We start from the raw sequence: 576,716 nt of genomic DNA on the forward strand, positions 1-576,716 counted from the left end.
GTGGTCTTTTCAGAGGTGGTCTTTTCACTTACTCAGAGAAGGCTTAGGATACACACAAATGAAAAGTTGCTGTATTTCTCAGCATTTTTCCAGTCTCTCCCAGGCTAACATATTAGCAGGACTGGGAGGTGGGGACTTCTGACGGGCTGCAATGCACTGCAGCAAGATGCTGCTCAAGCATGCAGCCTTCATGGAGCTGGTGCAGTGTGAGGTGGCGTTCTTCCTTGCAGCAGGCTCAGATTATGAAAAATTTATTTCACTGTCCTCAGATCTACCTATTGGAATGTAAAAAATGAAAAAGTTTAAGTTGCAAGTCACTAAACTTATGTAAATGGGTAGACTGCTAAGAAGACTTTCCCAGCCATAAAAAGAATGGAAATATTTTTGTTATGCTTTATTCTTGTAAGCTGATAATTTTTAAAAAACCTATTTCTCAGTGCTAGAAACCCCTGTGCTCCTGAATGAGGCAGTGAAGATTTTGTTTCTACTTTAACAATTAAAGATGCTCTCATAGCACAGATATAGACATAAATTTTGGTACTTTTTATATTGTAAATTTTTTATACTTTTTTAAAAATAATAAAAGCATTCCTATTCACTTTTTACACAGGGAACCTTAAAATAAGAAAAAATGTAGTCCTGTCTGCATTTATTCAGAAATAATAAAAATTATGCATCTAAAATGTTAATGAAAGCTGGCAAGTAATTCAATTTAATAATTTTGTACATTTATTCTTCAAATTCTTAATTAGCCTGTATTAGTGAAATACATAGATAATGAAAATTAGAAAATGGACTTCACTAGTCAATGAAAGATAAAACAGGGGACACTTTCATGGTTTTCCTTTCTACTCTATTGTCTATCTCATGTCTCTCTGTCTCAGTTTCTGAGGGAGGCAGAAAGTCAAGGAGTTGCTGCACTAACAAAAAGACACTTCCACAAGTGCATTCCCATTTCTCCCTCTTAGTGCCAGGCAGACACACTGTGTGTCTGATTTTCCATCCAGAGGAACTCCCCACACCCTTCAGTGAAGTGATTGTGACCTTACCTTGACCTCATTGAACAGTTGCTAAAATCAGAATCCAGCTCTACGTCTCTGACAAGAGATGGAAGAGCTGAACAAGAGTAGGCATGGAGGAAAGACTCTCCTTTTCTTTTTCTTCCTATTTTCCTCCATTGGCATCTTCAGAATTCCTTCTGAAACCTGGAGCCTGTTGAATCCAAACTGAGGATTCAACAGGGGAATGTAACTATTTTGCAACAAATTTGAGAGACACGCATCTTAGATCTTGATGTCTTACTTCTTCTGAGTTGTATTAATAAAGGCCTCTGTTTTTTCCTATCAAGGAAGATATGGAGCAAGATTATGTAAGAATTATATAAGAGATTTAAGTTATTTTAATACTAATTTTTTTTTTAAACTGGAGGTAAGTATGAAATCCTTTTTACCTTTTAAGTATTTTTTTCACATGGCATTTATTGTTCTAGTGATGAATAGTTAAAAGTTACTTAGATATAAGCATCAGGCTAAATGAAGTTAGCTATGGTGAATCTTTCAGTTGTAGATCAAGATTTGTTGTAACTAGCCTGCATTTTGTTTATGCACTCTAAAAGACTTACATCAGTTCCAGAATTCCTGCATCTAAGAATGCACACGTGTACAGACTAACATATCTTCTTTGGAGGGCTTTCCCTCTGTTAGAAATGGTAGTTGGGGTCCTTTTGGAAAGCTGGACCCTAGTGGGATCCTTAAAAAACGCTCAACAGATGTAGACAGTTAAAAGCTCAGTAATAAGTGCATCTTCATGCATCTTCAGTTATGTTTAAACATTTTTAAACATTTTAAACAACTCTGAGTCAATTTCAGATGTTTTCATAAAATTTTACTCTGCAGACATTTTTCATGGTTTTGATGTGTTGCTTCTATCAGTCAGAAATTAATTTAATGAACACATAAATACACAGATTAGTCTAAACTCAAAATAAAAGCCTTATGTCCCACTAACACTGGTTCTTACATCATCTGTACATAGGTTTTATTCTCATCTTTTATAAGGTGCAGTAGAAGGAATAAGCACACAAAATGTACACTTATTCAGACATTTATCCAGACAATCCTCTGCTCTTTTTTTCTTTTTTTTCCTCTTTTTTGTTTTTTCTTTTTGATGTTTGGAACAGTCAGTGACACAGTACCTCAACTGTGTACATCACTAGAGAGGATGATGGGAAGATTCTTGGGAGAGTGTCTGTCACCACTGTCACCTGCCATAATTAACAGCATACCAAAGGCTACAAGCAACCTGAGAAGCTTGATTGCATCACACATTGAGGAAAGGACAGCTAAAGATTTTTTTAATAAAAAATATTATCAACAGTCAACCAAAGAAATTACTTTAGATCTGGTCCTCAGTTCTGAAAGTTCAATAAAAGTCCTATGTAATTACTGAAGGTGATTCAACAAGAAGAGCCATTATAAGAGATAAATAAAATACAATAAATACAATAAATCAAGTGTATCACTGATAAGATTAACTTGAACATATATGGTTTGATTTGATTGTGCTCAGTGTTTCTGGTTCATTGTGAATTTAGGGTCTGATTTCCCACCTTTATACTCTTGATTTATGCCAAAAGAGGAGGTTTACCATTGATTTCAGACTTCCTGTTTTAACACTATGCTAAATTATGGGTTGCATCTCATTGCATTTCTAATTCCCAAAATTAAAAGTGAATGAGCAGCAGACATGGGGGAGAGAGAGTGCAAAGGAGAGAGAAGCACGATGAACTGCCCAGCTGCCTCTAGCAGGAGCTCTGTCTAATGCTGGGAAGCAATACAGTACACCAGTGTTCCTACTTCTCTTTTTCATTTGTGAATGTTTGCCAGAGATTACTATCACACTACTTCTCATCAGAGCTGGAGTTCTAGTTTATCAAAGTGTCAGTATAAAGACTAACACTAGGGAAAATTTACTGCAATATGGCTGGAATATGAGCTCTGGTCTGACAGCTACAACATAGAATCAAATCCATCTCTGTAGCTAAAAGGTTTTCTAAAAATTATTGGGCAGGAAGGCACAGATTTTACAGGTACTGAAGCTTTAAATAGTTTACTGCGGAGTGTACTATTATAGTTTTTAAAGCATTTGCATGTCTGGTACTGTTATTTTACTGAGAAGCAGGCATACAGGCATTTTGTAAAACCATAGTGATTTTTGTTTCCTGCGCTACTGCACACCTAATGCTACAAAATATATGCAATTTCTCAGTGGTGGGGGTTTCACAGAACAGGATGTGCCACACCTCTCAGAGGGCTCCAAAATTTGTCCTTAGAGCCTATACTCACAGTCACAAGGGAAGCTCCATCTGTGCTTATGATAGTCCCCCACCCCCCGCTCTGTTTTTCAATGGGTCTAATCATCAAGGAAGTACTCAAAAATATTATAGATTTTTAAATTATGATGCACATAGAAAATATGAGTGTGCACAGTCACTCTTTTTAGGAATGAAACTCATTTAACAATATAGTCTGCGCCAATAAACTGGGTATTCCTTACCTCAATGAGCCTTAAAGAACTTTCAGACTATTTGCAATCTTTTATATGTTTACTGTATTCATGAAGACAAAAATGTGAAGCTCATGGCCTAAACAGAGTAGGGGACAAAAGGGAGGTGGTAAGATGAGGGCTGGAAGTACCAAAGAGATGACATTCATCTCTGTATCAATGGTGGCACATAGCTGTATGGACACCTGCAGTGAACTCTTTGGCTGCCTAACCCCAAACCAGGACAGCACAAGGCTGTCACAGAAAGACTCTGCAATGGTTTCTTACAGACCCCAAGTCTCATTATGCAGTTGTGAATCACAGTATCATTTCCACTCACATCACCTGGCCTTGCAGAATGAAGCTGAAGAGTTTGGGATTGTAATTCCCAAAAGCACACTAATGCACTCATGCACTTCTCCTGGGATCAAATCTTCCCCAAAGTCATAAACCCTTGCTGCATGCTCTGGTGACTAACTAAAACTTTATCTATGCCTATAAATTGATCCTTTATGCCTGCAAAGTTTTTACTATACACAATTTTGCTTGAAGATGTGTTTGGTTAGTGGAACTAGAGTAAATATTTCATAGGAGGACAGTGGTAAAACTGAATGGCAAGCAAAGTGATCTTTATTGATCTTGGACTTGCTGACTAGACATCATAATGAAAGACACACTGGGAACTTGTGAATGGATGACTGGTCACTCTTCACTGGGAAACATTATATTGGTATCCAGATCCTGGGCCTGAAGTGCTCATGCAGATAAAAACACTGCCCGCTGGAAGTCCGTGGGAGATTTGCCCAGGTAAAGGTTGATGGAATAGTCCCAAAGAACAGTCATCTACAGGGGAACTCATGGGTGAAAGTCACCTCTGACTTTCTGTGGGAGATGAGTCAAGGACTTTCTGCCAGGACTGCTCTTCTGGGTCGAGTGACTCGGGCTCTGATGTTGTTGACAATCATAGTGGGCAGCCACTGTAGTGAAAAATTACAAGGACATCTTTGAAGGGGCGTAATTTTTGGGATCTGAAGATTTCTTTGTTTTGGAACTAAAAGGCAAACTACAAATGTTTAAGAGAGTTTCTTTATCCTGCCACTGAAGGGATGTAAACATGAATTGAAGTAATGTTTTTGTTTGTTTTTCTGTGGCTCTGGAGCTTGTATCAAATTTCTACAGTTACCAATTTTTATTTTGTTTTAGAAATATATTAAAATATTCAGTGTTCATGGAATATTTTCCCCAGAACAAAGACTGCTCTGAAGGATAATATCAAACGCTAAAAGGTTGCATGATCCAAATTTGTCAGTTTTAGAAGAAAGGCACTTCCTCCTTTTTTGAAAGCTTCTGAATTATTATGAGCTCCTTTCTGTAACAACTCTTTGCTTCTACAAGAAATATTCTGAATAACCAAAGACTAGGGAAAAAAGTAACCAGAGAACAACCTTCTACCAGGTCTGTTTATAAAATTGAACTTTGCTTTCTTCTCCAGGGCTGTGACCAGACTTTTATTGCTAAACTGAGGTGTTTCATCAAAATTCTGAGTAATATGGTGGGATACATGTGACCCAAAGGTGTATACTGGGAATTGAAAGCTTACCTATGTAATCAAGGACCCTGAGACAGGAGCCCTGTGAGTGTTATGTGTAGGTGATGCCATGCTGAAAGAAGCTGTACTCATACAGGCCATTTATTGCTATTTTTGGCAATTCCTTTTAAAATTGATTCATAGACATTAGAATGAGGCAAAAATGTGATTTATATAAATAAATATATGTCACAATACAAATTCACTGGTTCGCTCTCTAGGTTGCCCCAGACTGTGAAAATTTCAGCATAGTTGGAAGATGTTGTTTACCAGATTATTTATTAGGTCAAATTCAGCTTTGTCCAAGGGTGAGAATTTGGCTTTAAATACACTTCATTTATTTAACAGAAGCCTCTGTTGAATTATTCTGCTTCTGCTTTTGTTGCTGTGTAAATACATTTCTGTTATTTTTTAACCTGATAGCTTTTCTAAATTTCTGCTATTTCACTTCTGGTCATTTTGAACTTGGAGGATTTAGTTTTGGGGGGATGAGGTTTAGTAGACGTGTGCTTTGAAAACATGCTGTGTGCAGTTTGCTCACGTCCCCCTTCAGCGTGCGGTGCTGCTGCCTGGTTCACACCAGGCGGTTCACCTACAGGCAGATGCTAGAAATGAGAGTCCTGCTTTGTCTCCCTGCCCCATATGTTTCTACTCCATCCTTCATATGAAATCTAGGCTGAAAAGTGACATTACAACTCACTGGTTTGCCAGTATTTTAGTTGTTTTGTGCTTAGTTCTTGCTTTAGTTGAGTCAGACATCTGCTAAAGCAGTAAGTCGGCCCAACTCACGCTACAGCCACCGAGCTAGTAGGCTGAATGTGAGTAATGAGGGACAGAACATATAGATAAGCTCTGACAGCAGTCAGTAGTCTCAGTAACAGTTCTTTACTTTTGATATTAGCTCTGTCTGAGCCAAAGTCCGCTGCTCCTTGGTGCTTGTGCCTGTAGCAGCAGGTGTGTAGTGCTGGTTTTGAGCTTGGAGTCTTCCCCACCCGTGCCTGAGTCGTTCCTTTTGGCAAGCCAGGATGGGAGCAGTAAGAGAGCCTTGGCTTCAGCCTGTGTGACAATATTGTCACAGTCTGAATGCCAGAATCTGCAGCCATTTTTGTGAGGCCAGGTCAGCCAGCTGCAGCATCACAGCAGCAGGGGCTGGCCAGCAGAGGTGACAGCACGGCGCTGTCACACAGCCCATGGTGGGCCGCCCTGGGCAGCAAGGGGGGAATGTCCTTCTCACCGGCGAACCAAGCTCTGGGCACCTGCCCTGTCTGCAGTGTGGTGACAGAAAAACTGTACTAGTTCGTATTTTCTTTCTGTGAAAGAAAATGTGTAAAATAGGACTGAAGAGATACATAGAATCTTTCACAGACCTTTATTTAACTGAGGAACTTAATGCTGTGTAGATTGCATTTGTGTAAAGCAATGCAAATATATATATATATATTATTGTAATTGGAATACACTTATCAGCCTGAAGGACCTTTTAATGATTTTAGTGTTTTGGTTTTGGTTTTTTTTTCCCCTGGAATGAAGAAAAGTTTATTTGAATACAATCCTCTGAAGTCTCTAGGATATGTACTCTATGTATGTTCTGCATGTAAATTTACATATATTTTGAAATTTAAATACAGTGGAACTCTGCTTTATGGGGGGGGGCATCAGAATCTAATAAAAATGACAATTAAAAAAGTGCCCATATGAATAAAAGAAGTGTTGTGGTTATATAGTAAAGAGAGTGAAAATGTCTATTAAATTAGATAACAGGAAATATGCATAATTTCAGTCATCACTAGAAAAATATCTGGTGGAAGTAGTGGGGGTAGTTGGCTACCCTTGTCATTAGTTTGTGTATTACCAAAAGAGAGAGGTGACTAGAAATGTAATATAGTAAATATTTTTAGAAGAAAAGAGCAAATCACTGCGCAGTTGCTTCTTTATCATTCAGAGCATGAGATGCATATTAGTCATAACAAGTGTTGTGCTGGGGGAGTAGATGCTTTAAAAGCTTTCTTCCTCTTCTGGAAACATCTTGAATGAAGAGCTTAGAATGAAATCCCTAGAAGAGAATAAACTGTCGTGTTTATTAAGAACATCCTATTTATGGATTATTTGGAAGGGTACTAAAAATTTCCCAAGGGAAATATCTATGAGTTTCACAATCAACACTTAGAGCAATTTTTTTTATAATGTCACAGAAATCCATTACATCAAAAATACTTTGTATCAAACTTTCTAATCTGACCAAAGATTAAACCCCAACAGTGAATATAATGATAAAGTTAAGCATATGGTAGAGAAAAAACTACCCTGTACAGAGAGTGTGGTTCTAAGTTTGACGCTACTTTAATACTTAAATTTGTGAGAGTTTATTTCAGTAGAAAAGAATCAAATGCTGCATCTGAGAAACAAAATGCTTTCCTCAGAGGAAAGAAAATGAATATCCTGAATCTACAATGCCCTGTCCAAAGGGTCGGTCTCTCCTCTGCATTTCATTTCCGTGCCATCCTCTATCACAACAAAAGTACTGCAAGTGCAATCAGAACAACATAAATAAGGAAGAGTCTGCAAGCAGAAGCTAAGGGGGATTCTGTCTTTGCAATAGAAAACATGGGAAAACTCAGGGGCTTTTCAGAGAAAAGGTAGGAATCAAGCAGAGGAGCAGGTCAGTGAATCCAGTATTTAACTTTTCTGGAGGATTTCTGCACCAACCATTGCTCATATTTCATTTAGTTTCTGATCTCTAGCCCCTCTCTGAACCTTCTCTTTCTATCAAATTTTTTTTCTCTGTGACAGAGCCAACTTCAAGGAAATTTCAAGATCATCTTCAAGAGTTTACTGTGTCAATTGCCAGCTATTTAGAGCTAGCCTACAAAAAGTACTACTTATGCTGTTATAAATATGTTACCTGATTATAACAGTACCTGAAGAACCAGCCCCCCCACCCCCCAACCATAACTGTTACTAACTAAAATGTCATACAGCTGAGCCATATCAGTTTTTGGAATGCCCAGAAAATGATTCATATTCTTTCTTTAAAAAAATAAAAAAAAAAAACCTTTGGTAAAATTTAATAATGATGAACTGGAAAAAGGTACAATTTTGTCCCATACTTTTCTTAACTTCAAAGCCATATTTGTAAGATGTCACAAGTTTTTTTCCAGTATCTTTACAGTATCTTAAACATATATTATGAGCTCATAAGCCTGAAAAGCAAAATTCAGTTTATAAATACAGTATGCTAGACCTGTCTGTTAGGGAATAAATAGAAAAGAATATTCAATTCAGCAATGCATTAGACATACCACATGTCCTTTTTACTCATCCCAGGGAGGATATATACAATATAAAATATTTATATGGATTGGTTTCACATAATACCATCACTTTCTTGGTGTTGTGTTTTTTATATCTTGTGTATACAACATCAGCAGAGGAGCTCTGCTACTGCTCTGCCTGTCATGTAGACAAGAAATTAACATGGCTTTCTTCAAACAAAATACAGTTATTCTGGAGGTCTTTCTGGTTCCAATTGTGATTGAACAACATTCTGCTAGAGGTTCCTGTGTTGTATCACTTCAAGCTAACATTTCATTACCTTTGACAGTTCTTTCTGGCAAACACAAATCATTCCCATGATGAGGAATGAAAGCAGAAAAGCAAAATAATCTGTCCTTTCTCAGCATCAGACATGCTCTCTTCCTACTGTCCAGCTGACATCCATAACCTAAAGCCCAGTTTGAACAGGTATCATCAGGCACATAGCAAGAGACAGGCAAGTCTGACTTGAAGTTTGTGGTCAGATTTTTTTCTTTCAAACATGCAAAAATCATGCTACATTTTTAGCAACAATGTTTTTTCCTTTTTCCAAATGACTTCTGTGATGCTCCTTGTATGGTCCCTCTCTAGACCCTTCACCATTTTTGTAGCCCTCATTTAGATGCTCTCTATTAGCCTCTTTATCCTATCCTATCTAATGTCCTGCTTATAGTGTGGCACCCAAAACTGGACACAATACTCAAGGTGAGGTTGCCCCAGTGCAGAGCAGAGTGGGACAATCAACAGCCCTTGCCTGGCTGGTGATGCTGTGCCTGATGTACAAACCCCTTTCCTGGGGAAAAGAGTTGGCCCTCCTGGCTGCCAGGCCACTGCTGGCTCAGATTCAACTTGCCATTGGCCAGGATCCTCCAGATCCATTTCTGTGGAGCTCCTCTCCAGCCTCTCACTTCCCAGTCTGTTTATACAGCCAGGATTGCCCCATACTGGGTGCAGAATCCAGCACTTGCCCTTGTTAAATTTCATACGGCTGTTGATTGCCCAGCCCTCTCATTAGTTTAGGTCTCACTGCAGAGACCCCCTGCCTTTGAGGAAGTCAACAGCTCCTCCTAACTTTGTTTCATCAGGAAACTTAGAATACCTTTGAGTCCTGTGTCCAGTTAGTTTATGAAGACAGCGTTGGAAGGCATTTCTTTCTCAAGGGACGTAGACCTTCCCAGGCATCTGCAGGTACACACAACCTTCCTTCCCCTTTCTATACCAGCCTGGATTAGCTGCCATGGCAGCATGTTTAAGTGGTTCTACGTAACTGCTGAAAGCAAACACACCATTCAGATTGGTAAACAATTACCTGGCAAAACTCTGTTATGATTACATGGTGTGATCTGGTTCTGATCAGGCCCTCCCCACCCTAAGCAGGCAATCTCTCAGGCACCTCCCCCTTCTGGCTTTGGCTCAACTCATGGACTTGTTGAGGCACAAGTCAGTATCATTCCCCCTGAGGATTATCTACTCATGATTTTTGCCACATTCTGGTCACTTCTCTGCGTTGACAACTTTATAGTTAAACAAGGTGGCTCTGTGCAATGTCTAAAACTCTAGGAAGGAAAAAGGGTTTTCCTGCCCCTCATTAGGACAGCAGGACAAATGCACCAACTTCTGCATTCTTTCTGTGGAAGGAATCTCAGGCAAAGGGACACAGCAGAGTTATGTGGCAGGCTTAGATAAGGGCTATGTCTCATCCACTTGTCTCCTCATACTGCCAGGTCCTTGGTAAAGCACTCCACTAGTACACAAATGTGTGTCCTCTGAGTATAAGGAAGTTTAGGAAGGCAGTGTTGTTGGTAGCTTGGTGTGTGGACCATGACTGACTAGTTAGGGTCATATGGTCCATAGTTCAAGAGCTACCCTATCTGCAGGGCAGGCAGGTAACCTGAAATCAGGAAAGTCTCTCTGCTGTCATGAAAGGAGACATTATGTGTGGTGAAAAGGAGCAGAATACCTGGACAGGAGAAGGCGAACTTGATTAGTATAGCTGCTCATGGCAATTGAGCCACTTGAAAGTGAGAAAACTCTGAAGCACCCTGTGCAGACATCCTCTACTGGCTTGCTAACTTGGCTGTAGGTGTACCTTTTAAAGTGGTAAAATGCCAAAGTATGTTCCTCAGTTTTTCTGCAGAGAGGAAGTTTAACCCTTGTCCAGGCACAGCACTAGCTAGCAAAGGCTCCTGGCCATGGCAAGGCTGGAGTGCTCTATGGTTCATGCTATCTTTTTTTGTTCATGCCTGGCCCTCTGCAAAGGTGAGACTACGTTGGACTATACCTAAAGCCTGGTATACAGAGAGAGGCAGGTCTGCTCTTCTCCTGTGCATGAGTATGGATCAGGTAGCACATGCTGGATCCCTCCCCTTTGCCTAGACATCTGATGGAGGTGGAGGATGGCCCTACTGTGTGTTCACTGCCCCTTAGTTTCAGGATAGAGCCAGAAGGACAGCAAAAATAAAAAGAGATCTAGATTTCTAGATTATATAAAGCACACTGGGGTGATCACAGGAGATATCTGTTGGGAAAATACCAAATAGCAAAGTTTGGCAAGAAGAAGGACACGTGTTGGCTATAGTTTGCCAAGGACAAACTCTCTGCAGACTTTAGGGGCAGGAACACTGAAGGAGCTTGGTGTACCACTCTGAAAGAGGCATGAAATAAAGGGTGGATCAGCATGGAGGTGTTGCAGTCATACTCTGTTTAAAAAAATGCAGGTAATGGCATCAAAGAATGACCAAGGGCTGAATTTTGCTTCAATAACTCAAAACCACATTACTTTTCATGCCCTGCATATGCTAATGAAGTAAAAACTCATACATGTTTTTTATGTTTGACTAAAGTCATTAAAATTCCACCTAAACATGAAATGATGTCAATTGCAGCTTTACATTTTCTCCTTCCTCAAAGAAGACAATGTAAAAATAGCTTCAGTGGGGAAGAGGAACAGAGGGGGCTCCACCTTTGTGTCTTGGGACAGTTGATGGGCTGTACCTACCTCCTTTCCCATGGGGATGCCTATGCTCATTGGCTGGCACCTGAATACTTGGCTATACCGTGTGCTTCTGCAGGGAATTCAGAAGGCAAGCTCATGTTTGTGGTCAAACTTGCAGTACTATATAGTTATCTTGCAATTTGATGTATTTGTCACTGGCTCTATCATTTATATTTCATGTATTCATGTGAGCTTCTGCAGAGAGTATATCAGCAGCAATACAGTAAGGACCTGCATTTCTCTTGCTCAATAAACTACACTATTTTGCACCTGATGTTGGAGATATTGAATGTGACTGGGCTTCTAGTCTGGCTGTCAGATTCCTTTGGGCACGACCTGGCTTAGAGTCCATTACAATTTTTGTGAATCCATAATCCTGGTAGTTCTTATTGAACATGACCACAGGCCAGTGATGCCCAGCCACTCTGACATCTGAGGACCAGCTGGAATGCAATTTTCTATCAAATTTTCCTCCTCTTAGCACAAAAGAAAAGTTATCCTTACTCTTAAGACAAGAATGTCTGCAGCAGCAGAGTTTACTGAACGTTGCATCGTATAAAAGCTTGTGTTCGTAGACTGCAGAGACCTGTGGGATAGTTCATGGTGCTCCTTCCAAAGCATGAGATGGACACCATGGTGGGCTTTGCCAAGGCCAGGGCAGTGAACTGAGTCTGGCAAATGATCTGTGCATCTGTGTGCTGTTAAAAGAGATAGAATGGGTATAGCCAGAGTAATCAGTTTAATTAAATGCTTTATATCTATAATTTGTCTGATTTTAGAGCATATTAAATTGAAATTAAACTTCCAATACATTATTACAGGAACATATTCTCTTTCCTTTATGTCCCATTACAGCTGTGATTAATATATTCAAAAGTATACATTACACTGTCACAATAATGAACAAAGCTAAATGAATATAAATATCTGCAGTAAAATACAATGAAGTCCTGTGGTGCAATGGTAACGTTAGTCATTTTTGCATGAATAAATTGAAGTATAGTGTGAAATTCCATAACTCTGCTGTGAAACAAAGTCTCCAGCTGGCATGGACTGTCAAGTCTTTGCAGGACTAGTCTGTTGAAAATATTTATTGCCACTATTTTAGTGCTTAGTCACAAAATAAATCTTTTATTCTTCTGGGTGATTGCCTATCTGCACTGTGTTCCATTTTTGTTCTTTTTTGGAAATGAAAGATATGATTCTGACAGTGTGAACTTTGGATATAAAAATCAACAGAGAAACACTTGCTCTAGTCTCCTGCAACAACTGATTCAGCACTTGTGGCTGATTGCTGAGAATCTTTTGACATTGAATTGTATTGGCCAGATTTGTTGACTTTTTAAGACCAGAGAACAATATTATTTGGTTTCAGCTCCTTTCATAGCACAGACACCACATCAAATGAATTGATTACTAAAATAAAAACATCAGCAACCTGTAATCACTATTCTCTTGATTACTTGAGAATTCTCTTAATTACTAGACTAAGGGGTCCTTTACTATACAGGTCTTCTGCAGTGCAAACAAATAGAGAGCATAAAAAAGACAGATCTTATAGTGATGGAGAAGTAAAACATACAGGGCAAGAAGGCTTTTCAAACTTTTTCCAAGCTTGCAACACATTTCCAAAGCCTTTGTGATGTAGAATGCATATCCTGAACAGGTATATAGATTTTCTAGTACTTTCATTACAAACATGAGTTCAGATGTGCTAGAATTTTATTATACTGATGTGTCTTTGTAAAACTGGAGAATCATGCCGTTTGGAAGGGACGTCTAGACCTTGTCTGGAACAATGTCCTGCTTAAAGCAGGGTCAGCTAGAGTGGATAATCGAGGATAGTTCCTGCCTGTACAAAGATTACCTTACACCAGTGCACTGAAACTTGTATTCAGACGTTATTTGCCATGAACCTTGATCCTTTTTCTAAGTCACCTCTTCTCAGGTAAGGAAGTCCTGATTAAAATAGAAGGTTTAGGTCTGTTGACCTTTCAGATGCAATCCCCACATCTTTCTGACAGATTCCTAGAGCATGTTAAAATGGCAGAAAGTATCTCCAGTGTATTTCTAAATGTGCTATTAAGGGTACCTTTGGCATGAAGGAATCCTGACGTGCCCCAAAGGCAACTTTGTACCTCTCTTTGCTATCCCCATCACAGGGAGTTGTCAAGATTGCTTTGGGGACGGAAGAGTAAACCATGAGTGTCATTCACTCCAAGATCAGTTGTAAGATCTGTAGTTTTTCTGCTTTTGTGGAAGAGTTCTAGCTTGTGCAGGGGCTTTTTTGACCTCAGCTGGCTTCTAGAAGAAGGGGAATCTATTGGTTGCTGCCTTCCAGGGAGTGCTTGGAACAAGGCCAGAAAGTCTCCCCAGCTGTGCCAATTGTGCACCTTGAGATCCCCTTCAATCCAGGCTTAGTAGACTGAAGAATTCAACATGACAAATATTGCTGTGACAGTAGGTCATGGACAGAGCCCTACTGCCAGGCCATGGGGCTGCACGAAAAAATTCTTTGAACTTAACAATACCCCCTTGCCTGAATCCCAGGTGAAATGCTCTCTAAAGCAGCAACTGAGCATTTTGTACTGATAGGAGGCTTTAACAATTCTGGGATAAAAGCCATAAGTAGGAGCAAAAAAGGTCACATTTCTACATCATGGCTGAAAAGTCTTAACACAAAAGAAGTATGCACATTCTTCTAGGAATTTGGAGACAGTAGAAAATGTTTCTTAGTGTTAACCTGGCAGATTATGAGGAGGAGATAGTACATTCCCATGCCGACCACGGTTTTGACAAATAAAAGGACATTGTCCTACTTAGAGTTCCAATAAAGTTTCAGCTGAGTGTTTTGCTCTTTTCTGTGTACTTCTGTGCTGCCGTCTTTGGCAGGTTATGCTTGAGCCAGTTTTTTCTTTTCTTCTTTTTTGAGACATTCACTATTTCTATTTTTGAAAATAAAGTTGTGAAAACTATGTCAATGTCAAATACTGGGTAAAACCTGCTAGAAGTGACAGTATCAGGATGTGGTTTTACAGGCTTGTGTAATATTTAGAGGTGATAAAAAACAAGAATAAAAATTCCTTTTGTGATATGTTTATTCTTTATAAAGGTAAGTTTTCTTTGTTCAGCATAGAGGGACTTCAGCAATCCCACTAGAAATCTGATTTTTATTAGCATTTTAGAAGAAATACTTGTTGAAAAATCTTTAAAATTTGTTTGGAGACCTTTGGAGCATAGCTTTACTTTACTCATCCACAGTAATGTCTGATCTTTTAAAATGAAATTATAATTTAGCCCAAATTGACTAAATGTAATGACATGGATGGTCTTGTGGTCATTTGCAAGCTGATGTCTGATGGTATCGTTAAGAAACTTAATATGTAGCTTTAAGTCATTTCTCCTTTGTAATACATGGATTGATCCATGAATTTAATAGTTCTGGTCCTGAGACCTGGACTTGACAATCAGAGGGTTTTGGCCTATGCTGTAATCAGTTCAACTACTGTTTCTATTTTCCGGAAAATGGAAGTTTAATTTACAGCAAAAGCAGGTTTCTTTACATTACTTTGTGCTGGCTTTCCCTAGTACCACTTCTGCAATTTCTGCTGACTCTGCCAACTTACTCAAGTGCAAGAGCAGCAAGCAGTCATAGGACCCTCAGTGTATGGGGATGAACTGAGGAAACCGTCACAGTCAAGCAGTTCTTCACAATTGTATTTCTGTTACCTGTCCATTAGTTTATTTCCAAAATGCACTATATGAAAAAAAACCCCTTACTATTTTCAGGGTATATCAAAAATGACATCAACTTACTTAAAAATCCTAATTGTTGGGAGAAGCAAGAGATTTTGAACAGCTGAATTACCTGACTTTAAAATCCCAGCAATAGGAAATATTCTTATAAATTAATGCTTTGTCTTATCTCTGCATAATTTACAATGTTACTTGTGCCACTATCAGAATGGCTTACTGATAAGAATTATGCACCTTTTTGAGTCCTGAGGAAGTGCTAGTGAGTTTTTGCAGCAATTCCCAGGCTGGCTGTGTCTAGATCTGGGCTTACACTTTTTAATGCCAGGCCTGGACCTAATTCTTCAGCCTCAGGGAGTATGTAGTGGAGAATATTAATTGGAAAATAGGGAAGAAAGTTAAAAAGCTTGCGTTTCAAAGAAATAAAATGACTGGATATCTGTATCAAGGTAGTGCTCTATTTGTAGTATGAAGAGTCAAGGAATCTGAATGAGAACGAATGGAGAATGCTCAGTTAGATCATAGAATAGAAATAAACAAATAGTCTGAACTGAATTAAACTACAGATATTTAGATTAAAATGTAAAAGACTGTAAGAACAGTACATACATTATTGAAATGCCCTAAGATCACCGTGCTTCAAAACACACCACTGATTTACATTCTTTGGGAAGATTTATTAAAAATGCACTTTTAAAAGAAGAATTCCAAACACGACTATGTTTTTTTGAAAACTAACAAGAACTGAGGAGAAACCTTGCCTGACACAGGAGAACGTATAGCAAACCCTTCACAGAATAACAGAATATGCTGAGTTGAAAGGGACACCCATTGATTATCAAGTCCAACTACTGTCCAAGACACCCCAAGAGCCACACCCTGTGCTTGAGAGCATTGTCCAACACTTCTTGAACCCTGCCAGGCTGGAGCTGTGACCCCTTCCCTGGGGAGCCTCTTCCAGTGCCCAACCACCCTCTGGATGAAGAATCTTTTGCTAGTATCCAACCTAAATCTCTCCTGACACAGATTCAGGCCATTCCCTTGTGCCCTGTCACTGTCACCACAGAGCCTGCCCCTCCTCATCCCCTCAGAGGAAGTTGTAACTGCAGTGAGGTCTCCCTTCAGTGTCTTTTTCTCCAGGCTGAACAGACCAAATGCCCCCAGCTGCTCCCCATATTCTTCCCCTCCATGCCCTTCAGCATCTTCACTGCCCTCCTTTGGACACTCTCTAACAGCTTAATGTCTTTTTTATACTGCAGTGACCAAAAACTGCACACAATATCCAAGGTGAGGCTGCACCAGTGCAGAGCACGGTGGAACAACCACCTCCTTTGACTGCCTCGACAGATTGCATATATTTAAGTGATGGGAAAGCTAGAATATTAGTGACTTCACTTCTCAAGTTACTGTTGAATGTTGTAACTTTGGAAGTTAAAATAATTTGTGGTGATTTTGTTATTGATTTCCTCAGGAGCATGATTGTTATATTAGACACACAATTTTTCCAAGATTTCCGAAAACTGCAATAGAGGAGCATTCTCACATCAACTATAAGAGCAAATAAAAGAAAATATAAAACCCATTCAAACAAAACAACAAAAAAACCCCAACAAAATAATAAGCAGGGACATTTTTAACTAGACCAGGTTGCTTGGAGTCCAATTCAACCTGACCTTATCCCCCTTTCCAGAGATGAGACATCCAACACCACTCTGGGCACCCGGTCCCAGTGTTTTACCACCCTCATAGTAAATATTTCTTCCTTGTATCTACTCTGAGTCTATCCTCTTTGGGTTTAAAATCATTACCTCTTGTCCTATCAGAACAGACCCTGCTAAAAAGTATGTCTTCACTTTTTCGAAAATTACATCTAAACTACTGCAAATTATTTTAGAGCAAATTAATTACTAGCTTTTTTTTATTCAGATAATCCATTTCAAATTGTTAAATAAATTCACAATGCAATCTGTAGTTCATAGCTACCAAATTGACATTAGATCACATCACAAGGTAGGCATCTTCCTTGGTTACAAAATGGAACAAGAAATTACAAATTTTTGCATTTTAGGGGTCTCTGTGTATTATTTAATATAGACTTCATGTGCAAATAGAAACTTAAAACATTTTTACATATGGCATATCCTAATAAAGCCACTTTATCCACCTACTAAATCATTAAGTGTCTACCTGGAATTGAAGTGCATGTCAGAAAAAGAAAAGTTCAGAAAAATAATGACGGATGTTATTTTTTTTAATGTAATTTTCTCTTACTCATCACATGGGAAGAAGCTGTGGCCCTGTAGACACTGAAATATATGTGCTACATATTCAAACTTCACATGTTGAGCTTGGTTCAAAAGACTAACCAACATGTAGAAAGATAACACTTAGGGATGTTCAGACCCATTATCTTGAAGAAAAACAATGATAGCAAGAGTACTATGCATTTTTCTGATGGTTTCTAGGCCTTTTACAGATCTGGAATTATGAAGCCTAACAATAACCTGAGAGATTGCCTTGCAATTTGTTTGTGGATCCAAGCTGAAAAATCTAAGCTGTAAAAATGAAGAAGTATTTATAGTAAAAGGCAGAAGTACCTATAGATTAGGTGTGCAACTTACAAGTTTAAAGCAGCTGGTGCTAAGAATGGGATTCAAAACCAGGCTAGATGCTTAGGCTCCCTTTAGGAATTCAGGGAGCTTTGCTATTCACAGCACCATCTGGTGAACAGAAAGTGATGTAAAGATGCCAAAGGAAGTTTGGGAAGCCACCTTGGAGGCGGCTATGACTCTTAGTTCAAAGAGCTGAGTGCTGTGGAAAGTCACCTAGGAGAATAGAGAAGTGGATATGTTCAATGTGGTCTTCACCTTTTCTCTTCAGATGGTGAAAATTCAAACTTCTTTTATTACCATGGAAAGACCAAACCATTGAAAGGAGGAAAATATTTCTGATGATGCTGTGCCACTGAGCAGAATGGAAGGAAAGATTCACAGGATTGCTAAGAGAGTAAAGAGCCTGACACTGTAGTTGGAACACTAGCTGGACTGGAGGATGCTGAAACACTGGTCTTCCTATCCATCCTATGATAGACAGTTGCCAGAGAAAAAGAAAGGACTGAAATAGTTTACAGTGTTGGAATAGAGAGCCAGGATTCCTTACTCTTGAGGAAATTCCCTGGCCAATACAGATCACAGAGTGATCTGACGACCATGGCTTGGGAGGGTTTTTCTGCATGTGTTTGTGTCCTGCTTTGTATATGCACTCATATTTTCTGAATCTCGCCCTAAGCAATTTGTCAATTCCACAAAGCAATTTAATAGCAAAACTAATACATGCTTCTATTCCATGAGCAGAAACTGTAACTTCTGCACTCTTGGAAGGAATTTTAAAAGCCTGAGGCAGATTCGGCAATTTGTGTGATGTACAAAGGTGCAAATGCCAGAGAATCTAGTTACCTCTCCTAGTGGAGAAAGGGTTTTTGACAGTGGAAAAAGAGTTGTTTTTTTCCCCCGTTGTTGGCCACAATGGATTGCACACCCCAATGTAAGGCTGGGATACCTTGTAAGTACCTGGGTAAGAGTTCTTCTTCTATCTGTATTCTAGATGTAGGTTTGGCTCACCTCTGCTGGGGATTATTTGCCACACACTGCTTGCATCTTATTATATTAATGAATCATATATGTGCATCATGGGAGAAATTTGGATCCTAGTGGAGATATTGGCAAGCATCCCACTGAGTAAACAGCAGACATAGTTGAACCCAGTTGAGACTAAGGACACTAATGGATTCCTGTAGGGTATTTCTCAGCAAAATTGGCCTGCCCTGCTGCTGGAAAGCTTTTGAAACAAAGCAACCATTAGCTGTCCCATGAACTCTTTAAGTCCTTCAGGTAATGCATTTCACTTGAAATAGAAATAAACTGCTACTTTTATTTTTCAGACAAAGCTAAAATGATACTTCTAGAAAAGTAAGAATAAATGTTCTTTTTTAAAGCAAAGAGCAAAACCAACCAGTCAGTTTTCTGAATGCAATCTGTGTGATTAATGTGTCTCGAAATACAGACATTTCTATAAAATATTAATCACTTCACTTCTGGACTGTATTAAATTACATTTAGCAATTCTGAAATTCCTTCCATATACTTTATGAGCAAATAATATTTATTAAAACTTTTCATCCTGTAAACCACTTCCTGCATAATTTTACTCTTTTTGTTAAAAAATCTGATTTGTTTGCCAGGCAAAATAGAAGTTCAAGGAGCATCCTAGGGAAAAAGATCACTTTTGTGAGCAGGAATTCAAGGAACTTACTTAATTTTCCTTATATCTATAGTCTACAAAACCTCAGACATGTGACCGTTGAAGAGTAACTGATTTTTAAAAACATTTTGCTTTTTTAAGGATATAATAATCGTAGCTTCTCTATTTTAAATAATTTACATAAGAAAGTCTATATTAAAGTTATAATACAGTTTAAATGCTTGATGTATCCCATAGCACCCGGAATGATTGAAATGTGTTTCAATTTCTGTTTTACTAATAGGAAAAAATCCCCTAATTGCAAAAGTAATGTGGTGCCATATTAGTTGTTTGATGTAATAAGGTGTATAGTTCACAAATACATCTATCACTTGATATGATTGTTTTCCTTTCAGTCTTATTAAGATGCAACTTGGTAAAGAAGGATTATATGAAAACAAAATGGCAATAATGATACCTAATGTTTAGTAAATGTTGCATTTTCTCTTATTCACGTGCTCAGAGATAGAGAGGAATGCCACGCCTCTTTCATGTGCACAACAGATTCACTGTCAGACAAGGAAGAAGTTGGCAGGTTCATGAATACGCTAAAGGAGGAGAGCAGCTGTTCAGCAACAAAACCTTCCTAGCAGAGCCTTTCAGCCAGTTGCTGGACCATTTGATGTGGTGCTTGTGAGAGTGGGCGTACGCACATGTAACTGGAAAGGCAGGAATACAGGAAAAAAGCTTACAGTGGAAGCACTGATTGTCATGTTAGCTAGGTAAATATGTAACTTTTTGTAAGTGATAAGTATTTTAGGATTTTCCATATGAAAGAACCCCTTTCATGCTTTTCAGACACCAGATGAGAAAAATGTCTGTGTTGTTGTTTATTGGTTCCCATAAATGCATATGCACTTAAGTTGTTTCTACTCTGTAGTGTAGTTGACTTGACTGCAGTGTGTAAAATCTACAGATGGAGAATGGGAAGAATAGGCCTCTTATCCTGAATTGACACCAAAAAAGGGCAAAAGGAGAGAACTGCAAGGCAATTATCATCTATTATGAAGACATGGCTGTTCTGCATTCTTCACACAGGCTAAAGAGCCACGTACACTTTTGGTGAAAAAATAGAACACATGTGCAGGAACAATAGGTTTCTAGAGGATATATTCCATAGTTGTATGTCTTCACTGTTGTTGAGCTCCAAAGCACATTCTTCACACCAAGGATTTAAATCCAAAGGTTTTACATTTTTTTCTTCAAAATTTGGGCAGAAATTACCTTAATAAAAGAGATGTGTACACCATAATGTCAAAAATTCTATTACATGAATAAATTTTGATTTGCATTTAAATGTGCTCATATGAATCCATTAACTCATCTTACAATGACAACAAAAGATCTTTTTCCTGTTTATTGTAGGTGGATAATAACTTGGGCTTTTATTTGGCAACACCTTTTAAGACATGTTTGCTCGACTGACTATTTTCATGCATATGTGTTTTAATGTAGCTTGTAAAGTATTTGTCATAGGCATGTAGAACCCATTTCAGAGTCATAGCTTAGAATCCAAGATTCAGAAGTAAATGTTTATTGTTTTATTAACTTACTATGAGCTCAGTCTAAACTCTCCTAATGTGTCTCACCTGACTATATACAGGATTCATAACACTGGGCAAAAGAATATAGCTCTGTATCTATTGAAGGCAATTAGCACCTATTAGGAAAATAATGGCTGTTCTGTATTCTTCACACTGGAAAAAAATAGAAGAGCCACATAAAATTTTGGTGAAAAAACTCAAACACATATGCACAAACAGTAATTTTCAGAAGAGGTATTTGTTTGAATTTTCAGAAGAGGTATTTGTTTGCCCAGGATTCTGTCTCTCCAACCTTTGAGGCAAGATTCAGCTGCTCTTTCCAGCATACTTTTTTCCTAGCTCTCCCTTTACATGTGGGAAGGGAAGACACAAGCACATACAGTCCTAAAATAGTATTTTGTCTTTGAACTATTGCAAGCTTGGTAGTTGGTGAATATTCTTTCTGTGCATTAGATTAGCTATTTAAGATAATTTCTATATAAGTAAAATACCTTTACAATGATAGTTGCAATAGTAGAAATCAGTATGATCTGTGATCACTTTGTAATTGTAATCTGTTGCTAAAATGAATGTCTTCCCTGCTCCTTCCCTTGGCATTTGTTGCCTTTAAATCTCCTCTGATGTTTGCAATTTGGAGGAATCTTCTCTTCTTGTGATATTAAAAAACTACAGTCTCTGACAACATTTTAGTAAAGAAGGAAAGGTGCTTGCCCTATAAGAAAGACTACTTTAAAACACAATGCTTCGTACTGTTTCTTTAGAAATGTTTTAGCATATTTTTCTTATAACATCTAAACTGTTACTATCTGATAGTACAATAACTTGGTTATTGAAATCACCTTGTTATGTTCAGAATTTGACCAGAAATATTGTAGTCAAAAGAAGCAATGTATTATTCATGCTTAGTTAGGTCAGCTGAACACATTTCAGCCTCACCGTGTTTGCAATCATCTTGACTAGTGTCATAATATTTTCCATCACCTCTCCCGAGGCACATTTAGCACCTTTTTTTCCCCCCCCTTTTTAGGAAAAGAAATTCTCAATTATAGCTGTAAAGCAAACAGGCAACTGGAATCCACCCATTTCCTAAAGCTCTATTATCCCTGAGGCATCTGAAACAAAAACATATCAATATTAATTACTTAGCAGAAAGCAATCAAGAAAACCTTCTCACTCTCAAATCTCTCTTCTCCCTGTACTCCTATAGCCAATGTGCCTCTGAATGGGAAAGCCTGAGCTGTCTGAATGCACACGGGGAGACATGGTGATAGCAAAAGCAAGCCTTCTTTATGACCTTGACCCCACGAGTCTTTTCTGGTATCTTCTTCTCACAGCCCTCTCCTGGTTCACCTGTGATAAGTGTAATCTCCTCTCAGCAGCTCCCAGTGCTTCAACTCACTGATTTCAACAAGCAAGCAAGCAGCAGAAGAGGTGTTGTTCATACAAATCTATCCTTTCCCTTCATCACACTGATGCCTGTACTGAAATGAGGTGTCTTCAGTAAGTCCATAGGAACTGGTGCCCAGCCCCACAGCAGTACCCTCTGTGGGATGCACAGGGTGCAGGGCAGGCTGGCTGGGGGGGTCCAGCAAAGGGTGCAGGGTGCTGCGGGTGCTTGGTGCTCTGCTGTGGCCAAGGCTTCTCTAAGGCTGGGCTAGAGCAGCTAGGGGCTGGGGACAGGAGGGAAAAGGGGCTCATTATAAGTAAAATAACAAACTGAAACAATCCTCTATTTCCTTCTCTATGTTCTCTATGTTGAATATTTAGGTTTCATTAGTATATATGTATATATATGCACTTACATACACACACACACACACACACACACACACACACACACACACACACATATATATATATATATATATATATATATATATATATATATATATATAGTAAGTGCTAATCCTACTCTGGAAGTTTTTTCCCCCTTTATTTTCCTGAACTAACAAATACATGTAAGGTGTCTGGCTAATTTTCTTTTCCAGTTAATTTTTAAAAGAAGAATTATGGATTCAATTTTTTTTTTCTGTCTCCCTCTCATGCTCTGTTAGATCTTTCTGCACTCATTTGGGATTTTCCAGTCCCTGGAAGTCATGGGGTTCATACCAGCAGAGTGAAACATAGCAAGGCTTAGAAAAAAGCAGGCCTTCATAGCACAAAATACAGAATTTGTGAATCATGTGAATGCTTGATTTTGCATAAGCCAGGTTCATTGCAATCAGTGATCATGCTCTTGATGTTTATTTTGAAATGGTAGATGATCCAAATTAATAAAAAATGGTGATCAATGTAGTATTTAATTTTAAAAAATAATAAAATATTTATTTAAGAAAACACAACCCCAAAACCTAAACCCCCAAATGAGAACGAGGGTGGAGAGGGAGAAAGGTAAAAAAAGGTGAGTTTTCTACCTGCTCTTTGTTTTGTCAGGTGTACTGATCAGAAAACTAGTAATGCTGGTGAGCTTTCCCCTCAATCCCACGGAATTATGCAGAGATGTGGGTCTCTTAGTAAGTAAATGCATTTATCTAAATGATTCCTATTAGAGACCAAGCAGGCTCCCCTTAATAATTTGATATGATGGTGTGAGTATTTATGCTTCTATTTTGCCCCCTCTTCCTTTATACAAATGTTTTTACATGGAGCACAATGAATTAACATGAGCATAGACAGTGGAACAATTTCAAAGTGTGTGAAGATTTTCTCCCAAAGAAGGTGCTGTAATGCTGATTCTTAAACTTTATGCAAAACAGTGTCTTTCCCTTGAAGTGAGACAGACCTGGCAGTTCTCCTGTTTAATGAGGGATGTTGGGGAAGAGGTCTGAAAAGCAGCTTGTAGTAAAATACTATGTGCAGATTTCATGTTCTGCAACCACCAACAGCACATTGATTTTTGGTTCAGTACACTGGTAAGATTGCTTGTTTTGCATTTCCAAGTGCCGCAATGAAAGCAGTGATGGAGGAGTGAGGGCAATTAAGAAAATGCTGTACCCATGAGAAGTATGTGCATTGCTCATCTGATTTGTGGTTTGAAATCCACCAATTCCAGAAGCATGAGGATATATGCACTTGCCTCCCATCTGGCTTCAGATCACCAGAATCAGAGGAAATTGATGCACAGGCTACTAGAGATATACCAAGTGCTTACTTTATTTGTGTTTATAATCAGCCCTTGAAGTATGAGGATATTTCTAAGGGGAAATCTGCTACAGGAAAAGGCTCCAGTAACAATAGTCATTATAAATAACAAATGTTGCAAATCATTAATGACTTTCTTCTGAGTTTCTGAAGGTTTACTAAAATGTTTCTTTGAACTGCCTTTCTGTATAATCTACAAAACACTAACCTACGTAAATTATTAATAGTTTTTCATTATTATAGTTTATTTTTATGCCTTCTCTGAGTTACTGTGCTCCCTGTATTCTGCTCAGTCATTGAAAGGGCTTTTTGAAAGATTTCTTCTGATGAATATTCACAAATATTTCTGAACAATTTTAATAAAATTTTATATTAAAATACCTTGATGGAGTTGCTTTAATTTATCTTACCACTTCATTAGTGATATAAAATCTTTAAGTAGCCCTAGAAATAGAAATATTATGCTCTCGTGAGGGCATAAAACTACCTGTTTTCTCATGAATTTGTAATTTTCTCACCACTTTTCCTTTGAAACTTTATAAACCTTGCATGTCTTTTTAATATGCATCTGACATGATCTATGGGTGTATCTTTACCCAATGGTTTACATTAAACTGCAAAATTATAAATTTCATAGAGTCTAGGACAAACACTGTGTCACTAATCTGCTTAGAACCCTGCTTGTTGGTTCATTGGACATAATTATTGACTTTTTGTAGCTTTATGAAAAATCAAGGGGCTTAATAAGCTCTGCAATACCATAGCAAGATGCCTACTGCAGCCTGACAGAACTTTTGTATGCTTCCTGGAAGGCCACAAGCAAAGTGAGTTTCTGCACAGCAGTTTCCTCTGATGATGGTGATCTGATGTGAGGAAATCTATATGAAAATCAATTTCTGGCTTCACAGTCTTCCTGTGTAATATTAATTTTTGGAGGACTATTTAGGATCAGAGGAAGAAGATTTAGCTGATCTAATTCTGCCTGTTTTCTTCTTTCAACAAGAGTGCTTTTGGAGCTGGTGGTGTGTCTTACCAGGGTAACATCACAGGAAACCACTGGTGCCTGTTGCCTTTTGTCTGGCTGCTGTGCATCCTTGTGAAGAGAGTCCCTCCACACTGCCTGCAGCCAATGACCCTGCAAGCTGTTTCCAACTGATGCACTCCTCTCTGGCCTTGCACACCTCAGGGTTGAGCTTGCTGGGAAGAACTTCCTGCTATTCCCAGGCCTATTCACCTTGCTGAGCTTTTTTTTTTTTTTTTAACTGAAATCAGGATCAAAGTAATTTCTACAATCAATTCCTACCTGAGAGATCTCCTACATGATGGAGCTTTACCAAAATTCTCTAATATTAACTATTTATGGTAATTAATACCTAGAGCAGAGTTTCAGAAGGATACAGATTTCCTTTAAATTTATGTTAAGCTAAGAAACCTCAAAAGTTCTTTTTGTTGTATGAATATAAGCTTTTGATTCTGGTAAAGTGAAGTGGGACTTTAACATTCCAAGTATCTATTTTCAACGACCTCCCTCCTCAAACAACTCAAAATCAGGTAATTCAAATTAAAATTAAGTTCTGGTTTTATGCTTGTTTAGTGTGCTTTTCTGTCCTTTATTTTTTTTAAACTAGCATGTGACTGCAAAAACTGTTGAGCAAATGCTGCGATTATAATGTCAAATAATTTTACATTTTTTAATGTGGACCTACCTAAGGTGAGTATTTCTACAAATATTCTCGTGTAATGCAATGTCCATGCTAGGCTGTTCAGTCATATTTAACACAAAATGGTTTAGCTGGTTAGAATTTTCTCAAAAATTCAAGTTTACAGGCAATGTGCCTTTAGAAATGATCTGACGTTGTAAATCTTTTAATTTCCTAATTTTCAGATGTAAAACCTTAAGATGTGCATACAGTATGTAAAATTGCACAGAATGAACCATATTGTTATTAAATATTATGATTACAAATATAACAGTCGAAACTTGAACTGTGCCAAGAATGAGGTTGCTAGTAAAATATTAATTTGTTCCTTTGTATGCAGACATATGAACGATCTTTAGTAATAAATGATGCACAGAATATGCATTTCTGTGTGCACAGAGATAAGGTGTATGTGTATGATGACCACAGATGTCCTCTTCCCCGTGGTGGATAGAATAGATTAACACCTACTTACTGGCTCTTTTATGCGTGCCGTGCCTCACCTGCCACTGCCTGAGGAAACCCAGCCCCAGGGGCAGGAGCACAAAGCTCCTCAGCCCCAACCCTGTGGGGCTGGGGTTTGCGTACAACCCTGGAGGGCTCTGAGAGTGGGATTTCACCTCCTGCAAGCCATGTGGGGACCCCTCCTGTGCTGCCTTGGGTGGCTTAACCTGACTGCCAGGGTGTCCAGTGTGTGGTGTGCCTGCGAAGGAATGTCCTAGAGGGATTCCCAAGGTGCCCAGTGTGTGGTGTGTCCTACGCATTGTCCCACAAAGGTAGGTGTCCCACAAGCAGTCCCACTGCAGTGCTCTTTCTCTTTTTAATGACTAACAAACGGAGCAAGCGCTGTGTTACACCGGCTAAACCTGGGAAATGTTGTGAAAAGTTACAGGCAGCCGGGCAGGAGAGGAGCCGGGGGCACAGGGCTGACCAAACCAGCATTTTGGCATCTCTAAATTCCATCCCAGTCAACCGCCGATTTCCTTCCTTGGAGGCATCGCTGCTGGCTGTAGGCTTAGCGTAGGCCCCAGCTTAGGCTGGCCACCACCCGACAGAGCCGGTGGCCCGGGATCAAGCCCGCGGCCGCCTGCACGCCCCGGAGCCGCTCTCACGCCGGGGCTCGGCGGCGTCCCGGCCTGCGCCGCTGCCCGAGGCGGGACTCGAACCGCGGTCCCCCCGCTCCCCGCGATGCCCGCGCGGCCACCAGGGCACGCGCGGGTGCGCGCCGCGCGCGCCCCCGCACGGGCCAGGGAGGAGGGGGAGGCGGGGCGGCGCGCGTGCGCGCGCAGCTGGGTGCCGGCCGCGCGCGCCCTCCCAGGCTTCCCAGGGAATCCAGCGACAGCAGGAAGAAGCTCTTTCCCGCGCACGCGCAGCTGGCCGGGCGGGCGCGCGCTGAGCCGCGGCGGCGGGAGGGAGGGGGGAGGGGAGGGAAGCTGCTGAGGTAAAGTTAGGGGGAGAGAGAGACTCCGTCAGCGAAGCGAGAGCCGGGGAGGCTCGGCGGCCGCCATTACTGAGCGCCGGGGAGAGAGCGGAGAGGCGGGACGGGGCTGCGGCGGCCGGGAGCGCTCGGGAGCTGCGGGCCGGAGAGCGGAGAGAGCCCCGCGGGGAGGAGAAGCCGCCGGGGGCGCCGGCGTGGAGAGAGCGTCCCGGGAATGCTGCCGCTCCCGCCGCCGCCGAGGAGCCGGATCCCGACGGCGCGAGGTGAGGGGAGGAATGCGGTCCCGTGGGATCCGGCCCGGCCTGGAGCGGGGCGGCCGGCCCGGCAGGCGGAAGGGGAGCGGGGGGAGGAGGCGGCTGCAGCCCGGCGAGCCGGCGCGGCGGCCGCTGGCTGTAACCAGTTCGGAGGGCTGGGGCCGCGTGGGGAGCGGGCACCGGCCCCGCGCCCCCCGCCCGGCCCCCTCGGCCCCGCCGCGCCACGGAGGGCAGGCGGGAAGGGCAGGGAGCGGGGTGCCTGGTCCCAGACAGGTGATGAAGGCCCGAGCAATGGGAGGGTCTGAGCCTGCTGTACGAGGCTGCCAGCTGGTCACGGCTCTCTAGGGAGGGAGGAAGGCAGGAAGGGGAGCTTCCCTGCTCCTCTCTTCTTCCTTCCTCATTCCCTTCTTCTGCCTAGTCCTTGAGCTTCCTCCCTTCTTCCATTCCCACTGCCTTTCTCCCCTTTTCTCCTTTCTCTGTACTTATTTTCCTCTTCATTACCCCCTAATACTCATTCACGCCTTCTCTGTTCTTTTCTTCCTCTACTAAATTTGAGCAGTTGTCCATTCCCCTCCTCCTTCCTTTCACCTTCAAATATTGCTCGATATTAAATTTCAGAAAACTTCACTCTCCTAATGATGTGTGTGCATTTCTGTTTTTCCACCAGGTGGATTTTAAGGCTTTGGAATAGGGTAGCCAGTTGCAGTGTTGCAGCTTTCAAGCGTTTTGAATCCCTTCAACCAGCATAACCTTTAGACTCTCTCCACCCAAGGGAATCACCAGAGACATACAGATGTAATGCCATAGTGTTGTAGCTATAGGACATAAGGAGTATGAAACACTGCTTTAATTAAAAAAAGAAGCAGGGCTATAGAGTTATAAAAGGAAGATATACTTGTCACCTTCTCCCCACAATACACCCCACCCCTCTGTACCCCCCTCTTTTGCTCTCTCCAGTATCGCTTTTGATATCAGCGTGGAATATTTCCTTAATAAGTAGGAGGGGAACGATTTTAATCTAGACCAAAATAGGCCTGTGGGGGTATGTGTGTATTCTTTAGTTTAGTGTCATGCGGATAAACCGGTGGGTTTTTTTTTTTTTTTTTCTTAGTAAAGATCCTTGAGAGAAATTTGAAAACTCTACACTGCAGAGTAAAAGCAGTAGAGAAAGAACAGCATTAGCTGGTCAATTGGACGTCCATTTTAAACCTGTGCATTGAAGCCAGTTGCAGCACTGATGCTTGTATACTTCATAAAGGATGAGGAGTTAATAGGTGGCATGTTTGTCAGTTGTGCTGCCTTACCTTCTGAAGAGTCTTCCGCATGACAGTTGTTTTCAGCAGTGACATCAGTGACCGGAGTTAACTGCCTTCTGATACTTATTTATAGTACATATCCAAAGTAAGGGCATTGCAAATATCCATCCAGGTGCATTTTTGTAAGGGTTTACTTTCATTTTTTTGTGCTGCTTTGAAAATTATTTTTAAGAAGTGATAAAATTCTTAAAATTCTATTTATAGTACCCTACTTAAACTGTTACTAAAGCTCAAAAAGTATGATGCAAATGTAAGGATTTTTTTAAAAGTCTATAGTACTTAAAGTATGGGAAATTGTTTAAGCATTTGTTACCTTACCACTAACTTGTTTTAATATAAGTTGCTTATAAGTGTGGAACATACTGAGCTGAAATAGCATTTTCCCCCTGAAGTATCCCTGTCTGAAGCAGCTGCCATTGTTCTAAAATTGCAAATAATTGCAACCAAATGCCTACCTCTTCCTGGTCTAGGACTTTACTTTAGCTAAGGTGTTGCATGTGTAACATAATCCAATTAAATACTTTAGGCTCAGACTAAATTGTTTAAAATGCTATATTTAGCACTAACAGAATCAAATGCTCCACATGTTTTTCAAGCTATGAGCTTTCCTAAAGCTGTAGGTGTTTTTTCCGTGTGCAGGCTTTGTAGAAAAGAAAAGCACTGATTATAATTCTGATTGTTCTGTGTAAGTTTCCCTGTTGGGACTTGTTATTTGAGTAGATAGTGCAAAGATAATTCTATTATGTTTAATAAAAGTATTAGAAGGATGCTGACGCTATCTTAAGGATTCCAAAAGTACTTTCTTGACACAAGATAAATTCCATGTACTGGCATCCTTCAGGAATATTTCGCATAAAACTTCACAAAGCCCTCCTCATCACTCCGTGGAGCAGGCTGCTCCGCGGTGTGTCCTTAGGATTCTGTGCAGAAGGCGTTCTTGGGGGGTGACGCGCCGCGACCTTCTCCGAGAGAGCGGCACTTTGGGAGCCGATCACCCACCGCGGAGCACTGCTGGCACGGTTGCGTCGGGCGAGCTGAAAACAGCCCCGTTTGTGGCCATGACGTAGCCGTGCGAGCGAGCCCGTGGTGCATTCCTGCTCGGTGATAAGGCAGGAATGCTTTCCAGAGGGGCCTGCGTCCCGCGGCCGGGAGGCGCTGCCGCCAGGGGGCTGTGTCCGCGCCGTGCCCGCGCCCCGCGGGGAGCGCAGCGCAGTGGAGGGGGTCCCGCTCACCCTGGGAGTTCCGGATTAGTGCTCCCGGGGCTTTTTCCTCCTCTGGATCTGTGTTACGTCTCTCCTAATGGGCACACAAAATACTTAATCGCTCTTTAATCACTCTTTGTTTGGTTGGTTCTTTTTTTTTTTCTTTTTTACTCTGAGAATTTTTAGCCTAAAGGTCAGTGTAAGTGAGCTGGAAGAGTATTGCATTTTACAGATTATTGTTTCAACCATCTCATCACTTCCTTATATTTACAGATTTGGTGAAATATTTAAAGAAAAACAAGTTTTTAATTCCTGCTAAGAAAATCAGAAACAATTGTGAAGTTATTTTGAATTTGCATGTCAACTGTGTTTTTCTAGTACATCCATTGGAAAACAAAATAATTAATCTGTGGCTAGTTCTGCACATTACATTTTGTGGTAAATAAGAGTTGTTTCTTTGGCTTTGAGTTAAAATTCCCACGCATTTTTGCAGTTCTGCATCAGTTGACATTCAAACATGACAGAAGACTGTCTGCATTTAAAAAAGCAAAACCAATACCTGCACGCACAGTTTTTGGAAAAGTACATATAGTTGTATTTTGGCATTTATTTATTTATTTAAGTTGGCTAATTTTTATGCAGAATATTATTTGGTGCTTATATATGCCGTTTCCCTTTCTCATTTAGTAATTTTAAAAAGGGGTTAACCAGTGTTGTTTTACACAGGTAGAAATGACACATATAGCTTGTATAAGGTCAAACAACAAACTAAGCTTTATGGTGTTGGGTCCTGGATTCTATACTGCAGTTGCTCATGAAGCAAAATAATATGAAATTATCCAGATCTGTAGATCAGTAAAATTAGTTGAAGTTGCCCATACCAGGATGTAAATTTTTCTTGTTTTTTTCTCCCAGGAGATGCATTTTAGCCCTTTGATCCCTTCTCCTTTGTCTGCTTCCTTTTCTTTCTTCTATTTTTAAAGTTTTTACAAAGGGGATCCATAAAAAATTTCTCCATTAGTTCTTTTGTGTTTCTCCTGAGTATCTCCACAAATAAGCCTAATCGGGAGACTTGCCCTGAAAAACTTCTCTGACCACTTTGCATGTTTTTGGTTGGAGCTTATCCTATGCAAAAAGAATTAAGAATTTATTTCTTCTGTAATCTTGCACTTTCCTTCTCTGTTAAAATACAGCCTTTGAAACTAAATTGAATGTTTTCAGATAGTCATAAATCTGAAAATAAGTGACTTGAGAGGCCTGAGTTCAGAATTCTGCTGTACTGGTAATTTGAACCTTTACCTTTTTATTGTACCTTGATTCAGTTTATGTAGGTTGGTTTGGTTTTTCTCTTGTCTGTTTGGGATTTTTTTGTGAAGAGCAATTATGATTATAGATACCCTGGGACTGCTAGATTCTGCCTAAAGAATGATGTTTTGAGTTCAGAAATAATATTTAGGCTCTGATTTAATTTTGAATAATACATAGATAGTCTTCAGTGTATCATTAATAGAAGACATTTATTGAGCTTAGTAGGAGCTAAGAGTTTTGAACTTCTGTTTTTAAACACAGTTTTTCGTTGCTTTATAGTATGAAGTTGGCCAATTGAGGTTTCTCTCTTTTTTTAATACATTGATTACTTTGCTTTTGTATGGAGAGAATTATCTAGGCTACAGAACTCCTTTAGGGATTATAGTTGGCCGTCATACTAACCGAATCTGAAATGAACAGCAGTTGGAGTCATCCATTCTCATCCTTCATTTCCCTAGCATGATTAATCAGCATACCACTTCAACTGAATTTCTTTTCAGCCAAAGGATCACTGTTGTCCCTTACTGTCTTGCTGTTGCTTGGTTGAGCTTAATTTCTGATAAGCAATTTGAATGATATTGTTTCTCATATTGGCTGATACTTGGGTAATTGTTGTATTTACCATTATTTATAAATAATATTTCAAGTATGGTTAGTGAAGGTTACCAGCACTTGTGAAGGCAAGAATATTGGTGTGTTTGTAAAGTGGACAGGACACATTGTGTTAGGACCTCAGCAGACTAAGTGATTTGAAATTGTTGATAAGTTGACATTGGGATACTTTGGTTTCATTTCTAAAAAAAGATTTTCACCTGAAAGGGAGATTTCTTATGCTTGCTTGAGTGAAAAAGATAGCTCTTGGTAAAAAGAAAACTCTTGCATGAGCAATGACAATGTTACGTTAAGGTACATCAACATTTTTTTTTTCTCACTGGTTGTTAGAAGGGAAAACAGTGGAATTCTTACTCTGTTTTGGGTAGGGCTATAGTTACTGTTGTGCTGATAGATCTCAGATGTTAGGTACTGTAGTAAATGTTTTCCAGTGCCAGGTTTTGGATCTCAAGAAGAATGAAGTGAGGAATGACTTGTAGTGTCAGTAGTAACTTGAATCTGGAGCTGTAACTTTCCTGGAGTCGTGATCCATGTTTTTTGAGTGCACAACACTTTCAAAGTTATCCTTCAGACCATTTCAGTGACACCTAATGTGTTTGAATTTACTTGGTGATCTGCTGTACAGTAAGTAGTAGTAGAGTAAGTTTCTTCTGGTGTATTCATATACCTTGTAAAGCAGACTAGGCTGTGATGGGCCTTTTATTCACATGTGCTTCTTTTTGCTTGGCCAGGTAATTTCCAAACACAGTTGCAAGAGTATGCTGATTGAAAGTAACCCCAGAAAACACTGATCCATAAACTGTTGTGTCTAGGCAACACTACAGAATGAGTAAAGGACTTGTGGAAAACACTATTTTCCCTGTTGGCAGACTGCTTAAATAGTTGATGATCATAAGCAATCTGTGGACTGTTTCAGACAACGTTTTCGCTTCAGCCATGTTAGGTCTAAAACATTTGTAGGTTCAGAAAGCAGTTTTGGAGGGTATTGAGAAATACTCATGAGTATTTTTTTGTGATTTTCTTGACTGCGGACTCATCTACAAGTTCCTGTGCAGCCAGAATTACTTAATACTGATAGATGATTAATTCTTCAAGTATTTATTACTTGAAAATAATATGGCATTCTATTCTAGTGTTTAGAATTCAGCTTGGAAGACTTTTGGAAACATGTATTTGTCAATAGGGCTTTCTGTGGTGTTTTAATGTTTCTGACTGATGTTGTGGGGGCCTGTGTTTGAACTTTCTCTTGTGGCAGTGTCCCTCAAGCCTCAGATGCATTCTTGCAAGTGGAGACACTTTTCTCTCTGTCTGCTCTTCCACATACTCTGAGTTCTTCAGAGTCCCCTTGTGTTTTTCCTCATGAGCAACTATCTGTTCTGCTCAGGTAGCTGTGGATGTAGAGTGCCACAGCTTGGTGGTAAGGGCAGGGAACAGGACTTACTGCTTGTCTTCTCTAGCCAGTGATAGAATTTAGCACTGAAGCTCAGCCAGGCTTAATGCAGGACTGATAGACTGCTGCTTATTGATTTTGGTGTTGTTTGGTACCGCCAGATTAGTTACTGTTGTATTGGTATATTGTTTATGAGTATTACCAAACCTTTTTTGTCCAAAAGAAAATTTACTAGATCGAAGTGAATATTATTCCCAAAGCAAAGGGAAATTATTAAGAATATAATTGTAAATGGCAAAACAAGAAATAGCTCTGTTGTTTTGATGTAGTATTTAGCACATATACAGCATGGTGCTGCATCTTGCTTAACAATGACACCTTTCCTAGGTGAAAATCGCTTACATAATATTCCAGTGCAAGTGCCTCAAGTTCCTTTCCTGTTCTGCATCATAATGTGTGGATCACCGGCCTGGCAAAGTCTGGGTTTTGTGTGGATGCAAAGGGAAAAATAATGGAAGAGAGTTCTGTTTTTGATTACTTTATAGTAGCATCCCTGTAGTGAGATCAGCACTTAAAAGGGTTATATTAATAATTTGTACCCTAGTTGAGAATTTAAAACCTTCAAATACAATTCTACTTACAATTGATAATTTTTCACAGTTTGTGAGTCCTTTTAATTTAGAAGTGGTGTATTACAGGTAAAAGGGTTTTGAGGTAGACTGTACCTTTTTCCTATTAATAGAATATATATACATAGACATACATTTGTTGAATATATTTTTTACTTATGACTATACCAACTTCATCTTGCAAACCTATGTTCTAAATACTTTAGAATTACAAATTATTCTAGAAGTGATTAGTGATTTTTCTAGCTCATGTTTTATATGTTATCTGAGAAACTACATTAATTTTTTCATAACAGGCTTCTGCAACCTAGATGTTGTTGAAGTATCAAGTTGAAATTCAAATCACAATCACTTATGAACTCTGCCCTCTCTCAGATATTAAAAGGTGTGCGTCCAGGATTTAAACCCTCCAAATTTAGACAAAGACCAGCTTGAGGTTTTTTTTATGGGTTTAAAATAAGGAAGGCAATCCTCATGCATGGGTGAAGTGTTGTACCTTCTCTGATTGCTGCTTCTTTCTTCATGAACTTGAAATTTTTAATGGTTCTTACTTTTTTGTTTTCAGATCCCTCAGGGAAGGACTTACTGAAGGGCACTGTTTAAATGTGTGACATTACTGCAGGACGATCGCAGCAGGAGACTCATCTTGCTTTGCACCTCTTTTTCCTAAGGGTAAGTCTGGCCTTTAGGCCTTTATAATGTGTTTAAAGGTGGGTAAATAAATACAAACTGCTACCTTATGGTCTTTATAACCATGCTTGGAAATCTAAAAGTCTGTAGAGACAAGGTCCTACAGTGCATCTGTGGATGGTCAGAGATTCTTCATGCAGTGATGTCAGATGCTTTGTATTATTTTCAGTCCTAAGATTAAAATGAGTTGGGGAAATCAAACAGCCCCTCCTTTGAATCTGTAACAAAGGTGGCAGGGAGGGTTAGATGAATCGTAGTGTTTACAGTTTGTTATAATTAAATTAGGCAGATTGAACTAAGATAATGGAACTAACTTACAATGAATTTCCAGTGTGCATGCTTTAAAACGGTAGAAAGTGATAAATTTACATTAGTGGTATAGTGAAATGGAAGATCTTCCATTTGGAGAACAGTTTAATGATGATTACATATTAAATGTGTAAGCCATTATAATGTCAGATTTTTACCAGTTTTATTACTTAATTAACATAGATTTTGTTCTGTGACTTTGTATAATCAGTATAAAGTAGGAACTATACTTAAAAAAAACCAAAACCAAACCCACACTGGTTTCAAATATATTTAGTGATTCAGCTTCTACTATGGTTAAAATATTTCATGTCAGAGCTTTAATGAGAGACTGATGTGTTTGTTCTCCCTTTGTCAGTGTCCCCCTTCGCCTTACTCTTTGTACTTACTTGCTTAAAAATGTATCGATTTAACAAAACATTTTGTGGGTAGAGGAGGAACAACTTTTGCTACTGAGGATATAGAGTATCTGAAAGTATTGATTGTTTCTTGTAAACTAATTGCAAATTGACAGTGTCTTCCTGATGAAATGAAGTAATCATGTGGATGAGGATTTTTGTGTTCTAGTTTAGTCCACATGAAATCTGTATTGTGCTGTGGCAAACAGAAAACATTTTATACTGGAAGTGCTGACTGAATTTCTCATTCTAACAGTTTGAATGATGTTACTATGATAAGCTTTGCTTTAGAAAGAAAACAGTGGGTTTATTTGTAGTAATATAAATACTACTTGTAAAGGATGTTATTTTTGCTAAGTATTTTTATTCCTAGAGCCATTTTCTGTTAGGTCCAAATTCTGTGTTTTAGGAATATAATAAACACAGTGGAAACAGTGAGAAGCAAAATTTAAAATACGACTTGTCTTTCTGAATGGGTCTTTGAGTAATCTGATTTAACTGAAAAAGAATTCTAAAATCTGGCATAAAAGTTTCAGTTTTTGCAATATAAAAACTCTTGAGTATAAAAATAAGGTGTTCCTCTTCATTTTGTAATGAAGTTGATACTTTCTTCCTAAAAAAGGTACTTTCCTTTTCTATGACTTCCAAAACAAACAGCTGGTTTTATGTATGTAGTTTGTATTTTATATTTTGTTTTGTTAATTGTTGCTAAGCAGGACAAGATATATAACCCTAAAATTTCAGTATCGATGCTTGTTATACTTTCATTTTGATAAGGACTATTTATAGATTTTTTAAGTACATTTGTGTTGTTACTTTGTATGCTACGAATGTAAAAGCAAATATGTTAAGTACAATAGTATCTGCCTTTCTTTTATAGAGCGATGTAATAGTGGTCTTTTTACCAAGAAAATGAGAAGAATTTTTATAAAAATATTTTCAGAGAGGATAGAACAGTGTAGGTTGGAAGAGACCTCTGAATGTCATCTTGTCCAACCTCCCTGCTCAAGCAGCGTCACCTAGGGCAGGTTGCCAAGATCTGTGTCGAGGTGTCTTTTGAATACCTTTATTGCAGAAGCCTTTACAAATTCCCTGGGCAAATGAGGCCAGTGCTCAGTCACCCTCATAATAAAACAAAAGTGTTTCCTGGTGTTCATATGGCATCTTCTGTATTTTAGTTTGTGCCCATTGCCTCCTGTCTTGCTACTGGGCACCACTGAAAGAGTCTGGCTCTGCCTCCTTTTCACCTTTCCTCCAAATATTTGTACACATTGGTGAGATCTTCCCCGAGTCTTCTCTTTGCCAGATTGAACAGTCCTAGCCTTTTCTTAAAGGAGAGCTGCTGTGGTGCTTTAGCCCCTTGCTGCATTCTCCAGTAGTTCTGTATCTCTCCTGTACTGTGGAACTGGACACAGTGCATGAGGTGTGGCCTTCCCAGTGCTGCGAAGAGGGGAAGGTTAACCTGCCTTGACCTGCTGGCGCTACTGTGTCTAATGCTGCCCAGGGTGCTCTTAGCCTTGTTTGCACCGGTGCACACTGCTGGGTGATGTTCATGTTCTCTGGGATCCCCAGGTACCCCTCTGGACAGCTGCTCTTCAGGTGGCTGGCTCCACCATGTACTGGTACATGGCCTTATTCCTCCCTGCAGGCAGGACTGTATCATTTGCTCCTCCTAATTTTTTCCTCAGCAAACTTGCTGAGGATACATTCTCCCTCATCATCCAAGTTATTAATGAAGATACTGAACAGTATTGGACCCAGTACTGGCCTGTGGAGTGCACTGCTGGTTAGTGGCCCCCAGGTAGATTTCATGCCACTCGTCACCATCTGCTGGGACCAGACGTTTGAGTATTCAATTTTTTCTGTCTTCCTCATGATGTAATTGATTCAAAACCAGCAAATGCATTTTCATTTGCAGTATGCATGCAAGGAAAGTCTCCTGATTAATAACTGAGAGTTAGTGGTAATTGTTATACTTGATGACAGCTTCAATAAAGCCACTGGAACCTTGTAGTAATTCTGTGAAACTCTGAATGTAGACAGTAGTTTTTGTTTCCAGTTAATAGAAGTTTGTTTTTTTCATAGAGACAGAAGGAATGAAACAACATTGTAGTCTTAAAATTTATGCATAAGTCCTACTCTTAGTATTTGTATGATGTTTGTGTTTTTCTGTAGAATTCATGTTCAAAACATTTCCTTAAAAGCAGTTTGCTGTTAGTATACAAATCAAGTAATCTGCTTCTGGATATAGGTAGCAGCTGAGGCATGTGGCCAACTGCCTGCTTTTACAGCTACTTGTTTTGAAATTTCCGTTACTGCAACCTAAGCTCAAACATACAAATGCACACAAAAGTAATCTTATTCTTACAGATGAGCATAATATCCAGTGAAAATTTGAGTGTGAATAGGAGTGCATGAATAGTGGGTTGGGTTTAGAGTTTTTATGTTGTATTTTTGCTTTTTAGTGCCCAGTACTTGTAAGCTAAGGAGGAGAACAGTAATCTGGGGGTTTGAGTGTGGGTTTTCTTTTTTTTAGAAGTATGCTGCTCAGCTATCAAAACAGCTGACAAACTACTACTAAATTGTGCCTAAAATCTGTTTATTTTAAAATCTGTAGTATAAATAGCGTTAGCATTACTGAATTATGAATTTATGATCTCATTCAAAGTAGTTGTAGAATTTTCATATACACAAAAAATCAGGGCCATCGAGCACAAGTGCTTCTTAAAATCTCTTTTCCCTCAGTAATATTACAAAGAAATACCTGCAATCTTGATATTTTTTTTCTCTGTATTTTTTAGGAAGATGATGCTCCTTGTCCAGGTTATCTGAGGTTCTCTTAATCACAAGCTGAAGCAGGAACAACTGAAGGCGATTTCTGGAACCCTGGATATACAATTCAAATTTGTAGGAACCTTTTCCAGAATGAAAACCACGTACAGTTACCTTGATAATTGCAGAAGGATGAGAGGAAAGTTATGATGGCAAAAAACAAAGAGCCACGCCCCCCATCTTATGCTGTTAGTGTTGTTGGACTGTCTGGAACTGAAAAGGATAAAGGTAATTGTGGAGTCGGAAAGTCATGTTTGTGCAATAGATTCGTTCGTTCAAAAGCAGATGAATATTATCCGGAGCATACCTCTGTGCTTAGCACAATTGACTTTGGAGGAAGAGTTGTTAACAATGATCACTTTTTGTACTGGGGTGACGTAACGCAAAGCGGTGAGGATGGAATTGAGTGCAGAATTCATGTAATTGAGCAGACTGAGTTCATCGATGATCAGACTTTTTTGCCTCATCGGAGTACGAATTTACAACCGTACATAAAACGTGCAGCTGCCTCCAAACTGCAGTCCGCAGAAAAACTAATGTACATTTGCACAGATCAGCTAGGCTTGGAGCAAGACTTTGAGCAAAAACAAATGCCTGAAGGGAAATTAAACATAGATGGGTTTTTATTGTGCATTGATGTAAGCCAAGGATGCAATAGGAAGTTTGATGATCAACTTAAATTTGTGAATAATCTTTATATCCAGCTCTCAAAATCTAAAAAACCCATAATAATAGCGGCAACAAAATGTGATGAATGTGTGGATCATTATCTGCGAGAGGTTCAGGCCTTTGCTTCAAATAAGAAGAACCTTGTGGTCGTGGAAACATCAGCAAGATTCAATGTCAATGTTGAAACATGTTTTACTGCACTGGTACAAATGATGGATAAAACTCGTGGTAAACCTAAAATAATCCCCTATCTGGATGCCTATAAAACTCAAAGGCAGTTAGTTGTTACGGCAACAGATAAGTTTGAAAAACTTGTCCAAACTGTGAGAGACTATCATGCAACTTGGAAAACTGTTAGTAACAAACTGAAAAACCACCCTGATTATGAGGAGTACATAAATTTGGAAGGAACAAAAAAGGCCAGAAATACATTTTCAAAACACATAGAGCAACTTAAACAGGAACATATTAGAAAGAGAAAAGAAGAATACATTAATGCATTGCCAAGAGCTCTTAATACTCTTCTATCAAATCTTGATGAGATTGAACTTCTGAGCTGGTCAGAAGCCTTGAAGGTAATGGAGAAAAGGCCTGACTTCCAGTCCTGTTTTGTAGTGCTTGAAAAAACACCCTGGGATGAAACTGACCACATAGATAAAGTGAATGACAGAAGGATTCCATTTGACCTTCTCAATACCCTAGAGGCAGAAAAAGTTTATCAAAACCATGTGCAGCATCTTATATCTGAAAAAAGGAGGGTTGAAATGAAAGAGAAATTCAAAAAGACTCTTGAGAAAATCCAGTTCATTTCACCCGGACAGCCATGGGAAGAAGTTATATGTTTTGTGGTGGAGGACGAAGCATTCAAATACATCACTGATGCAGATAGTAAGGAAGTGTATGCTAGGCATCAGAGGGAGATTGTTGAAAAAGCCAAAGAGGAGTTTCAGGAAATGCTTTTTGAACATTCAGAGTTGTTTTACGATCTGGATCTTAATGCGACACCAAGTACAGATAAAATGAGTGAAATTCATGCAGTTCTGAGTGAAGAACCTAGATACAAAGCTTTACAGAAACTTGCACCTGATAGAGAATCTCTTCTGCTCAAACATATAGGATTTGTTTATCACCCAACTAAAGAAACTTGTCTCAGTGGCCAAAACTGCATGGACATAAAAGTAGAAGAGTTGCTTGCCAACAGTCTTCTGCAACAAGACCATGGACGCTCAAATTTATACCATGATAGTGCCAACATTGATAAAATCAATCTCTTCATTTTGGGCAAAGATGGCCTTGCACAAGAATTGGCAAATGAAATTCGGACACAATCCACTGATGATGAATATGCATTAGATGGAAAAATATATGAACTGGATCTTAGGCCAGTTGATGCCAAATCCCCGTACTTGCTGACTCAGTTGTGGACCTCAGCCTTCAAACCTCATGGTTGTTTCTGCGTGTTTAACTCTATTGAATCACTGACTTTTATTGGGGAGTGCATTGCAAAAATAAGGGCTGAAGCATCTCAGATAAGGAGAGACAGGTATATGGCTAATCTTTCCTTTACATTAATATTGGCTAACCAGAGGGACAGTGTTAGCAAGAATCTACCTATTCTTAGACATCAGGGACAGCAATTGGCTAACAAGTTACAATGTCCTTTTGTAGATGTGCCTGCTGGTACATACCCACGCAAGTTTAATGAGGCCCAAATAAAACAAGCTCTAAGGGGAGTACTGGAAGCAGTTAAACACAATTTTGATGTTGTAAGTCCAGTTCCCACCATTAAAGATCTGTCAGAAGCTGACTTAAGGATTGTCATGTGTGCCATGTGTGGCGATCCATTCAGTGTGGATCTTATTCTTTCACCTTTCCTCGATTCTCACTCCTGTAGTGCTGCTCAGGCTGGCCAGAATAATTCTTTAATGCTTGATAAAATAATAGGTGAAAAGAGGCGTCGAATACAGATAACTATATTATCGTATCATTCTTCCATTGGTGTAAGGAAAGATGAACTTGTTCATGGTTATATACTGGTCTATTCTGCAAAGCGAAAGGCATCCATGGGAATGCTTCGGGCATTTCTTTCTGAAGTTCAGGATACGATTCCTGTCCAGTTGGTGGCTGTTACTGATAGCCAGGCAGACTTCTTCGAGAATGAAGCAATTAAGGAACTCATGACTGAAGGAGAACATATAGCAACAGAAATTACTGCTAAGTTTACAGCTTTATATTCATTATCTCAGTATCATCGTCAAACTGAGGTTTTCACATTGTTCTTCAGTGATGTATTAGAGAAGAAAAACCTGATTGAAAGTTCCTACATGTCAGACAGCACAAGGGAATCAACACATACAAGTGAAGATGTTTTTCCAAGATCTCCGAGAGGAGGTTCCCTTGACTATAATTACCCAGATTCAGAGGATGATGCTGAAGGACCACCACCTTACAGCCCAATTGGTGATGATGTAAGGTTACTTCCAGCACCTAGTGATCGTTCAAAGTACCGACTGGATTTGGAAGGAAATGAATATCCTATTCACAGTACACCAATCAATTGTCATGACCATGAACGCAACCATAAAGTGCCTCCTCCGATAAAACCGAAACCGCTTGTTCCAAGAACAAATGTGAAAAAACTGGATCCTAACCTCCTGAAAACAATTGAGGCAGGTATTGGCAAAAACCCCAGGAAACAGCCTTCTCGAGTGCCTGCAGCACCACCAGAAGATACAGACCAATCTGACAACTATGCTGAGCCTATTGACACGATTTACAAACATAAAGGCTTTGCAGATGACATCTATGCGGTTCCAGAGGATAGTCAGAATCGTATTATTAAAGTTCGAAACTCAATTGTTATAAATACCCAAGGCGAGGAAGAAAATGGGTTTTCTGATAGAGTATCCAAAAGTCATGGGGAAAGAAGGCCTTCAAAATACAAGTACAAGTCTAAGACACTGTTCAGCAAAGCCAAGTCTTACTATAGGAGAACACATTCGGATGCAAGTGATGACGAGGCTTTTACCACCTCTAAAGGTAAAAGAAAAGGAAGGCATCGTGGAAGTGAAGAAGACCCACTTCTTTCACCTGTTGAAACATGGAAAGGTGGCATAGATAATCCTGCTATTACATCGGACCAAGAATTAGATGAGAAAAAAATGAAAAAGAAACCCCACAAAGTAAAAGAAGATAAGAAGGTAAGTCAATTAATTTAAATTTTCTTTACAACTTCTGGTGCATTGTAAAATGGGAAGAGACAAAATATGCAGGAGTTGCACCCTCATTTGAAACAGGTGCTTTAAAATTTTCAAACTATATTTGTTTGATTTTTTTTGTCTTAAGTTCCTATTAAGTTGTTTGGAACTAGCAAGCCTTAGTGAATGATATAGTTTGTCTATCAATATAGTCAGCTATTCAATAAATGTCAGTTATTTTCATCTCTGCTTACATGTGGAGGCTTCCTTCCATTTGAGTAAGGTGATGTGTTTTTTTTTTAAGGAAAAGCTGCTTTGTGAGTTCTTGAGTAGAACCGGTACTTTCAGTTGTTGCAATTTTTGCTATTGGAATGAGGTTTAGGGCTAGTGAATGAAAGGAGTGATTTCTTTTTAATTCTTAGTTGTCTACCTGGAACTCTAGAGCAAGTGCGTAAAAAGAAAACCATATATAGTAGTTCTACTGACTACTGCATTTTGCTAGTGTGGGCAAACTTGATTGTGGGCAAGTTGAAAGTTGAAAGTTGTACTACCTTTACGGTTCTCTATACAAACGGAATAAAGGGAACAAAACAGGGAAATAAAGGGAAAATACTAATGTTGCAGTTTACTTGAAAAATGTTTCATCTTCATGCCTGAGAGTTACTTATTTTTTGACTGGCTTTGTGGTGTGGGTTCTAGATGTACATTCTTTGTAGTTTAGATTTTAATTTCAGGCCAGCAGTCATTGTGTTAGGTATAGTTTTGACATGAAATCAGGAGTGTTTCTGATCAGTTAGATATTTTCTTTCTTGTCTCAAAATAATCTGATCTTTGTAACATTATCTTTTGTAGCATTTTTAAAATGTCACTTTTTTAGCTTAAATCTGATGCTACTTGAATAGCAGAAATAAGTTTTGTTAAAGTAGAGCATAGTTAAATTTAACTAATAAATAAAATTCTTGCTGGTATGCAGCTGTGATTTGAATTACACATGACTTATTTAAAGGCCACTAAATTTTCTCAAGGCTTACTCATAAGCATGGATAATGATGTCTTGTGGGTATAAAATCATATGGTTAAAATACTTTGAAGTTATTCTTTTGGAGAAACTTAGATTTTTAAAAAACCTATAATTTATATACTTTTCATGGAATCATTGATAATATCCAGAATTGAAAGGAACCCATAAAGGTCATTGAGTCCGGCTTCTGGACTCCTTTTGCTTGAAATAATCTTTCTACATAGAAATCAACATGTAGTTGCATAATCTTCCTATTGTTGCAGCTGTTTTGAGTTGAGAGCAAGTTACTCTGAGTTGAATATATTTATGTGTTAAACTGAGTAGATTACTATAGTGGAGGTCTTCTCTTCCTAAAATTGTGTCAGGAAATCCCCTAATGGATCTAACAAAGCCTCCACTTCTGGTTTTGGCCTGTTGAGAAGAAGCCTGAGTTGGAAGTTTCAGGCTGTTTTAATTTTTGCAGTGGATAACTTTCTTGAAGAGTGGAATTGTTGTAAATTTTGGTGTATTGGTGATTTGTTGCTTATGGGAGTGTTTTTTTCTGAGGGAGGATGCTGTATTTTACTCACAAGTAGCAAAGCTGCTACTATTGAATTAGTAAAAGCTTTTAGCAATCGTGGAAATTATTGTAATTGAGAAAGCAAACTTGACTTGATAGCTCAAATGTTTGCAAGTTTTCAAAGTATCTTGAGTGCTCTGTGCTTTTGATAAGTAGTGACTTCTCTCTGTGTTGACTTGAATGAAGTTGAAGTGAGAGTAGTTCCAGTTCAAGTGAGTCATTCTAGTTCATGATCTGTTTCTTTGGGGTTTTAACAGTTAATTTTATTTCAGAAGAGATGCAGACTTTTAGTTTTGTAACTTTTTCTGCATGTTTTCTTGTGTTGTTTTGGATGAGCAACTAGTAGTCTTTTATTACAGAAATGCAAAAATTATTCAAATTATATTGTCCTTGTCAAGTGTTATTTGGTCCATGCAAGAGATGTTAGTGCACCACTATTTACAGACTGCTTGCTGGGTGTTTTTGAGAATTGTGACCCCTTGAATGGGAAAGGTAAATAGAACTTGTGTACTTCTTTCTGGCTATTTCTTAAATCTCTTACTGATAGTTTTTCTGAATTTTTCAGCTCTATGTAAAGGGAAAACAGGATACATGTGTAATTATTCTTGCTTTAATTGTAGTGATTCTGAAATACTGAAATCTTATGAACAAAGTGAACTTGTTTGGAAAAACTTAAATTTCAAAGTTTCAAAGTCTGAACTCCTAGTTTTCTTTTTTCAAGAGTGTTGGTTTTGTTGTTTTTTTGTTTTTGTTCTTTTTTTCCTAAAGCCCAAGTAGGATGTTACATTCTTGATACTCCTTGCATTTTTGTTGGTTTGAGATGTGTGGTGTTTTTGGGTGGGTTTCCTGTAGGGTGTCTCAGGAGAGACATGACTGTGCTGAAGGATGCTTATTCTGTCCTGATCCTTTCAGGTCCAGTGTCCCAACTCAGGATAAAATCACATTAAAAAAAGAGGCACTAGGACAGATATAGGGAGGCAGAGAATGGATGTAAAGTGATTGTAGGGATCAGGTAAAAAAACTGAAGGAAAAAGGCAAGAGTTGGGTGGGTAGGAAGGAGAAAGCAATATTTGACAAACAGCAGAGTAGGAAAATGAACTGCTGTAGTTTGGCTAACACATATATATCAAACTTTAAAAATCTATTGTAAACATGCTATTAAAGGCAGAAGTACTCAGAATTGTGCTACTTGTTGCTATTTGGAAGCATAAATTAAAATGTTTTACTGTGGAAAGTATAGGAATGACAAACCTGTGGCAAGCAGGTAACATTACTTGCAGGGTCACGTGAGGTTTCTTATTGCCAAAAGAAACAATTTAAAACTCAGACCAGTTAAGCAAGTGTGCTTTGGCCTGAATTATTTGCCCATTATTTTTGTCCATAGCACTGTGCTAGTGTTCTTAGATCTTGTTTCAGTATACTGGTAGTCTGAACTGGAAGAGCATCATCCTTGAGCTCTTCTTTCAATTATCACAGAAATAATTCCTCTGAAGACTTTTATCTCCTAATTTTTACTACTCTGAAAAACTCATCCAGAGCTTCTCTGTATTGGTGAAGAATATTGCATATCCTAGTTTTCACCCTTCGTTATTGTATCCTTTCTCCCGAAATGTTTTTTTTTCTGGCCAGTCACCTCCAAACTGGTGAAGAGAAAATGGCTGCTTCTCAGCCTGAGTTTTGGGAGATTTAAAAAAAAAATTGGCATTTTCCTCTGAACCTGTTTTTGCATGAGGATGACTGAAACTGTGCATAGTATTGCCAGGAATGTCATAACAGTGCATCATGTAATCCTAGTATTTGCTGATACCTACTAGAAATTACTACCCAACACAATTGTGTGATTGCATCCAACCTTTGCTTAGCTGCAGTTGCTGTCGCTTTAGGTACCTTTGGCCTGCTCTTGTCGGTGATAATTTCCAGGTAATGACTCCATACTGAACAGTACAGGTGGTTTACTGTACATGCACACATGTATAGTACCTGTACATTACAGCTCCTAAGTTTTATTAGTTGTGCATTCCAGTGCAGGATTTTTCTGTTATTCTACAACTTTGTCCTTTTTGTTGCTGAATATCATCTTTTTTCTGTCCCTCCAGTTGTTGCTGTAGTTTCTTATATGCCATCACCAGGTGCTTTACTAAAGTCTAGATTGGTAAAACCAACAGATGGTGGTTCAGTCTTTGCCTCTTGAAAAGAAAAAGTGGAAAAAGCTGAATCAATGTAATCTAATTTGCGATACACCCACCTTTATCCTCTTTTATTTTATTAGCACATGTCTAAATGTTCTGAGAAGATTTGTGATAAGACCTTGCATGTGCTATTAACAAGTTAACCGTTGAACTTTTTCTCATGGGGATAAATATGAAGAGCAATAAGGAGGAGGAGAAGAAAGCTCGAATCACAGAACTTTTAGCCAGGTTCATTTGCAGTTGTGTGTGCACACTGAGCTTGAAATATTTCAAGTGCATGTTGTTCAGTATTTGAAGTGCATGTTGTGTGCTAATATCTGTTAAACTGTAGTGGCCTTTTTTTCTTCACCTAGAGAACTTCTGTAAAGTTTCTCCTAGGAAAAAAAGCACCTTGTCCTTTTTGCTCTTAAACAAAATAGCAAAAAAGTGCATTTTACAGGGTGAATTCTCCCCTATATTGACATGCTTTCTATGTTTGATTATTTATTTCTTTCATGGTGTTCACAAATTTACAAGGAACTAAGCACACCTTGAAATGTTAAAATGCAGCTTTGCCTCAGCTGTTTCTTCTTTGCCAAGTTAGTCCTCTCCAGCTGAGATGTATGCTCATTCATCTTCGTGTGTTTATCAAAGAAGGGGATTACAATTAGATACTTGTCTCAATTAGAATTTTTAACGTTAAGGTCTAGTGTAAACATTACTTGTGTTGGTACACATGAAAAGCAACAGGCTTGCCAGCTGTATCATAAATAATTTTTGTTTTCAGTTTAACTTAATGAGTTTGGAGATACAAAAAACAATAAAAAAACCCACCCAAAAAACCCCAACAAAAAACCCAAAAAAACCCCCACGAAAAAACAAACTGAAACAAAAAAAAAAACCACAACCTGCAGAAAATTTCAGGTCAGGAAAGGGCATGCGGATTCCGAGAGGAAAAGGATCTTGCTGAAGGCAGCCTTCTAATACCTTACATAGGATGAACCGCTTCAATAACCTTAAAACTGCAACTGATGCCTTTTATGCATTAATATAAAGCCCAAACCACAGTAGTCCTTGGCTTTCCATTGTCTCACTGTGTAAACAAACCCAGTGTAAATATTTTAAAAAACTATTTCTAAGTTAATATGGAAGAATTATTGTTATTATTACCATGAAATTATAGCTAGTTATTTTTGACCTTTGTCATAATTTACTAATTCCCTCTTCAGCAGGAAGCCTGCCTGATGTGGAAACCTGTCACTATTCCATATAGTGACAATTAATAACCTTATTATTTGTTTTTACAATGGAATTGATGAATGTTAAAACTTTACCCACCTGCTTTAGAGCTCTTATCTTTTTGAAGACTTTGAGATACGTTCAGTGTCGGATGTAGGCTGTATTTTTTTCACCTGTTATAGAGAGAGTGTAATTGTTTAAGTTTTTATTCTCTACAATATATCAAGAACAGTAAATATCCTGAATGAATTTTTACAGTGGATAAGGCAGAGTCTTATCTTGAATTTTTAAGTAATTCTGAAAACAAATCCTAACTAGAGAGATCTTGTAAAGAATATAGTAAGATAACTGTATAGTGATAATTCTTTGGCATGCCATTGTTGAAATCTAAAAAAGTTTCACTATTTAGGTTCTTTGGCCAATGGTCAATAGTTCAATTATTCAAGGTCTGATTATTAATTAATTAATTAATTAATTTATTTATTTATTTATTTTTGTGAATGGAGTTTCCATATCATCAAATTAAATCTGAGAAACAGTGTTTTAAAACATTCTGCCTCGTAACCCTGTTTGCAGACAACACTCGTTGCTGCCAAAAAAGTTTGTGAATTACTTCTTTCCATTTTCCTTTATACCAAGATGATTGTAAAGTGCTTTTTACTTTAAATTAATCTGAAAACTTTTCTCAGTATTTTAGCAAGAAAAATCCACTAGCATCTTGGCGAATTCTCACATATTTTACTCTGGCTTTTTAGAATATGAAGCAGTGCATTTGTCATCTATTTTTCTATGCTTAGTCTTGCTTTCTGCCATTATAATTTCAAAACTGTATGAAATTTAATGTTAAAACTATTATGGAAATACTGTGAGGAGGCATAGAACCCATGTGTGTTGATCTCAGTTTTAGTAAGACTATAGTAAACGTGTGAACAATGGGAGATCTACTTACATTTTTTTTTCAGCTGTTCTTGTGTAAATTCAGTGGATTATTTAGTAGAATACTGTCTACTGCAGACTGGAATGTGCAGTGAATTTTTTTTTCTCCTGAGGAATATAGGAAATAGCAGAATCTGTACTTTCAGGTTTTGTCTGTTCAAATTTAGCACTCTTAATATGCATATTTAGAGCCATATGCCTTCTTAAACCTTTGTAGTTTAAAACAGTGTAACAAACTGGAATTCTAAAAATGGCAGAAGACATGAAGGGGGAAGGAAGAGCATGTTAAGGACAATGATCTGCATTATTCATATATCATACAGTTTCTGGAGAGCTAGCTATGAATTAGAGATTACAAATACTTTTATTAAGCCTATAAAATAAATGCTGTTCACGGTGCATGGTTTTATGAAGCATTTTACTAGTCCTGAAAATACTGACTTTGCCCTCCATAACCCTAGGGCTGACTGCAGATGAAGCAGGCAGAAAATTTCCTTTGCATCAAAAGTAGTAGTGAAGTCTTTTGGAGGTAGAGAAGTGGCTGAATTTCTTCTTTAATAAATAAATAATTAATGGTTGTTCTGGTGGGATGGTAATGAGAGCAAAAAAGCCTGTCTTGAACAGAAGGCTTGCTAGAGTAAGCAGCCCATCCATAAAGGGGCTTGATAGGATTTTGGCAGTTTTTAGTTTTCTAGATTAATTTTAAAAGGTTGTATTTAAGTGAGTTGTACTCTCAGGACTCACAGCTGGCTGAAGTCTTAGCCTAGTTTCTCTCTAGATCGTAAATGCTGCTTAGCTGGTTCCCTAGTACCTGTAGTTAAGAAGGTTAAGCTTGAGTATTCTTTATATCTCTATTTTTAAAGTTAATGTTCTTTGAAATAATATTTCTGGTTTTGAAATCAAGACTTGGTTACTGTATCATGCTAGAGTAAATGTTTTTGTGTTTACCTTGTCTTACGTTAAGAGGACTTCAGCTAATCTTTTGCAACATGTATTTTGGTGATTGAAGTACTGCAAAATAAAGCAATATTGCAAGTAAATGCAATGCAAAGCAAGGTTGGAGTTCTCAGAGTTAAAATGCTTTCCTGACAAAATATATAAGGATTGGTTGGAGGTTTGGCATTAACCTCTGTTACGGTATGAAGAGCAGTTGTCTTTGGCAGGAGGCAAGTGATGAAACCCATGCTGAAAGCTCAATGTAAGTGCAGCAATCAATTATACAAAGCCCCACAGATCTCTAGGAAAACTAAGGATTTTAACTTCATGGTCTTGGGCTTGTGTTTTAATTACTAACATGAAAACAGTGGTATGTGAATAATGAGCTTTTTGCTAGGCTTAAGTAACAAAACTTTTGTGCTGGTTCTTGTCTTCTTTAACTTGGTGCCTGTTAGTCCATTTTTATGATGATGTAGGAGAAGCATAAAAAATTGGTTTTGGCTGTGCCTAGATTGGTACTTGCTGCATGCAGTATTACGTGACTGCTGCATTGAAAGGCGTAGGTGTATTGGGGAGAATGATTGAACTAAAAATACCTGGGGCAAAATCATAATCTCCCTGCCAAAATCTAGGAATTTTAAAATGGTTCACCTTACTCAGGTGTGGTTTAACTAAATGAATAATTTAATGTTTAACAGTTTCTGTTTGTTTCATTAGAGATCTTTTAAAAGTTAATTTTACACAGAAAAAATTATGGTAGTCATTGTCTTGACTAGCAAATCTAAAAGTTCCATTTTATGTCTGATGGATCAGAAAAAGTGCTGTTTTCTCAGAGTGAGGAACAGAAATTAAAAAAAAGCTTTCACTGAGACTTAACTTTCGTTAGCAATAAGACCCATATTTTTTTCCCTGAAGTCAGTTGGTCTTTTGGCAAAATCAGGTCTTTAGCACAGAGCACCTTTTTGTTCAGAGCAAGTTCTCCACTTAAGCAATCTAGATTTCAGGAAGGTATGGAAGTCAAAATCAGGAAATAGAATGTTGGTTTTTCTTAAACCCTTAAAATTTTATTTTTGATTTACAGAAGTATTTTTTGTAAAGATCATGTAGATAGTGTTATTTGTGGGAGGATTTGATTTATGCTGTCAGTGGGGAATTTATGCACTCACGCTCTAAAAGAAAGGAAGATAATGAGAGAGGTATTTTAATAAATATTGGACAGGAGAGATACAAAATACATAATGGTACATAATGAGAAATAGCTGATAAACCTGCTGTTGTAACTGCCTCATGAAATTGTAGTTTCATGTTTTTGGAATAGTTTTGCAGTGGTCATCTCTTCTGCTCTGCCTTTAGACCAGTTTGCAAAGGACTTCAAGGTTGAGGTTTTCTCTTTCCTTTTTCTCTTTATTCTTTCATTCTTTATGCTTCATTAAGTTCTTTGGAAAAAAAATTCTCACTTTCCAAATTAGGGATTAAACTGTTTTCAGGTGAAGAGTTCATCTGAGAAACCTTTTGCATTTCTGTGTGCATAATATCAAATATGATATTATGGCATTCCCTTGCAACTTGTCTTCTAAAAGCAGGACAATTATTAGAAAAGAGCATTCATTACTCTAATTTTGTCGCTGTGTCCGATATTTCATAATATTTCCAGGTATTCTGCACAGATAATATTTGTAATTTTCATAAAATTTCTGTAGAGTCCTAGTTTACTATTCCATTTACATGACTGCTTTCCAAGAGACACACAGCCTGTTTCTGTTGTGTTGATCTTAAGTATGCAGTCTTGAGTATATCTTGCTTCATTTATTCTGTGATGGTGGAGAGGTGTACTGAACACCTTGGGGAAAAAATTAAATTGTTTTTCCTTTCTTTACTGCCTTAATATATGTATCTAAAATGTTCTTTCATTATCATTTGACAAAGATGTTTTCACTGAGTTTTACACATTGTTTAGCTTCAGCTCGGCCCTTTCAGCTGTTGCTCATCTGAATTGGATGCTGCCTAAATAAATATTTTTGATGTAATTTATATTTTCATCGGTATTCAGAGATGAATTATGGTATCTGATACAATACAATTCTTGTAATCATCCAAGGCTGATTTATCAGTTCCACTGATAGAAGTCCTTCTCAGTGGAAAAAAAAATAAAACCAGGAAAATTCCATATCAAACTCACCATCTTAGATTTGATTGTGTGCAGACCTCCTTTTGGCTAAAATCCTGTGCCTGTAACAAAGTACTCATGCTTAGTATGAATGCTTGCAACTTTAACTTCAAGACTTGATTGCTTGTTAGTCGTTCTCCATCATCATGTTTCTTGTATAGTTGCAATATAAAGATTTTTAGTATCTTTAAGTATATGCAGAAGACACCAACTGTTTTGGTGATATGACACCAGAGTTTTATCCTGACAATTTCTAAAGAGGTGTGGTTCAGATGTGGTTTGTGTGAGCAGTGCTGAAAGACTCTAAACAAGTCACAGCACTCTAAACAAGTGGTGTCTTTACTTCTGTTCCTGTGATACTTTCAGTTACTGGTATATTGGTTAATCCTGTTCCTAATGTAATACAAAAAGGATCAAAACTTACAGAAGCTGAGTGCTTTTTATCTGATGTATAATTACTTTATAGTTAAGTACTTCGTAATTTTAAAAGTACATTTAATTTTTATTCATTCAGTTTGATTGTAGAGGAATTTTAATGTCTGATAAATGTATGATATGGTTGTGTTTACTGAATGATTGAAATATGAGTTGGTTAAAATTTGCTTGAATATTACTTAAATAACTCTGTTTTGTTGTAGCCGAAAAAGAAAACTAAGACATTCAATCCTCCAATCCGTAGAAACTGGGAAAGTAATTACTTTGGGATGCCCCTACAGGATTTGGTTACACCTGAGAAACCCATACCTCTGTTTGTTGAAAAATGTGTGCAATTCATTGAAGATACAGGTAAGATAGGAGGACTGTTAGAGGAAAGACTTTCCCATTTTGCATAATGAGTAATACCTCTCATTTTCTGTTTTAAAATACTTTTAGTATTTTATCCTAGAAATAAACAGTTGTGGGCTAGGTGCATTTAAAAAGTAGAATGCGTTTTCTAAATTTTATTTCTATGCATAATACGTGATGGGTTTTTTACATTATTTATACAAATACTTAATTATCTTTTGATAAATGTCTGAAGTTTAACATGTTCCCTGTAATTAATAAAACTTACATCACTTTCTAGTGCCGAATGACATTTAACCCCATGGCAGTCCAGTCTCCCATGTCTTAATGTTGCCACTCTGTTTTATTCTATGTATTTAAAAGCTCTGAAATCCGCCTTTTCCAGTTGTAGAGAACAGGTGCTTGAAATGGCTTCTGACTTGGTATGATTAGTCTGCTTGCTTTCTTGATTTTGAAGGTAAACCTAGTTTTGCATTTTAACTTGTTGCAGAGACAGAAACACTTATTTTCTAAATACTGTGTAATACTCCATGAAAAATGTAATCTATTGAAGATGCAATTTCCCTGTTTAATGTAAAATATTAACATATATATGTGTCTGCATTAGAGTGAAATTTCACAGTATGGATTTCTCTCTCTCCCTGGCTTTCTGATTGTGTGTTTGTACCTGCTTTCAGCCTATTTAGTGTGTGACCGTGAGGCAAGTAAGATGATTTTGCTGGTCAAACAGAAGACTAACAGAAGTTAGGGGTGGGGATTTGTTTTGAGGTTTGGGAGTGATCTGTGGTTGGGTTTTGTTTGGGGATAAGGAGGGATTTTTTTGTTTGTTTGTTTTTAAAGATTGTGAGCACTAGTTTTCAGCTAGCGTGTAGATCCTGCTTACTCTGAAGTTTTATAAATGCTATATTGCTGTATTTGAAGTAAGGGACAGTGTGACTGAACTGAAGCGTGTGCAGGACCGTCTTGATGTGTGTCTGCAATGGGAATATTGTTTAGTGCAAAGTAAAACATCATCTTTTTTTCTAAATTTGCTTAGATCTCTAATACAATAATGGTTGGAAGAGGAGAGTAGCAGTTTTAGCAAGAATAAAGCTAAAGGATTTTCTTATAGTAAAATGGAGTTTTGCTGCCATCTGTAAGAAATAGTGTTTGCAAAATAACTACCACAGGTGGAAAGCTTCATAGGTGTTTTCGAAGACTTACATGCTGCATTGTTGCAATAAAGAAATTAGGTGAAACTTCAGGCACTCATCTTTTTGGAGTCAGAGATACTAGTATAGATCTGTCTTTAACCTTTGCTTTCTAATGATTAAAGGTAAGAGCTGTGTTTTCTGCCCTCTTACTTTTGCTTTTTCTGCCTCACCCAGTTGCAAATGGGAAAGGAGGAAGAAGAGCAAGGAGTAATAGAGTGGCATAGGCAGTTTTATATATATATATATATATATATATATATATATATATATATATATATATATATATATATATATATATGTTGTGCTTGCTGTTTACTGTAGCAAAAGAAGCCCCAACCCAAAACAAACTAGCATAATTTATGGGTGAGTCACTGTCACTGGCCTTCTTTAAAAGTGTCTATGTACAGCTACTCTGCATAGCTATATAAACCAGATATTGACTGGTATTCAATTTCAAGAGCTTGTAGAATCTAGCAGTAACTTAATTTGAGCATGTTCCACTTTTTAGAGAATACTTTCAAACAATGACTTTGTAAGTCCAGTTCTAGAAGTTTTATTTGCTTAAAAGTATTGTCGTCTTTGTGGTGAACTTTCAAAAAAAAGTATTTCTCCCAAAGAATTTTCACCAGCTTGTGGGGTGAGAGAGAGAACTATAATAGTGTGGGAACATTATTTGTTGTCTTTTTTCCTTGTAATTGCCAAACCATGCAACCAGCCAGAACATTTTGTTAAATCTGTTCTCTTTTATGACCTGTCTTGGGAAAATTGCTATGTGTTCAAAATGTAGGGTGTCCTCAGAAGGGGTGATTCAGGAGGCACAACTTTTCCATTAGCTGTGTATATGTTAGTTCATCCTGGAATGCTACTGTACACCTGGAGAGTTTTAATTCTGGCCATGAGAGTAAGCTGGACAAACATTGTGCCATCTGTATAATTCGTGACTGTGATGCCACTAGTTGTCTTCCTAGTTTTGTTAAGCACTTAGAACAAACCCTCTGCTTTTGATCTGTATTACAGTTTTCTTTCTCCTGCTCTGGATTCTGTGTAAGTAGCTTTGGTGTTGTTTTCAGCTTCCATACTTGGCTGTGCGAGTTTTATTTCTGGTGTGTATTATTTTTATATTGAATTAATATGCTGTAGGTATTTGAGTTTGTTCAAGCAGGGCTCTCATAGAATGTATTTGTTGCCTTTGAGAGAAAAGACTGTTTATTGCATTGCCTTCTGAGATGCAGTCACATCATTGACTTTGGGACTGTTTGAGAAAATTCTACTAATATGGTGTTGGAGATTATCAGTCTGCACAAGGCAAGTCAGGACCTATTGGCTCCAGGCTGGAGTTCAGAATGGTACCATTCCTGTATGATAAAGCTGCTTGGCCCTGGGGAGTCATTCAGTACTCATCTGTCTCATAACAAGTCAGTCTGCTGTCAGTTTCAACTGCACTGAATACCAGTGTTTATTATCATTGTCTTCTTAATCAAGAAATGCAGTCTTTTCCAACTCAGCTAATCTGTATATTTCTCTTACAGAGGACGTAATTGTTTAGCAGTTCCTCTTCAGGTACTTTCATGGTGTCCAGCTCCTTCCTATGTAATTTGGATTGTGGCTGAATTAGTGATTAATCTTGACTTGAAGGTCTAATCTTAATTTTTATTTTTTTCTGTTTCTGTCTCATGTGATTATACAAGGCAATGCTTTGTACCCTCTCATCTAAATTTTGACTGAGGCTGGAAAGTACGCAGTGTGAAAAACGGTTTTCTCTATTTCAGATACCTAGATGAGACAATAGTACCTTAAAGTGTTTTTGAAGATTCTTGCTCCACCATAAACCTTAAAGAATTGAACACATGGAGAAAATACCATCAGATTTTTGTTTTACCATAATATTCTAGAATATCCTCACCCAAAAAAAAAAAAAAAAAAAAAAAAAAAAAGTGGGTCAGTAGAAGAGGGACAGTTTGGAAAAACTAAAGTAAATTCAGGAGCTTAAATTTCTAGCCTTTTATAAATCAACAGACTTTTTCATTTTTTTCTGAAGAAGCCATAGGGTTCCTGTCAAGGTAAAGATAAGGGATCCTAAGTCTGTGCCACAAGGTGAAGGTTATTGTCTCTGTGTTCCCATTTAGTATTTTTCAACAAAAAGCTTTATTCTAAAGTGGTTTAGCTTTATGGAGACAACCAATTAGTTCTGAAGCAGAGCTTGAATCCCCTTGTGACCTTTATGCTAGTGTTGGAAGCAGAAACTGGGGGCCAATTAACTCAGGTTAATACCTGAGTACCTGTGAAGCTGGTAAGCTGTAAATATGTGTTAGAACCTCCATTTCACAGCCACCTGCACTGTCACTGGTACTGAGAGTATGAAGCAGCAATAGCACATAATACGTGGTTTTATTGGATCTGTTGATTAAAAACAAATCACAATACCATGTGACAACATCTTAAATTTTATACTACTGTCACTTCTGGATAAGAAAGGAGGAAAGATTTGCTAAATATTGTAAACAAGCTTTGCTTCTGTGTTTCTACCTTGTCCACGATTATAGGAAAGCCTTTTTTCTATCCAACTTTTTAATTTTTGAATTCATTGTAATTATTGCAGAATGAGTAATATTTTGGTTGGTTGTCAGAGCTCTTTCTTGGTTCACTGAACAAATTGATCAAAAGATTTTTTTGTCCTTTCAGGTAAGTAACTTGTCAATGATGAATTACCAAGTTTTTCACTAAACATCTTGGTATAAATATATAATGCTTTCAAAAAACCTGATTTTTTGGTAAAGATATAGTGGTCTTATCTGTAACCTTTTACAGACCATATGAGAACTTTCCTGTCATTAGTGACATGTATGATATTCGTTTGCTTTTACCTCTGTCACATCCTTTGCAAATCAGTTTTTAACCTGCCCATGAGGGCAACTACTTCAATTGACTGTCATTGGTAGCTATTTTTGGTTATGGGCTTCCAAAAGAGTATTTTGATGATATAGGTGTTCTGGTCTGCTTTTTGCTTTCTCCTGATGGACTGAAGAGAACTTCATTTTGTTGCATTATTTGAAATGAACTTTTGAAATGTATTGGTTTTTTGTAAACTAGGTTTATGGAAATGTCTTTAGCCAGGAAACTAGAGTTTTGATTTTTAAGAAAACTGTAGTGGCTGTTTGAGTATACAGGTAATGGTACTATGCTAAGATCTGCTAGAAAAAAAGATTACCTGCTGTTTTTAAATAAGAAAATCCAATGTTGACCATTACCTTTTTAGTACAATTCATTTTTTCAAATACAGGTAGCAGAATTGAGATACTTTTTGAAGCATGCTGTATGAATTGCATGAGTTCTGTGTTTCTCTAAGAATTGTCATGGAGAGAATAAGGTAGATATTTAGTACTCTGACAGAGAGGAGCAGATTTCTGAAGGGTAATTTTATGTCTTCAACAAAATGTTGATATGGTTTGAATTTTGTATTGCAGTATAATGGAAAAATATTTATTGAATGTCCAATTGTAAGTGTGAAATGTGTACATATTTATGCCAGCTTTGTCACTCGAATGTTTTGTTGGTAATGTTTTTATGCTGTTACACACACCTCGTACTTAATGATGAACTATTCCATGGACTGTTTGTGTACTAGTTAACACTTACTGTTGTTGATTTTTAAGTTTTCCCAAACTTAAAATAATTCAGGCAAGATGACTTATGCTAACTGATTCTATTAGCATATCAGGGTTTTTTTTAATATTTTGGTAATTTTTTGCATTTTGGGTTTACTTTTTGTATTTGTTCATGCATTGGTGAAAAATTTGGTATAGATTACATTTCATTCTGTTTTGCCAAGGAAGGAGACATCAAATTAACATTACAAATACTAGCAGTTTTGCCATTGAGTACATTTAGTTCTTGATAATTCTCAACTTTAATATCAGTATTTTAATATTTTTTTTTCCTCTGAGCTTTCAAATGTTTTACATTTTTTTCTTGAATATTGCTATCCGTGTACTTCATTGACCAGATTATAAATTTTAGATTCCATATTTCATAGAAAACTGATAACATTAACAGAGTGTTAATTGTACATTAAATAATTTAGCAAAGAGAAGCTTATTATAATAATTTGTTTTAATAATTTAGTTACTCAGTTTTGAGACAAGGAATAGAATAAAGATGGAGGAAGGAATTAGACAGAGCTAAATGTTGCTATCTCAAATGGTTCCTATGGAGTGCTGTGAGAGAAATTAAAAATTGTGTACTCGGTATACATGCAGTAATTACTAATTTTGATATTGAGGCCATTTTTGTGATGTGGGGAAATTTACAGTTTTGGAGGTAATTCAAGTAAAAGAATATTGCCACCTTTAAATTTCCTTCAAACCTAGCTTACACCATGGTCTTTTGTGCTGAATCTCCTGTAAAGGCTAGATTTTTACATTGACATTATAGATAAGGCAAAGTTTATCTCCAGAGAATGAGGTTTGGTAGAAATAGGCAAAGAAAATAAGTCAGCAGTACTTGTTGCAGTAAAAAAAGTCAGGTACATTATTGAAATATATTCCTAGTGTCTGGAAAATTGAGAAATTCAAGATTGATTACCTCCCCTTTTATTCGAGGGGCTTGGGAGAGCTGGAGGGTTTTAGGAGTGTGTTGTGTTGGACAGAGAGAACAGAAACCCCCTTGGCCTGGTGTATAAGTTTCTGTCACTTTTCATTTTGGGCATTTGTCAGATGTTTCTGAATTGGTGGAATTCACCATTCTGAAAACCTGTAAAATGTTAAAAGTCCTGCTGTGTAGTATTACAGCTGCTAAGTGCAAGGCAGGGAGCAGGAGCAAGGGAAGGACAGAAGCAGTGATCGGTGAAGTGGGGAGTGAGACCATTGTTTTCAGTCATATTGTTCAGTTAAGTTGACTCAGCTGCCCGTGAAACTTTACGTTTAGCAAAAAATGTACACAGGCCATGACTCTTTTACTTGTGATCCTGGTTTAAATAGCACTACAATGCATTTTGTACCCTCATCAAGTTGGTGAGTGATTCCAGAGTGGGTGGTGTGGGTAATGTATTTAAGACCAGGGCTTCTGCTGAAGGGAACGTAGACAAGCTGGAGGAATGGGATGGTACCTGAGGGAATTCAGTGAGGACAAAGCCAGGCCATTCAACTAGAATTGCAGGGACTAAACCCCTGCAGTAGTACATGCTGAGCACTTGACTGGGTCCATACCGGTGCTAATGAAAAGGATCTTGTGGTCGTGGTGGAGAATAGGCTGATCATGCCTTCTGTATTGGATTTTCCCAGTAGAAGGGGCAGGCACTACAGCAGTAGAAGTGGTTACTAATTTTTACTCTACACTGATTGGACGTCATCTGAAATACTGCAGGAAGGGTGTTGACAAACTTGAGTTTAGCAAAAGAGGGTCAGGGGCTGGAGTTATTAATAAGTGGGTTTCTTCAGCTTGGAGATAAAGAAGCTGAGGAGATACCCAGAGGAGGCTTCCCATACCTATGAAGAGATTACTGATTAGGTGCAGGCAGGCTAAAGAACTGAAGTACAATGTCATTAACATAGGAGATTCTGATTAGAAAGAAAGGGAATACTTTTGCTCTGAAAATTATTAAAACACTGGTTCAGGTTATGCAGAGAGATTGTGGGGTAAATTGGAGATATTAAAGGGAAGTTTAGATAAGCTCCCAAATCTGATTTCGGTGTTGACTGTTATTTTGCACATTAGGTTGCACTAGATCATCTCCTGAGAATTCCTTCTGTGATCACTTCAAAATTGACAGAAAGATATTGAATAGTAATTGGATAAAACAAAGACTGTCCTGGACCTATAAGGTCTCCAACAGAGAATTCTCTCATACTAGACAAAGAGAAACTTGATCATAGCTTGTTCTCATCTACCAGTGGTCTGTTGTATTTATTTAGTTTCCGGAAGAGGAATGTAAAGTGTTTCTGGCTGTGATCATGTGTAACACATTTGGGATTTTTTTTTTGAAGGCAGGTTTGAAATTCCTTTCAAGATGTGGAAGTCACTGTATCATTGAAACTACTTTCTGTTCTGTGCCACCAAATTCTACCTTTTAGTGGTGTTCAAGGATATCAGTGAACAAGGCTCAGGCTTTTTGAAAGGACTGCTCAGGTGTATATTTACAAGAGGAAAACCCTTGGCTATGGAATTGGAAAGCTAAATGATGGACATGAAAGTTTATGGAAGAAATGCTTACTAAATAAGCCTTGATGCTGCCAGTGAAGAGACATGTTGAGTTGTTGAGACATTAAGAAGGAAATAATGAGTTAGAAGAGGCATGTGAAATTGTGAAAAATATCCCAGCTGTATGAACTGGTCAAGTTTACTTTGAACATTGTCATAAGATTCTTAATGTTTCCTGGTAACTTAGAAGACACATTCGTGGATTGTAGTGTGACAGAACAGTTAAGTATTGATCTGATGATCTAGAATGCATTCAGTTATTGGCCTATGATGGCAAAAGGCCAAGAGATTTCATAAAGCCGTGCGAAACCTGTGAATTTTTAATAAACCCATGTAGTGTTAGAAAGATCTAGTACATAGATAATTTTGCACCCATAAAGGTAACTTGAAGATATAAAGAACTATAAATTGTTGATATTGCTTAATAGGTTCTAAATTTGAAAACAAGAATATCTTTAGTAATGGTGTGATTATCGGGATGGACTCTTTCATTCTGTGAGTAACTGTGGGCAAAAAAAGATAGCAGTGTGGTAGGAAGCATAGTCATTGGAGTGGAGTGTGTGTGTGTGCGCATAATTAAGGTGGACTGTTCAATGTTTACCTTGAACGGCTGATGGAATTAGGGTGACTCTGTAAGGTGTGGTAAAACAAAGTAATAATGAGAAGCTTGGGGAACCTCTGCTTCTTAACACCTTTCTCCTTTTCTCCCATCCCTTAAAGAAAGACTTGTAAATGATGGGATAATTTACCTTAGATAAGAAGTGAAGAGAAATGGATTCGAAGTTTATAAAATATAAATGGTAAAAGGGAAAGCATGTTGAAAGATTAGGTTCTTGTCACATACAGGAGAGTGTTACACATAAAATTAAAAGATCAGGATTCATTTACAAATGCCTGGTTTTTTTCTACCTTGCAGAGTATTTTTAGTGTGTTGTTGCTTACCATAATAAACTTTTAAGCCCAAACTGTAAAGACAGTTTTTGAAAACGTAAATGTTGTGGGTACCACAGAACTTAGGTTTTTGATTATTTAAAAAACGATACAGTCTAATAGAGATCAGTAAGAGAATAATTTTGGCTACATGATTCAACAAATATCTGCGTCAGAGTCTTGTTCTCCTACAATGTAATTTCCTCTCATTCATGTTAAAGGGAATGATGGACTCAATAGACAACTGACAGTTTGTGTTTTGGTATTCCTATATTGCTGTAATGGTTAATGTGTTAACTTTTTAGGCACTTAAGAAATGTATTCCTACTTTTGATTTCTGAATTAGTAGTTACAACTGGTTCTGCTTTGCTTTATAGTATATAAACTTGCTTTTTAATATTTATTTTTCCTCCTCTTCTAAGGATTATGTACTGAAGGCCTGTACCGTGTTAGTGGGAATAAAACAGATCAAGACAACATTCAAAAACAGTTTGATCAAGGTAATCAGAGATTTTATTATGTAAAGCTAAAACAGGACATGAATTCTCCATAGATTTATCACAGTGCAATATAAAAGGATTGCACTTTCAAACCAAATTCCATAGCACTGTGTCCTTAATGGTCTGGTGGGTTGTATTGGTATAGTCCAGGTTATTACCAGTGAAGCTCCAAGGATAGGAGGGGAATCTTGTTGCAGCTGGCTTAATTGCTGTTAAAATACTATCTAGGTGGTATTTGAAGGTTTGAAAGAGTTTAAGTGCAGTCTTAGCTGCTCCTTGTGTTAACAATTCATCAGCCCTAGGCATTAAGGCATTCACTTCTGCTTCTTATGCCCCACAAACAGTAATTCTTTAGTGAAAGCTCTCTTGAATAACACGCATTAACAATTCAGTCTGAACAACTTCTAATACAGCCTTTGTCATGTAGAATATAATGAAATGTGATTGGTAGTTTAGACTGTTCACTTTTATGTGTTTATATTTTAAAATGAAAATCTTTATTAAAAAATTGTTGAATCATAAAGTTGAGTCTGTGAAAAATTGTGAAATATCTCCTAGGTGTTAAAGAAAATAAATGTGCTATTTCTTTATGCTTTGCTGTTTAGCAGCATTTTGGGAAATAGAATTTATAACTCCTTACTGGGCAAAATTGATTAATCAGAAGCCAGTTAATGACAAATACAAAATCATTCAAGTCTTCATGGAGAATTAGACAACTTTATTCTTCTGATCTTCTACTGTTGTGTTGTACTGTCAGATTTTCTTATATTTGATTTTTTGTGGGTTGGTGTGATAGCAGCTTGTCAATAGGTTTACCTTTTCCTTCCTTATTTAATAATCATTTAGCAAAATTTTAGTTTTCAATGTTTTGAATAAATTCTTGTCTTCATAAAGTACTGTAAGGAATGATAACAGTAGGTTTTACTTACACTGCTATTTTTTAAATTTTGTTTTGCAGATCATAATATCAGTCTAGAATCAATGGGAGTAACAGTGAATGCTGTGGCTGGGGCTCTGAAAGCTTTTTTTGCAGATCTGCCAGATCCATTAGTTCCTTACTCTTTGCATCAAGAGTTGTTAGAAACATCAAGTAAGTGATTAACAACCTTTTCTTGATTTATTTGTGGTATTTCCATTGCCCTTATTGCAATTTTTATTTCATTGGAAATTGAAAGGGCTATCTGCACAGAATATTTTTTAAAATTCCTTAGACACACCTATTTTTTAAAATTCTTTAAAATTAGAAGAACTATATATGATGAGATGAATGTAATACACTTATTTTTCAAAATAAGTTTATATCTTATTTCTCCTTTTCCTAGAAAATCTAATTCAGAGACATCTACTTTTTTCCATTTCTTGTTAGGTGATCAAAATGATGAAAGCTCTTGGAGCAGCTTTGCAGTTGTTAATGGGAAAAACCCCTTGAATTAATGAATTCTTACATTCAAAATAGGCTTTAAAAACCAGACACATCTATGGGATATTATGGTAATTCTCTAATTCACTTAGATTTTTTTTCAAATTCTTTTGGAACTCTTATGAGATGCTTAGTTTTGTTTGCCTTTGCCTTACAAACCTTTTTCACACATTTCATAGTATCCCTGTCTTTGAATTGAGTGTCTCATATTGGCATTGCGCTGTTCCACAGAACAACCACCACACATTTTCAAGAGTATGACTGTGATGTACAGTATTCCAAAGTATTTCAAAACATGGAAGAACTGGTGTAAGCCTAAGGCTTGGGCCTGGACTTGATTAATATATAGCCCATTAGAAATTTTGTCATTTCTGATGTTATCTGTAAATAGCTATTTCTGCTGTGCTTTTCAGGCATATTGCTTGTTTAATGTAGTTACTTTGGTTTTATTTTTTCTTAAAAGTATAACAGTTAAATTCCAGTCAAAATATATAATAGCTTAGAATATAAGTGTAATTACTGTATTAAAATGCCATTAATACTGCTCTAAATTGATATTTGGGATATATTGCTCTGTATTTAACATATTTTCTACGGTATTAGGGTAGATCAAAGTTCTTTTTAGCAATGCTGTCAAGTAATAGAAGGGAACTTATATTCCTTTTTATGATATGAATTGTCATTGATTAGAAGCATATTCTGCAGAATGTATGGATTCACAGCATTACTCTGTTTTTTTTTAAATAAAATTGTTGCTTTATTTCATATATCTTTCCTACATGTTGGTTATTTCCTGTTTGAAGCATGAATAATGAACTTTGGGCCCGTGAAGAATCCCTGTTCTTCTTTAGGCAGCATATTTAAAATAGCTGCACCAGCCCTATATGAAATTTTTTTTATTATTTGAATAACTGTGCGTTTCAGAATATTCTCAGCTCATGTGAATGTCTTTCTGTCACAACATTTTGGAAGCAGAGGGAACTCTAACAAGAAATGACCCTGTCACATTGTTATTCTACAAGCCAGCAGTAAGCTAGTCAAGTAATTATTTGCTGAACAGAGAGAAATAATTCTGCTTAAATTCAGAAAAATATTTTTGTGCTTAGTTAAACTTGCAGTGGGTGTACTTAGTGGGCTTAGAGTAACCAGGACAAACTCTATAATAAAAAAGTTACTCTATGGAAATAGGAATTTTATTAAATGTTTTCTCACTTGATATTTCGCTGTGGGTTACCTGTACCATTATACTAGGAAAAACACTTAGCAACACTTTATTCAGTATGGCTTTCTAGATGTGTCAGGAAATGTCACTTATTTCTACAGAAATCATGGATAAGACGGAACGGCTACATGAGCTAAAAGAGATTGTGAAGAAATTCCACCCAGTGAACTATGATGTCTTCAGATACATAATAACACATCTAAACAGGTTTAGTATTTTTCAATTTTGTTTAAGTTGTAACAGTTGCAATAAAGATTGTGTTTTTAACAACGAATTATCTATTCTACTAGAATTGAAAATGTGGAAAAAGAAATTAGGAGTTACAGTTGATTAATAAAGCCTTATAGGTTTGTTTCTCTCATATTTTTGACATATATTTATCTGGCATCATTGCTACTATAAAGTTATAAGAATGCTGTACATAATAAAAGCTTGAAAGAATAACTTCACCTAATAATAACTATGCACCTAATTATAACTGTTACAGACCCTCCCCCCCCAGGAAGTAATAACTATTCAAATTATAGACTAATCTAGGTTTTAAGGAATTTGAGTCATTTGGCCTAAACACCCTCTTCCCTGATCCCCCTTTCCCCCTCCTGCCAAAACAGGGCTAGCTTCAATCAAAATCTAAAATATAGAGCCTAAACCCTGTGCACTCTCTCCCCCCATTCCCCTTTCCCCCTCCTGCCAAAACAGGGCTAGCTTCAATCAAAATCTATAATATAGACCCTAAACCCTGTGCTGAATGTAGAATGTAGTTAAATGTAGAACAGAGCTGTAAGTAACAATAAATTGTTTTCATTTGCTTCTTAAATTTTGTTTCTTGCACAAAATTAAGAGTTTTTATATTTAAAAGTTATTTTCATATTTACTAAAATAGTATTAATAGATGTATATCACATCATAATCTGTGCCTTTTTGTGTAGAATATTGTCATAAAAAGAGAGAAAAAGAGCAGTTTACTCGTGCTTCTTATTCAGCTAAAATGAAATTATTCTCTGAAATCCACCGAATGAGATAAACTATATTATTGTTCAGGTTATAAGGTATCTTTGGAGATTGTCAAAGCAATGGTGTTGAACAAAACAGAGTCAATTGCAACAGATTGCCCAGGATGGTGTCCAATTAGGTTTTCAGTATCTCCAAGAAGTTAGACTCCAATCTCTCAGAACAGCCTGTTTCAGTGCTCAGTCATCCTCACAGTAGAAAGTGTTTTCTTATGCTAAGAGAATTTCCTGTGGGTGTTTGTGCCTGTTGCTTTTTGTCCTGTCACTGACCACCACTCAGAAGAGTTTTAATTAATCTTCTTTACAACCAATGATAAGACTTTCCCTGGCTAAACAATCTTAACATTCTCAGCTTTTCCTTACCTGAGGGATCTTTGATCTCTTAATAATCTTCTTCCTAATGTCCCTTCATTGGGCTCACTCCAGTGTGTTCATATGTCTGTTGTGCTGGAGAGTCCAGAGCTGCATCCCAGACTCCAGACGTGGCCTTTGCAGTGCTGAGCAGAGAGCAGGTCTAGAGCTCCCCCGACCTGCTGGCAGCACTCCTAATGCAGCCTAGGGTGCTGTTGGCTGCCTTGGCCACAGGGTCACCTGGCTGACTCCTGCTCACTTTGTTGTCCATCAGGACTTTCTTGTCTCTCTTCTGCAGGTAGTTGTAAAGATTTAACTGAGCTTGTAGTACAGGAGTAGAAATAAGAACCTTGAACTTTCCTACTTTGTCAACAGGGAGACTGTAGGTACTCTCTATTTGCACTTTCCACAGAACGTGTAAGATTTTGGAATTTAGGTGCCTACTTTTACACTTCTCTCCTTCACATGTTCAGCTTGCTTAACCTTTATATAAAGTTGTCCATTTTCCTTGTCAGGGAAATGGATCAAATTTTCCATTGTACTCTTCTCTAATACAAATTCAGCCCTAAAATAGATAAAACCATATCAATGAACAAATGTCCATATTACAGAACCTCAAGATGTGCTTGCAAGTATCTAAAGTAAAACTAAACTTCTCAGACTTGACACAGTTATTACTTACCTAAAAAGTTAATTCTTATATTACTTACCTAAAAAGTTAATTCTTAATCAACCTGATAGAAATATTTGTGGAAGAGTGGCAGTCTTGGAACTGTCAAAAGTCTTCATCTGGTCACCTCTTGGCATAGCACACACAGTTGAATGTACAATGTCTCATACCTGGCTTGATGCAAGTAAAAGAACTAAACATAATTTTAAAAATTCCTGAGTAGGTTCTAATATCTACAAACAAATGAAACCTATTAATAATGGAATTTACTGGAGAACATAAGTGATGTACATTAGACTTTCTGGTCTGGTCCTCTCTCTATTAATGATGCATGATTTACATTGCAGGTTGCTAATAACGAAATGATGTTTCCTTAAAGAAAGGCGGTCATTTTTTGTCTCATTTGCAGTGTCAGGTAGTTGCATTCCATTCAGCAAGAAATCTACTGGGATGTAAGCAATTGCATATATAGAAAGAGGTGGATACAGCTGTGTACAGAATCTTAAATGCAACTTGAAACTAAATTCTTGACAGTTTGTATTTATTTTTAAGAGACTAATTTGTGGTAAAATACTGCTGGTATATAATTAAAATGGAAATGTTGTTTGCCAAATGAATTGTTCATTTGATGAGGTAAAGCATCTTCTACATGATGAAAGAGCTCTCATCACAAGCTAATGTTTTAGATGCTTTGCTTTTACATCTTACATAATTACAGTAAAATATCTGCTATTGTTGTATAGTTAGTAATGATTGGTGATTTATATTATTTTTGGTTTGTCCACAAGCACAAGACCTGGTTGTTGAAACAAAAAATACAAGTATTATACACATAGTATGAGACCTGTAATCATGAGAATTTAATAAATGGCAACAGTGAGATGAATTTTTCATTAGTGTTATAAGCACCTTTCTGAGCATTTCAGGTAATTGTGGTTAATTAACTGTAGGCAGAAGTGAGCTTTTAAAACAAAATAGTGTTGGATTGACATTGGGCTTTTTGATACTAGTTGTGTTTTATACACGTTCTTTCGTAACAAGACCCTTCATACACAAGGACTAATATGGCATAATATGCTTCTGAAGTCTGGGAAAATACCAGTGTACAGTTTTTAAAGTCTGATCAGAAAGGGTTTACAATCTGAAGTTCCTGAGACTTGGCAGTGGAGGAAGTGGACAGGATCAAGAGAGACACGTAATTTTTAATTTTGAGTGTACATAGAAGGTAAATGAGCACTTGCTGTGCACTTAGAAGAAGATTCTAAGGTAGTTAGAGAAAGTTTGGTAGGAGACCAACATACAGGTTTGGCAGGGTTTTGTTTACTCTTAGAATGTACAAAGGTAAAGTTGAAGCACAGGAGGGGATGGAGTTGATTGTTCATTTTGTTTAATCTGGTTGTGAGCTGTTATTGGGGAAAAGGTGCAGTGCCTTTCTTTTTTTTCTCACATCTAGTCGTATGTTCCCATTACTTCCTTTATTTAGTCTGATGATGGTGAGGATACAGCATGTTAATAATAGTGCTAAGCAAAATGAAGCTTACATTGATTCTTTGATCTGGAAATGAATTTAAAATGTAATTTTTTAGCAAAGTGATGATGAATTTTACTGTCACTCAGAAATAGTATCCAAATGTCCTTTGCACCAAACTTATTCAAACAGATTGAGAAGAGCATTTATATACCTTCACACTATTTTTTATTCTTTATCTTTACCATTACACATGCATTGTAAATGAGTGGAAATATTTTCTTAGAGTGTTAATTCTAGTGTTTACTATGACTTTCACAGCTCTTCAGTCTATGGACTACAGCCAGCTGTCAGAAATTCTTGTGGGCTGCTCTTGTTAATCATCAAAATTCTAACTGACAAATTTCTGAAGTTTTATTTTCTTCCTATTTCTGCATGACAATTGCAGCTCTGCTGCCTTTGTGATACCTACTGTAATATAGGAAATGCCTGTTCCCAGCTGAATGCATATCTTAGGTGTTTGCCAGATGTATTAACACATGATTTTTCATGTATCTCTCAGTAATAATGTCTAGATAAAATTATGATGTCAGTTAAGAATGCAGAATATTTTAGAAATCAAAATACCCTGGCCATTTCTAGCCTATTGCTGTGGAAAGCATTTTGTTTTTCTGAATAGGATATTTACTTGTAGATGATAAATTTGATGACAGGATGGTTTGTTATCCTTTGAAGGTTTTTGTTTGGTAATAGTATTGCAATAGTGAATTTTGCTAATAAGTGAAGAACCTGTTTCAGTTTGTTTATTATTGTCGGTTCAAAATGCTAGTGGAATGTTCAATTTCTTTCTTGATTAAAAGCTTAATCAGATTTATATTAGTTAACTATCCAAATCTGGAAAATTGCATAAAATATTCAAGAATATTTCTAGTTGATTGCATACTGGTTTTAATTCACTCTGTGTGTATCATTCTCATTTCAGGGTTAGTCAGCAATATAAGACCAACTATATGACTGCTGATAACTTATCAATTTGTTTCTGGCCTACTTTGATGAGACCTGATTTTGAAAACAGAGAGTTTCTTTCTACCACCAAAATCCACCAATCAGTTATAGAGACCTTCATTCAACAATGTCAGTTTTTCTTTTACAACGGCGAGATTGTAGAAGCACCCAACCCAGTGGCTTGTCAGCCACCACCTTCCAACCCAGTGCAGATGGTGGAACCCATGGTACCCCTGCAGCTGCCACCCCCGCTGCAGCCTCAGCTGATACAGTCGCAGTTACCAGCAGACCCTCTGGGCATTATATAGAGATGATGATTGCAGGCAGCCTGGCGCTGGACAGTAGAGACAAGCTATAGACATGCATGTTTCAGGATACAGTAATGTACTTCATATTTATGGAAAATAATTCCCATCCAGCTGACTGGACATCTTTTTGTTATATCCCGTACTGTGTTCCTCATTTGTACACGCTGCAGATAAAAACTATGTGATAAGCATGACTGGAGAGGTTTAATTTTTAAAAGCAAAAATAGCTATAAAGTACAAAGCTGCTGCTGCATGATACCTTATTGCAATCACTATATCATTCCTGTGACGGTTTGTCACAATATATTGTGAATAAAAATTTTTCTATAGAAATTAAATGATTAAAAAAAATTACATTTATGAAACATTCAGTGCTTACAGCCTGCTTTATGGCTGTTTTTTGTTATTTAACATGCTATTTTTGGCAATTTTCTTCACATTCAAGCATTCTGTGTAAACAACTAAAGCCCAGCTATAGTTTATTTTGTAATCTCCTGGCTACTTATGTGACTTTATGCTTAGGGTGGTTTATGGAAGAATGCAAAATGCACTGTTGAGAATTTTACGATCCCTCACCATCCATCTTTACATATAAGTAAACCTGTGGACAGTTTAAGGGTGGGTGAACTTGCTTATTATTTCTTACAGCACAATACCAAGGACATGCTTGTTGTAAAAGTGAGTTTCAAATATGTACAAAAATTTTGATGTTGCCTACTTATTTCTTTATGTTCCATTACCAAACTAAACATTTTGTAAAACTGTTAATTCTGTAAACAGCTGCATGTTTAAAAGATCATTGATGGTCTTGTAAACTTAATCTAATATATTTTAGATATTTTAATTTTTCCCACTTGGGAATACATGTAGTGTTTAGAAAATAGTTCATGACATTTTTCATATAAGGTTATATAACTTTTCATACATAAACATGACTTTTGTTGTAGTAAAATTCTCTAAACCAAACAATGTTTTAATCTAGGACTTCAATTAATCTATTCTTTAAATCTATTTTTATGTGACCCTCTAAAGATATACAAAAATGCATTGCTAATACATGGCAATAAATACTTTGGGTACTGACAATTAACCTCTTTGGAGTGTGTATATATAAAATCACATAAAATTGTATTCATATTTTTTTCCTGTGGTATGTTGTACTAAAATTTCAAATGACTCTTTTTTTTCTTTCACCGTATTTTTAAATTATCTTTTTTCATTTATTTTACTTTTATATTGGTACAAATTTTGCTGTAAAAGAATGCTGCTTAATTTAAACAAATCTTTTGGTTAAATATTTTGATAGTGGTAAAAAAATTAGAAGGTTACAAATTGTAGCAAAGGGGAGACCATAGATAAACACTACCTGTGAGACTTTTCATAGCAGCTTTTTTCTTTCATGCTCAAAATGTACCTTTTTAGGTCTGCAAAGAAGAAAGTTTTGGCTCATTCAGCTGCTAGAATGTTTTGTGTAGTTTAAAAAAAAAGCTTTATGATGGTCACTGTTGTAATCTTCACTTATAACAAGATTTAAGAGCGTCTTGTATGTATTATAGTACATAGATGATTTTGAGAATTAAGGCTTTTATTAAGAGATTGATTTGCTCCATTTTCCCAAAATAAAAAATTGCCTTTCCCACTTATGTCCTAGGTATTGTACTTCTAATGACTTGGATTATCATTCTAGATTACTGAGATACCATAAACCTGGCTGCTGTTTGAAGTACATGTATATTATAAATTATCTTGATATCGTGTTATATTCTTGCAAGTAATTATCTTTTTTAAGAAAACATAAACGAAAAAGAAAAGTCAACCCTATTCCTATTGCAAAGCACACAGGAACTAAGAGTACAATAAAGTCTGTCCTGTAAATTGTAGTATTCCTAACTTGTTCTACTTTACCTGTTGTCTATATAGCTTTTATTTATAGTTTTCAGTCTAATCTTGGCATGTTTAGCGAAGAAAATGAAACTTCAAGAGTTTTATAAACTATTTCTAGGTTGCTAAAGAATTTATTTTTCTACTGTATATGGCATAGACAAAGCATCACCTGTACAGGAAACAAGTCTATTTCTAATAGAAGTAAGCTTAAGAATAAATGCCAGTCATATCCATATTTAAAAATTCCATCTATAAAGTATCTCCAGTCTTTGTAATGTGAATTACATTTTAAACTTTCTATAAATTCCAAGTTTTTTGCCATAATATTTAACTAATCTTTGGATACTAATTTTTAGAATAATTTACATTCCATTTCATTATAAACTTTCATGTTGAACTTTTGATCAGCAGTATTTGCAGTACCATTTCTTTATGTATGATGCTGTGGCTAAATGGCTAAATCACCATTATTTTTAAGAATCTTAACACTTCCATTCAGCCAAATATGAAAGGGTTATTATATTTATTGGATAAACATAGAGAAATAAGAAAGCATGGCATGTGGCACCTGCTTGTCACATGGAAGAGTCCCTGCATACTGTTGCATTATGGAACTGTTGTATGCAGGAATGTGGACATGTGTGTATGTGTAATATATACACTTGGAGTTTTTTTATCTGTTTGTGTGTTTATGCAGACATGCATGCACATACACCCACATAGTAAAGTTTTTAAAATATACTAGGAAATCGAACTGTGGTTATTAAAGATTTTTAATAGAGCTTTCTCTATTATTATTTTTATTAGTGCTATAAAATGAGGAAGCATGTTATTATATCCAAATTCCTCATACTTTGGCTCATGTAGACCCTTCTAGTTTTAATGAAAATCCAAATAATAATAACTATATTTTTTAATGTGAGCATTTTTACCATATCTATCTTGATAAAGATACAAATGTATATTACTTTGATTGAGCCATCTCAGTGACACTTTATGGAGTAGTTTCTTTTTTTATGTTATAATGGTATAGACATACTGCAGTGTATTGTCTTTCACTGTTTTAGCAATTCTAAAATCCCAGACCTGAGTTACAAAAGTGCCATTTTAAGTAATGCTTAACAGGTTGTTTCAAAAATCCTTACCCTTAATAATCTTGTGGAATTTGAACTCATATAGTGTAAATAGATCGCAGATGTCAACCTAAGTGAAAAGAAACTTTGTTGTTGTTATATGTTCTCTCATTTATTTTAATCCTGGTTGCTAGTAATTTATAGGTATGTTTATTTTTAGTTGCTGGAGTTTAGCTTCTCATATTTATGATAAACATAGAAAAACTATCAATTGGAGATTAAAAAAACAGGCCATAGTTTATGTGCTTCTTTAATTTTTTTTCAGTAATTGTGATGCTGTTTGTCAACTGCAAAAATTGCACACATTTAAAAAAAATTCAAGTAAAAATTTTGTTCCGTGTTTATAATGTAATCTTTTATTGCTACATCAGGAGAATACTGCAGTGAATTAAGTATCAGTGAAGCTTATTCTGTATAAAAGATGCAACGAATAAAATACTAAGATGCTTACTGTGTATAATGTTCAGTTTAGTTGCCTACTAAATTTTTAAAGGCAAAACCACCCTATCTTTTACAGACGCAGAAATGAAATTTAGCACAAAATCTTGCTAAAGTAAGAGGGCAGCGTGTGTTTAAGTTTTTCCTGGGTGGGAGGCTGTCTCTCGTGGGTGTCTTAAATGTATTTTTCCTGTGGAGTTTTTAAACCTGAAGTAAAAACTGTGGGCTTTTAAGGTCAGCTTTAAGTCATCAGAGTTGTACATTATTGATCATAATTCTGCTAATGATATCGGATGAACACAGCTTTGATAGTAGTACTGCTTTTATTTTTCATGTTGGTAGTGTCTGTGCTTACTTAGTTTTTTCAGAACATCTTGAGTCATATGGCTGGTGCAGAAATAACTGCAAAACCTTCCTGACGGTCTTCAAATCTGAACACGGTTCAGGTTTTATATATATATATATATATATATACATATACATTTATATATATAGTAACACATTCAGATACTGGAGCACTTTAATCTCGAATGGGGTTCATCTTACATGTATTTTCCTCAGTGCGCAAATCTCAGTTATTTAGATTGCTTTATCAAAAAGCAGCTGTGCTGAATCTGACTGAAATATAATGCACTATACAGACTCCGGTTTCTAATGAGTAGCTGTCCCAGAGAACCAAAGTGTAACATCAGTGGTCACTTGTGTCAGATTCAGTCCTTCAACTAATTCATGGTTTCCATGGAATCAGAAAGGGATGAAGTTAATCTGTCATCATTAGTGGACTGAACACTTCCTGCCTTTCCTTACTGATGATTTCTTTCCTAAGTGTGTAGCTAGTGCATCTTATGGCTGTTTCCCATATGTTTCTTATCTTCCATATAGAATACAATGCATGTGTGTTTAGAGCTGACATTTTGTTGCTGAACTAAGTGTCATTGATGTCCAGCAGACAACATAGTGCTTTAATATTGCGGAATAGAGTTTAGTATACTTGATTAGTAATAATTTGACCATTACTGATTTTTGTTTGGTGCGATTTAGAAAATAGAAAATTTAATTGTTTCACTGAATGCCTGCAGTGCAGCAGCTGTGGTTTTTTTTCAGTTTTACATTGTGATAACAAAAGACTGTTGTTACTTCAACTTAAAAGCTGTTTGAGTTTGAGAAAGGGTGGAAAGGAAATGCTATAGTGAGTCTAGCTAACAGCTGCATGCCAGTGCTTCAGGGTTAGATGCGATGACTTGCAGAGTACCTTTGGCTGCTTATGTGACTGACCAATTTCTGCAGTGTAGCTGTAGCTTATATTTTTCCCAAAATTATGGTGTCACAATCTATCTGTTCTTGCAGATCTTTCTGCTTTGCAACTCAAGAAGTGAAGGGAGGACAAAGTGGTTGTTCTTACCAATTCCTGGAGTTCTCAGCTTTGCCACTGGTGAGAATTGTTAGGGACTCCTAAATTGCTTTTGCAGTGTTTTATTAAAGTAGAAAACATGGAGTAGTAAGTTCTGAATTAACTGACACTGAGTGCAATCAATTAATGAAGCATGTAGTAAAAACCCAGGTTGCACTATCTAAGTGCAGGTGTTATGGTCTCCCCTTAAGGCTCCACTCTCAGTACTTGACAGCATGACCTGAGTTTCTGCAGTAACAGCCTTTGGTCACATGGATCTTCTGCAAGTTGGGAATGAAGAAGAGATCAAGAAACCTCAAAAAAAACCAAAACAACTTGGAGCAGCTGTCTGAAAATACTTAGATGAAATTACTAAACATAGAGTGTAGTAAATATGGGGAATGAAATGTCTATGGTTGATTATTGAAATATTTGTGTATATAAAGAAGTGGATGTTGGAGCAGGGGTTTTAACAGTAAAGGTGGTCAGCCTGCTACAGGTAAATATTGGTTAAAACTCAGATGTAGAGTTTTGAAAAATGAATGTCAACAGTTTTATCTAATTTTAGTACTGTATTGGTGAATTGTCTAGCTCTAACATGAGTTTGATTTTGTTATCTTATTATCTTGTGGTCACACAAATAAGCCTGATTTTATGTCCTTTATGTCACTGTTATGAGTTGGAAAGTTTCTTTTCACAGATAACCACTTTCTTTATTCTTCTTTTTGACTTAAACCCAAAACTTTAAATTCATAACATGATCATACTACTTGTCTCCTACAAAACAGACCAAAACAAAACCCACCTAAGGTTTATAAAAATCTTAAAATATTCTTTTGGTCTCTTTTTGTCTGTACTTTTATGTGTGCACTGCAGTTTTGATGCGCTTGTTCGTGTCTGGAGATTTCTGATTGCTAGCAGGTAGATATCAGGGTGATCCCTTTCCATATCCTAACCTGCTTTTTATAAAAGAGTGCTGGAAAGACAAGCAAGGAAACCATTGAAACATTATGAAGGATAAACATGAGCTTTCAGTAACATCAATGAGTGAGGTGAAGATGTTCATCTCAACTGTGCTTCCTTTCTGTGCTAGAAGTTTGTGGATAGGGTGCTTTTAAGCCCTTCCATTGATAGTGTAAAAGGGAGGAGGTGATGGAAAACTCTTTCCTATATACGCTTGTCTCTGACCTCTAGGGTGAGTGTTAGTCTTACAGAGTTTGGGGCACAAAGTTCTCTATGTCCGGTGTGGAGTTTTGACCCCACAGAGTCATGGATTAGCATGTGGCCTTCAACTGAACTTGGCACAGCAAAGCAGTGGGGACATACATTCAAGCCTTAAATTGTTCATCAGCATCCCTGCTCCTGAAGCATGCTGCCCTGAGAGTTTTGTCAGTTTTTACTTTAAAATAGTTTTGAGTAGTATTACCACCACATACTGCAGGTCAAAGTGTTCTTTAGAGGATACAATGATTCTCTGACCTGAAATACTTCTGAGGAAGTAGAAATCAAGCTCTATTCTCCTTGGGATTGTGCATGGTACTATCAAGTATTATTTTGTTTTCTTTCTTCTTTTCAAAGAAAGCAGTTTCTAAGAAAAATCAGAGGACTGAACTGTTATCTGTCAGAGGTGTGTTTTTGTAGCATGATAGTGACACCATAAGGTAAATGCCCAGGTCATTCAATGAAGGCATTGAAGATGTAATCCTGCTGGAATCATTTGGAAGACTGTCTGTGGCAGAGTAAGTGAATTGTAAAACAAATTCTCAGTCATGGCTATAGTTCCTCTTTGAATGAAATGTAATGCTTTGGGTTTTTTTTGTTCTGTTTTCTGTTATTCGGGAGGGGGCAAAGCTGGTGTGCATGTAATGTGATTGTCAAAGCTGAGCTCTGACCCTGTTGGTAAATGAGCAAAAAATTTAACATCAAACACACTAAAAGGCAATGCAGACATCTACATCCTGTCGTAGATGTATATCTGTATGCAGAGTATTACGAGGAAGTGGATGCTTCTGATTTTCTCCAAGACCATGTGCTTTTCGTGAACGGAAGGATCTCTTAGCTCCCTTTGGATTTTGACTGCTGCCCCATATCCATTATTTTACGTAAAACATTTGCTGTAATAAATGTGTTTTTTAGGTACTGATCTGTAAATGTTTTGAGTCTGATTACCTGAAATGCTGTCCTTTCCCACCCTACATTTTTCTTTATTTTTCTTCTCATACACTTCCTGCTCATCCCTAAAACAGTAGACCTGCTCAGCTAGAGTTCTGTCACTATGAAGAAAGGATTCTCCTGCAGGCTGCAGGGCTTTATCATTTGGGAGTACTTGGCTTTAGATCTTGGCTGTCTTCCTTTGCAGCATAAGAATTTGTTTGTTAACTTCTGGACTTGCTACAAACCTTGTTCTTCTCCCTAAAGTTGGTGGGGATGAGTGTGCCAAAGTGAATGTCTACAGGCAGTTATTTGTTTTTGTGCATTAATTTATGGGACATGTGCTCAGAGCCCTAGGATGGCAAAATTTCTTCTGAAATGTAAAGAAAAGAGTAGCTTAAAACTTCTGAGTCTTCTTCCTTCCGATGTACTCCTTAAGGAAACCTACAGCTATTCTTGCAGTGAATAGTAATAAGTATGTTCCTGAACTACTCTGGATGATAAATATCTCTATATTCAGAATTGTCTAACAAAAAGTAAGCAATTGTCTTCTTGAAGACATATTGCATGTCCAGCTGAAGTGAAGGACTACTAGAAAGTGTGCTAAATATGAGCAAATAGGATGTGCAAATAGCTTAGCTCATCAGAAGGAAACCAAGATAGAGTGGGGATTTTAAGAGCTGAGTTTTTAACTGACCGGAAGGAAATGTTTATGGTGGGTGTTCTTTCCGTTCTGGGGCTTTCAGTGGCTTCTGTCTGTGTTTATAACACGAGGACATGTCCTGACACATTCCATTCCCAGTGCTGCAGTGCTCTTAAATAACATCTAGCTGTGTGCTTGATGAGGAGATGCTGAAAGCAGTTTGCATCGGCCTTTTCCCCTTTCAATGTGAAACCCAAGAGCTTTAAAAGGTTTCATGTAGGATAAGGAAGTTTCCCACTTTGACAAAATTCTCAGGAATATAGATTGTTGGCCAAAACCACAATCTCAACAGTTTCTATGGTTTTTTTTTCTTGACTGGTTGTCCTTTTTTAAAAAGAAAAAGATTTGAATTGGAAACAACTTTTTCCTATTTTTTTTAATGAGAAATGTTGGAATTTACTATTAAAAGAAAGGATTAGAATTAGCTAAGTAACCTGGAAATACCAGTGAAGTATTCAAATTAAAGGCAGTCATCTGTGATTAGTTTTTCTAGTGACCTCATAGTTTTCTTACTAGCAACTAGATTCTTTTTTAAGGCTTTAAGTGTGTTTTGTTTGCAGGGATATTAATGCCATTTTAAAACTATAGTTGCATGTAGTAGTTTCTGTGTTGAAGTAGCTGCATACAGGAGGCCCTGGATTATTCATTATTCTGATGGTGCGTGAAAGAAATCTAGATTTCTTCCCGAGAATATAAGAATGAGACAGCTGACATTCTTTATTGTTAAAGAACAACTAGGGTGACCTTTTTTTGCCTGGATTGGTGGAAGTTTGCTTTCAACTGCAGCTGGCAATAGTGCAACTTCAGTATCTGGAGCACCCATGTACAAAGGAAAGAGAACCATTCTGTGAATATAACTTTCAGAGAGGGAAGTTTAGGTAGAGCAGATGAAAGTATGTCTTTATTTTTTCCTTACTGGAAATCTGATTGCAAGAATGACTATCATAATCTGTTTTATAGTCTTAGGACATAATCTGGCTGAATATAAATGCCAGATGTGTATTCTCTAACCTGTCTCTCAAAAATATTTAGCAGACTTGTGTTCCTGCATTCATTATATTTTCATTTCTGACTGTACCCAGTTTCTTTTTTTAAAGAGATGATGCCTACACATGCCCAAAATCATACTAACACAATGGCAGCATTAGTTCAGATTAAAAGGTTTAGTGAGTGTTGTCAGAAAAGAGTCTTTGATTAATCTGATAAAGGTAGAGCAAGTCATGTGCTATTGTTAAAATGCTGGTCTTCACCTTAAAGGAGAAGTAGAAGCTAAGTGGGGATGGCAGTGTTGCCTTTCTGCTTTGGTGTGGCTTCAGTTAGTGAGGAGGGAATGAAAGTTTTTGTTTGCTTGTGAAGTCCCCAGCAGACGGCTCCGACGTGATCACTGGAAGTCTCACATATGTGCATGTGTGCACGGAGGGTTATGAAAAGGGCTCCCTGGCGCTGCTGTTTGCTCATTAATCTAGGAACTCTTGTGTCCCCAAATGTCTCAGATTCAGCTATGTATAGCACAACATGTTGAGTTTTCCAGCTTGTCTTGGAAACTCAAATTTACTGTAAGTGCATGCATTTTTAGTCTCTCTGCTTCCTGAACAGCATCCATGCTTTATCAATATAACTTGGTATTTAGGAAGGAGAAAAGAAAATAAAGGTGAATAAATTTCAGAAAAATCTAGGAGTTTCTGTATTGTGAATTTGACCCTGTTTCTCTGTCTGTGGAAGAGATCCAGCTGCATTGTTCCTACAGGCGCTCTCAGGGTAGCTGAGTATTTTGTTTCTAGGCAGGGCACAGTCTCAAAGATTGGCATTTCATATGCAGTTGGGTCCTTGAAACCTTTGGTAAATGGCTGTGTACTGTTCTCTTTAAATACTGCAGAGGAAAAATTCTCTCCCTCTGATTTTTAAAATAAAATTTAGAAAACTATCCTCTTGCTTCACATTGGCAATGTGAGTCTTTGCCCTTTTCCTCAAGAGGCTTAAAGGAACACTCTTCCATTCCTCAACTGCAAACTTTCCCTCATCCTTCTGATTTTAATTGATGTAGGAGATAATGAATTGTGTAAATGGAAGAAAGAAGTTCACATACGTGCATGACATCATGTGCACATTCTGAGGAAATAATTGAATTTCCCTTTTGACTCTAAAAAATAGTTGTTATAAGGATGTGTGTAAAAATGCATGGGCACGAGTATGGTGGTCTTCTCAAATCTAGGGATCTGATCTCAGCCTTTGGTTTATTGGAAGAACTGCAAATGGTATTTTTAGCTAGCTTACTGCTAAAAATTCTCTGGCCCTCCCTACTGCCCCAAATGAAACAAGTAGCAAAGAGTGACCTTGCCTGACTTGCATCACCCACTATTACTCTGTTGCCTTGCCCATTTATTACAGCCAGCTGTTCTCTCTTGTATTATGCTTAAATCACAAGTTTCTGGAACAAGGAACTTTTCATGCTGTGTGGTATTTGGCACCTTCTTGGGACCACACCTGTACAGTAAAAAAAAGCAAGTGTACAATAGCTGGGATTATGCTGAGTTTTGTAAATCATATTGGCAAAATTTAATTGGATATAATACCAATAGGATGGTAATACTTTGCGTATATTTTTAGAAAGAATAAGGATACAATAGGAACTGCCTTTAGAATTGAGAGGCCTTAGAATGATTTTATCTTCACTCCTTTTTTTTTCCCCCCAGCCTATATTTTTTCTGTTTTCCCTTGCTAGGTGGTAGACCTCCATGGCTATTTAGTTGTTTCTGCTAACAAAATTCTGGAATTTGTGGAGACTGCACAGATTGTTTAAGAAATGTGTGGCTGGGGGCAGGGGCGTGGAGTTAGATAACATTTAATAATAATATTTAAAAGGCCATAAAATAGGGACCCAAATATGGAAATGGATAAGAACTAGAGTTAAGAAGAAGGTCTTCAAAGGGTAGTTGCTAATAAAGTATTAATGTAGTTGTTAATAAAGGTGAAGATGCAAAAATAAGCTGCACAGGGGAACGGTTGCATGCATTAATGTAATGGTTCTAGCTCGACGCTATGCAAGTGGATTTTTTTTGACTATTTCTATGTATTGAAGTTGTCCTGTTTAATCAATACATCATGTTCATTAATCACTATTAATCAGTATTAATATAATACACTCATTAGGTTTTTAAATTTATGCTACTGTTGAGATGAAACAATTCTTGACACACCAGAGATTTTACAAAATAAGTGTTGTCATTGAATATACAAATGTAGGTTGTAATCATTCATATGGTTTGGAAATTAATCCATGTTTTTCTTCTAAACCTGTGAAATAGATTCCACGGTTTTCTCTGTGTCTTACTTTAGTGATTCAGTAGCGTTATGGGAAGAAAGATTCTGCAGCTAGCCAAGCTAAATCTTCTTTACTGCAAGATACATGGAATTCTTGTAGTTCTATTGCAAGTGGACGTGGTGGATATTCATTACTGTCACCTTTATGGTGATCTTTAGATGCCAGAAGACTTTTATGGCCCATTTTTCTCTCACTGCTTTTTGTGACTCCCTTAACTTTGTCCAAGTAACACAATCTCTTAAGCTTTTTTTGTAGTTTTGTTCAAATTTTTTTTTTTTTTTGCCTTTCTAAGTATATTGGTGGTCCAAACTGGGTGCAGTCCTGACCACTCTATGAGTACAAATGACACCTGTTGAATACCTCCTGTGTCTTGTAAACAAGACACAATAACAAGTAAGGCTGATTAACCTCATGGCTAATGTACTATGATTGTATTACCAGTGTCATCTTAAAATAGTACCATTCATTCTGTGAGGCTGGTTTGTTCCCCTATTGCATAGTTTTGTGGGTGTTTCTGTCCACTTGAGAAGCTCAGATGGTGTGAACCACTGTGTTACAGGCTCCTCCTCACTCAGTAGGCACGTGAGTGACAGAGAGATGTGGGATGAGGCATTCTGCCTTTCAAAGAAGTGGAGAGGCAGGTGGCTTTCTTATTAATTGCTCCTGAAACACTAGCTATTAAATCATGCTACAACTCTGTGATCTAATTCTGTCATTACAAAGGATGATAGAGAAAACACAAAAGACACAGGCTGGGAGCAAAGGCAGCCTTTAAAAATGGTTACTGAATTGAATGATGAGAATAGATGTGCCTCTTAAGGCATGTATACTTAATGCAAATGTCATTATCATGGCTGCCTTGCTTAGAAATGTAAAAATTGCTTTGTTCAGTGAGGATTCAAGAATTAATGTTTGTTCTTTATTGGATGCTTCTAACATTCAGGAGAGAAATATAGCTGGGTGAGTTAGTTAGATGTCTTCACAGCTGAATAACTTCAGTATATCCAAAATGTTTAAATGCTTCCCATTTATCAGAGTACCTAATCAACATTTTATAATTCCTGGTTCTAAAATTGAAAAAGTTTCTTGCAGTGTTCTTAGCTTTGTCTGCAAAGATACATGTGATGTTTTACAAACAATGCAAATATATTTGACACTGAATCCTATAATAAATATCTCATTTAGTACATGCTAATTTAAGATTCAATGTCATGTTTCCATAAGGTTTATTGACTATTAAGTTTATGGGTCCCTTCCTCATTTCCAGGGCCAGATAAAAGCAACAGTCCCCCCACCCCAAAATCCACGAATATTAATTTGTGGAATAAATACCACTGTTTGAAGGTCAGTGACCTGGCCTTTTAAACACACACCCCTCTCATTCTTCTCACTTTCTTTACATTCATAGGAAAGCACATCCCTAGAACTGCAGTGTGATTCCTCAGTGCAATAGAGGCCATTAATCAAGTTTTGCTGGTTTTGGAATGTGATATCAATATCACTCTCTTCAGTGTTGATAGTGCATTCCAAAGTCTTGAAGCAGCAGTTTGTTAAATGACAAGGCAAACAACTTACTGCGCACCTGTAAAAGGTAATAACATGAAAGGATTGCTTTCAGAAAAAATATTCTATTAGGAAATGTATTTCTCTAATGTTCTTCATTATATATTTATATTCAGCTATGCCCACCAGATCTGAACAATATACAGTACATTTACTCCATATTGTTCTGCAATAATTTGTGGTTTGAATGTGAAGGTTTTATTATCAAAAGTGTGGGATAACCATAGGACTAATGGATTGCCAAGCCACTCAGAAAGCACTAGTATATTGTGATGGTTTAAAAGCCAGCTGGAAAATTCAACCCTACTAAAGCTGCTCCCTTTCTCCCTGTGCCCCTTCTGCTAATGAAAGAGCAGGAATAACAATTTACTAAAATCACAAAACCCACAGCACTACCAAGAGCAAAAAACATCTCAAAGAGAGAGGGTGCTTTACCCACAGAAGGGCATTCACCACAGGGAACAAAAGGAGCACCTCCCAGATATAGTGCTGCCCATGTGGCCTCCAGACAAAAGACAATATGGTGAGGAGAGCCCAAGGAACCAGGGCCTGACAAGCCCCCCCTGGAAGCCTGACCATCTGCGCTGCGCTGCTTGCTGGTGTCTCCGGACTGCCATGCCCAAATTATGTCACATAACTGGAACATTTTTAATGTGTGTCTCGGAACTGAGAGGCTTTACTGGGGGCTCGTGTTATGGAAGATTGTGTCTTTGAGTTTGGAGTAGAAGGAGAAGATCCCTGGTGAACTTGTGTGGTTTTCATTGTGCTGCTTTGAATAGGCACAAAAATACCTTATCTTTAGCAGGGACATGTGAGTTCTTTTGGCTAGCAAAGCTTTACTGTGAATGTGGTTTAGATAAGCTTCCGTCATCATTTCAGTGGTCAGGGGGATCTGAAGGCTTGCTAGCTCAGTTTAGTATTACTCATTTAGCCCACAAGAGGTAGTTTCATTCTGAGCAGCAGCCCACTGCTTGGGCCCAGCAGTGAGATTTTATGGTTGGCATGAGCTGGTGTGCCCCCCATGAAGGCAGGATAAGGTGTGATGTGGCCGGGGGTTTCCAGCCATGGACCTGGTGCTGTGAATGGACCACAAGTAAGCTGCCTTCAGCTGAAATTCAGAGCTCTGTGAATGAGTTTCTTTTAACAATGAAGCAGGCAAAAGAAAGCATAGAACTAGGCAGATCAAAAACAAATTCCAAAATGTGTCTGTTCTCCATGAAATACCATAATGCTTTCAGGAGCACAATAGGATTTGCGAAATATTTCTCTACAGAAGCTTTCAGTAATAAAGTGTTAAGTTTTAATTTATTTAAAAAAGAATACCAAATTGTTTGATCTATGAAAGTCCCTTCTTTTAAAATTAATTTATCACTTCGAAAAATCAGACCTGCTTGAACCATTCTAAAAAGCTACTTACTTTCCTATTTGATTAAAATATTGTGGCCAGTTTTCATGTTTCTTCTCTCATACACAACTCAATTCGCACAACTTGATGTTCATCATTGAAAGCGTTCACTGTTTCAGGTCTTCTCAGGCTGAATTAAATGTAGGAGTGGCGCTCATGTTTTCAGTCTGAATGGCTTCCTCCTTTCTCTCCTAAGAGATTCTGCTCAGCAATGCTGATCAGCAACCCGGACGGCAAATCAAGCAGAACTCTTGCAGACCTTGTGCACACAGAAGCTGTTGAGCAACATCACAGGAATTCCTTCTTTCTCTGCCACTTGGCTGTCACTCTCTTAAAATGATGGTTTGTACTGGCTGCAGCCTCCAGCCCCAAAATGTTAGCCAGGGGACAGGACATGTTTGAATCAATGGCCCAGCAGAGAGCTGTGCATTAAGACAGCAGACAAGTTCATTATAGCTAAAGGCCAGGAGGCACACAGCCCCAAGTTCTTGTGTTGTGCAGAAAGGAGGACAGGATGCTTTCCCTCAGAGGTTTTATGTCACGGCTCAGATCTCCAGGTTAACATCTGGGAGCTGGCACACTGCCAGCCATGTGAGCAAAGCCCGAGCGTGCCCTGGAGAAGTGACCCCTGCAGAGTTCCAACACCTCTGCTCCTTTCTTTGCTTTGTCCCAGTTTGCCTGTGATCACCTGCCTCCACTGAACATTTGCTCATGTTTTATCACTGTGTTTCGGTTTCTTTTCTCACAGACCGATTTACTTGCATTTTTCCTGGCTAAAAATCTTTTATTCTGCCAATATCGAAACCTTCCTTAATCTCTTCACTCAGTTCATGAGAACTTTACTGTTACTTAGAATTTGACCAATATAAATTGGTCACAGATAAATAAATATTTTCATGTTTCTAAATTAATTACTCCTCCTTGTCATTTAAAACAAGTTTTTGTTTGAGCCTGTTCATGGTCTGAAAATAAGCACATGTATTGGTTGGGATGTAAAACAGAGCTCATGGCATTTATATGTGTTTTTGTGTTGGCTGTTACTTTGAGATGTCCTTATTGTGCGTATAGTTTTCAAAGTCTGTTCTCTTAAGAAAGCAGCTTTTCTCTTTCTCTACCACTGTGAGATTACTTTAAATAATTATCTTTGTGAAAACTAATGTCATCTTGCTGTTGCTACTGTTACTTTATTTTGTCAGGAAAGCAACTGAGGCAAATCACTCAAATTTCTCTATTAAGTAATGACCTTACTGTAAAAACTAACTCTCCTTGTTTGACTGAATGCATAAGAATAATAATCCTTACTGTGGGTTAGTTTAAAAAAAAAAAAAGGGTTTTATTTCTGTATTTCATGCAGTAGGTTTGACCTCTAAGCTAAAAAAGAAAAGGTCTGTGAGACCTCCATTCACATTCACCACTGAACCTTAGAACTCAGCAAACAGGAAAAATAAAGACTTAATGCATCAGGCTTGCATGACAGACAGACCCTCTCCATGAATTACATCTCTTTTAATCAGATGTGAATTGTATTATAGCCAGAATAAAGGTTGTGTGTGCTAGAGGCTAAGCTCTTGAATCAGGAAGCCATTTTTTATTATTCTTCAGGCTCTTATACTGTTGAAACCTGCTGCAATTCAAGTGTCAGTAGACAAGCTGATGCTGACGAAAGTAAACATTGCAAAAATCCTGTTTATAGAGAGAATCATAAAGTGATATGTCTGAGCACATTATTTCCATTTAGAAGACTTCCAGTGTTGCATCAGTGCATTTCACTAGATAACTGAAATTAATATTATTGGGTTTTGTTTTGTTGGTGCAGACATTGTTACTGTGACTTCATGTCTACACATACATGTTTACTACATGTTGAAATGGTTTTAATATTTTGACTTCCAATAAGTAAAAATATAATTTTTACTGTTTTTTTTTTTTTTGTTTCTGTTCATGCTTTGCTGAATGTTATGTACATAAATTTTAATTGTGGCAAAGATTCAAACTCAGTTTTTAAAAAGCAATTAAAGCAGCCTGCATAGGAAAAGAAATTTCAAAATGTGTTAAGTGCAGAATGGATCTAGATGCAACTCTTCCATATCTCAAATGACATTTAATGATAGGATGAAACTAAAGAACCACCACTTGGTCTCCTGGTTTTGTTTTATGAGCAATGGCTGTTGGAGACACTGAATTTCAGAAGCAGGCTCAAGACCACAATTTCATACAGACACACCCCTCAGTTTGGTCCATTTTTTGCTTCCAGGACTGTTTTTTTTTGTAGGCACACAGTTTATGGTAATTGGGAGTGGGGCTGGGGCCAAGCCTCATCCCCAATGGGTACAGCTGTGAGAAGCAGGTGAGCAGCAGTGACAGCAATGAGCCATGGAGTGCCCAGGGACACTGACCAACCACCAAAGGGAACAGAGGGCACACAGGGGCAATGCATGAACATGAGGGGTGTAAAAGGCTGGGCTAAAGAACAAGAAGAGCAGATGCTTGCAGCCTTCTGAAGTGGTCTGGTGTCACTCTGAATGGGTTGAAGCTTTCTGAAATTGTGTGATGATACTCTGTGTAGTCTCTGTAATTGCCTCAACTGCGACATGTGCTGCAGCATTTTTGTGCATCCACTTTTTACTTATCATGCCTTTCATCACATCATAAGTGAAGTCCCAGTTAAAAGCTACATGTTGTACTAGACTCTACGTGCTGAAAGCTAGATGCTGTGAAAGCCAGCTGTGGATCCAGCCAGATTAGCAAAGGGTATTCTCTGGCCTCTGAAAATAAGCAGGGAAGGTGTGCACTGGAACAACTTTCACTCTATCTTCTCCAGGTTTTCTGCCCTATTCTGTCCATGTCCAAGTTGGTTATGATTCAGGAGCTATGTTTTACATCATTTTACTGAGAACTCTCTCTCGTTTCTGTGTGCTTTAAAACTGGACTGTAATACAGCCCTCCGGGAGTTTTTCACAAACAGTTTGAAAATCCATGCAATGGAGTTAGTGAGATGTAACCTCGTCATGTGTCCCAAGGTAATATGTTCTGGATGGTTAAACAAATCCTTCAGTTAAAACAAGGATTGGAGTGACTGACTTCTTTGGTGTCCTTGGAGCATATTTGGAAAACTGGTGCTCAAAAGACTTATGAGGTTGTTAAAAGATGTTCCTCTGGGGGTGGACAGCGTGTTTTGATGCACACTCTTGTCTAACAAGCCAACTCAGATCCATTTACAGTATCAGAAGTGCACTGCAGAGTCCCCTTTTGACTGTTCAGTCATAATCTGGTGAAAATGGTTTGTCCTTGCGTACGTTTCAGTATGATGCTCTTGTATGCATCTGCTATTTTTTCAAAAGTCATTTTTATTGCTTTTGACTTGATTTTGTGACATGAAACAAGCATGAAGTGGGAGATAAAGGCAGTGGCTGAGAGACAGCAATGCTTTTTCAGCTGCTTTCCTCACTACATCCTGATAGAGTTGTCTCTAATTCTCATTTATATTTGCTACACTGGAGTTACAGTTATTGATGCTTTTTTCCTTTGTTCACCTTTACTTGGTTTTCTTTTTCAGGCAGTTACTCTGCTTTATTGTTCTTTTGTGCACAATTTCACTGCAGTTGTATTTATGAAAGATTTTAGCCAAACAAACTAGCTTGGCCTGTGTTCCACAGGGACTCATTAAAGTCTTTGTTATTCTTACTATTCATGTTAATGCTTTGAATTTTAATTACTTACACATGCAGATAAATAGTACATGTTCTTTATACTTGTAAAGCAGGTTCTATGAATTCTGTGAAATCACTTCTGTTTCATCTAATACTTGTTTTATAAGGTTTTCAAAAGGAGCAAATTCTGAGGAGTTTGCTGGGTTAAAATCCACACTGACATCCCTGGTGATTTTTGTCCATGCTAGATTTAACTTTTTATAGTGTTTTGTACATAACTTTTTTATGTTCAAAAACATAAGCTTTTGCCATGTGCACATACCAGGCCCATGTTTTGTGTCCCCACACTTTTAGAAAATGAATGTCACGTGTGATCCTTTTTTGAATTTTAAACACACAGGAACACACTCGAAGAGCTTGAGCATTGATAGAGGAGACAGGACACCTACTGAGGCAGCAAGTGACATGACACATGACACAAATAATACAACAATTGAGACCTAGGTAAGATCTTCCTGCAGGATCAGCAGGATGATTTCAGTGAGTTCACGGAGTGGTGTGGATGTACCAGAGTGGGAGGAACACTGCTGTCCCCCATTAGCAGTGGCTAGTTCAGAGGCAGATGTGTTCTTTGGAACTTTCAGAAAGGCAGCTCCTTCCACAGATAACACGGCTATGGACTGCCATGTTCATTGGTGTAGTGCAGTTAATTCCAGTTCCATAATGATGCTTCCATCTGTCTGACTTCCTAAACCCATAGCAGTGCAGGATGAGCTGCAGTATTCTTACGTGGCAAAAGAAGGTTTCTTGCCACCTAAGATAGTGTTAAGAATCATACAATTATTTCTCAATATCACAAGCAATTTGGTGGTTAATTAAATGATTCTGTATGTAGAAGAAACCACAAAACATTTAGCTCTTGAGAGCTGCTGTTTGAAATGCCTCTATAGCTGTGGATTAGGAAGGAGCAATAACAGACTTAAAAGGTAAAATCCCATATTAGGAATTTAAATAAGGGTAATTTTTCATTTTCTCTTTTGGTTTTCCTCTCAGAGAGAACATTTTCACCTCTGACAAAGATTTGGAAGTGTTTAATGATGCTTGTGCTTTAACTTCGATAGGCAAAACTGTCTATACTTTCCCTTAGCACAGGCTTATTTCAAATTGTAGCTGGTAAGATGTTCAAATACAAAAATAAAGATCATAGATTTTCCTTGGGCTGCTGTAGCAAACCAGGTTTTCCTTAAAGTAATGAAATTTATTTCAACTTCCAAATTAATTTGTGTGCACATTTAATTTTCTAAAATATTTACAAGAAAAAAACCACTTTCACTCCCTAATGATATAAAAAACAAACAAAACAAGCCATTTTCATGTGGTCTTGCAACAATCACACAAGCTAAGGTCTTAAAATTTTTTGTACTGTTGAAATGAAAATTTTAACCTAATTTTTGTTTGCAAGAAAAAAAAACCAGAGCAAACAATGCTTAGTTTTCACTGGAGGGTAGTATCCCTTTTCCTTAGGTTTACAATGGACTGGTTGTGCTCAGATGAACAGTTAGTACATCATAATTCATGTAACAAGGCTAACAGGAGTTCAAGCCTTCGTTGTATTAAAACCTCTAGAGACAGGAAGGCAGCTTATATACTTTAATATTCTCTGGCTTGATGCCCTGATTTAAAACACTCCTACAGCACCTTTTACACTAACTTTGGATTGGTTGTGTTCAAAGTAATGGTATGCAAGTTCTGGAAGTTAACAAAGATTTAGAATATATGTAGTGTTTTCCATCTCAAGATCCCAGAGCAGTTCAACGCATCATTTCCTTATAGCCTTTCTGAAAGTGCAGCTTAGATTTTAAATCTATATCAAGACAGATTATAACTGTTACTAGAGAGGGTTACTGGTATTTTTTAATCTTTCTTAATTCTCTATTACACATTTGGTTTATCTGCTTTGGAGCTGGAATGTGAGCACCAAGCAGAATTACAGCCAATGTGAATTTGGCTGGGTACTGGCAGAGACTGTTGTGCTATTTAAATTATTTATACACTCCTTTGGGAGACTTCCTTCACTTCTGTCAATCAAAAAAAAAAAAACCCCGAACAATGGTTATTGTGGTTATAGCTTTTGGAGAAAAGGTACACAGAAATCATTGCATACTTCTTTCTTTTGGTATCTCTGATTTCCTAGAAATGTTGATGATCAGTAAGATAAGAATTATTTTTTCAGCTATTGCATAAGAATTAATTTTTCATCTATTAGATGGTGAGGTTCAATATCCTCAGGTTTATTTATGAGGATATCTGCATAAACACTGTATACAAAAGAAAGGCAAAAATACAATTGGTGATTCAGACTGACAAAGGTAAGAAATGGGGTGTACCTAATTTCATTGCTGCAAGTCTTGGCTAGTTAGACCAGATTTTTCAGTTTGACTACTGGGAGCTGCACTCCAAGTATTATATCTTTGTCTTCAAAATTTGTAGGGGACTGAAGTTTATCAAAATGTTCCTTAGTTTTTTGCTACAGAAGGAGTGTCCTGTATCTCCTGGTGACAAGGCTCACACTCTGCCCTGTGTCCTTGCTGCTGACCACCCTGTGCAGCCCATGGCTGAGCAGCGAGCCGGCTGGGTGTGGGTCTGGTCTCAGCTCCCTGGTTTGTCCTTTTGGCCCAGATCAACCGTGCTTGTGCCTCGCTGACCTGCTGTGCTTCTTCTCCCTTCTTGGGCTGCAGAGCCACCGCACAAGTACCCAGCAGGACTGTCTCCTGCCCCAGCACGTGCAGCCCTGCCTCTGTGTGTCCCTGGCTTCAGCCACACACCCTTTGCGGGGCACTTCCTGGACAGCAGGCTCCAGGTAAGCCATAATCATCTCTCTCAACCCATCCCTGCTTTTTTTTTGTGCTGTGGAAAGGAGGATGGATGGATGGAAGATGCTAAATCCTGATACTCAAAACTGGAGACAGCATCTTGGCTGTGCTTAATGTGAAGGAGAGCAGAGCCCAGTGCTGCAGAAGGCTGCGAGGACTGACCTCACCCTCAAGGCTGCTTTCCCTGGGCTGCTCTGGGCTTTCAAAGTGTGTGTGTTTGCAGGATTTGTTTTCTTTACAGTGGCATTATTAATAACTAAAAATCTCTTTTCATAGGACTCCAGACCCAAAGTAGTGCTGGCAGTGATTTAATGCTTTTTTTCCTCACTGGCAGTCCCTGCAGTTGGCTCCTGGTATGCGGCTGTGGCAGGACTTGGAGTCCAGCAGCCTTAGTATGGGTTCCAGCTCTCTCTCGTTTGAACTGGGCACTATCGTAATTCCAGCTTGCTTTTCCTGTAATGCATTTCATTATTGTTTCCACATTGTGAGGAAGAAATGATATTCAGACTATTTTTTTTTGCACAGACAGATGGCCAATAACTGAGCCTAATGAAGAGAATAACTTGGATCATGGTGCTAGTGTCAAAGAGGGGATTACTGCAAGTCTGTCTCGTACAAGCGGAGAATGCAACAAACATAAATTGTAGCCAACTATATTGCCATGTGGCTTTCTTATTTAATTTGTTCCCTCTTCACCTACATTTTTGCAATTGTGCATGTTAATGAAAGGTAAATCAGTGTCATTCATGTGTAGGCATGTGGCCTTGTCAAAAAATAGCTTTAAAATCTTCTTCCCTAGCTCTGCCCATATGTGCATTTTAGTATTTCTCTTCCCAGGTCTCAAATTTTCTCCCTCTTTTTATCCAAAGTGATAGGAATTGAATACATTTTTTTTTTTTTTTTATTCATGTTGTATATGAAAAATGTTTGGCAAGTGTTGCCATGCCTAAGGATTTCTCTGACTGACTGGTGAACTGAGAACACTTAATTGAACTTTGCTGTCTGTCTGCTCTTGGGAGATTATGGTTGTGCATGCATCCCCAAGCCTGGCAGTTGGCCTAATTTAGGTTTAGGACCCATTGTATCTAGAGGCATTCAGGGCTGGCATTTGGCCAGGCCTATTTTAATTGCAGCTTCTCTCAGGCTCCTTCCTGGAGTTTTGCTTTTCTCTCTCCCCTTCCCCTCAGCTGTGTGGCTGGAGAGGGTGTAGAAGAGCAAGCCGCTCACAAAGACTCCAGTCTTGGAAGGCTTACACAGCCGAACCCCTTTGGGGCAGACAAGCCACCCATGGACTCATCCCACTGGGTAAAGCCCTTGGCACTCAGTGGATCCATTTTTTTGGGCTATGGATGGTAACAGGAGTGAGCTCAAAAACCAAGAAGGAAAATATAGTTTTCACCCCACTTGTTCTATGAACAGTAATCCCTGCCCATGAAAAAGATTTTTGTTTGCAGAATTATGGCCTGCAGTCAGGCTTAGGTTCCTGAATGGGTTGTTTAAATCACACTGTATATTTTACGTAAAATTTTCTTTGTCAAAGGTTGAATCCTGAGCCAGAGTCTACTTACTGCTGTTTTTTGATTTGTAGTATGAGAATGCTTCAGCAGACAACTAAATTTAGGGGAAAAAAATGTTTCTATGTCTCAAACGTTTTAAAGAAAAAGAAGAGTCTTGCTTGTGAGTTATTTCTTCACTTTGATGTTAATCTTCAAAACTCACTTGCCATCTAACTCTAATTTTTCTTTCATTTGCCTTTTATAGCAAGAGGAGAAAGAAACCTTCATGTAACTGAGCTGTAGTTTTGCAGATAGGTTATCTGCTTTGCTGCTAGTGTGTGGGGTGATGTGGGAGCATTTAGTTCAGAAGGGAACTTGACCTGATTTTTCCCCTACCTTTTTCTTCAGCTATAAAACTTTAATTATGACAAATTCTAGTGGTACACTCCTGTTTGGTTTTTTTTTTGTTAACACATCTTTTCATCCATTTACACTTGAAATACAAAGTCATGAATCTTGGAATCTGACATTAAAATATTCAATACCGGAAGATGAATTAAGCAAGTTGTATAGGAACACAGGAATATGGTGAATCCTCTTTTATATATATATATATATATATATATATATATATATATATATATATATATATATATATATATATATATATATATATATATATATATATATATATATATATATATATATATATACACACATATCTATCTATCTATCTATATCTATATATATATACACACACACACACACTTACACACACACTTGGCACCATATTTAAAAAAAAAATGCAGTAGGCTAAATGCTCTGCCATTTCTCTGTTTCCTGGAAAAAAATTATTTAGCTCAAAACAATCAATCTAATATCCAACTGATGCTTTATTTGCAAGACAGGTTGCACAGCTGGAACAAGGCCGTGAAGAGTTTTTTTTTCCAAAAGGAAACAACTATTAGAGAAACTGCTCATTCATTTTCCCCCACATTTCTTTCCTTCCTCTCTGATAGTATCTGTTCTGCAGCACAGCACAGGTGCTCACAAGCACCTCTTCCAAATGTAAGTATTGACTACTATTTCCAACAATAGTAAGTGCTCTCAGAAAAAGATCATCGCTTGATGGGTGATGATAGGGGATAGAAGCTAGGGAAAAGCCTATGATTAAGACTGCAATCAGATCTCTTGCCAGTGAGAATAAAATTCACTTATGCATTGAAGTCAACAAGACTTTTTGCAGAAAAGTTGCTCAGGGAGAATAATGGGAGAATGTAGCTCACAGCATCTGCTGCCACAGTACTGAAAAAGATAGTACTGGCAGAATGAGTGGTTCATATGGGTGACCGACTTTCCTGATCACAAATCTGATTTGTGGTGATCGAATTCATCTGCATCTGATGTTGCTATTGAAATATCTGAGAAAGTTTAACACTGAAAAATGCATGAACAAAGCACACGAGCCTTAACGCTAGCCAGAAGAAACTGCTGTGATCGATCCATAAAAGAACCTTTCTTCTTGAAAGCTCTCATACCTTCCACGATTTGGCAGCCTTTTGTAACCAGTTCTCTGGAAAACACAGCTTTAAGACAGTCTCACCCTCCTATGAATTTTTATTCTAAGCACCCTCCCTACCGTGTCTGTTCATTACATCAGAATGCAGATGAGAGTTCTGCATTTCAGCACAGGATGTTGCAGCTGAGTTTCCCAAGTTAAGCAATGCTAATGGATGGAGCCTCTGAGCCTCACCTTGTTTGACAGTTACTGTTACACAGAGGTTTCACACAGGCCCATGGTGTTTAAATGAAAGACACCTAATATTTCAAGGAAATAGAAAATTAACTGAAATATCCTGTTCTTCTCTTTTGAATATGCAGGTGCTCATTTATTTCTTTTTTATCTTCTTCTTCTTCTTCTCCTCCATAATAATAATAACGATGAAGAGCTTTGCATCTTTTTTGCATCTTTTTTTTTATACTTCTTTTTGACACCATGGTTTTCTTGGTGTTTTTTTTTTTTGGTCAACTATGAGGATTTAATTTCATCTTTTCCTTCATGAAAATTTGCAACATTTTGTAACTTTGTCTTCTTTCAGAATTATCTCCAACACTCTCATTCCAGTTTTCTTTTCTAGTAAAAATATTTTTTCCCAGATGACATTTTTGTCAACTTACTCCTGAGTCAGCAACAATATTTGCCCACCTTCTTAAATTTTTTGTTCTGAAAATATTTTAAGTATTTGGATTAATTTTTCCTTTACCAGAAAAGGCTGCTTCAGATTCTTACAAAATCAATCAGTAGTAGTAAAAATTAAAAAAAATTCCTTTTCATTTAATTTAAGAAGAAAATTAAAACTAAATTTCTTAGAAGTCTGATAGTTCTAATTTTCAAAATGAAAAACTAAAATCTTTTTATTGCAACAGAATATCTTATTACTGCTTTGTCTGTTCTGGTTTTACAAGGGCTTTTTAGTCGAAAATCTTTGTACTAATTGGGGAGCAATTACACACTGTGCAGGAAATGTCATCTTGACCTTCTTGAGCCCTGGAAGTGGTTATCCTGAAACATGGGGATTAATATTTCCTGTGTTCCCATAGTGTGTTTTACAACTTCTTGTATCACAAGCTCTCAGCAGACACCTGAAATATCAGTGCTACTTATCTAGCAGCTGTGAGTACAAACATTACTTCAGAGCACTAACAACTGAAAAAAGGAGCAGAAGTTAAAGGAATGCTACTACTCACCCCCGGTAAAAAAGAATTTTGTCTTCTTTTCTGTATGGGTATGATTGCGTGATCTCCTTTGCATGGTTTTCAGAGGAACAGTGATCTTACCCTAAATTTCTCTTCATATCAAGGCACCATTTTCTCTGTTTTTATTTTCCTATTTTTTTCTTCTGTAGTAAATTTATTCAAAGAGATGCAATAGCTGAATATCTTTTCAACACAGAATACAGTGTTAGTTTGTATTTAAAAATTTGTAGTAGTTTTACATGGTCAATTAAAGTGCTCATTAATTCCAGCTGGTCACTTCAGCATTTATGTGGTTAGGATAATGAAAAGTCAGAGAGGAAATGGTGCGTCATAAGGGAAGGGATAACAGGGTTTTTTAATGGTGAAAGTGATTTAACATCTGGTATCACAGAGATTATTCACTCTTCTTACCTGTTTGTCATGGCCTTGGAGAATGTTTGTGAAATTCTTAGAAATCCATTAAAAATGCAATTTCACTAGCATAAGAAAAGATTTTCCTTCTCCTCCATAGCAATTGGGGAAGTCATAATTTGTCATGCACTGGAAGACATCTGAGAATCAACTCCAATAATTGCAAATCCATATTGGGTGCCAGGTGGACACCCTTCATTTTTCCTGCCAAATACTGAGAGAGATCATTTCAGTAAGAAAGATTTAACTAGTCCTTGTTTATTTGTCTGCTTTCCTAGACCCAGTGCTGAATCGAATGTTCATGACCAGAGTTCCCAAAATTTAAACATAGGATTATTCACTTCAGACTATGAAATGATGTCCTCTTTGATTAGAACTCCAGCTTCCCAGGTCCTTTAAAGCAGAATGTCCATAGCACATGTGTGTTAGACAGCCTTCAGCTGTCTGAAAGAGAAAATCAGGAAAAGATGAGCAAAAGTCTCCTTTTTTCTTTTTAAAGAGAAAAAGCTATAGAGAAACACAGTTGTCTCAGCCAAAGGAAAGGGTTCCTAGTAGCTCGTAATAACGTTTAATGAATTACAAATGTTGTTTAATGAACTGACAGATGTTCACAAAAAAACCCCAACATATCTTCTTGTATGATAGAAGCGTAAGCTTTATTATGAATGCAAACACAGAACGACAGTGTTGCAGGGTGGCTAAATAACAAACTGAATTCAGGACCTAAAGTGGAAGTAGAGCAGGACACAGAAGGAAAATCTCGCTGGGATGCACTTTCCAAAAAACCACCTCAATTTGAAGGTCCCTGCGAATGAATGTTTTTAGATTAAGTACTGGCCAGGATCCCATCAATTTTGCTCTCTGAGCTGTACAGACAAGACATGGGAGACTGACAACTTGGCTTTCATTTTTCCCAGGCCTCTCTTTCAGCCTAGCAATTGTTGCTGTTTATGTAGCTGGGTCTGGTATGTTAATCCCATTAAAGATTTTTCTTTCCTTGACTCATATACAATTTATGGGAAACATGCCTATCTGATGCAAAGAAATTCCAAGTGTCACCTTTATTTTAAAGTCCATAAAATTGCTTGTCCTATAGGTTCAGCTAAGTATGTCCCATGTGGGCCCTACAGAAACAGAAAATGTCAAGCATCAGTATTTAATGAATTATATCTAAAAATGTAGGTATGCATTTCTATACTTACATTTAGGATATTGAATAAAATGAAATTTGTTCAATACAAGATCAGTTTGTCTTGTCTTCGCTCTTATTAAAAGAAAGTGATTATTTGGTTATAAAGCCTATAAAAACCACTATGTCACCCAGAGATCAACAGATCTTTAGTAGTGTTATCACAGGGTTTCAAAATAATATTTGTCAATCATGATGCAATGGCTAGTGATCATTTCTATGAATGAATTTCAGTTCTATCTATTCACCTCTGGACCCATACTCCAGTCTCTCTTTCCTCTCTCTTTTTTACCTTAGCATGCCATTAATAAAGAATGCTATCAAACACATTAATCTATTCCTACTCTTCTGGAGAACATTAAAATGGGTCTGCTTCATTCACCACTCTGTTTCTGCTTTATAGAGGGTAACCTGTTTTGTGAGTCTCAATAATATGTCCATTTCTTTAAACTTCTCAGGATTTTTTGTTAATATAAGGATTCTTCTTTTACCCTGACAACACTTATTTATTTAGTACAGTTAAACATGATCCTTTCACTGAATGTGCCATCTATCTGAGTAGATTACGCTTCATAATTAAAGAGCTTTTCCCAAGGATCTCAGGTCTTCCCATCAGCTGTGCCATTCTAAGGGCCAAAGACTCTTCAAAGTAAGTGTTTTATTGCAAATTTCCCCTCAGGAATTATACACAGTTTTATATTTTAAAAAGTCCTAGATTCAGTAATCCTTGAGCCTTCTATTAATCCATATTATTCATCATTGCAGTTTCCTTGTCAGAAACTCTAAAATTTTAACATAACTGAACAATGAAGACATTTTTTTTTGGAAAAATGTTGGTTGATAGTAGTCCCCCCACCCAGTAACTAATTCCAGTCTACAACGTGTCTACAGGCACTTATTAATTAATTAATGCCCAAGTATTGACAATCAAGGTAGGATTTGTTTTCAAGCAAATGTTGCTTGATTTGTCACTCTCAGACCACCTTATTATGACTTTCTTTACAACTGTTGATTAGGCTTTGCCTGATAATATTAATTAGATGCTTAAACATGCTGTACCATCAAGAATTTCATTAGCACTGTTTTTTGAACTGAATGCCAAGAAAGTGTTTGGTCACAATGGATTGTAATATCTGTTTTTAGAAACATTTGCATTTGCTGCCTCACTTACTAAAAGAGTCAAGTCTGTATCTTATTCAGACACGGCTAAAGTTCAAGTTATTAACAGATTTCATATGCTTTTCCTGTGAAGGGTGAGACTGTAACATTTGAGTTAGGACATTTTTTCTGTAATGTATTTATTTGCTTATGGTTTCTGTAGATGCCAGCAAAATTAGCACATCTATAGCATCAGATATCAGTAAGCACTATGCCTTATCTACTGTACGTGCTAGGAAATTAGGACACATTTGGCAACTATTTATAACACTTCAAACTCCTAATTACTGTGATAACTAGCAATTATTAATAAGGTTAGGAATCCTTATATACAGGTTGTTTAGTGATGGAGAGGATAGGCATACTGTGTAGAAGGATCTTCTTGTTTCCTGAAATGCCAGTGAACAAATTTCCATATAAAAATGGCAGCTTTGCATGTTCTAAAGCATTTTCTGAATGGTAAGTCTTTGAATGGTTACGCCTTATTTCAATTCCTTCTGCATTTGAAGCAACGAGCCCAGTTCTAATGGTCTTAAAAAAAACATCACCAGCTGTGAACAGTTTGATTTGTTTATCTGGAACAACAATACCTGTAGAAATGGGGACAGAGGCTGAATTTTATGGAGCAGACTCACTGCTGTCAAAGAGTCAAGTCCTGCAGTGCTGTTATTTTTGTGTGGCAGGTAAATGATGAATCTATCATGACCTGTGTTTCCCATTCACTGAAGACATGTGATTTCCAGGAGTTGCCCAATGGTGTGGGATGGCAAAGTGTGGGATTTTTGATAATGGGAGGGTGGGTAATACTTCTCTCCTCTTTCCCTGCCAGAGTTAAAATGATTGCTGTCTCCATTACCCCATACCAATATTATTTAAAGGTTGCCCTAAGCAGAAGTCAGTAGTGGAGAACAGTTGTGATGTGATGGTAGTGGCATGTGGGTTTTTTTCTGTTTTCCAGCTGTGTTCTAATGTAAAGGATCAACTGTGGTAGTTTTAGATCTTCTTCTCTCTTCAGCATAACTTTTCAAACAAGCAGTCAGGAGGCCAGTTCTAGGGGTATGGCTGTGGAATGAACATGGTATAAGTTGCACTGAAAGGTTAAATGTGTGGACAGTTATTGTGGACCAGAAAATTCATAGTAACACTTTGTCTATGTGCTCTTAACCAGAAAAAATGTTAGGTAATTAGATTTAGCCCATTTTCATTGAAATTCATTAGTACAAGCTTCTATACAGACTAATTATCCCTGCTTATTAGTCAGACTAATACTGCACTGTCTGTCTTGTTGCTGGTACTTGAATTAATGTTTTCAGAGGCCGTGTGGGTAGCTCACCTCAGGTTTGATTTGCATGATGTAGACATACCCCTGTTATTCCATTTAATAGAGCTATACCAGGCCACCCCTGCCCCATGGAGCAAAGTAGGCAGTCACAGCTCTTCTGTACTGGAGGCCAGGTCAAAGTTGGTCCAAATCAGCCCTAGCAAATAGCCAGGTATACCACAAAATGTAGCATGGTACTCTAAGATGCAGCTAAAATAGGTTATAAGATTTCTTTTTTTCTTTGCTAAACAAATTTTTTGCAGCTGAGATGTATATGCAGTTGTCTCTTCATGTTACTAAAAGTAGCCTTCAGCAAAATGTCTTCAAGTCTTGAAAACACATTAAAGACATTAAGGTAGTGGAAAGTGTATTTTCTTCTTTTATAGGTGTATCTTTTGGTCAGTGCTTTAATGCAATGATTGATGAAAATGTTGTCTGTGGCTGACATCTGGGATTATTAATGGATGTAGAATCAAATTTCTTTGGCATTAGAGGAAAAAGGAGATCTGTGTCTCACAAGATAAAATGTTTAAATGGGAATGCAACTTCAGTTTAATTTTAGGTATTACACTTTAAACTCGCCACTCTAATAAATGTTGCTTTTTGCTCCTATTACTTAGGTCTGTTTTACTTATGAAAATATGTAACTTGGTAATAAATAAGAACAAGAGCTTTGAATTTTCTGGCTATATTCTGAAGATTTATACATGCAAAATTTTAATCAGAGACAAAAGGGCATAAAGTAAAAGCAAACAGGAAGTTCAGAAAGTGGCACATTACTCTGTAATTGTTACATTTTGTCGCACTCCATGAGTTAAAACTAGAGCAGAGCACAAGGCTGCTATTGTGAGAAGCCAACTCAAGGATTTTTAATGCTGTAAGACAAAGGGTTCCCTTAGCTAAAAATAATCTTTTCTTTCCTCCTGCTCCTAAGCTTTTTCCTCCAGGGAGCAGAATCATTATGCTGCGTGTGCGTGTTCGGTGCATTGCAGGAGTTGCTGAGATTTATGACGTCATGGCTCTAAGCTTTCCCCTTTTGCCCAAGGTCTGCATGCGTAGCTGCTGCCCTTTGTGTCTTTCTAAAATGCCCCTTTGATGTACTAATGTGCTTTTTACCTATGTAGACGGCAGCGTTTACCGCTCTAGGTCAGTAAATTTACAAAAGGAAAGCATGGATAAAGAAAGTGGGCTTTTTTGCTTTTTTTTTGTTAGACAAAGCTTTCCCTCGATTTTTAGGGTTTGTTAATCAAACAAAACAAAACACACACCTCATCAAGATTTTACATGGTTCACTTGTCAGGCAGAAGTGTGCCTGGAATCCATTTCCCTGCGAGGTCAAAGATCAGCAGCGCTAAGGCAGCCAAGGGAATGATTCCCCTGTGACACTTGTGCTGTGTTTTGATGAAAGTGAAAGCCATGTGGTGCAGCCATGAAAAAGCAAACAGACCTTTTTTTTCCTTCATGTGGCAGGGGTGAATTTTGAAGCTAAGCACAGCAGGTAGGAAGAGTCTAATATGTAAAGAGCCATGGTACACAGAGACAGTGAAGCACTTATCTCTGTCTCTTTAACAGCTTGCTACATTTCCTACACAAATCTGTGGTTTTTAAGATTCACAGTAAATTTCTTTCTCCTAAGAGCTTGGGTGTTTCTCTTCATTAATCTCACAGTGGCATCAGGAGAATTGTCTATGCAACACATGGGAGGTCATAATGTGGCAAATGATGTGTATAATATGTTACTAGAAGAAGTATCACAGAATCACAGGATATGCTGAGTTGGAATTGACCCACAAGGAAGTGGCCATGTTAACTTAAATATGCAAGTGATATATGTTGGTGTATTACCTAAGAATGGAGTTAAAAGCCAAGGTTATAATTCATTTACTATAGCTTTTTTTACATATGCCAGAAATAATGTATTACACATATATTTGGTTATACAATTCTATTCTCCTGACAGAGTATTTCCTTTCAGTGGGTCATAAGCCTCTTACTTCTGACCCACTTGACTGTTATATGGTGTTGATTCCATTGTATTGCCCCATTTTGAGGGTCATTTAATACAAATACTTCATCTCTTATACATACAGCTTTTTATTTTGCATTCTCCTGACACTTGATGAACATGGAATTTTTATACGATAATAAATAACAATACTGCAAAAGCCAGCTAGGAAAAATTATCAAGGGATTTTATGACTCAGGGAATCAGTAATGGAATACAGAGTTTTTCACCTCTAGGGCACTGATTCAAATATAACCTAGGTCATTAGTGAGCAAAAATCATTACCAGCAGCTGCTCAGTGACCTACAGAATGGGAAATGAGCTGATGGTCTCAATACAGTTTCTGCTGGATGTGTATACAGATAACACAGAAATCACAGTCAACGTTGGCCTTCTTGTTGGCATTCTCACAGAAGAAACTAAAATCCAAACAGATGCATGGAGTGACTAAATGGCTCTCACATTTGTGAGTATGAAAAGCATTTGGCTGATATAAGGAAGGAGAGAAATCCCATTGACAGCATGTTTAAGAAAATGTACAGCTGACAGTTATTGATTGAAAATCCTCTCTCCTCTAATAAGGATAGATTCCCTTTCAAGTGACTGCTGCTGTGGACATCCGAACATCTTGAATTAGGCTAGTAGAGATTTCATTGTCATTTCCATATTATGCCACCAACGAAGCAAAGAATCATGGGTTGAAATAACAAAGCATTAGGATTGCCAAGAGATGAATTTCAGTTTCTAAAAGTTTAGGTGGGGATTGTGCAGCAGCACAAACAATGTGGGTGGAAAAATGTTGTGGGTGGTGGGAGGGATTTCATGGCAGCTCTTTCCACATGACTGAATTAGTTATTGGCTTATCTTCTAAACCAGTTTTGTGTTCTCGCCTCAGCTGATGGATGTAGGAAGAAGATAGATTTTTGCTTGGCCTTTTTACTAAGAACAAATATATCCTCAGCTTACTATCTGATACATCTTCTCTGACAGCCCTTGCAGTCACATAAATTTGATGAGCTCTGTAAGTCATTCCCATCTTAAACTACAGTGCAATTAGAGCTTAACTGACTAAGGACTTGACATTGAGCAAATTTTCTTCTTGTGTGATTTTTATAGAATCTGCTAAATTCTTGGTTGTGTTCAATTCTTCCTTTTTCATTTACTGTTCCCAGCAAATGAATATGCAGTGTTATAAATGCTTTCATATTTTTAGATGATCGATCAGATTTGTTACATTTTATGATACGGTTCTGACTTTCTTTTAAAGAATTGCAAACCTGATTGCAAACTTCAGATAAAGTTTCCTGGAATAAGAAAGACACATTTAGTTCATTAAACAGGTTAATCTGGGATAAATCATCTGTGAACATGCCATGAAAACAAACAGCTGCTAGAGAGGTTCTTTACTGAATTGTTTTTAGGACTTCAGGACTGACTTTTAGGCCTATTTATCTAGGTGTGATACAAAATCATTGCTGCTGGGTTAGAGATACAAAGTGTGTGAAACCTTTTGCCCACTCTCAGTTTTGCAGAGAGTGGGCAGAGCAGTTATGGCTGTGTGAGACCAGTGGTGTTTTAACTTAGCAACATAGCGCCTTCCTTGTGTGTAGTGCTCCAGTAACTTACCTTTATTTTACATAAGCACATTTGGTCATACCCTGATATCCATTAACTTCAACAAATAGCTTTGCAAAGTAGATTTTTCTTTATATAGCCAACCCCGCCCTTGTTGAAAACTGGAAACCTTTTGCAGGGTTTCCTCCAGCTCATTCTTCTGGGCAAGGAGCAAACTGTTCTTAATGAGTAACTCAGGTACTTAGCACTGAAACCAGGAAGCTTAGGAAGACTGCAGTATCTCAGCAAAAAGACAGAAAAGCCAATGAGCTGCTTCATTTCCTTAATTTCTGCATGTCCCATGTTTTGGCAGTATAAAAGCCTAAAGGCTGCCAGGCAGAATAATCATGCACCTGGGGATGTTTATCTAGGGGGGAATTTACACTATGGTCCAGGGAGACCAGAGCTGATCCTGCTTGGCTTGACCTGAAAATACCAATCCAGCATATGCTGGAGATGACATCTTTATGGAAAAAGTACATTTGGCCTACTCTGATACTCTGAGCTTTTGTGGCTCAAATACAAACTTTCCCAGAGATCAAGGCAAGACAAGAAGCCCCCTCAGTCAACAGCCAGTGAAGGACCTGCCATTGTCTCTTCTCTGTGGTGGTAAGTAGTTTAATGCAAGAATTTTAATGTAGTGCAGGGCAATTTATTGATGTTTACCTTATCAGTCTTCTATTAAGTAAAAGCAAAACATCAGCATCTGTTCCTGTCCTAAAAAGAAGACAATTTAAGTAGATCAGAGGCCCAGTTGAAGATAATGTGACACACTGCCTCCATTACTTCTCAGGGGAGAGTAGGGAAGCAGCTCACGTGAGGCTATGTGGGGATCTGTGAACCATCGTGGTGACAAATCCCTGTCTCCTGAATTTCAGCTGTAAGATAATCTTTTTTTCCAGCTTCAGTCATGAATAGGACTGTCATCATTTAAATCTTTTTCATACATGAAATAGAAGCACTTGAAATGTGTTTTTTCTTTGTGAGGAGAATCTTGTTACATGCACTGGCTTCTCTTAGATTTAGGGCAATGCCTCTGTGGAGGCACAGTCCCACTGGTATAAATAGAAGCTATTCTTAAACTCCACTAAATTACCTTGGAGAATCTGTCTGCTTTAAACTGAAAACCCAAAATTCAGTAAAATATACAACAAAGTTTGCTTGTGGCACCCCAAACACATGAATGTATTTCAGTGAATTAATTTTTCTAACTTTGGTCTGGCTCACCTCGTTGTAGAAGGGAAGGAAAAGCACAAAGATGGCCAACTGAATTCTTACAAAGCTATTTTCCTGACCTGCTGAGGCTGCAGCCTCTATGGCACTGTGGTGGACAGGGAAGCTGTCGCATAGCACAGCCTGGCTTCCTGAAGCTGTTCTGTTTGTGTGTGGGCAGAGTTCTCAGTCAAATGATGTGCTTTCTTCCTGACAAGCAAAAATGATTTAAAAATCCCTTTTTCTACACTTCACAAAAATTCTAATCACTTTAAGCTGATTTTTAAATGCTTTCTTAATTTGATTTTCTGGCTTGAACAGACTTTGGAATTTTTTTTCCTACTAAAACATGGGCATTTTCACAAGTTGAAGAGGATGTTTGTTATTGAGACACGGTCATGTCCAGCCTTTTTGGCACATGACTGTTTACTGCCATTGCTGGTGTATATATGGTTTTAATGCTTTTGTTCACTTTAACTGGCTTTTGCCCTGACTTCAGGTTATCTTTTGCCTCTTATTTTATTCTGAAATAACTACATCAGTCAGTTCTACTGAAAGATATTTCCTAAATTGTTGGTTTTTAAGCCTCTTAAAAGGCCACTTACTCATATGGTATGCCAGGGCCGGAGCCCTTTCCAGAGCATGTGGGATTTTATTCCTAATGCTAATCCTCAAAGGGGAAATTGCAATTTATTGATTGGAGGTGTTGGAAAAACTGGAGGATCTGGTACAGAGGTAGAGAAGGATTCTAATGTGCATGTAGCATGTCTTTCTGTCTGCTGTAAAAAAAAAAAGAAATGATGTCAGGTGGATGCCAAGAGAGATACTCTAAGGGGAGAGGTTGAAAAATTCACTGTTGGGCAAGAGTTGCTTCCTCTGTGCATCACTGTGATCAGCCACCTTAGGTGAATCCAGGAGAGGAACACAGATGAAATCACTAGTTTAGAGAACTCCCTCATACCTTTTTTGTGTGGAGGGGGTCTGTGGCACACAGCAGGGCCCTGGCCAGGCAGCAAGCAGGGCTTCAGGCTCAGCCCCTGGCTCATCCATCCCCGCTGTGGCACACGAGGGCTGCCCAGCTTGACACATGTGAAACAGAGCTCACGAGCTGCTCCTGTTACCATCATCCCAAGCTGCTTCACGCTGGGGTTGTGTCTTGCTCCTGTCCCTGCCCTGGATCCTGGGTCTCAAGTCCTGCTAGAAGGCTCTCAAGACCAGCTGTTCAGGCAACCTTTGCCCAGCGTGCCCCCCACCTCTCCTGGTGACCCTGCTCAGGAGAGCCCTGTGCTCCAGAGCCGATTGCTGTCCCATTCCATGGCCAGATGCACAGCCCCGTGTGATCTGAGGCTGGGGCGCTCTCCACATGCCATGTGCCCTCATCAACCACCTTGAAAGTTACATTTTAAAAGCCCAATCTTGAGTTTCTTCTAATAAATCTTTATTATTTGAAAACTCCTTTTTATTGCCCTCCAGGCTGGGTTCATTTGTATTAAAATATGATTCTCTTTCTTATCCAAATTGCTTTCATATCCATTTCCATTCAGATGGCCAAGGTATCGCTAGTTGGCACATGTGCAAAAGCCTCGATTTGCATAATAATGTTTGAGTAGGTCATGATGACTAAGCAGTTTAATCTTTCCTGTTTGTGATCTTCTTCCTTAAACCATTGTTATATCAGATGGATATGTTGCACTGTTTCATTTGACACAGAATTAATTCTTTAAGGATTTATTTTGCTTGGGTGGTAGGACTTTTAAGGTGGTAATTCTGTGACAAGGCAGAGGTTGGTTCTAACCATTATTGGTCAACTGTGTGGTCTTTCTGCCACCTTGTGGGGAAGAATCACTAAACTGTTGAGATGAAATGGAAAAGAAGACATGAATTTTAAAATCCACATTTTTCATAAATGGGTCTAGGAGCTACTGTAGCAGAACAGAAATCATTGCTCTCTCCAAAAGTGTTTTAAATTAATTAAAAAAAAAAAAAGTGCTGAGATCACTCCAGACTGCTGAAACCTAGACTGCTTGTGACTATACTAAACTATTGCCACATGTTTTCTGTGCTTAGTTTTCTGTGTTTCCTACCCATACTTCATAACACCACTCCTTCTGGCCTCCCCAGTTCACCCATTTTGAGCAATATAGGTTCATAGGATCTGCAACTTCATAGCTTATTTTACAAGGGTTGCCACAGCTATTCTTTAATTCAGTCATAACACATGTAATTAGCCTTAGAGATGCACCAACCTCTGCTCAGTGGCTATGGTGAATGTAAGTGAGCTCCAGATGTTAATAATTTCTGTCCTCCAGTTCCTGGCTGAGCCCCCAGCATCCAGCTTGGATATAGACACTGAAAGTATGCTCTTGCCAAATGCAGAACTTTTTGTCAAGGGTAGCCAAGTTATTAAAAGATGAATCTTACCTGGAAGCATGATTCGTTTCACCCAGACATGTCAGAATTTGTTAAGGGACTATATTTAACCCTCTACTGCATATATAAAAAAAATCTCTGCGCTATAGACTGCAAGTAGAAAGTTCAAACTGTTGCAGCTCTGTGCATTACAGATCTTCAGTGAACTAGGAAGTAAAATCTTCTTTGAAGATTCCTGGCATTTGACAGTCAGTCATGAAGTGCAACTTCTTGATTGACTGTCAAATTTTCTTCTTTTCTTCCTTCTCTGCTGTGTAAAGGAGAGCTTTGCCTCTTCCATGTTTTAGGACTTCAAAGAAATGGAAAATATTAATTTTGTTAACTCCACTTCCATTTTTTGTGATCAATGATTACATGAATGCTTTAAACTAGATAAAAAGCCCCTCTGATTTTAGAGTATTTTACAGAGGTGAACTATTTAAACCGAAGATTTTTATCAGCTACTGTTAGAATGATATATGCCAACCAAATATGGGTTCCTTTTGTGCAAGGTCCTCTACACATATGCACTACCCAGAGGATGATGAGACACTGGAACAGGTTGCCCAGAGCAGTAGTGGATGCCCCATCCCTAGCAGTGTTCAAGGCCAGGCTGGGTGAGGCCCTGGGTAACCTGATCCCTGCCTGTGGTGTGGGGGTTGGAACAAGATCATCTTTAAGGCCCCTTCCCACCAAAGCTCCTCTATGATGGCTCTGTGAAAGGTCACCGAGACATATTCTGGTCTGATCAAGACAAATGGCGGGGCAGTAGAGATACATAAAGAGAAAAGTGCCACGAGCTCATTACTCAGTGTTCTGCATCGTATGGAATGGATGATTGGTGCTGCAGAGAGATAATTGTGAATACTTTAACTTATGTGAAAAGAAGGGGCTGTTGGCATGAGTGGGATTCATCATCTGCACAAGAATTCATATGCCTCTGAAGCCTCCCAAGATCATGAAGACGGTGTGCATCAAAACTCCCAAATAAACTCAGATTTCTTCCAATCAAATTCTGTAAACATTCATGGTCTTCCATAGGAATGGAATTAAAACAAAATAATTATCAATTCCATGGATTAAAACAAAAGGATTATCACTTTAACAGCATTTATATGTTTTTATATATAGATTACCAATTATTACAGTTTCTAAATTATTTTGTTATTATTTCTATTTTCATTATTATCTAATTATATTTTTCAACAGCAGCATTGCATTTTTTATAGAGGACAATAGAAATTTATATTTTACTGGTTTGCCTTTCTTTGCTTCTACAGCTCTGCAGAGAAAGAGCTCATACATTAGTTTATCTCTTTTTAATTTGTTTTTTTTTCCCTGGTAAGAACAAATGATAAAACATAGATGTTGGTGGTAGAAATATCTATATCTTGGTTTTGACTGGCTGTATAATTCCAGTCCCTACAAAGATGTCTTTCCCATTTCCACTGTGCCAATGGCCTGACTCATCCTTGCTCTGGATGGCAGAAATTTACGGTAATTTCCTCCAGGATCTGTAGCAAGTGACCAACATTTTGTGGAATGCTTTTGGGAAGCACATTTTCAGTTTGGCAGCTCTTTTTTCAGTTCACTTGGCTTTCTTCTTACTTTACACTGCCAGATGTAGCAATGAACACAGTCCCTAGCTTCTCCTGGAATTTTATCATAGTATTTAAATACAGGTTGTGAACATAAGCATATCAGAAAATAGAAATAAAGTTGGTTACCAAGCTGTATCTTACTGTATTTTTGACTCAATGTAGGCCAAAGCAGTACAGGGCAGAAAAGCACAATATAGGTAGGGGTAGGATCTCTGTGTGTCACCTCATTCTGCTTTTGATAGAAGAGAGGAGGCAGATTTGTTGTGTTCTAAGTAGCTTTCAGTGTAGTGCTAGCAATCTTGGCTCTCAGTCAGCAGAAATCACCTAGACTTTTTTTGTTGCTGGGAATGAGTATCACAATATGAAATGGACTTAATTACTGTGTCTGTTAATTAATCATAATTATTCCATTTTGCTGTGGAGGATCATTTCTGAGTTAAGAACCTGGATGCTCTTTCTATGTTAGCTGAGCCCTTGAAAGTTTGATTGCAAAGAGATTTGGAGGGGGCTGTATGAGAGAAGCAGACAAAAAAGCTGGAGAAGAAGGGGATTCCCACTTCCCCAGAGGGACTGGCTTTGTGTTACGGCTGTCCAGCCTGTAGGAATTTCTAACAGCTCCTGGAGTGTTTCTTCCTTTGAAGCATAAATCCAAATGCTGAGACTCAGGTTAGTTCTGTGTAGACAGTGATACTGAGGTAGTTATCTGTGCTTAAGAAAGAAAAAAAACAACCTGTTTTTAACTCCTTGGATCTATAGTGAAAATTCTGTGCAGCCCCTGCCCAAGTTCCTCAAGCAAAGGAACTTCAGTTCCAAAGAAGGAAACTGCCTCAACAGAGATAGCAACCTCTTCCTAAGTGCCTGTGTCATCAGAAGAGAAATTTTGTTTTGTCTGTGTAAATAAATACAGGTTATCACTGAAGAAAATGTGCTCTAGGCATCTTCTGAGTCAACAAAGTTGTCTTAATTCAGTACAGTGCAGAGGTCAGCTGAATACTTAAAAAATACTTAGCAAACTCACAAAAGGTGAGTTTTTAATTATTTTCTGTTTACTTCATCTGCTAAAAAGTTTTTACTATACATTAATTTAAAGAATTATTTGGAACACGTGGTCTTTTAATATGAAAAATAAATTCTATTTCAAATGTAAACTTACAAATAAAGGATTCAATTTATTTGAAATTCACGCTCGAGCCAACCAAAGTAATTTATTGCTCTCATATGACATATGACCTGGAAACTCTGACAAGTTTAATATACACCTTATGCAGAACAATCTAGGCAAGGCAAAAAAATGTTTTTGCTCCTCAATTACCTTTGCTCTTTTATTTTTTATTTCAGAGGGCAAGAAATTCTTCCTTGAGAGAATATACTGTGGGCTTGGGGTTTATTGTTTTCCCCAGATGTGAAGAGGTCAAACACCAGAGTGTGATTGAGCCTGGAGGGCAGTGACTGAATTAAATGAAGTAGTAGTTACTGAATAAAACCGTTTGAGACAAATATATACACATATAGTGTATATATATATATATATGTGTGTGTATATATATATATATATATGTATGTCTATATTATAGACACTTACATATATAAAAGCTGTTTCCTAGTGCAACTCAGAAACACTATTCTGAAGAGTCAGATAAAGTGGTAGTGGAACTATGGGTCACAATTTTGGCAGGACCTCGGATAAGTTTTAACTTCTTTTCCGAAATAAAATCTCAGGTATAAAGAATGTTCAGCACCATTTAAGATTCTAACTAGTCAAGTCAGCCTGCAGTGTAGGGTTTGACAACTTAAGTCTTTTGTTGCAGATCCATTTCATCTCAGTGACTGTCATGTTCTGTTTCATCATGGTAAGCTATAGGTGAGCCATCCCGTGTAGGCTTAAATCTGCACTCAGGCAGTCCCACAGGTTTATTCAATTGCTAACAAGAGGACAAAATTAAAAAAAAAATTCAACAAGAGGAAGAAAATTCAATTGAACTGAGATGGATTTATTGCAACTATTTCAATCTAATGCCCTTAGTAAACTTTAGCAGGTTTCACATCCCACGAGGACTCTCTTTCACTCTTCTGTGCAGAAGCTTAAAGCAGAGCTAAGCTGTGCTGAGATGTGCAATCTGTGGGCAACCAGTTCCATCTTGTCCCCTGCTAGTAGCATCCAGCCTTTTGCAAATGAAGCTAAGGAAAGTCTTACAGCCAGCAGGATTTTCCTGACTTCCCCTGCAAAATCTGTGTGGAAAAGAATGCACATATGCTCCCCTGTCTTAGAGCCAAATGGTGTTATGAGATGATGTTCAGAGTCTTATTACCTCAGAGGTTCCACACAATGGTATGATTCATGAAATGATGGAATTTCTTTTGAAAGCACTGGAAACAGGCTGACACCTCCCATTGAAACCGTCAGAACTGGCTGCTTGGTCTCTCTGAACCAGGAAAGGCTCAGAGGGCTGGAGGCAGCGTGAATCAGGCTCACATTCCTGTGGCCAAGGCTCAGGCAGCAGTATCTAGGGTGACTCGATTGTCAGACTGGTTTCAAATCTGGAAAAGAAAACAAAAGCAGTGAACAAATACTTGAAATAATAGTGAATTCAGACATACACGTTTCCCCATTGCATTCAAATACTTCAAAAGATTTATGCTGTTAAACCCTGCCTCCTTCTGGTCCTCAACCCATGACAACTCTTAATTTCACCCTAGACCACTACTGCTAAACCACTGTAGCCTAAATCTGAGTTCAGTTTCTTGAGGCATTTTAGTCAAAACTCTGCATGGCCCATTTGAGCTCAGAGGGTCCAAAACTGGGATGCTTTCTATGTCATCTACTGTTTCAACTCTATCTTTTTGAGGCAAGCTGCTTTCAAGAATAGCAGGGGGCTATGTAACTGTGTAACAAAAAGGGAAGATTCTATTTTGTTTTTACAAGGGCAGCTTTGCAAGAAGGGCAGAAATTCCACTCCTTTCTCCCACTATTAACTATCACACTGCTTCTCACTGTTCCACTGCTGTTTCCTCATTCCCATCAAGTGAGAGACAGACTATGACACTACCATCAGGACATGCAGCATATGTAGGGTGGGTTTTTTTTTTTACTTTATTGTGTCATTTCTGTACTTTCTACTCCCATGTAGACAAAACAAATCCCAAGCAAACCAGCTTCTTCACGGGGAGGGTGGAGTAGCACTGGAGCAGGTTACGCAGACAAGGGGAGAGCTTCATTCTCAGACGGTTTCAAGACTTGGCAGGCAAAACTCTGACTGTCCTGATCCGGTGCTGGCAACAGCCCAACATTATCCCAGCTATGAGTTGGACCAAACACCTCGAGAAGTACTTTCCAACTATAATTTCTATGATTGATCCATCCTCTGCAGCCATAGGCTGCAAAATCTTGGAGGGCTATTACCCAGTGTAAAGGAAGAATTCATTTCTCATCTTTCACAGTCAAGTTGAGTCTTCTGCAGGAATAATATGCATGTCTGTTCTTGCCTTGCAGTATGATTACTCAAGCACACCTGCTTTTATGGATTTTCTTTTCTTTCTTTTTTAATTTTTTAATTTTTTAAATATACATTTTGGTCTCTTTATAAAAGAATACAAAGGAGGGTAAAAATCAGAGAGGAGCATTAGTGTTGCTACTTTCAGAGATGAGTAGCTATGGAAAAAATAGATGGAGTGGAAACCCACACTACACCAGAACCTTCAGCAGACTCAGTGTTCATGCTCCTGTGCTTATCTGTTGCTTCTGTGCAAATTAGGATGGTGACTAAGCATACTTCCAGGAAGAGAAGATGATGTATTGAAATGCGCATGAATTTTCATTTCCTGGCAAGACCCGGTTAAACATACCATGTCACTCACCCTGGGAGAGAACATATATCCTTAATATAGCCAGGAAATAACATCAACAGTGTACCCAAAGCTACTTCTGGGATATCTCTTTCAAAATTCTGACATAGCATTTACAGGAGCATTCCTGGAATAACTCTCTTCTCTTTCAGCGTTTCTCAAATGGCCTCTAGATAATGTTCTGTTATTTTTGTATCTTACAAAAATATATCTTGAAAATAGATTTTTGAAAGATTGAAAGCTTAGTATTGTCATGAATTGCCCTCGGATATTGGGACCTATGGATTTCTCTTTCCATTTTACAATAATTTTTCTCTCATGCACTTTACAATAAGTATATAACCCTCTGTCTGTGCTCCAGAGCAACCAAATTTTATGGGAAAGTCTAGCTTATTCGAGGATTGTTCATTATGCTGCTTTATGGATGTTGAAATTAGCTCTTGGCAATATTAATGAACATATTTAAATCTTAGTGCACCAAACAACTGCCTTTAGGTAGGGAAACACATAATCTTTGTTCCCTTTGCCATCTTTTCTGTGTCTGTACACATCTCCAGGATACAAAAGTTACAAGAGTTTCAGAGGAAACATTTTGGTAGTTCTGTGTTCTGCTATGGATTCAATTAGAGATTTCAAAGAGCACCTTGTAAAATGTACACTTCTGAAAAAAAAAAATCACCAAATATCTGTGAAATCTAATATTTTTGCAATTTAAAAAATACCAGTAAGCAATTAGTATTTAGGAAAAGGTAGGTGACAGACATTGAAACAAATTATTCTTTTATTCCCAATTGCACTAATATGATTGACATGTATTTTAAAATAATCTCTCTAATAAGGAGAGTTTCTGAACAGACATAATATAACACATTCAAGGTTTAATTTCACTGAAGAATGTGACAGTCATTTCTAGCTGCTGGGAGCCAGCAAAGGATCTTCAGTGCACTGCCAACAAAGCTATTACCTCAGCAGGTAAAACGGTGGCTGGTAGAGTATTTGTGCACTTTCAAGCAGAACCATCAGCAAAGATCAGACGTGAATGAGGAAATTATGAATCACATGTGTTCTTCCTGCTTGTGGAGCAAAGGAGAAAAGTGACCAGAATTTCCATGCCAAGAAGGAGAGACAGATGGGCTGTGGGCTCCCCTCCAGTAGAGGAGACATTGACTTTGGCTTCATTATCCTTATTAGACTAGAGTGAGCACTTGCTGGTGCCAGTCTCTCAGAAATGAGTAAAGTATTTAATTTGGTTTGGTTGGTGTTTATTTTATTTTATTTTATTTTAAATTTAATTTTAATTTTTATTTTTTGATGATTTATTTTATTTCTACAGCACTGAGCTCAGGTTTGCATTGAATTATTTATGAAGTCCGCAAGATCTCCTTCCTGACTCATAATGAACATCTCAGCACCCACCACTATATTTACAAATCAGGATTATTTTTCCTATGTATGTTATTTCACAGTGCTATTTGTCTACTGAAATTTATCTGCAATTTTAATGTACTGCCACTTGTGTAACTTCTTTGTGTCCTTTTTTAGAGGCAGCCCTTGTCCTAACCAGACCGAATTTGAATTACCAGAACAACACCCCACCTCACCTACTGTCAGAAATCCCCTGGTGATGTCTCTCTACTGTACAAACCCTTTTCTTCTACCCTCTCCTTCATATACTTAACCTAAAAATTCCTTTTTGTTTCCTGGCTGTTTTTTATTCTTGAGAGCCTATGGCAAGTCACTTTGTTGAGTACCTTTTGGAAATCCACAGAGATAGTATTTTTGATTGATGATGTACTTTTTCTGTGCCTATAAAGTGATGTCTTAAAGTAGCCAGTCTCTAGGCCCACCTGCAATATTTAGGTCTTTGATTTCTCATACAGCCTCTTTTTAAGAAGTTGTTTATACAGGATCTTCCTGAAATTGATTCAGTTATGGTGGACTGTTTCTCCTGTAAGGACAGAGTTTTTATAAGTTACAGAAAAACTCTTGATCGTGACTTTTTGAAATAGGTGTTATGTGCTGCTCTGAAGTTATATTAATTTGATGTTGTGTTTTTATTGCATGCCACTAACTATTCCCTCTTGTCCCATATTTATCCACTTTTCTCTTTCTTATTGAAGATAATTACTGTATTATAATCACTGTATTGCTTCTATCCGGCACCCTTCACTCCTCTTAAGCAACAGCTCCATTTTCTTCTCTTTCAGCTAGGGTTTTTTTTTTTTTTTTTGAAAGTTTTTTTTTTAGCTCGTGCATACCTTAAAAATTCTTTTCTTATGTTTATAAGGAAAGACTAACTTTCCAGTTTGTGAAGTTTGCCTAATGAAAAGATGTCTTTTTTCAACTTCACTTCTAGTACTGGTCAGCTTGAAGAGCTGCTGGTACCTTGACAACTCTGCCCTAAAACCTGCACAATGCACAGAAAAAAAATGATGGAGTCCTAAAATGATATTTCCATGAAATTGTGAAAAAGTTATTCAGAGCTTATGAGAAGCTTTGCCAAACAAATGAATGCTAGTAAACGATCTGTTCTGGGGGGTTTTTAAGGATGAAGAAGTTTTGTGCCTTAAACTAGTTTAGAGATAGAAATAACAAGAGATTGGTAGTGTTTTATTAGGAAGAAACTGAAATGGAAGCAAATAATTAACACTTGTGAGAAATCAGAGGAATGCAGAGAGCCATGCAGGCAAAGTGACAGTCAACTAAAAATGGCTTTAGTTTCAGTCTAAAGCTACCAAGGTCAGATGCCAAGAGGTGGCAGTAACTGAGTCATTAAATGATGACTAAGAGGATTAAATCTGTAGCTGTGTCTATGGACAGGAAGCAGGGATGTGCCCTAAAGTCATAAGGCAAAAGCACTCCATAGGGTTTAAAGCATGTGGTAATTTTGCTGACTGTTGAAGGCATTTGTTTTTCTTTGTTAAAGTAGTGAATTCTGGCCTTTGGGGGAACACTGTACAAGTAAAATGTCACTTTTGGTTTTTTTAGATCATTAATGTCACTTTCAGTTTTCAGATCATTATCACAAAGAGGCAGATGCAGAGAATTTGAGGCTGGACTATCTTTTTTTATTTTTGGTTTTGTTTCAGTTTCAGGTATTCCTACTGTAAAAATCCACATATATAATTGATGTCTATTATTTTATATCTGGATATAATAAAGCGTACATTCTTACTAACTAGAAGATTAATTGTGCAGAGAATATTAAGCAACTGAAATCAGAAAGTAAACGGATTTATTTAAGGAAAATTTCCAGGAGTCATGTAACATGCAGATTTTGTTTTTGATCAAAAGCTTTTAATTATCTTGTGTGGTAAATGCACATTCAGAACTGAAGGTTTTAAGTAGAAGCACAAACTCTGCATAGATTTATGATTTCCAAGGTATTGAGGTAGCCAGTTATGTATTAACTAACCATGCACTATAAAAATGATGAATTGTTTCCCTTGCTGGCAGCCAGTAATTCTGTATATTATCACCTAATATTCTTCATGTGAGAAGGTATTCTGATTTATTATGTATTGATAATCCAAAGACTACTAAAGAAAAGTCACTTATACTGTAAATCAGTCCTCTGCCTATTTCACAGCATCAAAATTTAGCTTCACTTGATGGCCAGACTGTGTCTGCTGGGTCTGCTCCTTGGCCTTGGTTTGTATGTCCTATGCATGTACCTGCATCAAAACTATATTGTACATAACATTTTATTAGACCTTTAATTTTTGGGTAAATCAGAGATATGGATCTGAATTTACCTCATCTAGGATAAACCACAAAAATTATGTGTATTGTTCAAAAAAACCCATTTTATAGGTCCCTGTATGGATCTGGCTGCTTGTCTTGGCTAAGATAGAAAACACTAGAATTAACCTTTAACTGCATGGGAAGGATCTGTGATAAATAAGTGAAAGCAAAAAAGGACAGGAGAAGATTTCTGCAGTATCCGTCATTCCTCTGTAGCAGAAGTTGAAAGCACGCAGCAAGTACAGAAAAGTTTTAATAAAGTTCATAAATTAGGTCATCAAGTTCAGAAGGGTCCTTGCCTGTGTTTCTACTTCTACTACAAAGCTTCTGCAGAATGCTGACCAGTTTATGCAGGCTAAATTTTTGTCATGTTGATATTTGTTTTCTTGATCCTGACTTAAAACCCAAGGAACTGGTTTTGCCAATTGCTCACAGCTGAAACTGAAATCAACAGCAGCTGGGCTTCAGATAAAAAACACGCTCTAGGAAAACATGCGATCATGAAAAGTCAAAACTAAGGTCAGAAACACAATATTTGTCATACTTTTAATCTTTGTGTGCCTTTGTTTATCTTCCTGAAAGCGGGATTAAAACCTCTTCCATTACAGAGATTTTGTGAGCATGAAGGAGTTTGGTTTTGTGAAGCTTTCAGGTACTGAGGAAGAAGTATATAGAAAGCTTCACAATTAAATTTAATCATTCTGCCCCTTGAATTCATACAATGAATTCAGCCTATGGCTGTCCACTGAATGAGAACCAAGCAGGATGGAGGAACAACATGCTAAATAAAGCTGACCTACCTTACATGGAAAATGAGATGGTGTCTCTGAGGTGAACAAATATATCTCTGTGAGAGAACAATTTATCATAGTGAGGGTAGACAAGTGTTTCACAAAGCTCATGAAAAAGGCAAATCCCATATAAGCACAGTATGAAAAGAAGGACACAGAGGACAGGGAGATATATGCTCTGATGATATTTGGTGAATAGGAGGTATAAACCCCTCAGGTGATGGGGGGAACAAGCACACAAAAGGTCCAACACATACAAGGGTTATGTAACTGCACTGAAGAAAATGTCAGGCTGTCTTCTGTCATCACCAGCCCTGATCCCACTGTCTGAGGTATGAACCCTGCCTCACCAAGCCCAGAGAAAATATGCCAGAGAAATATGCAGTTTGAGGGAGAGGTGGAACCATCTATCAGTATATTTTTCCTAAAGGTGGGAGTGCCACAGGCTCAACTGTCAGCCTCACTCAGTCAATTAATTTTACTAATTTGGCAGGATACAAACCTAGCAAAAATTGGATCATTTTCTGCTGAACTAGTGAGTTAAATGGGCTGATGAAATTATCTGACAAGTTTCATTAGTGTGAGGGAAGGTGTGGAACCGCACTGCTGAAAGTTAAGGGACTAGGAAGGAAGGATTAATATTTATCTTTATTTTTTTGGTGGAAAGTGAACCACTGAATCATGGCAGCTGCATTTTATGATTCTTTTTATGGAAAACTGTGAAATCAAGTCTTGAAATAGTAAGAACTCTTTTCTGTCTATCATCCAAAGCACAGATGCCTGTTCCTGGCAGGCAAAGGCCTGACTGGATGGCTGTTGGGACCATGGAGGCACGAGGCAGCCTCAGCCTGATATGCCAAGGACTGCTGAGGCACAAGCAGAGCAAGTGAGAATGCAGCCACCGGAGGCTGTGGCCAGCAACCTCTGGTAAGTTCTACCAAGATAGGTGAATTGTGGTCTTGAGAGATTTTGAAGACCAGGAGCACATGGAGGTTGAGTGATACAGGCAATTTGTTAGGGGAGGATGAAGGCAAAGAAGAGATGTGGAGAGATGTCTGTAGCATAAAGAGAGCCTGAAAGAGGAGAGGGAGGGGAAAAGGTGTGGTTTTGCTGTAAGAGTGCAAGGGGAAGAGGCAATGATGCAGAGTTCTACCAGGACTTCTTAGACCAGATGCTGTGTAGTGTGAATGCAGCTGTACTGTCTCCAGGGAGAAGTCAGATTTTGAGGCTATGCAGTTGCTCTAATGCAGCAGAGACTGCACTGTAATACTGGGCCATATCCAGCTGTTCCTGCAGCTGTTAACAGAGAAGATGCATGGCAGGGACCCCAGAGGTTCAGCCTGGTGACAAAACCTTACTTCAGCTGCAAACAAGCCCTGTCTACTCAGCGAGAGAAGAGCTTTGGAACAAAACTGCAGGCTCTGGAGACATGAGGTCTGCACTAGAAACATTGCAGGGGGTCACTACAGACTAAACCATGTCTGGTTCCCAGGATTAAACACCTCTTAGCAGCTGGAGTGCACTGGGTGCACTCATGGAGTTCATCTTCTGGTTTAGATTCATGAGAAAGGAATTCTGTCCATGTCCTGGGAGACTGCTCAGTGGTTGGAATGCAAGTACAACAAATGTGCATGGTTGGGAGAATTGTTTTGAAAACACACTCTCATTTTGAACCAGAAAGCTAACTAAACCTCATGCAAGAGGATCAACTAATCTGGATTTAGTTTGACTTTTGAAAAACACCTGGATGGCTTGACATTTCCCTGGCATTTCTTCTGTGTCTGGGGGCACTATTGCATTCAATGTGTCATGGTGACAATTCTGCCTCTCGGTGTTTTAGTTCTACTGGGGCCACAAGGCCATGGTAGGATCAAGTGTTGCTGCTGAGCACTGCCAGCACACCTAGCCCTGGGGAGAGGGGACTGCCCAAGTGGTAGTAGTCGTTCTGCACCCAGGTTTTCAGATTTCAGTCCCTCAATTTGTTTTAAATTCACATTCATTGGCTGACTGGCCCTCTGAGAGGATGGATAAATTTGCTCTGTGGCTGAGTTTTGTAATAAGTTGATTTGTGTTGTCCTGTTGAGCCCTTGTTCCCCAGCACAGCTTCAGCCTTTTCTTCTCAAACTCCTGTCAGCTTCACCACTTTGAAGGAAATTCTGGTCAAACCCAGAACATTTCCTATGAGACAGCCCAGCCAGAACATTTCCTGTGGGTCACCAAACACTTCCTACGCGAGAACCTGCAGCCACCCTCTAGCAAGAAGTCTATTCAACCTATGCTCCAGGGTCAAACTCTCCATTATGAGGCCCTGTTGAGACTGCAAGAGCTGCAGGAAGGTCCCTGCCTCCTGTACTGTCTTGATGACCAGATCAAGCACCTGTTGGCTGGGACACCACAAAGGGTATGGGAACTGAGGGGAAGGAGGGGCTGGGAGGGCCCAGGGGTGAAAAGCTGTTTCTGTCTTGTTTTTGTTGGGATTCTTTTTGCTTTTGTAATATGGACGCTGGGTTCATTTAGGCAGGCAAGGGAGGGGCAGATCTGGGGCTTGGTGTGCCATGTCCATCTGAAAAATGCATTTTCAGAGCAGTGTGATCTGCAGTATGCCCATATTTACTGAGACATTAAAACTATGCAATGCTAGGGGTGGTAACGTTACATCACATCTGCTCAACTGTTTTTATTGTCTCTACAGCCCATTTGTATGGACTCTCACTGTAGCCAGAGCTAATTACTTTTAGACTAGATTTTATATTACAAACATCCCCACATCAGAATGGCCTTTAATTATCTTTTGGGTGCTGGACAAATATCCTCTGCCCATCAGAGCTAAACCACTCTTTGTGTCACTGCCTCTCTATATTCACCTTAGCCTGCACTCTCTTTGCTTGATAGTAAAAGGTGTTGGTTGTTCTTTAATACCAAAAGCCAAGATGAAATAAATGAGAAGCCACAGCTTTTTAAATTTTTTTTTCTTGAAGATAATGTTTTACTTCCTTACATAATTTAGTATGTCCCAGCATCTGGGTAATTTCAGCAAAGAGGTTAATGAATGGAATGTGAAAGTTATTTATTCTCCTTATAAAACTGTCTACCATACAAACTAATTAACTTGATGTGGTAATATGCCAAGTAGGGTTTCTAATGTGTTCGTGGACTCTGTGTTCCATTCTGGACTTTGTGTTCCATTCTTAAGTTGTCTTTAGGGCTATCAAACTGGCATATAACATATATTTATTAAAAATATAATGAGTTGTTTTCTGCCAGTGTTTCATCTATATGGTGGCATTTAGGGCCTTGCCTAGGAAGATCAGAAGTTTTCTGCTATTTCTTGCTGTGTTCTCCCCGCTGTGGTGGTTTTTGTAATTCTGTATTCCATTACTGTAATAGCCACACTTTTTTCCATACCACTGTGCTTAAGTACTAATTTGGACTCCACTGAATGTTGAACTATGTTTTAAAAAAGAAATTATGAAAAATTAAAGCAGTCATGTTGTAAAAAGATGCTCTTAAAATCATTGGCTCTATCCAGACAAGAACAATTTGTTTGTTTGTTTTTGTTAAATGACTATTGCCTTCAGATCCTGGAAATAGATCCCTGCTTTAACTAGTGTGGGGAACCATGGTGTGTTTAACCTTTCTGGGAATATGTGCAGTAGGTGACTTATCTTTGATCGAAACCAAAGTTTTCACCTAACACTAGAATGCTCAGCCAGCTCACTTTAAACCAGCCAATTTCAGAGAAAATACCTGTATATCTAGCAGCATGAAGCCAAAATTATTATTTCTCTTTTCCTTTAGTATTTTGAGACTCTGTGTGTACTAAATTTATGCCATTATCCTGTTGCTCCTGAAGTGTAATACATAGTGAACATGTGAGGCAAGCTGGGAGGAGTTCCACAGGTTGAGTAGAGAGGGCTGAAGTGAAGGAAGCAAAACAGGATGTTTAGAACACATTGGTCAAGAACAGCATGGAAATCAATCACTGATGGCAGTCAGGTTTTTGTTTTCCTACTTGTTTACAAATCAGGTTAGAACTGTGCAAAGCAACATTGGTAGAATGTTTGTGTGAATGAGTGTGAAGATTATTCATGATATTGTGGGTTTTTTGGTGGGCATTTTTCTTGCTGGCAGGAGCAAGTGGAAAATGAAGTGCTTGTAGAATGGATAGGCTGGAAAGTTACTGGCAGAGCAAGAAGTAGTCAATTCTGTAGGAACGGGAAGATGAAACTATGCAGAGTTGTCCAGAGTGTTTGAAGTAAAAATAGAAATAATTATGTTTAATTTAATGCTTAGGTATTTAAAGCTCACTGTAAAATGAGCCAGAAAGATGAATTTATTGTCAATACCCTGAATGGAGTAGGCCAAAACTGGTCTTTGGTGTTCGAATAGAAGGATTTTGTGGTTTTCAAGACATTAAATGATCAAGTCTCAACTGAGATTAAGATCTGTATAAGCAGAGAAGAAACGTGAGAAACTAATTCAGAAAATATGGAAAGGTGCACACAATGAGGTACACAATGAGTCAACAGATATGGCTGTAACAGAGGCAAAAACCAAGGCTGAATTCTGGTGCTGCCTTTTATACTAAAGGATGGAGTAGGCAGAAATTTTGGAGGCAAGATTTACGACTTGATCTGGGAAAGCTAAAGTTTTGTTATTAGAAGTGAGTGAGCTTTATATTGCATACAGTTTGTATTTAAGAACATAAGGAGAAAAATCTCAAACCAATTTCTTTTCCTATAAATGTTATTTTAATAAGTTGAAGACCTTCTAGGGCATTTTCTTATTGTGTTAATAATATACTTCTTGGGTGGTTGAAAGCATGAGACTGAAGAAAAACAAATGCACTAACATCACAATATTGTATGCCCTGGAGTATTCAAATAACATAGCATTTGGTCCAGAGCTAGACCAAAACACCTGGAGTTTATGTGTTTTCCCTACCTGAGGATCTCAGCTCACTAGTGCTGTCAGAAGTGCCCCATTACTAAAATCCTTGCTGTAATCTTTCAGTGTGTTGGGAATGAGGATATTGCCATGCTTTCTGACACAAGACCTTGTGACGAAATAAGGTTTATGATGGATGGAAAGATTTTATTCTACCATACGGATGTAGAATATAGGTGATTTTTCCAGTTGTAGAGGTACTACTGTCTTTGTGTTCTTGACATTTTTAAAAAATAATTTTTGAAGCTATTTCCGAATAGACTGATTGTTGGATATTAGCACTAGATGCATTCATGTTATTGGGAAAGAAGAAAAATGCGCTCCTAGTTACTAATTCATTAATCTTCTAAAAAATGAAGCAAGGCAGATCCACTTAGGAGACTGAGTTTCAGCCTCTAAATCTCACGCCTCTCTTGAGACTGAGATGCAGATAGGAGAACAGCAACCCAGATTCCTTTCAGGCTGTAGTAACAACTGTGAATGTGCTCATTGTGTGACCAGGGACTTCTCTACATAAGGATTTTGTACGACTGAGAGGCTCCAAACTTGAACTGATGTATGGCTCTGACTGGTGTCTTTGGGTTGTGCAGCTGTGGGGGCATTACCAGGTTTTATACTTGACATGAGGTGCAGTTTTGCACCAGAGCAGCAGCTCCCATCCTTAGTCTTTCTTATTGTGGGAACAGAGGCTCAGATGACCTCGGTGACAGGATGGAAAAATATTCCCTACCTAACAATGTGGGTAGAAATAGATGTTTAATGAGTTTAGGCAAGGAAGACTGTGTATGACTCTGATGTTTGCAATGCAACCTTCAGTTGATGGATTCAATATGATGAACTCAATAAGATCCTGATTAATATCCCTTACCATTTAGGGAAACAGGATAGAGTTGGCATCAAGGCATATGCCCTACCCTTTCCTTCTGACAAAGTCAACAGTGGAATAGAAACCCAGGTATATATAGCTATTTAATTAAGGCACTCCATGTGAAATCTGGGACATGGGTTCTTGAAGTGGATTACAAAATCTTGAATGAGAACGAAGGTTTCCTTTGTTGTGTCATTACACATTGCTGATGTGTATCAGCGTTCAGAAAACTGTGATTTTGCTTTTTATGTGTTTTAACTTAAAGCCTGTTTCTGGCTTATTTGACAGGTAATTTGGAATATGCAATTCTCATTTCCTTTGGTCCTTCACCATGCCTTTCCCTTCTTGTTTGGATGGAGTAACAGGCAAGCAGTGAGCAATTGCTTTCCTTCATTTCAAGGGGGAAACAACACAGAAGAAACAGAATAAGACAGCTGGATTATGCAGAGAAAAGGTCTGCTATAACATTTTACTTTTTTAATCTGTGTTTGTGAAAAATTAACAACAGACTGATATTTAAAAAATAGCTAAGATTCAAAAGTCAGGAAAAACATTGTAATTATGTCTTAATTTACATATCATTTGCATATGTGAATAAACAAACACATACAGCCCATAGTTAGCAGTAAGTAGGCAGAAGTCTTTGTAAAAAAAATAACCTGATATTTTCCCTGTTATTTCCTGACCTCCCTCCCTCTCCATTCTCCTCTGTGTCCATGTTAGCTATGCTGCTGCTTCACTCCTGCCAGAGAAGTTTATGTGAAGGTCACATGCAGCCAGATGTCCTCTGGACAGTCTGGAGCAGGAGCCTGGAAAAGGGAGTCTGGTGGGCTCTGCTAACCCACTGTGGTGGGGCTGGCCCTGGGTGTGCTTCCCTGATGGGCCCACCACTGTCACTTCCCAGTGTTTGGGAACAAAGGACAAGCTGATGGGCATGAGGCAGAGCCCTGGTATCAATTAGATTATGACTCCTGGCTTGACATAATGATTGGTCTGAATCTCCTCCTTTTCCTAAGAAAAATAAAAGCTCACCGCCTCTTTTCAACTCTATTTCCAAAGCAATAAAGGTAGTGGAAATCATATCAAATAATAATTAACAAAATAGAAATAGTTCATTTAAGGAAAACTTCAGGTATTCAAGTTAATTGAATAGAATGGCATGCAGCACACCATAAACTTTGCTAACTTAAATTACATACCTTAGTTTTCATGTCAGTTTAACACAAATGAAGTTTCAATTGTGTTGTCCCCTGTTAAATTGTGAATTACATTCTCAGAGACCTAAGGACGTTTCAAACATTGAAAATTCTAGAGCTATAGCTGTTTTGTGAGTAACTCTTCATTATGGATCACTAGACTGCATTTGACACTGAGTCAGTTTGAGAGCTTTATTGTATTGTTTAGAATGACATAGGATTAGAAGAGAGAAAATGTCAAAAATGAGACCATACAAAGTCAAGCCAGCACTAATTAGGAAGTCTGTGACATTTCCCAGATTTATGGAGAGACTTTATTTAATTCATTAATGTAGGCACACAGTTTGTGGTAACTGGGAGTGGGGCTGGGGCCGAGCCTCATCCCCAATGGGCACAGCTGTGAGAAGCAGGTGAGCAGCAGTGACAGCAATGAGCCATGGAGTGCCCAGTGCACTGACCAACCACCAAAGGGAACAGAGGGCACACAGGTGCAACGCATGAGCATGAGGGGATAAAAGGCTGGGCTAAAGAGCAAGAAGGGCAGATGCTTGCAGCCTTCTGGAGTTGTGTGATGTTTCTCTGAATGGGTTGAAGCTTTCTGAAATTGTGAGATGATACTCTGTGTATCATGGCCATCTCAACTGTGACACATTAAGCAAAAGGTATCAAAGTCTCTTCTCTCTTTCAAAGGTGGGTGGTGTCTAAGAGATATTATTATTGTTATCATTTCCTATGGTTTCTTTTGAAATCAATAATCAAAATTTTTACTCACAGGCTGAATTTTAATTAACTGAAGGGTTTTAGACAGTAGCACACACATTGGACATTATTGGACATCTTCAGGGCGTTGGGGCTTCTTGCTTCAAGTTGAGCTTTTGTTTTACTCTGGGCTCCAACATATCAAGCGTATAGGGTCCAGCCTTTTGTGTACTTTCTTTGCTACCGTGCAGAAAGGGATTTTCATGGCTAGGGAAAGCAGTTTTTGCCAGAAACTTTTCTCATCCAAATAGAACTGGCAAGTGGCCAAAAATGTGCTGGTGGTTCTTTAGTTGTGAATTTTAATTTCCAGGCAGCTCCTTTTAGTACTTGTTCACATAACCTTTGCTTGTCTCATCGCTAGTCTGAACAGGGGAAGTGAGCAGGTTCCTGGTGCAGAAGGTGATGGCATCAGGCTCAGCCTGCAGCCCCAGGCCTTCAGGAGGGTTATGGGGAGGGTCTCTCTGCTCTGCCAGCCTTCCTGCTCTACCTGGAGGCTGGCAGCAGTGTGGCCCGCTGGGGACAGCAGCATCTTGCCCACAGCTTTCAAAATCTTCACTCATCTCTCTGTCTAATGGGCAGATGAAAGCCAGGCTACTCAGCATGCAGAGGGCAGTGCAGTTTGTCCTACAGCTGAAAAATGATAAGGAGATTTTTACTTGGTTGGCTAGAAACTTCTTTACTCTCTCCTGAATAAAAAGCCACCCCCCCTGCCATTTTTTTAAACTCATTGTCATTCATTTAACAGTGTTAAATCTGCTCATTTTGAAGTATCAAGTGTTTTTCCCTAGCAACAAGATTTTTCTGTAAGAGACAGATTGGATGTAGGAGCAGGGTGGGGCAGAGTGAAAATATATATTTCTTAAAATACTGTTCAAAAACTACAGCCTTTAGAGCCTTAGTGTTAAAATCATGCTACTGACTGTTTATTTTAAGTAAGGTTCCCTTACATGATAACCAAATTTGACTTATAAAATTTTTCTTAAATTGACACACACGATATTAGGTTTTAAATATAGAAATAATTTATAGCTCATACATCTTAATTCTGCATCACCACGTAGGAATAATTTGTTTAAAATATTCCTTAACAACAGGCATGTACTAACACGGGCTTTAAAATCTGTGGCACCATACTTTAAAAGGCTGTTTGCATTTTGTCTGTTTCTTTAAAGGGCTTCCGTATTGTCTCGGACTCCCCTGGAAATGCAGTAAGGATTCGTATCACATCTCGGTTGTCATAGCAACAGCAGTCTTTCCCATAATGAGCTGCATCATCTGAACTGATGTCACAGCATCATGCAGCAGGTCACACAAGGCACCTCCTAGTATTGCATCTTACAGATGTGCCGTAAACATCAAAAGAGGATGATTTGAACAGGACATGGTAAGTTGCAAAATATTGTGCTGTTCTCAACTGCAGGGTTATTTTTTCCTGTTTATAAGGTTTTCCTCATGTAAGTGTGTGGGTTTTGCCTTGTAAAATCATTTTGAAGAAAGATGCTGCATGCCTAAGTATTATTTTCAGGCAGACAGGCTAAGACAAAGGCCTACAGAAAATGCATTCAGTCTGAATGTTTAGACTTGCCTTTGCATTTGTGATAATAGGCTGAATATTTGAAGAGTATATTTAAATTTCACAATCCAATTAAAGTGGCTACTGTCTGATTTGCTTAAATGGAAAGAATATCTGTTTTCAATTCTAATGCCATAAAAGTAGCTTGTTCCTTTCCCTGTCTCTTCATATAAGCATTCTTACTATGTTTAGCTCCTCTTTGAACCTATTTTTTCTCAGTAGCATGAATATCACCTATTTACTTTCATTTGCCTTCCATAGCACGATAGCACAGAAAATACTGTGCAAACCAGTGCTGAACGAGCAACTGGAACAGTATTGATTTTAAACATGGTTCAGTACTGTCCTATTTCTGCTGGTATTCTTAAAAAAAGCAAAACAGATTTAATTGTCAAACAATAACCAAATATTTTGTAAGGACAGTAGCTTTTAGCTCTTCTACTGTTTTACTTTCTTTGACTCTGTTTTAAAAATTATATTATAATGTAGTGAATTTTTAGATCTATCTTTTACTGGAAAGAAAACAAGCTTTTTTTTTTTCCTGCTGCAACTGCAGTAAAAGGTGTAGCCAAAGAGTCAAGCATTCTGAGGGGGGTTGCTATGAATAAAAAAATAGGAATAATTAAAAAGCTTTCCACCTCTATCTTGGGAAGAAACTGCATACCTTTTATATTTAGTAAGCTGATTAAAATAATGTCTACAGTATTTGGTAATTCTTTATGGTGTCTAGTATTTGTTTATGTTGTATTAAGGTCTTGCTTCTGGAGGCTAGGTTTATTTTGCTTAACTTCAAGTTAATCTTGCTGGATGGTATATAACAACATTATTGTTTGATTTTGCATGTTTAAAATATTGTCCTTAGCTGCTTGCTCTTAGAAGAAAAGACCAGACACATGTCATTTTAATTGATCAATATGTCCACTAGGAATTAGGGAGTGGTCTCTGGCTCTATTTCTTCCTGTGTAGTTTCTATTTCAGAAGTGCAGCGAGAAAAAAGCAATCACTAATTTTGTAGTGATACCAATACTTATTCTGGGGTTTGGTCCCTTCTATTTGATAAAATAATAAAATGAGATCTGACTCCTCTTCATAGTGTGTGATGGTCTTGTCTGGCACAAGCTGGAATAGAGCCCTTATATCTTAATTAGGCAGCCTGTACAGAATCATATATGCTTTTTTCAGCATGGTCTGGGTACTTCTGTTGGGTTTTTCCCCCACTGCAAACCACAAAGCAAATGACTGTAAATTAATTATTAGAGTTATGTTTTATTTGCTTGTGACACATTTTACAGTATGAAAGTAGTGGTCTCCTGCACTTTCTGTGTTCCCATCAGGCAAACTCGGAAGGGATGAGTTAGCAGGAGGATGGGGGCAGGGCAGGACAGCTGATGTCTGCCTAGCGGCAGAATCAGGTGTGAGGAGAGGTGGTGAGCGATGCCCTTAACCTGCAACTGTAGGGATCATACAAGAACAGTCAATAAGACATGGGTGTGAGATATTTCTGGTTTAAATATTATGCTTTTAGTATCATCAACAATAATAAACGTATTTTCTTAGATTTTTAAAGTGACTTGATTGCAGCTAGAATTTCTCAGATCAATGTAAAAACTTAGGGGAAACATGCTGGGTGAAAAAGAACAACCTTTGATGGTATTAATGGAGGCATCACCTACTAGGAAGCCCTTGGTGAAGAATTTTTTTCCCCTCTAATAATAAGAATACAAACCATGTTGTTTTTTTAAACACTTTTTACAAGTTCCTGTTACTTTCCATTCCTCACACTTCTTACAGCATTGTTTTCCCTGGGAAACACCTGCTAATAATGGAGCTGTGATGGCACTACTTGATTCTTGTTAATCTTGGCTAATTCTGACTCCTGCTGAGTACTTGAATTATAGAATGCTTCCTGTTATTTTTGTATGGGCCCAAGTGTTGCACTGAGATTTGTATGTGAGGATATGGAAAAGTATGGAGTGATGAAGAGAGTCTTACTATGAAGAGCAAGCCTGATTGCCTGAGCCAGAGCATGGCCAAATGTAGGACAAATGTGTCCTACAGATTTCAGATATCATACAATTTGCCTTGTTGTTGAGGCAGATTCATAACTGGTACAAGTGAGATAGCATTTGGCAGTGTGAAAATTGTGTTGCTTTCAGCTTTGTTTCACAGCTGGCCTTATACCATTACTGAAGGCAATATATTTTGTAAATGCATGTGTTTTTCCCTGAAGTGGCTGCATTTGGACAGTTACTCTGAAGGCCAGAGCTCTTCTGTATATGCAGAATCATACTGACGTGGAGCTGGAGATGGGTGTGTACTAGTGAACTGAAAGAATGGCACTGTTTAGTCTTCATTTTGCTCTGAAGGGTTTTATTATATCATCAATTTACTTGTTCTTACATAGCTTAGTACTCAATGCAGAGAGAAACAGAAGCTTGGTTCTTCCCAAAGCAGCTGTAGGAGCTGATGACAAAACCTGACCACAGCAATAGAAGTTGGTACAGTTTTAACACTTTGCAGGGTGGTTTTTTTCACCACACAACAATGCAAAGCCTACCTAGAGGGGATCAGAGCATGCCCTCAATGGAAGGAAGTTTTCTTACTTCTCTAAAGCAGAGTTGATGGAACCCTATGCTCTGAGCTTTATCTTTTATAGGTCACGTTACAGTAGCACAGTGGGTAGGTGTCCTGTGCTTCCCACCTCTGACAGGGATCTGGAATGAAGCTGTGTTCAGAAACTCATGCCTTGAAACTCCAGTCAAAGCACATGTCTAACAGGTGCTCAGGTAGTGATTAGAATTGATGGCATTTCCAAAATCCTGGTGAAATATTTCCTTCAAAATTGAGGAATTAGAAATAATTAAAAAAATTCCCATGCCATGTCCTAGTCTACTTGCACCCTTCTGTAAAAGTCACTGGTGCATCATGAAAGAAATATTGACAAAATTCTGGGCTTGATTTCCTCCTCCCGCCCCATCTCTGCTGAATGCTCTTAGCTTCAGGGAGGGGCAGAATGTCTGAAGTTCCAGAGCCGCTTTTAAAAGAAAAATATTCATGTGTATTACAAGAGATCATGCTTCTCTCTTGCAGTATTGTATTTATATTTTGTATTGTAAGAATGCCCATGTTCTATAATGAAATTTCTTTACATTTTCTAATGAGATATTATACTGGTGTTACTGGGACAAAGCTATGTCTGAATACTAACATTTCTGTGGACTGGACAGGGTCAAGGTGGCTTTTGCTTTTCCTTTTCTATAAGAACAGACACTCATTAAAGCAGATTCTGGCTGCAGAAAATGAGAAATTTGTAAGTGTTGCCCCTATAATGAGTCACCCAGACTGGGCCAGGTCTTTCCTGCCACAGGAAAGGAAGGACTCAATGCAAAAGCTGAGCTGGATGGAGAGCCAAAAGGAGAGCAGATTAGTGAGGGAGCAGGACATACAGTGGGTGAAAGTGGCAATGGATGGGCATCATATCTGACATCACGGTCATGATCCAGAGATCTCCTGCAAAGGCAGCTCCTGTCTTGGGCTTCTCAGCCTCTGGAGACTTTGGCAGAGGGCAAGGCAGACCTCAGCTGTGTTTCTAACCCTAACAAGCTGTTACTGTAGTAATTTTCTGTTTCGTCAGTGCTTAAAGGCTACCTGTACCTTGCTTGCTGCACAGGCGTGTTTGATCCAAGTATGCTGTTTGTCCAGGAGCATGGATCAAAGACCTGTGGAGTACTGTCTTTCTCACACCCAGTCTTATATTTTATATTTTTTGTAGATTTAAAAATAAAAGTACCTATTCCCACTTCATATTCATTAAAGAAAACATGCTAAAAGTATGTAATATAAATCCTTCAACTAGTTTGGTATGTTCATACTTATGCATATATAATTATGTATATACATATTTATGTATATATAATGTCAGAAGGGTCATCACAAAAATCACTCTTTGAGTACCAAAATTTGCTTTCCTGAAGCAAATTTTTTCTTATTTTTAACAAGCCTTCAGAAAAGCTTTGGTTCTGAGAAAAAGAAGGAATAAATTAAAAAAACAATCCAGATAGCTCTTCCCTTCCTGTTTGGTGCATGAAAGACAGGTCTTGAATATCTGACTCCTGAGTGCTGTGAGTCCCAGCAAGGCTGACTCAGCTTTTCATCCCTCCAAGGTCAAAAAATTCAGCTCTGTGTACTTTACAATGTCTGGCATTTTCACACAGGATGTTTCAAGTCAGGAACACTCTCTGCTCTGTGTGAGCTCTGTTTTCATGGCATATGTCAGATGCAGGCTTGCCCTGGCAGAGGTGGCCAAAATGCTGTTGCTGCCTGCTTGTCCAGTGCTCAGTCCTGGTGGCAGGCAAGGAGGGATTTTCCCTCAGCTGTGTCAAGAATGTTTTCTAAGGTGCCTGAAAGTGGAGATAGCTTGTAAACATAAGGAGTGTCCTCCAGCCTGAGGGATAATCTTTGTGTCCTGAGGAGAGTATCGGCTTCAAAGTCAAGGGTGGAGAATGAGCGCTGTGAATTGTATTGACACTTCCTTACCTTTGCCAGCCCAGTGGCTTCTGGAACTGGTAAGAGCACTCAGGGCAAGCAGTTGGCTCTGGAAGACTGACTGCTCTGTAGGGTGGGGCAGTAGGAAGGCTCTGAGAAGGGGAAGCACCTGGCCCTCGGGGCAGCAGGCACAGAATTACTTACCTCCAGCACTGCTCCACATCCAGCTACTTTCTCAGAGCCCCAAAGTATGCTAAGCATTTTGCTGGACTGCGCAATCTCTCTTTGGCAAAGAAGTCTTTCAAGTGATGGTGATTTCAATGAGGAAATAGCTCTATAAAATACTTTTCTCAGCCCCCATGGTACCATGTCTTCTGGGAGTTGACACACTTAGGTAGCCTTTGTTAGCATGAGGTGGTGCTAAAAGAGCTCCTAGCTCTGACTGAGGAAGCACCCAACTGCAGTAATTGGTTCTGCTTTCAGTCTTACTGTATATCTATTACTTTTGTATATGTTTTTTGTCTTTCAAGAGCTGCCCTGTACTGATTCTCTTGTTAGTTCAGTGTTGTCACAGTTTCAGAATTAGGATGCAGACATGAAGTTGCTTCATGTGCTGTCAGATATTAATATCAATTTTTTGCCAGCTTGGTGTGTGGAAAAAATGAAGAATGCTAGTATGAGAATCCAAGTTTGTTTGTTCTCTGTATAATTTTTGCAGCACTTTTCCTCTGGTCTACAAGCTTATAGCTGAATCTCTTCTTCAGTCTTTAAATGAGTCCTGTGTAACCTCCATAAGTCCTCCTTGCAGGTTATATTAGACTTGTATTTGTTTTCAGCTCCTCTCAATTCCATAATTTATTGACTTCCTCTGTCTTACTTGCTCCTTCCAGCTTGCTGATTCTGAATTGTATGACTGTAATTGCTCTCTTCTACAAGGTTTTCATTCTTTTCTTATTTAACTCTCTTGGAAAAATGTTGCATTTCTTCTGGGCACTTTCTAAAAAGTGGTTCATGAGAGTTTAGAGGCAGAAAACTTGTGGGGCTTCAGGGTTATTACTATGTTTTAAAATAACAAAATTCAGATCTCTCTACTTAAGCTTGGATAGAACCCTTACAGTGCTAGGGGCTGAGAAACAGGCAAATCTTTTCTGACTTGTTTGCCTTGATTTTCAGCTTAACTTGAGATGAATACATTTTTTTCTTGCTTTTCTTCAATATTTCCTTATAAGGGTTAAGTAATGTGCCCAAGTGTCTTGGAAAACCTCTGGCAGACCTGGGGGAAAAAAGCTACTTTTCCTGTTGCTTGTATAGAACTTAAAAAAAATTTATCTTTTATCTGCCTGTTTTTGTATTTTCCTGTTTGTGCTTCTGTTTGTTTTTTGAGGTTGGTTGGTTTTTTATTGGTCATGGTTTTATTGGATAAAGCTGAGCTTTTAGTGGAGATCCATCATGAACTTTCACAGGATTTAAGGCAAAAAAAGTTTGTTACCTGCTATAAGCTAGGCTGCAAATTGTTTCACTCTTCTTGTGTTATTCTAGCTTTCAAAACAGTATCAGCTTATCCTAGTTTTTAGAGAAATTGACTGTATTGATTAAAATGAAATAAAAAGCTGTACCTTTATGCAACATAATAATATGCAGCAAAAAGGAAAAAGTTCTGTGCACTTCTTGGTTTAAAAAGAAACTTGCAGCACAACAGAACCCCACATTTGTTTTGAAAGTTTTAAAGCAGCATTTCCTTTATTGGCTAGATAAGTGTTCCTGCTTGTTTAAGACTGCTGTGACAGAATATTGTCTGCCAAGACAGTTGATACAACAAAGCATGTCAGCATAATAGAAAAAAAAGAAAACAATTTACCTACCAGCTGAAATATTATGCTCATTAGGTAGAAACTTGGGAAGTAAGGACAGATGCCTTTTTTTGCATTGCATAGTACAACATTAGACATTGGTAACCAAGCCCACCAAGAAATGCTGTTGATTGTATTACATTTTTTCCCTTACAATTATATATATATATATATATGTATATGTTTTTAACAGGTATTTGAGAGGCTGATAGAACATGTACAATGAACACAAACCAAAAAGAAAGGAGCCTGATATTGTCAAGTATGAGGGTTATATAAAATTGTTGTTCAGCTGATATTGTAAAATGAGCCTTAAACTCAGACAAAATACTAGTTCATGATGAAAAACTTTTCTTGGTGCTTAGTTTTTGTCCTGAAAAGCTGTACTTCAGAGCTGAGTGCTATTGATGGAATAACTATAGTCTATTGAGGATGTTTTCAAATAAGGACATCTTCCAAAGCTGTTGCATGAAGCTACTCCAGGTTGCTTACAATTTTCAAGTGTGTTAGATTATGTTTAGCTTTTCCTGCTGAAGAGGCCAATTCCCTGGCCAAGGCTGTACAGGAAGGACACATACTAGCTAGCACTTTAAGCTGCACTGCTAGTCTCCTAAAACAAAATATTTTTTTTTAGAATAATAAATCAGTTTCAGATTGCTAAAAAACCCTCCCCTTAAAGCTCATCGCTTCAGCTAGAAAAGGCTGCTATCTGTCAGATTTCAGCATGTCTAGTCTGTTGCTAAGGCAATGACACAGCAATATGCAAGTTGCCATTTTAAGGGTCAGCTATTAAAATCTGCAGAGTCTATTCTATAAATCCTTAATATGCCATCTAGTCTTACTCATTCTCAAAATTTCATCTTAGTATCTTACTAGGTCATTAACAGCAGCAAGCAGTTTTTTTGATGTTAATATGCACAGATAACCTTTGAAAATAATTAGAGGATTTTGGGTTTTCTTGTATCTGGAGAAGGTGGAATCTAAATATACTCTGTGCATGATGTATAAACAGTGTATCAGCAATAATGGTGCTAGCTCTTTCAGAAGAAAAGAATTTTAGCCCCTGAAGTGCTTTGCACCTGTATCCAATGCAGTAGCTTTTTAAAGTGAACTTTTAAGTAAATGGAGAGGCTTGATTTTGTATTTCTGTGAATTACACTGAAAACTTCTGAATTATTCCTTCTGCTCTGCTTTGTTAGGTCATTTTGAATTGGATTGGAAGTTCAGTTTTATTCGCTGGTCCCAACTATGTGATCCCTTTTCTTTGCTGTAACTTGTAAAGTCACTTTAATCAAGAGAGATAAATCTCCCTCAGATGTCTCTTGTTCCTGTTCTTGTTAGGCAATGTAGAGAATTGTTTGTCAGCAACTTGAGGGCTTGAATGGGGAGTTCTATAGAACACTGGTACTTAATTAGTATTTGTTTTAGTAAAGATCTTAGGTGTTCTTAGGTGCTTGTCATGAAAATGTATTGAAACTAGCACAAGGAACTCCCAGGTTTAAATGTTAGTGTGACAGGAGAGAGAATAAAAGCTGGTCAGAGAAGTGATCAGCTACAAGAAAGGTTGTGAGTGGCCTGTGATACTTGAATCAAGGAGACTGGAAACTGCTTCTGGCTCTGATACCGAGTGTGTCCCTTTCACATAGCCTCTGTACCTGTGCCCCTTGCTCATCACCTGTGGAATGGACGTAATGACACTGATTGCCTTTGCAAACCACTCTGTGTAGGTGCCAGATGACACCACTGCCAGTTTAACTCTACACACAGAGATACACATAGAGGCAAGCAGCAGATAGCAGAGAGAATGGTGCTTAGGTAAAAGACTGCACAGCAGAACATTTACAGAATATATCAAGAGCTCAGTGGTTTTGGCAGCACAAAATTACATTTATATGTAGTGTATGCTCAGCTATGTTGAGTCTGCTGAATTGAAAATATCAGCTGAATTCTGCAATTAAGTTTAAAATGACCAGGCAAATATCTCTACTGGCTGAGTCGAAGTGGTTTCCATACAGACGGAGAGGCAGCACTGCCTGCTCTGTAAAGCTGGATGCAATATGTGCATGCCATTCTACTTCAAAAGAAATTACTAGTTTTTGTGAAAGGGGGACCTGCCTGCTTGTGCATGATCTCCAAGGGCTTCTTTCCAAAATTAGAGATTGATAAGAATTGCTCTACAAGATGCTGTCTTTTCAGTCATTGCAGACTCATCAAAACACCAATTGTTGATCTTCATGAAACTTTATTGCCTAGGTTTTGTTCAGAGAGCACACAACCCAAACAGATGGATATGCATTAAAATGAGATGTAAGATACATGGGACCAACATCTGCTCTGAATTAGGCAGTCCCCTGGGTTGTGGAGATATTGCTCTTTCCAGTCTAATAAATATTTATTTTTTGAAACCAGAATAGCTGTGTCAAGTAAGCTACGGGTGTGTATTTCCAATTAATGTGCCAATAGCTCAGGGAAGAGGAACATAGCAAGAAAGGCACTTTATCAGTGATAAAGAGTAAAACTAGACCTCAAATTAACCTCTATTGTTTTCTGACTCCCAATATAATTTAGAATCCACTTCAGTTTTGTCTGTCTTAGTCCTGTATACTGACATGCAGCTCTGATTCCTATATTCGTCTTTTGAGTTGTTAAAAATTAAATCTAGGGATGTATTTAGTATGTAAATTAAACAAGTTAGCCTGCTAAACTCAGCCCCTAAAACTACTGCTAGACATGTGAACTCCAACAGCATGTTTTCTTGAACTGTATTGAATGGTTTAGAAATTGAATTGTGCAATTCCCTGTGTTCTTACTGATTGTTAATTGTTGATGGATCCTTTTAATCTGAGTAATACCACATGGTTTTAACTTACCCTTAATAAATTCAGACTATGGATAGCCATTACTTAAGCAAAAGTATGAAGATAAAAAAAAACCCATTTTTTTTTTTTATTTGTCAGGTGCTTTCATTGGTATGGGAGAACCACAGGGAAGGCAGAGGTTATAGAGAACCTCAACAAACCTTCAGCCTGTGAAATGATATTTCCCCCAGCTATATCCAGCCTGAAAATTATACAGTCTGAAAGTGAAATTTGATACCACTTGGAGCTAGGAAAAATGCCAGCTTGGCAAGGCTCATAGGTTTTTTTTTTTTTAGCAATATTTTCCTAGACTGGAGGCGGCCTCAGGGATTATAATTAGCCTGTCTTGGACTGATTAGTGTTGGGTACTTGAAGATCCTTGATCAGCAGAATAACACGTCCTGACAGCCCAGTGGAAGCAAGTCCAGCATTTCACTTCTCCCTGCAGGCAGCTGAGAAAAGAATCTTAGGGTAGAATAAATTCCTTTATGAGAAAAATGGTGGATGTTTTGAAAACTCAGATGTGGTTATCTCCTGGGCCAGGATGCCCAGTGATGTATTCCAGCCTTTCAAATCATTTTACTGAAAGTGAGGAAAATAAAATCTGTGCCATGAGACTCTATTTAAGTCCTCCTTTTCTGATTGATAGTTCATAACTGCCAGCTGGGCCACAAGCAGAAGGTAGCTTTCTTTGTTCTTCTAAGAGATCTTCTAAGACATCGCAGAATCAAAGTTAGATTCAAATGGGATGAAAAAGGTAATGTGATAAACCCCAAAATTCTGTGCACTGACCTTTTAGAAAGCTGATAAGGATGTGAATACAGGGCAGATCACCAGCAATTTGATAAAAAAGTTATGGATCAATTAGCAACTCCATCATCTTGAGAGTCTGGAAAGTCTGGTAATGTTATCAGCCAGGGTATTACACTTTTTGGGTGGTAATGCAATACCAATTATATCCTTTTTCAATGTGAGGAAAAACATTGTTCTTTAAAGAGATTATAGGAGTAGATGTACAAGGTAGGAAAGGAGACTGATATCTAATCATTCACTTGACACAGATGTGTGTTCACCAGGGTTGTTGACTCCAAGTAACACATCTAGCACAGAGCACGGAAAACTCGATTAATACTCCCCCCTAAAATCCAAGCTTCTGAGAGTGTTCTTTTTAATTTTAAAAGAAGAGTGAGGGAGCTAACAAGGCATAATGGTACTTTAATGGCTCCCAGTGAGATAATTCCTGCAGCAGTGATGAGGAGGAAGGCTGTCAGAGTTCCCTTGGGAGCCATGCAGAGGCTGGGAGGAGCAGGGCCTGCAGCACAGCAGCAGTGAGTGGGATTCCTTACCAGTGATGATACTGCATGCTGATAACTTATATTTTGGAGCTGCTCCAAAATATCAGCATTAGGTTATTCTTGAAGCTACCTTAGCACTTACTCCTCTCACAATTATTTCTCTGCTGCACCTATTACAGGCATGCCAATGAATCTTGCCTCAGGTTCTGCTCAGTTCTTGGTACAGCTCTAACTCAACTCCTGCGGACTTCTCATGTTTCACTTCTAATGGAAATATAATCTGTAGATCTTATTCACGGCTTACCAGGGTCATTAATAAGCTTCAGGCCCAATATCTTCCCATGTTTCATGTTTTTTTTTTTTGTTTTCTTTTTTTCCCTGATTCTGTGATTTCCCCAAGGAAAGTGTCATGAAGTTGAACAAAGCCAAGCTGGATTCTTGGAAGAAGTTAAAACATTAGAAATGTATGTGCCTCATTTGATATTGAAAGGTTTGACAAAGGGTTGTGGGACTATAAAGATTTGGGAATAATCTTTCTCCTCCATTTCCTGCCAAAAAATGAAAATGTTATTAGTTTTGTCTGTGAAGTTCCAGTTGTTGTTATGGTACTGTGAAGCACTAAAGTGTTTTTTTGTGTACTGGAAAGCTGATTATGATCTGAGTACCAGTAATACTATGCAGGTACATTTTAAACTATTTTTTCAAGAAGCTAACATGAGTATTTTGCCTTCTTGAGAGATGACAAAACAATCTTATCAAATTTTATCCTGGCTTCAATTTCTGAAATATAGTTTTAAAAGGGTAAAGCAGGCAAAATCTCCAGGAATGCATCAAAAGGATTAAAGAAGTGACTTTATTTTCTAGAAGGCCAAGTGAGGTATGAAAGTAACATTGAAAGTAATTCAAGGCTTTGAAAGTAACATTGAAAAAATTACTCATTTTTATGTAGAGTGGGCTATAATGGTTGATAATGTCTTAGCATTTTATTGATTTTGTTTTGTTCTTATTTGAAATATTAAAAAATTCCTAGTACTGAATCTGAAAAGAAAAGGTCCTTGATGTATAGGAAACAAAGTTTTGCACAGAGAATTCTTTGGACTAAAGCATGGTGGTAAATTTAAAATAGGAATTTATGGGAATTATTTATGATAGCCCTAGGGAATGAAGTCCTATTTAATGGCAAAGCAGGGATAACAGTGATGAAGTACACAGGCAGTAAGAACATTAGGGTCCAAAATCACAACTCCATCTGCTGCTGTAATTCTGTAATTCAGCCTGATTTTGGAGAGGTCAACAGTTACGGTAAATGCCAGGTTTTGTTTTGTTGTTATTTTTTTGGTTGATCCTAGAAACAAATAAGCCAAACACAGTAGTGTGATCCATTTTGGTATTGGTGTTTTACTTCTATGCTTGTTGTTATCATCAACATTGTCAGACAGACTGGTATGTGAAGTCATGCACAGATACCCAAAAATTCCCAGGTATCTCCTCCCCACCCCAAACACCCACTGTGCTCACTGAGTAACATGTAACACCAGTAACATGGCAGGTATGTGAGAGGGTGTTAAAGATTTGTGCTGTGACCTCCTACATGACCTAGTACAAGCTTTTTGTTTTTTAGGTAGTGATCCTTGCTGCTAGAAATATGTGGGGAGTGCTAAACAAGAGAGTCACTATCCTTTCAGGATGCTTGGGCAGACAGGGAAGGGACTTGAGAGGAAGAAAAGAATGTGCCCAGGGTGTGTTTGTGGAATCAGGGCTTCCTGCTCCATGGGTAAGTGAAGAAAGGCAGCTGGGAACAGTCGGGCTGCTGAGAGGCAGAGCCTGCACGAAGCCTCAGAGAAGGGGCGCAGAGCAGGAAAAAAGAGTTTGGCCAGAGCTACTCCAGGTGGAAGAGGGGGAAAAATTGGGTTGCTGGCTATAAGAAGCCAAGGGAGAATAAGGTAACAGCTGAAATAAACAGGCCAGAACTGCTGCTTGATGACCCCACAGACCTCCGCTCCTATTCAGCTCCTGTCAGAGTAACACAAACATTGCAAACTCCTCTGTGGCCCTTTAATGGGTATGATGCACTATTTCTAATCATATTTGGAATAAGGTTAAAGAGTTAAAAAGTACAATATGCAAAAAATATCTACTGGCTTTATTCTCTATGGTTACAGCATGCAGAAAATGAATCAGCAGCAATTTAAGACCACAGTAATAAATTTAACTTCAGCTAAGCAAGCTCATTTTTTAAATCCTTAGAGACTCTGCAAGACGTTTTAATGGGGCCTTTGTGATGTGGATATGTCCTCAGTTTAAAAACTAGACTAAATGGTTCCTTTTGCATAACTTAGGAAGGAGCTTTCATACGGTAATGATTTTAGGTCACTGTTAAGCTAGACCAGATGTGGATGAATGGCTTAACAGTGAAATGCTGTATATCCCATTACAAAGCTTTTTAGGTCTATATCCTTACCCTCTTGGTAATAAGCTTGCAGTTAATGAGTGAGTCCTTAATACACAGTTATATGTCAAAAGAGGCAATCATAGTTCCACCAGAGTTTTTGATGATGTTGAGGAAACCAGTCATTGGCAAAATAAATTGACAGGGTGTTCTGTAATTAGGAAAAACTTTATTTTTGTATCATTGCCATCCAGAAAGATATTGCCTCCCTCTGTGTTTTAGGGACTAGAAGGGAAACACATTGAAACCATAAACTAAACTTATTTTCTGGGTGAAAAGAAGGGAAACAGTGACATGTAATGAGCTGCTAAATAACGAATGAACTTTCTGAAATATCAGCTGTAGTCTTTTAAATATGAGTAGTTTTTGTCTAAAAGCATGGCACTATTGATTTGCGGAGATTAAAAAAAAATCTTCCTCTTGTCTGAAATATCAAGAATAACAAAAGATAATTTATCAACCTTTCTACTTGTTGATGTTTAATAACGTAGAATAAAATAGTTCAGTTGTCAAGAACCTGCAATGATCATCTTGTCCAATTGTCTGACTGCTTCAGGGCCAGCCAGCATGCTGCCAAATGCCTCTTAAATGCTGACAGGCTTGTGGCATCAAACACCAACAGCTAAGAGGCCTGTTCCAGTGTTTGACCATCCTCTCAGTAAATAAATGCTTCTTAATGCCAAGTCTGGACCTCCCTGGTGCATCTTTGAACCATCAAAGAACCATTCATTTGAACGATCTGTCCTGTCACTGAATAACAGGGAGAAGAGCTCAACACCTCCCACCCCACCTTCCCTCTTCAGGAAGCTGTAGAGATCAATGAGGTGTTGTCTCTAAGCCTCCTTTTCTCCAAACTAGACAAGCCCAAAGTCCTCAGCTACTCCTCATAAGAAATACTTTCTAGTCCTTTCCCAGCTTTGGGGCTCCCCTCTGCATGCATTCAAGGACCTTCACACCCTAACTGTGTGACACACAGCTGCACAGAGCACTCGAGGTGAGGCCTCAGCACTGAGTGCAGTGGGGTCGTGTCCCCTTCTGGCTGGCTGGAGATGGCTTTGATGCAGCCCAGGATGGGGTTTGCCCCCTGGCCAGCCCCTTCTGCATGCACCGGCCCCTTCTGCAGGGCTGCTCTGCAGCCACTCCTCCCCCCATTTATACTTGTGCCCGGAGTTATCCAGATTTATATTAGATTTTAACATAATAATTAAAAATATTAAATTGATTAGGCTCACAAGCTCAGAGTGCTGAAATCTTGGTTGTGTTTGGTGCTGGTCCTATATTTGTCATTCACTCTCAGTTGCCCTTTTATTTGTTTAGACAGGTATTTTGGGGTCAGAAATGTTGCATGAACCCTTTGAAAATGAAGGATCATCCACTAAACATTATGGAGGTGTTCAGCCAATTAACTAATGAAGCTTTAGAGAATCTGTTTTCTTCACCATTAATTTTGTCTGTGTGTCAATGCTTTATCATAGATAAATAAAACATAAGTAAATAGAGATTTTAATTAAAATCCATGTTCCTTTAGAACATCTGTCACAGACAACAGATTTGTCCTATATATACTTTAGCATCAGTCCACATAAAAAAAAAATTATGTGCTGTGATTTTAAAGATTTTAAAAAGAACTCTGTGTTTGTAAACAAAGAGTTTTTATGGACTTTACATTTAATAGTTCAGATACCGCGAAGAATAGGCTGCTTGCCTCTGCAGAAGAACAGACAATACCAATAGATGTGCTACTTTCTGAAAATAATAGCTATATTCTTCTAGCATGTAACTCAATTTAATTACTGCTGACTTTGACATTTTTTTCCCCATGACTTTTAGATTACAATACTGAATTATCATCTCCTTAATAAATCCAAGCATAGTAAAACACTATCTTTAAAATAACACTGAAGGACTTAAATTAAAATTCTGGTTCAAGTTCTGTTCTCCTCTGTGTGAAACTAAATGAGAGACACAATTTAATATTTTTTCCAGGTGGAGCACACAGGTTAGGCACCCATTTTTTAACCAGTTTGGTAGACAAGCTTAATAGTCAAATGACTTTATTTTCTCTGGGAAATAGTGCATTTTCTTCAAGAGTTTGAAGATTGCTCAGGGTTTTAAAAGTATTAAGAAGGACCTGGTACCATAGTTGGCAAGCAGAACTATCTATCCATAGACTGGAGTGAGACACAGGAAATTTTTTCAATACAATGACATGGGTTAGAATTTAAAATTCTTTATAGCTCCCAAGGTAAAAAAAAAAAAAAAAAAATCCTGGAACAAGACTGAAAAAGCCACTTTGGTTCCCATCATTTAGATTTTTATTTAGAGTAATTTATGGTAGAGCTTTTCCTTTTTTCAAAATTTAAAAATCTTTTAGAAATGTTTCTATAACACTTTGATTCTGTTTTTAAAGTCTTGTTTCCCAGGAAGCTGATTTTAGTTAAAGATTTACAAATAAATTCTAAAGAATAAGTAAAGAGGATTTGCAATTACAGGCACAATTTCTGATGTTGATGAGAGAAATTTCTTATCAGTGCTGAAATGATTAAAAAATTATGACAAGTTTGAAATTAATGGATTAAGGAATATTAACATGAAAAAAAGCAGCAAAAGCTGTAACACTGGCCATGCCTTTAAAACCTCTTTCAAGTTTTTTAATATTTCAGAAAAAAGTTTCCCTAATCATATTAATTCAGAATTGTATGTAGTTCTAGAATTAAGTTTTCAGAATAAAAATTTTCAGATATAAAAATAAATGACATTTTAATAGTGAGAATAAAGGTAATATTAAATCTGACAGCCATTCCAGTCTCTTTCATTGACAGTTTCCTAAAGAAAAATGTATTATATGTAACAACATAGTTAAAATCCAAGTGAGAAATTGAATTGTGCTAAAAATAGGTAGGTTTGAAGACTGCAGCTTTAATGTGTAGGGTAAGGTATTGATCTTTTGGAGTTATTTGGTCTTGTCAAGCTATTCAGGATTTTCAGAAGGCAGAATAAACATTTCTGTGGCTAATATGTGGCTTACCTTAAGTGCTTGCTTGGGCCTCAGAACAATTTATGATGTGCATTTTTGGGCCGTTTTGTCCTACTTTGCTCTGCAGTTTGAAATTGTGAAGTACTCTGGGAATACATTCTTGTGGCTTTTCTGACATGACCCAAATGAAAATTTAAGTATTTGAAAACACTGTTACACTTTTGGGGTCTGCTATCTACTGCCTGTATAACTGTAACACCACAACTTTCTTAAATCAGTGAAGCAAATTACCTCGGCAAACATTGTGCTGGTTATCAAGCCTAAGAATGTGTTTCTAAATTTGTGAGCTCTCGAAGCTTTGATCAGACACTGAACTTTCATTCTCTTAAAATCAAAGTAGCAGACATAACTTCCAGTCATTCAGAAATTAACTTAGAGCTAAAATCTTTATTTTCATTTCCACAACTCTTACCTTTCATTGCTCTTTTTAAAATTCCTTAAATTAAGAACTGATGGATACTGTTGAATGAATGAAGACAGGAATAACATAAACTGTTGTCTAGAATGAAAAGCAGTGGCTAATAGAGTTAGCAGTCTACATCTGTGAGTCATCTAGCACTTGACAACTTATGTTACCGTTAGGGGGACTAATACAAATTTAGGTGCTTTGCTTTTTTATGAAAGTTTTATGAAGGGTGAAGTTCTTCAGAGAACTTGGAGAAATGGATCAGCAGGAAGGGACTTTTAATAATTTGTTCCTAAACTGTACAAATGCAGAGTTGGTTTCCTTCAAAGCTGGTATGATGGCAAACCTGAAAAGGCCTATACTCAAGCTTTGGCTGGTTGTTGCTTGATAGATCTATACTGAAATAAAAAGTCTGCTCTGTGTTTCAGCATATTTTTAAAAGATAGACATGAGTGACTACAAGCATATGGAGAATTCTGAGACAGCAATAAATGAACTTGCTAGCTTTGCAGCATGTAGCACATTGATGCAGAGAGCTCTTGCCACTGAAACAGGCTGCATTAGTGGGTTGCTCCACTAAATAAAGATAATCAATAAATATATTTTTATAAGAACATAAACATATAAAAGCAAATAAATATAATAAATATATTTATCAACTTGGATTATTATTTGTGGAATATGGTTACTTTTGGAGTTATCAAATTTACAAGCTTGAGAAGCCCCTCACTGCGTTCTGCTGTGTGGTAGGGAATGACCAACAGTGTCCACCTCAAAATTATTTATGTGCAGTGTCTATAAGCAACTAAAATATGATGAAAGGGATCTTGAAGGCTGACTAATAGCTTCAGCTGAATATTTGCTATGGAAGACTTTGCATTATCATAGCATTACTCATAAATTTATATGAAACCCTAATGTACTCATACAAATGTATAGCTGTACTTATTAATGAGTTCTGGTGTTGTAAAAAGCTTTCCTTTATTTAAAAATCTTTGCTTGATGAATCTGTTTGTCTTAATTTCAGGAGGTCTCTTTCCACCTTCTCATAGATGGGTGCTGATGCTGCATTTCACTACCTCTACTTTGGTCACTAGCAGATGGGAAATGGGTCAGACCCTCTCAGAAGCCATATGTTTGCTCCCAGTGGGGAGCTGAAGGAAGAAAGGATTGATTTAATCCTTATTACAGCAAGAGCAGCCGTGTGTAAGGTGGATTTCTCTTAGGACCTTAAAATATTAATTCTAATTAAGGCAGAAAGTGAATTGGAAGCAGAATACAATATAGTAACTCTGTACATGCATTTCTATTTCATTGTGATGGGTACTTTCTGCTGCTGCCTGTTTGCTGCCCAGCAGCTGCTTCAGCATTTCCCTGGCTTGCAGTTTGCTTAGCTGTTACCAGCACTGCCTTTCCCCCCTCTCCTTATGGAAATAACGGGCAGTGCAGTCTGCTGCAACCTCCTGCAGCACCTGCTCAGCTGCAGACAAGCCCTGGCTGTTGTGCTGGTCTGGAAGCTGGTTTGACTTGTTGGCAGTTCTCTCTGTAGCTCTTGCAGCAGCTTGCCTCCAACCACTTCTCTTTTCTTCAGGGTTTCTTGTTCCTTTTGCTGACACACACTCACTCCTGTGGACATACCTTGTTTTGACTGGAGCAGAGTTTTGTGAAAAGCAGTGTAACAATATTTTATTATTCTGTCTGAAGGTGGAAAAGAAATTTTTCCCCTTGGTGTTACTGAATCCCAGAGTAGAGGAAATGCTAGCTCTTTATTTACTTGAGGTATAGGCTTAGCTTCTCTGCTCAGAAACTGCTCCAGCTAGTTTAACCATAAGACAGGATAAGAAGTGATAAACAGAAATTAGGAACAATTAATCCAGAAGCAGGGCAGGGAACTTGCAGTAGCTGCAAAGGATCCTAGCAATAAATGAGGCACAAATTGCACTGTAATGTGGTCAAAGTGGCTGAAAGAGGCTTTTCAGACATTTCATTTGAAATGTTTTGTATTTTCTGATTACTTATACACATTTTAAGTTCTAAGAACTCTTGTGAGTAACAAAAGCAAAAAATAAGTGGAGGTGAATCTTTCTGTCATGTCCTGTCAATGTTTGGTGGGTTCTCAGACCTGCAATACCAGAAGATTTGACTTTTTTTTTTTATTTGAATAGTGGCATAGATGATAGAGGCCTTAATACATTGATTTTGTCTTAAAATGACTCAGTACTGGTCTTGATGTCAGCAACTGCACATGGTGAAATCATATCTAGACAAGTATGCCTTTATTTGTACATTCTGATCAGTTTGTATTAATTGCTGCACTTGGTTCTGCCAAAAAGGATCATCTGCTGTTTCTAAACTCACTTTTGCTCCCTGTCTCTCTTGAATATCTGGGATGTAGGAAAGGAAAACCACAGTTCTTCAAGGTTTAATGTCAACAGCAAAATGAGATTATAACATAAGTAGGATTTTCTCTACTACCTGTTTTTTCCCTTGCTATAGTAATGGATTTTTCTCTCTGTCACTGTTTTAAGAAAAAACTCTGAGCCATAGATCTGTCAGCAGAGGGGGTGTGGACACCAGCCCCACATCTTTGCTATCACTTGTTCTTGGAGCTGCTATTTCTCCACTACCTCTACTTTCTCATCTAAATGTAGCCAGTGAGAAAGGGAAAGGGTCAAACTCCTCTTAGTGAGTCCTTCTTGTATTCCTTTGAATTTATAAGCCATAGCTTTCCCATGTGCATTCCAAAAAACTTTTTTTAATATATATATATATATATCTGCTGTTGCTTGAAATTTTTGGGTGGAACTGCTGCATCCTAATGCCACTCCAAAGTCAAGAGCCCTACTGTTAGTCACTTTGTGAAGTTGTCCAGAATCTTCATCTATTTTTGCTCTTTCTGCTGGTGGGCAGAATGTCAAAAGGAGGATGTGCCAGGCCAAGCCTCTCAGTTGAAATGCCCTGTATGTAGAAATAGGAGTAGACTAGGATGTCAAAATCAAGCCAAGGCATTTCTAATAAAGAAGCGCAGAAAGAGGAAACAGGAGAATGTAGCTGAGCTGGAGGGAAGCCTCAGTGAATGCACTGGAGGGCTGTCAACTCCTGAATCCTTAACTTGTACTGAAGTAGGCTGAGGTCAAATCTCTCTCTGACTTACCTAAGGCTTGGATCTGAGTGTTTTTATTGGCTAGCAGATCAGTTAGAGAGAAGACTTGTGAAAACCATAATTAACTCAGAGGGAAAATTTATTTTAGGGGCACCGGACATGTTCTTTATTTCAGTCTTTATTTATTTCACTTCTACTGTTTCCCTTGCTTTCATAGGAACATTGGTGTAGACCAGACACTAGCACTTGATTCAGAGATACTTGCGTACTACTTGCACAAGTCTAGAAACCAAAGTGGTGAAAATTCTGACAGCATATCTATAGTTCTAATGCTGTTTGAGAGCTACATGTACCATGATGACAATCTAGGATGTTTTTCTGTGCTTAAAATATACTGTAATTTCATAATGTTCAAACTGCAGGCTGGATACCACCCAGAGCAATGACCTCTGACTCATCCAAAGAGCCAAGTGCTGAGAAACCACTGAAGGTGACTGTGTGCAGGATTAGATTTGCAGCTAGAGCTGTGAGATGGAATTGAGAAGCAAAGATATGTAAATATTATGTTAGGATTGGAAGGCTTAAAAGAACACCAGGACTAAGACATTTGATCAGGGTGATTCATCACTGTACTGGGAGAAGTATCTAGAAGCATTCTAGTGACAGGAGTGTGAGGCATGTTCTTCACTATATATTCATCTAGGAACAAGGTACAATCTGTCTCTCTTGCATCTCTGAACACACAGACTTGAACCAGTTTTGCAACTGGAGCAAATCAGTGAAACTCTATTAACCTAATTGGGTCTGATGCTCAGCCTCAAGGGGCTCACGTGCTTTGTTTTGAGATTCTTCTTTTTCTTCTGTATTTCTTCCCTTTTCCCCACTTCCCCCCATTTACCTGACAGGTTTGCAAAATCTAATATAATGGCTATTTAACTTTCCTTCATCCAGTGGCTGTTTTGTGACTTTGAAGCATATGAATAATTAGGTCACATCAAAATACTTAGAATGTGGAAACTATTGGAGCTTTGTAAACTGTGCTCATTCAGGGAAAAATACAATCTATCCAGTAGACAAGATATTGTCCTGAATGAGACCTATTTCTTTGTGTCTGGAAGGTCACATAGAGATACAAACACATTTAGATTTATATGCAGGTGTTTTTTTTTTTCCTATATATCAGTGTAAAGTGGTGTGTAAGACCTTGATGAAAGAGTAACTTTTTACATGACGTTTTCCAGATGGGTAAATACCTCAAGCTGAATTTTCTTCGGTTTTCTTTTGGGAGGGGGGAGACAGCACTTTTGCAAAACATAAGACAAATATGGATTTGTTAGTGATACTATAAAAACCAAACAAAGAAAGCATGAGAATTTCTTCAAGGTACTTCAGTATCTTTAAAATAAGACTTTAAAAGCATACTGTAAAAGATGAACTTAACGCTGGCAGGAGGCTTCATGTCTTGCATGATTTTTTGCTTCAACAGCCAGTCAGGAGATGTTGTCTTGAAAAATTCTTCATGTGGGTGAAATTTACAGTTGGTTGCAGTTTACCATGCATTGCTTATGGAAATTTCCAAGGGTAAATTTTGTATTCAACATGGAAATGTGAGCAGGAACATAGTTTTACTCTGTGTTTTGGTTTTTTTTTTTTAATGATCTTTTCAGTTTTGCAAGCACTGAAGAGATAAAGGGGATTTACAAAAGGTTCACACAAAGTGCAAAAATTTCCCATATCACAAAACAGTGCTCTAGATTCAGACTGCATGCATCATGACAGAACATTCCATTATCAAAAAAATTTATTTTTCAACTATTAAACAGGTTCAAAATGATTTTGAAATCATAGATTAAAACCCCTTATATTACTAGATTGCTTTATTTCCCCAAAAGCACCTTAAATAGAAAGTACAGCCCAAATTAGTTTTACCTGCTGTATTTCGTTGTCTACCTCCAACAAATTTTCAAAAATCATCCCTGTTAAGTATTAGTTAAGCATACATCTGCTGTTTTTTAAGCACTCCTGTGTAGCCTGAGTGCTTTCGTTTCCTTGCCCACGATCTTGTCCAAAACAAATGGTAGTTCATTTGGTTAATCATACTTACAGAATTGCTCCCATTTTTCAAATTACACTGCGCCTAAGAAAAGCCATGGGGATCTGTTCCCTTCTTTGTGCTATTGAAGTGAATCAGAGAACTGCTTTGCCTACCAACTGTTATGTACCTCATTAACATTACAATGGAGTGTTGTAGTTCCAGTATTTATTACAGAAATCTTCCTCCCAAGACCCCAGATCAGTTCATTAGTCAGTTGTGATTGTTCGGTTACTGCTTTTTATGATGCTCATAAAAAGAGCCATCCTCATTATCAGTTTAAGTGTGAGTTACTTGCATTCAGGTCTTTGGTTTTGTTTGACTCTGCTTGCTGGAAGCTACTTGAACATAAATTATAAAGATAAGATGCAATTGCATCAAAGCATGCCATATTCATGCCAGAGTGAAGTGAAACATTGTTTGGGGAGTTGTTTTTTCTTCCTTGGGCGTGTTTACCATGGGCTATTTGTGGCATCATGTCATCCTCTCTCATTTGATAGGAGTGCAGTTCAAAGGAAGACAGCTGGGACTTCTAAGAGATCACGTGTTTTTGAGAGCATGGTGTGCCCAAAAATTACCAGCTATGCAAAGTCTTGTATGTTTTCTCCTGAAGATTTACTGCAAACATAGACCAGTGTTGCTGGTTTTCTCTGCATTCCAATGCACTTACCAAAAAGTTTTGTCAAGACTATGTTAGTCAGTCTGCTGCTAATCTAAACAAACAGATTTGTGTATTTACTTGGAACAAACTAATTTGAAATTTTAATGTGTTTTATATGAACAAGTATTAAGCTAATGCATGCAAAATATTTGCATAGATGGTTCCCTTCTATTTTCCTTTCATTGCAATATATGCCATTGCTCTCATCACTTGTGCAATTCTGCTACACAGCAGCACTGTGTAACACTGCAGAGAGTGCTCCATTCTGATGCTCAGCCTGTATTTCAGTTTCTTCCATTAATTTAGTAAAAAAATGATATGCATATTTGATTTGTACATTTTTAAGAGAAAAATCCCTAAAAGAAGAAATATGAGGAATACAAAGGCTCTTAACTGTGCTTCACAGCTGGGTCATAAGACTGAGGAGCAGCACCACATGTTATTACTTCAGAGATTTGCACTTGCAGGAAACAACTTCCAGCCGTTTCCTCCCTGCAGACCCTGCCTGCAGGCAGGCTATCCCTGAGTTAGTGAGGGTCATGGAAAAGCAGTTGAACTATTCTCTGTGTGATTGGGATCTCTTTTCCTTCTCCCTGTGAAATCATGGTCTCTCTCAAACAGCAGCTCCTACAGTTCTCTATCTGCAGCTTGAGATCATTGACAGCTGGGTTTTATCCTTCCAATAAAGGAGTTTGCTGCCCCATGCCCTGTTACCAGAGTGCCTACTATTACTATTTCCTTTACAGATTTTCTGCAACAAATATCGCCTCTGCTTCCATTATGCTATAGCCCATAGGACTATGTTGACTATACTTGCTATCACGAGGCAGCAATTTACCTTACATCACAGTGTTACCTGCTGCAGGTTACAGGTGAAGCTACAGGGCAGTCTAGAGATGCAGAGAAGGTGTTAGCAGACAGTCTGTACTGGTGGATATTCCTCTTGTGAACAAAGAGTCAGTGATTTTAGAACAAGCCATTCCCCAGCCAGATGCATGGTACTTATGCAGGATTAACAAGCAGTTAAGCAAGAAACCTCAGCTGAGTAAAGGTTATAAACAGACCCTTTCACTGTGTCAGAGAACAGCTCAAAGAGGGCAGTGCTTCAGTTCAGGATGGCTGCTGTGACTCGAACAGGCCACCTCTTTGGGTTATGTTTTCTGGGCACTGAAGATGCCTTCCAGTATAAGGACTTTGAAAAATTCAAAGATATCCTAAAGGTGCTTTTTAATTTTTGGCCCTCCTGAGATATGAGTTCCTTTGTCTTGAGAACAGGCAGCTGATCACCATACAGCTCTATGAAGGAAGAAGGAAAATGGTTCTGATACTTTTTAGTTCTTCAGATGTACCCAAAGTGCTATCTTTGGAGCACTAGTTTATCTCACTTTGTTTCTATTGATTTTCAATCTTTTATTTTAAAAAAAGCAACCACCCTTCACCCTGCACTTACATAAATCCTGCACAAGTAATTTCTGTAGATGTAGGTGTATAAAATATGAAGAGCGGGAGTAAAAGATCACAAATGCCAAACAACTTCTCATCAGACCATATCTCAGTTGTGGTATGGATTTTGTTTCTGTGAGGAACCTGGGAAAAAAATATAGGCCTAACTGCTTGAAAACAACCTGATGAGTGTCAGTGGAATCTTTTAAAGGACCAAGAGATTGTTTGGAAGGCATGTAGATGGAGAGATAGGCTACAACTGCAGCTTTTGGAAAGGTATTGTGTCAGGATTTTTATTTTTCCTTGCTTAGGACCAATAAATATTCTTTCTTTAAGATCTTATGAAATGTGCAACTCTTGCCTTAGCAGCATTCTCTTAATTAGGCTTGTCATCTGATCATATGAAGTTTCTCAGTCACATTCACACTTGTCATGAGTTATTAAAATATGCTTCTGACTTGTGTCCTTGTCCGCCTGCGTTTAAAAAGTATTCTTTCATTTTATCTGTTTCACAGAAAACCCTGAGCTTTTCTTTTTTTGTCTGCATGCAAAGCATGGTAAGTGGTATAAATAGAGAAATTACTGGTTTGGTCCACACTTATAACCTGAAAGTATAAAGAAAAGTTTCTTAGTATCAGATTCTAGCTTTGGAGAACTTGATTAAATAAAGGAGGCTGACTCTGGCTTTAAAAAGATGTTTTAAATATGTATTTTTCATTCTCCAACTTTCCTATTTGGTGCCAGGCTTGGTGATACTTATTCACAAATCATGCAGAATTGTGGCAGGTACAAGCATGGTTGAGCATAACATTAAGGGAGTTTTGAAGAAGAAAAAAACTGTATCTGCTTTTTTGCAAAAGTTAATAGTGAAACCATCCAGCACGTAACAGCATTATCAAGAACCAGAAAAGGAGCAGGGTGGTGTTGTTTGAGTTCAAGACATAACTTCTAAGGACTTTCTACCCTGTAGAATCAATAATATCAAATTAAACTCCAGCTACATGGAGAAACGACATGTATTTGATGTAGCTCAACAAGGACCTTTTTAAACTGAACCCCCCCCCTCAAATCTCCAAAAAAACCAGCATGACATAAAGCTATAATTTGAACATGACCTCACATTCCTTCCCCTAGCTCAAATACCTCTCTTCTCAGACACTTCTGGCTTTGCATTTTGCCAATTATTTTTTTCTGCCTTGGAGTAAGAGATTATGACTTCACACCATGTACAGATAGTCTTAGTGGAGAAATACTTGGAGTCATCTTTCAGGAAAATGTACTAAGCATAAGGTGGACTCAAAAATTTCATGCTGCAATCTAGTCCTTTTTGTTTAAGATACGAATTTTACCTTGGGAATGAGATATGTATCTTCATTCTCCTATATGAGTTGTTCAAACCTTTAGCTGGGGAGCAGTTCCTGTGCGTTCTATGGTTCAGTGTGTATTTAATTATTGCAGCCAGGTGAAGCAGCTTAAAAGATGAGTTCAGACCGCAAGCCCAATAACTTAGAGGATAAACAATCTCTTGGGAAATTAGAGATTTGCCTTCAAATCCCTTCTCCGCTCTGGGAATTTAGATCTGTCTCACTTTCCAAGAAAGCAACTTTGATCACGTTTTCCAAACTCAAGCTTTGATTAAAAGAGCCCTCTGTTCAGTCTGTGAAAGTGACATATTTTGACCACATCCACTGGAGCAGTTTCCTATGGAAGACTTTGGGGAATTTATGCATCCTGTTGGGGTCTTGGTATGAGATGACCAGTAAGTATTGAACAGATTTAGGTGGCTGAATACATGCTCCAGAATGGCACTGTGGCTCCTCAGAGATGTTGCTAGGTGCTGGGGATTTCACACTTGTCTGAGTTAGTTTTGATGATGCAAATTGGCAGATGTTGGAACTGGACACCCGAACAAACATCCAACTCTAAACTCATGTAAGCAAAGTACTTTGCTCTGAATCTCATAAACTTCCTAGGGATTTGAAATAGTCTTAGAATGATGTTAATGATTGTTTGACCTTCCTATAATTTTGCAGTTTTGGGCAATCCACAAAGTACTCATCAAAATGCTATTACGGCCAGAAGCAAGTATGATTAATCTCACATTGGCCTATTGATGTCCACTTTCTTGTCTATTTAGGTGATAGCTAACCACTGCTTATTTCTGCATGGGGATGAAACCTCTTGTAAGGACACAATATTCACAATGTGCTATTGGTATTAAAGTAAGATTTGCTGACATTTCATCTAGTACTATAGCATGGCATCTTAGAATGTATTAACTTCCCTAAACTTACTGATGATTCTGTATTTTGCTTCTGCCTCTGCACTTTACATCCAATGTATTCATGAATGAGCATTTAAACATGCAGTGGCACATTGATCCTGAGCATTTTAGTGTAGAGCTAGGTGGCCTGATAATTAAAAGTTGAAAGGAAACTTTCAAAACAGCAAGAGGTTAAAATAAAAACAGGAAAAAGACTATACTATATAAATATTTAGATCTGATTTTGCCACAAGAGAAGTTCCTGAAATAACTGCATAAGCAGTGTTTTGCAGGTAAGAACACAAACCTTAGTCTGTCCTTAAAAACTATATTAAAAAATACCAACTGTCCTCCCCACCATCCCTTTGCTCTGAGTTTTCTTGATATTGCAACATAAATTTTATATCTTTGAGTTGACGTGGGTGCTGAGATAAGCCACAAGAACAATGTATGAGTGATGGAATTGGTAGCTGATATAACTCGCTTGTGAATATGAGTTTAAACTGGCCTCTCCTTTTCTGATGTAACACGTAATATCAGTTGTAAAGTAACTGCTAAAGAATTTTTTCCTCATTCTTGTTTATAATGAAGAATGTCAGTGAACCTTTGAATGAAAGTTAAATTATTTCTTAATGCTACCCTTGCTTGGTTTACTCAAATGGTAGTATGTCTACATATATTTTTTGAAACAAAACAACATGGGGGAGAGAAAGCAGTGACTTAGATGTTTGAGGCCTTAAGGGCATTTTTAGTTAAACTTAGTAAAAGTGGTTGTATTGTGCTGAAGAGGTATAATACATCATGAACTTTAAAATGGGCAAAGGTGATGATAGAGAGAACTTGTGTTAGTGGCCCATAACACAATGATTAAATAAAAGTGATAAATGAACACCTGCAGCCATAAAGGACCTCTGAAGAGAATCATACTAGTACTGCAGAAAAGTGGGCAAATCTGTTGCGACTCTTCAAAGTAGTGTGGTAAAAGGACAGATTTAGGGGTTTGTTAGCAGAGTCTACAGCAGATGTGCAGTCTCAACTGACAGGGCTTGCACAGCTGGAAGTGTGGTGGAGTTAGGGAAGCAGGGTGGTACTCGGTACATAGCCCATAACATTGTGGCTTGGGGTTTCAATTTATGCACAGTAACACCAAACCACCCACAATGCCCTTGTCAGTCACGTTTATAAGGCACATTATGCACCGAAATGATTAATTTTTTCTCATTTGGACTGGGGGAGAGTAGTGTGAAGTGTAGTGTTACAATACTTGATTGGTCTGTCTGGAACAGAGGAGAAATTTCCCCCCTTACTGTTTCTGTGTCCTGGAGGAAATGCTGGAGCAGGGTTTCCAGCAGGTGAGCAGTTGTGGTCAGCTGTTCCCTGGCTCCGCCAGCTGCCCCCTGTCCCCTTCCCTCTTAAAAAGACCTTAGACATGTGGGGGCACAGATTTTGTCACTTACACAAGCAACTGTCAGCATGGCCATCAAGAGCCCATCAGGCATAAAGATCAGCTCTCAAGATTGTGAGGAATGTGTGTGCAGCCATCTGTGGCACTGGCAATAGTTCAATGGCATGGTAGCACTCCTGTCTGCACACCCAGCTATGAGGCAGGGCTGCCTGGGGCAGGCTGCAGCTCACTTCTCTCTGCAGGGTGAACAGCTACTGACAATTGGAGATGCAAAACTTACGAGCTTGGAATGCAAAATCTGACAGGGCTATTTATACCTCCTGTGACCAGTTAGCCACTGACAGCTCCATATCTCATACTATACGAACAAAAGCTGTGGTAATGGCAGCTGATACAGATTCTTACTGTTTAGTCATGCCAGCCTTCTCTTGCACGGCGTCAGCTCAGATCCAGTAGAGATTGCATGTACTTTTTCCCCAAGAGAGGGGCATGTTTTTTCAAGGCTGTGAGTCATGCTTTGCTATTCTCTCATTCTGAAGCTTAGCAGAAAAGATCAGATGTGTAGTTTGTAGAGTGTATAAGTGAGGTTATAAATCTCTCATTCTGGAACGGGTTAGACTGAGTCTATAATATAGGTGACGGCTGTGGTTTGACAACAATCACACAGTGTGTCACAGCAGTTTTAAGGAATTGCAGACAGGCTTGCTGTTTAGAACCATATTTACATAAACAATTCTGCAGCTCTTCAAAAATGCAGAAAAGATGTTCTGTGAGTCAGTGAATTTCCAATTGCTTACATGTCAAATGAAAAAAATCTATTAGAATGAAAGCATGAGTAATAGAGACTGAAGCAATATACAAGATTGCGGTAATTACAGAATATATTGCAATATTTTTGAAACGGTTGCAAATGTTAGTACAGAATGTTTAATTTGTAAAATATAAAAGCAGAATCTGAACGATCATTCCATGAAATAGGTGAAAAGTAATGAAAGAAGAGGTCTATTTTCCTACTTCTGTCAGGCTCTGTTTTCAAGGGTTGCAACAGACTAACTATTCCTGACTCTCTGACTATCTACTTTTGGAAGCAGATCTATTCTTTGTCACTTACAATAAACACCTCTTTTTGAAACTTATTTTCAGTGTCAGAAACTTCTATTACTAGTAGACTGAATCAAACCAGCACAATGTGTTGGGTAATAGAACCTAAAGGAAGGCACCCAGAATAGGCTTGCTGCTTTACCAGTCATGTTACTTCAGCTCTACTTCAGAAAACATTTAAAGACTGTCCTGACGATGATGTCTATTGTCTATTTTCTGAAAATATGAAAAAAAGTGGCTGAAAGTTTTTTAGAATAATTTATTTAATGGATTAAAGAAAAATCCTTAATCCAAATTTTTTAATTGGACAGACTGAATTTTCTGTAGAAATATAGAAAGATACAGATTAAAAAAAAACACTTCCATAAATATTAAAAAGTGTTCTTAATGTAAAGCTTTTTAACTTCAGTCTCCCTTTTCCTTCAAAAGTGCTTTGAAATAAAATTTGCTTTTTGCTCCACCAGAAAATTTATTAGAAATTCTAACAGATTGTAAAGTTCATTATTGACAAAACAGCATGTTTTTACTAATGAATCTCTTCATTTGGTGGCAGAAGAGGTTATAAATAAAATAGATATTAGATGTTCACAACAGTAATGACAATAAACCAAAAATTCTTTATAGCATGATCAGAAGAGACAGAGCCTTGTTTTTCTGGTCGTTCAGCATTCTTTACAATAGTGTTGTGAAATGTAGTTTGGCCCAAGGGTCTGAATTCTGACTGCTGAAATCCTCATTTATGTTCCAGCAACCTTTCTGACATTTTAATTTCATGAACAGTCTCTAGCTTTTAAAATTGTTCAATTTTTGTATGTTTTTGGGCCAAGTAACTTTCATTTGGCTAACTGTGATCTTTCTTTCTTGATGAGTAACAGGCAGGGAATCCACTCTTTTTTTCTCTGTAATTTCATTATCATGATTAATTGCTCTTATTGCTGGAGACTTTTTCATAATTTGAACTTGTCTGGCTTTAGCTTTCATACTTGAGTATCTTTTTAAACATCTCTCTTTTTACTTCAATGACTTTTGTCATGCACGTTCCAGTTTTTCAACATTTTTTTATAATGTGAATCCCATACCTCCATACAACATTCCATTCTCACAATTGCTTATATTCAGAGGCAGTGCTATTTTTTCCCCACTGTTCCCAGGATTCTCCCATATGTTAGGTATTGATTGCATTCCTTGATCATTGGTGTCCAACCCTACATTTGTTTAGATTAAAATGCGTTTTGTTTATTGTTCTAGTTTTCAGAAAGCACGACCTCAGCCATCAGTGTGACTCATCTGAAAAGCAGGGGGGCTTCTTGCTGTAGCCAGACTGGTCGTTCTTTAGCTTTCCACCAGTCTGTCTATCTGCAAGAATTATGAGCAGTGTTTTAATATTTGCCTCCAGATCACTGGTGTAAATGTCAAAAAGCATTGGGCCTTGCTAATCCCTGTGGGATCTCGCTCAAAACAGCCTTGTCTGATTCCCCACCAAACGCTTCTTCCCACGATCCCTCAGCTAGCAAGCCACATCTTTGTTCCTTTTGGTGTGTGCTTTATTTCTATTGAAAAAACACTCCATGATTTATTAGTGTTTGCCTCTCCTCACTGTAAGCATGACTTTGGGGTTAACAGGCCCTCAGTCCTGCCACAGGAAACCCTGCCTATGTGCCTGAATAGAAGCAATCAGCTCAGAAAGTGGAAAGGCTGATTGGGAAAACTTGCAGTATTTTACCTTGTTTCTTCTCTCCTCGCTGGAGAAATGCATCTCCTGCCTCCAGGCCCATTTCAGTTGCGTCTGCCAAAGATGAGTAGATTTTTTCAACCAGAAAGAGATTCAGGGCAGCAGAGGGATGGCAAAGACTGTCACAGCATACTACTCTTTCAATTAACTTTTAAAATTAATGTTCAATACTGTCCTCTTTCTCTGTTCTCTGGTAGGCAAGAAGCTGGTTCCAATTCTGAGTAAAAGAGGGAACAAGATAAAACAGGGTCATTAGTGTTACAGAAGAGAATGCCAATTACTAGCATGCTGTGTTAATCCAAAAGGATTCTTTCAAAACCAAAGATGTTTGAAATGCAACATGCATTTGAACTTCCACAAAGAGCAACAGCAAATGCCAGGGTTCACCTCTTGTTTTGCCACTTTTGTATCGTCCTCATTGTGACTATCTATTTATATTAAAAAAATTAAATTAAGGTGAAGTTCATAATGCAGTTACTGTTCATGCAGCTACTTTTATACAATAAAAAAATTTACCAGTTCATTATATATTTGTTTCATTTGCTTGTGTTACACAGTGGTGCATAAGCTATTGAGGTAAATTTTTCCAGATTTCAGAATATTCAGAGAGAATATTCACTCAAAAAGAATTGCATGTCTTGGCATTTAGAACTGCTTTTTTGATGTATGGGATGACAGTTTCTTACTGATGAAGCAGTAAGTTGTAGGGTAACAGTTCAGCTGCATTCAGTCAATGTTGTTTCATGAATGAACAAGCAGAACACATCCGGTGAGTCATGCAAGGCTTGATGCTGGCATATGCACCATTCATACTCTGTGTGAGAATGGAAAGGTATTCCTAACACAGGTTTTAAGGTTTGGTGGAGTGGGCATGTCACCAAGACTAGATTTGCACCGTCCTAGAGTATTCTGCCTGGCCTGTGTCTTGAAGATCAGTTTCTTGTAGCTTCTATGTCATAGCTAATATCCTGGATATTGAATAGGCACAGCCTGGGCCATGGTGTTCAAACAAATGAGTTCTCCCATTTCTAGTGGGTAGATATTGGTCAGGAAAATGGCTCCTACTTAAGAATGAGTAAATGGGTATGAGGTTGTTTTGCAGATGAGTTTAAAATGAACCTAACCTAATTTTAAGAATGAGAAGTTAATTCAATTAGAAAGGAGTATGACAAGAGAAGGGGTAGAAAGCTGTTTAGTCATAGATGTTTAATGAGACTGCAGTCTAATCAAATTGTAGATGTCTCTGTTGCCCAAACTTGCATGAAATCACGTTGAGAATGTTCAAAATAATTAAAAACAAACAAAGTTTAGCTATGTATGTGGCTATGAAAAATCTATCAAACAAAAATCTCTTTTTGAAAGGAATATTAGGGTTGCTTCTGAAATCCACTCATATTTTTACTTTTTTTTGTCATGCAGCCATGACTGAACTTTTTTCCCAGTTATTTATTGTCTTACTCTTACAGACCTTCCCTTTACTTAGTAAGCAACTGCTTAGAATCATTTTGCATTGCAGAGTTACTGCATAACAGACTATAATGATTTTTTAATTATGTACATTTTTATGGCCTGTATAAAGGGATGTTAAACAAACAAGAATGTGATATCATTATTTACCTGCATTACAGTATCAAGTGTGATTTTCTCTCAAGGAGAAGATCATAATGCCCTTACATGTGCTCCTCGAAGAATTAAGAAAGATAAACATGCAGGATCATGGAATGGCTAAAAATAACAATGCAGTGAACATGAGTGAATTTCAGTATCAAGCAAATCTAGAAATGATTTTGCAGTTCTGGTACCTTCTTGGGACTACAGAAAAGGAAACACCTAAATTTGCTTGCAGCAAACTTGAAGAAGGCCCCTGTGCTGTGTAAGGCTTGTTCAGCCACAGTGTATTTTACTTTGCTTTTCCCTTCATTCTAAGTTACTGTTTACAACCTTTAATGCCTAAAATTCCCAGATATCAATGCAGCTGCACTTTGTTGCTTCTGGTGTATACTGAAAAGAGTTATTGGCCTGAGGAATTTGCTCATCAAAGAATGGAAACAGAGGTATGGGGAAGTGATTTACTTATTCAACAACTGCAGAATGAGCAGTAGAGAGGAGGTGTCTGACATGGTTTGTTCTTCATCTACACAACAGAGAGCATGAATGACAGCACTGGAGCAGGAAAATATTTTCCATGTAACTATCTTCCTATGATATGTTCCATCTCATAATATGATTTTGTTCCTCCTGAAAGTGTTTATCAGTGAATGGAAGAACAAGCTTGAGAAGGACAATTATCTTATTGCATTATCCTATATAAATTACTGTTCAAAGTTCAGAGGAATTTTTAAGCTATCATAGTTTTCATTCCACAAAGAAGTATTTGTAATCCTTGCAAAATCAATTCTTCTGAACATAAAAGACCAACAGATCCACTCATCCATGGTTCTGTTTCCCTTTTGCTTTGCAAAACAACTTTAAGACAGAAGCATCTGTTTCTGTTTAAAACATTCAAGGGGTGTAGTTACCAATTAGAAGAGTGATGCAGAAAATATCCATGTCATCTTAAGTGTTGGCAACTGCAGAGGAAATTATCTTCCCAGCAAACTGTTTATCCCTCCCTCCCTCCTAGCTTTTCACAGATTTCAAGATTTTTCTAGAAAAAAATGTTACCATTTGTAGCTGTCACTGTAAATAGCATTTAATTCCACAGCTGCTGGGAACACAGACATTTCTAGCATTTTCCACTGTTTCTCCTGATAACTTTCTGACAGCTGGAATATCCCAGTCCATCATTTCATTCACTAGGCTCTAGAATAACTGAAGCTCATCACAATATTTTCTGAGTTTGAGCTAGACCACTGTTGTTCTTTTTTTTTTTTTAACTTATTTTTGCAGTTTGTTTCCTTACGACTTCTTCGCTCAAGCAGCTAACCAATGTTTGATGTGTTGCTTTTTTCTGCTTGAAGGGAACATAGTCCTAAACGTGAGATTACCAACTTGAAGCCATTTTGATCAAAACAGACTTTAAAACAATCATAGAATCATAGAATAGCCCCAGTTAGAAGGGACAGCTAGAGGTCATCTAGTTCCTGCCCATGTCAGGGACACCTCCTACTAGATCAGACTGCTCAGACCCCCACCCAACCTGGCCTTGAACACTTCCAGGGATGGGACATCCACAGCTTCTCTGGGTGACCTGTTCCAGTGCCTCACCCCCTTCACAGTAAAGAATTTCTTCCTAATATCTAGTTTAACATGTTCTCTTTCACTTTGAAGCCATTCCCTTTTGTATCACTACGCAGCCTTGTAAAAAGTCCCTCTCCATTTTGCAGCTCCCCTCAGGTACTGGAAGGCTGCAATTAGGTCATGCTGATGCCTTCTCCCAGCTGAACAACCCAAATTCTCTCAGTCTTTCACTGCAGGAGACATGCTCCATCCCTCTGATCATCTTGTGGCCTCCTCTGCAGTCACTCCAGCAGGTCCATGTCCTTCCTGTGCTGGGACCCCAGAGCTGATGCAGCACTGCAGGTGGGGTCTCACCAAAGCAGAGGAACAGAATAGACACAAATGTTTTTCACAGATTGTCTCTTTCCTTGTTAAACCTGTCAGGCTACTTTTGTACAATGTAGAGACATGTTTTAGTGCAAAAAATGTGTTCCAATCAGTGTTAAATGTTAGGTGTATTTAAATCAATAGTTTTGACTATTACATTTTCATATTACAATGGCAATACATACATATATATATTTTATAATTAATATTTAGGTGGGATCTTACACTAGTAGTTATGGTGTGGTTTTGAGTCATATTACTATTTATTTGAATTCTTGTCTGTATTTCTCAGAAGTGTAAATGTCTAGGAGAAAGAGATAAAAAAGATCCAAAGAAATTCACTTTCCATGGACTGGTTAAATGATGAGATGACTGAAATGTGCAAATCCAATGGTGTTTAGTAACATAATTTTCTTTACTGCTTTGGTTTCATCTAGGTCTGTTTCTATAGACTTTTACTATACCTGCAATGCACTGAAGTCTCCCACTGGCATGAAAGAGATATAGAAATAGGTACTGGTGTAATAATTTATAAACTATATGTCTTTGAATAAGTGAAAGTGCACCTCTGTACTGTTAGTTTTGAAGAAAGTGGATATTTCAGCAGAAGAAAAGATAAGGCCATTAATTTGCAGACATTTTGCCATTTCATAAGCTCTGTGGCTGGTCAGAATTTACTTCAAGTTAGTAATCGTGTGTGTATATCGTGAAAGTAGAATAACACATGTAAATTGGAATATAACAGATGGTTAAACAGAGCAGAATTGTGTCATTAAAATTTTTTGACAAAACACATTTTTTCAGAATTAAATTTGGACATATATTGCATTTTCTACCTGCTAAATCAGGTTCTAAAAGACCTATCCCTGACTGGGGTTTAAAAACCTGAAAGGATAGAAATGTGTCTTCTATCTTGTCCTAATAAAAACAATAAGTCACAAATGCTGTGCAATTCAGGATTCTGTGAAGGTTTTCCTCCAGTCCCATATGAAGAACAAGCAAGCAGAAAATGTTTTTCCTCTATTTTCCGTGCAACTGAAAAATTTACTGAATCCTTGACTACTTGCCACACAAAAATAAATCACATTTGCTAAATATGAAGTGTCATGCCTGGATAGAACCACTTTGTATTTGGAAAGAAAAAGTGGTGGAGTAGTTCCTCCTGCATTCACAAATGGCTGCAGGTGTTCTAAAGCAAGAGCTCTAATTCCTGTTACTTTTAGGAACTGGCATCCACTCTGAAAGAAAGCACCTTAAACAGAACTTTGAGGTGTTTTGAGTGAAGCTTGCTCAGTTGTTCCGGTTTAATTCTACTTTTTGTAAACCTCTTTTAATGCAGTTGTTGGAATTGAGGTCTGAGCATTCCCAAGTGATGATCCTGAAATTTCAGGTAGCTGTAGGTTCCATAAAATCATGTTTGCTTTTCCATGTCTCTGAACAAAAACTTGAGTTTTCAGGCAGAAGTTGAGTATTTTTACTTATGTTGAAAACCCGTGTTCATTGTGTTACTGTAGTTATCACAGCTGCATGGTTTAGTGCACCACAGGCTGGCAACAGCAAGTAATTTAATTGAAACTCTCCAAGAACTATTTCAGAGTAGCCTTGAGAAAACAGTTTAACATGTTTTGAACTTTTTAGTGGGTTTTAAGCCTTTTACTCACCTCCAAATTCCTTGGTTTAGTTCAGGGGCAAATATGTGTCATGGAAGAAATTCTATTTTGTGAACATTTCAAACCTAAAAAGCAGTGACATCTGGTGGGGGGGAAGTCTCATGGAATTTCAATTCCAATTTCCAGACTAAAATCTACATAGAGCATAAACAGATGCATGGTATTTTCAATACAGAATTTGCTATTTAATGTTAGGAAAGCATATAGAGAATGACATGACTTTTTATAAATTCCATCATTTCACACTTAAAAAATTATTATTGAAATTGCATCTGAGATTACAATAATTACCATACATCTGCATGTACCATACATACAGTTCTAAAATGACTGTGCATTATTTTTCTACTTTTTAGCATTTTTCCATAATAACATTTTTTTCTGGAAGAATAAAATATCCTGCATGCATACAGTTCACAGCTGTATGTTTACACAGGTGTCTGAACAAATTTTGCCTATTTAACCTGCTTTTCCTGAGCAAAAGTTATAACAAAAAAAAAATACTCCATAAATTGAAGACATATGATTGACTTATAACACTATGTTCAAAAATCTGACATAAATGTGTTTTTTAACTAGGTGTTATTCCATCATAATGGACAATTTTTTAATGTACAAATTTTGAAGGACAAACGGAACAAGAAAACACAGAATAAAACTGTAAATAATAACATGGGCAACAATTGCTATTACTTCTGGATAAGTGACTATTTCTCCATTCTGCCCATTTATAATCTACTTTTTTCATGCCCTTTGCACATAATTGGTAGTAGGTTGCTGAACTGGAAATAGCAGTAATTTTATATAAATAAATAAATATATATATATATATATACGCTGACTTGACATGTAACCAAACAAAAATACCAGTTCATGCAATTGTTTGTTTTTCAGTAAGTGTTTAGATCCTATTGGTTTTTCAGGTGTTTGATCTAAAATGTAATTTGCATAGCAAATTAGTGGACCTCCTGTGGACTGTTTTATGGCATCTCTGTTAATTGGTTAATATTACTAACTTGTTCAGTACAATTCTGAAAATAAAAAAAAAGTGAGTTGTACAGATTGACTAAAAGTGTTCACCACAAATACATGGAGAAGGGGGAGTTTGCAGCTCCTCTATTCATAAAGTGTGCTGGTGCAAGTATCACCTGCTGGTGGCAGCAGATATGGGGCAAGATCTGTCATTCTCTAGCTGCTCTTATGAAGAAAGCGGTATCTTAGGATCCTATTTATCGAGTATAATTATTTCTGGTTCTGGAAAATTTAATATAAATCCCCAGTTACATTCCTAGGAGAATGTTCTGTGCTTGAAAGGATTCAGAGAAGTCTCAGAACATGATGCTATGTCTATTTTTATATCAGGAGAAAAAAACCAATAAACCAAAAAGAACAACAATAGCTGTCTGCACATTCTCATTGTGTGACAGCACATTGTGTAGCCTAATCATAATGAGGTGGAAAACAAAGGCAATGCTTTCCAAGTTACAGGGATTCAAGGATCTGAATCAGAAATATCCAAACCTGCTTATTCTTACATACAAGTAGCTTCTGTAGCTGTAGCGTGACCTCTTTCTCTTCCATGCCAGGTCACAGATGACTATGAAAATTAAGTTGCAACCTACTGTGCAGGTGGTCAGGTTCTGTGACACCTGTTCGTATACTGCAGTTTGGTCAGGACCCACTGTGCAAGGTCATCTTTGAGATGGTTTTTAGTATTGTAAGATGATCTCTTCACCATCTTATCTGTTTGGTCTTACAAAGAAGTTTCTGTATTTAGGTGTCTCTTTGTCCTGTTGTATTAAAATAGCAGTCAAAATCATTGAGGAAGACAGGAAGAAAGAAAAAAGTTACCTGGAGTAGGTAGAATTCCCATTCAGAGTCCTTGTTCCCTGTAGTTACACACTGAGCTTTAAAACTATATTCTTCCCCTCCCCTTCCCTTCCCTCTCTCTCATTCTAGCCATATTTTTGAGAGTTCTTGTGTCACTTCTTAAGTAGAGTTATAATATCATCAAGTTCACCATGTAAAGCCTTAGAATGGAGGCAGGTGCTTCCCATGATACAAGACACTGTGCAAACAATGAAAATAACCTTATAATTTTATAGATTATGCCGAATAGTACTGACTTTTCCCTCCTGTGCTTGCCTTTAGGAAGTGAAGAGTTCTATCCTTCTTAAAAATTTGTAATTGCAGGTATAGTTCATCTTTAAACCAAAATTTTTACTCACAGCAGTTTGGGGATTGTTAACTTATGTTAACATCTTCTAACTAGTTATGGTTTTGAAGAAATAATTTTGTACCATGAATTTTCAGGACCATCAAAATTTTTATTCCTCTTCTAATTCAACCCAATTTTGGTGTACCTGATCAAGTTTATGGCAAAAGAAAGCAGTGTAATAGATTAGAACTACTTAAAAGGATAAAAACGTTTGTGCCTTAATTTTGTGTGCTGGTAATCGACTGATTACACAACAGGACTGGATATCTATTTTTAGCTGACCAGTAAATCAACATGAAGTGGCAGGATTTTATCCTCATCATGACTGAGGAGGAAAGAATTTGCAGAATAGTTACTGAAGCCATGGGTCATCCTTGTAGTACACCAGGTATTTTAATGTATATTAAAAATTAATCCCCAAAATAAAGGAACCATTTTACACGGCACTATTACTGTGATAGCTGAATGTCTAAAACAAGGGCATGCATACATTTGATAGTGTATTACTGACATGAGACACTACCATGAACCAAAACTATATAGCAGAACCTTTCACGAGCATGACTCAGTTAAAAAATCCAGTTTCTGGTCCAAAGAACTTAGTCTATTTCTGTGAATCCCCAAACAGAAAAAAAAGCAGTTTCTTTGGTGTTCTTCTAAAGAAGACCTGACAAAATATTATACTGAACAGCTAAATTATTTATAGTTAAATTTGACACGATAGTGAGGATTTACAGAGGCAGCTAGTCACAGAGTGTTGGGTCTCATATAACACAGGACACTGATTTTCATAAGGGCTCTCTGGTCTCAGCAGCTGCCTTGTGCATCATTCCAAAAAATAGCAGTTTCTTCAAAATTCTACCTTTATTATCATGAAATTGTTAAAATGTAGTGTAACAAAACTAGTTTCAGAAATGATGGCGTGTCTTGTGGCTATTTTGATCTATTTTATCATTAGGATTGGGGCTGGGGCAATTTAAATGCCTCAAGTTGCACTGTTGGGTCTGACATACGAATGTTGTGCCCTGAAGGATTCTGCAGGTAGATTGTTGTTGGTTTGTTTTGGTTTTTTTTTTTGTTAATAACCTTTGTACTGACTGACAGAACATCCAGTATTGCAGAACCTGTAACATATTTAAGGAAGAAGCTGAAATGAATGAGCAGAAAGCTCTAGTCTTTCTGCTACAGGAAGATGTAAGACTTGCAAGGTAGTGAGACATTGGATGTGACTGACATACTTTGTACAATATGTGTGAGAAAGTTCTTCTTATCTGATCTATTATGAGGTCATATTGCTCCTTGATACATGTAATTAATTTTTTATAATCAGCTTCCATAATTAAAAGGAATAAGCTCATTTAGCCCTCGGAAAATTTTCCCAGAAAAAATGTTAAGATTTCTCCAAAGTGATTAGCATTTATTTGCAATGAAACTGGAGTGTGAAATTGAAATGAAACATTATTTTTATTTGCCCTAACTTTAAGCTGAGTTGCACCAGTTTCTTTCATGCTGGTGTGATAGGAGAAACAGTTCAGAATGTTCTCACCAGTATCTCACTGCCTCTGTCTATACTGAAAGACCATTTAAAATCCAGATTAATATTCAGCCAAGCCTAATCTTGATTTTGCTATCTTCCAATTTAAAAGATGTTTCACACTATCTCTTTGGAGAAAAAATTTTGGAGTGAGACACCATCTTTTTGCTAGAGTAGTTTTTATGCATCCTTCACCATCTGACTTTTGTAGCTGAAGGGAAAAAATTATTTTACATTTGCAAATATTTTGCTCACTCTTAGCCAGCAGAATGACAAAAATGGCTTTATCCAGGAAAGCTAAAACAACCTGCCCAAATGCGCAAATAAAAAATAACCAACAAAAAACCACTCAAATGAGCGCTGAAAAATCAGTGTATGAAAGTTGCCTCTATGTACTGTTGGCTTTTTGGAGCGAAAATTAGGACAACAAACGCCCAAGATGGTGTAGAGCAGCTAGCTAATAAAAGATGTTGAAGTAATGAGTTAATCTGAAGCAGCTAATTTGTCTTTGTCCATTTTAATGCTAATCTCTTTGTACCACATCATCTCCCAGACATTGTTACTCACTGCAGGGCAAACCTGTACTGAGCTAGAAAGGACCAGGAAACACAACTGCTCTTCACAATATGGTTGATTCTCTGAATACATTTCTCTGTCTGTATGAGTCTGGCACTACACAATTGTTTTCAATGTCTGTATATGCTGTAGTGTAGATTTTTTTTCTGATGTTCCTCATGGCAGTTGTCTAGTGGGATCATTTCCACCTAGCTTCCCTGCTTTTTTATAAGTATGAACATAAAATTATACGAGCTAGGAGCACATAAATTTCATGCACTGTTTTAGGCAAGACTTCACCTTTTTTGTGGTTGGACTGTTTTTTCTTTTTCATATACATAACTTAATATTTGTCTATGTAAGTTTAGTCTTATATGTTATTGCTCAGTTTTTTTTGCCTTGTAACATCTTTCATTTACTCAGAGTTTATATTTGTCCCAATACTTCCTACAAACCTTTTCCACTTGATTTTTCACCCATTTTTCAGGTCATTAATCCGTTCATTGAGAAGAATAGCGCTTAGCAGAGATTTCTGTGAAACCCTGCTTGTGATCTCCATTTGCTCTTCATTCCACTGTTTACTATTTTCATTAATTGTCCATTCAAGGACCTTCCTTCTTATACCATGGCTATTTAGACTCATTTAGCCTTTGGCATTGAATCTTGTCAAAAGCGTTTTGCTGGAAAACACCGGCAGTATGCTTTCCAAAAGCAACGGGGGGTAGGGGGGGTCTTCCTCTAAAAAAAAATGGTGTTGCCTCATTCTGCTACAGTTTCTACAAGTTTTCATGACATGAGCGTCATGTGAAAGGATCTGCAGAACCTTTCTTTGCAATCTGATATCCTAGGAACCAAAGAAATTCCAAATGGAAGGTCACGCACACCACAACCAGCAATTTGCCTATTTTACCCGTGGCTTCTTGGTGATGCCGGGGTATGTAATGCCTGGACCTTATGGACTCTTGGTTTGTTTCACAGTCTCTCCTGCTAGGCCATCAGTTTCACATAGATCCTTTGCTAAACCCTCCAGTAGAATTTCCACTTTGCCTGATTTGCCACAACAATTTCCAGTTTCTGGCTGAACACTTGCCCTTAAGTTCCACATTTTCCTTTACCTTGTATTAGAAAAAGAAACTGTAAATAACAAAGATTGTGTCGGGTCTTTTGCGGTGTCCTTAATTCTGATTTAGTCACATAATTAGGAACTTGAACATCCATGGTTGGATTTCCTCAGTTAAAAATTGATGGTCATGTTTTGCTGCCATTAAAGCCTTGGGGGCAGACTTTTTAATGGACTTTAAGTCAGTCACATCAAAAACTATAATCATGATTCATGTTAGTGTTCTTGTTTAATTCTGGAATTACTGTGCAAGCCTCTTTGGTCTATATCCTGAAGGAGTTGAGGCATCAATCTGTTCTCTATCAGATATACTTTCTAAGAGTCTCACATATGAAACAGGAGGCCAAGCAGTCCTAAATGAAAAATTGTCCAGTTTGTTCTGAATTTTAAATATAATCATAGGATAATTGCAAAGGAGGTATTTCTGAAACACAATCATGAGGAATGATATGAAGAGAAAAACCTAAACTGGGTCCATTAGAATTCAGTTTTTTCAAAGTTTTTTGAAATAGTTTTATTTCTTAAATCATATAGGAAATCAGCAACAAAATCAGTGTAGCATGGATAGGCTTACTGTATATTAAATTCAATTTGCTCTATGTGTAACTGACGTGATATATTTGAGGTTTTTTCTGCACTGACATAATTCATCTTTGTAGTTGATGCAGTTAATTACATTTTCAAGGAAAAGTATAATGAGCCTTATAACTTGGCAGAGAATTCCTGAGACTACTGAAATGGAAAATACATTATAATATAACTTGTCTGAGTGAGACATTTGTTTTCACTGTATCCACTCAAGAAAATTCAGTATCAAGGAGCTTGGTAAATCTGATATTAAAATTTACATTGTTAGATTTCAAAGTCAGCAAGCAGACAAAATTATTTAGTGATGGAGTTTCTCTGGGTTTTTTTGTGGCATTTTTGAGATTGAAATAAATTATTTATGTGACAGACAGGTGGCTGTATAGTGATTGGGGCTGATTTTAACACTATGTGACAGTAAGGGAAATTAGAGCTCATTAACATTCATTCGACCCAGTGTCTGCACCACTGATCAATGACTGGACTACTCCATTGCTTAAAATGCTTAATGATGCTTTGTCTGTCAGGAGCTAACTGCTATTGGAGGAAAAGGTGGATGATCTGATACTGGCAGAGTGAATGTGGCCTACAATTTATAAACAAGGGAAATGTGAACAAGTGGGGAGCAGAATGGGTGTGAGAAGCCTTCCAAGGCTTGTGGTGATTGATAAACTATATTAGGGTTGACACAGACATTCTATGTTTTGTGTAAGAGTGTCAGCATCTGACTGAGCAGAAAAGCAGGGGAAAGTGAGATTGTCTGTGTGATTAGTGGAAGGTAATCAGCCATCTGCTCCGTGTAATGCACTTACTGAAGATGAAGATAGAAAGCATATGTGTGCATGTGCTTACACAGGATCTCTCACCTTTTATATAAGAATCCATGACAATGTAAAACTGTATATAAAGAATTAACACAAGGCAAAAAAATATGCTCAATTAATCTCTTTTTTTAATCCCACCAGAAGGAATGCAAGCTGTGGTGGCTGTGTTATACAGCTCTTAAATGTGCCCCTCAGCAGACTGAAACAGTAGCTTTTGAAGACGCAGAAATAAATAATTGGAGGAGTATTTTTAGAAATAATGGTATCATAACTCTCAATCTGATTGTGATGATGATGCTGAAAGATTGAACCTTTTTATTGATCAGGACATTTGACATTGCCTTTTCATCTGTTCACCTGCAAGTTTAAAATCAGCTGATTTGTATATCTCTTCTGGGTACAGAAAAGGTTTGGCTTAGAAAAAAGCTGGAATGTGATTTAGTATGGCTTGCCCACCTAAAACTGTCATTGATGCTACCAGGATTTTGTGATGCAGAAAATGAGACTGAGCATAGCTGTTGAGTTTTATAAAAGATTTTGGAGTGATAAGGCCCCCTGCTTAGAAGGGGAAAAAAATCCCTTCTTTACCTCATTTAAAAAATTATTTTTGCAAGGTATAAAGATCACCTCTAAAAAAAATTATTCAGTTTTGATATGTGCTCTAGCACTTATTGTAGTGGTTTACAATTCACTATTCATACCTGTCACAAAATCTGGAAAAACAAAATACTTTGGAAATATAACCAAATTTAAGGCCAGCATTTAAATCAGTCACTCAAAATACCAATATAGGACCCCAAAGTATTGGTTTTTTTTCCTAGCAGAACCTACTTCTGATCCCAGACTGTTTCGCCAAGTTTTATAACTCATGAATTGAATAAAACGGATCTATCTATGAGGTTGGCTGTTGCTGCTGGCCCTCGTGGTTTGCTATTTCGCACGCCAAGATTAGAGTTTTGTAAGAACACCCTTCAGCGCGGGGGATTCTCCCGTTTTCGGTCGGGAAGCAGGCGTGCCGGGGGCGGCAGGGCGCCCTCCCCGCCGTGCCAGCGCGGGCGGGGCCGAGCCGAGCCGCGGCTCCGCGCCCGGGGCGGGACGGGACGCGGACGCGGAGCTTTCTGCGGGGGCTTTGGGAGCTCCGGCGTGGCCGCGCCCCTTCGGTGCGGTGTTCTTGGAGAACCTTTCAGTTGTCCTTTCTCGCAGCACAGTTGGATGATGATGTCTTTTTATTCTGCCAAGAATCAATATAAAGAAATCTGTGTCCTAGTGTTTGGATTCAGTCATTTATAGCTGCAGCTTTCTCCTTTCAAGCATTTGTGAGCTTTTTAAAGCTTTCACAGACCTTGCTGATTAGTGTCCGCAGTGTATTTTATTACTTTCATAGTTGTTTTTTTTTTTTTAAAGAAGATGAAAAGAATTATTTATTTTAAAATTTCTCCGCATATTCTTAATTGAAGTGTTGCAACTTGTGATCGGGCAGAAAGGAAAGAATGCAAAGGACTTGAGTGTAAGAGCTGCTAGGATTAAGGAGGCATTAGCTGTAATGCTGGAGAGCCACTCTTACAGAGTCAAGCACATCGTAACAAAAACCAGGTCAGCAGGTTCCTAATGCTTGCTAATTGCCCACTCAGTGCATGAAAGCTGGAAGTGCGCTCTGCATGCAGCATGGACCAGCTTTTGTTTGCTTCTGCAGGAGCATGTTTTCATTTCTGTTTGCTAATTGCTTTAATGTCCTTACTAGAGCTGAGTCATACTGAAAAACTCTGCAAGAGTGCCAGTTTTTTTTTTTTTTTTGTTTGTTTTTTTTTTTTTTTTTTTTTTTTTGTGAGAAAACTAGGAAGCAAGCGCTGCTCTTCCTGTGCTTTGGCATAGTTTAGTGATTCACAGCTGTTTCTCTGGTAGGCATTTTTGACAGTAAACATGCGGAAATAAGGACCACGTGTGTTTCAGTAAAATTTCACTTTCAGGAGGAAATAATGTGAAGAATATGTTTAAAATATTGAGATAGAATTCACCTAACACCTGACACTATGCTTTAGAACTGGGGCTTTAGAACATGATCAGCAATGTCTCAGTCAAAAATGTTATTACACTGATTTTTTTCTAACAATTTATGTTGAGTACTTAGGGCAACGGAGTTTAAGCTGAAAAATCGGTAATGTAAAGAGATGAACTTGGAAAATACTCAGCACCCTGAAATGTTACTTTCACCCAGCTTTGCTGCAGAACTTTTTATTTAACATAATGTAATTCACAGTTTTTAAAAATTTGAGCTAAAAGAGTTGGAAATTGTATAGCAGGCACTGAGAATATATGGGTTCTTCCTTAATTTCCTTTGCTTGATTGCAGTGATAGAAGTTTTTGTTCTGAAGTGCCAAATTTATATTTAGTGTTATTATTTAGTATCACTTTATTATATTGTTTTGTGAGCATGACAGATGTGCAAATACTGATTTACTAAGTAGTGGCAGGGTAGGGAATAAAATCAAATTAACATAAAGTATAAATTTTTGTCCTTCCTGGCTATGACAAGAGAAATTGTGACTGGATACTTCTTTAATACTCTCATTGCCTGCAGGAGTAGTTTCTGGATGCTGAGACTCTACATGAAATATTTAGGACTCTAGATCAGTAGTCACAGTGTTGATTGAACAGTGAAAAGTCTGGTTTTTTTTTTCTACAATCTCAGAGATTTTATATTAAATAAGTAAAATTGTTTGGGGTTATTTTTTTGGTTTGTTTGTTTTTGTGCTTTGGGTTTTTTTTCCTTTTTTTTTTATGCACAGATTTTGTGCCAGATTGCATATGGCAGCCTTCTTCATGTGTAGTACACAAGTAACTTAGAACATACAGAGGAAGAAGTACAAAGTAAAATGTTTTACTTATTTACTTTTTTTCAGTAGATCTCATAAGTGTATATTGATGACACAGCATTTGGCCTTTCCTAAAGCCACTTTGTAAAATGATGTTTTAATTTTAGATACACGTTTTGACCTTGGGAATTACTATCTCTATGTTTTGTTAGAGTTGTTGCTTATTGCAACAATTCTTAATCTAACAAAACTACTAGAATTTAAAGTTCAAAAGGAAAATCACTAAATCAACCAAGTGTCCTCAATAATTGCTTCAAATTTGTGTGCAAATTTTTTGTTGTATGTGATCAACAACCAAGTGGACAGTAGGGAAATTTAAATAAATCTTGAAATATTCTGTGTTTAGTCTTAAATTTCAGGCCAAGCAGTATGTTCCAGTATGTACTAGTTTATGAATACCAGTCTTGTATTAACTTGAGGAGTTCAGTAAAGTTCTGCTGACTTTGTCCATGTTCATTTATTTGTTACAGTTATAAAAAATCAGAACTTATTTTTCATTAATGAAAACTATAATTTCCAAAGTGATTGGAAATTAGATGAAAAATTACAATTGGAAATTGCAATGACAGAAATGCAATATTTGTTACTTTTCTCATATAAAGATCATGTTCAAATCAACAAAGTTATTTTGAAAAAATCTATTTGGTCTTGAACTTCAGTATGGATTTTTAGGGTGAAGAATTTATTTAGATGTGCAATACATCACAGACATAACTTACTCCTTGTCTTTGAGCATTTTGTTGCTAAATTTGGTCTCAAAACAGCGGTGTGTTTTCTTTTTATCTTTGCAGCTGTTTTTGAAAGAAGAATGGTTTAGGCTTTGATGCGTTAGCCATGGATGTAGCACTTTCTCCCATGAGAACACAGGAACTGGATCCCATGCCATCTGATGCCTCTCCCATGCTCATAAACATGACTCCTACAGTGGAACAAGAAGGGGAAGGGGATGTCATGAAGGACCTTGACTCTGGCCAGCAGTATGAAAAGCCCCCTCCTCTGCACACGGGTGCTGACTGGAAGATTGTTCTCCACTTGCCAGAAATCGAGACCTGGCTTCGGATGACGTCTGAAAGGGTCCGGGACCTGACCTACTCCGTGCAGCAGGACTCGGACAGCAAGCACGTGGATGTGCATCTGGTACAGCTGAAGGTATGATGGATTTTACATCACAGGCTTCTCGGTGAAGGTGTCTCATTCAACTCTGCAGTTAGTAAAATCAACAAAAGGGCTTTTCCTCCCTGCTGAAGCATATCTGACAGCCTGTGTTAAAAAGCGAATAAATCCTTTTAAGGGAGATAATAATAGAAACCACTCAATTATCAGATTTTTTGCAACGTTATTTGCTCATCACTTAATTCAACAGTCATAACCATATTCATGAACATGTTCATCCTCCAAAAGCAAGCAATAAAACATTGCCAGTAAAGTGACTGGACATCTCACAAGTGCCCAGAAATATTTCCACTGATTTTAATGGGCTTCTGTACCTAAAACTCCCAAATAAAATTCCTAACATTCCAGTAAATGGGGCTACTCATTTGAAATTCAAGGCAAAATTCAAATAATTACTCCCTGGGACTGTAAGTGTATGTTCATTTGCATGGCCTGGTTTGCTGCAGCAGATGAAGCATGCTTTTGAGGGTAGCAGTCTCCAAAAATAGCACAAATGTTATCTCTTCAGAGTGAGCTGTCTTCAGAGTTGCATTCTGAAGCCTGTTCATGTGAACAGTCTTCCTTCACACTCAGTGCAATGGTATTTTATTTATGTTTATTTTAGGATTGTAGCTGTAAGCTGTCTTAAAATACAGCACTGTATGCTCACACTAACCCGAGTGATTGTACTGTAATCAGTCCAACCAAATAGAGAGCTGAGCTTGATTTATTAATAGTCCTGCCATTTTTCTAAAATAATTAGGATAGACATTTCCAGCTTTTGACAAGAAGAAAAGACTAAATCCACAATGTACAGTAAGTTTTTAGTAGATACTGTAAAAAGATTTCTGCAGGCAGACATGAGGAGTCTTGCTGGGCTTGGTGCTAGTTTTGATCTGGAATTGCTTGTGGCTGTATTAGCACAGCACTGAGCTGAAACTGGAGCTCTGTGGAGCTTGTGGGTGGTGTTTGCACACAGCTTTGGGCTGGTTCAGAGCACAAGCAGAACTGATTTGTGCCTGCGTATGAAATGAGAAGGTTCTGTACGTACAGCTCACCCTCATATGTCCACTAATACATTTTATTTTTAAGTTGGTGAATGAATAGCATTCCTCATGGTTTTTCTTCTTTGTAGAGTTTATTTGTGAAGTCACAAGAGTCAATGGGAGTTCATAAAATACTGTCCTTAGGGTTTTAGCTATGCAAACAAATGAAGCAAAGTTTTAACAAACACATTAGGAGTAGGGAACTTCTGTAACCTGCTGACCCGTAAAACTGTATACAGACAAAAAGAAATATGACTGTAGAAACAAGTGTTGGGAAATTATTTTGTATGGTATAATGTAACATAGACTTTAAATAAATTTTAAGTAGTTTATCTACTGTATAACAAAAAACTAAGCAAAAGACTAAATAAAACAACAAAAAAAAATCCAAACCAAACAAAAAACCCAACTACAACTTCATACAGATACTGTTTTTCTTTTGTCCTCTGATAATATTCCTGAGGGGCTACTTCCCAATGATGTGTGCCTTTCTTGAACTGTTGTGCCCAGGCTTGACAGTGGGCTCAGTGTGGAGCTTGACCATTGCTGAGTAGTCTGGAAAAAGTGTTTCACATATCTCTCAGACAATGCATACCAGTTTAATATTTTCCTGCTTTCCAAAACAGCAGGAGATGATTGACTCAAGTTCAGCTTGTAGTTCACTGCAACTCCCAATCTCCTTTCCCACAATATGGTATTTTCACCTCTTTCTTACCCATGAAATTTTGCATGTAGGATTTTACTTTTGTCTATAATTAAACCTTTTTCTTTTATCTCATTCCACAAGTGTCTCTTCCAAGCACATTCATTGTTTTTATCTGCAAATTTAAGAAATCTTCTTTCTGCTCCTTTGTCCAAATCATAATGAGAAAAATGAATTATATAGACACTGGATAAAAGTCTATAACATAATGGTTTCTGAATATAATTTTCAAAATGCAAATGTAGCAGTAAGGCAAACAACTTTTCATTTTCTCATAGTTTGTTTTCCTCAGCCAGGAGATGCCTGATTCCATTTTCATGAATCTTTCTATTCTATTTGTTTTGGATGCTTAGAGTTGATTTCTTTCCTCTGGCTGTCAGTTGGCTTGTGGTGATAAGACTGGTTTGGGGATCCAGGCCACAGCAGACTCTTTGTATTACTCTTTGGAAAAATTGCTGAGCACACAGATCATCTCTTTCTCTTGTGAAAATTATCTCAATATCTCAGTTGCAGATCTGTCTGTGCTTCTGCTCTTTCTGTAATCAGAAGCATTGTTTGTTTATTGTGGCTTCTTCCCTAGGGATTTTGGTGTTTGCTGCTGGTCTCTTTTCATGCTACATGACTTAGGGCTTTACTAGCCACCACTGATCCTTTGAAAATACTTGTTTGTCTCACTTTTGCAATGCCCTTTCTCAGAACTTGCCACATAGCATGAGTGGGAGGTTTTTCTTATATTGTCCCTTGAGAAATTTCCTGGAAAGCTCAGCTTCACATGAGTGCTTCAGGAAGATAGTTGGATGAACTGTAACTCTTCAGATTCCAGAATGCCCTATTTTAGTCATTCATCTGGCATCAGTCTTAATTCAAGCTGTTCTGTGATACTTCTACATTGCTCTACCACATTTGGTGTAGCTGTTACCAATTGCAAATATTGTAAAAGAGATGAAAATTTATGGTTTTGCTACAAGCAATTATACAAGTGCTCTCTGTGTTCTTGTATTGTCTTAAAAAGCTGAGGTGGTTTCATGATCCATTTAGTTTTTTATATTTTTAATAAAATATATTTGCTTTTACAGCAAAATCTTTCTTGGAATCCTTCTGAGGTGTAACTTGGATTCAGCTCCTGTTCTGCTTTACTTTATATCCCTTAACTCTCACAAGGAAAGGTCTGCTGTTTCAAACTATTGATTGCTGATTTCTATCTTTTTGGGAAAAAAAAAAGTAATTTGGGATGATCTAGTGTAATATTCTGTATCTGAGATGTCTGTTAATTTATAACTTATTTTGGAGTAAAACACTCCTCCCCCCCCCCCCGCTTTGTGACTTAAATATCTGAACTGTATATCATATATTGACATAGAAACAAACACGGTTTATGCTGTGACAGTGTCTTTTTTTGCAGACAGTGCTGTTTCTCTTTCCAAGTAGAGAGACTCCAGTTATCTTTCTCCAGGCTGCCTGGGTTGGTCATGAACATCTTTTGACTGAATCTCATCTTTCCTGTTGACTCCTGCCAGAAAATTTTCATGAACTTTGGATAGAGATCAAATATCATGTAACCATTTTCCTTTCACTATCTCTGTTGCTACTTTTTTGAGGGACAAAGACTTCATAGTTGCTCTTTTTCCTTGAATTTAAATCCTGGCTAAGGGGACAGTGTGAGAAATTATCAAAACAAGGTCTTAAAGATATTAAAGCATATTAGAGTGTAATATATCTGCAGTTAGATACAGGTTATTCATTTTTCCATTACACTATGAACATTTTGAAAAAATATTAAATCCAGGGTACAGTAGATATCTTTCTCACCCCCTTCCTTTTAATTAGCTTTTTAAAATTTTCTGAGTAGTTTAGTAGGCCTATGTTGTTTAAATTTCTGTTTTCCCCTGTGGCCTGAGCATACACCTTGATTTGGAAAAACGTCAAGGAATAGCAGAAATAACATTTGATCAACACAGATCTATCTGGTCAAACAATCAGATTACTTAGAAACCTTCCAACTTGTCTGGCAATTCTACAATCTTGCTCAGACTGAATTTTTAATGGAGAAAGATGTTTACTTGTTTACCACATCTTAATGTGTTCTATTACAATAACAGCATACCTGTAGAAATCATCTTGGTTTTGTAGCTCTTAGGCTAGCTTCTCTTCTGCCTAAGAGAAGAAGAATCACTTTCCCCACATCCCTCAAAAACTGTCCAAATCCCGTGCTATGTTTTATCAAACGTAAACAGAGGCTGACTCTGTGCAGAGGGCAATCCTGGCCTGTTCACTTGCCTACCAGGTCAGTGCCTCCAAGGATGAAAGTGATTATCAAGCCAATTTCCTAGGTACTAATTAAGTTTACAAATTAGGTGCAAAGTTACTTGTCAGGATTTACGGCAGTCTGAGCTCAGAAAAGCAAAATTTTAGGCAGTGGAATACTTACACTGAAATGAGCAACAGAGGTGTTTTTGTGGTAGTTAGACATCTATAAGCTAAATGACAACTGAGCAAGATGATGCAGGGCTGTGCTTTGTATGAACACAAAGAGCAGATGTATTTTACTGGAGAATCAGTTGCCTTCTAAAGAAAGCTGGATCAAATTAACATCGAAAGCTGCTGGTTAGAATAAAATCTCAAAGAGCTGGGAGCTAATGAAAAGTAGAAAAAATTGAGAAACAATAAGAGATTCCTATCTGTTTCTGAGTAGAGAAGTGAGTACTATTTGGTTAGTCTGCTGTTATCTATGTATCAAGGGAATAAAAATAGCTAAAAGCTGGAGAAGCCTTAACTGGTAGCCCCAGAGATAATGGAAGATCTGGCTTGCATAATTTATCAGGAGAAATGAATAATTAAAAAATATTGCAGACAGCATTCTGGACCCTTTTAAGCTTGGACTTTCTTTCTGAAGAAGCAGGACAAGTGACCAATAAAAATTGTTGTAATTAGTGTTGGGATTTGAATATTCTTTGGCGGGGTAGAACATCAGCACAGGATAGTCCATCCAGGCTTGGGCAAAACAGATTTAAAAAAATAAAAAGGGAAAAGAAAATGCATATGTTAGGTGATAGACTCACTTGAGGTCCATATACATGGCCTTTGGAAAGGCATTTTGAATAATGTGTGGAGTATCTAAGCCCTTCCCTTAAAGCAAGGGACAATATGAATTGCACTGTTAATCAGCTTGAATTTCTACAAAGCAAACACTTAACAGCACACTGAGCAAGAATTCTGCAGCCTGTGATATTTTTCCAAGGATAGCGATGCATTCATTAGTTCTCAGTGACATATTTGGACTAAGAAGGGGGATGTATAATTCAGGGAATTTGTAGATATGAGTACAGCAGCATCTGCAATGCTGTGGAGGTGTTAAGGTTGTCCTAAAATAGACATTTAGATTGTTCAGCAGTCAGGAGACTGGGAAGAAAAAGGTGAACAAACATTTGCCTGTGATGTGGAAAAAAGTGGGTCTTCTACCGCTCGCAATTTCTTCTAGTTCTAAAATAAAAACTCTGCAAAATCTCATTTTCATTTAGATATTTACACTTTTGAAACATATACTTAGTCCATAATTTCTGTTTTAGATGTCACCAAGACATAAATGCAGCTAAGTGCACTTTGAGCCAATACAATTATTACTCCTTCCTCTCTTCTCTCCATATTGCTCCTACATTAAAATATGTTAATACAGGCTGTAGAAAATGAGCTAATATGCTCTACCAATGGTCTCTGGAGAAATATTAAAGTGACTATCAGATTCCAGCACAGATGTTACCTATTACAGTCTCATCTAGCCTATATCTTTGTCTTATTAAAATATAAATATTTACTGGATACAAAGCTGTTATGATACAAATTTCATTATGATGCAAAAATTTTGTATATCAAGCCATTGGGCAAATTTATTAACAAAAACATTTTCTGAGAGAATTTATTGTGTTGTTTAGTACTTGTGTATGTGATGATTATAGCACATACTGATGTTCAGATTTCCTAGAAAATGGTAAATTAATACTATTTCAATGGTGTAAGATTTAGTACTATCAAATTTTAAAATGAGAGGTCATTGACAGTATATAATTATCTTTAATTAAAAAGTAAGTGATAGGAATTTGTTATGATAGCTGTGACTGTTGCAAGAATTTTTTATGGATATCTATGCAGATATAGATGTGTATGTAAGCAGAAGCAGACAGAAAAAAGCAATGCCACATAAATCCTAATGGGGATTTTTTTCTTGATGATTTGTGTGAATCTCTATGGTACAAGGTAGAATAATATTATGTATTATGACAGTCACCTATTTCTGATCTGCATCGGGAACAATGATGTTCACAGGTGTTTTCTTGCTTTGTGTATTTCAGTAGTCTTTGTGGATGTATTTCTTATTGGCCATTGTAGGGGCTGGGTTTGTTACTTTTTCAATTTGTTATTACATATCACTTATAATAGGTATCCAAACATTCTAATATGGCATAAGGGAACAGTCACAGTCAAAGACAGAAAATTGCACAAAATGTAAGAAATTTTTATTTTTTAGCTTGTTACATTATGTTTAAAATTTCCTTATGAGCTTTTATTATGGAGAGTTGACAGAAGAAATTTCAGGTTATAGAATGATTGCTGTCTGAATGCCAAAAATGCAGCATGAATATCTCAATAACGTAACAAACTTGTGTTTTTGTAAGAACAGGTTCTGAAAGTTGGTGATTTTTAACCATCCTTGGATATTTGCCTCTTGCATTATGTGAATTACTCCTCAGAATGAAATCCCTTTCTCTATAGCTATTAGAAACCCTGCTGTGGATTGATGTGATTGTTTTGTAAGTTAGCAAAACAAGCAGGTTCTTTTGTATTTTCTTGTGGAGATGGCAAAAGGAGTACTAGTACCTGCCAGTTTCTCCCTGTAAATGATTCCCTGGAGAAAGACAGCAGTTTTCATGTAGTCAGTTATGATTTTAACCCTTGCATTTCAAAAGATGGAGTACTTCTTTTTTTTGGATGCGTTTCCATTTGTTTTTGGAAAACACATGTAGTTCAAAAGGCGTAAAGCAGCATTGCATTACAGTGCTACTGCTACAGCAATCATAGCACTCCAAAGTTCTGACAGAACATTTATCAGTTTTCACAAAATATAAAATCTACTAGTAGTACATTGCAATTTTCCTTTCCCACTGAGAAGTGTACTTCCTTTTCCTAATCTGTGTTAGCTGAGAAAAGGTACCACATAAATGTCTGAGCTATATTCTTTTATTCTCCTCAGCTGGCTCTGGAGCCATACACACCCTTCACTCTGGTTCCATACTTCAAAAGGGGCTTGAAGCAAGCTTCAAGACACAGTCTTCTCTTTTGGTGTGGCCTTTCATCTCTTTGTGTAGAGATGAATACATTTGCTTCTGATAAAAAATAATGCAGATATTCCACAGGCAAGAAAGCAAGTTTCTTCATAATAGGTTCTGTAGATTTAATCATAGTTTATCTGTTAATGTATAGGGAAAATATGATTTTCTATGTGCATTTCTAGTGTGATTGTGATCTGAAATTATGAAATATGTTATTTTTATAACTGACATGCATATATGGGCATATATATGTGTAAGTGTATTTGTATGTTTGTAGTACCATTACGGAAATACAGCACCACTACTACCTCAGTGTTTCCATATGCACTTATTCCTCGTGCCTTTCTGGTTTTTTTCAAAAAACCTTTTGAATTATTTGCTCTATAATATTAGAGAAACTACACTACTGTTCATTGTAGTGCACCATTAATGTGTGCAGGGCCTCTGTGTTTACAGTTCACCTTGTGCTTCATGGATACTGAGGGGTTACTCTGTGTCTGTATGTCCATTTATACACTGACAGAATAAAATCTTCTGATATGACAGAGTATGGTTAGAACCCTTTGGGAAAAAGAAATTATAGTCAAGGAGAAATGTTATATTTTAAATGGTCCCAAGTATCTGTATTTTTGGGTACAGTAAAGTATCTAAAAGCCCCCACAAAATAAAGAAATAGAATCATATTTTAAGACCATTAAGCCGTGTGGGATGAGCAAAGTGGTTGATACACCACATAATCAGCTTGTATGAAAGGTGTGGCTGACATCTCTTTCTACATTTCAGCACTGTCCAGCAGCCAAGCAGAAAAACCATCAAAAAATCATCAATGCAAAATCCTTAGCCAACTATGCTCTAACATCATGGAGCTAAGATACTAAACTGAACATTCTTACTTGCTCTTCCACAGTTATTTTGAGGAAGAAAGCAAGGCTAAAATCCTTTTAATTAAATCTAGAATTTTTAGGCCATAAATGAATTCTACAATCTGGACATTTAAGAACATTATCAGATACTGTAAGACTCATAATAAAACAAAGGGAAGACTGCTATTTCTGAGGGCAATACAGTAGGATTTGTACAGACATGGTACCACTGTAGCTAGCCTGTGTTTTCTTTGCTAAGGTCATCTTCACTTCTTTAATACAGTATTTATGGGGACTTCCCAATAGTTCAGAGGCTTGGTATAACTGTTTAACTGATGACAGAACAATTTACTACTCATTTGTTTATCTGTTATCAGGTACAGGATCCCTTTTTCACACAGCACTAGAATCTTAACTTGAAATAGATAATTTTAATACATTGGATAAAAATACCAAATTTTACACAGTAAAATGGATAACCTCATACATATTATTACAAATATAATCTTCAGAGAGTCCTTTAAGCATCCACCTTGTTTAGGAATCTAGACCAGCAGTTCATATGAGGAATTAAAACAGGTAAATTGAAGAATACATGGGAAGGGAGACACTCTCTTTTCTCCAAAGGAACATTGCATTTCTTGTTACAAATAGGATTTTTTGCTTTCAAAAACCTTGCAAAATCCTGAATGCTGTATTACTTTCAAACTTCAGGTAGAATAAGAAGTGATGAAGACATTTTTTAAACCGCATAACAATTTAAGTGTGACAGGCTTTTGATTTTCAGCTGAGATCTGCAAGAATAACTTTCCTGTCTCAAATCTGTTAAAGATTCAGTTTTGATCCGAAGTATGAATGAAATATTTATAGTATCTCTCAATGTTGGTTTTATCTTCCTTTTTTTTTTTTAAGCTAATGAATAGCTAAATCATCAAACTGAGCATTTGAGCGGCAAAGACTTCATGGTGACCTCCACTGCAATTTAAATTACGGTGCTCAGGTTTGTAGTTACAGTATTTGGGTGTGATTTGTGAATTTTCATCAATTCTCAATTATTAGATGGATTTTCTTTTCTGTTGTGTTATCTGATACAGGAGACAGCAAATCAGAATCCAAGACCCACACCTGTAAGTCATTAAGAGGTTACTTGAAAATTACCAAGAAAAAACCCATGTTATATGGGTATCTTACAAGACATCTGAAAAATGCATTTTCCTTTATTCGCAAGAATACACATCAGATTTAGGTGCAGATTGGCTTGGGACTTTTATTTGTTGGGTTGCAAATCATGTTCTAGCTGTTGGTTGCTAGCTTTATTTTCCAGCCTTTCTCTCCTGTTTTTTATTTTCTTTTCAGCTGTTTTCAGGTTCTCTCTCAAAGTTTTTGTCTTCCAAAACTCCCATCTGATTCCTGTCCTTTTTAATTTTCTTCTTGCTCTCTTTCCTTTGCTGAAGCACATTGCTGAGTCACCTGCTGCCATGCTGAATGGCTGCTTCAAAAATCCCTGCTTCTTTCCTTAACCTGGGCCAGCACCACGTTCTGGGGAAAGAGCAGGAGTCTGACAGAGCACATGTTTAAGAATACTCATTACATTAAAAATGAAGGAGGGCAGTAGATGACAGTACTACACATGGGCCTTATTTCTGTGTAGAGCATTTTTGTTTTGAAATCTGGTCTTGTGTAATGTCTATGACCATAAAGGAGTGAAAAAAATCAGTTTAAAGTGTTTAATATGTTTTCTAGTATGCTCAAGTCAATGAATGCATAGGTTATTAGGGTGCAGGACTTGCTTTTACTTCAAACAGTTTCGAATGTGGTCATGATATGTTCCTGCAGCATCCAGGTGGTCTGCACCTAGCTTTGTGTTGACACAGTCCTGCATTACTAGAATCTGACCTTGCTGATTTTATTGAAAGTTTTATGCTTAGTTTTGTGAAAGATGAAGAATCTGTTGTTGTAATTGAATGATTTTGTTGCCTTGATGATTGAATAATTTGTCCTTGAATAGGAAATACAGCTTTTAGCATTTATGGAAGGGAGGTGATTTAATTTTGGTTGTGAAATACTGCATATGAGAAGGAACTATAAATTAAGCAGCTACAAGAATTCCTAAGAATTCTCCATTAAACAGCAATTATTAGATGCTTCAAGTCTTCTTTGAAGGCCTCACTTCATCAGACTGTTCCCAGCAAATGGACTTGGCTCTTCTGCAGAACCAGTTGCAATTGGCAAATTACCCAGCGCATGGAAGTCTACTTAGCAGGGCCAGCTGGACAGAAATAACAACAACAATAATAATAACAGCAACAATAACAAAAATACAACAATAATTGTAATAAATTAAAAAGAAATACACTAAGTCAAAATATTTGCATTTAGTAATATAAAGAAAGCCTGGAAACTAATGGACATTTATATAGTTTTTCAAATGCACACACAGGCAGCTTTTTACTCCTGGGGAGCTGTTGAACTGTGTGGAAGTACAGAAATGGGGAGTTTAATAACACATTTGAATTACTTTTTAACGTGTAAGTAACATATTTATAACTTTGTTTATTTACTTCTGTGACTAATTTATTTAATTATATTTCTATTAGAAAAATTACTTTCACGAGGTACAAGTTGTGTGTTGTAGTACTGTAGGAAGATCTTTACTATTTGTCTTCTTGGTTCACTGTATAAGATAAAGTAGGTAAGTGATAACCTCAAAAAATTACTTTGTGTGTAATTAATTGCATTTGTTATGTATGTAAATTTTCTTGTTCCTTATTTCTGTTCTTACAGCATGGGCAAGAAAACCACGCAAAGCATAGAGTCTAGAAAGCTAGAACTTACATTAAAACAAAGAAAAAAACCACCCAGAGGCTCTGGGCCATGGTATTTAGTAACATGTTTAGTAACTTCAGTATTAAAAAGAGCAGTGAGACATTTCAGGTCCAGCAGACATCAGAGGCAGCAGGTTCTGCTGCAGCTGTGCTGCAGCACCATCTAGTGCTGCAGGAGCTGCCCAGTGCTGCTGAGGAGGGAAAAAAAGAAATAGGGAGGGATGGGAAAAGTTTGCTATCACATACACAGAACTTTGAAGTATTGCCAATAGTGATTGGCAAGTTTTATAAAATATTTTTCTGAAAAAAAAGTCTTTACTAATGTCAAGTTTAGCAAACTTGCAAAATAAAATGCTTGATCTTGTGATGGTAAAGATGAAATAGAACCCTCAGAGAAATATGTGGGCATTTATGTACATATATATATATATATATGTGTATATATATATATGTGTGTACTTTTGCTACCTTGAAACATTCAATATCTACGGCAAATTTCTGCTATTTCTCTATGTCAGAAAAATACCAGCTTGGTAATACCGCTAGCAGGAGGCAGTGTTTAAATTAAGGGTGTGCCTGAAGATGGAGATACCCATAATGCCAGCCCTTCCTGCTTGGATACAAAATTAAAGCTTCTTCAGGTGTGCATGGGTCACTGGGTAACTTAATATTTTGGTAGGTTTTGCCTCCTGTTTTGAAGTTGTTTGCCTGGCGCACCCACTGTATGCTTAACGTAGTGCAGACCATACAGACACAATGGGGCTTGTAGGATGTCCAGAATAAACTGGCAGTGAAATCAGTGGTAAGAGCAAGTTATGGCTGTTCAGCCATCCATGAGACCACTGCTCTTATCACCCCTCACCCTTCCAGGCACCCCCTAAGGTAAGCTCTCTCTCTGTAGCAGCATGGTTCTCTCACTGTTTTGCTTAAAGTTCCCAATTTATTTAAATCAAAATGAGCACTTATATTTTGTGGTAAGAGTTATTACAAAATCAGTTTTCTGGAGGAGTTGCAGACATCCATTTAGCAACATCCTGGAAACATAATGCATCCAGCATGATAAAATTTTAGCATGAGAAATGTCCTTATTTATTAAGGATACTAATGAATTTTGTTTAACTTATTTTGATAAGTTTAGGACCATCTAAATATCTGTTATCTAAATATGTTTCTAAATTATCAACTCCTTTTATCCAAATGTACTCATCCTTCACTGAAAAAACCAAAACAATCCAAACAAAACCAGTGAAAAAGATGAAAGGTACGCTAAATTTGAGGTAGCTAATTATGAGAGCTGGCATGGATCTTCAAAAGTATCTGTGCTCTGTCTTAAAAATCTGTGTGTGAGTTTTCCCCTCCTTTCTTTCTGTCTATGAAGTTCTGTAAGAATTATTCACACATAGCACATACAGCTGTGCACATCAAATGCTAATAAGAAGCAATGTGAAATATGCAACAAAATACTGTACTGATTTTATGTGTGGGTTGAATAAGGGGCTTCCAGTCCACTGAAGCAGTGAGAAGACCAAGATTTTTGTAGGTTTTGTTTTCTTTCTGTTGCTTTGGAACAATATGGGCATTCATTTAACTAAGGAATAAAACTATTTGGTCTTCTGCATAGTTTCATTGCACTGCGACTCTCATGGACTGAAGGAACAGCTGAATAACTTGATATGGAAAACTTACAGGTCATGAATATTGGATGTAACAGCTGTTTTCTTAAAAAAAAAAATGTACTCCCCTTGCTTAGAAATGTCTAGAATGTGACAATCAATAGCTTGGAATAGGAGAAGGAAAACCAGTTTTAGCCAGCCGTTCATTTCCTAGGAAGTACCATGTTTAGAGTTTTTCATTATTAAATCTTTCAGAGCAAAATGGAGAACTGTTTTTTGTATTATGAACGCAATATTTTTTGTATAAAGGACTACAAGTGCAGTCCTTGTTCAACCTATTTACTCTATTTGTTCTCTGTGAAGTTTTAGAAATGCAATTTAGAGAAAGTGTTCCTCTGCAGTAACCTCACTTATCTTTTGGTTTGTCAGGAGGATGATGAAGTGTTATAACAGAGGAGTCTAACTCCACATAGACTCTTTGAATTGCAGTATATGTCAGCTCATACTTTGTAATGATAATGCATTGAGGATTTTTTAATAGGATTCTAAGCTTCTGTAGGTGAAATCTGCACTGTTTTCAGTTCAGCTGTTTGCTAGAATAACAGGGTAGTCAATATGTGCACTCCAAGCAGGTCCATTTAATTCCTTGTTTCCTGAAAGAAAGAATTTGAAAGTGTAAGGAGGAAGAGATTAAACCTTCAGTCTGGCTGATGGAACATAGGCTGCAGCCAAGGAGTACCTAATTAGGAGTACCTAATGCAGTGAAAAAAAGTGATTCTCAATGATATTCCATTTAAATTACAGTAATGAAAGTGCCAAAGGTGGTATTCACTGTTTGCTTTATCAAAAGGAGATGCTAATGCCTGCTACCTCTCTTTGTCTCACATAGGTGCATTTCTTCCTGTAGTTATTCTGAAGATATTAAATAAATGCAAATACAGGCAATTGGACAAGCATTTGGGAGAAATTTGTTGTTAAACTTTAATTTTTAATTATGGAGCTAGACTGCAAAAAATGTATTTTTAAAATTCATCTGCTTTGCTTTCAATTCATTTGTTGTTTGTTACTGAAATGTTTTACATTTCTGCTTATAAAGACTTGGTGGGGTGCTTAGGGAAAATTTTAGGGGAAATAATAAAACTATCTGTTAATTGAATCTTCATTAAGTTGGAACATTCCCACTTCTGTATTTAGACTTGATTATATTACCTGCAAGAGAATAAAACCATCCTATTCTGCTATTTTCAAATCCACAGATTTAATTTTATCTTAAATTTTTTATCTTGAATTTTATCCTAAAACTTTTAGAAGAAGAAAAGATCATGCCTCCAACTTTTCTTGATACCCACCTTGAATTATTGTGTGTTGGTCTTTGATGTACTCCAAGGATAGCTACACTTGTGTGAATCAGTAAATACCAAGTAAAAAAGAGATCTGAATTTTGGTCTCTTTTATTGCCATTGAGAATCACAGAAATGTAATAGAATGTTGTAAAACAATTTTTTAAAAAAAATCATACACATTTGAGTCACCTATACGAAGTGGATATCATGGAGAGAAAGCCTGTTCTGCTTTTGAGAAGCTTTTCCAGTCGAAATTTCATAGCAAAATTGTGATTCAAATCAATATATATTGTTTTCCAGTGAAGATTTCTTTAACTGGAAAACTTGAAACTAGCTTAACTCTTGTTATCCAGATCGGTTGGCTATACTTGTAAAAGATCAAGTTAGTTGCAAAAAAGGACTGCATTTTTAGTCTTTTATATAAAAAATGTTGAATTCATAATAGAAATTTTGTAGGCTGTCTGGTTTGTAAAGGTTAGCTCAAGGGGAAAAGCATAGGAATTAAACCTCAACCAAAAGCATGTAATTGAAAAAAGTTACAGTGATGTTACAAGTTTGAAATTAGAAGCCTTTCATATAAATTCTGATTTTTTTTCTCTAATGTAACTAATAAATAAATAAATATATAAATCAATAACAATAATACACACACCCCCTCAGTAATTTCATTTAGACTGTATAAGTCAACACAAGTGATGAAATAGATTGTGGGTGTCACTTCATTGAGCATTTGAGCTAACCCTTCCAAAAGTGTATTTGTATTTCAGGGAAAACATATGACTCATTCATTAATGCTAACCTCAGATGTTTTCCTTCTGGCCTACTCTCTTTTCCGTCTCCAGAATTACTCACTAAAAATGCATCCTATTTTGCAGTTAGCAATAAAGATCTTTCAAAACACTTATGATGAAACCTTGCAGTGTTGCTGAATTGTCTTCCTACTATGCAGCGTTTCATTATTAACATCAGCTCATGTATATTATTCTGCTTGTGTTTCTTTCACTGTGGTATGGTATTATGATTTTTGTAGTTTTCCTAATTAAGATGGTAGTCCATTTCCAACTCATCAGTAGACTGCGTGCCTTTCTCACCCAACTTGACTCATCTACTGCTCCCTCTTGGAACAGAGATTGCAATCAACAAGTAAAAACTACCTAGTAATGCAAACAACGTTCTGAGATGTGTTTCTTTACATGATATTCAGAAAAATGGATTTCCTGCTTTTAGGCAGGTATGAATCAAGTTTCAAAGAGAGAACTGAGCGACTCACCGTCAGTTGTTCTTTCTCAGTATTTTACAATTTAAGCCCCAAAGCAGAGGAAACCCTGGTATAATCATAGCATCTCAGTGTGTCATGCTGTTGTTTTCCATAAATAAAATTACAGTTTTAACTAACTTAGAAAATCTATTTTGCGTTGCTAAAAGGATACAATCTACTGTAGCCTATGTAGCTACCTGTTTAAATACTAGCAGCTGATGAAAGTTGAGGTTTTTCCTAGGAAAGACACAATATTTCTAAAGCCAGAATGATCTGAAGCTGAAGAAATTATTAACTGAAATGGTTTGAAATAATTTGTAGCAATATTTTTTTTAAATTTAGCCAGAAATTGTTCTAAACTTCCTTATAGTATTTACTGGCTGAGGCTATGCTGCAGTAGTAAGTCAGTGCTTTCATGATGTCTTCAAATTGTTATGTTATGGTAATTAATAAGAAATGTTCTCTCATGAAGTTATGTTTCTGAAGGAAGGTAGCTATGTAATAACGATGATAACGTTTTTATGTTCAGATTTCAGCACTGTGTATGCATTCAGGTGCTTTACACTATCTGGGGTGGCTACAGTATCCTTCTGAGAGCTGACCATCTCAAAAGTATATGAAGGGTCTGGTTTTTTTTTCATTCAAAAACTCCAGCTCTTCATCTTGTGATCTATTTGAAGACTTCTGACTGCTGCCTATATTGTATTTTGAATTTTGCTATTTGAGATATCTCTTATGGTTAGCTTGTTGCTAATTGTTTTGAATGCCATCTCAAATTTGTATGTAACTCAGGATACCTTTGATATTTTAAAAGGACAACAGGAGTTTGTTGTTTTCACCATTGTTTTCTTAGTACTCTTAGTATTCTTAAAAGTGCATTTTGCCTCCAGTGAATTTTGCTACAGCATCAAAGGAGCAGTTTCATTGTGATAAGTGATGTGTAGAAGTTATGAAATCATTTGCAGAAGCAGTAACTTTTCTTGGATTTTGTTTGGCTGGTTGGTTTTGTGGTTTGTTTTTTCTTCCCTTCATTTAATCTCCTTTAAACAAAACTCTCTCATTTAATAGATGGTAGTCTCATTTCTGATTGTAGTGCTTTCAGAGAAGCTTCTCTTGGTGTGTGTGCACACAGCTGAACTGGCTGACCAGTACAGCTCTAACCTATACACTCAGTTGAGCTGGTTGTCGTGGCTCCCTGTGTGAGGTTAGGTCTGTCACTACTGGAAGTAGGAGGATGGGTAGGAACAGGAAAGCTGATCCATGAATAAGAAAAAAAGAAAGCAGGGGGGAGAGAGGGGGGAAAGGGGAAGGAATGAGAATGAACAGCAAATGAGGGTGTGGAGGTATGACTGAGCCTTTAAACATCACTTAGAAATAGTTAGACAGCCAGAGAATGCCAAAGGAATCCAGGGTTACCAAAGGCCTGTACAGAAGAGGGAGCCCTTTTCAAAATAACCAAGGGGAAACTAAAAGGTATTATTATAGAGTTCAGCTGTAATAAGTTCAACAACTCAAACGTATTTTCTTCTCGCATTTAGAACGTAATAGTTAATTATTACAAATACAAACACTGCAAAAGTAACAGTCTCTGTTTTCTAAGTAATGAATCTCTCCATTAGGGAAGTAATAGCTTCCTATTAATACATTTGTTCCAAGCATATGATCTACCAGGTCCTAAAATAAGTTCTGAGCTTCCTAATATGAACCAAGTAGATATTTCCACTCTTTTCAAGGCTTAAAAACAAAAGCTGAGGTAAGTTTGGGATCAGTTATTCAATTTTATGCTGTGAATTAGAGGGTCTCAGTTACCAAGTGACTGATATGATACTGGATTCCTTCCTGTCATAATGCCATAAACATTCTGCTGGAACTTAGGTCAGTGCTTAAAATAACCTTGCTAATTGCAAGTCTCCAAGTGTCGGCTGAAATTTCAGTGAGCTGCCACACAGCAGATCTGGATGTTGAGAAATCACTACTGTAGCTCAGAACGTGCAGGGGAAGAGCAGACAGGCCTAAACTTGATCTGCACAATAACAGAGGTAGAGGCAGCAGACAATTCTCTACATTTAATGTAAAACAAAAGCTGTTGACTCTGCGCTGAAGATGGATTGGGTTACAGATCATCTATGGCTCACTTGTCTGCCTTTTAAACAGACATATATGTTTTGAATTGCTGGTTGCATGTAACTCCTTTAGCTGAGGAAAGGAAATGGGACATTGCTTTTTTTTGCAAAGCTGATAACTGAAAACTCTCCTTCCAGTACAAATGAGGTAAGACACCGTTAAGCTGAAATATTTTACAAAATGTTAAAGAAGTGTAAAGCAATAAATTTTCAGTTTGATTTTTTTAATAAATCAGTTGGTTTTCAAGATTTTTAGAAGTATTGCATGACCTAAATGTGTTTGGTTTGAAACAGTACGTTGCATTTCCTGTGCACTGTGAATCTAACTTGCAAAATTGACAGATTTTTTTTCTCTGTAGATGTCGCTTTCTGAATTCTTCTTTCACTCACTGTTCTACATACTGTAAAGTTTCTGCAATCACAATCTTAGGCTTGAACAATTAAAAAATTTCACTTCTGAAGGTAAAAAAATGTTTAGAATGTGTGAAGTTCTTGGTCTCCTGTTTCCATGGGGAGATTTTAGTTTTTACTGAGTGTTGAGGTGAAACCTAATGCTCAGTCTTCTCTAGTCTCTTAGACATTACTCAGCTAACTTTTTATAGGTCTCAGTATAATTAAAAATAGACACTTAAAGGTTCTAATTGCATTACTTTGGCTACAATTTTGACCTATATTGTAGAAAGAAGTGTTTAGTAAAGGTTTGGGAAACCATCAGACTGAAAATAAAGTAATAGGAAACAAGCTACTTCATATATGTGCATATATATGCTGATTTTACTAATTCTATTAGAACCTTAATAAATTCTGTAGCTTTTCATAAGGAGACCAAATGTCCTGAAAAATCTGTTGCTTATCACAGTTGTACTAGTTTAGCAGACCATTTAAAAAGTATTCTGAGCATTGTACGCTTTCCAAATGCCCTTTGTATTAGTTTTGTTCTCAGCTCACAAAATTCTGTGTGTGCCATATCCTGAGGAATATGCTCAGACTGCTCAAAAGCATCTGTTCTCTCTGCAAAATTATTCATTCTTTTGAAATTGTGTCTACAGGAAAAGTTCAAGAATTTTTTGGTTAGCCAAGGCTATTTTCTTCAAAGATTTGCATTGGCTTAAGATGATAAAGGTTTTTGACTTCTCTGAAGCAAAAGTTGGCACTGGATAGAGAATTGTTGACATGTAGATTCTACAAGGTGCCAGACAAATGGGAAATCAGCCCATAGATTATGGCAGCAGTTGCATCTGTTATTTGGATAGGAATTTTTCATTGACTTTTAAAAGGTTTTTATTTTTGCTCTTCAGCTGCCCGTGCATCAGTGGCCAATTGCTCTTGTTTAGACTTTGCTGGCTAAACAAGTTAGTACTTTTCATCTCTGTAATGGCAGTTGCCATATTCTTCTCCAAAGTGCTATTTCTGAAGGTTTCATTTAAAGCTCAGAAAGGAGTGGAAAATTCTGCTACAGCTTTATGTGCTTAAGAGTAGGCTAAGTGTAGTAGGTGCCTATTATTGCTCCATTTCATATCCTTTTCTGATTGCTGCTTTATCTATTGAGATGTGTCAGTAAAGTAGGAGTCTGAATTCATTCTATTCCATATAAGTAAAACTAGAGAGATGTTTATGCTCTTCTGTAGGCATGTCTATATTATCATTTTATTTTGGATTGGGAGTGTGGTTTTGAAGTGGATCTGCTGTTTTTCCTTATTCAGCACTCTTGGGTTCATGTTGGAGAGCAGTCCCTCCATGTGCAAACTGCTTGCTATTGCTCACAGTCCTTGCCGTGTAGAGGTTTCTTTTTAAAATTTGCTTACTCAATTCCCTTGTCTCTGCTTATGTTTCATTTATTGTCACATCTGTGGTGATATTTTTTTTTTGCCTTTCTTCTGACTTGATAACTTTTTGTGCAAACAGATTTTGCATTTAATGTTGCTGTGATTGCCTTGAATAGGATACATAGCTGGTATGGTAATTGCCTCTTCCATATCTATTGTCTTTACTGAAAAGTGAAGCAACTTTCTCAGGAATGAATACTACTCCTGGTTTACTTTGTTTTTGCAGTATGCTTACCTCAGACACAAAATCAGAAAGTGTAGAGTCAAGTGTAGAGTTTTGATGATCCTGATTCCATCTGACTTTGTAAAAGACATCATGAAATATGAACAGTAATGGTAAATTTTAGAATTTAGTGATATATAGTAATGGCTGAGAGGAATCACAATGTTCTACATAACATATTAATATTTGATTAATGTAGGACATTTTTGATTAATGTTGGGCAGGATATTGAATTATAGTCAGTGGTAGAATTTTAAGAGACTGGATGTAGAGGGGAAATATATTAGGTTTGACAGACTTGCCGTTATCAATACTATTTCGAGAATTTCTCAGCTGACCAAGCTTCCCATTGGCTCAGAGTGACTCAGTGTCTCAAAATTCTTGATGAAGTGGCGAATATGTGTCTTTGAAAAGGCCTCAATATTTAGGAACTGTAAGAGAAATAAAAAAGATTGTTTCAAAATACCAATGCTCCTTTCATTTTACTCAAACTTGCCAAGACTGGCTGATCTGACTGTGGCTTGTCGAGAAAAGCAAAATATTTTTGGTTTTTCTTCATGTTTTTTGAAGAAGATGACCTGCACAGAAATATATTGTATTTTTGAAATGTGTTGAAAACACAAAATGTTCTTTTCAAGATTCAAGTAAAGATTCAAGTAAAGTACAGTAAAACCTACCAGAACTAGACAGTCCCTCAGTGTCCACAGGCATTTTCTGTGACCTGTGTGGAGGGGAGGCAGTGCAGCTGGGCAGGGAGAGGCAGGCTCTGGCAGGGCTGTTAGCTGGAGCAGTACCCAGCCGGGGTTACTGTATTTCCAGGCTCACGTCCAACCCAGCCCAGCATGGCCCCTTCAGCTCAGAGCAAAGCTTGTGACCCAGATAGGGCTCTGCAGAGCCAGCCCAGTTGTTACAAGGAGAATATGGAAATATGAATACTTTGAATTTATGTGCCACTTACCTTTTCTATTCCCTGTCTATACTTCAGAATACCACGTTGGGTGCAATGCCATTTATTGTTAATTTTATTGTCAGAGGAAGATAAAAGATTTGACTTTGTATAAATTTAGGGTACAGTTCGAGGCTAAATTGATGATGACTATTTTTGCAGGAAATATAACTTTTTACACATGACTTAAATGCACAAACACACATTACAAGCTTGAAGCCACTTAGGTTCATTAACTTGTGCACAGACAAGTTTGACTGTTGAATTTCAAAGGGTTGCTTTACAAGCCCAGGCATGGAAACAGCCTTTCTCTTTCTCATTGAACCTGCACAGTGGCAAGAGTTAGACTCATCACTGAAAGCTACAGCCTAGACAAAGATAATGTATAACTTATCTCTTTAGCTTGAAAATAAAATGGCATATAAAGAAGCCTGTTCAGAGATAAAACTGTTTACTGTCAGCATAAGAAACAGTTTATCTCACAGGCCACGCTGTCTTGCGTTCCCAAAGAGGGAATGACACTGACTATGAAGAGCTTTATGAATCAAAGATCTTATTCCAGTTAGCAACCAGTAATAAATATATTTTCCTATATATATATATATATATATATGCATGTGTATACATAAAAATGAATAAATATTTAGATAAACACTGCTCATTTCCTCCTTTCAGAGCACTCTAGTCCTGCTGTGTACTGCACAAGTACTTTCTCAAGCAGCAACATCTTAACAGCTGTTAAGTGTGGTAGTGCTTTACACCAGAAAATTCTCTTGTAAAGCCAAAAATCAGCACCATTGGAATTATCCTAACAGAGTACAAGGTGTCTTCTCAGAACTGTTACACTGAAATGTCCCTTGTAGGAATATGTTGTTGGAATGTGCTCTACAGTGTTGTAGCACGTCTAAATTACAAGTACAGTGTATTTGAATAGTTCTAACTAAAATATTATGCCTATTTTAAATATTTAGACCCAATTCTAGTATGAAAATGCTAATGTCTATCATGCTTATATTTATAAGCAGCCAGAACAAGCAACTGCTATTGACAGAAAATTTTAGTTTCCTTAGAGGCATTTTTTTTGTAAATAAGTGATTTATGTTGTAGATACAGAAATTTTACTAGCTTATCTTCGGAGTACTTATGACCAATTTTCTGCAAATATGGTGCAAAAACTGAGGTTTTGATAATTTGCTACTTTTACAGCACACTTTCCTACATCTAAATCAAAAATTCAAGGATACCATGGACATAATTTTTTTTTAAAAGATACTATATAAAAATTTTTAAATATACATATGTATTAACATTATAGCCATGCAGGATGACAGTGAGATTTGGAAATAATCAGATAGCATGAAATACTAGTTAATATTTGTTAGTTGCTTTTGTATGTAAAGTCCCATGTAAGCATGTGGTTTGAATGGTCCAGATGGCTTTGTATGTCATGCCAGTCCCATAAGTACAGATTTCCAGTTTAATCTCCATTATATTCAGTCTAAAAAAGCCTGCAAAATCCCCTACCCTACTTGTCCTTTTGTGGATGTAAACTTGGCGGGGGGTGGAATTTTGTCTTTATTGCATTTCAGGTCAAAAATGACAGGAACATTTGCTGTGACATATGTAAAACATATCAGAAACAAATGAGGAACAATTTTTAATATATCATCTAATCAGGAATCATAAAAATCATAATAATCAAGAACTGTAGTGACAAGACAAGGGGAAATGGCTTCAAAGAGAATGGGTTTAGGTTAGATATTAGGAAGAGCTGTTACTGGGGAGGTGGTGGGGCTCTGGTACAGGTTGCCTGGAGAAGCTGTGGATGCTCCATCCCTGGAAGTGTTCAAGACCAGGTTGGATGGGGCTCTGAGCAACCTCGTCTAGTGGGAGGTGTCCCTGCCCATGGCAGCAGGGTTGGAATGAGATGGTCTTTACAGTCCCTTTCAACCCAAACCATTTTCTGTTTCTGTGATAAGGAACTTGATTAGTCTGCCCAAAGAGTTCTTTCTATAATTAAATAAATAAACTTCATTAAGAATTACAGAATTGAAATTAGAATAAAAGTCTTGTACATTTTAGATGTCTTTAAGACATATTTTTTTCCCTAAAATTAATATCTTTATTTCTTCATTCACTTAAGACATTAAGTAGGTAAAATAGCTTTCTTCCAGTCTTTCTGTCTGGAATAGTTTTTCTTCAATATAGCAAATTTAGGATCAGGGTATTTTTTATTTTTTATTTTATTTCTTTTCTTTTTTTTTTTTTTTTTTTTGGTGCATGTGGGTTTTTTAATGTGGTATGTGGGGATTGATCTATGTATTTTTATTTTTTTTTCCTAGCACAGCTTTATACATTCGAACCCTTACTCTTACAATACAGTAAGTGATATCCAGAAGGGAAGAATCCTCCTGGTACGCTGGGTGGGTGGTAGCTGTTTCAGAGTACAGGAAGTGCCTCCAGATGCTCCAAGTGCTTTGTAATTGTTACTAACTCACTGGGACATCTTCAACGGCTTTCCAACTGACTTCAATATTTGTCATTCAGGAGAGAGGGCAGGAGGGTCACAAACATCAAGCGGCATGCAAAATAGAGTCTAAGGCTTCTTTTCCATGTTTCTAAAACAAGCAAAAAAATATCTCAGTGATTCCCATAAGATTGCATTAATTAAATACTAGCTTTTGGTCTTTTCCAATCAAAATGATTTCATGATTCATTGAACAACATAAAAATGAACCACCGTGCCAATAAAGTGAAGTCTGGTAATAAAGACCAAGGGAGATTCTGTCCCTTTTGCTGTCCTAAATAATGACTGATGGAAAATAACTTCAAAGACATGTCACAGAAGCTCTTGGAGGCTTAGCTGCAGTGATATAAACAGCCACTTATCTTGAAAACTTCCTATCATGCTATCAATTTTCATTATAGGAGACCTGGCACAGATGGTAGTTCTTCACTTCTGACTCTTCATATCTCATTTGAGATGAGAGCAGAGTCTCACCATCCTTTATTAAATTCTGTTATAGTCACTATGCGTCAGTCAAAGAGAGTGAATGGGGTTAGTATTCTTTGGCTTAAGCAAGTCAAAATATTTTGATTAAAATTTTTCTGTTGTATTCTGCTTGCCTCTGCAGAAGGCCTGAGTTTTTCTCATGCATGAACTTGAAGTTCCTTTCATTCAGTAGTTCAATGCTGTGCAAAATACTTTGTGCTATTTATGTAAGGATACACTTTGTTTGTAATTTAAAACTTCATTATTTCAAGAACAAGACTTTTTTCCAAGATTTTTTTTCTCTTTTACCTAGTCTTCTCTTGAGAGCAGCTGTTCTCAAAGACCCTAATTAAATCTATTGAATTTAATAAAAACCTGAGTCTTTTTAAAGAAACCTATAAACTGAAAAAATAAGGTAGATGTACCTATTTTGATTGTCTGACCAGAAAATAGACCTCAGACAATAAAGATCCTATGGCCCTGCAGAAAGCTTAAACAACTATTGAAATTTTCTTCAAGAGTAATTCCAAATCTTCAAACTGACAATTATGAGAGAACAAGAGTGGGACACATTCAAAGCTGAACTGTCAGGGTTAATAGTTAGCTAGCTTAGATGTTTGAAGCTCACTGTTTTCAAAAGGATAACCAGTTTTGCTGGAAAATTATTGAACGATTCGTGCAAGAGCATTGAATTCTGCTAGCTACTTCATATTGTAGATAAAATTACAGAAGTTATGATCAAATAATGGGAGTGGTCTGCTTTCTACTTCTTCATATAGCTGACATGATTTTTCATAGCATTAAGTTTTTCTCTGTATTGCCTGGATTGGTAGCTGGGGTTTCCTCACAGCCAGTGAAGTACTCTCTACACTTGGAGGTTGAAATCTGCCTCCTCCTGGCCAAGTTACCAGGAACTGGTTGGCTTAGCTACTGCAGAGTGTAACTGTTCACTTTGAAGAAAATGTACTTCCATTTGCATCCTCAATTTTTATTTCCATGTGTTTATAATTTATAATCGTTAGAAATGCTTTTAAACTACACTTAGTATATATGGTATACAGAAAGCAAGAAAGTGCTGGGTAAAGAGAGTAAAAAAAGTAAGAATCAAAGGTAGCTATCAAGAGAGTTGGAAAATATATCCTACATTCTTCTATTATGGTAGAAAAAGTGTGCTCAGTATAAAGCTAACTCAATTTTTTCTTATTTCTTTGTGATCTTAAATAATCAGTGTAGTTTAGAAATATATATATAATTACCATTATCCAATGAACAGGCATTTCAAGAATGCATTTTTTCCCAACTTGCCTCTACTACCACTTGGTTTACTAGGTTTTCATAAGTGTTTGGTATTTTTCCTTTTTTGTCAGAAGTAGCTGGAAACAAAACCTGCTACTCTATTGCACAGTTCAGCACTATTTCTCTTGTGTAAAGAACTGTTCTAGAGTACCTCTGCAATGATGCCTTCCAGAGTGTAGTACAAAACCAGACTTAGTCAGCACAAATATGACATTTGATATCAGGTTTTCATTATTTTAAAAATTTCAAAGTTAGGCCTTGATAAAAATCAGTTTGCTTTATCATGACTAAGATAAATGAAAATTTGTACAGTTATGCATAGAAGAACTGTTGTACAGTGATAACTTTAATAGGAAAATTCTCCAAACACTGTGGGCGCATTGCACAGTAGAACCAGTGGAAGTTCAGGAATGTGAAAACCACATTTAGTTGCAGAGGTTGCATCACTTCCCACAACTTTTTTGCTTCATTCACCTTGGATTTGCCGTTTCTTTCACAAATTTAATTCACGCATCAATGTTACTGTCGTCAGGAATCTCTCAGAAGTGGCTAGCCCAGACCTGTGTGCACAATTCTCTTTCCATACAGTTATGATGTGCCTCATTATATTGCCATAACTTTTCCTGTGACTCTCCAGTTCCACCGCCAGCCTTAAGAGTGATTTGTGCCTCAGCTATTTGAAGATTCTGGGTGATCCAAATGCTTCCTTGTAATTAAGAATCTGGCCTGTAGTGAACGCTGTGTTCAGAAAGTCTTTTTCCATTAAATTACTGATTAAATTTAGTAGGGGAAATAGACATTTAATAGCAGATTCTCTTCCCTGCAGCCATTCCCTCCTGCAGAATAAGTACAGGCTGGCCTAGGTTTGTAAGACAGTGCAGCTGGTCCTGGCGAGTGATCTGGAATAACTTCCAGCAGCAACTGCCCTGTTTCTAGACAAAAGGATCCTTTTGCGTGTTCCTATGTTTGATCCTTTGGCCCCAGCAATGGTCCATATGGCAAAACAAATGGAAATTGCTGGAATCCCAGGACAGGAGTTTCACCATTAACATTTCAGGCATTTTTCCTCAGCCTGAAGTGCTTGGCGTGTGATACCATATCTTACTTCTTCCATTTTTCTTGCTCATTTTCCTTGCAAAAAAATAGTCAACCAATATACTTGCACAACAAATAAACTAATAAAACACATAAGCAACTAATAAATTATCACAGAGAAACTCTGTGTTTGTTAGTTACATAGAAACCATTACTATTTTAGCAGCTCTGTCAAAGAACTGATGATTTGACATCTTTTTCACTATTTCTAAGTACAGAGATAAAAGAATGTAACTCACCAATTCCTGAGATAACAAAACACAGTTGAAACATGCCTACTTAGAGTCACAAGCCAAATATTTATTTTCAAGACTTTTTGGAGAATCTTTCAGTAGCAATATTTTCACAAAAGAAAGTAGATCATCTTAGATCCACTTGCTGGAATTTTGCAATTATTAAAACGTTCCTCACTTAAAATAATGAGAGTAAATTAATCAAAATAAAAGCCAAGCTGGAAAAGAGAATAATGTGCAGAAAATGATAGTGGGCTAGGAAAAGAAACTATCAGTAGCATGCGTGGTATCATGAGGGAAGAGCAGAGAAGCTTTGGGGACCAAGGTATTTCCGAGCTGTCAGTGTCAGCTGAAGGCAAAGGTCAGAGATGTCAGAGCCCACCTGGTAGCTGCTTTCCTTGGCATTCTTCACCCAGTATAATGCATTCATTTCCCTTACTCACTGAATGCCACAGCCAAACAAGGTGCGCTATAGTACTTCAGTGGCTTTTTGACAGGCTGGTAAGTTGAAGTCAGCCCAGGCCTTTCCCTGGCAGTTGATTTTGCTTAGTCAGATCTGGATTTTTCATGTATGGTTATTTTGTTTGACTTAATTGTTTACTTTATAATTGCTGCAAAAAAAAAAAAAAAGTGTAGCATTTGCTCTTAAGGTTTCACCAACAATAGAAGAGAACAGTTTTATCTTTATTGTTTCACAATGTACAGCAGGTAGGGATGAGAAAAATGAGAAACTATTTGTGAAGTCACAGTGTACTTTTAAAGGAAAAATACCATTCTAAAAGATGTTCAGAGATAAAAATCTCTCTTTTCCATTCTTATATATGCATAAGCATAAAAGGGCAGTGCAGAGAGGTAATTTATAATTTTCAAGTCTAATTAAAGTAACAAATCTAAAAATTCTGTGGCATATATTCAATTTTTTTTTTCTGAAGCGAAGAATTTGTACATTTTGGTTGGAATATTTGTCTTCTGAAGAATAAAAAAGCACTTAAAAGAAAGACCAAATAGATAGACATTTTCTTAAATCATAGATTATATTTACATGTACAGCAGTTGTGAGATGCAGCAGCAATCCATTTTTCCTGCTGAGGTTTTACTGCAAGATCAAAGAACAGAATCTCCAGTATAGCTTTTCTGTCACTGACACTAACTCTAAAGCAACATATTCCAACCTTCCATCTTTCAGTAGTTTCATGTACATCTTAATACAATTTCTTAGGGACCAGAGAGAAAATACTTTTAAAAGTCAACATGAAAGTGGTTTTCATTGACTCTTGACTCTTGTTTATGCTGTTTTTCTTCATCTACAGCAGTGTTTGCAATTCAGGCTATTTTAGTTGACATGGAGGGCTATGAGCAGGCTGAAGGATTCAGCAGCTGCAAATTACAGGATCAGCTGTCTGGAAGACTGAGTGAAGAGGGCAGTTGGCAGCCAAATGGAGTACAACCCCTATAGCCTGAGAAATTCCACAGTCAGTGCTACAGGAAAGCCCATGAGAGGATGACAAAATCTTTACCTTAATATCGCTATGAAACAGCGTAAAGATGAAAAAGCCTAGCTGACGTGTGAGATTAAAGATTATAAAAATGGTTTTGGCAGTGTTGCTTTCTAAAAATCTAATAATAGTATCTAAAAATTATATTATGATATGAGACTATATACTATTAAGATGGGGAAGATTTTGTCCACATATATGTATAGGCTCTATATTATTACAGGTGACCTGGAACTACGCTTATTTACAAACAGATGCCACTGGGTTATTACTTAAAAGTTTATGACTTATTTTATCTACCTGCCACTTCTGGTAAGAGCAATTGGCACTCATGGCAGCATTTATCTCATAACACTGCTGTTCTTTATTTATAAATAGAAAGTGTAAAAAGGCACAAAACAGTGTTCTGCTGGGTTTGCTCTATCTGATGCTGTCACCTGCAAGGAGTTAGGAAGAATGAGGAGAATGAAACCATGTTTGACCAGGTCTTGATGGTGAGCCTCAGTAAAATAATGAACTTACATAACATGACTTTTTTTGTGCAGTATATGAACTGTGTGAATTATTACAGAAAATTATTAAATTAAAAGCTGTTCTAGGTGTAATTATTTAATTTTACTGAATTATATGTAAATCTAGACATCAGGTACAGTAAAAATAAAAAGTTTTACTAGAACATGTGAGCTGGATTTGACTTTATATTCTTTCCTCTCGATATGCTTGGTTTGTGCCAGGCAAAAGATGCAAGTAAATGGGATGCAGATTTATTAATACTGTTCTGCTGAACACTAATCAGCATTAAGTTACACAGCAAAAGTTAGAATTTCCTTGTAATTATTTTCTCCAGAAGATTAGCATTAACTTTTACACAGTTATTCTGTCATTGGCACAGCCTTCACCTTCACACCATCATATGACATTTAAAATCAAGGAAAGGGGGTATCAGTAGGGCCCAAAATTAATTTTTTACAAGCTTTATGTAAGCCACCCATACTTCTATAATGTAAATCCTTTAAGAGCTGGTACTCTGTCTCTGTCTTTTACTGACATGGTAGTCTTGTATGATGAGATCAGAGAATGTGATTTTGGATGTGATCAAGTTCAGGCTTAGGTTCTCTCCATGTTAGTGAAGCTGTAAGGAGCTGTTAATTACCTTGTTAGTACATAAAGCACTTGGCTGTTGCTGTGTGCCACAGTAATCTGTGACTTTGCTTTTTGAGGAAAAATGAGCAACTTCTAGCAAGCCATGCAAAAATTAACAGCATATGTTCTTGAATATCTGCTTCTTTCAAACCCTGAGCGGTGCTGGGATTTGCATTTCACTACAAAGTTGGTTTGTTGTGGAAAGATTGTCTACTTCAGCAATTTGAGATGCTTTTATAGCTAGCATAATGGGACATCAAGAGAAAACCTGTTTGAAGTGTGGGTCTGAATTCTTGATTTAGAGTATTATCCAGATGCATTAGCCAGTATTTTCAGTACATTATCAAACAATTGTCAGAAGACACTTGTTAATTTTTAGTTCTTCCTATGGCTTTCTGTTTTCAGCCTCTTTGAGAATTCATATGGTAGTTGAATTCAGCATGTAACTGTATGTGTGAAGCTTAAAAATATTACAAACTTGTTTTGGAGTCTGGCACATCCTTAACTCGCTCACATAAATAGTCTAAATGGAGGTCTATTAAGTACTTTTCTTTAGACTGTGTCTAATTTACAAAATTACAGTTACTGGACACAATCTATTTTTTAATCACTGAAATGAAAATTAAATTGCTTTATGGCCAAGAGGGAAAAAACCCATTAACAATCTTGAAGTAAATGCAAATTGAGTTAAACTAATTAATTAGAAATATTCTTAAAGCATTTGAAGCAACACAGAATTACAGGTGTGCTTTTCAGTCATGTATCAGTTTTAGCTGGTTTAATGGATAATATGATCTTTTTCCAAAGCTCAGAGTTTTAGCTCTGCATGTTTGTAGCATTAGATGAGCACACTAATCTGATAACTAGAGTGTCCATTTGCTCACCTGGAAATGTGTGGATATTGGAAGCGCTGAGCACTTGTAGCAGTGCATGTTGGCAGGTGAGGCTGTGTGTGCTGTACTTGCAAACAGAGATGCTGCTTGTTACAGCAAGGGACTGAGGGTACAGGGGAAGAGATACTGCCTTTCTCTCAGTGCATCTGCAGTGATCTGCTCATTGTAACCCCAAAGTTTTGTGCTCATCTGCCATTTCTGAGAACTACTGCAGAGGACTTGATGTAATCATCAGTGTTTTATTAAAATGAATCCCTACCAATGGCACCTGATAACAGCTAATAGTGTACTATCTGTTGTACAAAATTTTTTAATATTATCTGGATATTTGATTTTGGTTTAATTTTTTGCATACATGCAATTACATATTAAATACTTTGTCTTTACTTTCATACTGAAGATGCCAAATCTGAACTTAAAGACAGTACTGTACTGTATTATTAATTTAGAAATAATCAAGTTTACTGATTTTCCTGTTATGCTACTGCCATACAAAACCCCAGTAATTTGAGACATAAGATTTCATTGTAATTGTCTGATAGAATTGTTTCAATAACAAATTTTAAATGCAAAATTATGATTATTTTCACTTTTATTTATACATCTATAAAGGAGATTTCAGAACGTTTGAATTAAATTAATTTTTTTTTAGTAAGTAGGTCTTGGATTTAAATATGTTATTAAGTCACCTTAATCTTAGTCACCTTAAGTCACTGCCAGAGACATTGGAAAAAGTCTTCTAGGGTCCAGAGCCAATTTTTTTCAGTATTTTAGTCACATTTCCTAACTTGTATATAACATGCTTTTTACACATAGTTTTCATACAGAAGTGTTACAGAGTGTTGTTTGCTCAACAGTATATGCCTAAATTTTCTTTAGCATTGTGATTCGTCCTTTCACAAGGAGAATGAGAGTAGATTGAAATTATTTTACTCTGTATGCAGTGCAACCTTAATAATTTGTAACATGAATTTTAAATTTGGAGGACACCATCCCATCAAAAGTTTAGCTTTATAACCTGGTAACCCATATTTTCTTTCTCCTTTCTCAACACAGCTGCTTCCAGCTTCTCTGTTTTCCCTCTTTCTCTTTTTCCACTTATCTACTGTTCAGTTTTGCGCCCAAAGCAGGACTATGCAAAAATCAGTGCCCTCTAACTATCACAGACAGCAATAGGTAGCAGAAATAGCTTATTCCCATTGAGTCTGTCCCAGAGTTTTGTCCTTCTTGGTTATAGAGATTAGATTTAAATTCTGTACAAATTAATATTTTTGATGATGGCACAGACCAGATTCTTTGCGTTTTAACTGGTGGGTATGTGTATGTGCATGTGTAGCAGAGAGGGAGATAGCTCCTGGCAATCTTATCACTTTCATTGCTATTGCTGTCTTCTAGGATGTCACTTTATGGTGTTAGTTTTCTGCTTGTGATTCATGTGATCTTGTTGTGCCATCCTTCTTTATTGTGTGCTGTCTCTGCACTTACTGAGCAGTACTGCCAAACAGGACAGCTGCTGGTTCAGTTGCTGTAGCATTGCCATGAATAAAAAAAAGGAAAAAAGTCTGGATGTATTAATTACAGTATATTTCCTCTATGAAAAAAATCTATTCTGCATTTAATTAAAAGTACATGAAAAGTAGATCTGATCTATGAAAGGACCATGCCTGTAGCTAAATATCTACTTTTTTTTTTTTTCCATTACAGGATATTTGTGAAGATATATCTGATCATGTTGAACAAATTCATGCTCTACTAGAGACTGAGTTTTCCCTGAAGCTTCTGTCTTACTCTGTCAATGTGATAGTCGATATCCATACAGTGCAACTGCTCTGGCACCAGCTACGTGTTTCTGTCCTGGTTCTGAGAGAACGAATTCTCCAGGGACTGCAGGATGCCAATGGAAACTACACCAGGCAGACTGATATTCTGCAAGCATTTTCTGAAGAGACTAAGGAGGTACAGTAACTAAATACAATTTGAAGGATTTTATCTGTGTTCCAAGCACATCATCCCTCTTGCACATTTAAAATTGCTAGTATGACAGTTTTAAAGATGACCTACTTCTAGATATTTTGCTAAATTGGTTTTAATTAAAAAAAAAATAGCTGATACCTGTTCTTTTGAACCAAATTAGTGCAAATTAAGATCAACTTTCAGAAGTGCCATACTAGTGGCAGTGTTTTCTAGCAATGTTTTCTCTTGATTGAAATATTTTTCAGAAAAGATTTGAAAGACTTACAGAGGGGCATCTGTTCCAAAGTTGTTCATCTGGTCACTTGGGTATTTAAGGTTTACAGCCAGTTCAAAAGTTAATTTCAGGGTGCTGTGATTTCTTCAGTGAAAGTTTAGACATTATCTTTCTGTATACACAAATGTGAAGCTTACAAAATGTTTCCAAAACTTTCCAGCCTAGGTCAACATTCCTCTATAGCAAGATGATGGTCTTTATTTGAGTGGCAATTTTGCATTATGCCTTTAAACAGTCACACATTTTTTCTGAGAAACAGTGATGCAAGAATGATACACTGTTTACTCTGTCCGTGTGCCAAATTTACATACCTGTAAATGGTTTGTAAAGCTGGGTTCATTTAACTAAAATACCTTTTCCTTTGAATTTATCGTTACTTAATTTACTTAATTAGAAGGACCCTACTGGCCTACTTTTTTAAACTTAAAGAAGATGGACATTTTTGATAGTTAGGGTAATTAATGGTTAATAGATAGCATGTTGAAGATTTTTTCATTTGCTGGTCCTAAGATTAAGATGAAATGCTTTTGTAATGGTTAGGTGCATTTACAGAAAGAGACCTCTAGATCAGTGACCTGTGAATTCTGTGACCTGTGGTACAGAGGAAGTCAGAAGTCCCCTAGACATGTCCTGAATTTCATATCACTTAAATTCAAAGAGAATGTGAATAATTCTCTGCACCATGTTGGGTTTTATATTTTTCTTTGGCACAACGAAGGGGGAAGTCCAGAAATCAGTGCTCAGAGATGCTCAGGCCCACCTTCCACACCCCCTCTTCCAGATGTGTACTTACCTGGCTCTTTCAGATTCAGTTTCTGCTTTGCCCTTGCTGGTAAAATGCTGGCAGGGCTGAAGGAAATCTACTCTTGTCTTTATACCCAGGTTTGTGAATCAATGGGGAGTCATTATTTTATGACAAGGACATGGTAATTTCAAGACATAAAGAAGCTGCATATTCAGATACTAAGAAACAGGAAATGTTCCATCTGGATCTGATTACAACTGCTGTAATAAACATCCCTGCTATAGAGAGAAGGGCTGACTGAGGAAGAAAAGATTATTTTTCAGTAGGGAAAACACATGTTGCCAGATAGGCTTACATGGTACTATGACATGAAATATACTGACATCAATTTTTTTTTATTCACCCCAATTAAAACATAAATAATATTTGATAAATTTAATGGCTAGCAATAGCAGGGATTTTTTAAAATTGATATAAAATGGATATAAAATTTCTGCCCTGTTGCTTGAAAAGGTCCACAGAAATTGCTCTGCAATTTCTAACCTTCAGGTACTCAAGCTTTTTATGAGGTATAATGATACTGGCTTTAGTTGATGAAAATAAAAAATACATAAAATGTAATGTAGGGACAATTGTATCTACTCTTACCCATCTTTTTTTTTTTTTTTTTTAGTGTTTGGATTTTTAAAGGAAGGATTACTACATGAAAAGGAAAAAAAATTAACTATGGCATTCCCATTGGTGGCCATACAAATAATTAAATTTTATATTTTTTCTGAGATAAAAGCAATAAAAGCATGATAATACTGGCATTAAATAAAACTCATCTGAAGCACACATTTCAGAGGCTGCTTGGAAAATGACCAAGTAAGATGGTTTGATGCACATGATTGTAAGTTTTATTAATGTTAATAAACACATTTTTAAGAGACAAAGGAATGGAGCTTATTATTCAGAAAAAATGAAGGCCTTTAGGGCCTTGGAAAGGTTTTGATTTATATATGGTTTTACAGTTCCTAATAATTTCCTGAGATTAGAAGGACAATGCAGCTTGTTTAGTCACTATTTTCCTTAACAAATGCAGCTCCAATATAAAAATTTGACAGATTTATTGAAAATTCCCCTTTTAATTCTGAGCTGTTGACAATGCCAAATTTGTGGCATGGGATCTACATCTGGATATAATTTGCTAAGGAAGAGATACGTGCAGTATCCAAGACTATGGCTGATAACTACCCTTCTAGTAAATTTTTTCTATAAATATTTTTATCTTGAAGATTTTATTCTATTTTTACTTTAAGTGGAGGGTGGGGGGGTGGATGGAGTACGGGGCTCAGATATTGTATGTTTTTCTCTTTATGGGTGTTGGCAAACAATAGCCTTCTTTATCAATATAATTCCTGTTCAGACCAAATCCATGTAGTTTACTGTGATATGAAGAGATTACATGGTTACTGCACCTTCTTCAAGCAAGATGCTAAGGGTCTTTAAACTATGGATTTGGGCAGTGTAGTGAGACAGGTTGTTCCAGAGAATAATTCAGACATAACCTATTGCAGATACTCAGGAGTTTGCTTCAAAAAAACTATTATGAGAACAAATCTGGAAAGAAGGACCAGTATACTGATCTACATGTAAAATTAGAATCCTAGAACATTAATTTCTCCCCTTCATGATATTTTTTAAAGTAGCCTCTATAAGCAAAAGTCCTGTATATTAGAAGATCTACTGAAAATTTGCTTACACTGTATACTAAATATAATTTTGCTGTGAATGTTTTTTATCAGGCAGTTTTGGATCTTAATCTCATCAATTTTTTAACTGTCCTTCAAAAAATACCAAAATATTTATAAGCATAATTTGACTTTGATCTTAAAATCTCATTTGCCACCTGAGATGGTCTCCTCTGGCTATGTCCATGTTTCTGAGATTTAAGGGCTTCCATTGAGAAAATATTGACAAGGGAGCATGTCAGGCTGGAGGCTTAACATGATAGTTGCTTTTCCTTGTGCCATTCTTCATTTGTGCTCTAAATATCCGGCAAATAAATTTTCAGGTGATAATGCTACAAAAAAAGTGAAATGTAATTAGCAGTCTCTATCTTATAATTATGGGAACAAATGTCCATCAGTGCTGCATGAGGCTTGGAAAAAACATTCTACCGATCAACTGAAAGATGGTAGAACAGCATGGATTTTTGAGAAAACAAGATTAACAAGGAGACTAGTACACTCAGCGGCCCCCAAGGTACCCTCCCTCCTGTTTGATGTAGTTAACACAGGAAATACTTCAAGTCTGCTGTATAGAACTTCTGAATCCCCACCTACACAGTAAGTAAAACTGAAAGCAGAATTAAATGAGGAAAATACCAATACAAAAGTGAGTTGCTGTTTTAGGTAGCTTGCTGTACCAGACTGAAATGAAGCATTTTTCCACTTACTGCCATTTTTAATTCTCAAATGCTTCAGAATGGTTACCTTATTACAGGGTACTGCAAAAAGAGACAAGTCAGTGATGAACCCTTCTCTAGATGTTAGGCAATGAAACACAGGAATTGTTTTTTGTTTCATTATTTTGTGTGTTCTGTGTATCAAGATTAATATTTAAAAAAAAACCCACAACCATTTCTTTGTGTATTTCAGGATCGTCTTGACTCTTTAACTGAAGTTGATGATTCTGGACAGTTAACCATCAAATGTTCTCAAAATTACTTGTCCCTGGATTGTGGTATTACTGCATTTGAACTATCTGACTACAGTCCTAGTGAAGATTTGCTTGGTGCTCTGGATGACATGACCTCCAGTCAAGGGAAAGCAAAATCATTTGAATCCTGGAACTACAGTGAGATGGATAAGGAATTTCCAGGACTTATCAGAAGTGTGGGCTTACTTGCAGTAGCAACGGATTCTATTGCTTCCCAGTGTAATGAAGCTTTGAAGGAGAAAGAAAATCATGTACCTCTTTCAGCAGAAGATGGAGAAGAAACCAAAGACAAGAAAGCATCACATGATCTCTCACTAGCATCTCCTGGAAATTCCTCTCTTTCTAAAGGACCTTTCTCTGAAAATGATGTTTTACCTACTGACAGCAAAGCAGTTTCCATATCAAAGAATCTAGAGTGCAATCGTCCACAGCACACTGGTGAAAATATCAAACACTCTCACTGTGAAAATTCAACACCTAAGAGGTCCATAAGAGACTGCTTTAACTATAATGAAGACTCTCCTACACAGCCTACATTGCCAAAAAGAGGTCTGTTTCTGAAAGATGATGTGTTTAAAGAGTATATGGAAGCCAACAATTTAAAAAAGCAAATCTCTCAAATAGTTAAAAATGAAATGAGTAGAAGTACACCCTCATTGTTAGATCCACCAGACAGGTCCAAGCTTTGCCTAGCTTTACAGCCACCCTATACTAACAGTCCATCTGCAGTTAGTCAGTCGTATGATTGCTTAAATACAATAAGTGATAAGAATCTTGAGTACACAATAAATAATCACTTCAAAGACAGTCCCATAATTCTAGGAAAGTGTACTTTCTACAACAGTAAGGAAAAATCAAAGCACAAGAAGTCTCATGATTCTCCTGAGAAAGTGAAAACTGACAGAACACCTGGAAGTATGTGTAAAACAGCTCCATCAACCCAGGTCAAAAAAAGAGGGTGTTCTCTGCAGAATGGAATTACTTCTCATAGCTCTAAGTCTCTGGAGGAGACAGAAACAGATTCTTCTGCATCGTCAGATACTTGTTACCAGAGAGATCCAAATGGGCAATCACAAGGTAAAACTGAGCCCTTCAGCTCACCAACACGTAGCCAAAACAGCGCTTCCTCAGCTGGTTCTGAGCTTTCCAGCTCATCCCCTCTTCTACTGAGAAGAAAGAAAAATAAAAGCTTATCTTCAACACCACACTATGCTCAAAAAACCACTAAGGACAACGAGGTGTGGTATGGATCTGATGAATATTTAGCACTTCCTTCACATCTCAAACAGACTGAAGTATTAGCTTTAAAACTTGAAAATTTGACAAAGTTGCTGCCCCAAAAGCCCAGAAGAGAAACCATTCAAAACATTGATGACTGGGAGTTGTCAGAAATGAACTCAGATTCAGAAATGTATCCAACATACCAGACAAAAAAGCACAAAAAAAGGGGTAGAATTTCACCAAGTTCTTCAAGTGATATAGTATCCTCCTTAGGTGACAGTATTGAATCTGGGCCTCTCAGTGATATTCTCTCTGATGAAGATCTTTGTATGCCTGTATCTTGCATTAAAAAATACATTGAAGAAAAGTCAGAAAGGACTGCTGCCACTCAGCCCACAGGGAATGAGACTTCTCCTTCAAATAAATCAGCTTTAATTCATCAACTGATGCAAGATATACAACATCAAGAGAATTATGAAACCATATGGGAAAAAATTGAGGTAAGGCAATAATCCTATGTTCTTTTACTATGTTCTTGAGAAGCCTGTATGTGGAGATGGAGCTCCTGGCAGGGATAAGGTTGCTTTTTTGTTTTCTTCTAATGCTGAAAATCATCTTATCTGGTGACTGCCAGGAGAAGAGAAGAGCAGCAATTATTGTAATTATAATGGACTGAGCTTAACTTTAACTAACTAAACAGGATTTGCCTATATTATTTTACTTACATCAATGCCTTTAACCTTGGTAAAACATTATTTTACCAACAGCACTTCTCTTTGCCAGGATTGGGTACATGGTTATTTTTTTGTAGGAAAGGTAAAATAAAGTTAGAGAATCAGAGATCTTTGCTGTATTTAAATGAAATTACCCTTGATATTATCTGCCTATTTTGTTCATTAAAATGATTTGATTTAGTCCAAGAATAGGAATCTTGATTCCTGTCAAATTAGGTATAATAGCAACACTTCTTTTTAATTAGTTCTCTTCCCTTGCAGTGATTATTTTCCCTCCTGTGTTGGTGGAACTAAGCATCGCTTTATTAACTTATATACTCCTTCCTAAATAATAGCAGTGTATGAGTGTAATATGCTAGAGCAATAATTGTATACTATTCCATTAAACTTCAGATGAGATGGGACTTCACTGAGAAGTCTTTTTGAGAATAAAGATAAACTTTGGAAAGTGAGGTGAATTTGAATGAATAATCAAATAAAGACCTAGCCACCTCACTAATATAATTCTTCGATCATTCACAGTAAATGTTTCTTTCAGTTTTCTGATTCATTTGTCTTCCTGGCCATTGCAGAGAACTCTTCACTTCAGAAGATTTCATGTCCATCCTCAATGACATTTAAGTTTTCAGAAAAGAAAGCCCCATCTCTATTGGATTTCAAAATGCTTTAAAATTCATAACACATGTGTTAAAGGGTGATGTTGGCATCTAAATGCTAAATCTGATATCTGCAATATCTTCTGTGTTATCAGGTTGTGTATGAGCTGAAAAAAAATGACTAGTTTTATATGGCCAGAAAGTCCTTCTTACCAAGCACAATTTCTGTAACTTTTGAAGGCATGGGAAATATTATGACTAGTAGGGAAATAGTTGAGCTGGAGATATTTGAATATAAAGTAGTGGTAGAAAATACAGAAAGAGAAATTTCTTCTGAAACAAATGAGGGTGCAGCAGCTGTCAGCTGTAAAGAGCAGTGTGTAACGATGCAAACTTCTGCCTCTGTCTTTATGGGTGGGGCTCATCTTCTAGACTTTGATTAAAGCACTGTCTTAGTAAGTGCAAATTGTTCCTGTCCTTGAGTCTGTGTAGTGTTGAAAATTAATCCAGCTGAAGCTGACAGATACAGAGCCCTTCATTCTGTGAAAGCAACAAAGCCCATCAAAGCTGCTTGTGAATACTTAAGATGCTGTCTTTCAAATGACACTGCAAGAGCCTGTTTAAGAATGGGATTGTTGAGTGTCTAGGGACCAGTGCCTTCGACTAGATGTTGACTTCCTCTTGGCACGAAACAGGTGGCAGAGAAACTTCTTGTATCCTACTCTCAAATCACCGTATTTATTTTTATCAAACTTTTTGAAAAGGTAATTCTCCTTTGAGGGGCCGTCTATCTTTGTGTGAGTCCTTGCAGCTGCAGTTCAATCCTACCAGAATGGAGAAGTAAGAATCAGCTGTAACAACTGAGTGCAGCTGTAAACACCCTCTTCCCCTCCATCCTTTCCTCACCTTCTCTGGGGAGAGGATTGAGCTTGTGACAGCAATTAAAAGTCATTAGCTTTTCTGTGGCCAGGGTAAACCCTTCTAGCTAGTGACTCCAGCTGCTGCTCTTGTCCTTGAGAAACTTGACTGCTGCTGACACTGCACTTTCTACAATTTCTTAGTGTTTCTGGTTGTGATAAATGTTTGGAAAATGTTAATGTGGAATTTGAAAATAATCTTGTGAAGTGTGTTTGGCTCATAGTAAAAGAAGGGCTTTAAACAGAAAGAAGAGCAGATGCAAAAGGACTGCTAGGAAGAGAGAGCTCAGTATTCCATCAGCTTAAAAGCAGCACATAAGTTTCATATGTCACTAAATGTGCTTCCTGAGTGGTGAATAAAAATAACCAGATGAAAATTTTTGAAACACTTAAGAAAAAATATACTATTGTAAAGAAATATAAGTTTCCCCCAAGCTGCTTATTTACCCAAGTTTTTCTGTTGTTGCTAGTTAGAGTATCAGTTTGAGAATGCTTCAAGGTTTGCTTTCTGTGAGAAAGCTAAGCTTTCCTTAATATCATATTAACAATTGGCTTTTCCCCCCATTTTTATGTGCAAACTGAAAAATTGGGAGCAAAAACTTATTTTGAGCTGATCTAATGCCAATATATTTTCAATCATTTTATGTGACTAAAATATAGTAACAATAAAGTAACCTTGTTAAGGCAGTTTTATCTCTTTTACTGGAAATTGATACTAGATTGACTATACTGATACCCTTGTGCTGTAATATTTGGTCATTGATAATTCCATCTACTTGTTTTTGGAGGGCACTATTAAAAAGGTTAGACATGTAACCATTTGCAAGACACTTCATTTAAGTGAAGATGTGTTTGCTTTGTAGGCCTCAGGGTTAATTGTATGGAGCACATAGCTGTTTTATTTTGTTTTTGTTATTGTGTTGTTGTTGTATAGATTTATAGCTTGTTTTATCACAGGTTCCATTTTTGAAAGAGGCAGCTGAATTTCCTCTGCAAGAAGAAATTTGATATTGATTGATCCCATATTTTCAGTTCATCGCATTTCATAAACTTGTCCTGAACTCCATTGGCTCCATATGTTGTCTGTGTATCCCAGTCAGTCTTAGCATCCCACCTTCTGGATGTGATAAGGAGATAAAATAATGCTGCTCTATGAGTTTTTCAGCTGTCAGTTACAGCATGCCCCAGGGCTCCTACAGCAGAGATGAATAAAAATTTTACTGCCTTCCAGGACCCAGGCAGGGAACCCCTCACCCTTCTGTAACCATTTACCCCTCCTGAACCCAGGATGCCCCAGGAGAGCAGAGATCTAAGACCCCTGTTTCAAATTGTAGTAATGGGAATAACTTTCCTGTTAAGGAGAACCTAAGGATCAGTGCAGCCTGTAGAGGAGAGTGCCATATCATATCTAAACTTGTTACAGTGACAAATAGCTGGTCTGTTCCGGTGGGAAAGATTTCCATTTTTAGAGAATAGTCATAAAAAGTAACTAAATGGTAGACTTCTGCAAGTGCTTAATGGACTTGATAGAGAGCAAGTTTGCATTGCAGATGTGGCTGGAAGTCCATTTGAGTAGTGGAGAGCCAGTTTGTTAAAAAAAGGGTTGGAGAGCTGACTCAGAGGGGAAATAATTTGTTTAGGTTGAAAGGGGACAGAGTTGCTTCTGGACAGAGTGGACTGAAAACACACCAGTATAGCTAAGGTAGAAGCTGGACTGCTTTAGGGGAAGTTTACTCATGTTTGGAGGTGATGAGAGGGAAAAGCCTGCACAGAGGTCAAATGCGGTTTGAGCTGTGGGGCTAAGGTAGTGAAAAACAAATAGGAACTGAAAACTCTAATGAAGCTTGGCAACAAAGAGAAACATGGAACTGAATCGGGGGAAGAAAGCAAATATGTAATGTCAGAATGGGAGGAAGAAAGCAAACATAATCAACATAGCACAGACCTGGCTTTTTTGAATTACCAGATAAAGGATTTTTAAAGTGTTGTAGTGCTCCCCTTATATCTCTTGCTTTCAATAACTTAGTGCTTCTAATATTTGCTCCTTTAAAATAAATGACTTTCATTGTTTTCCTAACAGTATGCTTGCCAAAATCTGTTCATTTCTGAATCTTACTTACACTGCTTCATACAATTTAGATTGAAATACTGCTTTTGGTTGATGACCAGTTTATAAAAAACAGTAAGTGAAAGAGGTATCAGATCCAGAAATTCCTTGGCAGCTCTGCAGTTTTCTCAGCAGTCTTGCTGCTTGGTGCAGCATAATTGAAAATGTCACTTCACATTTTGTACTGAGAGACAAGTTTGTGCTTTGCTGTTTTGAGTCTGATGACGCTCCCCTGCTTCATAAGTCTTCAAGCTGGTTAAACCATTATTAAGCAATAATATTGTATACATATGGAACTCAGATTTAGGCAGACAAATAGAGCTTTGCTAGAAGATACTGAAATACAGTGAGCCCTCTGTTCCTCCAAAACACTTAGTTCCTAACAGTCTGCTTGAATTTTAAACAGCTCCTCCAAGTACATTCACTTTTTTTTTTTGGCATTTGCTTTACCAGAAATAGTTTGAGGATGTTTGAAACCAGTAATTTCCAAAAAAATGGCAGCTTCTATCTAAGCTGTGAGAATTCTGTATTTTTAATTCTGCAACTGATTGCAGGAAGTATGCTTCCTTAATGAAACATATCTATTGTGAAGCATACGCTTGTTCAGAATGGTTTGAATTTCCCCTGTGAAGACCTCAGAATGATTTGGCAGTGAGTAGTTTTAGATCAGGGATTTTTTACATTCAGGATTTGGCCAGTCATTCCTAATAATTTGTGGTGGGGGGAAGGGAAGGGAGGGGAAGAGAGAGGGAGAGAAAGAAATAGAAAGAAATCTGCTCCCAAATAATTTTAGTGGCATTGCTTTGAGAGTATGTCTTCACTAGCATTTAGAACTAATGGTAGTGGATATGCCTGTATCCAGTCTTTGGCTCACATCTACCGTGAGACCTTTGACTGCAAAAAGCTTCATAATTCTGTCCTTTTTTGTACATATTTGGATACCACAGGGATGGCTATAAACAGCTTAGATGAACCAAGAAGCAGCTGCTTTTGCATAAATGTTTGTGAGCCCTCCATTTGCATTCTTACACAGTCAGGTCAGCCTTATCTGACCATTGGCTTTATGACCTAGAGTCATGTCTTAATTGTCTATACCACAGCGTAGCCACAAGCTACAGTCAGAGCCATCCACATTATGTATTTGTGAACTGGAAACTTTCTTGATATTGGTTGAGGATCTGTGGATCTCTGCTATAAGGCTAAGGGGTGTAAAAGGGTTGAAGGTGGAGAGATGGAAGAGTAAGACTGCAAGAAGTGAACTTCTTGCTCTCACTGTAGTGAAGGATAGGCAGGAAGGTGAGCAGTGAGTGCCAGGTGACTTACCTGGATAGCCAACAGAGGCTCCAGATTCAACAGGGACACAGCTGTAATTTGGACACTGGTGACTTCAAGGTGATCTTATGATATACTTGTTTCTATCAGTGCAGAGAAGCTCTGTTGTCTGTGATTGTTTGGTGCATTCAGTGTTCTCATGAGGGCAGAGAAAGACATGCAGAAACCACTGAAGTAGGTTTGGAAGCTTTCAAAACAGAGTCAAATTGCTATTGGGAATTTACTTCAATGTGTGTGTGGTCTTCTGTTATTTAGGATTGAATCATCTGTAACTGCTGTCTTATTAGGTGCTGGTGCTAGGGAGAAGGTTGGTTCATTGTGAAGAGTTTGAGATAACCAGATCTTTCCTGTTACTTACTAACTGTATTGATTTTATGGCTCCTTGACGTGCCTCCATTACTAAACAGAAAACTATTACATTTGAAATTACAGTTACTAATATTCCCCTAAAAATGGTAAATACAAATGGGTGAGAGAGAATGCTCACTGCCTTTTACATTCATAGGGATATGCCTTTCACAATGCTTTAAGGTCTAGCGTACAATATTATGTTACATAATATACTTAGTCCCTATGGTACTCATGTTTTATGTATTTTCTGTGAGGAAGTACAGGATATTCCAGAAACATACAGTATACCAAAATCACTATGCTCTATTCTAAATATTTAATTTTTTAAATAATACATTGCTGCTAATTTTCACCTAAATCAAATTCCAGTCTATCTACTGTTAACACATCATTGCCTTAAAATGTGTACGTGCTGGAGATGAGTCAGAGCAAGACAAATGAGCAAGGGTCTTGAGGGGATTAACCTGAAAGGAAAGATCAAATCCACTTACATAAGATTATTGCGTAACTTCTCAAAATCTCTTTGTATCTTTTTCTTCTTGTGCATCTTTATATATTTTGACAGCAACTAGTTTTCTTTCCTTCATCCTTTCCAGTATCTTATGATCAGGAATGAACCATTAAATCATGCTGACTCTCAAATCATAGTTGTCATCATTAGGCATCAGAGTGAATGTAATTTGTGGTAAATATGGTCAGGAAACTGTCTCTCAGAGGCTTGTTTCTGACTGTCTGTCTGCTTGTGCAGTTTTTCTTTATTTATTTTGCAAGTAACCAAAAGGGCAAAAAATTGTTTTCTTGTCTTTGCTTCAGGTTTTGGAGCAGAGACAAACCTCACAAACAGCTGAGGTATTCTTCGTGTATCAAACTAAAATTGTATCTGAATTTTCCCAAATTGTTAATAAAGACTTATTTTGATCACTGACTTACATTCAGGTCAAGTAAGGTTTTCCCAAGCAACAGCTAGATTTGCTTCTGGTTTCCTTTGGCCAGTGTTTGGAGTCTCTCCAGGCTAATGCTGGGAGAACCACCAAGCAGACAGATTTTTGGTAGTAGACAGTGTAGATGTTCAAGCCACCGTAACTTAATATTACTAAGCGCTTTTTCTCTGCTGATGCCAGCATGTGACTACATGAATGTTTCCTCACTGAGCTATATATGACTCAAGACACCCAGGGTAATTTAAAATCATCTGTTGCACCATTAGCTGCAAGACAAGTATAGCAGCTAACCTAAAAATGTCTCAGGTAAGTCCAAACTAGGGCCATGTATTGCAGTTCAAATCTCTTGCAGCTTTGTTGAGGTAGAGAAAGCCAGGGGATGAAAAGTGAATGTGTAAAAAACCAGGAAAGCTTTTGCAATTAAAAATAAAAAAGACAAGAGGAATCAAATACTGAGATTTTTAAAAATTTTTGTTCCATAAATGTGTCCAAATCTAGGGATAAACAATGTTCAGAATTAGGTTCCAAAGAGGGTGTAGAAGAAGGCCCCCTAGAGATTACTAAAAAAAGAAGCTTTCTAAAATGGAAAGTTGATGAATTAGGAAGCAAATGAAAAGAAGTTAATGGAGGAACTAATAGTGACAGGATTTCTTTGGAGACTGCAGGTGAACAGGAACCGGGTGCATAACAGGAGGCTAAATGAGGAAACCAGAGGAATAATAATGGAGTAAAGAGAAGAGGTGGTGAATCTTAATCTCTCCTTACTGTTGCCATATTTAGCAAAGAGTGGCAATCACAATTTCCCTTTTTAAAAATTCAGAAATCTTAACTGCAAAACAAGTTCATGGGTCAAAGAATTACAATATCTCTTGTGAGGTGACAGACTTAACCTCTTCTAACCAATTAGCCTTGAAAAATAGGAAATGCTGAATTAAATGTTCTGATTTCGAAAAGGAATGGTGGTCATTATATCTTAAGTCATGTCAGTGATACAGCAGAGGTCAATATATTTAGCACTTGCCCACAAGCAAACAGCATCTGTTTTATTTTAGTAAAATGTGAGTTCTTCCTTCTTTTTCGAAAACTTTTCAGACGTGGTGATATGTTGCCCTCTTGAGGCCAAAACTGCTTACTGCACTTACTTTACTATTTGATTTCCTTCGCAAATGAATGAGCCCCGCACAATTTTACAAACGTAGTTGTTAGAAACTCGGAGAATAAATAAATCATAAGCTGGAACATTTCCTCCTTGTTAATATAATTTTTGCTCTCGTGTAGTCTCCAAGAAAATTTTTGCTATTTATTTTATCCCAACAAATTTAATGTTGGAATAGAGAACTAGAGTCATATTATCTAAATAAACAGTGTTTGCTTTGTGATGGCTTTGCGACCATCAGGTCAAGAATATAGTGCCTTTTTTTATCTGTCACTTACTGGCAAACTTACTAAAAATTTTATGTAAAAATAATGAACATAACTTTTATTCAAAAGGCACTGGAAATCCCATGGAATTAATTTTGTGCTATGGTGTAAGGGTATAAAATCTGGCTAATGCCATTATTTTAATTTGATTTATTCTTTGTGAAAATGTAGCATTTTTGGAACTTCACAAAGCATTGTTTAATTGACATCATTCCACTCAGACTTCAGGCTACAGGTGCAACATGGTGTGTGTATATCATGTGTACCTTTCAAGGAATTGAATGCTTGAGGAACGAGGTTCATTTCTAGCAACTGTGAGATCAAAGAGGAAAGAAATGTTGGGACCAGTTGGGGGGGTGCCACCATGGCTCAAACTGAGTATCCTCCAGTGCCCAACAGGCACGTGCAAGGTAGCAGCTGACCATCAGCTGGAAATAGCAGCTGCTCAAGGGCGTTCCACCCCCAGTCCACCCTCTGAAGCCCAAACACTCAGGATATGTAAACCAAGGAATGATGGCCATCCATAACTGCCTATTTTTCAAAGCAGAATAAAGCTTTATACTAATCTATTACATAAAGGACATAATATGGATAAAGTTGTAAATGGAGATTAGTTTGTCTTTTGGATGTAGTTCATCTCATAATCAATACATACATTAGCTGTAAAAAAATCTGAAAATAAATTATGTTGTCAACACAACATTTAAAATAATTACATGAAGAGGAAATGCAGTACTTCCGAGTACCTTTATATCACTATAAGTTGCTTCAACATCCATAGTTATATTGGCAGCATTTTTACACAAAGCATCAGGGTAGGTCCTTAATTTGCTGAGAATTAAGATCTTATTTAGAAACTTTCAATAGCATTTGAGTTTGGATCAAAGTTGCTGAGTAACAAACATTTCAAATTGAAAGAAAGGGAACAGTGCTTATCAGGAGACTTGATTTTAGGTTTACCTGTAGAAAAAAATAATAAATTTGTACTTTCAAACAAGAGGTCCTGAACTAAATTCTGCATTTTCTATTCTAGTTTAGAGTAAAAAAAGGAATTTGGGATTGTGAAGTGGATGTGAATTTATTACACCTTTGTTTCACTATCCTTTACACTATCCTTTATACAGTACTTAATAGCTCATTTTGGTGTCTGACATTTTTACCAAAGACAGGCCCCTCTCCTGTGCTGTGCTCATGGTCCCTTCAGAATCCAGACATTCGTTCCAGCTGCTGCTGTTGCAGAGCTGAAGTCCTCCTTTCTGGGAATTACTGGCATCATCTTTTGTGGATCAGGCAGATTTATTTGCTCTTCTCATCCTTTTCTTGATACATCCTTGGCTACAAATTTCTGGAGACATTCTTTCTCCCTAGTTTACTGAGTGAAACAAGAATATGTGACCTAAAAACATTCACATGTCTTAGCTGATCTCTAGATATGGTAACTCTTTGACTTAGGCAGGATCACATAAGAAGTATCAGCTAAAAAGGCTTTAGTTTAGTATATTTGATGCTGTGATACATAAGACAAAAACTTATCCTGTATTAGAGGTTTTGGGCATCTTTCTTTGTTTCCTAGATGCTGCTTAGACCTCCTGAATTTTATGTAGAAAAGAAATTACTCAGAAAAAAAAAAAAGTTGTTTTAAGAGCGGGGAGAGTTTCTGTGAGACAGGACCAATAAAAGACATTTCTCTTTGTAAATAAACACATTTTCAGAAACTGTATGTCAATCCTAGTAGTATGATGAACTTTCAAGACAAGACTTCTGCATGATCCTGCAGAAGTTTGTACATGACTCAGATCACTCAATATCAGGACTACTAACTGTTCCACTTTTAACTCTCAGAGCTTCTGCCTGCCTGTTTTATTGCCAAAGACCCAAAGAACATCACACTTCCTTTTTTTTTAAGCTAGCTATAAATAGCTATTTTTTCTTTTTGTTGTATTTCCTCCTCCTCCATTTTTCTCCCTGCATATGCCTCATTTCCTTATAGTCTGTTCATTCTGTTTCTGTCTCCTTTTCAGGGCTCTTGATATCCTTCAACTCATGGGTTTGTCCTTTCTGCTTCTTATACTATTCACTCCATAGTGTTAATTATGTTTCCTAAGGAACCCCAGCAATTTCACCCAGACTCAGAAAGCTGAACGAGCTGACTGCTAGAAACATTTTAATACAGGTCCACACTGTAGAGGGTTTCTGATAGAAGCCAGTGCTGATTAGAACAGTGGAAAGTATTTACTTCTTTAGCCAATACCTGTGTGCCTGCATAAGCCAGTGGAGATGAAGCTTGTCTGTTACAGGGATGTGTTTTGATCAGTGCCTCTCCCACTCTTCCCGGTGGCTCAGCAGTGCTGGCAGGCAGCACATGCTGCCTCCACCAGAGGGCTCATGCCCACTGCCCCTCTTTGAAAATAACTGGAATTCAAAGTAGTGGGCATGATAACTTAGGATGCAGATAGGCAAAATTACTGTCTGTCATTCAGAATGTGAATGCAGATGTAGGATTTCTCCGTACCACGAAGGATGTGCTCATTTATTTACTCAGTCCCCAGGAGTGCTTTGAACCTCACACTGCTTTTGAGGTACAGCACCCATATTTTCTCAGCGTGACCTCAGTCCTCACCTGAATGAATGCAGGAACTTTGTCTGGCTCTGTTCCTGTTAACATAACATCTCAGGTGGGACGCATGGCCACGTCAGTATGAGGAGAGGCCAGCAGCCATTGCCAGCAGAGCAGATGGCATCTCTGGAGGTTTACAACCAGCCCATACTGCTGTTCAGGTCATACCAGAGGATTCTTTAAATGATGGAAGAATCAGATGTTCCTGTCTTTTCTGCTTCTTTCTCTCTGCCAGTCCACCCTGCTCTTCAACCCATGCAAAGCCACAATGACAGTGGCTTTTCCTATGCTGCTGTATTGTATTCCTATGCACAGCTCTCTTGACCTCATGGCTACATGCTTCTCCCCAGCACTGTCTTTCCAGCCCACGGATTTTGTTTCTGTGGTTCTGGGTGTTCACTGATCCTTCAAAAGGCTGGGAGAAATGTTACCAGTGGTGTTGGAATCTTCTCTGCTAATCTAAGAATTAGAACAGGGCTCTCTGGAAGCATTGGCTTAATTTTCCCATATCTATCTTTGCTCCACAGTGAATGAGCTGGTACCGAGAATCCCTTTTTTAGATCTTGCAAGTTTTAACACCAGTGAAGGCCTTGTGATACTACTTTTAAAGAGAAAGTAGATTTTCACCTTGAGCCAAAAGTAAGACTATCCATAGGGTAAAGAAAAACTTTTCCATGATGCTACAAACATAATTCTAAGTATCTATAGAGATACATTAAAGAGTAATTTTTAATAGTCAGATTACCATAACCTGCTTTTTGTCTAAAAGCAGAAACAAAGTCAACAGTCCCATTGGGGTAGGGAACTCTCTGTTGCACAATTGGATGCACTGTTGTCAAATACAGCAGTTTATAGTGGATTAAAAAGTAACACTTGACATGTTTCTCTTCACTTTTCATGTTTTTAAAGCAAATCCTACCTTTATGATGGTGGCTCTTATACCTAGAAGGCTTTAGCAAATTGAGAAATTAAACATCTTTTTTGCTATTCATGTTATAGTCAGAATACAGTATGGAAAAATGTCTTGGGCTCTAAACCCAGGAGAATTATGAGCCAATGACTGTCCTGTGGTTATGGAACAGAAAGTTCCATAACCATATAATTCATGGCCTATTCAATAGATGCCCACTAGAGAAAATGCATTCAATAATTTCTGTGTGTGGTAGGTGGGCACAAAGCCTAGAGGTGGCACTCTGGAAAGATTTGTGTAATTAAAGAGTCTTTGAAATGCTTAAATAGACAATATATAGAAGTTGAAGTTGTTATGTCTTTACATGGATGTCCACTAAGAAAAGTATTTGATCTTTATCTTTAACCAGTTTGGAGGGAGCATTTAAGGCACACATTCTGATAAACTGTGGTTATTGAGTAAATGTGGCACTTCTTTAGGAGAAAGCCTCCAAGTCCTATTTCTGAATTGTTTGTGAATATTTCCTGAAGCGCATGTTAAGTATTTCCATCCTATGGATGTGTTTGGTCAGTTTTATGTTTCTGTGAGGTCACTGCCTGTCACAGAATCTTGACAATATCACACAAAGAATATTTTCCATTGTGGCATCTTGGTTCCTTAGGGATCCCTAACATCTGTATTGCTAATGGTTTTATTGTTGCCTCTGGCTCTACCTCCAATTAAATTGACCGTGGCAGTTTGTTGCAGCCTCATCCTCTTGAGTACCTGGATTTCTTTGACTTACCTTTGCCTATGAAGAAAGCACACTTTTATCCTTTTGAAAATAAAGTCCATGGGCAGGAATGTGTTTCTCCTGAGACTAATATGCAAGTCCTTTTGTGGTTAGACAAAGGGTTTTCTTAATGTATTCTGTGATAGAAGTGCCCTAAGAGCCAGCCCATCCTTGTACACAGACACCTCTGTGAGCTCAGTCTTTTTGTAAATTGGGAACAAACTTTACAACACTGCTGGCTTGCAACAAAATTGGGCATTCATTTTTAAGCACACAGCCTCATAACCAATTCTTTTAAGAAGAGAACTCCCTTTGTGTAATAAAAGGGAAGGTAGAAAGAAAAAAGGTCTGGGGTAGTGATTTAACAAGCACTGTTGTCTGGTGCTTCCACACTGAGGCTTGTAGAACAGAGTGGACCTTCCACCATCAGACTTAGCTATCATGGCAGATAATTTTAGTATGTTTGCATTTAATGGTTTGGAGTGTTGCTTTTATTCTGATTTAATCTTATTTTAGGTCATTAGAAGGGCTTTGTACTTTTAGAAATGCAATGAGCAAAAGTGTCTTAAGTATAAACCAGCATACATGTAAAATGAAAATGTAAGAGTAATAAATTGAGTGGTGTTAAAATTGCATAGCTTGAAATTACAGGCCAGAAAATATTGAATTTGCTACCCATGCCATGGAGGCACAATAAATCTGGGATTTTTTTTTCCTCAAAATGGAAACCCAAAATTTGATCTAGGATCAGTACTGTAAAACTTTTTGTAATGATGCTAGGTTGGGTGCAGTTGCTTCCTCTGTTTTATGGCATTATTTTGGCAATATTAATTTCAGTATATGCACTTTCTTAAGTGTGCATATCCAAATTCCCTATCTAAAGGAATCCCATATAAAATATCTACTATAGCCATATAAAATACTGCTGCTTTTAGAGTAACAACAATAAAAAAGGTTGCATGTTTCTACATTCTATTTTTTGGTAACCCTAAACGTGCTTTTGGACTAAAGCTCAAAACTACAGAACTGGGCTTTGGTTTACTTCCATTCTAAATGTGGTCCAATAAAAGCTGGAGTAATAAAGTGATAGCTGCAGCTCAGATAAAACTGCCTCTTTCCTATTCCATTCAATTAATGAAAGCTGAACTTCAAAGTCTAAATGAGATCATTTGAAGTGCTAAAATTATTGAACACCAGGACTGTTTACTTTCCTATCTGACAAAAAAAAGAAAAAAAAAAAAAAGAGAGCTTGCAATGTAAAAGTAAAATTAAACCACTGCCACAAAGTTAGGAAACTTTAAAAGTTCTAGTGCAAGAAGTGGTGTTAACCTAGGTGAGAGGCATGTGTGCATAGTTTTAAGTGACTCAATAGCCAACTCAGTTTTTTCATGACTGTGATAGTAAAGCTTTTCTGGGAGGTCTTAGTTGCGTGCTCCTCATAAAATTGCAACCCAATGAAAAGATGTCTGAGCAATACCCCTGACAAGCATGAGAACATACAGATGTCATCAGGAGCTGGAGCCTTTCCATAAGCACTTCAATAGTTATCACTAGCTTTCTAGTTGTTACCAGAAGTTTTTTAGTTAGGTCGGCTCCTTGTTGTTTTGCTGGCAGCCCATAATATTTCTCCTGGGCTCTATTTTGTCCTTTTAAACCATGAGCATTGGCTGTCCCACCAACTCCAGAAGCATAGCTATGACCAGCAGATACCAAAACTTATTTGATTGACTCATTTGGTGGCATTAATATCATTGCTGAGTCTGTTCCTGCAAACTAGGAAGTGGAAAGTTAATGGAGATACATTTCTAAAAGAGGATGGATGGTCTTTGGCCAGAGATAGGATGAACTTCTGAAATTCAATGGGAAAGCATAGGAGGGAACTGTGGGAATTGGAGAAATACAGGGAGTGAAGAAATCCTGCTCCATGCCAAGAGGCAGTAGTGGGGTGCAGGTAGTGAGAGCAGTGAGGTGTGCTGAACAGTCATCCTGATTAGGGAGGAATATCTAAACAGAATCCATCAAACAGGAGGAAGGGATGGAGTCAGGCACAAACTGCTTGGTTGCCAAAGGCTACCTACTTCTGTGTCCATTAAAAATATTCCATTCTTAGGATGCACATTTGGGAGAGGACACACACACAGAGTCCTATTAAATGTGGCAAATGGCACGTGAGACTTGTTCCACCTCTTTAGGCCTTGTTCCACCTCTTTAGGCCTTGCCCCCATGCTCCAGGGTTTCCTCCACTGGCAGCACAGCACCGCAGCTGCTCTCCTGCTCTGTTATCCCACGTGCCAGGCTAAACCAGGCTGCCTAAACCAAGATCCTGTGTGCAGCTGTACTGGGTGTAGGGGGCCCTGCAGCCCTGTGCAGCAGGTGGGGCAGCTGTATCTTCCCTATGTCCTTACGTTTAACAGAACAAGGGTAGGAGGCACATTTCCAGACACATCCTCCCTCAGCCCAATATGCATGCATGCCTTTGGCCTCTGAGCATGCCTTTGCATGACTCAGCCAATGAATTCTCATTGTGGTGATTCAAAAAATTTGAGTGTTCTGGTCATTAATAAGGAAGTGTCAAGATATTTTGTCAAATCCCATCAAATGTATATTTAATACTTCAGTTAATTAATTAATTCCTTAATTGAGCAGAACAATTGAATTAAGTATATTTTCATTTTATAAGATAATTTAGCAGACAGACTAAGTTAAGCTTCCTCCCCCCCAATACTTAGAATTGTCTGTCTTTTTCATTCTTACCCATCCAGAGAAAAACAGAATTAGACCACAAAAAACTACAACTTTCTATGTGCTAAATTTCAAATGAAGCCATTTTTGCTCTAGTTTTTTTTTCAGGGGTGTGTGATCAGGACTTTCTTCTTTCCCCTTGGAGAATTTGTAAAATTGTCATGAAACAAAATGGAAAGCTGAAGGTTTTAAAGGTCAATGTTTAAAAGTTTCCCATGTGAGGTATGGCTTTATCATTATCTTCAAACTTTACTACAGAAGCAGCTACAAATCATCCAATAACAGCCAGAAACATTTGTTTCTCTGCTAAGCAGTGTAGACTAAGAATAATTTTATGCTGTAGGAGCTCAAGTTTTTATGTCTAGCTTGCTAGCACAGTGAGAAACTATTATATTTGCAAAACTGAACCAGCTGCTCTAAAGGTAGAGACTGGATTATATTGGTGTGTCTTTTTTTTCTGTTCTGTTTCCTTCTATTCTCTCTGAAGAATTGTACAGTAATTTTTAGATTCAGGGTAGCCAGCTATGAGTTTTCAACTTCCAGTAAATTTTGATGGAAAATACAGTGTTTTAATTTCCTGTTAATTTCTACATAAGTACAAGCTGGGTAGATTTGACAGTATTTTCATTGTTGTTTGATGCTGTGTGGATGCTGACAGGAAAAATCAGCATACCTAACTGAAATTTTTACCTATTTAAACTTTTTCCTTTTTCCCATCTTAAAAATTATGAAGAAAAATATCTAGAGAAAGAAAAACATAATCTCAAATTTAAAAGTCAGAAAGGTAAGAAGTATCTAGAAAGGGATGTAAAGTGTTTTCATGAATATCTCACTAAATGAAGAGAAAAAAAAATCTCTTCTATTGGTTAAAGTTTGTCAACCTATGACTTTATTTCTTTCACTGAATATTCCTGGACTGGGAATTGAGGATTATCTATTTAGGATTGGCTATCCTTTATTTTTATATAATTTATCTCGTAATCTGTTTTTAAAAGTCTCTCTGTGAGAGAGTCACAATAGATTTTCTCTGTTGTAAGACAATGTCTTCCACATTATTTTTTAGAACTGGTTTTGTCTTCACCTTTTATTTAAAACGTGTCCTGGGAAACATTTGATATGGTAAGGAGAGGAACTGTTCTAATGCTGTTTGTGTCCCTGACAACATGTACATCATTAATTGAACTCTAGTTAACTAGGCCACCTTGATTACACAGAATTGGCTCCGTGGTGGTCAGTCTGCGGGGGAGAAGTAGCCCTTCAGTCAGGGATAAGTTATGTTTTGGGCTTCCACTCTGTAATGAGCCTTAAGGGGATTAAAAATCCGCATCTATAGTTGTGACAGGGCTACATGGACCACCGATGCCGCTCCTTCTCTAGGCGTGGGAGAGCGGGCGGCGTTTGTTCGTGCCTTTGGCTGCCCAGCCCATCCGGGCAGGGTCGTTCGTGCCAGGGCTCAGCCGGCGGCGAGCACTGGCCTGAGCCTCAGAGCCGGTGGGAACGACTCAGAGGCGAGCCAGAGGCGAGCAAGGGCCGCTCACGGTCCGGCCGGGTCCGTCCCTCCCGAGCCGCTGGCTCGGGGATCCTTGCATGAGGTTCAGTGTCCGAGCAGGAGCTGCTCCCTCCGCGGGGTTGGCGGCTGGCTGGTAAAGGCAGCTCCTTCCTTCCCCCCTGGCATCAGGCCGTTCAAATATGTAGGATGGAACCTGGGCACCGCTGTGAAAAAGAAAACCCGGGGGCATTGTTTTGATCACTAATTCAGGTCGAATGAAGTGCGACCTGCATTGCTGAGATTTAATCTCGGGTACAGTTTGCGATAAAATAATTTTCTATTTCTCACGCTCTCTAGCAGCTGAAACCGGACGGTCTGTAATTCGTGCCTTGGTGTGCGCAGAGGGGTGTCCCTTCGCTGGCACGCCGTCGCTGGTGTCCCCGCGGTGCCGTCCCCGCGCCGGGAGGTGGCGCTGTGGGCCCAGGCACGGCGCGCGGGCGGGCGCGCGGCGCTCCCTCAGCCGGCGGCCCGTGCCGCCCTGCCCTTCCCGCGGCCCGCGCTCCGCCGCGCTCGGCTGCTACAGATGTGCGCTTGTGAATGGTTTCAATAAAATTTTATAGCCGTCATTTGAAAAATGGTACGATTATTGTGATTTGTGCAGCCTGGCAGAAGAGAGCCCGCCGGGGCTGGCCGCGGCCACTGCTCCTCCTGCCGTGGGCTCCCCTCGGGCACAGTGTCCCCCGCCGCGGTCCCAACGCGCCAGGTGGCACTGGCGCTTCCTTTTTCTTTTTCTTTTTCTTTGCTCAGATAACGTGCCTCATCGTGGTTCTGTAGGAGACTGGTTCTATGTTTTTTTGTCCAGGCCTCCAGACGAGGCCCCCGGCATTCCCCGCCCCGCACTGGGGCCCGCAGCCCGCCTGGCCTGGGCGGTGAGGGGACACACGAGGTTGCTGGAGCTGGATGCTTGCGAGTGTCTGAGCACCAGCGGGAAGTAGCAGACGATGCAACACAGGCAGGTTTTGTGAGAGGACAGAAGTAACTCCGTGGGTAATAGTTGCTTTTTATACTGCTGCAAGCCTTCAGTGTTTCCAAGCACCCTTTTGAAGGCATACAGACATAGAGTACTGCCGGCAGATGTTATACGTGTCTGTCTCCGTAAAATACATGACGCATGTACAAGAGAGAGCCCTTTTTTTTTTTTTTTTTTTTTTTTTTTTTTTTTTTTTTTTTTTCTGTTTGCTTACCATATCACCTTGTCTCTCAAGGACAGCACATTGCTAAAATGCAGGCAGAGATTTATTGGAGGGACAAGAAGGACTTTACTCCTCCTGCTCTTCTCTTCCTCAGCTCACGTCTCCCACTCCTCTGCCAGTCTGGCATCTCATGCTCTCCTGTGAGCTGGAAGAAAGTAAGCAATGGAGCTAGGAGAACACCTTGTCCCTGCCCCTGTCTGTAGGTTGACATGGGGGAGCATAGCTCCTGTGGTATGATAGCCTGCTGTTCGGAGACAGCATATGTGGTTGCCTTCATTACTTGCCCCAGAATAAAGGCACGTTGTCTCACTCACCATAGCCACTGGGTTGCTTTCCCAGTCTTTCTTCTCTCTTTCTGGAATGTCCTAGAAAATAGCCTACAATGAAACCTACACAATACCAGTTTTCTTCCTTGTAATTGTTTGATATAGAGTGGATTCCATAAATAGAGACAGCAATAGTCTCCTTATCCTGAAATTTTGTGGGGAGTCATATAAAAAAATTCAAGTCCTCAGAGTGCTGAAGTGGGTGCTGTCATGCCTGCAGTATACCCTGCAGCTTCCTGCCAGGCTCTAACTTTGGTTTAGAAGCACTGTTGCTTCACCTGGGACCCAAGAGTTGGTTGCTGAACCCTGATTCTTGGCAGTGCTGGACCAAGATGGCTCTTCTACCTTGAATTTTGAAGGAAGTGTGGTTCTGCTTGGTCTGGGTTATTACCATTGCCTTTTAAATAACACAGCTGTGCACCTACTGCTCAGACTCCTTTTTCTGTCTTGTTTAGAATTCCAGTTTCATGTGCAACTTTGGAGAAGAGGATTTGGGCTTCTGAGACACTTAGGAATGTTTAAAAGTTCTATGCTTAGTTTGCTTTTAGCTATCTGAGTGGACTAATAATTAGCAGAAATCATTTAATAGAGTGGGGAGACTGAGGTACTGAATATATATACTGAGTTGTTACCCAGCTGGAAATTAAAATCACTATGCTGGAAATTCATAGCTAATGACTAATAATATAACCAGTATTAGACCTAACTTAATCTAGTCTTACAACACTTGTAATAGATGCACATTCCTCTTCAGAGTTAATTTTCAGGGTGCTTATAAACATCACGGTCAGTTTATTCCATTTACTCTCTTGCTTTGTGGTGGATAAGACTTCGGTAAAATTATCTGTACTCAGTATGTGCTGATAGAATCATCCAATCATGTAAATTCAGGGGCACTATTTTTAATCAGACAATATAATTGGTACTAATCTTGAAATAAATGGTGCTCCTGAGAAGCAGGAGCTCCTGTCTTCTGCGGAGCACCATCTGTGTGGCTCAAATGCAATCAGCAATATTTATATTAAATGCTATATATTCTGCCTCATCTACTGTTTGATTTCCTCTCTCTGAGTCTCATGCTATGAACCAAAACAGGAATCACAACACCCAAGTTCTGACAAGTAATTTCTTCCCTCGGTCTGCTGTGTATACCTTGTTAATACAGCTTTGTTCAGTCCTTTTGTCAACATTCAGTGTTCATAGTAACCCAGTCTGCTCAGTGCAAGGTCTTAAGCTCAATTTCCATTATAATTTCTATGAAGCTTTTTATATATCTCCCTCATATTCTCTAAAACTTTGCTGTTTTCTCGATTTCATCACAGTCATATGGATCCCACATTGTCTTGTCCCAAAATATCATATTGGATTATTCCCAGAAACACTGTTCTGCTATTCAGTTACCAGAAGAGCACTCTCTAATTTTTTTGTTTGTTTGTTTGTTTAAGGTTATAAGAGCTAAAATTTTACTCTTTTGGCTAAAAAAATATAATAAAATTGAGCATACATTTTTCACATTGCCATTTTACTAACTAATGCTTTACTTATTCTTTCTTTTTTCTTACACGGTAAGGGGTTTGTAAGCAAGCTGGATGAATTCATTCACTGGTTAAATGAAGCCATGGAAACAACAGAGAACTGGACTCCTCCTAAAGCAGAGACAGACAGCCTGAAACTGTACCTGGAGACACACTTGGTAGGACAAGATTATATTATGATTGCTATCCGTAATTGAAGTGTTCTGCTGTGCTTTTTATTTGATTATTACTTTTTAATTACTAGTGTACGTCTATATTTTAATGTAAGATTTGCAGCATTGCAGTTTATTTTAATGAAAATGCCAACAAATTATTTTAATGAAGATACCAACAAATTATTTTCTGTACTTGAAATATGTACTGATAACTTTGTAAAAATTAAACTACTCGAGCTGGTAAAAAGAAAAAAAAGTACAGAAAAAATTTCCTCTCTTTCTGCCAAAATCTTAGGTTCTTACCAGTATGAAATGGAAGAGAATGTGGTGATAGCACTACTCTGAGCCAATGACCTAGACACCCCAGTTATATGAAACAGTACATTAGCTGAGCCCGCATCAGATCATAAACCCCCAAAGCTCAGCCTCATTTCCAGTCTCTGATAATATTATGGTAGAAAATTATTTGACAGTCCCAGGAAGTCACGTGATGCGTTACAGGAAAAAATGTCATCTTAATCCCTACCGTAATGCTGGAGTGACCATTATTAAATTAATTAAGTATACATCAACTACATATACTTTTAAAACCAAACTGAACACTGTCTTTGGGGTTTCAGCTATACAGAAAGCTCTCATGTCAGTTGCTCTTAAACATTTCTGTTGCAGTAGTGCCTATGGGCAGTGACTGGGTTAAGTGCCCATTGTGGTAGTCTATCAAATGCAGTATGAAGATACTTCATTTTTCCTTATGTTGCAGATTTTGTTTTTTGTGGCAGAGTTCAGATTTTTGCCTTGCCTTCTGCATGGGTTCAGTACCATGATTCCCATTGTGTTTACAGGTGCTCTGAAGGCACAGAGCGCATCGTGAAATGAGACCTCAGAAAATACATTGGTCACTTCAATTTGTTTTCTTTGTACTCTGCAACATGAAACTTCTGATGAGAAGCTTTTATGAGTAGAATCGCAATTTCCACTCTTGACTGGATTAAAAGAAATATATTCCAGATAACAGGGCAATCACCAGGCTGAGTAACTCTCAGAGTCAGTTTCTTTTTCCCTTTCTTCCATGGGGAGGAGCACCGTAGCTCATTTGCAGACAACTTACCTCCAACTTTGCCGTGTGATTCTTGGGGCAGTGATATAGATACCCATTTATATCAGAACTGGAATGTGGAATAGTAGCTCAGAGGCAACTCCATCATTGCTAGAGGTAGTCCAAAAAAATGAGTATGTGGGCACCTGTACTTGCCCCTGTCAGTAGTTAGGCTCCCAGCTGCCCTCTGTGTATCTGGGCTAAGAAAATCCTCATATGCTTTCAGGATCATTATGTTATGAAGCAAGGTAGAAATTTTTCTACTTCATTGCAGAAGTAAAGTATCTAAAGAATGGTTCAGTTTCTATTTTATATTTGATAATATTATAATTATTTTATGGCATCTATATCCAGTGAAAAACTCACTGCGTAACCTGAAAAACCATAACTGAGTTTTGTTTCTTGGATTTCAGAAAATGTATGCTATCATACTAGTTTCTACAAAGCAGAAAATACAGAGCATTTTCTAGCGTGGAAGACAGTTATTTGTATTAACTAGATTGTCAGGTTTTCAGTGGCTTTTATCTGTCAGACATCCTAATCTGTGTTTAAACAGAAGTATATGAACTTCAATTCATGTTAAGCTCACTGTTGAAATTTCCCTTAGTTGAGCATTGTAAGGCCATGGTGATCGTGGCTTGTATGAGGGACTTATACTTCTCATTTTCTTCTTTTGCCAGTCAAGTTATCCATGTCAGACTCACCTAAGATATGCTGAAGTAAAGGATTTGGATCTTTACATCATTAGGTTCTAAACTTATGGGTTTATAATACAGACACTGGTAGTAAACTAGATGGGAAAACAAAGAAAATGTCTTGGTTGTTTCCTATGTAGTGTATCTACACCAGCATATCTCATAACTGTTTCTTCACTGATGCAGGTTTTCTCATCGTAGAATGGGTGAAAACTTGATGTAGTAGATTTTATTGGTAGGGACATATCCTTAGCCTTTGGCACAAGTTATCTATTCCATGAAATGTGATACTGTTTTCTTTGAAATACATTTTTTGTGATGACAAAATTAGTGCCATAAAGGGGGAATATTTTGCATTTATGAATGAAATCTCTTCTGTAAAAATTTAAGAAAAGAAAATAATAGGAAAAGAAAACACAAAAATTGCACTTGTTCCCTTTGTCATTGGTTGGGAAAAGTTCTGCAGAGGTGACAAGGAGAAGGTTGTGAACATCTTCTAAATTTTCCAGTATGTAAAATTGTAGGCTGTCACTTTAGGATTTTAATGTAAACTGTTGAAAAAGGTTTGAATTTTAAAATCTCACCCCACTCAGCCTTGCTTTTCTTCGTCTTTGACATTACAAGAAATGGTGTGGCACAGACACATAAATTGAGTATGTTAAAAAAAAAGGCATCACAAGAAACCTACAGCATCAACTTATGAAAATCTTTGCATAAAGTAATGCTCATGTGAAGAGTCAAATCTCTTGAAGAGGATGGCAATTCAAGTGTCATAGCATGACATCAACTTAAATTGGTACAATTCCCCAAACAATTGTTCTTGTTAATTCTTATAGCTGGCCTGGCAATACTGTCCACAAGGGTGTTAATCAACACTTTGAAGCACATGAACAGTGTTTGTCTATTGCTCTTGGCTTAGCAAGAGCTGCCTGCAGAGGCATCTCTGTGTGTGTCTGAAGGTCCTGAAACAGTGAAGCACACTGTGATGAAGGTGGAAGGCAGCATCTCCTCCATTTGATCTTTTTTTTCCACTATCTGCACAGAGACTAGATGGGGAGTTCCTGGGCCACCAAGGGAATTCACAACTAAATGCACAGTGTATGCACACAGGCACAGGCCTGATACCCAAACACACCACAATTATAACTAGTAACTGTAAGACCTATTGGAATTTCATTATTAAAATCACAGTTACAACTTACACTCCATAGATTTTGCCACAATGAAATCATACATTTTTCTAAAGAGTATGATTTTTTCCTACAAACTGAAAGATATTCTACATCTTGAATGTGTGCTGTGATAGACCAGCTTAGAGAACAGCTTTCTTACAAATTTTAAAACCTAGTGCCCTGATGTTTTGCAGAACAAAAGTTGCTATATGCTTCATTTTAGATAACACCAAAGCACAAATCTATAAATTGAAATGCTCTCAGAGATCCCTGAAATAGTGACTGAAATTATTCTTTCAATTTTACAGGTCTTCACAACTCAGTAATGTTGGTTAAACTGATTTGGGAGCTGTGTGCTTCCCATTCATATGGAAGAGCTGACATGGAGCAGCCACCCCTTGAACATCTGGCACTCTGCAGGCAGCCACCCAAGCCAGCAGATGTTGAAAACACTAATATGTTTTCATAAAACAGGCGTGTTTTTCAGTAGAAATCTACTTTTCCACAAAGGTCTCAGTCAGTCCTACTAGAGAGAAAATGAAGTAGGTTTTAAATTTTTTCAACAATTCGGTTAAAATCAGTTCGTAATGAAAAGATAGCTTCATTTGCCTTAACAAGAAGGAACTTCTGAAAATGGTTTCTGATTCACTTCATCTTTTGTATCTCTCCTTTTCTGTTATGCTGATTCTTGCCCATTGGCACCCTGATCAAAATCAGCTGCTAGCACACTCTATGCTGCGACTTGGTGGTATGCAAATCAGTTTTCATTAAAAACAGTATCCTGAAGGCAGCTTATGAGCTAAAAGCATCTGTCTAGGTGGTACTGCTGTGCTTGTGAAACCAAGAAGACTTTCTAACCAGCTTGACAAATAGGAATACACCATGTATCTCTTGACCATTTTAGTTGTCTAAAAAAGACATTTAACTTTATCTATGGCCTGATAAGATACATTGTTTTAGCACAGTAAAGAAGTAAACTAGCTGCTGTGAAGAACTGCTGAGGAAGAGGTTTAGACAAAAGGTTATATATATATATATATATGCTGAGGCCTGGAATTTTTATAGTTTTAACTTTTTCCTTTGTTGTTAACACAGTACTTTGTGTTCTTGTTGCTGCACAATTCCTACTTTTGCACTGTAGTGTGCTGTGCTCTTAGGTCATTGTACTAAGTCATTTCTGCGTCTGGAGTCATACTTAGGGCTAGGGAACACAAGATATTTAAATGGGATCCTGCAAATGAAAAGTACAATGTCTTACACTTATTTAGGTGCAGCTTTTAAATAGTTCTTGCACTTTTAGTAGATGTTGGCAAACAATATTTTTTCAGTAGAGATAAAACTAATTAAAGTAAAATCTTAGAAATTTGGAATTAGTAGTCAAGCATTTTTGTCTGTTTTTGTCTAGTAAGACTGTTCTTGCTTCTTTGATTTTTAGGCAAAAATATATGTTCTGTTTAGTTGAAACTAGAATAGCAAATATTGTTCTGTAAAAACCATAAGTAGTGAGGATTGCATGTAGTTATTGCAGTACAAAGTGTGGTTTGGATATACTAACTGATAATATCCATGAATAGTAATTTCTTAGTTTTCTTTTCAGATCCCTGACAGTAATATTTACTCCAGTTTAGTCACAAGCTTTGTGCCACATTAAAATCCTTTTTAGCCCAGAATGAGTTCATTATATTAACCTTCTCAGTCACCATATTTACTTTACTTGTTAGAGTCTTAAAAATATCATAGTGCAAGCATCATTACAATTTCAAAGCAAATTAGGCAAGTTGATTCCCACTAGCATTTCCTTTCCTTCTGTACATAAAGTTAAGATATCATCTCCATTCAGAACCAAATTCTTCCTAAGATACAGGGGGCTTGAATTTTATTATCCAAAGAGAAATGAAATAAGAATTTTTCTGTCTCCGTTATTAATGTTTCTGGCCACATCATAGCTCAGCAATTTCTGAGCTGAAAATAGCAAATGCCTTCATACAGAAAATAGATTGTATTTTCACATTTAAGAAATTGTGTTGGTGAAGTAATGATGCCTCAGTGATATTTCATGATACCTGATTGTCTGTTTGTAACAAGACTGCTATGTCTGAAAAAAAAGATCATTCTCATCTCCCTGGAAAATCGCATTTTCTGAAAAATGTCGGTTTAGAGAAGTATTAAATATCTATTCTTATTGAAAATAAGGTTAAATACACATGCCTTGGGCTAATCTACAAACTGTCTTTCTAGTAGTGGTGGTAATGGTAATTTTATTAAAGGTATTAAAGCCTCTGAAATGGCTAAGTTATGTATTGTACTTTTGCTATATGGGAATTTCCAATGTGCAGGACAGCTAATTTAGATAATTTCCTCAAAATATAGAATACTTTCTTCAGGATGATGGCACTAAAGAGTGAGCACCATGAGTGGCCTAATATTTTGTTTCTCTAAGGATTTGGATTTGAATTTGTTTAGCCTATTTTTAGTTTGAATTTTTAAATTTTATGGTGTTTTTTACCTTGAAAGGCATTTTGAGTGTGCATGGGTTCCTGAATGTGTGTCCTTTTCCATTGGAAGCAGTCTGCAGAACATAGTAATAAGAGATGTAGACTAAACTCAGCAGATTTCATAGGCTAATAAAACAATTTAATAGGAAGTAAGACAGCAAACTTAAACAGAATACAAGTATATTGTCAGTTTTGACTATTATTCGGCTTTCAAAATATGTAAACCAAATAAACTCTATGTAAACTTTTCTGTTTCTTAAGTTAAAGCATAGGAAATATTGCTGTCATTTCAATACATTTGGCTCTACCTGTTTTATAGTCTGAACCCAGAGAATGTTAAGTTGCAGGCTGTGGGAAAAATAGAGGTTTCTGAAGTGTTTGGACTGTTCTTCAAATTTAAAGAACATTTTTGGTGACTAAGTATGAGTAAAAGCAAGTGTATAAGAAAGAAAATCCAGGTATATTGCCCTTCTAATAATAGCACTGCCGTCCTGACCAATACAAAAATACTGCTCTTGATCTAAAGATGATTCCCATAAGGTCATGCAATGAAGAAAAGCTGACACAAATTTTTTCTTTGTAAGGAGAAAGAGTGGGCCATGGTTATGGTCCTAGGAGCACAGAAGTAGATCTATTAGGATTTGGGTCAGTTATTACTGTGTATGTTTTTAATGAAGGAAGAGAATGTCCATTTACTGTCTTCCTGTACACATAGTCCCACTCCAGAGGTTTGTTTTGTGCAAGCTTGTTGTATAAGAAATAGTTTCTTTGTAGCTTTCCTGGAGACTTCATACTCTTAAGAGTACTATTTTTTTTCTATCCTGTCTTTCAAATTTGTAGGTACTCACCCTTGTGTAGGTATTTTGTACAACTGCAAATTAAAATAATATTGCATTTACTTTGGTTTTTGGTTGGTTTAAACCTTCCCAGGACAGTTTTTGCTACCCTCCCAGATTTACAGTTTTGCATAGAAAAGGGATAGGGCCTCATAATAAAATGTAGCTCTGCTGGGCCTGCCTGTAACATATTGGTTGTTAACTATCTTCACAGAGAACTGTACCAGCTTTTTTCGTTCTGAGAGCCACAGTCATCTCTGGACAGAGGAGACGTTAAACCAGAGGCAGAGCACATTAGGATGTCATCCTAAAATAGTTTTGCTTCTTCTGCTGAAGGAAAAGGGAAATTGTAATGTTTAAAATCTGAACTCTCACTTGTGAGGATTTTGAAGTCCTGTATTCTACATGTGTGAAAGTATAGTGTATGATCTGTGCCTCAAGAACAAATGAATTGCTCTTTTGTTTTGTTTGGGTTTTTTTAATTATATTTTTTAATTTTTTTTTTTTTTAATGCATGATGTTTGAGGTTTAAAAATTCAGAATTCAAACTTCAGGAAATTTAAAAAAATCATTTGCACTTAGTGAAGCTGAACAAGGCAGCATAACTTGATTTGGCAGTGTTGTAAATGTTCACTTCCTCTCAATTCTCACTACCCAAAACTGGTCCTGAGGTATCCCAAAATGGCGATACTGTAAGTCTGAGTGGCGAAAGGGATTCCACTGGGTCTGTTGTGTGTTTGGCCTGCAGAAGACACAGGGGATGAATACTGGGGATTCAGTGACTAAAATAACACAGTGAAATCGAATCACTGTTATAAAAAACTAGGCATTAACCTAATAAGAAAACTTCAGTGAAGAGTATTTCACATAAGTTGTGACTTAGAAGTTTTGGAGCTTTGTGTATGACAACCCGGTCATGCTCTTTACAGAAATGTATCATTGTAACTTTTGAAACACCTTTAAAATTATTTGAAGTTAATGTTTATTTTATAAATAAACTGCATCATGCTTATGTAAGAACTCGGTTACAAATTAAAATTTTTTTTGTCTATTAAAATGCATGATATTGCCTGACATTTTCGTATTGTTATGCTGGTAATATCAATATGGATGTAGTCAGTAATTCGTTTTTGGAAATGAAATTAGATTTATTTTTATAAAATTTGGAGATTGTAAATCATTAAAAAATATAATGCCAGCATCTCAAAGGACAAACAAGCACACTTTCAGCAACATTTGAATTTACTTTTACTTACCTGTCAAGAGCTATTGACCACTCCCATGGTTCTGTGCTATGTTACTCAGAGGCATAATATCATTCACATTTTAAGTACTCAAAGTAGCACAATTGCTGCATGTGTTTTGGTGTTTGCAATGCCAAAGCATTCAGGAGAAATACAGAAAATCCAGGAAATGAATGGAGGTTTTGACTGGTAAATATTTTTTATTTGCCTCTCCTATGATACTTACTTTTTTCTCTTAATTCTACAAATGAATTGGGTTAATAATCTGGGATCTTAATTCATTAGCTATATTTTGCTAAGACAAAATTTTAGTTCACCTTCAAATTGCATGAAACCTTTTGTCTCTACATATATAAAACAAATTACATCTCCTTCATATTCCCCTGAAACTAAAATCTTTCAAGAACTATTTTAAAACTACATAGCATTATTTAATGCCAGAGAGTTCATTTTGGTGTGATAGTAAATAAATTTAAATAAGATGTAAATAATATACAAGTGTAAGTTATTTTCCCCTTGGTAACTCCATATTTGCCAAGGCTGCTATGCCCCATGAACTCATCTTTGGTTTCGAAAGCTGTTATCTCTTTATTCGCTTTTTTTCTGCATGTGGTAGGGCAATACAATTTGGACATATTTTGATTAAATAGTTTTTGGGCATGGTGTGTCTCTGGGTGGAAGAGATGTACCTAGAAATGTGTAAGATAAGTCAGAAAGTCAGAAAACTGTGGTTTCTGCATATTATTTTTTAAGTATCTCAAGAAGGCAAGAAATTATTAAGGGCAATTGTATACAGTGGGCTGCATGTGCAATTCACCATGATTATGGCAACTTAGCAATTGTTTCACTGTATAGCAATTTTACCCATGCCATTTCCTGCCTGTGTTCTTCCCTCGTTGTCTCTTGATAATAGACAAACGGAGATTCAATTTAGGAAGCCTCATGTGAACTTTTTTTTTGACAATGAAATATGTTTGGACAGACACAATCAAAGAGAAATTTACATAGTGAAGCACAGAAAAAATGAATTAGAGCTGGCAGCAGAAGAATTTATGTGGATTTGAAATAAAAAATATCTGCGAAAATAGCCTCTATGCCTTCTAAATCTGCAAAATAGGCATTCTGGAGAGTAGGGCTAACTATCCTTTTTCTCAATATCTAAAATTATGCATTCAAAACTTGGCTAAATTACCTAAAAGGTGGCAGACACAATGAGGAGTGGGAAGCAGAAACTGAGAGACCTAAAGCATTTAATGTGAGGAAGATTGGGTTATTCATGTTTAAGATGTAACAAAGGGAAAAACACCTTGATTGATTGTTTAATACCAGTATGGCAGAAACTGTGACAGAGAAGAAAGGGGTGAGGTGATTTTACAGAAGTATGAATTACTATGGGACTGCTGGAGTAGAGCCTACCTCTTTGTATTTAGTTTTGCCCACCCAACACAAATTCTGTGGCCATGTGACTGAGCTAGTTTACTGTTCTGTCAGTGCATTTGCAGCCCTTACTCCCACATTTTTATCCAGTCTAGATTTAATGGTCTCAAGGGATACAGGCTTTCACTGTTTCCCTTAGGAGGTTATTATACAATGTAATAGATCTGACTTTCATGGGAAATTTCATATTTGTCTTAAATTTTCTCCTTCTTAATTTAACTCCATTAGTCCCATCTACTATACCTTCTGATACTATACTAAGTATTTTTTCTGCTTGGTGTTCAGATTCATGAAATATAAAACAGACAAAAGCAGACAGGACCTTTCTTTTAATTAACACTTAATCATTATTGTTTATTTCTTATTTGTTCCAACATTTCCACTTTTAAAGAAATTTTGCTTGTTGTTCACTAAACACCCAACAGTTTGTCTCCTTGTAAATGGAGTTGATTCCTCCCAGACAAAAAGTACATTCAGATCAAGTGAAAGATGGAGAATGCATACCAATCATCAGAAGGTAAAGTCATTCCCAGGGTTGCTATAGTTAGCTCATTACTAAGCATTTTGATCCCAGAATTTTCAGTTTATACTATGTTTAGATGAATGATAAACTTACAGAGAGAAATTATCTGAGCAGTCAAACCATCTTACATCTGATCTACATCTACAGTAGCACAATGCCTGTATCACATAATGATTATGGGATTTCAGTAGTGATGTTCCCAGTTTTATGTCAATTTTGAAGGCATTTTAAATTATAATCTGGTATTGTGAACCAACATAAAAAGTGAAATAGTTATTTTTCCCATTTTTATCTGCCTACAGAGGTCAGTTGAAGGAATTGACCCGAGAGAAACTCAAAAAATTTTATCTTTTAAAGTCTTCTCATTGTAGTATAGGCTAGAAGACCAAATCTGCTTTCCACTAATTATTCACTCTTAAAAATATCTAACAGTTTCCACTGGTTACAGAAGAAAATGTGTGGTTCATCTAAAGCAAATGATGGTTATGTTGTGTTAGGCATTGAGGGTTTGTTTAGCATTTGGTGATAATTGGCCCCTTGGTCATCATTGCTGTAGGGAAGGCATGTTCTTAGTTTCAGAAAGAGAAGAAAAAACACATAGTGGGTGCTGCTGCTTCAGAGGAGGGCTCATCACGCTCTCCTTAAAAAGCAAAGGTAGAATCCCTGCTACTGTAAGACTCAACCTGTCTATGGAGCTGCATGAAGCATTTCCATAGTGCTTGTGTTCCTTTTAGCAGATGAAGTGTCAGTCAGATGAAAATGCAGATTAAAAGAAAATAAGAAAACTAAAAATTCTTTTTAGACACCTAGGTTTTATGGAAAGCATGAACAAATGAGACATTGACTAAAACCATTTCACATGTAATATTTTGTTCCCAGGAAAACATATCCAGTGGTGCTTATTTAACAATAAGTAAGCTTAATTTAAAAAGTGAGGCTTTACTAGAAGCTAAATGTATAACCATTTTCATGTTAATATAAGGACAACATACACAGTAGTTCTTTTTTTCATTTACTGAATGTCATTGGAAGTTAGTAGTCAGGAATCTGAAAATACCACTAGGTTATTACATGGCTTATTAGGTTATTAACTCAAATTATTAACCTAAATTATTAACTCAAATTCTTAAATAACAGGCACTGTCCAAACAGAGACTTTGTGTCATCAAAAATGCTGAAGGAAAAAAAAGAAGAAGAAGAAGAAAATTGACAGCTGCCATTCCATGACCAAAAATGGAGTTCAGAATTTGGTATCTTGGTGTTTTGTCATAGCAAATTATTGGAAGGTAACTGTGCCAGGAGCAATACAGCTACTTGCGAAAGTAGCTGTATATTAAGCATATAAAAATAATTTTTCAGAAATTGTTTCAAGTCATATTCCCTTTAAGACAAACGAAGTGGGCATCCAACAGCAACTGTTCCCATTACTCTGAATTTCACAACTGGATTATATCTGTCACAGTGGGTGTTATATTAAAAGTGCTACATTCTTATCCAAATTATGTGTGCAACTATACCTAAATATAGAAGTCCATATATCAGTAGTGTAGATTTCTCAAAAACACTATTAGGAAATTTTAAATTAATCTTCCTTTTTCAAATTCTGAGATCATAGAATCAAGGAGAGTTGGATAATTTTTAATTGTATGTACTGTTGCTCCAAGAAATAAACACTCTAGAAACAGTAATATTGTTCATAAAGGTATTTAAAAATATAAAAAATTAACCTCAAGAAAATTCTCTTTCAGGGGTACCCCAGTGCACCACACATTCTGATAGTATACTGAACTGAGAGAATTAAGATATTTCTTTTAATACATTGTCTTAATCTGAAAATAGGTGTAAACTGCTGTGTCATCCAAACTAACCTATATTTATGTGTAAATTGTAGGTTCGCATGATACCTAGTTGCTGATTTGTGTTTCAGAGACAGTATGCTAGAAACAATCAACTGATACATTATCATTTGAAAAAAAATCATGCTTATAGTAAGTCTCTGTGCCTTTGGAAACAAAAAAAATTCTAGTTATCTGTTATCTAGTTATCTGTCCTTACTGTGAATAGGTAAAGACCTGGGTGTTTTACTAAATGATAAAGATTTTCTAAGAACAGAGGGGGAAATGTTGCATATCAGACCTCAATATGTGTAGACAGTGTAGGCCACCTACACAATAGAAGCTTCCTAAATTTAAGTAGCTACAGCCATCAAATAAATCCTAAGAGGAACTTAAAATATTTTTTCCCACAATTTTTTATCCCTACTTGTAAGAAAAGTAAGATATGAGGGAGAGATTATTATATTCTCGGAAAGCACTCTTTTATTTTTAGTATTTTAAGAGTCCAGCACAGATCAGGAAATGCTACTTTTTTAACCCATGGATGTTCTGCACTATTGTGATCTTCTGGATCAATAAGTTTCCTGAAAGTCAGGGGACACCTTCATTTTGTGAAGGCTGGGCTCCTTTGCCCCATGCTGTCAGCAGAAGATAGCACTCCTGGTGCTAACACCCATTGGTGTTTTAATTTCATTTATTATAGTCTTGTAGCTTTTCCAAAACTGCATGATTCCTACCTCACTTTTGCTTTCCTGCCAAATAAGAGCAGTTGATAGTTATATATAGGCACATGCTGATCACAAAAAGTGAAGAGAACTTTGTAAGGAAATTTTGTTTGTTGCAGCTTGTAAACTACATTTTATACACTGTGGTTCTAGGGATGACATTAATGTGTTGTTTAAAAAGCTGCTGTCAGGCCAATGCACATGCATTTTCCATAATGTATACGTGCTCATGTGTGATATTTAGACTGCTCTATAGCTGCAAATGTGCCTAGAAAAATGGCTTTGATTAATTGACTTCCCTCTTCTTCTTTCCTCTCTTCACATGCAAAGGCTCCATTCATTATCAGGAAAGATCAGAGGAGGGGAGCAGAGTACCTGGGTCACACGCTGTTAGAGTTACAATTTTCCAAATGCCATAAGCAAACGGTAGGGAACAGGAAATATCCAGGATGGGAGGGAACCTCTGTGTTTGAAGAACTTCCTTCTTTGCAAATATTTGGTCTGATTTTATCTTTAGCTGTGCAAATTTGCATTTCTCCATTGTATATACATGTAATAGTTGTTACATCTTCAACTCTTGTCTTTTTCATGTGTCACATTTTCCGCCCCTCAGGTACCCCTCAAGGTAGCCCCTTGTGCGTTGATTGAGGGCTATTCCTTCCACTGTTCCTTGTCCAGTTCTTTTTCCTTAGGAAATAACTAAAAATTATATATGCATATATAATTCTAAATTCAAATCTCATACTGCACTACATCAACAATATTCACTTATGTTTATTTATACTTACATGAATGGTTCTCTCCTTTTAATGTGCGCTGATTTTGGATGGGATTGAGTTAATTTTCTTTGTGGTAGGTAGTATGGTGCCATGTTATAGGTTTGTATTGATAATACAGGGATGTTTCAGTTACTGCTGAGCAGTGCCTGCACAGAACCAAGGCTTTTTCTGCTCCTTGTACCACATCACCAGCAAGTAGGCTGGGGGTGCGCAAGGAGTCGGATACAGACGCAGCTGTGACAGCTGACCCTGAGTGACCAAAGAGGTATTCCATACCATATGACATTATGCCCAGTACCTAAATTTGGGAGAAGAAGGAGGAGGAGGGGTATGTTTGGAGTTACAGCGTTTATCTTCCCAAGTCACCATCATGTGTGATGAAGCCCTGTTTTCCTGGAAATGGCTGAACCATGGGAAGTGGTGAATGAATTTCTCATTTTGCTTTGTGTGTGTACACAACTTTTGCTTTTCTTACAAAAGTGTCTTTATCTTAACGCACAAATTTTCTTGCTTTTACCCTTCCAGTTCTTTTCCTCATCCCACTGAGTAGGGAGTGAGAGGCTGTGTGTCATGCTTAGTTTCTGGCTGGGGTTAAACCATGACATGCTACCCCACTTCTGGGAAAAGTTTATTTCTGCTAAATTTCATGCATGTTCATGGCATTTGTGCCTCTCCTAATTTATACATAAAATAAGAATTTTGCACAAGGAGAATATTGCTAGTCAGAAACCAAAAGTTTGGCCCCATCTTTATTCATCTTATTTTGCTTCTTCAGTTTAACGTTATTACTGGTTAATAGGTGCACCTGAAAATCAAGCTGTATTGTGGTATCTGGTGCGTTATGTTAAATGAATCTTTTCTAGGACAGCAAGTCTCTTTTTTTTTTTTCCTAATGAAAGAGAATACCTCATCTTTTCCAATTTTCCTATCAAACACATCCACATCATCTTGAGACACTGCCACATCCAGCTGCATCTATACTCAACTTCAATTATATGAAATTACACAACCTACTCTCAGGTCCTTAGGTTCTCTTTGCTGTGTGAGGCACACGCATAGTGCATTTCCTGTGAAGTGCATGATTACAAACTATTCACTACAAGCCTGTTTTAAGTAAACAGTAAATTAAATATTGTCAGTGCTTGTTCAGACACGCTTTTATGAAAGAAAAGGAACTTGTAGATTTGGGTTCATAAAACTAGATTTAAGAAAGGGACAGACATAAACTAGGTGTCTTTTTTCCTTTTTAACTTCTCTTGACTGGCCCACTTGTTCAGGAGCTGGTACAAAACAGTGTATTCAGATGTCCCTACAAGGAGAATTGGGCTAGTAAAAATGCTAAAGGTAGCAAAATTTCTGTTTATTGCTCTTTATTCGAATGGAAAATTCTCAAAAACATTCTGTCACTGTCAGGTACATTGCTGCCTGAAAAACTGTAAAGACTCTGTCTGAGCAACGTGCCTTTTTCAAGCCTGAAAAATTACAGTAGAAGTACATTATTTTATTCCTGTTCTAGAAATATTTTTTTTTTGCTATGCCAATCAACCTGACTGCAAGGGCTAGGAAGAAAGAAAATGGTTGCTTCCTTAAGAATTAAGGGCTCTTGAGTATTCTGTGCTACCTATCACTCCATTTCTAGCATGGTCACTACCATTGGAAGTATAAAGTTTTATAAAAAACAGAAGCTGTGAATGTGCACTTGCAAAGTCTCCTTTCATCTCTGCCAGTTAACTTATTCCCAAGAGAAGGAAAAGCTCTTTTTTTCCAAGTGGTCAAATATTGTTTCCATTTATTCCATAGACATTTCAAAGAGAAAATATGTTGCCTGTATGTGTTTTAGGTCTGCACACAATTTAGGATTAAATACAGCAAGTATCCTTTATTATATTTTGTTTCTCTTTCTTACAGGCAAGTATAGTGAGAAGGTCTGGAAAATGATTAAAAAATTTATCTGTGTTATCATTGGTGTATTAAATAGCATAACACATAGTAGGTAATTTTTCCGGTTCCTTTATTACTAGATCTTAATACAATTTGTAAAAACAAAATAATAATTAAAAAAGAAATAAAATATTTTATTGCCTGTTAAAACAGAGATTCTTTGCAGACTACTAAAAATATTAGGTAAAAAAAAGTGAAAAAATAGTTGCTTTAAAAAGTAAGATGGCAGAGATCTAAAGCAGACTGATTTGTTCTTTGAAAATGGATATGAGTGTTAACTCAGGAACACAATATTAATAGATTTGTAGAAGTGCACATAAGGCCAATATATTCAATGTTGTAATTTTTTTATGGTTTCATAAATAGTGCTATCACCAACATTTCAAAGAACTCTGAAAAAAACAGAGCTCATATGTGGTGGCATAAATTTAGTGTATTTTATAGAACACTGTTACTCCAGATATAGCCTACGGGTTGTGACTTTTCATAAAACCTAATGAATGTCTAGATTTGTCAGCTGTTTCAACACAGATGCACTTTGCTGATCTAATGGAAACATTTTGAGCCCAGATCCAAAATATCAATAGCTTTTAGTATCACAAATTAGTTTGGCTATTGGGTGAATTGGGATGTGGTTCTTGATAAAAACCAGCAAGTAATTTTGTATGTGTGTTTTATGATGACTGCCTCTCCAATGTCTGGTGCTGAGGTTTTTTTCCCCTCTCTCTCTTTTTTTTTTCTTTTATTTCTGCAGAGTTTTAAGTTGAATGTAGATAGCCACTGTGCTTTGAAAGAAGCAGTGGTAGAAGAAGGACGCCAACTTCTTGAGCTTATTGTATCTCACAAATCAGGTAAATCCTTCTGAAATATTGCAAGTCTTTATGTCTCCAGACTATTAAAGAATGAAGAAGCATTGCTGTAAATTACTGCATATATTCACTTCCTTATGTATTATTAATATTTACATTATCAGATTGACCTTCAAGATTTATAAATGTTTCATATACTGCATACAATGCAGTGATACTTATAAAATGAAATACTGCCTGCAAATAGTCTGTTCATTTTATTTTGGTCTTGCTGTTCGACTGAGTTTCAATTGAAATCACATCACTGAAAACTTCACACTGACATATTCTTTGATGTAGGTGCTATGGAAATAACATTAATGTAATGAACTAGGATTTCAAATATATATATGTATTTACATACTCTGCATGAGTAATTGCATTGGTAAAGCTTTATTTTACCACTTAAACTAATTCTTACATTGATTTAAATATATTTATGAGGACTAGATTAAAATTAAAAATACCTTTTTCCTTTGGTTAGGCTTGTCTTTTTCTTCAGAGGCCTTAAATTGAGATGAGGGAGAGAGATATTCTGATTTCCCTTTATCTATCCCTTCCACCTCCTATATTTTTGCATGACTTGTCTGGTATAGGATTTTAATTAGCATATACTGCTATTGAATGCCATCTTAATTTTGGCCTACTTAACATGCTTTTCATCCAAGTTGAAGTTATTCTTTGCTATACTGTTTTCTCATCATGTTATATGTGTACCTCTATTGTTTCACAGCATCAGACATATCTGTGTAACGTGAAAGCTATAGGAAATTACTGACTTCTGTGTAGAGCTCTGAAAAGGTAGAGAAGTCATAGCTAAGGAGGGTAGTGCACGTCATCACAGATGTAGGAAATGGTAACGTGTAAATTACAGGAAATATTTAAAGGAGTTGGAGGTAAGGAAAATGTCTTTGGAGGATTTCAAGACAAAGACTGGATATTAGAGGGAGAGATTTCTCTGCAGTGTTCGCTACTGCAGAGAAATGACAGTTTATATGGAATTTGTCTCTTGAAATTGTCAGCTGAAACTCAATCAAAATTTAACACGATGGCTAAAAGAAGTGTTTGTCTCCATAGCAAGGTTTTGCAGGATGAATAATAATAAAGCTTGGATTCATTGATGAGAAAACACATTAAAACTCTTGTTGCATTTATTATTTTAAATATCCTGCTAATTATATGAATAAAGGGCAATATATAAAGATGCTGTTGAGTTTACAGCTTTTATTTTTCCCCCTTCATTTTGGAGAAGGACTGAAGGACATGCTGCAGATGATTGCAAGTCAATGGAAGGAACTACAGAGGCAAATCAAACGGCAACACAGCTGGATTCTTAGGGCTCTGGATATCATCAAAGCAGAGATACTGGCTACTGATGTGTCTGCAGAGAATGAGGAAGGGACTGGGAGCCCTAAGGTAAGTGGCTTGAAGTTTGCCTTATTTCCTCTTATTTCCGTCTTCTTTTGAACTAGGCACCACTGAAGTTTTCTTTCCACCCTAAGGCTTTTCATTTCTACTGGGTAAACTTTTTTTTTTTTATAAACAAAATGAAATGCCTTACTCTGAAACAATAAAAAAATCTTAGAACTTTCAAGTTTTCCAGCAAGACCTGTCTTATTGTGTGTAGAGGGGCATGAGGGGGAACATAAAACATTTAGTAAACAAAACATAAAGCATCTTTAACATGAATAATCAGAATGCTTTTAAATTGTTTTGTTGCAACTATAAATCACTATAATCAGTGCAATCACTCAGCTCTGACATCCATTAGCCGCTTGGTTACAGCAAATTAACAAAGAAGAGAGAAAGTGATTCATTATCTCATTCCTGTTAATGACTATCAGATGCATTGCTTAATTAGGGGATGGCCATTGTAGTAGGAAGAAGGTCATATGCCTTTCCACAAATCTTTTTGCTCCAAGTTTAAGTCGTCCATAATAGTGCTTGTGTTGAATACAAGTACTTTAAGAGTAAGTTATTGACACCTGTCATAATTTTGTGGATATTAATTATTAAAGAGGGCTATAGTTGTTACCAGTTGCCAAACCTAGTATTTATTTGTAAGACATTTTAAATACAGAGCATGCTTATTTAAATTGATGCATGCAGTGTTGGGATACTGCACACAATAGAAACTTCTGGTTTAAGGTCCATGACCTTTCATTACCATCAGTCATAAGCTGAGTTGTTTCTTAAGCGACGAACATTCAGGAGAACAATCCAGTAACTCAATATCTTGGCACACATCTGGCTGAAATGTTTAGAAAAATTCATGGCTTCTCTTTCTGGAAACAACAGAGGTGGTTGTGCTGAGTGGATTTTCTGGTTTTGATGCTAGACAATTCTTAGCGTTGGTATTCAGTGCTTCCAAGAGAGTAGTTTGTTGAGTGACTCTTGGCTATGATTATATGAAAAGTTCTGGTGATTTCTTACTATAATTCTGCATAGCAAGAATGGTCTTCAAGATAGAGGAAGAATCAAGGAGAAAAATGAAACAAGAATACGTTAAAACACATATATGCTGGAGACAGATTTTGAACTGATATCCCTCAACACTTGCATGATGGAAAGTGCTCCTAGGCCATACAGCCCCTCCTTTACGAAGTAGGTGGTGGAGCAGCGCTTGATTTCCTAATGGGATCTGTTAAACTAAAAAGACTAGCCCAAAGATGTTTTTAGCCTGCCAATAGTATGATCTCATATCTCTGAACATTTTGACTCATCTAAGTCAACGTGGCCAAACATTTAACAGCTTAATCAAAATTATCATGTAACAAATATTTTAAAATCCAGCTGGATTTTGTGATGAAAATTGTGGAATCCCTAGCTTGGAATGATTATATTCAAATATTTGCTTGAAAAGGGAGAAGTGGAGGCAGGGTTTGTATTGCAGTGTATTTCTCATATAGATAGGGGATAGCTCCTTGCCCTGTGCTTTTTACCATAGAGATAGGAAACTGAAAAAATGTTTTTGGTTTGGTTTGGGGTTTGTTTGTTTGTTTGTTTGTGCCAATAGGTAAATTTTAAAGAATGTGGACCAAAAAAAAAAAAGAGACCAAACGAAAAATATTTGCAGGTTATTTCAGTGATTCTTGTAAGTGTGTGCAGTAGAGTGGTTGAATGCCATCTACTTCTTCACACTAAAAGATTAACTAGAACTAAAATACAGCTAATAATATGACTGCACATTTCAGTTTGTATTTGTTTTAAAAAGGAAAAAGAGCCCGAGAAGTGTAATAGAAAATCGAAAGATTATACCTAGAGGGTATTTTTATTTTTGCCTTTTTTGAGAACTACAGGAACAGTGTTGGTGTTAGAAATCTGTAAAGAAATAGGAAAAGGAAGAATTTCAAAGACCCTTGAAAACTTTTCCCTTAGGACTTTTTAAAACACGTTTTCATAGCACTGTGGCATCTTTAATGAGAAAAGTGAAGAGTGGGAGGGGGAAAGGGATGTTCTGAACTCTAGAAATAGATTGTCAACATTTGTAGTAAAAAATTCAGATTTTCCTTAGGAAATTTTTCTCTTTTTTTTGTGTGTAAGTTTCATAGTGGCTTAGAGTGATTGCCATAGAAAATTTAGAATTGATTTTAAACATTTCTGATATCTAATCTCTTATAATATATTGTATCCTCTGTAAAATCTCAGGAAAACAGTGAGTTCTCTAAGTGTTTACTAAAACTATTTTTCAGTCATTTTTATAAATGAAGAATTGATGACTATATTCAGTTTAAATTGAAGGATATAAAGTTTTTCCCCCTTACTTACTCCATTCCACACTTACTCCATTGAGAAGTGCCTTTAAAAATGACACTTTTCAACAAGTACTGTTCTAACAATATGAGTAGTATATGAGATGTATATATGTGTGTATATATTTATACACACAGTCATGTGTGTATAAAACACACATGACTGTCCTTCTGAATCTTGAGACACTTAGCTACAGTATATGTTTTCTTTTGATGGAAATCAAAATAATATTCTAAAATATCTGGAATATAGGAGGAATGGTTTCATATATGTGTGTATTTTTCATTTTTTCACCTTCTGAAGATGTCTGAGACCCCTTGTTTTGTAAGTGATCTCTTAAATTGGGTCACTTCTCCATCAATTTCATTTCTCCATTTTTCAATACCACTCTTTACTGTTTAAATACACAGTAAAAAGTGGTATTGAAAAACAACATGATTTGCTTTCATATCTAGTGGCTGTGAGTGTAAATACCCGAATATTACCCTGATCTATTTAATTCATAGTTTGTTGGAAAAGTTTATTGCTTTCTGAAGAACCTGCAAATTTGTCTTGTAACTGATGTCCTTTAAAAGCATACAAGTCTTAGTAGCATTTGCCTATTGTACACATTCTCCTTCACCAAACATTGTATGGAATAATATTCTTAGTGTCAATTGCAAATTCTGCTCCCAGCATGCATTTGTACAGTTAGTTCATTACTATGATTTTTAAGATCTAGATATCTTTGTTCTGCAAGTAAACGAATTAAGTTTTGTGGGTTGTTTTGGTAACAGTTCAGAATATAACATCAGAACTTAAAGGTTGGTAGGTCAAAAGAATAATGGTATACTCTGCAAATATGTATATATATATATATATATATATATATACATATATGTACACAGTTTGTACTTCTGGACATGTTTATCTCCAGAATAATTGCTTTATTACTGAAAAAAACCTCTTGTTTCTCATTCCAACTTGAGAAAACTAAGCATGTAACTGGTTAAGACACTAGACTTAATAGACAGAACATGGAAATCTGACTCAGTTGTTCTAGGTAAAAAACAGTCTTGGGAAGAATGTATTAACTATAAAATGGACTTGTCAGTGGGTTAATGATAGAAGCAGTCAGGATTTGAAGCGTTTCCTCTTTGGAGAAAGAGGTAAAAAACCACATTTAACAAAATAAACTGAAAATCACAGAAATATTAGGTGGCTCAGAAACAGAATTTGAAGTGGTTAAACAAACCTTTGTATAAAGGGAAAAAGAAAACCCGTGTAATTTCCTCTTGATATGTAATTAAACATCACACATTTCCAGGATCATTTCCCAATTAGTTGCATATAATTTTACAGCTTTTACAAAAATTCTAAACAAACCGTCTTCAGTACACAGAAAAGTAATTTTCATTTAAAAATTGAAAACTTGATTAAGTTATTTAGTATCAATCACTGTTTGGGATTCTGGGAATGCTACTTCACAGGCAGGTTTATAGTGACACTGGTCTCAGACCTAGTGGGTGAACTAAACACCACAGCTCAGAACAATTACATGCTGCTCAGTCTTTTCACACAAAGATGAATTTGTGAAATGGGCAGCAAGGTAAAGTTTAGAGAATGATAACTTTTACTTCAGACTTGTAACTTGTCGTGGACATTTAATCAGGCTGCTATGACTGCCACATTTAGATTAATACTTTGATGTAAAAGGAATATACAAATGAAGTGTTTTGGCATCTTTGTGATTAGTGCAGAGAAACATCATACTTGTGAGTAGATAATTTTCTTTTCCTCAGTGTCTTTTATCAGTTCGGTATTTCATGAGTGTGGTGCATGGGCTATAATATTAAAAGCAACATCCCAGTATTTTTTTCTGATGTCTTTCATTGTTTTAAAATAGGGAAAGTTTATTACTGAGACAGATTTAAATATTATCAACAAATAACAGAGACTATGATTTCAGAATCTAATATTTTTGCTTACATAACCACCTTGAAAACTGGTGACCAATATATTCAAGTGGAGCAGTGCATATATTATTGTATAGGATAGTGCTTTGAAGTTGTCAAATGGCATATGTAACTGGCCTTCGTTCTCTTCTCCTTTACTTGCTTCTAGTGGAAGACCAGGAATAACATATGCTGGAAAGATCATTTTACTTAGCTTGCTGGAGTTACTTAGATTGCAGCAGAATTTTAAAACTGTACATCTCAAACTGAATTTGTTTATTTAACTTACAGTCTCTCTTTCTCTATTTTTCTACATGCAAAAACTCAGGATCAGGCTTGTGGATTAAATCCTGTGTCTCATGTTCATAATACTGTGGAATAAAATGTCAAATAAATAGCTATTACTTATTCAGTAACAATTTGAAAAAATAATGAAATGGAAATAAGACTTTCAACTGTGATGTGCAGACAAATGGAAAGGGCTTTTCATTTGGTGATACACATGCCATTCTGGTCTATTGTCTCATGGCTTAATCAAGTCTTTTTTTTTTTTTGGAAATGTACAAGAAAAGTTGGTATTTGTGCTTTAGAAGAAGTAATTTTTTCCTCTAATGTGCTCATAATGAGCCACATTCCCATCTAAATATGAGAGAATTTTATCTCATGAGTGCAACACCTCAAAGGTGAGACATTAAACTGAAGTTCTAACCACCTTTACCCAGGCTTACTTCCAGTATCAGTAATTGCCATCTGCCACCTTAATTCTTTGCAGTTTCAGCTGAAAGTGTTAGTCTCTTCTATTCAGAACAACTGGATAGTCTTGGGCACAGTTAAATAGTTGTAACCTTTTGCTGGTGAAAACAGTACTTATAATATCCTGCAATGTATTTCTGTGCTGAAGAGTATTACAGTGAGTCCACAGTTCACCATTCACTATGTCAAAGATGGTGATAGGGAAGTGCTTTCCAAAGATGGTAATAGGGAAGTGCTTTCTGTTAATTAGAACAGAAGGCTCTGATGTGTTGCCATTGAGCCATGGTCTCGTATTGTTGAATATTTAAAATGCTCTCTGTACATAAACACTATAATTGTGCCTAACAGCGGAACAGTTTTGAAAGCATTCATTTGACATTTCAATTCTGAATCTTTGGAAACTTTTGAAGTCTAGACTAAAGATACTGTCATCTCAGTCACAGGTACAAATGATGCTGTTAATTCTGCTGTAATAGAAAAAATTAATTGTAGGTACAATTTTGCTTGATTTTAGGTATTTAATTATATGACATTACAGTATTCTTGATCTGTCAGCTTCTTTGGTGGGGTTTTGAACCATGTATGAGTTGGCCAATGAGATGAAAAGGATAGTGGTATTTACAAAATCCTTCTGTAAATCAACAGACATCATTTTGGTTTTGGGAGGAATAAGCCTGTCTTTTGGTGCTTTTACTGGAGCATGTGAGACATGACTGAGTTCTTTTGATATTAATTGTTATCCAAATACAGGATTGAAAACATTCATTAAGAATTTCCAAGCTAATCAAAACAAGCTATGTTGATGTAACAATGAAAAGAACATAAAAAGGAAGCAAGAGGAAGTAAAGTTTGTGTCTTTTAGCATAGTTAAACACTTAAATTACTCCATTTTCTGGGTTTTAATGCCTTGCTTTATAAGTTATGTAATTTTTAATGTTACAGACATTATATAGACTGTGCACAGACCTTGCTATCATTGTAACCAAAAGTTATCTTCAAAAAGGATTTGAGAGATGACACCATAATTCTACATACCATTTTAGAGTGGAAGAATAAAAGGAAAGAGAAAGATGGTTTAAAATAAGTTTAGAAGGAGAAACTAGCATTGGTAAAAGGAGAGTCTGAATATGGATTATTAAATAGGACTGATTTGTAGTGAGTCTTTGTTGAAGAAACAAGAAGAAAGGGATCTACTGGAGGATATAAAAGATGTGACTGTAGCGACTGAGTAGAAAAGCTTTGTTGACTGTAATACTGTGCCACACTCAAAATTAGCTGAAATATTTTGTGTGCTAATTTAAGTACAAATAGAAAGAAACCAGAATTTTAGTACCGTTCAGTACCTTTCTGGTACAGGGCTTTTTATTGGCAAAAGCAGTACCTTGACAATAATGTGTGACTCATCATATTTTGAAGCAAAATTTTCTTCAACTAAACACAAGCTTTCAAAAACCCAGGCAAAGCCAAAGTAATCAGGTAATCTCTCATGTACAGAATATTTCCTTTAAGCTTCTAAATGTATATGATCTCTTGATGTTTCATACAGAATGGTATTCGTAAAACTGCCATGATTCTTCTGTCTTATATCTATCCTTGAGTAAAGGAATTATGTAGCTGAACAAGTTCTTGCTTTGTTAAAATGCTTTAACTGAGCTAGTAATTTTTGGGTGATTTTGCATTTCCAAGCTGATAAAATATGAACTTTTGTGTCATTAGAGTACAACCTTTTTACCAAACATAGGCATAAGCAAACTGAACCTTGGTTAGCTCTTTTACAAGAGCTTACTCCTCAACACACCCTGAGAGAAGCAGGGGTCAGAACTATTGTTCCTTTTCCAGAGGGTGAGTGTTGCATTTCGTATGGCTTTTCATAAGGATTTACACAGCTGAGATCTTCCAGGAAAGGCTGTAAATTAAATTATGTCAAATGGTAGCCTCCCCTTTTGTTGCTGTGAGCACATTGTGGTGGTGGTTGGCTGCTTCATAGGGAAAGAGGATGCGGGTTCTCCCCAATTGCCTTCCTCCTGATTGACTGGAAGTCACAGTCTCTATTACTGAGGCCACCTGGGATGAATCTAACTCAGTGTTTTGAGGGTAAAATGTTGCAATAATAACTAAATTTTTGTTGTGTGGTAACGCCTGGCTAAGGTGCAGGATTATGCGAGTGGCCTTGTAAATCGACTTGTAGACCACTGCTTTTGGAAGTAATTTGTTGATCAGTTGACAGATTTTAAGTTACATACCTACAAGAGCTCTATTTTGTAAATGTTTCTTTTGTTCAAATAGTCATAGTTTTTTTCCAGAATGATTGAAGCAAAAGCATCAAATGTGCATAAACCCCCCCCCCCAAAAAAAAAAAACCCAAAAAACCAATGGGCTGTTAGATGTGTTGTCAGGTTCCACATGGGAGATTCACTGTTTTTTATTGGAAGCTGTTTCTCTTGATGTTCTAATTGTATGCTTTTTAGTGAGCAGGAGGAATAATTTTGTGTTTAATTTAGAGCCTCCCTTCACAGAAAAATGAATGAATCTAGGCAGTCACTCTTTGGACTGCAGTAAGACAAGACAAATGAATAATAGCTCCATCTTAAACCTCATCTTCCAGGTTACATGAGCCCTAGTAAAACTTCTCAATATCACAAGTTAACTAAATATTTTTTGAGTTTTTCAAGTAATGATGTCCCTGAAGTCTTGGTCAAGCAAATCTGGGTCCCATTTTAGCTCAGAGAGATTGTTTTCTCATATATCCATCAATCTCCTGGAAATTCTAGATGACAGTATTGTTTTCATAGCATCTAAAATAATTTTAATAATTTTTAACAAGCCAAATTTCTAAAAGGTAGTGAAGGTCCTCATTATTTTTTTCATTGAATCTGACAGTAATCTTATTTGTGGTTTATTTAGCTCACTACCAGATTTAAAATTGAGAGAGCCGCACTGTAAAAATCATATCTTTTTGTAGCTAAATTGTATCTAATATTAAGCACAATATTCAATCCTGGTGTGAAACATAGGTACTTTTTAAACCAGCATATTATAAAATGTACTGCAGAAATATCAAAAGTCGTATTTGAATTGAAGATGTGAACAAGTACTCTGAGGTGTCTGTGGTACTTACAATATGCTTCTACAATTTTTACACTTTGGTGATTCTAAATATTTTATATTGATGACTTTTAGCAGCTATTGCCTTGTTAACATCCATCTCTGTTAGTAGAAGCAGTTATGCTTACATAGTTAGCAAAGAAATTATGACTTTTTACTTCAGGAATGAGAAGGTCTACTTTCTATTAAAACATAGATCAAGTTCAGTTTGAAAGATACTTTAAATCTAAATCTCTCCTCTGAGAACAAGTGCAGACTAAGAACTTGATGAGAACAGATATTTAAACCAGCATTTGCCCAAGGGGCTTATTTTATCATAATGCTATTTGAATTTGAACATTATTACCTGGAATTCTGAAAGTGTGTCAGGCTGTTGTTACTTCCCCTGTGTAACTGGACCAACTCTGACAAGTTTTATTTAGGCAAAAATCCCATTTGGGTTTGGCCTGTATTTGAAAATGTAAAAACAGAAGGGCGCTGAGTATCTGTTCATATGAACACATTTTCCTTAAGTGACATAAACGAAGTATTAACCACTCAAGGGCCTTGATTTCCTATTTTTCCAGTATCTGTTAATTCTGGTCTCTCAAGGCAATCATATTGTTGCATTTTTGTTCTTCTATTTTTCATAGAACATTTTTTCAGAATTGAATATTGGTGCAAGCTTTCACCTATTCATATCAGCCCCATTGTTTCATGTACTTATCAGATTTCTAGAAAAATGCACATTTAATAACTTTTACACAAATACAGATTTATTTTACTGAAAAGTCAATGTCTCCCAGTCTAAAGCAGACATTTCTGGGATAGCCTGTCAGAGCTATTACTTCTCTACTTCTCTATAAGGGTTCAGAATCCCATGAGCTCATTCAAGGTTTTAGAGCACAGCAGAAAGAGAGCTTTTTAAAAAAAATATTTTTGAGTTTGAGTTCAGAAGTTGATGGAACACACTAAAATAAATAAATAAATAAGCAAGTAAAAATAAGGAATCCTAGCTGACTAAAAATGCCTTGGTAAAACAAGTTTGTGGTTGAATTTGAAGACCATGATCACTTAACAAAGCAAATTATTAAAATTTAGATCTTTTCAGTTCAGTTTCTCATATCTTATTCCTGCTCCCTCTCCCTCCATGCCATCTGGTGCTCCTCAAAACAGTTCAGGATTTCAGCAGGATCTCAAGTGAAATATAGGACAGGAGTGTGTGGGGAGACTCTCAGAGCTCACTGCTGGCTGTGCAGGGAGATGGAAAGTCTGGCAGGCATCGTGTCTGACTTCTGACAAACACAGTGCTAGTCAGATCAAATGGGAAAGCTTGAATGTGTCTTCTACCCATGTGTTGTTTACCAGCCATCACAATGATAAATATTTTGGCTTGATCAGATGATGTGGCATAGGATCTAGGTGTTGGACTTGCAAGGTTGTCTTCTATCTCCACTAGTCTAATTCTTTTCCAGCTCTGGTAATAGCAATGCAGTATCAACTCATGCCTCTCATCCTAATTACCTCTGGTAATGCAGGATTTAGTGGCATAAACTAAGATTGCCTTCTGTACTGAGATGCTTTCTTCTTTTCTTTTTTGTGCCAGACTGTTCCTCATGTTTTGCTTTTGAAAAAAGAATCATGTTTGAAAATCAAATTTTTCCCTTTTGATATAGTCTCATAGAAATCTTGTACTTTAAATAGGGATGCCGTTGTCAATTGTCATCTCTAAAGATTGTTGCTTCTGTTAATAACATTCTAACTTTGCCATTTTATTAAACTTATATTACTGGTCTGAAAACAAAAATTACTGCTTTATTTCATTAAAGAGTGACTGGCATGGCACTCCTCTGATCTTTAAAAAGAAATTTTACTTTCATTGTATTTGTGCATTAAATTAATGCTCCTATCTACAGAATAAACTAACTTCTTATAAATATTACTGTACTTAATTATCAGTTAGGTATTTGAGTTTTTGCTGTTATGGTTGATGTCCAAGAGTGATTAAATGTGTAATAGAGAACAAAAGAAACATTGATGTGAACAAAGATACTATGAGATAAAGGTAAATTTTATCTTCTTCATGCTTTTATTCTTTTAAAATGATTTTAATTACTTCTATACTCAGCATGATTTGGTGGCATTTCCCCTTTGTTTTTTTCCAATTCGCTTCTTATTTTAGTCTTTCAGAACATCTAGCAATAATTTAACTTATAGTATCTTTCAGTTCTAGTCTCAGCTGTGTACTTGAAGCATCTATTCTTCACTAGGGTGGTCACAAAAGAGAAATCAGGTAAAACAATGTTTGTAGGAAAAATCTACTTGGACATCCTGCATTTTCAAACTGACTTATTCTTAAATGTCTTGTGACATAGTGTACTTGACTACACTTAAACTTTAAATGCAAAGTGATGTTACAAATTTTGCTAGTTTTTTAAGCCAATCTATTAGAGGGCAACAGAATATGGTGCTGAGAATATATGAGTGACCTGACTTCTTTATGTGTATTTACTTTCTGAAAAAAAAAAAATCAGTAGAGAATTTGGTGAAATATAGACTAACATTAAAAAGCCTGCAAGATGCTTATGTGAAAAGCATATGCACATTTGTATGTCAGGTCTAGTAACTTTTGGGTAATACCTTTTTTTTGTGTGTGTGGGGGGGGGGGGGTTGGGGTTTTTTTTGGGGGGTTTTTTTTTAGTATTTTGCCTGGATTTTTAATTAAGCCTTGCTTAAAGTATCTCAGATGCTTTAAGATGCTCATTTATTGATAATTATACTTACCAAAAGTAATGTAACTAATGTGGGAGATACAATGGGGACTGCATCACATTTAGCAATTTAAACTTGTTCCTTAAACACCTGGAAGTAACCGCAACAAAAATATGTGTGGTAGTAGTGTACTTTGCTATATCTCATGGGCAGCTGTAAATGTTAATTACAGTTAACCTAAGATGGCTTTAAATGCAAAATGGGTTTTCTGACCAGAAGACAGGTGGTATGCCATATTCTTTTATAATCGCCCCATAGCATGCTTTATGAACCATCATCACGCCAGAGAGAAAGAATTGCTCATCTGGGCATGTACACTTCATTTCTTCATCCTATTTTCCCTCTTTGCAGTCACGTTGTAGAAAGAAGACAGGCATTTAGCACAGAATGCCTTAATTCTTGAGTTTATGAGCCCTTAGAAAATCACAAGTAGGGTTGGTGCTGACAGTCTACACCATCCCTTAAAAAATGGAGGAAAAAATCTTAAGAAAAGAGAAGGAAAATTGTAAAGGAAAAAGTTCAGATCTGATTAAGAGCTCAGCACCATGGGTTCTGAAATACTTTGACTTAAAGCTATGATACACAACAGAAGTTGAGAATGGTGCATTTATGACTACTTACATTCAAGGATTATCATTTCAGTTTGGAGGAATGAGACAAGAAGGTGACTGAGGTCAGGTCAGCTTGTCTTTTCTGTCCTTGCTGTTGATTTGGCAAATTTTCCTGGAGACAACAAGGTTATTGAGTACTTGTATTTGTACAGGCTGCCCTTCCTATCTTAGATTTGAGAGGCAAGCAGTTAGAGCATTGCATAACAACCAAGTACTACTAGAACTGCAAAATATAAAGATAGATGCAAAAAATAGGGTAAATTTATCTTTTAAAAATTCTGTGTGTAGTAAGATGAAACAGCCCTGAAATAAGGAACAGATGTATGTGCTCAATTTTTTCTAAATATGGCAATTAATGGGTTAGTTTGCAAATCTGTGGGTTTTTTGCTATTAATTAGTCAAGAACAATAAGGTTTAAAAGTTCATACTTTTCCCACGTAATAAAATGCTTTTAGACATTGGACAGGAAATGTATTAAGTAAATAAACAGAATAAATTTAAGTTCATCTTTTTGCTGGTTCATTTATTTGGGCATTGCTTCTTACTCTTCAATATAGGTACTGTATGAAGCATCCATATTTATCTCAGTAGACTTGTTCCTGACATGTACAACTACAAAGGCTTTTGTTTGTAGAGTATCAGCTAATTAAAATAAATCTATAATTAAACATGAAAAATGTTGATTTCCAATTCAGTGAATCCTAGCAATATTATAATAAGTTTGGTTTTAATTCCCGAAAAACATATTAAAATTAACTTTTCTCCCATTTATGTAATGCATATAACTAAACTTCCTTCCTACTGTGAGACAGTTTCATTTATTGTTATTTGTAAACAGCTTAGTAAAGATGCATAGTGGATTGGTCTAGAAACTCCTTGAACAGTTTCTTTTGAAATAACACTACATACGTTAAGCTCAATTACACATCCAAACAGCCACAACACACTTTTGGTAATTTATTCATTGATTTAACATAGTACCCAGAAGAGTCATGCCTGCTGTCAATTTTGTAATATATTATGTTTTAAATATACTCATGCTCACCCATGCACGCCATTAAGGTGTGCATAAACCTGTGTTTTTCTCTCTTGACAGCTATAAATGTTTGTTATTATTACACAAAACATATGTTCATGTTGTTTTTGTCTAAATTATTCTATCTGGGGCTATAAAGTTTTAATGTTATTAGTTGCCCTTAGAATTTTAATGTTTCACTGCTGTAACCTTCTTAGGATTTCTCTGCAATTAAATAGAAACTATTTCACTACAGCCTGGAAGAACAATATATTTTACACAAATAAAAAAATCCTTCTTACTCCATTTTCTTCCATTGTAGTAAACTGTCTAGCTGACAAGGCTCTATACACTGCAGTCCTATCTGTAGTATTTTCCAGAATGGAATAGAATATTACACTTTCCTGAGGTATTGTCATTAATAAAAAAACCTAGCTTAAGTCATTTAAGATAGAAGGCAAGTCATAAGCTGTTTGCTTTGAAAGCCCTCTCCCTGTTGTTCTCTGTTGTCCCCTTATTCAGAAAATACACAGGAACCTCAATCAATTTAACACTTATACTATGAAAAAAGCTGAGGCTTTAGAAGATGGAATATTAATGTGAAAAAATAATCCGGAGAAATTTCTCCTCTGTTTTCTTTTAAATAGCAGCAGTGTTGGCAATAGGAAAACAGTTCCCCCGCCTTTCAGTTTTAGAGGCCTTTTTTCTAAGGACAGAGAGCAGATGGGAATTCATCCAGGACATTAAAAGATATTTATTGCTTTTAAATGAGCAAAGGCCTCGCTTAGGCTATTCTTTTCTGCATACTGTTAAGGCATTTTACAGACTTACCTTTTTTCTGGTGTTTTGGACCAAAATAGAAGAAGTAATGTGCAATTGTGCCATGCAGTCTTTAACCAGCTGACATTTTCTATCTTATCTCGAAATATAGCACACTGGTATTTCTACTAGATTCTTCAGGCTTTATTCCACAATCTGACCATAACGCTATTCATGTGAAGAGCTGCAGGAGTGGTCGGAATATTCAAAATAAACTGATTAGAAAATGCTCACTCTCTTAAATTGGTAAGGCAAGATTTGTTGTAGTAAAAAGAAATAAGATATTTCTAAGTGAATTTTTGCAAAATGCTTGAGATATTTCAGCCTGGGAATTTGAATTGGAAGGTGTTTCATGAATCTTATATTAAAAACTGAGGAAGAAGACATTAATGCTTAATGGCATTAATAACTATTAATGCTTAGTATTTTTGAAGCACAGCATATGTAAACATCATGATGCCTTTTGAAAAAAGGTAATTTTCACAGGGAAAGGAACCAAGGCAGAGAGAGGGAAGAGCCTTCTCCACAGCTACAGTGTGAGTTGTTAGGCCAGCTGGAATTAGAATTCAGCAGTTTTGTCTTCCAGGCTTGTGTTGAGCTCATTGAACCAGTAATTCACACTTCTACAGTAACATCCTTTAACATTTAATGGTTCCAGGACTCTCTAAAAAAGACTTATTTCTTTATGGAATTTAATTCTGTGCCCCCAAATTTAATTTGTCTTGCCTGTTTTCATTGCTCTTCTTTATTTGTTCTTCCATTCACTTTTTTCCTTTGCCTTCCATTATGCTCCCAAATATTTCTGTCTTATTATAATTAATTCTTCTTTTTCCACATGCCATTAAAGAATTGTGTCTTTTCATCCCCAACAATATTTCTTGGTTTTTTTCCTCATTATCCCTTGGCATCACAAATCTGTCTTCAGGACTGCTCTGTTTTACAGGGCCACAGTTGCAGCTCACAAACATTATTTCATAGCACCCTAATTTTCAAGATTTTAATTATATCTGAAGTTTTGCCAATTATATAGTGAACTTCTGCATTGGAAAGAGTAAGACCACAGGTTTCTATACTCAGAACTGAAAAGCCTACAATAGAAAAAAATGTACCATTTGTTGAAGAATAGAGATAACGGGGGAAAAGCAGTGTGTCAAGGTACTTGGTTAAACAATAATCTCTTACAGAGCACTCATTACTGCTAAATAATTGCCTGTGTTGGGAGAAAGGTTTCTATGTGAAGAGAGGTTCAAGAAGGTCAGTTATCTAGTGGTAATGACCGTAGCGGTCATTAAAGGGTATTAATGTTATTAAGAACAGAACTTTAACTTTTTATTGAAGTTTTTATTTAAATTATATTAACTTTGATTCAACTTTTAATTGAGGTGCAACCATCCAAATTCTATAGTCAGGAACCAAGAAGTAATGAACATAAAATTACATGTTCTTCTGATAGGCTGATGAGTCTTTAATATATTATAATTTCAGGAGTCTCTACAGAGCAGTTATTAGTATAAAACTATTCAGAGGTATTCTATTAGAATTAGGGCTGGGTGACTGACTCAGGAAAAGATCCCATCTTGACCCATAGCAAATGTAGACAGTATATTTTCTGAATCAAAAAGAACTTCTTTTCATAAAAATCATTGCATGCAATCTCAAAACACTTGCTAAGTTAAAGCAGTCCTCTGGTGCCTAAAGTGATCTGGTTTATAAACCTGATGCATGGTGGCAGCAGCACTGATTTCCTTCTGAAATTTATAGTTCCATACTAAGTTCAGTGCTTTTTGTACAGAGAATCTCATACAGAAAGTTTGTAAGGATGGTACTACTGTTGTCCTTCCAGGCACTACAAGAAGCAGAGTCAGGGTTTGGCAGGGGCTCCCAGGAACCTGAAACATCAGCTATTAAGTGGAAGGGCTGAGCTAGTACTGAGTAGTCCTCCTGTTCCAACTTCTTTTGCTGTATTTTTCTCTAGGACATTTCAGGAATAGGCTACTGAGTAAGTCCAAAGGGCTGAAGCACTACGGGAAGAGACGTGAGACTGGAAAATTACCTCTTAGGGATCCAGAGGAGTATCACTTGTCATACCACCTTCTACTCTTGCAATAGAATTTTTTGTCCTTGCTTTTTAAACCTGAGGGTAAAGTAACATGCTGTAAAATAAAAAATCAAACCCCTTATGCTACCAGAGCAAAATACAAAACAATGCTTCATTCACATGGAGGAATGATAGGCAAAAACATGGCTGATGTATGCTAGGAGTTAATCACATTGCCGAGTGCATGTCTGGGTAGGTTCTAAGAGACTTGGGTAAGAAAGGAGCAGCATAGCCTGCTGAAGATTGCAAGCTGAACAGAATCCTCAATGCTGTCATGGCAACTTTTCAAGGTACAGTTTCAGCGCCAAAAGCTATATTGTATTTATGAAAACCTATGACACTGAGAGAGATCTAGCAGTCTTACAAAGTTGCAAGGAGGAGAGAATCTCAGGTTAAGACATTTGTAACAAAGGAAAACATGCTATTCAAAATATTTTTTGCTGCTTTTATGTTAACGCATTAGATAAAGCAAATTATGTCAAACAGTAGTTATTTATTGCATTCTTACATGAAAGGTTTTTTTTTGTAGTGAGGAAAAGTGCCAATTCACCTTACTAGAGGAAAAAAAAGGTCTGGGTTTTGGAAATGTTCTGTGTGTTTCCAAAAATTTGACAAAAATATTAAACTTTTAGTTCCATTTTAATTATATATTTCTGTAGTTTCAACATGTGGAGGTTATGTACCATTCTATGAAAGCATCTTCTGCTTCTAAAATCCTTTGAACTTGTTTTATAATAATTACAGACTTGGGGAATACTTTGTATTGAATTGCTCTACTGCCATTTTCTTGCAGATAAATTTACCATAAGAACTGATTATGGCTGTTTTCCTCGTCTTAAAAAAAAAAGTAAGGGGCTTTAAATTTTTGGTGGGAAGCCAGGTTTGTGTCATTTAGACATGTCACGTCATTATGAAAACATCATTCATCATAACACAATATAACAATGTGATCTACTGAGCTGCTGACTCCTCTAGAAAAATTGGAAAGTGGTCTGTGCATACTTCCGTGCAAAGAACTACTTCAGTATGATAGAGCATTTTCCTGGGGCTACCTGGTGGAGTGGTCTAATGTATTACCCTTGTAACTGGAAGAAGATAGATTCTAAGAAGTGATGTGCAAGTCTTTGTGATTCATAGGTACGTGAGATTTACAAAAAATCATAGAAGAAAGTATTACTAGACTTTCTTTACTATTATTCCGTTAAGTCATTTAGTTCTCTGCCCTGCCCAGTGAACAAAAAGTTAAAAAGCATCTGAACTGTTTCTGCTGTTTGTCTGTTTTCTTACAGTCAGCCAATGGTGGGTATTCTGTGACATTCAAAACAATTTCTTCAGTGCTTAGCAAACTTGAAAGCTTTTTCCTACTCTCTTGACTAAATTTACCCTACAGCAGTTCATACACAGTTGTTCTTGTCCTATCCCCAGAAGGCAGAGAGAATCATTACTTTGTCCTGTGTGGCGGCCTCTGATGTATTTGAAGATCACCATCAATTTGCTATTATATTTCACATTGTATGGACTTGTTCTGTCAAACTGTAATCAGAGTATAAAACTAACAATCAGTGAAGGTCAAGATAACTTCCATGGTAAACACACAAAAAAAGAAGTGTTATCCTCTGAGGTTTAGGGTGTTTTAATACTTTGCTGTTCAAAACTCCTATTTTATTTACTAGACAAAACTCTCTGGCCAACCTCTTTATTAGGACAAAGTTTCTTTTCCTTTGGTGAATATGTGGAAATATTCCTTGATTGTACATGGAATGAACTCCTGCATTTAACTTGCTAGTAAACAAATGTTTACTCAAGGAGCTGTTTCTCACCTACTCCTTTTGTTGATGCTTTAAATTCTCATTGTGTAATGTACCTTCTTCTGGACCTTACATCCCACAGTAATATATATGTTTAAGAAGGTATTTCTAGTAGATTCTTTTGTTAAGACAGTTGTTTTTAATTTTTACTGTGTCTTGAGAAACTTCACTGTCAGTAACAGTTAATGTCTTTGGGATGTTTCATCCACAGGGTTCTCCTTTGAAGGAGACCTTAATAGAAGACAAATAGATGAGTAGGTGGGGAGGGAGGTGGAACACTGGCCAGATAAAAGCAAAAATACTTTAGAGTATTAATTACTGCAGTATTAGTACATGCATTATCTATGTTGTGATCTTATTAAAGATTAACATAAGTAGAGCTAAGAGAATTCTCAAAGGCTGCCAGAATTGTGATGTCTGTAGAAACGCACCATGATTAAGGATAAAAAAAAATTTTGGTGGTAGGAGTTTGGAGAAATGGGGGAAGACAACAATAGAAGGTGTAGACACTCCATGTGTGCATTGTGGTAGCTAAAAATTAGAGGTCAAACTCATTTTGTTTGAATATTTACAGTTCTTTCTCATTTGTCTGTTGGAATGGTAGTCGGGAGTAAAAAATTTGGAGAGAAGGAAGATGTCTGAAGCAGGCTGAATCTGATGAAAAATTGAAAAAGCAATCATAAAAATATAAGGAATAGAAGCAATATAAAACAAAATAATGGGTCAAAAAATAAGGTTGCTATCTTTTCTAGTTTAATGACCAGCCTGTCTAAGCAAGAAAGAGGACTCCAAGCTTGATGGAATCAGAGCCGCTCTTCATTACCTGTCATGAAAGGGTATTGTTTTTCAGAGGTGGTAAAACAATGGGGAACATTGTATGTTTTCCAAATGATGCAGTTAGGAATGATACTGATGATGTATCTGGAGAAGTTACAGTTACGAAAACACAGCAGGGGTGAACAGGCTAGGCAGATCTAAAACTTATTTCCCCTGGTGGAAACTGATGCTGCGATCAGAGCTCTCCTGGAAAGGCTCAGCTGCTCTCAGAAACTTTTCCCAGAGGAGGTAGAGATAGGGGCTGTATGAGCAGTGTGGAATGAGTAATAATGCCCATCCTATGGTAATACCACGGCATATGGTGCATTTCTTGTTTTCTGGGTTTAAAGTGTGCAATGAAAATAAAATAAGGCAAATTTTCATACCGTCTAGTTTATTTTGAGAATTTTGTGAAAGATCAGCTTGAGTAGAGTTCCTTCCTTATATGAGCCCTAATATTATCCCCAAAAGACTGGAAAAAAAACCACCTTTAAACACTGAATATATGAATAAATGAGTAATTTTTTGACAATTCTCATATGAATTGCACTGTTAGGCTCATGTGTGCTATGTGAGTAATATTGTCAGAAAAGTTAAATGACCACAAGTATTGATTTTTAACTGTAATTGAAATAGCTTAGTGTCACATGGTATCTGGTTCCAATTTGTGACTTTGATTTGTAGGGATTGTGAACTAATCTTGCCATCACATGTTACATTTGTAAACCAAAGTTTTAAATTGTGCTGATCAGACATATGTAGAAAATCACAGCTGCACTGCAGACTTGCACCTGCAATTTCATCTTTTTTAGTCCCTATTCAGGGCACACATGTAAGCTACAAGAAAATTTATGGTGTGGGAAACCTGTATTAGTAGTATGTGTAGGAGAAATAAGTGAATAGGAAGTAAGATGTAGTTCTGTTTTATAGTTACGGAATCAGAGGCAAAGAGATGGCAGCATGAATGAGAAGTTCACATAGCAGGTCAGAAACAAAGCAAAATCAGATACATATGGCCCGACTCTGTGTTGCTCTCTATGACTGTGAGTCCAGTCTGCTTCAATTTCTAGCCCAGTGGTAGCTACCTAAATGTGGTAGAACATAGTGCTATTTATCTTCAATTAGCAAAGAGTGCTGGAAGAGCTCCCACGGGGAGTGGTCAGCAGTGATACTGTTTCTTTTGCATTTAAAAGCTTGTTTACACAGTGAGCACGTAGGAAATCTTACTAAATTTATGAAGTTGTTGTGCAAAAGTTAAAGAGCATTAAATTCCCATATGGATGTTATGAAGTCACTGTGGCTTGCTCTGTCTCCTTTGAGAAGGATTAAGCTACAGGAAATTAAGGCCACTTTAGTCCTGAATGAGTGTCCATGAGTGTTAATGCACTTTAACTCACACACATTAGTTTTGAAGCATTAGTTAATTAATCTTCCAAGTCTTTTCCCCGTTCTAGTAAAGGCACAGAGAACTTCTAGAGATGTTGATTCCCAAAGCAACAGTGAGTTAATTTTTTTTTCTGCATCTCTCCTAATGTGACATTTTCTGAAGGTACATATTCTTAAATATTTCAACACATAATTTCTAAATGTGCAGTTTTATTATTTTGCTTATTTATACTTCAAAAGCTCAGTCTCTAATAGATTATGTATGTTGACATCAAAATTGTCTCCGAGTAGAACTCAGTACAATTCAGTAAATGGCAATCATTTTTAAAGGGGGAAATGTCACATAAAAATACACAGAGTTAGATATACATTCTCCACGAAATACTATGATTTCTGGTAAGTATAAAGAGACTTTTCAATATATCCTACACCAGGCATACCTGTATTTAGAACAGAAAACTGATATTGAAAATAAAGAATGAGTTCTGGTAGGTAGAATTGTTATTACCCATAATAAAAATAATTCCTCTAAAGGTGTTTGGAAGCTGGATGTTGAAAAGTAGTCAAATGGACATTAATTTAAATGGAGGCACTGTAAGAATGAAAAAATGACAAATTGGTCTGAGTTCATTTATCTGTGATTATTTTCTTAAATGTTCATCTGAGTGCAGCTGTTTGAATAGGAAGCTGTCTAGCTATAAAAAGGGAACTTTGAAAATTCTCTGTTTTTTTTTTTTTTTTCTGTTGCCTAACCTAATACTGTGTAATTGATAAAAGTAACCCTGAGATAAAATGCCTGTAAAAATATGCTTGTTTTCTCCCACCCATACCAAGATAGATCCGGAACATTACTTTACAAAGCTGTTTATGTTGTTAAGCAGATATTAATTTATCCCCTTGTATACTTTGTTGCTCAGATTGTGGACCATACAGGAAAAAAACCCCAAAAATGAACAGAACAAAGCCCTAAAACAAATCCAAGATAAAGTCTGAAAGGGGAAAAGATAACGCTTTATTCATCATGCATGCGGAGTTGTCTGTTCATTAAAGTATACCTATAATTAAAAACTTAAGTTAATTAAGTTTTCGGTTTTTTATATTCTCATTATCATAAAAGAGAAGAAAAGTCTGAAGGGATCGTAATGTCTCACAACTGTTGCTAGTTGGAAAACATCCCACCTTTTTTCTCACTGAAACAAATAGAACATGGTTTTTCAGGATGAAAACTGAAATGTTGTAGGTCACAATTTATACTAAAAATGGTTATAAAACGTTGTTGTAAAGTGCTCTTTACAAAACAACAAAATATATTGTTAAACAATACAAGCAACTGTCTGGAAAATAAATACACAGTGTGACTTCTTGCTTTGTAGGTTGGTCCTCCATATACTTTGTATCCTAACTGATTTTTTTCTAGTCCTAACATTGTTTTGTGCAAAGGAATAAATCAATTACTGCTGGTGACCATAGTTTGACATATGGAAAAATTTAATCTTTTCACCTCTAGGATTTAATCTCAATGATGAATGTAATATATTTGAGACTCTGTATGTTTTCCAAAATATATTGTTTAACACATTGAAAAAATGGAAATGCTGGGAAATTATCTTTATGTTTTACTCAGCATTCATTGCAGTCAATTAATTTTAAGAAGTAGGTGTGAATGGGTTTGGGAATAACTGCTATTGACAGCTTTGTACTTAACACTAGTAGCAGATTTTGCTGCCTTTTGCACCCGAAGTTTAATCAAAAAAATCTTTCTAATGAACTTACAAACTCAGAGAATTTTTGGAGATGGGGGTAAAGCTGGTTTCTACAGATCCTTTGGGAATGACAGTGTTGAAAGGAAGTCTTAGTTTTGCAAGCTGCCATTTATATACTTTATATCATTATTCAGCTTGTGATAAATCAGAAAAGGCAGCTATGTTTGAATTCTTCTTCACTTCAAATTGTTTAACAAGTAATCTTTACTTTTTTTTCTGTGTGGTAGGTGTTCTGGTTTCCAAAAATAGAAAAGAAAAAAGATCTATTACATGTTGCAGAGTTTAAGTGCTCTCAAATTATTTAAAGCAAAAATAGGGGTGAATGAAGAATTTTGCTCAGTTTTGAACTAATTTGTCTGTCTTCTTCTAAGTATAATAAAGATTTACTGAGAGCAGGCCATTCACCACATGCACACGCACATACATGTGGACACACAGACACATCTATGGACACACATGCACATGGAGACACACATGCAGATATACATTCCCATGAAGAATCAAATCCCTCAGTATGAACAGTCCTATTCCAAGTGGCAATAGACAAGGGTTGTGGAATGGTGACTTGAGCAGTTTCATATGAGGCTCCTCAATGTGCTGCTGAATTTTTATAATTAGCTGGCCCATGGTCCTACATGTGAAGGGGCCATTGCCACCAATTATTAGCAATTAGGTATAAAACATCTATTTATTTTTTTAATTATGTACAAAGGAATGTCTTTCTGCGTAAGCATTTCTTCATCTGCAGAGACAGTTTCTACTGACCATTTACAAGTGTATTATTTATGTCCAATTTGGTCAGTACTGCATCAGGAACTGCTGGGCAGCCTCTGGTCCTGCCAGGTTATCCACCCAGGATGCAAATCAGCACTTTGAAGTGTACAAGTAGTATCTGTCAGTTGGTCTAGGCACAGCAGGAGCTGCCTGCAGGAATTTCCAGGTCTGAGAGTCCCACCTGGAGAGCTCATGAAACAATTAGCACAGCACTTTTTTGTGAAGGTGGCAAGGCAGTCTGGCAGTTGCCTCTTAAGTTGGTCTGTTGTCTGCAATCAACCCATTATCTCTGTTCAGAGACTGGGCAAGTTGTTCCTGGGCCATCCAGGAATTAATGACTAAGTGCCAGACCCATGATGTCCTTGATTTCCAGCTGCACCACAATTGCAGCTTTAGCACAAAGCTGAATTTTGTCCTTATATTACAACTGTGTCTTAAATTCCATAGCCCTTGCCACAAATCTCTGCTGTGAAAGACTAATTTAATGTAGGAGAAATTAAATATTTCTTGCAAAGGTATGAAACCATGAAGAAAAAAGAATTACAGAGCTGTTAGTGTGTAAGAAACAAAAATCTTTGTTTTGTCATATTAAAATATGAGCATGAAAGAAGGAGGATTTGTATTTGTGTATTTCATTGTCTTTTTCTATTTATGTATCTGTCACTCCAAAATCTGGACTGAGCACACAATAGAGATTAATTAAAATCAGAGTTACTTCAGAAAGCACTTCCTATAATAGAGCTGTATTAGTAAATTACTTGTGACTAATAGTCTTTTGTAGATGGATTAGAGGAATGAATTAAAATGTAATCTGAAATAGCATTGATAGAAATTATGTCTGATAAATCCAAGGTAACTTCCATCCTTGGCTGGAAATAGAATGCCATTATGCCATTGTGTGCTCCTACAGCAGCATAGACTACAAAAAGTAACTGTGGTCTAGGCTGTTCATTTACAAAAAATTCATTAACAAGAATAATCACAAGCCCAAACAATGCCCACTTATCGATTAACTAAGCCTATCTTTGGATTCTACACACCTAATGCCCTCTGCTTGTGCATTTATACCAAGGCACAAATTAAGATAATGTTATATGTATGTATGTGTGTACGTATTTTCTATTTATAATACAGTGTTTATTAGTGTCTAAGGGGTTTTTATAATTTAATTCATTACTATGACTATTTATTACTACTTATCTGGTCTGAAAATTCCAAGTAATTTTTTTAAAAAGAGCTCTGTTTTGTAGAGGCAGATGAGGTGTCCCTCTTAAAATTTACTCCTGTAGGTTATTACCTGCAGGATATTTTCCAGATGAGTTTCCATGGGAGAATAATGCATGATATAATAATTTTATAAACACTTTTTGGAATATAATAAATCTGAGATAATATAATATGAACCTCAATCCATTAATTCTGGAAATACTTATAAATTAAGAAACAACATTTCTGTACATACAAAGATGACTAAAAAAGTATTCAGATTGCACATATATCAAGTTTCCAAAAGTCCTTTCACAAACTGAAGTTGTTTGGACTTCTCAAATTAATTTGCATGTTTTCAAGGTCTGTTTTGAAAGACCATTGTGAAACTAGTAAACTAAAAGCTTACTAGTATTATTAATTCACTGTTCGAACACCAAAACCAAAGTTTACTTTGGGACACATACAAAGTTTAGCAGCACTTCATTGTTTCCATGGAAGGCTGTTCCAGATTGAGCACTTTTCAAGTCCCAAAAGCATTAGCTATTTAGACATTGGAAGCAAGGGTGATTTTTTTGAAAGAGATAAGTTTAAAGGGAGATTTGTATGAGGATTCAACTGCTGCTTGACACATAGGATTTGGGAAGCTGATGAAAGCGTTAAGAAGTAGTACGAAGAAAGTTTAAAGCTGGGAGTGGGACTTGATAGACGATGAAATTCACTGCTATGGGAAAGGCCAGCACAAAATCTATACATCACTTAGATCTTAGTTAATCCCTCAACGTTGGGGTTTACATAGCTATGAACTGTTTGAAGAAATTATGACGGAGCTTAAGGGGGACTCGTGCAGAGCACTGATCTTGTGCCAACTCACTGCAAAATGAGCACTTTCCATATGGAGGAGGATTGTGGTGAGTCTTAGGAGTCATATGGCATATATGTGTACATATATATAATATATATATATAAATGAGAGTACAGGTATAGAAGAGGTCAAATGATGAAGACTTTGAAAGTATAACAGGATGAAAGGAAAATATATATTAGGAAGTATAAAGAAAATAATATTTCCAGATGTACCTTCTTTAAGTAAATGACAAGTTATGAGTCTCCTCTGACTAACATAAAAATGAAATTAAAATTAAAAAAAAGTATGATCTCTAACACCTATCTTGTTTATACTAATCAGGGTTAGCTTTATCCTAATCAACAATCTTAGATTCAATCTGAATAATATTTCATTAGCTTTTCAGATCTACCTTTCCTGTCTAGGTCTAATTATATCTAATGGAATGTAGCTCAACTCACTATATTAAATCATTAAAAAAACCCTCATCATTTTAAATGATTATGGGGCCTTGGGAAAGAATAGTCCCTCCTTCTCCTAAGACCTTAAGGGCTTGCCCCAGATACTTGTCATCATTTTTCTCCAGCCTGTTGTAAGTCTGGAAAGAAACTTAATATATCCATTTTCATTTGTAACCATCTATAAACAGCTACATGAGTAAAAACATAAACATCTGTTGTAATCAATCCTTAGAGAAGGTTACTTATTCATAGAATTCTGCATTCTCTGAAATTGAGAGATTTGTATAATTATAATACTGCCATAATATACTTTTTTGTCTGTTCAGTGTCTTGCATATTTTTTATTTATAAAAGGATTAAAGCATGCCTTGACCTGTATTCAAATAGGCTATGTATGAAATTGCCAAAATAGTCAGTACCGTTCACCTATGCTGTAAATATTAGAAATAGAGACATATATCACTTAAGGGATGTTTGCCAGCACAAGATATAGTATAAAAAAATAAGCTAAAATAAAAAGTTCAAAATATTTTAGAAATAATTATTCCCAAGCAGATTAGAAGTCTGTACAGTGACCAGGAGTCCTTACTGGAGAATCCACAGAAAAATGTAGCATACTGGTTGATCCCAGGATATATCCTAGATACTTAGGAGAGCAGTAAAGCAGAGGTTGGAGGATAGTGGAAGATGCTTGAACATTATCAGACAGGCCCAAGAAAATGTTACATCTATATTTCATCTCTTCATGTTTGAGTATCTGCTTGCTGTGTCACGTTTCAATGGCTAAAAATACACGTCAGGAATTCACAAGAATTTAAGGAATTCTGGGGAAAAAATGATATTGCAGGTTTTTTCACTGCTTATGTATGTTGCTGGCATCTATAATTTTGTATGTGTGACTGTTGTATTGTGAACCTGAAAGAATAAAGAAGTAGAATTCTTTATTTAAAGAAGAATAAAGCATAGTAATTGTATATTTTTATGTATTTAAGTTGGAAACCAGATGCACATATCTTAAGATGGAAGGGAGAGACCCAACTGTGTCATTCTAAGGAATCTTGTCTTGAGCTTAGAAATTGTATCTGTTTATGTGAAGAGGCACAGAAGTCATGTTAAGGTATTTATGCTGAAAAATGTGTTTCCATCTCTTTGACCATTGAAGAATTCAGCTCCTTCATTGAGAAAAGCATTTAAGAGTAGATTTCTGTAAATGTACTGGCGTTTGTAGAGAAGAACTGGAGATCATTAATAGAGTCTTTTTGTTTGAGGGAAGCTATTCCACAGCATAAAACACTGTTCAGCTAATTAACTAGGTATCAGTATTACTTTACTTGGGGTTTTATTCATGTTTTCAAACTAACTTTACAGCTATTTTGTTCTTGTTATACTTGGCTATATATTGATGATAAGAGAACAAAATTAAGATGAAAGACTATAATTCAGTGGTTGAGTTTAGTTTATATTTTGTAACTTTATCATTGCCCTTTTGGAGCCTTACCCTTATTCTGCACTTGCCTACAATAATAGGCTTGCAGTCAGAAACATTTGCACAGTTTTGCCAAAACTGTCATTGGTAGAGGAATTCTGTTTCTGTTTAAAATTTTAATGTAACTCATTGCCTCCCTCTTTCAGTCAAAAGAAGGTGGGTTTTTTTCACTGATACTTCCTGTCTGTACCTGTCTATTTTTTCTCATAGATTTTAATTGTAAATTTAATTCAAATGAAATGCAAAAAGGAAATCCTTGAAATTAGATATCTACCTTTCAGATGGATGGTACCAATAGCAGAAAATTGGACCAATGCCCATGCGTAAAACTGTGGAAGTTACTTTTCTGTTATGCTCTGTGAAAAGCTTTGTCCTGACTACATATAAAAGTGAATTGTTTAAAAAATTGTTGAATAAGTCCCAATAAATTTGTAATGAAGCCATTAAAGTACTAATAGTACTTTGATACACTTCCCAGCATAAATGCATGATGGTAGCAGTATAGATTGGAAAATGGTCAACTCGAAGGAAAACTCAGATTATGTTTTTAGTCTTTGTTGTTTCATTGTTTTTCATTAAAACAACCACAGCTGACATAAATTAGTTTACATACAAAACTGCTAATATGGTTAAAGAATACATGTATAATATATAAAATATTTATAATATACGTAACAATACATAAATAAAAAATGGAGAAATGATAGAGAAAATGCTTTTTCACTCTTGAAAATGAGATATTTCAAGGTTCTCTTGCTGTTTGAAACATGCTTTTATTCAAAATTTTTTTGCTGAAAAATTAATATTGGTCTCTAGGTTAGGGTCAGAAAAACAGTCTCTCCTTTGCTTTTTTTTCTTTACTCAGAAGATTGTTCTTCTCACTGGATGATAGGTGGGCAGCTCTCTTCTCCTCTGGCATCATGAATCCCACATTTCTGATTCTCACTGCCCAGCTTCAGCAGAAAGAGCAGACAATACCTCTCATGCAGTCTAACTATCTGAGCAGTTACTATAAGAAATCAAATCTCTATTTTCAGCTTCCCAAGAGAATGTTGTAATTAACAAGCTATCAAGAAACAGTTTAATTGTAGCAGCTCTAATCCCAGATTTTTTTTTCAAAGAAAACAGTGGTCTACATTTCCTGTAGAGCAACCTAGAGAGGTGTCTTACACACATTTTGCATCCACACATTTTACGGTCTGAATTCCAGACCTCTGTGACCTCTATCTGAGGCTTATAGGTGACAGCAGGAAATTTGGCCTTCCTTCATCATTTCGTGTTGATTCCATTTTTAATGTTATGCTCAGTACACTGAATGTCAGAAATCCCATTTTTGCTACCCAGCTATCTCCATGCTTTGCAAGGAGAAGTTGGCCACCTTGCCTGTACTTTGAACTCTATTTCTAAATTCCTCCCACGTGTGTTCCTTGATCTGGGTCTGATATGTCTCGCTAATTTTACACAGCTTTTAGGTACATGCTATTCAACATGTGTGTAACTCATGGCAAATTCAGGATTTTAGTTACAACTTTGAGCTGAAAAAAAGATTAAACAGCAGGGAGCCTAATATTAAAGTGCTGAATTGAGTAGGTGTAAGTCAACAGAGAGTTATGCATAAAATTTTTCCTGACCTTGGAAAGGTCACTTAAGTAAAAATATTCAAACCTAAGTGTTTAAGACTGCATACTTAAATCAACACTTCAGTGCCTGACTATCTCAGGCTTTTTTGGCAAGAGCTAGGGCTGAGAGGGGCTAGTTCTGACAAGCAGACTACTTATTGTAAGATCCAGGTAATAGTTTAGCTATATAATTGTATGTTTGAATGTTTTATCTTATTATCTGTATCAAATTGTCTCCTGGAAAAAAGCTTTTCCCTATGAGATCCTCTAGATCTCTTTACTGTTTGTTGGACTGAAGTTTAATTTCACTGCATTCAAGAGGAAAAGCAGTTAAAGAATATGAATCATAAGTATTCAAACAATATACAGGGACAGCTATATATCAGCTATGCATGTGCATATTGTTTGTAATCTTCTTAACTATTATTAGCAGTGGCTTTTCCTGTCAGCCACTGTATGAATAACTCATGGTTATTTAAAGTAACACACCATCAAAGTTTATCCCTTTTCCTGTAGATAGTCCAGGAGGTTACCATAGGAAAATCTCCTGGACCTAGCCTTCCATATCCTAATTTATATTTTATCATTTTAAATTTTGCTCTTGTTGCCTCTCCAGGTTGAAATATTTGGCACATATAAATCACACTATCTACTTCCAAGATAATGTTCATTTCATAACCATACCTTTTTCTGATAGTACACAGAATCTGTCCATTTATAAAAAGAGAATATCCTCCCTACAGTGGTCTGGTCCTCAGGAGATCAGTAGTTCAATTTTATATTCTCTTTTCCTGTAGGAATATTCAAATGTGTACTAAGCAAGATGCTGATCTTCACTACTTTTTAAATATACTTTACACATCCTCCTCAGAATTCCATTTTCCCTGATTTACTTAATTTTACTTTCACTCCTCTCTTTCTCGTAATCTTATGATGACATTTTCTTTGACAAGGGGCTGGATACTCCTTCACTTGGAGACCAGCTGAGAATGTCTAATGACATGAAAGGTTTTCTGGGAGTTCTCATAGGGCTGCCAGCACTGAAGATATAGTTAGCATAAGCACCACTGTATTCAGCTTAAGTCACAAAACAGTCAGCTCTGTTAAAGATTTATTTTGTGTGGCAAATACTGAAGCTAAATCCTTTATTATTATCTTGATCATAAAATGTTCACAAGCACATTACTTATGTTTACACAGTTCCCCTATAAAAGAAGAATATCTGCTTTCTCAAAAGACTGTCCTTTCTAAAGGTCAAAAGAAGTCACTACCATTCTGACACTCTGTACCAAAAAAATAGAGCAGAAAAAGCTGTTATTAATTCCTATGCAAAAATTTGTGCACATTTTAAAAAGCAGTAGTGGCTAAAGCTTATTTTTAGCAGGTGCCATGTCATGCTAATGCTGAAAAAATACCTTTCATTAAAATTACTAGAATAATCAAGAATATTGTTTATGTCTCCCCGTGCAACAGTGCAAATGCCAAACTGCCAGTCTGAATCCAGACAGTCCTACATTCTGGAATGGGTTCTTTTTTGCAGTTAAGTCTTGCCACATTTTTATAAAAGGCTACAAGAGATCTCAGTAGCCAACTATCACTATTTTTTCTCTCGTGTTTATATATTTTTTAAATTATATTTATTTTTAGTTACTATCTCCTGATCCCCAAACTATGTTGCAATGCCATAATCCTGTGCATTTAATATTACTTTTTGGGAAAATTAATTGTAACAAAACAATGAGATATAATGTAACAAAAAAAGGTGTCAGTTTCCTTAAGAGTTTACAGGTATGTATTGTGGTTGATAGCAAGTATAAAAGAGGAATTCAAATAGTCAAAGATCGCATACTTTTCAGGCTCCAAAAAATACTGTGGTGCTGCAGTCACTTAAACAGACAGTTGCTGAAGTACTTTGGTGCTTAAACATCCCATGGCTCTACAAACCTGTAGGTGCTTTTTAAAGAAGAGCCTGTATAAACTAGGCATTGATGTCACACAGAAAATGATGGGAATTTGGACACATGCATACGTAGTTGTGAGCTTCTCAATGTTAAAATCTTCATCCTGCTACTACTTATTCCTGAGCAGATGCTTACTGATTGCAGTGGAGCTTTCTACACTGGGGTCCAAATGAGTTGGTATCTCAGTTTGCAGCAGACTGCAGGAATTGAAGATAAAATTTAGAGACATTCAGTCTCTGGGAAGTTCTCACAAAGGAAATTGAATTGAGTCAAAATTTGGGCTGATTTAGATCAACCATTTTAAAGATATTAAAGATATTAAGTCAATATGGAAAAATAATAAATAGGAATTGATGATAATTGTGCTCTTTCTTGGTGTATAAAAGTTAGTGTGGGCATAAATAGCTCTTAAATGATTGAAAATGCATTATCAATAGAAAGAAAATGTTTCAGTGTCAAGAGGACATCGATAAAGACATGGAAACAGCCAGGGATACTTGACTGAGCAAAAGAGATTTTATTCATCCCCCCAAATGATCAGGTAACTTTAACTGACACATTTCCCATTACCTCTTGCATAAATGCTCAGAAAGAGACTGTGGCATGAATTCAGTGAAATGCTTAAACATACACTAAACCTTAAAGCATATATGTTGCTGCATTGACCTTGCTGAAGCTGCTCACGAGTCTAAAGTTCCTCCTTCACTGGGGCCAACAAACACTACAGTTGAAGGACTGATTAAAGACAAAGGTTTTAGTGCAGCCTTCATTTCTGGGTATAGTGAAGGTAGTTATATTTACCAGTGGTAGTTAAGCTCCTGGGTGTTCCAATTTCTCTAGGCTTCTTTTTTTCAGAATAAGGACTTTTCAGGTCCCAGTAGTACAGACAGAAGATGTGTCCAGTATTTCAAAACCCATTTTTTTCTTTAAAATCTTGGCTTGGATTATTTAAGATTAAAAAAATTGTTACTGCAGCACCAAAATTATAAATAGAATAAATTATGATATATAACTGTTGAAAGCATTAAATCCTCTTTGATATTAAGCTCACATCTGTGTCTGATCATGAAAATGTTAAAATTAAACAGAATTATCTGTAAGACAGGTTGGATACTTTGTAAAATTTAACCCTACTAGTACATGATTTTGAATTGTGTCTACATCTGCATTATGGGATGTCTAAATTTCTTGTGAGTGTGTGTGTGTGTTCAGCAAACCAGTAAAGTGTTGTGGTGCTCATGTTTACAGAAGAACCCTCAACAAAAACAGAGGTATCACATTTTCCAGTGTTCCTTTAGATGGCAAAGTAAATTGTAAAGTTTTATGTTAGCATCCTGTTCCATTAACAGACATAAAATACATTTTCCCACAGTTAAAATGAAAAGGTCTTAAAATCTTCTAGTATGCAATCCCTGAACACAGGTAGCCTAAAGGTCTCTTCTGAAGAGTTGACTTTTATGCACTGGACCCTGAGAGGAACAAAAGACAGCCTGTGCTGCCTTGATAAAAAACAAACTGCTCAGTGTTGAATTGCTACACATCTGCTGTGGAAGGTGGCTGAGACACTGTTTGGGTAAGACACTGTCACCTTTCTTGCAGCTACTGTGCTATTCCAGTACATTTAAAAAGAATAGGGTAGAATCCTCTTTTGGTTTTGAAAGAAAGTTACTCCTTTTTTGAAGGACCTGTAAGTGTAAATTTTAGCTTTCACCTAATCCTAACTGCTTTCAAAATGCTTATGCATTGCAATCCAGAGTCCCAGTGAACATGTACGGTAAGCAATACCTAAAAAACTCAGTCTTTTAACGTCTTTTAAATTAGTTGCCTTTTATTTCTGAAAAGCTAATATCCAAAATAGCAACAGTAAAGATGTCCGGGTTTCAATGAAATATATTTCATAAATTAGCTTATCATTGCACTGATTTAGCATGCCTAGCAGGTGAAAGACAAAAACATGTGTTATCTTCCCTAGGGAACCTTCAATGAATGTCATTCTAGCTTCATATGTCTTTCTTCTCTCCCCTTCTTGAACTGATATAAAATTCTAATGTGTGCCCTCTGGTTCCATCTTCATTGAAATCTAGCAAAACCGCTGAAGGTAAGATAGTGGCAATGGTGCATGAAAAAAGGGAAAAGGAATACAGTGATTCATAGCATACTTGAAGAAAGTTGCAGTTGTTAACAGCACTACTTTTGTGTGTAGACAGGTTAAAATGTGTCATATATCAGTGTTAAAAATAAAGTTATTCATCTTAGCTATTTTTTCAAAGTTTTGGGAAAAAAAAAGCCATAAAACCTATGCCATGTGCATCTTTAAAAATTATTTCACATATCTCTGAAAACAAACAAAGTCACTTGCTCCCAAAGGTAGCAATAGTAAAGGCAGCATTTTTACATTGATTTGCTTGTGTAATTTTTGTAGTTTTGAAGAGTGATTGCTCTTTACTGAAACACTTCAACATGTTTCTGTTTTCAATCCTTTTTTTTTCCATGGACATGAGTTACTAGTATTAAGTGACATATTTTTAATTTGCATTTTTCTTGGAAATCATCATTGAAAGTAGATATGGAAAGCAATCAATAGATCATCGTTGTCAGAATTTTAATTTATAGGCACAACATGGTCAAAAATTCTTGTGTAGCTTAATAAATTTGCACAATAAAGTAGAAAATTTAACCAAGTAAGGCAAACTATCCTGTTAAAAATTGAGCAAATCAATAGCAGAAAGTTAAATGAAAATAACACAATACCCTGTTTCCCTGCATTCACAGTAATGAAAATGAAGCAAGCAATAAAAGAGTAATTCAGAAATAAAGTGCTGTGACCCAGTTCTTTCTTCCTTCTGTGAAAGAGGACAAGAACGTGTCTTGGCCCTTGGTATGTCAAAGAAACAGAACCTTGACCAAAAGGTTTGACAGGCCTTGCTGCCTTTGCTGGTACAGAGTCTGTGAAAGTTGGCTGGTCCAACTTTACCATTCCATTTCACAGCTAGAGCAAAAAGCAGTAACAGCCTCATCTGGCAAACCTATACCTGTGAAAACAAGTGATCACTGGAGTAGCTGCCAAATCCAATGGATTTGGAAATAGAGCTATAGGAATTTTCTGCATTAGTACATTTGTGGAGTCTGACTGAGTGTGCTGCCTACTGAACTTGCACTGATCACAGTAAACTGCACGAGTAAAACTGTGTGCAGTGCTTTGAAAATATAACAGTGAGCACATCAGGGGAGTAGGACATCCAGTGACTTCCAGCAGGCATTATCATGCTACACAATTCATCTTCAGCTCCTCAGCTAAAGTCTTCTGCAGCTCAGAAATGCAGAAGCTGGTTTGGGGTTTTCGTTACTTGCTTTTCAGCGTTATTTGCTAAAAACCAAGAATGACTTTTGGACAGTAAATCATTGAAAAGATCTCTAGCCATCCCATTCTTAAATGACTAATGGCCATTCAAAAGCCACTGTCACCTAACTGTAATTCAGGCTTGCATGATATTTTAGAATAACTGTAAAGAAATAGAGGTCTGGAGACAAATATTTTGAATAAGGGTATTTTAATTGATTCATTGGACTTGGAATCAGGCTATGAAATTTTTCTTCATTAAACACTTGCGGAAAGAGGGGAGAAATATAAACTGTACTGACTATGTGAAATAGATAATTAATGTGTTTTTGACAAGACTAAGAGTCCAGTGTCATATCTGTAGAGGAGAATTTTCCTCTTTTTCAGACTTGAAATAAAATCACCTACTGCAATTAGTCTTTTCATAACAGTGAATTTTTTTCTTAGATTTTATACCCATATTTAACGAACATTCAATTCGCAAGTAAATAACAGAAAAAGAAAAATAAGTAGATGTGGAGGCCCTGAGTCACCAAAACTTTTAAGCAAGTCCATGACTTGAAGCGGTAACTATGGAAATAATACTGTTGCTCTCCAATGGGACAGATGTATGCTTGAAGGTAAGCATGTGTTTTACAGAACTAGGGCTTCAGCTATTTCGTTTGTGTTTGTATTAGGAAAGTACTGTCACTTTTCATAGACAATATTCTAGATCATATACTTTATAGCTAGCAAGTGGTAACAAAATATGCTCTTTAAAGACCCCATCATAAGACCACATTAATACCATATCCTTATGTGATATTGAAATGATACAAACTAGTTTGATTTTAATGACTTTCTCACTAAAAGAAAAAAAGTGGGTTTTTCAGTGGAAAGTGGTCCATGTAGAAACCAAAACTTACATCAGTAAGACTACTGGATGAGATAAGAAAACAGTGAAATACTCACACAGGGTAGATAATTAAAAAAAAAAAAAAAAATTTAAAATTAGAATTTCTAATGTTTGTTTGCTGATTATAAATTGAACTGAATCCCTTTTTTCCAGTAATACATTCAGAAAATAAATCATTTGCAAAAGGATTCCAGCTCATACTAAAAGTGTTTATGGACACACTGCAGAGAGTTTGGTTAATATTAGTAACAATACATCCAAAATACTTGGAGGGACTCACTCCATCTTTGTTAGATTAGGGTTTCTAAATGGCTAGTAATGGATTCAAGTGTACAGCCAAATGAAGCTGCATTACTCATAAGCATATGTATCCTCATATTCAAATGTAGTAAATCCAGTTAAGCTTCAGCCCTTCTTAGTTCTTCATTCATGAGATGATACCTTTACAGCAAAAGCAAATAAGTAAAAAGTTTCTTTTACCCCAAATTAAAAAAAAACACAACATTTTTTAAATATAAGTTTGAAGTTAGTCTTCCACAGATAGCCAATTAAATTATGCTAAAAATGACATTTTTAATTAAACACCAAGGTAAGCATAAATGGATTTCAAAATAATTAATCAAACATCAAAAAATTGAAACCTTTTTCTGCTTGAGCAGCAGAAATGAAAGAACCAGTCTTCAGGTCTCATAGAGATTCAATCTAATTTAATTCTCTGTCTTCTCTAAATAAACATTCCTAAAACCTTTTTTTCATCTGGGGGAATAAGGATGAGAGGGGTAATCAATATTTCTAGCATTTTAATTAAAACCGTTAGTGGAATAAATCCATTTAATTATCAGTTAATGAAATACAAGGTCATTTACCTGACAGGAACTTTGAAGGTGGATTACTAGCTGGAATAAAGTAGAAGAACCCAATGTCACAGCCATTTAGCTTCTGTCAAATTTAAGGTTAAAATCCTTTTAGACTATTTAACCTATTCTCTACCATTTTCTATTATGTATGTCAATTGGCAAGAAGAAGTACATGATCAAAACTGGCCTGTCTTTAATTTTTCTCCAGTTTCTACTAAGTTTCTAGATGTCCTTTTCCATTTTTTTTTTGTCTAGAGAAATGCAAAATGCCAGTGAATCCTGGGATATTTTGACTTACTGCAGGTCTTGCCCTTGAATTAAATTAGCATACTGTGCCTAAAGATTATCAGGAAATTATTACCAATTAACAAAATAAACATAGATGTAGTGTTTATATTTATTAACAAGAAATATTGTGCTTCCCTATTTTTTTACCCTATGTAGTGAAGAAAAATAGGTAAGTTTGTTAAAGAGGCTTCTTACTGCTGATGTTCTCATTAGATGGGTAAGAGGGAAAACAGAAACAGAAAAGTTCGCTTTCAGTACAGCAGCAAACTTCCCATGCTCCTGATAATGTTTCAATAGGACAGCAAATCAAGAGGGGAACAAAAGTTCTGCCAGAGGCACAAATAGTGAATGCCAGCATGGCTAGCAGCAAGAGCAGCACAGAAAGAAATACTCTTTCCAGGATCCTGGGACAGCCATGCAAACACAAGGGGGAAAAAAAATCAACATGTCAGTGGATTGCTTCTACTTTGTGGTGTGATTTTTTAAGTTCAGCGTTGAGTTCATGTAATTAAAAAGGGTTATGCGCAACTCATATAGATATGAATTGGAATTAGAAGATCACACTTCTCTGTTGTCTTTTAAAAGTATCTATCGGTGTGACTGTTTTTGATGTTCCAGTGTCTATACTATGACATTTTAAACATGGAAAAATAAAATGCAGGATTTAAAAATTGGTTTATAGTAAGCTAACTTCCAAGGTGAATTCTCTTATTCACTGTTACTTTTTTAAGTGTAAGTCTCATTCACCAAATTAGCTATAAACCTTCAAGAAACAAAAATAATAGTCAACATTCCACTTTATAGAAGATATTAGTTATGTATGTTCATAACCTAAGAAAAGTAGCGGTTCTTAACAAAAAGACATTGGGTGCTATATAGCACATACTTTTAATTTTTAGTCATTACAGAAGTGTTCTAGGTGTGTTTAAAGTTGTGCTTCAGAACCTGTCAAAACCTATGTGATTGCTCTAACTTTAGTGTGTAAGGAGAAGTATGAACCATAGATAAAGGAGGCAAAGTCTAGTGTCTTTTATCAGACCACCTGCTAGAGTCAGAAAAAGACAAGAAATCTTCAGGGATGGCTCTCAGCTCAACCCAAGGTAGGTGGTTGGTTGTGGTAGACATGACCCTGCTGTTTGCACCTGTCTGTGTCACCTAGAGCTACAAATGACTAATTTGTGTTGGAAGGAGTGGCAGCTAGTACTGGAGGGCAAAATCCACTTCCCATAGGGAATAAAATAGATTTTGTATCCCCAGCCCTTCCTTCCTGCAGCTGTATTGGAGAAGCAAGGCTGATATTCCAAGTTCCAGCCCAAGTTAGTAACTGAACATGGTATTGTCCTGTTTATCTCAGGATAACTGTGGCCTACATTATTTTTGGAGAAGTGAAATTCACTGACTTTTCTGGATTTGCTTTCAAACTTTGCTTTGCTTGCAACCTCATATCGTAACTAACCCCATCAGTTATGCAATGATATGACTTCCCTATCTTAAAGATGTCTAGAATATTAGTGTCCAGAATCTTTGTCTTTGAAATTATGAATTTAGATATATATTAATTTTTGTCACATGTAAGAGCATGTTCTGCTTGCTTGAAATAATAAGAAAAATTCCATTGACTTGGACAGAATGCAACCCATCCTTCATTTTCTATGTTTACCCTATTTTGTTTGGGATGTTAGAAGATTTTGATGCTTAGCACTTCATTGACCTCACTGGGGGGACAAAAAAAGGAGAAACATTACAAGATGTTATTAATTCAATGCACTTCATTCCCTTTATACGTGTTGCTGAAAAGTTCTTGGAGACAACTGTTTTTATGGAGATCACTGTGGTGAAGAAGGGCATCATACCCATGATGCTGACCAGTCTGAGAGATTAATTTCTATATTTTAAACATGATAGCTTTAGCAAATTTTGAAGTAGCATATTTATAATATTGTATGACCAGTGTGCGCTTTTACTATGCTAGGACTGTTTTAACCAGTTCATTTTTTAAAAAGGGTCTGAACAAATTTGCATAAGGAAACTTCTCAGAAATGGTGGAACGGATAAATGAAGATTTGATATTTATATGATAGAATTTCTGGGTCACTCAATCCAAACTTTTATTTTGATATTTAAAGGGAAAGTATGCCTATTTTAACTTTGTGGTAATAGAATGAAGAGTATAGTCTTTGTAAAATCCCAAACTTCATGCTCATGGAAGTAGCAGCATGCTGTAAAAGCAAAAAGAAACTCTCTTTCACCCCAACTCAGCACCACTTGCAGATTACTGCAATCAAGATTGAAGTTTTTCATTGTATCCTTCTGTTGTCCTCATTGCCCAAAAATAGGGAGGGTTCCTTTGAAACAGTGAAAGAGCTATATAGGTAGAACCAACTAATTCATTAGGTTGTAATGATGATCTGAGGGTGATTTTCTGATGGGGCTGTAGAGGACCTGGCCTTTTGCAGAGTTGAATTATTCTACAGAAAAACAGGAGCTTCTGTGGCTCCTTGATCATTGTGTGATCAATATACTGTGGGTTCTTTACCTCAAGATAAGTCTACCTTGATTGTCAATGTGTTGCTTAGAATTTTTTAAGGTTGGTTTTCCATATTTCATTCTTGTTTCTCTGTTACTTACCATGGGAAAAATATATATAGTCAAATTCAATCAAATAAATAAAAAATTGTGTATGGATTCATTCGGTATTACACGTAAATCTGAGTATGCACAGACCTGGAAGAACTCTGTATTGTTAAAATCACTGTTTTTAATATGTTACCACATTGCTTTATAAGAAATATTTTTTTTCTGATCACTGTGAGTTACTCAGATATAAGTCAGGACAGATTTTTTGTTATTTATGTTAGTTTTGGTTTAGCTGTGGATTTGCAGGTTATAAAATATGGTGAATTCAATAGGATGCCATGAAAAGGACTCAGCAAAGTATTCTTTTAGCTGCAATACTCTTTTACTTTCAGGGAGACTTGTCAAAACTCCACAATATGTCCTGCAGACTCCCACAAAATCTGGCAAATTGCACCAAACAGACCTAGCTTTTTTTTAGCTGGAAGCATTTTACATTCAGTATCTGGAAAGCCTTACATTTGAGATGTGTGTGCATGTGTGCTACGAATATGAAACACAATGTAGGATTTCCTTCCATGAAGAAAAAGTACTTAAAATTGATTAAGTGAATCTTTCCAGTTTTAAATATTAAAAAAAAACAACTTTATGTTTCTTTCATTAAAGTTCTTTCCCATTTAATAAAAAGAAACAGAGCCCTGATGTGACATTGATGTGGAACTTTTAAGGAGCTTCAGATAGGACATACTCTTTTCTCTGCGCATGTGCATGCTGTCTTTGAGCTCTTCAGATATTTGGATTCAATATGAATAGAGTATACAGTTCTTTAACATGAACCATTCCTTTCACTGCCCGTTGCAGTGGATGTTCAGAATGTGCAGAAATTGCACAAACAGATCCATAGTTAAACTGATTATTATTTGAACTGATACATCCAGCATTCTGAGAACTATATAAAAAATAATTAATACACATGTCACCTGCACATATTAAGAAACAGGAAATAAAGTGAGTGGACTGGATCAGAAATCATCTTTGTGATAATAATGACTTTGTAAAAATGGAGCTTATTATATTTAAAACAAAGCTGTTAGGATCAAATGGATAAAAACATAGCAGAAGGAAAGGATAAGGAAGTTGAAGGTATCTTTGCTTTAGTTGGAAACGTCTTTTGAAAGATACTGATGTTAAATTTTATTTCAAGAATTTTAAGCTTGAGCTGTGCAATATTTAATTTCATGGACTTGGCTGGAATTCCTTATGTTGAATATGTCTGGAAACATACTATGTTTCTAAAGAATTTTTAATTTTAATCCAGACTCAAAAGGAGATTGTCTGTATCAAAGAAAAATTCCTGCTTTTGGTCTGAAAGCATGAGTGTAACCGCACTTGTTCCTTTCCTTGTGAAGGTCCCTTGATTACAGAGCTTGTACAGCTGTAAATGGGAGCTGCTGTGCAGAAAGGCTGATCTTGAACCAGCTCAGTGGTATCACTTCGGCTCTCCTGTTACTTGATGTCCCAGAGGTAGTGGCACTCCGCACTGGGCTCTTTATGACACAGTTTGAAGCAGCAGGCTAGTTCTTGAAGAAGTTATTTAGGCTTTGAGCAAGCTCAGTTCATATTCACACACATTTGCAGTCATAGCATGATAAAATGAGCATGATTGAAAACAAAGCTGGTACTGTTGAAAGGACATTTGTTTTCAAAATGCCAGCTCTGGAAAATGCTGTCTTGTATTCCACCAGAGAGTTAGTAGTAACCAGCAACTCTGATTACAACTGAATTATTTTAATTTATAAAGTAACTAGATACACACACATATGTAATATTTATAAATTTCAGGCAAAAGTTTTGAAGTATTATGTGAGCTTCCTTCATATTTTAGATATTCTTGAGAAATATTTTCCACCATTTTAAATGTTCTGTTAAAACACAGATGTCCATTTTGTATGTCAATTTTTATTTTTAAAATATCTTGATGTATTTAAAAAAAAAGAATTTATATGTTCTATGATTTACAGTCTTGGAAAAAATAACATAGTCATAACTCTGCGGTTTTTGTGATGCATGAAGATCAGATTTTTTAATGTTGGTTAATGCTTTACTAATTAAAGTGTGCATGTTAATTAAAGCAGAGGCTAATGTTAATTACCTATATTAATGGAATCTCATGTAGCACCTGCCTGAAGCAATGGGTTCAATTTTCAAAATATCTCAATTAAGACTGAAACTTTTGATTTGCATCTAGTAGGGTTTCAATTAACTGCATTGCAAACTTAAATAACACACTTAAAGGGATAATATCACCAATCACATACAGCACAGTGGAATTGGTCGGTTCAATTATCGACTATGGCTGTGAGAGCTTTCACAGTCGGTAGGTAAGTACTGTGGTATTGGCAAGTGATTATTGTCTAGGGCTGTCATCACTTCTGTGGCTGTTGTAAGAGAGATGTTAAATTGCTGTACTTGGGCCGCACTGCAATTCCATTGTTGAGGGAGACAGAAATAGAATGATGTTTTCTCACATCCAGCATTTAATGGTGAAGATTCAGCTTGTTCCTTTGAAATAAATGACCACTGTTCCATGACATGGTAAGGCATTTTATCAAATGGGAAAACAGCATTTGTGATAAAGTGCACAATGTTGCAGGGTACTTCTCAGCCAAACCATGAGATGTGATTGTATTCCCAATCTCTGTTTCAGCCACCACAGCATTACGTGTTGACATAGGAGCTTTTAATGAGCAGCTTCAGGAAGCGATTAACAAAGCACTAGAAATAGATGCAATCATGCTGATTGGAAATTCTACCTAAGCTCCATAAATAAGACCATAATGTCCTGCTACCATACAACTTTCTAGGATAATTATTTCTGATAGCTCCAAGACTTGAACTTTTAATCTGAGCCTGTTCCATTGAAATATTGATGGTTCAGTTACAAAGAAATCAAGATCCCCAAAAAAGCATGCTAACTTTTTCTGGTTTGGACACACAATTGAATAAGTGTAGGGTTTTGTGGTTGGATCCAAATTTTGTGTGTACATGTAACGCAAAAGTACCTCTAAGCATAATTCCTATATGGCATCTGTGGACATAGTGTACTACAAAGTCAGTTTTCAACCATGTTTAGCAAAGAGTACCTGGGGCACAAGGTCACTTGTGTAGCTGTAATCTCTCACCTGTGCCTATCTATTTCCTGCTAAAAATACCCTTAGGCTTTAGACCATTCCACTACATGGGTCCTGACTTCTCTGTATAATAGATTGCCTATGCCTATTAATAAAATCTCTAATATAACCTTCCATTGTAACACTCAGGCTTAATGCCTCCATTTTAATTAATGCTATGACAGAAGCAAAAAAAAAAATTTCACAGTATCAGTTAATCTATTTAAGAAATTTGTGAGATTATAATAAAACCTTTTTACCAAACTGCATTTAAAATGTTTATTTTAAAATATTTTAATAACCCTTGACTTATCAGTTTGTGACCTCTCTTAGGTTTAGACTAATCAGTGTGTAATGAATCTTGTTGATATTTTCACTTCTATGGAGCCTGTGTCCCACACCATTTTGTAAGGTCATTAGATGGTTTAGAACTCATGCTAGTTTTTGTCTCTGAAAACAGATTACAGTCTATTGTAATCTGAGTTCCCAGAATTCCCATGTTCAACTTCTTTAACAGTTTAATGTAAAAAGGTAATTTACTGCCTTGTTTACGGTTACTGGAAATGTGCATCTTTTCATTAAAGCTTTCCCTTGACATATTTTTTGTAGTAATTGAACTTCAGATTCTTGAGTCACTATGCATCTTCTTTTAACTGCAGAAAAGTCATATTTTCATGGATCAGGTGTTAAACTAAAAAGATGCAGCAGATATGATTATTATACTGTGCTATGTTATTGGCATCTCACTTATACTTCCTAATGTTTGAAGGAAAAAAAATCTGTAAATGTGTAGTCACATGAACATTTGTTACACACGTATGTCATCTTTGGACATTGTAACTTGAGAAGGGTGATTATGCTATTTTTCAATCTATTTCCTTTTAATTTTGAAACAAAAATGTTTGTTCATATCCATTTAAACAGCTATAAAGTCTAAACTTTAATAAAATAGCTAAATATCTCCTTTTTGTTGGACTCTCAGTAACACAGAACTCTGTCATAACAAATCTTATAATAAATAATGTGGCAGTTTTAACTACATTCTAAATGAGAAATAATACAGCACCAAACAGACAGAATCTCATGTAATGGTCATGTCTTTGATGAAAATCTGTTGAAATCATTGTATTTACAAGATTACTGAGATTAGGTCTCTCTGGGTATTAGCTGGCCCAGAGGCACTTAGCCAATTAAGGCTATTGGAAAAAAAACGAAAGCAATCCAACCTGAAGCTTTCTAAAAGGAATCTTTAACACCATTTACTTCTCCTATATAGGGACTATAACACAGCACTTCCAATATCTTGAGCATGCTTCATTTGGTTTTACGTAGCTGGAGTGTTTTTCTAAGTATGAGACAAAAAAAAGTTTAATTCGTTGTTTAAATTACAAAATAAAATTACTTAGAAAGCAAGCAATAATACTGAACAGACAATGCTAGAGTATCATTATATTAGAGAACAAGGAAGAAGGTGGCTATACAAATTTTGATGGATTTTTGTTAATAGTGATTTGAAAGGCAGACCTGTAAAACTCTTATTCTTACATTTGGCATTCATACTCCTCCTGGAATGTTTTCTTTATAAGAACATGGGTGCTTTGGCCAAATCAGCTGTGCAGGTTTGGCCTCTGGAGTCATGACAACCTTGTAACAGAGGCCTTGAGAAAGAATAAAGCTACAAGTACACAGAATGCAGTCTGTTATACTGCATCATTTTCAACAAAAATGGAAATAGAATGTTGGTGAAGTCATGTTAGGCATGGGCTAGATAGAATGAGTGGTTTATTTTCTGAAGGGTTCACGTACAGTCTTTGCTCTGGAAAAATTCCCTTATACACCGTGGAAAGCTTACCTAAATAAAGCAACTAAGGAATTTGAGTACTGGATATTGACTTTAATTTTAAAGTTATTTTTGGAACTTTGATACATATAACATATATGTGAATCAAAATCTACCTTAAACTGCTGAGACAAAAGTTTTCCACTGTATTTTGTCTTGTTAAAGCTATAAAGTGTTATCACATTGGAATTGTTGTCAAATTAAGGTGTCTGACATGTTTCTGAAAAGGCAACATTCACCAAAAAGGGTATCTTTTATTGTTAGAAAAAGATTACTCTTTTTGTACAATTTTGGGCTTTAATTATTCTGCTACTTTGTTTTAGCCTTGAACAGTCTCTCTATGTGAGTGGATCTTATCTTAATATTTTATATGTCTGTATAAACACACTATTAAAAATATTTTATCACATCTGGTTTTACTGCATGTTGCTGCATGTCTCTTGAGACATACAGAATTTTTATTTTCAAGCAAATTTATATTAGTTACAGTCTCCAGCTGTTTTAGATATAGAATCATTTCCTGTTGGTACAGTTTCCAGGACAATTCCCTTTTTTTCTTCCCAAAAGAATGAGAAATTTAATTTAACAAAGACATCCTATAATTGCCTTTGTATCTAGCAAGGTATCTAGCAATCTAAATATTTTATTTTATTTAAAACATCTGTCTACATAATATCATATGACTATACAAACCTATATCAGCCTTCTGAAAGACAGCTGCTGCCACTTTTATTTCATTTCTCAGAGACCAACAAAATTGCTCAAGATAAAGCCCGTCAACCACTGAGTCATATATAAAAAAAAATTCCAAGATGAAAAATTGCTTGCATTTACAGTTCTTGTAAAACTAATCTAGGTCTTTTACAAATTTAGAAGCATCTTTTTTCCTTTTGGCTGTTCTCTTACCCCCCCCCCCCAGTCACTATGGAAACATAGGAGCTTTACATATGCTTGTTTTATAAACTCTTTTTTTTTTGAGATTGGAGGCCCATTTCTTTTAAAGATGAAATGAAAACTAAAGTCATATCCTAATTGCCCATTCGTGGGATTTATTTATCTTCTGCTATCTTCATTTTCACAAACATTTGGTGTGCATTATATTGGTTAGAATTTTCATGCAGTTTTTTAGAAAATATACAGGGGAAGTGATAATGTCAATATAGATCTTTATCTGTTTTGTGCTACTAAGCTTCACTTGCAGTGATTGTAAACTGTTCCTTTGTATGAAGCAACTCATACTGAAAAGAAAATATTTAATGGATAGTTTCAATATAGGCACAGCAGCTATCCTAGAAAAATAGACATAGGCATTTTAAAGTATGTCTAAATAAGACAAGTTTAGCTTTTTCCAGGGAAGTAATCAAAATATTCCTTTTTGGAGAACTAAGAGTATGAAAGGAAAATGTTTATGGTTCCCTACTGGCACACAGTTATGATTGACAGGAAAAACCAACATGAATGCCACATGAGACATCTTGTTCAGGAACTTTCAGGAGGGTAGTAAATTGGTGTTGGCACAAACACAAAAAAATAAAATGACTTGATTCAGCAGTTTTCAATTCTAAATCCCCAGGCTCGAAAGAAAGAAGTAAATATTCATCAAATGATCAAAATTTATATTGATTTTTATTCTGCATTAGCAGCTCAAAGTCAAGATTCTTGACAGGGTGGATGTCGGTTTGAATGATTCTCTTTGAAATAAGGATACAGGCACTGGGCTGAGTGCTACTGTGCATTCCTGAACCATAGGAAAAGACTATTAGAACCCTAGGAAGCTAAATTTTTTAAAGAATAGTATAAAAGCATGCTTGTTCTGTACTGTTTTGATAACTAAATTGTTGTTACTAGTATGTAAAGTGATTCTTGTTGTTCCTGCTTTACTCCATCCTTACCACTATCATCTAAGGACAACTTTTTATGGTACTTCAAAGGAAACGGTACTTCTTGTACTGTAGTAATGGAGTTAATGTCAGTACTTCCCAAAAGAAGTGCGTTAGAGTGCTAGTCTAGCAGAGAAAAGGAAGCAAAGATTGTAGCTGCACATTATACATCTGTAATTTTGCAGTTTCTGCTAGGGAGTAAATAAGAATCTGGGGGAGGGGATGAGAGAAGGAGGGTGGAAATTCAGGGAGGGAGAATGAGAGTGTGGATGCAGCACTGAAACACAAATGTGATGACTGTGATTACCGAGCTGTGAGATTTAATGAGAAAGCCTGTATTAGAGTGAAGTAGAAAATCATAACCATCACCTCTAGACTATAGGAGTATAATTGGATCTCAGCCCCAGCAAAAGTAAATAAGTAAGTTAGTGACATTTTTAACAAACTTAAATATATTGAGAATAAGAGGGGAAGTTATCTCGATTACTGTATTGTTGCAGTATTCTTTTTTTAAAGTTTCTCAGCTTGCACTAAAAAGAGATTCATTGTCATAAAATGAAAGAAAATAGTGTGTTTTTGTGAGGGGATTAAATAAGAAGCAAAGTAAGGCAGAAATACTATAACTATCACAGTATTAACAAATTTTCCAAATGTCCTAGGTGCTTACAATTCAGTAAACATCTTTAACAGCATAGCTTTAAAATTAAATTTTACAAACATTATGGGTAATGCTTTAATAGTATGCAAATTGCAATGAAGTCAGCAGCGGCAAAGCTGACCTCTTAGCAATACAGATATTTTATGTTTAAAACAGTTATCTTTTTACAGTTCCCTCTACCTCAGTAAGTGTCAGGTGCGTCAAGAGGCTCCTCATCAGAGGAGCATAAATAAACTCAAAGGAGCAGCAGCCTGTGCCTGATTTTTATACAGAGCAAGGCAGTTGTACAAATCAACATTTTAAGCTATATGTTTTGTTGTTGCTAGAATAATTACTAATATTTTCACTAAAACTCATCTGTATATATGGATAGGGAAAATAACGTAAAGGGAAAAATACTTAGCCTGCATTTCCCTGCTATTTTAAAACAAATTAATTGACATTAGTTGATGTATCCTCCTTCAGAGTCTGACAATTCTTGCTTAATTGTGCAGTGGAGACAGAGTAGTGTTCATATTGCACAATTTTATGTTATTAATAGTTCAATGTCTAAAAATCTGATAAAAATTCCCAGTAATTTCTCCCTGTAGGAGGAAAAATATTGTGTAGTAAGAAAACATTCACATCTCTAGGGGTAACATAGCATCAAATAGACTATCAAGGCATGGAAAGAATCTCCTTCAATTTCAGAACAAGTTAAATAAGCGTTCAATGAGTGTCTTTGAGGAGCACAGTGTAGGAGTTTTGACTTCAAAATGTTTGACACTATTGAACCTCTCAAAATATTTGACTCAAAATATTGAATCAAAAGAAGATTTTAGGTCAAAACTTCTGCAATTTTGTGAGTTGATATGTCTAGGAAATTTTGGAACTAGTTATTAAGCACACACATTTTTAATGATTAAGTTAATAAACATGTAGCATTTCTCAAGCATATAGAAGTTTAAAATGGACCTACTAGGGGAAAAATAAGCTGCATTTGTGCTACTAGTACAGCATGGTAAAATTGCCACGGAAAAGACTGTAACATTTTTATATTTGCTCTGCCATGCCTTCCTGGGATGTTTTGCATAGTTTTCCATAGGAAGCATTGGTTTTGAGAACTTACCTTTCCTTGCTATTTTTAAGTAGACGTGTATGTGTCAATCTGTGATGGGAGCAGTGGGAGGCGGAATGTGCACCAGCACTGTGGAATTTCTCTTGCACAAGTTGTGCTGTCCTAAATCCCGAATGTGGGTAGCTTTAGCCTTAAGAGCATGGCTGTTCTGGATGCCCAGCCCTAGGAACTGAGTTAGGTGCATTGCTGGTCTGTGTGATTTGGTACAGAAGCCTTATAGAGAAGTGTGACTTTTGGACATATCCATGCATTGGATGATAGACAGACTCTTTAACCATCTTTTTTTTTAGGGCACTTCATTTCTCTAGAATTGCAAACACAGAAAATGGTAGGAACAATAGAACAGTGCAAATAATGGAGGTTTTAATTAAGTAAGATTAAGTTTATAATTTTAGCACTTTCTGTGCATAACTAGTCTTTCCTCTTGACTGTTTGAGGGTCCCGAGGCTGATCCGGAAAGGCCTTGAATCTTTTTTATGTTCAACATATTTTTGTTCCGGCCTTCTATAACAATTTTTTCTCTTCCTGACAGGGAAGAAACCAAGGTTGTGTTGATGAACTGCTAATTTAATAGGACAAATTCTGGGTTTGTAAGAATTGGGCTGTTTGGGTTTACAGTAGTGGCATATGAAGAGGTGTCACTGAAGGAGATGGAAGGCATGTGGCAGCTACAAAGTAATGCACTCTATTATGTTGATGGGTTTGGCTGGATCTGCATCCTTGTTAATTTGTGTCTTCCACATGTCTTTAGCAAACACTGTTCTGTCATCCCAGCCCTTTCCACTGTCAGAGCAAGCATGTTCCCCACCTGGCCCCCAATTATTAGACTCTCTGTCACTCTCTTTCTGCAGGCTGGAGATGCAGACCTGCAAGACAAAAAAAGTAGAAAAGGGTCCCAGCCTTTGTTCAATTTCTATTCTTACAAGAACTTTTTTTTCACCTGGCAATTTTTGGATGCTGTTGTCAGAAACTATTCAGTCTTAATTAACCTGTGGAGAGGTTAATTCTTTCATAATTTTCTTCAATGCTTTTTGATATTTAAGATGTAGGGAACTTCTCTGGGTTTATAACTGAGATCTGTATAATGCACAGGGCATGCCATGCTCTTATGTTGTGTTTAATGTTACCCTGAATAGAATGAGAAGCAGGTGAATAGTCAGGAACAGAGACACAAGAGGTGCAGATTTTAAATTAGCAGCATGATCATGGCATCTTCACGGATTTGGTCAGACAATGCTGCTGAGGCCACACTACTGATTGCATTTGCACTTGCAAGTCCTGAAGTCACAGGTCATGGATTTCTGAAAGCCAAGGAAAACCCTGCAAAAAGGTATTACTCTATTACTCTTATTTTATAGGCTTCCCCCCACCTCTGGCCCCGTAATTTCTGATGGCTCTGAGACCTGTCTGAAGTTCTTCTTGCTATAACACAGCCCTAACTATCTAAAATTTCCTTTAATAGTGTAAAGATAGACCTAAAATTCACTGTGCACATGGAGTTTAAGTACCTTGATATGTACAAATGTTATTGTCTTGTAATTTTTCTCATTCTGTGGGGCAGTTTCACATCGTTGTGATGGTTTTAGCACACTGAAAAACAAAGCAATAAAATTATTCTTAATATAAAAACATTTCTGATATTTATGACAATAGAAAGGCTTAGCTAAGATTTTAACTGGTAACAAGCATGTACTGATTAACAGAATTAATTTCCTGCATTATCAAAACACAGTGTGTCCTTTTAAATAGGACTCTTAAATATTCAGCTCAAAGCAAACATATTTCATGATACAGGAATTTTTTTTTAAAAGTTTGATTCAGTTCTGAAGAGAGTGTGCAAGATGAAGAGTCAAGGAAGCCAAAAGCAGGAAGGGTAACAGACTAAGAAAGTATTCAATAGCAGCAAGGTCTCTGTTTTAATTATGCAGAGTAAGAGGGGAAAAAGAAATGCCTAAACTTAGGGTAGAAACAGTCACTTGAAGTCCAAGAAGCCTAATGCTGCCAAATGATGGCCCAGTGATCTTAAAGGCATTTCCGACCTAAATGATTCCATTATTCTGTTATACAATGCCTTTTAAAATGCTAGTGTGACTTCTTGAAACTATTCCTTCTACCTTAGGTGTTTACTTCAATAGAAGACCTGTTGTCTGGGTGGAGGGATGGTGTGATGGATGATTAAGTCTGTCTGTATAGAGTTTTGGGACAAAGTCTGGCCTGCCAAAGAATGCTTTCTGTAACTTACATCTTCATGGAAGATATTCTAAGCCATATAATTCTCAACATAATTTTGTTCAGTCACTGTACTGTGACAGAGCCCGGGTCTTTTTTGTGTTCCCTAATAAAGCCTTCTAATAAATATGTGGACAAGTATTCAGAATATTGTGACAGAAGAAAAAGCTTGAATATTTGAGCACATAAATGCTACTCTTATCAACTTAATTCTGGAAAGAAATTGCTCTCAATTTTGAATCTCAAGAAATTTCACCAATTGCAGATATACAGAATGACAAGTTGGAATGTATGTCCTTTTAGAAAGGGACATCTGAGTTTGCAGTTCTTTAAAATGTACATATGGGTGAGTATTCTAAGTCTACATGCTTCCTGGGGCCATCCAGCCACCTCCTTGTTGGCAGAAACTGGATTATGTGCTTTAATTTCAGAGGCTGTTTTTATTCAGCTTAAGTTCAAATAATGGCAGAGGAGCAAAATGTCTGTATTTCTTATATAATTCTCACTAAGTACAGTGTAGTGTGGCAGAAGTACATTTTCTCTACAGAACTGTAAAGAAAGGGTAATGCAAGGTAGGATGCTTTCATAATTTAAATTTAACTGAATGTGTTATATATAATTTGTATATCTAAAACACAGAAGTATTTGCCTACAGTAACATGGTTCCTAACAAATCACTTGTGCTCCCTGGGAGACCCTGTTTGAAAATACTTTCCTTTCAACACCAAATCAATGATATTTATTCTAGTAAATTCCAAAATACAAAAAAAAAAAAAAAACAAAACCAAACTGTAGCAGAAAATCATTAGCTCTGAGTTCATATCTCCAGTTTACACTGGCATAAATTTTGAGTCTCTTGTTTGACACATTATACAATATAACCTTTTAGTCTCCTTCCTCCTTCAGTAAGAGTCATTATCCCTTGTCTTTCTCCACTTCAGAATAAGGTCATTCCAACATGTAGGTCTAATAAGAAATACAATGTATTTACATTGATTTGTATTGTCACTGATTACTCCTTCATGTTATATAGTAATCTGTATAGTAAAGGACGTTCTACGTTGTCATGCAAAGCCAGTCTTAAGGAACAGATTTGTACCCCAGGCTCTCCCGATTTATTTATAAGTTCTTGGTTTTTAGAAAATGAGCTTTAGAAAACAGCCTTGAAATTATTTACCATAATTAATCAATGACTAGAACTGAGTATTAGGGACTAGTCTAGATTTTCTTTCACTTTTTTTTCCTCAGTTTCCTCAGTATTTTCATAGTCTTGTTCAGAGACTGGTTCCTTCAGGCTGAGGAAAATGAGAGAATTTTGTCATTTGATTATTGGAAATATTTTAGTTTAATTTACAACAGAATATTTTAAACTCATTCCATCCTAGTAGGTAGAGAATCCCTACAAGTGTGTAACAAGACCGTCATCAGCGTCTTCATTGTCTTTTTATTGCAAAAATGGTCACTTAGAAGAGGACCATGAAGTGGAAAACTACTGCTGCATATAATTCCTTGCCATTTTTTTCCTCTGTGCTCAATTTTTCACATATTCAGATGTACTACATCCTCAAAAAAAGAAGGAACTGAATTTCAATTCTAAGATGGGGCACTAGGAGTAAGCAAAAGATTACCTCCCACCCAATTTCTATTAGCAATATTTGGGACTATGCATATCCCAGTAGACTTTTTGAGGGTTTGCTAGATATCTGTGTCCATAAAGGTGTGTTTGTTATAAAGATTGTTCTTGGAGTTTGTGTTATGTAATGAAAATTATACGTAGAGCAATCTGAAAATACACACAGTGTAGGTTTAAATGTAAATCAAGTAGATTTTCTATATTTGATTAGGAATTTATAAAGTTGTTACTTTATTCTCCCAGAATACTGCAAAACTAGTCCTTCATTACCACTAAAGATTTTAAGTTGAAAATAAACTGCAGTAGGTTTATTGCATATCTGTGCTCTGTACTTTTTTTCTATATATTGTGCCTTGTACCTGTTAGCTCAGATTGTGTAAAATGTGGTTTTTTGAGACTTCAACTGATCAATATCTACTCAAGATCTTCAAAGCCTCTTTGGATTTGCAGTTGATATCAGTATAACAGAGAAAAAAAATGTTTAAGTACAACAGTGAGATAGATGAATACATAGAGAAAAGAAATCAGAGAGATCCATCTGAAAGTCTGTGCTGTCTGGGTTTGAGTTGCTGTAATTGTTCACGAATGTTGAAGATAGAAATTGGTTTAAAAACAAAAATAGTTGATTTATAGAGAGGTCATATTTCTGAAGTGAAGGAACTGGGTTGTATTCAGGCTTCGTAGGATATGATGTTGATGGAGTTCATAATCCTTAGTATGAGAGGCCTTATAGCTGCAAGGAAGAAATAGTGGATTCTTATTTATCCCTCTTCATATATTTACCTGCCCTTTGCATCCTGCTTTTCCTTTCCCCCACTATTGTATTTAATAATTCTTTTTCTTCTCCCATTTTCCATATTCATTATAAGTTTGCCTACAAATATTTTTGCTAGGGCATGACCAATTTGTGAAAAGCTGCTGCCTTTATTTTTAACACTTTTTATTTTAAAATATTGAGGGAATTGTAGGATGGGGAATTAAAAAATACAAGGGAAAAACTATCTAAATTATTGTGATAGTTTCGCTATTTAAAAAATAGCCTGTGTTCATACACTTCTGGGCTCGTTTTAATTATGACGTGTGATGTTCCAGAGCTTAGGTTACTCCCCCTTTTTAGAGTCTTGGAGTGGGAGGGGATAAGGAAGGTCATGCACACAATTTCAGTAACAACCAAGAAGATCCCAAAACCTCTACATAAACCTCTACCTAAAGCCAAAACCTATAGCTAAAAGTAGGAATTATTTATCTTGATTTACAAACCTGTCCTGAAAATAAGGGAATTTTTTGCTTCAAGTTTTCCATAGGCATTTTCTTCTAGGCTTCGAACACTTAAAGATTTTAATTGATAGATCTAATTGTTTTAGAAAATTATTGGTCACTTACAACAGGGCTTTCGACTGAATGTGTCATGTCAACATGTATAACAGAAATTAAAATTATAACAGTGGATTACTGCTTTGTGGTAAAAATAAATTAAAAGAACACATTCATAGCCTTATGTGCACGATGCAAAATACTCTGCTGAAAGACTATTCTTACTGGTGCAGAATCCTTCCAAAAGAAGAAATTTGTTCAGGAACCTCTGTACAGTGTGGAAGTGGACTGTTTATCAGTTCAGAGGAAAATGCACTTGGGGGTGGAAAGGGAACAGGAAGGTGATGCAGGTTATTTGCTGCTGTGGTTTTTTCTGAGTTATATAAATGGCAATTTTAGTTATAGTTTCTGAGAAAGCAGAATAGTTTTATAGCTCTCTCAAACCTTAGCATATTACTCTAACTGGGCAGTCACAGATAGTTTAGATAATGTTTCTTTACTGGTAACTTCTGTGATTTAAAATAGGTACGAAAGCCTTGAATTATATTTAAATACACAGTGAAAGACCTGCATGGACTAGTCAGAATTTTTATGTTCTATCTCCTTGGAAAATTGCACGCATTTTCTGTATTTTCTGGGGGTTTTTTTGCATGTTGTTTTATTTTTAAATTTCTCAAAAACATATTGGGATTTATTGAAAAAGATAACTAATTTCACTGTAAGAAGCAGCTGAGAGAGAAAGCTGTAAAAGTTTGATGAGAAATTTTAAAAGGAAATGGAATTTCCAAGTCACATTATTTTTCAGCAAAAATTACACCAAGGCAAGGCCTAAGTAAATATAGAAACTGTTATTGTCACTAGCTTATAAAGACATTGCAGCCTTCTCTCAGACTTTCCCTACTGATGTTCTTCAGTGCCTGTTTCCCTTCACTTGCTTGCATTTTTCTTAAATTTTACAGACTGCCCTTCTCTATAGCCCTTTCACTACTTTCTCTTTATGACTTCTCTTGTTCCACAGATTGGTAACTCTGCTGTGCTGTCAGCAAACAAATAAAGTCTTCACTTCCCTGCCTCCCACAGCAGAAAATACAGGAGAGTCCTTATACAAAATTTCCTCCATGCCATTTGCATTTGCTTGCCATAGCACCAAATAGTTAAGCAGGCATTCCACTCCTAATGGAAATAGCAGTATGTAGTTACACAGAAGTAGTGATTTTTGAAGCATTATCAGAATTTGTAATGCGTTTTTCTTTCAATGAAGTATATTAAAAGAAAACAATGGCATATTGGCCCCAAAGTGCTTTTGAACTTGCTCTACGCTCTGTTCTTTCTGCTGTTCCTAGGGGCAAGTGTGGCCAACAGTAGATTTTATCCTTGTGTCATCTGGTTCTTTGAGCCTCAGAAGAATACTGATCACCACAGCTGCAATAAATAAAGTGTCTATTCAATAAGTTATGATGCCAAATATTATTCCACATTCTTCTGGACAGGCACAGTCTGATGGAAAACAGCACATCTCGCTTATTGCCTTTTTTCTTGCAATTAAAGTTGCTGAGTAATCAGTCTGTTTCAGATACAGGAAAGGAGAATGTGAATAATGCCAATCTGTTTGGGTTTGTTTACAATTACTGTTTAAAGGAAAAATACCTATAGCAATATGGCTTTCATTAATTATGAAGCACAGAGAGTGTGTTAACAACATAAATCTTGCAGCCTGTAAAAAATGTAACTTTATGTATCTACCTGTTCTATCACGGTGCTTTGTTTCTAATATCTTTTTTATTCATGTCCAGACATTTTTATGCAGCAGTTGATTGGACATACATCTCATGGAATATATAACACATTATCTGATAGAAACTTCAATAGTTCATTTCTAGTATTTGGGATTATGCTGTAGCTCTTCTCTGACTTAATGGTTCAGCCTTTTTCACTATCACATACAAGGAGAAAACCAATGGTGTGAATAATTTGGTTAAAACTGTTATAGTCCAAAAATATTTGTTTTAAATGTATTCCTTCTGAATTATTTTCTTAATGTTCTCTTTTGTTTTTTCCCCTCTTTGTTTTCTTTTTCTAGGCTGAGGTTCAGCTATGCTATCTGGAAGCACAAAGAGATGCTGTTGAACAGATGTCCTTAAAACTGTACAGTGAGCAGTACAACAGTAGTAGCAAGCGAAAGGAAGAGTTTGCTGATATGTCAAAAGTTCACACAGTGGGAAGTAATGGGTAGGGAACTATTCTTTTTGTTGTTTTATTCTCACTGATCTGTTTTGGTTTTTTTACACTATATACTTTTTCTTACTACTAGTTAACCAGGGTTTTTCTTCCTAGGCCAAGAGGAAGGGAAAAACTGTTTCTATTGCTCTCTTTTTTTTTAATATGTGGATGCAAAAATAATGGGTCCTGGATAATTTATCCAAATGATGGTTTGTTCATAGGAACACCTAATATTATCTAATAGTAAACTGTTACCTGGATTTATAAAAATTTATTGTGTCCTTTTTCTTTAGGCTTTTCTTCTCCACCAGCTTCATATTATTTGATTTCTTAACATCTTCCAAGGAAGAATCTTGATAGTGTAATCGTATCTCTGCAAGACCTCTATAATCATTGTTCTCCTAGTGACTAAAAATATGAATATGAAACCATTCAATTGTAGTTCAAATATCCAGGTTTTTGTACTTCAAGAAAGCATTTATTTTAACTGTTTTCCTTTTTTTTAGACTGTTTTTCCTCTACTTTTTTTTTTCTTTTACTTAACGTTAGCACACATATACATGTATATCATTTATAAAAGTGTACATTCAAAAGCATTCTTTCTTACCAATTTGAACAAATTAATCACTGAAATATGCTAAAATGAGTTCTTGCTTCCCTCTCTTTTTCACAATTAAGGAAACTTGTAGTTCTGGAAGAAGACTTTTTCTTTAAGGTCTTCTGAAAACCGTATCTTCCAACTACTAGTGCCCCAAAATGAACATAGAAAAACCTACCTGTGGGATTATAATAGTGTAGGCAGGTCAAAGGACCCAACTAGTGCTCATTGTTTGGGGATGCCCTCATCCTGATGGAAGTTTTCTTGTAACTGGCAAGTAGAGTGGAACTTTTTGCCTGCACTTTCCTATGCAAGAGAAGTCATTGACAAAGGTGTTCATGAGTTCTTTATCTCCAGAACTCCCCTTTCCAATTGTTATTTCAATGTTCAGGTCTTGGAAACACAGTTTTATTAAATTACCAACTGTAAAGATAAATGAACCTTGTAAACATCCCCTCTTATTATACGGAAAGGTGGCTCTTTTAGAAAAGTTGATGTGGGCTAATTATGTAGGATTACTGAGATCTTGATTACATATGCAGAAATCTGTCAGATTTTCAAACACGCCAGCACAGCTAGTGCCAACCATAAAAATAATTTGTTCAGAATTGGTGTGTATATGTATATAAATGTACACTGAGGGCTACATGTTCAAAATCAGCTTCTAATTTTGTAGCCATCACTGAATGTGAGCAAGGCTTAAGGTTGGGATATTGAGGAGGATGTGAGACACATCAACAGACACTTTGTTTTCCTGAGGGGAGGGGATGTAAAGCTTTATGCTTCACAAAAAATGCAGTTTGTAACTCTACATACCATATGTAATAATCAAATAGTTTCTTAAATGCACCTGTTTTCACTTGTAATTATATGCTTTGAACTGGAAATGATCATCTGCTAGTATTTAAAATCTTTTTAGTGCTGTGGCCACCTTTCTGGGTCTGTAAGGCCATCTCAGACCTTAGAGGCTCAACAGTGACTTCAGGGGCCAGAGGGCTGGAATCAGACCAGTACAATACCACTTATTCAGCCATTGTAGAAACTAGCAGGGACTAAATTCAGCTGGAAAATTTTTAGTTGAACCCATCTGAGGTGCTGTGTTGAAAAAAATGGAAGTTCCTTTCAGCTATTTAAAAATATAATTGATGCAACATATCCTTACTGCATAAAAGCCATGGACAGAAACTCCACAGTAGCATGACCTAACTAGAGACTGAGATCACTACAGAGAAGGGGCCATTTACACAAATTAGGGTATCTATCCATTTGCTGTTGTGGAAGTTTGATCTAGGAAAAAGAAGAATGTCCACAGGGAGAACAAGAGCTATTTTAAATGAAGAATTTTTATATGATGTGTGAGTGTGTGTATGTGTGTAGGAGATTTGGGAGATGACTTTGTGCAGGAAATAGCTAAACTGAGATAGGTAGGGTAGTATTTGCAGAATAGTGTGATTCTAGTGGGTGTGTAAGGAACCAGAGATTTCCTGCAGAGCAGTAATCTTGTTAAAACAGCAATAGAGAAGGTTTTTGTGTATTAGCATGAAAATGGCCAGAGTGACAAAGAAAGAAAAGAATGGGTATCCACTGCAGGAGAACACCAGCTAGCCAGGAGGTAGGAGCTACCTGAGAGTAGTTTAGGGCAGGTGCAAGATGTTATGGCAAATCTGGCTGGAAATACTATATCCCCTCAAAACTGGAGATGAGTGCATTCAGGTCCTGTTGGGAGATATGGACAGTACCATTGCACAGCGCGAAAGCCAGATCCTAAGATCTTGTCATCAGTGGGTATTGGACCTTCATGCATGAGAAAAATGCATTAGAGGGGGCTTTAAGTAGGTGCCGAACATAGGGAAGTTTGTAAACTGTTAAGGTGATAACTCTGAATTCTCCTATATCTCCCTAATAAAAACATGAGAAAAGACTTACATAAAATTATGATCCGGAAACTTCAAGGGACATTTTGTCTGGCTGAATATTTTGGTAGGTGCACCAGTGTGTTTACAGTACTTCCAAATGCCATGTGAGTTCTGCCATCAAAGAAATACTACAAACTGGAAGTGCGTGTTAAACATGGGGGAAAAAGCTGATGGAAATAGCTTCACATTCCTTTTTATTTATTAATGCCACAGACGAACTGGTTTTCTCATGAGGAAGGTGCTCATGAATTTTCATTCAAAATAATAAATTGGTGTCCACATTTTAAGAAATATGTTTAGGGTTCAAGGGATTAGACATGCAACTCTGCATATCTGATTCCTGGTTTACCAAGACAAAATATACTTCTTAATGTAATTTTAGTTATTACATAGCTAATGGTTTTAGTTTATTAACCAACAAACTTCGTCAAGGAAGCAGTTTTTACCTGCCCTTTAACTAATATTATAGCATTTTCATTGGCAATGTTTGGGTACTTTTAATAGAGGATTTTTCTCTTTTTCAATAAACAGATGAACTAATTTATTAATTTTTTAGTGTTTGGTGAATTCATATAATCAACCAAAATTGGATCTTTTATATGATAATTGCATCTTTGACACACATCAGTATTTCAGAAGTCATGCTTTCCCTGGTTCTGCCTGTGGCGATATAACAGAAAGATCTGCTAAGCTCAGGAAAAGTAGATTCTGAATAAAAAAGAAATATTAAATATACCCCAGAAGTACTGACAGATATGTTTCAATCTTAACCTCTCTCTGGTCCTACAATTTCTTCATTTTTCTGAATATCTTTTTAGCAGCTTAGTAACTTGCATCCTCTTCCAAACAGTAATTTAATAGCGATCACTAAATTAATTCATTTAGATGCAAGATATTAATTTTAAAAAATCTGTTTTTAAAAATATGTATCAGAGATATTCTAAAACCATTGAAAGTATTGCAAACATATTAAAAAATATTGATGATGCTCTGTAGGCTGACTTCCTTATCTTCAGGCTCAGGCAAATAACTGCCATAGTTGCTTAAAAACACTCCTAGATGACTTCACTTTACTTCAGAAAACAAGAAAAAACCAAATAGACAAAAAACCTCAGACAAAAAAAAACCACCCAACCCCCTCCCCAAAAAAAGAAAAAAAAACCCAAACAAAAACCCCAACCAACCAAAAAAGACCACTTAAAAAAAAAAAAAAAGTACATTACGTAAACTATGGGGAAGAAAACCAAATCTTGTATCCCTTCCTGGGCTTTTTCCAATGAATCCTGTTTCTCTCACTCTTGGTTTTGAGTTTCTATTTAGAACATTAATTTGAAATCAAAATATTGAACTGTTTTCTTGTGCTTATCTATGTTTTATAAAGGTCAAAGAAAAGTTGCATTTCTGTTTCTTTAAAGGATTGGTTCATTTCAATACACGAATAAATGGACCAATTTGGACTGTAAGTAAGATGTGGATCTTTAGACACAAAGCAGATGTTTGGATCCAGCATGTCTCTTGCCTATTACAGAAAAATCCAAGTCCACCTCCTAGTGCATTTTCCAAAGGCATCCCATGCCATTCTGTATGTAGGCTTTGTTTCGCGTCATCTTCATATATTAATTTAGGATTTTCACTAGTACAAAGCATCCAAGTCCAACTGAATCTGTAACAATTTACAAGTTATGAAATCTAACATCCTCTGTTATAGAGCATATGTTTTAATAACTGCCTGCCAGTTTTACATCTTTGAATAATATTTGGATAAGATGGAAGAGAAGAAAAGGAGCAGTAGGTACTGAAGATGCAGAGTGGTAGTACTGCTTTCTGAGGAAGGGATGAAGATTCAGCAACACTGCCAAATATACAATTCAAAATGGAGTTTAGTTTTCTTTTTGTTTCCAAATGATATCTGAGTCAAATACCTCCTGAAACAGGAAAAAAGCCCTGAACTCCAAGTGAGACTTATATTTCAATAATAGTAACCTGACCTTTTGTGCTTGCTCTTCTTTCTTTATGGTAACACTGCTTACCTTCTTGGGGCAGCAAGCAGTTTTCAGTAAGTGCACCTCATAAATTATTGAGTAAAAGTATACTAAGTACAGTGGATTAAACTAGAGGGCTACTTCAGAAGCAGGAATCAGTGCTTGTGCATTATACAATACTTTCTTTGTTGTCAATTCATTGAAAATAATACCGCGGAAGGCAAATGCTTTCTTCTCTCTTGCCTGCTTTCTTGAGCAAAGACAGTTCTACTTGTCACAGCTTTATCTATAAGCTTTCAAAATTACCATGCACGTGGTACTCTAGTTAATAACAAATAAAACTGCAATAGTACTAATGACATTAAAAGTGTGTTTAGTTTATTGTTTCTCTGTTGAAGCACTCCTCATTTTTTAATGGAGTTGCTAAAAAAGTTCTTAATAATTGGAGAAATTAGCTTTAGTGGGACATATGCTATTCTTTGATCAGTATGGGAGTTTTTTGATACTGGCAAGGCTTTTGTTAGTTCCAATTTTGCAAATTCGAAGATCCCTTTTCAAGAGGTATCTATTTGACGAATGTGCAGTTTTTCAGCATGTACTTTCTGTCTTGTATCACAGTGTTTTAGAAGAATCTATGCTTTACTTATTCACTAGGCTTTCAATAGAGAATCACATTAATCCTTTTAAGCTCCTTATTCTAATGATTTATTTTGTTGAAAACCGTAGTGATCCTCCTTTGAATTTTAATGATTGCTGGCTATTCAAGGATTCATTGTTTTGACTTCCTGTCCTTACCTTTGTTTCTTACATGTCTGTAGGGAACACCTGTCTAATACTGTATCTGGCCTTAGTTCTCACTGGCTTACCATATTCACTCAAGCCTATCTTAAGGCGTTAAGTTGAAATGCTAGCTACTCATCCATGAAAATAAATGTAGGATATTTACAAAGATAGGCAGATAGACAGCAGAGGGATGGTTGAATGGATTGAGTAATTTTTGATGTAAATGTTATTTTCATATGAATTATATCAAGGTGATTGTTGCAAAATTTGCTCAATATAAAGCCAGCACTGTAAAAATAAACAACACCTATAGGGGATTTATATTTCAAAATTTTTGAAGCAAATGCAGTATGCCAACAGTTGTCAGGATTTGGCATCAGCTGCTGAATTTAGGTCATGGCACTGGCTTAAATTGGATTTCAGTTTTCATTTTCATCCACACTGTATAAATACATAATGTCTCTTTAGAAATATAACTTGGAACATCATGAGTTTTCAAGAATATATTATTCTAATACAAGATTTTAACAACTACACAGTATTTATGCATAATACATTTTGTTCCTTATCTACAGCCTTTTGGACTTTGATTCAGAATACCAGGAGCTCTGGGATTGGCTGATTGACATGGAATCCATTGTGATGGACAGCCATGACCTGATGATGTCAGAGGAGCAGCAGCAGCATCTTTACAAGGTTAGCACTACCGTTACTGCCTTTACCTAGCTATAGAAGATCTGATTAGCTTGACAAGTCTTTCTCTCACAGGATATCGCTGCGTTCATTGTATGTATCATGGTGTCTATTAGAATTCCCTTCCCTGTCCCCAACCTCATTTCCATCCCCTGTGCACTGACAGGCTGCACCGACATCATAATTGCAAGAAAGTTCCCTTTATCACATTCTATTTGGTGTAATTCTATAGAAGGACAAAGATTTGTCTTCAAGATGAATAGAAATAAATGAAACTGCATTAATAAATAGACTGAAACAAAATGAAGGAAAAAAATGAAATGGGAACTTTTAACAAAATGTGTTTTGATTGGAGCTTTCAGCTGGATTTTTATCCACCTTTCAGACCTCATCTGGAAAGAAAGACATTTGCCTTGATTTTGGTTTGCTACTGCCAGGATTCAGGACTCTTCCAATTTAATTTTTATTAGTTACACATAAAGTAGACATTGTCATGTTAAGTCTTCACACCTGGTTGTGATTTGAGCAACCTGATTTTGAACTTGTAGGGTGAAGCTATGGAGTCTAATTCTATCATATATATATATATGTGTGTGTGTGTATTTATGTATATGTATATGTACATACATGCATACACACACATATGGTTTCTTTTATTTGCCATAGCAGCCTTAACCCAAAAGATGTATCATTTCTTTTAAATAGACAATACTTGTAAGAACTTCCTCAAAATGTGTGACCTGATCCTAAAATTGATTCAGGCTTCACTGTGTGTCTGAGGAGCTATAGGAGCTATGGGTCTGAGGGCTGGGGGGGGCAAGGAGGGGCTTTCGACACAAATATCAGGCTGCAGTAAATCTTCCTCATTTAGGCAATTTTTATTGGAGTAATTCTGACAGTTGTCATCCTTGAATTGCTTTGAGCATATGGCATATTTCAAAGAGCAGATTGTGAATCATAAAAAATAAAATTAATAACTAACCACAGAATCAGCAACACTATAATGACAAGAAACAACTACCCTCTAGCTTTTTTTTTATTTCTTATCAAATAAATGGTACATTCAAGGTCAAATAGAAGTTGTTCTCTTTCTTCTATGATTGCATGATTTGATAATTTCTTAAATACAATGATTTTTTTCTTGCTTTGGCATCCTATTTTCTTGATAGTCTCTTTGAATTTTATTCTTTCTTATTTTAGTTATTCTATTTAAAATACCCAGTAAGAAGGGGTTGTCATGTGAGTTAAAATATGTTTATAAATGCAGATATGGTTTGGATCCAAACTATTTTAGGCTGTGAGTTTCATTCACTGGCCTCCATTTCTTGCTTTGACAATTATTTTTCATTTTTGCTATTGTCTTTTTTCCTAACACTGTAAGTACTTAATCAGACTTAATCACACATTAACAGACCTGGCCTTGGACAGGCTCAGAAATAAACAATGTCAGAAATGAGTAAAGATTTTCTTGTGTGTCTAAAATAAGGTGTTTTGGTAGTTAGTGCCTGTCTGTATAAGGACAGATTGTAGCATGGCAAATTTAACCGCTAGTTTTAGTCCTATACTAAAAAAAATTAAATTGATAAACACAAATTTTAAGGTAACAATCCATCCATCAATATGAGAAGGAACAAAGATTAAGCAGCCAGTTCAAGTATTTTAGATCCTATTTAGTATACTTCCTTTCTTGTTTCCAAATGTAACCCCTAAGAATAATTATAGATGGTAAGGCTGAGATAATAGTGCATGATGAGAAGAGTAAAAAAGGGCAACACTTTAATAATATGTGCAGTATAATATGGTGCAAAAATGGGAAATAATATACATGAAAAATGAGACTAGTTTCTTAATATTATGAAATTCTGAACCGTGATAGGCATGATACTTCTGAAAGCAGAAAGTTTGTGTGACAGAGTAGCTGAGTCTGCAGCCTGTGCAGCAGACAAACCAGCAGCGATTCCAAAGAACAGGCAGCCTATTTGTCCTGCAATTTCTTCCAGGAGGTCAAAGGCTGCTGTACCAGATTTGAGCCCCCATATCAAAACTGCTTATCTGATACTTGGTCACTACAAAACTACTTGAAGAAGGGTAGGAATAGAGTCCTTGCCCTTCTGCAGTGAATATTCACTGTGTTTACCTTTCTAGTTAGAGCAGCAAGCAAATTTTAGGGACTGAACAAAAGCCTTAACTAGAGGTGTGGAGTTTGCATAAGAGTTGACTGAGAAGCGTCCACAAAGCATGAGGAATATTAGCAGGTAATGCAAAAATCTTAAGTGCATTGCATTTAGAACGATCATTCTTTCAAAAAAAAATCCAAAACAAAAAACAACAGCAAGAAACCTCCAACACGACAATGAACAACCTCTCAAAGTGTTGAAAGCCCGATAATTTCAGACATTTAAAAGTAGACAAAGGATAACATTAGCTAATGGAATTGAGGGAACAATTCTGCACTAGCAAAGGAAAGACCAGATAAATCACTAGCTCTTTACCATCCCTAATTTTAGAGATTTGTGGGACAATGAATCGTGTCCTCAAAAAGAGTATTAATCGTTTTATAAAACTAGCCTACTAAACCTCTTTCTAATCAGTGATGACACCCATTTTACGCAGAGGCTTTTTGAGACTCGTGGATGGTCGAGTGCTTGTGAGCACTGCCTGCACTTCCCAGAGAGCACAGCCGCTCTGGTCTGCAGGGACAGAAACCAGGCAGCTATTATTACCAGAGCTCCTCAATGAAGTGGGGTGTTATGAAAACACAGGTCTTGCTCTGGTTTCTCTTTATCAATTACAGCTTCAAATGTGAACCTGCTAATTGCACTTTCTGCATTTTCGTGGATTCTCCTAAAACCACAGACCTCTCTTCCCAGTTGCTGAGCTGACAAGTAATTGCAGCTCAGAGCCAGCTCAGCAAGCAGCCCCTGCCAGGGAACCTGCTGTGGTATCACTATTACCAACAGTAATCATTGCCCCTAAGGAGTCTATGAATGGGAAGCAGCAATGATGAAACAGGTAATTCAGAAGGGGCCAGCATACATTAAAGCAGCATAACACAATAAATAAATGCTAATATTGTATATAAGAAAACGAAATATATTTTCATGGTTAGAGTATTTTCACAGTATCTATTTTCAGAGTCAATATATACTTAAGTCAACTCTCAGCTTAATTTTTTTTCTAATATTCCAGGAACTTCATAGTTTTTTACTAAGATCCTTTTTATCTCTCTTTAACTAGGTTTTATTTTGCTCTTATAATAGGAACAGCATAGCCATATTTTTTGTAATACTGAATATGAATATACTACTTTCTCTAGACTTCCTAGATTTCAGCTCATAGGTTTAAAAAAAAGACAACATAGACCTAAATGATTTCTGCTTCATAGCCCTAAACTAGCCAATGATTTTGAGAATCAGCTAGTTTTTGATAAAAGAATGCAGTAACAGAATGAATTGATGACAGTTTATTTTTCCTCTAATGCTTTATCTATTAACTAAGAAAAAACTAAAAGGAACACTTCCATGTTTTGGATTCTTACTTCTTTGTACTTCTATAACAGCTCAGTTTGATGCCAAATGTATCATGTTTATTTCATTTTAATCTACTGCATGTGAGCCTGATCTTATAAGCCCTGGGTACACAGAACTTGCATTGACTTCAGCTGTATTCATATGCTGTTACTGGAGGATCAAACCCAAGAATTTAAACTCTGCTAATTAGCCCTTTAGTAGGAACTTGAGTGATTCTGTACCTTGAATGTTCAAAAATGAAGCAAATCAGTATTTACAAGAACTGTCGAGATTAGAAGTGAGTATACTGGCAGAAAAGTTAATGATAATTCTTTCCATTTTCCTCTGAAGATTAATTACAAAACTTAATTGTGTTAGATTAAAACCCTATTTAAATAAGTACAGTATGATTGTTAAAATTGTTAGTATGTTCAGAACAAAATTAACCAAGCATTTGAAAATATCAAATAAAATAAATATTTTTTTTCCTGATTACAAGCAGTGTATGGCGGTTTTAATGCAAACTGCATAAGTCATAAGTCTTTTACTAGTAATTCTTCAGCAACGGTTATGATAGATGGAAAAAGATCCATATGTTGTAGTGCAAAGATTTTGAAAGCATTTAGTTGGTACAGCTTTTGTACAAGTTAACTGCTGAGCTCTTTCATCAAGGGGAAGTGGTCCACTGTATTAAATAACACAAAAATGCACATCAAAAACTAAGGATACATTTCAAAAAAAGTTGAGGGGGAAAAAATCTCCCAGCAGTTTTTGTTTCCCTGCTGGAAGCTCTATCCCTGCTTGGAAGGTGCAGTTAATTTCCTCCTCTGGGTGTGCTGCTGCTCCATTGTGCCTTTCTCACTGGCTCAGTGTGCTGTGGCCCGGAGTGGATCAAACAAACCGTGGTGAAAGTTTCCCTCATTTGCATCACTTCTAGACAGCCCTGTCGTACTCTTTGCTGACAGGAAATCACTGTCTTTGTCACCTTTTTTCAGTGATCTCCTTTTGGCAGAGATTGGCCATGTGACCAGGATTAATCACAACAACAGTTCTGGCTCAGAACTCAATGACATGTTTTCCTCAGCACTTCAATAATGGTGTAGAGGAGTCAGTAGGAAATGACTACATTAATTTCAGAGTGAAAAGATAATTAACACTTAAGGACTAGTGCTATAACCTATGGAGCTATTATTCAAATTAAAACTAATTTATTGCAAACTTGTGAAAAAAAACCACAAAAAAACTGGTTTTTAATGCAACTGTTAAAATAATCTTGCAAGAGTCCCTGAGTTTAAAAAGAAGCAGAAACTATATTTAAAGTGGTAATATAAATACATAAAGACTTCAACATTTGAAACTGGAGGCTAAAGTATGTAAAGTGCTTACTTAGATGATATGAATAGGATACTGGCAAACAAAAGCAGCAGTGTGCTCCTAGAATGCTGTGCTTCAAGGAGTTTCCTTGGCAACAGAAATGCAGTTCCAAAAGTAGACAGAACTTTCCTCAGAAAACATACTATTAATAACAACCTTCCGGAACAACTTGGAACAATTTGACTACTTGGCAATAAAATGCCAAGTGTTCTGCAAATTAATCTAACACATAAGAGTTATATGTTTCTCTGGCCCATAATTCTCCTGAACTGGGGGCCTGAGTTCTCTGCTGTTAGAGGATACAAATGTGCAAAGCGGTTCCAAATGCTGTGCAAACAGAGAGACGGCTCAAATAGCAGCAGCCTATAAGGATCAATTAATGTTCCTCGTATCATTTTAACTTGTAAACCAGATTAGTTTAATTGGATTACTTTGTTCCATTTAAAGAAAGTTCCGCGTACCTACTGAAGCTGCATTGCAGTTCAGTCTTTATTTCAAGTAGATTTTCCATATAAAGAAAACTTATTAAAAGATTAACAGCCTGCAGAGTGATATATTTGGACAATATGCTTAGGGGATTGGTTATAAACTATAAAATGTGAAGATATTTGCTCCTAAGCTTCATATTCTGCACAGTCCAGGATGCTTTCTGTCTGTCTGGTAACCCATCAGTGCCTGCATGGAATTGCTAAAACAGTCAGTTTTAGTCAGAAGAAAATGATGGTTGTCAGTTTAGAGGAAGCTCTCAGCACACATCAGGATTGAGCCCCTTGTAGGGAGTAACTACAAATCTGCTATGCATGCAGTATTTTTAGGCATGTCATCATTTCTGCATGAGCCAAAAGAATAAACTAATTTCAGTTTTGCCTTGCCAATAGGAATCATTAGAATTCCACTAAAGGCCATAAGTTTACTAGACAGGAAAGGTAGGCTGTGCTAGTGCCTTGACTTTTCCTGAATTCTGAGCTCTAAAGGTTAAAAGTAATCAATATCTCATTGTGCAGCCTGATAATAAGTAATAACCATGATGTTAAAATCTAAATGACTGCAGATAGCACTTAGGTGTGTTGACCCATTTGGAAGGGCTTTTTAATTGCAATCAGAATAATCATTATAGTTTGCTAATCAACTTTTAGGCTACCTTGCAAAAATCACCACCTTTATGAAAAATTACTTTAATCCTATTAGCAAATTGTGTCCCGAAGTGAAAGCTTTTATTTTATCTGACAAAGTTTTATCTGACAAAGTATGTGCTAAATAATGTCCATAGAGATACTCATCACCAATAGCACATATATTACTTAGACAATAGTATGTCTGTACTTATGTCTACATACATGGATTGATACATGCCTCAGTGGAAGTTAATCTTTGCTTCTTACACTGTAGTATGTTTTTAACTGTCATATATTTTAAAATGACTTTGCACAAAACTGGCTTCAGTTACTGTTCTTCACAAAGTTCAGTAATTTTCATGTGCTAGGCTGGATTCTTTTCCCCAGCAGATTAAGAACCTCTATGACTTTCTCCACTAGGTAGGAAAATCATGTTTTGTATGAGAAGTCTCAAAAATGCATGATATACCAAATAGCAGTAACAGTCTGACTGCTATTACAATGTTAACTAAATGAGTTCAGGACCTGACACAGCAAAGTTTCCCACTCTCTTATTACAAGGGGTGATGAAATTGGTTACATTTTTCTGCACAAGTATTTTTACTTCAGTTGTGCTGGGAAACAGAGTAAAAATTCCTTTGTGACCCATCCTATAAGAATTAGTTCATTCTCCAGTGGTTCATATGTTCGTGTAATAGGATTAAATTCCTTCCTAATTCTGGCAAATTTTGTATTTTTCAAAGCAGAAAATATAAATGTTGTTGGGAAAAGTCTTTCTTAAAGCAGAGAAACGTTAAGTTTTAATGTCTTATATAATTACAATAGGAAAATACCGGATTTTCCTACTGTAGGAATTAATAGGAAATAGTAAATAGGATTGCCACATCTACAGAATTAAAGCATGTAGAAATTGAATACAAAAGGATGTGGAAAATATTTTTACATTTTCTTGGTTGCTTTCACAATATATTTCAAATGTAAACATGCATTTTTGAAGACAGTGTTGTAATTTCTATGGAGCATAATCCCTGTATTTCTGCAAGAAGTGGCTTCATGCATTTCCCAACAATAAGTGGGTTTCCCCCACTTCTTCCTAACATGATGTTGACGATGAACTTCACATTGTAGCAATGCAGTATTTACTGAGCTTGTAGCAAAAACCAGCACAGCTTTTTGGAGATTAAAGCAGTGTGTCTAGAATGAAAGAGGCATTTGACTTCAAACAAAAGTAAATGTGTACCACATAGCTGTCATCACCATTCCTTACTACAGCTGCAAAACATGGACAATTTACAGTCATCACGTCAAGCATCTTAGTCAACTCCACATGCTCTGTGTTTGTGCCCTTGGTGCTATAAAATAGCAAGATAGGGTCCTAAGCAGTGAGGCTTTAAAGCTGCCTTCCACTGGTCTCTCCAGTTAATCTATTGAAATAAGATAAAATGAGGAATGTTAATAACACAATGACAACATGATTTTTGAAGCTCTGTGTGGGCATGATACTGATTTTTTTAGCAGCTTGGTGTATCTGTCTGTTTTAAAGCAGTGAAGATAAAAATATCATGAGCAAAAATTATAGGTGGCAATAGTATTATTACTCTATTCCTCAAGTTAGTTACCAATTTTTAATGCACTTCTCTAGTTTTCCACATCAAAGTCCAGGAGACAATATATTTTTTTTTAAACTCATAGGAACTACATGGTTTATTGGTGATGTTTTGCTTCATAAACATAATACAGGAACTACTATTTTCTTTCCAAATTACTCCTCATCAGTATACCTCAAAAATAATCAATACTGTAATATTTCTTTCATAAAAATAAACAAAAAACAAATGACCACAGAATCGCTTTTTGCCAGGTTTTCTATATGAAACCCAAATTCACTACATCTCCATAAACTTTCAGTGGCAATATATACAATGAATTTATGTCTAAATGATAAAAAATAAGTTGCAGTGAAGTGTACCAGTTTATAATCTCCTGAATTTTTATTTGTATATGTATTGTATTTTTATTTTTATAAATATATATGATAGACTGTATTTATATATTGAAAATATGTAAAATATCAATATAAATTATTTATGTGTATATATTTGAAATCTTTTTACATACTTAAGGTTGGGTGATATTTTTACTTTGTGCGTATACACTTTTAATGTATTGTACTAAAAATTGCTACGGCATTTTGTCCAAATTTCTCATTCTAACAAGGTAAAATAAGCAATCACTGTACTTTAATTCATAATTTTTGCAGTTGTGGCTGCATTGGGTCCAGTGGAGACTTAGGGCAGGCTGCAGCCAACTCCTGTGGCGAGTGTGAAATACTTGTGGTTCTTAACTTCTTGTGGGTGCTGTTGTATTGCAGAAATCATGGTTGCTATAGAATCCCAGTGATCATGAAACTTTAAATATTAAAGTTGGCTCTATGAAGAGATGCTTTTGGGGTAAAGAGCTGTAGAGGCCTTCACATCCTGTTGTTCTGGAATGACAGGTGGTATTACAGATGTGAAGGACATGTGCCAGCTGTGTCACAAGCTGCAGGGAAAACTATGCAGGGGTTATCATTTCCCCAGTAATACACTGGGACAAGGAGTCATGTGTGAAGACTAGTTTAACTACTATGGGAACAAAGTAGACCAGCCCCTGTCAAGAGGAGTTTTCTCTAAGGGGTAATTCAGAGGAGAAGCTTGTTAATATTTGAAATATTTTCAGGAAAACACTTCTCTCTCACCTCTTTCTCCACTGATTGGATAAAGAGGCTATGAAGATCAGTCTCTAAATTTACCACTCACTTATTCTGATATCACAAAAAGAGGGTATTTTTTGTACCACTGTATAATGTTTATGCAATACTCCAGTTTGAAACTCATTTGTGATACATCCAAATTTTGACAGACATTGCACTGGAGTTTGATTATCTCTGCTTTAGCCATTGCTTTTTCTCAAAAATAGGCTACTATCGATATATAATTTTTTTGGTGGTAACTTTTTAAAGCTGAACATGTATTGAGACTAACATACTTATTTTTTTTGATAGCCTTCATCCAGAGACATTCTACAGTGTCTACTATGTAGGTGGAAGAACAATAATTCCTAAGAACTCTAAGCTTGTGATCATGTGTTGAAAGATCAATTAAACACGATCAGAGGTCAGGAGTGGACAGTCATGTGATCCCATTTTGTTGCCTAAAAAATTTAATTGCTATTATCTTGGTTTTTCAGCAAGAGTATATAATTTTTAGCCTCTAAGAAGAGCTGGCCAGAGGGATACAAATAATGAAAGTAAATTAAAAGCTGTAAAAGGTTTTCTTAACCAAAACCAGAAAAAAAAGAAGAGGATATGGTAAGGTGCCAGGAACTAGAGCAACCCTGTGTAACTGTAGACATGAAACATTTCTTAATTGTATCTCTTTGCCAGGATCACTTGTGAAATACACAGCTCCTATTCAGAGGGAAGACATTAAGGTAAAACCAATCTAATATATGTCTCCAAACAGTGGGAGAACTATCCGAAGAAGTGCCAGAACAGAAAGAGCAGAACACACACATAGATGTAAGTTGAAAGAACCCATGAAGCAGGGCAGATGCAGACTGGCTGAAAATGTTGGCATTTCAGTGCAACGTATGTAGTGTAACGGGCAACAGAAAAAGTAGAAATAGAAATGTTCTTGACAAAAAAGAGGCAGGCAGCCAGATTGAATATCACAGTTACATTTGAAATTAAAATATAGTGTCTGAAACCATTGACAATTTAAGGCTTTAATGAAGAAGTAGATATTGGTAATGTGGCTTAAGCAAATCTAAAGATTCTCTGTGTTCTAGCAATGCAGAAGGCTGCCAGGCATTCAATTGCTATATTTGTAACTATGCTATTAGATCAATGACTAATTTGATACCAGCTGGATTATAGAGTCAGCTGCAGAGCAACACTGATAAGGAGCAAAATTAGACTGGAAAGATGCAACCAAGCACTGCAGATGGGCAATGAAATCATGATGAAACCAGTGAATAAATGCAGTCAATCAACAAACAACCCCTGAAATAAGAGATGCTATCTCTTAAAGTTTACTAGAGTTGTTTTAGAAGAATTCTACTCACCCAAGCTATGGTTTCAGTTGAAAGACAATAATCAAAGCAGTACCTGAAAGAAACAGGAAAGTCACTGTGATTGCTCACTGGCATTCTAGCTGAATATAACATATCTGAAGAAGATGAGCACTTACATGTAAAATTGAAAATCCACCAAATCACCCTAGAGAGAAGCAAAAGGGAATTCCATTAGCCTAGAAAAACTGCTGGAAAATGCAATATGGCAAAGCAAAGACCCTGACCCCACAAAATGTAATGGATAAAACATTTACTATTGGTCAGAAAATCCTGGTATAAACTGATTCCAAAATACTTGCACAAAATACAAAAAACATGGGATATTTTACAATTTTTTTTTCAGGGTAACAGTGCTCACTATGGTGTCAGAAACATGTTTTGGAACAGAGATCTGAAAGAACAGAATAGCCATTCTTCTGTTGTGTATTTTTTCAGGTATCCGTAGGCTTTTGTGCTCATCATTCTGAGCTTCTAGGGGTATACCAGTGTAACATGGACCTGATACCCTTCCTATAGCTGAATATGAGTAGCTGATGTCAGTCTAAGCATAGGAAACAGAAATGTCAAAGAGGAGGCAATCCATGAACAACCTTTAAATGCAACTCTGGACAGGAATATTAATCTAAATGCAGAAAACATGAAAGAATGTGAGTCATTTGTGGGGGCCATATGTTGATTTTTGAGGGACTTTGCTGCTGGCCAGGAGAAACTAGGAGTACCCCAGGAAAACAGGCAGAACAGTTGGCAGACGATTATGTCTTCAACAGACACAAACAAACACTTTTACAAATTTTTTGCACACTTGGCAAAAGCCTATGGATTTTTGCCATGGCCAATACAAAGTGATGAATAAAAGAGGTTAATGGCCAAAAGAAAATAAAAAAGAGGAGGGGGAGAGAGGAGAAGAGGGCCAGGCAATGCAGCAAGATACCAGTCATTTAAAGTACAATTATTTGAAGGAACTGGGCATTAGGGGAATCTCCTGATGATACAGAGCTCCTGTAGCCGTTCCTCTGTAATTTTTCCTGGCATCATAGCAGAAGTAGTGAATGAGTGTGGGATAAGTTGGAATTACAGTGGATTCCTTCAAATGGAGACCCTCAGAGAGCTCTGGTTTCTAAAATCAGTGAAACTAGAAATTTCTGTCTTGCCTGGAAGCAGCAGCACAACTTTTCCCTTCTCATGCACATTGCACTTGTCTTCCAGGAGAATTCCCCATGAGTTTCTTGGTGGGCAATAGCTTACCTTTAAGACACCACCAGCTGCCTTCAGCTGCAAACAGACCCACATCCTACCTGTTTTTTTTTTTTCTCAATTCAAGTGCTGAATTTATCTCTATAAATTAATGATCAATACTCAGTCCTCCATAAAATCAGATCAACATATTCAAGAATTTATCATAGATGCAAATAGAATATAGCTATTTAAAGAAGCTTGTTTTCATTTAGCTCAGTTGTATATATATATATATGTGTGTGTGTGTGTGTGTGTACTTTGTCTAACAGCACAAATGCTAGATAAGTGAGCTTTGCTCTTCTCAACACATTTCAAAGTTACTCAGAGTATTAAATATTGAGCAATAAAATGTGCATTTCATGGAAACATTGGTTTGGTTCATATTAATTAAATTCAACTCTTCCTGTTTGAAGCCAGATTAAAAGAGATGTTGAATATTGCTCTCCAATTGCAACAAGTAACAGCAAGCCTTGCCTGTTTTGTAGGGTATATGGGAGGAGTTTTCTGCATCTCTTCTAAAAGCCATGCCTGCCACAAGCTGTATCTTGACTGAAGAACAGGGTATTCTCTCTGTGAACTAACCATTTTTATAGACAATGCTTTTAACTGCCATGGTAGGAAATCTTGCCTTTAGTGCTGAGGTATGCTCTAATGGTAGCTAAAATATTCTGATTTGTCCCTGTATGTTTAAATAGTGAGGAAAATATTTCCTGCATTGCCAAGTGAATTCATGCCAAAAAATTAATCTTCTACAATTTTCCCCTTTCCTTCCCTTCAAGAAAGTCACTAGAAGTATACTACTATAATAACTTGCACACCATTCAAAAACTGTTATGTTTATTGGTGCCTATATGTGTCATGAACAACTCTCCACTGTCCAAATAGGGAGACCCAGAGTGACTGGAGATCTGATGCTTCAGGCTTTTGGTTTAATTAAAATCAGCATAGACCATTTGGATCATACATATGATATTTTTGTGAATTTCATGTCAAGGTCTTGTGAGGAAAGGCTTTTCTATTGAGATTTATGGTTTTATAAGGCTAAAAATAGCACAGAACACACACCTTTTCCAGTCACATGCATTCTACATTGCACTCCTGTGCTCTCTAAATTCTTCCTTTCAGGAGCATATGGATAATTTTCCAGGTTCTTGAGAAGCTGCTGCATATTTGAATTCTTTTTGTAGCTATGTCTTTTAGCTCACTGACTTAACATGCCATGGCCAGAATTTGCTATCCTATTGCTGCAGATTTTAACATCAGCAGATTCTGGTTGAATAAATCTCAAAACCAGACACTTTCCCATGTTTTGATCTCTAGTTGTCAAGTCATTCAGAAGTTGAGCATCTTCCTGAAATTCTGAAAATAACTCATCTATTCAGACATTTCTGCATATTTCACATGCCCTTCTTTTGTGAGTCTGAATGTACAGTGTGGTCAATGCATTGACTGTTGTCCTTGCTTTGTATGGCTGTATCTGGATCCCGACCCATGGGCACAGTAGTCTTAGCTCCGACATCTTTCTAAGAAGTGATGCCAGCCAACATATTTTTGTTTAGCTTGTGTTCCCAGGGAAACTACTCGCAAACTGTTTAGGATTTTCATATCCAGTCTCCTCTACTCATTCCTGAGGAGCTGGCTGATATAGTGTGGCAGATGATCTGCCATGGAACCTTACTTAATAAAGTGGTGTGTAAAAGCCTAAGAACATAGCTACTGTGTGTTTTTAACACAAGAGAACGTTACTTCATCAATTGGTATCCAGACTCAAATGGTGACCACTTTTGGAAAACCTAAAATAAGATGAAGAATCACTCCCTTTTATATATACATTTACATTAGTTCCAATAGTCTTTAGTTGATGGGGTTTATGCGCTTCTTTTATGTTTATCTCCTCTTTGTATGATCCTCTAATTATTAGATTAAAATTGCTAATTGGCTGATTTGGCCAGCAGGTGGCTTACTACACTGTGCTGTCAGCATGTGCACTCATGTCCTGAGAAGGGTCTGCAGTAATGTTTATTAGGATTTCTGATGTTCAGTGGTGTTATTCCATGAGAGCAAGCATGACATTTGTACTCTGAACGTGGTCTTTTTTGTGGTACCAATCAAGTGTAAATATATTCATGCTAGTGGGACTTTCTCAGGCCTATGAAATGTTGGAAAATTAAAACAAATATAACGTCCCTAAAGACTTCTGCATGGTTTAAATATTTGGACTTTTTTTCTTAAGAGCTTAAGAGTTTTACCAAAGGACAGTTAAATCCTGCTTCTTCTATTTCTTTCACACTTTAATAAAGAAGCATAGAATAAAATCAATACAATGGCAATTCTTCAAACACCAGTACCAAATGCCAATCACCAATGGGCTGTAAAAATTAACTTTAATAGGGTTAATGTAGTGCTAGTGTAGTAATTTAATGTCCAAAAGCTCTATGGCCTGTTCTAAAATATGTATTCATTACTTCTGTTTCTTTGGACTTCAGTTCTATAGCAACATATTATACCTCTAGCAACGTAGCAAACAAAATGGCCTAAAATAGTTGATTTAGACATAGATTTGAAAAAAGGTAATGTAGTAGTCTTAAGAATGTGGAGTATTCAACAAGGTGTACTTTTTTATTTTTAGAATTGTTAGTAATTATAAAATGATTGTTAAGATAGGAAATACAGCCACTTAAACCTAGAAGTGTGACCACTTTATTCATGTCACTGAAGCGCAGATATCATTGACCAAGGATGTGTCACCATAAAAATCAGTCACATACTTTGCTGATATTCTCAACAGAACATATTCCCTAACATTTTTGAAAAACACAGAATAGGCAATGGAATCTTGTTCTTTATCCATCATCCTTTCTGATTTGTTTTCTTACGTTTTTCTGTCTTTGTTTGGGACTACTAAATTCCCTACACATATTCCCATAACAAACATCTATTAAAGAGACAGCAGTTAAAGTTGAAGACATCAACACATATATAAGTTTTTGTTTGTTTTTTTTTAATGACCACAGATCTTTTCAATTTGTATTAGAACAGCCGGGCAGCTATCGTGGCATGCATGGTTACCAGAACAAGCTTTCCACAAAGCAGGACCAGAATCTCTTGAGACAATGCCAGAAAGACAAAAGTTCGTGTCTTCCCTAGTGTTCACTATAGCTGAAGTACATTCAAAATATCCTAAATTTGCTTTGTATTGTAGTACTTCTCTGCTGGTTTTGTGTCCTGGTATTTCCTGCTGCTGCAGTCCTTTGAAGCCTTTTTTTCCCCTCTCAGATATATGCATATCTTTTCCCATTTTAAAGACATGTCCTGTTTCATCTTAAGTAGAATTCAGACATTAAAATAGCAATAATTTACGAGTCTCTATGTACACTGACATTACAAGTGTTACATAGATTTGAACATTGATGCTCTAGCTACCAGTTTATCAGTTTGTTTAGAGCACAGAGATTAACATTTCAGTGAGACAACATAAGTCATCATGAACTTGTGATGTTTTTTTGCTGAAATCAATTCCTACAGTTCTGTTGCTGTATCTTTACAGAACTGGTTTTTCTTTTAATTGCCTTAAGACAAATTCTATTACTATGCGAGTGTTGTGCTGTTCATTACAAAGTGCTAAACACAAAGGAGCGGATCCCCTGGTTTGTCAAGATCACATTCAACTGGGCAATTTCCAGAGTGAATCTAGAGCAGTTGATAGTGCACAATAGAAAATACTCATGTTGTGGATGAAACTCTCATTCAGAACTCTCGATCAGAAGGATTTCTGATGTTCAATGGTGCTATTCCATGAGAGCAAATATGGCATCTGAACGTGGTCTTTTTTGTGATCCACTTCACCTGTTGCTATGTTCTTTATCTCCTGCTCCCTATTCGCCTTTCCAGCACAAATAGCATCAATCTTTAAGTGAACCAGGAGAATGCAACAAGCATAAGACAAAATGGAAGTACAGGCAATGTTGTCCATAAGCACAAATTAAATCCAAACCCATCATTTTTCATTTATATTAGGTCCAAGTTATAAAAAATTGCTTCCTAGGAAAAAGCAAGGACCTTAAGAATCTCCAAAATGTGTGTATTTGAGTTTACTAGCCTCTGCAAAAATAGTTCATCTTCTCTATGTCATGGTTCTATAAATTGCAATCCCAGAAACACCAAACAGAGATAACTCAAGATCAATGCAAGTCATCTGTTTTCATGTTTGATTCTTGTAGTAACTTCATGCTTTCACAGACATTCAAGCTATTGGCAACTGTATAAGAAGATAAAACATCTGGAAGTTAAAAGTAAACAAATTAAACCTAGAAATGAGGCATACATTTTCTAACAGTGAAATAAGCTAGTTGTTTATGATTTTACCAAGGGATTCTGTGAATTTACTATTATTTGTGTCTTTAAGTCAGGGATAGATGCAATAACAAAATGTTTTCTCCAAGCCAGAAATCCGACAGCTTAATATAGGTAGAGATGATAAGATTAGGGTGCATTTTATACAAGTGGGGAGGCTAGATTATGACAAGTTTTGAACTTCAGATCTGTGAATCAAACCAAGTTTTGTCAGAGAATATTTTGGCAGAATGCCATTAGAGATGAGAAGAAGCTTTCAGCTTTCATCATGCCAACAAATAGCAGAGTTCACGTATAACAGCATCATAAATCCTTGACAAGAGACACCTGAAATGAGGGAAATAGAAAGAAAGAGGGAAAGTTTCTTTTGTTTCTGTCTTGATAGTTGTTCTCATACTCTTTTAAAGGTAACTATTAGTTCCTAAATATCATTGAGAATGTAAGAATGTGTAGAGCTATTTTCTGCAGTGAATAAAATATACTGTAAGTGCCATAACTAATTTTTTTCTTTTTAGTCTAGTGTGAAACAGAGTGTTAAGTAGTTCTGAGCTCAGAAAACATATTGTCTTGGACAGAATAGTGGAGTGACTATTGGAAGACTTGTGTTCCCCCATCAGAGACCTTCCCTCCCTGGCGATGTACATGGTGTCCATCTGAACCTCAGTTTCCCATTTTAAATAAAAAAATAATATTTCTCTATCTCATGACTGGTGCAAGTCTGCAATTTATTGAAACATAGTAAGCTTGAGCCTGTAAAAGGCTGCATTAGATATACCCTTTCTGGTGGCCCTTTGAAAGAAGCAAAGTGTCTCTGGAGATACAGAAAGATGCTTTCAGCATGTCCTGCATTTCGTTTCCAACACTCCTACACAGACTTGAAGTCCATAGTCACATCTCATTCCATCACATCACATATAACAGTAGTATAGTATAGTATATATAGTATAGTATAACAGCAGCAAATTTCTGCTTGTGGTGGTGTACAAGCACACTTCACATGCTCCTTGGAAGATACTGGGGTCTAAGACAGCAGGCCTAATGCCTCATGCAGGTAGGCAGAGGTAGAATTTTTTTGGTCTTTTTCCCTTTTCCCATTATATGTGTGATAATTCCTCTCATATTTATGGCTTCAGTTTTGTCTGTGTTAAATTATTTAAAATATTCAAATATTATTACATTCAGAAACTCCATTTTTACAAATGAACTCAGAGTCTAATTTTCTAAGACTCTGGAGGTTAAAAAAAATCATACAATTTATCATTTATATTAGCTTTTAGAAACAATGGCCACTGTGATATAGTCCTTTAAATATTATTCAGCAAATGTAGTGGTGTTGTTAATGTTCTAGAATTGAAATATATCTTGGAAAAAGTTCTATCACTTTCAGGATTGTCTGGTTTTTGCTGAAGAAACATAGCATTGTCCTGTTTTGATCACCAGTGAGGAAGATGGAAAGCATCTGTGTTAAATACTCACAGGTCTGTCACGGGGTTATCAGTCTCAGGTATTCTGAAGAAGTCTAGTCCTTAGTTCTTGTTGCTCAGTCATCTTTATGTGCTTAGTTTGTTTCAGGGACTATTGAACTTCCTATTGATAAGACCAAAAATGATCACTGCCATAGCATTTGCTATCAAAGCTGTTAATAACATAAAAAATGTAATATTTTATTTTAATTTAAAATACTCCAGTGACATTTGTGAGGTGTAAAACTTCTTGCCAACTCTTCTAATTTAAAACATTATCTGTTTGAGGAAAACATATGTTAGAAATTTTTAATTCAGTGATAGGAAAGACACTAATGAAATATGCATGTATGAATTTTGTATTGCATAAGTTTCCTCTTTCTTGAAATATGATTAAAAGCCAAACATCTGGATTATGTTTAAAAAGCTTGAATTTCCAGTTTTCAGAGAGATTCAATCTATTTTGACACTGTACACTTAGCCTGAACATTTTCAGCATGCTGTTAACATTACTTGATATAGTAAAAAAAAAAAGTTCAGGTTTAAACAAAGTTGGACTTCTCCTATTGCTAAAAATGTTTTCTGAAATAGATTTTTCTGCAGTATTCACACAGCCATACTTTAGGCTGTGTCAGCAGTTCTGTTATATATTTGCTCTTGAGAGCAGTTTGTATTTGATCATAAAATAACATTCCAAATTGAGAATTTTTTTTCTTTTGTATAAAAGTATTATGTTTTTTCCTAGAATAATATTAGAAATTAAATACTGAGTTCTTAACAACTTATAAAATTCTTCAAAAATGAGATTATTTAATTGTAAATACTGATAAGGTCGGGGGGGGTAGGGTGCCAAATTTCTCCTTTTGTTTTAGTAATATTCATGTGTACTGGTAAAGACAATCACTATTATTTGCTGTGTCTCTTGAGAGGTTCAGAGTATGGCTCTATGCAGATGATCATAAGCAGTTAACTATAAGACTTTTTAATGTGTTTTGCAATAGTTTTGATATCGCTGTAATGGCATTGCTGTAACAGGAATTGCAGCATGTGCCAGTGTTTTAGACAGTGGAGATCTTTTAGCACTTCCCATGAACCTGGTGTATGTCCCAGCTTTGACATAACACAAGGGAAATTATAAGGAAAAGATCAAATAGCACATTGTAAAAGCTATAGCTTTTGCTGTATTTAATACAGTACAGGATGTACATTTAAAATAAAAAGAACATTTTTCATTACAACTGTAGGGCAAACTGAGAAATCTGCTGTTAGCACCCTTTCCAATCAGCACTTGGATGGGCAGTCAAACAGGTGTAAGTCCTGTTGTGTAGGAAAAAGTTCAATTACTTTAAAAATCACATTGTTACTCTAAATACTACAGGTAATGGGAACTGAGATCCACATGTTCTGAGGTTGGAGACTGAGCAAGCCAGATGCAGTTTTTCTGACCTTGACTTGAGGTCGCTCACCAGCCTGTGAAGACTGTAGGGCTGTTGTCACAGGCCACGGATGACTTTCTTTTCTCACAGTTGACAAGGTCTAGTTATTTGCATTACTGAAGCCACTGTGCCTGAAGCGGTGTGTGTACTGATCTTTGTGGAATTACCTGTGCCTTGGTGGAGACTGAGTTCTGCCTGTGTTGATCTGAGGAGCTTCTATTTCCATTTGGATGTTTTTCCAGCGGGAACCCTCTTCTCCCATGAAAAAATATAGCAAATTGATAAGAAGATGAGGATCCAGAGATATTCTACCCCAAACTAATCCCAGAAGGGTTGCTGGAAGAGCAAATAATTTATTTGTAGATTTTCAGTCAAGCTTCTTTCATGGAAGGATATTACAGATCTCCATTAGCAATCTAGTGGGGTAACAATGGAATAAGGACGTCAGAAGAGCCAGTCCATGAAAGATAAATGCACAAGAACATCCATTTCAAAACAGAATGAAGCCTGTAATGTACAGCATGACAATAGTAGGTGCATTTGGAATTAAATCTTTGTGTAGAGGAGTTCCAATTTTATGTTTCATGCATACTGCAACAGCAGGCACAGCTTAGCAGAAGAGAGGATAACAGGTTATAAATTATTTTCTTTGAATATCTCAAAAAAATCTCCATGATCTTACAATCTTGTATTTTAGTTTGTAAATATGTAAATGTAAAAGTGCATCAGTATGAGATATCAAGCATATCCAGCCAAGGATGGAGCTGCAACTACACCTTTTTTGTTTCCAGGCCAAATTTTTTCTCCAACTTCAATTGCATTTTCTGCTCGATAATGGACTAACTGTAGTAATACAACAGTATTTTGGAATCTCCCTTACTCTGGGGATTTTTTTCCCCTCAAAAAATGACACCTGAGCATTAACCCAACAGCATAGTAGCTATTAATTTCTAAAGAGCACCATTTTAAACAACTTAATATTAATGCTCCAGGCAATTACCTACCTGTAAATTTAGCTAAATCAATGTCTAATATGTTAAGCATGTTTGTTGGTTGCATCTGTATTTGTCTGTACCAGAAGTCCCACTTCGGGTGCAAGGTATGAAAACAAACTCAAAACCAACAGCATTGTTGCAATCAGTGCAAGACCAGTCTCAGAAATTCCTTCATAAAGCAGCCAAAGACCGCAGTAAAACACATGGTTTACAAAATTGATGGGTTGTTAAACATTAAGTGTCCCAACTCTGTGGCCTTACCTGAAGTGCACTATAACCTGTGCAGCGGCACCATGTTCTAACATACCTGCCAGGGTTTGCCTTTATTTGTAGGTGGATGGCCAGCTCGGATCTAGTGGACTCTTATGCACCTGGTGCTGGAAATACCCTCACCATGTGAATTGAAACGACTGTATGTTGGCTATGTGTTCTCAGAATTTAATTATGTTTAAAAACTGGTTAATAGTATAGTAAATAACTGCTATTGCTACAAAATTGCATTCTCGAGGTAATGGGATTGAATTTCAACGCAAGTTGACACTCAATTACAATTTCCATATATCTAGTGAATAAGCCAGTTCTTGGCTGCTATATTAAGGTGGATGTCTTCCTGCTTAACTGAACACTGTGCAAGACAGGCCAAATGCATAATAAAGCTGAATCAAGGCTCAATATACCCACTCAAATTTTTTATTGTTTGTATAAAGTAGTAAGCTTGCAGAAAAAACTCAGGGATGTGGTTTAAAAAATTAAATAATCAATATTTGAGCAAAATTCTGCTATATTTAGAGTAACAAAGCTTAAAAAAAGAAAGAAAACCCAAAACAACCAAGCCTTTTAAACTTCTTACTGAATTACTGCCATCAGCCAGTAGATCCATGGGGCTTGTTCGGCTAAAAGCCACAACAGACTTTGTAATGCAATGATGTAATCTTGGCTTTGTGTCATTTATATTCAACCTAAAAAAACAATTTTCCTGAATAGACAAGCTGACAACAATATTGTTCGGTGTTGGTTTTTATTTGGATTGTTTCCAAATGATTCATATGCCTCCGCAGCAACACCCCATGCCTGCTTGAGTTTTTACTCTGAATTCTGAAGTTTCCCCTTTTTCCTTGCGTTTTATTTTGCTTTTAAAGTCCCAGTTATGTTTGTGGAACTAACCAGCTCGGCCACAAAATTAGGATGTATCTTGCAGAGTGCATTCATTTTACTTTTTGCATATTTTTCCCGAGGTCATGTCAAGGTTAGTTTGAATTCCATCCTACATTAAGACTTCTTTCACAGCTATTTAGCTCTGCAGCCTGCGCCCCGCTGGGGTCTGCCCCTTGGGCACGTCAAAGCTTCAGACCTGACAAATCACACACAGATGAAGCTGTACAGTTTTTTAAACAGTTTCATCACTAACGTGGGGTTTTTTTCGGGTTGGGTTTTTTTTTCCTTTACACTACAATTCTCCCATCCCCGCCCCCCCCCCCCCCCCCCCCCCAACCCCAACCCCACTGGAGTTTATTCTCTGAATTGCCATATCCTGAAGACTGATTTCCATATGGAAAATTCCCTTGCTCAGGCGAGTTGTAAAATAGAAATGGCGTTGTATAGTATGTGCCACTCACAGATCCCCAGAAACTGAAAGCACTGCAGATCCTCTTTAATAACAAGCTGTACCTCCTTGTCTAATATCTCTAATCATATTGTTAATGCCTATTTGCATAGAAGAGCCTAACGCTATAAAGGCTGATAAATACTCAAAAATTGTCATCCATACTGTGAACCTGTTAGTTATCCAGGAGAGCTGTTAGTAGTTCATAGGAATAAACTTCTGTCATGCTTGGGATTACTCAGATGAGTAAATGTTCATCGATGTCAAGAAATGATGTTGTGCTTCAGCAGCAATCCTTAGGGGACTTAGGAAATTTTAAGTGGGTGTATATGTGTGTGTGTGTGTATGTATATAATTAGCTTCACAACTATCTACAGGGCTTTCACCACCTACATTCGTGCACAGACAGACCCACACACTCCCCATGTATATGTCGCTGCATAGAAATGGTTTGAAATGTATAATGCAGTTTGCAGGTTAAAATAGAATTTCTAAAATTCTTAACTGTAGACTGCTATCTGTTTTTTAGCATTTTGTGAAACTAATGGTGCAACACCATTTCCTGTTTAATTGATGAAGTTAAAATGCCTAGCTGCTAATGAGTGTATTAGCAAACAATATACCCTTAACAAGCTTAAGCAGCTCAGGATTTTAAAAAGCAGCTTACTGTCCTCCTCATTTTTATAAGACAAAATGTACTGCCTTCCACAAATTGCTTGATCGACTGATGAAGTACTATAATTATAGTTGTATTGCAGTTTTGACAAAGCCACAATAACAGATTGTAGTTTAGTCCCCACTCTAGGCACACAACTCTTTGCATTACAAAACCCAGTTTTACTGGTCTAATTCTTTGAGAGAACAAAAGGCACCTGGAGATGTTAACTATATACTAAAAGAAAACTTGGAATCTGGGAAATAATAATATTGAAGCATGACTTTTCTTCTCACAGTTAGTTCATTGGGAATGGTATCTAATGAAGACTTGTCTAAAGGCTTGCTTGTTTGGAACTAATTAAAGACAGATATCCTAAATAGAAAAAGGATCATGGGAATTACATTAGGTGTCTGGAGACTTGTTATTCTTTTGGTACTCTGAGTAGATTGTGGAAGTTGTTAGGGATTCAAGAAATAAGGCAAGCTAATAAAAAGTTCTATTTTTCTGGTTATTGGCCAACTATTGTATTTTTGTTTGCAATAAGATTTGTGCCAACAGGCTAGGGGCTTGAATAAAACATTTAAACATTTGTGCATTAACACATTATGGTGAAAAGAGAGTCTTGTGCTTTCACTCGGTGCATTTCAGCCTTCAATTAATGTGAAAGCACTACAATGCCTATGCAACTTCTCTTGCCTAGTGGTGCACCATTTATCATTGCAGTTTTACATTGACCTTGACACCCACTTCATTAGAATAAAGATTGTCTACCATTTAGGTTACATTGTTCCTCTGCACAGAGACCCCATGCAAATTTCTGTTCAGATAGAAGAGCTGTGAGCCTGTCAGAGGTCATCTGCATTAAATGATTGCAGCTATTTTCCAACTGCTTCTTTTCATTCTACTCAATTCAGGCTAGGAGGATCAATCAAGCCCTCTGCCTGAAACAGTGGGACTGCTGGGAATATAACTGTTTTTGGTAGTAGTGGATATGCCCTAAACAGTATTAAATATTTAATATAAATTCATTAAAGGGCACACAAAGTCTTCAAAAAGATATTACATATATAGTAAAATTTAAAGTGTTGGGATCACTTTTCTTAAAAAAAAAGGCAGAACAATGAATACCAGCTGCATAATTTTTTAATGTAGGCAAAATTCAGTTCATGAAGTTGCTTAATATTTCTTTCAATGTGTTTATTTCTCAAGCTGCCACAGAAGGAAATGCATAGCAGACGTGTAATCTGCATCTGTTAGTTTCTGAAACAGAAAAACCTCAGGTGTCTGTAGGGTTTTAAGACGAAAGTGCTAAGATTTGTTTTGTCTTATAGGCATGCACCCATATGTACATGCACTCTCATACAAATACATATTGTGCTGTTGTGCTTATTTGTAAGGGAAAAAGGCAAATGGAAATAAGTTAGCCCTCTCCTTCTTGAGTTTTCCAAGTGATATAATTGGAATTAAATTATTAATGGGAGATACTTAAAAAAGATTGTTTTATGATCTTCTATTACAGAATTTGCAATTCATTTTAATATTTGTAGTTTGATTTATATCAAAGATAATGCAATCTATGTCCAATTAACAATACATAGCCAATGTAATATGATTTCCAGATCATGCAAATGGAATAAACTAGAAGAGGAAAAACTGATTCTTAACCTCAGATGTAATTTGCTCTGTGAGTTCTGGCAATTTTAAATGACATTGCACTTTTTAATTTTTCCAAAGGCTCAGCAGCAAATTTATCCCAATCAAGAAAGCCTATTATTAATTTACAAGGACAATTGTAGGAGTCTTTATAATTTCTCTGTGCAATTATTTGCCATAAATTGCTAATGCAGAAATACATGAAGTTTGAAAGAAACAGAAACTGCTTTTCATCTAGACAGATCACACTGCCCAGATCTTGAATGTTGTCCAGAGGTTCTAGTGCTATTGACAACATAAGAAATATAACTAAGCTTCTGGACAGTGTCTAAAATGTTTCACACTGACAGTACCAAAAAGGTAGAAGCATTAAGAGCTATTGTGAAGGGTAGGCTGGCCTCTAGCAGATTCCTTCACTTTGCTTGTATACAGCTGAGCTTTGGACCCTGGACTTTAGAATAAAAAGACTCTTTGTTCACCACTGAATGGCATTAGGCATGGGCTTCGTAAGGGGCCACCATGAAGCCTAGCATGAGGAGTGCAAACATTATCCAGAAAGCAAAGTGAGAATGTGTGTGAAGAGATGATGGACAAATATTGCTATGTATGCATATATGTGTGTGTATATATATATGTGTGTGTGTGTGTGTGTGTGTATGACTATATATAAGTGTATATTTATGTTACATATTTGGTGAATTTGCTTGCAGAATATTATTTACTCAGTTTTATGCATGCAGTATATTTTGCAAATGTGAGCTATTTGCTGACTGTGCATGCACATGCAGACACTGAGGGTATATGTCTGCATTTATTGGTGTCTGCCACAGTCAAAACACCCCAAAAGGCAAATCTTTAAAATGTGGAATTTCAATGCAGGTAAAACTAAGGTTGTGGGTCACTCAGTTCCGATCTCAGTTGTATATCCTACAGTGCCATGTGACTGAAGATACTTTGTTAGCATGTGAATGATGGAATGCAGAACATCTACAAATAGCACACCCTTATTCCAGTAATGGAGAAAGTTCATTGGCTTAATTCTTCTGTACTCCGTAGCCATAGCTCCACTGTGTGTTCAGTATGTCTGGTCTCTTTTCACTATAACCAACAGAAGCACCATACAAAAGTCTTACAATGGATGTCTTAATCTCTCTGTGTGCTTTTAGAGCATTATTTTGAATTCCATCATGCAGGCTTTTTTTTTTTTTTTCTTTTCTCTTCTGAAGTTTTATTACAACAACAGAATTCCCAGGGAGCTTTAGGGGCAAGGTTCGCATAATATTGCCTTAAAGTTTTGCTCAAGGGGTGGAATCTGCTGATCTCCTGATCATCTTTTTGTGGTGCTTCTCTTTCTGAAAGATGCAGTGCGCAGTCTTACAGAGTTGTTAACTGTGTACAGATTTTTTTATTGTTTACCAGACAGTGCACATCTACGAACCTTTCATGATGATTTCTTTCTCTGACCTCTCAGTGACTAGGCATCTTGTTCCTTAACACCGAGGGAGGCTGAAAAATGCTTGAGTTGCTCAATGTGTGCCTTCTATACCAGTTTCAAAATGGCTTATTCTTCTGGTTTCCATGGTGACAATTAACACTGTTACAAGGCATTGTTCCAGTCTCCATTTGGACAGAATTTTTGGGTGTGATTTTTCACACAAAAAATGTTTTATATAATTTTTTAAAGAAAATAAAAAAGAGAAAAAAAGGCACAGTTTAAAGTGTTGAAAAATGTGTCTCAATCAGCCTGCCTGGATTTCTTAGAATGTTTTTATCAGGGGAAATAAGGTTTTATCTTCCTTTTTTTGGAATTCAACTTCTTTTGGCTTAAATATTTTTGCCAAACTTCTTCATGGATAAATGGTACTGCATTTATTTTAACTCCTTTCTTTGTGCCTCGAGAAGTATTGATTGTATTGAGAGAAAAGGAATAAAAGGCCAAATTCTTTAACTTATGTAACAATGTCTTGGATTTATTTAGAGTGTCCTCGTGCACACAAAACCAAGCAGGCATGCACGCAGCTAATCATGCTGTGAATATTTTGCAGTTTTTACAGTACATTTTTGTTTAGGTTTTTTTCCCCAGTTTATATGACTGGTGTTGTGGGAAATTAAATATTACCCATTTATTTATGATTGTGGTTATTGCAGGAAAACTGTGACCTTAACTTGCTTAATCTCATTTTTTACTATTAAACAGTAATCTATATCATAACATCCACAGACTGTCACAATAGAGCAGTCTTTGCTCACCTAAAGCTGAGGAAAGAATGAATCTGAAGATTAAATTATCTTCTCACCACAGGATTAAGTAGTCCTACCAGACTAGGGTTGTGCAGCACTGATAGAGCTGGTAGCTAATTTTTCCATGCAACTGCTCAGAGTGTAGGTGTTTAATGGATTAAAAAATAGCATTAGCAATAGCATCTCATGCTATCAGTTCTTAAACCATACCTCCTGTACATTAAGCTCTTCCCTTAACTTAAAATATGCACTGCATATTAAATATCCAGGAGTGAAACAATACTGACTCTCAGTCATATACCAAAACATCTGATAATTCACTGAAATCTCTCATCTTTTACTGTTACTGTATAATGCATTTTCTGTCAATCAGCAATTTTGCCATGCTTGTTTATACAGTAGGTTACACGGTGACAAAGACAGCACGTACATAAAACCTAGCTTATTTAGTTTTTAATGTAATAACCTTTTATAACATCTGCCACGGTGTTTGGATTGTGCAGCACTGAATTATTTTATCTAATCCAAAATTAAATGACATGTCTTCTGTTTCTAAGTTAACAAGAGCATTGTAGTTATGAAACATGCAGTGTGTTTTATTTCATCATCAGTCCTGCACTGCCCAGGAACATCCCCAGCCCAGGCAGCAGCCAGTGCCAGCCTGGAGCAGGTGATGAGCAGTAACTGGCTGTGCCTGCACCAGTGACACACAGCTAGAGGACTCCCTCAGTCTATTAATTCACTTGACAAAAGAAAGGGAGTCGAGCGTACTGGGTTTCAGTGCCTAGCAAATTGGACTCTGGATTCCCTTTGATAGTACATGTACTTATGGAAATAATTATGCAAATCCTTTTCGGCTATATCATCTTTAAATAGAAATCAGATTACATAAAGAAGATTGTAATCTCCTCCAGCAGCCATTCTAGCCGAGAAGGCAATAAAACAGGACCAGGAATCATACTTGTTGAACATATCAGTCGAATAAAATGGTGCTGCCTCTTGGCGTCCAGCCCTAGTGCCCAGCCTGGTGCAGGCACTGCCTAGAGTTGCACACATCTCAAACCTCAGCCACAGCACAGCTAGTGTCAAAAGGCAAGTTCTTCATAAACAATTCCTTGGGTTTTACCATGCATATTCATGCAATTTTGGATACACAGACACCTGATCAGTGTTCATTAATAATGAGAAATGGTTTAAATCACCTCATTTAAAACATTTGCTCTATGATCCACAAATGACTAATATTTGCTGAAGTTTACATAATACAAATGATGTGCATGTGTTGTGTAAATGAGAGATTAAAATATGAAACTAACAATATGCAAACATATGCATGGAAATGCTGAGAACCTGTTAGCTGAAACAGTGATTTCACACCTTTATTATTTTCTTTAAGCTGTCTGCAATTGTATTTTTGCTTTGTTTTCCTACAGAGCATGCTCTTGGATCTGGCAAAGGCACCCATGTTTTAAACATTCCTAATTTTGGTTTAATTTTTTATATTTAGCCCAGTTATTAACATTTTCAGTATGAGCTGCAATAGCAGTTTTCTTGACTGAATTTGAAGCAAAGAAAGCTTAATGTTTAGGAAGCAATTTTCTAATATCTTCGCATAATTTATGTAAGTCTTGTAAACACCTTTGCAAGTATATGTGCTGAACTCTCTTCTTTCAGTAAAAGGCACGTTTTTGGCCATATCAGAAGTTTCATTTCAATGAGTCTTTTCACACTTAATTAGCTTAACTATATGGAGGGTATGTATATATGGATGCCTGTGTGTTATTTTTTTTTTTAATCCACTGTACCAACTATGAAAACATAATTAACTACTATAGTAACCGTTATACCTAATAGTTAAGTCAGGTTTTTAGAAAATACAGTTTTAAGAAAAATATTTATTTTCTAGTTTGTCTGTATGTTAGAACACATTTTTATAGACTATGTAAATAATGTAGACCTAAATATTTAGAAAGTCCTCTGAAAGAATTTCTGAAAGAAGCTTCCAGGTTTATACCTGTTTTCTCTGTTCTTTTTTTTTTTTTAAACAATTAATTACAGTGCACAAATAGAAGGTATTTTCAACTTGAAGAAATTATTGGACTGTATTAACATTGGGACTGTTCTCATTTGTGGGCCAGTTCACTCTTCCTGTGGGTTGATGCAATAAAAATCAAGTAACTGGTACTGTGTTTTAGGGGAAGTATTTCTAATTGTTTTTCGAAGGTCAAACTCTCACATTTTTGGGCCCATGTGTGACACAGAAACCACAATGGGAGAGAGAATAAAAAAACTCTAGAGGAAACATAAGTATGAAATTATATCCTTGGGGTTTTTGTTTCATTTTGGTTTGTTTTCCATGAAGAACCTCAGTGTTACTTGCTGAAGTAGCATATTTTAAAAATAAGATACCACTAACCTGAATGAGACAAAGGCAGATCGAGATGCAGATGGGAGAGTGTTAGTGGATATTACTGTACAAGTGAATATTGTGAGAGAGTGAATATTACTATGTGTAATCAATTGCTAACCACCTGCATAGATGTGCCACCCAGAGCACTATGTGCTTGGTACCCAAATCTCTTATGATACGTTATGAGAAGGTTGTGTGCTTAAAAAAAAGAAAATGAGAAAATGTCAGATGGAGCATGATCATAACTAGGCGCATACAATTAAAGATTATTTTTTTATGGAGAAAACTCTCTACAGCAGCTAATACTATACATTTCTTTTCATTTTAGAGATACAATGTAGAAATGTCAATCAGGCACCCAAAAAAGATGGAACTGCTGAGTAAAGTTGAAGCTCTGAAGAAAAGTGGTGTTTTACTACCTAACGATCTCCTTGAAAAAGTGGATTCAATTAATGAAAAATGGGAACTGCTTGGGGTATTTGCATTTTTATTACTGTTTGTGGGTTATGTGTACATTTTTGTGTGTTGAAGTACACTGTCTGTCTGATTTCTAATTTGGAGCACAAATATCTCTCTTTCAATCCACCACGTATATTTCAAACAAGCTACTCATTCTATTATAAAAACTCCATAGCCTTTTCCTCTTCTGTTGATTTTTTTTATTCCCTGCTTGTCTCCTGTCTGACTTTAATAATTTTAGTTCTTTAATACATAAAAAATGTAAGTAAAATATGCCATGTATTATGGGTATGCACCAAGTCAACTATAATGCAGTATATCTGATATACACTGACTGTCATGCTTGAGTGAATGTTAATAGAATTTATTCTGAAGGTACATGTTAGAGACATCTACTGTTTAACTATTTACTATACCTTTAAGATGAAAAGTGGGGTTGTCACTGCATATTTCAGGTCCCACTGATGGCTCAAAAACAAATACAGAGATTCAGTACAAATCTGCATACCTGAGGCTGAGAATACAGCCAGGATGTGTTTCATGCTGCTGTATTCATCTCACTTTTGACAAAAGCCAAAAAAGTTTCATGTAATTCATTTCACGCTATGATGGGCTGGGTCTCAGCCAAAGAGTGAGATACAAGAATCTGGCAAAAAGCAATATAGGGATTCTGTTACCCAGAGACCGGTGATGGCACTGTGCAGGAGACACTATTGTCCCATTGTTGTAAAACAGCTGAGAGAGAGAGGTCAAACTATATATTTTTCCATCCACTTCTCTCCTTAATTGCCTTCACTTCAAATCAAGGGTAAGATAAATTTATAAATTACTTTAAATGATTAATTATAGATGTGTGATATTAGCAATACAGTTACATTGCATAATTTTGCATGCTATTATCCTAGTTTAAAAATATTTCTAATATATTACGAGTGAGATATACATGCAGCCTGCCAACAGCATTTTAAATACTGACTTGTGTCACTTTAGGTGATATGGTAATGCAATAGCCATTTCAGAGGGTGGGGCTTTTTTAGTTAAGCAGAGTTGCTTCTAATCCCTTGATTCTCTAAATGTGCAAATTGTCAGAAAATATTAAAATTTGCCTTATGACCAGTGAGCTTATTACTTTTAATTTTAATCTGGAGCATCACCATAAGCATTTTGAACTTGTTTGATCGTTAATAAATTTACTGATTTAGAAAGGACTTAGTAACCCAATTTTTCGCATCTGATTATGACAACTTTTATTTTTAAAATAATTTCAATATGAGCCTTACATTTATGAATTTCAGTGTATTAGCTTAATTCAGTGGCACTGATTAAAGCTGGTAGGATATAAATGTATGAAATAAGATCATAATTCTTAAAATCTAGGAAAACTGTCTTAAAAAATTTGAAGCCTTTTGCTTCTCAGTATGTTAAAATCAAAATATACCTGCATATTAAATTTTGCCATTAATTTCAGCATTTACAGAAAAATAAAATATAACTATTACAGTGATTCTGCTAAATGCAGTTTCATGAATAATAAGCAGAGTTTGATAGAGTTTTGTTTAATTTAATAAAAACCTCTGCAGAAACTAACAGCACTAGACATACTGTTTTAATTGGCATGATTACATTTTAATTGGCATGAAAAAAATTAAAGACAAGGATTTTAACTTCTAACAATGGCAAAATAGAGGGATATGGTTTTTAATATTACTTTCATCTAAGGTGAACACTGTGGAATGGAAATACATTAGAATGAAATGTCAGTGGTGCGTACAGTTTAATCTGTGAAATTTTGTCCCCTGTGCTGAATATTACTCTGTCTCAATTGCATATTAAACAACCCTATCAAGGCAGGCATTGGCATCTGCTGTGCTGACACAAATTGTGAATTAAATGAAATTGATGTCCTCTGTCGTATATTTATGAAGACGGACCATTCTCTGAAGTATTCTGTTTATGAAGAATTTATGATTGCAAACTGTTCCAGAACAAAAAAGTGGCAATAAATTCTTTTTTGTGACCCTACCCTCCAAGGGCATTGATTTCACCTCCTGCTGCTACTTTTGTTGCAGCATAAAAACAATAGCTAGTGCTGGATTCCACTGAGGGTCTTCAAATTATCAATATTTGCACCATGAAAATAGAAGGGTGTTGCCAAGAAAGCGTGTTTTCAGTTATGATCTCCTAAAGCCATGATTTACAGAATGCCACACAGCAGATTAATATCTGTTGCTCTAATTTTATTTGTGTTTTAAAGCTTATTTTTGGAAGCTAATTTCATTGTTATAAATTATATTCCAGTAACTTTTATAGCATGCACTTCCAACAGACAGACATACTGGGTCACCTAAAACTGTATCTTCATGTTACAACAATTAGCCACCACTAATTATCAGTTTAAAAGGTTATTGGATGTGAATGTCAGTGTATATTCAATATTCTACAATCAGTAACACAGATCTAGTGCTTATAATAAGTGTCAGCCTGACAGCCTCTTATAGGTCAGATAAAATACTGCTTGGCATAGGAGAGGCAGGCAACAGCGCATCTCTCTTCTGATGTTAAAGGATTGCCTTTCAAAATACCAAAAAGGAAGATAACTTTCTATCCCTGGCCTCTTCAGAATATTCATTAAGTACCCAGCGTCCACTATCAAAATGTTATTCAGTGATTCTGTTATTAGAAATACTGCTTTGAAAAGCTGGAGTAAATTAGTTTCATTAGCAATAGCAGACGAACGTTTAGTCTGGTCCATTATCTCAAAGTGAATGCTTAACATGGAGAACTGAAATTCGAATTTGGTTGCCTAAAAAAATTGCCTTATGTTTAGGAACACTGAGGATTTTTGGTGTCTGAATGAGTTCAACCACTTAAAAACAAACCAGCTTTTGCTCAGGGCTACATGACTGAAAATTATAACCTAACAGTTCAGACCTTAAAAAATATCTCAGTGTTTCTCCAAAAATTTAAATGGTACCTGGGATAGGAGTCTGGTGAACTCAGTGATTGCCATATTTTCTGTTGCTGCCTAGAAACCAGCACTCTTATATAACTTGGTTATATACTGGTATATACTGGTCTCATATTCTTAGCCATAAGTGTCTAAAGTCACTGACAAATTCTGTAGACTAACTAGTTTACAAAGTTATGAAGAATTTTGCTTCCTCTCTTCCTTAATTACTCTCAGTAAACACTAATTTATAATCCTTCTAGCAAAGACAGTGACCCAGAGAGAACAGCATAAGTGAGAAACAAGGGTAGGAAAATTGAAATGTATTGAAACAAGGAAACAAAGAATGAAATTTGATTGATATTAGTCATAATTATTAAAAAACCCATCTCTACTTATTTAACAGATTCTTCTAATTGCACATTAACCTATATATGTTTTGGTACATATCACTAATCTATGTTTTTTATCTGATGCATTAGAAAACCCTAGGAGAGAAGATCCAAGACACAATGGTAGGGCACAGTGGGTTAGGTCCACGTGACCTGCTCTCGCCTGAAAGCGGCAGCCTGGTAAGGCAGCTGGAGGTCAGGATCAAAGAGCTGAAAGGGTGGCTGAGAGATACAGAGCTTTTCATCTTCAATTCCTGTCTGAGACAAGAAAATGAAGGAACAATGAATGCTGAGAAACAACTGCAATATTTTAAGGTAATAAAAAAAATCATAGCTTTCATAGAGAAACTCTTCTTTATGGTGGGATAAAATAGTTCTCTTTTACATAAGATAATGCAATGCATATATGTATTTAATTATATATTTTCCTCTTGATTTATGTGTTCACTCATATTTATTTTATTGAATCCTTACAATAATATTTATTTTATAAATAATTTTTGCAAAAGAAGTCTTTTAGAGGGCTAATTGCACCACGATTGTAAAAGCAATAGTATTCTTTCCTTCTGCCTCAGTATTAAACATAGAATCATATAATAGTTTGGGTTGGAGGGGACCCAAAAGATGATCCTATTTCCACCCCCCCTGAAATGGAGAGGGGCAAAAAAAAAAAAAAGCAGCAGAATTTTTTCACAGAAAGCTTCACTCTGAATTTCACTCTCAGCATAAGGTAATTAAGGTCTTGTGTGGATCATCAGTTTAATAACCTATATCTCTGCACATATGAGTCAAGAACAGCCTATTTGACGTAACAATTACAGTGAGCTCAATTCAGCATACATGAGAAAACATTCAAGGTTGTGGTGACTAGATACATGGAAAAGCCATATACACTGTGAGATTTGCATTAATCTAGGCCACATCCTAAGCCTCAGCCTGAAGATTTATAGAAAAGAGGGAAAAGATTGTGGTTACAATGCTTCATTCAGATGATAAGCTCTTTCAACCAAAGGGCAGTGTTCAGCTTTGCAAGTGACTTAGTGGAGGTTGCATGTTTTGTTCCATTCCTTGTAGGTAGTGGTAACATTCAGGAAAGAGGGCTAATTTAGCAAACACACCTGGCAGAACTGTGCAATTTTCTTCTCTTCATAGTTTCTAAATAAACTCTCACCCAAGTCATCATTACAGGTCACTTTACTCTGCAAGTGATCTTTGACCAAAGAATAAGAAAGGAATCACAAGTCATTGTTGAGCTTTAAAGAGGTTTTTTCTCTTCCACTAGTACACCAGGGTGACTAGGGCAACAGCAGTCTCAAGGGGATGGATAATTTCTTAAATATGCACCTCAAAGAGTATGTTGCCAACACTCCTAAACATACTTTGTTTTGTACAAGCATTCAAGAAAACAACAGCAGAAATATTATTTTCTTCCCATTTAGTCATTCTTTAACTCTTCATTTTTCAATTATGATGATTGGTGAGAAGAGTGTGTCAATGTAGATAAAGTCAGTGCTTTTCAGGTTCCTGAATGTGTCCATTTGAAAGCAATTTTAAGTTTTCTTATGACATCAATACTATTTTTTAATGATTTGCAGTCTTCTGCTAATGGGGGAAAAAAGTCATGGTGATTCTGTTTGATCTATCAGCAAACTTCAAAGCAAGCGATTTGGAAGGACTTTTGATAGACCTGCAGAACTTCACAGCAGTAGACGCAAATTTTCCATAGAAAATGCTGAGAATTTTTATTTCTGTAGAAAATTATTGCATTTATTTAAGTGCCGAACTATGTATTTAAAAATCTAGTTTCAGGCAAGCTTTTTTAAAATCTAATTTTTAAAAAAAATATTCATATATATACACACACACAGAGTAATACTACACCAATCTTACATATTTTGTGCATAATTCTCTCAAATGAAATCTTTTTATACATATATGACATGATATCATGCCAAAAGCTCTAGAGATGGTAAAAAATATAGTGTCATCCACCGTGATGTAGCCAGAGTATTTCCTTACTCGGTTGATTATCTATTAATTACACAAATAATACATTAATTATTTTCAAAATGGTAGCCATTAGAGTATAAAAAATAATTACTTATCAAATATGGTGAGAGCACATCATTTTGTCATATATATCGAACCATCTTTGTCTCATTAAATCTGAAATTCACTATAAGTAAGTTTTCCATTCTTCACTGATCTCCTGGGGAAGTGTATAAAAGAGAAAATGGATATAATTAACAATACTGCAATGTATAATACATATATTTGAGAGAGAACATTTAGAACATTTTCAAAAACATTAGCTATGCCACTAGTTGAAAACCTGCTGGGGTTTAGTTTGACTTACTTTCCACTTAAGAGTTTAACCTTATTACTGCTTTCACTGTGGTAAGTGAATCATTGTTTCTTAATGGAAATTTGCTGTGATGCACCATCCCAATACACACAGCCACTGTACACGGGGAAACATTTTTAATAAAATAAATTCAACAATGCCATTGATTTTCATTCCATAATGTTACGCTTTAAAATACAGTTATGCCTTAGGAAAAATGGTTATTCCATTTTTGAGGTGTTTTCCTTCCATTTTGCAATTGGAGGATGAATCAAATGTGTATCTCACATGCAGTTGGGACCCAAGATGAGAGTGATGTGGTGGGAGGAGTAGTTGTTAAATTCACTAGTAGGAAACTATTTCAACTTCTCTGTCTTTTTAATAGAAAATCATGCCATATAAATTTGAGTGTTCTTTTTATTAAAGAGTTCGCTACTGAATTATTTTCTTTTGGACTACTCCTGTGTAATAATAATATCTAGAATTTCTATAGTACTGTCCAATCAAGGAGCTCTACATGCTGCACAGACATTACTGAACTAAGCCCCACTAAACATTTAAGGTAGATATTATTATCATCCCCTTTTAAGAAATGAGGGAAATAAAATACATGGAGATTAAATCACTTGTCAAGGTTTTTGCAGAAAGTCAAGTGTAGCCTAACCACAGTTTCTGTTCAAGAAGAGAGAAAGAATGAACACAAGTTGCTGAGCTGTAAAGGTGGAAGCCAGGGTGTCTGACTGCAGTTATTTCTTCTGTTGCAACACAAAATGTAGACTAAGAAAATAAAAAAATAAAAAAATCACTTCAAATTCTTGAGCTCATCATAGCTACAAATATATGTTTATTTTATTTATTCATGCTTTTTATTCCTCTTTAAGTCCTCCGAGTTCATGTTTCTAGCTTTCCACAGAAAATGATGCGGGCAAGAACCAGAATCTTACTTTTTAAATGAAATCCAAAATTCTCTTGTAAAGACATAGTTCTAGCCCCTGAAATACCAGATATAATGAGACTCATAATTAGCACAACTGATTTTCTAAACTAACAATAATTAGCTATTTTGTGGGTCAGGAGAGATTCGGAGCTGTGAAGAATGAGAAGCAATAATAAAAAAAGAGTTTGCATTCTTTCATGAAAGTTTTACCAAGTTTCATTTGAGTAAGGTCTAGCCAGAAATTTATGTGCCTGTTAGCTTGTCAGTAGAAGTGGTCTGTCACGTTTCTTTTATGTGTCTGAGACTTCAAAAAGCATGCTTTTTTCTCTGCAAAATTCCCTCAAAAAGCAGCAAGAGAGCCTAAATAATTGGTCATATATTTTTTTCACTTGCAATAAAACTTAAGACATTAAGTGTTTTATACAGAGAAGTGATCTGCTTTCAAAAGTTGTTTTGGGTTTGGCTCCCAGACCAGCTACTCGAGAACAAGCTTAGACTTGTGAGTAGCTGTCTGCCTCAGAATCCCTTCTCAATCATGTACAACTGGGAAAGCCTCTAGTGTTTCCAGTAGCAAGATTTATAAAGGAACTTGTTCTCTTTCTCCTCCAAACTGGGACGGGGAACAAGATTTTCCTCTTCCGAACAGGATTTTAGCAGACATTTTCTGCTAAATTGTGTTTGGCAAAAATAATGTTGCATTTCATGTCATTTCCTGATCTGGTTTTATTTGAAGCAATAAGCAACATGCTATATAGAGTCATACCTGTCTCTTAAATCTTTATTTGTGTCTTTAACAAAAATAGTCTCAGTTTTCAGTAGTACTGAAAGCTTGTGGTTTTCGTTCACTTTAGTCAATATATTCATTAAAGAAATCAGACTACTTAATCAAACAAAACACGTAGAAAATTTCTTCTCATTTGAAATTTCTAAAAGTCAACGGTTTATTGAATTCCACAGCTAGTATTATTTGTTGCCATTTCTGCTTACCTTGTGAACAGTGTAAATTATGTTCTGGTTGTTACTATTTCTAATGACTAGACCCACTCAGAACTGTAAGTTTTCATCTTCCACTACATTTATGACTTGAGCATACCAGATGATGTATTGTCATTAAAAAAAAAAAGAAGTATTTCTCAGCAGCATCTCTTATTTCTCCAATGTCCAAGGCAACTGAACTTTCTTTTTAAATAATATAAGTTGCGTTGGTAATTAATATGTCTTATGATGCTTTTTATATTTACTGAAAAGTTTTTAGAAGAGTCAACACTGTACACCATACAAAAAAACCAGTTGAACATACTTCAGTCAAATAAAACACAAGTGAGTTTGGAAGCATTTAAGATTATGGCCAAAATGAAGTAAAACTATTAATGTTCAATAAAGGTTTGGAGACTCAGAAATTAAAGGAAATGCTGGCTGTTCCTACTGGTGGCAGGAATTGCTTTCACCACTGCATTCTGGATCCTTTACAGTTTTTAGAATGATGTTTCTGGCAGAGCTGCAATCAAAGAATTACAGAATTTCAATATGCATGTAACAAAAGTATGCAAAACAGTCTGCCACACAAAGTCCAAACAAAGTCAAGCTGGATTTAATCCCTTCACACCTGTATGATGGAAAAAAAAAAAGTTTTAATAAATTTCTCAAAAGGAGTGTGACTTCAGAGACCTAAAACTTTTCACAGATGAAGAATTGTTTACCCAAATTTTGTTTGGATTCAGTTTTAGCAAACAGAAAGGCATACAGTACTAAATTGTACAAAACCAGGTAGGATTCCGAAGTTGAATGTAGCCTAATGCCTCTTACAAAGTTTTCAAGAGAATTCAGACTGAATTTCCATGACCCACCATCCCAAAGTAGCACTTCTGTGGACCGCTGGAATGGGAAGCTGCATCTTTATAGTAAAGCAGCTGCACATACATTTTTGGCCCTAATGCAATACATGGTTATATCTCTAAGTTGATTTAATTTACTAAAATATCAATTCACAATACTCTGTATATATGCAAATACACATAAACATAGAACACTTAGATATTTAATGTACCTCAGGTTTTTATTTAATATACTTATTACTGAAAAAGTTCACTGTGTTTCAATAAGCTCTCCCTATTTAAGGTAAAACTAATATGACACTGAATTCCCATTTAAGAATAAATGCTTTGCTGAGATAGCAGCTGTCATTCCATCATCTCGTTTTGGCTTGAATCCTGAACCGTAAATTCTGGGGTTTTTTTACAATGTTACTTACTTTCTGATTAATCAAAACATCAACATTAATCTTAAAGAATATCTAGTTGTCTAAACCTTTTTTTCCCCTCAGCTGCTTCCTTTGATGGGACAAATGAAGAGACAGAAGAGCCTCTGGACTAGGATTGGGGTGTGGGATGGAGGTTTCTCTAGTATTAGGAAGAGCTGAGCTCAGCAGAGCTCAGATACAGCAATATACTGAATGCTTTGGTGGACAGAGAATGACCTAGTGGCTATTTTTAGGGTAAAAATTAATATTTTACTTACTTCTTAGGTCTATTTTATGTACTGTCCCCTTATTTCTGATACACCAAGATGTTTGTCCCACAAACAGTATAGGTAGAGGCATGTTAAACCAGACTAGCTACAGGGCAGAGATGTTCTCTGAGTTTCTTCTCTAGTAATTGGAAGGGAGAAAAGTACTTTTGGGATGCAATTAGTCCATTCTGGTTTAGGCTTCAAAACCAAAAAATTGAAAATTTAGGCTATGGAGAAGAGGTACTGTACCTCAGAATACCTGCTTCTAAATGACTGGCTCAGGCTCACCTTTTCCATCAGTTCAGAAGAATCCCACTCAAGAAATTATCAGGAGTATCATTAGGACAGAAGGACTTGGGGATGAGACAATTGCAATTCCAACTTAGAGTGATTTACTGATATCTGTGAGGTTCTTCTACACTAATTACAGGTTTATTTATTTTACAGAAAGGTTAAGCCCAAATTTCTCTTTCAGTCCTCCTAGATGTGCAATAGGGTGCTCATTTGAACCATCTTATTAATGGGAACTGTTGAGAAGACAGTTGAGCCCTTGTCCTTGTCTTTCTTACTGTGCTGAGAGGACCTATTTTTAATTTTTTGTCATGGGTAATCTTGAGAGACTTGAGGTTTCACTCAATTTGAGCAACACAGAAGACACTGGCCTACAGAAGAAGCTGTTCCAAACTGGCCATTACAAAATAAAGCTTGCAATTTCAGGGTGAGAAAGGGCTTACAGTTCCTTTCCCAAGACTTTCATATCAATGACATCTACAGACTTGGAGCAATATTTCCCCCTCTAAGTCATGGCCTCTTGAAGCCTCACATGTGTAGAAGTATAAAAATGGCTTCTTTTGAGACAACGTTCTCAGTTTTATCACTTATTATTTTCATTATGATTGAAGATATAATTGGCTTTTTTTCTTTTGATCCATCCAAATGACTCCTTGAAAAATAAGACTGCTTATTGTTTGGCTATTACTTTGAAGACTTATTTACTGCAAAACCAGAATCATTCTCTGCTGTTAATATCAACCTGGAAAAGGAAAATGAGAAGAAAGCAAAAGATGCGAAAAGAAAATGAGAAGAAGTATTTCCCCTAAAAATAAGCCAGGACTGACTTGCACTAATTTACAGAGAGGGTTGGCACTTTGGTTGGCCTCAAAGTTTTACCTTTGTTACTGATAACATGTGGAAAAACAAGTACAGCATGGACTGGGAATATAAGACAGTTAAGAAAAATTCACTGCACTATCTCCATCAAAGTTCACTTTGTACTACTGCATGTGATTAGATGATTTATTTGATTGTCTATAACTGCCTCTTTGGAGTCATAGCATTGCATTTTCAGGTCCAAATCTATCCAATATTAGTGGATTATTGATTGAATAGTGTCTCTGGAGCCATTAAATTCTACTAATGAGGTTTTTCTTTAATTGGTGGATCATGCTGAACGGTTTTCCTAAGTTTTGTCATTGTATGTAAGTTAAAAGATCATAGTCCCAATAGGGAGTATTGTTATGGACTGTATTTACCTGTATTAAAGTACCTTTACTTATACTGAAAATAATTTCATACTGCCAGGAAATCTATTGATTTTAGTAGAATTTACAGTAATTTATTATGAGTAAGAATATGAGTGTAAAAGAACAGGTCCTCAGTATACATTCCTTTGTGTTTATTGCAGTCCTTATCAGGTAAATTATGTATCAGAAATATGAGATGTCAGTCAGGAATGGGATTTGTAGACTGGTACCATATTTCTAGGGACAGAAGAGTGGCTTAGGTAATACTTGCTGCATAAAGTCAGTGGGGGAGAAATATAGTATGTGAATTCCTGTCCTTTGAAGGATGGTTCTTTTACTGTTCTCTTAGGGAAGGGGCACATTTCCTTGTGTGAGAATAAAACTGAAGGCCTGGCCCCTAATCTGATGGATTTTCTCTGCATTTTGTTGATGGCTGATGGTGCAATGTCATTCTTATGGAACCATCTTTCCCTTTGTCACATTGATGCTTATTTTCATATTTTGGTCACAATAAGAGGAACCTCATTATGTTCTAAGCATTAATGAAGAAAGAAGTGAAGGCCTCTTTCATGGCCCCTTTGTTTTCATCCTGTCTAGTTTTCTCACCCCAATCTTTTCGTCCAGGCAGAAAAATGGCACTTGAAGGCACAATACTATGAGTACCTCTGAGTCTCTAAGACCATCAAAGAAAGCAGTCACCATAGCCAGACATTTGGTTTTTGATAACCTTTAGCTTTTTGACTGCCATTCACAGTTCATCTTGACCAAATCACCTGCTTCTGTCCTTCCTTCTAATTCAAGCCTTCTCGTAGTTCTGGGACTAAACTGTGTATGTCAGTCATGTCCATCTAACTGGTACAAGGGGCAAGTTAATATTAATTTAAAACTTAACATATTTATAGAATCACAGAATCATAAATTTTAGAAAAGACCTCCAAGACCATTAAGTCCAACCTTTGGCTAAATACCACCATGTCAACTAAACCATGGCACTAAGTTCCTTTCACATAGTCGTAGAGAATAATACTCTGAGCCTTCTTTCCTTCAATCTGAACAATTCCAGCTCCTTCAGCCACTCCTCATATGATTTGCCTTCCAGACCTTTCACCAGCTCTGTTGCCCTTCTTTGGACATGCTCCAGCACCCCAATGTCTTTCTAGGAGTGAGGGGACCAGAACCAAACACAGGACTTGAGATGCAGCCTCACCAGTGACAAGTACAGAGGGACAACTACTTCCCTAGTCAACATGATCACTTGTCTTAATCTTATTTACTAGGTTAGGTACTGAGGGAGCTACCCTACATCAGAGAGGGGTGAGCCTATCTCACCACAGTGCTGCCTGGCTCTGGTTGATTCTGCTCTAAGTAGCTTCTCTTGTTGGGGACTTTTAGTTTTGTCTTGAACTGAACACAAAAACTGTGGGCCTGACTGTATATTTATGCTTAAGGTAAGGCAAAAGAATGTGTATCCATTCTGAGGATACACTGCTTTTTGGAAATAAGATGAACACAATTTCTGGAAAAGCCTGTTTGTTGTCCCTGTGCATGTACAGAGAGACATGAAAACATCACAATTGATTTTCCTCAGTTTACCCTGGCACAGCTCAACCTGTGTGTTTTTGTATCCAGGCAAAGTTTACTTTGTTGACATAAGAAAAAAGCTAGAGGAAATATCTTTTTCCTTACTTATTACATGTGTTTATTTTTCCTTTCCTGTTCTGAAGTCTCCAAAAGAATAGTCTAATCTATTTTATGTTTGCTGCTTTCCCATCAAAAAGGTAATACCTATACACTGTTTTTCTGTAATTCAGAATAGGGTCTAAGCTCTCAGTATATTTTGGAATATACCAGGCCCATTGCACGAGGACAGCAAAAATACATGTCTACCACCTATAAGGGAAATAGATTAAGAAAGGGACTAAGTACGCTATTAACATCTGAAAATCTCAGATTGAGATATACAGCTATTGATGTACACCCATGTAAAGAAGTTTTTCCTTTAAAGCCCAATATAGCTCTAAGATAGAATGTGAAGTTTTAACAGTTTTAACTCTTCATTAAAAATGCCTGAAATTCATACCTACGGTTTTTAGGCAATTGGAGGTGGTTTCTTGGCATCAATACATGATCTATTGTGGAGAACCTGGGGGGGCATTCCTTGGTCTAGGGAGACACAAGAAGCTTCCCTCAAAAAGCTGTTGGACCCAATTGGCTCCTTCCCCTTTTCTGACGTTTATTCCATGTTCCTGAGCCACTCCCTCCCATTTCCCTGATTGGCCCTCACCTTTGTACAGCCCTGAGACCAGGGTCAGCCCCCCAGGCCCCTGCAGAGAGGAAGGTGGACTCTGTGTGTGTGTGTGCCTGGGACCTGATCATCTCACCGCGCGGCTGAATAAAACATCTGTGGATATTATGCAAAGGTCCATTTTGCTTCTTTACCCTGGACTATGCTAGCAGCAATTCAGCCTGCTACAATCTATGTGGAGAAACATCTTGATTTCTTTTAATATGTATTTCTGAGTGAATTTCAAAGACTGAAAGTCAAGTTAAACCTAAATGGTTTTTAAGAAAAGTTTCCACCTGTGCCTGAATTTCTTTACTGTCTCGAATTTATACACATTTCATTGGAAACTCTATTCACTGTGGTGATCTAACAAAAATTTCAAATTTAAAATGTCCAGTGTAGGCAAACATATTTTTGATCAGTGTCGTTCAGGATTAATTACAAAAGCAAAACACATCACTGATGTTTATCTTACCTGTCTGATGATTAGCCTGCTTGTATCTTAGCATTTTCTGGGGGCAAAAAAAGTAACCCTGGAAAATTGTAGCTCTTCTGCAATATTTCTCCTTTGAATCTTTTTCACTGGAAAGATAATTTCTCAAATTAAATGAGAAGAGAACACAAACCAAAGGCATTTATAAACACTATGCTAGATTAGAAATATGGATCCTCCTGCCATCCCCTCTGACTCTTCTATCTGAGTGACTTGGCTTATTCCCTTGAACTATGTTAACCCCTACTTCAAAGTGGCTAGTATATAGCTCTCAAATACTTCCGTATGAAAAGGAATCAAATTCCCCGCATGAAACAGGGAAACTTATTTTCTTGGAAACTTATTTTTCCAAGAAAAATAAGTCTTGGAAAAGATTTGTTTTATTTCAGTAGGGACGATTCATTTTCATCCAACACCATTTTACATTTATTTTTAAAAGTTATCTTTCTGTAATTGCACACTAGTTTAGAGTTAAGATAGGAGCATCTTAACAATAATGGGCACTTTTTTTAACAGATTATTGCCAAAAGTGCATTCTTTATTCCAGGGAGACACTGTAATAGATACCAGAGCTTTCGTAATGATACAAGCAATCTGTAAGCTATTATAGTTTCTTTTATAGTAACTTAATCTTCATATTGTTTTATACGTCTGGAATTTTAATAGTGTTTTTAATTTATGAAGAGGAGTATATTACATATTACTAGTTACATGGGAGTATGAGCTAAATAACAGACCATTGAATGGTATTCTTACAAACAAATATTTTGAAGTACTTAAACAGACATAAGGAATAGAACAAAGAAGTTAAAGAATGCCATACAGATATAATAGTAGCTTTTATGGAATGGGTCCAGAACCATCTAATCTGAATTGCAACTGTTTTCAATGCATATATTTTACTTGTACAGAAAAATGGGAATGCTATTTAAAAGTAAATATTTTACTCAATATAAATATATTTACCTATTTAATGAATTTAATTATTAAAATAATAAAATATTGTATAAATAATGTATTATGTTAATAATACATATAATAATAAATAATTCAATTATTCAAATAAGTAAAGATACCCATGTAACTTTTTAGAGCTAATGAAAGGAATTCATTAAATACTTGCTTATATGTAGAATGCAAACCCCTGTGTACATTCCTAAAGCTAGTGCAAAAATGAAGTCTTTTTTTCCTTCTAGTTCATTGTAATTTTTAGTATGTCTGGAAAGAGACACGGTTCTCTTGTAAGAGAAATATCGTAACACTTTGCAGTGAGTTACAGAGATATGATCAGTGTAGCAATTTAGTGGTTGTAATACTATTAAAAGGAGGGCTTTTAAATGAAGAGAACCAGTTCACTATTTTGAAAGAAGTGATATTCTGCTTTAAACTGTCATTCTGTATTTCTGACTTGCAATTAGATGATATTTCTAAAATGTCATTCCCAGATTCTGTTGTGACTGTCATCATAATAAAATGTGACAGGAAAGATATTATATCAATACTTTTTCCATAATTAGCATTACATTTCTCTCAAGGGTTAAGTACAAAGGTTTTTCGCTGAATGGTCTGCAAGCTTTGTGCCTTTAAAATCTTTTAATATAGCCAAGAGTGGTGACAACTGTGAGACAGATCTATGAACAAACCCGTTTGGAGAGAATAGTTTTGTGGTGTGTGATATATGTTAGGCAAATGAGCTTATTAGGGCTCTCATCTATTTTATTATTGGTGCCCAATTTAATAGAGGCATTTAAAAAACAATATTTCTGCCTGCGTCCTTGAAATGAAGAAGATACATTGATATAATTGAGAGCAAATGATTGCATGTTGTGCCATTTAATCATGTCATTTTTCAATTGCTGTTTTTTGCACTTCACTGCATACTTATAGAATATTTAGCTTCAATATAGATTAAGTCACACAGTATGCAACTGAGTAGATTTCCCATATTAGGTGACATATTCTTTTAACCTTGAAATGAGCAAAAGCACACAGGTTTGGCAGTATTTTTCCAAACAATGACAAGTAATCATTCATTTTCTATCTTTGTCATTTAGCTTTTTTATTTTAAGGAATTACTCCCCTAGTAATATATATTGAGAAATTTTTGATTTTCTTCTTCATTCAAACCAAAAATTCTTCTTTTCACCATCTGTCCTGCAAGAATGTGTTACCCTCAGAAGTTCCAACAGACATTGCCATTTCACAGACAACACTGAACACTACATTTTACCCAAACTTTGCAAGCATTTCCTCTTTTATTTTTCCTGTTTTCCTGTTTCTTGTTTCTTTTTGTTGATGTATTATTTCTGTTAGTTTTGATACTCAAAAGTTTTACATTATCACTTTTAAAACCTGAAATGCTGCCCTAGCCAAAAAATCAGGCATAAAAAGGCAAATAAATTCTGTGAGGTGTAGTTTGATTGGTGTACACAGAAGGGTGACTTCCATTCTCAGATCCTGCCTTAATTTCTGCATGAGATTGTTGTGCTAAAGAACTGCAGCTCCATCTTCCATCAAAGAACAACTGGTGCAATCAGAAGTGTATCATTCCCTCCCTCACATACCCACATTATGCAACAGGGAGGAAGAGTAAGCCTTTAACAGACCAAGGTTAGACAGACACTTCCTCTTAGGTCTGGTTATTTATCTGCAGCTGAACTTCTTTTGTGATCCTAAAAACAGCCTGTGTTGCCCATGCATACACAGAAGACCAGAAATAGCACTTATCTCAGTATACCTTGGCATTTCTTCTGGACCTGAAAGCACAAAGGAAATACACCTGTTTAAATTACTGTTTGTCATTGTCCAACTTTTTTCAAAACTCTGGCCATCTCTACATGACAATTTAGTCCAGTTGTAGAGTGAAAACAAGAAGCTTCAGATCCCATAAAAATGAATTCTCCAAACAATATGTTATAAATGAGGCTATGAAAACATCTCAATAATCTATGAGGTGAATGTGTGTATTATGTGGATTAAGGCAACTCAACTAATTTTACTATGACTTTTAAACTACTTTTAAGCATAACTAGTCCCACGGAATTAATCAAAAGTCTTAAATAGTTAGTATAAATACTTGGTCAAGACTTTTGATATAACATGTTTCAGTGGCCTACCCATCTTACATCTTGTGTCAGAAAGCTGACTTCCCAAATAGGTCTTTCAGTCACGCAGAGCAGATGGTGCAGCACAGCTCAGGTGCTGATATGCTGCAGGAAGGCTGAGGGATGGGAACTCACTGGGGCTTGAGGAGCTCTAACATTCCTCAACTTCCCACCTTTCTATGACTCTCGTATGCTCTGGCGCTGCCTAAAACTGCACACGTTTCTGGTCATATGCCACTCACTTAGGAGTCACACAGCTAAGCCAAGCACCTTCTGTTCACATCATGGCCACTTCCATCCCCATAGATAGTGCCATTAGCCCTTGGCTTGGAAGGAGTATTTGATGTCATTTGACTCAGCAGGGGCTTTTCCAGATGATTTAAGTCATGGTATTAACAAGCTGTGAAAGTAGTTTCAGGTAGCCCTTTTTAGCTATGTGGGTGATAACTTCAAAGCACTGAAAATAAGAGTAGGCAGGGGGAAGTAAAGCCTTCCAAGATTCTAGAAGTATGGACAGGAATCCTCAGTATGGGAAGCCATGACCATAAAAACATTCTGATGACTAACAGCTCAATGATATCAGGGTATCTGTTGTGAAGCAAATAACTCAGACACAAAGTCAGCTTCATACCCAGCAGTTGCAGTTACTGTGTATACTCTTAGCCGGCAGCAAAAATGTCAAATACATTTATTTGAGTCTCACTGCAAATGGCTTAAGTGAATATGTTTCTCCCACTTTTGCAAAGATTTGGGTTGTGTTTACATTTGCCACAGCTCAATGGACGCATGATAGTGTGAGGGGACAAAATTGTAAGTGTTTGATCTCTTAATCTATGCTTCAACAAATCTTCTCACACACTAAGTGTGTGAGAAGGAAGACTAAGTGAAAGTGCTGCACCTCAGTGTACAGTTAGATCACATCCTAATTTTCTGAACCTTCAAGTGCCCAGTACGTTACAGTAGCAGCTGTAAACCATAAGGCCCTAGGCTCAAGAGAGGTACTCGTCATCTTTCCTTACTCATCAAATTTTTAAATTAATTTACTTTTATCAAACATGAATTACAGCTTCTACATTCACAATGTACCTCACAAATAATTAATTAAATTAACTGTCATCCTGGAAGCATATTTTGCATGTGCAATCACTGTATTGACAGGTTTTTATACAAGGATGCCATTTTAACAATAGCAAAACCTGGATGGATATACAACACCACAGTGTATATATCATGTCATGGGCTATAGGCAATTATTGTCTCCCTTTAGGACACTGAACACAAGACCCTAATACTGCCTAAAGTCATTATTGCTAGTGCTATTATATAGGGCTTAAAGATGTCTTGACATGATTAAGTTCTCTGGGTTTTAAAGTATTGTTTCTATAGCCAACTATTTCAATACACTGTTAGATACAAGCACTTCATTCTTCTCCTGTTTAATATTAACCATAATATCATGTAATAAAATTGAAACAAAAGTGCCATAGGCCTAATTGTACTGTCACAGCCATGTAAATCAGAAATAGCTTCAGTAAAGCTACTGTTATTATGCTGGTGTAAAATTGATATAAATTAGAAATGACTTGGGCGCTGTAGCTCTTCTTGAAGATAACACAATGTAAAGGCCTCACTTAAAGTTCCCTATAATGGCTTATGAATGCAATTCTCCTTACCTCATCATGTTAAAAGGCATTGTATCAGAAAAGACCAATATTTATAAGGGATGACTTAATCAGATAGATCAAGGTAAATTAATGCTATGGGGCCTGATTCTGAGCTATATTGACTTCTGTGAAGTTAATGCAGACCTACGTAAATTTGGCTGTGATCAGTGTATAACTCACCATCACTTCCAAAAAAACCTGAATTGCCTAGCTGTTATAAAATGTAAAATAAGATCACTGACTTTAGATAGACTTTGTGGTCTGGTTTGGTCGGCTGGTATTTTTCCTGATCTGACATTAAGCTAATGAACGGCATCCGAAAGGAAATGTGCCAGACATGGTGGTTACATCAAGAACCACGAAGGAAACTAGTAATGAACTCTAGGAAAATAAATAAGGGCAAGTTCAGGAAACGCAAGTGAAAATGCAGCCCTGTATAAATTGAATAATAAAATTCCTGGTCATATTTTGCCATAAATAGTGGTTTGGGAATTTGTCATTCACCTTACTTAAAATTCAGAAATATTAAAGGTACAGGGTTCTCTCATTACAGAAGTAATAGAATTCTAGCTATTATAGAGTTAGGGTAATTTAAATAGCTATAGAATGCATTATATCAATAAGTGGAACATCTGTATGAAATGTCCACCTGCTACTATACTACTCAGTGTACTTTACAATGAAATATACTTAATCATTTTAAGATGTCTTCTAATGAAGGCTTATTGGGAATAACATTTTGAACACAAATACTTTTAGGCACTAAAACTTCTGCTTTAAATGAGATTGCATTGCCTTGTTTACCCTTGTTGATTAATAAGCAATCTGTTAAGATGGCCCAATTGTGCTAGTGAAAGTAGATTAGTAATTCAGCTATATTTGTGAGTTTAATCATCATTTCTCTTGAAGGCTTTAAAAGAAATCCCTGTCTTTTGCACACTATCCCTATGCAAAGAAAAGATACATGTTTTTAGATGTATATACCAATTTTTTAGTTCACACTTTCAGCTTAATATTACTGATCAAGAACAGCAGCAAAATACTTCTTGGAGTGATGACATTTCTAATTAAAAATTTAAATTTTTAAAGAAACAGTGACACAAAGACTGGAACTGGAATTCACTTTTCTATAGGAGGGTTTTGTTTTGCTGATAAAATTAAGAAAGGTGATCCTGTTTTTTTATCAGTTAACACTTCTGAACAGCTTTGAGAGACGTAGTGGCTTGTTTTTACTTGCTTCTTATCATTAACTGGAAGTTTAGAGGCAAATACCCTGTCTTCAAAAAATATGATAGTTCAAATTTTCTCATGGGGTCAGGCACTTTCATCTGTGGTGTCCCACAGAGGGAAACAGATGTTGGCAAGTTACAATTTAAATTATCTGTAAAGTTCCCATGTGTAGAGCACAGTCCTGTTAAATTCAGGAGTAGCACGGCCCTATGATAATTGTTGAATACTTGAGCTATGTCATGTTATAAAAGAAAAGGATCTCAGAACCTGGGCTGAAGCAGTCATCCTCACTTGCATTTCTGCCTTCTGTACCCCAGCTTCACAGATGTTATTATTAGAATTTGTTATGAGTCTAAAAAATCCTGGTTTGATATTCAGTGACAGTAGAGTATAATCATGGATAAAACCATGCTTGGAAGTGGCCCATGCCATTAACTGCTTCTGGGTGGTAGACCTCGCTCTAGTTCTGGCACATAGGATGCATTGTTTATTCTGCTGCTCAACAAGATTCTCAGTTTCTTAGGGTTTTGGTGGAAAACCAACATATCCTGGCTCCCATCAAGTTTCAATATTAGGGCTTAGCAATTGTCTCCCATCGTCCAGTTTATGTCAGACTGCATTCTCAGTAGCACTGGAATCAGTATATGAAGCAAACGCAGTGAATTACTCCTTCCCAGGGATGATACAATTGTCAGTTTTCCTACATTTAATTGCATATGGAACTACCCTGAAAATATTTTATGATAACAAAAAAAAATCTGTAAACAGTTTTATACTGAATTTTCTCCTTCTGTAATGTTTCTCCTGTGACAGGGCACATATGACCCATAATTTCTATTGTTTTTTCTAAAAATATACATATTCTCATTGCATGACTACAATCTTTTCCCTCTTATTTTTCTGTAGAATTTCTGAAGCTGATTACTGTCAGGGTAACTCATTTCAGATGTGATCCAGTTGAATGAAAAAGAAAGGAAGAATAAATGAGTCTACACCATAAAACTTTCAGCATTATAGAGGCAGTTAGCTATGTATGGCATTTGTTTGAAGAAGACTGAACGTAGTGTTAGGCTGTCTGTGCTATTAAGACTAAGACTGTATTTATCTGAAAATAAAACACTAAGCTTTGACAGAAGTACGGGAATTTATGGAAGTCTTGAAAAAAATATTGCAAGACAGAGATTGGGCACCGCTAAATATCAGATAATAATTAATGTTTCAGTTTGCTAAGTATTCCGTGCTGACATCCGCTGTTTGTCTGTCCTTCAGTCTCTATGCTCTGAGATCAAGCAGAGGCGCCGTGGGGTAGCCTCTGTGCTGCGATTATGCCAGCACCTCCTGGATGATCAGGAGACCTGCAACCTAAATGCAGACCACCAGTCCATGCAGTTGATCATCGTAAACCTTGAGAGAAGGTGGGAAGCCATTGTCATGCAAGCTGTCCACTGGCAAACCAGGCTACAGAAGCAATCGGAAAAAGACTCGGTGAGTGATGCTTGCTTTAAAAAGGTCTCGTGGGATTTCATTCTTCACAAGAAACACTTTTTCAGCACAAGAAAAACAGACCCACCTCTGAGTGTTTTCTTCTGACTGAGATGCCATTCCTAGTCTTTACTGTCTACAAGTGAATCTTCAGTTTTTCACACAGTATTCTATGGACAACATTGTTTAATAATATAAACTCACATATAGATACTGTATTTTCTGGATATTTAATCTCATCATATCTGATCCCACCTAGTAAAAAACCCAGTCCTTTCCTGGTGCTAAGTTGCTCAGGACCTAACAGAACTGGGCCCAGAGACATATTTCATTGATTGTAAGTATATTTTAGAAAAAGAATTTCCTGTGTAAGTAAGACTGGTTTTAATTAGCATCCCAGCAGTAGATGTGTATTTCACATAGAATGCCATGGGTATGTGATTAATATGCAATCCTCTCTTATTTGAATATAAGTAAAATGCAGTAATTTGCTTTTATCTCAGGGAAATGATTCCTAAGAGGGAAAATAGCACTCTGCTTAAACCATCCATTAAGTGGCATGAATTAGATTGGTTTTCTACAGCATAAAACTATATTACAAAGCAGGGGGAATAAAATAATCTCTACTGTAACACCATTGACTGTAATGGATGAATTGGCTCAGCATGTCTTGTGAAACTATGACACTGCTGAAGTCTATATACTGCAGCTACGTTGACAGCAATGTATATAGTTCCTACGTAGTTCATATATTGAGGAGTCTTGGTGAGATTTGGGAATAAGTGATATATTTTTTTTAGGTTGATATCAAGCAAAACAAAGGACAAAAATCTAGACACATCCTTCTTAACAATTTTCTGACTAACAGTGAAATACTACTTTTGATTTTTTTTTTATAAGTTCCTTTATAAAAATAACAGAGCTATAATTCTCTGGTTCAGTTAGGGTCCTACAGTATGAAGATACATAAGGCATTGTTTAGAAACTCTAGCAGTTCCTGAGTGAAAATGCTATTAGTCTAAAAAGCCCAAGAAATGATGAGTTAGTGAGAAAGATGCTGTGGACAAGTGAACTGGTGAAGGTAATAATAATGTTGCTTGCCTGCCTTTTTCAAAATTTATAACATAGGAATGTGCTCCTTTGCTGGTTTGTTTTACTGGCTCTGTTGCTTTAGGTATTGATATAGAAATGGGACTTGATGAAGGAAGAGGTTTAAACGGCTGTTAGGACAAGTCAAAAGGGGCTCTGTATGAGGCAGTATGGAAACAACTCATCTCTGAAAAGCAGATGTAGTGTTACCGTTGGTTTTACAAACATGGGATTAGTCAACTGGCAATGTAAAAAGTGAAGATAATTTACATTGTGAGAAAATATTACAGAAATTTCAGTGGAATTAAAGAAAAAACCGAATTAGTGAGGATCCAGAAAGCTTTATGGAAATTGTAGGTAGGAATTTGAAGCAATACATTTAATTGAGAGGAAAGTCAAGAAATAAAAGAAGACTAATACCATCTCAACAGTTGCAGAGAGTTTTGATGGTATTGAGTCTGGGAGAGCAAGAAATGAGAACAGAAGTAAAAGAATTTATCAATGAAATAGGCTGGGCAAGTGACTGGGTTAGAAGATAAATATGAGGCTGAGGAATAGAAAAGATTGATAAAGAAAGAAAAACCAGTAGCAGAGATTTTTAATCTCCTGAGAAATGCTGGTTATGTTTTTGTGATAGTTCCATCTTAGGAATATTTTTAGTCATACTACTAATGTGTTGCAGCAATAGCTTCAATAAATTTGGTTAGTGCTACACAAAATGTTTAATGATCTGACCAGCAGTAGAAGAACAGTTCAACTTTAGAGCTTCAGAAATAAGTATTTTCAGAATTTAGGCAACAGCCAAACAAAAAACCAGCTCTCAGAATCCTGATATTTTTTGTTAGAGGCTGAGTATTGGTGGGTCTGTAGCAGCCCAAGAGGGAGTGAACCACATTCTAACTGTGTTATCTTAAGGGTAAAGTGCCACAAATCAGCAGGTTTTGGAGTCTTTTAGTAAATGTGTATCTCCTATTTGACTTGGAACAGAAAGAAATTGCATTTTTGAGATATGTTAGAGAGTGCTGACAGAGGTCCAAGTTACTGTAATGAACACATATTATCCTCTTTTGCATGTGGGCAGTTGCTGTATGGAAGCAGTTGCTCTAAATAAACTGTTAGGAGGTAATTAGAGCTTGGTGCTGCTCTTGCAGCAGGAGTGGAGTCTTGTGTTTCTGTTTGGGATTGCAATCGATCAGGAGTTGCGGCATGGTGAGGATATGAGTACAGAATCTCACTAGATATCTGGAGGATTGGAACTTCACAAGGTACCCGCTGCTTTGTTCCCACTTTGCCTAAGGTAGTCTGGAGTTATTTGCTGGGCTCAGCTGACCTTCACTAGCTGGGAGGTGTATCATTCTTTCTGTTGAAAGATAGCAGCCATTTAGATGGCTGCTCATGATGCTTATGTAATTTTTACTGTTTTGTTTTGGAACCCTTCATCTTAGGCTGCTTTATAGTAATGCTTCTTTTAAGTATGTCAGTATCTACAAGTTTCTCTTGCTGATAAAACGATCCATATTCTCAACATTTAAATATGCTCCAGCCACTGCAGGATTTCTTTGACTTGCTTTGCCTGAGTTGGCATGTTGTAACCTTCCTTTTCACACAGTTCCTGTGCAGTCATTTCTTGGGTAGGTACCAGAACCATTTCTTCTGCTACCGTATCTGTCTGTATTTGATGGTGTGCCAGTCTTGGCACACAAACTATATCCCTTGGTAACAAGTCTGTCTTTGTGGTTGCCCACAAAATACTGTAATTTATAAAAACAAATGAGATGTTTTTATAGCCTGATGGCATCTGACTCATTCATGGCATCTGACTTGCTGACAGTAAATAAGATACCCCAGATAATTGTATAGCCTCAGTGCAAGAGTCACTTTCATCTTCTACTGTTTTCTAATTGTGTACTGGGATCTTCCTTTGTCCCCTTTCTTCCCCTTTTTTACATTCAGTGACTTATCTGGGCCACTTAAAATGTTACAAAGGTATGCTGGTATTAACCACAGAAAACTTTTATGTTTCTTTTGAATTGTCCTAATTTATGGTCTTCATCAGTTTTTAGTTTTGCTCACCTTTTGCAATAGTGGGCACCATAAGTTTACAAATAACAAGTTATTCACATGTACTTCATGCACCTACAGTCAGGTAAAAGCTCATAAACAAAAAGTTCTATGTAGAATGTGAAATTATCAATAAGAATTGCTCCAGAAAGATGAAATATTATTAGATTCAATAGGTTAATCTAGCTATATTGAATGAGGTATTCGTAAAGTGAAAAAACCTCAGAAAACTGGAAGCAGTCCTAATTTGTTTCGGGAAAAGAGGTTTTTATCTCCCCCATCTGTTTGTTTTGTTGTTGGGGTTTTTTTGTTTGTTTGGTTTGGTTTGGTTTGGTTTTATTTGTAGTAAATTCTTTTCATCCAGATTTATCATTCCATATTTTGCTGATATAATGTTGTATATCACCTTAATTTTAACTTCAGGATTACACAGATGCCTTATAGCTTGTCTAACAAGACCCTGCTAGCAGTCATGTTAAAGGAAAAAGAATACTGCCTGGCAATTGCAATAGCAATAGCAACAGTCTTCATTTAACTAAACTCAAAATTGCCATCTAAAATTCCTGCTCAACAGCTGGAGAAACTTTAACCCACTATGCACTTTCCTTTGGAAGCTACAGTCTACTTGAAAGACTGAAAAGTTAAAAAATGGTTTTGAGACAGATTCAGTCATAGATGTGCCCATAAATTAGGTCAAAGTGCAAATATATAAGTTGTTTTCTGCAATTTTTTTAAACTTTGCTCAGCCGGTGGTATACCCAATGCAAATTGTGTGTTTAACCTCAGCGGATTATTCCAGCTCCTACAGAGGATTCCACTTTGTGTATGTCTTGCCCAGATCAGGTATGTCTCTGTATAGAAGGCTGCACTGACGTGACCATGGAAATTCACTTTTTTGGACTGGGAGAAAGAGAAAAAACCTGTGGTTTCTAGTGGATTTTATTTTAGCTCCAATTCAATATTCCTGCCTTTTTGGTGAGTGGAGAAGCTGCTTTTTATCCAGAATGCTCATTCATTGAATGAGAAACATACCTGTTTTATGGAGCAGACAATTTCTTTTCTTATTCAACAGAGAGGGCTAATTATTGAAGGGACAGTATTACTCATGCATTTAAAATGGAGATTTTGAGCTAAGGCGGTTTGGGTTAAGGTGCCCTAATTCTCACATTGTCCTGAAAATGTCTGAAATATTAATTTGTCTGATCACAAAGTTCACTATTACACCTCATGAAAAAAAAAATATTTCTCTTCTTCTGAGTCATCTTATGTGTACATTACACTGAAAGTCCAGTGGAAGCTTCATCTGTATTGGCTTGAAAGTATGCTGTACATCCAGCCACATAATTGAAAATAATAAGGCCACAATAAATGGGATGGCCTTGGGGTATAACACCCAAGGGATTCAATTGGTGTCGCTTTGTATCAATGTCCATGCATCATGGTAATTGAGGTAACATAACCAATTACCACATTTTAATTAGAGTTGCAAGGACTTGGGAAAATCTGCAATGGTGAGACAGCTCACTTGAAAAAAAAAGAAAAAGAATAAAAAAGAAAGGCACTTCTTTCCACAAGCTTGTTCCTTAGGAGGTAAAGAGCCTGCTGTTCAGGATTTTTACCCGACAATCTCCTGGTTTCCTTCTTTATACTGTATTTGGAAAAACAAATTGTTAAAATATACTATATTGCTTCTGATTTGGTATCTTTATTCTTTGACTCTATTTATATGTTTCTGTGGTGCTTTCTGGGAAAGAAAACAGTTTTTCATAATGTTAGGCATGGTGTCTTCACTTCTCTATATTTACTTCACTGATGCAATATTTTTTCAACCCATAGAATGACACTTGTTCTAAGCTTAAAAACCATACACAAACCCCCTTGTTTCAGGGGTAAACAATCAATCTGTCATAGTCAGTTGTTTGCTAGATAGCTTCACTAAAAACACTTGGTTTCTTAAAGTTTCTTATTTCATCACAAGCCATCATTTTGTAAGGTGAGTCCTAGCTAAAAATCTTGCATAAAATTTAGAAGTTCATCAGGAGTGTCTACCACAGCAAAGTACTGAAAGATTATTAACTTACTTGGATGAGAAGGGCACGCTACATGTTGTGAAGTGCTGAACACCCATTACATAATCTAGCCCTTACAAATTATTTTATGACTTATGTGTTTGTTTTGGTATTGGACCTCTTCCATATAGTCTATGACTTGATGGCTTGCATTTGCTCACTTTGGTGCTTCCTTAAAATATTCAAGTTTTAAGTGAATGGATATTTGATTTTAGAGTTTGTAATGTGATGCACCATCCTCATACTTGAGATGTGTATGCTTTTGAGCTTCTGGGTTGCATTGCATGTCTGATTTGTGACATGAAACAATTACCATTAGGGTCTAAAATATAGTTATGCAGATGCTGAACCTAGGTCTAGATTTTTCTTGAACTTAATTGAAGATAGGTAATACATCCCACATTCTTGCAAGAAATTCTGTGTTTCTCGTAATTTTCTTGAGGACCAGCCATAGTTATGAGGGCAGTCATCATGGCAGTGCACAGAGTCTGGATGATCAGATAAAACAAAGCTGGGAAAACCCTTGTTGTTGAGCAGATCTTAGTAAAAAATTCCAGACCCAGTCAACTTTAGTCAAAATCCATATAAATATTGTGTTGTGTTCTTGAGAGAGTCTCCTGAGTGGTCACCTGCAAGGTAGGTTTTTAGAGTGACTAGAAATCAAAAAAGAAATATATTTAAGTCTTTCAACAGAGGGCTCTACTCCATCCTCAGAGACTGAAAATCTTTCTGTCATAACTAAAAGTATAAGGTAACAATCCAAGGGTGATATAGTCCCTGCGTTTCACCAATCTGCTGTATTATTCCACCATTTCCCTCACTCTGGCAGATATCATGTTTTGCCATGGCTTTGTAAAATGAAGGGAAGTTCAAACTCATAACCCCAGCCAAACCAGAAAAAGTCTCAGGAATAATCAGCTTTAGTGGGAAAATAAGTGATATTCAGAAATTGGAAATATGATATATATATACAGCAAAAATACCTCATTAAAAATAAAAGCTAAAATGATTAGGTTTTAATTTTCAAGGACAGTGGTCTTCAAAAGAAGTCACTTCCTATTTAGGCACTGAAGTACAGGGTCAGATATTTAATAGTGCTCAGCAGACACTGACTCTCATTGCAATGCATTGTGGTCAAATTACAGGATGAAGTCAGTGTTTTGTTTAGATGCCTAATATCCACTAATCATAAGTTCAGGACTCAGGCCGGGATTGTTTTAAAAATTACAGTTAAGGGAAATATGAAAGTCACAAACTTGTGATTTTTTAGTTAATTTAATGACTTGTTGTTCTGCATGTCTAATCAATCCAGTTCTGCAAGGAAGAGTATATGAGTGTAATTGAGGCTAAACTTCAGATTTTTTTTTCAAGAGTTCTCAAACAAAAGAGTTTTTAGAAAAAGAGGAAGAAACCTTATTTTCTGATAGGTTGAACTGCAGTTTTTTCCATCTTACAAGGGCCTTCCATATTGGATGATAGGGCCACAAACTTATGTCACTATGGAAATATATTTGCAGGATCTTCAGGAAGTCTATGCATAGTCAGTATCTCATTGTTTGCTATCATAGGATATTCTAGGAGCTGCACCAGCTCTAAGCAGACAGAATAAAATTAAAACCTATTTTAAAAATAAATGAAAATAACTAAGGTAGAATTATTTACTCTTTTTTCTTAACACTCAAAGGAAAAGATACCAAATAAAATTATCAGGCAGGAGATTTAAAATAATCAAAAGGGAATGCTATTTTCATGGAGTGCATAATAAGAATGAAATTTGTTCCTACAGGATGTGGAGGATAGCAAAAATACAAATGACTTCAGTAAGTAATCAGACAAATTAAATTCCAACTCTGAAAGTCTCCACAGGCTGACTTCTCAAATTTGGGAGGGCAGCTTCTATATCCTTCTATGTGTTTGAGGGTTTTCTAACTTTTCCATAAACATTCACTACCAACCACCACAGGAGATGGACTCAGCTGAATGGACTGTTGATCTCACCTAAAATGACTGTTGCCGTTTGAAAGCACATGAACTTGTAGATTTGGAGGCCTACCTATGCTATATGTACAGTGAAGAAGTTTTACAATATGCCTAGAGAGTTTTCATTGTATTTGGAGGGGGTTTTGCTATTTCTAAAAGCTGTAATGTGGCCATTTAGGTAGTGTGCTTTCACCAGAAGAAAACTTTCAAAAATGTATCCACTTAACAGTTTACCAAGACATTTCTAACATAGTTTTTCTGTAAAACATACAGAAATTATAATAAATACATCTCATTTATATTTATATATGCACATACATTTATATCAGAGGTACTATAGTAGTACTGTAATACACATTAAATAGTAAAATGTAAATCATGAGCATGGATGATCTGACTTTCATTTCTCATTATATATAAGACGTTTGTGTCATTGTTGTAGCTCTAATCCATATCCAGGTCTTCGTGTTTGGTGTGTGCAGTAATATGTAAATTACCTAGCCAGCTGCGTTAAGCAGTGTTTGTTTATTCTATTTCTTTTGGCATAGCATACAACTGAATTTCTGCCAAAAATGTGGCTGCTTCAGGGAACACTGTTCAAGTCGAAGGAAGTTTTGAAAGGAGAGATATATCATGAGTCTTTACTCTGTGAAACAGTACAATCAAAAGAAACTGTTCATAAAAAAGACCTGTATTAACGTAAAAGAATGAGTTTGTAAAATACAAGGAGAAAACAGAATCTTTTTAGAACACTCTGTTTACATCGACTTTGTAAACAAGAATACCATACTAACAGGCAGTGACTTTTTCATGCGTGGGAAGCATGACTAAAAGTGGTGAAACGTGAAAAGGGAAAGTTTAAGAAAAATTATTTTTAAGTGGCATGTTAATATCCCCTAACACATAGAGTTAAGTGCATTTAAATTTAGAAACCAGTGATGTTTAAATGTTAAAAAATTGCATTAATGATGCAAGAGCTATCTACTTACACTTGCAGTCCTTTCAGTCTTGTCTGACACTTCCTTTTTTATCCAACCAGCTAATTTCCCCTCCTTTGTGAGGAGTAACTGTTTTCACACTAGTGCTTACCCAGCAAGCCTCCTCATTGTTTCATGGTTAATTATCTTCTTGAGCTTCACCTTCTCAAGCGAAGGGAGAAGGACTGGGCCTCCCCGCAGCTCTAATGAAAGCTAAGTTTGAGAGATTCACTTGGTGAATAAATGCAGTGTCTGATCTACAAACATAATAAATGAGTTCCTAAACTTTATGGAGTCACAGCTCATTCAGCAGGTTTACTGAACAATTCAGAAAGACACTTTATTCTAAAAATCCATTTTGATTTTTAGAAGGGAATGTTGTTTCAGTGTGAAACAAAATACCATAAACTGTTCCAAAATTTCTAAGCACTACACAGAAAGTACATGTCAAACATAAAGTTTCAGTAAAAACCTGAGCAGCTGCATGAAAGACTTAGACCTCTGTAGTGCACATTAACAACACTTCTACTGATAACATTGATACTAATACCCCTGTGCCACTCAGTTATTACTTTGTAAACTCTTAGTATGCATTGGACTTTTTGTGCCTCACCAGCACTGAAAATAGTCATTGTGGATAGACTAAAATCTTCAACTTATGTTTTGATTTGAGCCCAAGTTTAGGCTGTGTAACATTTACAATTAACTCACCTGTAAGAGAAGAAAGTTGAATAATGGCAATATAGTGATTTTGTAACAGTGAGTTACTCCCCATTGTAATTTTTTACTCTTTGGGACTAAGGCGTGTATAAACCCCTCACAATAGCAAGATACAGTTGTCTACTACTTTGGCTTCTTCCAAGTGAATTTCTAATAAGTATGCTTATATCAAATCATTTTGCAAGTGACCAAACCAAACTGTGCACTTGAGACATTGCACAGGAGTTATTCAATGTACTAGCTTAGATGGGAAATTCCAATCCTTTTTTCCAGCCAGCTCCAGAGCTGTGTTGACATCTATTATGTACAGAGAGAGGTGTAAACATCATCACTTACCAGAGAAGGTAAAAAGAAAATAATCTGGAAGTTCAAAGATGAGATGATCTTGGTGAAAGAGCTCTGCCTACCTAGGGACTGCTTATATTTGGAGATTAGGCCGGTGTTTCCATATCGCAACATTTGAAGAGCAGCTTTTCTTAGATATAGGCTGTGTAATGGCAAGGAGCAATTGTGCTGTTGTAGCCTCAGAGTGCTTACCATTGTAATTTTGATTCATTGCCAGAACTCCCTGCCACTTACTGACAACTGTGGTGTTTAACTTAGCGCCTGGAAATCCACAGGTGGGCAGACTGTGCAAGTACTTGTAATATACAGTATTCTTCTAGCCTTTGATTTAACAATACTTGCTTATTGTCTCCCCTCAAGCTGATATCTTAAATTTACAAATGGTGAATCAATCGCTTCAGGAAATGCCAGAACTGAAATTACAGAGAAATTGCATTGAAAATTTAAATAAGGGGGACAGGGAGTCCATTCTCATTGATAATGTGAATTTGGTGGTCTCTCAGCTGATTCAGAAGAAGAAACTGATGATAGGGATGGGTATTTTTCATGCAGTCCTGTTATTCATAAATAATAGATAAAGTCTCCCTTTCCAGTATACTGGAAGAATTTTTTATTTAGAAATTCAAGTTTCTCTATTCCAGCTCTTCATGAGAAAACTTTCTTTCTAGGTTTCTCCTAAGGTCAAGCTCCCAAGGGCTTATGTCCTGCTCTTTTGTATCTTATATCTGTCTATGTTTCTATGGTGATTCTCACTCTTCAGAGTTTTTCACAAACCCTCATTTCTGCTGAAACAAAGCTCTTTAAAAAGCTGTGATTTTGGTGTCCTCATGTGCCTGCTGTAGATTGGAAATGCCTGTTGCATCTACTGAGTCCATTCATAGCATCCACTGAGTTGTTCTGGTTTAACTGAGAGTACACTGTTAAAGGAGTACCAGTTCCAATGTAAATTATACTAAGTTGAAAGTATTTTTAACAGTATGCAGACCTCTTAACTAGTACAGAGAAAGCAACGTGATTTTATTGTGCCACTTTGCTTTGTTGGTACAAATTTGTTTACGAGCATCTAAATGCGGAATGCAATGGTTTGGCTTTAATATGATGTTCCACATGTTCCCTGGTTTTCTGGATATTTTATAGTCTTAACTATAAAGAAGCTGTTTGGGTCAAATTCTGAGACTTTGCATGGATGAACTCCCACCAACTTGCATGGGCATGTATCTGAAGTGTAGTGCCCGGATTTGCTCTGTTCTGAACTATGTGTGCATGGAAACATTTTGGATTTAGATAAAGCAAGGAATGTTTTTCTGAGAGTTTCATAAAGGGCTTGTGATGGATTCTTGAACAAAGAAAAACATATATTTCTCTGAAGTAAAGGTGAGATATGAAATGACATTCAAGGGCAAAAAATCCTGTCATGTAACCTCTTGACAGATGAAAAGAAAGCTACAAAGCAGTAAAAACAACAGTTGGTAAAACATGTCATGTAGCCAGGTTTTCTCATCACAAAAAAAATGTCCAAATACACAACTTGGGTATAGGTCTGGGATTGTAAACCTATTTGGATGACAATATTACTCAATATAAAAATGTTATTGATGTTCTTCTTTCTAGTAACATCTAAAGGGATTCTTTAGCAAATAAGAAACATAGATGTTAGAAGGGATATGGTGGCAAAAAAAAAGAGAGGCAAATGCTTCTGTAGAGGATGGAAAACAGATAATGGGTAGGTCATTAACAATGATCCTTTGGACAGAGAGGAGGGACTGAACTCCTTGAGTCCCTGCTTTTGCCTTGATCTGTGATCAAAGTTAGTTCCTGCAGGCCTTCTGCTGACATGGCTCACCTTCTGTTTCAGCCTGGCTTATACACTCCAGTGTGATGTGTGAGTGGAGTGTGATGGAGAGACTGGAGCCTTTCACTCTTTTGTCCATCTGACACTGCAGGCAGCTTACCAAGGGAGTTAGAATATCCTCATAGGACTCCTGTGCAGGCGCAACTGACCCCAGAATTTCACCTAGCATCAAGTGACATAGAAATAGCAGAAGAATGCTTAGAGAATGGACATTTTCCCTGACTTCTAAAACACTTCTCCTACTAGTAGGAGTTAATAGTTTTCAGCTGGGCATCCTCTTAAAATGCCACTGCAGTTATTTTATCTGTTGCTTAGAAGATGTTCCCACAAAGCTGCTGCCATGATAAAGAAAATTACCCATTTTAAAACCTAGGTATGAAAATAGTAGTCCTTTAAACTTTTATTTCTGAGCATTATCAGAGAACTTCAAACATCATCATAGAGACCTGAGCAAAGTTGGAGCCTCTGTTGTTCCCAGCTCATACTGAGACCCTTGCAGGTGACATCTGTAACTGCAGAGGGCAGAGGCAAAGTCAGTGTCCTTGCTGTGGTACAGGAATCTGTGCATACAACCACCCTTGTAGGACCCTTGCACTACCTGTAAGCATACATGACCCCTAAAAGAGCAGGAGGAACAATGCACGTGCAGGATTGAGCATGCAATGTCATTGAGAGAGGCAATAATAACTAAAATGCAGTAAGAAGTTACCACAGATTTAGATCTTATTTTCTCAGGAAATAAATGTGTACTTGCTTTTAATTGCAATTGTAACAAATATGTAAGTTCATGTATGTTTTTTCATGATCTTTGATAAAGCATGCTGCTTCCACATATTCTGAGAATATATTGTGATGTGTAGGCCGCTTCGGTGTTATGCACAGGGAATATTATGCATATGCATCTGCTTATGCACATTAAAAATTGGTGTTGGGAAATGGGGTTCGTTTTTTTGATGACTGTAATATAGGGAACACCATTTAGAAAATGAGTTTAAGTGAGGCAGAGGTGAAGTGGCGCTGTACATGACTATTTCCCTCAGCAGAAGTACTTGGCATGCTTGTATTTTTCAAAAGACAAAATCATGTTTGTCTTCCTTGAATGTGCACACATTCCTGGAGGTGGGGGATGGTTTTCTGTCCTTTTTCTTTTTTCCCTGGCCCTTAAGTGCAGTTGAATTTGGATAATTTGGCCACAGCAACTGAAGGATATGTAGCAGGGAGGGAGGAAGAACAGAGTTTGTATTTATTATTGTAAAAGTTCTTTTTTTCATGTTAATTCCTTTAAAAAATATAATAGCACGTAGGGGTTACATTACAGGCCTGTTTCACCAACACAAAGTATCTGTACTGGAGTAGCACATGCAAATGAAGCCAAAACAGAGAATCATTGTTTGATATACTTTGCTTCAGAAAAAAGGCTAAACTATTCTTGTTTTAGTTAAAAAAAAAAAGAAAAAAAAAAAGAAAAAAAGTTAAAAATTTCATTTTGACACTTTTCTTTAAGGAGTGTTGGTGCTGAGGAAATGTCTTTGTTTGTCTTAATAACCTTATTTCTTCCTATTAACATTTTCTGCAGAGTAACTGGTTAGCCATTAAACCCCAACTCTACAAGGATTTAAGCACACACCTAATTGTGCTCACAAGAGTTATCCCACTGAAATGGGAATGATTTCCTGAGCAAAATAGTTCTTGACTCAAAGTAGGAATAGCTAAAATTCCTAAAGCAACACTTTCAAAAACATTAGAATTAATTTTACCTTTCACTCTTCTGAGTCTATAATTTCATTGATTATTCACTTAATCATACTTAAAACTTTTCATGCAAGAGTATATACTTCCTAAGTGTTGTTTATCTAGTGGTAAAGTGCAAAAAAAATAGGAATATACATAATATTGTGCATCTTTTGATTCTTATTACATTGAGGTTTTTTTACTTGCTTGGTCAAAACTATTTGCTGCTTCTTACTTTTCTTACTGATCTTAGAGATCTTCTCTAAATATAGTGGTATTTAGTGACTTTATAATGTTAAAGGCCACTCAGACCTACTTTAAAACTACCCACTTTTTAGAAAAATTAAATACACATTTTTACTCACACATTCCTTCACATATAAAAAAAAAAGTTTCTGAATTACAGGAAATTTAGTGCCATCAGTTACACAAACCTGTATCAAAAAAGTTTTTGCCAGACAGGACAGGTACCTTTGCAACATTTTGCCAGAGACTTCAGCAAAGCCATGGCTAGAGAGTCAGCATACGGGGCTCGCTCCATTGAAATGTGATGCTCTGTAGCACACTCCTGGACTCTCTTCAAATATAGTCTGTCTTACATGTGGAGATCAGCATGTCTGTCTGTGACAAACCCCTTCCTTTCTGGGTATTTGCATTACAAGAAGGGATCACAGAATCAGAGATTCATGCAGTCAGAGAATAGTTTGGCTTAGAAGGACCTCAAAGATCATCTAGTTCCAATCCCCCTGCCATACACAGACTTTTTTCATTGGACCAAGTCACTTAGATACCTTGATCCAGGCTAGGCAGAACTTCCTTTGGAGTCTTCCTAGAGAGTAAAACTCTCTAGGAAAGACATACTCTTAATTAACTGAAACAAAATAAAAAACATGCTTCAGCTCTTACAAAAGTAAATCTTTCCCAGTTGGAAATGTCAGTAGAAGATTCATCTACTTTGTGTAAAAGATGTATTGTACAATATTATACAGTTAATTCAAATGAAAAACATAGAAGTAGAAACAACACCATTTTTCCCAGTAAAGCGAGCAAGCAGAATTTATCTCTGGCACTATCTGACATTTATCATTTGTACCCTCCTCTGTACAACACCAAGCAAAGGATAAGGTAGGTGAGTTTTTAACATTCTGTTGACAAGACCTAACAATCTATTACTAACTCTAATCATCCAGCATCCTACCTCTGCACTGAGCAGCCTGAAAAAAGAGATATCTGATATGATAAAAATGGTTCCTAAAAATTCCTGGGTTTCTACCTCACTACTGCTGTCAGTGCAGATGTCGGCTGGAGTGACACCACCTTCTATTCTTCAGTCCAGAGATTTATTCCAGAGGCTATGGTGTGGCACTTCCAAAAACTACCTCAATCTCTGCCTTGTTTGAACAGTTCACTAAATTTTGTAAAAAAAATATGGAAAATATATACCTGTACTAAAAATGCCAAATACAAAATGTGTATGACTTAAGCTGAGTGGTTTGTTTCAAAGTTAAAACTTTTCCTGCACTTTGGTGGGCTGCCAGTGTAGCTGATAACCAATTGTACTTCAAGGGATATGATGTTTATAACTACAGTAGTAATAAAACTAAACTAAATTAAATTAATAAATTTTTTAAAAAATCCTCTGCCATCAAGCTAAGCCTGCAAAACTTCTGAGTATATGCCCGGCCTCAGAAAAGCATGTGCATTTTAAGAATAAAAAAATCGGCTTTGAAGTGGGGAGTACTCAGTGAAGATGAATGGGCTGAGGTCACAACTCTACATGTTTTATTGTTTTAGTCCATCTGACTTGCTGAACAAACAAGCAGCCAAGTGCTGATTTACAGAGGGAAGGTTATCTTCCTGACCAATGAGGACCAAATGTTTTGTTTCGAAACAGAATCAGATTCTATGGAACATAAAATTCTTGGAACCTGCTGCTGATTTCCTGCCTTCAGTAATTTCTTCTTGTAGCTGGCAGAAGCTTAAAACAGTAAAATCAAGCAGTTTAGGAAACTTCCCACAGCAATGTCTTCCTAATGCTGAGTATGACAGGGTCGTAAAACATGACACAGAGAACATGAGCCATTGAATCTAATTTCTTTTTTTTTTTAATCTAAAAGGTTTACGAATTATTATATTTTCTTGCATTTTACTTAAATGTTAGCTACAGGTGGGAAACTGAGTCCAACTAAGTACAAACCAGGAGCTTTTATTAAAATATGGAGAACTGGCAAATCCAAATAAAGATTTCTGGACTCCACAATGTACAGAACTACTCTGATAGCCATAACTGTCTAGCAAATGGGTGTTTTTGCAGGAATTTTTCTTTAGCCAATGTCTCATGGGGGGAAAAAAAAGAATTCTAGCAACGGTACTCTATAAAAACTTCGGGGTAGATAGATCCACAAAGACACTCAAACCTTCAACATTAGTCATGACAGGTTCATGAAATGCCAAAGGCCTCCTAACCTGCCAAGAATGAAAAAATTCTTTCACACCTGCAGTTCTGCCCATTATTATATGTGATATCTTAACATAGCTGCAGGACTCTGGGACCTACATTGCAGCTAAGCCCAATGAAGCACGAGCACACAGATTTTTCTTAGATGGAGAGAGTCTTGATTTATCAAATAAGTTAATAATCGCATCACTGCGTTGAATGGTGGATAGCTGCCCAGTTTGGGGGAAATAATTCTGCCTGATTTCCGTTGATTGTTTAGCCTTTTGTTTACTGGACATACTAGGATGATATAGCCTTGTTTCTTGCACAGAAACAATGCCACCTATATCCATAATTAAATAGGCACTGGAGCGGAGATTTGGCACTATCGGTGTCTGTGTCTCTTGCTGGTTAAGCATGCCAAACACAGCACTGCAGGACAAAATTCTCCTCATCTATCTATGACCAAATTAATATTTGTTTTATGCAAAATGACACAGGACAAGAAATCTTCTTTTGAGAAGAGCATGTAGGTGGGGCTTCTCCTGAGAGAATAGCTTGGTTTATATCTCTTATGCCTAGTCTGGCAAAATGTCCCAGCCCAAATCTGTGTCCTAACTATGGAGCTCACAAAAAGGCTGTGAAGCTTTAGTTCCTACTTCAAAGAGAGCTTCCAGCTGAGAATTGAAGTCAGAAGTACGTGCCTTTCCCTGCACATTTAGCCTTGGCTGTGTCTTGATGAATCTAAGTCAGAACTAAGTTGTGCAGAACTGCACTTCATTGGACTACAGCTTCATTTTATCTGCTTTATATTTGCTGGGATTTGCTCTTGCTGTTTGGCATCATATCAATGCTGTATTTTAAAACCAACATTTGCTCAAAGAAAATTGGAGAAAGCAGAAGATCAGAGTTGAAAGGTTTCTTGGAAGAAGTGTTTGTGTTTCTGGATACAGTGATCACTGTTCAGCTGTTCAGATGATTTAAACTAAACAATTCTACATTAGTCAACAGTTCTATTACAAGACTCCTTGTAAAAGCAAAACCTTCTCTAATATGGAGGCCTCTCAGGAAATAGAAAAATAAAGTGAAATTAATTTGTGCTACTCAGTCCCCAAATCAGGGACCATTTCAGTCTTATTTTCAAGGGCTTAAAGTGGTTTGGTACTGTTGGCCACTTGACAAATCACATCTGAGTGAGAAAAGTTGTCAAGGTGTTCTTCCTCTTCCACACGTTTCTAGAACGAACAATTCTTGTTATCATATGTTCTGAGTCATAATAACAAATATTACTGGAAAGTTACAGATATTTTAAAAAGAAAATTAAGTTTCTCACACTTATTTATCAGTCCTTTTTCATAGAAAGGTACCAGAGCAGACATTATTTAAAACTCATGTAGTACGTGATCTTTCAGCTGAATGTATCAACATTCATTAGTCTTACTTACTGGTCATTTGTACTGCCTTTATTATCAAGTAAAGAATAAATGCAAATTCTAGGAAAAATTCTTCAAGACTTGTGATCTGTTGTTTTAAGGCTGACTACACAGGAGTTTGTTATAAACATTTCAAAAATCCTTTCATAAATCCTTTACATCTTAACTATTTTAAATGTAAGCAGGCTAAGAAAGTTTTTCATATATCCAACGTAATTGCATATTTTTCACTAACACACTCCTGTTGTGATTCCAAGTTAAAACTTATTATATAATAAAGTCAGTAACTACAATTAATATATAGTAAAGTAAAATTTCTGTATTATATTTTGACAGCAAATAATAAGAAACAAAGAAGTCTAAGAAATCTTTGAAAATGTAATTGGTTTCATTTTAATTGATCATTTTAATAGCACACAAGGCGTAACAAAATTAAATGCCTATTAGTGATCATTGTTCCAAAAATGCACTTTACTTCCATTAACTTACATAATTTTAGTGGGAGCACATTTAAAGTACAGCTGTAAATATTTTTAATCTTTGACTTTTTCTTTTACAGGAGCCTCTAAATGTTATTGATCCTAGTTTGATGGATCTAAATGGTCCAAGTGAAGATGCACTAGAATGGGATGAAACTGACATAAGTAATAAGCTCATCAGTATTCATGAAGACTTAAGTGATCCTGATCAGGAGCTCAACAAGGATGATCTAAACCAGAAACCTGCTTCAGAAGAATGTGGTGATAATGATGTGAATGAGGATGAAAGTATCAGTAATCATGGAATTCCTCTTTATTGTCCCAACATTACTTCCCCTCCAAATCCTCACATCTATCAGGTCTATAGTCTTCATAATATTGAACTATCAGAAAAAAAACATATGCCTTTTTTGAAAAAAACATCCAGACTCTCCAATGTAATGCAGTCTAACATTTTAAACAAAAGTCTCAGTAAAGATTCATCATTTTCATCTACCAAATCCCTGCCAGATCTTATAGGAGGTACCACATTGGCAAAACCATATAACTGCATGTATCAGAGTGGGAACATAAGCAGACATTCTGAGAGTGAGAGTGGGATAGTGAGTGAATGTGATACAGAAACTACAAATAATTCAGAAATTTTTTTGCTAAATGATATTGAAAGCAGTCAGAGCAATCCTGAAATTGGGCACGTGGAAATCCAAGTTGATAATGTAATAAAACCAAAACTAAAGCAAGATGAAGAAGATCATACTAGTCTTTCAGATGATTTCCAGTTGGCTCCTTCTGGATGCTGTGGAAGTGAAAATGATGAGGTTTTGGACAGCATTACTATGTCTAACTCTGGTTGTCCAGAAGAATTGCAAGGAAAACATGATGTGTTTACATTTTATGATTACTCTTATCTTCAAGGCTCCAAATTAAAATTACCAGTGATAATGAAACAATCGCAGATTGAAAAAACACATACAGAGGATAGTTTGTTTCATGACTTCTGTTTTGACAAAATACCTGGTAAATCTGAGCATAAGTCTGGAGAGTCACAACCAGATGGGTTTATTCATGATCATACTCTGGCAAGTATCTGTGGAGAATCAGATCCCAATTCTGGTAAATCTGCAGAAACTGTAAAAAAATTACCTGTTACAGAGAATACAAGGCAGGTTTCCTCTGTATCTCATAGTTCTTCTTTAGAATCTCTGTCAGTAGTAGGTGATTTGTTCAGCTCAGGTATTTTTAAAAGTGGAGATGGTCTTCAGCGAAGTGCCTCTTTGGAGAGCTGGCTGACTTCCTACAAAAGCAATGAAGATCTTTTCAGTCATCATGGCTCTGGAGACATAAGTGCAAGCAGTGATTCTGTTGGAGAGCTCAGTAAAAGGACATTAGATCTTCTGAATCGCTTAGAGAATATCCAGAGTCCTTCAGATCAAAAAATAAAGCGCAGCATCTCTGATATGACACTCCAAAGTAGCTCTCAAAAAATGTCTTTTACTGGGCAGCTGTCTCTAGATATTGCATCTTCAATCAATGAAGATTCAGCAGCTTCTCTCACTGAACTCAGCAGCAGCGAGGATCTTTCTCTCTGCTCTGAAGACATTGTACTACACAGAAATAAAATACCAGATTCAAATGCATCATTTAGAAAACATCTTAATAGATCTGTAGCTGATGAGAGTGATGTCAATGTCAGCATGATTGTTAATGTCTCCTGCACTTCTGCTTGTACTGATGATGAAGATGACAGTGATTTGCTTTCAAGTTCCACCCTTACCTTAACTGAGGAAGAGCTAGGTATCAAAGATGAAGATGACGACTCTAGTATAGCAACTGATGAGGATATTTATGAAGAATGCAATTTAATTTCAGGACTTGATTATATAAAAAACGAGCTCCAAACCTGGATTAGACCAAAATTTTCCTTGACAAGGGAGAAAAGAAAAAGTAACCCCAGTGATGAAATTCAGCACAGTAAAGAAGTTAGTAATGAGACATCAAAAGCCACTGATACTTTAAGCATTGAAACACTATTGAATGGTTCAGTGCAGAAAATATCAGAAAATAATGGCAATAGTAAGAATATACCATGTGATCATGAAAAAGGGACAAAGAGTCACCCAATGAAAGACATCTCTCAGGTTGTGAAGGATCAGCTTGTGGATGATATGGAGAATGGCAATGTTGAAAATACTCTTGCCAGTCAAAAGGAAGGTCTTGTTAGTGTCTCAGCAACCCCTAAAACTCATGCATCACTTGATGTCAGAGAAGCTGAAAATGAGTGTGGTGTCTGTGAAGCATTTACAGACAGTTCAGATGATTCACATATGGATGGCAAGGAGACTGTTCTTTCCTCAGCTGGATCCCGGAACCCTCCAAGAGAATGTCAAAGTCATCTTCAGTCTGATCATCACTCTGTTGCTTCCTCTCCTGCAAAAAAGCCTTGCCTTGAATCTTCCTCAGAAATTAATTCCGTAGGCATACAAGATACAGCTTTACAGCCATCCTTACCTAGTGGTCAACAACACAGAATAAACGCTACTGAAAAATTTCCTGATTGCTGTGCAGCCTTGAAATCCAGTGAAGCAGAATGCAACTCATCAGCCAATGGTTTTGATTTGTGCTGTAACTGTGAATCTGCTGATTTTGATAAAAAAAACATGGAAGATGGCTCAGTACACAATTTTGTGAGGGAGATAATAGACATGGCATCAACAGCTTTGAAAAGTAAGTCACAACCTGAATGTGAGTCATCTGCTCCAGCTTCATTAGCACAGATCAAGGAAAAAGTGTTAGAACACTCTCACAGACCCATCCAGCTAAGAAAAGGGGACTTCTATTCTTATCTTTCACTTTCTTCTCATGATAGTGACTGTGGAGAGGTAATCAAATACATAGAGGAAAAGAGCAGCACTCCTGTGCCACTGGACTTCACAGATGAGAGAGAAGATATTGAATGCTTCTTTGAAGCCTGTCCTGAGGAAGAACGGGTTGAGCAGCAGCAACAGCCTGTTTCTAATGGTTCTTCTGAAGCACAAGCTGAGCAGCAGCAACCTATTTCTAACCCTATTTCTGAAACATCTGCAGAGTCACTAGGTGAAGTGACTCCAGAGTCATTAGAATTTAAAACTTCTTCTGAAGGTAGGGATTTATCTTTCTTATGTGGGGATGACAATGATAAAAATACTCCAAAAACTAACAAAAAATGTACATCAAGTAATTCAAAAAATGCTGATGATGATTTGCTGTTTTCAGATGGACGAAATGAAAGTTTGGAAAAGAATTCTCCAGAGGTTAGCACTAAAAAGAGTAGTGCAGGAAAATCACCGGGAACAGAAGATAAAAAAGGATGTGTTGCCGCTTCTGAAGAGGCTTCAGCTACAGAGTTTCAGATAAAGCCTGGCCAGTCACAGAAAAAGGATAGTTTACATCAGAACAGAAAAACTCTTACTTGTGAAGAAAATCTCCTGAAACTTCATAAGGAAAGACATATAAATATGCACAGATAGAATGTAACCCTCTCCAGGCACATAGATTATTCTAAAAACAGGTATGTACTCTATGTACTCTACAAGTTGCACTTTTTTTTTTTTTTTACTTTTTTTTTAAACTTTTTTTTTTTTTTTTTTTTGTACAATGAAAAGAGATGAATCATCAGCCAGGGCTTCTGTTTCCTGATAGTGCTATGTCATTTGTTTTGATTACACTATAACTCCAGTTTACATGCCACTAGTCAACAAATGCAGTGAATACAAATTGCTTTTTGCCCTTTGGCTTTGCACTGACTGGAGCTGCTCCCTTCTGGAACAAGTCTGCTATCTTGCAGAACCTGGGAATTCTTTCAACATAATATATCAGCCTCCATTCCCTCCTCAGCTGAGGAAACCAGAAACCATCCCTGATCATTGATGCCTTTCTCTGCAGGCATCTGGTCTTAGGAGGGGTTCAAAAGCACTTGATAAAACTGAACTTCCAGTTCTACAAGAACTAGTTTGTTTGACTAGTGAGTTGGAGTTCTATGATATTTCTAGACAAGCCATGGAGAATGGCTAAACAGACTGGAGAACAGAGAGATAGTAAGTCATCTCCTGATGCCAGTTTACCATGATTTTAATTCAGTAAGCCATTATTAAGTACTGAATTATTACAACATAGCATTAGGCCAAAAGCTGAGGTTTCCAAAACAACAAATCTTTACAACATCATGAAAGTATATAATGTGAGGGTAATGGAGATGGAAACTGATGACTATCCAGTACCCAGCAGTACTGCAACCTTTGGTTCTTTTTTGTGGTAAGCATTTTAAAACATGAATAAGATGATGGAACCTAAGGCAAAAAGGTGGTCCTGATCTCTACCAATTTTTGAAAGTGGTTCAGATCTGGAATTTCTGACCTCACATAAACATTCAACAATAGCTGCACATTTAATAATGAAAGAGGATCTACAGAGCAACCTTTGGATCAGTTCCTAGCATTCAGCACTGCTGTTTTGAGTCTCACTAGTTTGGTGACCCAAAAGCCAGCACAGCTCTATCAAATGCCATTAATCTTTGGAAACACTCCTCCAGCAGATCACAGCCAGAACAGCAACTCCAAATGCCAATCCAATTCCAAATGCCACTGCTTGCCAGAAGCTGTAGCAAGGGAATTTACAATAAAACACAAGGCTAAGCATGGGACAGATATCCTTGAGGAGTTCTTGAATCTCCACCTGTGGAGATTTGTTTCAAAATTCAAGTGGATGTGGCCCTGAATAATCTTTTCTACCTTTGAAAACAGCCTTCCTTTTAACAGGAGGTTGGACCAATTGATGTTCAAGTTTCCTTTCAACCTAAGTTAAGCTATGATTCCAAGATATTGGCAGGAGAAAAGGCTGTTATTAATCACTGCCCATGGAAAACATTAGTACTCTCCTATGGCAAACTATGTAGCTGTAGCAGAGGATCACATCTGATTTATACAAAATAGATTTGTTTGCTGCCCTTAAAGATCTAACTTCCTCGTTTTTGATTTTGTTATGTTATATTTCTAAGCTTTGGGCTTTCCATTTATTGGTGGTTTACCCAGCATTCCCGCATTCACATATATATTTCTAGCAAAGCCTTTAGGTTATGACAGCAATAGCCTACAGCTTGCTGCTATCTCAACGCATCTCTGTTTGACTAATGCTTTATCTTGGAACCGTCATAGCAAAGAGGATATGTCTGGAATGGCTTTGAAATAGGCTATCATGACCTGCTGATTGCCAATTAGGTTAATACTTGGACACATCCAAACAACTGGAGGAGCAGTGGAAATCAGCTATGAATTACAAAATTCATAGATAATTCTATGTATTCTAGAATTAAATTAAATTGATTATGTGTATATAGAAGTCTCTATTTGGAAACTGAGATGATGACAAAAGTCTGAGATTGTCAACTGAAACTGATGTAAACATAAGCTTTCCAAGTTATTGTTTTACTAGTTTTCTCATTTTTATCACTCATTTTTATAATATTGTTTTGAGGAAGAATACTTGCTGTAGTGAGTGTGATTTTATCCTTGTTCTCATTCTTTCACTGATAATGACATGTCTTTTCAATTTATTAGTACTTTTGCTCTGAGGATCTCAAAATACTGCATAAACTTACCTCACTCTTCAGAACTTAATAATTATTTGCATGGTAGCTAGGTGTTTTTTTCCCATAAGACTGGAAATGAAAATATGCAGTTTGTGTGAGGTCTAAGATTGGACATAGAGGATAGGTTTAATAATAAATGTCCCACAATGCAATAAAATATAATTCAGAATCTGGATACAACAACTTAATAGGGTTATGTTATAGCTTCCACTTTTGCCCAGGGGCTGACAAATTACTTTAAGAGAACAAAGCCCTTCACTCTACATTCCCACTTTTTATATGTAGGAAGATACACTGGTTCTTAACTTGTACATATAGCATTACTTCCATGGAAACTATGTACTGTATTATTCCCAGAAGTAAAGTTCTAGAATACATGTAGTTTATCTCTGACACACCAAAAATGAAAATATGAGCTGCTAGGTTTGGTTTCACTAAAGTCTGAGCTCCCTTCCCCCATTCACAAGCTTGATGCTTTAACTTCATCTCTCATGCTATGGGGAATGAATTACAGAAGCAATCTATCCTAATTTGTTAACTTATTCAAATAACAGTTATTATACTTAACTATGCTAAAGATTATCTTTTTGGTGGCAGATTGTTTATTTTTTGATGAGGCTAATTACTGATTTTCCAAAGGTAATTTACATTTATTACTAATACATCTTTTAAAATGTGACAGATAAATGTTGTTCCCATAAGTGTATTATGAAAAAAGTTACTATTTAAAAACACATTATTTAATTTGAAAGATAAATGGCAAACACCATTATTTTTCCTGAAGCACCTGTGCTGTAAGCTCATTTAAATGTGTAATTCCATGTGTAGCTGCAATACTTGGAAAAAAAATATATACTATATGTGTACCTTAAAAGCATACTGAGAATTCAAAGCTGGCAAAGACATGATTTCAAATGTAGGTTGATTTTGTACTGTTTTAGTATTTACTAAATACTAATATTTAGAATATTTAGTATTTAATTCTATGGGCAGACTCAAAAATATCTCCGACAGCACTGACTACTCCTTCACATGAGCTGACACAGAGTTCTTCAACAGAGGTGCTCATAAAGCTGTACTGATTTTATTTCTCAATTAAGGGTCACCTTGAAAGATCTATGTGTACATGAGATCATGTGATCTTCTGCTGCCACTGTGACCCATGACTCACCAATGGGATGAGAGCTTTTAGTAACAAATTCAATATGCATAGAGATCAGTACATTCAGGACATTTATGTGTTCTACCCAAAGCCTTTTCTAGAGAATGCCTTAGATTCTGAGTGTGATCTGTTAGTTCTTACAAGTAAATCCAAAAGCTATTTCTTTACTTCTGTATTTTAAATTTAAGTTTTAACTTTATTTAGGGAAAAAATAATTTACTTGCATTTAAGAAAACTAAATTTATTTTATCTGACAGTGCTGCAATATTAGATAGAATATTCTGCCACTTACTATCACCAGGAGAAACCCAGCACTAGTGCTCAAAGCGCCTGACTGTTATTTTCTGCTCAGCAATAGATATTTTTTGTATGACTTTTTCCTTCCTTGTCTCATTTTTTTTTAGCAACAAAATAATGAGAATAATGATTAGTGAGACCTGTGAAGAATAGCTTATTTATGTAAAAGTATTTTGAGATCCACAGATAAAAGATGATACCTGGATGCAAAGGACTGTTAGTTATTTATTTCCTACAGGAGAAAAAAACCCAAGTTTACATAATAGTTAGTATATAATAATTTACTTTTAGAGACTGGAACTACAATAATAATCTAAATCTTTGCCTATTTTTTTTTCCTAGAGATTTTTATAGGGAAGTAAATATTATAAAGTTTCTTTATAGAGTTTAAAGTAGTTGAACTTTTTAGCTCCTTACAGTACCTGACTTTAAAAAAGCTAAGTAAACAGAGAATCTTATATTGAAATCTATGAATTACATCATTTTTGAAAAATCCATCAGTGAGACTTTTCTTACTCATGCCAGAATTGTAGAAACCTTTTGATACAATCTGCTGCTTTATTCAGATCAGTTCTTCATTAATATCTAAACAGGCGGTTGAGCTTTTCAATATTTTCAAGAAAGAGTATTTCTTGTATAAATGGGGAAGGATGTGGTCAGTTACAACAAAGAAGATCAAAGGAGATGGTAACTGGATAAATCCAGATATTCCTGCTTAACTTGGAAGGCACATAATGCATGTCTGGAGTGCCTCCTAGGAAATGCCTATGAGATGTACTTCACACTAATCTTTGAGCTGTATTCTGACAGTTATTTCTTCATAATTCTCATCATAAGCCCATGCTCTTTGCTGAATAGCTTAACCATAAACTCTGAGCTGGATAATTCTATAGTAGGCAAATTTAACTCATTCTGGTACTAGAAGTGTCTAAATAGTTACAATTTAAAAATGCAGTGATGATACTGACAATTCTATTCACAGACCACTTCTGTGACAGTCTTTTCCTCTTCTCCATTGAAGTCTCACTATATATGTTTGCACAAATATTAAAATAATTGTTGGATAGATCTTTTTGTTGCTTGACTTCTGAAAATTTGCATGTTTTCATTGGTTGGTGCACTTCTGTGTGCTGGAGGTAAGTTCACAGGTAAAGATGAGGACAAGATCCAGGGAAAATGTCCAATGTGACGAACACCCTTGTTTCTTTAGAAGCAAAGTCTTTATGAAAAACAGTGACTTTTCTACATCAATTCATTTTTTCATAATAACTTGTACCTCAGGCTGTTAAAAGTAATTTTTTGCCTACTGTATGCTTCTGCATTAAAGACTCTGGCATGTGACCATTTATTGGCTATCTATTATTGTTCTGGAAGACCTATGTTTTGCAAATAAAACTTCATTTTCTGTAACCTACTATTACTTTTCTGTTTCCTTTTAGAAACTTGGCTGCAATTCAGGTGCAGGTTCATCCTGTAAACCCTGGGATGACCTCCAATTCCATTGTATCACTGCCCTTCATTAAACTGACTCCCAAGATAATTTTTTTTTTCCAAATGTGGTTTGTCCATGTTGGCTTTGTGGTCAGGCTGCATATGCTAGTCCTGTTGCAGTGATCACTTTGTTTTGTAGCAAGGCCATTTGCCTTCATATGGATTCCTCTCCCAAGCTACCTCTAATGACCTCCCCTTCCTAAATTGGATGCTTCTGTACTACTTACCACTGGTTCTGTTCTTTAAAGTACTATAGAATTCACAGTCATTCTGGTTCATCTTTTCAGAATTGTACCTGTCAGTAATCTTCTATTTTATGTATCAAATTTAATATTTATCTGTATAATGCATAAGTTTATTGAAACTATTTTGCTTTTAAAGTGACTATTTTGTTGGATTGCAGCAAAAAGAAGTCATTGGTCCTCCTGATTCAATGCATCTAAAAGTTAAGCAATTTAAATACATGGCATTTTATTTATTTAATTTAAAAATTTAATCTATGCAACACTTCAAGAAACAACTACATAGTGTTGTATATTAGAAACTGTTGACATTCTACTGAATTAAGTATAACATTTTGGGTTTTTATGCTTCTTGAGGTGGTAATGAGAAAAAAAGTTTTTAAAAAATGTGTGCCTTGCTGTATTTCTTATACCATTTATTAAAAAGCTGCTTTCACAGTAAAATTATGTTGGTTTGAAAGGAGGAAATAGCAAGGTTAAGATGTGTGAATAATTTCTGTATATATGTATAACCAACTGCAAACATTGATGTATAATGACAGTATAAAATGCTTTCATGTTTGTGATGTCCAGTGATGTGGAAATTATAAGCCTTAAAATCATTAGATTGCATGGTAATTAGAATTGGCACAATAAACATAGTTTATTGGGGAAAAAAAACAGAATTGTTGATCTGTTTTACCTGCGTTCCAAGCACAGAATGCTTTACAAAAATTCCAAAGAATATGGTTTTCTTTGCAAATATTCCTTAGAGATGTGTGACTCTTTAACTGGTGAAGATTTGTATTATCTGACTCACAGGTAAAGCACTTTTTCATTAAAGGTTCTGTAGGTCTTTTGGGCCAAACAAGTAGACACAAATATTTAGTATCTCATATAATATTTTATAGCAGATCTTTTCATTGTTTATCAGCAGCAGTTTGTTGTCCAATTCTTAAAATTTCATTCATTTACATAATCGTATTGAACGAGCTCTATCTAGACACTCCAGCAGTTGGCTGTTTTGATGACTTAGATTGTACATTTTAAGTACTTTTATCTTTTGCTAAAACAATATCGAATGGCCGAAAAAAGCCAACCAGCCAGCATTACAAGTTAACTCTGCAAACATGGCATTCATCTCCTAAAAACACTATTGGGAAGGAATGTCGGGAAATTTAAGATAAGCAGTGCCCTCTGATGCCACCTGTAATCATTATATTTCCAATGATTTAAACGTTTTTTACAAAAAGCTTCAGCATTCCTCCTTTAAAACATGGACATCAGTTTGACAAGCTTAGCTTTAAGCAGAGAGAAGCTACACTGACCAGAAGCTATATTCATACAACACTGAAGGAACAGATATTTAAGAACAATCTCATGTTTTCCAAAGTATTAACAGCTTCCTGTTACTGCAAAAGGGAAATTATTTGTCTCTTGATTTAAATTTCCACAGTGTAGTCTTAGGCAAGCTATGAGGTTTGTAGGGCAGCAGTAACAATGCTTATCTGTAAGTAGAAATAAGAAGTATTTATTGTGTGAACCTTTTGAATCTGCAGAGATTTTGCACATGCATATCTTTTATCAAATATAAGTCTTACAAGTTAACTAATAATTACCTTAAATGTATAATTATATAGCTGAAGACCACTTTATTATATTTTAAAGATTATATATATATATATATATAAATTCAAAGTATAACTCCTAATTTTAGGAAATTTTTTGAGGTGACAATTATGTTTATTTATGAGCTATCTCAACCATGATTTTTTAAATGGTCTTGACAGAGGAATTGAGTTAATAATTATTCTTCTTTTCTCCCTATTATTTTCTGGTTTATGCTATATATTTTTTTAAACCTTCTTTGACTGTGGTCATACCTTGCACTGTGACAACAGGCGAACTAATAATTCAGAGACTTTTCAGATCTGTCATCTCACCCAACAGACTGTGCATAACTCCATCAATTACTTGTACCATTCTATTAGGCCATTTGCCACAAATTCACTTTTTTTCCTGGGGGAAAACAGTATTACTTGTCAAATCAATAAACCACATATTCATCATACAATATCTGGAATACTATATGGTCACAACTCAAATTTCTGTGGCTCCTCTCTGAGAGATTGGAACATTTTAATTTGACTAGTAATCCTAAATCTATATTATTTGGTCTCATGAGATAAAGTTACCCTTTTTAGGCTTTTTTTGGCTAGAAAATTTACCCTTTTACAATTTTTATTCTCAGAATTGACTTTGTTGTCAATAAAAATTGATTTCTAATGAAACACTGATACATATATTCCACAGGACTGTTTCCTCTCTTAGCGTAAGTCATGCTTATGGCCATAATGTGCTGGAACTTCTTGCAATTTCCTAAAGGAAAATATTGGTATGGTGTAAAACTAATGTTAATATACCAAGAGTAACTTAAGATCAGCCCATGCTGGGAGTCCTGTATAGAACTCATTCCTGCTGGTGAAATTCTTTTGTGGCAGAGAGGAATGCTGCAAGCTTTCTGCAGAATTATTCCCTACTGAAGTTCCACAGGCTTCTTTTTATTCCACACACTCCCTGGCTCATGCTTGAACAACATCTGCAATGTGTGAGGAGGCTATTTGACAGCAATGGCCCTGACACATGAATCTCCTTTTCCTGCCTGCTTCACATTTCTCCCACAGAGAGCCAGAGCTCTCCAGCTCTAAGCAAAGGGAGTGCACACTAACACTAGTGCTAAAATACATGCCTGGGACTACAGTTTAAAATATATTTTTCAATCACATTAGTTTAAATATGGATAGCCTTCTAAGCCATGTCCCCAGTCTTATCTTACTTAATGGTTTGCATTTTTCCCAAGGTAAGTTAAAAGATTTTTATTGATACAGTGCATCTGTACCACTGTACTGGTAAGAAAGTCAGGTGGTGTCTCCATGTTCTTACACTTGTTTGTGCTGTTCATTGCATACATGTGTACACATCAGCATGCAAACACATGAAAATATTCTCAAATTGTTCCTGTTTGTTTTGCAATAAACTCACAGAGTTGCTGTCATTTAGACATCTTGACCTTCCTCCTTGGTAACAGGAAGCACAGAGGACATAGCCTTCCACACCACATATTTTAGCATTTCATTGCAATTCCCCTATGTTGATGAAAACAACATATTTTGAGTAACATGTATCTGCTAAGATGTCTGCTTTTGTTTTTTTTGGGTCCTTTTTTTATTTGGCCAGAAGACACTGGGAACAATGTTGTAAATTTTTCTGTGCTATTGTGCATAGAAAAGGGGTTATTAATGTTTAGGCCAGACTGTACTTGGCTCAAGAGGATTAACAGGGATGTCAAGTTCTTAGGCAAGTCAATCTCCTCCACTGACAAGTTGTAACAAACTTATTCCTAATAATAGCATCACTTTGAGAGAGGTTTTGGCCAACAAATGACATCTGATCTATTGCCTTCAGTGCTGTGTGTCTGATTTTTCAGAGTTGCCCTGTCTTTCATGCCTTTTCTACCAACCTGAAAAGCTTATATTTTCCATATGACCACTGTTTGCTCAGTAAATACATGTTCATCTCTGCTATTAGAAATGTGTTAGGGACTATGCCATAAGTGAACTTGGCATCACTTAAGTCTGTGTACTAGGGGAATTCTAAGTGCTTCAGTGCTTTAAAAAATGGGATTTCCTTTGCACTAGAAAGCAGTATTACTTTATTTCTGGTGAGTGGAGAAATAAGCTAAGTTAAAACTAAATTTAGATTTGTATAAATCAGTAATTTTAGATTACAAATATTAAACTAGTTAATAAAAATTACAAGAATTACAGAGTTGCACAATGATTAAAATTAAATTAAATATGATATGAAAAGAACAGATAAGTAAATATTTTTTACCTTTGCCTTATGTTGAGTCCATGCCTCTGTGACATTCTGGAAGTGGAAGGGAAAATATTTTTTAAAACACATTAAATATTATAAAAATTTTTCTTTCTTGCAATTAGTGTAAGGGTGTTTTGAACACAGCTAGGATCTAGTTGTAGCATTTTCCAAACATTATTAGAGTGACAGGGAAAGGCATATTTGACAAGACTTCAAGAAATAGTGAAAAAGACAAACCATTCTTGATGCACTTCATGTACAGAATGAAAAAAAAATCAGACTTAGGAAGAACTTCTAGTGAACATCAACCATATATTCAATATATTTTATTTTTTTCATGGGGAGATAAGTAGTACTGAAAATAACGTGCCCTTAGGCAAGATGGTATGTCAATTTCTCATACAGGCTGTAGTGCATATATACCTGAATTTCTGCTCTGTAGCTCTTGAATAAAAAACCTGAACATAGAATTCACTTTGGAGGCCATGAGTTTTGTTGTTTCTTCATAAGGAAGTGGACCAAATTTGGGCTGAGAAACATCTGCCTCTAACAAGCTTTAAAAAGAAACTTTAGCATGCAGATTTTCAATAATACACAATGGCAGACAAAAAATTATAAAAGAAAAAGAAGACAAAAAAGCAATCATTCTATAAATCCTAGTAGTCCCTGCCAGTAGTTTAATCAAGAATATTCCAAGTTGAGTAGCATTGTTATACATCTATTAACTAATTATTATTTATCCTGACACACTGATGTTAGACAAATCTCTACAGTTTTTGCTTTACTTACCTCAAAGTAGGGCTTTTCAAAATCTTAAGAGGTTATGGAAATGCCATTTCAATGGTTGAAATGGTTGCATGAATCAAAAAATCCTGACATCATCGTTCTGTTGGGTTGCTGTCTTTGCCAGCTGAGCCAACGAGTGCTGCTTTTGGCCATATTTTGTGGATGCAAAGCCTTTAAAAAGCTTTTCATGCACATAACCCTCAATTTTCCACTATTAATATGACTACTAAAGAAAGCTTCCTCTGTAAGGAGTTTGCCTTAAATGACTACCTAAATGTTTTTCATACCTGCTGCTGCTCATTGTATATATTCCTACGTCTTATCCCCTTCTCCTCCAAGCTGAACATTTCTCCACTCATACCTTTTCTTCTTGCACAGCTCAGAAATTAAATGAAGTTTGTAATTAATTTGTACAAATTAAATTTGTAATAGACGATTTAAAGGTAATGCTTTAAAAGGTGGGCAAGTGGCACCAGAGCCGTAGTGGCTTGGAGTGAAGAGAAAGTGGCTGGCAGGAGGAATTCTAAGTGCTTCAGTGCTTTAAAAATGGAATTTCCTTTGCAATGGCAAGCAGTATTATTTTATTTCTGGAGAGTGGAGGAATCAGCTAAGTTAAAACATGAAGTTAGAATTGTGTAACTCAGTAATTTTAGAGTACAAATATTACTGGAGATGCATGATGCTGAAGCTGTGCCAAGTAGACTGGAGGGAGGATTCAGATCGGCAAATGTCATGCTGGCTGATAAAAGAAAAAGAAGAGAGAGGCAGAGGAGGAGGTGGAGCTTCAAGGATGGCTGATGGGAACTAGCTTTGGTTAAAGTATTTGTAGAATAATAGGAGCATACACTGTTTTGAAAGAGATTTATCTCTATTGCTAGACTTGTTATTGAAAGTGTAAAGTGATACTATTCATGAATACTCATTTTTCTGAATCTGCTGTTCAGTTATGCCAAGCATATCAATCAGGTGTACCATTGTCAGTTAATTAACATTTGATTGCATTAAACACAGGGTGTTGAAGAGGAGGATTCTTCTCAGAGGGGGTGGGGAATCTATGTGATTTCTTTGGAGGGGTAGGGATGTGTTCTTAGTAATTATTGTCAGCTGTGAGAAAAGTCAAATTGTAACTTGTTAGTACGTATTTTTGTGCCACTCACCACTCTTTATGGCCACAGTAAGATTGGAAGACAAAGGCAGCAAGTATATCAGCAGCTTAGTCCTTAGCCATATCATATACTGCATCTGGAAATGTAAATGTTGCCAGTGTAGAAATAAAATATGTGAGAAGAAAAGGGGAAAGGAAAAGGAAAAGGAAAAGGAAAAGGAAAAGGAAAGGAAAGGAAAGGAAAGGAAAGGAAAGGAAAGGAAAGGAAAGGAAAGGAAAGGAAAGGAAAGGAAAGGAAAGGAAAGGAAAGGAAAGGAAAGGAAAGGAAAGGAAAGGAAAGGAAAGGAAAGGAAAGGAAAAGAAGAATGGAGGGAGAGTGAGAAGGAAAGTTGAGTTATGCCTGTAGTATATAAGTATTTGATAGCATTTTGTAACAGAATAGACTTGATAGCATTCAAAATAATTAATGATTTGGTTAAGAAAAATCTGTCTTTCTTCTTCTCCTAGCTACATAATAAGTCACTCATGGAAATAGACTGATAGTGAATTTAGACATGTTGGAAGGAGACACTATACGCCCTCACATGATACAGAATTAATCTATGGAATTTCATTTTGTCATTAATTATTGAGTCAAATAGCTTAGTGAGATTGTAAAGGAGTGTAAATATAGAATGGGCAGCTGTGCCAAAAGAGGAGGTTAGTCCACATGAATGACAGTGGAGAGCAGACTCAATTCTCCATGATGAAATCTGTTGTCTGCTAAAAGGACAGGGGAAATTTCCCAAATTCAATGCAAAAATGTCTAAAGTAAGATGGAAAATTTCTGTCTTTCTCCGAGGCAATTGAAAATGAGCTAACGACACACTCAAGGCACATATAAAATGCATAGAAAATGTCTGGGTATCTTTTCCTTACTCATCATTCCACTGTTGAAAATGAAGATGCAGTGTCAGAACCAAATTATTTTAATTCCTTGACAAGCCATTGTGTTGCAGCACAAAAACTTATCACAAATATGATTTTGTGGATAATTATAACCACATATAAGTTTTTCATATGTTGCATTTAACATATACATGTTTAGTTAGATGGAGTCGACTGTGATAAATTATATTTCAATAAACAAAACACTCATATTTCAGGCCAGTTGGGTAACAATATTTCAGAAGAATACCCCTTCTTTAATCACATACTTTGATGGAGGAATGCTTATGAGCACGTCAGTACAACTCAATCCTTTCCACGGGGACTGACATCCTAAACTGCTCTACACAATGAATCACCTTGTCAAATAAAGTACAAAATGGAAAACTGTTTTCAAACTCATCTTATATAATGACATTTGCAACAACATGTTTGAGGTGATACACCAATAATAATACTTATATTTTTCTTAGACTTTCATGGTACTTTGAAAGTTTTATGCAATAATATGCTTTTGTTTTTTTTCATTGAAGACAATTCTTTACCAGGGCTTTTACTTCATGAGTCTTTAAATGAGCCTGGAGAGAAACTATGTTTTGCGTGCAACTGGAAAAAACCTATATGGTTTCAACAGCAAGCCAACTTATATATCCTCGCACAAAGATTCAAGTGGTTTTTTTTACAATATGGTATACACTAAAATTATTTTTTTATGTTTTTTCAATCATGATCAACAGTATTTGTCTTTACTGATTCTAACTGTGACAGTAAACACACTAAGGAAATATACCTCCAAGTATGTCTTATGCTTCAAAAAAGTAAAATGATGATATGATGAAAGTTTATGTTAATTTTAGAAATCTACATTCCAATAATTATTTTTTATTGTATACTCATGAAGTTTATGCAAAGACAAAACATTTCAGGAACATACTTCCTGTCACTCTTGCACTGCCAGAACAATCTTGGTGTGCCCTGTCTCACCTTCTGCAACTGGCACCTGTGAACAGAGGCTGAGATTTCATCAAAACAGATCTGCAGCTGAACCCTGGCTTCTGTGAACAGGAGCTGAGATTTCATCCAGCTCTTCTAAAAAGAATTTTTGACATGACATTTTTAGAGGTATTAGAACTGCAGTTATTTAGTGTCTGCAACAAACACATAGATCTGGTGCTGTGGAAAAATGGGCCTCTGGGGACAATCTTGACTTTCAGCACTGAATAAGTGTGTTGAGCTGGAAAACAAAGGCTTAAAAATGTGAGAGAAACTTCCCAGACACCCTGGTGAATGGCAGCTGACAGTCTTTATTAGGAAAGAATGAAATCACAGATCAGTTCTTTGGAAAGTAGAATTTTATAAGTGATGTATGTAAGCCAGCACATGGAGTAGAGTGATTTGGTGTGGCTTCTGCCCAACAAAGGAAAACATTTCTCAAGGTAGGTGTGGGCTGCTAAAAGAACTGTTGCAATGTCTAAATTATATACTTTAATCTAAAAACTACTCAGTAAATATACCATATTTACACTATTATTTGCTGAAACATCAGTTTGGATGAAAATGTCCTTACCTTATGCTTCATTAACAATGAGACAACACGCCAAAACATTCAAATGAACATCTCATTTCAGTAATTATCCCCAGTCCTTCTCTTGTGACTATATTGTTATTTTTGCCTTGCACTAGAGGTAAGAATACTGTAGTTTTGGGAGAATATCTGTTTGTTATTAAAAGGTAAAACCAAATAACCCCCAAAACTTCCTCTGTACTCCTTCTCTCAAATAAACAAATTATGTTTCTCATCAGCCAAATTTTAAAAAGAAGCAAACCTCCATATTATAAAGTTCTTTCATTTGTGCCCATCCACTTTTAAAGATAGGTCTGAAGTCCATAAGTGTAATTTCATTGTGACAATCTTAGTGAACAGAAGCCAAGCTGTTCCTACACCAGGATCCCTAAGCAGTGGTTCTGAAAAAGGAGCTCTCGCTGCTTCATCTACTAGTAATGCCTGCACCATAAAGCAGGCTACGGACTCTCATGGTTTGTTTTGCATATTAGGAAATTCTGTTCTCTACACAGAGAACATGGTTAGAGTGAAAGGGGGAAAAGATCATTGAGTATTCCTTCTTCTGCCATGTTGGAAAGTGAAAGCTGGATAGTGAGGTCTTCTATACATCAGGGCAAAGCAGTATATAAATAAATAACTGGTGACACAAGATACAATATGAGAAACTGGATGAGACTAAGATACAGTTAATTAGAAAGGCAGTATTGTTATAATGTAAAACACACCACAGTGGCCCCATAAATAGCCAGTCTTTATGCAAGATAATTTTCCATTACCTAGGTGAAAACCAGAACAAACTGATATGAACTCATAAAAGTGCTAATGAAGTGGGATGAATCTGCCTAAAGAATCAGGTGGTCAGCACCTGTTTGAAGTGTGGCAAATGACTGAGAGAAGTATTGCAGTACCTTTGCTTAGCACAAATCTTTGTCTGTTTTAAAAAGGCATAGTGATTTCCTCATTCTAAAGTAGTTTCATTCAGACTATACTTCATCATCAGTCAATACTTCTGGCTAAGTAGCATTCTAGCATTTTAAGAATGGCAAGCTTGCTATAGTATTGCATATTGCTTACTATTGTTTATTATCTCATTCTAGACATAGAAATCTGTTTCAAGGTTCAGTTAGAAATAGAAGGTTTAAAACCATTTATTTCATAATTAAGTCTTTACTTTCTACTGTTGTAAATATTTTGGAAAAAGGAAATATGAATTCCTGCATTCTAAAGAAATGTATCAATTATATAATACATTAACTAGCTATATATTTTAATTTGCATTGCAATTCGTGATCATTGCTGCCAACACTAGATTTTACAGAATTTAGATCCTTTTCACAATTCAAGCTGCTAAATGCACAGTGTAATAACACATGACAAAGTGCCCTTTAGTACTGGCTAATGACAGAGACCAAGTTCATTTGTAGCACACCATGTGTATTAGAATATAAACTTGAAAAAAAGAAAAGAAACAATTACAGGAAAAGATCTTTAGTTATATCTTTCCAATAATTCTCCTACATTAGATGATAGACTAGTGCCTTGATTTCAATTCCTGGCCACTTGTGCAAGACTAAGCCTTTAATATTTTTTAAGACAAAAATGAAATAGTTATTGCACTATTAACTTGTTTTAAAACCTACGAGTTAAGAGTATTTATATAAGACATTTCTGAAAGGCTTAGTTTTTATTAGTGTAAAAACAGAAGCTTTAAATTCTTTTCATATTTAATACTCTGTGTATTTCTAGTGCTTGTATATAAATTCTGGGCAGCTGAATAATTTAGTAATTCCAAAAAGTGCACTTACTTTTCCTATCCCAGTCATTACTAGCCTCTTTGCTCTCACCATGGCTAGACAAGCCCATATTTTTGCAGAGAACAAAAAACTCTTATTCCCCTCCCTTTGAAAGGCACAGAAAGCTGACCATAAATACATGGAGGAAAGTGTAAAGAAAAGTGTGTCTCAGTGTGGGGCTCCACAGCAACAGTAGAAGAGAGACAGTCTTTGCTTACACTGCACCAACCTTGAATTTCCTTAAAATCAGTCCAATAAGGCCAATATCCATGTTCTAAGGCTGCCCAGAGGAAAAGGTTTGCCAGACTATAATCTTTGTGGAAAAGTTCTTCCTTGACCTTTTTTGCCACTGTATGTCTACGACAGCACAGGGAGGTCAAAAGTGCACTAGTTGTTAGAACCAAAGATGAAGCTTAACCAGACACTGAGAGCAATGATTGTCAAACGGCTCCATTTGCAAGACAAGAAGTGTATCCTTAGCAGAGCAAGAGGGATGAAAGAGATTATTTTCTAGGGGTCACATTTGTTCTTCTTTTTTGACCTCTCTCAAGTTTGCAAAAGAAGCAGTGAGAGTTTTCTATAGCAAAGTGGTGCAACAAAGAGAACGGGACTGTGCTTTCCTCATCTCTTCTCTGCTAGTCTTCCAGCCTCAGTTATGCCTCTCTTTCTTTTTCATAAGAGCCAGTGAAAGCATAATAATTGAATACAGAAATTAAAAGGACAATTTCAAGTGCCTATAATTTTACATTTTGAGGCCCTTCTTAGAACCTGGATCTGAATTTGGGTTAGGATTTGGAGTCCTTGTTTGCTTCTTTTACTACCTCCCCTGTTTCTGTCTTTAGTACCAGTGTGGCTGTCGCACCTAGGAGCTTTACCCATGAGTGTGTGAGATTCTAGAAAGGACCAAACTGTTTCTGGTTTTCATTTTGAGCTGCCCTCTGTTTTTTTATTGACTCTTGCTTGAAATGAACTAACCCGATTTAATTTCTGGTTCTCGTAAACAACTTCAATCTGGGTGCTGGAACATTGCAGGGGACTGGCAGGTTGCAAAGCCATGCATATTCCTGCCTTGGCTGGCAGGGCCCACTTCACCAGGGTACAAATACAAAATATTGCATGAAAACAGACACTTAATAGGTACTCAGAGTTCTGAAGACACTGCTGTGGTAGTAAAGCAATTTTTAGAAGTATCTTAGCTGAGTTTAAACTGCTTTGATTCCTCTTAGAACCAGGCATAACATATCCAAAAACTATTCTAGTTCTAGAATGTTAAGGTCTTGAACTTGAAATGATAAAGTTTTGATTTAACATAACACGGAAGTCTTCAGGTTATCATATATTGATAAGATGAATTATTTGTCAATCAAAATGATACGCCTTTTTAAAATATCAAGTTAGTATGAAACTCATTCCTTCTCAGCTCTTTGATAAAATATCAAGATGGTGTATAAATGAAGTGGTTATTATGGGGCACAGTGTGAAGCAGTTACTGATTTTTGTACTTCTCCACTGTGACCTAAAATTCAAGTTTGACCTCATTTTTAAAAATCAAGGAGAAGGGAAAGAGAAGTTCTAAGCAGAGGTGACTAAGAAATATGTTTCAAAGCAATTGTCTGGAAATACAGGGCAAAACTGCCAAAGTTACCACAAAAAACAGCTATTAATTACATTTTCAAATACTCCCATCTTGACAGAGTAGTTAACAATAGAGATGTCACTTGATAAACTTCCCCATAGTGGGAAGCTCAGGCTATGGCCAAGCACTTCACAGCTATGCAAAAATAGTGTTTAAAAATGTGGCAAGTCAAATAATATCTAAGGCTAAGAAAAGAGAAGACATTCTGACAGTAATGGGCTACATTTTTTTAGCTTCAAATGGAATTTCATGTACCTTTGGAAAGCTCTCTATCATAGGAATGGGTTCTATGATTATTTTTCTTATGACTTTAACTTATGTTTTACTGTCAGTCATCAATGTTTGTTTAACACGTGGAAAAGTTCTGTTTAAACATTCCCTCAAACTACTTGGCTAAACTTGCTGTCCATTGGGTGCCTCAGAGGATAAATTATTGAAATCTAAGCAGACAAATACCTCGTGCTTATTCCCATGGCTAACACAGAATTTTGCAGTTAGAACAAGCTTTAAGCCAAAATTTTATTCAATGGAAAACTTTGCGTGCCTTATAAAGTAAACAGGCTCAAGTTGCCTCTCAAGTTTGGGAGGAGCCCTTAAGAATCCCTAAATGTGGGAAGGGTAGGCTGGTTGTCCCTGTAAGCCCACTGAGCAGCTTTTCAAAGGTGCTTTTCATAACTAAAATTCAAGAGGCAACTTCCAGGTTGCAAGGGTAACCTAGGAATTGAGAAGATCTTTAGAGGTATTGCAATTTGTTCTTGAATTTATTCACATAAGATAATGTTCTTCTGAAGAGAGTAAAACATTATCTTTAATGGGACTAAACTGTCACTACTTTATTCCATTTCTGGTCTTGTTCAAAACATTGTTTTCTGATAGTTAGAAACTTTCTGATTTATTTTCTATGAACAAGAATCTCTATCAACAAGTTAAAAATGACAGTTATGATGTATAAGATATTTTATAGCTAAGACACAACTTTCTGCCTTGTTTAAAAAAAAGATATTGAGTGTTAATGTCCTCAATCTTTTAATTGCCACAATTCCTTAATTCTATTAATCCTTGCCTTGTCTAAAAATTATGCCCTACTTCTTCCTGTCAACAGCAACTATTCCCCTCACTGTTTACAATTCCTGCTAAAAGCTTGAAGATACAGTGTTTATTATCAAGACTGACAAAAGAGCCTTTTCCCCCCTCTTCTTAGATAGGTATCTTCTAAGAAGTTTTAGAACTTCACAGTACGCCTCTAATGCCATAAAAACCTTCAAAAATACCCTCTTGTTTCACTTCAAGGGAACAGGGGGAAAAACAACAGAAATGAATCCATTCTTACAAAAACAAGATCTGAATAGAGAAATGCCCCTGTAGTGCTGCTGTAGATGCTGTTGGGTCCCTCCACATTCTCTGCAGTTCTAAAAGAAAGAACATCATGATCTAGTGCAAAATAACTGAATGTAGGTCTCAAAACTGGGGATCTTAAGCCATATTTGAGTCTTGAAACATGAGAGTTGTATTTCAGAAATTCTGATCGCTCCCATTTAAATGACAGATTTCAAATTAGGTCATGTAGATTGAATTTAGGCTCCCAAACTTGAAACACCTAATTTAGGCGCCCCAAAGTAATTAAATCTGATGATCTGAATGTTGTTCAGAGCTCTCAGAAAACTTTTAATTATCAAGGCCTATATTAAATATAACTTTCACAGATAATATGGCTTGTGGCTCTACCTCCTCAGTTCTCTTTCACTCTTTCTGTGCTTTTGAAACTAAAGATCATCCTTCATTGTAGCAATGGAGTTTCAAGCAAAATTCAATATATAGCTCAATACTACTGTAATACAAACTGACTGTGATATGGACCATGCTTCCAGGAATGAGTACAAAATTCTATACTTGGTCCACTTTTTTTCTTCTCTTAAATCTTCTGCAAAACACATTTTAAAGAGCAGGCATGACCTAGCTCATTGTGCTCAGCATGTTTTTACCAACTCAGCAGAGATGTGGAGAACACTTATAAAAACCAGGCATCTGCCTTGACATAAATCAAAAATAATCAAGACTATCACAGAGTTTGACCTCTGAAATAGTATTATAGATGTATATCATGGACCAAGCCAGGCTATGTTGTAGTTTAATTACTTCAGAAATATCTGCGTGACAAATAGCAATGATTCATTTAACAGCAAAAAAGTTATGCAAAATGTATCAAACCTAATGAAGATCCTGCAACTATTTCCTTGTGCTTGCTAAATCTTTCAAGATCCAGATGCTCTTCCAATAATTAATTGCATAACTTACCACGCTTCTCTGATTTAACTTTTAATTATTTCCTTTGGAGAAAGGAAGTACTCAAGTTGGTTTGGGTTTTTAGGTGCAACAGTAGTTTTTTAAATACAGAGCTTACATCTTACATTAGCTTTCTAATCATACATTACTCTCTAAAAAGTAATTAATTTCAAAAATTCAATATAATTGGTTACTCTGCACCCAGAAGGAGTTACTGTTGTTGGAATGAATGTCTTGCAGTGGGATAAAAGTAAATATGTTGCCCAAGAAATACAGACTTCATGCAAAGAATCAGTGCTGCTTCTGGTATTTATTATAACACACTCCAACAAAAGTAAAAGCATAATATGATACAAGGAGTGCAACTATAAGGCCAGCTTGTTCTGACAATTGTATATGATACCATAGATAATATCCTGACTGCATATAAACAAAGTCATTGATAATAACAATTTATATATGGTCTATATTTACAGGAAATACTCAGAAAACAGAAAGAATGGGCATCGTCCCCACAGGCACTGGTGCCATTCAAATTTCTAAGTCAGCACTTGATACTGGGTGATGTTGATGCTGTAGTTAGAATATGCATGGAGTTGAATGTTCAAGGTGTTTTTGTTTCAAATTCTCTAGGAGCTGAAAGTTCATCTTTAAAATCCAGGGGGAAGTATCTGTTTTCATTGAACTCTTAATGAAAAAGACTGAGGATTTAAACCCAGGTCTTTTGTACTATGTCCAGTCCAACAGGTGTCTTAACTGATGCGGAGCTACATTCACAGTCTTTGTCCTTGTGAATATTAAATTATTCAAAAGACAGGACTAACAAGGATTTCCTTTCCAAAATCCTTGCAGTCTTGTGGTTGCAACATGAGCCAAACAGTTGAAAATGAAGATTCAAGTCTGCTGAAGCAGAATAATTTAAACTTTTTCCCATATTCGAGGAGTGCTCTTATCACAAAGATATTGTAGATAGGATGGTATTTTCTTTTGAAGGAAGACCAGTCATCCCAATGGTTATCAAGTCTTTAGGGAGATAAAATGATTTCCTAACATGTCATAAATCTTCTTCAGTTTAGAAGGATGGTGTATAAAACTCTACCTTATTTTGAAATACTTTATATGAAAGGTATTTGTACAGTTATATAGCCCGGCTAATAGCTGAAAATATTGCCATATTTTCTTCAAAATTACAAATGCATTCGGTTTCATGGTTTTTATTTCTTCACCAAAGTTGCATATTTTATCCAGATGAGATAGATTATTTTTGGTGGACAGGTAAAACAAGTTGCAGTTTCTTTTTCTAGTAATATGGTGGGGAGTTTAATTTTGGTTTGTCTGTTTTCATATGTTGCTTGTTTATTTTAATTAATCACTTGTTCTGACAATGCCAAGAGAATTGAATCTATCTGGAATATTCAAGAAGATTTTGTAAAAGATTTTGAAATTGCTTTGAAGTTCTTATTCAGATCACAAGTTCTTGTGCAATGATACACTGTCACAGTGTCCAAAAAAGCCACTGCAAATGGAACACTCTTGCAGCTTAATGAAACAAGCAGAGTTTATAATCTTATTAAGCTGATGGCCTGCCTATATATAAAAGCTTCTCATAGAATTTGTATATAAATTTGATATTCCCAGTACCAGAAGAATATTTACTTTGCTGCAGTTAGGCCTCTTTAACAGAAAGGGAAATAAAGCACAAAAATTGGCATTGGGGAATGAATTCATGAGCAGTTGTACTGAATCTATATGAGGTGAGCAACCGACAGAACAGCTATAAACAACACTCAGTAATAAGAAGAGAGTTTTACGTTAATGTTTCTTGGCCTGCTTTTGAGGAAGGCTATGTCAACAATCTTAATGGCAGATTTAGTCTCTGCCCCTGTAAATCACTCTGGCTATAAATAAGAATCTGTCTATGTGGATGTCTTCACTGAATTCGGGACCACTAAGTGTTGTATTTTTGCTGGAAAGATTAGGAGTCAGTTCAAACTGTAAATCTGAATAAATTTGGGTACTAATCAGGCAGTTCTAACACCAGCAAAACTCTCACTGACTTGAAGGGAGTTTTGTACATGTAGAGAACAGGATTAGCCCCTCACAGAGTTATTTTCTCAGAGAAAATATTAGTGGAATGATACACAATGCATTTTCTTTTTCCTGGATTTAACATTATTTGTTAAAAATAGCTTTCTCCTTTTGGGCATTTGCACATGTGTATAAACTATTTCTGTTGTTCTATACATCTGAAGTCCACTGACTTAAGGATCTTTTTTCTCCCTTTAAATCTATGTCATAGAGCTCAAAAATGGCTTCTGATCTCTATTGATATTATTTCCCAGTTATTTTTATCATGCTATTAATTTATCATTAATGATAATAATCCATAACAGAACAGCTGTGACACAGCTACTTCTGAGAACTGCATGCTGAAGGTACCTTAAATTCACTTGGTGGGGATCTATACAGAATCTGTAGATCTAGTGAATCTATAAATGACAGATGTAGCTCCATTTCCTGGCTGGTACCTTACCAAAGTCAATGAAATAAATGAAAAGAACTGGTATCTTCCTTGTCAATCTAAATCAACAAAGCCCTTTTCTAGACAGAAAATTAAAGCTGTGATAGAAAATATCTGATAATGCAGGTTAACAGCTACTATATTAGAGAGACTCATGTAGGTGGAGACTTAGCTAACTGAACTAATACCATAGGAAAGAAGAGATTTGAACTCCAGCAATAATATTTATTTCATAAGTACATGAGTATCATGTATTTTATTCAAGTGTAGGAAGAAGAGAGTAACCATTGCAGAGGTCTCCAATCTGAATGACAGTTTTTCTCTGAAAACAGTCAATCCAGTCAGTGAATTGGACAAGTAGTAATGGGCAAAATTGGACAATTATTACTAATTCTGCTATGTAGCTCAACAGAAGATTTCAACCTCTAAATTACCTCTCAAAACTACTACTTTACCATGAAAACAGAGGATTTGATTCATAGCATGCTCTGAGAAGGGTAGGTAATGGGAAAACTGTAAAAGTTAGTAAAAGGTTTTTAATGTGTTAAGTGTGCACTAGCTCCCTTACACCATGCCATATATCTATTGACATGCTCAAAGCGTGACTATCACATGAAAAACTAACAGAAAACTTCAATTAGTGCACCAAAGACAAATGCTTATCTTGCTATATCAAAGACATAAGAGAAAAAAAAATGAAAATAATTTAAAATATTGCTTTATGTGTACACAATGAAGAATAACTTCCCTGTAATTCCCTCCTCCAATAAGACGTTTCTTACTTCTATCAAAAGTGCCTACAATAAATGTCTGTTTCCTTTCAAAGCTTCCTGAAAATTTTAATTGGAGTATCTCTGGTTTCAAAGGAGTAAAATTACTACTTTTTACTCTGAGGGGAGGCCCAAAAAAGAATACCTGAACTTTGGATCACCTTGCTGCAACACATGCAGTCAATGCCTATCATTGCCCCATAAGCTTTATTCAGTTTCATCATGTTGTCTGCTCACTCTGTAATACCATTAATTCTACAGAGCATTTTTTTCTTTCATGTGGAAAAATAATTATATCATGCAAATATTGTTCTTCGGGTGCTAGGCACTTTATATTTCTCTTGGAATTTCAAGAGAAGGAGTGTAAACATGAGCAACAATTATTGAATGAATTTCCTTGCGTTAACATTACTTAAATTAGTCCATTTCAAATGCTTTGAACAAGAAGTCAGACTAACTCATGTCAGATCCCTCTTTTTCCATAGCCTAGAAAATGCTGTTTGCTTAAGGGTTTTGTGAGGAAACTGTAGCTAAAAAAGCCAACCCTGAGCCTGGTTTCAAATGTGTTTATTGATCCCTTTTTGGTTGTGGCAAGAATATTGCACTCTTGATGGCAGTGGATTAATAGCATCTGGACAGCATATTCTTTCCTGCAATTAATTCTTATAGATGGGGGTTATGGCAGTTATGTCCCCAAAAATTACTGGACCAGTGCTCTGTGTAGACATATAGCTTTGTGTTAGCCTTTCTGCTACTTCCCATCTTTCTGACATCTGAGCCAACATGTGATAAGGAATGTCTTGTCTACACAGGGTTGCAGGGCAATTTTGAAAAAAATTGTGTAAAGGAAGTTCTTTACCTGTTCCTCTCATATCTCAGAGAGAAATCTTGTGTCATTCACATGTAGCAGAGCCTTTCACATAAATGAGAAAGTGATGGAAGAAAGAGACATAAGGAAAAGGTGTGAAAGAGAGACACAAAGGTTACAAGTGGTCAGAATTAATGTACATGTGAGGATTTACATTTTATATATCACTTGGACTCATTTCCTTTCAGTCTCAGAATCACCCTCTGAACTCAGATCCAAAGGCATTTTATTATAGACTACTTCCGCATGAAAACATCAAAATTTAATGCAATACTCTAGATAGGCAATTTAGAAATTGAGACATACCATTCTGTGTCCTAAACAGGTTTCTAATTAATTATATTGCTGGGCTAGTTGGAATTTCATCATACTATAGAGTAGAATCTAAATGGAATCTCAATTAAACCAATTTTACACCAAATTCATCAACTTCCACATTTCAAATAAAAGGAGAAATATTTGACAAAGAAAAAAAGGGACTCAAAATAATGCTAACATAAGGAACATAAAACGTGAGGTTGCAATAGCATAAATAATTTTCTATAATCACTGCCCTATGACAGACCCTTAGTGATATCAAAATACACCAAATCTGCAGTTAGTAGTGTCTATATTACAATGAGATATACTTCAGGGATGTGATATCATGGTTGCATCACTTAAGGAGTCGTTTATCTTTATGGATATGAATGTGGGATTTGTACCACAGATTCCTATGCTGCCACTTACCCACTTCCTGGTCAAAAATTAGCTGCCATATCTCTCCCAGTTGCTGATCATTTTCTTGCAGAAGTTCGCCTACAACTTTTATAGCCTTAATTTGCTGCAGAACATTCATATTTAAGATGATTTATACTTATACTACCATTTTCATTTGTATTCAAAGCATGTTTTTGAGCAGTAGATCACAACGATTTCCACTTTCCAGACTTTGCTGCACATTGCAGGTGATGTGAAAGCACACAGCCTGCATTGCTCTCAGGTAAAACATTTTTAAACTTATGGCCCAATGCCATAATGTATAGGAGCTCTATCACACAGCTCTGATGTACAGCACCAGACTAAAGCAAGTTTGAAAGAACTATTTTCCCATCCTTTAGGTGGATATACATTAGAAAATTCATGGTATGGGTACTGGATCTTCAGCATCAGATGTTTCCCTCTAGAGATCTGACTTAGGCTGTGTTTATATGATGAAGTGGTGCAGCCAAGAGCAGCAGATTTGTGGAGGAAAACAATTCAAAACAGAGCAAAGACACTTCCGATTTATATGATATTTTGGTGTTTCATTTGACTTTTACTGAAGTAAAGCCAGTCTCCCTGCTGATTTGAGAGCTGATTCCAGTGTCTAATGAGCTGTAATTAAAATAGCAAACACTCTTCTCTCCCTCCTCCAAAATATGCCTGTTGCTCATCTGAAAGCTTTCTCTTCTCAATTTGGTAATTATCCCTACTGTATTTCATGATTACTTTTTTCCTCCGAGGAGCAGTGCCAAAAATTAGGAGGGTGTATCAGTCTCAGTAACAAGGTATTCACAGGCTGCTATATCTGCTTTGTAATTTCTAAAGGACAGTTGCCTTTACCTGCCTGGCAGCCACACATAAGACACACGAGGTGAGCTTAGAGTTGGAGCTCTGCCCAGAGGAATGAGACCTCAAGATCAGAGTCCTGCTATTCCACATAGTATGAACATGGACTAAAAAAATCTGGGACTTGTGTCCTGAGCAAGATCATCTGCCAATGGTGGGGGAGTCAGCCAAACTGACTGTCAGAAAACCAGTTATTTTTTTGTAATGAGAACTCTACTCACATCTAGAGGAACCATGTTCTACAATAATTTGTTAACTAATGTTGCTTTCCTAAAGGCTTATTGTTTTAATGCTTCCTATATACTTCGACATTTTCTACCTTCAAAGAATGAAAGAAATGGGCCAGCCTAGGAGGACTAGTCTACCATTTACAAGAAGGTGAAATATCCCCTCTCAACCTGGGTTAAGTTTAGACATTGGTTTGTGCTCTGTGATTCCAGAGCTTAAGTTCAGTCACTCCTGAGGTTGCCCATGCAGTTGTGACTGATGTTTTTAAGAGGGCTTTAATGCTCAGAAAGCCTATTAGAAACAGACTGCTTTCAATCTTCTGTGGTTTTGCCTTTTGCTTTTGATTTGTTTTGTTTGTTTGTTAAGAAGATTCACAATCATTCTTTGCCATTTCAGGGTTTTTTGACTGAAAGTTATTCACCAAGGTTTCTTGAGTTTATTTCAGTTATTCCTTCATCTAACGTACCAGGTGTCTTACTTCCTTATTTTTTTTCCAATAAGAAAGAATCTATATTCCTTAAATGGATGTGTATTTCCTAATGATATTAGTAGTAGCTCTGTGTATAAAATAAGAGATTGAATTATTTTAATTTTTTTACTTGGAAAAAAGAAACAAAGCTGGAAAGCAGCTTCTTTTCTTTTTTCTTTTTTTTTTCTTTTTTCTTTTTTTCAACATAAAACAAACAGGTTGTAAAAACATCCCATCTTCTTTATCAGTCAGGTAAAAATTTGCAGTGGAAAGCCACCAAAGAAACCTGAAACTACACTATTAATTCTGAGAAAGTTCTCTTTGAATCCTATAAAAATTTTAGCTGAGGAGTGATTTTAGGATCTAATGACTAAGACCAAAATGAAGACTTAAAATTTGCAGGTTGAGAAGAAGCCTATGATGCCAAAATGTCACTTTTATAAAAAAATATTAGTTCACTTGCTACTGAAAATAAAAAAAAAAATCAGAGCATGAGGTTCAGGAGGCAGCCTCATGGATTCATGATGGATGATGGAATAAGACTTTAACAAAAATCAACATGTTGCTGTGGAACTTCAAAATGGAAAGAACTTAGAGGGGAGAAAAAACCCAAACCCAAAACTCAGAGAAGACAGAAAGCATTTCAACCAAGGGATGTAATTTAGCAAAAGAAAGTTGTCATTGTAATACCAAGGATAAAGCCAGTCTAACAGACAAAGTGTTTTACCCTGTGTGCTCATCAAGAGTATTTTCAGATATGTTACAGCTCCTTGTCTGATCTGTCTTCACATGGAAACCAAGTTGCATGGTGGGGCAGTTCCAGGCTTGATCTCACTCTGGCACAGAGGTGAGCTACATATACATTGAGAAATGTCAGCTTAGTGCTATTCCTGAGCCTTCTGGATGCACCATTTGCACTCCTGTTTACTTTAGAAGGAGCAAGGTTGAGCTAAGTGCCTGTCATAATTGATAGGAGAAATTTAAATGATGCCTTAAAACTGTATAAGGTACACTAAAAACAATTTTTAAATAATTCCTTCAAAGGAAATAGAGAAAAAGGACATAAAAATTAAGGCACAGGCACAGTGAAATTTATATTGGGAAAGACTGAAAAACAGAAAAAGAGAATACTTGAAATGTGTGAACCCTTTGAGCTGCTTGTTTAAGATGACTGACACTCAAGCAGTACCAAAAGAGTAAAGCTGTGAAATTGTACAATTTCCATATTTATATATTTTAATTCCTGATAGAGTAAGACGTACAGGAGTGTGGGAACGGAAGGGAAGGGAAGGGAAGGGAAGGGAAGGGAAGGGAAGGGAAGGGAAGGGAAGGGAAGGGAAGGGAAGGGAAGGGAAGGGAAGGGAAGGGAAGGGAAGGGAAAGGAAGGGAAAGGAAGGGAAAGGAAGGGAAAGGATTTCAGCTCTCAAAAGTGTTCAGAACTTGAAGAGTGACTACTTTGTATGCCATGGAGAGGAGGAACAGAGCCACTAAACATTCAGATGACTAAATAGTCATACAAAATACTCACTGTGAGTGTAAAACTAGTAAAATTTAATGGTTGAACATGATTTTTTTTTTCTGACAGAGTAACTGATGCCCTTATTTGATAAGGTAAGGAAATTTGTAAGAAACTGTCTGGAGGAACATGAAGTGAAGTTTATAGTGCTGGCTGTGCTACATTTGGGTTCTGATAAAATATTAAGCTCCATTTACTACTAGGTTTTATAAAATTCAGATTACTTTGATTTGGAAGATAGTTATCACTTGATATGACAACCTGGATGACTGTGTACACAAGGTATTGATAACATTACCACAGAAATCTGTATTACACAAGGCCTTGTTTTACTTCATTCAGAAACCCAGAAACTCAAAAAATAATGTTAAGAATTTTCATAAACTATGTTGAATTGAGGGGAGCAAAAATTTTGTTACCAACAGAGAAATAACAGCAGAGGAAACGTAGAAAAATTAGATTTGTGAATAGAAAGTAATCGAGTCATATTTCATTACAAAAAAGAAATGAGCGATAGCACAGTTAATACAATATTCCTAAATTACCTAAATTGAAGAAAAAGATCTAAAATGGTTCTTTCAGTAAGACAGTAAGTTATGGTGAGAGCAAGCTAGATACGAAGATACTGTTTGATAGGGTACAAAAGAAGAAGCAGTGCAAATATGGCCTCTTTGTGCATGTCTATCGTATCAGGAAGCCAGGAGGCAACATCCTTACAAAATATCCAATTCAAAGCTCACTGAAGCAAATGGAAGGGCTCCAGCCTCGTCAATAGACTTGGATCAGGCCCTAGGCATGTCTGTGTGAAGTCACTTGGAACATTTCATTCCCTTTTTAGGCACAACCATTACCACAAAGATGCTGAGAAACTAAAGGAAGGCCAGAAAATTCTACTACCACAAGCACAGAGACTGGAAAGACTGAATTCAGGATGGAATGATTTAAATGAGCACACAGGAAGCTTGGATTTGTACCATTGAATATTGTCTTGTTCTGCATTTGTACTTTATTTTCCTTAAGGAAAAGTTTATTCTTCCCAGTAAATGAGCAGTAAAACATCTTGATAAATAATGTTTTTAGATCCCTTAAATTTTTTTTTACTGTTTCATTTACAACAACCAAGTATATTTTTATAAACATGGTTTTAATTTAAATCAAATCTTACTAAATACAGAAAGAATAAGTGATTCTTTCTAGTTACTATGTCCAAGATTTTATAAATAATCCAATTCATTTCCCCTAGCTATTATTCATAGATGAGAAGAAGAAAAAAAGTTTTACTGCTTTTGAAAAATTTCAATCAGTTTTACAGTTTTGAAAGAAGTAGATAATGAACTGAACTTGTTAGAAAAACAGAAATTAAGGAAATCTTTTCTCTGAATCTATACACAGGGTTGCCACCAGTAGTTCATTTTGCTTTCCAACAAGCTCTGGCTTTAGGTACATGGCTACTGGCTTTCAGCAAGTTCAAAAGGCTTTCTGTCTGTCTTTTGAACTTCCACAGTAGAGAAATACTGTATGTTTCAAATTATAAACTACCTTCAATTAAAAAAAAATTGAGGTTTAAAAGGCTTTTCTCAGAGAGAATCAAAGAATAAGAGAGTTGAAAGGAACCTGCAAGGATTGCCGAGTCCTACTCCTGGCCCTGCCCAAGACACCAAGAGTAGCACCATGTGCCTGAGAGCATTGTCCAAACGCTTCTTGAACTCTCCCAGGCTGGTGCTGTGACCCTTTCTCTGGGAGCCTGTTCCAGTGCCCAGCCACCCTCTGGGGCAAGGCACTTTTCCTAATATCCAACATAAACCTTCCCTGACTCAGCTCCATGCACTTTCCTTGAGGGTCACAAGGATGGGGAAGGGCCTTGAGGGATGGTCAAGGTCACTTGGTCTGCTCAGCCTGGAAAGGAGGAGATTGAAGGGGGATCTCATCTTGGTCATGAGCGGAAGCAGAGGGGCAGGTACTGATCTCTTCACTCTTGTGACCAGGGACAAGACTTGAGGAAACAGCATGAAGCTGAGCCAGGGCAGGTTTAGGTTGGATAGCAGGAAAAGGTTCTTCACCCAGACCATAACTGAGCGCTGGAACAGGTTACACAAGGAAGTTGTCACAGCACTAAGCCTGTCTCTATTCAAGAAGAGTTTGGACAATGCTCACATGCACATGATGTGATACTTGGAGTGTCTTGTGCAAGGCCAGGAGTTGATGAACTTGATGAGTGCCTTCCAACACAGTGTATTCAATGATTCTATAATTCTGGGATGAAGGATAGACCACCTTACAGCTACTGCTGCTCTGCCACATGTTGTCAAGAAGTCATGTCAGAAGGCCTTTCAAAGTGAGCCTCTGCACCATTTAAAAATATTTTCCACCCCAGGAAAGCTTTCTTCAGCATGGTCTGCATAAGGAGCTACTTACAAACCATAACAATCTTTCTGGCCTTACATTTGACAGTAATGACAAACTTCTGATCTAGCCACAGCACTTTTTTTTAGACATTGTTCTAGCTTTTCAAGCTCAAGATGCTAAATGTACCTTTTATATCTATAATTAGCTTTTCATGAGAGAGTAAAATTTACTCAAGAGCTAAGGACCTGAGCCAGCCTCAGTGAACCAGTTCACTGTCTGATGAACTCCAAAAGAGAGATTAAAAGCTTTTGCTTTTAATGGCCACTGACCTGCTGTCTTTAGCAGTACTGGGTGAAATTGTATTTCACCAAGTCTTGAGCATTCCTTTATTGCAAGGAGAAACATTGTGCAAGGTGACAGAGAATAAAGAGATGGTCTTGGGATTTAATGTTTATGTTGCTCCTGTTGAAAATATTAAATTTAAGTGTCAGTTGTTATATAAGCAGCATTTTATCTCATGTTGGACTTTTGAGAAGCTGGTTTCATCTTGGCCTCCAGGATATCTTGTCAGAAGGGCATGTAGCCACATAGGCTGTAGTCTTTCCCAAAATTACTCAACATTTGGGTCTTTGTGTTTCAGAGTATTAACGAGATTACGGGTCATAATCTGTAAAAGCTCCCCTGCCACTGCTCTGCTTGACTCCATTCCAGATGAAATCTCTTCAAATAAATCCTGGATCACAATGATACTGCTTTGTATGTCTACAGCCAAAAAGATGAGAGCAGAAAGGAGGGGAGGAAGGGAGAAAAATTATATGTATATATAAAAAGGCATTTCCTTCAAGGGTAAAGACCTAAATTAATGAAGTTCTTCATTTATCATCTCTGGAATTTTTAAGCATCCATTCTTGTATGAGAGGCCGATTACAATATTTTCAGTAAAGTAATTAATCTAGTTATCTCTCTTCCATTTGAATCTTCTTAATTCCTTATGTCCTTTTCTGTGGATTCACAATGTGAACATTCCTAGGCAGGCCTCCGTTAGTTATGGCAATTTAGAGCAATTACTTAATTAACTATGATATATGGTTTTGTTTTACATTGGAGGTATTAGACCTGTTTTCTTTTAAATGAGAAAAGAAAGGCTAGGTGCAGACAATACACATGAAAGGAATTAATTCAATTTGTTGCCTGCATTAGGCCATTTAGTGTTTACTATTCAAGACAGTTAGGGATCCAGCTACCTGTTCTAAATCCTTCATGAAATGAATTCTTGATCCACTTCTTCCCTTCATGGCAAAGATGTTACAAGTGCACAAGACAGAGAAGGCTACACTTGCAGTCAGGAATGTAATTAAAGTAAAATGTGTTTGCAGCCTCTTCTGTGGTATGACTCCCCACACTATATGACTGCTCCATCCTGGATTCATCGCTGAGAGAAGGTAAAATTTAACATCACTGGTCCCGTTACCAAAAGGGCAAATTTCTACAGTGAAGAAGGGCAGAATAAACAGCTTTTTCAGGATTACTCAAGGGTTCTGTGGAACAAAGATTATCTGAGAACTCTTCATCTTAAGTGCTACCTTACTGTATCTAAAATCTAGACATTACCATTCAAAGTAATGGAAGAAAAAAAGAAATCAGCTGGCAGTTTTATCTGGACTCCTATAGGTAAAAGCTATGGTTTTACATTAAATCCATTGCAGTATTTGTAAATAATAGAGGTGTTGGTCTCACACTCAGATATGATATTTCTATCTCACTGGTTTTTCTGCAGTGGCTTTTTTAAGATGAAATCATTTTAGAGAGCCTAAAGTCCCCAGTGACCTTGAAAAATCTGCTCTATACAAGACAAAGAAAGGCTGAGTTGCAAGTAAAAAAATCTTTTGGTTACTTGTTAAAGGAAAAATACTGGCTTTGCTTAGATGTCATGCTCACATAAAAAACTCCAAAATTCATGATCTAATCCTGAAATATCTCCACGGTGATGGAGATCCTGATCAAATGTTACACCAAGAAGAACTCAACAGTAAATCCAATAGTACACCAAGTATTTTATAGGAAATCTTAGCAAAGTCATAAGCATCAGGTCTGGGTTTGGTTTCTCTCCTACATCCAGGGTGTTCCAGATGTTAGAAAGGAAAGTTATGCTTTTATAGGTTTGTTGATTTTGGCTGGGTTTTGGTTATTTGGGGACTGGGGAGGTGGGGTGGGTTTCCCCCCACAGTTACTAGGTTGTTTTTGGGGAAAAGGCTTCTTAGGAACCATAATGCAGGGCAAGGAACAGCCGTTTTCAAACTGGATCTTAGCTCTAGGTTTTCAGATTTAGCAGACATTTTACTTATTCCCTTCATGGCCTAATGACAATTTATTGCAAAAATTATTAATTCTAGCTACTGACTACATAGTTATGCTGTATTAAACCCAAACTGACTTATATGAAGAATCGGGATCTTCAGCACCTCTCAGGAAACAAGTTCTGAGTGCCAGGATAACCAGCTTTGGTAAGGCATCAGAATTTAGAGAAAAACATTGACTGATGGGATTGTATACCAGGAAAAGTTCTGCTCTATGTGATGCTTTTGATACTGTTTCCTCAGGATCCATTTTTGACTATCCAAGTGAATGGTACCTACTGTCTCAGGACAGCAAGCCTTACTCTTAAATGATAGAGGTGGTAGTACTAGCAGTAGTACTACCAGAAGTAATACCCAAGACTGCTCATTCTCTAGGAGAAAAATGCATATTGATGCTTTGTAAACTAGAATCAGTTTTTACACTATCTTGTTGATTGTTTTTCAGGCTTTGAGTACCAAGAAAGTCTTGTATGTGAGATACCATTATTGAGACTGCTAGTGGGCTGATGTTTCTCCTGTTGTCTTGTAAGGAACACTGCAGAGTTAACATAACTCCCATTAGTCTGAGAGTCTCCCAAGAAGGTAATTGTGGTTTACATAATGGAGGGTACCTAAAATGACACTGACATTCTAACATGAATTCTCTTTGAATGTGTCTAGCTGGAGGAAAAAAAAAAAAAAGAAAAAAATATACGTGTGTGAGGTGGAAATGAGAATGACAGTGACCATTGTTTGTAATAAAAATCACGCAAGGAAACTCAAAAGAAAAAGCACAACAAATTAGATAACCTGAAATCCAGAGGCTTGAGAAGAATATTCCATTTCTCAGAGCTGGCAGGAACCATGGAGGGCCACCCACAAGGGTTCGCCTGCTTACCTTGTTAAACATTGCCTGGTTTCACCTGACATGATCTGTAAGCCTGTAAAGCAGTCACACTTCAAGTGCCTTTCATGTGCACTTCAAATCCTTTTTCTTTTGAGATATTCTTCACTAACAGGATTTCCCACTTTGGAAGACAGGACTCTTTCAAAAGGTTTAAAAATGTCTCAAAAACACAGCAAAAATGAACAAAATAAATACAGGTAAAAACAAAACCACTTTGGCACAGCCCTAGAAGGCAATGTTAAGTACAAAGAGCTTTACTTTCAGCTTTATTGAACAGTTTTATTACCTTACATGGTTTTTCACTTTAGTATTGCTTAAAAGATTGTTTTTGTTGTAATATATACTTTCACAACAAATTACATGACAGAGAAAATGTGTTTGAAAGTGTCCTTGCATCCTTACCATTTGCATTTTCAACTGCCCATGTGGGTTGTACACATATCACAAGGCTTGTTGCCAAGGCATTGAGCTACAACACAAAATGTTTCGAGTTCAAAGCTTGTTTAATTTTTCACCTCATTCTTATGTTTTTACCCTCACTTCTTTTATATCTCTAGATGTTTCCCCTGCATTAATAAAATCCTGAATACTTGCTCACTTTTAAAATGTGCAAGCCATAAATGAAAAATAAGGGGGAAAAAAAAGGCTAATACATAAAGATAAAAGATGCAAGCTTTGTACAGCTGCTATATTCTGCCGTTTTTAAACACTCAGTGTATTAGTCAATGTATCAATGCATCCAGAAAGTTCAATTATCCCATCCATAGAGATATTATTGCTCAGTAGCTTTGTCTCCCACTCCAGAGCACGTCTGCAGATCCTGGTGCCAGGAGGGTTCCACACAGGCCTGGAGCTTCAATGAGAAATCTCCAGTTGCAAGACCAGGGCCTTTGTACTGGCAGGCAGTGGCAGAAAATATATATATATTTAAAAATATAGGTCAAGTTACCTGAGTATGCTCTACTTGCATATAGTATCAGTGGTCATCTTTCTTTTGTATGTTTCCTGGTATTAAATTATTCCCTTTCTTAGTAAAGGTTTTAAAAAATAAATAAATATATAAATAAAACATGATAGAGCTGCTTTTCCCCTCTCAACAGTCAGGTTTTCTCTCTTGAGTGCTAAGTGGGGAGGGGGAGTACAAATCTTGCTTTGAATTTCTTGATTGCATTTTTGTCCACATTGCCAAAGTTTTTCTCTTCTTTATACTTGTACAGTCACAACAGAGACTTGGAGTAGATTCTACTTGGAAAATACTTTTTAAATGTCCTGAAAGTATCTAAAAATAAGGTTTATGATTGAGTGGAATATAAGAGCAGTAGACAAACATCTCTATGGTGTCTAGAAATTATTTTGATTTTTGGATCCTCTTTATTTATTCAGCAATATGCACAGGACTTCATTGTGTCTCATAACCTATGGCACCTGTGATGATCTACAAAAGTTAAGGATTACATCTGCATACTCGCCATTCTCGTGTGTTGTACACCTTTTTCTTTTTGTTTCTACTCATTTATTTCAAGAAGCAACAACCTCACAGGCAGTTGTTGATTGTTGGACTCATATAGCCTGGAAGATCATGTCAGGATGCCTGTTTCTTACTGAGTATATTGCATCTCACTTGAAATGGTGACATGGCACAAATACAAATCAATGAAAAAGGTACCCAGCAGTCTGTGTTATGCTCCAAGAACAGATTAGTGAGGTGATTCGGGGCATGTACTCACAGGACAAGCACTGTAACTGAATAAATTATGTTATGATTAGACTTCAGCACTCAATCCCATCCAGATTCTGTCTTGAACTTTAAAAAATCCGATCTATCCTACTAATTTGGGATAAATTATTTGTATCGCAGAAAGGAAGACTTATTGTCTCTCCAAAAAATATAAATAAATGTTTAACATAAGGATATGTTAAACATAATGTGGAAAGAAATAGTTTTCACCTGGATGGAAGTCTACATTTCAGGATGACAGCCTTCAACCACTGACTGTGTATTGAGTTTGAAATTTTGCTTGCGTTTAACTCAATGTAAACTTCATATGTGTTTATCTAAAAAGAAAATAGGTTCTTCTAGAGCCACTCCAAACACAAGGAAATAGTGCTGAGTATGTGTTGCAATAACCTTGCCCTTTTTATATTTTAGTGAGGTGAAATGCTTTGGAAAATGTTCTGTGAAGCACATGTTCAATTATTTCAGTTTATGTGTAATTTTAATGAATGTGTCAAGTTATGTGGCTCAAGTTAGCATGATGAATCAGAGCCTATGAATGTTGTAAATAGAAGGTTCCCTGAAATTCTGGAACTGACAATTTCAATTACACAGGAAAATGAAAGGAAAAATGCTGACAAATAGGTCAAAACAACTCCAACAGAGGCTCTTCAGAAAGAGCAGGAAAAGGGAAAGTTGATGAGGAAGAGTGTATCCAAAACCTGTAAAATGCCTGCAAAAGTATGCTCTTGGCAGAACAGAAATAGTTGGTGTCAGGAGAGAAATACAGAAATTAGTGGATCAAAGCTATTCATATTATGGCTTACAGAAGTAGCTGCAAAGCTGCACTTCCTCCTCTTCTCCACCTTCTTTCCTTCCTCCCCTCTGCCCCATCCAGTGTTTAAGAATATGTCTTTGGAAACAAACTATTGATATTGAAAATGGAAATAGAGCTATGGTACCAGCTTCAACACACCCCTAGCCTGTCCAGGAGGCAGATGAGTTGACCATCATCAGAAATTTAGGGCACAACTCAGTGCCTAAACACAGATGGGCTGTTGTCACTATTGCTACCCAAGGATATCCCACCTGGGCTGCAGTTACCTCTCCTGGAGCCCATCGGTTTCCTTCAGGATCTGCCATCCCTGTGGCACTGACTCAGAGGCCTAAAATGCCAGGATAAGGAGCCCAAACTGTACCTAAATTCACTCATCATATTTTTATCCAGCATATTTGTGCTATTGACAACCAGTTTCAATGAATGGTCAAAAGCTGTACGTAGTGAATAATCATGCATCTGTGCTAAAAGGTCAACAGTGGGAAAATGTACAGCTGAAATGGTAATTTTTTTTTACCATGTCCACATAGTAAAATTTAACAGATCTACATACACTGGTCTATTTAGTGTAATTTGAGGCTGCTTCAATGAATATTATACATGGTTCTTATGTCCAATATCTCAAATTTCAACTTTGAGAAAAAAAAATCCAAGTGGAGGATGTCTCTTCACTAATTCCAAGAAGATACTTAGAGCTCAGGACAATCACTGAAACTTTCAAGGTACCAGGTTGTTTGGGTCAATGTCAAATGTTAAACTAGGTTGTACAGTCAGAGGGCTGTAATGCAGACACTACTGTGTTATGAAATTTCTGGGAAGTAATAAACTGGCACTGGAAGCGTAAAGGAAAAAAAGCAGTAATGTGGAATGGCCCCTTATTCAGGAAACTTTGAAAATGTGCAGCCATAATAGCCGTGGTGAAGTTCCCTTAAATGAGGCCTTGGTATGCTGTGGAATAAAGTCAAAATAGGAGATTGTGGCAATCCAAGTCATACTGAATAAATGCATACATTGGGCCAAATTGTGATCTTACTCACGAGGGAACATTTTTTTCCCCATTTCAATAAAAAAAAAGGGAGCTGAGAACACTTTAAGATACAGGACACAAATGTGTAATTATTCTTGGCTAACATGGTAGCTGTTGATCATTTAATGAAACCATAATTACCATATAATGGCAGGGTATTTATATGACAGATTACTACATTATTACAGGGTAAGTGTGTGATTATTTCTGTCCTCAAAATCAGAATAAAAACACATAGAAGTGGAAAAATAAGTTGAAAAAAGAGAGAAAAAAAATCTGAATTTCCCAATGCCACTCCCATATTGTTACTCTCTCTGCACCTCAATCACAGTGTGATGGCAATGGCCACCAGCATTCATGATGAAGCCAAATCTCCTCAGGAAACCCATGGCACAGCACAACAGATCATAAGGCTCTTTGCCAAATGGCTACAGCTCTAGGCTTCATTGTACTCACAGTTCAACTGATTCAATAGCAGTTTGGTTGCTGGACTCTTGTCCTCAGAAGACACTATACTCCTGCTTGTTTAGAGGCATCGTATGCGTGATGGATGTAAAATGCACTGAGAGGTCCTTAACTCCCACTTCCATGCCTTTAGGCAAGAATAGTGAACTAATGTGGGTTTTAAAGTAATACCACTTTTGTCCTGGCTGGGTAAGTTTAATTTGTCAGTGCTGAGCACTATTTGCTATGGTTTGATTTCAGTCAACATTGCTGGTGTTCACTGGTGAAATTTTGAGCATTTAGAAGGGATTGATTTAAGTTGTGGGAAAATACTTAAATGATTCCATTTATGGGGAAAAATGTGATGACAAGTTATGAATTTACAAAGTTACAGAGAGAGTTTTATAAGCTGAACACAGTCCATCTCAAGCTTTATGAACAGGATGGCAACTTTCCATGTAGGAGGCAAAATCAAATTGTAAACCCAGCTGATTCTCCAAGCCCTGCCTGGGTGTTAAAAGGGCTGTGCAATCATGTGCTTCACCTGAAATTTGCCTCTGCATCTTCACAGTGCTACTTCAGCTGTGTGGGAGAAGGTGGCCAGCTCTCTCTGCTTCCAAAAAGCACTTGCTGAGCCAGTATTCTAAGATACCAGTTTTTGTAAATCAAAGATTTTGGCCCTGAATCATAACTTTGGAATTTTACGGAATTCTTAAATCTGGGTTTCCTAGATTTTTATCCAAGAATCAGTATTACTATAGCTATTTTCAGTCTGTGGTGTTTTCTTTTTTCTTCTTGAAGTTCTTTAGATTGAGGTAAAATGGACTTAGGTAAAAGCCCCATATGGTTATGTTTGCTCAGGATTTATTCTGTGGGTCTGTAAAAGAAATACAGTTTGGAAGAGAAAAGGATTTGGAAACACTAAGAAATCAGTCTGGGTATATTTATTTTGAAGTTAGCTGTAATTGCAGTACCTTTGTAAATAGCTTCCTTAATAAACTAGTTATTACTCCAAATGGTCAATGATTGTTCATAACTCACTGCTGCTAGGTTACTTCACTCTGCACAGGAGAAAACCCCACTCTGATCGTTAAAAGAATAGTTCAAGCAAGATGTAGGTGGAAAATCAGTTATGTCAGAAGCTAAGCCAGCTCTCCCTGAAGCCAAATGGAGCCCCAGTAAGCACCCAACAAGCACCAGCATTCATTTGTAAAAGGCAACAGGTAGGGAGAGGATGCGTGTGGCCTGGGAGAGTAATGAGAGTAATGTAAACTGTTTCACACTTATTCACTGTTGTGCCTTTTGTGAACTACGCCTCACATTTACTCTAGATGAAAATTATTGAATGAAAGAAGTTTTATGCACTGAACTCTCTGCTTCTGGTATCTCTTTAGTACAGGCTGCTTCTGCCTCCACTGCGTTTTTAGAACTATAAATAATTAAAATATATTGTTCAAATACCTTTAAATAGCATCTATAGATCAAATGGACAATGAAGTTAGTATTAGTAAGGTCTAAATTCAGGAGGTTGACGTGTTAGCATTTTTGCCTATCTGGTGTTCTTCATAAAGTTTATTCTTATAAAGATAAATGTAGCTAGAAACTGAGTTATTTTCATGTTTTTCAGATTAATTGCATTTATAAAATCTTGTCATCAGGTGCTGGTTCCAGTGGACTTCAAAAAACTAAGACATTCAGCAGCAGAATATGAATAATCCTGTGCTTCTTCTTTTGGGAATAGTGATGTTTTCATTATTAACATTTCCATTAGGAAAAAACCAATAAGATTTTCATCAAATATAGTTTTTTAAAAATTCTCAATCACTCAACAGGACGTGAGGAAACATTTGTCCCCTCACTGACCCCCCCTTATGCCTAATATTAAGTTTTTAAAAAATCTTCCAGCAATTAAGTCATATGTTACTGTGGAAATCTTTTACAGCCATTATAAAGTTATTATCAAGGACCCAATCCTTTCTGGTACAATAAAATTTCAGTGACTTCAATCTAAAACAGTACAACTTCAAGCAAGTCTCATGAGGCTGGGCTTTAAAATGCAGTTGAAAACAAATTACTTCTTATAAATATGTACTATTTTTCAGGTATTGTTATTTGTACATCTTCTCTCATCCATTTCTAAGCAAAGGTCATTTATTAGTCATTTTACTATCAGATTCTCCAGGAAAAAAAAATCAGAGGCTCAGGAAATTTTCTCCAAAGCTAAAATAAGTCAAATTCTAGGGTTTCAAATTCTGGCAAGCTAACTTCTCCAAGGTCTCGTAAAAATTCTGGGCTGTTATCTCCATATGCCTGATAGTTTTTGGGGGGTTTTTTTGTGATGGTAATTAAAACCGTCTGTCCTTTCTCTGTGACTTCAGGAGAATGGCAATGAATCACAAGAGCTCTAAAACAGATAGAAGGATAGAGGCTGAAGTTGGCAGCTCAGAATCACTTCATCTGCTGTATTTCATCCACAGAAATACAGAACCAAAGCACTGCCTCCTAATTCAAGCAACTTCAGAACAAGTCACCATGGCAGAAGGTTCTCACAGTTGTCACAGGGAGACAGAGGTAGTCCTGGGTTTGGATTAAAGCATAAAGAGATGTAAAACAAACTAATTTACTGGATATGGAAGATCACTATCTCTTAATACAAGCTTTAACTCTTCTAGTATCATCTGTTACAATTTTCCAGGAATCTTTTCAACAATCTCGCAGTAATACATATTTTTTGAAATAAGAGTATGTGAAAAGTGAAATAAATTCATGAAGCACAAAAATGACACTAAAATCAGTACTACAGTCTTATCAAGTCAAGAAATACCTAACCTCCAAAATATAATTTAGAAAATTAATTCACTATGATGTTTTCATATTCTGTAGTATTTGACACTACTCTTTCTTTCTTACACCTTGCTATCCATTCTACAAATTTAATTTTCCTGTGTTTTTTTGAGAAATTTTCTGTTTTAAGATTTGTTGTCATTTAGAAGAAGGTTGCTCACTTGGTGTGTCACTTCCCCCTCTCCTAGAGGCATTGTCTCCTTCCCTTTTAAAATGAGAATGAATTTCAGCAACAAATTGATCTGATCTCAGAACTGGAGATCTGGAAGATACAATCTTAATGAAAGTCTTAATAAGCTAATCACATTCCTGAGGATCTCCTACGTTGGTAACCTGTTGCTCAGGGAAGTAAAGCAATGTTTGACCAGGTCCTTCGAAGTCCAGAGCCTCCCCAATGAGTCAACTTCTTATGCAAAACTAAACAAACATTCATGTGCTCTGCTCCCGTCATTCTCAGGCTATATATAGCCAGCAGCTTTGGCTCCCAAATTCAGGGGAAAAGGCTGAATGTCATGAGAGAATGACAGCATATGTCTGAAGCATAAATATGCTGGCTGCCTACTGAGACTTGATGACCTTGGCACTCACTGAAGTTCAGAAAATCAAGCATCACTGAAGATCTAAAACTTAGGTAGTATCATTTTTTTATTTTATAAAAGAGTTGGGTACATAAAACTATTTAAGAAATGGATCTAAGCACTCCATGAGGTAAAGCTTTTTAAGTAGAATAAGGTTTGCTGATCAGAGGCTGGTTTTCTATCAAACACTGTGCAGTGCTGTCCTAATAAAACAAAACATACAGCTACCATGAAACAAATACTCTAAAAGGAACAGATGCATTCCTGGTATAATTCTTTTGAAATCAGCAAAAGAGATGAAATTAGAATCAACCTTCTTAGGGAAAAATCTTTTATTTTTATTAAACAATATTTGTACAGTATATAGTAATTTCAAAAGTCGCTTTTATCAAATTTATTTTGATTTCATGAAAACATGTACAGCTATTAATATAAGCAGGTGTATCAGTCCAATTTCCTACTAAATGTTCTTTTTGTTAGTTTTCTTTATTTTCTTTTTTAGTTTCCTGCTTTATCATTCAGAAGGTTTGCACTGTATTCCTGTACATATTTGGTTTGGTGCCCAGAAATGTATTATTTTAACAGGGCTATTCATTAAAAGTTATTACTTTACAGGGGTTCTACCATGCATACATAATTATATATATGCCCTTCTACGATGAACACTGTGATAAAGTTACCATAAAAGATTTTTCTTTTTAGGGTTTATAGTCTCTGCCATTTCATGTCACATTGATTTGACTAATCCTGGCATCTAACTTTCTAACTTCAATTATTTTTTCAAAAGGTACTAAACTGTCAAAACATATTTTTCATTATTTTCTTCAGTAACATTAATCCTTCAGAAAGTACTGTGACTGTGACTTGTCCTCCCTTTATGTTCTCCAAGGAAGAAGTGAGCACAGCTGCTAACACACAGAACTTGCCTTGGCCAGAACCAGTAAGTCAATTTTCAGTGACCTGCCCAAGACTGACTGTGATGCTTTCCCAAAATAATTTTTGATTACCACATATTTCAGTAACTCCATGGAGAGAGTTTTTTTAAGAATTTCTCCAGATATACAATATAGGTTAGGGTGGTTTTTTTTCTTTTTTAAGACAGAAAAAGTTCTAAATGACCAATTTTATGATGAAAACAATCTAAAGGAATGTTTAAGATAAAAAAGGTAAAAAGCATGGTATTTCCTTGCAACTACCTGTTTCTATGAATCTGCATCACAAGGCCAAGCAAGAGCAGATAAAAATTCTTCAGAACCTTTGTGGAGAGCTGGCAGTAAAAAGGAGCTGGCATCAGTGTGAGCAGTGTAGCAGAGTATTGTACCAGTGTAGTTGGTCAGGAGCCAACACTTCCAAGGACCTGTAAAGCATGCCCTATGGTAGTGTGACTTTCAAGTTACAGAAACGTCTTCAGTACTGAGATATCTGATTTGCTTCCAGCAGCTAAGGCAGAATGAACAAAATCACCTATTAGAATTGAGGGAGACAGAATATTTAGCATTTTCCTACTTCATTCTCATCACTGCCCACCTGGAGTTTGGGAGGATAGATTTAAGACTTAATCTACAATCTGATTTAGACTTCTAAAGTCCTATATGGCACAATATTTTGTTTAACTTTTGTTACCCTATACACATCAAAGTTGGCTTATGTCCTTTGTCCCAGTGTTGATGAGACATTAAATAATACTTTCACTCCAGGGATTCCACAATTACAGAATTATTCTGAGCTGCAAAGACATTAATGAATATAAAGACTTAAGCATCCAGTGAAACTTGGAATTGTTGTACTTGTACTAAAAGAGTTTGTATTATAATATTTAATTGATAGGAAATAGATCTAGACCATAGAGAATATTTTAGATTTGTGGAGGGAAAAAACCTAAAACTGCACATCAATTATAAAATATGTAATCACTTTGAACTCTATACTTACCTTCACGTATCTGATTCATGCTTTTTTATATTTTTCCATTGACACAGTTTTCTACTGTAATGTGATTATACAGTGGTGTTTGTGGAATGACAGAATCCATGGAACAGTTAAGCAAAGGATGTCTCTCATTTTGGACTCATACAAAACATAACAGGCTCTAGCTGTGCATCTGCTGGTTTTACCTAAGTTCCTCTGAACGTTTTGGAAGTTAATTGCGACTATGTTTAAGTTTAAAAAAAATTTGAAGATTGCTTTTCCTGACAAGTAGCTAAATTTATTCTCCATTAATCAAATGTTGCAAACCCTCTAAATCTTCACTAAAGTGAAGGTAGTTTTGCTCTCATTTCTTTCGTTTTCAGAGAAAAGGGCAGTGAACGTGTCTTGTTACAATTGCCACCCTCTGGACGAGACATCAGAGTTCTTTAGCCTGATTCTCATGACCATCTAGCAAAAGCAAGAGCTTGAGGCACTGTGCAAAGAGTATAGGATATGGGATATCTTGCCTAACATTTTTCTCTTGAAAGCATGCTGTAGTAGTATGTGATCTGTGCTGTTAAGTGGTATTGTGCAATTATCCTAAAAGCCTAGCTGCACTAGTTACCTCACCATCCTCTGCGACACTATCCTGGTGGTTTTTTTAATATATTGTGTGAAAGTGATACACCAGTCTTGTGGTTTATTTGCCACAAGATGAGGCTACATTGAAGGTAATTGTGCTGTGTGGGGTTAACTTTCTGTAGCCTGTTACCTTTGACTTCAGTGACTTCACATAAAAAGTTAATTTCCACAACTCCAATGAGACTCACTTCTGATAATACTGGCCCATTGATTCCAATGAAACACTAGTAAAAATTACTCTCTATTCACTTTATTAGTAATTTTTAACAGCATTAGGCCACTCATTCCACTATCATACTTTCAAGACTGAATGTTCAAACACCTTATAAAGACAAAAGCAAACATCAATATACTTCTGTGAAAACTTGTTTCCTGTGATTGTAGTTGACTTACTGGTAAGCAGTACTGAATATTACCTAATGGGAAAGAAAGAAGCATCTTCCAGAGTTTTTTCTAGTACTCTCCTATAAATTTTTTGAGGGGGTGTAGGGAAAAAATGAAAAAGTCAGAATGATATATTAAAACCAAATGGATCAGCATTCCTCCTTAACCTTCAGGAAAGCCATATGAAAGGTTCAATGCCGTATAAGTATGTATTTTGAGAATGCTGTTTTGTTTCAGGGTTTTTGGATGATGCTTAATTTTGTGTGGAGTTCTTTTTTGTTTTGCTTTTGTTTCATTTTACACTTTTGTTTGGGTTTTTTGGTTTTTGATTTCTTTTTTTGAATGGCTGGTTGGTTGGGGTTTTTAGTTCGGTTTAATTTTTAGGAAAATGCAAGATTTATTTAATTTCTTCCTTAAAATTAAACTGAAAATGGAGGTGATTGACAGGAGGGGACTATGTTTTCTTTTATACCGCGCTTGAAACAGACTGCATCTCCGTTACTCAAATTCATGACTAAATCAGGCTTATTGAGAATCTAACCACTATGCTGTACCAGAATGCTCTTCTTATTCTTAATTTTTCAGAGGAAAAATATCACCCGACCTTTATTTCCTATCCATCCATCCATATCTTAGGTTTGTTCTCTGCTCAAGACATGCACATGCCTTCTGATATCCATGTATTAAAATTTGCTTTGTTTGAGCTCTTGGGAGTTTGTTATTCATTTGTATTTTTTTGTTCTAACCTCTGATTTAACTTGAAATCTATCCCTCTAAATGCAAGACAATTTTGCCATTTTCTTTCAGAAGCCAGACAATTTATAGATGAGCTCAGACCAAATAAATCAGGCAAGATATATTTATAGGTATAATATACCATATATATTAATATATATTTTTAATCAACATCATACTGTCACTCTGCAGAAATAATTAGCTGTTAGGAAGGCACCCACTGCTGCTATCCAAAGCAGACACTGTTGCTGGTATCCAGGCTGGGACACCAGAGCAGCCAGCGATCAGTCAGCCACAGCATACTGCTTGTGTCCATTAGTGATGGAGTGAGTCCTCTTTGTTTCCCTGCACTAATTCACTTGAATGACTGTGTAACTACAATCATCTTTAGATTGAGCAATTTCTCCACAAGAGAACATTTACAGTCATGCTGAACAAAGAAACAGAGATTCAAACGCACATCAGCTTCGGTACTTGGTGGTGGGAAAAGGCATTGACTCATCTTTGCCTCCCCTGTTCTCTTCTCACAGCAAGAAGCCTCAGGAAATCTCCAGTTTGACTCCCCAAACAAGGACTGAATGGTCTCCATTCTGGATTGACTAGACTTCTAAATACTTGTGCATGAAAACCAGTGGCCTTACATTCCAAGATAACAGGAGAGTCAAATTCTAGGGCCTATACGTGATAGTGAGGATTCAACCCTGGAACACTTTTGAAAGGTTAGAATTAATTTACCACCTTGCAGCACCATAACTGGACCTAATAACAAATCACTAGGCGTCTGCTTGCAAAATGATGTTATTTTTTAAATTATGGAATAATGTGTGTATGATATAATCAACAATATCAAAATAAAGTTCCTACTTGAAGAAATATGTTTGATACTTATAAAGGTATATTCAAGTTAGCATGTACAAAGCATGTATAGACTATACTTTTTTTTTCTTTTCTCTTTTCTCCCAAATGCTGGTTTTCATTGTAAGCCATATTAAGGGATATTCTTTCAGGTTTTAAAGATCTTTCTAACTAACAGCGAAGACAGCAGATATTTTAAAGTTGATACATTAAATAAATTAACTCCAGACATGTGTGATCCACAAACCAAACAGCACCATATGAATGCATGTACACAGTCTCCTACTGATATCAGAACTTACAAGTAAAAGGAAGACAGAATGATTGGCAATTGTCAAGCATCATCTGTTATAACAATGGTTTGAAGAGTTTTGAGTCTCTCAAAAGTCAAATTATTTTGCATTATTCCCAGTCACAGACTCTTCTTCACCTAAAAAGCAAAGGTAAAAGAGCAGTGTTAACAGAAGTAGCAAGGATTCATAAGAATATTCTGAAAGTTAAAATTACTGTTGCTATTTAAACTGAAACATTCTTCTTCTCATCTTTGGATATACAAACTTTGAAGTATTATTAATGCATACCATAAAAAGTGTAAGGTGTACAATGAGTTCAAGAGACATCTTAATCATTTTTTTCTTCTTCTTCAGGTGTTTGATATATATAGTCTTCAAAAAAGTTTGAAGACTTTTTTGCATGTAGATATTCTTTATTATGCACATTTTCACCCTCTGTATTTATTTATAAACTGAAAACAGTTGCCTAAAACTGATTAGAACCAAAAGTTCTGACTGAGAAAGAGTAACAGATTAGAGTATATTCTAGAAAAAACTAGCCACTGCACTTGGATGGCATATAGACAAATTGTTATTGAATTGACAGCACAGAAAATATCATGGACTGTTAGTAACATTATTCAACACAAATTGTAACTTTTTAATGAATTAGTGATTGCATTTGAATCTTAGAATCACTGTTATATGATCAAAAATTCCAAATTTAACTTCTACCTGTATGATAGATTTTATCTCTATATGGTTTAATTACTTTAGGAAGAAAATATTGATTTAGGTCAGTTAAGGGAAGAAATAAATAGTGATTATTACATGTTGCAATTATAAAGAAACTCTGACATTGTGCAGATTTTGTTGCTGCTGTTATAATACCTATTTGTATGGACAGTCTGATATTTCTTCTTGTTCTGCACTAAAAAGGCCAAACCTGTATTAAATTAAATACTCTTCAAAATCTGTAGGAGGTTTCTTCCTGAAATGAAAAACACATTTCAAAAAAAAAAAAAAAAAGGTAGTTTGCTGGAGGAGTTCCTGTTGCTTTTCCTTCTGTCATATATATGGAGAAGAAACAGGCCATACCATCAACAAGTAATTTTTACCAACCTGTCCTATCTAGGTACTAGTAAAATGCATTTTGCCCCATACTGGGTCAAAAATAAAAAAGATACAATAAATCCTCTTTAATGAATTTTGAACTAAGAGAAAATTTACTTTGCTTCCAATAGACATCTATATATACCCAAATTACAGACACTCTGTAGCCAAATATATGTTGCCTCAATTGTGCAATGGAGAGAATAGTGGCTTAATTCTGTAATCCCTAAAACATATATTGACAATGAGAAAATCACATTATCTGTTTCCTTCACAGAAGTTCTCCATCCAATATATTGCCAATACCTAATCTTGTTTGAGTCTCAAAAGTCACTACGATATTTTCTATGTTGTTCACCCATTAATATAAAAATGAGATAATGTGATACACTGGGAGTGAACAGTTAAGAATGTCAGGTAGCCTTCCTGAGTAATTTTAAACAAATGGACTTTATTTAGATACAAACTACAGTCTAGACCACTTTCCGATAATGAAATTATACTTTGAGGTGGTGAGAATAATTACAGCCAAAGAAGAAAAAAAGAAACTAACTCAACACATACCAAATTTGGTACAATTTATGGCCAGTTGGTGGCCTACCCTACCTTTGAAAAAGAAAATTGAAATAAAGGTCTAGAAGTGGACTAAGGTGTCTTGTAACCAATTGTTTTCCAGTTTTGTCAAAATTGAGTCCCCAAGAAAAGAATTTTGAAGTGTGAAATGTAAGGACCCTTCTCAGGTGCTGCATATAACATTAGTAGTTATTTTCAATAGTTATTATAGTATGGGTAGCAACAATACAAATGCAAGTAATGCGGATGGAGGTCTATCTTTGAAGGCAATAAAGGCTCCTCTTTAAGGTTTGTGATAGACCATAGAAAAATACTAGGAAAGTTTTGTTGGTTTTTACACAAGAGAAATCTGAAATTTAAAGAGTAAGGTTTGATAAATGCTTAAATTTTGAAGACCACCTGTGAGGATGCTCGGTGATTGAATTAAGGTAAAAATGAAAAAAAAATTTTGGACAATCATCTTCATAGGGTGAACTGAAACTGCAGAATAACGAATAGCTCTAAACAAGAACAGGACAACAGGACTCCGTTAGAGATTCCCATGCCTGCACAACGAGGCATTTTCAAACAGGCTAGCCTGCATGTAAGTTTTTGACACATATATACGTCCTTATAAGTTTTAATTATTTTTAGAGAAACACTAAGACCAAAGATCAAAGTATTTATTTCTGATTGTTATGTATGCTTAAAGTTTCAGAAACTGTTAGCAGAGCCACAGATGTTTGTGGCTGCCCACCTGGGACTGCTACACAGGAACAAGACACACTGCTTTCAATGAGTGGAAAAATAATGCTCTAATAAAACAGAAAAAGCCCCACCACACCAGCTATGGAGAAGCATGTCTTTGAGGACTAGCACAGCTTTAAACTGCACTGGATGCAATTTGGACAGTAGGAGATAAGACACAGGCACAGGAATATTTTCATTCAATGTTCATTTCTGCGTGACTCAGCAGAGCACTAACAGCCACCAAAGAAGAAAGGCTACGTCGGACTCTACTAGGCTTGTCTGAAAGAACTCTGAGTGAAAGCTCAATGCTTTTTTTGCTGTGTGTATCATTAGCTTGGACTTGTTAATCAGAAAATAATTAGGAGTATGCGAGCATGTCTGGTTTCCATTCCTTCTGAATAAGAAGAGACTGACCACTTAGTAAGGGAAGGAGTAAGAATCCTCTTCTAAGTGCAGTCAAAAACCTTGAGCTGTCTTTTGATCCTGACTTTCCAGGAGACACTAATAGGTGCTTCTGCAAGTTATTTTGTTTAGGACTGCTGGCAGAGGTTACTAATAAATGTAAACACATAGATAAAAGAAAAAAAGTGTGTTGACTAGCTCTGTGTTTTTTAGTTTCACTTATCTTATGGATGAACAGGACCAAAATTCTGAACGTGGTGAGAACGCAGGATAATATGATGGCATTTCTTAGACACCCTGGATATAAAAAACACCTACATGATTTGTTTTTCCACTTTTTCCAATAAGACTTCTTATCAGGCTGTGTGGCATGAATGGGGTTTTTGAGGCGGTGGAAGCGGCAAAATTTAGTTGTGGTCTCCATAGTCCTAATTTGATGTCAGTGAAGTAGCAGGTTACTTTGGAGGCATAAGACTGATCTTGAAGAGACGGGAAATAAAAACATAGGTGCTAAAACTGCCTGGAGGAACATCACAGATCTGCAGAAGCAGGTAGAGTCTGAAAAAATGAGCTGGCTGCCTCTCAATCTGCTCGAGATGCTTGAAAATTTGTGGGTGATCAACACGGCAGAAAACCTCTGGTGCTGAGGGACAACTCACCCACTAAAATTTAGGGCCAGAGCTAAGTATACAACACACTGAAATTGACTTGAACACTGATGCTCCAGCCTTGGAAGATGACCTGTCCTTTGTCATTACATGGAGGGCCACAGGTGCTCCTTTGCTTTCACACAGAGAGTAAAATAAAAAAAACCTGATGACAGGGAAGACATGATACTCCTTCCTGAGGCAGCTTCAGTGGTCTAAGCACAGCCTAGGTACACACTTTGGGTGTGTGAGCAATGCATCAGCCTTTCCCCACTGCGGCCGGCCCGCGCTCACAGGCTCTCAGCTGCCAGTCCCAATGAATGAGATCCTGGGATCAGCCTCAGACCTTCCCCGCATTCTCCCACCGGCAGCGCAGGGTACTAATCGCCGAGCCATTGGGATAGCCCTGTAGGGCATTCTTCTAATAGTTTTTCTAGTTCTTCCACTGATGTCCTTATACATCTTTTATGATTTCGATAGTGATGCTATGTTCCCCAGGCACTTTCCTTCTATCTTACTCTCTGCCTGCTTTTTTTTTTTTTTTAATCCGGGGGTGGGGGGAGGGAAGGGGCTACCTTAAACAACTTGCCCTACTTGCCCTTCAGTCCTAGCAAAACCTTTCAGAAAAGACATTTCCCTTATCCATTCTTCCAACCACGAGTGCATGTCAAGAAATGGTGAAGATGGAAAATATTTGAGTACTTTCATATAAATTGTAATGGTCTTTTTCCTGACTTCATGTTCTATTTAGAGATTTTTCTTCAAAACAGATGAACAGACAGTTCTTTTGGATTTAAAATTAAATTTGGAATATTTTCTTTAAACTGCACTCGTTGCTTTTACAAAGGACTGAAAACAAAATGCAGCACGTGACATCATTTGAAAGAGAAAATTATGTTATCTTATATAGTTCTAGAAATAAACAGTATTTTTTTAACTGTGGCTCTTCCCTAATGTGTGCCGCTGATAAATAGTAAAAAGAAATTTTTTCCTAACTATATATTTCTCTCACATTATACATATATAAATTCTTCAGGGAATAACTTGAGCAATATAACTTGAGATAGGAGGTAGCTGATATATGTGGGGTATTAATATGAAAAATATTTTCACTGCTTGTATGTTATAAAGCTCTTGGAATATTACAGACAACAAAAGTATAGGTCAGTTAAAGAATTTCCTTATCCCTGTTCTGCCCATAATTTTTTTCCTGCAGGTCCATTTTCTCTTGTTTTCTTCTCATCTGTTATTTTCATTTTCCTTCTCATCTTTCATTCTCTATTATACAGGGCACCTTTTGAGGAGCTTCTTCTGCTTCCCACTGACAATACATACTGGCAGCAGCAACCGAAGCCTCAGTCAGTGAACACTTGTAGAGATGGTGAGTTGTAAAATAATAAATCGAATATTTAATACTTAGACAGAAGATGTGGACTTTATCTACACTTAATGGGTGGGGAGGCTGATTACTCATTCATAGCTACACCACTTGTGAATGATGAGGTCACCCCTATCTCAGGAAGATAAATGCCATATCCTGTTATGACATATTCCTTTTATATAAAATTAGTTCAATTTTCTCACTAGTGAGGAATCAGTATAACTAAAAAAAAAAAAATCACTTCAAGATAAAGGCATTTTTCTACTGTAATTCATTATATATCCTATTTTCATTTTATTTCTGTTCTGTTTTGTTCTATCTTATCCTGTTCTATGTATACTATTTTACTCTCTACCTAAATGATATCTGACTAAAGTGAAGCAAAAATTAGATGATACAATGAAGCTTTGTAGCATTCTCTCTCATACCTGTCACAGGCTCCTTCCAACAGCAGATAATGAAAATTCAAAGTCAAACCATTTAACTTTAAGTAAATGGAAATGAATTTCCAGAGAAGAGATATTTTTTCACCTGTGAAAGGAACAGTAGTATACCGACAATGCGAATAAAGATATAATATAGAATTGTGATAGAGAGGTATATGAAAAGCATAAATATTGAATGTTATTGTATTATATATTGTCATGTAGTTTTAATTTTTATTTTTGCTATGTTTTTGCCTGAGAGGAAGGTCTACTGCACATAGAAACAGCAGTACTCTAAGAAAATATTTCTTTGCCTAATCAATACTAAAGCAACTTGCAGCATATCTTGCAATAGTATATGGTATTGAGACAAAAACTATGTCACTTGGACACCAGAAGCTGTCAATAATTTGACCAAAATGAGAAATAAAGTAAATTAAAAATATTGGGGTTTATTCTCATCTCATTTATGCTACCGTGCTGCAGCAAATTAAGTTAAATCCATCATGGTATGTTGTAGCACTGGTGAAATATGTGGCAAATTGGGTCCACACTATTTAAAATGGCACAGAGCATAAGCTTGATGATGGATATTTTCATTGCTGTATAAAGTAAGTCTCAGAAATTCCTACTGGATTTTACCATTGTGATTAATTTGGGGGGAACAAAAGATACAAACAATCAAAATGGAGTTTTCTTCAAATATGAGATAATGTTTTTTATTTGGCGTCTTCTAAGAGCTACGGCAAAGGAAATGATTATGTATTCTAGACATTCACAAACGTACTTTTGAATCCTGCTTGTCTTCTAACATACAAAACTATTTGTCAGTACTTCCAGTGACTTAGTGGGTCTACTTGTGCAAGCAAAGTTATCAAGACTGAACTTTTAGTTACATTACCACTTAAAATATTAATCAATACTCATAAAAGATCGTATTAAATATCGGGAGATCCTGGCTCTGCCTACATGGATGAAAAGCAGTGACTTTCAAGACTAAGCTGAAGCAAGCTTGGCTAAAGGCAGGCTCTCCATCCCGGCTGTCTCTTTGAAATGTCAAAATCTGCTCAGAGTTGCCAATGTAGAGCAAAGAGTGACAATCAATGGATGGGCACTTCGACATGATTACATCCACTCTACTGCCTGGCCATACATTGACAGACAAAACTACTGTAATGGAGTGATCATTTGGAAAATGGCTACTGCCCACATTTAAATTCCTTTCAGTGTTATTCCATAGCCAATTAGAGTGGTAGCCCAGCCTATATTCATGCCAGTCTTGTACTATAATGTAAGAAAAAGGAAAGGAGCTCAGAAGTCTTTAATTATTCCTCCAGCCATTTATTGACCTGCTCTCTAAAGGCCATATAGGGGCCTTCATCTGCATGCAAAATTCCTATTGACATCACTGGGAGGGCCACGGGCAGATGGAGAGTACTTTGTAAACCTTACATTTTAAATATATTGTAGGAGAAAGGCACAGAATTTGCAGTCCTTAAAAAAAGTGAGCAGCTTTATCTAATATTGGTCTTTAAACATGGAGTTTGAATAACAGTTTTCCTAGCAATAACAACCCCCCTCTTCTCTGCAAGCTATCTAACCTACACGTTTCTGTAAAGTCTTCATATTTAACACTCAAACAATTGATGTCCCTATAGTATAAACAGGATAGATAATGAATATAAGTGGGATAGAAAATTAATCCTACTTGCGAGGAAAGAGAGTCATAATTCACTTAGGCTTCTCAGCTCTTACGTTATGAGGTCTTCAGCTAACTCATGGGATCCATTCCACATCCCACAGATGCTCATTATGAATTCTTTTTATGTGCAACATGTGGGGACTAACCAGTTTCATATCTCCTGGTATTAGCTGCAATCCAAAGCATTTTGTATTAAAACAGAATGCAAACACAGATGCTATTTAATACAAAAGATTTGAATGCAGTCTCTGTTTTAACATAAAGTTGGTGTGTCTTAATTTGCTTTGAAACAGCAATGGGAAGAAAAGTCAAGATGAGAGGATATTTTTAGATTAGGAGCCAGGCTTTGACTCTAAAAGGCACGCAGTTGCATGGAAAAAGGGGAGACTGGCCCAGGTGACTGCTTTGATTCATGGAGGGTTGCAACGCCTTTGGAGCGAGGGGACAGTCTGGGACCTCTAACCATTTCTGGGACGCTGCCATAGCCTTTCCAACACTACACACATTCTGGAGTGCTACTACCTGCGTTTGTCCCATGCAGCTCCTCTTGGTATGAGCCTCGGTTTCCTCAGAAACGAGTTAGCAGCACGGCTGCTGTTTGTGTAAGGTGCAGTAACGAAGCGTGTTACTTTCTGCTCTAGCTGTCCACTCACTGGGCTGGCGAAGAGTCCAGCTCTCCACAAGCACCACGCTTTTCAGCTCCAGCAATCAGCAGCTTGGGGCTCCAGGTCCGTGGTTTCAGAGGCGCCCCCAGAAGTGAGGCGATCTGGTGGGACCCTCCTGCAGGAGGGAGTTTTTCTGCCGTGCCCCTGCTGCCTCTGACTGGGCACAGCCGCCGGGCTCCCTGCGGGACGGGATCCTCGCCCCTCGTCTCCCACCGCAGCTGCGGGAGGAGGGAGCACCCGCCGAGCACCATGACGAGGAGGGCTCGGGTCTCCGCGTCCCCTCCGCCGAGGCTGCCCACCCCAAGGCCGAAGCAAGGCGAGGCAGCCACCTGGGCAATACCGAGGAGGGTCCGCCGGCGACCCGCGCTAACGCCCAACTTTCCGCGCTTCCTTCCCGGCGCCCGCCCCCGCGCAGCCCCGCGGCCGGGCGCGCTCGGCGGCGGGGGGCCCCGGCCGGGCAGGGGCGCGGTCCCGGCGGGCTGGTGGAGCCGCGCAGCGCCGCGTCCAGGGACAAGCACTTGGCGGAGGTGGATGAGGGCAAAGCCGCCCGAGCGAGGCGGGGGGCTGCGCGCAGCCCCGGGTGGCACAAAGGCGCGGGGAGCTGCGGCCGCGCGTCCCGCGGGGCGGCGGAGGCCGGGCCCCTCCGCGCCGCTGCCGTGCGGTGCGTGCCGCACCCCGAGGGCAGCTCTGCGAGGGGGCTCTGCGCAGCGCTCCGTCCTATAATTGATATGTTGAGGCAGCTATAGGGATCAGTGCGTGCATAGACAGCACACACCTTACAAGTTTGACTCGCAGTAACATTGCTGCACACTAGGAGGGGAGGAGAGTCAGCTCCCTAGAATAAGGAACAAACTCTGCCTTTGCACAAAAGCGGCGCATTTCCTCGCTTGTGAAAACCGTCCCTTCATAGAGAGAAAGAAAAGAGACGGAGGGGGGCTGCGGGGTGCCTCTAGGAGAGCAAAAGCAAGTTACCAAGAGCGAGAACTTGTGCTGCAACAATCCTCCACTCTTCCTCTTCTCCTCAGGACTCTGGGAGCAGGGATATTCCTCCCCTTCCCCCTCGCCTTCCCACACCCCCGGCCCCCCCGCACAGTTGGCGCTAGCCCAGACTGTGGTCAGCCGCCTTTATTATTACTTCATTGAGACAGAGAAATCCTCTAAGACTTGCATTTTGGGTGGAGGGTGGGGGGTGGAGGGACGAGAAGGAGGAGGGAAAAAAGGCAACATTTGCTGCTCATCATTTTCACTGCACCGCTAAAGTAATTGCGCCCCCCTCTCTCCTCCCCGTCCCTCCTCAGCTTGGATTTTTCGCCTATATCTACAGCTCCAGTAGTATTCGACATACCTTTTTTTTTTTTTTTTTTTTTTTTGGTAGCTCTGATATCCCACTTCGCTTCCCAAATCTTCACGCGTTGCATGTTTTCAATTCGGTAAATCGGTAAATTCTCCCCCCCCCCCTTTACCCCTAGCCCCCCCAAACTCCTCAATCTCAGCCCAGCCGCTCACATCAAAGCGCCCGTCCTCACTCACAGTGGCCGCCACTCACTAATGGGATTGCAGTGTGCCTGGCTCTGCTGCTGCAGCCGCCGGAGGGAGAGTCGCTGCTGCTGCACCTCTTCGCCGACACTCGCCGGGTGCTGAGCCGCGGGGATGATCAGGATCTTCCCGGATTTCAGCGTGCAGGTGACGGCGGCGGCGGCCGGCGGGGCGGCCGGGGGGGTGCCGGCGGCGCCGGGCATGGGGCGAGCCGGCGCCGCGGCCAACGGCAACCCGCAAAACGTCCAGGGCATCACCTCCTACCAACAACGGTGAGCACCGACTGGGAGAGGGGTGTGCGGCTCTTCTTGAGGCTCCCTCACTTGCTTTTTCTTTGTGCTTTTGTGTTTCTTTGTTTTCCTTTTTTTTTTTTTTTTTTTTTTTTTTATATCTCTCTTTTCTGTTTTTTTTCTTGGGGGGGAGAGCTTGGTTGGAGGGGAGGGTGTATTTCTCTCTCTGTTTTTTTTGTGGTTTTTTTTTTTTTACTTTTTAAAAATACAGCATCTTTTAAAATGCACTGAGAAGTAAACACAATCTCCTAGTTTTGTCCTGGATGAGCTGTAAAGCAGCAATAGGAAAAAAAAAAAAAAAAAAAAAAGAAAGAAAAAAAAGTGAGACCCCGGCATCTTAGCTTGGCTGCTGCGAAGTTTGGGATCCCGTCCGCTCATCCTTTCTAAAGAGGAATTTCTCAATGTCAATGCCTTGTGCAAATCCCAGTGTGTGGCAGCCAGGGGGATAATTGATCATGGTATGCTGATTGATAATTTTCTTTCAACCAAGAATGAGTACAATTTTCACTTGGGGTTGCACACTTGCAATTCCACATTGTAGTTTTAACAGTTTTAGCATGTCACCTGTTACTACAGGGAAATACAGCCGAAACTCTAAGTATACTCATCACTGTTATTTTTTTTTCATCTTAAATGCATTCTAATGCAAATGCAGGAAATTCACAGAGAGCGCCTTTAGGAAGCAAAGCGTAGAAAGTTGGCAGTAAGTCATCAAGAAGTTTAAAGACATTCCCCATTTGCCCTAACAATTCATCGATATGCTGATACTAACATGAAGCTTAATTAATTACCTGACATTTCTTTATGTTTCTAAACCTGAAGTCTGAATCTGTTAGTTAGCTTTATCATAAGCCTATACTCGTAGCCGAATCCTCAAAAAAAAAAAAAAAAAAAAAAAAAAAAAAAAAGTAGACGATCTGAAATCAGAACAAAACGTTTACATTTCTTTAAAAAGAGCACTGCCCCGAGTATCACTGCCCCGAGTATCTTGCTTTCCACAATTGCATTAAATTAAATACCGGGAAAAACGCTGTATAATCTTAAACGTCCAAACTAAACATCCCTATGATGTAAAAGAGAGAAAAAAAGGAAGCTTCAGCGTAATATTTCAAACTTAATTAGTTTAGGAGCAGATTTAGATAACTGACCATTGCCTGCTCTGTCGTTCAGCAACTTTTGTGTTGCTTCCCATAGTTTTGATGCCTGTGATAGAAAACGTTTGATGGTAACTTTTGTAGGCTTTTCAAATGAGAGTTAATAGGGAGCTGATACTCCTGAAATAAGCTCTGATGATACCTAAGGAAGTTCTTAGCTAAGAAATATCTGAAACTAAGGAGGAGTCTTGTTTTGTTTAAGCAAACACACCAATCCTTCATATACCAAAAAAAGAAAAAAAAAATTAAAAAATCTTGAGAAATCTTGAATGTGAGAGTTATAAAGAACAGATTAAAGTTTCTTTCTTTTTATGGATTCTGTATGATTTTTGTCACTTATGAAATATTTAAATTACAATGGAAACTGACGGACACTTTAACGAGGAAGTACAGGCAGCAATCACAATAGTTTAGTCTGTGAAGTGGGGAAGTCAAGGGTCAGAAATGTCAGATTGGCTTTTAGACAAATGAAAGAGACCTCTGGAGACTTTAAGTTAAACAGAATTATGTAGACAAGGCAGCATACAATTTTTTTTAGTACTTCGCGTTTAATAGTTTGCTTCTATCAGTCTGTAATCAGGAAGAAGTTTTAAAAGCAATACTTCTCTGACAAACTACTAACACATCTAATCCAAACAGTGCTTAATAGATATTCAAGCACTTTTACTACCACGAATCCAGACCAGTCTGGATGCTTCTCACACTAACCTACGAGGGGAAACATTTATGCACTTCTTCCAAATTTTCACTTTACATTATGGATGAAACAGCGTGGTTTACGTCGAACGGTTTTTCTCCGTGCTTTCTCAAAACGCTCAAAATACGGCAGACACGACACCTCCTTACTCTACTGCCACAGCCAAGGAGACACCTGTTAACTTCTTTTTTTTTTTTTTTTTTCCTCATTTCGGAGGCGAGCGGACAGGACTGCTGCCCGGGAGCGGCATCCTCTACTTTGTGTAGGCAGCCCCCCCCGCAGCCCCGGGTGCCCACCTTGCAGCCGCGGCTCCTGCCGCCGCCCGGGGCGCGGCGCGGCCCTGCCCGCCCGGTCCCGCGGCTCTCGAGGCCCCGCAGGTGCGCGGCGGGCGGCGGCGGCCCCGATCCGCGGCCGAGTCCCCGGCCCTGCGCTGCGCTGCGCGCCGGCCGCCCCGCGCCAAGCGACGCCGGCCCGGGCGCCTCCTGCGGAAAGAAATCCCGCGGCCCCCGGTGCGCGGAGGGCGCCCCGCAGCCAAACTTCCAGGTGTTCCGCTAACTTCTTCCCCTTGGCTCTGCCCCGCGGCTCGCACACGCTCTTGGCCCCCGGCCTCCTCCCCTCCCCCCAAAAAAAAACTTTTGGAGTATTCGCGGAAACGTTTCTCGTGAATAAATGCGGCCGACCTTCGGGGCTTGCCCCTCTCCCCAAGGAAGCCCGGGCATTTGTACTTCCAAGGGAGCAGCAGACAGCCACAAAGTTACCTTGGAGATGAAAAGCTTTTAGCGAACGAGTAATTTCTTCTATAAGGGCTAGCAGCGCTCGGGTTCTCCCGGTGTCCTGGAAGGAACGAGTAAGGTAGCGGTTTCTTTTCCCCGCTCCTTTACTTCATGATTAGTTTAATGATCTCCAATAAAACCGCGTGAAGTGCTACACCCTTTGCCAACAAAGCGGGTCATCACTCGAAGTTCACATTTCCTGCATTACGCCTTTTTGTCTCCCTGGTACCCGATGCCCACTCTCAGAAGAGCGGGCGCGCTCTCGGAGGTGTCTGGGGGATGCGCGGGTTTCCCGCGGCCCGGCCCGTCCGGCTGGCCCGGGGCACACCCGCGTACGGCCCCGTGGGTCGCAGGGCCCTCGCATCCCCCGGCCCGCTGATCCCACCCGAGTCCGTCCTCCACCGTGGAAGCCCACGGGTGACACGCTGCCTGCGCCCGGCGTGTTCCCGCCGCGCTTCTGCGCCCGCGGTGTTGAAGAGACAGTCCCTGCCTCCCCCTGTTTTTCTTCGCTGCTGGAGCCCAGACTCCAGAGGAAGAAAGTGTGCGAAACTGCAACTGAGTGGCGTTGTTGCGCCGGCAGCAGAGGCTGTGTCCCCTGCACGCAGAGCGGGAGCGGAGCTGGGAAAGCAGCTGGAAAATGCCCAGAAATACTTTCACAGCGGTCAAGCCCGGAGATCCCTGACACCCCTCCTTCCCTCCCCCGCCCCCGCCCCGATAGCCCGATGGCCGGGCACCCCGCGTAGCCCGGCCCGCGGGCGCGGGGGTGTGTGTGCGAGTGTGCGAGAGAGTGCGTGTGCGTGCGCGTGTGTGTGAGTGTGAGTGTGTGTGCGTGTGCCGCACCTGCCGGGCGATGCCAGCGGCCGGGCTGCCCGCCGGGGCTGCGCCGCGGCTAGCTCTTCCCGCCGCCGCCGCCGGCCGCCGCCGCTGCCTGCGCTGGGCATGTCTCTGGGGCCGGCGGGGCCCCGGCTCCCTCCGCTCCTCGGCTTATGGACGGCGGCAGCGGCAGCAGCAGCGCTAGCAAGCAAGCGAGCAAGCAACCTGCACCAGGACTGCGCGGAGGAGTGGGAGCCCGCGATGCTTTGGCCTCAGTACTTTTCCTTAGCCTGTCTGGCTAACCGGGGCCATTGCTGCCGCCGCTGCTGCTGCTAGACACACAACACACACCAACATCAGGAGGGGGAAAAGTAAGGGAGAGAGGAGAAAAAAAAAAAAAAATCCCAGGAAGATGGCGCCCACCAAGCCAAGCTTTCAGCAGGATCCTTCCAGGCGAGAACGGTAACACTTTCTCTTTATTGAACCTGCAGCAGCAGCAGCAGCAGCAGCCGCCGCAGCAGCGCCGGGCCGGGCCAAGCCGCCGGCGCCGGGGGCCGGGGCTGGCTGCCATGCCGGGGTGGGGGGACCTGCCGCCGGCACCCGCTGCTCGCACAGCCGGGCACCGTGAGTTCCTCCTAGTGCGCACCGCCAGCCGCACGCACACACACACGCACACACACACACACACGCACACACACACACTCAGAACAAGCCGCGCAGCAGCGGCCCCGCTCCGGTGGCTGCGCCGCCGCGGCTGCCGGAGCCGGTGCTTGGCGGGGCGCGTTGTGGAGCGGACGCGCGCGTGTGTGTGTGTATGCGTGTGTGTGTCCGTGTGTCTGTCTGTGTGTGTGTGCGTGCGCGGGGCCCGGAGGCCCCCCCGGGCGGCCCCCGCCGCTCGGCGGCCCTGGGGCGCCGCGCCAGGCCCGGCGTTCCGGGCGGAGGGGCCGGCCCCGCCGGTGCGGTTCAAGTGCGGCTAGGCCGGAGCGGGGGGGGCGCCGCCAGCTGCGCCCGCGGGGCTGCCCGGCCCGGCCCCCCCGCCCCGCCGCCGCCGTGCCGGCCGCCGGTGCCCGCGGCCCCCGGGGTGGGCAGAGCGGAGCCGGTGCGCGGGCGGGCGGGGAGGCAGGGAGGCGGTGCGCGGGGTCCGGGGAGGGAGGCGGGGGGTGATCGCGCTGCCCCCCCGCTTGGTTCCCAGCCCGCCGCCTGCCCCATGTACTTTTGTTGGGAGAGAGCGCTTGTGATTAATGTGCTCTGCTGGTGACACGAATTGCCCGTAGCGGATTTGTTCTAGTAAAGTGAATCTTTCTAGAAGTGACTGGTAGAAGACAAGAGTACAAGTTCATGTGATGTTACTTTGTGGTTCTTACAAAAGTATTCAAAGCTCCATTGCTACACTGCGACGAGATATATGCCCAGAAGAAGAGCAGCCAGAGGGTTTGGGGTGGGTTCTTTCCTTCCCGCCCCCTTTAGCGTTACAAGTGAACTTGAGTGTGAGGGGCGAGGAAGGTTCCTGGCTAGTTGGAAAAATGGAAATTACCATTTAGATAGCCTTTAAAAGTAGCTGGATGATGTGTTATTCGGTTTATTTTTCACAGCACAAATAAGTCTGAAAAATATTTAAACAAAAGTACTTCAGCCTTAATTTCATACTTGCATATTTTAAAGTGATCAGCATTTGTAGTACAACTTCCAAACCTCACAGATTTTGTCTAAGTAGCTGTGCCATTTTTCCTAAGAAAGCAGACTGCGTGGTATAAAAAACCTATATATCTCATATTCACCAGTGAAGTGTTAGTGTGCTTGTCTTAGATGCATTAGTGTTAACTGTTGCACTTTGACAAGGCTGTGTTGATATGTAGCAAAATTAAGAGATACACGTAATGGGAAAACAGTGCATCCTCAGATGTCAATGACTTAACTACAGATTTTCATTTTCAACTATAAACATTTTTTTAAAATCTTCATTCCAGTGGCTGCAAAGATGTTTCTGCTGTGTTAATAACACTGAAAGCAGCAGGTTTTTCTCCTGCAGAATTCTTTGTTGGAAAAACAATTCATATGAATAAGTCCTGTTCTCCCACAACAAACAATTCTGCTGTCTTCTTTCTGAGAATGTTACTATATTAGTGCTAAGTGTATTTGCCAGGATAGCTTCAGTAATCTCTCCAGCAGAAGCATATTTGTGTGCCATTTTGGGAATTTCTCTGAGATAGGAATCTTGAAGATAGAATTAATTTCTAGGGGAAACTTCATAGCCTGTGCATGAGTGCTTTCTTTATCACCTGTCTCCATTTGGCATTCGGAGAAGGTAAATCAAAGTGCGCGATTTGTTATTCTGCTCCACTTGAGAGCTGAACTAAATAACACTTGGTCTGAAATTCTGATTGAAGTTGTAGGAGGATATACTGTATTTAATTTAATGCCCTTTAATAGCATCTTCTTGTTCAGCTCTGATGCTGTCATTTTAAAGGTTGGATCGGAGTAGTTTTTCCCTGTAGGGAGTGGGAGGTGTAATCATTTCAGGGGAAAAAGGTAGTCTAAATTCCTAGAACACTAATAGCCACAAACTTGGCCTAGTGTCCAAGAAGTTGTTTTTTGCCCTTAGGGTTCACTTTGTTATCACTCTGTACGGTGTTTTGGATAGTTTAGGTATAAGTATTGCATGTAGAAGTTGATGACATTTTTTTGTAGCAAAAATAATGTTAGTCTGTTTATTCCTTAAAGTTTTGGAAAAAATGGATCAATGCTTCAATAAACAGACCCTGATGTACATTTTATTAAAAGTTGCATAATGTGCTCATGAAGTCTTATGTGGAACTATTTTAGCTGTCTTTGTACACATCCTTTTATCTGTGGGAACCAAGATAGTTGAAATACAGGAGCATATCACTTACTGAAAGGGTTATGCAGTCTCTTAGGTACCGCTTCAGTAAACTAGTTCTCAGGATTAAGAATCCTTATATTAACTTTGTGTACATTGTTTTTTCAGTCTGCACTACCACAAGTATTTAGGTAGATTGTGTTACATTTTTTCAAGCAAAAAAATGTGCTTACAAAACAGATGTAAAAAGTAGTAGTTTCTGATGTAAACAGGCACTTGAATAGTTTTGAAACTTTTTTCACCTGTTTAAGGTCTTAAAAGGATATATGAAAAGTTACACACTTACATTTGTTTGATTTTCTTTTAAACTGTGAGTGTTAGCAAATTTTACAGTTACAGCAACAGTTTATTTTTTTCAACTGCGTGGATATACACCCAAGAAAATGAAATAGACAGAAGTGTCATGCATATGATATGCCAGCATTGATTTGTATAGCATATCATAATATTAGAGTGCTATTGGTTTAAAGTGAAAGAGAAAAAAACCTTTATTTTGGCACTTTTTCTAGAGCATGAGCTTAAACATAGCAGTGATAAATGATGATATGCATTGTCTAACACTTGCTTTTATATAAATAGCTCCAGAAGATTGCTTAAATGATAATCGAAAATATGAAATAGGGTGGCCTTCATATCACAAGGCCAAGGGTCTACAAATGGAAAAACTGAAATAATGAAATATTTCCAAGGCAACAGACTGTCAACAAGAACAGTAATGCATGGGCATATCATGGAGCTACCAGAGAGGATATTAGATCTTATAGCTCTAGAGCCAGGAGTTATAATGACCTTTATTAAATAGAGCCCTCCCACATTACAACAATCTTTCTGATTTCTGATTTATGGATTAACAGTCATACTACCCTTTATAATTTGAAACATTCTCCCACCATATTTGATTTGCTGCATTTTTCTCCACTGGAATCATACATTATTTAGAGCTTACATGAGAGTATTGATCAACAAAACTTATATGAGGTATTTTCAGTAACTAATGGGATTCTGAATAACAAGGTTTTGTCTGCACCGTTTTTACATTCTTTATATACATAAAGCACAGCTGTTTTTTTCTTACAAACTATATCCAGTTAGCTTGTTTTCTAACAATTTGATTGCATTATATTCTAATGCTGTACTATAAGTAAGTTACAAATAATTAGAGAATTTTGTTAACAGATTAGTACAAGACTTAGAGCCATAGGTGTTTTTAAGAGAATATGAGAATCTATTGTCAGTACCCATCTCTTTTTATTAGCATCTCACTTGAATTTCAGAGTCTAATATACTGGCAATTGGAAATCACATTTGTTTGAAACTTGGCACACAAGTTGCCAGCCCAGATGGGAATTTTACTGCAAGAGTGATGTAAAACAGTTGTTGAAAATTGACATTCTAGGTGTTAGTTTCATCACCATACTTCCTAAAAAGTAAAGAGTGTTTAATTTTTTTTGTTTGTTTCATAAAATGGTCTTTATAACAATATCCTTTTTACTGGAAAAGCTATTCTAAGATAAGAATTTTGAATAACTGATACTGATCATGAAAACTAACTATTACCATTTTATTAACATTTTTGGAATGATTCTTCTCTCACCAAGATCAGTAGTATGAAGCCGTTTAACCAACGTGGCAGAAGTTCATTTGTTAGCAATTAAGTAACTGTTTACTGTTATGAAAGCATTTCCTGAAATCTCATCTCATGTGAATAAATCTTACATCTTACATTCAGTTATTCCATCAGATCAATTTTATATTGTTATCAGCAGTAGCTCTTGCAGGTATAAAAGCACCTCATCTTGTGTTTTCAGCATAGTCATGTCAGCATAGTCATAGCATATTTTATAATGAATCAAACAAACTTGTTCTGCAGGATGTCACCCTGGAAATTTTTTTACATATCCTTAACATAGGATATTTTTAAGGTACATAGCAAAGACTGCATTTTCACCCCAGTCGTTTGTTTCTTTGGTCTGTTCGCTTATGCTTAATGTTTGGCTTTTTTTTTTTTTTTTTTTTTTTTAAGAAGCTGCCAAAGATTTAAGGCCATGAGATGAAATGTTTTGAAAATTCATTTAAAAAGAATTACATTTTTTCAGAATAGGCAATTGCTTTCTATGTAATATTTATAAGGCTACTGTATGTTATCTTTAACATACAAAATCCCATTGGTGCGAATGAGGTGTGCGACTTTTTGTTTAATAGGATTTTGCATAATAAGGATAATTTGTAATAATATTGTATTTTGCTGCATAAGAAGATGTGCAATAGTAAGACTATAATAGTTGCTGCCATGTCTTATATGACTAGAGCATTGTTCTGTGACTAGCTCGAGCAGTGGTTTTGCAATACACAAAGTCCTAGTCAGATGAATAGGACCGTTGTGCCATTCATTTGAACGGGACTTTGAGTAGTACAAATATTCGTTAATTTTGTATGCCACAGAAGTATATTACACAGGACAAAGAAGGTACAGTAAGGGTAGGATAGTATTTGTGTCTCTAACTTGGCAGAACTGGACCCTGTCTTTGGGAGACTATTAAGTTCAAGTCATACCTTAATCTTTAGAAAAGTCCCAAATGAAATTATGTACACAATTAAAGTATACTACAGAGGATCACAAGCAAGGATAAAAGTATTTTTGACATGTAATTTAATAGATGTGAATTTTTCCTCAGAGAGATCGCAATGACAAATATACTTAGTGAGAGGAGGAGTGAACTTTGCCTCTGTGTGTTATTGTAAAACGCGAAAGTCTCGAGATTGTCAAGTAAAAGCGGAGTGATTCTCAAGGAGATCCTGATCTCAGCCTGCTGCAGCTAGGTACTGAGAGTTATGCCAGCCCTTACCTGGCACTACATGCAGGCAAGAGCCAGGCACATTAAAGAACGAGTGATATGTTACAAAGAATTTGAAACGGATTACTGAAAGCAGAGTTGTGAAGATTTTCTTGCTAAGGCTATTTTCCCAGACTTTCTTGTATGTTGCATTTTGGACTTTCACTCTTCTGTCATGTTCAGTCTTTTGTCTGTTCTGGGGAACTTCTCATTGATGTCAGCCAATGTCTGAAGAAGACTTTAATATTAATACTGAGTATTTCTGTAGATATGCTTCTTTATTTGGCTTCGCATGCTTCAAAAGGTCTGAAAGCGCTGTTCTACATGTTTTACTGATGAGATAGTTACACACAAAAAATTCTCGAGAACTAGCAGAAGTGGCAAAAGATGTCAATGTTAGCATTAGGAATAAAATTCCAGCCCCCATTTTGACTGTGTATTCAAAGATTACACTGCCTTCATTAGAGGGATTTACATTTCTTTTACAGGCAAAACCTCCACTGAAATAAAGTGCTTTCAGAGAATGGCTTGATTGCAATTTAAAATTAGCTGTTAGCTTGATATATAATAGAAGTTCAACACTTATGTTAAATAATTTAAGTGGAAAAGTACTCTTCCATTACCTGCAGGCATGTTAGGTTTACATATGTATATAGTGAACTTAGGGGATATAGTCAGAATAATATGTATGTATGTAATCTATGATAATGTCCCAGGGGCTTGGATTTTCCGAAGAGCCTGTTGGATTTAGGCATTCAACACATACTGCATTTTGAAGTATGTGCACCTAAATATGGGAAATATGGGCACCTAAATTCTATAAGCTCCCTTTAAAATACTTGCCTGGGAATTTTGTCTCCAACAGAAATTTAGAACAGGCTTCATTAGGCATTACATTGTTTTAAGCTGAATTTTATTGTGTAATGAATAGTCTTTGAACAGTCATTTTGGATGAAACTTTAAAGGGTTATAGTTTTGCTGAAATTTAGGCATAGAACTCTGTATTTATATATCAGAACTCTATATTTACATATTAGAATAGGGGGTGGGGGATATTCTTTCCCCCTTGCTTAAATGCCATGTCTGAAAGTCATGCTAAAATTCACATTTACAGTCAGTTTACTCACAACCTAGGCTTGTGTGAGTTAGGTGCCAAAGCTGCAATTAATTTAGCAAAAGTATAATATACCTAATTTTAAAAAATGTTTATTAAAAAGCTGTATTTTTCTTAGAGATGATGGGAAGCAGAATTTGTTACTTTGTGGAGAAAAAAAAAAGAGTAAGTGGGCAGTTTTCACAGGTCAAGGTTGAGGTCAATAGAAAGAACTGAGTGACTGAATCTGTACAGTGCTGGCAGCAGGATTAAAAAGGGAAAAAGTATTGAAAAAAAAAGAGAATAGCTGCCGGTGGTACTTATCCTTCAACCTTCATAGCTGAAAAAAAAAAAGTAGCTGATTTTATTTGTCTGACTATAGATAGAAGTAGGATTGGCATGTTTGCTTCACCTTTGCATAAATTGCTAACAGTATGGACAGGAGGTTCTCGAAAAGAACTGCATTTTTAAAAACAAACCTGTTTTCTCTTGCTAAGTAACAGAAGATGAACATAACAAGAAAAACAAATACTTTGGGCAAATTTATCTATTCATTCCTTCTGAGCTGCTGTTCAGTTTTACAACAAAAATTATATTTCTTGGGAAAAATCAAAAGTGCAGTAATTTTTTTCCATTGGCTGAATGAGCTAGATAAATGGTACTCAAGTAGTTGTTTGCAGAATCCAAGTAGTTTACTAAAGTATCTTAATTAATTGGATGTTCACTTTAATAGTGAGGTTTCCTGTTTGTAGGCAGTGCTCTGTAACAAGAACATATATTTGATGCATAAATGATACATATGGTTTCAGAAGGCCCGTATTTATTCAAGATCTATTTTTACTAAACAACTGTTTCAGATTAACAAACAACAGGAAATAAATGGAGGTGACAGAAAATAGACTTCAGATGAGAAGCATGATAGAAATGATACAGCTGACTCCAGATCTGTCAAACATATATGCTGTTTCTTTTATCAATCACTCTATTTATGCTCAAATTTCCTAGCTAAGAGATGCTGTCTTTCCTATTGGTCATTTTTTTTTTCTATCCTGATTTTCCTTTTCCTTCCTTTTTAATAGGAAGAAAAATGGTTCTCTACAGAACTGCACTTTTGAAATTGATATTCCATGCTTTTTAAGAGAAGTATTTCAATTTTTTTTGTATCACTTCCAAAAACCAGAACAGGAGACTGCAGGATGTAGCAAACGTTGCAAATCTCTTTTATTCTCCTTTTTACTTTCCCCCAGATTATTTGACATACTGAATGTCTATCTTTAGGAGCAGCCAGTATTTAGATTATGGACTTAGAATTCCTTTAGGAGTGATTTTTAAAAAATAAAAATGTTTATTATGGTACTACTGAAAAAAAAAGTTCTATTCATAACTTGTTTCTTGTGGAAATTATAATTTATTGCAATATTTGTTCAATTCAAATAGGAAAAAAGCCCAAAGTGATTAAGGGAAAAAGTGTGTTTTAACTGACAGAAAATGTAAAGATACCTCACCTGAAAAGCTAAGTTAGAGTTCTTCAATATTTATTCTGCTTCTTTCTAATTATGAGGAAAACTTTAAAGGATTTTCCACTGACTTATATATGTGTATACTGCAAAGTGCAGGCTTATATTGTATATTAGATAGATACAGAGTATGTATTTGCTTGAAAGGAAATAATTCTAGTTGCTCATCTTCAGCTATGTCTTAAGCCATCTTAAGCTATGTCTTACTTTATCTAAAGTTAAATGTGAATACATGCACTGGAATGGAGATTTTCTTTCCCTCTAATGCTGTGAGTGAAAAGTAGGCTCATCTTTTTTTTTTTCCTTTTTCTTTTTTTTCCCTTTTTTTCCCCCTCCTCATTTTTATTGTTCTGTGTAAATGTAATTTGTTAATCCTGTGAAATTTGTCATAGATAAATTTGCTTGGATTATCTTGTCACCACCGTATCTGCATTCTTTTGTTCATTGCTTATTCATAATTTAACAGTCTGGCAGTGAGCCTTTTTGGGATGCTCACAAAAGATATATGACCTCTACCAGCTGCTACTATAACCTGCAGAATGCACAGCAAGACATTAGAAACGTGAGGATTCCTCTACTGATTAAAGTGCTCTTCATTTAAACAGTCTGTTCATAAGAATCTCAGGAATCTTTGTGGATAGCAGTCTTGATTTTTCTTTTCTCACAAAATTATTTCTAACATTTTCTTCTGAAGGGAAAACTAACATTGAATCTTAAGATGGTGATGCTCTAGCTCTCAGGTGGACTAATGGAAATTAAATCCCTCATTATATATTCCTGTGTATACATAAGTGTGCGTGTGTGTGTGTATTTACACATTTTCATATACCTGTACCAGTCTCTATCTATGCATGTGTACATATATATGTATTTCCTTCAGTTTTACAGTGGGAGAAATTAGTGCCCGTGTGTACTATTTTAAAACTAACTCATCTATTAGGATATTTTTCAGCACATACTACTATGCAGTACTAATTTACAAAAGAGTTACCCAATGTAAACCTGCTTTAGCCCTAGTGTCTTACAGACCCTATTGTGTAAATACTCAACATTATACAGTACATGAAAGACATTAAATATAATGTTACTTGAAGTGTAACAACATTTTAGATTTTCATTATTCTCCTGACTCAGTTTAGCATATAAATTTTTCCCTTTTTCTCTTATTTTTACTTCTTATCTGCAGATCAGCTTGTGAGTAATGGCTAGTTTTTACCTCCCCTTTGTGCTGGTACATGATTATAGTTCAAAATAATTCATTGCTAATCCATGCAGTATTGGTTCATCTCCATCACTTTGTTTTGTGATTAGAGCCTCAGGCCTGTAAGAACATCCTTCTGCACAGTTTTCTATCCTGATTTTCTTTGACTGCATCCCATTTTTTAAGTAGTTCTATCATTACTGCTCACCTAACAATCCTATTTAATTTTTAAGAATGTATCAGTTAAAAGAAATTAATATTTTGTGGGGTTATTTTTCCAGGGTTTATGAAAAATACTTGTTTTCCACTGCAGTAAGTTTCCAGCAATGGTGTGTATAGGTCTTGGTTCATCTCAGCTGATGATGGAAATCTGACTTGAGTTTCTCATTTTTCCTTAGCAGTCTGAATTTCCTCTCTACTTATTTACATTAGGTGCCTCAAGAAGTCCAGAATCTTAAAAAGAAAGACTGTTTGTTTCTTGAAACAGACTACAGTAGAATAGAAATTACTGTCTTGTCATTTTCAACACAACATTTCAAGCAGAGCTGGTGTAAAATAAAGCTGACAGAGGAACTTTTAAAATATATAGGGCGTGATCCTACTATGGTCACTTTGGTTGAAGTTACTGTTTATTGGGTCAGATATGAACTGATGTGGTATTAGAACCGGGCTTATGTGATATAATGATATTGTACTTTGATCAGATTTACATTGAGTATTTCCAGATTTTCAAGAAAATCCATAATTTTATTTCACATCAAAAGATGCTAATTTTATGGGAAGGTCATCTAAAAGATTTCTCAATACTTTGTTTCAGCATTGAGTAGTCCTGTGTTCCTTTTAATAATTACTTTCATCTCATTGTAGCCGTGTGTTTGAAAGTGTAGGTCAATAAGGATGATCGCATTCAGAATTTCATGATCTGTGTAGTGGAACAAATTGAAAGCAAAGCCTGTATCAATCACTGTGAAGGGAGGGTTAATTGTTACTGCTTCTCAAGCCTCTGGACAGATAAACCAGTAATGAAATACTTATTGCTCTGATATGTGAATGGTTAAGGATGAAACAATGGAAACAGAAGCAGTGTTCAAAGATAACAAAAAAACAAACCAAACCAAAACAAAAAACCCCCCAAAAACAAAACAAAACAAAAAAACCCAAAAAGACCCACCAAAAAACCAAACAAAAAAGGCAAACAAAAAGAATATTTTAGACTAAAATAAGATACTGTATATGCTGTGTATGAACATTTTGAAAGTAATTTTGTTTTCATCTAATAGAGCCTTCTAGGAATGGTGTAAGACAGTAGAATGTATAGGGTTTCTAAAGCAGAAATGAAACATGAATTTTACAGCTTTTATTATGCAAACAATTTTAAAGGTTTTACATTAAGTCTGGACCTTAGGTAAAAGTAACATTTCTACATTAAATGTTTTCTTTTCTCTGTTTTAATTTGTGGTACCTTAAAGTGTTTATTTCTTTCTTTCTTCAAAAACACAGCTGTATTTACTAAATCAAGTATGTTTTGTTTTCATGTGATGTTGTTTTAAAACATTTTGCCTACAGCGAAGCAGGACTCTAAAAGAGCGTTTAAAGATAGAAGCAGAAAAATAAAAATAAGTGCAAAACCAAATTACGATACTACAGTAAATATTTAACTATTTCTAGATTGTGAACTTAACATTTTAAACATCTGTTAGTTACTTATATGTTGAAATATATGCAAAAATATTTAGCCAAATTGAAGTCTTAGGCCCATGACAATCATCTCAACACAGTGGGTAGTTCTGAAAATTAATGAGAATGATAATACTGTAAAGACTGTTCCAGAGTTTGCCCAAATTCATTATCTAAGACTCTTGTTAAGAACATCTCAAAGAATTTTAACCAGGAAAATATATTAATGGTTCAAAAGCATTTTTCAAAATGGTGATTTATAAAAGTATAATGGAATTATATATGCAAGAGCTGTAGTTAGAAACACAAATAACACAGGAGCAGCACATTATGAAGGAACATTTTCCAATAGCTAGAGTACTTGCCTTTGATTTTGTCCGTAGGTGTCAAGGTTTCCTTAACAATTTATATTTTGAGATGAAGGAAATGAAAAAGTGTAGGCAACTTATAAAAAGAAAAAAAAAATTGTCTCATTGTTAGCTACTTAATGAGGCCTAGAGCTGCTTAAAAGCTAAGCAAAGTAATTAATAATTTTAGAACTTGTATAAACATCTTTTAGCACTTTGAAACATCGAAAAGCACTTTCAGGAGGAAGGGTGATGAGACACATCTTTAGATTTCTCTTCAGAATGTTAAGAATTTCCTGTTGCCTGTTTCCTGATGGGATTGACGCAGCTGTGTATCATATGGAATGAAAGAGGAACCAAGTGCCTGACTTTGTTTTATTCAAATCTTCACTTAAGAAAATATATGTGTTGATTTTAGCTCATTTTTCAACATATCGCTGATATGAATGCTATGCACAAAATTGTCCAAATGGGAGCTAATTATAATTAATTTATCTTTTTTCTAAGGGGCAGAAAATGTTAATAAATAAAGTGTATCAGTTAGAATGGTGGTGGGTTTTGTTTTTTTCCCTTTTTCTTTGCTGTGTGCAATGAAAAAGAGAGAGCTTGGAAGATTACTGTTATTTCCATTTGTATTTTCAGAAGTGGTTGGTGTATAGAAGTATCTGTGAGTATTTGCATGTGCACATGTCATTGTTGGAAAACAAGTCAGTTTATAGAGTTTCTTACTCATTTTGGCTGTTGTGCAATCACATAGCCCATCTACAAAACAGCTTTCATGGGAGATGTGAATTAAAAATAGAGAGGAATAGGAGGATCAAAAAAAAAAAAATTAGTAGTTATTTTGTTCTAGCCTGTTCCACTTCATGGACCAATTCTTTGAAGACAATCCAGGGTGGGAAACTGTACTTGTTAAATTTTTTAGTAATTTCCTTCTCTGGCAAGAGAAAGCTTAGCAGAAGATGGCAAATGTGGTGAACTGATCTGGGAATGGGTCACAAAAGGCGATGCAGATCCATAGCAGTGGGGCTGCCCTTCTGCTTGTGTTCCAGTTCCTGGTAGAGCCTTGCAAAGCTGTGTGCTACTCACTTCCAGTTGGAATTCGTAATAGCTCAGGTCAATATGATCTTCTTCTCAGAGGGCTGTGTAAGGCTGTATAAGGCAAATTAAAATAAAAGCCCTGGGTATTGCAATACTACGAGTAAAGCAGCTTCTCAGTGTCCTGCTACGGCCCTGTGCTGCTGAAGCAGGAGCAGGCACAGTGCAGAGCGCGCTGCAGCGATGGGCAGTAGTGCTAAGGGCATGCTGAAAGGCAGAGCAGAGGCACGTGTGACTAAGTGGGGTGACTGCACTGGATCACTTCTGAAGCTGTCTCTCCAAGCAAGATATGGACTTCTAAAGATCACTTTAATAACTGTAAATTGCACTTGAAATCTTAAGCTTTGATTCTCTCAGTCTGCCAGCCAGCTGTGAAAACAGTTGACCATGTCCCCGTTCTTTTTGCCCTGTGACTTCTTGGCAAATGTCATCTTTCTGCTGCTTTTGGATACTTTGATCACTTCTTCAGCACATCCCTTGCAGGATCTTTCTCATTCATTACAGAGTTTTGTGTGGGAGTTCTGCAACATGCTGTCTCTCAACCGCCCTTTTTTTCCCCCCTTATTCTGCTCTTCATCTTTGCATAATCTTATGTGGAAAGACAATTTAAGTATCATCTCTTTGCAGATGATTCATAGGCTTATGGTATATCTATCTCAATGAAAATGTAGGCTTGCTTCTCTGTTATCTCTGTATTGCCTATCTTAGATTCCCTTAGTCAAAACAGATCTCCTAGAGTTCTTTACCAGCCCTCCATCTACTTTTCAAGTTAACACAGCTATATTGCCTGTTAGGAGAGGTTCTGTAATTTGGCACTCTCACTGATACAGACCTCCTCCTCGCAGCATGGTAGTTAAAAAGGCAAATAGGGTAATTTGGTCTGAGTAGGAAAGAAATAGAAAAACAAACTGAAAACATGAATGCCAATCCATAAATCCAGTGTGTGAAATCTATCTGTGGTGTGTATTTTTGTTTTCATTATTTCAAAAAGATACTGTAGTTTGAGATAAGGGCATAAAGGCTGATGAGATAGATGTAAGGAGTTTTGTCAGAGGAAGAGTTAAAATAAAATACTTCCTCTTGGAAAAGAGATGACTGAGCAAGGCCTCAGGAAGGTAGTTGGGGAACGAGTATTCATTAATATGATGAGAACAAGGAAACATTCTGTGAAATTCTGAGCAGTTTTAAAACATTTAACAGAAGCTGTAATTTTCTGTTTTGTTGGGGTTTTTTTTTGTTTTTTGTTTTTTTTTTGTTTTCATGGCTTTTCTGTGTGCCTCCCTTCCATCCTACCATGTAGCATGCAATTGAATTGCTCAGTGGAATTCCTTGCCAAAGGGTGTTTTAGAGGTCAAAATATGAACAGGCTCAAAAATGCATCAGGCATTACTCTCTTACATCTCTGAGGAGCTGTTAAGTGTGATGGTGATGATGCAACTCAACTTCAGGAAGTTTTTACACATCTGACTGCTGGATGCTGACATGGAATATCATGGGAAGGGATGCTCTTTCTCTGATACATTGTTTTTTTTTACTGACCTAGTGTAACTTTTGTTTTATTCTGAAGTTCTTTGCATTCAGACTACATCCAAGTCTTGCAGGATTTTTCTGCCTAACATTCCTGCTATATGCTTTCCTGCCTATTTTTCAGTTAAACACTCATCCTCACTACCAGAGAAATATTTTTTGAGAAATATTTTTTCTCCAGTCCTAACTATCCAGAATTGTCTTACAGAGATCATTTTCAGAGTGACAGACTGCCACACTAACCATGTCTTTTATGTCCCCCCTAATATCTCTTATCTGGTGCATGAAATTTTAGTATCTTGCCCTAAGTTTCAAGTCCTTCTTCACCCAGCTCCATCATACTATTTCTCTTTATCAAGGTTTTCCTTCAAGCTGTAACACCAGTCCTGTTGACCATTTACTATTTTGCAAATATGCATTTGTTTTATACCTTATGCTTGGACTAGAATTCCTTTGTAACATCACCTTTTGGATTCATCTTTCTTCCCAAGTTGTTCCTTACTTGAAATGCCTACAAAAGCATCAAGCTACTTCTAACTAGAAATCATTTCTTTTGGTGCTAGCTGCTGTTGTCTTACTGCTTCTAAATATTTTTCTGTCTCTTATTTGATACTTGATCTCTAGGATTTTGGGGGCTCAGGGCAGGGGTTTTGTCCTGTGGTACCTGTTTACTTAGTGGATATGTTAGTACTACTGTTACTGCTGCTGAGTATTTTATCAGTGTGCTTGGTTGATCTGGGATGATGAGTAAGAAAAGTGATGTCTTTTAAATGTGATAAGGTGTGAAAAGCTTTTATGAAATTCAGAGGAGATGGAACAAATTAATGACAGAGTAATCCACTGAATGTTACTAAATACATACTTATTTGAGGAAATGCCTGCACTGAAAATGATTGGATGGAGACTTGTGTGTATTATATTTGCTGTCACTTTTCTTATGTTGTTCCTTGCAGCTGCTTTTGAGGATTGTGAGAGATGGGATACAGGAAACACTGGTCCGACCCAGTACTCCTGTTCTTGCATTGTTGTGTAGAATGTTTCTGGAAGCTGTAGCAAGTCTCCTTGGTGATTCTCTCGCTTAGAAAATTGTTGAAGAAAATGATCTCAGTTAAATAGTTTTGGCTACCATCATTTTCAGTGCATTTCATGAATGGATATGAGATGTGTCACAGCTTAATTACCCTTCCACCTAATGTGTTTTTATCTCATGTTGATATGATTAAGGAAGACCTTATTTGCACTGTATGGACAAGGCATCATACCATACAATGCCTAGGAAAAAAAAGAGTGCCTGCTTTGAAGAGTTCATAGTTTTAATTGCTGTTTATTCTTCATTTGTTGGAAAGGGTTTGCTGTAACACAGTTAATTTTGCACTCCTATTTGAAGTTTTATTTTTTTTATGATCAAGCAAAGTGCATATTAAACAGATTGAATTCAGCAAAATTAAATGCTTGGATATTATTTTTGCTTGGTGAAACCCCAATGGCATAAAATTAATTGCAGTGCTAACTTGAAAATTGCAATGAACATGTGTGAACTTCAGCATATATTATACTTTTAGACCAAGATGCAGGCTATTTTATACATGATAAAAGTAAACAAAATCAACTAGTAGTGATATGGGCATTACTTTAAAGGACACGTAATCAAAATATGCATTGATCACTTTTGTCAAAGGTATGCAATATTGGACCCATATCATTTCTGTATGTCATTTTTTAAGAAATAACTTATTTGTACTGATTGTTTTCATAAATATCTAAGTTTGTATGTTAGCAGAGATAAGTTATCATGTATGTAAGTCTAATTAATTTTATGCTCAAGTATTTGAAGTCATGTATTTCAGTTGTATCAATGTAGACTTGGCACTACTAGAAAGGCTTCAGGTTTATCTAGGTAGCTGCAGGTATACAATTTGTTCTTCCTTGAGTTCTAGCTTGAAATAATTCCTCTTATGTTGATTGGTTTAAGGAAAGGGAGGTGAAAGACGAATTGTGGAATGCTGTTCATCAGGAGGTTGGTATCCATAACTAATTGTATAGTCGTGATTTGATAACCAAGTCTTTCATCAGGAGGAGAGATTTAGAGAGTTCCAGGAGGGGGAATTGAAAGTTGGGTGGGAACATTTCCTGTCACCTTGAGAGGGAAAATGGTAGTTGTATTCTAGAAAATCATTGTGTAGCGTAGACTTTTTTGGAAGATAAATGCAGCTCAGAAACCTATGGGAATGTGTTGGAAAGAGTTGAAGGAAGCTGGATTTCTTCCACAGCAAATTTGGAAGTGTAGGAAAAAGTTTGATTTCTTTTCATGTTAGAACAAATATCACCAGTCTTGACCAGGGCCTGATTTTACTGTATGATGTCATGACAGGCTTAGGCTATGACTTGCTTCAAAGCACAAAACAGCTGAGGTGGGCAGGAACCTCTGGAGATCATCCAGTCCAACCCCCACTGCAAACACAGGGTCATCTGGATCAGGCGTCCAGGTCTGTGTCAAATTAGGTTTTGAATGTCTCCATGGATGAAGATTCCACAGCTTGTAGAATCAGCTGACCAACTTGTAGTGTTTGAGCACCACGTGGCAAAAGAGGTTTCCCTAGTATTCAGTTGGAGTTGCCTGTGTTACAGCTTCTGTCTTCATCTCTTGTCCTGAAACTGTACACATCTGCAAAGGGTGTGGCTCCATCTTCTTTGTAGCATTCTGCTGGATAGCTGTAGACAGGAATATCTTTATTTCACCTCCCATGCTTACGGATGAACAAACCCTATTCTCTCAGCCTTTCATAGTAGTGCAGTCCTCTTAGTGTCTTGGTGGCTTTCTGCAGTGGCTTGCTCCAATAGGTTCCTGTATTTCTTGTCCTGGAGAGCCCAGAACTGGACTGGGTGCTCCTTGTGCAATGTCACAGGTGCTGGAAAGAGAGGGGCCCCTACTGCATCCATTCTAGTTAATACAGCTTGGTATGCCATTGGCCCTCTTTCCTGCAAGGCTGCACACTAATGAGGCCCAGCACAGCCCTGAGATGTGATGGTTTGTGTGGAGTACACCAGCTCTCAAATTTTAGAGCTGTCTAATATGAAACACTGACTTTTTGCATGTTAGTGCTGTAGAGTGAATGCAAACTTTGCAACAATAATGTTAAGGATGGGTCAGTAACAGCAGTAATTTTGAATGGCTGAACAAACCCTGATTAAAAGATACACCACAGAAGATGGTCAGCCTTCAACTGTGATGAAGTTTGTTTGTTATATGTGACATTAAATATTTTGTAATTGAGTATATTGAGTTTAAGGTATAGAAATTCACCTGCAGTGAAACAGTGGGAGTCTAGAAAAGAAAGATTAAATAGGAGACTTTTAAAATGTTGGGGATAATAATGGATATATTATGATTATAATAGAGATCATAATAGATAAATCATAAAATTATGGCTGTAGCACAATCCATAGGTAATGAGTATCCGTTATTTTCTAGAGGGAAAATCACAGCAAGGTACTAATCAGAAGGCTTTTTTTTATATCCAAAATGATGCAAAACTGTTTCCAGTTCTAGTGTTCTAGTAACTGTGGAATTTTGTTTGTTCCTCTACTACTTAGCGTTGTGGACAGGATTAATCAGAAATGGAAGCATGCTAAAGACATTCTTCATCAATGGTTCATGCTAAATTCAGTGTCTGCATATTTTTTCAATTGCTTATAAGCTGTGCCTTGGGCATCAAGAGGGCTCTTGCCACTTGGGATTTTTTTATGGTTACTACAAGTATATTCCTAAGGATTCTGGAAGAAACCAAGGAAGTCAGTTCTATATTGCAGGTGATAGTAATTTGAAATAAATGAGAATTTTTCAGAGGTTCAGTGACACTGAATCTTTAAAAAGTCATCCACTGGAAATGGAAATTTAACAGGAAGAAAATGGGATGAAAATTTTGTTTCTACATAAGAAATGGGTGCATGAGAAAATTGCAAATAATTTTTAAAAACTCATAAAAGCTGAAGCTAGTGACATTTGGTTAGCTCTGCTGATGTGTCTCTAAGAGATACGAGGTGCTTCAGGAATGGAAAAAACAAGATTAAATATTAATTTTTTTCTTAATTGCATAGAAATGTTTTGCATCAAGTTGGCCATATAGAAATGAACAAAATAAAGTCAACTAGATAGATAATTTTTAAAAACTGCTCTGGACATTAAAAAAGAGCTCCTGTGATCATTTACCACTTCAAAGCCTGATTTTTTAACCACTGTTACCTGTCATGTTGATGCCTATTATTTCCTGGAAATAGAATTATTACAGGAAAGAAGATCTTGTTTTGTGAGAACATCAAGCTGCTGGAGAAATGCCTACTGTTCCAATGGGCAGCACACAGATTTAAACATTTTTTTTTAAGGAGGGCATTTTGGTTTTGTATAGAACCATAAAGGATTAAACTGGGTGCAGAACATGTGAGACCACTACCCATATAATTAGGTGCTGTTTTACTCTGCAGTCAGATGATTTCGCTGTTTGCTTCATGTGTTAAAAGGCTGGCATGTCTGGTGCTTGCTTCTGTCCTTACATTTGAAACACTGTGCTTGTTTGTGGGAGGGCAGAGGGCTGAAAAGAAATGAAGAAATTCTGTGGGAAAGCTGACTTTGGTGAAGAAGGAAATATCTTCATGTTCATGAAGGAACTGGGCTTCATTCGTGAAACAGGGGGTCCTAGATGGAATCTCTCAGGTGAAAAGTTATCTTCTAAGTAAAAGTGCTGTGGAATCTTACATTGTGTTACAGAGCTGCACAGCTTTTACTCGAAGGACCAGATAAAAGTACTGAAGATTTACCACTGTAACCTGATGGCTGGATTGAGGGTAGAAAGGGTCTTTTGATCTGCAGGAGGAAGAAAGGAATGTTAGTTGGTGGGTGCAGCATTTTTCTGGAAATCACTTTAGCTTCCATTTGGAATTATTTGGGGCTGCATGTGCTGTGGACAATTCTTTCTTCTCTTGATCCCATGGGCCAAAATGTCCAAGGTATCCTCATGAAGGTGTATCTGGCTGTGCAGTGAGAGCACACCTGTGTTGCAGCTCCAAGCCCAGGGCCTGTCTGCCCATCCTTTGGTGATAAGATATGGCTTTCCCTTTTTCTAAATAGCCCAGGACATGGGCAAGGATGACATCCTATGCCCATTGAATGGTTTGGTGAACTGGATTGCTGTCCAAATACTCTAAACTCTTTTAGTGAAGGTGAAGGCAGGAGGGAAGATCAGATTTGCAGTGCTTTGTCCCAGGAAGTATTCATGTGTAGAAAAAGTGGAAACAAGGATTTGTGAAGTGCTGTGCATTTCTCCATCAAAGCAGGGAGATGGAAGAAGGTGGAGAAGGCTGAGCAGGCATTACTCCTGATAGCAGGACAGAGTGCAAACAGGAGACCAAGCCTTGAACATGCACTGCTGTCCAGCAGCTGGTGATTTAAGCATCTTACTTGCACTTTGAAAGGTAAAATATACTATAATCAAAGTCTGAAATAAGCACCTGTAAAAAGAAAAGAAAATTGGTATGCTTTCTTGCTTTTTATGACTTGATGCTTTTTGTGTTTTCCATGACTTTTAAATTAGGGGGTGAAGCCTGAAGTCTCTTACAGGTGGACATTACAAGCCCAGCTCCTTGTGGTAAACAGATGTCATTGTGGTATGCAACATGAAACTACTTTTATTTAATTTGTAGAATTATTTCACAACAGAGTGAAGTAAAATCATTATTCACCTCTGTAAATACCTGGTCTGGACAGCTATTTTTAACTGATTTCCTTAGTTGAGTACTAGTGATGGCTTGTTAAACTAAGGCCCAATACAATAGGTAAAAAAAATACATCTTGGTGTAGAGAACTGTGAAGATGCTTAATAAGATTCAAAAGATGTGGAAGTCATCGAGATGCCAAAAACTTTGTGCAAGAAACAATAGATTCATCATTAAAATAGCACTACATAAGTTGCTTAATAAAGTGCTAATAGGATATTTAAAAGTGTGTCATGTAATAATACCTGAGATGTACCTCTCTCAAAGAGATTGTTTTGAGATCACATATTGACAGACATGTTTTTAGCAGTGATTGTTATTACATCAAACTTGAAAGTTTTTACCCCTGAAGAGCACATAAAACTTCTTCTAGTAAACTCCTTATTAGTGTAAAGTAATGGATTCCTACAAATCAAGAGAAAATCTCAGTTTTGCATAAGGCTAGCAGCATTAAAACACAGAGTTTGGAGGTTTTATCTTTATGGTCAGGTTCACTAAAAAAGTGATTGTCAATATACATTTCTCTATATCAGATTTTTTAAGATAATGTAATCAGCTGCTTTGCTGACACAGTATTTATTTATTTGAGTTCTTATTGAGCTATGGATTTATTTATTTGTCCACAGAGATAGCGAAACAACTAATCAAAATAATATAGAGCTAACTTTTTAAAATATTGCCACTTGTGTGAAACTGAGCTAGAAATATAATGATAAAAATAAACCATGATCACTCTTGATCAAAAATAAATTATTAAAAATAATTCATTGGCTGCTTTTTTACAATTAAAGGTGATGAAATTTATGAAGCAGACTTAAGTTCTACATTTTCAAAAACATGTAAACAAATCATGTCAATTGTTTTGTGCTTACCATGAATTTTTTAATTTCTCAAGTAACTTGCCAGTCAGACACATGTTTTCACATATTCAGGTTTTCTGGTGGAGGCTAAATAAGACAGATAAATAAGTATATATATCTTATACCTACAAAATATACATATGTAAATAAAGACACCTCTTGTGTAAGAGATCCAGATACTGACAAGGGCAAAGAAAAGTAGTAGTGGTAGTAAGTTCATTACAAATAATTTCCTTCCCAAGAAGCACAAAGCTTCTCTTAGAGGCTGTGGTTCTGAGTGGGGAAGTGGTGTGTGGCAGAATGTGCTGTAATGAAGTTGTCAGTGTTTACACTTTTCTTATTGGAAGGGTGTTCATTACTGCTCTAGTGATGAATTTACTACTGCACGATGTAAAATAATTTGGCAGATGTATTTTATTTAGGTAAATGAATATAAATCAGCCTACACTTTTTTTTTGAGAACTTAGCTGTGCAGCAGAAATATATTAAAGCTTTTTAAATCTTTTAGTGGAAAGTATTACTTTACAGATTAGAAGAAAAAACTTCAGGATGTCTGTTGATGGACAACAATTTGCCTGTGCAAATGTAAAGAGATTGCTGCAGTTAACTGAGTTATCTGGACCGATTAAGAGAGTGGAAATAATTATATAGATTAAACAAACAACAACAAAAAGGAGGTTACTATTGTAAGAATTATTCTAGAAATTGAAATTAACTCCTGGAATAGTTGAATTTCTTACCTGTAACAGTACCTAAAAAAAAAAAATCTAATGGTAGTTCTTAAATAAATTAGGTCAAATACATTGTCAGAGGAGTTGATATATATTCACAAAAAATAATTGGAGCAGGAAGGCCAACTTGTCAGATATACTGAGAATTCTTAGAAACTAGGGGGTTTGAATGAAAATCTGGGTGACTCTTAACTAATCTTGCACACAGATCAAAATCCAAGCCTATCCAGAGAGATTTGATTTGATCCACTGATATTAAAATGTTGAACAGAGAGGCAGTATCTAATGTTCTTCCATTTAAAGTGGATTTAGTAGCAACAACAATGTCAAAATGATTGAAATTTGCATTTTCCAGGCTTTAGGATCATACTGGGAATATCAGTGTGGATTAATCGTGAGCACTCTTTTCTCTAATAGAAAGTATTAGTATCTGACTACTAATAGAAAGTAGTCAGAAAAAAAAAGGTGTAAACCTGAGTAATTTTTTGCCATTATTTATATCCAAACAATTCCACTGACATTAATGAAGTTGCAGAGTGTAATTGAAAAGAGAAATTGGCCCTCTGCTACTGAAATTTAATATATATGCTGAAAATGTTTTTGAGGAAAAATAAATGAGTTCTACCAATAATTCAAGTAAAAGATGGGATTTGCTTAGCTTTAGGTTAAAATCTTGATGGGGTAAACACTTTTTGCCTCAAAGTTTTGTGATTATTTGATTAATACATTGGTGCTGATTTTTGTTTTATCATTGAGATGCCCCCAAGAAGAAGTGAAATTGAAAAAAAATATTAATTGCTGCCTATAATTAAACACATAGAAATTAAAAAAGAATAGTATTGATATTTTATTTTATTTTATTTTAATGCAGGACCCCTTGGAGACAAGATTAATTGAAAGGAGAAAGAGAAGCAAGCCCTTAAGGCTGGATAATGTATTGCTTTCAATTTCACTTGCTAGTATAAACAAAGCAGATGCTGAAGTTGCCCAAGAAATTGAAACTTGGGTTTGCAGATTTGTTTAAGTGAACATTTTCCATAAGTCCTAGTAAATGATATTAAAATTTCTAGCTTTAGAGAAAGGCTACTTTAAAGCAAAAAAAATAAACAATGTTCTCTATTGAACAATTATTTGAAATTGCAGGGTAATACTTTCAAAACAGTCAAAGTGGTTCAGAATCTTAAATTTTACTTTCAGATATATTTCATCTACAGAAACAGTTAATCTCATTGAAAAGCACAAAGATATATGGGTGCTTAAGGGCCTGTTTTGAAAAATGTGACTTTGGTTTCCCAATCACTATTATTTTTTAAATTTTTGCCCACTAGCAATAAAATGCTACTTGGATTGTGATTTTCACAGAAAAACATGCCACTATCACAGAACCTCATCCAGTTTTCATCCAGTAGAAGCTGGACTGGGTTCCTTATTTCTGCCAGAAAGAAATGCTTTTAAAAGAAATGGGTAAATTCTTTGAAGATGTGAAAACCCGATAGTGAAGGGTGTCAGGATTTCACATGTGAACACTTAAAGCCTAATAAAAATATATGAAAGTTGCAGATACTTCAGGCTGAATTTTAAAACCTATTCTGTATTATCTTGTGCTTTTAGATGATATAACTTTCAAAATGGACTGGTGGTCTTCTAAGTGTATGCTAAGGCAGCAAGAATGGTGATACACATTATCTTCCTGTTATAACTCTTTGGCCCAGCGCTTCAAACCCTTGCATTTCTACTTTAGATTTAATAGTACAGGGATCTTATCCAATTAAAGAATTTCAGAATCACTCATTTATTTAGTAAATGAGTGCTCATTGCCAACATACAGTATGCCAGAACATCAAGCGATCCAAAGAACAGAGCATCCATTTAAGATTTAGTTAAAATTAAAACAAGCAAAACTAGACAACATATGAAACAGATACAGCGCTACAAAATGTAGCAAAAAAGAGCCCTGGGATATAAATTTGTGTTAAATATTTTTCTGCTTTAGGGAATTTGTATTCTTCTGTTTGTCTTGTAATGATGATCTGTTCTATCCTTACCATTCAGAAGCAAGCGGGCAGAAGGCTTTATTTTAGATTTTTTTGTGTCCCCATCTAGCCTTTTCTTTCTATTATTTTAAGTGCATGGCACAAGTTTATTTCTGCTTGTGGCTAGGGAAGTTACTAAATGGCTCCTCAGAAAGCTGGCTGTCCTCCGAGCCAATTGAGACGTTCTGTTCTGCCAGCTCCTAGGGTCAGGGAATCGCTCTGCTGGCAGGAGCACCTGGCATTTGTCATGGAGGACATTCCCCTATTGTGTTCAGGCCATGCCATGATTGCTTTAAATACTTCAGATTAATGTGTCCCAAAAAAGGGAGAAAGAATCCCTGACAAACAGTGTAGTAATAAGTAGGTATAGCTTTGTGAAGCTCTACCTAAGATTACTGGAGAAGTGGCTCTTCTTCTGTCATGATAGGGGTACAATGATTGCCTATTTCTATGTTCCTAATTGAATTCTATTTTGTGAGCATCATTGCTGAGCAATTCAGCCCTGGTTCAAAGCTCACAGAAGTCAATTAATGGAAAGACTCTTACTGATTTCAAGTGATTTTGAATCATTCTCTTAGTATAACTTTTATTAAAACTCTGCTTAGTGTCAGTTTTAATGTGTCTAATATTTTTAACTAGGCTTACAGAATAATTAAATTAATATATTTTTCTTTGTTTTTGTTTGATAAATGATCATAGTAGTCACTGTGCTTACTAAATAGTGCCTGTGAAATGACTCATTACTTCTCAGACATTGAGAGTTATTCCTGAAGTTTAGGGCAGCAAGATACTTTTCACATTATAAGCATAAGAAAAACTGTAAAAAAGGTGAACTATCAGATAGGCTAGAAAGTATCTCTGTAGGAGTTTTCAGAACATAATCTGTTTGCATTGCATGTTGTACTTCATTTTTAGAAGTCGCGACTTTGGTTAGATTTTGAAAAATTTTTGAAAAGTTATTAACTCACATTCACTAAAGAGTTTTATTTTTTTAAAAAAAGGGGTTTTTTATGAATAAAAAAAGTTGAGTTGTTCCAACCCTTAAGTATCCAGCTGTTATTTATGTTTGACCCATCGCATAATACCACCATTAATTTTTGAGAATTTCTCAATGTGTGTCCAGCATACTTCACAGGTTTAAATACCACTTTCAGTGTTGTATCTTGGCCTCATAGTCCTCTGTCAGTAAGTTTTTCCCTGTTTCTGTGAAGTGCAAAGGCACACATTGCCATGGGCACTATGCACACAGCTAGAGAAGATTTTAATTATGAATCTCTTAGCAGTGAGGGTACATGAGGCATTATTGCTCAGCCATTACTCTCTCTGTCCCTTCATCATTTCTTTTGATTTGCACAAAAGACACAGGAATTCCCCAAACACCATTATATTCATTAGGGTCACTTTTATATTTTAATCTCTGTGGTGGGAAAGCTTGTGCTTATTTTTCTCTCGACAGTAGTACATAGAGCCAGTTTATTAGTTCATCTTGAGTACCGTGGCTCCACTGGCTCCAGTGCTATGTTGTCAATTTACACAAGCTGAGTATCCAGCTGAGTATGTGCAGTGCAGCTAGGAAATCCCATCAAAATTCCTTCCAACTTTCCTCTTCTGCTTTTCCTATTCTTTTCTCTCTGTATATGTTTTTATGCCTTAGATGCAAAAACATTCCCTTACTGTAGGTACTAGAGCCAAAATTTATATAATGTCTTGCTATTAGTCACCAAAATAAGTCAGTGCCAGTAAGATGTTCAGGTTCTCTTGGAAGCTTGCACTTACATTTAAAACATCCGATTTTTTTTTTAGTCACTCGGGGCCTACTGCAGATGAAATCAGTAAGAGACCCTTCTCTGATTTCAATGCCAGCGAGGTAACACTGCCGTTTCTGCAATGCCAAATTTTAAGTAGATACTGGAAGTCTGTTTTATTCATTCACATTTATGAGTCTTAAAAGCAGTGTGTTTTTAAGACTCATAAATGTGAATGCATAAATACAAGAATGTTTCTATTCCTGGCAATTGATAAATCCTTGATATGTAGTAAGATAGAGAGCAAATTTTATCAATGCATAGTATGCCTTGAACCTGTTGCTTTCCTTTCTTTTTTTGTTATTTTTGTAAACACCTATGGTGGTCTTTGAAGTCTATTTTCTGTTATATGACCTTTAGGTAGGAGCAGAGTTTCCACAAAATTCTCTTTATCTCAGCACTGACTATTGTCAAAATAGCTACATATCCTGGGTAAGCATGTATCCTTTTTAACATGAGTTATTAAAAACATTATCCTTTGACAGCAGTGTAAAGTTTTGTAGTTCCAAAAGACTCATACCCACCCACACATGCACACATGCCTGCACACTTTTAATTCAACATGATAATCACTATTTTTGGTCTCTTTGCTTTTGAAGAGTAAGTCAGAAAGCCTCTAGTCCTATTAATTGCTCCTATATTGGAGAATCATTTAAACCCAATTATGAGTAGAATAATAAATATAATTTGCCCTGTTCTTAGGAAAAGCACCAGCATTCCCTATGAGAACAAGGAGCAGGAAGGGCCAGCCAGAACACATGTATATCATGCCTTCAGCGCTTCAGTGGTGTTAACCTTAGCTGACTTTGGTGTTTCTTTCTTTATGAACGCTTGCAAGGCAGTTGGCCAAGGGTAGTTGCAGGTAGGCAGATAAAGAGGTAGCTGAGAAACTGGTGATTGTCTTCTTTATATGAAGAAGTTAAAAAAATTCCAAAAGCAAGTCACTTAGAAAATAGCTAGGCTGCAGTTATTCAAAAATAAAAAAGGTTAAAATTAGATATTAAATGAAAATCCTGTTAGTCACAGAACTAGCAAGGCTATCTTCATCATTGCAGGGTTTTGAGGAGGAAAAGGATGTTATTTTAGTTTGTTTTTCTTCCTTTGTCTTCACACATTGTAAGTCTCTGACCAGGACTGACCATTATATGCCTCTTTACTGGCAGCACACTAAAGCCAAGAGCTTGATTAGCTTTTGGAACTCCTGGATTATAAATTACTGGTAAAATATTAATAAAAAGGGAAAACAGACTTATGAATGACTGGCTGTAAATTGAAGTCTGAATTCAGACAGAATGAGTTGTTCATTTCAAAGTTACAGGGAGTTGACTGGTTTGGCAGAAATTTTGCTAGGAAGTGGTTTTGGATTTTGGTTTACTTCTATGGGAGTCACAAGGAATTGGAACTGGGCGTTCCTTGAAATGCAAATTTTTGCCAAGGTTTTTTGAGCATGGCCATGGAAACCAGGGAGGCTTAGGTACTCATTGGCATTTCCCACTCTTTTTTGTGGAACTCTGCAATTAAGGGCCCATCAGTCTGGAGTGGCTGATTGGAGAAACAGAGGGTTCTTTCTTAAGTGGAAATATGCTTTCTCTGACTCAGATCTACCCTCTGGATCTCATTCTGAGTTGTCTGGAGTGTCAAGTTTAGTTAATTGTACATTCCCGTTGAGAAAGAAAACTGAGAAAAAACTGTTGATTTTGGTTTGTTTCTTCATATTTTCAGAGGCTTGGATGGTTTTTTTCTTGAAACCTTTCTAAGAAGGGCATTTAAAAAAGTCAAGTTGATATCTTGAAAAATGAGTTATTGTTGACTAGCAAGATTAGGTTCAGCATAAACAAATGGTCTGAAGGGACCAATAGAAACCAAATTTACACGTTAAAACCCTCCACAAACATTGTATGGATTTGATTGAGCTTTATCTCAGTTAAAAAAATAATGAAGATCTGCATGTTAAATTTTCTATGATGTCATGAATTATAATACTGAATCCAGTGTCATTAAATTGTATTTTTTGTTTCTTGTCAGCTACAACAATTTCAGCAAAGCACAATCCATGTGAAAGTATGAATAAAATTCAGGGAGTAGCATCAAGGACTTCTGAGCTCAGGAAACTGAGTTTGGCAGTGCTAATTTGTATTAAAGTTGTTGTTGCATGACAGCAGGAAAAAGATTTAATGCTTGCCACCTGAATCAAGCCATGGAACATTGGTTTCTATAACTGCCATGAATTTGAATCAAGGCCAATATCTCTAAATTTGAAATAAACTGATACTCTGTCTTGAAAGAAGATACAGGCCACTTATGTTGCAGAAGGTATTTAGAAAATGTATTTCAATTTAATTTTCAGCAGTATATATCTTTCAAATTTTTAGGCACTTAAGCACTGGACTTTTTGGCTTTTTCTATATTCCAGCAAGTATGTAGCCTTCCAGCCATTTATTTGTCAATATCCATTCTTAAGCTATTACTGATTTGCACAAGACCACAGATGCTGGTTTTACTCTCAGTATTATTATGCAGCTGCTTACCTTAATTTGAAAGTCATTTTACTTTTGTATATAACTGCATTAATGGAGAAAATCAGATTTCAAGCCAAGTAGTCACACTAAAAAGCTTTAAAGTCACCAGATAAAGGTTTGTACCGTGAGCCTAAGTGTAGCAACATTGTCTTTACAACATCATGTAGTGTGATGGTACCTTTCTTTCTAAAGGATCCCTAACTGCTTTACAACAAGCAGTTCAAATTTGGAATTTCTTTGTTTCTCTTCAGAAGGCAGGCAAGAACCAGGTGAAATTCTTTCCTGTGTCTGGACTGTCTTTGAATCTCTGTGTAGATACCACACAATTACTCACATAGCTTGTTTATCATTGTAACAACAATAATTAGAATGTTCAGCTGGTACTGGGAGCAGTGAAATAAACCCCTTCATTCCTTAATGTATATTAAATTTTGACCTTGTAACCAGGGCCAAGTGCACAAGATTGTGTGACATTTTAGGACTGGAAGTGAGAGGACTAAGTAGCAAAACCTGAACCCAACCATGCCCTCTTACAAGTAGTTCCTGTTTTTCACTGAGTACAGAAGATCCTGGTAATTGATCCATTACATGTGAATAACTTAATTCACCATTGTAATCTAGCTATCTAGATGGAAATACAGCAACTGTTTCATAGCATGTAAGAGCAATACACAAAAATCTTGTGATGGAAGGGGAAAAAGGTACTGTATGCATATGGAAGTGCCAGGGCAACTTGTAGAAGTAGAAGGCAGCTATTCCACTAAAATTATTTGATGTCTTTGTTGTCATATAACATACTTTCTGGGGCTGTCTTTCATGTCCCTGATGGAGCCCTGAGGATATACTCCATTTCAACCCTGTTTTTAACCTCTCTCTGTGCTCAAAGACACAGATTCTTGGTGAGGAGGATGAGATTCTCTTCAGAGCTGAACAGTGCTGCTCCTTAATCGGCTGAAGTGGTGCTTGCATGATAACAAGAGGTACTAGTCTCACCCCAGGTTGTGCCAGCTTGGGAAGCTGTAGAGAGGCTGGAAATTTAACCCAGATCTATGGCATGGTAATACAGAGCATTATCTTTGGGCAAGCAGGCCTAGCTACAGTCCATAGTTGAAATTTAAAGTAATTTTAAAAATGCATTCAATTTTAAATGCCCCAAGGTTCCTATCATTTGTGAAGCTGCATCTCTTTCAAAGTATTATGAACGACACTGAAGTTTTGCTTTTGGTGGATATTTTATAAATATGAAGAATGATAAACTTTAGGGGTGATTATTAGTAGAAGAAAATAAAGAAGTACTTGCAATGTCAGGTGTTAGTGCTGTCATTTAGGGGGCTATATAGCCAGAAGGCTGAGGAGAACTGCTATTTTTGAGCTTGTGAAACAAAATTACATAGTAATTTATGTGGGTTTTTTTTAAGGGTGTGAGAGGTAAACTTCATTTTCAGCATTGTCTTTCCACTGATCATGGAGGCTGTTCGGCAGTACTTTTTCATAGATACATGTCTTACAAACTTGTGATCTTTTGTGTATAGGTCTAGTTTATTCTGCTGAGTTTCAACTTAAAATGTTATCTGGTATATCTTCCAAAAACATATAGGTACACCATATTATTGCTTAACTTTCATGGTGCTGTGTAGTCCCTTCCAGTATCAAAGGTCTGTATTACACATTAATTTAAATTTTGAGGGGAAATAATAATTTTAAGAAGACTGAATGACTAAAACACAAAACAGTTTTTTGTTTGGGCTTTTTTCCTCCACAGCAACACAAAAGCAATGGTTGAGAAACATGCACAAATACTGCCCTGTTTAGCCTTCATCTGTTCAGTGATCCTGCTTGTGGCAGAGAATCTTACATTATTTTCACATTTAGAACTCTTGATTTTGGACTGCTTCTCTGAAGTTTTTTAGCATGATTTCCTTCAAAAGCAGTCCCACTTTTTTTTTTTTCCTTTTATGCTTTAATGCTCTTTTTAGTAAGCACATGGCACAGTGCTTGTGAAGAACAACAGGCTAACAGTGTGCATTCAGTGCATGATGTTTTTTAAAGCAAAACCTTCTCTTTAAAAAAAAATCTATAATCATAAAGCAGTGGATTGTTTTTCCTGCAATGATTTCAATAATATTGTAGAACTAAAGGGAAAAAGGAGTAACTGAAGAGGTGTTTTTCTTGACTGCCAGTGCCACAAGCTCAACCTGGAATTTAAAAGTCTACCTATATTCTTTCTGAAGTATGGACCACCAGCAATGAGGACTCTGCATCTGGAACTTAGCTACTAGTTCTGCTGATGCATAAGCCATGTACTCTCCTGTAGCTGTGCTGACTCAGTAAAGAAAAATTGAAAGTAGAAAAACATTTTTTCCCATTAAAACAGTTATGAATATTCCCAGTAGTTGTAATAACATGATACCACGTTTAAAGATATTTTAAAATATTTTTTTCTTTTGAATGGTAGTAAAAGTCACATATCTTCCAGTCATTAGTGCATTGGAGGTGTATTAAAGTATTAGGTCTTGTTATCCTGGGGTCCATTGGGGAGAATATGGCCAGAGGGTTGAGAGATGTGATCCTCTCCCTCTTGGCCTCAGTGAGGCCACATCTGGAGTGCTGTGTCTGGTTCTGGGCTCCTCAGTACAAGAAAGACAAGGAGCTACTGGAGAGTGTCCAGCAGAGGCAACAGAGATGATTTGGGGTCTGGAGCATCTCTTCTGAGGAAAGACTGTGGGAGCTGGACCTGTTTGGTCTGGAGAAGAGAAGGCTGAGAGGGAATCTCATTAAAACATATAAATATCTCAGAGGCAGGTGCCAAGAGGGTGGTGCCAGACTCTTCAGTGGTGCCCAATGACAGGATGAGGGTCAGTGGTCATGAACTAAAACACAAGAGCTTCCCCCTCAACATGTGGAAGAGCTTCTTTACTTTGAGGGTGGCAGAGCACTGGAACAGGCTGCCCAGAGAGGTTGCGGAGTCTTCCTGTCTGGAGACATTCAAACCCCACCTGGATGTGTTTCTGTGTAACTTGCTCTAGGTGACTCTGCCTTGGCAGGGAGGCTGGACTAACAGATCTCCAGAGGTCCCTACAAACCCTAAAGATTCTTTGATTTAGCTTGATATCGTATTATAGATCTGTTTGGAGCATGTTTCCCTTCTTTCCACAGGAAAAGACTGGGATCCCAGCTCCAAATTACACATGAAAAGCCAAGGTTCTCCCAAGTCCTACCTCTGGCAGAATGTGTTCCAGAGACACGTCTTAAGAAAAGATAATAGAAACCAGGCTTCTCCAGTTTTAACATTTTTGACACTTATGTAGTGTTTGCCTATTTGAAACATGGTATGTTTTTGGCAGAATATGTTGCAGCTGGTGTAGGTATTGGTAGGTGCTCAGGAAAATAACAGGCATGTGTTTATTATGGGTGGTAAGGTAACATATTTTTCAGCTGTGCATTATTTTACTTTACATATGTATATATACACACAAATCACCTGTATCTCAGTTCAGTAATAACATCCAATAACACGCACAACCTAAAGTGTCTTCATTTCTAAGAAGTACACAGATGTTTGTTTACATCGTCTTATTACTTGTGATTGCAACAATAGCTGGAATTTCTCAGTTCAAACAGGCTATGTACATGTATCTCTGCATTTTTAGTGTGTAACTCTATACTGATAACGTGCCATTTTCCCTGGTGCAATGATGTCTTTGTTAAGGCTGGGGTTAGTATTCTAATCAGATATTAGGGAAAGATCTTCATCCAGGAGGTGGTAGAACATTGGAACAGACTCCCCAGGGAAGCACTCATAGCCCCAAGTCTGACAGAGTTCAGGGAGTGTTTAGACACCACACTCAGGCACATGATGTCATCCTTGGATGGTCTAGTGCAAAGCCTGGAGATTACTTCGATGATCCTTGTGGGTCTATTCCAACTCAGCATATTCTGTGATTTTGAGTACATAGCTATCTTTCAAATGACAGTATTTTTAAAAGTACTAGCAAAACGCTTTCTTTTCCTTTTCTAAATATACCTTGATGGAATGCTCCAGTAGATGGTGTATATAATGGTATCAAAGTTTTATTAATTAAAATTTCATTATTTATCTTGGGATCACCCAAAATTTCCTTCCTGTAAGAGAAGTTCTTGTTCCTGAATCATGCTGATGATACTTTTCAGCAATTTTACCTTATAATGCCTTCCCTTTATGTTTATGACTGTAAGGCAGCCTAGGAAGTAAAGACAGAGTAACATTCAGCATAAAGTACAGTTTCATACAGTGAGAATTCAGACTATTTGCAGAAAGGTTATTGCCAGTACACATATTTATCCTGTTGTGACGTTTTTAAAGTTTCCTTTCTTCCGTAGTTGATTTTTCCCTTTCTTGTACTTAATTGGGAGTGATAAGACATAACAAACACGTTAAAATAGACAACATACCAGGTGAAAATACATGTCTTTGGGGTAGATAATATTTCATTTTTGTAAGGTGCAGAACTGAGCGAGGGGCGTATTTATGTTTTACACCTTGGCCAAATAGTGGACTTTTCTGTGATGTAACCTATTTAGTTGCAGAAACTTCTCTGTGTAGCTGCCCTGCGGTGCTGAAAGCAAATTATGAATGCTGTACTGTTTAAGAGCAGAAAGGTTTGCCTGGAAGAGAGCGGTATGCCTGGGCCCCCTGCTATTGAGGAGATGCCAGTCAGAAATGAAAACGTCTTTCATGAAACTATAGCGAACTTCCCTGTGATACAGTACAATAATGCAAGGAATTTTTAGTCAAAACCTGTAAAAATGAGTATAATACCTTGAATGTGGCAAAGAAGTGTTGGCTTTTAAGGGACTATTTTAAGATGTCACTACCAAAAATATGTGTGGTTCTAATACAGTTTTTGAAGTGACAGGATTGAGGAGTTTTAAGCCTTTCCCCCCCATTAACCCCCCCCTCCCCACCTCCCCCCACCTTTTGAGATCTCCAGTTTCTTTTGCCTTTTGGTTGCAACTACAAAAGATGTCTTCTGAGAAAAATGCTTTCTGCATGACATCAGAATAAAGGAATGTTCCACACTATTCAGCATGCTTAAAAGTATTGGTTGCTGAAATAACATTACATTTGAAATTAATGCTAAACAGAAAGCCAGTTAAGAGGAAAAACAGAGCAAATAATGTTTCTGCAAAGTTTTATCTTTAAGAAACATTGATTTATTGGACTTTATAGAAGTGTTTTCTTTAAAATAATAAAATTATGCCTGGTGTAACAGCACAGTAAAATAAAGAAAAACTGCTGTTTTGTTGTGTGCTGAAATGCATGTAGCCACAGGTAAAGATTGAAAAATTTGGAATAGGAATATAAAAAGTGCATAGATAAAGGAAAGTTAATACATTACTCTAGATGGGAGAAAGTTTTAAGAAAGAGATCTGCTCAGTGCAATAATCCCAAGGTTTTTTCATTGTCGGTTTTTAGTATTTATTTTGTCTGACCTCAGTTTATTTTTTCATGTGGTATTAATAAAGGAAGCTAATTATTCTCACAACTTATGCATTTATGAAAGTGTTTATTTTTCTTGAGCAATAACAAATACATTATTGCTTGGACAATAGCCATTACATTATTCTTTGCCATGGTGTTATTTTCACTGGCACTTGAGATAGTCAAAGAAAGAATTGGAAAATTGTTAAAAATGGCAAAAGCAAAAGGTGACACTTAAGGAACCATCTTCTGAATGAACAAAGTACACATAATAAACTGTAAAATAAAAGTAGTTAAATTAGTAACTGCTTTGAATTAAGAATTGTACCAGTTATAAATGTAGGGATATCACTGTTCAGAATCATGAAACTTCAAATTTAATTACTTCTTGTATTGTTAGTGAATAATTATTCCTTGCAGATCAATAGATTGCTTGTCAAAAAAGGAGAAGGCTTAAGATGCACTTCAGCTCATAGGTGAGAAGGGAAGCTTAAGTTCACATGATCAGGTGTGAATGCTTTCATATCAAACTATTGGTGCATTGCTGTGAAAACCTCCATGGATTTGTAGGACAGAATAAAGGTCCAAACACTGTCCTTAAGAATGTGTGGTGGCAGGGATTTCACAAATGCAGATGTCAGTCATATCCTTCACTGAAGGCATGGAGGACTGGAGATGGGAGAGCTGCCAGTCCCCATCATCAGTGAGACCTTTTTGCCGTGCAGCTGTACTATGTGGGTGCAGGCCATAAGCTGCAGGTGCCATCCAGGTTTTAGCGTTGATTAAATTTCCCTTAAATTTAGATTTCTTTGTAATAAATTTAACCAACATAAGAGTCTGTCATCCCAGCAGAAAAATGAGAATGCATCCCTGAAGTGGCAGCATTAGCTGAAAGGAGAGCAAGCATGGCTGTTTAAAGGCTGTGGGAGGCACTTGCATCCTCTCCTGGAAGTGTGCTGCCTGCTCTGGACCTTTCTCACCCAGCAATCTTTGAGTAGGAGTCCAGTGAGCTGGGGGAGAGATGAACCAAGGTGTCCAATAAGCTGAGTATCAGCAGAACTGCAGCACCAAAGGAAACCTGGGAATTACAGATTTTTTTTCAGAAATGCAAGTTTCTGTGTAAGTTTCCCCAGTTCTGTAAACATCTGTGTGAATAGTGTGTGTTGTTTTATAAAGCTTGTGGAAGAAGAAGGAAGGAGGAGAGAGAGAATTGCATGATAAGAAAGAATTGCTATATTGTTGCTAATTCTCATCTAATTATCAGTTAATGAGACTCAGTGTTTTACTTGAAATGCCCTAGCATCCTGTACTTATGTTTTTTTTTTTTCTTTCAGCCAAAAACTTTATTGAGACTCTGAAAACCTTATAGGCTCAAAACCAGGAAATCTTATACCTCGAAAATTATTGTTAGTATTACTATTTTATTATTCTTGGCATGCTTCTCATGAGATTTTTATTGCTGCAGTTGTCAGCCCTTCTACACTGGGTACCTATTCAGTGAATCCATGCAATGTCTCACACCAAATGAGACACCACCCGTTTTCACATCTGGCAGCTTGAGAAGCATCACAATGCATGAAAAGCAAAACAGAGGAAGAGGGACATAATGTTTTTTGTATGGACTTTCTGCAGCAAGTAATATCTGTACAACAGAATATTTCAGAGAGGAGGATTTTGTTGTGTGTTTTCTTTTTACCATAATCTGAAAGAACAACAAAGTTGCATTTGATACATAGAGTTATTTGGGGAGATACCTAGAATATATTGAGCTTTAAAAAAATGCAAAAAAAAAAAAAAGTTATTGTCTTTGGCTTTGCGTATTGAAAATAAATACTAAGGTAGTGAAGATAGAACCATCAGGCAGACAGCAGGTGGGCCAACCAGCAGGAGGGAAATGATACTTGCTGCACCTGTTCTGCACACTTAAAAAAAAAAAGTTAAGAAAAATGGAAATTCCTGCATGACACCTACTTTTATTCTGTTATTTCCTTACTGTATTTTCCTATTTTTGTCTTCAAATTTTTAGGAGGGACATCTGGAGGTTTCAAACCACTTTATGCTATGTAGGTTTCTATGTTTACTTGTATTCTTATATATATATACCACTATGCTAGCTGAACTGTAGTGTGGTGCTACAGATGGTAATAAACCCTTCTTTATTGTCCTGATGGAGATAGTCCACTACTATTATTCCCATTTTGTAGGTGGACAAAAGCAAAGTAAAGGAAGAGGTCAGCATCAATTAATGGCTTAACTGTTAACATAATTTATAGGTTATATCTCAATTGTGTGAGGATGGAGTCAGTGCATAGAAATGGCTTTGGTATCCTTTTGCTCTTTTGCAGCTCTGCTGGTTCAGTAACCCTGTAGTTCACTGAAGAATTTGCTGTCTGGTCTAATTTTAGTCAGATTTGAAACAGCTGCAGGGGTCAGAAAGTCCATCATCTATCAGTGTGGCAAAGGAAGTGGCTAAGTCTGTGCCCATTTCTCTTGCACAACAAGCAGTAGAGAAGACAACCACATACAATTGCTAGGTTAGCTGTGTGAGGCAGAAGGATCAGCTGTTAACTAGTCAGAGCAGGATTACCCAATTAAATCATTCTTAGGGCCATTGTAGGTGGAGCACCTGTTGTAAAGCAGGTGGGTTCGACAAGTGGGTTTGGCTCTAAACTGCTCCTCCCAGAGCTGACTGTGAGCTATTTAGGGGATGTTTCTAGGAGGTGGTTGCTCTAGAAAATGTTTGCCTGAATGCGGTATTTAGTGTTCCTGGCTTCTACTCTTCAGTATGCTATGACATGTTCCAAGTAAGTATAGAACTTTCCTTTATTTCTCTCTGCTTTCTCCTTGGTGGAATTTTACCTTATTGCTTAACATTGATGCAGCAAGCATTAGTGGTAGTATTGTCAGTTTGACTATCTGAATTTGCAAAAACTATAGTGGTGGTCTTTGTCTTGTTGAGCTTTGCTTTCTTCCTCAGAAGTCCTCTGCTACAAAATATAGCACATGCAGAATTTTAAAATTTGATATTAGAGTCAAAATTTATGGAGTAGAGTGTTGAACAAATTAGGAGAAGTGAGCATTTACTGTCTGTTTTGTTTTCTGGTGATTGTGATTCTTGAGGAAACTGTATTTCTGCCTTCAGAAGTTGGGTCATATTCAAAAATCCAATAACACCTCTTAGAAAGCTAAGTATTTGTGATACTTGATAAGAATTATGTTTAAGAGGAGGAATTTTGTGTTTTGAAGGGCCAATTTTGCAAGTAAATACTCCAAGATGCAGTCTGTACTTATGAGATGAAGAGTTCAATTACTGGTGAAAGTTTCATAAAAGAAAGCACTATGACTAGTGACAAGAATAGTAGGACTATAGCAGGGTTATATACAGAAGGAATTATTTTACTTCTGCAATGACTATTTTATATGTTTTCATTGGCTGCTAATAATTGCGAATTTCAGGATGATAAAATAAAACTTACCTTTACTCCAAATCCTGTTTATCAAGGCTTGAACTTGATCATAGATCTTTGTAAGTACTATAGGTGATATTTTGCTGGTTCATGCTTGCCTCATTCTGAAAGATGTGAAGAATTGCTGAAGAAATGACTGTGACTAAAGACAGCCAACATACTGTTGTTTGAGAACTGATATTCTCAAACAGGAAAACCAACTACTTGTTTTTAGGGCGGTACAGAAACCTTCAGTTTAGCAATAAACTACAACTGGCTTGAAATGAGAATTATAAATAGCTCAATTGAGTGAATAAACTCGTTACTGTACCTCTTTAAATGAGAGCTTCCACAGTTTATCTTCCAAGTGTGTGAAGTACATTTTACACAGTTGTTCAATCAGTGCAAGCATTTTGGTGGGAGACTCCATTCTTCCTGAAAAAGGTGGCTCATATCCACCTTAGGAGAATTTTTTTTTTTAATGGACTGCATAAATAAATAAGTTTTTTTGAGGAAGATCCTTTTAATCTTCCAAGAGTATTGTATGTTTACCTCAACTGTCACTGTCATTCAGATTAGTTGATATGCCAATCCTAGTATTTGAAAGACAAGATGAACATTGTGTCCATGGAAAAAAAAGAATTAAATAAATTTCTATGCAAATGACATTTTATATATGTTTCTTAGGGAAGTTTCATATCAAGTTGCAAAGCTGTTATGAATGCATTCATTCTTTTAGGCAGAATAAAGGCAATCCTTTAATGCTAAGTTAGGACAAATAAGTAATTACAAGATGCTTAGAAGTTTGTTTATCAGTAATTTGTAACTGTGCTACAGATTTGCATCTTGAAAATACAACAATTTGGAGGGGGGAGAAAGGGTGGGTTGTTTTATTACTTTTTCCAAATTAAAAATAAATATGTAGTTGAGTAGGTATAAAACCTCTGTGGCAGTACATACAGTAGTGTAATTATGAGAGACAGGTTACTGCAGATGGGCTGTTTGGCTCTTTTGTGCTTTGGCAAGAGGAAATTTCCCTTTAGTATAGATTCTCTTTCACAAGCTGACAATCGTTAGTTCAAGTGTGAAGAAAGGTATAGCTGCCCCAAATTTAGCTATTCATTGCTTGTGAAGTTCTAATCCCTGAGTCAGCTGAAGATGATCTCCTATTTCTTCACAGGTCAGGTGCAGTGAGGGGAAAGTGTCTGTAACCTGGTCTGCTTACTAAGAAACCTGACTTGGGAATTAGAAAAAGCAAGAAACACAGACCCCAAAATGGAAATGCAGTATTTTGGGGTTTGAGTGTTGGTCTGTTTTGGTGATGGGGTTTTAGTGTAGTTTTGTTTGTCTGTTTGTTTTTGGTTTTTTTATTTTTTTTTTTATTGGTAGTTTCTAGAGTTGTTTTCTGAGATAGGCCTGATTCTAGCCTGTACTTATGCAATTTTGTTTATTGGCCCAGGTATTATAACTGCCTCTGAAAATAAGATTAAGTCATATTTTACTGCACTTAAATACCAACTTGCACATCCTGGCCCTTAGGTAATCTGTGCTTCAAAACTTGTCTTTCGACTTGTCTAAAACACTTGCCCTTATAGAATCTGTGTCCTGAATGGCCTCTGATATACATATGTCTATATTTTCTCTTAGCTTTATTAAGTCTTTATAACTTAGGCACTCTTTATCCTCTTTTTGAAAAATGTGTATTTCTGTTGACATTATTTTATCTGTTAAACAAACTCGGTTTACATATTGCAAAATAAACTTGATTTTTTAACATACTAAAAAAAAAGGCTATGGGGACACTTTGGATTTCTTTGAAGATGGTGATTCCCATTTCTGAAACTGGAAATCTTCAGCTTGGACAAGTCACAAGGACAGTCACATAGTGTTTGTAAGCCTGCAGCTATTAAGACTATCACACAAACTGCAGATCACAAATCCTTGCAGAACTATAAAGCCAGTGCACTCATTTAGGTGCCTCTGTCATTGGTATTGCAATATATCAACTTTGTAAATTAATCTCATCATTGGAAATCCTTGTGCAGTTTAGGTGCAAGGATTGATAATAAGGCTTTTTGTATTTTATAACAAAGGCATCTGAGGAAAGATGGAGAAAGCAATTGCTTCTTTTTGGGTTGTCATCAAAATACATGACTCTATAGCTGAAAGAGAAGTCTGGTGTGCTATCTGTGCTACACACTGAGGACTGAATGCTTTCTATCTCACACAATAGTAATGACAAGTAATTGAGGAGCTCTGCAGGCTACAGAGAGTTTTAATTTGTGTGTTCTGTTCATCATACCTTCCTTTGGTTTGATTCTGTGACCATGCCTGGTTTTTCTTGCCAGCACCACAGGTTTTGTGCTTGCTGTAGGTCCTTAGTTACCCTTCTGTAAAGGAAGCTCTTCATGCTTCTTATTTTTTCAGCCTGTCTTTCCTGTTGCTTTTCTGCTTCATTTGTTTTCTGCCAATGCTGACAAAAGCCATTGCAGATACTGGGTTGAACTGGTTTGCTTCATGATGTACATAGCATAGGCTAATGATTTTTATACCCATAAGCATCAGTTGGATGTGAGGGAAGTTACTTTTACTCAGTAATACTGTGAGCATCACTATGATGTGTTACAACATTGTTAAAATAATCTGATAGTTACATGTGGGTCACACAGCCTTAAACAAAAAAAAAATATTCAGACATATGCTTTAATCCAGAGAATAATTTTATTGGTTCCAATGCACTGCTCACTTACTAAAAAGTAAGACTAAGACTGTTTAAGTGCTTTTCCAGACTGAAGTCTTTTTCAGTAACCTGCATATTATATATGTGTATTGTTCAGATACACAGGATATTCATGTGGTGAATTATTTCTTTATATTCAGTAGGATTGAATAGAATTTTTGTGTCTGTCTGTTCTATTCATTTTTCACACGTTAATGACATTCATCTTGTCTATCTGTGGCATTTTTAATGTGCCCATCACTGGAGTATCTGCTTGTCTCTTCTGCAAAATAAATGTCTCTCAAGAAGAGATAGGAGCAGTAATGCATGTGTAATTACTATTTTTTTTAAAGTTATTACTGAAATATAGTAGCCTCCCTTCCCCCACTCCAATACTTATTTTTCCTGGTGACAAAATCTGCAAGCACTGAGCAACAAGTTTATCAATTTGAACAGGCCAACTGCACAACTAAATGTATGTGAAACTTAACAAATCCCTTGGGGAAGCTGACTGTAAGAATTTCCTAGTCTGTGTCGAGTTACTGAGGTGCGACATGGTGGATTGAACTTAATGCCTTAGGCTAGCACAGTCAAATAGAGAGAGTTTAAGATTTTGCTGTGTCCATGAAGGGATCTGCTGGTAGTTGTCTAAATTAAGCTTTCAGAAAAGAATATAACACTATCATGAGCTCTTTCCCTTGAATATTTTGGCAGGTTATTCTGGTTTAAAAGATATCCAAGTAGGATTTCCTCTGTTTAAGCCTCATAGCAGTTGCAAAAAGATTGAAAGGTTATTCCTTTTTACCAGGAATAGTAAAATACTGAAGCAGAAATTTTTCATTTCCACTGTGCAGTTTCTTTAAAGGCATAGTATCTTAGCAAAACCAGGGATCCCCACCTGCATGGGAATTGACTCCTACCACCTTGTAGGTGCTGCTGATACAAAGACTGTAGGGATGGCACACCTGCCCTGGGTTCTTCACCACTTCTTTTCTTGTGTGCATCCCTTCCCATCTTTCAAGGGAAAATTGATCCCAGTGACTGATCTGGCTTTAGTGACCTTTATGACCCTGTAGCAGCTAGCCTGAAGAAGTGAGTAGCAGCAGCAGCTTGTGAAATAGTCTGTAGACATGCTACAGAGTTTAAATGAGGTCTGCAAATGACAGCAGTGCCTTCAGCTTACAGTGACAAAAAAATTATGTACTAAGAGTTGGAGAGCCACCAGGAGGGAAAAGCGTGGGTACTCAAGTGCGTGCACAAATCCAGAGCTGGAGCTGCTGTTCCAGATGAGTAATTTGTTTCTCAGATGCTAATAATATTGCAGTAGTTTGTAGATCTTCTTGAAAAAGAGCAGGAGTGATGAAAGTTTTTCCATGTGACTGAGAGCAATGCATGCAGATTAACACAGGTTATGATTTTACAGGTAAGAAAAACAGTTATTGGTCTATTACCTGTGTGTGACTGAGAATGATGAGCCTTTAATTTGCTTGTATATTTTAGCAGTCAACAGTGTTTAGTAGGAGCCTATAAGTCGTGAAGTTATGAGAAGATGCCTGTTAAATCAGAGTACCTGTTGCCAGTGGCTCCTGTACATGCACATTTTAGGAGGGCTTACTGTCTGTTCTTCCTATTGTGGATTTCAAGTTCGTAGAATCATAGAATGGCTTGGGTTAGAAGGAAACTTAAAGATCAAAGTTTGCAAGTTTGCTCATCTTAATTTATTTTTGAACTGAAATACTGCTCTGTTCATCTGTATGTGGACAAATAAAACCCACTACATATACAATTTTTTTTAATATCTTGTTCAAGCTGATATGAATTGCAGTCAAGATCAGCTCTTCCCAGCATTTTTACCTGAGGACATAACACTTCAAATGATTATTTTTTTTAAATTTACCTTTGTTCTGCTTCTTATTCATTCTTATTCTTATTAGTTACAAAACTAATAAACATTTTAGAATAAGGAGTATGTTTCTGAAAAAAGGCTGGAAGTGGTCTTTTTCCTTCCAGAGTGATACTCTTGGGCAGGGGACAAACAGTATTGATGGACTTGATTTTAAATATTGGGCTTGAAATGGAACAACTTAATATGAGGAATGAGTTCTTTTCTTGATTTACATTAAAAAGGATCAATGACTCTTGAAGTACGGGAGTGTAATGCTGACCTTATATTATATAACTAAAGTAATTTTGTGAAGCTGGCTCAAGATATGCAGGTGTATTAGGTGAGAAATTAGCAAGCAGCAAAGTTATTTTTTTCAGCAAGGTGTATTAGTGCATGTACGAATTTCTGGTGGCTTCAATGATGCAGTGTGCATGCTTTTTTTGGTGTTGATCAAATTGAGTAGTAATTTATACCTTATCTAATATGACAGAGGTTCTTGAATACCTTAAAGTTGCTAGGAATTCAGTGCTCTGAATTCTGAATGGTTTTGGTGATGAACAGTCAAATACTTTTGATTTTTCTGGTTGTCACTTTTTAATTTTTGTTAAAGCTGACTTTCACCAATTTTTTTTTTTTTATGTGTTCAGTACAAAGACAGGACAGGAAGAGTCACTGTAAAGTTTTATTACCTTATACAAATGTTCTTACATCTTTCATACCTCAAAATAAGTTTCATCAGTATTGATAGACTTAAGAGTTTGACATTAGGGCCGGCCTGCATTTCTTTGGGGTCCAGTGTTTGTGGTGCTATGCCTCGAGCTCTCATTATTTACTGCTGCAAGGACTATTGGCTGTCAGATAATTCTGTAGTGTGAGTTACTGTATTTCAATAAAGCTGTGCCCTTGGCCTTTAATCCGGTTACCAGAAATCTGTTGTTTTTCTTTTTGTAGTCCGGAGTGGCATTTGCAATGTAACAAATTTTAGATTTACTTCCTTCTGGCACATAGAAACGTTGCACCAACTTTGTGTTTCTTCCCTTAAAGAAGTATGCATCTTCAAATACTTAATTTTTAATGTGAACAAGTGGCCTGATGAGCTTTACACACCTTAACAGTATGTGAGCATTAAGGACAGGATGTTCCATTTTACAAAAAAAGACTTGCTCTCTCTTTCCATAATTACTTTTGCACAGAGGAAACTAGCCCAAGTTCTTGGGAAAGCAAACATCTCAGTAAATTGGGAAGTATTAATGCTTTTGAATTTTCAATATATTAATATTTAATTACAACTGAAATACTAATAAAGATAAAATATATGTTTATTTCTTGTACTGAAAAATATTTTTTAAAATTACCTAAGTGCAGCACAGTAATTACGTAGGACTCTGCTGAAGCCTCTGGTACAGGGAAGGTAGGTGCCAGATGTAGAACTTGCTCTAAGTTGAAACTAAATTAAAACACAGAGATGGAGGGGCCTGGCAAGTGGTAGGGCATAGCTCTGCCTTCCATCCACTTGTAAGCAGATCTGGCTGGCTTCCCACTGACAAAATGATGCAAAAATCTGTTGCATCCTGGTCTACTGGTAAAACCACTGCTGTGGGCGGCATTTAGTTTGTTATTTGCAATATATCCTATGAGGCTTTGCTATATTTCTCTGCCTGTCTTATTTTATGCTGTTCAAACTAACTGGTCTTATAATTTGTTTAACATTTAGAGCATTAGTAAATGGAAACTTTTGCCCAAGTTTTATTTTAAGCATTTCAAGAGTTTGCACAGTGGTATGCTCACTTAATATGGTGTGCAATTGACACAGAATGCAATGCATTTTTATGAATAAGCTAATTTATTTGCAACTAATGGGCAATAAATAAAAAAGACTAATTCACAACAGCTTTTCTCATAACCAATTATTTGTAGACATTTTGCCGAGCGTATTATGTACTCAAAAGTTTCAACCAAAATTTGAGTAAAGTTAGTTCTTACTGATTTAGGGGTGCTTTTAGGAGACTAGTTTGGATGTGAAATATAAGCTCTTTCAAATTGGTTCATGATCCATTATATTCTCCCATTGAATAGACACAACTTTTAAAATTGGGTGTTCCAAATGCTATTGATTACAACTTCTGCAGTAGGCAAAGCAATTTCCTGTTCTTTACATAGTTCTGTCAGGAAATAAGTTTGCCAGAGCGCTGGTAAAAAAAAAAAAAAATCTAGATGTCATAGAAGTGAAGATGATAAACCACAAAAGTGAATATTTTTCAATGTTTTTTTAACTTGAGACCAGAAATATAAGAAAATGAAATGACCGCAAGGTTGAGAAACACACTATGAATAAGGATAAGCTATTCTCAGCACTTTCCCAAATATGTTTTCTTCCCAAGGATTCTGCGTTATTTGTTCCTCTTCTGTCTCCTGGCCAAGGAAATGTTTGTAAACTGCTTAAGTCCCTTCTCAAAAAGGGGCATATAACTTTCACTTACACTAATGGTATGTACTTATGCTTAGTACCAAGGAAATAGGACCTTTCTTAGGGTCAAATTAACTTAATTTTCATAAGGTAGCGTACTTGACAGGTTCAAAAATCCACTACTGCAATCCAGGAATAAAATGTTGGGGCTGTATGCAATGTATAGCCTTTCAGAGAATTATGAAAAGCCCTATGGTGAGAGACCCATCAGCTCCTGGCCCTGCACAGCACCGTTCCCAAGAGTCACACCCAGTGCCTGAGAGCATTGTCCAAACACCTCCTGAGCTCTGTCAGGCTTGGTGCTGTGACCACTGCCCTGAGGAGCCTGTTCCAGTGCCCAGCCACCCTCTGGGTGAAGAACCTTTTTGTAATATCCAACCTAAACCTCCCCTGACACAGCTTCAGGCCATTCCCTTGGGTTCTGTCACTGTCACCACAGAGAAGAGATCAGTGCCTGCCCCTCCTCTTCTCCTCACAAGGAAGCTGTAACAGCATTGAGGTGTAGCCCTCAGTCTCTGTTTCTCCAGGCTGAACAGACCAATTGACCTCAGCCTCTCTTTCTATGGCTTTCCCTCCAGGCCCTTCACTATATTTGTAGCTTTCCTTTGGAGGATTTCTAATACCTTTGTATATTTTTCATATTGTCACTCTTTCTTGGGTGACTTTCAAGTCACTCCTCTTAAAGGTCTCATTCAACCTTGACAGTTCAAGGATTCTCTGCTTCCAGTTGCTTGGCCTTATTTGCTAGTCTCTAGAATTTCCATGGCTACCATTTGGCTGGTTTTCAGTTTTTAGATTAGTTTTCCTGTTGCCTTTCTGGCTGTCAGATACTTTGACTAAGTTTTTGCAGTGTGCAGATGTAATGTATCCTATGCTTAAAGATGGTGGGGTTCAACAAAGTGCACTTCATTAAACTTGGAAAATTGGTAGGTAGCTTTCTGTAGGAAGCAAGTGCGTGGCTTCATATGAAGACGGTGTACAGTTCTTTAATGAAACATTAAAGTATCTGAACACTAGCTTTACTAGAGCAAAGAGATAAAGTTTAACACCAGTCTGGTTTAACTAAACATGAGCTCTTGAGTGACCTAAAACTTGAAGGATGTTGTCAGAAGCTGAAACTGGGTCAAATTGTTATGGATGATAATAAAAAAAAATTATATGGAAAAATGGAAATGAAATTTGGACAGGCTTGGGCACAAAGAGGAGTTCATTTATAAGAGACAAAGCACTGAGAAAGGGAGAACAAGAAAAGGGCGTTCATGTTGCCCAGTGAGACCAATAGATGCCTTGGAATTCATAGAATAATTTTTTAATATCTTGCTGCTTAATTTTCACTAGAAGTATTAATGGCATGAGATTTCTTACTAATTACACCTGTGTCAAATTTCAGAAACTCAGGTGTTTGTATAAAAAATAAAGGAATGAAAAATACCTAGCTAAGCAGGGTTGCAGTGTGGCAATTTTTTGTCTGTTTAAGTAATGAATTATATTTATCCAAGAGTAATTAAGAATTCACCAGACATCTTATACGGGTGTCAGTATAATCTGTGAAACTCTTGGAGCACTGGTAAGGTTCCTAGCATACTAGGAGGTGTGGAGCTTAGCTCACTTCAGCACAAGTCTGATACCTGAGTTAGGACTCCAGGCCTCAAATAGTGATTAAAGATAACTCAAGGCTCCTAGTGGAGGCAGGGGGCTCCTCTGGCAGTGTCTTGCCTTATTGGAAATTCTCATTTAGACATTTAATTGACTTCCTGAAGAAGGTGTCAATGAATAGTATTTTCTCAGACAAACTTCTCTTTAAACCTTGTTGACCTAAGCAATAACAGACCAATTTCAATTGCTGGAAAAATACACATTGCTCATAAACATCTGGAAAAAGTCAACATGACTTCTTCAGCAAACATAGTGTCAACAATGCCCACCTACAGTAATAGAATAAACATGCTTTATAGGTAGAAGAGAAACAAAATGTGACATAGATTTTAGTAAAATTCTAGCTTTTAGTAAATATCTTAGTTTTGACATTTTGTTCAGCTGTTGTATGATGAACATGATGAAGATTTAATTTCCATAAAGGAGGTTCGGATAATGATTGAGAAAAAAGTGATATTCAGATGGAAAGCCTAGAATTCTAGCAGAGGTACTAAACTCATGTCCTAAACTAAGCAGTAGTTTCAATGCAGAGGGAGTTCACGGTGTGCCTTCAGGGCCTGGGAACTTTTGCCTTCACTGATGTCTTGGATGAAGAAATAGGAAATTCTTGCTTGGTTTGTAATTGTGAACTTAGAGCTACTTGCAGAAGGGAAGGTCTGTGTGCATTTTAAAGCACAGGGATAGAATTCAAAATTTTATTGATGGACTGAAGAAATAAAATATATACAGTTCACTAAAGGAAAGAGCAAAGCAATGCTAAGATATTAAATACTTGGTGAGAAGATGATCTAGGATAAAAAGTAACTTGGGGTCCTGTCCAGGTAACAAGCTGCCCTTGAGGCTAAGAATGGCATGTTAATACAAAAACCATGACTGGGATCATACATTTCAAGTTGTGAAATGGGAATTTTGAATAATGCCTTCTGAAAGTAAAAAGTGAAAATATTTGAGGGTTTTTTAATCAAGGAAATCCTAATGATAGGGACATAACCATTGTATAACCACATATAAAAATCTTTAAATGTGACAGCCTGGAGCTAGGACAAGGAAATAAAAGAAAACTACAACATCTCCTCAGTCTCATAAAAGTGTGTTCGAACACTGTGAAAGGTCAAACAAAATAATTTTTGGGTACAAGAAATGGCAACACCTTCTTGAACTGCTTTAGAAATGCTTCCCAGTCCATGTAATGACTACCATCTCAAACTGGTTCATTTTATTGATGAAAACATTCCTTTCATAAAAAGAAAATATACTGGTGTGCATATCTGTGCTTTTCAACAGCTAATAAAGTAAGAATTAAGTTATGTACTGACATGTAACCTACTCATAAATGCTAATTCTGTTCCTAATAATTCACAAATATGCAATCTTCATAATAGCATGATAATGCTGACACAGTAATCACATTCTCTTTAGATATGTCCTGTGGCATGTAACTTGGTGTGTATTAGAAGGGTGTGTTTTCCTATGGGCTTGGGCTTTCACAGGTGGGGCGTTTTTTTGTTTGGTTGTGTGTTTTGTTTTGTTTTTTGGTTTTTTGGGGGTTTTTTTGGGTTTGGTGTTGGGTGTTTTTTTTTTTCCCCAGACAAAACAGACGTCTGTATGACTTCTCTTCAAATTACGCACAACATGGCTTGGGATATGATGCTAGAGAATCCTTCTATTTGTTTCCCTTATCTTCTATGATTGGGATAAAGTCATAAAGGCTGCTCTTGCACATTAGAGTTTTCTGCTCCTTTCTGTTTTGTTATAACATACGTGTCTTCTGCTATGTAATATTTGTCTTATGAAATGTTGTGCTCAGATTATTTAGAGTAGATACAAACAGAACGGTTTTGATTTGTGAGAAAGTGAACATTCATGAAAGTCTTTGGGACTGAATGAAAAGTATTTTGTTTGATGTGAAATGGTTCTCTGGTTTACTACTGTGTGAGGCTTTGAAAAAAAATAGATAAAGCTCAGGATAATGAATCATGGAATTCAAACAACCAGTCAGATCATCCAGTCTTTCTGCTTATATATGGTGAATCTCCAAAGTGTATTTTCTAGTCTACTGTTGTCTGTTGCAATCATCAAAACCTAGTGGGTTTCTGCCACCTACCAGTCAGGCAGTTCTTAGGCTTAATATACTCTTTTTTTAGAAAGATTTTTCCAATGATGCATGTGTTCATACTAGTGTTTCTCATTGTTCTTTCTTGTTTCCAGTTAAATGGATACTAGTTTTCCACACACCAATAACCATCTTATGTGGTCCACATGTATTTGGTTAAGCTTTAATTATTTGTATGTCTGCATATGCCAAAGCTAGATGGAGGTCATAGATGGTAAAGGCAGCAAGTTTCTAAAAGTGTCAGTAGATATCTTTGCGAGTTCTGTTTTAAACCACTGAGGTTTAAAGCTGTTGGTGTATAGAGTCTGCTTCTGCTTAAATAAGAAAGATGTGTTTTTTAATAAGTGACATGTTCAATAATTAATATTAAGAATCAACTTTAATATTTGCCAAGTCACCCAGATATTACAGGGAGTAGAACTTTTTGATGGCAGCTGAGTAATAGTGATCAAATGAAAGCTGTAGCAGTGCTGTCCAGGAAGATGGGTCACTGCCTTCAATCTGTATTTGTTCAGTGGTTGGGAAACTGATACCCTATGGAAGATATTTGAATGTGTTAAATGGATAAAAGAATTCGAGCTGTAAGCTCAGAGGAGGTTTTATTCTTAAAACTAAGTTTTATAATTCTGTTGAATGCTTATGAAATAAAACCCCTTAGACTTCATGCCTCTAGATTCTAGTCTCGCACTTGGATGCCATGTCCAACTCCTTCTGCAAAGGCTGAAAAACGTAGGCAGGGATTCAGAGAATGATGCGTGTCTTTATGGAAGATTAGGGCCTGAGCTGTTTTATCCATCATTCTGAAGTACTTCTACTAATAGCTGCCATCAGAATTTGCCGTATTTCCAAAATTTTCTTGATCCTTTTACTATAGCAGTGTCTTCTGCACTGGCTAGATCATGAAAGGTTCTATAGAAATCTAGAAACAAAACTTCTTTTTAAACTTTTGGTAAAAAAACAATATTTGGGCAGTTTACTGCGCAGCAGGTTTTGATGTTGTCCTTTTATATTTTTAATTACGTAGCAGATGGAGGCAGTGAGAGCAGAGCCATTGCCTTGGGTCACTGGTGGGTTTTACTCACTTTAGGCTGTATCCTGGCAGTTACATCAGCTGCAGTTTGCTGACACTGGTCTTGCAGCACAATTGTGTAAAAGAAGAGCAGTAGTTGTATTTATTTGAACATGAAAGAATGAAGTGAAGCATGCCGTCAGTTGCGATCGGTAATAATAGTCCTGAGGTGTGGGAGACAGTCTGACACATTCACTTCTGTATGTGTAGTGCTGACACTCGGCAAGATGTAGCATGTCCACTGGCTTCTCTGTACAGCAGCAGTAGGGAAGCAGAGATCCCTGTGCACTTGTGCCTTCCAAATACTGAGCGTGGACTTTTTCTTCCTCTGTGTGATGATTAATTATATAAATAGCAGCTGCATGTAGACAAAAAAAATTTTGGTTTCAGATGCATTCAAGCAAAAAAAAGAAAAAAATGCCAAAAAGCAAGTATTTTTCTACAGTTTGCATTTTTACAGAAACATGAATTATTGAGTTTTTGTTGCTTTTCTCTCATTTTTCTGTATAATACAAAATATTTTAAGTATGAGAGATGCTGTTTTTACAGGTAGAGAGGTGAATTGGGTTTTCTTACAAGTAAGGTAGAGAAATGTGTCAGGAAATGAAGAGTTGTGATGTGGTCAAGGTTTTCTTTCTTTGTTTAAATACTGTTATTCTTGTGAGGAAGTTGAACTGATTGTGCATGTGTATACATAAAAAGGCAACTGGTGGCAAAGAGACTAGGAAAAGGTGGAAGAGAATATTTGCAGCTATAGAATTAAAATAATTTTCTCTGTCCTTGTGGCATTGTGCACATATAAAAGTCATTGTAAGAAACTATTAATTTGTGGTTTCTGTAATGGTAACTGCAAATTACATGTAATATGTGAGTATACATGTATAACTATAACAAAAAATATGCTCAGATAATTTCTTTTACTGTGTATTTTAAGAAACACAGCCAAAATACACCAAACTTTGTGATTATTTGAAATGTGATAAAGGTTAGTCCATTAAACAGCTCATTATTATTTGTTCTCTTAAGAAATAAACCTGTTGAACTGGAAGAAAGTAAATTTGTTCTTATTTATTTGTGTGATGGAGGTATTTGAAATTAGTAACCAATGGCCTTTTAAAGAAATTAGTTTACTTCTGAAAAATGATGTGTTTGTTTTTCTATGCCATGTTAACTTCATGGATTAAATTGATTCTTAAAATATCAACAAGCCATATTTAGAAGAAAGTGGGGGCTTCCCCCTTAGCCCACAAAATGCTAAATTCTGCACTGCTACTTGGATAGCTCATGAAATTAGGCTCATAATACTAGAATCAGCTTTTACGTTAGTTTGATTTTTAACTAAAAAAAAAATACAGTCTCTTGAAAAATAATTCTATTTTTTTTTGTAAATGACAAGTACAATGTTACTGATTTTTCTCATGTTCTCCAATGTGAACAGTGGCATTTTGCAGACTTTTTTTTTAACTGCCATTTAAAATGATTACATGGAATACAAGACTGTAGATAAATGGGTCTTATTTTGCCTAATTTATTTTGCAATAAATCAAGCATGTAAGGGAAGTATGAGTGTGTGGGTTCTCTTGACTGTATCTGTGAAACCCCACTAAATGGCATTGGGGCTCTATCAGTGCGATTGCAGAGGTGCAATTTGAGTATACTTCAGAAGTTGAATAGATGAAGCCAATAATGTCCCAGTGGTCCTTTGAATTTGGCCCCATGAAATTAATTTCCACCTCAGCTTGTACACAGAATAAATTAATTCATACAGACTCAGTATTGCTCTTCTACAATCTGTGTAATTGCTTGTTTATACCAGCACCCGGTAGGTCTCTTTATCTCTGAACTTTTGTGCTCTGCAATATTAGCTTGTCTGAGGCTGTAAAATTAAAAGTTACTTAAGGATTTTATTGAGCTGAAGGGATTGTGTTTTTCAGCCATAGAGGGTTTGTTTACTTAGTAGTGATTCAACCCCACCCAGTTGTAAGGCCAGCCCAAGCTGTTATCACACAATGGGACTTGGTGTTTGACCATAACTGCACGTCTCACTCAACAGGCAATCAGCATTTTAATTAGTGATTAAAGGAAAGTCATTGTACTCTAGCTGCTTTATCACAATAGCCTAATAATTTTGTGTTGAATAAATAGGTAATGCAAAAGGGAAACCTCCCCTCATAATGTTGTTGTCATTAAGGGCTCTTTTACTCATTTGTGTTTGTATTAAAACACACATGACATGAATAGAGGTAATTATAATTACTGCAGTTTTTTTGGCAGATTAGCTGATATTTTTTTCATTGTAAACCTTTTCCTTTATAATGCCACTCCAAAATGAATGCAGTATTTAAAAGTTCAGATAAAGGTAAGCAGTAGTGGCTCTGGTTCACCAAGCTGTGTGGATGTGAATGATTGATTTGCTGTGTGTATCACTGGAATGAGGTAACTTGCATCATGACTGTGATGTACTGTGTAATTGATGCAAGCCCTTTCATAGCATTCTGTGATTGAAATCAATATTTATTTGGAGTGCAACAAATGTAATAAGCTGCATTTCTTGTGTAAGCATTGGTCTGGCTCCATTTCTAGTTCAGTTTTATAGAAGATTGTTCAGAAGCAACTGATACGTGTTTTGGTATGTTTAAAGAATTAAGAGGATACAAACAAGATATGGAAAACAGTCTGGTCTGAAGCTATGTGTGCACAGTGAGCGTATTTTTAATATGAATGGACTGACAGTTTATTCATCATTTTATTTACTACTACAAATATTCTTTGTCTGCATATCATAGATGGTGACTCTGCATGGCTAAGCTTCACTATGCTTTTATCTATACTAACAGTGAATGTTAGATCCTAAAACATGTAATATTTTGGAGACAAAAAAATCTCCCCTTCTATGTATAGAACAAATTTTTCTCTAAGTAAATTGTTGCAAAACCATAATGCTATGAATTCAGAACTTTATTTAGAACAAGGATACGTCTTTAACGAATAGTGTGACTTGGCATGAGGGTTTTCTTTGCTTTTTAATTTTTTATAAATTTTTTGCTGACAAGCTTTCTAACTTGTAATGAACTCAACTATTTGTAACTTGGAAATTAGAGGGCATGGTAGATAAAAGGACATTGTCAAATAGATTGCTTTGGGTAGTTTGCAAAGGATTTATATGCCCTGTTTTGATTACTTAGATTTCAGTGTAACACCTATTGTCATCTATGTTTGCTTTGCTAAGCTGTTAAGTTCAGGTGTAGAAGTTCAGAGAGCTGTGAGGGCAGGGACTTTTTGCAGTCCCATTGCTTCACGATGTGCTTTTGAAGTGTTAACAGTTCTTGTTCTGAAGTGTCAACACCCACTCCGTGCTCCCTTGATACCCATGGTAATCCTCACTGCTGATAACTTTGGCATGTTGAAACAACAAGCTCGCCCACACCTGACTCAATAAAAGGAGCTCTGAAATAAATGGAGTGGTAATTTACTACTAGATTCTTTTATAAGTGATGTTCCACCATTTTGTGTGTTGTATGATTGAAGGTATCCCAAGTGTTTGCTATGTGAAACATGTAGAGGACAGCCTTCATGAAGAGGTGTGCATGTTTGGTTTGTCTGACCTCTCTTACAGCCCCTGCCCCACACATACCTTCCACTTCACCTGTCAGGTGAAGTCCACAGAGGCATTTTGACTTTCTTTGGTGTTGAAGTAGAAATTAACTTTATTAAATTTTTTTTCCCATGGTGATTGTTAGTGTGGTTGAGGCAAGAATTACTAACACATGTTGCTTGACAGAGTTTCTGAAGTACCCATGCAAACGCCTTAAATGCTTAGAGCAGAGAGACAATTAAATATTTGCTGTAAAGATTGGATGGCCAGCATGAGCAATATGAAAGTGATGGAGAGAGATGAGGCACAAAAAGTCCAGTTAGACTGGAGATAGAAAAGGGTATTATTAAGTCCACCTATAGAGGTGTAGAAATGATGGCTTGTACTTACACTTTATTTCAGTAACTGGAAGTTTTTCAAGACTTCAGTAGAGAGAATGCCTAGACTGCCTTCCTACTTTGTTCCATGGCAACATGCAACTTCTATTTGTGTACACAAGAAAAAGGACTGAATTGCTCTTTATTATTCAGGGAGGAAAAAAAAAGTTCAACAAATCTGAGATCTTGAAAGTTGGGTTTTTTGTTTTGTTTTGTTTTTTTTAATCCTAAACAAAACTAGTCATAGAATAGAGTCATAAAGTGTTAAGGATTGGAATGAAGATTAAAGATCAACTTCCCCTGCCATGTGCAGGGACGTGTCCCACTAGAACAGGTTTAAGACCAAGGCCTTACCCAGTCTGGCTTTGAACAATGCCGGGGTTGAGTCATCTACAGCCTCTCTGGAAAACCTGTTCCAGTGTCTCACCATCCTTAGAGTAAAGACTATCTTCCTGATACCTAACCTAAATTTCTCCTATTTTTCTCTTGAAACCATTACTCCTTGTCCTATCACTGTGGTTCTTAATGCAAAGACCCTCAGCTTCCCTGTAGGTCCCCTTCAGATACTGGAAGGTTGCTATGAAGTGTCCATGCAACCTTCTCTTCTCCAGTCTTGCCAGCCCCAACTTCCTCAGCCTGTTTCCATAGGGCAGGTGCTCCAGTCCTCTTATCAGCTTCATGGCCTTCCTCTGAACTTGCTTCAGCAGTACTGAGTCCTTAGGGTGGTGGCACCAGAGCTGAGCCCAGTGCTTCTGGTGGGGTCTGAGCAGAGGGGCAGCATCCCCTCCCTCTCCCTGCTGGCCATGCTGCTTTGGATGCAGCCCAGCATGGGCTTGGCTTGCTGGGCTGCAAGTCCACATTGCCAGCTCATTTTGAATTTTTTGTCAACTGGCACCCCCTGTCCTTCAACAAGGCTGCTCTCAGTCACTTCTTTGGTCAGCCTTTAGGTGTTCCTGGGGTTGCTGTGACCCAGGTGTAGGACTTTGCGCTTTGCTGGACTTGATGAGATTTGTGTTGGCCCTAGTCTCAAGTTTGTTAAGGAGCCTCTGAACAGTATCCCTTCCAAATTTCAAATACATAAGTAATATATAGCTTAATAGGGAAGACCTAGGGAATAGATGAGGTACCAGTGCTAAAAGTTGCAAAGTGAGTTATAATCCCCCCTTTCTCATAGGTTTACATTCACAACAACCTATGAATGAATGAATTCTCTTGGTAAATATCAAGCCCACACTTGGGGGTGCTCCCATAATTACAGTACAGAAATGTTACACCTGAGTAACAGTATCTAACAATATTCATGAGGTAAGCCACATAGCAGTGTATCAAATGATTGGTAGTTTACATAGCAATACCTTACAGCTGTCCAATATAGAAAATTTTGGTTACAAATCTGAGTCTTTGTTGTCAGTTTTAACACAAGGCAGCTTAATTAAGAATTATTATCTTTTCAGCTACAGACATCAAGTCATGGAACTATGTGCATCCTCACCCCAACTCATTTTTTCTGCATTTCCTTCTATCTTTCCTGTGGCAGGTTTGACCAGGAGTCCATAGGACTGACAGTGCCAGAGACCTCTGAGATGCTGGGCTGCCAGCCTCCAGTGTGGCCTTCAGACCTGCTCTGGTCAGGACACCATCAAAGCTATAGACCATCATTGGCAGGAAGCAGTCTGGAGGTTTTGAAACAAGATCTGCTTATGTTGGTCACTTCAGATGTAAATGTTAGGGCATCAAAATAATTTCTGGGTAGCTGAGTCACAATATTAGTGTGACTGTTTAATTCAGAGATGGCCTCTGACATAACTGGAACTGAATTTTTCTTTCTTTCAATATGAAGTTCTAGGTGATCTCTTCACCCACCCACCCCTTACATATAGTATTTTAGCTGATTAGCAAAAATAGTTAACTGTACTTTTTTAGGTTGCTAATGAACATGCTTTTCTGCCTTCTGTTGCTGGAGAGGTTAGTGTTACCAGCTATTTACAATAATATCCTCTTTCCCAATATATTAGAATGATGCTCTGTGAGATAATCAGTTATATGCATTTGGAATGATAGGTAAGTTAAGGCATTTTTAGTGAGAGGATTCATACATAGAATGATATTGGACCATTTTGTTGTCATGGCCAATATCTCTCTTGCTGAAAAAAGAACTGGAAAAATGGCAAAAAAATTACTTGAAGCCACTCAATTTTTACTTGCTATGCAACTTTTCTTTGTTTCTCTTAGAAAGAATAGAAAATATCCCAAGCAAAAAAGAAGCCAAGTTTTCCTGTGAATGATACCCATAAATGGAAATGCAGTTGAATGTCAGACTTTTACATGGTCCTTGTTAGTAAAACAGTGATGGGTGGAGACTTTCAGGTGTAATAACAGGGGTGGGGTACAGTAGTCAATACTATTTCCATAAAAGCTTAAAATTAAGATACATTGTTCCAAAACACCAAAAACTGTGTGGTGCTGTTGTGATTCCTGATATCAATTTGTGATAGCAGCTGGGTGCTCCATCAGCTGTGCTGTGTCTCTGTCTTCCCAGTCTCACCTTTAGCTGAAGCAATGCCCTGTGAGTTGATTGAATCAGGAGGAAAATAACTAAAGGAAGAGTACTGCAGGGAAAGGTGAGCCTTTATTCCTAACTGGGAGGACAGAATTGCTCTGGAAGCAGGTAATATTGAGAAGATAGATGCTAAGTGATTATGAGTCAGAGACATGGATGTTGAGGGGCGAAAATGGAAGCCGTGTCTTTGTGCAGTGGATCTCCATGATGAAGACCCCAGGCACAGGTCCTATAAAGCTGACAAGCAGGTCAACATTCCAGAACAATCAGATTGTAAACGAGGAAGTCAAAGGGTGAAACATACCTGGTTAGTGTGCTCAGTCCCCTGACTCTCCACTGACTTTTTTCTGGTAAGTTATCATATGACAGCTACTCTGTTCAGTTAGTAGTTCATATTCATATTGCTTAAAGGCTAAGAAATATCTCTGTGCTGCAGAGAGCAGTTGCACATCTGGAAGAGGTTTTAGTGTTGGTGTATTTACTTGCAGTCCAAGGCTTGGTTATCTCTCTCGTGAAGAGTGTGACAAGCTCATTTTATTAAAGAAAAAAATAAAATTGGCATGAAGCTTGATATGGTATTTATAATGACCGTTAGCTAAACTGTTGAAGAATTGCATCTATTTCTCTGCTCTGTTCTTTTGGCTTGAGGTTTTGATGTAATAAGCAACTTCTCCTGCAACACTATGTAAATAGAGCAAAGTCCTCTCTACTGTCATTATTAATACTATGCCAGCTATATTATGTAATGTTATATGTGCTCAACCAATACCTGTGAGAGCAAGATGGGTGTTACATCATGAAGCTTTCCTAACACTGGAATTGCTAATCTGTTGTTTAGATAGGTTTTCTAATAACTGTTTTGTATGCTTAGTCCTGTAATCACTTCTGGCAGATGGCAATAAATATGTGAGACTCACTCTCTTTATAATACCACTAAAATTGGTTTAATAGTAACTTCATATTTGACTATTATGACAGTTTTTGGCATCATGAATCAAATATCACCCTTCATTCCTGTCTGCTGGAACATGAATGTGTTTGTGGAGGGAAGGTTCACTGTCTTTTTTTTTTCTTTAGAGTCACTCTTGTGTGGCTTGGGTGTCTCTTAAAAGATGATCTCCTTCGTCTGCAAATATCACAGAAGGGTTGTAGACTCCTGGTGTCCCTCCTTCCTGATCTGGTCTTTTGTAGTGTTCCTGCTGTTGTGTATTCCTGCTGAGATTAAACATTGTGGCAATATGCCAGTCTATTTTGGGGAACATGCCAGTTTAGGAGTGGGATGTTCATTGTGATGTGTTCCATGCCTTCCTTCCTAAATAGTAAATGGATAAATGCTAACTAGTTGACTTAGCCAGTTTATGCTGAGTTTCAGCTCTTCTATTATTTAGTTTGACCATCCTGGCTGATAAATGGCTTTGCTTGATGTGATGCAAGATCACTTTTCTTCAGCCTCTTAGTCAGTTCTTGATGTCTTCCTTCTAGTGTACAATCTTATTGACAGAAAACCCACAATAATTTTGATACTATAAAAATTTTATTAAAAACAGAGTAAGATCTTGATCACATTTACACCATGGCAATAGCATACTGATCATGTTTTTAATAGGCAGCATTATTGATGTCAAGTTAAAAGGCAATGTATATTTTCATGCACTGGATTTTGTAGCAATCTGTACATATTAGCAGTTCAGAATCCTTTTGCAAACATGCAGATTCCCAGTAGTCCTTTCCTACTGTAGTTATTAATGCAGCTGCTACTCATCACCAGTGATATTATCTAGAATTATCAACAGTTAATCAACATGTTATCCTCCTAAGCTAAATTTTAAAGCATGTTTTAATAATAAAAAAGAGACCTATCAATGCTGTAAAATTTATAAGCTGGTTCTAGATCTTTTAAGAACATGCAATACAATAATATGTTGGGTTTTTCTAAACTAACATAAATGTTCTAGATACTTGTCACAAAAATGTTATTAACTAGCTTCAGGTTAATACTATTCTCAAAAAAAGTTAGAGGATCTACTTGCAAATTAAGATCCTCTCTACTTAAATGTCTAAACCACAAATGAAAATACAGCCGTATTCATGTGGAACTGACATAATGTTAGTTACTACTTCATGTTAGATCTCCTCTTCCTTGACCTAAGGCATAGACACAAATTTGTTTTAAGACTAAATGTTTACAATATGCAAAACAAATGTGGTTGAATGTAAGTGTATGTCTGAACAAGCCCCTGTATTTATGTTTTTATAAATGAATTTGAAATTATTTACTTAGATTCTGTCTACTATGTTGGGGTTGGACCAAAGCCTGAGGTAGAGGGATTCCTTTTATTAAATGATTAGGATGACACCACTGTAGCTTCTCTGAAAATGTTTGTTGTCCCTTAAATGCAGGAGTCACTGTCAATGTTTCTTATGCAGTTTGCATTTTTTGACATGCTGCCAAAACCAGTAAAGTCTTACGATATGTATTCTGCACAAACACCTTCAGCATTTTCACATCTGAATTGTCACTCTTTGATAAAATATATTGTACCTGTGCTTGCAGAATCCTTGCTAATCCTCTAGCTTCTCATTTTACATAGAGAGGTTTCTTGTCATGAACGTCCTGGCTAGAAGAACACTTTCAAAATTTCTTAATTATTTTTATACTGTAAAGTGTCAAATAGCATTATTTTTGGCAGGCAGTAATGCAATTATCTTTCTAATTAGTTTTTATAACTTTATAAACATAGAGTTCAATTATCTGAGAACTAGAACTGAAAGAGCATTCCCCTTTGTTACTCAATTATTTTGGTGTAAAACTGAATGTTGACTGTCTTACCCAATGTAGTTTTAGTGGGGTGTTTTTGGGTATTTTTTTTCGTTTTTGGTTGTTTGATATTTCAGCTTGAGTAGAGCTACAGAAGAAACTCTTTAAAGAACTTCTAATTCATGGTGTTTTTCTAATGACAAGTGCACAGTTTGATTTTTGAGCCAGTGTGGGTATTTGTGGGGTGGATGGTCGGTCTACTTCTTTGAGCTAGTTTCATACGTAATATATTTTGATGCAACAATATTTCATATTTCACTGATCAAAACAGACTGACCACATCAAATTAGCAATGCTGCACAGAGTTGGGGAGAGAACAGTGCAATAAGGAGAAATTAAAAAGACATCTATACATTGAATAGTCATTATGTGTGCATGTGGGCATTGCCTGCTTGTCTTACTGGACATCTTTCATATAGAACGTGTAACTTCTTGCAACCCATTTTTGTGGTTTTTTAATGTGCTGTATGACAAGTACAGCACTGCTCAGGCTCTTTGAAAGCTGTGCCAAATTTGTGCCAACTGTGCCTTCTCTTCAAGTGGTCTTAACTGTCTCTGAGTTATATAGCCTTCCAAGTGTGCTTGATAAATGAAAGGCTGAAATAATGTTTGTACTGAAACTTAAAAATATGCATATGGTAAAGCTATTCAGAAGTAAGGAGCTGAACCAGTACATTGGTCTTCCATCATTCAACCAAAGACACAAAGATGATTGAATTCAGTCTTAAATTTTATAGAACTAAATTTAATGGTGAGCGCAATCACACTCTGTGGTGATTGTTTTCAGTGCTGCTTTATTAAGTTATGTAATGGCAGGGGTTCAAACTGCAGAGATTGTTGAAATGGTAGATTTAGAGACTATGTTAGAATGCTTGTCAGTAACAAGTATATGGGTTTTCAAAGCACAGAGGTTTTTACCTGGATATTGCTGCAGCTTATGATTTTTATTTAAATAGTTTGGAGGTTTTAGACTTAATACCCTGCTTTTAAAAAATGTTTTAAAATCTTGTTTTATTCCCCAAAGATTTGTTTTCTGCTGTTGCGATTACATGATGACAGCTAGCTGGCTTTTAAAATTGATCAGGAAGTATTTTGGCAGTCATTCAGTGTTGTAATAGCACTTTAATGGATATGAGCTATTCACCCAGATCAGACTCAATGTCAAAACAGGCGAAAATACAGCTGTCACTCTGGACAAGAAGTTGCATATATGCAAGCAGCTGCTAATAATACTGGAAGGGAAGCCTTATAATAATGCTTTAAAGGTGCGTGTGTGTATGTGCATACATACTGCTTCTACATGTGCAGACATCTTGTAATAAATATGCCGGAGACCTTAGTTTCTGGTCATGGGTGTGCTTAGGAAAAAAAGAGAGAAATGAAATATATACTCTGACCTTTGAGGAAGTTGTGATAAGTTCATTATGTGCTGGTGGGCTCTCAGTTTTTTTTTTTTAAGTAAGAACCTCTGAATGATGTGTTGCTAGAAATGTGGCATGAATTTTCTGTTTCAACAAAATGACGACTGTTGTGGGTCCTTGTTTAATGCATATGTGTTTTGATGTTGATTTCAGTGGGACTTTGACCATGCATAGAGAAGAATATAGCCATAGAAATGCAGTGGCTTTTTAAAGGCAATTTTCTGTTAGAAATTTAATGTCAGTGCCCTAATATTCATATATATGTTAGAATCTCCCTTGTTTTCAGTACTTTTGTCTCCTTTGTGTGTGTCCTAAGGTTTGAATTGGTTGCATATATAATTTATTTTAAGACCCTTTGATGTTAGAGAGGTAATTGGATAATCTTCATGTGGACAAAAGCATTCCTACTTTCCCATTGAGAGAAGAACATGAAGTTATAGATAGAGCTGATGTTTGAGGTAAATGGAAGCTGATTTCTAGGCATGATATACATTCTATTTGTTATTTTATGGCGTAGATAAGTAAATGTAGAGTACAGAAATGCTTTTATTGTTTGACTAAATAATAAGAAAGTTGAGAAACAGCAATATTGAGCATGTCTCTTGCCCTCCTTTAACATACAGTAGCACATATCCTGTTTAATACAGACTATTGCAGAACCTAATTGGATAGCATGCAGCTAATGATGGTGGTTTTGCCTGGTTTTTCTGCTTTTGCTTGTCTTAGTGACTCTGGTGGCTTGATTTCCTGTTTTAAAGTGCTTTTTTTTTTTCCATAGAATTTTAATTTGATGAATTTCCTAATGTTAGAAATATGAGAGAATTGGGATATGCAAATGTACAAGAAATGCAGGATGTCCTTAGAGGATATTAAATTTGTTCATATAGCTCCCTAAGCTAAAGGGACAAATTCAGATGTTACAGGAAAGTATTCTGAGGAGGTCATAAAATAGGAAGTCACTTATATTGTGCTTGTATATAAATGCAGAGATTCTATAATGAAGTTTGAGATTTAAAAATAATGTATATGCATACAATTCTGTTCCTGAGCTTTTCTTTTTCAGACATGCTGAACCTGTAAAAAAAACCATTCCACAAGTGTGGGGAGGATAAAATTGGTCAAAAACTTGAGGATTAAACTCTGCTTTTATATGGCTTAGAGGCACAGGAAGGACTTGAACAGGCCAGAAAAGCGGTCCATGACAAGAAGGGAAGTCTGTGCCTTGGCTAAGATATCCAAGACAGGGCTGTCCTTGGGGATAGCAAGTAGAGGAATGTGTGCCAACTTGGACTGTAAAAGCCCTGAGAGAAGGAGGAGTAGGACAGTCCATACTCCATTCTTGTTGGGTAAAATGCTTTTGTTTTTGTGTGATTTCAACTCTGCAGTGAAAATCAAACATTAGGTAGTGCTACATGTTGTGTGCATAACAGGCGTTTGTACTTAACAGATTCATTTATGTTCCTCTTAGAACATGTGGGTCTGTATTAGACTTGAAATTCTGCCCATATAAATGGAATAAGGTCATGTTCTATATGAGCAAATCTGTATTGTGTATTGCTCGCTATAACTGAAAGCTAGACATCTTTGCATCATTTTGTAACCTTCTCCAGGAAAAAGGAGTTATTTCCAAGCCATGGCTTCCTGGATGGCTGGGTTTTCCAGAAGTGCTGAGTTTAAGTCTTTACAAAGTACAGGTCAGGAATTGTATTGTTTTGGCTACTTAAAATAGAAGTCTCTTGACTGAAAATAAGGGTATAGTAGTTACTCACTGATGCTTTGAGATGCCTTACTGTTTAGTTTTTCTTTTGAAGTCAAAGTGAATCATGAGAAAAATTCTCATTAAAACATTAACCAGAAAGAATGTTTTCCTACCTGCAAACTGCATTTTTTTCCTGCCTCCACAATCATGTATCTCCCTCCAAAATTGATAATTTACTTTTTTGCAAAATGTGTGGCGTTCATCTCTGCGATGCACCTTTTCTGCTGCCTTGCTGTTCTGTGTGAGATGTACAGTGCCTATATCTGCTCAGCACATCGAGAAGAAAGCACACACCTCCCAGGTCCTTTGACTCACTGGCTTTTGGAGCTGGTTCCCACCATGGTAACCACACGTGGCTGTGGAATTGGGATCATGGCAGACTAGCAGCACAGACATCTAATGACTTGCTGTGCTTGGTATAAATTGCTCAAACAGCATCCTTCCAGGTTTTCCTCTCAGGGGAGAAAATGCTTTAAAGAATGACCTTCGTCTGCCCCAGCACATCAACCTGGAAAGTTTCTATTTGCTATTGAATTCTTGACAAGTAATAGGCAGTACTTAAACCTACTTAGGACATAAAATGTGAAAGACATGCTGCTTTTTTCTTTTAAACAGCATTGTTTTCTTGAATATTACATAAAAAGTACATTGCTTGCCTTTCAGAAATTTCTTTCCTTTTTTTTTCCCTTCTGCCAAGGGATCACAAAAACTTTTGTTTTGAAATGTCTTCTAAACTGGGAGACCTAAAATATCTATTCAAAACCATTACTCTCAACCTTTTCATCCTTGAATTACACATTATTAAAGTGTTCATTTCCTCAGAATTGGAAGGACTAATAGCACCCTCTATGCCTGCAATAAATGAAAATACTAAAAATATTCATTGTAATGCAGTCCTTTTTCTGAAACATAGTCCATGAGTGTTTTGCTCTAACAGAATACCAGTTCATTTGTAGTCATCCTTTAAGCAAGCAGATAGCAATTGCAACATTGTGATCAGTTGTTCTGGTATTGGTTCTAAACCAAGTCTTGCTGCTTTTACTTGGTGGGAATCTCAGTTTATTCATTATCGTGTTTTTTTAGTGCAAATAAATTATTGTTAAAGTACAGGAGACAAAATTTTATCGGAGACCAGAAAGAACCCATATTGGTTGTTTTCCCTCTTTAAACTGAGAAAGATAATGTGCAATTATGGTTAATTACATGTAGTTATTAAGTAATACTCCACAGAAAGTTCAAACTGTCAGGCTGCAGTTATTTTCAGGACTTGAGTTTCTTACATGTGGTGTGGGGTGTTTTGGGTGGGAGTTTCTGTGGGGTTTTTTGTGTTTTAGTATGTTTAGTTCAGTTCTGGCTAGGTGGTGGGGGAAAAAACCCCAGACCCCAGTAAAGCTGAAAAAGGTAATCAAATAAATGAACCAAAATTGATTTTTGCCATTCTTTTGAATGAGTAACACTTGTGATGTTTCAAAGTGTTATCTTTGGAGGTTTTTCTTGCTTGTGCAAATGGTTAGTAGAAAAAAATAATTTGTGGACATTTCCAAAAAATATTTGTTGTGTATGCCATGAGGGGAATTCTTTCATTCTCAAAAAAACTGGGTGACATATTTTTGTATAACTGAGATATGTTGGGTGTTGGTATCCTTGTTTTAAAAAACAAACAAAGCACAAGCAAAAATGGTGTGGATTAATATACAGTGTTGTAAAGGATGCTTCTAGCACATTTACTTCTTGGCTAGGGATTAAGTCAACTGTGCAGAAGCTCACTGTGTTTTAGGTCAATCTGTGAAAATGCTTAGTGTAGAATTGAAAGTTTCTATTCACACCATTTACTCCAGATATTGTAGTTTGGATGAGATTGTTGCTGAAGTGGCTGGATTTTTTTGGTAAAAGCATCTAACAAGTAGAAGATGCAATTTAATGCTTTGCACTTGATTGAATATAATTTTTTCAGGTTGTTGTTTCCATATAGGAAGTAAATGGTGGTGCAGTTTACTTGGAACAACCCACCTGCCAGGCTCACTTCGGTTAAAAGCATGTATATTGTGTCTGTAAATGCTTTAGCTTTTTTTGTGGTGGGGTTTATATGGATTTTTTTGCATTATTTTTTTTTTCTGTTATCCAGAGAGGGGTTAGTATTAATTAACACATACGCAATATGACCATTTATCATGTTCATTGCAAGTGTCTAAGGCTGATCTTTTTACACTCAGTAAATATTAAAAAAAAATTATTTATACGAGAGGTTAGAAAGACTCTTGAAGTTTAATTTGTCTATTTACCACTGTTATTCCCTGAGGCCTGTATTTTATGCACATACCTTTCCAGAGTATGCTCTACTGCTAATTGAACTTAACCCAAGCCCCTTTGCTTTTCTCTTTTCTTTCTCATTCCCATTCTTCACACTCTTGAAGAGGAAAAAGAAAATACTCAGATTTCACATTTCTTTGAATTTTTGGTGAACTTTTTTCTTGACAGCACAGGTCACTTCAGTTAATGAGGTAATGGAGCACTTTGTGGGAATGATGGAATATTGTGCCAGGACTGAAAAATCCGGGATCTAGAAATTTGGAAGAATGCAACAGCTTCCCCAGCACACAGTCACAATAACCATTCCAGCTGATGGTACAACTGATGCTCCTGCCTCATGTTTCTCCAGCCATGGAGCGTGTGGGTGTACCTGGTACAGCTTTTGGTGCAGGGTTCTGAGGAGCCCCCACAGCAGCACTGTCACCTGACGTGTTCTTTCCTGACTGAGGAATAGCAGCAGCAATGCATGGCACAAACCTTTCAATGGCATGTGGAAGCCTTGGGCTGTACTTGAGCTGTAATGAAAGCAAGTCCCACAGCTGAACACTTCTCCCCGTGTCAGCTCATGTGTCCCAGATAAGCAAAACCGCCATGCCAACATTCAGGGGGAATGAATGTGAGGGTGTATAAAACAGGGGGGACTTATGCCACTGATAGCACTGAATTTCAGATTAGGCTTGGAGTTGAAAATTTGTCTGGCAACCACTGTGGACTATGTTGAATTACAGTGTTTTGGGTAACTACTTGGGATTTATGTTCTATTCCATATGGGTGACTTGCAGGCTCTTTTCAAATTGCTTATTAGAATAGCTTAGCCTACACTGGTTTTAATGGTTTGTTTTCTTGCTAAAATCCTCATCCATTAAAAAAACACAATTGTCTGTCCAATGTAAGTGGAAAAATTACTATTTTGGCTGCTGGTACTATCTGGAAGTCCAGTAAAAAGTGTGAGATAAAGAGACCTTAATGCTAGCATTGTCCCTTCTTAATGGGAAGAGGTAGTCCTGGATATCAGTACCATGAAGAGAGATGCCTGTCCTCTTGGCCTTTGCTCATGAAACTGTCTGCAGATACTCTACTCTTCATGGTCTATAGGAAACAATTGTCAGCACGATAGTGCTTTTGGATGGTCCTGAGAGGATCCATCACAGGAAGTTTAACTGTATACCACATATCAGAGGTGGGAGGATCTCATGATGCCTGGTGTCAGCCAGAGTCTGTAGATCAAATAGCATTAGTGGATTTTGATTTTGTCTGTAGCCAGCAGGTGCTAATCCACTGAAGCCTCACTCAAGCCTGTGGAACATTTCTATGTATTTATATAGCACAGCATTGAGATTTCTATTCATTTCTACAGCACAGCATCATCAAAGTTGACAAATTATTTAGAAGTGGTAACTCTTATGGAATTTCACAGTGCAAGTGAATGATATTTCCTTGTGGATCATGGAGTACTTAATTTTTACTATCAGTTGCGTTTGTTAACTATTTCCACTATTTGAGTTTTTTCCTCTGTTTGTGAACTGCAGGCTCAGCTGTTTTGTGGCAGGCCAGTAGCACACTCACTCTCTCTGCACAGCCACCTTTTGCCCTCCTCAGTCTTAGTGAGGGGCCCGTCTGGCCAGCTCCAGCACGTAGCAGAGAGGAACATCTGGCCCTTTGTGATTGGAAACTTGCTGGGTAACTGATTCCTTATGCAGAATTAAGGATGCTGAAATAGACCCTGATGACAGCAAAGCTTTCATGAGAGGGTTCAAGAAGTTGACATTGATGCCTTAGAACAGTTGAAAAGAAATAATGACGTGGAAGTGAACTAATATAAATAATTTAATAGGAAATCTCTGTGCAGTCTCAAATATAGTCCTTTTTTGTTCTGAAATATGTCAGTGTCTGGCTATTTTGCTGGTGTTATGGAGCCAATATAAAGATCTAGAAAAGTTGTAAAATATTGTCACAAGCAGAAGAGCAGAGTCAGCATTTAAAAAGAGGAGCAGTTTTTCAGAGAACAAATTATGCAAAGTAAGATCGGGGAGGGAGGGAGCACTTTATCCATAAGTCTTGGCATTTGTTATGTGAACCGAACAGTTTAGATGTTGACAATTTTACAGCATACTGGGCAAAAGTACTGGAAATAAAGTTTCTCAGTGTTGGAAAAAAATGAACAAAGCAAGCCTGTTACTTGGATAACTTGAGAAATATCCCTCTAGTTGCAGTTAATGCTTTTTTCATTAGATCAGATGTTTTTATTTTCTGTTTATTTTTTTTATGAAAAAAAGTTGGAGCAGAAGTTGGCCATTATAACTAGGCAATGAAGTATGAATAATCATCTAGGCTCTTCTGTAAAACAGTTAAGGATAGTTGCTAATATCCTTTGCTGGAATAATCAGGGTCATTTGGCATATCAATTTATATTACCATATAAAATGAAAATAAAATACAATTACCCACCAGTTTTTAGTGTGTTTAATATACTGATGTATTTAATATTTTTTCAGGGATTCTATTCTCTTTGCAGCAAGTATGCCTTTTGTGTGTGCATAGCTGGGATGTTTGTGTGAACAGACTTTCTGTCCTTTAGTTTTGGAAGCCTTTTGGCTTAGGTTTATGTGACTTAACGATGTTTTAATAAAATAATAGAATATCATATAAAGTTGTCTTCAGCTGCATGAATGGTGGAACAAAGTACAGTTTCTTTAGCAGACTTCATCTGTAACAGTTTTGTGGGTTTGAGACAAGATTTGTGTGTACTAATCTGGGAGGCAGTAGACCTAATCTTATATAGGTTTTGGTGGCAGGTTTTCTTTGGCGTTGTGTTTTGGTTTGGTTTTGTTTTTTTTTCCCCCAGGAGTCCTCTTCTGCTATCTGAGTGCAGTCTAATTTCCATTGTATTCAGTCTTCTATAGAAATACTTAATGTCAGGAAGGAGATATTTACTGGAATACACAAGTCCAGAATTCATCGTGATTCAGTGTGAAATCCGCTCACCCTTTGCTCCCCACCCCCTCTTGAATTGGAATGAAATGTGCCTTAAACTGAAGTGAAATACATCACATGTAGCAACAGTGGGCCCTCGCTTCGCCTCTATTCCTGGTGTGAAATCGATACACTATCTTTCCTCCTGACCTGTTCTGTGACCTCCATTGCAGCTTTCATGCTGAACAGCAATTGCTTTGAACAGTCTGGGTCTGCCACAGCTCACAAATGATTCTCAGCTTCTGTCTAAAACTGGTGCTGATAACAAAGGCTTGATTTTAAATAATGCAGTTGTAGTCATCTTCTAATTATGAATTACATGAAAGTGCATGGTCTTCTATTATTAAACACTTTCAATAGCATGTGCAGCATGTTTGCAGCCAGAATAACTCCTCACTGAGAAGACAGAGGAGTTCTGTTCCTAAATGTATCTGATAAAGTTTATGTTGTTACTGAAGAGGAGAAATGTGTCAAATAGTTAAGTATTTTTAAGTGGCCACACATTTTCCTTTGACTTTATCATCGACTAATACAGCGCTTTTTTCTGTTAACTAATACTTGAATTTTTAAAGGTAAAAACATATTAGCCAATACCTACATTTAAAGTAAGGAGACTGTTCTTGAAAAAAGATATTTTAAAATAACTGTTGCAAAACTAAACAAAATGCAATGCTTTGCTTAAAAAAAATCAAACCAGAAATAAAATGCATTCTCTGTTCCTGATTGCTAGCTAATAGTTATTCATGAAATATCAGGATTTTGAAGATTTATCTATTTATTTATTTTTGAGTGTGATTTACTGTAGGATTACTGAAAGCAAAGACAAATTGAAGATATAATGGGCATTTATGCTTGCACCAAGAAGTCTGTTGTGCTATTAGCTAGATTGCTTTAATAGCCTTTACTGGCTTTGAAATGAAGGAACTGCATGAACTGATGGATAAACATTAATTTTTCTGAAATTTTGTGGTAGGAAATAGGATATCTACAGATTTCTGTTATAAAATTAATGTCTCTTAATGGAGCAGTCCTCTGCCATTCTTCTCCCTTCACCAAAAAATGTGACACTAATAATTTTGCCATCATAATTGAATTAAAAAAACAACTTGCAATATAATGTGGTTTACAAAGCAGTGCTAACCCTGTAATGATAAATGAACTTTCTGGAATTCACTAATTTATGAAACTTTTACAATGAAATTAATAAAAGAGAATATTGCTATCTCCATATGTGTTAGCAATACTTAGCCATATAAATAATCTGATCCTTTTATTGCTCTTTCATGTATTCATTTTGGCTGTTACCAGCTTAGATTTCTTACTTTGTCAGAATCTGGGGAACAAGAGGTGCATGGTAATGGAGTCTGTATTACAGAACCATAAGGGTGGTGTAAAACTCACATTTCCAAAACATAATCACATCCTTGTAAAGTAGAGGCTCAAGTCATACTTATTGATGCAGTATCACTGTCCAGTAGTAATTTTAAAACAAAGAAACAAAAACAAACAACAAAAACCCAACCAAACAAAGAAAGTAACCAACCAAAAAGGAAAAAAAGAGCTGCTTTAAGAATTCTATTAAAGCATGCTGAAACGGCCTCATAAGAATCACATAAGTGGGAATCAAAAGTAAAATAAACAGGTGGTGCTGCTGAGAAGCTTTTTTATTCTTTTCCCCTTCTAAGCAAGTTGAAACAATTTTTAAAAAATAAAAATGCACTTGTACTGCCTTCTTCTCTGAGGCTTTCAGTGCCACCAGCTGTTTTCTTCCCATTAATACATTTAGATTCCCTCATGTTTTTTCTCCTTGTTCATGAAGAGGTGTATCTCAAGAAAGATGCCATTCAGGATAGGTCCAAGCCAGCAATAGGCAGTGAGTAGTTGATATATTTGAGTACTAGTTCCTGAGACCATTTTTTTAACTTCCTTTTTGACTGCTCTATGACATCTGCAGTTTCCTGTACAACTTCAGGCTTATTATCATTAATTTTAGACTGATCTGGTTTTGGTTTTGCAAGTAATTTTAAACTTGTGTTGTACTCGAAATGTGAATGAAGTGACATAATGCAATACATACAGCTCAACCCAATATTGAAGAATAAGCATGTGTGCAGTAGTATAGTTTCAAGGAATGCTACCCATGTTGTTTTATCTGCAAACAAACACAAGTTTTATGGCTGCTTACAGTGTTGCATAAAAATAAGGTTTACATACTCATGATGAAAATTGCAGTTGCAAGACAAGAGGAAGAATATTTGTTACTTATGAGTCAATTCCTGTTCAGATGTGTGTATGTGAATGGTGTGTGTGCACATTTCTGCACATGTAGTGCTACAAGCGTAAATACAACATCTGCAAAGACTTAGTCTCCAAGTAAGCAAAGGGAAAATAAGCAGTTTGTATTTCCTTGCTGCTGTTGTTTCTTCATAAAAACAGTTTTAGTTGTATGTAATCCTTTCTGCAAGAGTGTATTTTGTGAGGAATTGCTGCATAGTGGTTCAATAACTATTTTTGTCACTCAAAAGTTCAAGATCAATAATGGGGTCCCCTGTTCATAGGAATAATCAGCTTTAATGGTGAAAGACTTTTAAAACTGTATAATGCTCAAAATCGTTTTGAAGCCACAAAATATTATAACACAAAAATAAAGGGGAAAGTGTTTATTGCTTTTCCTTCACTGGAGTACTCCCTAACAGCATTTTCAGAACATTTTGTTAAAGCTAAATTCCCTTAGCCAGAGGTTTGTTTTGTTTTTTAATTATTATTGTGAATATGAGCAAGTAATGCAGGGGTATGTTTCCTCCAATGAATTGCTGTGGAACAAGTCTTGATGCTAATTCTACTTTTCCCAAAATCTGATATCAAGCAATTCATCTGCTAAATAATACTCCTGAGTACTAAACCTGAAATGTTTTGGCTCCAGCCCAAGTCAAACTTCAGGAAGCTTATTCTCAGGAGCATACTCCCTATCTCTGTAAATTTAATTGTTATAATGAATAGAATACACATATCAAGATATTACTTATGAGTTTTACCTGTTTACTTTTTGTTCCTGAAACAGAAACATCAAAATGACAGCATGACGATTGTATAAAGGCTTTAGAGACAAATTATTAATTTCTTCTTTTTTAAAAAGAGAAAAAATTCTGAGAGAGAAACCTGCCAAACTGGACTATCCCTTCATCTGAGGGGTTTGAAAACCTTTAGCGCTGATGTACAGCCGGAAATGTATTTGCCCCTGTGTTCTGCAGAGCTATGCAGAAGTGCTTTTTTTATACTGTCCTACAAGTTCCTACCAGCAGAAATGGATGGCTATTAACTGCATTCATCCACCAGCAAAAACACTGCATGTACTGGAGCACCAAGGATAAGGATTTTAAACCTGTGGAAGGTGTATTGCATAAGCAGTTTGGTTTTTTTTTTCTCCTTGTTCACATGTCAAGGAATGAAACCCAAAGCCATATTCAGACCACTTAGACTATGGACTGAAGATTGCATTTAGCTCTGTGGCTCTAGTTCTGCTACTGATTCTCTTTTGTCAAATCAGTGGCAAAATGAGTGTTCAAATATTTTTAAAAAGTGCTTCCCAGTAACACTAGGAGTAAAACTAACCAAAGAATGTTTTACAATAAAACACCCACAACGTATTTGAAAGCAAAAAAAATTACAAAGAACTTAACTCTATTGAACAAGGAAGAATGACTTCTATGCTTTAAACAAGTGCTTTTCTAATCTATTAGAAAATTGTTAAAAAATATTAATCAGGAGGAGGAAAAAATGGTGCTATATTTTCTGACTTTTAAAAGTTTCTGAATATGTCTCCCATTAAATTTTTTTGAGGAAAATTTAAGACAGTTGTGAGTATTTAAAAAGTAAGATATGCAAGAAGCTCACTTCAGCTTAGGTTTGTAGAGATTAAAAGAAACTGTGAGGGACTTCTGAGGCACCTCACTGAGCTAACAGGCAGCATAATGACAAATGATTCATTGCTGACAGATGAAACGTAGTGCACATTGGAAAAAAAACAATTTGAACTACTCATACACATTGCTGGGTTCTAAATTAACTATAACCTAGAGGAAATATGCCTGGATGTCACTGAGGACAGCTCAGTGAAAAATCTTTGCTTTAGTCTGCAACACTAAACATAAAAGCAAACAAAATGTTAAGCAATGCTGAGGGATGGGGTAGAAAATTGTACTGAAAATGCATCTAATGATACTGTAGTGTGAGCATTATAACAAATATATTGTGGTATATAGATCAATGGTACAACATCACTTGAATAATGTGTTCAGTTCTGATCACTGAGAAAGATATAGCAAAAATAGAGTCAGTCTGAAGTTACAAAAATTACTTGTGTTTAATGTAAAGGGGCTCGGTAAGTATTAAGAAAAATAAAATGAGAAATACATGACAAAAAATAGTGATAGACACTGAATCCTCGTATTTATTATGCTGATAATGGGAGATGCAAGTGGCTATAAAGTGCAAGTTTACAATTCAAGAATACAAAAATATTCTCAACCTCCCTTCCTATGCTCTATGATCAATTACTGAATTTCAATACATTCTACATTCTTTATAACAAAAATATGGAAATATTTAGAATGGATTTGACATATGCTGAAGTATTGAGAACATTTACCTTTCCAGCAGGGGGTGGTCCAAGGGCTGGAAATTCAAGACCTCACTTCATTTCTGTGTGCTACTGACCTGCTCTTTGACCTTGGGCTTCGCCTCATAGTCTTTCTCCACTGCAGATGTTTTTAGTTGCAGACGATCCAGGACAAGACTTGTAAAACTAGTCAGCTGCTTAACTTGAAAGCAGTTGCTAAGCTTACATTTTAATCGATATGAAGTCAGGTTCCTATGTAAGAATAACTATCTGGTTTTTAGTATCTTCTCCCTAGACAGAGGTCCCTGATGATCTCTATGTAAAGAGTACTAAATTTCAGAAAAGTTTAAAAGAAAAAAAGAACCATGTATGTTAAAGTAGATGTGAGCCAACTACTATCTGAATGGACTTCTGAAACAATTTTAACCTCAGGGCAGGTATTTTTTCAAAACTTTTTATACTTTGTGTTTATAAAATGCAGCAGAACATCAGAACCAAGGAGCATAATCAATATTTGCAATATTTGACTGATTGCTGCAGTCAGCGCATCTTTATAATATTGGTGTGTTGGAGGGGGGAAAAAAGAAAAAGGCTGTGGATATACAGGTTAGTTTATCTAATACTCCAATGCCCTAGAAATGCTTTAAGTCCTTCTAGATGGATGAGATTACTGTCAATTTTACTATAAGAAGCCTCCCCATTGACTTTTTTATATTGGAGAAAAACCTTTAAGATCATCAAGTGCAACTGTTGGCCTAACACTGACAAGTTCACCACTGACCCATGCCACTAAGTGCCACATTTGCACACTTAAATATCACTTTAATACCTCCGTGGCTGATGGCTCCACCACCCTCCTGGACAGCCTCTTTCAGTACCTGGATAATCTTTGTGGGGAAATCTTTTGTAATTTTCAATCTAAACCTCCCCTAGTCCAAGTTGAGGCAGTTTCCTCTTGTCTTGTTACTGTAGAAAAGAGCCAGATCTGTTTCCTTTCTCTGGACATGCACCAGCATCTCAATGTCTTTTTTGCAGTGAGAGACCCAGAACTGAACACAGGGCTTGAGGTGTGGCCTCAGCAGTGCCCAGTACAGGGGGACAATCACTTCTGTAGCCCTGCTGGCCACACTGTTGCTGATATGGGCCAGGATGCCTTTGGATTTCTTGGCCATCTGGTCACACATTGATGTTCAGCTGCTGTCAAGCACCTTCCCCCGGTCCTTTTCCTGGGCAGTTTTCCAGCCATGCTTCTCCTAGCCTGTAGTACTGCCTGGTGTGGTTGTGACCCAATAGTAGGACCTGACCCTTCACCTTGTTGAACCTCCTACAGCTGGCCTTGTTTCATTGATCCAGCCTGTCCAGATCTGTCTGAAAAGCCTTCCTGTCCTCCAGCAGATTGATACTCCTGCCTAAATTGCTGTCATCTGCAATCTAATTAAAGGTATTAAACAGGACTGGGCTTAATGCTGAGCCTTGGGGAACACCATTTGTGGCTGGTCACCAGCTGGATTTACTTCCATTCACCTCCTCACCATGGCCTTGCCCATCCAACCAAAGTTTTACCCGGTGAAACTGAATGAACAGCTACTTTCTCCAGGGGCATGCTGTGGGAAATGGTACCAAAGGTTTTACTGGAGTCCAGGTGGACTGCATCCACAGCCTTGTTCCCTAAGTGGGGTCACTCTAGCTTAGATGGAGGTTAGTTCAGCCCAGCAGGACATGCCTTTCACAAACCTATGCTGTCTGGGCCTGACCCCCTGGTTGTCCTTTATGCACTATGTGATGGCACTCAAGAGGATCTGCTCTATGGCAGAGCTTCCCTGACACTGAGGTTAGGTTGACAGGCCTATAGTTCTTTGGACCCTCTTTCTTGTAGGTGGGCATCACCTTTGCCAGCCTCCAGTCACTTGGCACCCACTGAGTCAGCCAGAACTCCTGGTATATGCTGAAAATTGTCTCAGTGAACACTTTGGCAACATCCCTCAGTACCCATAGACTTGTGTATGTCTCAATAATCTGTCAGGCCACTGACCATTACCCTATGGATTATGGGGGCTTTATTCTTCTCCTGGTCCCTGTCTTCCAGCTCAAGAAACTGGGTACCCAGAGAGCAACTGGTCTTACTAATAGAGACTGAGGCAAAGAAGCCATTAATTATCTCAGCTGCCCCTCCTTCCTTGTTTATCCTTTTTGAAGCGTGTACAGACATCCATTGCAGCACTCTGGTTATGTGAGTCATCCCACCATGTTTCCATGATGGGAAGTCTCAGGAAACTGATGGCACTTTTCCTGCTGCACAGTTGTTTTCAGCTCCTCCTGTCTGATGCTTGTGCCGTGTGTATTGGTGTAGATGCCCTTCAGCTGGGCTATTGGTCCCAACACCTTCTTGGGGAGGAGAAGCCTTAATTCCTAGATCACCATTCTCATGTGTTTCTGTGGTCTCTAACACATCAATAACGCTTGTGTCTTTGCTGCCACACAGCTCTCCATTCCCTGCCTTCACTGAGATGGCAGACCAAAGGACTGTGAGCCCATCCCTCAAACCTCAGTGTGCTGGCTCCTGGTTTATCTCTTGTGAGCTGTTTTAACTCTTTTTACTTTCAAGTCTAGCTTAAAGCTTATTCAATGAACCCTGTTGACTCCAAGGCAAAGATCCTTTTTTCCCTCAGAGACAGGTGTACCTTTTATATCCAGCAGGTCAGTTGTTTGTAAACTAGCCCATGATCCTGAAATTCTGCTGCTAACACCAGGCTTGTAGCCAGGCATTAATTGGCTGGATATTCTTGATTTTTTTTTTCCCTCATCATTCCCTACAGTTGTAAGGACATAGAAGAGAGGAGTAGGATAGCAGAGAAACTAAACCTGAATTTTGTGATGAATGGGGGCTCTTCCATGCAAGTCATCCAAAGCCTCATTGATTTTCTGCTCAGGTATCCTACTGCACAGTGCAGTAAGGTGTGGGGATATGCACAGAGGACTCTGGTTCAGGCAGCAGGTGAGGTCACACATGGACCATACGGGACACTTATTTCTAGAACAAATGTTTATATTGATGGTACTCTCTCAGATGTGCCTCTGAGATATTGTCTGTTCTTTCAGCCTAAACTGGTGTTCCTCAAATCTTGACCTGACTGTATTTTAAGGGAACATTGTGACACTTCTGTATCATCTTTGAAATCTGGTGGCGTAGAAAACACATTTAAGTTTTTTTCTCCTGTCTAATGTACAGACTAGGGGTAGAGATGAGTGGTGATTCTAGAGATGGCCTGACTACTTGAGCCCTTTTCTTTCTTCAGGGGATGTCAGATATCAAAAGTGTCATACAGAAAGCCCAAGTAGATTATCCTCTTGTTTTCCTCTCAATATTGATCAAATCACCAGAATAATTGTCTACATTCCTCTCTGACTTACAATCATTCAGTCTCCTGTCACATGGTAGGAAGAAATCTCATACCATATCGGATGTTTTAGCTTTTATATACTCCATTTGTAAGAGGAAAGTACAACTATAACTATATTAATTAATTACTTGTTTGTGTAGCTTGAATGAAAAAGTGGTAGGACCTCATTCTAAACATGTCTATGCACAAAAATTAAATAAAAAAGTAAAGGGAGAGCGTATAGGGATATATAGAAAGCTGAAGTTATAATATAAGGGAAAACCTGGCCAGAGATCAAACTAAAGAAGACAAAGACAAGCTTTCATTTGGAGAATTTAAATACATCTGAGTTTCTGCAATATCTTCTTCCATGGCTGATATGACTTACGTTTTAGCTATGGTGGGAGGTGTTAATTTGCTTTTTTTCTTGTGATAAAATTCTGGATATTCTCTACTCACGAAATTGGAAAGGCTAATGAAATAATTTAATGTTTATTTTAAAAAAATCACAGTAATTGGAAACCTTGACCTAGACGCATATAGCTTGATTGGCACCTGAATATTATGTTTCCCAGGGACCAACAGTTTTTGAGGCCTAGAATTGTCTGAATCTAAGCCCTCACCCTCTTCAATCCTACATTTTCAATGAAAAATCCTTGCCCTCTGGGAGCAATGTTACTGTGCTGATATTTGTAGGGTAAAATAGAAGCAATACATTGTTCAGAATAGATTTATTAGTTCTGAGGGAGGAAGCTCTAATTCACACTACTTTTACTAATTAGGAGTTGAATGTGAGAGCTTTCCTACATAGAAAATCCTTCCAACACCAAGCCTGGTTACTACTACAAGCTTGAAAAATATTGTTGATCTGTTGAGGTGTGGAAAAGAAGCAGAAATGAGCAGTGTGTGAACCATGGGGTTAAATGTAACACCTTGACCTCTGCCAAGCATTATCTTGGAATTCTTAAGAGATGGGAACAAAAGGAAAATAAAGGTATATTTTGCATGATTTCTGTTTTATTTTCAAATATTTTATGGGAATAACTATATCAGTGTTTGGAAATTAAACTTAACTCTAGCAGCAGATCTTGACTGTACCAGATACACAGCAAAAATGAGCCAGGGGGAAAAATTAACTACAGCCTACCAAGTCGCCCCAAAAATGAGCTCAAGAACCCAGAAGGACTTTCAAGTTGCCATCTTGAGTAAGAGCTGTCAGCTACCTCCTAACTGTGAAGCTTGCAGTTAGAACACTTGGATTTCTTTCCTATTGCCCATGTTGCACTCAGTGAGTTCTCATCCATGCCAAGACAACAGGGAGCCTCTGACCCAGCTTTGTCTTTGACCAAGAGCATATGGATAATGCTGATGGTCATTTGCTCCATAGCTGTTCTTCTGGCCCATCTGAATTTGAAGTGTGGAAAAATGCTATTCTTTGTATCTCTCACAAGAGAAAAAATTAGGATAGATGAATAACCACCCCAAATCATCTCCATGGTCTTTTAAGAGGAAGAAGAAAGCAGCCCCTCAAGCTCTCCTCTGATTTGCCTTGCTGGAGTCTGCTGGCAGCAGTACATTAGGTTGACTTTCTGTGAACTCTTTCATGAAATCACTTTGTTAAATTGCTTAATGAAGTAACAAGTTCTGCTTGAATATTTGAAAGCCAGAGACCAAACAGTACAAAAAACTTAATTAATTCTGGGACAGTCTTGTGTCACCATCCATTCCAAATAGCTATATGAGCTATGATCTCCATCTTCTGTAGGGAACTATGACTTTTTAAAAACAGAAGTAATAATACATGGCAAGTTTGGATGCTGAAACATTAGATGCATATATAAACAGTTAATTTTAAAGAAAAACACCTTGGAATTGGTGTAAAATATTGTTGCACCTTGAGATTATATCTTTTCTGAAGAAAGAAATCATATCTCTACAGAAAACATTATTAGAATTCTGCCTTCTGGCAGGATACATATAGGGTAGTAATTTTAAGGCTTCACATCTATATTTAGAAAGACCTTTAATTCTAGGAACTGTCTGGATTCTATGCAAGGCATGCCAGTCCAGATACTATCTGATATTGACTCCCACAAAGAAGGCCATTCTTAAAAAACCCCTTCTTGGACCAATTCATGTAGGACACACTGGATTATGTAATTTATAGAGTCTATATGTCAACCTTAACTCTGCATTTTCTTGCATTCCAAGGTTATTAGCTGTTTGCATTGTTTCACATAAGATTTTTTTAATGTAGTTTAATACCTTACTTATCAGAGAAAAGCAGGGTCCAGTTAGTTAAGGTTTCAGTCGTACGTGGAACGCAACTTCCTAAGCTTGTCATGCATCAAACTGTTATGGCTGGCAATTGTTTAAAAAAATTCATTTTGTTATGAACTAGCCTGTTTTCAACTGGGCTGTTCAGAGATGGATTGCTTTCTGGAGTTTTTGACAGGTGTAATTGTTAAGGCGTCATCTGTTCTTGTTTGCACAAAATACATTTTAGCCAACTGTAGGACTTGCCCGCTAATCTTTCTCACATCATTCCATTCTTTGCTTGCCACTAGACAAATCCCCTGTTATTTGACCAGATGGTGGAAAATCCATTCTCATGATAAGTTGCTTCTAGTTTGCATTTAGATTACCTGCAAAAATGGAACAATTTACTACTCTGCCTCTAACCATCTCTTTCCTCCTTTTTTCCCTTAGTTTGACTTCTTGTAACTAATTATTTAAATTCTGCCCTGTGAGTTAAAATTAGTCATAGCTTACACATTTCACATGTATGTAAATGCACTTAAGTTCCACCTCAAGTTTTATGATGAATCCATCTAGAGTTTAGTGACACATAAGGAAAGGAAGATGAGCTGTCTAATGTGCAAACACAGCAGTTTGTAATCCTTTCGCATCTGAGGTGATACTTTTAAACTTTTTAGGGGAAGTGTGCAACGTCTAAAAACCAAGGTCAGGTGTGAGAGTGCACCCAGCCATCATGATCTTACAGTACACCCCCTAAGGAATAGTGGATACAAATATTAAGTGAAATATCATATTTCATGCAGTGTTTGTAGGCGTTTTGTCTGGTATGTTTCTGGCTTCTTTGGAAGATAACCTGCAGTACAGAGGTGGATAGTTATAACCTAAAACTCATTTCTGCCTTTATTATTATGAAATGATCACTCTTACTCTGTCTAAAAGCTTACATGAGAATAGGTGTTTTTCTCTCAAATCAGTCAAAATTCAACTAAAATTGGGGTGAGCTAACCACTGCAAGTTGATCAGACTCAAATAGTCTTCAGTGCTCTAATTTTTAACACAGAGAAGCATACAAAAAATCAATTTCAAAGCATAAAATAGACCAAGAATATACAGTACCTAGAGTAAATAGCCAATATACAGTTTTATCTTCAGCTAAATCAATTCTCTAAGTGGAACCTGAGGTAGAGTATATCTGCTGACATAATGTGGTAAAAACTTTAACAAAATTAATTTGGTGAAGATTGCCTAAGTTTTTTCTTTTTAGAGAGGAAAAAATATCCCATGACCAAGACTGATTGTCTTGGTAAACTTTTTTTTGATCCTAGCAAGTAATTCTTGCAACTCGATTTTGTGGTTTTTTGTGGGTTTGTCTGGTTTTTTTTTATTAGTTTGTTTTAGTAATGAATGCTGAATAAGCTGTTCTGTAAGGAAGTTTTAATTTCTGGCCCATAGCCTCATAGTTACCAGTTGATAATTAATTTTAAATGGAAATCTATTAAATGACAGCTAAAATACTTGAGGCAGAGGGCAAATGCATGTGATGGTGTTTGACTAATTTTAAATACATAAAATAAAACAATACTTTTTCTTCAGCAAAAAAGTCCGTTCATGGAAATAGGCTTACTATGCTAAAATAAACCTTAACAATAAGAGGCAAACATTATACAAGAAAATAATTTTTTTTTTCTCCCCAAAGCATTGGTGTAGGTTGCAGTCAGAAATCTGATGTGCACTTTGAAATATATTCCAAAGTGTCTCAGCACTGTTTGATTTTTCAGGTCAAGCACAATAAGCCCCATTCTGTGCTAACTTAGATGCTATGCAATCTTGATGAAGTCAGTGGGATTTTGAGAGATTTACATTGAAGTCTTATTTAGCTTGGTGTTTGAGGATATGATTTTTTTGTTTGTCTATTATTATTTTTATTACTGTTTCAGCGGAGAGGGAATAGGTGAGAGCTAATTAACTCGTTAAAGAAAATTTTTAGAGAGCATTGGGTGATTGGCTGGGTCCATAAAAGTTCCTAGGATCTTGGCGTCTGAAGTGGAATCTAGCTCTATGCAGTGCAAAGAAAGGTTTGGACCATGACCCACAGTAGCTGCTATGATGTTTATATAGCCTTATATATTGCTTAATTAAAAAAAATAATAATGCAACCCCCACTCCCCCCACCACCTTAGTGCATCCCATTCTCAAAAAAAGTTCCAGCCTAATTCTGACCAGATGTAAAGCAGGGCTCTGGTACACAGTCCAAATCTCTGATCTGGCCTTGAATAACAGAATGGCTGAGGATGGAGAGGATCTCTTGCCCAGCCCCTCTGGGTTGCAGAAACAGGTATCTGATCCTGGTTGCCTAGGATCATGTCCGGGTGGGTGTTGACTCTCTCACTAGCAGAGGCTCCACAACATTTTTATTCCAGTTCTCCATCACCATTACAGTAAAAAAAAAAATCTTCCCTGATGTTCAAATTGAACCGCCTGTGTTTCAGTTTCTCTGTCATCTGAAAAAAGAGCAAAAAACAAACCAACCAAAAACTGGCTGACAAGTATTCTACATGAGCTTGGTGCAGTGAATACTTATTTAGGACCTATTTAATCACAAGAGTGTTCAAATCCACATCTTCCACTTCCCAGAAGAATACTATAAGCACTTCAAAATAAAGGTTTTCTGGAGCGAGCTGTATTCTGCTGCACTCGTATAACTACTCAAGTAATAGCAATAACCTGTATTACTATTCCAGACTCATTTGGCCAAAGAAGTGGTTGGAAGAAAGAGCCTAATTCTGAAGGCCTGTGATAAGAGCGCTCATCTGGGAAGGATTCTGATAGTTTTTGCAAGGATTGCTTATGCATTTTTGAATGACTTGTAATGCAACATGCTCTCACTGTCTCACTTTGTTTCATCCAATGAATCCTGATTTTTTTTCTTTAATAGGGTTGTTATTTTAGCAGGAGGAGTTAAAGTCCCTCATTTTAGGAGTCTCAGGTAATATTTGGAGCAGTGGAAGATGTATGTTTGAGGCTCCACTGGCTGAGAGGCACTGACAGAGTTGTTCTCCTGTGTCTTTACTGAAGCCATGTAAAAACAGGCATCTCTTCTAGTCTTGTATCACAAAGCAAAAAACAAACAAACAAACCCAAAACAAAAAATGGCATAGGGAGTTAAATTTGGGGATTTTTTCAGTTGGTGTGATGGTGCACTGAAGATTTTGAAGCTTGAATTTTCCTTGATGTAGGCATTTCTGTATGACCCAAAGTGAAGGGTTTGTGCCTCTCAGGCACACAGAACATAGAGGAAACTCTCCTAGATCCCTTGTACTAGCTGATGTGGTTCCCTGCAGATAGCGCTTGTGTTTCAAATCTCATTTTAAGAAACCTAAATTTCCTTGCATGGTATATATGGTACTTAAATGTCTAACTTACAGGGCCCAGGTATCACAATAAATAAATAAATCAGTCTGTCTGGTGGTGTCTTAATTAGTGAATGCAGGAATATGCCAGAATTCAGAGGTGTTTGGTCCTGCCTTCATCACAGAATTGTCTACTTTCTTCTGCCTGTGGGGTCCCATGGGGCCAGCTCAGACCAGGTTTCTACCTTAAATGAGCAAGGAACCAGGGCTGTGCAGATGTGAAATTGTTTGCACTTGACACACAGGTGTGTCAAGGTGCAGTCTTATTGAGGAAGGTCCTCAGTTTCCACAATAACTTTCTATTTGCTCACAGAGCTTGTAGCTGGAGAATGATACTATTTTTTTTTCTTAAACCTGCAGTCTCAAATTACTGTTGAAACAATTTTAAAAACCATGATTAGCTCAGAGCTATGTAGATGTTAATACTATAAAAATAATGATAGCATAAAATAATTCTCTACTCACTAGAATATTTATTTTTCAAAAAAGTTCAGCCTAAAATTCTACACTTGAAAAACCTGTAAAATTTCTCAAATAATTTATCCTTACTCCAGTGAAATACCATTAAATTACAAGGGAAAAAGGTATTAATTTGTAGAAGATACAAAAGCATCTAAAATGTGTTTTTATTCCAGAGAAGAGGAAGGGAAAAAAAAGAAAATTAGTGGGTACTGTTTTGTGTGCAATTCCCAAGTATATTTTAAAAACAACATTGAATTTTTATAGCCAAATTATGTTTTCTGCTAACGGGGAGCTGGGGAGGGATGAATAAGAGAATGATTGACAAATCTTTTAGGGCCTGATTTTACAAGATGCTGCGCACCTCCTGATTGCTGCCAATCACTTTCATTTCCTTTCAGTCGATCCGAGAACATATGGCATTATTCAGATGGTGCTGAGCACCTTCAATCACAGTCCTCATAATACCACAACATCCTCATTCTGTGCAAATGTGAGAATTGCTGTTGACATTTTAAATTGGAGGGTTATTTGGTCTTTGTCTGGACAAACTCCCAGCCGACATAAATGAATGTTCTGCCTGAAGAAGGATTGCAACAGTAAACAATAAATAATCAATTGTATAAGCACTATTGTATATATGTAAACTATTTGGAATATCAACATGATTTATAAAATTCCATACCTCTTCTACTTTTATTTGATGGGCAAAAAGCACCATTCTTATGGAGAATTGAAGTTTAGTTTACTCTCAGTGCAAATTTTGAAAAGTGGAAACTGTGGGTGTTATGTGCACAAGGCAGTAGATTTAAAGCGATCAGAAAGGCATTTAATTTTAAAATAAAATTTAAAAAATCAATTTCAACATACTGATTTGTCCTGCATTACAGTTACCTGTAGAGATCCTCTAGTTATGTCTATCTGTTTTTGATGCCTCTACAGAATAACTGTCCAGCATCCTCTGCCCAACCAATCAGAATGTAGGAAAATCTACCGATATGACGGAATCTACTGTGAATCTACCTACCAGAAGTATGTTGAAATCTGTGTGAGTCTTGCCTCTAGCTCGTGCATTTAGTGCTCGTGCTCTCCTGCTATTCCGAAATTACACGTGTGTTGAAACTGTACACTTGTGTGCAAAACCTCTACAGCAGGGACAGAAGTATGTTGTTTAATTCTTTGGGATTGTGCTCTAAAAGCTAAAAAGCAAATAAAAAACCCTAAGACTTTTCTAAATCTCTTTGGTATGCTTCTGTACAGTGAAATAAACAAGAGTGTACACGCTAGAAAATCTAGGCAAAATGTATTGCACAGGTGCTTCACATCTTAGGGATTTGAAAGGTGTGTTATGTATAAATTAGCTGTCACTTTTTTTCAGTCATGTAATGGAATGATGAGTTGTAATTTGCATAATCCTTTAAGAAGTCAAATTATACTGTCATGTAGCAGACTTAACATGCTAGCTAGGATTTCATAGCTTTGCAGCTAATTAGTATGTACCTTACAGGACAGTTAAATTGAAGTTGAGTCCTCTTTCTTTGCAGTCATTTGCCTTTGTCCGTTGCCCTAACAGAGCCCGCTTTTGTGCGTAACTCAAGATCATTACTGGTGCTTCTGACAAAAATGCGATTGCTCTGGGCAGGCAAATGCAAAGGGCTTGACTTCTGATAGTTCTGCAAGCAGTGAAGTTCCTGTTTTACTGCAACAAGGATTTAATTATCTATTTCAACATAGAATCGAAGAGTATATATTTGACAGGTGTGTTGCAGATGATTTTGTATTAATATATTGCAAATGCATTATGAATTCTCTGTTATCTCGCTGGATTTTGAAACTGCATTCTGTCACTTAGAGTTTGCTTTTCATGCTCCAACTATATTCCTGTTTTGTATACCAGTGTTACCATTATCATCCTCTGTATAGCATTTCATTTTCCAATAACCCCTAAATTCTAAAAATTAGTTGTACTTTGCATTAAAACAAAATGTTTCTTTGGCAAGGGCAGTCATACTCATTATGGTTGTTTAGATCGTATTCTCTCATTCCCTCTTTTGATTCTATAACCTGCTGCTTGTTTCCTGATCTTTTCTCTTAGTAATAGGTACAACCACATCAGTAAAAGCTGTTACTTCGCTGTAAATGAAGACTATCGTTTTGGTTTACAGAAGTGAGAGGAAAAGAGAAATCTAGATTTATTAAAATAATTACAGCATCAGTGTAACTTGGTGAGCCAAAATGAAAATCTGACCTCTTGCTTGGCTTTTTTTTTTTTTTTTTTTTTTGTGAGTGGCTACTTTTGGTGTGAGATATGACTTATTCCTGATATACATAGACATAAATACTTTCTGAACTTTTTGAATTTTTTGTGGCTTTTCCTTTTTATCTCTCCAAATAATGGCAGTGTCCAGGGTAACTGAAGCAGTCTACATCTAGTATGATTTTAAATGTCACCACAGAACTTAGTTTCAGTGTTTTTACTTCTCTTGTAAGTTCAGTAAGCATAAAAATATATTCATGTATTTAAACGTATGAAACAGATTTGTTGTGCAATATTTGTATCAGTTTTTAGAACGACTTCAAGGTTTTGAAACTTTCTGGAAATAAGAAAGCTTGGCACAGTTTGTCATGAGTGTTAAATACGGTGATGGCTTCATTCTGAATGCTGCAGTACAGTTGATTATCTTGATTTCATTTTTTTTAATTAGATATAATTTATAGCCAGTATACTTAAAACCAGCTAGCTGTGCTGTCCACAAAATGAAATAATTGATGCTCCTATGCAATTGCAAATAAAAATTGGCAAAATCCAAAAATCAGACTGGCTGTGCAACAATGTTGATTTTGATATGTTTTGTCGTTCCTGAAATGTGAATTCTGAAGTATTGTAGCCCAGTTCACCTTGATTGTAAAAAACATGGATTATTTTGGGAAGCTAACAGCTAGATCTTTTTGGAGAAGATATAGAATCCTTTTTGATTAGTGAAATTTTCTCTTAGTTCTTCTTCCATGCCGCTTAAGGTCTCTCAGGCAATCTTTCTCTCTTCTTCCCAATGGATGTTTTTGGTAATTTATTACCACAGTAATTTATTTCCAAAAATATGACAAAAAAGTTTCTGAAAACTGCTCACTAATCAAGACAAAAAAAAAAAAATCAAGCTCTTTTCGTAACACTTTGAAAGCCTGTAGTGTTTCAAGACACATGAATATTTGGTACTAGATGTTCATGTGCATCTCAGATGCTCAGTCTCTCCCCTGATGAGGATGGGAAAGGAAGAATGATATAATGATGATGAGGAAGATATAAAAATGCCACTAGCTGTTAGGAGAAATGGCTGTGTGACTCCTTTCTCACGCAGGATAACTTTTGGGTTGGACCCAAAGCAGCAAACTGCTTTATTCTGAAAGCTGAGGGAATTTTAAGAACTGGCCAGACAGACGAGGACAGGAGAGAGAACAGTGGATTTTGGAGCTTGACTTTTTTTCCCCTCTAGTAATTTTAAAATTAGAAGAAGTGTTATGCAGAGAACCTACTTTGGACTTGTGCTTAAGCATGTTCCTGCTAAAAGTATTTTGTGTAAAGCTACTTAGCTGTTGAAATTAAGATATTCTGATCCTTTCTGTAAAAATTTCAAAGGACCATACCATGACCTTCCATGCCAAAAATACTTTTCAGAAAGCATTTGGGGAAGTAAAATTTATAAACAAATTTTAGTGCTAATAAATACTGAAAAGTATTTAAAAACATGGATTAGTAAATACATTCTAGTACTATTAAAAAAATTTGAGATAGGTTTTTGTGGCACAAGTTCTTGAGGAGCTGGACTAATGGTTATGCTAGCTAATATATATAAAATGGGCAAAAAAAGTAAGTATTTAAAAAATCTACAGATTTTTCTAGACTCTTTATGATATTCTTGCAACTGAGTCTCACAGCTGCTGCTGGATCCTTTGCTTGGAATAGAGTGGAACATGCAATTTCAAAAGATGGTGGCAAAAGACAGCAGATTCCTCCCCTCCTACATTGTCCCCCCACCTTGGTTGCCATGGGCCTGTGGGTGATTTAGGTCACTAAACATGCAAGTATGCTCTTTAAAAAGATCTAAAGTAAGCTTCAAAATCTTTACAAAAGATTTTGAAATAAGTTCTCTGTTCACAAGTGGTAGGGACTTTTCTCAAGCTAGGGAGGTGAAACCAGAGGCCTGTCGCTTACTGACTTGGAATACAGCTGTCCATCAATTCCTAAATATTTCTCTTTTTCTTTTCCAGTCGCCCCAGCTGTAGCAAGGTATTTCCAGGCTCTTTTTTTGTGATGTCAAACATAACTGACAACAAAAAAAGATATTTCTTGTTCAGTTCTAACTACTTTGCTATAACCAAACTGTCAAGGCTTCTCCCTCTGCCCAGACTGAAAAATCTTTCTTCTGCTTGCTCAGACAACCCTGGTTTGCACTCCTCCTCACCTTTATGGAGTGTCAAACAGTGAACAAAGCAGAGCTACTTGCCCATGCTCCCACTTTATTTGTTACTAAATTTCAAAGAATACTGGCATGTCAAAGATGAGCAGTTTCGCTTGTCTGCAGGGGACCTGTTGAGTACAAGCAGAGGATATCTCAGGCTTTTTTTTGTTCTCAGCCTGGAAGCCACTTCAAAAATGACCCTTCAGGGTATCACCTGGGTGGCTGTTGTGTGTTATCTCCCAAGCAAGGGTGGAAGATTCATCTCGACCTTACTTTGTCCTGTCCATATTAAGGAGACTTAAAGGTCCCGTCTCTCTTCAGGAATATAGAGAAGAGGGAGGAGTTCTGCAGTAAGCTATTTCTTCTGAAATCAAGGGCATGAAATAAATATGTAAGGAAAACACCTAGTTCATTTAAATCCCACAAATACAGCTATGGTCTTATTAGCTCTTTTTATTTCTCAGCAAGTTAGTGAAAAGAACATAGAAAGAAGGCTCAGTGATTTCAATTTAAGGGGGAGCAACCTGTCCTGGAACGTGTTTTTTGGTTACATACACATTTGCATTCTGAGCCTGTAAATGCTCAAAACATCCAAACTTGATTGACCAAAGTAAGCTCCTGTCAGACTCCATGTTGTATCAAATGCATACATATTTCTACAAATGAGAAAAGGAAGTGCAAGCCTAAGCTACTCCATTCAGTCTCCAAAGGCTTGAATTCAGATTTATATATTTATCAGATTGTTACAACAAAATCAGGATTGGTTTGCATACATGAGAAATCTAATGGCCACACTAGTCAACACAAATGAGAATATAAACCTTTTAACAGGCTCTCCTGGGGTTTCTAGTGAGGGAATTCAACCAGATGCAGAACATGGGAAGATGGGTACTTGAAGTGGTCTGCAGTGCCCATCATCAGTGTCCACCTTAATGTGGCTAAAGCTGTAAAAACCTGCAGAAGAGGAGCTAGTGGTTCCAAATGGAGAATGGTGTCTTTGTCAAAGTGGGTTAGAACCCCCAGCTGGCCCCTTGCAGCTGGGCCTGCTGGTTCAGGCCAGTATAGTCATTGAAGCAGCTCAGAAAGGCTGATGATGGCTGAGCAGTTGCTGTTTTTCTCCATCTTGTTTCTTAGTTCTGGTGCTGCACATAAATTGCCTTAATAAGACATAAGTCTTTTCAGAATTTTTGTTTGTATATTCTAACTCATCTGATGCTATATAGCTAAGGAAAAGATACACTAGTCTTAAACAATTATTTTAGCTCCAGGAAGAACATATAACATGTAAGACAACAGGACTATCATCCAGGCTAGTGCTGTAGGGTACATGAGTATTTTTTTCCAGCAATGGCTTCAGGATCCCATGTTTAGGGGTTAACTTGAGAGAACAACTGACGAAGCTGCTATTTAGTTTGCTCTGCTCTAGTAAAACAGGAAGGAGAGTCCGCATCTTCTTCCACAGTAGATTTCACTTTGCAGTAATATTCTGTCACTTCACAGCTTGATTTTTACTTCTCACAATGTGAATTTAATAGGTGTATTTGAAGAAGATTCTAAATATCTCCTCTTCATAAATTTGACCTCTTAGAAAATATTGAAAGCTTACAACCCAATTCGTTCTCTATCAGCAAAAGGCAGAGAACACTGCTATACTAATGTGATAGGCTTTTAACATAAGTCAGCTGATCCTTATAGCCTCAGTGTGAGGCTGTCTGGAAAAAACTTTATCCCTGTTACCACTGCCTATGTTTGCTCTTGCTTTTGTGTAGCATTGAGCATATTGTGGGTTCTCTGTTCTGAGATGTTCTAGGTATTGTTTGTGGGAAGAAGAAAGGTGTCGTTAACCAAATTTAAAACACATTCAAAAGTAAGTCCATGTCTCCCTTACACAGAAGACATGAGTGGGCTTTCTCTGGGTAAGAAATGAGATGAGCTGTGGTACTTTAAAATGATTAATGATCACTGGCTAGTATTAAGTTGTACCTCTAATCCTTGGCTGATTGGAACATTTGAGAGAACAGCACTCAAAAATTATCATTTTTTAATAACAGAAATTTTGTCATTTTTTGATTATGATGCAGTTAGATATTGCACTGGCTTTAAAGTTTTACTTTGAGATGATTGGGATGTAACCTGAATAGAGAGTAGGTGTGATGCACACATGTTACCTGAAAATTTACTTCCATTGAGAAGTATAGGACCACATTTAGGTTTACAAAATGCTGTTCAGTCTATAGCTCAGTACAGATTTTGAAGGTTCACTTAAGCTTTGCAGTATAAAATTGTAATATATATTCTGAGTCAAATTCTGAAGTGAATTTGGTATTGTTAAATTAATGAATTAGGCAATTACCTTCATTAAACTGTTCATTAAACTGTCTGCGTCTTCAGGTCCTATAACCACACCCTTTCAGTACAATATTAGTCACAGTTTGCTAATTCCCTGTTAAGACAGGTTTTTTTGATATTGTACTGAAATTGCTTTTGCACTTTTCTCATTTCAGAAGGGGTCTTTTTCTGTTGTTTGTTTCATAGGTTTTTTTATGGTGTGATTTTGTAGTGCCTTTTTTTTTTTCCAGGAGTCATATTACTGGTTTCAGAAATGGGAAGATCAATTCAAATTATCTGTGACTGAGCTATTCTGTGTATTCAGCAAGGTTTCACTTTTCCCATGCTCTTTCAGTAACTTGCTGCTTTGTACAAATACAGAAGCATTAATACCAAGTATATCCAAAATATGTATTGGGAAAGGAGTGAGAAGTTCATTTGGCTTACTAACAGCTTAAATGATCATTCCATAACTTGGGAAATAATTGTCCCACCAATATGTGAAGCTAGCTAAATACCTGCTGTAAAGCTCAAATAAGTGGCAGGAGTTGTGGTAACAAAGCTGTCCTGGGACATTTTAAGTATGCTTTTGAATGATAGAACTCTAACTTTTTGTCTTCATCTGCCTTAAACAACAATATAAGGTACTGACACAGTCTTGCAACTTCTACTTCTTTTTAGAAGAAAAATGCTGATTATAAAAGCTTCAGATGCAAGAAAATACAGCTTCTCTTTAGATGAACAGTACTTACTATTTGTTAAGTATTGTTACGTTATTTTCTGTCTGAATTTTTCTAATTTTATGTAGCAGAAGCATGCAAAATCCAGCATTAAGAAGCTGAAAAGTTCTCCTTTAATATTCATGATACTCCTCATTTCCTCCCACCTCTCTATTTAAATATCTGTAGACAGTAAACCAGTAATCATTTATCCCCCTCTTTGACACGGGTTTCTCATTTTTAGTAAGGCAAGTTTTCCAGAATTTTGAATGCATCTTGTAGCTGATTAAGGCTTTCTAGTTGGAATACTAGGATAGTCCTTTAGTTGTTCTTGTGGGAATGCTTGGGAATCACAGATATAAACTAGAACCATGTTGTTACATGCTGTTTGAAACAGAAAGATCCTTGTCTCAACATTGCTAGTGATTTATATAATCCTTTCCTATTGCTACTCTGTGTTTATTCCCTTGTACATCAAAGGATTTTTTTCACTGCTCTAGCCAGGGTATTGCACTGTAGGCTAATATTAATTTGGTTATCCACCATCATCCATATGCCTCATTCTAGCATATTATATTGTCTTTGTTTGGAATGTGTGCTCTTAGTTATGAGATAGACAGCTTTGTGCTCAGCTGTGTTAAAACACATCTTATTCAGGTGAGCCCAGGCTGCCATGCAATCTGTGGAACTGACAACTCCCTGGTATTTACCATTTTATTATCTTTTGTGTCATCTGCAAATTTTACTGGGAAGGATTTCATGTTTTCTTTCATATCACTGATTTATTCTCCTGCACAGGTACTCCGTAGGGAATAAAGGGCTCATGGAGTTCTTTCCCTGCACGGAGTACTTGGGGTAGATCTAATCCATATATCAGAGCTGCTGGTCATAATGTCTGGGAGCAGATTAGGGCTGCCGGCACTGATGAGTTGCAACCAGGCAGGGGCAGTGAGTCATGAGCACACTCTTCACTTGCAGCAGTATGAGATGGCTGCAGCCTTCTTTCAAGTAATGTGAGGCTTGTTTCGCATAGTGATGTTGTTGAAATACAGAGACAATTCTCCTTTGAAAATTTGTAGTGATGTAGTGATGGCTACTAGTGATTTTTTTTTTTTTTTTGAAAGCTGTTTCTGGAAACAAAGCTAGATTATTTGCAAATGGTTAGCAAATTTAGTTACTGTGTTTATCTAAAAAGAAAAGCCAATAGGTAGTTTTTGGAAACCCTGAAATCTTTCATATCAGTTTCCTTCCTTAATGAATTGTTTTTAATTTCTTTTCCAAATAGTGCTTTTATTTAGAGCTACATGTATTTTTCAGATGAATAGAAGATTAAATGATGAAATTAGCAAGCATAAGCCTCTATTGAAAAAAACTTCAGAGTTTACTAAAAATGAACCTTTCGTTAACATTTGGTTCCCCATTTTTCTTCCACCTCCCATAATGGGAATCTCAAAATCATGTTCTAAATATTGTTTTGGGTTTTTTTTTTTAATTAAAAAAAAATAGAAGCCCTTCACAGTGCTGTATCTTGCTGAATTTTAAGGCTAAATTGTTATTTAACAATCAGTGAATTCTTCTACCTGGCCATAGGGTTTTATGATGCAAAAATAACACAGCTCTCATTTCACATCCTGATAGAGCCATATCACTAAACTTTGAACTTATTTATAAAGAAACTGTTATAAACATGCTAAAATTCTATTATGCTAGTGATACCTATTGTCAATTTAAAGTATTTAATACTGATTAGCTTTCCCTTTAAGACAAATAGTGCTCCAGTAAAAACATGTGATTATTTAACAAAGTCTGCATGGTGTCAAACTGGTATACAGAAAACAAGACTTGTATTGTATTCTGTAAAATTTTACTTTTGTTGTTGAACAGATATTTGTCAGGTGTTTGTGGTCTTAAAAGTTCCATGCTCACACTCATTAGCACATGTACATATATGCATACACATAGAACACGCACTTTTGAAAAGAAAGAAAATTCAATAATTTTAAGGAAAAAAACAATGAAGCATAAAGCATATTTCTACCTAAGTGCAATAGGAAGATGAAAATTTTTAATTGTTTTAGTTATGAAGTGATTCTCTATTGTTGTTCCAAAAAGCTCACCAAAAAAAAAAAAACCCAACCCCAGAACAACAAATGACAAGAAAACCACTGTACCATATGAACTAAAAATTATATAATTAAGATTTCCCCTGTATTTCTGGCAAATAGGGATTAAATTTCTCATGGATATCAAACAAAAAAATTGGTCAACAAGAAGGGAAGACATAGTCTGTCACATTTCAAATTTACTGCACATTGAGCAACAGGAGACCCATGAAAGGAGGTACCTTTGTTAGTTATAGTTGCATTGAACTTTGTCTTATGGTTTCATAAGCAATGTTGGGTCTGTGCCATCTTTGAGATTACAGACTGTGATGCAGAGTAGTTTAAGATGCTGTATCATGTACCATTTAATCAGGCTGCACTACTTGGAGTATGTGTTGTGTACTGGGAATAATTTGCGTGTAGTCTTTCCAGCTGCATCTATATAAAAGGTGAAATTCCCCTACCTCGGCACAAAAGTCAGCTAAATGGACTGTGGGGAATGGAGCAGCAGTTGAATGAATTAATTTCATGTAGCTGTCCATAGCTAGCTGTGACACTGCAGTGTGTTTCCTCCACAGCTGACTCACAGCCAGGATCTGTACACATCTTTTTGTACAGGTCTTGGGCTGCTGAATTTCAGTACATTGATCAATTTTCTCCTTACCTAGAAGCATCCTGTACAGTTTTCCACCCTCTTGCTAAATTCCAGTGACTCATTTACTGCCTGGGGCGGTAGTCCTGCAAGCCTTGTGACTGGACTGGACTTCATTAATTATGGTTATTATCTTTGATACCTCTAAGATCATTGCTGTGTTAGGAGAGGCTGCTGTCTGTGTCATGGTCCCCTTCTGCACATCCTTTCATGTAAGCCACTATAAATCCTGCTTCACATGGCGGGAAGAGAGGGGCTGTTGTGAAACTCCCCTTTCCCCTGTAGAAAATCTGTCATCTCTGGGAGTGCTCTCCACTGGCAATTCTCAATGAGGAACATATAGATGGTCCAGGCACAGGGAGAGAGTGCAAAGATTTTCAAGCCGTAAAAGGCTTTGTGTAACCAGTCAAACTGCAGGGTGCAGTGAGTTTGGCAGCCTGGTAGTCCTGGGACTGTCTGGAAGCATCACAGAGTTGCAGACATTCTCTGCACTGGGCTGTACACTAGGCAGCCTGTCACCCATGGAGCAGTGACCAGTACTGATCAATGGATTGGTTGTAACTTGCTTTGGTATAGCATATGCCATTGCTTTGTCTGGCAGTATTTTCTTTGCATCAAAAATGCTGCTGTGCTCTACATTTTGAGCTAGATGTTATACTGAAAAGGGCATTCATATTTTCCTAACTTGGCAGGTTGAATGGGTTTTGTTATTTAGTAGGTACAGAGGGAAATACTGAACTAAGATTAAGAGCAGAATACAAGCCAAGTCTATAGTATATTTTGGTATAGCTTGATCAATTGGAGCTATCTAAGTGATCTAGTATCCCACTTGGACAAAGATCCATCAGCAGAAACCTCTACACATATACTATTTTACTTGCAAAACTGTTCTTTTACTGATATTGCTTGTTTTGCTGAAAAGTGATGACTTTCCTGTATGAGTGTAAAGCTGATCTTTGCTGATAAAGCTGATTACATGCTTAGTGCTTTGCCACAGTGGTGTACCAAGATTGCTCTATTGGCAAAATGCTCCTAATGCCAACCTCATCTGATTTTAGTAATTCACTATTCTTGATTTCAGAGCTCAACAAAATAAGACTCCTATTGTAGAATTTGAAGGGACATTAGTTGCTCCTTGACTCTGTAGTGAATAATCATTGGGATAAAGAGACTCAAGAGCTGTACTGCATTTAAAAATCAATCCTATTTTTCATAATATAATTAAATTTTTTGTCATTTCAGATATTCTTGTTGTAGACTTGCTTTAAGGGTGAGAAACCTAATCTTCTGAGTTGCTTGACTTCTTTGGCATATTATACTTATTTCAGTTTTGGTCTCCATAGAATCCTGCTGGTGGTGTGATTTGCCTGATTGTGACAGTGCTAAATCTCACATGGTTGATCTCCTTTGCCTTGAAATCAAAAGATGTAAACAAAAACTTTCCAAATGTATTCTGATCTTTTTCACCCCCTCAAAATCTCTCACCCAATATTGCAGTGAAAAGCCTGGCAGTCAGATCCTGGTCAGGTACAATGCCTCGCTGTGAGCTTTGGGCAACACCTAGATCTGATGCGTAAGGGAGCATTTTATGGTTATCATAGCAGGAGACCTTCTTGCTTCCTGGGGCAGCAGCTTTTAGAGTTGCTGCATTGCTGCTTGATTACTGGTGATGGTTATGTTACATGCTGGACCCAGCGTGACTGAGACAGCTCTGATTCATATCACTCTGGGGAACATCAGACATGTATCCAGACCATGCATCAGCATCACTGGTGACTGTGGCATTGAAATTGCTGGAAAAGGCATGGAATCAGATAATCATCCATAAAGGAGTACTACTGAATGGCAGTGAAGTTCACAGCTGGTAGATTTGTATCTTACGGGATTGCAGTACTGTGTAACAGGCAAAAGCTCTTAAGTTTACTAAACAGGTTAAGGCAACTTCATTAGATAGGGATTTTTCCATTGTTGATGTTGGCTTATTTTTTACCTCACCTCCTCACTAAGTGCATTTGAAAGTTATAAAAAAAAAATAATTTGTGTGATGTCGAAAGAAGAGTTAATCAACTGCTCCAGGTCTAGGTTGTATTTTCAAGGTTAAACTGAAATCTAATTATTGACATTATCACTAATGGAATGAAATACATTCCAAAAGGTAGAAAATAACATTAGCTTTTCTGAATTTTCTACACTACAAAGTTTTCAGTTTTTCTCACTCAGATATTTTGACACATTTCTGCAGCAATACCTATTTTGCAAGTATAAAATTAGTCCAAGCAATGAACTATTCATCCTTCCTCCTCGTTTACACCAGATACAATCTATGTTAGGTTGAAACTATGGGATATATTTTTTTTTGTGTTAATTTGGGGGACTCTGCTCTTAGAATCTTTTAAGAATTCATAAGGGGGATCAATTACCATGTTGTGTAGATGTTTAGAGAATTTTTATATGGGAATTGATTGACTCTTCAATGCATTGGCTTTTGTTAGAGTAAGTCCTGTTTTTCTCAGGAACAGTTTAAGGAGGTTGTGACCTTCTCTGAGCTTCCATGCTTGTAGAGCCTCCTGAGCTGAGTGCTTTTCAAAGGATAGTTAGTACTGGCCAAACAGATCCTGCAAATATCTGTATGGGGACTTGGTGGCACAGCAGCAATATGTTCATGGTTGCAAGTGGGACTTCTGTTGGGTTTTTTTGCTTGCTGCTGGAGACCACCACAGTCCTGATGTGTGTGGTCTCACTCCTGAATGCTGATGAACCTCTATCCGTGTTCTGGTGGGGTGTTTGCAATAAGTTGGAGCGTAGCAGAAAATGCTGTTCAATGTCAGGCTCTGCAGAGGGGAAGTAGGGCTTTGTAAGGGCTCCTCTGCTCTGAGGGTTGATGCTATGCATGTTCCAAGTACACTTGCTGTCAAGGTAAGACTTAGCTCTTTGTCTTATCAAACATATTTGGTAAGATATTGGTGATTTGGTGAAATATAGTAAAATTCCTTTTGGTGTGTAGCTTCTTTTAAATTAATATTGTTTTAACTTTTCCTATGTCCTTATCTAAGACTAGTTTGTAAATCTTAAAGTAAATAAGTGCTTACTGATTGTTGTTTGGTCTCCTGCTTGTACTCACAATACAGTATTTATGACTTTGTATTTTGACTTGCTTTGATGACTCTTATGTGTAGGTATTTTTTGATTGACAAACAACTAAATTCAGTTTGGATGACCAAATGCAGTGTATGCAAATATCAGCCCTCTACTGCTATGTTTAAGCAAAATTTTACATCTGCATTAGAATGAAAAACATAGTTTGAGTTGATGCAGGTGTTGCATATTGCATGAAGGTAGCAAGATGACATTAAGAATAGAAAGTTATTTTATTTTAGGCCAAATGCAGTAGTAACTATAAACCAGAATTACTTTCTTCCTGCCTTCATTCTTATGTTTTGATACTGCAATTCTCCCCACCAGTGACCTATATTACAAAATATTGATTGCAATCCCTATAGCTTCCTCTACCACTGCTTGTACTCCCTGTTTCTTAACGTCCAGCCCTAGAAAGAAGGCTGCATTCGTTGTTGGGGCAGGGACATCCCTCCGTAGAGCTGTAGGGAGTGCTTGGATGGGTAGATCAGTGATGGGTAGTGCTTTTAATGTACCCCTCACTTCCAGCAGTGTTTCCCCTGGCTTTAGGCTTGTGTTTGGGAGACCATAGTTTGCGCTCCAGATGACACTGCAAACAGTTTCTGCCAGGAGAAAACAGGTAAATATAATGAAGCAGGAAGATAACTGGGGAACTGTTCAAAGTAATTCAATTATGGCCTCAGAGGAAACGGACGCAAAAATTTTTAGTTGAAACGTAAATACTGGTGTTACAATGTTTTTTATATGGTAGTGAACAATCCTCTCAATAAACATATGAAAATTTAGGTCAGAGTTGTAATTTTTCACCACACTGGTGAAAAAAAAATATTGCGGTAGAATGAATTATCAGGCTATTGCTTACAGATCTTTTTTTGGCAAGTGATTTTCCAGTGGTGTGGAATCTGAAATCTGAAAGCATATTTAGAATGTGAAAATCATACTGTTTTTTTATCCTCATTCTAGTCAGATGAAAAATACACCCTTGATTTGTATATGTATGACATATATGTATGACAATTTTCTCAAAACATGTTCTGCTGTGTGATATCAATTTTTGTAAGTGTGCAGTGTGAGTTTTTTCTCTGAGCCTTTTTAACCCCTTTCACCACATACCCTCCATCTTTCAAGAACAGTAAGAAAAAAGTGTGAATATCTTGAATAATTTTCTTTTTTATGTCATTTAAAGTCTTCTATGTCCTTAAACCCCAATAATCTGCTTTCTCTCTTAGTAATATTTTTTGAAAACGAAAAGCGCTGTCACACTTATGCTTTTTAGTTCTACCAGAATAATTGTGTGAAAAAATTTTTTCCAGAAATTCTTTTTTCAAATTGTCAGAGGAAGATTTGATTTAATACAAATTCAATAAGATCTATCTTCCTTGAGATGAATAGGTCTTTAGTAGATAAAGGTAACAGCAGCTACTATTTCAGTTGCCATAAGACTGGCCTCTTATTTGCCTTATGTCTTGCATAGTCACTAATTCCTGGGTGCATAAAATCCTATTTAGTTGGAACAGTAGCATTTTACCTATTCTGCCAGCTCTCTCTTTTCCTAGCTATTTGTCATAATACAGTTAAAATAAGACTGTATAAAATATAAGTAGCATGTTCATCAAAGACTATTTGTGATGGAAGGCAGTTCACTGTTTGCAGTTTAGAAATTCAGTGTAAATAACTAGGTATTCAGGATGAGTGCCGTCTGGATATGTGGGTGGATCACCATTTGAGTCTGTAGCTTGCACTGTGTAGCTAATTCTGTCTGCAGACATGTGTGAGTTTGGTTGTCACACTGGTGTGCACATGTATATTTATTCAGGGACACATGAACATGTGTGACAGAAAAGTTAAATCACCCCTATTTGATTCATAGCTTGCCTATATGAAGAGCGCTCAGAAGAGTAGAAAAAAGGGCATCTGTTAATTCCAATTCTTTGAAACTGTAGAGCCAGGGACACTGGCTCGGACTTGAGAGGGCTGAACGGGTAACATGCTTTCTGAGACAAGTGAAGCTTGTGCAAGGTACAGGGGCAGGGTCTCTGGTTAGCTGCAAGTCAGCTGAAGTAGAAGAAATATGGCTGAAAAGAATAGCACAGGCAGTGTCTGACTGTTGTGCTCGTGAGGGGCCAGGTGTGGACAGGCCTGTGGTCCTCAAAGGGTACTGCTTGATGCTCAAGCAATTCTCATGGGTGACAGGGAAACGTAAGAATGTATTGTCCACAGCCTTGTGTGCTAGGAAAGCAAGGGGTACTTTGGAACACATGGAAAAATCTGTGTATCTGTTGCTTCAACTTTTGTGTATACTGGAAAGGAAGAGGTCAAAACTGCAGGGGTTCATGCTCTTTGCTTCTGCTCCTGACAGCTGGAGAACAAGGCTGGCATTGTCTTACAGGAACAGACTAATCTGTTGTGGAGGGGGAACCAGGAAGGTCCATGCCTAGTCAGTGTGCCAGCAAAATCACAAAAGAAAATAGTACAGTCTTCTCAGACCAGAGGAGACATAAAAGCTTGTGGATGTGAAACCCAGACACAATACCTAGATGAGTGGAAAGGAATCTTCTATGGCTGGTGTTATAGGTCAGATGAATGATATTTTGCATGCCAGCTTACAGTTAGATTTTACAGATTGGTCAGATACACTGAAGATGTGCTGACTGCAGTTGTAACATTTCTGGAAAACAAAACAAGGCCTCCGAGTTCCATATCCATCTAGAAATCACTTATGGAGAGAATTTACTGCTCAATGCAAGTAGCTGATTGCATTCTCAGTTGCAGAGTCAATCAGGACACAGCGAGGAGCACTTGGTTAAAACACTTCAGTGCCCTTTCCATAACAATAAGTGCAATGCTCTGTTTTGTGGCTTATCTGATTTTTTGAGGTTTTTTGCTGTGAGGTTTTCTGGAGTTCTTTTGGGTGAGGAAAGGGTTCCTCACGTAGTGCAGTTTTTTCTTCCCTGGACAGAAAAAATGTAAGTGTTTTAATGGAAAAAATATTCAAATCTGATCCAAGACTATTACTTGTTATTAGTCAGTTTTAAACACTCAGCTTACCTATGTTCTCTGCTGAATGGTTGTAGCTGGTTTTTGATTGAATATACCATGATTCTGATAAAACTTCATTGTCTGGTTAGTGGCTAAAATCAGTTTATGATCTAAAACCAGAATATTTGATTGATTTAAATTTTGGAATATCAGACACAAAGGTAGGGAAACCAGCATTTTTTTGACTTCAGGATTTGTGTCCTAGATATACTATGTATCCTGGAAAATGTAGAGTTGTCAGATCTAGACAGTAGATCTCTAGACAGCAGATCTGCTTCTTTTTCATTCAGACATTTTAGAAAAAGATGATGGAATATTTTTTTTATATTTTAAAAATTCATGTTGTCTTTCTAGATTTTCTTTTTAGTATTCTGCTTATTATTATATAATTAGCGTTCTTTTGTCTCAGAAACATGTTCTGACCGTGCTTTTATCTGCCCATATTATGTCAGAGGCCTCCAGCCAGCCAGACCTGCTGATGGTAGATGTAGTTCTCCAGGTCACAGGTTGCTAGGAGTGTCTGATGCCTCCTCAGGAGGCTGGGGGATATAAACAGTTCTTCTGCAGGAGCTGTGCTGTGGGGGAGAAGCTTTGTCACCAGGTGAAGGAGCTACAGGAAGAAGTGAACAGGTTATATAATACTCAAGTGATGAAATTAGAGATACCAGTTATTTTCAGAGCTGCTGCAGTCTCAGGAGTCTTGAACCTGCATTGTAGGGGAGAAGCACATGGGCTCAGAACGCTGCAGGGCAGTGAGTCAAAGGACCTTTAGCCAAGGGACTCTTAATGGTGACAGCTGGGAGCAGGTCACTGCATGTACCAGGAAGAAGGTTCCTCCTTCTCAGAATTTGACAAGTAGGACTAGTAGCTTTTACAGCAGGAGTGAGGCTCTGGAACCAGAAGGCCAGACAATTAATGAGGTGGGAAAAGGCCTTTTTGGGATGGTGGGACCTCCTAAAACAACGCTACCTCTGTACCTGGCAACAAGACTTCCTCTGTTAGCAGGAAGAGTAGTTGTAATAGAAAACTCCTTTCTAAGGGGAATGGGGGTTCCAATATGCAGACCATACCCACCTCACAGGGAATTTTGCTTCTCACAGGAATTTTGCTTTACATAGCTCTGATAAGAGATATTAGTGGAAAACTCTCCAGTCTAGTAAGGCCCCCTGAATACTATCTGTTATTGATAGTTCCACCTGGCAGTGACAAAATAACAGAGAAAAGGCAATCAAAAGAGACTTTCAGGCCCTGGGACAATTGGTAGAGGGAACAGGAGCACAGGTAGTGATTTCATTGGTTCTTCCAATAACACTGAATAATATTGATAAGGAATTGATCAGTCAGGTCAATGGATGGCTCTCAGGCTGGTGTCAGCAGAAAAATTTTGGTTTTGTTGACAGTGAGAGGATCTACTCAATACCTGGTCTACTGACATCTGATGGGATGCACCTATCCCAGAGGGGAAAAAGACTTCTAGCACAGGAGCTAGTGTGACTCATTTTAAACTAGCTTGGAAGAGAGAAAGGAAAAAAAAACAGGCTCTTCAGTGATGAATGATGGGATGGTGTGCCAAAACTGAAGGAAATGAGCAACATGGGATGGGGCAACCCTGGATGTGTGAACAGACTGGGAAATGAGATGCTGGAAAGTAGCAGTGTGGAAAGGGACCGGGGGTCCTCCTGGTTGACAGCTGAATCTGAGCCAGCAGTGCCCTGGCAGCCAGGAGGGCCAGCGTTGTCCTGAGGTGCATCAGGCACAGCATCACCAGCTGGGCAAGGCAGGGTGCCCCACTCTGGTCTGCACTGGGGTGTCCTCACCTTGAGTGCTTGGGGCAGTTTTGGGTGCCACAAAATAAGAAAGATATAAGCTATTGGAGAGTGTCCAAAGGAGGGCAATGAAGATAGTGAAGGGCCTTGAGGGGAAGCCATATGAGGAATGACTGAGGTCACTTGGTCTCTTCAGCCTGGAGGAGACTGAGGGGAGACCTCATTTCAGTTGACAGCTTCCTCGTGAGGGGAAGAGGAGGGGCAGACACTGATCTCTTCTCTGTGGTGACAGCGACAAGACCCAAGGGAATGGCCTGAAGCTGTGTCAGGGAATGTTTAAGTTGGATATTAGGAAAAGGTTTTTCACGCAGAGGTGGGCACTGGAACAGGCTCCCCAGAAAAGTTATCACAGCACCAAGAGTGATAGAGTTCAAGAAGTGTTTGGACAACAGTCTTGGGCACATGTTATGATGCTTGTATGCATCATATGGGATGGTCCTGTGTGGGACTCATGATTGTTGTGGGTCCCTTCCAACTCAGCATATTCTGTGATTGTATTATTGTGTGAAAACACTGTTCTGCTTCATCACTCTGGCACAGCTAGCTCTTTTTCCTTTCTTAAGCCTCCTGCAGTCTTTCTGGCCCCACCGTCAATCATCAGCTGGATGCTGAGACAAATTTTTTATAGCAGCTTCTATCAGTAAAGAGAAAATATTTTGAAAAATACAGTCTAAGAGTTGAATATCAGCCTGCAGAGTAGCCTGGTTAAACAGGAGAATTGACTTTGTCGAGTTTTGTTTTTCGGCTTGTTTGGTTTTTTTTTTTTTTTTTTGGTTTTTTTTTTTCAGTGTAGGTTTTTTCCTAATTGAAAAGAAAAAAAAATATTTGGGGTATAGCCTGAATAATAAAATTAGACTTTCTTGGCAAGGACTCCTAATTGACTAGCTTAGTAAAATTCTTAAGCATCCTCATGGTAGTTTCTGTCTTCACTTTTCTGGTCTCTGTAACATGGGAATGCTCAGTGCGCTTATGGGGAGAGTGGAAGACTTTTGTACTCAGTAGCTCTGTAGTATTGCCTATAGTCCTCGGTTTTGTTTGCTTTTTCAGTGAATGCTTTTTCTGATGTTGAAAACCCTACAACAGGTATTAGTCTGTGTCTGAAGGAAGTATTCCAAAAGGGATTCTGGATGTCCTAGCAATTGTATTTAGTCTTTGTGATCAGGGCAAAACACACTCAAAAGATTTAGACAGGCAAGAAGCCATATATTTTTTAAAATCATTTTGAAAAAGAATGGTGGGAGCACATGGCATAATGCACAATAAATCTTGTATTAGAAAGCTGCAAACCCTCTTTGAGAAGTTGCATTTGTCTCCTGAGCCAGAGAATATTGCTGTCCTACAGCAGCCCTACAGTACTGGAAACTGCATTGAGAAGTGCAGCCTCCTTGTTAGTTGATAAATAGAGATTACAATCACTTACTAAGCTATATTATAGTGCTTGTTAACAACTTTTACCTTCCTAAATTGATTCAATATAATCCTTGCCATGGCTTTACCTCATTTCTGGAAGACATACAGATAATGTGGTACTTACAAAGTCTTGCATGTCACTGAAAGCCTGCTGTATTTCTGTAGTAGAATTGTGTGGTGGGATTATATTAACATAGATTTTGGAGTATTTGAGCTCCCATAGGGTATGGTGTGTGGCTGATATGACATGACTTGCCTTCAACAGTTGTTTTAACAAGATATCCTTCATATAAAATATACCAAGCTGAAAGGCATAACTGAGTTAAGTAAGAAACACTGGTGGCAAAATTCTTCACTTTCATCTTTATCTGATTAATTCAAGGCTGAGTGTTACAGTGAAAGTCTTTTTAACCTAGCAAAGTATTTGGTATGTTTATTTAAGGAAAACCAAATAAAACCAGAAAACATAAAACCCCACCCCAAAAAGCCCTTTTATATTATTTAGTATGATCCTTTTTATTAAATTGTTAAACTGGTTGCAAATATATGTGCATTTACTCTAGTCAAAACTCATAGTTCCTAAAATATCTTCTCACTTCTCCTAAAAACTGCTTTAATAATACATTAATTAACACTTCTGAAGTACTTGGCATATTTAACACAAGATAATTTACACTTCCTAATATTTTAAACTGTGTATTAAAATGTCTAGCATTAGTGAACAGAAAAATACACTGTATGTGAATACAGCATTAAGTGCTAAACATGTAATTTATGTGTAACTCAGTCTTTATTAAAAATAGATATACTTTATGTCTTGATAATAATGCTGATTATTGGAATCACTTTTAATGATGATTGTTGGAATCACTTTTAATGTTTTCAAAGTCCTACTGATGGTTTTTCTTTTAATAGGACCATGCAGACCCCTAATATCTGTTATTACAATATTTAAATTTAGGGGTATATAAAGTTATTTTCAGATTTTGTGGCATAATATTGTGTTTTAATTTTTATCTATTTTCTCCTTTCATAGAGCTTTTAGTATTGATTGAAAAATATTCAGCCAATTTAATATCTGAAATACTGCACTTGCATCAAAATGCTTTGACTGATCATGTACTTGAGAACAGATTTTGGATATAGGCAGCTCTTTACTGTCTCTTGACTTTATGTTGTGGGAAAAGCTTACTACATGGGGATGTGAAATGGCTTGAGGGTTTGGTAATGGGATGTGGAGACCTTCACCTTAGGTCACTAGTTTGAATGCAGCCCAGGTGGGTGGAAACTAAAACCCATTATCATCTGATGGCTCCTGGATGGCCTGTGGGAAATGAGTTGGTGGTCCTAGTCAACTTCCTAGGAGAAAGACAGCACTATTGCAGAATCAGAAACTTAGTGCTTGCAGATTGGGACCCTTGCTGGAACTCTGCAGAAAAAAACAGTGGCTGGAGGGAGTTTGCGTGCTCAATTGCCTTCTGCACGTCAAGTAGTTTGTGTAGGTCGGACAAGAAGCATAATTAAGTAACTGAATGTAGAAACCATTGGCACTCATTGGTCAAGTCTGGCTTGTAAATATGCTTCTGGAACTGTTTAGCTGTGTTTTGCTCTCACTATCATTGCATACAAGGTGCATTCAGAGAAATGCTGGATGATCTTTATTTATAACTGGAAGGTCTGGGAAAAAAAACCCCACAAACAAAACCACCGGAAAACGTTTTACTTTCGTTAACCTCTCCACAGTTTGTGTTATAATGCTGGTTTAATTTTTTTCTGCCTGTAATTTTGCCACCAATCTCCAGTTGTTTTGCTGATCCTTGTACCGGAAGAGGAAAGTAATACATGCTAGATTATTGTCAGAGGCAGTGAAAAACTCATAATTCTAATCACTGCATAAAATCAGTGCTCAAAATTTAATTGTTAGGAGTAATAGCCAAGCATCTTTTCTAACCCTTCTTACAGCTCCTGTGCCTAGTGGTTTGTGTTTCTGTCTTGAGCATAGTCTTGATTAGCTAGTGAAGCTCACATGGCAGCCTTGTCAGGTCCTCTCCGGTTTTTTTCTCTCAGGAAATGGAGGACTCCTCCTTCTGTCCTTAGAGTCATCTGAGCAGCCAGCCTGTGGCATTACTGATCCCCATCACTACTGTCCCCACCAAACAAAAAACAATTGTTATCTTTTATACATGGGCCATGACGCCATGTCACTTCTGAGAAAGAGCATCTTTCCGCCAGGCTATAGATACTTTCAGTCACACTCACGTTTGCTGGACATCACAGCAGCAGTCAGAGATAGTGTTTCATCCCAGAAAAGTCATGGGAACAGAGTGGCTGGGGTATTTCACCAGTTATACTGAAATCCACTTTGCTTCCTGCAGTTTTTGATGTTTCAGAATTATGGCAAGATGGTGGTGTTTCAGCTTCATTTGAGTTCCTCAGACTTGATCTGGGTACTAGTGCAATTGGTGCTTGGGTGAAGTCGCTTTAGAACAGAGACAGACGCATGTTTCAGGATTCTCATAAATTTCAAGCAAGTATTTATTTCTCCTTAAAATACAGCAGCTCCTTCACAGAAAATTTGGACTGTTAATTAACTGATATTAAGATGCTGGGCACTTTTCTACTTGAAATGTTAAATTTTGTTTATATACAAATATAAAGGGTTTATAGTCAGTATTGCAACAGCCTATATAATGTTGCATCCTCCCTAATAAATTAATCAGATGCATAACATTAAACTGCCTGAATACCCTCACTTCCTCAAATATTCATTGAGAATGTACAAATATTCACTTATTTGACTTGTCTATATTTGTTAAGATAGTAATGCATGATTCTTTAAGAGAACATTGTTTAGTAAGTTGCTGGAGGACATTTATTCCCTTGAGAATAGCTAGCAAAATAAAAAGTTCTAAATGGAGTATATGTGATTGTTTTAAGAGAAATTTTGCATATAATAGGCTAATAACAACAACAATAATAATAATAGTTATTATACCTGTGCTTATTTTGAGATCAATAAGTATTACAGTTTTAATAAAAGCATCCACAGTTTGTGTTTTGTGCAATATAAGATGCTAGCCAATTTGAATGTTCTGCTGGAACATTGTGATGTAAACAAAATTACAGAAATCTTGAAGTCAATATCAACTTTTCAACACAGTGAAAAATGTGGATTAATTTGTTTTATAGCAACCTTTATTAGCTACATTTCTAAATAATGGCACATATCTAGCTTGGTAGATAGTCATAGGGGTTTTTGTCAGGTTTTTTTATGAAATAAAACCAGTTACATTTGACAAAAGGAATTCTGATAGTTTTCAAAATTATATCTTAATTCTGAATTAAATGCTTGTGCATATTTACCTCCGTGACCTTGGGTTTTGGCGTGGGTAGCTCCCACCAGTAGCTTCTAGAAATCTTTCTGTCAATTTGCTTTTTCCTACCATGTCTTTTCAAAACAGCTGAACCTAGTTCCGTAACTGTGGATGATGATCTAGGGACTGCAGGAATTAGACAAGTCACAGCAGAGGTTTGTAACTTCTTTTAATTTGCTAATCCATGCATGGAACAACATTTCCAGCATTACCCAGAGATTAAGCCCCCGGGCCAAGGGCAGGGCCTCAATTTTAGTTTGCTAGTGATAGGCATACTGTGGTTAGAACTAGGTCTCTGCTGTGGACAATAGCAAGCCTTTTCAATTTAAATTTCAATAACGGTAGCAAAATATTAAACATGGAGAACATGAATTAGAAAAAACCCCTGCACTGTGTCTTTGCATTCAGTCATTCCCCTCGATAAAGTCTATGCTATAATATTAGAAACCAAAAAAATGTTACTTTTGTCAGAAGTGAAAAGAAATATAGATGCATTATGTTAATTTTATGCAAAATATTTATGTCTGAGAGTGTGATTATTAATGAATAAAGAACAAAAAGATGAATTTTGTGTAGATGATTGCAGAAATGTTTAGCAACGTAATATTTACTGCACTTGAAAACAATTTTTTGATAGATTTTTGTTTACTCTGATGATTAACTGGTAATTCGTTCACATTAAGTTGGTGGTATTTAATGTAGGTCACAGAAGTAGCAATCACTTTATTTGTTGATAGTAAATTTAAGAGAGTAGAAAGATTTCTGGAGATGTAGATTCAAAATGTAGCAGTATTTTATATGATGAGTAGATGTTAATTTTTGTAATACTTCATAAAACCTCTTAAATTGGAGAAAACCTACATGGTGGCATTCAGGTGTTGTTTTGGTTTTAGTTTTTTTAAAATTTTCAGTCATTTTAACTATTTGTTCATTTGTTTTCAAAGGAATATATAGGTATATGTGCACATAGACTTTTCTGAATTCATAACTTTCAGATTGGACTTGTGCATTAATTCCCATGAGCAGCAAGCAGTACAAGGTCAGGCTAAATGCAAAAGGAAGAGCCTTCTTTAATCACTGCCTTTGGTATTTATTGTAATAACATGTTCTGTGGTCATCTATTACTGCTGTATGTATTACAAATATAATTGTGCAGATAATTTCCTCCAGTTCCAGTTTTTAAGAAGGTAGTGGAAATATTGCAATGTACTTAGCCAACAGGGAGCTGCACAAGTGTCTACGGTGGGGTAGATGGTGCAGGGGTAATGATTCTTCAGAAGCTTAGCTAATAGGAAAGGCAAATTGAAGACCAGACTAGTGCGGGAGGTCTTGAACTGTCAGTGTTCTAGAGAAATGCTACATCTCAGAAGAGTCAAAGCAGGAATGTGCTGTTTGCCTTACTGAAGTGAAGCTTTTCCTTAAGATGGAGGTCCTAGTCCTGCACCTTTTATATAGCCATGATTTATGTTACCTTTGCTGTGAGCTCTGTACATAGAAGGCTTGCAGAGTCTGGCAGGCTCTGAGACTTTGACTCCTTGAGCAAGGTAGAGGTAGGTAAGGCATACTTTGGCTAACGATGGGGTTTTTCTCCCTTTGTTTAGGCTGACCTGTTTCACTCACATCCTAAGAAATGTAGTGTGTTAAGTTCATCTGTGTACTTGCTTTATTTCCTGTCCTTTTTGTTTGGGATCAAGGATTGTGGGGCTTTTTTTGTGTACATCTTTAACATTGGGATTGTTACACTTATGATGTACTGAACTGGTAGAGAGGCTTGTTGCAAATGATACCAACTACATCATATTGCTGCTTACAATTCATTGAGTGCTTCAGTACATTGAGGAATGGCCATTCAGAAAGGGTGTCTTGGAAGCTGTAAGTATCAATCCTTTGTCCACTCTGATGCTTAGAGAACATTGTTTCCTAAGATCATTATAAATATTCCTATATCTTATAGAATAACAATTTTCATTAGGCGTAGCTCAAAAGGATGTTTTCAATCATATTTTTCAATAATCAGTCATAGTTATAATTTCAAATATAAATCAGTCTTTATAAGGCCTCTGATTTTGGGGCAAGTGTTGACTTAAATCACAGAAAATATAAGGTATGAGATACCTCATTTGTTTTTTGTCCCTGACGTCAGTATACATGCTATTGCGTGCTGCAGTTGTCATCTCTGAATCTATTTTTAAAGAGCTTAGAGTAAATACTCCAAGTTCAAAAAACCCTCAGTGTTTACAGACATTAGAATTTCCCTATGACTGTCTCAGTATTTTGGGAATAGAATAGCATTAAGCAGTGAAGCAACTCTAGAGTGGAGATTTATTTAAATATCTTCTCATGCCAGCTAAAGAGAGTTTCTTGTTGGCTTGTTGCATGAGTTGGGTGTAAAAACCTCTCTGACCACTTCACAATGATTATAAAGTTGTACCTATAATAAATAAGTTTTAGGTCAGACTCAGCAGAGACCATACTAAAACTTGTTTCCTTGCTTCTAATGTTTGAAAGGTAGTAGTGCAGCATGTGTGTGGTCTGAGTTTTTTGCAGACGTGATCTGCATTTAATCTGGGAAAATTAATTCCCTAAGCTGCTGGCAGGCAGCATGTACTTGTTAATTATTCAGGTGGATGACAAATGCAGAGCAGAGGTTCTCGCAAAGACAAAGTTTGTATGATGCATGTTTAGTAACTGATAGGCTTGACATTCTGTGGTGTCTTACTCAGTGCTAATCCTAATAAGCTGCCTGATGAGATGAACGCCTATCCTCCTGTCCTTTAGAGAGAGAAAACAGAGATTTGAAAGAACTTCATTATAGCAATAAATCCCATACTTTCTGTTATTCCCAGTGAAAAGAGATCTTGTCCAGATGAATAACACACACACAGAGAAAAAAGTCAGAATACTAGTGTAATACAGAGTATAGAAAGGAATAGAAAACTATTGTGAATGCCTCCACTTTAAAAGCAGCTGCAGTTAACTTTATTGATAGTCCAAGTTTATGCTGGTTAATGCTCTTCAAAATCTTTGGCATTGTTCTGCAAGTGACACAATCTTGTGGATATGTGATTTCAGAAAGATTTGCAAGTTGCCAGGGAAATAGATTTAAAATATTGCATTTTCTATAGTTGTTTTCGGTGTTGTGTGTATTCCATCAGTCAGTTGCACCAGACAAGGGCAAGGGCCAAAAGTATTCATGGACACTTGAATGCATTAATAACCAAGGGGCTACCAGTGCAAATAGGTTCTGCATTTTTTCCAAATGCTTTTATTCTGTGTTAATTTCTCATGGCTTGTTTCCCTCCTCTAATAAAAAATATAGAAGGAGTCAGAATGATAACAGATCTAATTCCTCCACTGCATTGCAGAGCATCCAGCACCAATCCTGAGTGGCATTTCTTAAGTTATTCCAGGACACAATGACCAAAGATGCATCTTTTCTCTGTTTACAGCTCTCTTCCATATGTCAGCTTTTTCTTGGGCCTAACTGAAAGAATAAAAACTGGCTTTACTAACATTTTGCTATAAGTTATAGGTACATAATTTTAAATACTGCAAATTTCATGTAAAAATAAAATTTTCTACTGTATGTTTAAAAAAAAATACCCAAATGTGGGGTAGAAGGTGCTGATGGATGATTCCTGTATTCTATACTTCTGTGAAGCTTAAATTTGTTTGTCTTATCAACTGCATTTAAACATATCCTCCAGCTCAATTGAATATGAGGCTGGGGGAGAAGAGTCACTAGATTTATATAAAGGTGGCAGTGCTTAACTTCCCTCACATCCTCCCCCTTTTGTGTGTGCTCATGTGGTGGGGGGAGAGCGGGGTACTTCAGGCCCAGGTTCTGTCTGGTACATTGACAGAGACCTCTGATAAAAAGTGTTATTCCTGCTTTCCAGACTCCCCTGAAGTATGGTGGATGCCTAATAGCAATCAGAGAACAATATTTAAATATTTTGAGAGGAATACTTTGTGGCTCATGAAGGTTAAAGTATTAAAGTAACAGAAGGCACTTGTTTATCTTTGTAAAACACGTGGTGCATTGAATCCTAGCTCTGAGCAATCCTCCTGTCTTGAGGTGAAGGAAAATGTTAACTTAATTTACAAGCTAGCAGAGTCCTGAGCATCTCCAGATTAGGGACTTTTAATCAAATGAATTTGTAGCTAATAATTGAAACTAGTTTTCTGATGCTAACTGTGAAATTCAGCTGAAATCACCAAACTCATTTCCACGAGGGTTTAAGAGCTGGTTGAAATTAGAGTGTAGCAGAAAGGGTTTTTGTCTGTTCCACCAATTTATGTATGCTCTTTTCTTTTTCTCTTGCACAAATTGTTGGGTATGGTGATTTCAGTTCTGAGACCACTAAACTTACTTCTGCTAAGATTTAAGTTTTGGCTGAAATCAGAGCATAAGGCTTTCGTTTGTTCCACTAATTTATGTATCCTCTTTCCATTTTTCTTGTGCAAATTGTTGGGCATGGTGGTTTCATTGCTGAGACTTAATTTTACCCCTAGCAGAAAAATGCATTATGTACTGTGTAAGTAATTGGTGTCTGCAGAGTAATTTCATAAGGTGCTTGATTCATAATACCATGTACTGAGTTACTCTCAGCAGAAAGAAGTTATTTTAGACATTTTAGCCCCTATGGTTAAGCTCACATTTCAAAGGACAGTTCTTCCTTTTTGTGTCATTATCTTTTTCCTTTATATTTGCAAATGAAAACAACATTGCATGGATTTAAATAGAAGAAATTGTTAAAAAAAATAATTAAACCTTAGCATGCATTTTAGCGAGCATGTGCAGAAACTGTGACTTGTTCCATGAACAAAATGCAAAACCTTGGTCACAAGTCATTAATATAAAAAAATTCCTACTATACTCAAGCAAACTTTAAAAATAATGCATGTTGGGACAACCTCATTAAAATGTCACATACACACTTCAATAAACCTTACAGAATATAATATTTTAAGAATTCCCCATTAAACTGTCATGTATTTTTTTCTGCATTTCCTTTGCTATTATTGCCTGATTACCAAGATATTTGTATGCTAATTGAAGCTTTCTTCTTCTTCTAATTGTCCTTATTCCCCTTATTCATTTTGGGCAGAATCTGAGATGTACATGAGAGCCCAAGATTTATCTTGGTTTCTCTGGGGAAACTGTTTTTATCTGTGAGCTTCCAGAAGAGAATTTGCAGTGCCTCTGAACAACATGTGCGTCAGATGTAGTATTTCCAGAAAGGCACAAATTTTACCCACAGGAAGTGGTTTTTATCCCCTGATAGATGCACAAATCTTAGACTTCATCCCCTTTGTAGCTTGGTACCAGGATCAGATATGGTGGTGGTGGAAGGCTCCATGCCCTGTCATTCCCTCCTTATTTTATCTGTTCTCATAGCTTATTAGCAAATCAAAATTTTGGCAGCATTTTTACAAGGGCTATTCTAACGTCTTAAGCTTTTCTTTAGACCAGCATTCTGGGACAGCATCTTATCCAGTTTCTGGTTGCATGATAAAATTGTTTGACTTTAGGAGGCTAATTCTTTGTCTCATCTTCATTTTGCAAGAACATAATTATGTTCCTTCTCCTCTAAGTTTCTTTTTTTTTTTTTTTTTTGATGGAGAAAAAATGAGTGTGGGAAAAGACAAGAGAGATATCGGGAAAGATCAGTTCTTCCCGCTGTTATGATATTTCAGCTGGAAGCTCAGCTACCTCTATACAGAGTAATGTTTTTTGCAAAGTATCCTGAGTAGAAGCATACCTGATCACTCTTTTCTGACAGGAGGGGAATGAAACAGAACTCAGTTGGAGCTGGTGTTGCTTCTTTGACTCCTTGTTCCTTGAGCTGGAACAAAAATAATTTGTAGAAAACAGCATTGCTCAATCTACAAATAAAAAGAAAGTAGAGCCCCATGTAAAGAAACACCCTACCTATTGCTCCAGCAGCCCTGTCTTTGACTGCAGAACTGAGACACTTCTCTACCTCTTGTGTTTTTCAAGCTGTGCCTCCTGCCAAATCTAGAGAATGCAGTTGGTACCTACAAACAGATTTAGCAGTGAGACCAGAATTGTGGGCCAGTTATCACAAAATGGCATACAATAATAGATGTACAAGATGAACACACATTTTCCTCATGCCTTCCTGAGATGCAGCTGTAGTGATATATTCAGAGCCTGTTACCCTTTTCCTCTCAGTGGAGTGCAGTGTGAGAGATCAGAATTGATAAGAATGAACCATAAATGTGGCTTGAACTTCTAGGGCATGCAGCTGTATATGCACATAATTCTTAAAGAGCTCCTAATTCCTAAGAATAGGAATGCTAGCAGACTAAACCTGAGCTAGAAAGCAGCCAAGTCTGCAGTTAAAAAAAAAGGGGGAGGGAGGAGAGGGGAAGTGGGAGCAAACCGACCCTAAAAAACCTGACCACCACATATTTAGCCTAAGTTTTAACCATGCTTAAGATAATGCTTGCATATACCAGGTAGTGCTTGCATGTCTCTATGCCAGTACTTTTACATTTCTCCCCAGACTGCTTGAAAGGCAGCAATAGAAATATAGTCTTTTGTTTAGTTCAAGTAATAGAGGAAATGCCCAGCTGTTGTCACAAAATATTCCTGTGAGTTATCATGACTTAAATACTGAGTTTTCTTTTCTTGTTGCCAAGAATCCTCATGCCCAGATCATCACTGCCAGTTTAAGGAATTGTTGGAAAAGAATCCTGGAAAAAAATAGGCAGATGATAAAGAAAGCATAGAAGATACAGAAGCTTAGCATTTTTCTAATTTTTTTGGTGCTAAAATTTCACTCAAACTTTATAAAGCCAGAAATTGCTCACCATATAGCTCCTGCCTCTGTCACTAATGAGGTTAAGCATGTCTATCCTACCAAGGAAGCAGCAGTTTTTTTACTGAGAGAGGCCTTTACTCAACAGAATTGTCTTTTCACTTTGCTAGTTGTTACCACCTTCCCAGATTAGGTAAACAGGAATGCAGCCACTCCTCTTATGAGGTCCCTGAAAACAGTAAAGTAACAAGAAGACCCAAAGACTGATTATCATTCTAACAGCCTCTGCTTGTTTTTCAAAAACTTCTCACCAACAACAGCTCCTGTCAGGCTACACACTTCATGAGCTTTCTCATGGGAAAAATGGAAGGAATCAAGATTCAAATCCATTTCAAGCAAGGAAAGCAAGCTTTGAAATCAGATACTCAGTTGGATCAATTCTGAGCTATTGCAGTCAGATATTAAAAATATTTTAATGGTAAATTCAGATCACATAGAAAGGAATAAAAATTAGGTGGTGCACTCAAATAGGTCATTAAGTGAGGGAAATTAGGTCTTTGCATGTGTGTTGGACAGAATAAGTGAGTTAAACATTCCATTTGCATCAAACATCTTTGGGTATGTCAGCCATTCTTCCTGGGCTAGCAGAGTGAAAAATTTCCATACAGAAACATGGAATTATCAGTAGCTTTGAGTCATTGAGACTGACAAGAGCTTTTCTAGGTCTTCTACCTTTTTAAAATGGAAAAGAATTTTAAAAAACCTCCTGATTTCAGCTACCCTGTATGTGCATGTATGAAATTAAGATCATCCAGCTCAACCTATTCCTGCTGTGAAAGCGATTGGAGGTGAGCAGAGCAGGACTGTGCCTGTGGCTTCAAAATAAACTTAGAAGAAAGCTTTTCTTCAGAAGAAAATAATGTGCCATCTTCAAATAAGTTTTTAATTTTGTATGTAGATGGGACCCTTTTTCCTTTGCTGACTTAGATCACAAGTATTGTTTAATACGTCTATGATGCGTCTTTTCGATTATGATAGCAGTACTGGGTTTGGGAAACAGGGAAATACACTTCTCTCTTTCTAGCTAATCTTTTTGATCAAAGTTCTCTACAAATTGAAAGTCTAAACAAACACTGAATTGTTTCCTGGAATCACATGGTCAACAGCTATATGGTGCTAAAATAACCCAACAGGGATAGAGGAGTTACATGTAATCACCTTGAAGAAGGTCTTGTCTAAGAATATGGTTAATATTGTTTGGGAAGAGCAGAAGGATGAACAGTGTCAGAGAAACAACAAAACCCCCCCACAGGCCCTCCTTTCTTGGGGTGCCTGTGCTGAGGAAGTCTTTCTCCGTACATCCATTTATGATGTTGTCAGGCAACAGATACCCAGTAATTTTATCTTTTCTTACAGTGCCCAGTCTCACTGTTGATCTATATATATAGCATATCAAGTGATTCTGCTCCATGTATAACAAATGAATTAAATTAGGGGAGTTCTTTGATTGTATTTTAGCTCTTTTCTGTTCTGAAGATTTCCTTCTCTCCTCAGGTTAATGTGAAGATGGCAGACACAAGGGTTATGGTTGAGATTCACTCTTATCTCTAAGGTCTTGTCTAATTTTTAGGGGACCTGCGTTGCCTAAGACAGGCAAATGTGTGGCATATTTTGCAGTAACTTGCAAGGGTGGGATGGGTCCCTCTTAGGAAGTTCTTGGTAAAAGTGAGCTTCCAATCTAACTACACCCATGTTACCCAATGGCTGAGGGGAAAAAGGTACAAAGATTAACAGGACTGAAGTTTGTTTCATATAATGTCTGCAGTGCTCACAAGTATCTCATTCATTTGAAATAAAATTGTGCAGGGAAAAAGAACTATAAAATGTTTCTCCCAAAATTCCAAAATTTCTCCTTACTGATGTATGTAATCTTCCAGAAGATTTCCTTTGTCATTATATGCATACTCCCAAATTACTCCCAGTTTGTCCAATTCTGATTGCTTCTTCTGCCAAAAGAAAGCCTATCTGTCCCCAGCATTACTGTGTCTCTAGCATTAATACAAGTAAAGAAAGAATTTTTTTTTTTTTTTTAATTCCTAACCTGTGTGCAGATAAAGTCAGTCAATTTCTGGTGTGTCTGTACAGATTTTCTAATGCAGCCTGGGATACCATCTGCCTTTTTTGCTGTAATTCCATATTGCTGGCTCATGTTCAACTTAGTGTCCACTATGATTCCTAGGTCCTTTTCTGCCAAGCTGCTTTCCAGCTGGGTGACTCCCAGTGTTATGTTGGTGCAGGAGTTTGCACTTCTTGCTAAACTTAATGAGGTTCCTGTCAGGCTGTCAGAGTTCCTCTGGATGTGACCCTCTGGTGTATCAGCGACTCATCCCAGGTGTGGGAAGTGTCATTGGTCTCTGCTATCAGAATACTTGCTTAGGGTACACCCTGCTCCATCATCCAGATCACTAATGAAGATGTGAATTGTCTGAAGTTCCTTGCCTTTTTTTTGGTCACGTCCTCTCTCTAATCTAATGTCTCAGTTCAATCAGATCAAACTTTTCATCTCTGCCTTTAAGGATCATTCCAGTTCTTTGTCCCTCTGTGTATCTGCTCTAATGGCAGTGCTGCCTTTCCTCTTGTTGCTAGCTCAAGCTAAGAACACTCACTTGTCTCCTCACACAAACACCTCTTGCATGAGAAATTCAGTTCAACAAGTAAGTGCCAAAAAGAGCTGGCACACATCTGGGATACCGTGATTTACTGACATCTTGGAAAATTGTTGCTGTCGAGGGTAATAGACTGGTGTTGTTTATAACAGTCAAACATGCCTGATAGGTTTTCCATAATAATTGGAAAGAGCATGATTAACCTTACCAGAGAAATTATGCTGTAGTAAGCAAAATGTCCTGTCTCTGAGCTGACTTCAGCTAGAGGTGACCACCAGAGACAGCATTCTTCTTCAAGCAATCTGAAAAACCTTTTGAAAATTCCCTCAGAGATTTTTTTTGGTACCAACAGACTTTAAGTATGTTAAGCATCAAACCCACAGCTATTTAGGCCTTCCAAGATTTGTGTAAGTTAACTTGTTTAACTGTCTGGTATTAATTCTTTTGCTGTATTTCTCTTTTGTGCCTTGCCCCTCAGACCTGTGACCAGCTATTCTTGGGATGCAGGCATTCCTGCTTCAGTACTCTATCCCAGATTTGTGTCTGCTTGATGATAGAAACAATTCCAACTGCAGCCTGTGCTTCAGCAGGATCAATGTGGATGTAGCACATGAATGTGCTACAGTGAAATGCCCTGGGGCAGAAGACAGTGTCAGAAGTGAGATGCTTCTGTTAAGGGAGTATTAATGTCATCCAGCTGAATGCAAGCACCAGCATGCTGCTTCACAGGGGTGAAGTTTTGGTTTTGGATCTTTCTTGTGTGTGTGTGTCTTTGGTGGTGGGGGAAACCATTCAAAGCACCTGAAGAATTAGTTCTTTTGAGAGGAATTGCCAGAGTGAAGGCAGGCATGAAAATTAACCTATCAGTGCTGCTAAATTCTGATGACTCCCATTGTAATTAATTTAGCAGGGAACAGAGCCTTCTCTTAACTTCTATCTCTTCTTTATTTGGGACTCTGTTTTCTAAAGGGTGCTATTTTACACACACTGTTTATTTCTGCATGTCAAATAAATTATGATTAAAATTCTGAATGCTCACAAATACAAAAAATTTCACCACATAAACATTCAACTGTACAGAGGAAGATGTTATTTGTTCAGTGGGTGTTTTATAAAGAAATTCTTTGCCTTCAGAAGAAACTTCAAAGACAGCCAGGGACAAAATGTGACTGGGCAAAAGGAAGTTTTCCCCACAACAATAACATAACATCAGTGAGAAAGTATGAGATTAGTTTGTGATTTTTTTTTTTATTTTTTTTGTAAATGAAGGGTATTAATGGCTTTCACATAGCAGTCTCATGGCAGCATGAGCTGGCAGCCTGTGGTGGTAGGGCAAAGCTGCAGGCAGTACAGAAGGATGCAGGACTTGCCAAGACTCTGACAGTGGCCTGGTAGTGTTATGGCAGTATGAATTAACATGCAACATAGCACTGGTATCATAAAGGTAGGCTTTGAGATAGTTTGGGGTTTTTTTGTGATAAAGTAGAGATAGCTTCAAGTTTCACCAAAGAGTGTCAATGAGAGGCACGTAGATGAGGACACACAGCAACCAGAGGTGGAAATGCTAAAGAAGAAACTGGTGGCAAAGTAATGGGATAAGATAACTGGAAGGAAAAATTGTATTTAGGCAGTATTCAGTGCTTATGAGATCCAGTCTGAATTGTTTTAAGGTTATGAAATGATTTAAGAAACATTTCCTGAAAATCTCCTGTTTTCTTAGTAAAAGGTATTTGTGTATAAGGCAAGTTTTTGTCAGCTGTTGTACCACCAATTAGGGCAGTGACTTTTAAATCAAAAGTAGGTATTTCCAACAAAGAAGATCTAGAATGAGTCAAAAGCAGCTGTTCTTTGCTCAGCAGGAAAAGGTGAAGCCTCTGTGTAGAGAAATAGCTTTTTCTCATTGACTTACATTCTTATTACTGTGTTATAAGGTGCTCAAAATCGAAGTTACAAGACTGACCTTCGATCAGAAGTCTTTTGTGAGCATGCAGTGTGTATTCCCTCCCCAAGCTGGTCAGAGCAAAGACCATGATTCAGGCACGCAGGTCCCACCCTGCCAACCAGATACCTCCACATTCTCAAGCTGGCCTTGGAGGCAATCAGATCTTAAACACCCCAGTGCTGAGATTCTTTGCTAAACAGGCTGTCTTTTGGTTTTCTTAGAGAAACAAGTGCTGTCCTGCAGGCAACTCACCTGAAGGATATATTTAACTTTGTGCCTGCTTCTGGAAAGCAACTCTATTTTGGTTCTAGAATGTTGTAAAAGCAAAGTGCTTCCAGGTGGCATCCAAACATAGCTTAACTCTGTGCAGGGAGGGGCCTGAAGATTCTCATCTGCCCAGCCCTGTTTTAGCATGCATCCTTCCAATTTTACCACAATGAAATATCTTCCAGCTGGTCTTCAAAAATACTTGCTTCACCTTTTATAGACCACATTTTCTCTGTCAAACAATTGTGTTTGATTTCTCTCTTGTATCTGATGTTGGGATATATATTCAGCAAATGGATGGAGAAAAGAATGGACCATATTGCAAAAATCTTTTGTTTTTGTCTTCCATGTTTTCTTATCTCTATCTTTTTGAGACTTCTAGCAGCAAAAATTGTTTTATGTGATGTAGGGAAAGTGTTACATTGTTTCTTTGAAGTTTGTTGGTTTTGGTTTTTTTTAAAAAGGCATTTATTTCATCTTAAGCTGTTTCTTCTGTTTCTGGGCAGGATGCATTGGTTTGGGTGTTTGCTGAATGAGATGCTAAATCATAGATCTGACAGAAATGTATTCTGAAAAAAATCCCAACAAACTGAAAGGCTTATATAGTTAAAAAATTGTCTCAGCTAAGCCATAAAAATAAGAAGTGACCATATTGTCTCCCAGCTCTGTTATATTTGTGCTAATTTTGAGACCAAGTCAGCAAGGAGTTCCAAAGAGTGTGATATATTTAATTTCCTTTTGACTTGAACAGAAATTACACAAATAATCTTTTGGTTCTTTTCTAAAACTACTACAATACCACAAACCAGAGCTGTTGCTTTTACAGTCTGAGTGCTAAATAGTAACTGGGTACATTACCAGACTTGGCAAGAGCTAATTATCATTAGCTTTCAGTTATTAGACAAGTTGTAAGTTGCTACCATTGACAAAATGCCAATAATGTAGTCATATATCAGGCATCCTTTGTTTAGAGGAATGTCAATCAGAACCCACTCTGGAAATTACAAACTGGATGAGAGAAGCTGCTTTTGAATATAATTTGATAAAAATATAACATAGTAATAAGTATTGATTACCTAATGTCATTTATATTCATTAAAACCTTAAAAATATTTTAAGAAAGGGTCAGATTGTTCTTTTGTGTCGAAATCCTTGATCAGGGTACAAACCTTCCTGCAGAATCTTTGAGAGATTTTTTGCAGTTTGTACTAGGAACCTTTCAAATCATTCCCACCCTTTTCTTCACCTTATCCACCCAAACCTCGCTTCTTGTTGACAGAGATTTGTAGCACTCATTCTGCTTCTTAGATGACTGATACATTCTCAAATTCCCTGGCTGCACACCCTGTAGAAGGCCAGGCTGGCAGTGTGTCACTGGCTATGCAGTACTGCTGGTTCAATCAGCCTTTCTCTCAGGCTATTTAGGTAAAGAGGAAAAGGTGTGTGTACTTTGTGCATCCGCAGGAAATGCCCAAGGATGTGACTATTAACAGAGATATGCTTAATTGGTTTTTAAGAAAATATAGTGGTGGTCATTTGTGTTCAGAGTTCAGTCACATGAACTTCAGGTAAACACAGATATTAGAAGGGAAATAGATCTGGTATTTTCACAATGATGTGCTTTTTATTTATGTTTTTGTCTCGACTGCATAGTTTGGTTCACAGTTTAGGAAACTTGATATTTCAGTAGAGTTGGCCACCAAAACATTTACGTGGATAATCTAGTAAATTTGACCCTTTTCTAGTTGGCTTAATAATGCATTGACTGGAGAAAATTAGCTGCATGATTATGGTTTAACAGAAATTAGTATTTAAAATCAGGGATGTAATTTTATTTTGTTTGATATATGGTACCACGACCTCTAGAGATCCTGTCATTTTAAAAGGCCACAATTTTGCTTCTTGCTCAGAAAACCCTTCCTGTAGAATGAAGTGTTTTGGATCACTACCCAGAGAGGGCTTCTGCCACACCACACACCAGAATGGTCACAGAACTGTAAAATAACCCTGGTCATCATCTTTAAATGCTATCTCTGCATATTCCATAGACTCTCACACATTTTGTCCCCTCATGTTTTGAAATATTGAAAGTTTAAACCAGCATGTCAGTTATTTCTGTTCCTTTTGGGGGTTGATGAAGGGTTAGATTTCTCTGTCTGTGAGACAACTATTTAATCTACATCTTTAGTTAATTGAAGTGCTTTAATTTTTTTGCTCTTTGTTAGTGTTTGTTTAAATAATGCACAACCAGTGTGCTTCAGATACCTTACATGTGCTTATGGCTTATAACTAAAACTACTTTGCATGTTATCTGCAAATCAAGTATTCTTAGCTCGGTGAAAGAGTGAAATTCATCCTGCCTATGATGGCTATCCAAAGGCCTGCATATCTTCAAAATGCTGCTTTAGCCTGCAAATAAACTGTAAGGATGTTTTTTAGTAAAACACAGGCATAAACTGTGTACTACACCTCTCAACATGATTATTTTAACCTTGACATATGCTGGCTTGATGCTATCCTCATTGGAGCCGGAGGCTGAAATTTTTATTAGCTTCTGTAGATCAGATTCAATCCGTGAATGACTCTTGCCAGACACAGAGTAGTTAGAAATGTTTCTGAGCTCGACTTGCAGGTCACTGTTGATGTTGGTGTTATGCGCACAACTTCAGTGTAGTTCTCTGAGCCTGCACTTAAGCTAGGTTTTAGACTGAAGTTCCAGGGAAACCCATGTAACAATGAAGGTAGGGAAGCAGTGCTGGCCAGAGGAAGGAGGTAGATCAGGTAATGAGGATCAGGACAAACTCCTTCTATTCTATTTTATTTGCTGCCATGAGCAAAATAAATATTTTTCCCAATTAATTATTATAGGTATTCAGACCCACCCATCAGAAGGGCTGGATGGAAAAAAAATTTACAAGTAGGCTTGATTCCTTTCTAATGGAGTCTAGTTTGGGTTTGAGGCTGATCATACGCATCAATGCCAAATAACCAAAACAGAAATCCAAGTGTTAATTCTCTGCAGCTATTACCCAAACTTAGCTTCCAGATGAATGGCATGTATATTTTTATCAGGTAGGGAATGCTGAAGGTGTGGTCTGTTTTCATAAGGGTCAGGTAGAGCATGGTCACTGAATGCTACACCTTTAGTAATAGCTTGAAGTGAGATGCATGTTCAGTAGGAAGTAAACTGCATAGTTTCTCTGAAAAGTTTTTCAAGACCTTGATTTGTTATCTTTCTCACTGTGTTTTCCAGTAGCAGGTCATGGGGCATAATTGGCTATTGCTTCCCTTGTGAGCTTCACAGGCAGTTGTGCTGACAGCTCTCAAGTTGCCTCTGGGTCTGTCACAGAGTTAAGCTGCTGATGGGCTTTCTGTGTTGCTTCCCAAGCTGCTGTGGATTTACCCGTGTCTCCTCCTGAGCTGTGATATATGAGTGAATTCCCTTTTTTAAGTGGGGCACACTGAGATCTTGTGACTTCTGTGCATCTATCACATCAGTGGATACAAGAGAAAAGATACTGCTACACTTAGTGCCATTAGGGAGCTGGATGTGATGATCCTGATGGGTCCCTCCAATTCAGAATATTCTGTGATTCTGTAATTCTGTGCTCACTTTACTTACAGCATTTTGTAACAGTAGAGATTAAACAGAAAGAAATTGTTGGAATTAATAAATATGAGCAGGTAAATGGCCTTACTCTTGAATTTTTTTGCATTATTAGTATGGATAGTAAAGCACCAGAGCTGAAGATGTCTTTAAAAGTAAGATAGTAAAAATGTTGATTATGGGGAAGACAAGGGAAAAATAAAGAAGAAAATAAATGCTGCAGTTGAATTTCATTGTGCAGAGAGAGCACTGAATTAAGTGGAAGGAAAAGTTAAGTGATTTGTAAATACAACTGTTTTTCTGGCACCAAAAAAAATTCTTATGAGAATTTTGTAATGTGCAAGTCTATAGGAGTCTTGAAAGATCAGAGTTTTGAAACAGCAATTAATATGTTTACAGTCCCATGTTGGTAGATTTTTATTTATTTATTTAAAAAGAGGTCCCAACTGTGTCAAATCTGCAACAAAATGAATTACAAAGTGTAACTTCTGACTATTTTTTTAGGAGATGGTACATTTAAAAAATGCTGTGACAAATCAATATAAAACTGTATGCAAAATTACAAGTACAAATAAAATATTGTTCTTGACTGGTTTGCTTATATTGAAACAATATTATTTTATGTGAAGTAGGTGTAATAGAGCATTAGATTTGGAAACTGTGTTGAATATTATTTTTGACAACCTTTTTTAGGGTCACTAAAATTCCAGTAATTCAGTACAGAATGGAAGTCGATTCCAGAGAAAAATTTAATATAGTCTGTTTGCCTGCCAGCTTCAACATAGTTTCTGAGTATTGAAATGGTTTGACACATTGAAATATAAAGTGCATTTGTCATATCTGTTGGTGAAGTATTTTGTGTGATTGCTTCTAAGAAAATTCAAGTCAGAGTAATACTTAATGTTATTCTTCTATTTTACCCTTAAAAAAAACCCAAACAAAAATCCTTAGGGCCTGTAAACTATTATTAGTAATAAAAATGCATATTCTTATCTGGTGATGTCATATTGATCCTTAACTCATTTCTGTTGTGCACTGTTTTTAGTGGTTTTATATAACATAGATGTTATTTTGCAGGCATGAACAAGTGTTCTGTAAAGTGTTCCTCTTTTCCTATCCTTCCACAAGCAGTTTGTCACTTTAATGGAAATACTTTATGACTATCCTGAAGAGTTATTAATTTGTGACCGCTGCAATGTAAGTTCATGAAAATTAATTTTTTTCTCTTTGTTAAAACACTGGACTTACAGATTACCTGCTCAAACAAAAGCAAGGAGAATCATAGACAATAGGAACTATTACTCACCAAAAGGTCTTTATGCTAACACAAGCCTTGATTTGACTTCTGTGAACTTTGGTTCAAGCTCATGGTTCGCATGCAGCTGCAGCAAGATGGTGAGGCTGGGGTGGGGATGTAAATAAAAAGCTCTGGAGAGATGAGCACAAGCAGTAGGACAGCAGGAAGCCCATGTTCATGACTTGTCCATCTCTTGCATGGAGGCTTTGGAAGGATAATACAAAGGTGTTTCATAAGTGTAGATGCCCAAATTGCCCACTGTTGCTGCTGACCATAGAATTAGCAATGCAATAGATTTTCAAACCACCTAAAAAGAATGTATGGGGTGTGTATTCCCATGCTGAAGTTCACGTTGTTTCAGGCAAGCTCTGCTGCCTCTTTAAAGTGTCACAGAGTTTCCCAGGGAGGACAATTGAGCAAAGAAGTTTCCTTTCTGGGTCTTGTGCCTAGGGATAGTCTTGACTGTTAAATAAAGTTTCTTAAATTTTTTCTAGTCAATCTCCCAGAGGCAAAATTGACAAGGAAAGCACTGTAAACACTGTGCACTTTCACACATACTCTGGTCCTTTGATGGCTTGGTGGCATTATTTGCATTAAGTTTGCCTATTGCTTACCAGGTGAATGTATTTTTTCTACTATTTTAGTGGTCTTCTGTCATTCCCAGTATAATATTCCAACTTCAACCATCCCAAGTAGTGCATCTCTATTAGCAAGGTGTTCTAGCAAAAATTTTTGGTTTTTGTTTTTTCCTGCTTATGAAGGCAAGTCTCTTGGACCATTAATACTTTTTTATATAGGAAGATATTATTTGAATGATCTGACCCAAATATTTTTCCTTATAATATTAAAACAGGAATATTTTTGGTAGATTTTAAAAACTACACACACTTTAGTAGTGAGCCTTAGTACAAGTGGACAAAAGTTTAAATGAATTTGAAGATTCAGGTTGCTTGCCCGCTTTGTGTGGAGGGTTTAGATTAAAAAATATTACCAGAAGCATACTTATTCATTGTTAAACATCTCTGTTGCAATATAGGAGGCATATTGAACAGTGAGCCATGCATTTTGGGGTGACTGGGACCATGACAGGGAAACTTCAAATGAAACTTGGTGGACCTTTTTGTTGTAGATTTGGAAATAAGTCCAGAAGGCTGAGCTTAATATAACATGTGGCAGGTGGCCTGCATTTGCCTGGAGAATTCCTCTAGGGCAAGACAGCTCAGCAAACACATAAATCCTTTTTTCTCTGTTATCTAGTAGCACATTTAGTTGCCATGGGAATTATATTTATGCAGCAGATCCTCTGCAGTTCAGTTTGTGCCTAAAGTTTAACTGTACAGCTGTTACCGTAAATACTACATGGCAATATTTTCAAAACACAGCACCTTTGAACAAAAAGCACATGCCTTCTATTATTGATTTTGTTATGTTATGAAAATACCATTTTGATTACATGAGGATCATGTTTCCCCAAAACCGTCATAAGTTATTTAAAGTATACTTCCTGTACAGTTCTTCCTAATATTTAGTTATTTATTTATTTGAAAATAAAATGCTGGATTTACATGAAGAGTGTAGTACAGCCAGTGAAATTTGGTAAATTGCAGGACAGAACTTCATATAAATACAAAGTGTATATACTGTTTTCTGCTTACTTTCAGCCTGTATGTAACAAAATATTAATGTATATTTTATTTTAGATGTTTTTTGTTTATTGGTAGTTCTGCTTTGCTCAGCAAAGACATGAAGAGTTTTAAGTTCCTTGGCTCTGGTCTGATTATTAGAAACAATTTTGTTTTAATCCTGATTTGTGCAACAACATATAAATCACCAAAGTTCTTGTGCAAAACCAGCATGGGTTTATGAAAAAGAGAATTTGTGCTTTTTTAGGAATGAATGGATTATCCAGCACAGTGTATCTTGACCCATTCTCTGTAACCTGTAGATTGCAGAGTATATTAACTTATGGAATTACACATAAAGTTCTAGTGCTGAAATTTAGCAAAATCTTGGTATTGATTGGAAATTGTCTGCTTTATATAAATGGCATATTTATTCTTTCCAAAGAATTGTGGACAAAGTATTCTGAAGTATTGCTTTACATAAATGGAATTGTGATAAAATCACAAAATTAAGGCTTCAAGAAAAAATTTTTGTTAGATTTTTATGAAGGTTTTTTTGGCACAAATCATACTGGTTTAATGTCAAAGTATATTCCTTATTAAACAAAATTCCTGGTATGTGCAAACAACTTCCAGGTGTTTGCTCTTTCAGTATAAACTGACTGAATATTCAAAAAATAGATTTCAGGAAGATAAATAGAATAAATACTTTAACAGCAGCTATCTGGACATCCTGAGTTTTCTGTTCTAGTGGTATTTTATTTTTCTTCAGTTTGTGTGCTGTTAATCCTGATACTGGAGAAAAAATACCTCTACCTGCCCAAATTTCTCTAGAAACTTATTCTCTGTTAAGCCAGGCTGAGTTGCAAACATCTCTAACATAACAAAACACTTCCTTCTTTACCAGTAAACACTGAAAAGTAGATGAGAAGGAAAAAATGAATTTATTTGCTAGCAGTGTTACTCACTGCCTGTGAGAAAAAGAGTTTATTGTCTGACTGATCTACGGATGCTGTGTGAACAAAGCCTGGTCGGGATATTTTCCTGGCCAGGATTTGATACCAGCTCAGTTTTTATTTCCCTACAGTACTATTGATTGCTAGAGATCTAGAATGAAGGAATAGGTCCTAGGAATAGGTCCTAGAGGACTGGGGGGGGATGCATCTTTCGTATCATTCTCAAAGTGTTTTACTGGACTTAAATGTGTTGAAGGAAATTTTGTCTTGTTTAACAGCTCACTAAGTCAACATGCAAACACATGTAGCCACCCTATCTGTAGCAGCACAAATCTGACTTTCTGCTGTGACACATGGGATCAGGTGGAGTATGAGGATAGGCTCTTCTTTCTTTAATACTGAAAGAGAAGTCATCTGTGACCTTGCTCACATCGAAGATGTTTCTGGGATCTGTCTGTGCGAGAATACGCCTGAATGTTACTCAGGAGCAGCATTTATAGTGGACTGGAAAATCCAAGGTAGTGAGGATCTAAACTTAAAACGTTCGCACAGAAGAGGTGTGTTGATTGGTCCTGTCTTTTCATAGCTTTAAGACTTCTCTAAAATGGCCCTTTGCTCTTTTTCAGATGATGGAGGTTGACAAAAATTTCTGACCTTAGAGAAAACTCATTTATTTGACATATTCAAAGAAGATTGAAAGATTAGTTGATTCATATTACAAAACTACCTTCATAGGGCAAAAATCTGGGACGCTGCTGTTGCTATTAAAGAGCAGGCAATGATAACAGGAGCTCATGTCTGGTAGCTAAAACCTGATGTGTTCAACAGAGAAACCTGGCACTTCTGGGGAATTACACTGAGAAAATGGTGGGCTTGACATCTGTAGATGTCTTCAGATTTAGATTAGCTAATTTTTTATAGGATGCACGTTAACCAACGGAGTCAGTGGTTTCAATAAGGAAGTTCAGAAGCTATCAGCTGAAACTCAGTGATTGATTATGTAAGAGGCCAAAAGTAGATAACATAACACGTCTTTCTTGTTCTAAATTCCATTATCAATGACCCTCTAAGGGATAAACTATATTCTTTTTTCTTCCATGGTTGTAGTTTCTATTAAATGTGATCTGAACACAGAGAGGGGAAACTTCTTCCTTTGCATGCTGCAGAGGGAGCATACTGAATTTCCAGTAATTCCTGTACTGAATTCCCTGAACTCCCATCTCTGTTAAGTGTTTCCATGAAATTTCCAGACCAAAGCAAGAGGTGTATGTATTGCTTTCTCTACAGGAAAAAGGACAGTTTTTTTCATGAATAACACAGAATTTTTTATCTGATACTTTTGGAAATTTCTTTGACAGAATTCACAACTTTAACTGGACATTCAGGAATTAGATGACATTAGATGCCTAATTAGACTGCCTAGAGTACAGAAATACTTCGATGTATAATAATGGAATACTGAAATTGCCAGACAACTTAGTGCTTCCTATCTAGAGTTTTTTAATCATAGAATAAGAAAATAGTTTGGGTTGAAAGGGACATGCAGGCCACATGGTTCATTAAGCAGTAACATCTGCATTTAGTTTTTGATATTAATGGTGTTAGTGTTGCTTTTAGAAGAGATGGGGAGACAAAAAGTGAAAAATAATTGAAATAGCTATTTCCAGTACTAGACTGGAGCCTGCACAAAAGATGAAGGACTATTCACATAAGCATATAGTGGCAGGACATGGGAGAATGGCTTTAAACTGAAAGATTTAAAGATTAGGATTAGATTCTAGGAAAAAATTATTTACCATGTGGGCAGTGAGGCACTGGAACATATTGCCCAGAGACTGTGGCTGCCCCATCCCTGGAAGTTTTCAAATCCAGGTTGCATGGGCTCTGAGCAACCTGTTCTTGTGGAAGCTGTCCCTGCCCATGGAGAGGGGGGGTGGGGGTGGACCTAGCTGATTTTTAAGGTGCTTTCGAACCCAGTGACCTCATGATGAATCATATGATTCTATATGAAGATATTTATGCTTCACCTCACTCCTGTCTTAACACTTGCTTCCCTCATAGTGCATAGTTTCATACCTAAAATTAAGGGATTTTAAATGATGTTTGCTCTTTATGGAATGCCAGATCCTTTCTCTATGCAGGTGTTTGTAGTTTTTTGGAGTGCAGCTATGCTATGCTAGATTAGTCAGAGAGAATATAAAAGTAGCAAAATTAGGATCAGTTTCCCCAGAGCAACAGAAGGTTTCACAGCATATTGCTCTAGCAGACCCAAAGAACCAGTGATAAACCCTGGGGGTAATGCTGACTGGAAATATTAATTGCTTCTACACATAAACTCTTAAAGGAGATACAAAGAGGAAAAACTTAGGCAATAATAGCTTTGGATTCTAGATCCTGTAAGCCATCCTGAAACAGAAGTGAACAAAGTCACATCAGCAGGCTTGCACCTTTCCTGCCTTTCCTGAGCTCAGCAGCTATCTCTGGTGTTGACTACACATGAATGCACATATTCTGTCTCCATTACAAGTTCCTGCACAGGTCCAGATGCCAGTTATTGCTTTTTTAGTGGTAGTAGCTGACAGAAGACACCAAATTTTGAAGGATTTTCCATTTTTATATGAATGGGTTTTATAATCCCAGTGCTTGAAATAAGAAAAGTACATGGAAAAACCTGCAAGTCAGCGGCATGCATGGGAAGTAGTAAAGGGAATAGAAGTGGATGTGATATAACTCTGTCAAAACACTGTACCAGTCCTCTTCCTTTCCTAAAAACCTGTGTATTTATTTATTTTCATGTATATCTCTCCCACTCCACATATTCTCTCTCCCTTGCTAGAACTCTGTGTCAAACTTAATTGCATGTTTTACAAAGACAAAAGTTGGGGGGACAATGAGAATGGGGGACAGATGATCAAAGCTTTTTTTCTTGTGGCTCTTGATCACTTAAGGCACTGCTGATAGCCTGTTCTTCAGTCAGAAGTAGAAAGATCCCTTGAGGATTAGATCGTGTGAAAATTCTGAGGCGCATCCTTACTTGACTGGAAGCTTCTGGTTGTTCCCGGAGTTGTGTTTGGGGTCAATAGTTCAAATGTAGCTGCTCTCTCTTAAGAACTGGGTTTTCTCCCCTTCTGTTTCGTATTTTTACTTTGTTGAGTAATCATCTTTCCTTATTCTCCAGAACCTGAAGCTCGGTCTTCGCATTTTTCTCTTCAACAAATTGTTTGAGAAAACCGAGTAGTGTTCTGCCAAGTAGAAGGGCATTTATTCCACTAATTTGTTGCTCAGAGAGGCTGAGAACAGTTACTTTTCAGTTTTACTTATCACCACTTTGGTGATAGACAGGAAGACAAATACTTTGAAACCTACTCTTACCACTTAAAACCGTCTTTGAAAGCTGTAAGTATGCTTTTCATATTAAAAAATAATCAAGTATAATACAATTTTTCTTGTTGTGTTAGCTTGGAAATATCTAAATTTTATTTTTTAGTAGGTAAAAATACTACTTTACTGTATTTTCTGATTTTATCTTTCAGTAAGGTAGAAGAGAAATGCTGAATATGTGCATCAGAAAGTTTTTATATGTTTTGCATTTTAAGCTTTTGATTTACTAGTATAATTTTATGTTTTCTTTGGCCTTGTGTGTCTTATGCTCTGTCAGATGCTGTTTAACAGAAAATTGTACTAATCATCATAATTTTTGGGTTTTTTAATAAGTTACTTTTCATAAAGTTTTTTATATACAGTTGGCAAATTTACTGGTTTGGATTTTTTTCTTCCTTTTTTTTTTTTTCTTATTAGTTTTGTATTCTTGAATGCTTTGCTTTTGACAGTATACTCAAGGATTTTGACTGAGAAGCCAATTCGGCATCTAAGAACTGAAGCTTGTGCATTGTTTGAAGGCTGAGCACTTTAAGGAATGTTTAAGACTCTGCAGGGAACTCCCTGAAACACCAAGGAGTCCACTCCAGAGGTGCACTGTTCCTCCTGGTGAAATCACTGGGAGATTCTGTGTCTACGAATGAGACTAATAGACATGCAACTTTTCTTAGTTGCGTATATTAATGGACGAGAGCTCAGCATGTACATTTTATAAATATATGCTGAGTGGTTAAATAAATGATACAATGTTTAGAATGTTTCTCCTACTGGTGGCAGTCCTGCTCTCAGATTTCATGAGAAATAATAATGATATATCAGCAACCAAAAAAGGCTTCTGTGTGATTTTTATCCACCGTGTTCCATTACTTTCTTAATTCTACATAAAATGTCTTGAGGCTGTAGACTTGTGTTTTTGATGCCTGTAGAAACTTACTGAGTCATTTGTGCAGGAATTGTTTATAATTTATTCTGAAAATGCAACAGTATTATCAACCATTTTTAAAATGAGGACTTGGGTTTTTCTTTTTATTTCTTCCATAAAGTGAGCTTGTTGGAGAAAGGCCAAGGTTTCCTTTTCTTCAGCTTAACTCATCCACCAGATCTCACATTTTGATATGAGGAGAGTGTTTCTAATTAACTATGAAGGAATCTAGGTATCTTTAAAATTAGCACTTAAAATGTCATTCAAGATATTCCCTACTAAGAGTTTCATGTTGTATATTTATATTTTACTGTTGTTTGCTTGGTTGATGGTGCACAACAGGATAGAATATGGAACAATATGTGACCTTGTCACCACTTTGCAGATCTCAGTGGAGTTTGAAGTTGCTGAGAGTTGAGTGCCCCATATCTGCACTGCTTTCTCACTTGTACAGCTGTTGCTAGCTGCTTCCTTTTCATGTGGAAAAATGGAGATTTAGAAATTTACATAATCTGATCTACAGACTGTACAAACAGAATTTCAGATGCTAATTTTCACTTGTTTGCTAATCAAAGGTTTTGAAAAGGCAATGTTAGTGTATTATTAATAACTTTAAAGTACATCCTGTTTATGAGGTAATAACCTTCTGTCATGGGCTGAATTGACTTTGAGTTTAATTAGCTCAGACTTTGTTTAGTACTGAGTTAATCAACCTTACAGTTGTTGTGAAATTTTGAGTTTGTGGTTTTTTTTGACTGAGCTAAGCTTCAAAAGTACAAACTAGCAAATTATAGATATGCCATAAGAAAATAAATATATGTAATATATTTGTGAAAACCCTCAACCTATGCGATCAAAATTCACTTTAAAAATCCCATTTTTATGATTGTTTCCTTTTAAAAAATCCTTATTGTTTTCCAGTTTCACAGTTTGATTGCTCAGCATTAGCTCTGAGAAAGGGAAGTAAGAGCAGGAAGTGATGATACAGAGACATGTGTGTGTCTGTAGAGCCTTTGACATACAGTGTTCATTTGATCTGAGCTACTATAAAGAGTAACTTATTACATTTATAGTAGTGATGGGTAACAGAAATACTTCCGTCTTATTTGAAACTGGAGTGGATTTTACACAATGCCGAGAGAGTATAACCCTCTCTGTTTGGTATCTATTTGCATAACTAGCACAAGTGGTAGTGATTTAATGCATGGAAATTAGTTACATCAATTTCAACTAATAATAATATTTTAATATCAAATTTTGAAACAACTTGAGGTATTTAGCAGTTCAAATGAAAAGAAAGATAATTTTGGTGTTTTCTGTATTTTGAAGAGAACTGCTTTCTAGGATAACAACTGGATCTACCATCACTGCTGTCAAGTGAAGGAATGCAGCCAAAGTCTATTTTAAAAATTACATTTAGGTGTGGTTTTCAACAACTTATTATGTTATTCAAGGCTGAGTATTCCATCTTCAGTAGACTGTTCTGAAGCTTGTAATCTTGTCATCTGGTTACTTCAGATGAAGTACCTTATGAAATCAAGAACACTATTCTAGACTGGCTTATAAATACTGTAAAGTGCAGAGGAATTTTTGGCAAGCTTCATAAGCTGTAAGAACAGGACACTTGAGGATAGCAAAGTTCTCTGTTTTGTCATTGAATATTAATTGCTTAAAATTATTTCAGCATGGACTAAATACAAACTTCAGAAGTTCAAACCTAACCATAGTGGTGAGGAAGCTCCATTTATCTATTCCTAAAATGTTAATCTGAGAAAAGATACATTCTATAACAGGTCTGCAACAGAAAGGTGGGAGGGGGAAATAAGTAGTTTTGGACTGTGTGACTAAACCAAGTTGAAGACATTTTTACAAAATCAAGCCTCTATGTGTCATTGGTGTTTCAAGATTTGTTATCAGCCTAAACCCCAAATTCTTTAGCTCAAGCACAAGTTACAGATATTGTATTCAAGCTGCTTGGTACAGTCTGAAAAACTATGTTCTGGAGGTTGGAACAAATTATTATAATTGTCTTGGTTTTAAAATGGATGATGAAATCATCAACTGTATTCCTCTTCCACCACTTAAGAGCAGGAAACAAAAATACAAAATAGAAATTAAAAGTATTAAACCATTTGAGTCTCCTCATTACTCCTTCCTGGTTTCTTCTGAAGTATTTAACTAAACATCAGCAAATATTTTCATTGCTATAAGAACTGACTTACTGACATCCAGATACAAATTTTAGACTGTATGTGTGCACACACTCAGTGATTTCAGTCAGACCAACGTACAATATTATGCTGAATACTTAAATAACCAGCTTAATTCAGGCCTTGAGGAGATACAATCATGAAGGCAAACTTAAATCCTGGGACAAGGGGAGAGGAGGAGCGTTGAAATTTATTTATTGTTTAGTTCTCATTGATTTTTTTAGTATACCTTTCAATGCCATCAACTCTGTTGTCCTTCTGAGGTTACTAAAGGCATTTTCAACTTTCAAACAATATACATTGTGTAAATCTGAGTAAAACTTACCAGTACATAGACAGATGTTTTGACTAAATATGTGCTCATATTTAGTCCACATAGCCAAAATGCCTCTGTGTAGGCTTTCATTTCTTGCATGTTATTCAAAATGCAAGAATACTGGGCTTTTTGACAGGCACCATCTCAAGCTCTGATGAAATCCTGCACAGACAGCTTACATGTAGCTCTTGGGCCCTAAGCACAGGAAAGATAACGACCCATTGGAGCAGGCTGAGAGAAGGAGCATGAAGTTGACTCAAGGGAGGGAGCACTGCAAGGAAAGGAGACCTAATTGCCTAAGAGCCTTTTGATGCTTAAAACTGGGCTTATAAGAAAGATGGTATAAAGCAAGGGGCAAACTGAAAGAGGGAAGATTCATATTAGATACAAGGATGAAAGTTTTTTACAGTGAGGGTGGTGAGGCAGTAGAACAAGTTGCCCAGAGAGCTGGTGGATGTCCCATCTCTAGAAATATTCAAGGTCAGGCTGAGTGGCTCTTTGAGCAACCTGATCTAGTTGAATAGGTCACTCACTACTACAGGAAGAATTGGTCTAGATGGTCTTTAAAGGTCCCTTCCAATTCAAACTATTCCATGATTCCATGGTAGTTGTGTCTGATGTTTTTAGGGAGTTCTGGTTTTGGCTTGCTGGAGTTAACAGTTACATGCTGCCTTTGGGCCAGATAATTCGTTGGGTTGATATCAAGTTTCATTTCTCTTCCGAGGACACGCTAATTCATTTGCCAGTTAAAGAAGTAAATCCAAACTGCACTTTTATTGTCTGTATCAGTTCCCTGAAAAATATTAAAATATAAGTTATGTTGATTTTTTTGGAGTTAAATTCAAGTAAAATGAAAGTTTTTCATTCTGTGGCTCTAGCTATAAGCTTAATGCCACCTCAGTTTTTGATGTAGCTTTTATGTCTATATGTTATTCTCAGCACAGGATTAGCACTTCAACATGCATATTTCTGTTGGAATGTGAAGTGTCCTTTAAATATCACATTGGGCAGATTATTAAGACTTCCTACTGTCATTTGAAAGATGAAACCATACTTTGTCCGTATTTATCCTTGTCTGTTTATGAGAAGCTGGCTCAGGGTTTTATCTCCTCCAAGCTAGACAACTGTAATGCGTTGCTCACTGGCCTGCCAAGTCATCTCATTACCAAGCTTGAGCAAAATTCTTTTGCCAGAGAAGTATATTTTGCAAAAAAAGAATATCTCCGTAATCCTAGTATCACTGCACTGGCTACTCAGAAACAAAGGATTGATTGTGAAGTTGACCTGTCAGCCCCTTCATGGTCAAGGTCCTGAATATATCTCCAGATTTAATTTTGAGATATATTGCTTCCAGGCCTCTGTGCTCTTCAGTGCCCTCTTAGTGCAAGTTCCAATTACAAAAGTACAAACCTTGCGTGATGGAGGATTTTACCATTATGCCCAAAAGCGAAGGAATAAGCTGCCTTTCTCAGTTTAGGAAGCTCATGCTCTTTGCTTAAATCTCCTCTTCTGAAGATTTGCTTGTCTGTCTTTTTCCTTTTTTATTGAGTAGCATTTTATACACCATAACTCAAATCATTTGGGGACTGTAATATATTCTCTGCTGCTATGTAGAATTGAGTGGTAATTTTAGTGTTAAGCAGAGCTACTTATTTTTTTCATTGTTTGGGAAAAAACTTCTAAAAATAAATAATTTTTGTCAAAAGACAAAGCAGTTGACAGAACAAGATTCCTAGATTTAGGAGAAAAAGCAAAGAGAAGTGCCTCAAGATAACTGTACCCTCCAGTATCCAATAACTGGTCACTTATTTGGATTTGGAAAGCTCAGAGCCAAATTTAGCTATCTTCCCTTTACTGAAGTATTTTAATTATCAAGCTGTTGGCAGCTCCGGAGTGAGACTTTCTAAGTCACTTCTATGATGAATATGTTGTTCATATAACAAAGATTAATGGATGCTTAGGCCTGAAATTAGATCTGATACATCTAGCCATAGACCATATGCTGTTCTAGGGTAAATACCTGTATTTTATCTCCTTGTTTTGTTATATCACCAGAGAAAATAGAAAATATTCTAGTTTTCATCTCAGCCTGGAAGGAACAAAAATTTTTAATTGCTTTTTGAAATTTGTGTTTACTTCATTTTCACATAAAGAGACTGATTTAATTTTATTAGCCAATGGTCCTTTACAGAAAAAGTGTATTGTTTTAATGTTTAAATTAAACATTAGAAATTAAATTGTTAATATTAAACTAGTTTAACTCCTCCAAAGTGGATAAATGTCATTGTCAAAACAAATTACCCTTGTAAAAACCTTAGAATAAATGGATAGAAAGGGCATGAGATGATATTTTTTAAGAGACAGAGAAACATGGACTGTAATATATAATATAGAAATATAGACAGAAAATGATGACAAGCTGGATGAGACTTTTAGCTGTTTGGATCTCAAGAGATTTTATACAGAAAGTATGGGCAAGATTTAGGTATAAGCTGAGTGTGACAGCTTGTAAAAAGACATGCTGAAGCAGCCATTTGAGAGGTGGAGGAAGAGTGAGACTGATGCAGTGATGGAAAAAGTGAGAGGGTGAAAAGGAAGAGAAAGCTACGGAAAAGAAAATGGTCTGTGTTGAGGAGAATGTAGGGTGTGGAGATAGACTGCTGCCTGTGGAGGGATTAGAGATTCTGGTGAGGAAGGCTATAGTGAACGCATTTGTGGAAGTCAAATGGAGATGGGAGAGAAACCCTAATGGCTATCTTACATTACACTTTCTGTGCTTCCTTTGCCCGTTTGACGCATCACATGATAGACAAACTGGGAACTCAACAGAAATGACCAGGTCACTGGTCAGTTTTGGTGGGAGAGATGGAACATGACAGTCTTCTGCCTCCCCCTAGCAGGTGCTGCTTGGATTTGTGCTGAGCTAGCTACAACAGGTGTCTACAGGCCAGGCCTTGTCAGGGTGGGAATATTTGGGTCAGTTTGTTGTCAACAATGTTTTTGTTTCAACAGCTTATTGATAGCCTTAGGTGTACTTCATTGCAGCAAAAGATTCTGTACAGCTGCAGCCTCTACCAAAGCTAAGGGTTTAAAAGTTTATGTAGTGCCCAGGTGAGTAATGAGGAGGTTCATGCAAAGACACAGACTAAGACGCAGCTCCATGTTTAAGTGGGCCTACAGGAAGGCTTTTCCTGTATCTAAAATTTTTGGCAGTGCTTATGTGGGGCTGAAAAGTGTTAAATTATTATTAAGGGTTTTATTTTTTCTATTTACATGTATATAGTTTTTTAATATGAAAAATAAGTGGTTTTTTCCACTGTTTCAGGAAAGAAAGAAGGGACTATGGGGGGAAAAAAAGGGAGGCATTTTCAGTGATGTATCTGCTTCTGTTAGACTTGGTTGGCTGATATTTGTGTTGAATTTCCATAGATGTTTTATATGCTAATGTCCAGATTTCATGCTGGATGGTAGTGACTGTTTATGATTTTTTTCTACAAATTAGTAATCCCTTGTAAAATAAATAGTAGCTGTTATCCTTTTGCTAGAGAAGCCAAGAGAGTAGAGGAGGAAATTAGATATTGTTAAATGGAAATGTTTGTGATTCTTCAAAATAGCTGAATGTATTACCTTCAAAGAACTTAACTGAATGCTAACTGTACTTTAGTATACAAAAGCATTGTTAGTGCATACAAATATGACTTCAAGTGAAAGGTTTTACTGTCGTAGTATTTTTATTTCACCTGAGCTTCTAGCAGGTTTTTTCCTTTGTGGATTAGAAAGAAAATATTGTAACAGAGGTATTGGTAGTCTTTTGTCACCCAAATATATGCAAAATTTATGCCAATTAAAACAACATGTATTGTTCATATTGACTCACTCATTTCAATTTATAGGTATTTGAGGTGGAATTGAAATGTTAAAATTTGACAGAAAGCTTTGTGTAGTTCTGTGAAATAAAGCTGTTCTTAGTTTAGTTTGGCAATATGTGGCCAGGTAGTATTGGGGAATCCAGGTAGTATTAAATTTTTTTTTAAGCAAAAAAGATGATGTTGATTCTTTTGTTGTTGGACTGTTCAAAGTTCAACCATAATGAAAACAAGCATTCTGATATTTTAGAGGAATGGTTGCAAAGAAAAGGGTTGATCTTTTTGTCAGTTCTGTTGTATGAGATATGTTGGAGAACTGACCTTTTGCAGCTTGTTCAGAAGGTTTCATCATCTCTTCTGAAACGATGACTTTTTGTGGTGGATTTCTTTAGCTTTACTGCCCTTACACACATAGTTGTATGCAATGTGCTTTATCTTTATGTATCAATAACTCCTATCCAGAAATTTCCCAACAGGTTTTTCATCCCTCTACTGCTCCCCCTTTATTTCTTAAGCCGTGTAATACATTTTCAGGAACATATTTACCATACAGTTTAAAAACCAGCCGAACAAAACAACAACCTGAACACATAGCCCATAAAATGTCTTGGATAAAATATCTTCACAGCTCTTCATGCCTTTATTTTTTCTTGGACCACATACTTTGTGATTTTTATTCATGCAGTATCATTGGACAGCAATCAAATAAATGAGTCCTATCAGAGCTCAAGTGGCTATTTAAACTAAAGGAAATAGTTAAGTTTTTAGATGTTAATACTTTGCTCAAATGTGAACAAATGACTTACACACATGTAGGCAGCAACGAAGAACAGTACATGCTTTTTGGTAATATGTGATCTGGGCAGCAGAAAAAAGAAAGGAAGCTTGGAAAGTGCTCAGTTGTGTTTTTGGCAATATTTTTCTCCCCAAATTGCTGCCAGAGCAAGAACAGTAGCGGACATTGTCTAAAGCAGCTCTGACCATCATCTGAACTCTTGGACCACCCTACGGTTGGATGGATGGTTGCCTGGATATTTCTTTCAGGGGAAGAGTTTCTTCCTTTGCTGTTGCATTTTGGCTGCCTTGTCCTTAACCAGTATGTTTCTTTTTGAGGTGTTAATCTCTTTGCTTCTCTTACAAATGTCATTTGCTCTGTAGGCAGTCACTAAAGTCCTCTCTGTCCTTCAGGATGTAACTGCATGCAGTTGCATTTCAGACTTCAGTCTTATTTTTACTTGGCTTACAAAAATGAGTCTGAATATAATCCATAAATCCAGGAAACCTGAACAGTCTTGCAGGCACCAAGCACTCAGCAGGAATTAAAACCTTTCTCTTTCCTGATAGTGTAGTCTTTTTAATTTCCTAGTTTATAGGAGCAGAGGAATGAGAAGGTGGACCAGGGAAGCTGAGCACAGCACAGGACAAAAAGTACTAAAAAGAGAGCAAGACACCTTAGAAGCGGTTAGAAGCAGCTGTGTTTTGAAGCTGATGAAGAGAATAGAAAAAGCTATTGACTAAGGCCAAATGCGGCCTGAAATTCCAGCAGTGACCTGCTGTAAGCCCACTCAGCAAGTGAGTGATCTCTGGATATTTAATGCTGACATGCTCTGGGGTATGACATGCTCTGGAGAACAGCCAAGCACTATGACTGTGTGCTAAGAAAATAAGCAAGTTCTTATGTGTTTTTCCACTGTTTTGTGTGTCAGTGGAGTATGGTCATAGCAGTGAAGGATGTGACTATGCACTGCTGAAACTGTGGTTGGATAACTGCTGGCACTCACACCAACTCACTATTTCTAGGAGTAAGCATGTGAATCAGATGATTAAAATTATTTAGATTTTTTTTAACAGATCGTAAAATGCTTCATGTAGTGACACTACCTGCTCTCATTGGCTGATGCTATGTACTTACAAGGCTTTTGCCTTCATATCATCACTTCTGGTATGTCAACAATAGCTGAGAAGTGTTCCTGATTTTAAACAGTCTGCAAAATTTTTCCTTGTTACAGAAAGTAGCAGAGACATGGTGGTTTTCTCATATCTCTAATCACAACTGCATGCATCTAAGCCCAGTCCATTAGGACTCAATCTGATAATTTGAAGTTCCAATGTATGGTCTACTTTAAACATATAATATCCAGAATATTTTGCAAACATCTTTTCTCTTTGGATGAATGGAAAGTAAGACTTAAACTTTTTTTTTTTTTTTTTAACAGATAAAAGTAATGCAGACAAAAAGATTTGCTTTGTAGTTTCTCATTAAGATATAGTCATGATTCTTATGTAGACATGGTGTGATATGGACCTTACACCATAGTTTTTCAGCTTTTTCAGCTAAGGTAGAGGGAGTACTTTTGCAGACATAGTTTGTGTAGTGCTGCAGAAGAGTAAAGATTTAATTCTGTCCTTTTTATATCCTGAGTGAATTAAACTTGTGAGAAAGAAGGAGGTCTGTAGTAGGACTGTCTTTGGCTGAGCTTGGCAGGAAGATATTGTGGCCTTTGAAACTTTAGGAGGTATTCTTTGATTCCTTCAAACTTTAGTTGTGTGGTGGTTTAAAAAAAAAGTTATGTAATGTGGTGACTTAAATAAGCTTGTTTGGTTTTAGTGTCTGAATAAATAATACATTCACTGTCTTACATTTCCTGTAGCAAAGTAAAATGTGAGTAGCAATATAAAGTCCCAAACATTTTGATCCCTTTATATTTTTCTTGCCTTTCTTAGTGCTTACTCTGTGCTCAGAGACTAATACCATGTGGAATTGAACACCTGCAGTCCTCACTTTGAGTTATGCTGTATATTGCAGATGAAGGCAACTGCAGGTGCTCTATATTTCCCAGAACTTATCCCATGTACCACTGCAAATCTGGAAGGACTTACTGTTCAAGCAGTCTCAAGATGATTTTTTGTAGCTGGATATACTTTGAGTATATGACCGTTTATGCCTATTCTCTGTTTATTCCTCCCAATGATATGTTCATTTTTTTAATTTTCGAGGGTTTGGGGATGGTTTTAAATTATTTGAGAAGATCTCATATGGGGATGTTCTGGAACTTCTTTGAGGGGAAATATTATTTGGTGGTCATCAGCTTTATCTTCTCTGTATCACCTATTTTCAATCATCAGACTACTTATTGCTCTTGTCCATGATTCTAGATGTCTATATGAAAATTTGGCATCTTTTTCAGAATTAGGAAATAGTGCTGTCCATGCAAGGAACTGATGTTGCATTTACTTTTGGTTCTTGGTCAATAGTGATACCAACAGTTCTGTTAATAAATAGGGAGTAAAAAGAACGCTGCTTAATAGTCTCTGAATCTGAGTTGTATCTTAGGTTTGAGAACTTCATCTTTTCCTAGAACTACTTCCCTCTTATATTCTCTTAAGACAGGCATTGCTTCTAACCTTTTCAGCTTCATGAGAAAATTAGCTAATTTTGCCATTTAAGAATTCAGACCTTTCACTGCAACCTTTGCCTGTATATGGGTATGAAGTATGCTATTTCAGCCACACAGTGTAAATGCAGGGCTACTATATGTTAATATAAGAGCAGAAACAGGGCATGTGGGGTCTGGGGAGTGGTTTAGGATACATGTATTATCATTAAAAAAGGAATTACATGATCTTGCATATGTTTCTCATGGAATGAGTTCCAACATCTGAAGTGATCTGTGGTTCAAAAATCATTATTTAAGAAACTACAGGTATATTATGTTGTAAGAAAAAGTAGGAAATGGTACAAATATTAAAGGGTAATGTAAGGAAGTTAAACATTGTGAACAAATAAAGAGTCTTCTGTGCAGCTCAGGGGAGTATATAGCCCTAGGTGATTGTCACAACTCAGAAAACACAGAATGCATTTTGCAGGCTGTGCTAGTAGGCGCTGTGAGAGGTGGAGAAGATGGCACAATGCTCTTAGCTCTTCCATTGCTGAGGCCAGCAAAACTATTGTATCAGTGTTTAAACAAACCTCCAGAGCACTGAGAACCTAAAACTCTTTCCAAACATTTCATGAATTTAATCCAGAGTGCTCTTTTTGAGAATTTAATTCCAAAAAACGTTTAAAAACTAAGGCAAAAAGCCACATAGGAGTATAGGCCTTAGCTCTGAGTCCAGAGCCCAAATATTTTCCCACATCTGTGGTAATGCCTTGTTGCTTTTGATCTTTACTGCTGTATATATCAGAAATAGCTCACAGAAGTCAGAGGAGTACACAGCTGTACAACCCGTAAATGTCATTAGCCTGAGAATCACCTGGACATCTCAGACTCCATTGCAAGTGTGTAGGTTTAACTAAGTGTACACAGGAATGATATTTCATACCAAGATTCAATGTCTTTAGTTTTGATACTGCTGTAAAGTCATCTATCACATTTGTCTCACAGGGTCTTTTTTATGTGTTTTGTAACTTATTAGACCAGAATGCAAATCAGCTTTAGTTGATTTTTACTGAATATATTTAAATCTGTTGGAATTATTTGGATTTTTAAGATTTCTCCTTGTACCGCATCATTACGAAAAACAGTCAGAAAACCATAGACCATATGTAGTATGTATCATTTCAGATAAATACAGATTGGCAATATACAATATAGTCACATACTGCATTTTCTTGGTAGCCTTTTAAAAATCCTCTTAATTATTTACAACAAGATAAATCATTTAACATTTTAAATTTTAATTATCGGCAGAAATCAGCATTTAGTATTCTATGCCAAAGTTTTAAACTTTGCATAGATTCTAAATTTCCTCTAAATAGATTTCAATTAAGCTTCTTGCTTTTTAATTTTTTTTTCTTCTTGGGGTATAATTGAATATATAAAAGACCCACTTAAATCACCACCCTCTTCTCCAAAAAGTGGCAGGATTACATACCCAGCAGTCTTTGAATTCTTGAAATGCCTTCAGAAGTTTTCAGATATTTGTTTTAATAATTGTTAAAAATTTATTATGATGCATTAATTGTGTGCTCTGTAAGTTATTAAATAGTAAATTCAACGTATTAATCTTTCATGTTATTGTTGTCACTGCTATATTGAGGAAGGAAGCATTGATTAAAATTCTCCTTTAAAGATTTTTTTTTATAAAAGAAAGCAGTATGTGTACTTATCAAGATACATATTTGATCTATAGGGAAATGATTGCAAGCAAAGTTTTGATATAGCATATGCTAAACTTGAATTAAAAAGATTTTGGTTATGTAGAGTTCAAATTACCTTTGACATATTTTTGCAGGTTAGTTACAAATTCTCAACTAAACATAGAACTCTTCTTTATCATAGAGCCTAACATCAGATTTTAATCATATTTTGTACCCACAGGGTTTTAGGTTTCCAACAGGCCACCTGTCTCAGACATTAAAAAAATCACAGGACAGATGGGAAGGTGAAAGTGGTTGTCCTTGGATAAAGAAATTCTTACACTGCAGGAACAGTCACAGTCAAGGCTGGCCAATATATCACACATATTACCCCTTTCTTCTAGCATTGCTGTATCATGATTGCAAATTTCCCCTTAGTAGTATAAGTATAGAATACATCACTTACCCTTTTCCAATAGTGGGATTTACAAAACCTGTCTCTGTTCCATGAGATCTATGAACCGCTGAGAGATAACATGACATGCATGGTACTTCAGCAAACATAGTGTGTCTTACACATCCTAGAGCTCCTAGAATTCCCATGTTGTTTATTAATGACAAAAGGGTATGGATATTTATTTGTGCAGACCTTTGACACTGGTCTGAAATGTGTAATGTGTTTTAATATGTCAAATATACCAACTCAAGAAAATAGGCCATTGGGAAAAAAGGTAAAATGGTGATGCTTCTTCCCATGTATTATCACTGTTTCCCATGGGAATGATTAGTCATTGTACATCACTGGCCAGTATGATGTGGACTAACCCTCCATATTATGTAGGAAACATTCAGCAACACTTTAAAGGGCAAGGGGCAAATTCTGACCTCAGGTGTATGTATCCAGTTTTTATTGACCTGAATATATAAGAGCAAGCAACTCATTTGGAATGATCAATTTGTGATGAATGAGAGAGCAGACCAACAAAAAACTCTACTGTATTTGGCCTGTGTGAATATCCCATTCTACTTTGAGCTCTTTCTACTCTTCCCTGAGACTAAGAGGAAAAAGTGGTAACGGCAGTATCTACTGTTGAACAGCTGTTAAGCGTGCAGAAGTTCAGTTACAAGCATTAAGCCTGTGAGTTTCACCTGACCTGCACAACAGAGGGGTGCCACTTGGTGGTAAATAACCTGATACTGCTGTCTAGCCCATGGCACTGAAGAGGTTGGATGTCCCTGCCTAGAAATTATTATTTTTAGATACAATTTTTAAAGTCCAAGAGAATCCAATGCAGGGGAGAAAATAATCTCATAGGTAGGAGGTTGTAGATTCACAATTTAGATTGCTTTGTTAGTCTATCCTTTGTTGTATGCCAGCTACTAATATAATTATTGACTAGGGTGAAATCAGAGTTCCCCCCCTGATTCACAGTGCCCACCCCTCTGAAAGGAGTGATGCTGACAGTCAGTGTGAGCCCTTAGAGTGTGATCCTTAGGAAGGGGAGGAAATTGAAACTGCTGTCTGTTTTTCACGCTTGTTCTAACCCCTGTGCAAATAGAAGCACATACGATTCTCTTCTAGATTCTGGGTTTGAGTAAAGTCATAACTGCAGTGATATTTTGTGCAAAACCTACCCACTGGGGCATCATTTAGGCAGGATCTGATGACACAGCAGATCAGGCTGTTATTGGATGTAGTTGTTGGACTGGTACATAAGGATTGTGCCCTTACCTTGATTGGGTGAGGGCAAGGATGTTTCACTTCATGAACAGAAGTGGAATTGTAGAGCTTGGAGGAGCCTGTGGGAACTGAACAGTCTCTGTTTTTTAAAAACTCTCATTATTTACATTATGCTGAAGAAATGTAGTTCTGATCCTAGGCACCCTCCAGATTTCCAGATTTTTATTCCTCAGTTCAGTGGCACATGTTTTTTAATTAATTAATGCTTGCAAAAAAAAGTTTCATGGGGAAATTCCTCTGGTTATTTTGTTTAAACAGGTATATAGGTAGTTCTACTTATCCCAGTAATTATCTCTCTTGGTTTAGATCCTCTTTTTAGAGACTTAGATCTTCTTCAAAGTGTTTGCATCTCTATATGAATCTAAGGAATAGGATTGGAAGGACTTGAGTTGGAGCTGGGGGTAGCAGGGGAAACAATTGACAAAGGGTATGTACTTCTGAGCACAGACCTTTGCTATCAGATGCAATCACAATCTTTCTTATAAACTTGCTTGGCTCCCTCTTCAGATCACTGTTTGACTCTGTTTGTACTGATTTCTGGCCCAAATTGCTACTCTCTTGAATGGTAAAAGACCAACACAGGACACAGGAAAGGAAAGGAAAATGGATGGCAAAGTGCTGGCCCTCTTGATAAATGTGAGAGAGTTCCCTTTACAGCCACTGCAGTGTTGGTTAGCAGGTTTGTGGGAAACATCTGAGTCATTAACAAACGTGGTTTGTTCATTCTTTACCTACTACTATCCCTGAAAGTTTTTTTCTCAGAAGGTTTAAATTGTCTATAAGCAGGGCTCACTGGGAGCTATCCTCTGCTCTGAAATCTTTAAGAAAGTCTATTCTGACAAATAATTTCATCTCCATGGACTATAATAAATTTGTTTCCTCTTGTATTGTGGTGCATATTTGCATAGAATGTAATCTTTCTCTTTTTCTCCTTCCTTCTAACACCCCCCTCCCCCTCCCCCTTTGTCCTTAATAAATACGTTTGTATAGAAATAAGGATGTGGAAAGACAAGCATGCCTAATATTGAAGGACAGTATGCTTGTGCCTAATACATTAGAGCAATTGTTCAAGAATAATTCATCTTACGTGAAGATTACCCCTGTAAGGCTGCCAAGGTCACAGGGACTTTATCAGCCGTACAAATGCTCCTTGTGTGTTTTAAAGGGATAGCCTTAACATTTCATTAAATAAAGTTGAAGCAATTTCATTTATTTATTTCTTAAGTTTTGTTTTCTCTATTAAGATATTTGTTACTTTTTTCTTTCTTTTTTTTTCACCTCATCTTTTTGTAATTTATATAAATTTGGTATAATTACTTCTAGATTAGTTCTGTTTCAGTCTAGAGCAGCAGCTCCCAAATGTGAAGTGCCAAGCCCAAAGGTGGGTTGTGAATGAAATCTTGGAAATGCTGCTTTAAAGTGTTTAGGTTTTTCCATGAGCTATAACTCAATTAGCCTTGTACAGAAAACATGAGTGGTGAGGGAAGGTGTGACCTACTGGATCCCTCTTTTAATTCAGTGTTAAAAGAAGCCACTGTCATACATTTAAAGTAGAGAAGCCTTAAGTAAGTGTAAAGATTCAGACAATTCATAGATATGGCAAGAGCTTCAACGCTTCAACCAGAACATGAAATTCTTTAATTAATTGTGCCCAGCACCTCTTTTTGTGAAGGTAACTCCCCAAAGATAAAGGGCAAAAATAAAAAGATAAAGGGCAAGACCTTTGTTTTCTGTAAATCTAGGAAAGCCTATTTAGTTTTCTAGGGGTAAAGTGCTTCACACCAGCTAAGAACTGACCTATAAACCCTCTAAATATATTCCCACTTTCTTACTTTCAAACTATTTCTTCTCTCTGGATTGCCTAGTACCTGTTTTTGGTAACAAGCTTTGAATTTAGCATTAATTAAATGGATTTCCTATGTATTAGAAAACAAACCTGCTGTAGACTGCCTGTGACCCATTGGTCTCCTTGGTCTCTCCAACTAGTTTTAAACTCCTTGATAATATCAAAAGGTGCTTTGCAAACTAATTTAAATATTTTCACTAGTAATGGAAACTAGTGGAAGTATCCACTAGTACTTATATGGATAGTAAAGTAGTTTTAACAGGGATTTATGTGATTGTGAAATGGGAGTGAGATGGCCTGCAGCATCATGTTTAAGCGAGAGAGAATATCTGCACAAGACTGTCAGCTAGAATGTTTGCATTTGGAAGATGTTTTGGAAACTCTTCACAGAATGGGAAACCCTACATTATAACTACTGTGGGAAAATCCTATGACTATTTTTGCAGTATAAACCCACCAGTGAAGAGTTTGTAGATTGTATTTATTAATGAGTTAATGAATTGATGTCAGTTTTCTAGAGTTTTTCTACACGTAATATGGTGAAAATATTGATGTGTTCATTCTTTATAAAACTGGAAAACGACCATTTAATGAACTCCTGACATGGTTATGTAGACTGCTTCAATTATCTTCCACAGGGAAGGAGAGCAGTGAGTTTCTAACATCATCACCAAAAAGAATAGAGTCCTCTATGATAGATACTGTTGACAAAGACAGACTGGCCCCATGACACCAGCATGAAATCATGAAAGTGTCTTAACTCATGAACAACTTGCACTTAGAAAATCATGTAGAATTAGTTTGGTTAGAAAACCTCTGCACTGTTCATTTATTATTTAATCTTATTTTGCTTTGTACAGACAAGCTATCTGGCCTAGTGTAAGGCTTCACACAGCCAATTACTTCAAGGTGTTTAGTTCATATATTATTTAAAGCATAAATCTTGTACAGGCTGTCCATTGATGACCCTGTGAGGAGCTTATAGTAAATGCCTTTCATCATTGCTGACTGACTCATGTGCACAGATCTACCTGCTGAGCTAAACAGGCCAGTAGAACTGATGCATTTGTAAGATATTGGATTTAATAGCCTTTTTTAAAATGTGCTTAAATGATGGAACTTAGTACTTTTAGCTGAAGCCCAGTGTTAGGATTTAAGAACTGAGGTTTTATAAAGTGACATGAATTGTATTTGTTTCTGTTATTTAAAAACAGCGCACAATTTGTTTTCTATGCTTTGTACCTTAAAATGCACTTTTAAAGCCATTGCTGGCGTATTTGAATAAGTAAAATGTTGCCATAGGAAGCTACCTAATGTATTCAATAGACTATTAATACAAATTCCCTTTTTAAGATGGATTCTGGGGTTATGTTTGTTCTCCCCCTCCTTCCTCAAATCATCCCTCTCAGGCTGATTTTTAAGTCTAGGGCAGTGATACCAGCAAGGTGCTCTCTGAATAGCTTGGAAAGAGACTTGCTCAAGGAATGCAGCGATTGCATCTGATGGGTTTATGTGGCATTAACAGTGTCTGTCCCACACTGAATGTGCCAGGTATTTAACTGGGGACTGGTACTAATTTCAGAGCTAATACTAAGCTGTTCCACATCAATGCTTACAGCAGGTGGCTTGAATTGACAGTGTAAAGGGAAAAAAAAAAGTGTGAGAAAATTACCATTGTACTATAGAATTTCTCTGATTGAATTGACTGATTATACTGTCAAAAGAGCATTGGGAAACTGGCAGTGCTTATAAGGAGGAAATAAATGACAGGATTCTTTTAGAAAGAGGTTCTCTGACTTTGCACAGTCAAATAGTTCAAAATGATGATAGAATTTTATGTTAAAGGTTTTAATCTAGCACTTAAGAAATCTGCATGTTCTTCAATTTAGGACTTCTCAAGCTAGTGTCCTGTGTAAACTGATCCTGCAGTTTTCTCACTCTATACCGGCCCTCTTTCAACACCCACAGGAGATTCAAATGAATCAACATATGTGATTCACCATAGTGAATCCCACTTTTCTGCACTATCTTTGGGTTTAATTTTAAAAAAATCCCCAAAACTCAAACCAAAAAAACCAAAACCCCTCCTCAACCTGTTACCTTCCAAAGACAACTGCACTGTTGTATTTGGAGAACAAGTTGTGCTGGAGAATGTATATGAAGGTGTACTCAGTGGCTTGTAGTATTGCAACAATGTTAAGTACATGGATAAAGAATGTCTTAAGTGAATTGTCTTAAATGCATTAATACCTAATTCTGCTCACTGTCAAATTATTCTTTTCCCACTCAAATTCAATGAAACAGGACCAGACACAAATCAGAGAAATAGTCTGATTTTTTTTTTAGTGTTGTAAATTAAATTGTTCAGTATTGCCCATTTATCCTGTTAATTTTAAATTCTTAACTATGCCCTGTGATAGCACTGGGGTTTTTTGTTTTGTTTTGTTTGTTTGTTTTTGGGGTTTTTTGGTTTTTGTTTTTTTGTTTTTGTTTTTTTTTTGTTTTTTTTTTTTTTTTTTTGTTTTTTTTGTTTTTTTTCTCTTTAAATTCATGTTTGATGGAACAAATATTTTCTTGATCATATAATCCCACTAATTTCACCTAGGAAAATTTGGGTCTTACCATCTGTTCCACTAAGGGTGTGTGCACCTCTTTGCTGATAGCACCAGTGACCAGAATTTTCTCCCTACATAGGCTTCAAGATTGGATAACAAAAACAGCTTTAAAAAAGCCTTCAATCTGTTCTTGCATGGGTGACATGGAATTTCATGAATGTAAATAAAGTAAATATTGCCCAATTCTTTCTGACATTACAAGACAGAGTTGACATAAGAATTTTTCTTGTACTTTTTCAAAAAATAAAGTTGGCTTGTGATGAATAAGAACTAAATAGAAACAAGTGTTGATTTCTCTATCAGATACATCTTATAAATCAATCCAGTGACTTATTAACCTTTTGGGTTTTGAAATCATGACAGCTAACCTTATTAGTGAAATTTTGTTCAATCTGTGAAGAGAATACATGGTATAGGCTGCCAGAATAAATACTCTCTCATATTACTTGTACAAATATGAGTGCATTAACCTCATGAGATTCGTGGTTTACAAAATTGGGGTGCCATTGGAAGATAGGCTAAAATGGAAACTGGGAAATGGGTGTGTGGAAATGGAGATCAGTCTGCTAATCTTTAGTCATAAGACAGAATGTTATATATAACCTAGTTTATGTATGATGACGTACATAAATATAATTACATTTATGTGCAGTATATAGGAATCTTAATTCTTGAAGGAAAGGGAAAATTTTCTATTTGCAAGTGTATTAGAAGATGAACATTTTTGATGCACCACCTATAGGGTTGAAGGCTGTGGCTGACTTATAGTTATTCCAAAACAGCAGGAAACTACATTCCATAGGATTTCTATGGTGAGTAGAGAGAATTTGTTCAGTTGCTTCCAGAGCAACCAACTCTAACTTACAGTAGTGGTAGGACTAATACTTGGAGCTAAGCAGTTCTGCTTGCTTTTGAACTGTATCAGTGCAACATAAATACAACAGGCACTAG

At 36.9% G+C, this 576,716-nt stretch overlaps 3 protein-coding genes across 14 annotated transcripts in view; all 3 read left to right on the forward strand.

Annotated features, from left to right (window-relative positions):
* Positions 1-27,292: 27,292 nt before the first annotated feature.
* ARHGAP5 (Rho GTPase activating protein 5) lies at positions 27,293-71,675 on the forward strand. The gene is made up of 8 exons (XM_038137374.1): positions 27,293-27,576; positions 34,590-34,696; positions 38,223-42,122; positions 51,784-51,931; positions 60,672-60,749; positions 61,708-61,839; positions 63,493-63,598; positions 67,873-71,675. The coding sequence occupies exons 3-8, from the start codon at positions 38,400-38,402 to the stop codon at positions 68,201-68,203; spliced, it is 4,518 nt and encodes a 1,505-aa protein (XP_037993302.1). The 5' UTR covers positions 27,293-27,576; positions 34,590-34,696; positions 38,223-38,399; the 3' UTR covers positions 68,204-71,675.
* Positions 71,676-120,518: 48,843 nt separating this feature from the next.
* Positions 120,519-378,976, forward strand: AKAP6 (A-kinase anchoring protein 6). Of its 4 annotated transcripts, none has more exons than XM_038139050.1 (15): positions 120,519-120,535; positions 123,209-123,420; positions 169,506-169,863; positions 200,812-201,063; positions 204,743-206,524; positions 226,104-226,226; positions 241,756-241,852; positions 243,099-243,265; positions 296,691-296,839; positions 302,685-302,805; positions 331,290-331,436; positions 334,850-335,074; positions 352,116-352,331; positions 369,582-373,048; positions 378,023-378,976. In XM_038139050.1, the coding sequence occupies exons 3-14, from the start codon at positions 169,549-169,551 to the stop codon at positions 373,005-373,007; spliced, it is 7,020 nt and encodes a 2,339-aa protein (XP_037994978.1). In that variant the 5' UTR covers positions 120,519-120,535; positions 123,209-123,420; positions 169,506-169,548; the 3' UTR covers positions 373,008-373,048; positions 378,023-378,976. The 4 variants fall into 4 exon arrangements, with proteins under 4 accessions (XP_037994978.1, XP_037994981.1, XP_037994980.1 ...); XM_038139053.1 differs by lacking the exon at positions 120,519-120,535 and having other exon boundaries at positions 369,582-372,639; positions 372,754-373,048; XM_038139052.1 differs by lacking the exon at positions 120,519-120,535 and having other exon boundaries at positions 243,102-243,265.
* A 47,272-nt stretch (positions 378,977-426,248) lies between these two features.
* NPAS3 (neuronal PAS domain protein 3) overlaps positions 426,249-576,716 on the forward strand; it is a 599,161-nt gene continuing 448,693 nt past the window's right edge. For 2 of the 9 annotated variants that reach the window (XM_038137154.1, XM_038137155.1), the window contains exons 1-4: positions 427,385-427,505; positions 428,179-428,226; positions 429,591-431,422; positions 512,547-512,636. In XM_038137154.1, coding sequence (XP_037993082.1) covers positions 431,373-431,422; positions 512,547-512,636 — 140 coding nt within the window. In that variant the 5' untranslated portion in view covers positions 427,385-427,505; positions 428,179-428,226; positions 429,591-431,372. Of the gene's footprint in view, positions 426,812-426,839; positions 427,136-427,229; positions 427,506-428,178; positions 428,227-429,590; positions 431,423-512,546; positions 512,637-576,716 lie in introns of those variants that run through there. The other 7 variants (XM_038137156.1, XM_038137157.1, XM_038137150.1 and 4 more) reach the window with 6 other exon arrangements.

The sequence above is a fragment of the Motacilla alba genome, chromosome 5 (assembly GCF_015832195.1).
Source record: "Motacilla alba alba isolate MOTALB_02 chromosome 5, Motacilla_alba_V1.0_pri, whole genome shotgun sequence".
NCBI lineage: Eukaryota > Metazoa > Chordata > Aves > Passeriformes > Motacillidae > Motacilla > Motacilla alba.

What these genes read in the sequence shown, in the direction of transcription:
- ARHGAP5 (XM_038137374.1), top strand. Translation starts at nt 38,400, where the DNA reads ATGATGGCAAAAAACAAAGAGCCACGCCCCCCATCTTATGCTGTTAGT. An exon ending in GCAATTCATTGAAGATACAG is followed by an intron (nt 51,932 to 60,671) that starts GTAAGATAGGAG and finishes TCCTCTTCTAAG; the next exon opens with GATTATGTACTGAAGGCCTG. An exon ending in ATAATAACACATCTAAACAG is followed by an intron (nt 63,599 to 67,872) that starts GTTTAGTATTTT and finishes TTCTCATTTCAG; the next exon opens with GGTTAGTCAGCAATATAAGA.
- AKAP6 (XM_038139050.1), top strand. Translation starts at nt 169,549, where the DNA reads ATGGATGTAGCACTTTCTCCCATGAGAACACAGGAACTGGATCCCATG. An exon ending in CCATATGGGAAAAAATTGAG is followed by an intron (nt 206,525 to 226,103) that starts GTAAGGCAATAA and finishes TTACACGGTAAG; the next exon opens with GGGTTTGTAAGCAAGCTGGA. An exon ending in AGCAGCAGCATCTTTACAAG is followed by an intron (nt 302,806 to 331,289) that starts GTTAGCACTACC and finishes TTTTCATTTTAG; the next exon opens with AGATACAATGTAGAAATGTC.